Source organism: Taudactylus pleione, unplaced genomic scaffold (genome assembly GCF_031769625.1).
Source record: "Taudactylus pleione unplaced genomic scaffold, aTauple2 ptg000115l, whole genome shotgun sequence".
Taxonomy (NCBI): domain Eukaryota; kingdom Metazoa; phylum Chordata; class Amphibia; order Anura; family Myobatrachidae; genus Taudactylus; species Taudactylus pleione.
The window spans coordinates 2,580,914-3,088,536 of record NW_028284517.1 but is presented as its reverse complement, the minus strand read 5'-3'; the positions used below and the strand labels follow the sequence as shown (position 1 = coordinate 3,088,536).

Below are 507,623 nucleotides of genomic sequence, written 5' to 3'. Positions count from 1 at the left end.
CAGGAGCCTTCCAGTCCCTCTCACATCCAAGGCTTGTTGCTTTCAAGGTACCATGACGATGGCCTGACCCCACTCTCTGATTGGCCTGGTTAAAACATGTCGCCAAATGTCTGACAGTGGGTCTGGCGTCGTCTCCATTTTCTTGAAGACCGAAGCTGTTTGATGATAAGGATGTGTGCTCAAGGAAAATTGTACTGGAGACAAGTTGTTTAATTAATAAAAAATAAAATAATAATAAAACAAATGTCAGAAATCAGAATTCTGTTTTGCTGCCAGTGAGTGTTTGGCTCTCTGCTGCCGGTAATATGCCTCACAAGCTAACATCTGACTTCCTGTGGAAGCAGCAGAGCAAGTTTGTGTCAAAACCGTGGTGTGTACCCCAAATGGATGAGTAAGTTGTGTTTTGTCCACTTTCTGAGGCAAAAGATCTTCTAATTGACATGATGTTAGTCCTGGTGGGATGATACTACGTGAGTTTGCATGGAATGATTTTTTTGTTATTATTGTACTGTAGGTGTAGAGAGGTGTGTATAAAAAAAGTAGGATATAAGGAGATTTTGGGGTGCTTTGAGGGTACTTAAAATAAAAATTACAAATGTATTATTTTTCAATGAAAAAACTTCTGTTATTACATTTGGGGTGAATAAACTAACAAGTTGATTTTGGGGTAATTTGAGGCACATGGGGTTCTGCAGGTTGTTCCAACATTGTATCCTTAAAACAAAGATTTTCCCTACCATGGTCGGTATTCAATTAGTTTAACGTCCACGATAAAGTTTCGCCTGCCCGACTTTCCGTCTACGTCACGTGTTTTGGACACGGAAACTTATTGTGTGCGCCCCCGATATTCACCCTATTCAATTCCAAACCACGCAAAAACGGCAAGCCGCGAAGTCGGAACAGGCGGAAAGTGCTGTCAGAAATGGGAAAATCAGCCCGAACCCCCCAAAAAGATGCACTAACATTGGGGATCAGTGTAGATGTGTCTGAATAGCCCTTATAAATCTATTTGGGGTACTTAAGTTGTGTTAATTGCTTCTTATTAGCGTCTTTGCACAAGTGGTGAAGAATGGCATAAAGCAGTATTTTTGGGGAATATAAATAGTCCTGTATAAATTTGGGGTACATGAAAATGGGTGCTAGTAGGGTTTAAAGTCTCTAAAGTGAAGTTTTAAAAATTGTGAAAAACGCACCTGCTGCATGCACCTGCAATCTTAAAAAGACCTGACCCATTCTTACAGACCCCCAAAAAGTCTATTTCGCTAGTTTTTATGCTTGTCCCCCCACTTTTTACTTCGCTCCCAAAATTAAAGTACTTTTTTGGGGTGTTCTTTTTTCTCTGAATTTTATGACATAGTTGTCCTTTGGGGGCTGCCCCAAGGGTTCTGAGTGGTTTCCCCACCTTTGCACCCCAAAATAAAAAAATTGCACTTCTTTTCTCCTGCTATACAGAGGCGCATCTTTTTCGCCTATTACATTGCATTGACTTTCCATGTACGCGAAAAGCGGCTGGAATTGAATATGGAGATAAGTTTCCGCCACGCAATAAGCCGAGATCGGCGATACTTTTCCGCGGATCTCGGCTTTTTGCGTCTAATTGAATATGGCCCCATGTCTCACCCCCAGGGAGGTGCGGATGGAAAAATTTTGAGTTTACTCTGGTGGGTTCAGTGCGATTTGCTAATTGGATTGCAACATGAATTTGCTATGTGAATTTGCAGAGAAAACATCAACTCGCACCTCACAATTCACACTGTATTGGATTCTTTCCTGTCAGTAAGCAGTGTTTATTGCAGTGTCTGTGTCAGTAAGCAGTGTGTATTGCAGTGTCTGTGTCAGTAAGCAGTGTGAGGCATTGTCCTTGTCAGTAAGAGGTGTGTGGCTGTGTCAGTAAGCAGTGTGTATTGCAGTGTCTGTGTCAGTAAGCAGTGTGAGGCATTGTCCTATTGCAGGCGGCACCTCCCCCAATGCTCACAGCGACGCTTTTTCCTCAGTGATTCAGCGGGCTGTTCCAGCGTTCCTCACCCGGGCCCGCCCACACTGTGCGGTCATCTTTTTTGAGCTACAACGCTGGTCTCACACAGCGGTGCCTGGTTCCCCCCTGCATACCTCTCCTCCAGTAGTAAGGTCAGAGTATGCAGCACTATTTCTACTAGACATTAGGTCTTGTAGTCGATTATAGTGCTATTGTGCAGGTTATTTTTTCTGCATAGTTGGTGACTTATGCTAGCGCTGTGTCTGGTTTCTTCTGTCAGCCTTGTTTTGCTATCCCTTTATCTTTCCTCCCTTCAGTCCTCTCGTTACTGTACTGTCAGGGTGGGAATTGACTCACAATCAGAAGTTCTCACTGTGTGGTGGGTCACATTATTTATCCTGTCTGGGAGCGAAGATTCAATGCTAAATAGTGCTCCTCGCCAACTTGCCTGCTCCAGATGTAAAGTAGGTAGAGGAGAAGGGGATGTATGTCTGGAGGGTTTATGTACAGCTATATTATGCCCTTTCCTGTACCCCTACTGTGCCTGAAATGTCACAGGAGCCTCCATGGGCTTGCCTACACATGCTCTAAATGCCTTAGTGGATCAGTTGTCTGCCCCTCCTGCGTTTCCCCCACTGGCATAATGGTGGCATAATGTCCCCCTCCACAGGCGCTTCCCCCCCGCAAAACCTGTCTGGGTTAACACTTTGTCCACTACGGTTCAGAACCTGACGGATGGGTTGCAGGAATCTCCGTTTAGGCCTGCTAAGAGACCGTTGTTACCCCCCTATCACTCAAGTATAATGATGACATGTAGTCTGATGAGGGTGAACTCATGCATTTATCTGATTCTGAGCCCCCTCCCAAGGGAGTTGAGTCTGAATGGTAATGCTCATCATGGACAATGGCCTTCCCATGGCTATGCCTACGTACGCTTATTTTAAGGAAATGATTTAACCACTAAGGCGCCTGGCTTATGCATACCCCTTTGCAAACAACTATTTCACTAAATGGGAGTCTCCCTCTTAGGTGGATTCTCATGTGACACGCTTGAATTCAGCTGTGTACATTATTGAGGAAGCTTTGGATTCTTACTTCAAGGATTTCTGCGGCGGCGGTGTCAGCTCGCCGCTCCTTGTTCTATGTTCTTGGAGAGCAGATGCGGAATCCAAGAAGGGATTGGAATGCTTACCTTATAATGCTCAGGTTCTGTTTGGCCCTGATTTAGTCAAAATTGTGGATACACTGGCGACAGCTAATTTTGCATGCCTGCCTTGAGCTCCTACTCCATCCTGATCTGGGAGCTCGTCTTCTTGATTCTATCGTCCCCAGGGTAAGCCTAAGGTGCAGTGCTTTCCGAGACCCTCTGGGGCCAAGAAACAGACTTGGAGCGGTAGATGTCCGGCCGCCATACCGGATGACAAACCCTCAGCCTGGCGGGTCAGGCCTCCCCTTGGGGAGCCCCAAGGTGGGGACCGACTTCTACTATTTGCCCAGGGCTGGTGTCAAACCACCGTAGACGGACTGGGTACTTCTCACTTGGGTAAAGGAAGTGGTCTCCCACGGATATGCCCTGTCCTCCCGAGAAGACCTCCCCATCAATTTTTCACCGCAGGCCTTCCTTCAGTTTAAGAAAGGGCCCTGGAAATCCAGTAGGTGGTGCGTTCTATGCTCCTGGCAGGGGTCATAGTGCCTGTCCCGTCACCCCAAAGAGGGATGGGTTATTATTCCCACCTCTTTCTGGTACAGAAAAACGTGCGGTGCATACCATCCTAGCCTCAACCTCAAGTTCCTAAACAGATTACAAAAGGGTACCTCAGTTCAGGATGGAAACTCTGCATTCCATTGTATTAGCTATGGAAGGAGACATTGTGGTGTCTCTGGGCAACCAGGATGCCTACCTGCATGTACCTATTGCAAAATCTCATCAATGTTTCCTCAGATTTGCTGCACTGGATTACCATTACAAGTTTCAGGTCTACCCTTTGGTCTCTCTATGGCACCACGGGTATTTACTAAGGTAAGGGTGGTCATGGCGGCCCTCCTGAAGTTTCAGGGTGTTCGCCTGCTTCCCTATCTGGACGACCTCCTACTGTTAGCAGGATCTCCAGAATTACTTTGCAGCCATCTGCAACTGACAATATCGGTGTTGCAGACCCTCAGCTGGTGGATGGATTGGAAGGAGTCTTCACTTATTCCATCCCAGAGGAAGTTCCATCTTGGTGCACTGTTGGACTCTCAAGAGCAGATAATCTTCTTAACAAAGGCGAAGCTCTCGGCGTTGCAGACAAGGGTACGCATTTGTCTTCAAGGTCGCCGAGTATCCATTACTGGGGTCCATGGTGTCAACATTTGACATGGTGGATTATTCCCAGTTTCACTCCAGACCTCTGCAGAGGTTGACTCTCTCCAGGTGGGATGGATTGTCCCGTCGGATAAAGTCACAAACGATGGTGCTTTCTCCGGTGGGGCATCTGTCTCTAACTTGGTGATTACAGACGTCTCATCTCATCAAGGGATCCCGGACTGGGTCCTTCTCATGACGGGTGCCAGTCTTTGAGGCTGGGGGGCTGTGACGGGTCCACATGTTTTTTTAGGGACGGTGGGTGTCAGCGGAATTGGCCCTTCTGATGAATATCTTGGAACTTTGGGCAGTGTTCAAAGCACTACAACATGCAAGACTTATTCTGCACAGACAACCAGTGCAAATTCAGTCAAATAACGCCACTATAGTGGCTTACTTAAACTGTCAAGGGAGGAACAGGAAGTCAGACGGCCCTTAAAGAGGTATCCTACATTCTGACTTGGACGGACGGCAATCTCCCGGCCATCTCGGCTGTGTTCATCCCAGGAGTCCTCAACTGGGAATGGTCTCCTCCCCGGGAGGTATTTCAGCTCCTAGGGGACAAATGGGGCCTTTCAGATATAGACCACATGGCCTCCAGATACAGCCGCCAGCTGCTTGTGTACGGGTCCAGAAAAAGAGATGCAGAGTTTCTCCTGGTAGACACACCGACGGTTCTGTGGACCTTCCAGTTTGTGTACCAGTTTCCTCCGTTATCCCTTCTTCCTTGTGTGCTTCGAAAGTTCAAGCAAGAAGGGGGTACGATCCTGCTGGTGGCTCCAGCATGGCCCAGCCGTCACTGGTACTCTGCGGAGTCTCTCCATCGACACTTTGTTGCTGTTGCCTCAACGTTCGGACCTGTTGTCTCAGGGTCCTTGCTTTTACTCAGATCTGGGTCATCTGTCTTCGATGGCGTGGCTTTTGAGACATCCCTCCTATGGGCTAAGGGGTTCTCCAACTATGTGGTTAACACCATGCGCAGAACTCGGATACTCGCTTCTGCCAGGATTTACCACAGGGTGTAGTTTACCTAGTTGATGGGTGTCACCCAGGGGGTACAATTCCCAGATATTTTGGATATCCAGGGCTCTTGCTTTCCTACAGGTGAGTTTACAAGTCGCCTTGCATCCTTGAAGGTGCATGTTTCCGCACTGTCAGTGTGGTTTCAGCATAGGATTGCTACCGAATTCTTTTTAAATATACTGTATTTTCGCTTTTTAGTGCCTTGCTATTATGTATACAAATGAATAAAATTTATGTTTTATGTATTGTTTAGTGCACCACTATGGATAATTCCCCCATTTTTTTCTTCCCCTACTTGATGTGATAGACATGCTAGCGGGCAGCAGCTGGCATGTGAGAACCTCTGGTTTGCAGGTGGTGACATGTGAAGGCCATGTGTAGGGCATGGGGCTCGCTGGAAGGGCGAGGGTTACATTGGAGTCTGACCCCAGGCTTCTCCGACCTGAAGAGCTTAGAGCTCCCTAAAGCAATTAGCATGAGCAAAAGGAGTATCTGGATCAATGCCCTCCACTTGTAATAGAAGTGAGACAAGTCTCCAAATCGTGAGGGCCTGCCTAAATACGGGCATCCTAAATATAGGTATATTATCACTCAATATTAGTCGTAATGGTGACAAGCCTGTCTTAGAATAAGCCATGACCTGGGCATGCAAGGAATTATCAGTTTGTTCATTAATCCATTCCCAGATATGCGTTAATTGTGCAGCAAAATAATAAAATTAAAAAAGTGGTAATGCCAAGCCTCCAACATCACGAGGTGTAGTTATTTGCAGGTGGTGACATGTGAAGGCCATGTGTAGGGTATGGGGCTCGCTGGAAGGGCGAGGGTTACATTGGAGTGTTGTGTGTAGGGCACAGGGCACACTGGAAAGCTGTGGGTGTGGTGTGGGGCACTCTGAAGACCATGGGGCACACTGGAGTTCTGTTCATGGAGCAGATAGAAACAAACTTCAGCTTCCCATCAGAAGCACATTTCCCTTCTAGCCCTAATGGAGCAGCAGCAGCAGCACTGAGGAGAGGTCAGGGGGCGCGGCGTATATCAGCATAGCTAACCTGCGTCACCTAGCTCTACAGTGCGGATTCTGTACTACTACAGAGCAAACAAGCGTCTGCTCCAGGCCCAGGGTGCAGCCTTTTAGGGCGCACAAGAGATGCAGCCACGTCATTGCTGCACCTTGCCAATTTAATAAAAAAAAAGATTGGACCGCTGACCTGGCTCCAGTTTTCCCGTGGGACCCTCCCCCCTCTTACTAATTTCCTGCGACACCCCTCTCCCTGCTGAGCCAACCTGTCTGCCACCTTGGAAGTCAGCAAATTTGGTACACAGGCTTATTGCAGAGTATGATGTGAATGTGCATTAATAGAGTACATGGGGCTACACTAAGAGGTAATAACGTCAGAAAGAAAACTAAGTTCATGGACTTGCCCTGATTTATCTTTGCTTATTATTACAAGGAGCTCACTATTGCCCCAGAATGACTCTCTTTGGTGTGAGAGAACTAGTGATCTGGGCAGCAGGTACAGTACATGTGTGCAGAGAAATATGGGGCCCAGTACAGAGGAATTAGGCTGTGTTTCTGGCCACAGCGGGCCCCCAGGCAGTCTGGCCCCCTTAGTGTTGTACCCCCCATAACTCTCTGATGGAGCCCCTGCATGTGCATGATGGAGACCCTGTGTCAGATATCTGACCTGCCATGGTTATGCAAATCAGTGATGTCACAGTGGCCAGTGATGTCATAACACAGGACAGCCAGTGAGGCTCACCCTCAGCAGAGACTTGCATTATAGTTACAGAATCCTAGCAAGGTGTATTGTTTTTATCATAAAGCACATTTTCTCTAATTCTACTACTGGAGAAGCATCTGAGAGGCTGTAACTCTAAATGTGAGGCTTCATGGCCTCGTCTAGGTAAGTGACTGTCTGTGTTGTGTTTTTAAAAATAGGGATTTCCTTGTTACAAATGTAATATTTATGATCAGATTTACAATTATGTGGAACACCAATTATAGCTAATTTATATCACTAAGTACATCAATACTGTCACTAATTACACAAACATTGATAGCATCCAAAATTGATTAACTTATAATTGTGCTTCAAATTCTTTGAAACAGAAGCTGAGATACTTTAATGTTTCACTGTTTGTTTGTTTTTGTGGGGATTGTTATTATTATTATTATTATTATTATTATTATTATTATTAGCTTTTTATTAGTTTTTTTTATTGAACCACCAAAGAAAATTACAGTTACAAAATTTGTTTAAAAAAAAATAGAATATCACATCAATCCATTACATAATAGCATATAATAGAATTGTTTTTATTTTTATTTTCATATGAAACCACTTGAATTCTTTTAATAGTACTAAACAAGCGTTCTCATCCTCTACACCAGGCCTAGACAACCTGTGGCTCCCCAGCTGTTGTGCTATTAGGGAATTCTAAAACTGTAGCAGGGCATGCTGGGACTTGTAGTTTCACAACAGCTGGAGAGCCGCAGGTTGGCTCTACACAAACTTCTTTAATGTAGTTGTCTCTAAGATAAGTCTGGAAACACAACCAGTCCTCATCCTCCTCATTATAAACCGTCCAATCCGCTTATAAAGCTAAATTCAAAATGATCCAAGGAAACAATTGTTATGTTTTGTTATTGTCATGTTGGAATATTAGGAACAATTTTATACTGTATCAAAATTCTGTTCTTAGGGGCCAATGTAATAGTCTTCATTCTAGCACCCTGCACCTGTCACAGCCCGTGCCGTTCCTCTTTTCTGCTTGGGGTGTCGCTCTCTGCTCTGATGCTTCTAGCACACTCAGCTGATGTAACACACTGCCGAGATACAAACCAGAGTGTGCTAGAATGAAGACTAATGTAATCTGAGCTGCAGAAGTATATATGCCTTATTACTGTAAACCCATTACCAATATCACTGTAATAATGTAAATAGATAATAACAGTAACATTACTGTATATATTAGCATAAACATGCTCAAGATGCATTCAGCTGATTGGACTCTGCTGCCACCCGTGATGGGGTGTATTTGTAAAGTGAAGGCGCTCATACTGTACTTTGGTCACATTACACCGCCCCCTTACCATAATGGGCAGTAATCCTAAAATGTGTCTCTGCCAACACGGCTGTAGATACATAAGATATTTGGTGTGCATGCAAAGCTTACAATAGTGCATGGATTGGGGGGAAAAGGCGAGACCATCTCTACATGAGCAGACTGCAGGCGGCATTGGGGTGATGCTGTGCAAAGACTGCAGACGGCATGGGATGACGCTGTGCATTGACTGCAGGCGGCATTGGGGTGACGCTGTGCGCTGACTGCAGACGGCATGGGGTGATGCTGTGCACTGACTGCAGGCGGCATTGGGGTGACGCTGTGCACTGACTGCAGACGGCATCGGGTGATGCTGTGCAAAGACTGCAGGCGGCATTGGGGTGATGCTGTGCACTGACTGCAGATGGCATGGGGTGACGCTGTGCATTGACTGCAGGCGGCATTGGGGTGATGCTGTGCGCTGACTGCAGACGGCATGGGGTGACGCTGTGCATTGACTGCAGGTGGCATTGGGGTGATGCTGTGCACTGACTGCAGACGGCATGGGGTGACACTGTGCACTGACTGCAGGCGGCATTGGGGTGATGCTGTGCTCTGACTGCAGACGTCATTGGGGTGATGCTGTACACTGACTGCAGACAGAATGGGATGACGCTGTGCACTGACTGCAGGCGGCATTGGGGTGATGCTGTGCGCTGACTGCAGATGGCATGGGGTGATGCTGTGCCCTGTCTGCACTGCAGGCAGCATGGGGTGACGCTGTGCGCTGACTGCAGATGGCATGGGGTGACGCTGTGCACTGACTGCTAACGGCATGGTGTGATGCTTGTCACTTAGTGACTCCTCTCAGAGGTAGAGTCATTCGGTTGGCATTGGGTGCAGCTGCAGGGCCGCGGGCAGGGGAGGGACTTGTTTCCCCTTCATATATAACTGACAAAACTCAATACCGCCGCGTTCCAGCTCACTTTAACCCCTGCTTATCTGGTCCCATAAAACTAGCCACACTGTCCACAAAGGTAATTTTATACAGCAGCAGCACCTTGAGATCCACAGAACATATTATATATGACATATACATAAAGGAGGATTATTATTTGCACTTATAATTTACAATTTTGTTTTTGCATCTCTATCTTTAGTAAGAGAAAGCGGAAGACTAATAGAGATTCGGCATCAAGCTCATCGCTAGAAGCCGATCCAGGTAAGACAGGAGCCAGAAGTCTTTATTAACCTTCAGTAATATACCTGTAATTATGACATAGAGTAAAGCTGGGTACACACCTGGTCGAGCATCGCTCTCTCTACCCTCTGTCTCACAACTACATTCCCTCACCTATCTTGCATGTACTTGTTCTGGTTTAATGTGTGATTTGTGTTTTGTATGAAGAACACACCATACATAACGTCTTACCTTGCTTCCACAGCATGCATTTTCTGTGGTCGTGCAGAAAATGACATGCCCAAGTATGGAGAGCTGCTGCATAGCGCCAAGGAGAAGCTGACTGTCCACCACTACTGCCTGGTAAGTATGGAAAGTAATGATGGATGAGCATCAGTTATAGCAGCTGAAAGCAGCCTGTTACACAGTAAGGTGCACATTTATCACAATCTGCAATATTTATGCAAATGTGATAATCATTTTGTCCTATGGGCCTGATTCAGCTTGGAACGCAAGTCTGCGGATGCACACGCACCCTGCCGATGTTTGTGTTTTGCGCATGCGTATGCATCACAGTGTGCGAACCGGCCGCTGCGATCGCGAGGGGCAGTGGTCGAAGGAACGCAGACATGCCAGTGCGTTTGAATGCCATTACAGCGGCGTGCATAATTAAGCCCCTGTGACGGCACACGAAGCCTGAGCTCTAGGTACTGACAGGAAGTTTAGCAATTTCTGAGTCAGGTCATCTCTACCACAACTGTGGGTCTGGGTCCGATGTTACTCTATGTTACCGATGCTTTCACAGACTACCAAAGGCAGGGCTGCCATCAGAAATGGTGGGGCCCGGTACTGACAATTTAAGCAGGGCCCCCCTCACCCCGGGGTATGGGGCAGAAGTGGGTGGAGCTGTGGATGTGGGTGGAGCTACTTTGGGGGGTGAGAGAGAGGGAGGGCTGGTCCTATTGGGGGCACAGATTAATCGTTCGTAAGTGATGTTATATTACTTGCTGTGCTGACATTTTCATTTGCATGTTTTTAATTTAATATATCTAAGCACAAGATGTTTTGTGTGTATATATATATATATATATTTATATATATATATATATATAAAACATACATACACAAACAAAAGCCTCTGGTGCTTAACTATATTAAATTAAAAGCATGCAAATGTAAGTGTCAGCACAGCAAGTAATATAGCAGCACTTACACACATGTATGTGTATGATTATTTATATATATATATACAGTCAGGTCCATAAATATTGGGACATAGACAGAATTTTCAGATTTTGGCCTCTATTCACCACCACAATGGTTATGAAATGAAACAAACAAGATGTGCTTTAACTGCAGACTTTCAGATTTAATTTGAGGGTAATTACATCCAAATCGGGTAAACGGTGTAGGAATTACAACAGTTTCAATATGTGCCTCCCACTTTTTAAGGGGCCAAAGGTAATGGGACTATCAACTCAAAAGCTATTTCATGGACAGGTGTGGGCTATTCCCTCATTATTTCATTATCAATTAAGCAGGTAAAAGGTCTGGAGTTGATTCTAGGTGTGACATTTGCATTTGGAATCAGTTGCTGTCGACTCTCAATATGAGATCCAAAGAGCTGTCACTATCAGTGAAGCAAGCCATCATCAGGCTGAAAAATCAAAACAAACCCATAAGAGAGATAGCAAAAACATTAGGTGTGGCCAAATCAACTGTTTGGAACATTCTTAAAAAGAAAGAACGCACTGGAGAGCTCAGCAACACCAAAAGACCCGGAAGACCACGGAAAACAACTGTGGTGGATGACAAAGGAATTATTTCCCTGGTGAAGAAAAACCCCTTCACAACAGTTGGCCAAATCAAGAACACTCTCTAGGAGGTAGATGTATATGTGTCAAAGTCAACAATCAAGAGAAGACTTCACAAGAGTGAATATAGAGGGTTCACCACAAGATGCAAACCATTGGTGAGCCACAAAAACAGGAAGACCAGATTAGAGTTTGCCAAACAACATCTAAAAAAGCCATTACAGTTCTGGAACAACATCCTATGGACAGATGAGACAAAGATCAACTTGTACCAGAGTGATGGGAAGAGAAGAGAAGGAAAGGAACTGCTCATGATCCAAAACATACCACCTCATCAGTGAAGCATGGTGGTTGGTGGTAGTGTCATGGCGTTGGCATGTATGGCTGCCAAAGGAACTGGTTCCCTTGTATTTATAGATGTTGTGACTGCTGACAAAAGCAGCAGAATGAATTCTGAAGTGTTTTGGGCAATATTATATGCTCATATTCAGTCAAATGCTTCAGAACTCATTGGACGGCGCTTCACAGTGCAGATGGACAATGACCCGAAGCATACTGCAAAAGCAACCAAAGAGTTTTTTAAGGCTAAAAAGTGGAATGTTATGCAATGGCCAAGTCAATCCTCTGACCTGAATCCGATTGAGCATGCATTTCACTTGATGAAGACAAAACTGAAGGGAAAATACCCCAAGAACAAGCAGGAACTGAAGACATTTGCAGTAGAGGCCTGGCAGAGCATCACCAGGGATGAAACCCAGCGTCTGGTGATGTCTATGCGTTCCAGACTTCAGGCTGTAATTGCCGGCAAAGGATTTGCAACAAAGTATTAAAAAGTGAAAGTTAGATTTAGGATTGTTTAGTTTGTCCCATTAGTTTTGGCCCCTTAAAAAGTGGGAGGCACATATAGAAACCGTTGTAATTCCCACACCGTTCATGTGATTTGGATGTAATTACCCTCAAATTAAATCTGAAAGTCTGCAGTTAAATCACATCTTGTTTGTTTCATTTCAAAGCCATTGTGGTGGTGCATAGAGGCCAAAATATTAAAATTCTGTCAATGTCCCAATATTTATGGACCTGACTGTATATATATATAATTATATATATATATATACACTGTACATATACTATATATATATATATATATATATACACACACACTATATATACTGTATATATACTATATATATATATACATATTCACACTGTATATATACTATTTATATATATGTAATACATAAATTAGGCACTCCCACCCTACAACAGAGCCCAAACTTACCTGGACACTCGGCCATCTCCGTGACTCTGGGAGCTCCCACAGCGCAGAGTGATGTGAGGTACCACATGTCACTGGTGGAATGCACCGGCAGCTGCCAGAGAAGAGTCTCGGTGGCATTTAATACATGGAGCCGGTTGCAAGCCAATCACAGCTCATGGAACGGCAGCCAGCCAATCAGCAGCGGCCGCTACCCGGGCCCCCTCTCTCTCTGGGCCTGGGATTGGAGTCCCGGCAGTACCCCCCTGATGGCAGCCCTGACCAAAGGTATTGCGGAAGTGGGCAGCTTACTGAAGTGGTGGGTGTGTGAGTATACTGCTGCGATCGCAATGCATTCATAGCATATTTTCGCAGCAGCCGGGTGCGTGCGATTACAGACTTGCGATCCGTCGTGAATCAGGCCCTATATTCACAAGGTAATAATGTAAATGTTTACTCAAATGTCTCAATCTCCTCTTCCCTGGAGGCCAATGCCGATAAGAGCCCAGTCACGGTAAGCCTTTGAAGCAGAGAGATGGCTTGTGAGTGTTTTGGGCAGGGATGTAAAGAGATGGGCCCAGGGAGAGGGGTGTGTCCTAATTGTGGGAGGCATGGCTATGCCCCCTTAGGTTAAAAATACCCCTTTTTGTGAGCCCCTCAGCCTAGCATAAAGCCACGGGGTTGGGGGGGCGCGATAACTGCGATAGATCCCCCCCACATAAAGGCAACAAATTATTCTACCAATTGAAACCATACATTTTCTGTTAATTAAAATGGTGGAAAAATGCAAAAAAACATATTTTGTTTCATTTTTAACTTTAGGCATTAAATATTATTGGAGCCCTCCCCTAAGGATATATAGTTATCTTCACAGTTTCATTAACATGCTAAGTGCATAAAACATGATAAAACTATATTGGAGCATATGTTAGAGATACAAGTCTTCCTAATTGTTATAGATAATGCAGCAGTGGTGACAGCCATAAGTACATCTCCCCTCTCTCCTATCCAGTTACTATCCAGCGGTGTGCTGCAGAGGGGCAGTGACAGGCAAGGCTTCTATGGCTTCCTGTACCCAGATGTGCGGAAGGCAGCCAGCCGGGCGGCAGAGCAGGTGAGGAGCCGATCGTGCTGATACTTTCTCATGTCATGTGAAGTCACCAGAGAACTGAATGACACATATTGGGCCTAATTGGGAGTTTATTCTATTCCCTGATAATCCACAAAGAATAAAATAAACAGCTTTGTGATGCCGCAGTGAGAACGGCTCCGCCTGGAGCCGCGGTGCAGAATGACTGTGTACTGACGTGACCAGAAAGGTCAAAAGCCACTCAGCCAATCAGAGGTGTTTTCCCAAGGTGGCCGACAGATTCTGGGGAGTCTTATTTATATAAAATGTTTTGGTGTATGGACCTAATTCTAGGTGAATGCATTGCAGGTGTTGGCGCAGTTGGCCACTGTGCTTTTTTTACTGTTCATGTGTCCTGATGGTTTACCGACTGTGGTTGTAGTGAGTATTTGGATGAGACAATGGGTGCTTGTGGAAAGAAACAGAGTGATGCCGCCTGTCAGCGGTAATGCAGATCTTTTTGCTTCCTCGAGCCAGTGTGCTGCTAAATGCACATGTGTGATCCAGCTTGCCAGTTCCTGCATGCACAGAGGACTGGAAGCTCAGACATATGCACTTGCACTTCACTAAAATAAAAAAAGAAAGAAAAAAGATTAACGTGCCATAGGTCTCTCTGTAGGACGGCTGATCAGCCGCAGCAGCTATGATTGGAAGCCTTAGAGGAGCTATTTTCTATCTCTCCCACTAAGGTGGTTAGCAGAGGACCTGGCTATACTTGAGTGTTATATACAGTGACTGTTCTATTATTAGGAAGTAAAGGAGTCTAGAACAAAGGTTATTTATAGTGGGGGACCTATTTACACTCATTGTTCGTGTTTTTCTCAGTATTGTCATTTGTTAATCATGTTTTGCAGCCCTGCACAGTGTGCAAGAGGACGGGCGCCTCCATACGCTGCAGCGGGAAGGGCTGCACTGAGACCGTGCACTTCCCCTGTGGCCAAGAAAAGGAATTTATATTCCAGTACTTCAAGGAGTTTCCGTGAGTAATCCATTTGCTTCTAGGTATATAGGGCCTGATTCAGACCCGCTTGCTAGATGCGTTCGCATGCAGCTGGCGTATGCAAAACCGGCAAGGCAGGCGATCGTACGGCAAGGCATTAGCACACCCACTATGTCTTGGCGTGCGATCGCGCTGTGTATGTATGTTCCGTTACAGTGGGGTTTTTTGTTTGAAGTTCTCACTATTTATTCTGTAATATTTGTTTCCCTGCAGATCATTTTGCCCAAGGCATCGGCCAGTTCAGAAGGCTGCGGCACAGGACGGAGTAAGTGCATGTACCATCTGCCTGGAGGAGCTGACCCCTGCCCCTGCATATGATGTGATTAAGAGCCCCTGCTGCAAAAACACTTGGTTCCACAGGACTTGTCTGCAGGTGAGCTATGGCTTTACTATTTACTCCTCACTATCGGAGTCACCGGGAGGAGGCCAACCAGGAGAGAGCTGAGGAATGACGGCCAATGGAGTGGAGTGTTTGAAGCTGATTCCGGTGTCCGCTCTCTGTATATGAAGGATTATGGCGAATGCGGCCTGACAGTAGGCTGGTCGGCTTGTCCTCGCTCGTCAGCTCTTGTGCAGGACGTTTGCTTTATGACTGTACATATATATATATTTGGTATTTCATCTGAACTTCTTACATTACAGATGCAGGCATTAAACGCAGGGAAGTATTTCTTGAAGTGCCCCATATGCCAGAACATGGCGAGTTTCCAGCAGGAGATGCTGCGAATGGGAATTTACATTCCCCACAGGTATATGTAACAATTGTCTTTATCTAGAACATAGAATCCAGCTCCATCACAGAGGCATTTTAAGACTGGAGGGGGCCCATGTGAGGATTTCTGTGAGCCCCCTCCCCCTGAAAAAAAAATGGCACTGGCGCATGTACAGAACATCACCAACAATCTGGAATTTACCCACAATCCCCTGTGCATATGCAGTAATCTGGCGTTATATCGTACATATGATCCAGCTGCCATGTTTCTGGGGATCACTTCTGGAACATGGTGCTGGCTGCATTTTTTGAAAGCTATCAACGGAATAATGATGTGAACGGCATCAGTGGTGGTGTGCACCCCCCCACACCAATTACAGAGACAAAACTGGTGCCGACATTAACTGTGCATTTGTGTAGCTTAGACAAGGAAACGAAAGCTCGCATCCCGTTATTTTACCTTGTGTTTCGTACTTATGAAATGCTATAAGCAAAATGTGTCCTATTATAATTTACAGAGATTTATCAGTTATTTAGTAAACAAATTGCCAAATCCAGCCATAAGACTATGGGCACTTGACTATGGGTCTATGGCCCTGATTCAGAGCCGGACCCTCTGACAAAGCGCTCGCTCTGAATCAGGGCCATCCTGAATTTTTAGAGCGGCCTCCCGGCCACTCGTATAGCTGTGGGTGACCACCCACAGCTATAGCGAGCGGCCAGGAAGATGGTCGCGATGGTCAAGACCATCATGACCATCGGCCTTGCGACGAGACCCTTGTGGTAGGGTCTCATTGCCGCAAGCCCTGGAGTGCTTTTGGCTCTATCAGAGCCAAGAGCACTCCCACTGACATCACTTGTGATGTTAGTGGGGCTGGCCCCAGATGGTAGGCGTTCCCATGGGAATGCCTCCGTCTGGCCAGTCACGCCCCTGGCACGCCCACCAAAGGGGGTGTGCTGTCACTCACCATCGACAGCACGCCCCTTTTGTAGCGAGACCCATAGCGACGGCTTGCCAGACTGGACTGCTGGACTAGATGAAACAGACAGAAGAAAGCGTTGTAATGTCACATTGATTAATTACATCAGCGATATTACCTCACATTAACCTTTCAGAGATGCATCCTGGGAACTGGAGAACAACGCCTTCGGAGAACTACTGCAGGTCCACCAACAGTGCGATGCGGATCCCTGCTGCTGCGACCATGGAAGAACTCACAGTGAGAGCGACAGGTAAAACTTTTCGCATTTTATTTATTAAAGGCTGCCAGTGTGCTATGGCCCAGCAGCAGCCCCTGGGAAGGTTCCCCTGCTCATTCTGCATGATTAATGCGGCCTAGACTCTTGATAAATAGGACCCTACGTTTATTAGCTAAGGATCTACTGGCTGTATGCGTAATATATGTAACGATGTATTTAATAAGAGGTTGATATCTTTCACATTTACTGTGTGCTTACTAAGAGGCCGACACCAAGAACCTGGCTACTATAATCATTTTCTGTTATTATATATGTTATGGGATGGGTACAGGATGCGCCGGGATACTGAACGTATCCCATATCTTATATATGTTGTGAATCTAATATGTATTCAATAAATTGTAATATTTGAATCTTTATCAGAGAGTTATTGGTTTCACCCCACACTTACCTGCTCCTCCATCTCTTTCTTCTTCCTCTGCCTCATAATTCTGTTCTTCTCTTTATCATGCTTCACTGTGCTGGTTGGGCGGCTCGGAGGCTTCTCTTCCCGGCTGCTCTTCTATTCGGCACCAGAGACACATTATGATAGCCAATGCCCACAATATAAAAGAATGAGGGGAGCAGGGGGGCGTTTTATCCATTGTGCCGGGTGGTGTATGAACAATTGTGCCGGGTGGCGCATCAACCATTGTGTGGGTGACGTATCAGCTGTTACAGTGTCGTAGCCACTGGCACTGTAACAGCATTTCGCATACAGATACACCCGCTGTCACACACAGAATATAGGCATGCCGCATATCATTTTAATCAGCAGAAGTTGCTTGTGCATCCTACTCCCATCACTGTTTGATTAAGATGCATTTGAAGGTAAAAAAATTGGTGAAATGTATACATTCTTATAAGCTGCCAAATTGTTTAATCCTCTCTAGAATACAATAAAACATTTAGTATCTTAGGGGCTATTTCTTCCTGTAGCGAAATGCTCCATTGCTGAGATTTATAGCTCCAGCTGTAGATTTATCCTCTGTGTCTCCTCTTTCAGTGAATGGCGTATAATTCGGTGTCACTGCTGTGGGTCAGCGGGAACCCACCTCGCCTGCTCAGCCCTGACATCTGCTGAGAGCGCATGGACCTGTGCAGAGTGTGCCTCCATTCTGGAGAAGCCGGAGGATGTTGTTGGTAAGTACTTTCCCCTGTCATTTTTCACATATTACTAGGTAGTACAGTATCTAACATCATTACTTATATTTCACTTACGTGGTAGAATGAGACATTAGTGAAAACTATCATTAAGTTACCAATCTTGTGTTATTGCCACTGTAGTGTAATCGATGTGTGGCCCTTTTCATGTTACAGTAGCCTTAGCCAACCTGCGACTTGTAGGACACAGAGTACGTCCATCCACATAAACATATCGCTAACAATGTTGGATCTCTTTCTGATTGCAGAGTCATTGGCAGAGGCATCTGTGGTAATACCATCAGCGAGCAGAGCAAATCCTCCGCCTGCAGTAACACCAGGAGAGACCTGCGCCCGGACGAGGGGGCATCTTTCAGTAACACCAAGAGAGACCTGCGCCCGGGTGAGGGGTTACAAAATAATAACATCCAGGAGGACCAGAAAATCACCATTGTAGGGTGCTAAACCCAGAACCTGGGGGCCCAGGTGGAGACAAGATGCCTCATGATCTGCTCCCTACCTGTCGTACACATCCTGCAGGAACAGAGAACTGTGTGGATACGTGCAGTGTCTCTCACTCTCATCCCCATATTCACATCAGTGGAATTAGAGCAATTAAATATCTTTTGCTTTCCAAACCAAGTAAAGAGAAAATTCTTCTTTTATATAATATTATAGCAGGGGATTACAAATCAGTAATATTGATATTAGGTATGCCTAAGGCTTCAATCCAAAGGCTCCATTCACATGGCTTCAGTGCATAACGGTGTGTTTCGTTCTGATCGAAGTGAATGGTTATACCACGTAACCAACTGAGTGAGTACAAATTAACACACTTTATTTATAAGTAACAAACATACAAAGTATACAGTATACTTTTGTCTATGTTTTCAGATGACACCAGTCATTCATTATCTTCAACATAAGATGTAGTTCATGTTAATCTGGTGAGCCCTCGTTTCACAATGCCCAGGTCTTTCAATTTACATTGCAGACACTCTACTGCAGTCTCAGGTCCATGCACGAGCCAAAGAGCCTTTGTCTAGGTTGTGATTTATATACCATAGTCTGGGTGTTTGGCTTTCCAGATATTAAGCCCATATTAGTTACATACTGGGTATCATGTACTGATTGGTACAACATAGCATGGACCATTCTTATCTCTTGCACATGCTCAGTAAGCCCTAAGATATACTCAGGACAAAGAAATACAGTTATGGCGTGTCCTAGAATGTCTGGAGTTACACTATCTCAAAGCCCCTCTTTGTCTAAAGAATATGGACATCACTTTCAGTAACCCATAATGCTTAGCATCTCTACACATCTTAAAATGGTTATTCTATTGCAATGTGGCTAACTTTCTACAACTAACACCATATAAGGTCTTAAGGGCTTATTATACATTTCTGCTAATGAAAGGTACAAGTATAGGCCCCCCAATATATGTCTTGTCTGACCCCAAAGGTGAATCTGACCAGTCTAGGCAGAGACTAGAACTACATGAATACAAACTCTTTTCAAACCTCAATGGGGCCTAGCACAGTTGTGTATTACAACTTATATACCTATGTAGAAATTAATTATTTAACCCACTGGTTACACTTCAGTGCTGCTATTTATCCTGTACTTTTGTGCCTATCAATTACATATTCAAATGAGTTCTAATTAAAGACTGTTGCTTTTAATCAGACATTATAAATATAAGTGGTTGGCACGGTTCCTGGCATCCTCCCATCAGTTATGGGTTGGTTGATGGATCCCTGCAGTGTTCTGGAAATCAATTCATCAGTGAACGTTATTAAAGGGGGATGGTGTTAATCTGTGCTGCTGCCACCTTTATGTGGACTTTCTCTTATCTGAGAGCGCAATCACTGGTGACAGATGGACCTTAATATCTCTAGCCTGCGATCTTCATATAGCAAGGTGGACAGTATATTTTAGCATAGTCCTCTATGATCCGCCATCTCAGGAAGCATCTGTGAGCCTATAGATTACACTCGGCACAAAATAAGAAACAACATGTTATATAACGCGACCTCTTGATATTCTGACATCTTCAATAAGTTAGACACATATATATTCCTATAATCGTGCATTTTCTATATGCAAGCTTTTATTAATTTTACACTTGTTACTTATTATTTCTAGTTCAGATATATTTATAATATATATAATTATTGCTGATCAATATGTTATCACTTATAAACATTGCAAGGTTAATAGCTCAATTAACTTCACACTAATATCTTTATTCTTAATATAAGGGAAGATTATAGTCCTTCTGTAACAGTGGAAAACTCTGCTATTTTCATTGGAGTATGACAGGGAGAGACATGCGGTGAGGTATTGATAGGTTATCCTCCCCTCTGACAATCAGAAACTGCCTGAAGCATGGGGGGGCTCTGCCGCAGATAATAATACTGCACTGAAAAAAAACAGGGTCACGCCCTTCTCAGTGAGAGATGTGATAGCTCTGATGGACAACTCTGATGATCAGGCGACCTATCCAGAGGGTTCTGACAGCGCACTGCCACTGCCATAATGCTCCTGTGCCATCTATACCCAGCATCTACTTCACCTACCACTTGCTAATGAGAGTTGAGCTGCTATTTTCATTGGAGTATGACAGGGAGAGGTGAGGCAGCAACAAGGTCAGCCTCCCCTCTGACTATCAGAAACTGCCTGGAGCACAGGGCAGGCCGTACCACAGGCAAAAATACTGCACTGAAAAGGTGGGTGGCAGCTCAGTTCTGCAGTAAACCGTTGGTGAGTCAGCGGAATTTGTAGAATCAAATGGAGACAGATCAAGCGCCTGATAGTGTTGCGGAAAAGCTAATTTCACATCAGAATGGGAATAATTCCAAATGATATTGTATTGGTAATAACATGTATATTTCCCTCTTGTACAGTTGTATGTAACAATCTTTTGTATAGTGTTATTCTAGAGTCTGTGTACTCTAATCAGCATGAGGTCTGGTGTGTGGAAAGGTGACAAAACCCCTCTTGACTAGTCCCCTTTGAAGCTGGGCAAGCGAGGATGTAAGAAGGTCTGCCTTCCTAAAACAATCATTAAGAGCCCTGTGTTCTGTTTGGGGACAGTGATCAAAAGAATGGATGGACCAGGGAGACATTCGGTCTCCGGAGGTGTGAACCTCCTCACCTAGTCACTGGGCATGTTTATTGACCCAGGCCTGTTCCCCAAACTTCAAATATAGCTGAGTGTGCAATTAAAGAACCCCTACTCAGGTGGCCAGGAAACCCTGAGCTTCAGCCAGCTAAACAATTCACTCTGAGCTGAAAAGGGTAAAATCATCCCCCTGGAAAAAGCAGGCCTAAATATGTGAGTCAACCCTGACCCATTGGTTCATCCTACATGAGGCTATCGAAGGATACAGATGATCCTGAGTTCATCACTGGGAAGGCCTCGTCCCAGAACCATTTAATCCGCTGTGACACGAATGGTTTGTTTCCCCATTTATTATTTTATTTTCTGGAAAGTGTGAGTAACTGTGTGATTTTTTTTAACATTATTATATTCTTTGTAAACTTTTGTACATAAGCTTTGAAGACATTCTTCAATTAAACATTAATTCTAGTTCTGGATCTTTGTTTTTATGACCCAAGTCCTCCTATGACTCATGTTACCTATTTTTCTAAGTATTGATAAATGTGTGTTCAGGTAAGAGCATAAGCTTACTTTATGCTTTAACATTATATTCTTCTGCTGGTGGCAGTTACCAGGTTTAGTTAACCACACATGCTGAGGGTAACCTGTAAAAGTCACGGGCGGCGATTCTCAGATTGGTGTATCTGGAGGGTCGGCCCGCAGGACCATGACAGATAATGTAATATTATGGTTGAAAATCCTTTGATAATATTGTCGAAGCTGAATAATTGGCTGAGACAAGTTCATTTTAAAATTTAATCGCGGCGACGCCATCTTGCGAATGGCCACAAGACGCCATCTTGAAAATTAGATTGCAAGACGCCATTTGCGAATGGCCGCCTAAGCGCCATTTTAGATAAACTCACATTTTAGTACATGTGGCGATAATACTAATAGCACCATTCATTTGCATCTTTCACCATTTCTCATACACACATTAATACACACAATTGCGCTGTTAACTAGTCGCATATTAGAGAATGCATAGGACTTTGTATGAAACCGCTGTTGTATAAGCTTTATGCGCACGCATCTGCCCCAAGTTAACTAGCATCCTTATATCAAACCCTGAATTCCCACACATTACATATTCACACATAAGGTTCAATACGCTTTAAAGTGTATGATTTAAGTTGGTTCAGTTAGTTTAAATGCTGACAAATAAAGATATTTGATAACTAAGGTATTATACATGCTAAACAAGTCGTGTTTGGAGTTGTACTGATGCGTACTCTTTTTACAGTATTCCGGTGTTATTGGTGGGGAGATCGCATCATGCATTCATGAGTTATGTATCGCAGAGCCTACAAGCAACAAAATGTATATTTTAGGAACAACTGTTAGGATGCTGCAGGGGGTGTGAAGAGGAAGATCTCCAGCTGTTAGAGGCAGGGAGAGTCTATTTGAACTAGCCTGTTAAATGTGCTGTAACAGATGCTTCTCCCCTGGGAACCAATGACACCAGCAACAAACTTCCCTATTGTCCTGTTTATTCTGGCGAGGTATGAATATGTGTGCACGAAAGCTGGTTCTCAGTCTTCGTGCTGAACGCTGTATGACTAGGGGTCTCTTGCTGATGCCTATCTCCGGGTCCGGAAGCGCCTGCGTATGTATACTGTACTTGGGTCTGTATAATTTTCCTTTTGCGCCTAAATTGTGTCTTGATCAATTGCATGTAACTGTCTGAACTTTTACCTGAATAACACCTGTGCTTTGGAACCACAGATTCCACGTCTAAGTCTTTATTTATGGTATGACTGTGTACGCAAATTAGCGTCATCCTTAGAGGTTTATAGGAAGGGTTTTAGAAGGTACAGGCAGAGGTATATAGAGGTTCTGATCCAGTATCGTTAATATGCATACCAAATGTACACTTGTTCAAAAGCGTAACTGCAGGAGTTTAAATTTGCAGGTTTGGTACTCCTCCCGGAAGAGAATACTTCACTTATGAGAAGCCTCATATATCAATAAAAGATATCTCTATAGAATATATGTATGTTTCAGAAGTGAGAACAATACATACAGCATACAAGCTATATCATACAGAATAAAATAGCTTATCTGTGAATGAAGATGTGAGGGCATGGATGCCATCCAATAGGATATCTCTTTTTGAGAAGCAAAAGTTCAGAAGATGAGGCAAACAAGGGGGTAGATCCTAAAAACAAAGATATATTCAGCTTGTCATCCCACTATTTATCACAATCTGAAGTATCAATACTCAGTAAAGGATTGATGTTTGCCCTCACACAGAAACACAATACATTTAAAATGTTTATCGATTTGAACACATTTGCCAGGAAATTAACACTTACAAGGCATTTTGCAAAGAAGGAAACAGCCATAATAACTAATTATAACAACTTCTCTAAATTAGGATACTCAGACACTGGCCTCGTCACTCCGAGAAAACGGGGCTGATGCCCTAACGTGCGAACCATGGCAATCGTGCAGCAGCTTAGGGGGCACTTGATCTGCACATGCATAGTTTGTAACATGGACGTGTAAAGCTCTCGCTTCATAGGAGTTGTATATAAACCCAATGAATTGGGTCCATAGTATCCTATACAAGTTTGACAGAAATATAAAATTTTTCTAGCAGTTTCTTTTGTTTACATAAAAAATAACATTTATAGGATGTTTGTCTCCAGCTGTTCAGTTCTACATCACATTGTTCAGTATGGTAATAAATGTAATTCATTAAAGTAAGATAATCTTGCTCTACTCAGTTCTTCCAAAAAAAAACATACATCCTTGCTCTACTTATTTCTTAAAAAAGAGCACTGTAATATGTTCTGTCCTGGACTTGCTATCGATCTCCCAGATAACAAGGTCAGTGATAGATGTATTAGCATACTTCCTGCTGGACATTTGCACAGTGGTCTGTGTTTACCTACTAAAGCATGGCAGTAATATAAAAATGTATAGAATACATGTGTATTTGTTTTTAAATATAAGGTGCGGCTTTGTGGAATTGCATTATCCAGAAAAAGGAGATTTATGTTCTTACCTGTTAAATCCTTTTCTTTGACTCCATAGGGGGTACAGGGATCACTCTAGCTATATCCTGGAGAAAGGAGAGCCTGGGCACCAAATAGTTAACATTTATTTCCCAGCAACCCTGGCTCCCTTTCCTTTGTACCCCGACCCCAGCCACCGGCAGCCAGTTAAGTTAGCAAGCCATGGCAAGGAGCGAGGAGAAGGAAGACAGGCAGACACCCTGAATCACACACATAGGCAAGGTGAACAGAACCGATACTCAGGCAAGAAGATCCACGTATCACTCCTACTGTGGCCACACTGGAGCCATAAGGATCACTGTGCCTCCGTCCAGCGTTAACCTGCGAAAGACCTGCGGGATCTTTGAGATTGGAGTAAAGATGTATATTAGCAGAAACATCCATGGTACCTATAGAGTGTCCACCAGGAGAGCTGCGGGCTTCCTGGTGTGGGAACTGCATCACTGCAACTGATGATTGTGTTGAGATGCCATCATATCTATGTCTGGTAGGACCCAATGGTGGACTAGTAGAGTCTTGATGTAGAGCCTACTCACCCAAGTGATAATCCTGGAGGTTTAGGGAGTCCGCATCCCAATTCTGGACTCCGGGTAGGAAGGCTGCTGACAGTGCAGAGGGATACTGCTCTGTTCAGCGGAGAATGCAGTTGACCATCATGGCTTTGCAACTGCGAGTGCCACCCTGGTGGTTTATATAGGTGACATCGGTTGACCGGATAACCCAGGAGGAGTGACTGCGTCTGGTAAAACGCACTGTATACTGTGTGGAACTCCAGGACATTGATGGACAGTGCTTTCCTGAGTCGTCCATAGACCCTGGAAGATCTGAAAACACATCATCATCCCCCACCCCCCTGAAGACCTGCGTCGGAGTAGAGTAGGACCCAGTCTGGGATCTGAAAAAGATGTTCCCTGTCCATGTGTGGGACTGGTGGAGCCACCATAGGAGAGAGTGACAACTGTCCCAAGGGAGAATGAGCGTCTGCACCCTGAGGTGCAAAAGGGACTTGTTCCACCATGCTAGAATTTCCAACTGAAGAGGACAGGAGAGGAACTAGACATACGCCACTATGTTGAAGATGGAGACCAAAGAACCCAAGATCTGCATGCAGCTGTGGAGCCACACCTGATGGTTTCTCAGGAAATTGCAAATCCTGGACTGCAGAGCTAAAATGTTATCTGCAGGATGGAAGACCTGTCGAACCCTGGAATTGAGTAAAGAGCCTAAGTGTAGCATCTACTGAGAAGGTGTCAGAATGGATTTCCTCCAATTGACTATCCACCCGAGTGACTGCAGTTCTTCCACTATTTACAAAGTCTCACTGTCCCAAAAATGACAGAGAAATTACACTCCTCAGTTTTGAGTGGCAGCTCCAAAAGTCTCCAGAAAAGGACTATTGTTCCATAGGTCTAAATAGAAAGACTGTTCAGCAATTGTGACACATCAGCGCTATCTAGTGTATAGAGTCCAAAAGACCTCCTGTGTTTTCTTCCAATTTTAAGTTTCTTCCATTTAAGGCTCCAGAATTGTTTTTTTCAGATCCATAAAAGTAAACAAAGAATTAAAGTGCATTAGTTATGAACCAAAAAAATCTCTTTTTTCATACATTAACTGCCACCTCTGTAGGGGTAAATTTAATATTAGTTTGTATTAGAATTTTTTGTGCCCCTCATACACAATATAGATTATACCAATGCAAAAAAAAAACACAGCAAAGTAAATAAAGTGCCAGTGTTATGTCACACCCCCTACAAATATCTGAAAAACCACTATGCATGGTACGGTCAGATCCAGGGGAGTGGAAGTGATCAGTACGATTCCTTCCCCACACACCTTGCAGGCAGAGAGAACCTCCAAAGCCCAGCACACAGCAGCTGGGCTGGGGAGAGAGGCTACTGCCGAAAACAGTTAAGCAGTGTTATGGGGGGAACCAGACCTCCAATAAGCCCAGGCCTGGGTAATTAATAACCCCCTCTCTCTGTGCCCCTGGAAACATTCTCTTCTGACTAAACAGCTGCTGTAATGTCTATACACAGATTGGAGGTCTACACAGTGCTAGATTAAGGTCCACATTGGCCTGGAGCTGAAATTTGTGAAGGGCCTATTGTGTGCTGCTCTAGGAGGTTTGACTAGCACAGCGAGGGTGTGACTACTGAAGTGGGGTGTTGTCTGTGCAGGAGGTCTGGGTAGTGGATAGATCCCCTTCCATAGATGTACCCTGATGTCATCAGTTACTGGGCCTAATTCAGGCCCACTCGCGAGCGCTGAGTGCGGGGAAGCCGTTGCTCCAGGTCTCGCACCAAAGGGGGCATGCTGTCGATGTTGATTGACAGCACGCCCCCTTTGGTGGGCGTGCCGGGGGCGTGGCTGCCAGACGGAGGCGTTCCCATGGGAACGCCTACCGTCTAGGTCCGGCCCCACTGACATCTCTAGTGATGTCAGTGGGAGTGATTTTGGCTCTGATAGAGCCAAAATCATTCCAGGGCTTGCGGTCACCGAGACCCTACCGCAGGGTCTCGTCGCAAGCCCGATGGTCAGCTCTGAATCAGGACCACTGTCCAATGTCATTACATACTACCCATGTGAACATAGAGGAGGAATATAAACCTGTGGCAAGCTAACAATTTTCTCCTTTTGGTGGCCTTTATGGGCATGGGATCGCACTTCCGCCCTCACGTCTCTTCCATGTACATGTGCTGAAGGGGATCTATACACTACCGTAAGGTCTGTGTCATTGCTGTGGCCATGGAGGGCATAGCTACCGCCTACTCACCTAAAAAAACATATATATATAGATATGCTTACACATACACGCCCAAATACATACAGATCCCAGCGGCACTCCTTTGTAGCAAAACTTCAACGGTTCCCTCCAGTGTCCAATGGGTGGGACTACACAAATATATAAAGAAAGCAAGGCGGCACTCAGGATTAATAATGACACAGGGCAAAATATATATACAAAGGAAAGGAAAACAAAGGAAAATGTATTGTATGTATACAATACATTAAAACATTGGTCATTAAGCCACTGAGCGCCTCCTTGCTTGAGATATGTGTGTGTATGTATATATATATATATATATATATATATATATTATATATACACATACATGTTATATATATATATATACACATACACAGTATATATATATATATATACATTATATATATATATATATATATTTATATATATATAATTATATATACATATATCACAGTAACCACATATGTATGAAACTGATTATATTGGTTCACGAGTATTAAATGTTAAAATGCTCTATTATTGCCTTGTGCCTGCACACCATTTACAGAGGCACTCACCAAGACTCAGGCTGAAGCAGGACACACTGATCAGTGACTGCAGCCAGCAGGAGGCACATGACACCCCCGCATCAGCAGCAGCCAGCATTGCAGCACTCACTGATACATCATACTGTGATGCCTTCACGGAGCAGAGCTTGGGCTTGGCTTCTCCATGATTTTTTGGTCCGGACCGGTGGTGATGACGTCATGTGACACAGAGACAGTTGCAGCACAGGATTAAAGGCTTGTGTGTGTGCGGCCACTGTTTTAATCACGGGTTGCAGTGCCGGCTGCCAGGGAGAGGGGATGTTTGATGGCCCGCCAGGGCTGCATGGGAGGGGCCTCAATTGGGCACTGGCCGGCCTGACAGGCTGTAGCAGGGATTTTTTTTCCTGTCTACAGCAGCACAGGATATGCTGTATGACTGTGATGCCGTGGGCCTATTTTAGTGGGAGGGCCTGGAGCTGAAGCTCCACCCGCCCCATTGTTAATCCGGCCCTGGGTCTACATAGTGCAGCAGAATATTTTAGTCGGAAAGGGAAAACAGGAAAATGTGTCTCCCTTTCTACGTCGGAGCTATTTCTGCACATTTGCTCCAATTTATTTGGTTTAAAGTAGGGGTGTGCACTGGCACACAGCACTACACAGCACTACAGCCAGCCAGCCAGCCCCTATGGACAGGACAACAGCCAGGCCCTATATAGACAACAGTAGCCAGCCAGCCCTATGTATATGGACAACAGTAGCCAGCCAGCCAGCGTCAGCAACAGCTCCCAGCTCCCTCCTCTTCACAGTGGCCAGCCAGCCCAGTATTGTAATGTATATATAAGTACTACTAAGTTTATTTTTTATTATCACAACAGTACAGTAGCCATCAGCTCCCAGCTACCTCCCTCTGCCAGCCCCTATGGACAGGACAACAGCCAGCCCCTATATGGACAAAAGTAGCCACCCAGCCCCTATGTATGGACAACAGTAGCCAGCCAGCATCAGCAACAGCTCCCAGCTCCCCCCCCCTCCACACTAGCCAACAGCTCCCAACTCCCTCCCTCTGCACGCACGCTCCACAGCCGGAATGAAACATGGCAACAATCGTAGGACCTGTATAGAATCAAAACCTGCGAGAATCTGACAGCGGGATAATGACGTTTTGCCTCGATTTCAGTTCCGAGCCAGGCGGGAAAACCAGAGCCTGACTCGGTTCCCAGCTCAGATCAGGGGGGGGCTAGAGGTGGTTCGGATTTCACAAATCCGAACCCAGTCATCCCTAGTATACACTAGTAGCAACCCACCCAGGTTTCGTACCGGAGCAATTTTGAATTTACTTTTTTAACCGAGGTCTTATAAGGTTGCCTTGTAAGATGACATTAGTAATTTTTCCTTTCTGACGTCAACACCAGTGGCGTAACTAGGGCAGGGCGAGCGGGGTTCGTGCCCTGGGCGCCGTTGGACCGGCAGCCCGGGGGGCGCTGCCGGCCACGGTACCGGCCCGCCCTAGATAGCCAGTGTAGCGCCGACCGCAATGAGTGCGATCAGCGCTACACATTTGCACAGGACCAGCGCTAGACTTCCAGCGCCGGTCCTGTGCTGCACGCCTGAGCCCGTTCCCTCCCCCTGAGCACTTGCCCAATAGTGCTAGGAGGCGGGCTCAGGCTGTGCATAACACACGCATCGCCGCCAGTGCTGGCGGCGACGCGTGTGTTAAACAGCAGCCAATGAGAGTCAGATAGACTCTCATTGACTGCTGCAGCACCCACTGCAAGAGCCGGACTTCCGTCCGGCTCCTGCAGTGGGTAATGGGACTGACGTCATGACGTCAGTCCCATAATGCTGAGCGCGCCAGGCCGGGCGCGGCATCGCGGACAGGAGCAGGAGCAGCGTGGAATCAGGTAAGTATATTTTTATATATATTTATTTATTTTTAAACCTATCTGCACAACGGGGGATGGGTTGGCTACTACTGGGGGGACCTCTACTGGGGGAGGTGTGGCTACTACTGGGGGTGCCATTGGGAGGACCTCTACTGGGGGGGGCTACTCTACTGGGGACTACTACTTGGGGGGCGGGACTACCACTGGGGGCATTCTAAAAGGGGCCTATTACTAGAGGCACTGCACTCGGGGGACCACAACTGGGGGCAATAATAGGAAGGGCCACTACAGGGACCACTGGATGGGGGGGTCACTACTGGGAGCCTGCATCAGGGGGACCACTACTGGGGGCACTGCATGGGAGGGGGGGACGCTACTGCTGGGGGCACTATATAAGGGGCTTACTCCTAGGGGCACTGCGGGGACCACTACAGGGGGCACTAGATAGGGGTGATCACTACAGGGTGCCTGCATAAGGGGACCACTACTGGGAAAACTGCATGGGGGGAACTACTGCTGGGGGCACTATATAAAAGGGCACTGCATAGGGGGGGACTACTACTGGGGGCACCATATAAAGGGCACTGCATAAGGGGATACCGCTACTGGGCGCACTGCATTGTGGGGACTGCTACTGGGGGCACTGCATAAGGGGGAACACTACGTGGGGCACTGCATTTGGGGGGGCCACTACTGGTGGTACTGAGTAAGGGGAACTAATTGGGGGCTTTATAAGAGGGACCACTACTGGGGATACTGTATAAGGGGCACTACTATGGGCCTACTTGAGAGGGACCACAACTGCATACTGGGGGTACTGTATAAGGGGTACTACTGGGGTTAAGGTGCATATGGATAGGAATGTTCAGTTTGAAAATAAAGGGGTGTGTCATGTTGACACGCCCCATTTTTAAGTGACCACGCCCATTTTTTGCCGCACACACGGGGGGGGGGGTCCTCCCTTTTCAAATTTGCCCTGGGCTCCAAATACCCTAGTTACACCACTGGTCAACACAAAAAGATTTTGTTTTGATGTGATACGCAAAAGAGCCACGTAAAGTTGTCCCTTACAAAAACTGTCTCCACTAAGGTCAGCTCCAGCCACGTTAAGTGTCTGTCCCTGAGCTTTATTATTGCCATACCAAAGCAGACTCTTACTGGGAATTGGACTCGTTTGACATGAAAGAATCGTTTTTTACATAAATTAAACAGGAACGGTAAAAAATAAAAAGGGAGAACTTAATTTTTGTATCAGTAAATATCAATTTTTCTGGAGAAACCGGATAATACGTACCAGTCTCCACATGGTATAAAATAAAGTCCATTGTTGTGCTTTACTGTATCTTTAGTGGTTTAGGCAGTGTAAGCCAAGAAAACGCACGGACGTAAGTATTTTCATTGACTTTCTTCACTAAAATCGTCACTGCCCAGCTCCCTTCTGTCACACATTAATGTTTCCTACACCTAAACCTTCCTCTGCAAATGCTCCATAGAATGGTGAAAATTGCATCAAATTCCATTAAGTGCCTCTCGAGATTAGCCCGAACTAACAGATAGACGCTCACCATAGACTTTATTTTATATATTCTTCTCCTTGTTCTCCTCTGGGGCCTGCTGCCGAGATTGGCCGCGTGACATGCCGGCCACGTGACATGCCAGCGGCGTCTCCGTCTCCGTCGGATTTAACCGGACACAGCGCACAGAACTGCGCTCTATACACACCGGGGCGCTGAAGAGGTAAGACCATCCATGGACTCTGCTGGAAGCGGGGCTGAGGAGAGGTGCAGAGACACCACCATAGTGCAGACTGCTAGCCCAGTCATGTGACGGGCCAACGCCATCTTTCCTTAGCAGAGGGGTCTACCCTGAAATGATCTGTGGTGGCAGGGATGTCTACTGAATATCCTGGAGGAGCTCAATACTGTATTTTCATCTCCCCTGAGTCCTGCTGATGATATCTATGAAACCTGGGTATCCTATATTGACCTGCAAAGAGGGATATAGAGTCTAATCAGATTAACATACCTCAGCACTTGCTGCTGCAAAAGATTTTTTTTTTCTTACAAACATCCCTGAATGTGTTTTCTATAGCTCACCTCAAATATTCGTTGCTCTATCTGTGCATAAGCGCATAATTGTGCGGACTGTATTATCTGCATATAAAGTAAACATGGTGAAACACCAATATCACTAGCTGCGGCTGCAAAATTAGTACAATATGCTAGAGGCTCTGGCACTCAATCTAAAGCTGCTGATCATGGGAGTGAATCCCCTCCTGTTTCGCCCGCTGAGTCGGCGGCCTCAACTTCAGATACTCCCTCGGATATTGCGATGCAGGGGGTTACAGCAGTTACAGCATGTGAAACTAGACTCTCTGATAAAATTGGTAAAGTCCAGTCGGACCTATCGTTGATACATCATTATTTGCAATGTGTCAGAGAACGTGTGGGCGAGCTCGAAACCTGCACGTCCACTCTAGAAGATCAAATAACACCTTTAGGTGTCAGAATTGGATCCTTGGACACGCAGATGCTAGCGGTCCAGAAAAATCTGTCAGACATGGAAGGGCGGCTGAGAAGAAATAATGTGAGGTTCTTGGGTCTGCCAGAAAAGGAAGAGGGCAATAGTCCAGAACAATTTATTGGAAAATGGCTGACCGACACTTTCGGTAATGACTCCTTTTCACCGTGCTTTTCAGTGGAGAGAGACCATCGTATCTCCTTTAGGCCTCTGCCACCGGGGGCCCTGTCTCGCACGCTCATTGCGAAGCTCCTTCACTACAGAGATCGGGATGCTATCCTTCGCTTGGCCCGTACGAATGGCCCTCTGACGTGGAATGGGACTCGGATTTCCGTGTTTCCAGATTTTGCCATAGAGATTCAGAAAGAGAGGGCACAGTTCTCAACTATAAAAAGGCGTCTGAGAGATCTCAACATACCTTATGCCATGATTTATCCGTCTAAATTGAGGGTGGTTGCTGATGGAGAAACAAAATTCTTTGCATCCCCACGAGACGCGGCCCTGTGGTTAGACCGGCGTAGGCCGGCGAGACTCCCGTTAGCCCAAGACTGAATCTTGCATACTTCCTTTCTGTTGGTGTGCTTTTTGAATCGTTACAACTATCTAAAATCCGTATGTATACGAATATTTTGAATGTGATAAATGTCATTTGTATTGCTAAAACATGTAGTATGCAAATTTAATTTTTTATAATTTTTTTGTATGTTAAGGTACAGAGAATATTTTCCAATGGAGAATTTAAATTTTTTTTTAAGTCCCGGGTGCACATTTATAGACCTGGCGACCTCATTTGTGTTATGCCTTAGGGCCATTATATTTTTTGCTCTAGATACATTGTGTAGGTTGAGGGACAGTGTTATAATTACACAGTCCTAGTTGAATATTACAAGGTGTAAGGAATAAGAGGGGGGGAGGGTTTTGTTTAGTTTAGGGATGAGGTATGCCGTAGTTCAGGCTGGTATACAGGGTGGGGGGGTGGTTGAAGGGGGTAAAATGTTGGGAATTTCTTGTGCTATTTTGTTTCTGTATCCCTCATAGTTCGCAACCTTTGTACTATCTGAGGATTGGATGAATGGTCTCTCCATTTATAAATATTATAATATTTCAAGATGGCATCACTAAATGTTAATTTTTTATTTTGGAATGTTAAAGGGTTAAATTACAAGATCAAGCGCTCTCCGGTCATTAGACAAATTAAACAATATACAGTGGATATTATTTGCCTAATGGAGACACACTTAGTTGGAGGACGACTAATGTCATTAAAGAAACCTTGGGTGGGTTGGGCGTACCACTCAATGCATACGTCAATGTCTAGGGGGGTATCGATACTGGTACGGAAGTCAATTCCCTTTGTATTAGATCAGATACAATCCGATGTGGGGGGCAGATATGTTTTTTAAAATGCAGAATACACTCTATGTCATTGTTGCTTCTGGTGATGTATATCCCTCCCCCGTATTCACACGAAATTCTTAAAAAGGCAGCTGAATTTATAGCTATGTTCCCAAGACTACCAATAGTATGTGCCGGTGACTTTAACAATGTAATGAATTTGTCACTAGACAGATTTGTTGGCACACGCCAGGACGGTGGAGACCGAGGGACTGGGTTTGCGAACATGGTGCGTGTGTTGGGCCTACTGGACGCATGGAGACTTAGACACCCGCATGAAAGGCAATACTCTTACTTCTCATCTACTCATAGATCATTTTCCAGAATTGATCTGGCCCTAGTATCACCAAATATTATGCCCCGTATACAAAGGATCCATTATCAAACTAGAGACATCTCTGATCACTCTCCTATTTCACTGACCATTGACTTAGAAGGCCATAGAGGACAATCATTCTGGAAATTAAATCCGTTTTGGTTAACACGAATGGGTGCTGGTCTCAAACTGGAAGCTGCATGGTCAGAATTTTTTTATTTAAATAGTGAACCGTCTTTTTGACCTTGTTTATGGGATACTTTTAAAGCATTCCTTAGGGGTACGTTGATACAGAGGGTGGCTAGTCTTAAATCGTTCTATAAAAAGGAGGAGCTTGAGTTGGAGACAAGGTGTAGAACGCTGGAGCTGACATACCTTTCTGGTAATTCTGAATCTAATAGATAGGATTGGGTAGATGCGCAAAAGGCATGGACAAAATGCCTGGAGGCAAACTTTAAACTTCTATTTTCATCTCACATCCAATATGCCTTAGGGGATAGACCTGGATCATATCTGGCCAATTTGGCTAGAGGCAAGCGATCATCTATAAATGTAGCCCAAATTATTGACCAAGATGGAGTGGTATATAACAAGGTGCCAGATATTGCTAAAGAATTTGCGAAATATTACCGGCAATTGTATAGTTCTCATTTGAAAGATGAGGTACAGAATATTCGTAACTACTTGGCAGATATAGATCTTCCAAGACTTAGTCCAGAAGGCCATGATCTTTTAGATTCCCCCATAACCATAGAGGAGATTGAGTTAGCCATTAACTCCTTTCCCACCAGCAAAGCTCCAGGGGTGGATGGCATCCCTCTTGAGTTGTATAAGAAACACAAAGCCTTTTATTTGCCATGCCTGCTTAAACTTTTTAATCAAATATTTGAATATAACAAACTCCCTTCCTCTATGTCAGAAGCTCTTATAATTGTTTTACCCAAGCCTGGTAAAGATGCCTCACATACAGATTCGTACAGGCCCATATCATTACTACCTACTGATGTAAAGATAATAGCAAAAATTCTACCTACTAGAATTAACCAAGTTATACTACAATTAATTCACCCGGATCAAACGGGCTTCATGCCTGGCAAATCAACTGCCATTAATCTCAGACGCCTGTTCACCCATTTGCAAATGCCCCAAAGTGATGACTCAAAATCTGTTATAATGTCCCTTGACGCCGCTAAGGTGTTTGATTCAGTGGAGTGGGATTACTTATGGGAGACACTAGAGGGATTTGGAATTGGTCCGGGATTTATAAAATGGGTTAAATTATTTGTACTCGGCTCCAGTGGCAAGGGTTGCGGTAAATGGATTTGTCTCCTCCCAGTTTCCACTGTTTCATGGTACTAGGCAAGGCTGTCCCCTGTCTCCTATCTTGTTCGCCCTTGCCATTGAACCCTTGGCGTGCAAAATTAGAGCCTGCCCTCATATATTAGGACTTACCGTGGGAACTAAAGTAGATAAGATTGCGCTATACGCAGACAATATTCTATTGTTCATTTCGAAATATGCGGTTTCCATACCGTATGTTTTGAGTACTATTGATACATTCGGTAGATACTCCGGTCTATGTGTGAATTGGGACAAATCCTTAATGCTCCCGTTTGTAGATCCTGGCCCAACTGATCCACTGCAACGCTCCTCGCTAAATTGGGTAAATTCTTTTAAATACCTTGGAATCTGGATTGCAAAGGATCCTTCACGATATCTGGTCCTTAATATTAATCCCCAGCTGGAGTTTATTAAAACTCGAGTCTCTGCTACCACTCACTATGACAGGCCAGGTAAACATAGTTAAAATGGTCGTACAGCCCAAACTATTGTATGTTCTACACCATTCCCCAATATATTTATTTATTAACAGTTTCTTATATAGCGCAGCATATTCCGTTGCGCTTTACAATTGTAAGCATTAATAGAACAAAACTGGGTAATAACAGACAGATATATAGGTAGGAAGGCCCTGCTTGCAAGCTTACAATCTATATATATTCCACAGCGAATATTTAAACAGATTGATGGCCTGCTTTCCTCTTTAATTTGGTCTGGTGGGAGAGTTCGAATTAAAACTGACACATTGACTAGACGAAGAGAATCAGGTGGTCTGGCATTGCCCTCATTTAAATTATACTACTATGCCACGCAACTGGCACACTTATGGGAGTGGTTTCAAGTAATACAGGCAGATTCAATGCTAAACTTCATTATGGCTGGGAGCGGCATGGGTTTGTCTCCGGTTCAACTACTCCTTAGCGATAGTTTGGTAGTTGTCAAAATTCCCCTGTTTAAACAAGCTGTCATGAATTGGAGATTGACCTCGCGGATTTTAAAGGTGGAAGGATTAGATTCGGATACTTCGTTGGCTCACTCAAGGACATTTACTGAGCTTTCTGAGTTACAAGTTAGGGAAGTGTGGGGAAAATGGGGAGTGACATCTGTTGGGCAGATATATCGAGAGGGATATCTGAAATCTTTTCAGCAAATTCAAGATGAGTTTAAAGTCCCTGGGGAGTATTTTTACAGATTCCTTCAACTTAGGCACACACTTAATGCTCAATTCAGAGGGGCTCCTCTACTTCTCCGTGGCTCACCGCTTAAAATACTGATGACGTCTATAGGTTCTCGCCGCCTGATCTCTATTTTATATAATAAATTATTGGATGAGCATCACTCATCTGATCTAGCTCATATTAGACAAAACTGGGTCAATGATGTTGGTGCAATTACTGACGAGGCGTGGCAAATAGCCTTGGCCAGTCCGCGCACTGCCACAGTATCTGCTCGATTTCAACAGATACAGTTATTTATACTTCATAGAGTGTATATGACACCTGCCAGGTTATACGCAATTGGGGGTAGGGCAAACACGCAATGCCCAAAATGTAACTCAATGGAGGGAAATTTCTGGCACCTTATGTGGCAATGTCCACAGATGTCGCATTATATCAGATACAGGTATACCACAAGATGTCCTCACCCCGGTATCATGCGTTCTGGCTAACACTGAGGATGATTCTATTGGTAAATATCCTAAAATATTTGTAAACAACATGTGCATGCTTGCTAAAGTGTGCATAGCGAGGGAATGGATGGCACCTAGTGGCCCGTATATTATTAACACATGGCTATCACTGGTAAACAAGGTAGTTTCACACGAAAAATATGTATTGATAGCCAGGAAGTCAGAAAAGAAATACCTTAAAGTATGGTCTAGGTGGCTTGAATCGACACATGCCGTCATACCAATTAATAGTCTGTCGTTGATTAGTAACTGTTTAATGAGTCTTGCTGATAATTGTTATATATCTGATAAAATAATTTTTTCTATGTCTAATGTTTTACTGTGATTCCAAAAATTAAAAAACACAGGTATTTGAGGCTTGCTAGATCGAGATAACTGCAATTGATCAGGATTGGTCCTCCTTTTTCCCTCTTTCTATATATTTTATGTTGACGTTTAAATATAACAAAATAAAAGGCCACATCCATGTTATCTTTGAAAAAGAATATATAACTTTATTAACAACTGTCAATTTAATACAATATATTGTATTTACAACAATTCAGCAATGTCAGTTTAATTTTATGTTTGTATTGTTTATAAAAATCAATAAAAATTTACTGAATTAAAAAAAAAAAAAAAAAGAGAACGGCGTGGGCTGCACGAACAGAAACAGCTACAGTAATGTGCAGAGGTAAGGAGCTCAGGGAACTGGCTGCAGTGTTAGAAGGGCTGGAGCATTAAACTCACAAAGCAATGCTGTATACAGCTCAGTATCAAACCTTTGTCAGCTATTGTTCCTGAGCAAAAAGTATTAGCCCACTAAACACTTAGGGCTCTATTTACTACAATCTGCATATTGAATGTAGATCAGGGTTGCCTACCCTCCCGATTCGGGTGGGAGCCTCCCGATAAACGGGTGCAGCTCCCGCCCCCCCGGAAAGGCAGGCAAGCCTGCCACCGATCCCCCATCTCCCCCCCGCCAGTACCTGTTTTCACACCCTTTTCACATTATTTTAGTATCACCTATAGTTATCACAGGGCAATTGGAGTAGAATTCGTCAAATTCTACTCCAACCCCTAAGTATCACTTATTTTTAGTAAGCAGATCGCATTTCCCATAACTGTAATGGGAAATGTGGTCCGACCAAAGTTACTAAAAATACATTTTAAAAATACATTGGGGTAAGTCCTGTGATAATAACGCCACCTGAAGGTGGCGTTATCCAGGGTCTCCCCCGGTTACTGGCCTCCTACTCTGCTCTAACGGGCAGAGCAGAGCCGGGAGTCGGTCCCAGTAATCAGCTGTGTGGTCTAAACAGACTGCAAGCTGATTACTGTAAAAAAAAGAAAAAAAAATTGGTGATCAGGCCTCCGGTGATGTCTCCCCTCCAGTCAGCTGGTCTTCCATAGTGCACTGCGGCCCGGTCATCAGGTGATCGGGTCCCAGTGCAGTATGGGAGTTCACCTGATCGGAGGCATGGAGGACATCACCGGAGGCCCAGATCATGCAGGTAAGTGTAATTAAGGGGGAGAGAGGGGGTCGCGGGGGGTGGGGCTTAGTGCCAGGAGGCGGGGCTTAGCGCCGGGGGATAGCAGCGGCGACCGGTCTGCGCATGCGCGGCCACTTTGTCATGGTATTTTTTGCGAAAATAACGTGACTGGTATGCGGAGGGGATTCGCAGGGACAGAGCTTTATCGCAAGCTCTGTCCCTGCAAGGGATTTGTAGTAAATCCCTGTATTATTGCCTGAATTCGCAATGCGAATTCAGTCGATAATATCACACTACACTCTGCATTCAATATGCGGATTGTAGTAAATAGAGCCCTTTGTCCCCCCCGGGAGCCCCTAACCTAAAGCGCGGCTGTCCGCGCCCGCTGCCAGGTTTACCTTAGGTATGCCGGGCATCGGGCTCCCGGCGTAGGGATGATGTTAGGCGTCGGGATTTCAATGCCTATCATTAGTCCCCTGTCGGGATTGCACAGTCGGGAAAACAGCGGTCGGGATTTCGAACGTCGGCTTCCTGACTACATACCCAATTTAATTTAAATGATCAGAATATATAATACAATCTGCTCTATTGACTAATAATGATTCAAAGAAGCAAAAGTCAGATCCTAGGTACTATACATAAATAAAGCAGTGCCAAAGGAGCTACCCCTTAATGTCAGATAGTGCATTACCGAAGCATTCTATTCTCCCAATGGGACCTCAATGCCCAGCATAATGCTGCCACTGTTTGCTGTTTTTCTCTTCACTTCAGTATTCCCCGACAGGCTGGCCATACCCCACTGGCACGATTCAGTACAGGGAGGGGGCGGCGCTATGACATGCACTTTCTCCGGGCGCCATGTTTCCATGCTGCTCCTCTGCATACAAGTACTCACAAGATATACTGCATTAATACCAAAAGTAGTAATGTGCAGCTATTCATTCACATAGAATGTAAACATATGAGAATTACATCCAGCGTGCAGAGGCCCTGATTCAGAGCCGGACGCTCTGACAGAGTGCTCGCTCTGAATCAGGGCGTTTTTTTTTTTTTGTGCGGCCTCCTGGCCGCTCGCATAGCTGTGGGTGACCACCCACAGCTATAGCGAGCGGACAGGACCATCGGGCTTGCGACGAGACCCTTGTGGTAGGGTCTCGTGGCCGCAAGCCCCAGAGAGATTTCGGCTCTAACAGAGCCGGAATCTCTCCACTCATGGGAACGCCTCCGTTTGGGCAGCCGCCCCCCCAGCCCGCCCACCAAAGGTGGCGAGCTGTCACTCAACATCGACAGCTCGCCCCCTTTGGTGCGAGATCCGGAGCGATGGATTGCCCGTATATATGTGTGTATATACAGTACATGTGTGTGTATATTTATATATATATGTACATATATTTCATTACGCTCAAATACGGGCACTATAAAAACCAGTTCATCCATGATATCACTATCGATATGATTTTTATAGTGCCCGTATTTGAGCGTAATTAAATTGGTGAGAGCAGCAGCTCCATATTATGTGAGATTTATTTATTATTGTTGTTCTGTTAATCCATGTATAGAATTCTTATTAAATATATTTTACAAAAAACCAAGAGTCGGTGCCATCGCACAGAGCTGGGGGGGGGGGGACCAATGCTCTTTCTCACACAGGGCACTGAAATGTCTAGTTACGGCTCTGACCGTCATGGCCAAATAATACATGGCACCTCTTCCCGCCACCTGAAAAGCCACCATACACTAGTGGAGAGCTCTGTGTCAGACCATCAGCTGCTGCCTCCGTCTATCTATAATCTGTCCCTACTCATTGGTGTGACAGGGGGACACCAAATTATAACTTGCCTTCGGGCATCTGGGATGAATTTACACCACTGATTAGGTTAGTATATTCTGGAGATGTGGCACTGGGCATTAGGTCAGTATCCTTGAGAGGTGGCACTGTGTATTAGGTCAGTATATCATGGAGATGTGGCACTGGGCATTAGGTCAGTATGTCATGGAGATGTGGCACTGGACATTAGGTCAGTATATCGTGGAGATGTGGCACTGGACATTAGGTCAGTATAGAGATGTGACACTTGGCATTAGGTCAGTATCCTTGAGAGGTGGCACTGGGCATTAGGTCAGTATCCTTGAGAGGTGGCACTGGACATTAGGTCAGTATCCTTGAGAGGTGGCACTGTGTATTAGGTCAGTATATCATGGAGATGTGGCACTGGACATTAGGTCAATATATCGTGGAGATGTGGCACTGGACATTAGGTCAGTATATCGTGGAGATGTGGCACTGGACATTAGGTCAGTATATCATGGAGATGTGGCACTGGACATTAGGTCAGTATAGAGATGTGGCACTTGGCATTAGGTCAGTATCCTTGAGAGGTGGCACTGTGTATTAGGTCAGTATATCATGGAGATGTGGCACTGGGCATTAGGTCAGTATATTGTTGAGATGCGGCACTGGGCATGAGGTCAGTATATCTTGGAGATGTGGCACTGGACATTAGGTCAGTATATCATGGAGATGTGGCACTTGGCATTAGGTCAGTATATCGTGGAGATGTGGCACTGGACATTAGGTCAGTATATCGTGGAGATGTGGCACTGGACATTAGGTCAGTATAGAGATGTGGCACTTGGCATTAGGTCAGTATCCTTGAGAGGTGGCACTGTGTATTAGGTCAGTATATCATGGAGATGTGGCACTGGACATTAGGTCAATATATCGTGGAGATGTGGCACTGGACATTAGGTCAGTATATCGTGAAGATGTGGCACTGGACATTAGGTCAGTATATCATGGAGATGTGGCACTGGACATTAGGTCAGTATAGAGATGTGGCACTTGGCATTAGGTCAGTATCCTTGAGAGGTGGCACTGTGTATTAGGTCAGTATATCATGGAGATGTGGCACTGGGCATTAGGTCAGTATATTGTTGAGATGCGGCACTGGGCATGCGGTCAGTATATCGTGGAGATGTGGCACTGGACATTAGGTCAGTATATCATGGAGATGTGGCACTGGACATTAGGTCAGTATATCGTGGAGATGTGGCACTGGACATTAGGTCAGTATATCGTTGAGATGCGGCACTGGACATTAGGTCAGTATAGAGATGTGGCACTTGGCATTAGGTCAGTATCCTTGAGAGGTGGCACTGGGCATTAGGTCAGTATCCTTGAGAGGTGGCACTGGACATTAGGTCAGTATCCTTGAGAGGTGGCACTGTGTATTAGGTCAGTATATCATGGAGATGTGGCACTGGACATTAGGTCAATATATCGTGGAGATGTGGCACTGGACATTAGGTCAGTATATCGTGGAGATGTGGCACTGGACATTAGGTCAGTATATCATGGAGATGTGGCACTGGACATTAGGTCAGTATAGAGATGTGGCACTTGGCATTAGGTCAGTATCCTTGAGAGGTGGCACTGTGTATTAGGTCAGTATATCATGGAGATGTGGCACTGGGCACTAGGTCAGTATATTGTTGAGATGCGGCACTGGGCATGAGGTCAGTATATCGTGGAGATGTGGCACTGGACATTAGGTCAGTATATCATGGAGATGTGGCACTTGGCATTAGGTCAGTATATCGTGGAGATGTGGCACTGGACATTAGGTCAGTATATCGTGGAGATGTGGCACTGGACATTAGGTCAGTATAGAGATGTGGCACTTGGCATTAGGTCAGTATCCTTGAGAGGTGGCACTGTGTATTAGGTCAGTATATCATGGAGATGTGGCACTGGACATTAGGTCAATATATCGTGGAGATGTGGCACTGGACATTAGGTCAGTATATCATGGAGATGTGGCACTGGACATTAGGTCAGTATATCGTGGAGATGTGGCACTGGACATTAGGTCAGTATAGAGATGTGGCACTTGGCATTAGGTCAGTATCCTTGAGAGGTGGCACTGTGTATTAGGTCAGTATATCATGGAGATGTGGCACTGGGCATTAGGTCAGTATATTGTTGAGATGCGGCACTGGGCATGAGGTCAGTATATCGTGGAGATGTGGCACTGGACATTAGGTCAGTATATCATGGAGATGTGGCACTTGGCATTAGGTCAGTATATCGTGGAGATGTGGCACTGGACATTAGGTCAGTATATCGTGGAGATGTGGCACTGGACATTAGGTCAGTATAGAGATGTGGCACTTGGCATTAGGTCAGTATCCTTGAGAGGTGGCACTGTGTATTAGGTCAGTATATCATGGAGATGTGGCACTGGACATTAGGTCAATATATCGTGGAGATGTGGCACTGGACATTAGGTCAGTATATCGTGGAGATGTGGCACTGGACATTAGGTCAGTATATCGTGGAGATGTGGCACTGGACATTAGGTCAGTATAGAGATGTGGCACTTGGCATTAGGTCAGTATCCTTGAGAGGTGGCACTGTGTATTAGGTCAGTATATCATGGAGATGTGGCACTGGGCATTAGGTCAGTATATTGTTGAGATGCGGCACTGGGCATGCGGTCAGTATATCGTGGAGATGTGGCACTGGACATTAGGTCAGTATATCATGGAGATGTGGCACTGGACATTAGGGCAGTATATCGTGGAGATGTGGCACTGGACATTAGGTCAGTATATCGTTGAGATGCGGCACTGGACATTAGGTCAGTATAGAGATGTGGCACTTGGCATTAGGTCAGTATCCTTGAGAGGTGGCACTGTGTATTAGGTCAGTATATCATGGAGATTCAGCACTGGACATTAGGTCAACATATCGTGGAGATGTGGCACTGGACATTAGGTCAGTATATCATGGAGATGTGGCACTGGACATTAGGTCAGTATAGAGATGTGGCACTTGGCATTAGGTCAGTATCCTTGAGAGGTGGCACTGTGTATTAGGTCAGTATATCATGGAGATGCAGCACTGGAAATTAGGTCAATATATCGTGGAGATGTGGCACTGGACATTAGGTCAGTATATCATGGAGATGTGGCACTGGGCATGAGGTCAGTATATTGTTGAGATGCGGCACTGGGCATGAGGTCAGTATATCGTGGAGATGTGGCACTGGACATTAGGTCAATATATCGTGGAGATGTGGCACTGGACATTAGGTCAGTATATCGTGGAGATGTGGCACTGGACATTAGGTCAGTATAGAGATGTGGCACTTGGCATTAGGTCAGTATCCTTGAGAGGTGGCACTGGGCATTAGGTCAGTATCCTTGAGAGGTGGCACTGTGTATTAGGTCAGTATATCATGGAGATTCAGCACTGGACATTAGGTCAATATATCATGGAGATGTGGCACTGGACATTAGGTCAGTATATCATGGAGATGTGGCACTGGACATTAGGTCAGTATAGAGATGTGGCACTTGGCATTAGGTCAGTATCCTTGAGAGGTGGCACTGTGTATTAGGTCAGTATATCATGGAGATGCAGCACTGGAAATTAGGTCAATATATCGTGGAGATGTGGCACTGGACATTAGGTCAGTATATCATGGAGATGTGGCACTGGGCATGAGGTCAGTATATTGTTGAGATGCGGCACTGGGCATGAGGTCAGTATATCGTGGAGATGTGGCACTGGACATTAGGTCAATATATCGTGGAGATGTGGCACTGGACATTAGGTCAGTATATCGTGGAGAGGTGGCACTGGGCATTAGGTCAGTATCCTTGAGAGGTGGCACTGTGTATTAGGTCAGTATATCATGGAGATGTGGCACTGGGCATTAGGTCAGTATCCTTGAGATGTGGCACTGTGTATTAGGTCAGTATATCATGGAGATGTGGCACTGGGCATTAGGTCAGTATGTCATGGAGATGTGGCACTGGACATTAGGTCAGTATCAGTATACTGGAGATGTGGCACTGTGTATTGGGTCAGTATACTGGACAGGTGGCACTGTGTATCGGGTCAGTCTCATGTCAATGCGGCACTGTGCATTGGATCAGTATAAACTGGTGGGATGGTACTGTGCATTGGGTCAGTATTCTCGAGAGGTGGCACTGTACATTGGGTCAGTAACTGGGAGAGGTAGCACTAGGCATTGGCTCAGTATATCCTAGAGAGGTGCCACTGTTTATTAGGTCAGTACACTAGAGAGGTGGCACTATGTATTGTGGTCAGTATACTGAAGAGGTGGCACTGTGTATCAGGTCAGTATACTGAAGAGGTGGCACTGTGTATCAGGTCAGTATACTGAAGAGGTGGCATTGGGTCAGATCTGGCTGAGAAAGTAGTCACATGTCAGGCTCGCAGACAGCATTACGTACACTGACTGACTGATAACACAGTTATCTTGTGTCCTCAGCGAGACCGATGACTGACAGCTGCCGTCAGCCAATCACAGCGGCGGTGGGGATTCGCCTGTGTTGCTAGGCAGGAGCGGCACGCCCCCCAGGTTGGCCACGCCCCCTGCTGCAGCGGCGGGTTTGACAGGAGCTGGGTGTAGATCCGGCTGGCGGGCGGCGGAGTGATCACACAGGAACCGGACTGAAACATGGTGCCCACCGGGTGAGCGCCGGTCTGTCCCGCGGCCAGCCATGAAGAAATCCCGGGGGAACCAGGAGAAGCCCGTGTCGGGCACAGGAGAGCACACCCGGGCCGCCCCGTCACTGCGGCGGAAAACGATGGGAGGAGAGGAGAAAGCGGGCAACAGAGAGCAGGTAAACGCCAGTGTGTTCACCCATGAGCCTGATGGGAGTTATAGTGCAGGGTGACCAGCGGAGACTACAGGCTGCTGATATGGTGCCGTCCTATTGCGTTATCAGAATTAAAATAATCATTACTTCCCTCATCGCTCACATTGTTATCCCTGTGCCTGGAGAGTGGGGACATGGGCACAAGAGCTTGCAATCTAGTCTGTAACCACACCTCGAAGTATGCACTCTAATAGTCATTATCACGAGTATTGCTAGCATCATCATTACTGTTATAATAATAATTATTACTACAATACTGATCTGCATTGTTATCTCTGGGGACGTGGGCACAAGAGCTTGCAATCTAGTCTGTAACCCCACCTCGAGGTATGCACTTTAATAGTCATTATCACTAGTATTCCTAGCATCATCATTACTATTATTATTACTACATAACTGATCTCCTGCATTGTTATCCCTGTGCTTTGAGAGAAATAGCCTGGGCATAAGAGGTAGCAATCTAGTCTGTAAAGGCCCCCCCCATACATCAGAAATTGATTGCAGCAATTCTGCAATTTGCAATCGGTTGTGTATAAAAAATCTTTCCCTTTTTCAATAGATTGCAGAATTGCCACAATTGATTGTGGCAATTCTGCAAAGATTTTTATATACAATCGATTGTGGCAATTCTGCAAAGATTTTTATATACAATCGATTGAAAAAGGGAAAGATTTTTATACACAATCTATTGCAGAATTGCTGCAATCAATTTCTGATGTATGGGGGCCTTAACCCACACCCCTCCTTAACATATATATTACAGTAGTCATCCTCACAAATGTTCCTAATATTGCTATCACTCTTACTACCCTCATCACCTGCATTGGTGATCCCCTGGACAGTGTGAGCCTTGGCACAAGAGCTTGCAATTTATCCTATAAACCACCGCTCCCCTTAAAATATGCATATATCTTTTTTTTAAATTGAGTATTTTGAATTTTTTTCCAATTGAATAACAAAACAGTACAACAATAATTGTTACACATCAGAATTGTAAATTAAAATAGGCATTTTAATATTCATCACTAATATTCATATTCTCACCATTACTATTATAATGACTGCACTGCTGTCCTGTATGGTTACACCTTTTCCTTTAGAGTGGGAACCTAGCCACAAGAGCTTTAAAACGTAGTCTGTAAAATATCCACTCCCTAGCAAAATATGCATTCTTGTCATCACTAATAATCCTATTCTCACCGTTACTATTATATACTATTATAATTATTACTACAGTGGTCTCCTGCATTGTTATCCCTGTGTTTGGAGAGAGATGGACTGGGCATTAGAGGTAACAATCTGGTCTGTAATACCCACCTAAAATATACATTAAGGCAGTCATAACCTGAATTGTTATTCCCCTGCGCCTGAAGAGTGATGACCTGGGTACAAGAGCTTGCAATCTACTCTGTAAACACAGCCCATGCTGTAAATCTGCTTTCTAATAGTCCCCCTATTATCACCAGTAATATAATTATTACTACCCTCATCCACATTTGTGTAATATTTCTCTCTCTCTGTTGCTCACTCTCTGAATATGTTATTTTCCGGTTTGTTCCATGGCAGTCACGTATAGAGTATGGGCTCTTATAGAGTATTACTAAAATCATGTGACTGCATCAGTATTGGTGCTGAATGGTTTTGGGGTAGTTACTCCAGGGCATAGAGGTAGTTTCTCCATGGTGTTGGGCTAGTTTGTCAGCATTGATTTAGCACTCACCGGTGTAGGATGCCCCAAGGTGTACAGCAGAACGGGGACAGGCGCTTCTTACATGCCAGAGATTGCAGACCTGGCTGTATTAATCACTTTCTCACACCCAGAACCTGTCATGTTTTTTCTTTTTTAGACGTAATCCTCAGAACAATAATATTAACAAACTGCTGAATGTACACAATTGTATCATAGAAAGGCATAGTCAGATACATGATACTGCGATGCTTTTTTGGAAGTATGTTTTTCGTACACAATAATTATTGATTTAATCTAATGATCCCATAACCCAATCACACAGCATGGATGCACCAGATGTAGTGATGGATGTTATGTTGATGTTGGACATAGTGTAGTGATCTATTTATGTTTTTTGCCACTGTGCGGCGATGGATTAGCGATGGCGGTCGCAGTGAGGCTTTCTTCGCAGAGGTAGACAGCATTTGGGGGAGGTAACGGGGTGTGCTTAGGAAAACTGCTTTCTGGGCATGCTCTAGTGAGGCAAAGCAAATTTGTCCGCAGCTACAGAGGCCTTGACGTCTTAGGAGAGGCGCTCTGTCTGAGTGGACATAGAAGGTTGATGTGCTACCAATGTTTTCGATGTTCTTGCTTTTGCACATAAGCGTGAGATACGAGATTCCCGGAGGTGGGCGGGCGTCTCAGCGCAGAAGACATCAGCTAAGTCATTGGCTTATTTTCGCAAGTCCCTGTGTATGGAATCGCAGTCGCAAAGGCATTTGCGTCCATCTCTGAATTAGTCCCACTGATAATGTATTTTGTCATATGGGAATATTGGGCAGACATGTAGATGGCATCGGTGTATGTTTACACAGTCTAGTGTGGAATATAGTTAAATGGCCGGCGGATGGCAAAATGCAGACGCCGATATCCCGAAGGACATCAGGATACTGGCGTCGGCATACCGAACATCGGAGTGCTGAACGACCGGACACCGGTGAGTACAGCACTTTCTCAGGGAATGGGGGGGGTTAGGGTAGGCACTCCCGTGGGGAGATAAGGGTTAGACACCCCCCGGGGAGGGTTAGGGATAACGCTACAGGGAGGGGGGGTTAATGTTAGGCACCCCCGGGGGAAGTTATTGTTAGGCACTACCCCAGGAGGGTTAGGTTTAGGGTGTGATAAGGGGGGGTTAGGCACCAACACAGGGTGGTGAGGGTTAGGGAGGGGGAGAGGGGTAGGAATAGCGTAGTTACCACCCCTGTCAGGTTCTCCAGCCTTCGGCATATCATACCCATTCCATCTGGTGTATAGAATATATATTTCACGTGGGTGCAGACATGGTAATTGCAGTGTAAAGCAGACTTGGATAAATTTTTGTGAAAGGAGCCAGCAATTTTGTAAATGAAAACTTGCATGCTGTACATATGTTTATCAGAGACTAGCATATAACTGCTCAATATTACACCCAGCCCCGGGCTGCCCCCTTCCTTCTTCCCTTTCGCCATAGTCTAAGGAACTATTAGAATATACGGGTCCCTGACATATGGGGGGATGTACTAATCTGTGGAGAGAAATAAAGTACCAACTAATCAGTTCCTGTAATTTTTCAGACTGTTTGAAAAATGACAGGAGCTGATTGGTTGGTACTTTATCGCTCTACAAGACTTAGTACATCTACCCCTTAGTGTTCTCTAGAGCTGCACCACTGTGATGGCCAATGAGTGCTACGCCGCTGCTATAACCAGAGTTGCTCTTGTTCCTGTGGGATGCCAAGCTGAATGCAGGAGCACCACACTGGCTATAGTAACAGGGCAGCTCTCTATATATAGTAACAGAGCAGTGTCCTATATTGCTGACCGTATGCGGTCAGGGTAGCACTATGGCGCAGTAGTTAATTTTTCTGCAACAAGGCACTGGGGTTATGGCAGCAAATTTTTTTTTGAAGCTGGGTGGCATCATGTGGTAGCCGGAGAGTGGTTACTGTATTAATATGCCAGGCAGTGTGAGAAAAATGCCAGGCGGAGAGCCTATCAAAAAGGCCATGGGGAGAACATTGTATGTGTTTGATGGTCTGATTATAACCACAGACTTATGTGTGGAGTTTGTTCTTTCCATGTTTGCGCGGGTTTCCTCAGGTTGCATCAGTGTTCTTCCACAATTCAAACAAATACTGGGAAGTTAATTGGTCTTGGACTCAAATGAACCCTATTGTGTTTGTGGGTACATTTGGAAGGTATATAGATTGTAAGCTTTACTGGGTCAGGGGCTGATGTGAATGACTAAAGATTCTCTGTAGTATGTGTGCGCTATATAAATAACTGTTGATAAATACATCCAATGCCAGCACTAAAGGTAACTAGAAACCAGACAGAGGATTGAAATTTAGCTGTAGCCACATCAATCAAATCTTTGACCACTTGAACTGAGTTCTCAGTCTGTTGTGATATTACCAGTCAGAACTGATAATGGCGGAGGAGCGTTACTGTGCCCTATATATGCCTTGTCAGAGTAATTACTTTACTACTTCTGTCTGGTTTAAATGTGATTTGTTCCTAAAACCTTGAAATTCTGATGATCATTTACTTAACCTTGATGCTATCGCCTGTTGTCAGCCTTGTAACCTCATAGAGGGGGACTGATGTTCAAGAGAGTGATAGAAAGCAGACTAATATCATTCATTTTGCACAGATCATTCATTATTGTGATTATTTCTAATATGAAAATGTGCTCACTTGTGCTTTTTCTTTCTTTATTTTTATTCACCCGTTTATAATAATGTGGATTTCCCTGTACAAAACAAACCTTCTTGTGTCTGGAGTCTCACTGGACCTGACGCGCCGGTGATGGGCTGTTTGGCCCGACTGCAGCAAAGCTATGCGAGGACACCTCTATATATGTTGCATAAATGAAAGTAAATGATTCATATTTTATTTCTACTTCAGGGTCCATAGGGTATCCACAGGATACCTTGGGGTATAGGTGTGACGTCAGTCGCAGGGCACCAAAGAGTTAAGCTTTCATCCTCCCAGGATGCACTAGGTCCCCCTCCTATACCCCGCCCCCGGGCCAAGGCACCTCAGTTTAGTTTGGTGCCCGGCCGGAGTCGGGTGCACCTGTTGGAGTGGGGGCTAGAAGAGCCCCTGAAGCTTATTCTTCATGCAGCTGTGGCTGCACAACTGGATGAACAGCATGGACAGTCAGTCCTGACGTCCATGCTGTCTTCCCTACACCCCGCCGGTACCAGAACGCCGGTACTGATCCGGGGATGCTGGTGGGCGTCTGGGGTCACAGCTAGCGGTGACCCCAGATGCTCCGGACCATGGCCGGATTCAAGGGGGACAGAGGTAAGCAGCGGGGTCCCGCGGTGGGTCCCCGCTGATCACATGGTCCTAAGTCCCCAGGCAGGGGGCTCCCTGGGGACTGGCTGCAGCGTGGAGCCAGGCGACCAACCTGCGCTTCCACTACCCCCTGGGACAGCGGACCGCAGCAGAGCGGTAGCGCTGCGGCGTCCCAGGGGTTAAATGCATGCCAGGGGAGCGCGCCTTCCCTGTCTCACAGCCGGCGCCTCCCCCGCTGCACACAGCCCTCTCTGCATGCTGCCGACTGGTCCTGTGGCAGCGCTCCTCCCCCAGGCCAGCCTCCTCTCTGCTCCTCGGCGGCCATCTTCTCCAGAACGCATGGTGAACGCTGCTGGAAGCGCTGGACGGAAGCATCGTGGTCTGGGTCCCCCCGCATACCTCTCCTCCGCTGTGGTCAGGTCTGTGTATGCAGCGCTGTGTCCTACCAGGCCCTGTGTCTGTGTAGTTGAGTGATCAGCGCTGTTAGTGCAGGAATTGTTATTTTTCTGCATTGTATGTGACTGTGCTAGCGCTGCTGCCTGTAATCTTTTCTTCTCTAAACTGTCAGCTTTATTACTGTCCCTGTTCTTTCTGCTAAAGCCCTTGCGGTGCGGTGCTGCAGGGTGGTCTCTCGCCTATTTAATACTTAATTGGTGAGAGAGGTCACATACGTGGTGCCATCATGTCTGAAAGTGATTTTCCCCTCCGGCTACAGTGTACCACGTGCAAAGTACCGTTAGCGGAGGGGGAGGGTAGCGTGGAGGGCCTTTGCCGGCAGTGTTTGTCCATGGCGCGGCCTATTACGGTTACAGCACCGGTACAGGAGCCGCCCTGGGCTTGTTTCGCTCAGGCGTTAACAGCTTTAGTGGGCCAGTTAGCTCCGCAGCCCGCGTTTACTCCGATGGGTTTGTCCCAGCAGTCTGTGGTGTCGTCACCCATGCAGGGGTTCCCACGACAATTGGTGGTACCCCACAGTCTCCCTATTTCCCCGCTCCCGGGTTCTCAGGAGCCAGCGTGGGTTAACTCCCTGACGAGTTCTGTACAGCACTTGTCGGATGTGTTGCAAGGGGAGTCTGTGATGCGGTCTCATAAAAGGCCGGTGGCGTCTCTGTCCGCTCCTTATGAGGATGACGAAGGGACGTCTGATGATGGGGAGATTCTAGATCCTTACGATCAGGAACCTCTCCATACTAAGGACGCTGATGCTAAGTCCAAAGTATATATTCCTGGACTTATTCGGGCGGTCCGCACAGCCTTGGTGATTGAGGACGAAGTTCCCCCAGCGGCTAAATCTAAGTATGCCTTTTTCAAAGATGTGAAGGGCGATGCCACAGTCTTTCCTCTTTCGGGTCAGTTGGTGGACCATTTAGAGGAGGCGTGGAAACAACCTGGCAAAAGATACCAGCCGCAGAGACGCCTGGCGGTGGCTTATCCGTTCGCGGATAATTATTTTGCGAAGTGGGAATCCCGTCCACAGGTGGATTCTCACGTGACCCGTCTTGTCCGTAGTGCCACATTGCCGATGCCATCCATGTCCTCCCTTAAGGATGCTACGGACCGCAAGGTAGAAATCTGCCTGAAGTCCGCTTATTCCCTTGCAGGGGGGGCAGCACGGCCGGCTATGGCCATTTGCTGGGTTGCCAGAGTGATGGAGCGCTGGGCGGATTCATTAGAGGCTTCTTTTGAATCCGACTGTCCGGCCGATCAGGCGGAGTTGATTGGCAATCTCCGTGATTCGGCCACCTACATCAACGAGGCGGCTCTAGACATTAGTACTCTGGTGTCTAGAATTTCTTCAGCAGCGGTAGCTGCTCGTCGCACCTTGTGGCTGCGATCCTGGAAGGCGGACGCAGATTCCAAGAAAGGTCTGGAAGCGTTGCCGTTTACCGGAGAAGTTCTCTTCGGTCCGGATCTGGATAAGATTGTGGCCACGCTGGCGGCAGCCAAATCTGCTTGTCTCCCGTCGGCCGCTGCTCCTTCTGGTTCGGGACCATCGTCCTTTCGGTCATCTAGGGCCCAGGGCAGGCCCAAACCACAGTCGTTTCCTCGACAGGCTGGCCCTAAGAAATCGGTCAAGCCCCGGAAGCAGGCATGGAGTACCAGACGTCCGGCCCCCAAGCCAGATGACAAGCCTGCGGCCTGACGGTCCGGGCCTCCCTTTGGGGGATTCCAGGGTGGGAGGCCGCCTGCTACAGTTCGCCCAGTGTTGGTCGACCACTACGACAGACACTTGGGTTCTGGAGGTGGTTTCCCACGGATACGCCCTCTCCTTCCGGCACAGACCCCCGGCTCGCTTCTTCACCACGGGTCTCCCATCAGACCGGAACAAGGCTACGGAGCTGCGGAAGGTATTGCACACTATGCTCCAGGCTGGAGTTATAGTGGCGGTTCCATTCTCCCAGAGGGGCCAGGGTTTCTATTCAAATCTATTTTTGGTACAGAAACCCAATGGGTCATATCGTCCGATTCTCAACCTCAAAGCACTCAACAAGTCTTTGCGGGTCCCGAAGTTTCGGATGGAGACCCTACGGTCCATCATTCTGGCGCTGGAACCTGGGGACTACTTGGTGTCATTGGACATACAGGACGCTTACCTGCATGTCCCTATTCTTTGGCGCCATCAACAGTTCCTCAGGTTTGTAATCAGCAGCGACCACTTCCAGTTTCGGGCGTTACCTTTTGGCCTGGCAACAGCACCACGTGTTTTCACCAAGGTGATGGCGGTCATGGCGGCTTCTCTGCGGCTGCAGGGAGTCCGCATGTTGCCGTATTTGGACGACCTGTTATTGGTGGCAGGATCTCCAGAGCTCCTGTTACGCCACTTGGACCTGACCATTGCACTGCTGCAACGGCACGGCTGGCTAATCAACTGGCAGAAGTCCACTCTAATCCCGTCTCGGAGGATTCTGCATCTTGGAGCCTTATTGGACTCGGGACAGCAAAGGATCTTCGTGACGGAGGACAAGATCTCTGCTTTACAGTCAAGGGTGCGCAGTTGTCTGCACAGCCGCCGGGTGTCCTTACACTCGGCGATGAGGTTACTGGGCTCCATGGTGTCGGTGTTCGACATGGTGGAATACGCCCAGTTTCACTCCAGACCTCTGCAGCACCTGATCCTGTCCAAGTGGAACGGGCTGACTCAGTCTCTGAAGTCCCAGACGATTGTGCTCACCCAGGAGGTTCGCCTGTCCCTTGCGTGGTGGTTACAGACGACCCACCTCCAACAAGGGACGTCCGTTCTGGGTTCCAAATTGGGTCCTGTTGACAACGGACGCCAGTCTTCGGGGCTGGGGAGCAGTTTCGGGTCCACACTTGTTCCAGGGCAGGTGGACGCCGACAGAAGCGGAGCTTCCAATAAATATCTTGGAACTCCGTGCGGTCTTCAATGCTCTCCAGCAGGCACAGCGGTTTCTCCAGGGTCGCCCGGTGCAGGTCCAGTCGGACAATGCTACCACCGTGGCCTACATAAACAGGCAAGGAGGAACTCGCAGTCGGGCGGCTCTCGTAGAGGTCTCTCGGATCCTGGTTTGGGCGGAGCGCAATCTTCCGGCCATATCAGCGGTCTTCATCCCGGGAGTGCTCAATTGGGAGGCGGACTTTCTAAGTCGCCAGGACGTTCATCCGGGGGAATGGTCCCTGCACCCGGACGTTTTTCAACTACTGGTGGACAGGTGGGGTCTTCCAGAAATCGACCTCATGGCGTCCCGGCACAACAACAAGTTGCCGGTGTACGGGTCTCGCACAAGAGACGAAGGGGCGTCTCTGGTGGATGCTCTGTCCGTCCGGTGGACGTTCCGGTTCGCATACCTGTTCCCTCCGGTCTCCCTTCTTCCACGGGTAATCCGGAAATTCAAACAGGAAGGAGGGACGCTCCTGTTGATAGCTCCCGCGTGGCCCAGACGGCACTGGTTCTCAGACCTTCAGGGTCTGTCCGTGGACATTCCTCTGCGGTTGCCGCTACGACCGGACCTTCTGTCTCAGGGTCCTTGCCTTCACCCGGACCTGACTCGGCTGTCTTTGACGGCGTGGCTGTTGAGACGGCCATGCTGAGGCCCCGGGGGTTTTCCAGCTCTGTGGTGCGTACCATGTTGCGAGCTCGGAAACCGTCTTCCGCGAGGATATACCATCGCGTGTGGCATACGTTCTTCCAGTGGTGTCGACCGAGAGGTTATGCACCGCGGGAGTTTCGTCTGTCTCGGATTCTCGCCTTCCTGCAAGCGGGACTAGATCATGGGCTTCGCCTTGCTTCTTTGAAGGTACAGGTTTCGGCCCTATCTGTCTGGTTTCACCGTAGGATTGCTACAATCCCGGATGTGCGCACCTTTATGCAGGGTGTTCTCCGCATTCAGCCGCCCTTTGTTCCACCTGTGGCGCCTTGGGATTTGGCTGTGGTCCTGAGGGCTCTCCAAGGACCGCCGTTTGAACCACTGGGCTCAGTGGATCTTAAATGGCTAACAGCTAAGACTGTTTTCCTTCTGGCCATTGCTTCGGCCAGACGTGTTTCTGAGTTAGGGGCTCTTTCTTGTAGACCCCCTTTCTTGGTTTTTTATGGGAACAGGGCAGTGCTCCGCACTCGGCCCGAGTTTCTTCCCAAAGTTGTTTCCCAGTTTCATATTAACGAGGAAATAGTTGTTCCGGCCTTTAACTCACCGGGTCTTTCCGTGGGTGAGGCCTCTTTGGATGTTGTGCGGGCCTTAAGGACTTATGTTGACCGCACTTCTTCGTTTAGGAAGTCGGACGCTTTGTTTGTCCTCTTTGGCTTCCGTAAAAAGGGTTGGCCTGCTTCAAAGCAAACTTTGGCAGCCTGGATCCGTATGGCTATTTCTGAAGCTTATCTTCATGAAGGCCTACCGGTCCCTCCTTCTCTGAAGGCTCATTCCACTAGGTCTGTGGGTCCTTCGTGGGCAGCTCGACGTGGTGCCTCGGCAGTTCAGATCTGCAAGGCTGCTACGTGGTCTTCTGTCCATACCTTCGTGAGGTATTACAGGTTTGACACCTTCGCCTCTCAGGATGCTTCCTTCGGGCGGCGGATTCTCCTTTCTGCACAGGAGCGTCCCCACCCTTAAAGGATACTGCTTTGGGACATCCCCAAGGTATCCTGTGGATACCCTATGGACCCTGAAGTAGAAAATATGAGATATGGTAAGAACTTACCCTTGTTATCTCTATTTCTACGAAGTCCATAGGGTTCCACAGGACTCCCGCCCTGTCGCACCTGTGCTGCAGATGGGCTTTGCTCTGGTCACCGGTTTTCCGTCTCCCTCTGGTGAGAATGTGATTCTTGTATGTGTCCAGATCTTTGTTCTCTCTCTTCCTTCTCCTCCTCCGGCCTATGGCTTGGTAACTAACTGAGGTGCCTTGGCCCGGGGGCGGGGTATAGGAGGGGGACCTAGTGCATCCTGGGAGGCTGAAAGCTTAACTCTTTGGTGCCCTGCGACTGACGTCACACCTATACCCCAAGGTATCCTGTGGAACCCTATGGACTTCGTAGAAATAGAGATAACAAGGGTAAGTTCTTACCATATCTCATATTTTAGCTGCTTATTCCCATCTTCTGTCCTCTGCTGTTAGAGGGGCGGTTTCTGAGTCGCACGGGTTTTGCAGATTTCAGCATATGTTGCATGTGCCAAAGAAAGTAATTGGCTTTAGTGAATGTCACAGGTTATGTGTCGGCACACCTATGGATTAATCTGTCTGCCGCAGGGCCACACTGTCAGTGAAATGGACGTTCCTGGATAGTAACTGGGCGGTGACCTTGCGATCGCATTGAATCCTTCCTTCTTGTAGGAGTGTCGGCCGACTTCCCTGCTCAATCACAGCGTATTGATAGAATTGTTTTGTCTTTTTCTGCCTGATCTTTCACACCTAGCATTTGACTGGTGTAATTCTTGATACTAATTATGAGAATTGGTATGATATGTCGACATGAGAATGTCAACATGGCCATAATGCCGACGTTCACCATGTAGACCAGGGATGGAGAACCTTTATTTCTGCAGAGGGCCATTTTGATATATATAACATTATTCGCGGGCCCGGTGTAGGCCATGCCCCATATGTGTGATGTCAAACAGGGCGGGGTCACAATCGCCGGTCTTTACAGCAATGCCTGGAGCATATTGAGGATGCTCCGGGGAGCTGTAAGGGCAGCGGTGTGACTGTCTGAAGAGTCCTAAGGACACTCCAGGTGGAACTGCTGCATAGATTCTGGCTGCAGAGTGACATTCTAGGCACCCTGCTAGCCAGATGAGGCTAGCAGAAAAAAAGCTCAGAGGGAAACCAAATTATTCCGAGGGCCTTATACGGCCCCCGGGCCTGAGGTTCCCCATCCCTGATGTAGACACTGACCAAATGCCAACATGTTAGAATGCTGACATATTGTCCCTTGTGGCCCAGTAGTCACTGACCTGCTCCATTGCGGTTTCTGCGATCATGTGACCATCACTTCTGGGTAAGACCTCAGATGCTCCAGCGTTCCGGTGAGTATTCCACCCCTATCCCTACCCTTAACTCCCCCTCGAGAGCAAGGATGGGTAATAAGCTCCCCCTCAGCTGTTGTAGTACTACACATTTCAGCATGTTTTGCTATTTGGCCATGCTAAAACTGATACAGGGCAAGCTGGGACGTGTAGTTCAACAGCGGTTTGATGCCGCTTATTGTCTATCCCTGCTCTGGAGCCTAACCATGAATGTCGACTCATAGACTACAATGAGGGCAGCATTGCTTCATGATGGAAGTAAGGACAGTGAGCGGGATAGGCTTCTATATGCAGTCACAGGGATTTTTACTATGCAAAGGTGGATTCTTGCATTACCTAAATGTAGCAAGTAGACATCCGCAGCCAGACGGAAAGGTGCCCGTGGGTGCAGGATTCCCCTTTCTGTTTATTCTTTATTATTTAGGTCTCATCTCTGAATGTTGTATATGGCAATAAAGCGTCTAGTGTTCCTGCTTTACTCCTATAAATCCAGTCTTGGCAGCCTGAGGCTCCTGTGCTACAGTGGTATTCTGGCAGTGCTGGAACTTTTAGTCCTACAACAGTTGGAAAGCCGCCTACTCTATCTTAGACATAATAAACACATCTTTAGTGACAGGTACACTTTTAAGAATGTAGCGATTTATCAATAGAATCTTCATGTTTGTGGCAACAATATATCAAAATCATGTAAGCGTTTACATGATCTGTGGAACAATCTGTTCTGCATTTCCATGACTCCAGAGATTTATGGAGATGTAGAACTGAATGTGCTTGTACGAGCCCTGATGGAGGAAATCTTGCACGTTTGGTGAGAAATAATATTTGATTTCTCCAGCTTACTTTATTCTAATAATAATAGGTTTGTTACAAAACATCACATCAGATTGTCTGGGAGGAAGCGGCAGTGTGTCATTGTTTTATGTGTTGGTTAATTCATGTAACAGCTTTAGCAGTAATATACAATAACCCGGCTCTTGCACAATGAACGGTTAATCATTACTGAAATGTCACTTTAATTCCGTAACTTTGGGTTTTTACTGTCCAGTTCTTGGTAGCTGAGCATCGGCCAGGATCTGTGATATTTGTAATGGTGGAAACAAATGATTGGTTTTCATTGATTTACCTGCCTGAGAGATTGGTTTGGCCTGATCTTGCCATTCAGGCTGTGAGCCGAGTAACAAGGTCCATTTACAATATACACATATGTGACTTTCTAATGCAACTTACCCACAGGTGTCAACATCTACTGCTAGTGAAATTGTGTAAGTGGGGAACGGAACCTGATGGCTCCAGTGACACCATATTCACTAGTGCTTGAACTTGATCTATTTACTAAAGCATGATGGTTAGTAGCATCTTATCAATTGCTTCACAGCCCACCCCTCCCTGACAGTGATGTTCGCTATCACCGCATGTACTGTATGTCACGTTTGAGTTTGATGCAGCATGCTCGCCATTTGCTTCCCACATTGGGAAACCAACGTTAATTGGACATCTCCAGTCATCCGTCATTAGGATGAACGGCTTTATAATGAGGGGGGCCTGTCCGTTTGGTCAGCAGAGGACTACGGGTCATGCCCAAAATGTATCTAATTTATCTTGCATATTCTACTCTTTCAGGGGTAATTTGAGACTTGACGTAACTACTTTTGGGCATGGAATAAGATTCATGTCAAAGCCCATCAGTGATCTTTAGTATATACGTTAAAGTGAACATTTCCAGAATGTGTTTAAGCAAAACCTCTGCTGAGTTTTATAGCAAAATATATTTATTTCTCATCCATTTTGTGTAATATGTGTTTGAAGTGTACTTCAGTTGGGTACCTTATATGTTAAGCTGGCCATACACCAGACCAACTTTCCTTTAACGATCCAACTAGCTTGTTGGTTGGAATGAAAATTCTGGGTATGTATGAGAGCAAATGACAATCGGCCGTTTGCTCCCAAACACTGGAAAACGGACGAAAGCTGTAGTTTAGACAAGTTGGTTAAATCAAACAGACTTAACCAACTTGCCTGAACGACTTTTTTCGTGTTTTCTGGTGTTTGGGAGCAAATTGCTGATTGTCATTTGCTCCCATACATACCCAGAATTTTCATTCCAGCTAATTAACTAGTTGGAGGAAAGTTGGTCTGATGTAAACTCTGTGATGGAGGGGTCCCAAGTACCTCCTTGTGAAACTTTATATACTGCGTATTGATCCCTTGGAGTGGCCCAAGGTAGATAATGGAAAATGATTGTTTGTGTTAGTAACTTTAATTTTCATGACTTCACATTCCACTCAGAAGTTGGTTTAATGAGCCCCTTTGGTACCTGCATGGTAGTGTGTGTGTGTGTGTGTGTGTGTGTGTGTGCGCGCTCCTTTCCTGTAGTCTTCTTCTTTCATCTAACTGGGAGGAGACAAGATCTCATGAACCTTAGCAATTGCTCAGACTATCGGCCAAACTCTGCATTATACCATCTGTAATCGAACCTTATATTTGTGAGTCAGTGGGCGAGTAATTTAAAAATCAAACCAGTATCTTGCATAGAGCCCCATGGTGCCTTAGTCCGGCACTGGTGAATGGTATACACCTCTCAGGGGCAGGAAAAGGAGGTACCAGGACATGCACACTATACTTCACATGCCTGTAACATCTGCATATGATTTTGGACATGTCACGTGTATGTCTGTCTGTGTATCCACTGTCTTTAAAGGTCTGCACGTTATTTACAGGTTAGTCCGTAATCAAATGATTCAGTCTACACTTCAGCATGTGAATATCTTCAGAATTTTTTGGACATGAGGCTGCTCAATAATTTTATTTGGAACATGTGCAGAATTAGCCCATGATGTTAGAAATGTATGTCATTTAAAAGCATGGAAACATTTATTTATAGTTGTTTATATTGTCTCTTTCTGAACTGTGTATTGTGTGGTAACATATGTTTTATATGACTATGCAGATGGTGAGAGAATAAAGACTCACTGTAGGGGAATGCAGTGCGTGATGCCATATTTGTTCTCTGTGTCAGCGGGGAGCGTTCGGCACCATACGTCATCATTCCCTGTGTCAGAACACAACTTCAGCAAATGATAGATGTCAGATATCGCCTCTAATGATCTGCAGATAGGATGACACAAGTCTAGGCTGCATGCAGAGCTCCCATCCTGCATGTATATGATTAAACATGCCATGTGGAAAAAGGATCATCAGCACTTTGGTAGAAGTGCAGCATTCATAGTGAGAGCTTGTGGGCCTTAATACACAATACACACAATACAGCAAGCAGTTATAATTGAGATAGACTATTGTGAACCTCATGGTGTTCCCTATTGGGTACAATGATCCCCAGTCCCAATTTAGGTATGCCGCGTTAACTGAGCCGCACATACATCTTAGCCGCAATGCACGTTTGGCGATTTGAATTGTAATCAAATGTGTCTACAGTTGTAGTGAGGATTTATTCAGAGGCCATTTTGTGGGAGGTAACAGGGAGTGGGGACATAAGCACGGGGGCGTAACTGCCTACACCTGCCATCCTGTGAACACAAAATATGGCACCAGCGTCTCAATTTCCGCTGCCATTCTGTGCCATCATAGGATTGCTCATATAGTCGATTATGGATCTGCGTCCAACGCTGCATGGTTGTACGCACTTGCTTGGATCTGCGAAACCGCCGGTGGGCGTCTCAAATTAGTTTCCAGGCGGCTGCATACTTTAGCCTATTTTTGCACAGTAGCTGCGATTTGCATTAGCATCCATATATGAATCAGACCCAAGTGGCCAAAAAAAACATAAAAACAAAGTTTTCTCTGATATAAGATACAAGTAGAGTGGAAATTCCGCCACATTATTATAAATCCCGGTGCGGCCTCACAAATATAAAAAAAAAATACACAAGTATCTATAACATTTAGAAATAATAAAAATTATGCATTGGATACATTTAATTTCACATCTATCTCTATGCTATAATGTGCCAAAGCAGATAGAGGAACAATCAAAAGTTCCCATGTTAAAGCTGTGATGTACAGCAATGGGTTGCATAAAATTGGATAAAAAAAAAAATGGATTTATTATATTTAAATCAGCTTTTTGTAAAACTTAAATAGGATTTTTTTTATTGATGTTTTTTTTTTTTTTTAAAGTAAACAATTAAAATTTTTAAACGTTTATCTAAAATGTGTTTTTTTTGTTTTTTTTTTAATCAAGTAAATCTGTTTTTGATTAAAAAAATAAATAAAATAAAAAACAATTTTATGCAGCCCACTACTACAGCTATTTTTGATAAAGGAGGAGGAAGTGGATTAACCCAACGTTGGACAGGTGTCGCACATGTAGCTATATTATGGTCAGTAAAAGATGTAGAAGCCCTAGTTCAGGAGTAAAGGCCCCCATACATCAGAGATTGATTGCAGCAATCGTGCAATTTGCAATCGATTGTGTATAAAAATCTTTCCCTTTTTCAATCTATTGCAGAATTGCCACAATCGATTGAAAAAGGGAAATATTTTTATACAAAATCAATAGCAAATTGAACGATTGCTGCAATCAATCTCTGATGTATGGGGGCCTTAAGAAGAATACAGTTACCAATAAATTTGTTCACAGACAAATTGAGTCGGCTGTGATGATGCAGATATATTGGAGAATCATGCTGTGTGTACGGGTGTCCACTTGCTGTAGAGGTGGTGCAACGCGACCCCTGGACAGACATATCTTTAGATGGCAATGATGGTTGTTCAGTGTGTATGAACAACCATCATCTTCAGATATATCTGCTGATCTATCTTTCAGGTGTGTACCCAGTATCAGTGACTGTATCAGGAGAGTCCATGCAATGTGCACAGTGAATAATCACCTAATTAGTGTTTACTTTCTCCTTTTTGTCCTTTTATAACCCCTGGATTTGTCATTGAACTGATGATAGGAACGCTTTCTATCATGTCCTGGTAAATATTACACAGTTTATCATCTCTGATTACCTCTGTGGAAATTTCCACCTGTCAGACACTGCCCTGGGGATAATAATGTCTATTAGGCGTCTCCCCAATCACAGACTCATCAGGGAGACTATGATTGTGTGACTAAACTAGGCCGTCCGTCCTCACAACAAGCTGTTATACCGTCCCGTGTAATGATCAGGAGGGGCCCTTCCAATGGGACCACCATTGTTTCCTTGTATCTCTGTAATGCCTGAACCTGTATACTCTGTAATTATTCCCTGCGGTGCCAGTTACTGTTGATCTGCAGCAGCGAGTCCCATCTGATAAGATAAGTCATTACAGACAGACAGGCAGCAGAGGAAAGTGGTGGCTGTACCTCACATGATTCCCATTGGTGGCTGTCTGTTACGGGGCCTAGATGCACAGGACAGTGGGGCCTATGTATCAAAGCTTGATGAGAGATAAAATTGTGAGAGAAACAGTATTAACCAAGCAGCTCCTAACTATCATTTTTCAAACACAGCCTATAAAATGTAAGTTAGAAACTGATTGGTTGGTGATTTATATCTCTCAATTTTCTCTCTCAGCATGCTTTGATACATAGGCCCCTGTGTGTGTGTGTGTGTGTGTGTGTGCGCGCGCGCGCGTGTGTGTGTTAGAGATGCAACATTAGCAGTACTGGGGAGGTGTGTTAGCTGTTAGACTTCACCTTTGTGCTCTTCGGTTGCACACCATTGGTCTGATAGTGTTGCGTGCTGTAATATGGTTCTGATTCATAAGTGGACGCTCTTTCTATTCAGTTGCAAATGACCGATGTGTTATTTTCTGCGCATGCGGTAGGGCAAGCAGTGCGCATGTACTTCAGTGGTGTTGCAGCTTTGATCGCATTGGGGTCTTAATTGCTGTGTGATCCGTTTGGGGGCATCAGCCATTTTTTCAGGCATGCCTCAGTCAGCGATTGCTTCTTCCGATGAAGACTCACTGGCCCCGACAGCTTAGTTACGGTGGACATTCTGAGCAGCCTTAGGGTTCTCCGCTCTGCTGCTACCGATGACGCAGCACCGATCTCTCTTGAGTCCACCTTTGGGCTCAGGCCTTGTTATAAATGCTTTAAACCTATTTCTAGCAACAAGTGGGGCTACCAGATTAACTCTTTACTTTGCATGGATGCAGACATTTCCAATATCCAGCGTTATGCGAGAAAATGGTTTACTTGCTTATGCGGTCCTGAAACAACAATGTCTGTGAGGGGAGGTACAGGCTCTGTAAGCAGTTGTGCTAGAGCTGGTTTGTGTGTAGGACAGGAGAGCGCTAAAGATCCCGTCATCACACAGCGCTATATTACAACGTAGTGTGTCTGTGCGCCTGCCTGTATGTGTGTACCAGTGTGGATGTCTATTCCTGTCTCTGTGCAAGCTTCTATTCTTGGGTATTTTGTGTATTTATGTCCATGGGTAATTATCACACCATAGCACAATACCAATTTTAAACCACATAATTAGACTCTTGGGAGAAGGGTGTGTGGTGAGTCTTACTGGGGAGCCAGGGTGCAATGGGGATGTGTTGTGAGTCTTGCTGGGGAGTAGTTGTTAGGGAGTATATAGCTAGTCATGAGGGGGTGCAGGAGCTGGCAGGGGGGGAAGGGGGTATGGGGATAGTCATGCTAGGGACCAGAGGGTGTTATATATTGTTACTCTCTACTTATTCTGGTTTCCTGTCTATAACTCTCGTCTATATTTGAGCAAGGTGCGTTCAAGTCTTGTTTTCGTTGTTTCGCATATAATAGAGATTTTAAATAATTGATGCCTTTTTTTTTGTCCCCCCCCCCCCCCCTGCTGTTTTCTCAAAGTAAATGTGGCCACCGGAAGACGCTGTTCATGGCATCTCCCCGACACTGTAATAAATGTATATGTACAGAAAAAACATCTTTAATTTCTTTATAGATGCTTATAAGTTTAGTTTAGTACATACTTTTCTATAGTATGAATTGGGCATTAGCTGAACTGTATAGACATCAGGAAACGGTTAATATATCATTGAGTGTATCTTGTGTAACGCCGCCGCCTTTTCTTTTGGAAGAAGCGCAGTCTCTGGGGCTTGGAGCCCTGACAGGAACATGCAGAATGTAGGATACAGGCGCTGTGGAAAGAGTCTGCTCTTCCCATTTACTAGATGTTTACTTATTCACAGCAAACCCCGTCCCTGCCCAAATATTGTGGTTGTATCTTAATACACAAAACCGTTATGGCTATCCGTTTCCCTGCCTATGTTACATATTGATTTTATTATTCTTATTAGGTAATTATTTATTTTATCTTTTAGTGTCATCTCCCTTTCCTGCCAAAGTTGCCTTGTTTTTATAATGAGAAGAGGGGACAGATGCAGTAGCGCTCTAGTAATATGGAAATAAAGATGGCCCCTGGCACTGTATATAGATGGGAGGGAAGGGACAGATGCAATAGCGCTCTATAGTATGAATGAGATGAAGGCCCCTGGCACTGTATATAGATGAGGAAGGGACAGATGCAGTAACACTCTATAGTATAAATGAGATGAAGGCCCCTGGCACTGTATATAAATATAGAGGGAAGGGACAGATGCAGTAACACTCTATAGTATGAATGAGATGAAGGCCCCTGGCACTGTATATAGATGGGAAGGAAGGGACAGATGAAGTTGCGCTCTAGTAATATGGAGATAAAGATGGCCCCTGGCACTGTATATAGATGGGAGGGAAGGGACAGATGCAGTAACACTCTATAGCATGAATGAGAAGAAGGCCCCTGGCACTGTATATAGATAAGGAGGGGACAGATGCAGTAGTGCTCTAGAAATATGGAAATAAAGATGGTCCCTGGCACTGTATATAGATGAGAGGAGGGGACAGATGCAATAACACTCTAGTAATATGGAAATAAAGATGGCCCCTGGCACTGTATATAGATGAGAGGAGGGGACAGATGCAATAATACTCTAGTAATATGGAAATAAAGATGGCCCCTGGCACTGTATATAGATGAGAGGAGGGGACAGATGCAATAGCGCTCTAGAAATATGGAAATAAAGATGGTCCCTGGCACTGTATATAGATGAGAGGAGGGGACAGATGCAATAACACACTAGTAATATGGAAATAAAGATGGCCCCTGGCACTGTATATAGATGAGGGGACAGATGCAATAGCGCTCTAGTAATATGGAAATAAAGATGGCCCCTGGCACTGTATATAGATGAGAGGAGGGGACAGATGCAATATCACTCTAGTAATATGGAAATAAAGATGGCCCCTGGCACTGTATATAGATGAGAGGAGGGGACAGATGCAATAACACTCTAGTAATATGGAAATAAAGATGGCCCCTGGCACTGTATATAGATGAGGGGACAGATGCAATAGCGCTCTAGTAATATGGAAATAAAGATGGCCCCTGGCACTGTAGATGGGAGGGAAGGGACAGATGCAGTAACACTCTATAGTATGAATGAGAAGAAGGCCCCTGGCACTGTATATAGATGGGAGGGAAGGGACAGATGCAGTAACACTCTATAGTATGAATGAGAAGAAGGCCCCTGGCACTGTATATAGATAAGGAGGGGACAGATGCAGTAGTGCTCTAGTAATATGGAAATAAAGATGGCCCCTGGCACTGTATATAGATGAGAGGAGGGGACAGATGCAATAACACTCTAGTAATATGGAAATAAAGATGGCCCCTGGCACTGTATATAAATATAGAGGGAAGGGACAGATGCAGTAACACTCTATAGTATGAATGAGATGAAGGCCCCTGGCACTGTATATAGATGGGAGGGAAGGGACAGATACAGTAACACTCTATAGTATGAATGAGATGAAGGCCCCGGGCACTGTATATAGATGAGGAGGGGACAGATGCAGTAACACTCTATAGTATGAATCAGATGAAGGCCCCTGGCACTGTATATAGATGGGAGGGAAGGGACAGATGCAGTAACACTCTATAGTATGAATGAGATGAAGGCCCCTGGCACTGTATATAGATGAGGAGGGGACAGATGCAGTAACACTCTATAGCATGAATGAGAAGAAGGCCCCTGGCACTGTATATAGATGAGGAGGGGACAGATGCAGTAACACTCTATAGTATGAATGAGATGATGGCCCTGGCACTGTATATAGATGGGAGGGAAGGGACAGATGCAGTAACACTTTATAGTATGAATGAGATGAAGGCCCCGGGCACTGTATATAGATGAGGAGGGGACAGATGCAGTAACACTCTATAGTATGAATGAGATGATGGCCCCTGGCACTGTATATAGATGAGGAGGGGACAGATGCAGTAACACTCTATAGTATGAATGAGATGAAGGCCCCTGGCACTGTATATAGATGGGAGGGAAGGGACAGATGCAGTAACACTCTATAGTATGAATGAGATGAAGGCCCCTGGCACTGTATATAGATGAGGAGGGGACAGATGCAGTAACACTCTATAGCATGAATGAGAAGAAGGCCCCTGGCACTGTATATAGATGAGGAGGGGACAGATGCAGTAACACTCTATAGTATGAATGAGATGATGGCCCCTGGCACTGTATATAGATGGGAGGAAAGGGACAGATGCAGTAACACTTTATAGTATGAATGAGATGAAGGCCCCGGGCACTGTATATAGATGAGGAGGGGACAGATGCAGTAACACTCTATAGTATGAATGAGATGATGGCCCCTGGCACTGTATATAGATGAGGAGGGGACAGATGCAGTAACACTCTATAGTATGAATGAGATGAAGGCCCCTGGCACTGTATATAGATGAGGAGGGGACAGATGCAGTAACACTCTATAGTATGAATGAGATGATGGCCCCTGGCACTGTATATAGATGGGAGGGAAGGGACAGATGCAGTAACACTTTATAGTATGAATGAGATGAAGGCCCCGGGCACTGTATATAGATGAGGAGGGGACAGATGCAGTAACACTCTATAGTATGAATGAGATGATGGCCCCTGGCACTGTATATAGATGAGGAGGGGACAGATGCAGTAACACTCTATAGTATGAATGAGATGAAGGCCCCTGGCACTGTATATAGATGGGAGGGAAGGGACAGATGCAGTAACACTCTATAGTATGAATGAGATGAAGGCCCCTGGCACTGTATATAGATGGGAGGGAAGGGACAGATGCAGTAACACTCTATAGTATGAATGAGATGAAGGCCCCTGGCACTGTATATAGATGAGGAGGGGACAGATGCAGTAACACTCTATAGCATGAATGAGAAGAAGGCCCCTGGCACTGTATATAGATGGGAGGGAGGGGACAGATGCAGTAACACTCTATAGTATGAATGAGATGAAGGCCCCTGGCACTGTATATAGATGGGAGGGAAGGGACAGATGCAGTAACACTCTATAGTATGAATGAGATGAAGGCCCCTGGCACTGTATATAGATGAGGAGGGGACAGATGCAGTAACACTCTATAGCATGAATGAGAAGAAGGCCCCTGGCACTGTATATAGATGAGGAGGGGACAGATGCAGTAACACTCTATAGTATGAATGAGATGAAGGCCCCTGGCACTGTATATAGATGGGAGGGAAGGGACAGATGCAGTAACACTCTATAGTATGAATGAGATGAATGCCCCTTGCACTGTATATAGATGAGGAGGGGACAGATGCAGTAACACTCTATAGCATGAATGAGAAGAAGGCCCCTGGCACTGTATATAGATGAGGAGGGGACAGATGCAGTAACACTCTATAGTATGAATGAGATGATGGCCCCTGGCACTGTATATAGATGGGAGGGAAGGGACAGATGCAGTAACACTCTATAGTATGAATGAGATGAAGGCCCCGGGCACTGTATATAGATGAGGAGGGTACAGATGCAGTTACACTCTATAGTATGAATGAGATGATGGCCCCTGGCACTGTATATAGATGAGGAAGGGGACAGATGCAGTTACACTCTATAGTATGAATCAGATGAAGGCCCCGGGCACTGTATATAGATGGGAGGGAAGGGACAGATGCAGTAACACTCTATAGTATGAATGAGAAGAAGTAATACTCTAAGTGTAAGATGAAAGGTTGATGCTGCCATTAGCTTTTAGCTGATAAATAAAAGGTGAGTGTTCGGTTTGCTCACTATGACAAATCCTGGCTGGATAACACGTGTTTTTATACCATGCCCACAGCAGCACTGTAACCCTTTCACTGCTAATGGTAACCGCTTTATTGCTGCTTTCTGTTGAGGTGACCAATGTGCTTCACAATGGAGACCACAGAAAAAGTCATTTCTAAATATACAGGCTTACAATGTGCCAATGTTATCTCTGTATGTGTATTATCTATATAATATCTCTGACTGCAGCTACAATAGTCATCTGGTCAGCACGCATGTAGGAAGAACCTGATTTGCCAGTGTCTGGTCAGTGTGACAAGGGGATGAAGACAGGCCAGTGACGGAGCACTTACTATGAGGGGGGGGGGGAGATTAGGCAGAAGTGCAAAGGTGAGAGGGGCAGGGGAACAGTCTGGTAAAAGAGAGTCCTATCTCTTGACTCACAGTTTGTTAGTCTGTAGGGGAAGAATTGAGCTCTTATTCCAACATAACAATAAATCAAAATTGTATTAACTTCTACTGTTGAACGCAGAGACACGTGGAAAAAAAAATACTTGAATAGAGTAAAGAATAAAACATTCTGCGGCCAATCTGGTGTAATTTGGTTTAGAATTTTGCTTCTTCATGTGCACAATGTCACAGATTCCTGTTAGCAGAACTTGTATTACAAGTCCTGATGCTCTATTCCCCCCCAGCATTGTACACAGATATATGAATGTGGTTTATTTTTCAATACTTAACCCAGAATGCAATTCCTATTTCTTCTGCAGCGTGTCGTCTGTTTTGGGGTCTCTCCTATGTATGAATACTGTGTATGAGCCTATTTAATGCTCTGATCCTGGGCAGTGTGTCCCGGGCAGGAGACGGGCTTGTAGCAGGTATCTGCAGTCAGTCCCATTACCTGACCTGTCAGGGCTGGATGGCTACATTGTAGTCTTCATATCATCTTGCTGTTGGGAATTGGGGAAGTGAACACAACTGTGGCTGATACATTCTATAATAACAACCATATATCAATTTCATATTGATACTGCCCACAAATGACTTATCATGGGGCCCCCCACAGATTTATTCCAGTTGTGCAGGAGATAATGTTGTCTGTGATGTTTGATAAGGATGGAAGTTATCTCACGTTCTCCCGGCAAGCCTAGGTGTATATTTATATCTGTGTGCACTTTGGTCGGATGACGTCTCGGCATGCCTGAGGGTACGGATCACAAGGTGACTCATTGTATGCAGCCAGCTGTAACCTTGGGGTGAAATCGCCGGCGATATTCTTCTGGTTTCACTCTCTTAGCCCAGGAATCGGCGCCTCCAGAATGCGGTAAATGCTCAAAAGGCGAGAAACCTGTAAAAACTTAGCAAAATCCCCACAAGACCGGTGTATTGTACATTTTGTTTGAAGCAATAAAGATATTTTTTTTAAGTAAAGGTGCGTATCCACTAACAGACATAGAAACGACAGCACTATTACGACATTGTAATCGTGCTATCGTTTGTATGTCTGTGATGTGCCTACACTGGACGGTCAGTGCAGGCACATCCATCATCCCCGTACATGCAGAGCCTGACGTGATCGTTGAGTTTACCAGCATGTACAGGCGATGATAGATGTCGGAAACGACCAGCGGGCAGGCGCATCGCTGGTCGTTTTTGACATTTAAATGCCCGACTTGCTGACTATTTGCAGGCGATTGAACGATAACGATGTCATTACCGTTCAATCGTCCTGTTTAATCGCCTAGTGGATACGCGCCTTGAGAGGGAACCGCACTGACCAAATCCCAGGAGCCAAGGCGCAGAAGATGTTACAATTGGCGCCATCTCCGTTTATCTATCCTGGTCTCACTGGGTCCTGGCTAACACTCCGGCACCCAGAAAGCAGACGAGGGATAATGGTCGTGCTGTTACTACAGGGGCAACCAAATGGGTCTTCTGTGACTAATCAGGGGCTTCCATAGCTAAAAAGTAATAAGAAAAGAAACTTGCCGCACATATTTTATTTGTTTGGTCGCTATAACAGTGCACAATATGTTTTTGGTTCCCAGTATTTGGAGAACCCCAGCTTAGCATTAAGGAACATTTCTTGTGTTGTGATGTATGTATATATATATATATAGATAGATAGATAGATATATAGCATATTTTCTTTCTAGAGCGTAATATGGCGTAGAATATATGTATTACGCTGTTCTCAGAGGAAGTCCTGTCAGACTCCATAACAGATATAAAACTTTCCCTCCGATTCAGCAATATCTCAGTGAGGTGACCCGATTAATAAAGCAGCATATAGGGCCTGGTTCTGAGGCATCCTCTGTGTCTTTATGCTGATGCCGCTACAAAGACCACCCCTGGTGTACGTCCGTAGCTCCCAGTGTTTGCATTAGCCCTATGGAAGGTGTAGTTTTTCTGTCACTGAATGGCGGCCTATGTGAGCGGCTTGTGCATCTGCTTTCTGCGACAGTCCCATAAGGCGCAACTTCTCCGTGCATCCTGTTACCTCTAGGTCATCATCCAGGAACACCCCTTACGTATTTCGCTACCGTGCATCTAAATTTGATCTGTGACACTCTATGGGAGCATTTTAATTCTGCGTAATGTGGATAGCACCAGTAAGGAGTTCCCGGGGACTTTCAATTGACTGCGCTGTTAAGTCCGACCAGAGGATTTCGGCTCGCACCCTCCTGAGGTACAAGCAGAAACCTGACTTAAGTGCCAGCTGCGATGCTGTTTTGTGCGGCGCTGACCCCATCGCGGCAGACAATTAATTGGAGAATGCTGGTTACTGCATCTAAACAGGTGCGTTAACCGCCATCTCCCGACTACGTGCAGAGAGCGATGGGGACAATTGATTAGCCCCGGGAACTTCTTCCCAGTGCTATTCACATCGCATTGAATTAAATCTCCCCCCTATGAACAAAATCGATATGAATGCCCGGTGGGACTCGGTTGTATGCGCAGAAGAAAAAACATTGGCTGTTTGCGTGATTATCGGCGTCTAGTGTTTTATTCGGATAAGACACTAGACATAAAATGAGCAGTATTGGGATAAAAGTACAAATATATTTATTGTAGCATGTTCTGTGAATGTCTTGTGGTTATTAAAGTGTTTAACTATCAGGCATGTAGTAATCACATTAGACTGTCTGCAACATGTCCCATTGGTTTTTATAGGAACGGCTTCCTCACACCAGCCGCACAGGTTAATATGTAACCTCAATGAGACCTTTCACACTCTCCCGTCCTTCATCATTGTACTGCCAAACATCAGGTTATTACAGGGGGTGTCTGGGAGACTGCTCATATATAGACATTGCTGTGAAACACAGAATGACACCAGAATGATACGCCAATGTGTCTGTAAGTGAATACAGGCCAATAAGTTAAAGTTCTGTGAACGTGGGTCACACTCTAAACCTGTTTGCCTTTAGGGAAGTGATTTTATATCAAATCTGATGGGCAAATAATGATGTGTCCGCCAGGTGTTACAGGTGTACATAGCTCTGGGATACATGAATAGGAAATGGCCTTTATGGTTGTTATATAAGACCACTTTGGTTATTAGGAAGGTTCTTGTCTACTCAGTGACCCTGTCGTGAAACAGGATCTCTATATACTGTGTATATTTAGGTTAGGCCTGTATTCGTGACATCAGAATTTGGATTATTTTTCGAGGCCTCCCGTTGAGGGATATTTGGTAGGACTGTGAGGAAGAGGAAGGTTCCCCTCACGGTGCAGGACCTATTCTGGATACCCGGAGTATTTGCGACTGAGGGGTGAAGGCCAGACACTCAGCATTATGTAATTGGGTGCAGAGCAAATATAGGTAATGGTGTGTGTTCTGGAATCTCTGCTTACCGTATAATAAAGCGCTTTCACTCCCAGCCGGTCGGACCTGTGCGCCGCTGGCGGCAGGTTATATTAGCAGGTTGGGGATTATTAAGAGATTAAGGGTAGTGCAACATAAAATGACGTTTAATGTAGTAAATGTTAGGAAGGGCTCAGGTGTAATTATACTCCTAGCTGACATTCTTACCTGAGGCTCTGTATATAAATAAATGCACATAATCCGCACGTAGCACACCGTAGCTGTAGGCTCGCGGGAACAGGGTTTGGGTAGCCAGGAAGATACGGAGTAATGCTGGCAGTTCCCATAACTTGTCTGTGTGTACAGCCAGCAGTGTGTAGTGATAGCCCTGGGCCTGGCTCTGTAATCCTTATAGATAAAGTGACAGTATTATAGGAGACCAGATCAGCATGACATTAGGATGTTTCTCATGGCTCATTCTTGCAAGGAGTCAGCGCTATAGAATGTCGTCATATCCTTCAATCATATTTTTACACCTGCATAGTCCTGTGTGGTTTATTTGTTGACATTTTGGTTATAATCTATATATTGCTCAGTGATTTTGATCACAGCGTTGCGCTGAAACCTCCCAGCTGTGTGTATCACTGGGAGCAAATGTCGAGATTGTAACTGAAAAGCTCTCGTGTTATACATAGATTATTTACTTTTGTGGTCAAAATGTTTAGCATGCTAGCTGCAATGTAATATATATGCATACACAAAATATAGTGTTTGTATATCTATAGGCATGTATTCCAACTAGCATGCTACACACAGACCTATACATACCTTTTGTGTGGCTCATTGTATATTATACGCCTCTCTCCCAGCTAAAGCAAGCCTCTTGTTTGTGTTACAGGATATTGTTCCCCCACCTGCCTCCCTGCTGTTCAGAAAACTAAGCAACCCTGATCTGTTCTCCTCTACGGGGAAGGTGAAGCTGCACCGCCAGCTGAGCCAGGACGATTGCAAACTCCGCAGAGGAAGTCTAACCAGCACACTAACGGGTGAGTGATGGCATAGACCTCAGAACAAGAACTGCAAATAGCCTCCAAGTGGTACTTGTTTGCTCTCCTAGATGTTCATATGTTTTTTATTGATTTGATTTAATGTTTGTGGGGTCAAAAATGTGCCTGAGCCAATTGTTTTAAAGATATTTGACCACCAGTATAATAAAACTTTCTGAATGGACATAAACTCTGTGTCCGTTCCCTATTTAAAAAAAAAAATAAATAATAATAAAAAGTAATGTTTTTTTTTTTTTTTTCATTGAACTTTTCAAACATACAAAAAGGAGACCATAAAAACATAAAATATGCTGCTCTACAGAGACCATTCATAGAAGATCAAATAGAGAGTTTAATTACAACTTATACCAGCGTATCATCAATAAATGTTTAAAGGGCATCCATAACCAGGTATAGAACAGCTAGTTATTTGCAGATACAAACATATGTACAGAAAGGCACCTGTAGGACATATATAGGCCTTTGAGGGCCCTTCTTCCAATACATACTGAGTTCTGCCATAATCAAATTTAGGAGGGCATTGTCTACTATTATACTGGAGATATTTCTGCATAACCGTGGCATTAACCAAACCAATCCAACCTTGTATAGTCTGAGCCTGGGGAGCCGCCTGCTTTCTAGCTATACTGCACTTCGCTAACATACAAATGATGGATTAACTTAGGGAGTCTAGGAGACCCAAACCAAAAATGCTAATTCTGGGGAATAGTAGAGGAAGACAAATCCCTATTTTATCAACACAGACAGATCACTACCGGAGTCAAAAAGGAGGAGATGACAGGGCAGGACCAAAGCAGGTGACAAAAGTCTGCATCCAAGGCCTCACATTCCGGACAGTTGGTGTACAAAGAGCATGACGAGTTTACAAGTGAGGAAAAAATATAGAATGGAGAAGGTCAAACAACTATAAAACCGTCATGCAAATAAACTTGAGCAATAGCTGTAACACCACTAGGGATGCACCTTCCAAAGATTTCACTTACGGAAACGGCCCATTAAACCACATAGGGGAGCAAGGATCTACCCCATGTTCACTATACAATTTTTTGAGCACTATGCCAACCAAGCTTGCCTGTATCAAATGATGGGGACCAGCTCTATGCATCAAGAACTGGAGCAAAGTATGATGATACCCAGCCTGTTGAATCAAGGATCAGTGTAAGTCCCCACGTACCAGTGCAGACAGCCATTCCACAAGGTGCATGGGCTGAGCAGCTAAATACGTCTCATATACAGTAAAGCTAAACCACCCTGAGCCCTAGATCGTTACATAGCTTGAAAGCATATACGAGTACTTTTACCTGCCCATATAAAGGATTTAAAACTAATAATGCAGAATATAAATAGGAGTATATTGGAGGACATAAAGCAGTTTTTGTTTGGCCCACAATCTTAAATAGGTTCACCCTGCATGTGACAAGCAGAGGTAGCTTCTTCCAAGCCCTAGATATGAAAGAAATATATATTTGGTGTTGTACATTCAGAACCACATCATTCTCTGCACCATTACACAAATATTTAAAGTGATTTGTCCATCTCAAGGGAAAATGTTAATTTCTACTTCAGGGTCCATAGGGTATCCACAGGATACCTTGGGGTATAGGTGTGACGTCAGTCGCAGGGCACCAAAGAGTTAAGCTTTCAGCCTCCCAGGATGCACTAGGTCCCCCTCCTATACCCCGCCCCCGGGCCAAGGCACCTCAGTTTAGTTTGGTGCCCGGCCGGAGTCGGGTGCACCTGTTGGAGTGGGGGCTAGAAGAGCCCCTGAAGCTTTTTCTTCATGCAGCTGTGGCTGCACATCTGGATGAACAGCATGGACAGTCAGTCCTGACGTCCATGCTGTCTTCCCTACACCCCGCCGGTACCAGAACGCCGGTACTGATCCGGGGATGCTGGTGGGCGTCTGGGGTCACAGCTAGCGGTGACCCCAGATGCTCCGGACCATGGCCGGATTCAAGGGGGACAGAGGTAAGCAGCGGGGTCCCGCGGTGGGTCCCCGCTGATCACATGGTCCTAAGTCCCCAGGCAGGGGGCTCCCTGGGGACTGGCTGCAGCGTGGAGCCAGGCGACCAACCTGCGCTTCCACTACCCCCTGGGACAGCGGACCGCAGCAGAGCGGTAGCGCTGCGGCGTCCCAGGGGTTAAATGCATGCCAGGGGAGCGCGCCTTCCCTGTCTCACAGCCGGCGCCTCCCCCGCTGCACACAGCCCTCTCTGCATGCTGCCGACTGGTCCTGTGGCAGCGCTCCTCCCCCAGGCCAGCCTCCTCTCTGCTCCTCGGCGGCCATCTTCTCCAGAACGCATGGTGAACGCTGCTGGAAGCGCTGGACGGAAGCATCGTGGTCTGGGTCCCCCCGCATACCTCTCCTCCGCTGTGGCTCAGGTCTGTGTATGCAGCGCTGTGTCCTACCAGGCCCTGTGTCTGTGTAGTTGAGTAATCAGCGCTGTTAGTGCAGGAATTGTTATTTCTCTGCATTGTATGTGACTGTGCTAGCGCTGCTGCCTGTAACTTTTCTTCTCTAAACTGTCAGCTTTATTACTGTCCCTGTTCTTCTGCTAAAGCCCTTGCGGTGCGGTGCTGCAGGGTGGTCTCTCGCCTATTTAATACTTAATTGGTGAGAGAGGTCACATACGTGGTGCCATCATGTCTGAAAGTGATTTTCCCCTCCGGCTACAGTGTACCACGTGCAAAGTACCGTTAGCGGAGGGGGAGGGTAGCGCGGAGGGCATTTGCCGGCAGTGTTTGTCCATGGCGCGGCCTATTACGGTTACAGCACCGGTACAGGAGCCGCCCTGGGCTTGTTTCGCTCAGGCGTTAACAGCTTTAGTGGGCCAGTTAGCTCCGCAGCCCGCGTTTACTCCGAGGGGTTTGTCCCAGCAGTCTGTGGTGTCGTCACCCATGCAGGGGTTCCCACGACAATTGGTGGTACCCCACAGTCTCCCTATTTCCCCGCTCCCGGGTTCTCAGGAGCCAGCGTGGGTTAACTCCCTGACGAGTTCTGTACAGCACTTGTCGGATGTGTTGCAAGGGGAGTCTGTGATGCGGCCTCATAAAAGGCCGGTGGCGTCTCTGTCCGCTCCTTATGAGGATGACGAAGGGACGTCTGATGATGAGGAGATTCTTGATCCTTACGATCAGGAACCTCTCCATACTAAGGACGCTGATGCTAAGTCCAAAGTATATATTCCTGGACTTATTCGGGCGGTCCGCACAGCCTTGGTGATTGAGGACGAAGTTCCCCCAGCGGCTAAATCTAAGTATGCCTTTTTCAAAGATGTGAAGGGCGATGCCACAGTCTTTCCTCTTTCGGGTCAGTTGGTGGACCATTTAGAGGAGGCGTGGAAACAACCTGGCAAAAGATACCAGCCGCAGAGACGCCTGGCGGTGGCTTATCCGTTCGCGGATAATTATTTTGCTAAGTGGGAATCCCCTCCACAGGTGGATTCTCACGTGACCCGTCTTGTCCGTAGTGCCACATTGCCGATGCCATCCATGTCCTCCCTTAAGGATGCTACGGACCGCAAGGTAGAAATCTGCCTGAAGTCCGCTTATTCCCTTGCAGGGGGGGCAGCACGGCCGGCTATGGCCATTTGCTGGGTTGCCAGAGCGATGGAGCGCTGGGCGGATTCATTAGAGGCTTCTTTTGAATCCGACTGTCCGGCCGAACAGGCGGAGTTGATTGGCAATCTCCGTGATTCGGCCACCTACATCAACGAGGCGGCTCTAGACATTAGTACTCTGGTGTCTAGAATTTCTTCAGCAGCGGTAGCTGCTCGTCGCACCTTGTGGCTGCGATCCTGGAAGGCGGACGCAGATTCCAAGAAAGGTCTGGAAGCGTTGCCGTTTACCGGAGAAGTTCTCTTCGGTCCGGATCTGGATAAGATTGTGGCCACGCTGGCGGCAGCCAAATCTGCTTGTCTCCCGTCGGCCGCTGCTCCTTCTGGTTCGGGACCATCGTCCTTTCGGTCATCTAGGGCCCAGGGCAGGCCCAAACCACAGTCGTTTCCTCGACAGGCTGGCCCTAAGAAATCGGTCAAGCCCCGGAAGCAGGCATGGAGTACCAGACGTCCGGCCCCCAAGCCAGATGACAAGCCTGCGGCCTGACGGTCCGGGCCTCCCTTTGGGGGATCCCAGGGTGGGAGGCCGCCTGCTACAATTCGCCCAGTGTTGGTCGACCACTACGACAGACACTTGGGTTCTGGAGGTGGTTTCCCACGGATACGCCCTCTCCTTCCGGCACAGACCCCCGGCTCGCTTCTTCACCACGGGTCTCCCATCAGACCGGAACAAGGCTACGGAGCTGCGGAAGGTATTGCACACTATGCTCCAGGCTGGAGTTATAGTGGCGGTTCCATTCTCCCAGAGGGGCCAGGGTTTCTATTCAAATCTATTTTTGGTACAGAAACCCAATGGGTCATATCGTCCGATTCTCAACCTCAAAGCACTCAACAAGTCTTTGCGGGTCCCGAAGTTTCGGATGGAGACCCTACGGTCCATCATTCTGGCGCTGGAACCTGGGGACTACTTGGTGTCATTGGACATACAGGACGCTTACCTGCATGTCCCTATTCTTTGACGCCATCAACAGTTCCTCAGGTTTGCAATCCGCAGCGACCACTTCCAGTTTCGGGCGTTACCTTTTGGCCTGGCAACAGCACCACGTGTTTTCACCAAGGTGATGGCGGTCATGGCGGCTTCTCTGCGGCTGCAGGGAGTCCGCATGTTGCCGTATTTGGACGACCTGTTATTGGTGGCAGGATCTCCAGAGCTCCTGTTACGCCACTTGGACCTGACCATTGCACTGCTGCAACGGCACGGCTGGCTAATCAACTGGCAGAAGTCCACTCTAATCCCGTCTCGGAGGATTCTGCATCTTGGAGCCTTATTGGACTCGGGACAGCAAAGGATCTTCGTGACGGAGGACAAGATCTCTGCTTTACAGTCAAGGGTGCGCAGTTGCCTGCACAGCCGCCGGGTGTCCTTACACTCGGCGATGAGGTTACTGGGCTCCATGGTGTCGGTGTTCGACATGGTGGAATACGCCCAGTTTCACTCCAGACCTCTGCAGCACCTGATCCTGTCCAAGTGGAACGGGCTGACTCAGTCTTTGAAGTCCCAGACGATTGTGCTCACCCAGGAGGTTCGCCTGTCCCTTGCGTGGTGGTTACAGACGACCCACCTCAACAAGGGACGTCCGTTCTGGGTTCCAAATTGGGTCCTGTTGACAACGGACGCCAGTCTTCGGGGCTGGGGAGCAGTTTCGGGTCCACACTTGTTCCAGGGCAGGTGGACGCCGACAGAAGCGGAGCTTCCAATAAATATCTTGGAACTCCGTGCGGTCTTCAATGCTCTCCAGCAGGCACAGCGGTTTCTCCAGGGTCGCCCGGTGCAGGTCCAGTCGGACAACGCTACCACCGTGGCCTACATAAACAGGCAAGGAGGAACTCGCAGTCGGGCGGCTCTCGTAGAGGTCTCTCGGATCCTGGTTTGGGCGGAGCGCAATCTTCCGGCCATATCAGCGGTCTTCATCCCGGGAGTGCTAAATTGGGAGGCGGACTTTCTAAGTCGCCAGGACGTTCATCCGGGGGAATGGTCCCTGCACCCGGACGTTTTTCAACTACTGGTGGACAGGTGGGGTCTTCCAGAAATCGACCTCATGGCGTCCCGGCACAACAACAAGTTGCCGGTGTACGGGTCTCGCACAAGAGACGAAGGGGCGTCTCTGGTGGATGCTCTGTCCGTCCGGTGGACGTTCCGGTTCGCATACCTGTTCCCTCCGGTCTCCCTTCTTCCACGGGTAATCCGGAAATTCAAACAGGAAGGAGGGACGCTCCTGTTGATAGCTCCCGCGTGGCCCAGACGGCACTGGTTCTCAGACCTTCAGGGTCTGTCCGTGGACAGTCCTCTGCGGTTGCCGCTACGACCGGACCTTCTGTCTCAGGGTCCTTGCCTTCACCCGGACCTGACTCGGCTGTCTTTGACGGCGTGGCTGTTGAGACGGCCATGCTGAGGTCCCGGGGGTTTTCCAGCTCTGGGGTGGGTACCATGTTACGAGCTCGGAAACCGTCTTCCGCAAGGATATACCATCGCGTGTGGCATACGTTCTTCCAGTGGTGTCGACCGAGAGGTTATGCACCGCGGGAGTTTCGTCTGTCTCGGATTCTCGCCTTCCTGCAAGCGGGACTAGATCATGGGCTTCGCCTTGCTTCTTTGAAGGTACAGGTTTCGGCCCTATCTGTCTGGTTTCACCGTAGGATTGCTACAATCCCGGATGTGCGCACCTTTATGCAGGGTGTTCTCCGCATTCAGCCGCCCTTTGTTCCACCTGTGGCGCCTTGGGATTTGGCTGTGGTCCTGAGGGCTCTCCAAGGACCGCCGTTTGAACCACTGGGCTCAGTGGATCTTAAATGGCTAACAGCTAAGACTGTTTTCCTTCTGGCCATTGCTTCGGCCAGACGTGTTTCTGAGTTAGGGGCTCTTTCTTGTAGACCCCCTTTCTTGGTTTTTTATGGGAACAGGGCAGTGCTCCGCACTCGGCCCGAGTTTCTTCCCAAAGTTGTTTCCCAGTTTCATGTTAACGAGGAAATAGTTGTTCCGGCCTTTAACTCACCGGGTCTTTCCATGGGTGAGGCCTCTTTGGATGTTGTGCGGGCCTTAAGGACTTATGTTGACCGCACTTCTTCGTTTAGGAAGTCGGACGCTTTGTTTGTCCTCTATGGCTTCCGTAAAAAAGGGTTGGCCTGCTTCAAAGCAAACTTTGGCAGCCTGGATCCGTATGGCTATTTCTGAAGCTTATCTTCATGAAGGCCTACCGGTCCCTCCTTCTCTGAAGGCTCATTCCACTAGGTCTGTGGGTCCTTCGTGGGCAGCTCGACGTGGTGCCTCGGCAGTTCAGATCTGCAAGGCTGCTACGTGGTCTTCTGTCCATACCTTCGTGAGGTATTACAGGTTTGACACCTTCGCCTCTCAGGATGCTTCCTTCGGGCGGCGGATTCTCCTTTCTGCACAGGAGCGTCCCCACCCTTAAAGGATACTGCTTTGGGACATCCCCAAGGTATCCTGTGGATACCCTATGGACCCTGAAGTAGAAAATATGAGATATGGTAAGAACTTACCCTTGTTATCTCTATTTCTACGAAGTCCATAGGGTTCCACAGGACTCCCGCCCTGTCGCACCTGTGCTGCAGATGGGCTTTGCTCTGGTCACCGGTTTTCCGTCTCCCTCTGGTGAGAATGTGATTCTTGTATGTGTCCAGATCTTTGTTCTCTCTCTTCCTTCTCCTCCTCCGGCCTATGGCTTGGTAACTAACTGAGGTGCCTTGGCCCGGGGGCGGGGTATAGGAGGGGGACCTAGTGCATCCTGGGAGGCTGAAAGCTTAACTCTTTGGTGCCCTGCGACTGACGTCACACCTATACCCCAAGGTATCCTGTGGAACCCTATGGACTTCGTAGAAATAGAGATAACAAGGGTAAGTTCTTACCATATCTCATATTATTGCAGTTGGAAGAAACTATAATGTATTGCAAAATTAGATGACATGTCCCTATTGACTTTATTTCCGAATAATTCAAAAGTATTCATCCTCACTAGTAGAGCAGACAGACATCCCAAGCTCTGATAACAACAGTAGCATGTCACTTGCGTACAATGCTATTTTGTGTTCCCGCCCAGGTATCAGAGACTGATAAGCCTTCTATCAAGGGAGACATTCTGATGGCGCAAGCTAGTGGCTCAATAGTGATTGCGAATAATGTAGGGGAAAGAGGGTGACCCTGGCCAGGGGGAAAGAAATAGTAACAAAATGACATGTACCCTTGACAGAGGACCCTTCCAAAGCGAGGGCAGACCTCCCAAAAGTATGGCAACCTTCGGGCGGCATACCTGTAGATGGGAGTACAACCCATCTACAGGTATGCTGTATAAGGTTGATAGCAGTAGATTCACCTGTTATAAAGGCATTCTTATCTGGATGATTTAATTCTATAATGCCCTTATTAAGACGGAGAGCTAGAAGTTTTACATCTACACGGAGGAAGGAAATGGGACAATATGATATGGGAAGGGAAGGGAAGGATCTGTACTGGGCATAGGAAATCTAACTATTAAGGCTATGCCATGGAAGAGGAAAGGAACCCTGCCTCAAGTACCATATTAATGATATCAAGGAATTTTGGAAAAGAAGACCCCAACTGCGCCTTATACAGTACATTTGTCCCCTCTTACCTGAATTACATTGTCCCACACACCGGGAACCCTTGTCCTGCACTAGTGTTCATTCTAGCACCCAGCACCTGTCACAACCTGTGCAGTTCATCTTTCCTGTCTGGGGTGGTGCTCTCTGCTATGGTGCTTCTAGAACACTCTGCTAATGCAACAAACTGTTGAGCTACAGACCAGAGTGTGCTAGAAGCACCAGAGTAGAGAGTGACCCCCCAGGCAGGAAAAATAAACTGTGCAGGGTGCTAGAATGATCACTACTGCACTGTTAGATTCTGTGATACTCTAGTAGGTCGCAATCATTCCATTGTTAGACCGACCTTTCCAGTAGCCATTGTCAGGGTGTCTGATATTGCATTAGGACCATGAATTTGATAACAAGATCAGGAAAAGGAGCTGACATAGAATTCATTTAGCGTCTTCTTTATGTATTGGTTCCACCGTTGTATGGGGGATAAATATAAATGAGAGACCCAACAGGGCAGTGAGGGGACAACTGTCATGCCGGGAAGGATGAGCAAGGGGTGTAGGGGTTACTTTAGAAAGACAATACTTTGATTATGATGGTGGCTTGTGGTCATATATTGAATCTCAGAACGAGAAGGGGTGTCCAAAAGGCCCCAAAGGTTTCCGCCTAATTCTGAAAACTTGAAAACTTCCCTAGTACTGTTCTTACTGGTAACTGTTGTATTGCGATTATTGAGAGTGGACTTGGACAATGTTTATTATTACTCTCTGGCTATATGCTCTGCGGTGCCTTCGGTGTCTTATGTTTGCAACTTATTTATATTACGAACCCTTGTACTTACGGTATTGCGAGATAATGCAGATTGACCTTGAAGTCTCCCTGCTGTTCTGGTGTCTGTGCAGTACAGGGAGTAATGATGTTCTGGTGTTTGTGCAGTACAGGGAGTAATGATGTTCTGGGGTCTGTGCAGTACAGGGAGTAATGATGTTCTGGTGTCTGTGCAGTACAGGGAGTAATGATGTTCTGGTGTCTGTGCAGTACAGGGAGTAATGCTGTTCTGGTGTCTGTGCAGTACAGGGAGTAATGCTGTTCTGGTGTCTGTGCAGTACAGGGAGTAATGCTGTCCTGGTGTCTGTGCAGTACAGGGAGTAATGCTGTTCTGGTGTCTGTGCAGTACAGGGAGTAATGATGTTCTGGTGTCTGTGCAGTACAGGGAGTAATGATGTTCTGGTGTCTGTGCAGTACAGGGAGTAATGATGTTCTGGTGTCTGTGCAGTACAGGGAGTAATGCTGTTCTGGTGTCTGTGCAGTACAGGGAGTAATGCTGTTCTGGTGTCTGTGCAGTACAGGGAGTAATGATGTTCTGGTGTCTGTGCAGTACAGGGAGTAATGATGATCTGGTGTCTGTGCAGTACAGGGAGTAATGATGTCCTGGTGTCTGTGCAGTACAGGGCGTAATGATGTTCTGGTGTCTGTGCAGTACAGGGAGTAATGATGTTCTGGTGTCTGTGCAGTACAGGGAGTAATGATGTTCTGGGGTCTGTGCAGTACAGGGAGTAATGATGTCCTGGGGTCTGTGCAGTACAGGGAGTAATGATGTCCTGGGGTCTGTGCAGTACAGGGAGTAATGATGTCCTGGGGTCTGTGCAGTACAGGGAGTAATGATGTCCTGGGGTCTGTGCAGTACAGGGAGTAATGATGTCCTGGGGTCTGTGCAGTACAGGGAGTAATGCTGTCCTGGGGTCTGTGCAGTACAGGGAGTAATGCTGTTCTGGTGTCTGTGCAGTACAGGGAGTAATGATGTCCTGGTGTCTGTGCAGTACAGGGAGTAATGATGTCCTGGTGTCTGTGCAGTACAGGGAGTAATGATGTCCTGGTGTCTGTGCAGTACAGGGAGTAATGATGTCCTGGTGTCTGTGCAGTACAGAGAGTAATGATGTCCTGGTGTCTGTGCAGTACAGGGAGTAATGATGTTCTGGGGTCTGTGCAGTACAGGGAGTAATGATAAAGTGTTTATGGTGGGAATCCTTTGGTTGCTTGTATTATACAGGTTTCCGCCTGTCTACGTGATTTGTTTTCTTTGAACGTACTTTGGGTTAAGGCTGGGGAAAATCTAACCAATCCCAAATATGTATTTGTCACTGTAACTGTACCATGTCAGGACTTCTGACAGTCACAGTCTTATTATACATATATTCTGAATTTTACAGGGAATGTCTATGACTGTATTGGACAATAGTAATTTGTGTCATTTTTATGTGTAATATTGTTATAAGTAATTACATGATGTCTCTGGTTTGATTGTCCCCTTTATCATGACCTCTGACTGAGACGCCGTTTATTTGTGTAGTGAATTCTAAGGGTCTCCCAGAACAAATACCCCCCTATTGGTTCTCTGTAGCTGCTCTGCAACCTCCAAGCTGGCACCATCTTCGTGTCTGGCGATGAGTACATAGATCTGTTATTTCAAATGACTTCCTATCTCTGCTGTACCAAGATACCCCAAAAACAAGCTGCTCACTATATGTTGCCCAGTGCCCTCCACAGTTCAGCTTCCACAGTTCAATATATAAATAAAAAAGTCTCCTGTGACATTTACTAGTTTTGTTTTTTTTCTTGCCGCATAGTCCCATCAAATAACCAGGGATGGAATCTCGCTACTGAGAAAGTGATATCTAATGTGTGAAAAGATAATGTAGAAAAAATACTCGGGGTAATAATGTGGCAGAAAATTGTAACATAATCCAGACCAGTCATAAACAGTAAAACATCTATTTGATATAGCATTTCTAGCTATCTAAATAACTGACAAAATCTAGATTACTTGTAATAAAACCGGTATATGTTTAAGCAGCCGGCGGACCCAATGCCGACCGCCGGCTTTCAAACTACTTAATCGCGGCGAGGGTTAAATGACAGGCGTCTAAATCTAGACGCCTGTCATTTTACCAACGCCGGGAGACCGGCGCCCGGGCATCCCGATTGAAGGGATGCCGGGCGCGGGCAGTCGCGCGGGAGGGGGGGGGGGTGAGGTTTAGGGCTCCCGGGGGAGACTTAGGGTTAGGCACCCCCCCCAGGAGGCTAGGGGGAGGGAGGGTTAGGGTTAGGCACTTAGAGGGGCGGATTAGGATTAGGCACGGGGGGGGGGGGAGGTTAGGGTTAGGCACCCTAAGGGAGATTAGGGGGTAAAATGAGGTTTGTTTATACTTACCTTAGAACGATCAGGAATTCCTCCTCTGTCGGGCTGCCACTGCCGGAATTTGAACCGCCGTGCATGCGGCCGGTGGTAAATCATACTGAATGTAATAAAACCATCACAGCAGTGGATACTGGTGAATAGATAGTTTATCACTGGATGTAAATAAAAATACACCTCTAAAATCTAATTTTCTCCTCTACTTAATAAACTGGTGGGTTAAGTAAAATAATTAACAAATTACACTGGTAACACAGATCAATAAATAAACAATACGTGACGTTTGGGCTGTTTTTGAGTTTTACACTTTCTTGAATTTTGCCCCAATTTTTCCTTTGGAGAATGAACTCCTCTAAAATGTGCGTTTGACTGTGTATGTGATCATTACAATAGGTCTCATTGAAGATTAACTTTTATTACCACTTTACTGGCTGTTCACCTCCTACTCACTTCATAACATTACTGGCCTCTGATTGACAACTAAGCAAATTCATCATGTAAAGACCCAGACCCAGCTCTTACTAACAGGGAAACTTCCTGGCAGCTCAATCATAACAAACCATATTTATTGTGAATAATAGTATGCTCACCGTGCCGCTAGGGTGGTGCCAGGTGGTGCAGTGCCGTCGCCGGGGGTAACGCCAGGTGGTGCAGTGCCGTCGCCGGGGGTAACGCCAGGTGGTGCAGTGCCGTCGCCGGGGGTAACGCCAGGTGGTGCAGTGCCGTCGCCGGGGGTAACGCCAGGTGGTGCAGTGCCGTCGCCGGGGGTAACGCCAGGTGGTGAGGTGCCGTCGCCAGGTAAAGGTAGGCCCTGGCGTCTGCGTCCTCCTGGTGGCCGCAGGTTCAGTCTCAAGTTGTGCTCCGCCTCCTGTTTGTGACGTGTCGTCACTACGTCTCCCATACATGCCTCGGGAGCGGAGCATACTGCTGCAACAAAAGGACGAGCCTCCTCTGAACAGCTCCGTGCCCATCAGCGGTGGCAGTCAGTGTCAGTCAAGGGAGACTCATCAGGACAATGGAAGAGCCACATGTGGCTCAAGATCCACTGGGTTGGCCATCGCTGTTCTAGAAGGTGCTAGTTAAATACCAAATAGAATCTGATTGGTTGCTATGGGCAACATCTCCACTTCTTAGTAAATCTACCCCTAGGTAGTGAAGTTCCGTCACCGGGGGTAACGCTAGGTGAAGTTACATCATCAGGGCCGTTTCCTGGGTGATGATGCATTTCCCCCTCTTATACACCTTTGCCGTTTGCTACCTGTCTGTGATGATGATTCTGGAACAAATACTCCACAGTCCCATCATTGGGAGTGACCTGGCCACAGAATGTGTAGGGGGTACATCTTTAGTACATGTTCTGTGTATTGTATAATTAGGGAAGGCACACTGGAACATTTATGGGTCTCAGTTATTTTTGACATTAGAAAAGTACAAACTGTACTAAACCTCTTATTCCCAAATAATGAGTATAGCACCTATTCACAGTGTAACGGAGGCAGCAGAAATGTGCTGGTGATATGAAGGCGTTAATATGGGGTGGGTGTTGTCCTATATAAATAGGGAAGTTACGGGACATGTTGTCTTGTAGCAACCATAAAATGTTATCTTATATTGGGGTTTAATTGTAGATAAAAAGCATGAAGCTGGCTGTGTTCTGTGGGAAGAAATGCCAGGATAAACCATTGGCCAGATGGGGATGTGGCAGGCAGAGAGCCGTTTATGTGACATAAGTGTTGTATGTGCTGCTGCGCTGTTCTAATGATTCTGAGAAGTGTTCTTACTGCGGATTTATATTATGTGGGGGGTAGTGTCTTGTGATTTCTGCCCATTGTCTTCCTTATAGTAATGATTGCTATTTGTCCATTCCATTTATCTGGGTAATGGTATTGCATCGGGCATGTTATGTGCCCATGATTTTCCAGGCACTGAAATGCAGTTGCATTAGTGCCAGTGAATGAGTTTCGGAATACTGTATTTCATTGGCTGGGAAGATCACCAGGTGCCCATGTGACAGCAGCCTTTATGTACTTCCACATGTGACAGACAGGCAGCTGGCCAGACCTTACACTCCTGTTATATAAGTGCTCACCTGTATAATAATGAACAGTCCTTATGTGATTTTTTTATTTTTATTTATTTTTTCTTCCCCAAGTTCTCTGTTAGCAGGGGATGCAGTCTATAAGCTGGCGGTCGAAATGCCGATCGCGGCTTCCCGACTCTCAAATCCTGGCAGGGGACTAATGACAGGCGTTGTCATTATCACTACGCCGGGTGCCCGGCACACCGAACAAAGGTAAGCCGGGCGCGGACAGGGTTAGGTTAGGGGCTCCTAGGGGGGGACTTAGGGCTAGGCCCCCCTTCCCCCGGGAGGGTTAGTGTTAGGCTAGGGGAAGGAGGGTTAGTTACCCCCGGGGGGAGGTTAGGGGTTAGGCACCCCCTCGGGAGACTTAGGTTTAGGCTGTGGGGACGGGGAGGGGGGTTAACTTTAGGCCCTAGGGGGGAGGTTAGGGTTAGGCACCCCTAAGGGAGGATTAGGGTTGGGGGGGGGGGGGGGGAGTGTTAGGAAAAAAAATTAACTTGTCGGGATCTCCATCTTCTAGCTTCCAGCGTCTGTATTTGGTCCACCGGGCTCATGTCTGGCGGTATTTAATACCGATTCCGTTAGCAGAAGGTTTGACTTTTGTATGAAGAGGAGTGAATAAAGAATATAACAGTTTATGTTGCTAGTACTTTGTGGACTATACTGCAAATCTATATAGGAGATTTATCAGGATGGGCGTAACGCGTACTAAGCAATTCCACTTTCATGACTCTGGGTGCACATATATAAATAGCAACTATAACATGGTTATATAGAGGAGCTGGGTCTTTCAGCCATTGTAGCATAAGCATGATTGCTGCCCTTTAACGAGCAGTTAATTTACATTGTATGGTCTAGTGTTAGAGAGGAAGTGAGGTCGATAGTGGGGAGTGTTCAGTTATCGGCTAGGTGTGGTCGCAATGCGCACATAATTACGTTACAGCATCCTGCACACCTCTATGGGGTGGAAGGAAGAATCTATGATGGTGGTTATGAAGGTACTGAGTACTGGGCGTAACACAGCCCACAGTCGCTAATTTTAGTTTCTCATAATCCCATATTTCTCTTTTTTAATCTAGATTTACATTTCGATTTTGCCTGCGACTCTGCTTTCTCATTTTCTATGAATCAATAGGTAAAATGTGTTAATCCTGCAAAATTAGAAATGAAAGATCTAAATTGTAGTTTTGGTTCTGCAGTGACTTGAATAATGATGAGTAATTGAATTCTGCATTCTCTTAAAGGGAAACAACTGCTTCCGCTATCTAACAGCGTGCACGGCGGAGTGGCCCAGCTAACATGGCAGCCCCCCGGAGAGTCGTCCAATCTGGTCCGGATGAGGAACCAATCACTTGGCCAGTCCGCCCCTTCTTTAACTGCTGGCCTGGTAAGTGACCTCCTACAGCACCCCAGCTGTTTATGTCTCTCTGTGCTCCACCGTCCTGGCTGACTGGATGGCAGACCCCTCACATTGTAATCTTGTGCCCAGTCGTTGGTGCCTCCAGTTGGTTTTTCGCTCACGCAGCTTAGTGTAGCCTAGTGATTATTTTGCATTTAATGGCTCTCTCTGTTTATCATGTTTTCACACAATGTCAAGTGTACCACAAGCTGTAGTTCTGGGTCTCTTGGCTGTATGTTAATTTTCCCTTATTTCAGCACTACTGGAAGACTGATTAGCGTGAATTTGGCCGAGGCCTGTCTATTGATGCTGACATCTCATGTTCATGGCACATTTGGGGTTTTGCGTTGTTTATACAGATGATTTTTTCTTGTTCTTAGCGGTAAGTGGGATATTTAGCATCTCTCCACTGGTTGAACACTTTCTTGAAGTTTAAGCTTCTCTCGATTATGTTTATAAACGTCCAACGCTGCATTCCAGGACGCAAGTAGCAGCTCATTAAGGGCCCGTAGTCTCTCCGTGCTGGAGCTGACGTTCTGTGCAGATGATGGAGTAACTGTGGTGATTCCTGCCAGCAGCTGGCTGTCCGGGCCAAGATAGGGATTTCATGTGATTCCAGTCTCCAGCTGTGTTTAACGCTTGAGTTTCCCAGAGATTCTGCTTACAATTTGTACAGTGTGAGTCTGGGGGCACGATATGGTCATTTCCCAGATCATCTGTCATTCCCAGGTGGTACTGTACCGAGAAGACAGGAGACGGACTCCTATTTTGCTGCTCTATGCGGATCCAAATCTCACAGGGTCCTGACAGGTGGTTTTTCTATTCTTTGTACTGCGGGACTAGTTGGACTAGTTATCACTGTTATGCAAAGTATCCTGTTTAACCTGGGAAACGAATGTTAGATGTTTATGTTCATAATTTCACGTGTCACATCTTTGCAGCAGTTGCGCCATATAGCTGCTTGAGGCACGCCAGGTCCCGTGAGACTCTGCTAGCGCCAGGCGTCTTTTATGCCAAAACTGCTTCTAAGTTGCAATGCGTATTGTATATCTTTGTGCAACTGAGTCTACGAATCAGCATGCGAAGTGCTAAGTTTGCAGTCTGTTACACACAGATATACACTACACGTGTCGCATGTCGAATTAATCGGCACAATCTCCTGGTGCGTCCTAGTCACATCGTGTCTGGGACGCCAGGCATGTCGCGCTGCGTGGCGTCTTGAGGATACATGTAGGAGGACACATCTGTACGTATTTTTTGTTTAGTGCACCCCTTGTTGTAAAAAGGAAAATATGGTGTTTTATAGAGGAAATCTAGTGTAAGAAAAATAATGAATGACTGGAATCATAATGGATAAGGGTTTGCTGCCATCTAGTGTTTGCTCAGAGTATCATTCCTGCATATTGTAAGCTATACTTTTCTTTCTGCTAGTTTTCAGTTTCTTTGGTAGGATTTTCTGCTTGTTCAGACACCAGTCATGTCCCCCTGGCCTAGTGATTTGATTTATCTGATCCTCAGTGATGTCTATCCCAACGGTAGTAGATTTAGCCACCCTAATCAGTTCCCATAATTGTGTATTATAAATGTAGCTTTATCATCACTGTGTAAATGTGGTTTTATTGCTGTGCTAAATAATGCTTTGGTATTCCCTACAATGTCTACTTGTATAATAGCCCGAATCATATATATATATATATATATATATATATATATATATATATATATATATATATATATATATAATCTGTGCATGCAGAGTATACCATGATACTGGCTATTGTTATACTAATATTTCTCGTCTTACTAAACTAAATTCACTTTTGGCAGAATATACGCAAGGGTTGATCTGAAACCATTCCTTTTGGACTGTTTTTTTTTGCTTTGCTAGTTTTATCTTCGATAATTTACCAAGCAAAAAAAATAATAAAAAAAAATCTTACAAGTCCATTCTCTTTATACTTCTGTTGACCTGATTGGGGGTTGCCATGCAGGCAAAGTTGTTAGTCATCACCCTTAGATTCCAAAGGAACACTGCCCCATGTGGCCGTATTGTCATATAGCATGCTATAATATAGTTTGCCACATTGACTAGTATGGAACTCTCATTTTGCGAGAAGAATAAATGTAGGGTTCACAAACTGTATATTTCTGATTTAATGTCCCTTTAATCCCTTTATAAAAACATCTGCTTGCGCTCTAAGCATGCGTCATTATTGTAGAAGCTCAACCGTAGTGAAACATCGGAAGCACCGTATGTCTGTGGGCTGGTTCCAGTCCTGGGCGGTTGTGCAGCTGATCTGGCTGTGGTTGGTGTTATCTGGCACCATTAGTTACCCGTCTGCCCTCTGAGTTCTCATTGGCGGCAGCAGACTCACTGCCTGATACCGGCGCAGACCGCACCCTTTGTACTATACATTTGTTGGGTTTTCTACTAATCTGATTTTCCTAACAGACAAACAGTTGAGACTTGAGAAATATTATTTGATTGAATCCATTTATCAGTTATCGGTTTGAAGTAATAATACTTATCAACTTAAAAGTTATATTTAAGTTCTTAAGTCATAATGTAAAATGATCCTGAGTTCAGTCAGTGCCGATAGTGTGGATCAGCCTGAATTTTGCCAGTATTTAAAACTTGTGCTTTACCCCACAGACTGTGCTTTATGTAATTGCAGCACTTAGTCACATTGCACCTCTGAGGCCTGTGTATTGGCCTTCGGACAAAGGAGGTTTAATGTTGGCGAGGAACCATCTCCCTCGCAATGACAAGTTGTAGCCATGCCTCATTGCTGGTTCTGAATACTAGCACAGATGGTGTAATAGTCAGCATTACTGCCTCACAGCCCTGAGGTTGAGAGTTTGAATGCGATATATCCATAACTGGTTATAAATAAATAATGTTGTATAAATCGCCTCCTCATCCCCACCAAAGCCATAATAAAATGTAAGAACTGCCCAGGGAGAGTTATTTTTGCCCCTTCTCTGGAATACTAATGGAAAGGACAGGTCATGTTGTAATGACGCATACAGCCAGCAGAGGGCAGGAGTAGACGGCTGTAATTTTTGTTTTCTATCTTGGGCCCGTATTCAATTTGAGGTGAAAAGTCCAGACTTTCTACTTCAGGGTCCATAGGGGGTCCACAGGGTTGACCTTGGGGTATAGGTTGGGAACCAAATCCGGGCACCACACAGTTAAAGCTTTTAGCTCCCAGGATGCACTTGGGTCCACTCTCCCTATAACCCCACCCCCAAGCCAGAGGCACCTCAGTTTAAGTTGGTGCCCGGCCGGAATCGGGTCACCATTTAGTGCAGTGGGGAGCTGATTAGCAGCCCCATAGCTTTATTTTTTCTAAAGAACAGAGTTTTTTATTTTTCCTTTGGATTCTTCAGAGCGGCAGCGTCAGACTGTCCATAGGACGTCTAAGCTGCCGCTCTGTCACCCCGCTGGCGCTGAGACGCCAGTACAGATCTGGGGATCTCAGCGGGACCCCAGAGTCTGTACTAGCCGGACTGCTGCGGGCGCCCAGGACTGCTGCGGGCGCCCAGGACTGCTGCCGGGGAGCAGGTAAGGCGCGGGTCACCGCTTGCGGTGATCCGCGCATTTGAAATGCAGTCCTGTGCCTCCGGTCTCTGGGGACAGACCGGAGGCGCCGGCAGTGGCGGCGGGCCCCCCATACCCCGTGTGTCCACTAGACCACCAGGGACTTAGTGTTCGGTGCAGGGAGCCGGCGTCCCGGGGGTTAATAGCCGGCCAGGGGAGACAGCCTTCCCTGTTACAGCGGCTCCTCCCCTCAGCTCAGCGCGCCTTTCAGTATCTATAGTCTGGCGTCGCTGAGCTGCTTCCTCCGCGGGCCACGCTTCTTCTGAGGTCTCCAGCGGCCATTTTCTCTGTGGTGCAGCAGAGATCTCTGGAAATGGCAGTGAGCCCAGTCCCCCTGCGTACCTTACCATCAGGTCAGTGTACACAGCGCTGTAGCCTTCCCAGACACTGAATCTGGGTAAGTTGCATGCAGTGTAATAGTGCAGTATATGATATGACATGTTTATGTATATATGTGTATATCTGCATTGTATGTGACTTATGCTAGTGCTGACTGTACTTTATTCTCTCACCTGTCAGTGTATATCTATCCCTTTCCTTATCTGCCCTAATACAGCTGTACTTGGGGTGGTTCTGAGACCTCACATTTATATACTTGTTAATATTTGTGTTGTTTGTCACATACTGTTGCGTGCTGCACATTGCCATATTTTGAGTGGAACTGTGTGTTGCATACGCTGAAAATGGGTTCCTGCAGCTAATTTTTAGTATCAGTCAGGACCAGTATAGCGCTGCTTGATCACAAGGCTTGGTCAGATATGTCTGACCAGGAGATAGAGCGTTATACTGCACCCATTTTTACTATCCTGCAAGCCATGTGCTGCAGGTGTTAGTGCGGAGGATTTAACTCTTAAAGGGTTCTGTATGTGGCGTCATCGGGTGCCGGCCCCTTTCAAGACCCCCTTGGGCGGTTTATTTTCTCGGGATCCTCTTAATTGCGGATCGCCGGGCGGGCCCCATTGTTGTACCTCACTTGGGGTTACTTCACCATACTGCCCTTTTTCATCTCAGTGTATCTCGCAGTTTCTTGCACTCTTCCCCTGTGACACAGACTATCGCTCCCTACAGGGGTTTTTCGAGTATATGAATTCCCCCTGGTGCCACAATAGTCTGTCATGCCCCTTGCAGGGATTACCACAACAGCCACCCTGGGTGGATGTCGTTTTTCTATGAAACGCAAATTGGCGTGGTTGACGCCCTGTGGTTACTTCCCACTTGGCTCTGCCGTGAACTGGATACTGTTTTGGGCTCTTTCCCTCTTACACGGGGGGAAGCCTATCTCAAGTATTATTATCCCTGTTTTAGGGCTGGTAGCAGGTCCATTCTGGTTAGAGTGAATGTTGACCTGCACCTGTATCATACACCCTCAGTATTACGTGCCTTCTAGGTCCCTGTTGCTGACTAGCGGGTGGATCGCATGGCGGGACTCTGGCTGTTGCCAGATATGAGGTATTACAACAGTGTTTGGTCTCCTGTCCCAAATTCCCTGAGGGTCATCATGAGCCCCTCCTGGGGTGGATGGGCGTGTTATTCGTCGGATTACAGACGTTACTACGCATCCCATTCCTGCGTGGTCGGATTCTTCTGATCCGTAGGTGGTAACTCTGCCTGAAATCAGTATACTCGCTTTCAGGGGTTGTTACCCATCCTACCATGGCTATAGCATGGTTGGTTAATACTATTGCATACTGAGCTGATGCATTTGTAATGTTTTTTCCCCTCCAACACGTCTGGGGTTCAAATGTATTTGGTCGCTCACGTGATATATGCAGTTGTCATAGGTGGACATGCCTATATTGGATACCAGCTCCTAACTTTCAGAGTTCCGGCTGCGACGGTATCCTCCGTAATACCCTATGGCTGCGCTCTGGGAATGCAGAGGTGCAGATACCATCTATAGGGTATATCTTGTTGGGTCCTGACCTTGACAGTGGCAGTACAAATTTCCCGCCGTCAGCTATGTTCACTATAGGGCCTCAGACTATTAAGTCTTTTTGTCCTCTGGGTCAGCCTAAAGGTCTGTTTCTTCATAGACTGTCGGCCTTTACAAGGGCCGACATATCCAGTTCCGAGCAGGCCTGGACTGCCAGCCGATCCTGCTTCTGAACCTACGGATATATCGTCAGCCTGACGAGACAGGCCTACCACTGGGAGATGGCGATTTTCTCAGTTTGCCCGGTACTAGTGTCTAGTTGCCGTGGCTACGTGGGTAGGAGGGTACGCACTCTCTTTGCTCAGGCGGCCTATTTCCATGTGATGGTACGCAGGCCCTTATTCGGAACAGGGCCTTACAAATCCAGAAAGCTATACAGTTGTTGCGGTAAGCGGAACTAATTGGGCCATCCCCACTTTCTCAGCGAGGGACTGGTTGTTCTGCTTTCTTTCTGGTGCGGTGGCTGAATGGTCCTCTTTGGCCTATTCTCTGTCTCAATTCCCTGAACCAGTTCCTAAAGCTACCTGGGCTCAGGAGGCAATCCCTATGCTCCATCATACTATGTTTGGAACCTGGGGACTTTATGGTATCACTGGATATACAGGACGCGTGCCTACGGGTACTTACAGAGACCTTACCTCAGCATGGACTGAGGTTTGCTGTATCACAGCACTTACGATTTTTCGGGCTCTGCCTGTTGGGACTGCTCTCAGCCCCACAGGGGTTTACCAGCGTTTTGGATTTTCTGACAGTTCTTCTGTTCAGTATATCCCAATGCTCCTGTACCTGACTCCTGCTCTTAGCAGGATCATCGGGGTACTTTACAGCCGGGTCAGGTTGACTGTGGCTTCTTCAGGGTGCAGACGTTTAATCAATGGGGAAAAAGTCCTCCCTGCATCCCTCTCTGGGTATTCTTCACCTAGGAGCCCTGCTGGATTCTCAGAATCTGAGAATTCTTCTGGCGTAAGACGGCATCTCCACTCTTCCATTAGGAGTACATGGATGTCTGCGCAGTCGACATATATCTTTATATCTGGGATGCATGGTCCACTATTCAGTGTCTGCCTTTGGAAGGCTGGAATGGGCTTAGTTCCATTCCAGGCTTTTCCATAATTGGCTTATCTCCAGATGGAACAAGTTTTTTCTGTCTGATCACTGTTCAAACGATGATGCTCTCCCCGGAGGCAAGTCAGTCCCTTTTCGGGTGACTATGGCCATCTCGTCCAGGGTATTCTTTGCTAAGGACAGTGTCTGGTTCACATCCATTTCAGTGCAGTTGGATGTCTGTCGATTCCACTCTGTCAATTAACTTGTTGGAACTTTAGCCTGTCTTGGGCCTTCACTCTGGCATAGCCCTTGTTTCCCGGTAAACCTAAAAAAGTTCAGTCCGACAGGGTCAGAACAGTGGCTTCCTTTTTAGCAATACTGTTCGTTGGGTGGCAGTGTCAGGTATGTCATACATTCGGACATTGTCTGAGGGTCTCCTCCCGACCATCTCGACAGTGTTCATTTCAGGTGCTCTCCATTGGGAAGCGGGAGTCCTCAGCCGTCACGACGTGCATCCAGGGGACCAGTCTCTTCCCCAAGAGAGGTTTCATCTCCTGGTGAGCAGGGGGGGGGGGTCCTCCTGAGGTGACCCTCATGGCCCTCTGACTCTATCACACTATGGTGTTACAGTCCAACTCTGGGGATTCTGAAGCAACCTTCAGTGACTCTTTGTCGGTGAAGTGGTTCTTCCAATTTGCGTACCTGTGTTCCCCGGTCTCCATTCTTCCTCGAGGGAAGTGTTTCAATCGAGACGGAGATGCTTTCCTGCTGGTGGCTCCTGATTGCCCCAGATGTCAGGGGTACTTGGTTTTTCGGAGTCTCTCCATCGATACTCCATTCCTGATGCTTCACTGCCCAGACCTGTTGTCTCAGGGTCCTGGGGTTTGCCTTGGACCTGGGTAGTTTGTCTTTGACTGCGTCCCTAGAGTGGTCTTACGGCTTCCCTGGCTTTGTCATCGTTGGAATGATTAGAGCACATGGATCAGCTTTTGCTGGGACCTACCACAAACTGTGGCAGCCATAATTCTTATGGTATTATACCTGTCGATATGATCCTCTGGTGTCCAGGATTTCCAGATATTCTGGCATTCCTTCCGGCTGGCTTGGGTTTCACCCTCGGCCTGGCCTTCCTGACAGTGCGGATCTCTACACTGTCAGTATGATTAAGATATGGAATTGCTCCGCTCTGGTATCCAGTTCATCCTTTGGAGTGTTTTCTGGATTATGCCTCCATTTGTCCTCCCTAGGGACTCCTTGGGAGTTAGTAGTGGTTCTTCGTTAGCTCCGGGGAAAGTTAATGGAACCGCTGGTTGTGATAGCCATATCTGGTCTATTGCTTTGGCTTTCTCTCTTTCTCTCAGGGAGTTTAGATCACCCAGGTGAGTGTCGGAATTGGGAGCGTTCTCATGTGGCTCCCTCTTCTGGAGGGCATCTTGTCAGGGTGTGAGTTGCTCTCACCCTGTGTTTCTTCTTAGTGATTTTTAGGTTCCATATTATTCTGGAACTTATGGTGAGGCCATTCAGTCCCCAGTCCTCTCGGCTGGTGTGGCCTCATTGACTGTGGTCCGGCCTCTGTGGATTTATGTGATCCGTTCAGGTTCCTGACGGAAATCGGACTCCTTATTGGTGGTCTGAGATTTCTGGTTTTAACAGGAAAGGATGGCCGGCCTATGGCCAAATGTTGGCTGGACGGCCTCGTATGTCGTCTTCAGGGGCCTACCCATGGGTAGGCCTTTCTGTTGTTGATGCTTGTTTTTTCTCGGGCCATGTAACCCTCGTGGGTGGCTCGCTGTGGCGCCTTGGCTGTTTTGCCTTGCTAGATAGCCACGTGGTCTTCTGTCCACACCTTTTTAAGGTTCTAGGCATTGGTTTCCTTTGCCTCTCCGGATGCTTCCTTTTTGGCGGCGGATTCTCCTCTCAGCACAGGAGCGTCCCCTCCCTTGGTTGAACTGCTTTGGGACATCCCCAAGGTCAACCCTGTGGACCCCCTATGGACCCTGAAGTAGAAAACAAGAGATATGGTAAGAACTTACTTTTGTTATCTCTGTTTCTACGAAGTCCATAGGGTCCACAGGGCGCCCGCCCTGACGCACCTGGCTTCAAATGGGCTGTGTGGCTGGTCACCGGTTTTCCGTCTCCCATTTCTGTGAGTATGGTTATCGAGTGTTCCAGTTTTCTCTCTCTTTCTCTCTCCTCCTCCGGCCTTTGGCTACTTACAAACTGAGGTGCCTCTGGCTTGGGGGTGGGGTTATAGGGAGAGTGGACCCAAGTGCATCCTGGGAGCTAAAAGCTTTAACTGCGTGGTGCCCGGATTTGGTTCCCAACCTATACCCCAAGGTCAACCCTGTGGACCCTATGGACTTCGTAGAAACAGAGATAACAAAGGTAAGTTCTTACCATATCTCTTGTTTTTCGCCTTCTGGACTTTTTCGCCTGTTTTCCAGGCTGAAAAGTATCGCGCGCGTGCCCGCTATTCCCCGTATTCAATTCCAAAGTAGGCAACATCGGGAACCTGCACCCCTAAACCCCAATTCTGCACTTTTTTTTCACCTGCTAAAGGTTTACATTGACTTTTTGCACCGGCGAACAGTCAATGTAACTGAATACAGGGATAATTGAAATAGGCAAAAATGACGTCATCGGCGATAATTTATCGCCGATTCCGACATTTTGCTCCAAATTGAATATGGCCAATGGTTGGTATGTCAGGATCCAGCATCTACAGTAAGTGCTTGTTAATGTGTATGCATACACTTCAAACAGACCAATAGGGTACATGTTCCAAACAGACCTAAAGGTGTAATCTGCAAGTCATCCTAATCGTAAGGCCCCACATATTCCGTAGCATCGGACAATCTTCTTACAGATGGGAGATAAATGTGTATATTGAACGTAATAACAGATGCATGCAATGAAGCATGCACGTGAGTGAGCAAACAGGAGCTTCTGCTTGAGACCTAACATAAGGGATATACGGGGCGGATTGTCATGATACGTTGGTTAGAGTGAAAATACATTAACCAGATCTTAGCCGTTTCTGCTGTCCCTGCGAGTTCCCCTTTGTACATAGCAGGGATTAGTTAATTAAAATTGAAAATATCCACCACAATATGAAAACTTAACAGTCATCGCAGTTACACGATTATTAATACATAGGCCATCCGGGATTTGACCTATTGTAACTTGGATTTCGGTTTGACGTCCTTCTCTTGTTGGAAACAATAAACATGGTAATGTTACCAATTGCATTATGATCTCTGTAAATTATAGCACCTACATGTTTATTAAACAGAAGATAACCTAGAGGCACTGGTGCTGTACCTACTATATCACACAGAAAACGTAACAGGGAAATACTCTAAAAGCAGTTTTAATCAATGCTATATTGTTACCCTGATTTACTATAAATACTCAGCTGGTTCCTAGTTAAATGGTAGGCAAGGTGTCTAGGGATAGATGCACTTTAAGTTTGTTTTATCAATTGATCAGAGATACTACTCTAATATTATATTTACCGCGGGGCGGCGCGCTGGTGGTGACCTGCGGGGCGGCGCGCTGGTGGTGACCTGCGGGGCGGGGCGGCGCGCTGGGAGTGACATCTATTGGGCACAGTTCAAGCAGTGCTGGAGCATGACGTACTGCGGATAATGATCCAGAGAGATCACAGGCCACTCCAGCATGAATAATGAAAGAAAATCACTATACACTTCTAATTACATTTGAGTCACATGTTTATTGCTAATTTCAGAGCAGATTAAACCCTGATGAAATGTTGGGCACACAGTGCACTTCCTGCGGTTTAAAATAATCTTCCAGCGACTTGTCAGGAATGAAGTAATTAGCACAACTTCTGATAACTGCCTTTAATCTTTCTGCATTATGGACATGTTATATTGCTGTCCCTTCGGATGGATGGAGATCAGTGATCCCAAGAGCAGGCACTTCGTTGCTGGATATGATTCACACCTACTTCGTCCCCACTGATCCTTCTGCCTCTCTGAGAGACACAGAGACAGGACAAGACTAGTGCTCTCTCATGGGGCTTTAGTAGTAGTCCTGGACAGCAGGGACCCTCATTTGTAGGCCAGTTGCCAGGAACATACATCAGTAATTTGAACTGCGCTGAAGCAATAATCCAATTAATTACTATTAAAATGCTTTAACATAGAGCAAAATTATACAGGTTTTCAGTAGTCTAAGATGGTTTCTATTGACTGGATAACGTGAAAACCTTGTTTCTATGGACTGAAGTAGTAGGCCACTTGTTGCTATGGACTCCATAATGTGAACACCTGGTTGCTATGGACTGGGTAATGTTAACACCTTGTTGTAACGGGTTATACACCTCTTTTATTAATGGCAAATTCTACTAGATACAAATATCCCACACACCTCTAGATGCTTGTATAACAGTATATCTTCATCTGTCCGTTCAGCAGTGTTTTATTACATTCCTGGCGCTGCCATTTCAAATACTGAAGGAAATCAGAAGACATGAACTCCACCTGCGCACCATTTCTTCATTATCACTAGCTTTCATTTCTCAGCATGAATATCTTTACTGTTCAAAACTACCTAACTGACATGAAGGAGATTGGTTAGATCAGGGCTCGACAAATCCCTGGGGCCAGGTCGCCATGGCTACCAGATTTTGCTGCCTGGCTACCAGATTTTGCAGTGAGGGAGGAAGCAGATCCTCATCAGCTCCGGCGGAGATTTGTGCCTATAGTATTGCGGTGCTCATATCATGCACAGGAGTGGATGTGCTGAGTGTCGCCTGCGGTGACTGCTGTGCCTCTGTCCGTCCCAGCCTGCACTGACGACTCCTCTCCATCCTGGCCTGCTCTGATCCCTGCTATCTGTCCCAGTCTACGCTGATCCTCCTGTAACATCCCGTCTGTCTACCGTCTCCTATCTCCGGCTGCATAGAGCTCTCCGGTAGTAGGGTCTATGCGTGGCCAGGGATTGCGGAGCGGCTTCAGAGGGATAATGGTGTGACCATGAGGGGAGGGGGGTTTTGTTGTACTTTCTGGAGCCATTATTTTATGTGAAATGTGGTTTGTTATTACTGGAGGGTGGGGGGGTGGAGCAGGGGACCTATGCAGAGCAGTGAAGGGACCTCCATTTTACTGTATCCATTCAACTGTGACCATTTTGTGGACTAGTATAGTGTGTATAACAGTTGCATAACACACAGAGCTGTGCTCCTCACTCACTCCTGTAATTTTTTGGGGGGACTGTGGTCTGGCTCCTACAATTTCATACTCCTCCTAGATTTTAGAAGAATTTGTCAAGCCCTGGGTTAGATTATGATAAATCTGGTTAATTTAGGTTTGATAGTAGTGGGATAGAAGTCCAGTAGAACCGAAGAGCAAAGTTACAAAGCTAAGTACTAATAATCGCGGACCAGCCGCGATTATCTATCCATCCATATCGCCCTGGGATATTTTAATTTTGAATGAAAATATCCCCGCTATGTACAAAGGGGAACTCGCAGGGACAGCGGTGCGGTAACCGATGTCCCTGCGAGGTATATCTCCGGCAAATTGGAGAAGTCTTTCACAGAACTGAAAGACTTCTCCGGGGGAAGCTGGCGCTGCGCATGCGCACAGTATCCGCTTCTGTAGCTGGCCGGGGCTGCGAGCTAGAGATCGACAGATCTGTCTCCTGCACATGGAGCTTCCTTAGGCTTAAAGCAGTTTACACCATCTGAAGGTGAAAACTACCGGGGCTACACTAAAAAAAAAAAAAAAAAAAGGCTTCACTTTTTCAAGTTTAGTACATAGGGGGTCAGATCATAGTCCCCATTTTTAGTTATCCTAAATTTGTTCGAATAGCCTTGGTATTATGGGGTTGCTGAATTCAAGAAAACAAACTGACTAGTCGGTGATCGCAGTGAGTGACAAAATATGTGGGTCCCAGGGACCCACCACTTTAACATAAATGGGGTCCTACCTGACCATTTCTGGGTCCCATTATAATTTATGCTTTAGAGCTTCCCATATGCCTCTCAGATCTCCCCACATGCCCCTAAAATGCCCATCTGATACCCCCAACAGCATCAGATCTCCCCACATGCTCCTTAAATGCCCATCTGATACCCCAACAGCATCAGATATCCCCACATGCCCCTTAATTGCATGTTTTAATGCCTCCATGATCTTTCAGGTAATATGACTTTGTCTGTTCACAAGACCCATAGTGAATAAGTAGGCTTACCATATCATCCCTTTTAAACTGGGACACTCATGGATTACATAGGTTCTGTGGCTCATTAAAACCCGGTGAAATCCAGGCATGAAGTCAGCCAGCCACAGAACCTGTGTAATTAATTCATGAGTGTCCCGTTTTAAAGTAATAGTATGGTTAGCCTATGAATATAGCTGCATACACACACGATTTTTTGAACGATTATCGTTAAACGATATCGTTTGAAAAAATTGTTAACTTTCTGAGTCAAACGATGAACTATAATCGTTCATGCGCGTTCACATTTGTAGTTTGTAGTTCAGTCAGACTTGTCAACTCAACAATTTTCATTATGGGAATATGCAAAAATCATTTGTAGTTCAAAAAAAATCGCTCTTTACACTTTAAAAATCTGACAGATAATTGACAGAAAATCGTTCATAAAATCGTTGGTAACAAAATTGTTATGTATGTATGCAGCTTTACGCTTTAGGTAATAATAGGCATATTTATCAAAGGATAAATGCCAGGTCTTCACACATTATGCCGCACATTAATGCCCTTTTCATATTATGCCACACAGCAATGCCCGGCCTTTACACATTATGCCGCATATTAATGCCCTTTACACGTTATGCCACACAGCAATGCCCTTTACACATTTTGCCACACAGCCATGCCCGACCTTTACACATTATGCCATGCAGCAATACCCACTTACAAATGATGCCGCACATTAATGCCCTTTAGTCCCCCTATGCATTGCCCCAGTAATAGTCCCCCCCCTATGCATTGCCCCAGTAATAGTCCCCCCCTATGCATTGCCCCAGTAATATTCCCCCCCATGCATTACCCCCAGTAATAGTCCCCCCCATGCCATGCCCCAGTGTTAATCCCCCCTATGCAGTGCTCCCAGTATTAATCCACCCTATGCAGTGCCCCCAGTATTAATCCACCCCTATGCATTGCCCCCAGTAATGGCCCACCTATTTGCCCTTTAGTGACCTGGGCCTAATGCCCAGGTCACTCACACCTATTTGTGGGGCAGATACCTTCAATTGGGCCTAATACCCCTATGTAGCCCGGGCCTTGTGCCCGCCTATACACCCACAGGCCTATTGCCTGAATTTATCCCACGGGCCTAGTGCTCTACAACCCTGGTGGTCTAGGGAGGGGTTAAATACCGGTGGCCCAAGGCCGCCTACCGGTACGGTGGAAGAGGCTGCGGGGGGAGCTTCGTTAGCTCTTTTTCTTTCCACCCCCGCAGTCCTCTCCGGTCCTCAGCTTCAGTCTTCTGCTGCTGGCCCGTCCTGGCCAGCGGCGCCATCTCTTCCTTTCTTCCTCCTTGATCACCCCGTCTTCTGGCTTCTTGTGCGGCCGCCGGAACTGTTGCCGCGACGCAGTTCTCTTCAGGAGGTCTACACTTGCCGCCGCTGTGCTTTAGTTTCCCGCTCAGTGGCAGTCCCTTCACCAGGTACCCATCACGATGGCTTACCCGGCGCTGGGTACAAACACACTGTCCCAGCGCCCCTGTAGCTGTGCCGATGCTGGGATCAGACACTTGATCCCAGCACAGCTTTCCACAGCAGCAGCCAATGAGTCTATCTGACTCTCATTGGCTGCTATAACCGACAGCGTTGTGTCTCTCTCTGCAGGGGGGACACGCTGTGCTGCAGCCAAAAGTGAGTCCCCAGTGCTCAATCCCGGGTAAAATAAACGCTATAGCGCGTATTTGTGAACACTGCTAGTTCTAGAGACAATGGATACCGTCATGTCATAGGAAACTTAGCATACGGGGATCTATCGGTACTTTCTAGGTTTTCACTTCATTCAAGAAAAGGGATGGTCAATAACCGGCACCCCAACCCTGTTCTAGAGTATTCCCCCTCCGTATAGAAGTGTGATCGGCCACCTAACCTTTGGCCAGTTGACAGTTATCTATTGTGTTTCTCGTTAGTGCATCTCAAAAATTGGGGCCGATCTAGCAGAACCGATGTCCTATTTGGACTCCACAGCACAAAGTTGCCCCAAAATCGCTCTGATTGGCAATAAAATGAGTATTGACCATATGCTGCTTTTTTTTTTTTGTCTGTATAACTGTATATCTCTTACAAAAATACCTTATGCTGCATACACACTGTCAGATTTTCTTAAAGATATGAACGATAACAATTGTAAAAATCGTTCATATCGTTGACATGTAGGGCATGCATTGACCAACGATGGGCGTTCCCGCATGTCTGATAACGATATCTGACATCGACTGTGTTTGCAGACAGATTTTGGACGATTTCATTCATTTTAACGCTGTCAGAAATCGTTCAATCGTTGATGAAATTGTTCAAATTGTTGATGAAATCGTTAATTTTCAACGAAATCGATGATCTGACAAATCTGACCGTGTGTGTGCACCGTTAGAAATAATTTTCTCTTGCAGAAATGAAGATTATAGTTTTTCTTATCAGCTCCGTATCAGATGGGTATATACGGGGAAAAAGAAACCGCTCCAGAATGTGACTCCTCTCTCTCTCTGGTGTCTCTTTTTTTGTTCTTTTTTTTTTTTTTTTTCCTGAAGCTCTGTAGTAGTGTGAATATAGGGCCTGATTCAGAGCCGGACGCAATTAGCGCTCACTCGTCCAGAAAATAGGGGTGGCTATTCAAATGAACCGTTCGCTCTTTGCGGTCTGTTCACGCCTCTAGGTCTGAACGAGCGAACAAAACTTGCGGTCGTTTTTTGGAAAAATACGCCCCCTGGCCACTCGCATCCTACGTCATGTCCGCTATTTATTAGATTAATCGAGTACATCGACCAGGGTATGAGCTGCTCGCTATTCTTGCGGTTTGGTTTTTGCTACCACAATTTTGCGAGCAGTTCTGGCTATGAAATAACCCAGTGACGTGGTCAGTGACACTGCTGTTTTAATTATGCACACCCATAAAACGCCCATTTTGACCTTTAGGCACGCCTGCGTTCTGATCTCCACTCCCCGTTTTCAAGCACCTTCCCCTGTTACCACCCACATACGCCTCATCCTGTCACTCAAATTATCGGGCATTCGCTATTTTGCGAATACATGAATTTCGACCGCACTGACTGGTTCGCGCATGCATATAACGATCCATATGCATGCGCAGTTGGGCAAACATCGCTCAGAGCGAACGAGCGGCTCTGAATCAGGCCCATAGTGTATTTGTTTTATTTTTTTTCTGCGCTTATCTTTTCCTGGATGTTGCAGACAGTTCCTGAGACGCACCTTCGGAAGTCCTAGTAGATGCAGGGTGCCTTCCTGGGGTTGCTAGTTGCTACAATGTTCTAACGAGCACAGTACCTGGTTTGCAGGTCTTCTACAAGTTGGCGCAGACATGGGGCACGATTCAATACATTGCGAATTGAATAGCGCCGGGAAGGAGCACGCTGTTTTGTCGGAGAATGCCAGTTCTCGCACCCCTCGGGTCTTAAAAAATGGTGTTTAGGAGCGAGAACCGGCATTTTCCGACTATACTGCACGGCGCGATGCTGTTTCCGCGGCGCTAAGGGCAGAAAACAGCATTGCATCTGTAGTTTTGTCTGATTTCTGCTCGCACCCCAGGAGGGATGCGAGAAGAAATCCTTAGTCGGGCTTAACAGCGTGCTGAATTGAATAGCTCCGGGAGCTCCTTCCCGGCGCTATTCGCTTTGCGTTGAATTGAATCGAGCCCATGGTGTCGCTTCCGGATCAGAGTACATCAGGCTGGCTGAAGACCTTAATTCAGCGTGGAAATCCTAGAACCTAATCATACGATTCCCAGCAACCTTAAGGAGCACTGACTGTAGGTCACTTTCTAAATACTGCTGTGAGGAGCCGGGTGTTATTGACAAAGTTTACAGGTAACTTAACAGTGTGGATGTTCTCCGCAAACCTATTAAAGAAATACCGACGCCTAATTTAATCCTGATGCTGGAATGCCGAAGGATACCAGCCCGAACGAGGTCCGGGGCGACTTAGCTTTGGCTGCGGGGGGGTTTAGCTCCAGGTAGCACAGTGGGGTTAGGTTGTTTGGGGGGGAAGTTAGGGTTAGGCACCCCTAGGGGGAAGGTTAGGCACCACCAGGGGGAGGTTAGGGCTAGGCACCCCCTGGAGGGTTATGTCTGGGGTACTGTAAGGGGGGGGGGGGGAGTTAGGAATAGGGACCCCTGGGGGGGGGGGGCGCGGTTAAGGTTAGGCTCCAGTTAGGGAGGGTTGGAGAGGTAGGGTTAGAGTACTTACCTGTCCTGTCAGGATCTTCTCCCTTCGGGCTGCCAGCATCGGGATATTCAGCCGCCGGAACTTCGTACCTATTCCGGGTGTTCCATGTAGACTGGGAACAGCTGAACAAACGTCACCCTTATCTCAGAAAACTTGATTACATTTATTTTGTTTCCAGGATGAAGAGGCTTCAAGGTGGTGGCCAGTATCTAAAAATGTATTTTGGCCTAGATCACTAATCTGTTGAAAGATGGAAGCCTGGTAAAGCTCATATGGCTGGGAAAATGTAAAGCTTATTTAGAAACTGTATTTTTCCGTAAGAAATGTGCTGACGTCTGGCTTTGGGCTCAAGCCGCTCATGAGTATGGGCCTGCATAAGGATTAATAGACCACATCTACTTAAAAGCATTGATATCATGAACAATGGGATTGAGTTCCATTGTATGGTGTCATTGTGTACAGTTGGGGAAATATGGCTTCTGTTGAAAGTATTTCCTTTTAGAAATACCATCAGAGGGCTTCTGAACGATCAGTTTCTTTATTCAAGTAAGACATTTCCCCAGGAAATCTGTGAAGTCCATTCTCCATGCAACAGAGGAGGGAGACTGTCTTACTGCCATAGATCTTGCAGGATAATTATCTTCGCATTCCTATAGAATCTCAACATTAATTGCTCAATTTTTTTTATTTAGAAGTCTTTCTACCAGTTCACCTGTCTCCCATTCGGCCTTAACCAAGGTGTAATCATATCTGCTTTCAGGAAACCATGAATCACCCTCTGGCCTTATCTTGGATGACCTCCTGGTGACAGGAAGTTTAGAGTACATCGGCCATATCAGGGCAACTCTTGTGATATCATAACTAGAGAAACATGGCTGGAACATCAATATAGCAAAAAAGTAATCATCTGCTTTACTTAAAGCTGCATGGGAGTGTTTTTGCCAGAGGAAAGACTATACGAAACTCAGCATCTGGCATACCAACTTTTGTCCCAGCAATTGTCATCGATACAAGTTTGTCTCCATCTTATAAGTATGTTGTTCTACACCATAAACTTTGTGTGGTGGGGAAGATGACATATGCCAGGAGAATGGGAAAGATGACATATGCCAGGAGAATGGACTTGCAAGAGGTTTTCCAGTTACCGGCCTGGAAATTTGGACTTCTTTGTAAAGCTTTTGGATGATCTCTTAGTTCTACTCCCGTTGCAGAGAGATGAGGGTGGAATGATTCGATCAGTACACGGGAACTTTCAGCTGGGGTTTGTGTTCCCTCCTTTCCCTCTATTTGCTTGTTTCCTATGGAAGATCAGAAAAGAAACAGTGGAAGTCATAATGAACCTTTTGTTTTGTCCTCATTGTCCATTTTTTTTTCCAGTAGTATTAGGAATGCTCCTGTAACTACCTTGCCACCTTCCACCAGTCAGATCTTCTGTACCAGGGTCCAATTCTTCATACATATCCACACATACTATCTTTGATGTCGTGAAGATTTAGTGGTCATTATTTAATTGAAGTGCTTCTTCACGCTAGAAAACAGTTATTCTCTACTTACTATATAGGCTTTGGCAGAGATTCACCATGTAGTGCAAGTCAAAACTGGATGAACCTATTTTGGCTTGCATTCCACGTATCTGCATATTGAGTGGGGAATGACTTGCCCTATGTTCATATGGGATTTTCCTGCTCTTTTATATACAGACAAAGCAAAGTAGTGGTATGAAATAATGCTACTATCCTACCCAAGTTAGGTTTTTCACATCCAACTAACAATAATAAAAGAACAATGTCATGGCATGAGCTTTATAAGAGCGATGGTTGTGTGTTGCCGGACATACTAGGAGCACATGGTAATCTCCAGGACTCCTATCTTCTCACCTTACACATGGCAACTCCAGGACTCATATCTTCTCACCTTTACCAGACGATGCCCTTCTAAATGTGACGTCTTCTGCTATTGCTCAATTTGGAAGGAAAATGGTTCAAGCAGGTGCTTAATAACCGTTTAATTCCACACAGTCTGTGTAATCTAAACTTTTTTTTTTTTTTTTTTCTTTTTTAGCATTGCTTGGGTAACTGCCAATTGTGTGTTTTTTTTTTTTTCCATGGAGTTGATAAAGAAATGAAATAGTAAGTTAAGTAATTATATTTTCCATGGCAGCTGGGTATTCCCACCCATGATGTCTGTTTATAGGTTTACAGCTTGGGAAGATTCTCAAAGATACCAGGTGTAGGAGGAGTCGCGCTGTACACCACCTGGGGGTGTAGGAGAAGTCGCCTCGCTGTACACCACCTGGGGGTGTAGGAGGAGTCGCCTCGCTGTACACCACCTGGGGGTGTAGGAGGAGTGGCCTCGCTGTACACCACCTGGGGGTGTAGGAGGAGTCGCCTCGCTGTACACCACCTTGGGATGTAGGAGGAGTCGCCTCGCTGTACACCACCTGGGGGTGTAGGAGGAGTCACCTCGCTGTACACCACCGGGGGGTGTAGGAGGAGTCGCCTCGCTGTACACCACCTGGGGGTGTAGGAGGAGTCGCCTCGCTGTACACCACCTGGGGGTGTAAGAGGAGTCGCCGCTCGCTGTACACCACCTGGGGGTGTAGGAGGAGTCGCCGCTCGCTGTACACCACCTGGGGGTGTAGGAGGAGTCGCCGCTCGCTGTACACCACCTGGGGGTGTAGGAGGAGTCGCGCTATATACCTAATTCAGATTCGCATGCAAATGCTGATGTTTACACAGATTAGACATTGCGATCTTCTTCGCAGCATGAGACCACTCATCGTGTCAGGAGAGACGGTGTTTGAGACAGGACAGACTTACTCAGAAGCTGCATGGCTGCCAGAGCTATGTCGATGTTCCCAATGGTCCTGCTGTTGCACGTCGTCGGACGAATATGAGAAGGCAGCAGTGAGTGTCCCTGTGCTCGGGTAAGCTTTAGAGACATTCGTATATTTTTGCGATCCATGAGAGATTGCAGCTGCAATGGCATTTGCGTGCAGATCCGACTCAGGCCCTATACTCCTTCGGGGGTCTAGGTGGAATCGCCCTAGAAACTTTCCTGGGGTTGTAGGAGGAGTCACGCTATACATTCTGATCATCCAGGGAAGTGGGAGGAGTCACATTACATTCTGATCTTCTAGAGCTGTAGGAGTAGTCACACTGTATATACCTTATGGGAGGAGGGGTCGCCTTGTATACCTTCCAGGGGTATAGGAGTAGGACTCACATTATACACTTTCACACTGTATACCTTGCCAGGTGGGTGTAAGAGGTGGCCCACAATATACCCTCTGGGGGTGTATAAGGAGTCGCACTGTATACCTCATGGGGGTGAGGGAGTACTCACACTATATACCTTTTGTGGGTGTAGGAGGAGTCGCATTGTAGACCATCCAGCAGTGTAGGAGTCGCCACACTATAAACCCTCCAGGGGGTGTAGGAGTCGCCGCACTGTTGACCATCCAGCGATGTAGGAGGAGTCGCACTGTAGACCTTCCAGGGATGTCGGAGTAGTCACACTTCCTGGGGATGTAGAAGAAGTCGGACTGTAGACCGTCCAGCGGTGTACAGGAGGAGGCACACTACATACCTGCTGGTGTAGGAGGAACCACACTGTATACCTTCTGGGGTTGAAGAAGTCTCTACTCAGTTTACTTATCCATTATGCTGCCATGGATGATTTCAAGAAAATTATTGGTAGCAGTTCTCACATATATCACAAAGTATTATCCTGGCTGCACTGTGATATATTAGATAATGCCACTCTTTAGTTTGGCCATGCAGTAGGGAGCGCAGTACGAAACCCTCAGTCTAAACCCATCTCTTTTATTGTGGGCTGTTCCCTTTTAGTTGATTAGGTGCATAGACTGATTCTTTAGATCTGTACCACACATTTTGCGGTAACTGTTGCCCCCTGGCCGTATATTTGTTGAGGTTCTGTATCCGCAGACCGATACAGGATAAACGTCCGATACAGGATAAACGTATCACGGTCAGCTCTGAGTTTGGTTGTGGGATGGTCCTGGCTGGTTGTTCTCCTGACCAGATTTATTCTACTTTTTGATTCTAGTGAGATATTGACACTGTGTAATAATTTATAAAAAGCTGTGGCTGTTAAGTTACTATAAAAAATATTCTCAACATGTGGGACCCCATAGATGTGTGTTGGGGTTAGATGTATAAAGTGCCCTGTTGTATTTTGCCATATTTTGTACGTTTTGGCTTCTATACAGTCTGCATTCCTAGGCCTGTCATGTGGGTCTTTGCCCACAGTTTAAATGTCAGTACAGCAGGGCTGGAATTCCTGACTACAAGCAGATATATAGAATATGTACTTCTGTGGGGTAATAGAACAGTGTGGGGTGAACTGGACACAGGAGAGCCGCATTTGATGTGTAAAATATAAAGTAGCTTTATAGATTGTTGCGGCATGGTTATGGGGATATGCAGGTTCCTGTTACAGTTGATTAACATAAGAAAGAACTTAATGTTTTATGCCTATTGTTCAGTTTCATCTATGTTGGTTTTTATCTTGTGTGTAGGAATCAGGCAGAGGAATCACATGCAGCAATTGCCAATGATCTGACAGGCACCTGCTGTCTGGGGCAACTGACCCCCAATATGGGGCATGGTCAGATTTATTGCGTGACCATACAGAGTTAATGGCAAAATGGGCATAAATTACACTATTATCGCACCTGCACTTTTCTTCTTAGTATTACCCCACCCATACAGAATTGTACACGGCTCTGCATCGGCAGCACGTGGCTTAGACCAAGTTGTCATCACCAGTGTGTATTTGTGCCTGCCTGGTAGCGGGCGACTGTGCGTGTTTCTGAAGGTCTGCATGAGCCACATGTGAGTGAACACTCCTCCTCTAAACCTTACCTACGTGAGAATGACCCTTCCCTCCCCCGTTCCGTCATTCCCGTCGTAAAGTTTGATATGTGCAAAATGCACGTGGGTCTGTACGCTGTAGATGCATGTGCCACTTTGGTATTTGCGGAGCTATTTAATGAAAAATAGGCTACGCAAATTAGTGTAAGTCCCAACTGGCATCTTCCCCTATGTAAGTGGAAAGTACAATTCAGTCAGACCCGGACGCTAAGAAACGTTCGCTCGTAGCTGGCCGATGTTCGCATTTTGCGTATTCAGTGTGCGTGTGCGAACCAGTGCGGAAGATCGGGAAGCGGTCGCTCGTTGCACATAGACTGCCAAGCAGAGTGAGTGATAGGAGAAGCCGTTTGTGGGTGGTGACACGGGCTGACCAGTAAAAATGGGGGCGTGGAGGTGCGATCGCTGGCGTGTCTGAGCGTCTCAATGCCGTTTCAGAGGCGTGCATAATTTAGAGGCAGCGTCATAGCACAAGTCACCTGGTTGTATTTCACACTGAAGTGGTAGGGTATGGTCAACCTCAAGCGCTGCATTCGCTTCCGAAGTTAGCCCATGTACCGATGGTTGCATAAACTCCCTGGAGATGACGTGCGCAAGTGGGCGTCTTAAGACAGGCCGGTGGGCATCTGCATACAGAAAGTGATCGCACGCCAAGACATAGTGGGCGTGCTTATGCCTTGCCGTGCGATTGCCTGCCGTGCCGTCACTTAGCCAAATTTGCATACGCTGGGTGTGAGCGAACGCATCTAGCGAGCGGGTCTGAATCAGGCCCTCAGAGAGATGAGATACATGAACACACCGGAATGCTGCTTCTCCGCTAAGTGATGGTGCAGGAGTGACATTTGTAACCAGATTGAAAGTAAGGGGGCGCCCTTTGTTAACAATTTAAGGCCCCATAAAGAGATGAGGAAAATATATGCTGACATTGAACGGCTCATCTGTGTCACCAACTTCTCCATTTCTAAATTCTCCTCTAATAGAGCGACTGTTGCTGGGTCATTATCTGAATGTAAAAAGAGCAGAATTAAATGTAAAGCTACCCTCCCGACCTCTGGCAGGGGGAGGGTTAAGCCACTTGTGATGAACCGTTGCTGGAAGGTCCGCTTGAGACGTTTAATGAGAAATGTGACAGATCTTTCCTGCGCTTCTCTTGTTCTCCAATCGTTCGTTTCATCTCTGCATCAAACACAGTTTGAAGTATCTCCAATGCAGAATTCGCTTCCGTTATGTATTTAGCATATTGAAGTGTTAGTGTTTTTACAAGGGCTCTATACATCCACGACATCATGTTGATTGAAATCTAATTGGTTATGATGATTGAAGTGTAGCACATTCTGCGTCCCTTATTATTTTCTCTATTACAGTACATGAGATTAGCACCCAATGACAGGACGCGCCCCATTAGCCAGTGCTAATGGGGCGGATTGGGATGGAAAACCAACCCGGGAAATTTCTGAAGCAGCCCTAAATAGGGGTGGAGTCTGTGGAGATGGTGGCTCTGATGGCATTTATGGGGCATTTAAATTGTCTGATGGTATTTAAGGGGCATATAGAAGTGAGTGATGTCATATAAGCGCATATGAAGGGGTCTTATGGCATATTACTCATCACTAATAAAGCCAGAGTCTGTGTAAGGCCTATGCCTTCACCTGAAATGGTCCCTCAATGTTATTCTGCCCCCCTCACCTTCCATATCATTTTAATTGCTAAGAAATATAAGCTCACATCACTGTTATATTGCCTTCTGCTATAAGTAACTAGCATAATGCTGAGGCAATTTTCGGTGGGTGTTTCTGGGTGGTAACGGGGTTGGCTAGCCAGGCGTGGGCGTGTCGCGTTCAGTACATAACACACATGAGTGACTGGGTGCAAATACATAGGAGGGGCAAATGGAAAGATATACAGAAAACTAGATAGGATAAACAAAAAGGGGAAAATAATAGACACCCCACCCTTCCCATTAAAATCGTGCATTTGCAATGTGTAAATTAATATATATATATATATATATATATATATATATATATATATATATATATATTTATTTATTATGAGCAATCTCGGCTTGCTCTCATACTAATGAACTCTCCTCCACTATATGGTGATTGCAGATCTTGCTGAATGGAAGACGCCTGTTTGTCCTGCGAGATTAAAGGTCCTATAGTACCAACCACGTGTCCTTTACATAGAAATACTTGTGTTCTGCATCTAGTCTATGTTCCCAATGAACCTTCCTAGGTAAATACCAGTTGTCAGCCTATAGCTGTCCATCTGAGATTGTCTGCTGTTAGGGCTGCCTGCATGCTGCGATAACCCCTACTTCTGCGTAGTTAGAGGATGGGCATCCAATGATCTCTAATTTTCAGTTTGTTCAGTCGCTTAACATAACATATGAATGCACCTTTTGTCGTCTGACCACTCTATCAAAAAGAATTAACGATGTTGACATTCTGTTAATGTCAAGGTTTTGCAGGTGTCGACATTAATTATGTTGACATTTTAACCATGTCCACATCCGTGTCTTGAATGTCGAAGTTGTGATCGTAGACTTGCTGAATGCATCCCCTACTTTCCAGTGGCCAGCATGTAATGTACAACACCTCTAACTTCAAGTGCCACAGTACACAGAGTAATGGTCCGATTACTAAAGACGTCCATCTGCTGTTCTCCTGACTGCTGAGGACCATCAGTGTCTCTCGTACATCCACAGAAAGCCAGAAAGGAAAAGTGTCTTCCATTCAGTAAATGGATAATATCGCAGAATAAGTGTGCTTAAGTCACATTTAACGGGCCACTGAGATCAAATACAATTTACCTTCTATAAAAGAGCTTCTTGTAACTGTCACATTTTTTTTGTAAATGTTTTATGTACCTTGATAATTGCTGCACAGCTGAGTATGAGCTATTGTGTGAGCAACCTTGTATGCGGCTACAATAGGAATACAACACAAAATCCAGTCAAGAGAATGGGAATCGCTTACCATGCCGGAGCATCTAAGTTTCCCCACGTTATCGTGCCATATGGTGCAAAAGCATCGGTTGAATGAGGACGCAGCTATACTCCGAGTAGGATACGTCATGCCACGAGAATGCTGGTAGTGTAATGTGTTATTGCCTGCTTTGTGCAGTTAAATAGTGATCATAACACGAGTTCAGTAGCGAGCGTACTGGCCGCAGTTTCCATCTGGCCTGTGTTTGGCCACTAGTGAGAATTCCTTTGTTTACATAAGGCGGGTGAGCATTTGTGATCATTGATTGGCCACCTCTGCTTTATACAGATGTGTCCACATACATCTTACCTTGTTGTGATACAAGTAGCATTCAACATAATGCGGTAGCGTCAAACGTCTTTTCGTGCAACTTGTTACCTTGAAATACGTCTTATTCGCAAAGCGATGCAAATAGGACACATAAGCAGCTTCTGCTGATTAAAATGGTCTGCGGCCTATATTCTGCGTGCGACTGCCGGTGTATCTGCATGCGAAACTCTACATTACAGAGTCAGCGGCTGTGACACTGTATCATGGCATTTCACATGCAGATACAGCCACAGTCGCACGCAGAATATAACATTTTAATCAGCTGAAGTTGCTTGTGCGTCCTATTCGCAAATAAGGTAAAAAGTCGCACGGAAAGATGCTCGGCAATAGAGTGTCATGCCAGAAGGGCTGTAGAACAGACGATGTAATGGTTAGCATTACTGCCACACAGCACTGAGGTTGTGGGATCGATTCCCACTACGGCCCTAACTGTGTGGCGTTTGTATATTCTACCTGTGCTTGCGTGGGTTTGCTCCGGTTTCCTTCCACACTCCAAAAATATACTGGTAGGTTAATTGGCTCCTAACAAAAATTAACCCTAGTGTGTTTGTGTGAGCATGTGGTAGGGAATATAGATTGTAAGCTCCACTGGGGCAGGGAATGATGTGAATGGACCTGTATTCTCTGTAAAGCGCTGCGGAATATGTGTGCGCTATATAAATAACTGGTAATAAATAAATAAGACTCAAAGAAGTAAGATGTATGTGTATTATACGTAGCTTACTCTATGTACCTCTCAGCGCACATCAGCTGACATCCATCTACTGTTATTTCGTGTAATGATTCACAAGTGACACATTTCTTCACATCTAGCCATATTTCATCCGTGCAGTGCTGGTGACCTATTATTCTAGGCTTTTTCTATATAAGCTTTTGAAAAATCCTTTCCTTCATTGGAATCCAGTAAAGTGATATGCTTTGGCTTCCCAGACCAGTTACCCCAGGATTCATTTGAAATATTGCTCAATTATTGATCTTTCTCTGACTCTGGAGGTAATGGCTGGATTTATAGTATCCCCGAGAGGCATTTTGGTTGCCCTGCGTTGGGCCATATCTTGCAGGCTCTCTGTTGATGATGTGAATCCTGTTCTGTAACTGTGTACGTACTTCATTCATTCATCCTTTCTCCCTATTCCATTACAATGTGGAGGGGCAGCACACACTGTACAAGATTACACACCGGAAGACCATCCATCATGGGCTAAACAATGACAAAATTGACGAGCTGTAGTACAAATTGTTCTTCCAGACTGAAAGCCTAAAGAAATTAGTATTCTACATGCAGAGACAAGTCCATTATCTAATTGGCTTTTGTGAGGAGTCTGATTTCTAGGTCATCATAAAACAAACGACCATTTAAAATGAAGAGGAACAGCTGTCGTGGAGATGTTCTGTACTAAGCCTGGTTTTGTTAAGGGTAATTATAACACATTTTGCGTGATGATAGCCTGGGGTATTTACAGGGCTTATCTCAATATCAGCCACTCCATTGCTCAGAAGTAGGTGCTGTGTTCTATTAGCACAAATGTCTTCTCCCGTAACCTCTCTCTCCTCCATCGCACACATTGGAAGTACAGCAGGACCCGCTAACAAGCTGGTCCCAAGAGCCTTTGTGTGATGTCAGTGGAGTGTTGTGGACATCTCACACTTGCTGATTCTGTCACCAGTCCGACCGTCTTAACACAACAGAGCCAATTTAGTTGTCAAAAATTATATATATATATTTTTTTCTCCATCTAAATGACATTTTAGTGCAAGGAGCAGCAACAGATTAAAATGAAATGAAATCACATGGCTCTAGTATGGCCTCTGTTAAGTTATACGTTATATGATGCATCAGTGTAGATTTAGGTCAAGTCACTGCAGCGTTGCGACAGTGTATTGCCCCTGGTATCTATTGTGGGCAAGTAGATTGCCCCTTGTGGCTTCAGCAGCTGTTCTCTTTGCCCCTGATGGTTGGAGCTTCACTTGCAGGAAATCTGCATCCTGCGACATCTCGTCTAATCTCCCATTGTTCAAGGAAATGCGAATATTCATTGATTTCCATTTGACCCCTGCATGAGAGTAGGAGCCTACAAAGCCTGGATAGAAGGCATGTTCCGTGAATTTATTTGATTGGAGGATTTTTTTTTACTTCATTATCCTTTTTATAGTCTGAAATACAAAGCGATAAAACCATGTGATTAGTTGGGTGTGACTGTGGTCTTCCTGCCATGGTGAAGGACCTACGTGATGACAAGCTGTATGGTGATCACCAATGAGCAACAAGACCATCTGTAGTTACAAGGGAGGGGGATTCAATTCAGCGCCATGTGAATAGCGCCGGTAAGGAGTTCCCGGAGCTATTCAATTGACCGTGCTGTTAAGTCCGACTAAAACCACTTAAGTCGGAGAATGTCGGTTACTGTGCCTAAAGCTGGGTGTTTATTCGTGCCAACGGTCATTCTCTGACTGAAGCGCCGTCCGCGAGGCTGTTGGCGCTGTGCTAGGCCTGGAAAACATCATCGCGATCGGCACTTAAGTCTGATTTTTGCTCGCACTTCAAATCTTGTAGTTGGACTTAACAGAGCGGGCAATTGAATAGCTCCGGGAACTCCTTCCCGGGGCTATTCAGCATTGTGCTGAATTGAATCTCCCCCATAGAGCCAAATGTTGTGAATCCACAAGACTTCGTAGAGTGTAGCTTCCATTGTCGCCTCTTCTCGCAAGACGTAGTGGCGACTCAGCCATTTTTCTATTGGTTAATACGTAATCCTCATTCTTCTGGAGAACTTCCAGGTCACCCAGGCATGGGATTCTAGATCAGCTCATGTCCTGCCGATGGTTACTGATCAACCGTACTTCTGGCGTCATTCAATATCGTGTCTCTACAGAAACCTCGCTCCTCTCCTTGTGTTACAGATTGGTTTCTCTGCTTCCACTGTATCATGTTCCACATTTTGTGCTCAAAGGTAATAATACATTGTATATATTTTACACTTTGTTTTTCCCATTGTCCTGCTCAGCTGTTAAGTTACACTGTATTAATAGAGAGAGCCAGAGTCCCTGTTCCGTGTTTGGCAAACGGCCATAATTGTTTAAATCTGATTAATAAAGGTCTAATTTTCCTATTTTTTTCCTTGCAACATTTGTAGTTGCTTAGTTCTTCAGTCTCCTTTTTGCTATATATGTTGTTTTTTGTGTGTGTGTTACTGAGCTATTACTAGTTTGGTCTCTAAGGCTATATCTTCTCTTCCTTTTTATTACATGGTGTTATTGTTGGTGTGTGTTTGTATGTGTGTATCCGCTGACCACCTGTGTCACAATATGGGGGTCTCTTCGCCCATTCCTGATGCCAGTTTTCAGTATTGCCTCTAGGACAGTGATTCCCAACCTCGGTCCTCAAGGCACACTAACAGTCCTGGTTTTAGTGATATCCATGATTGTGCACAGATGGTTAAATCAACATAACTGATGCACTAATTAAGTCACTTGTGCTCAAGTATGGCTATCCCTAAAACCTGGACTGTTAGTGTGCCTTGAGGACTGTGGTTGGGAACCCCTGCTCTAGGGGTTGGGTATATGAATCTTTGCTGCTGCCATTCATACGCCATCATTATTGGTTACTGATTTTTCACAATATTCACCAGTGATTGGTTTAGCAAATTTTTTTTTTCTTTTAAATTAATTTTCATCCCTAATAACTAGAGGCCATTGAAGACCAGATGCTTAGAGCCCCATGAAGAAACGCTCCGCAAAATGTATTGATGCCAAGGATTTTTCGGGAGTGGAATCTGATTTATGTCCCCTTCATCCAGTATCTGAGTTGCCTCTTCTACCACTTAACGGTGATCTCTTATTGCACTTTTTTTTAATATATATTAATGTAACTGAGGTGTTTTTATTGATTTATTAGGCTTGTGTATCAGATTTATGTGGTGATTTCCTACTGCATGTTATTTGTCCATTGTGTCGTGTTTACTTTTATGTTTTCCCTTTTTTTTTGTCCTTGGAGGTAATCATTAAATAGGCCTAATTTACTAATTTGCAGCATCTTTGGGGTTCCCTGTGTGTACTCGATCAGTGCTTTTCTAGTTTGTGACCTGTCCCCTCTGTGATGATAGAATCCTAATAAAGCTATTCCCCTGTTAGATTGATGAGTTGTAATTAAAATGTGCATTACTTTGTTTTTTCTGATCTCATTAATGAAGACGTTGTAAACACTACAGTGTAAGAAGGCGTCTGAAACAATTGTGGGGTCCTCCATACCCTCATATCCCAGTGCACCTGTTCTTGTTGCTGCCTGGTTGCTTTGGATAATGCGGTTTGCTTCTTCCCCGGCATTATCATGTACAGAAGCTGAACACACTGCAGGGGGCCTGTGCCTTTAAATCAACTCTGCTTTTCCAGTGTATGTAAATCAGCTGCTCTGATGTGATTTCAGCATCGCTTGTCTTCACAGCAGATGGGAGCAAGCATCAGGCGAGCTGGTGACGGTTACCCACCGCCTTAGACCTCTATGGGGCTCAGATCTGTTTTCCAATCACCGAATCTGCCTCTGTTTATTCCTTGCTACTGGAATTCTGTTGTTCTCTGTCTGTCCTGTGAATCCAGGAGAAATCTAGTAGCATTTTGTAGCCGTGATGGTTTCATCTGATTTGATACATTTCACTCCAGTCTCTTACTGAATCCAGTACATTGTGCTTTAGAGGGGAAGCTGATAACAGTGTGTGATGAATGAATAGCCCCACCCACCCCTGGCCTCCGCTGTAGGTAACAGGACTGACAGCTGATAAAACCTGCTCTTTGCTCCTCTGTGAGCATTGTACAATGGAGAGCGACACCTGCTTTTTGCTGGGTTACAAAACCTACGTCCCAGCGAGTTTGGAGTTCGGGGGAAAGTTTGAGAAGTTTATTCATCTGCTAGAAGAATGTGAAAGGACAAAATAATACCTAAAACCACATTAGAAGCCTATGTGACGATCCGTCGGTTCAGGCAGGAATTCTGTGCGTGTTCTGGACAGACGTTATCAGTATGGATGATTCCAGTATTTTACGAAGGAGAGGGCTGCAGGTACGTGCTCTGGAAACGATCACACTTTATTAGTGAGGACTCTTTATCCAGACTGCTAAAGGTTCTCGCAGTCAGAAACATAGGGAGAGCTAGGAAGTTAAATAGTCCTCAGATGCTGTAGAGAAGTCTCACTTTCTACCAGGCTGTATATTGACCATCCTATGGGTTCCAGTCTTCTCTATTTCTAGGACCTCCCTGTTGTGTTTTCATCAGTTATCTAATCTAAGCAACCATTACCTTTGGTCCTTTACCTGCCGTGACATTGCCTCATACAGTAATAATGAAAGTGCACTAGTCCCTTATGGCTGTGTATTATCAGTCATATAATCTCTATGCTGTCATTGTATATTCTTAGGTACTGGTTATAATTGGTGTCTGTCATAGATTAAAAAAAAAAAGAAAATAAACAAACATTACTGATATGCTAGAGTATTAATTAAAATAAAAAGTGTTGATGATGGTCCGATATTCACGCAAGCAGCCAAAATGTTTTTCGTCTGAGCAGCGTCCCCATTTGGTACGTACAGGGGCAGTAAAGATTTGGCATCACTGTAGAAGGAATGTAAGGGGCATCCCTGGATGCTGACTGGGGGGTAACGGGGGTGTCAAAAAAAGAAGCACGGGGAGGTTGCGTCTTAAGGAAGAGTCTGGGGCGAGCCGCTGAAAGCGGTTGCATACAAAGACGCTGAATTGCTCACATAGGAAACCATACTGAGATGAATAGATTGTAAACTTGCGAGCAGGGCCCTCTCACCTTTATGTCTGTCTCTTACAACCCAGTCTTGTTCTATTAATGTTGTTTTAAATTGTAAAGTGCAACGGAATATAAGAAACTTAATAAATAAATAAACAAGTTTCGATGGTGCGCTCAATGATGCGTATAGTTGATTGCGCATTGCAAGTGTAAATAAATGAATGAGGATATTATGTAGCACCCTATTCCAAGCGATTCATGTTCAAATAGGGCACATACTTGAACTTGGGTTATAAAGGTTGCTGTCCATAAAAATAAATTGAATACAGAAATTGCATCTCTGTTACAACGGACCATCACCGATGTCTAAAAAATAATAATGAGGGTGACTGGGAACCTGACTAGAACTTACCACTGAAAATAACCATGGGTACTTACTATCGTTCTTCAAGCTAATTCCAGGTTCCACGATGACTGTAACCAGTATAGCAGTAGTTTCTGACTGGCTAACAGGTGGCTGGTTGGAAAGAATATCACATTTACTGCAATGCTTGGTGGTTGCCAGGAAGCCCAGAGAAATCATAATTACGGCAAAGTTATAAGTAATACGGAGTGTGGGGCCCGTGCACTCAGCACTCACTGAATTGTGTATAGTTTTTCACTGGTAAAAATCCACAAGTCCAGCCGACTGCCATTGCCGGAGGTGGGGCAAGGACTCCTCACGCCGACGGACAATCAATATTTCATTGTAGCCACGGCAAGTCAATTTAGCAAGGAAGGAGACCCGGCTCATTGTTCGTTTGGTCGTATAAAGCGATTCTCGCTTGAGAACTTCACCGGGGGGGATACAAATTGGCAATCTAAGGGTCCAATATAAGAGGGTCAGGGTCCAAGAAGGTGTACCCCTTAACGCGTTTCATCAGATACGTGACTATCAACCACTTGGAATAGGTTGCTACGTTATTTCTTATTTCATTTATTTACACTTGAAATGCACAATCAAGTATACAGACTGCCCTTACTCCTAAGCTGCCTGTTCTCCTGACAGATATTCAGTGTGTTACAATTGATGTTTTTATTGCATTGTATTATTACTATTATTAAATTATTTAAATTTTTGATATTGGAACCAATTGATTTATATCCACATCTCAAGGACCAATTGTTCTTTACTTACATTTAATAGCTTCTTAAACCACTCAGAGGTTTACATAATCAGTTGCTGAGATTTGGCGTGTCGCTTACTTATTAGCGCCTTTGGGGTTTATATATAATTCTCCATATTCTTTTATGTGTTTTTGTATTTTTTTTTTTTTTTTTTAACTTAGTAGCACACATTTAGATTTACATATATGCATACATTCTAAAGGCTCACAAACTCTCTAGCACTATAAGTTCTAGAATTCCATTGATCCCTTAGAATCTAGATGGTGATGAGTCCTGCTGAGGGTCATACTCATCATAGCATCCACTCTGGCCAGAATTCCACCCTGAACTTGTGTCCAGCTGCAGAGCCTCCTGTGGGTGACACTTGTGTGCATGCATGCCATGATATCACCACAATGGAAAGTCTTTGGCTTTCAGTTTCCTGCCATATTAGTGAAGGGGAACGTAGCATCTTCTCAACTTGGTGACACGTGCACACCTGCCATGGTATAGGTAAAAGATAGCTGGCACCTAAGGGTACAGGAGATAAGTTAATCTCATATAACCTACTGTACATAGTAGACGTATGGAATTTAATGGTTCTCTGGTGTTGACTGAATACTGAATGAACCCTTATGGTGGGTACACACTACACGATATGCTCCCTGAGCGATATCGTGTAGTGTTGTCCCCGGCAGGCTGTGCTCAATGTCGTTCATGACATTGAGCACAGCCGCTGAACGATATCATTAACGATATCGCTCAGCGCCGGGCTCTCTCCCCCATTCCCTGACATGCAGCTCAGGTTGGCCTGCATGTCAGCCCGATGAACGATGATGACGAACGACCCGCGGTAACGCGCGTCGTCGTCATCGTTCGTCTTTCTGGGGTTAAAAATGGACGATAAAGTGGACGACTGAACGAAAACGATATCGTTATCGTTCAGTCGTCCACTTTATCGCCCAGTGTGTATGCACCATAACTGTAGCGAGAATTTGATCTTTTCGTACAGGAAACACAGAATTAGATTAGAATAACAATAACAAGGATGGTGAAATTTAATGTCTATCTAATGGATTGATAAACTTGTTTAATTTTTATCAATAAAATCCATGATACAAGGGGCTGTTTGGCTATATATCCCAGTGTAAGCACACTTATTATATTGCTTTGGAAAATAAATCTCACAATAGTAGTCCATAAAAAAATTTACAGTAACAAAAAATAAAGAAAAAAATTCATAACATATAGCAGACATAAAAATAAACGAAAGCTTGTTTAAAACCAGAATAAAACCTTAAAGTAAAAAATGTTTAAATCTCACAAAAAGAATCGCAATAAGCATTTCATGGATGACCTCCTGTTTCCTCGGGCAGTGGTAAAGCGACTTCACCTTACCACTGATTTATTTTCAAAGGCAATATAAGAAGTGTGTTTGTTTATATTGAGGATTTATATCCAAACATTTTACCATTCTTGTTGTTATTGTGATTTATATCCCAGGTGTGTTCCGGAACTAATAGATTGAATCCACATTACTATAAGAGTTTATTCAGTATCCAGTGAGCGACAGAGAGCCGCTTCATGGCATACATCTGCCATGGTATTACTGTGGTGGCACACCTTATCATGCCATACTGACCCCAATGTGCACATGATACCACTCTAGCAGAATATCTTACACCCTTCCCTACTATATTGGAGAAGGAATGTTACAGCCATAGAAGAGTTAAGAGATTCTCTCCAATAACCTACCTGTAAATGGGATCTTTTTTTCTAACACCTTATTACAGTATATTATGTTTTAATTTTCTGTGCTGAAATTTAAATGGTCATTGCTACTAAGAAACATTTTCGGACAAAAAAATAAAGACGCTCACTGCAAGCAGTCGCTCGAGACCTGTCGTCTCATGCACCATGGCGTATAAAGGTTAGGTGTATGAGGACATGTACGTGTGTGTTGGTGTATCATTGTTACATGTGTGTGATATGTGGGTGTACGCTGTCCCATGGTTAAATACACTATATGGCCAAAAGTATTTGGCCACACCTATTAATTATTGAATTGAGGTGTTTCAAACTGACCCGTTGCCACCGGTGTATAAACTCAAGCACCTAGCCATGCAGTCTCCATTTGCAAACATTTGTGATACAAAATGGGTCGTTCTGAAGAGCTCAGTGACTTCAAGCGTGGTACTGTGATAGGATGCCACCTTTGCAATAAGACTGTTCATGAAATTTCATCCCTGCTGGATATTCCACAGTCAACTGTAAGTGGAAGTATTTAGGAACCACAGCAACTCAGCCACGAAGTGGAAGACCACGTAAAATCACAGAGCAGGGTCAACGACTGCTAAGGTGCATGGTGCGTAAAAGTCGCCAACGCTCTGCTGATTCCATAGCTGAAGAGTTCCATACTTCCTCTGGCATTAATGTAAGCATAACAACTGTGTGGCGGGAGCTTAATGGAATGGTTTTCCATGGTCGAGCAGTTGCGTGCAAACCTTACATAACCAAGTTCAGTGCCAAGCATCGGATGGAGTGATGTACACTGGGCGACACTGGACTGTTCTTCCAACTTTGTGACAACCGTTTGAGGAAGGCCCTTTTCTATTCCAACATGAATGTTCCCCAGTGCACAAAGCAAGCACTATAAAGACATGGTTTGATGAGTTTGGTGTTGAAGAACTTGACTGGCCCGTACAGAGCCCTGACCTCAACCCCATCGATCACCTTTGGGATGAACTGGAAAGGAGATTACGAGCCAGGCCATTTTGCCCAGCATCAGTGCCTGACGTCATAAATGCTCTACAGAATGAATGGGCACAAATTCCCGCAGAAACCCTCCAAAATCTTGTGGAAATCCTTCCAAGAAGAGTGGAAGCTGTTATAGCTGCAGAAGGGGGACCAACTCCATATTAAAGGATAGCGTTCCCGCTAGGCTGTTTTAGCGGGGCGCGGCGCCCTGTCCTCCTGGAGGGCAAAAAGCGCCCTGCCTTCACAGCCTCCGGGTGCCGTCTTCACCCGCGGGTCGCAGAGTCCCGTGGGTGGAGAAATGTGCGGTGACCCGGTCACCGCCGGAGAATAGATGCCAGGCGCATCCGCCCGGCATCTATTCTCCCTGTGTGCAGCGCTTGGGGGCTGCCCGGCGTATCCGTAAGTGCCGGGCAAGCCCCCAAGAGTGACGAAAAGGGGATGCATCTTATAGACACGCCCCCTTTTCAGGCGCGAAAAGTGCCCTCTCTAGCTCTGGTGCCCTGCCTGCTGTCGGAGATAGAGTGAACACTAAAAGTATATGTATTTGAATACAATGTCATTACAGTCCCTGTTGGTGTAATGGTCAGGCATCTGAATACTCTTGTCCATATAGTGTATGTACAGTTTGTCACTTGTGAATGTACTCCTCCAGTGACTACTTGCATATATGACGTGGATGTAGTTTGTGCCATGGCTCCGTATGTATGTGATGTGTGGATGCTTCCGTCCCATTACTATATATGTATGTGGTGTGGATGTACTCTGTCCCATTACTACATATGTATGTGGTGTGGATGTACTCTGTCCCATTACTACATATGTATGTGGTGTGGATGTACTCTGTCCCATTACTACATATGTATGTGGTGTGGATGTACTCTGTCCCATTACTACATATGTATGTGGTGTGGATGTACTCTTTCCCATTACTACATATGTATGTGGTGTGGATGTACTCTGTCCCATTACTACATATGTATGTGGTGTGGATGTACTCTGTCCCATTACTGCATATGTATGTGGTGTGGATGTACTTTGTGGTAGCAGATTGAATCTGTGGTGATTTCTCTGGAGCTATTATTTCTCTTTCATCCACTAGGGGACACTGGGGTATAGAGACGTGGATAGCTGGAGCTGGCGCTTTAAATAATTTAGAAGTGTGAAACTACTCCCCCTCTATGCCCCATAAGCCCTCAGTTTAGAAAATGTGCCTCTAGGAGCTGGTCACATCATGCTGTGCTCCAGCAATACATTTATTTTATTTTATTTTAAAGCATCTTTTACATTCCTATAGGTACCCTTCGCCACCTATCTAAAAGGTGGGGTCCGGGTACCTGGCGCCCTGATGTTTTAACAAACATCAGGAATGAGTGCACAGGGCTCATTTCCAAAGAGCTCCTGACAGCTCCTTACCGCCACAGCAAGTCTTCACACAGAAGAAGAGAAGACTGTGCTGACCTGCCAGAGAGAGACTACAGGGGACACGCAGTGAGTAAGAAACTGCACATCCCCCGGCTCCTGCTCCTGCTGTGTTAGGGAGGCTGTGTGTAATCACTACACGCAGCTCCCTGCCTCTCCCCTCTCCCACTGTCCAGCGCTAGCACATGTCAGCGCTGTGTTTATTTATACATAGCGCAGTGAATCAGCGCTACAAGCTGCTCCCTGCTGCTTCTCCCCTCTCCCCGCTGTCCAGCGCTGGCACAGGTCGGCGCTGTGTTTAATTACTATAGCGCAGTTGAAACAGCGCTACATGCGGCTCCCTGCTTCTCCCCTCTCCCCACTGATACACGCCGTGTAGCGCGGAGGGGGAGGTAATGGCTCATAACAGCCATAATGGTGGCCCTTTGGGGCATGAAGAAGGGGGCGGAGCCTAAATCTGCTGATGCTCTCTCTATACGCGGCAAGCGGCTGTAGAAAACAGCGTGGCTGCCGATCTTTAACTGTTAAATGCCTGCATCTCTCCCTTATACAGGAAGAGTGCAGCATTCAGAAGGCTGGATTCTCTTGCTCCCCATTCCTAGCTACATAATACACTGGGGTCCTCAGACCAAAGAAGGTTTCCCTACTACTTTGTAGGCGTCTCCTGGGGAAGATAGTTGCTGCTTTCGAGGCACTACTGTTCGGACGGTTCCACTCAAGGTTGTTTCAGCTGGACCTACTAACACACGGATCAGGATCTTATCTGCTTCTACATCGACAGATCCGTCTGAGCCCAGCTACCAGAGTAGCCCTTCTCTGGTGGACACAATCCACCAATCTTTTAGCGGGCCGAAGATTCGGAGTGTTGAACTGGATCATCGTAACAACAGATGCCAGCCTTCAAAGACGAGGAGCAGTAGTCCTTGATCATCACTTTCAGGGTCAATGGTCCCATCTAGAACAAAGGTGGCACATAAAGGTGTGGGAACTCAGAGCGATTTACAATGCTCTGATAGAAGAAATAAGAATTCAATCGCGACGGCCTTCGCGTACATCAACGGCCAAGGAAGGCCTCTGAGTCGCATGGTCATGCGAGAAGTCAACTGGGTACAGATTACCTAAGCCGCCAGGATATCCATCCTGGGGAATGGAAGCTTCATCCAGGTGTGTTCAACGTGCTGATACGTCGATGGGGATGTCCTCAGGTGGTCCTCATGGTGTCATGATTGAATCGTCCGCTCCCGGTTTACGTGTCAAGAACTCGACATCCGCAGGCAGAGGCAGTAGACGCTCTGACAGTTCCGTGGACCTACGACTTCGTTTACCTTTTTCCTCCGATTCCATTTCTTCCTCGACTGCTAAAGAGGATAAAACACGAGTCAGCCTCTGTCATTCTCGTGGCTCCGAACTGGCCAGGGAGAAGTTGGTTCTCGAAACTTCGGTCCCTATTGTCAGACGATCCATGGGCCTTTCCTCTGCGCCCAGATCTTCTATAGCAGGGTCCTTTCGTACACCCCAGCTTAGCGCAACTGCGCTTAATGGGGTGGCTCTTGAAACCGATATCCTGAACGCAGAGGAATCCCAGACAGTTATTCCCACCATGCTATGCGCCAGGAAACCAGTTTCGGCTGCGCATTATCATCGCTTCTGGCGTTCTTATATCTCGTGGTGTTCCAGTCGGGATCTTCCATCTTGGATTTTTCGGTTGTCCCGGTTTTCTGTTTTTATCTTCAGACGGGTTTGGATTCTGGCCTTCGTCTTGCAACTTTAAAGGTGCAGGTTTCTGCCTTTTCCATTTTCTTGCAACGGAACTTGGCCCTCATTCCTGAGGTGCATACGTTTCTTCAAGGGGTCTTGCGCTTGCAGCCTCCTTTTGTACCTCCGGTAGTTCTCTGGGACTTGAACTTAGTGCTTCTGTTTCTTCAGTCGTCCATATTTGAACCTTTGGAAGAGGTGGATATTAAGTACTTGTCTTGAAAGACTGTCCTCCTCCTGGCTCTAGCTTCGGCTCATAGAGTTTGGGAATTGAGTGCTCTGTCCTATAGGCCACCTTACCTGGTGTTTCATGCAGATAGGGCGGAACTCCGGACGGTGGCCGTCTTCCTTCCCAGGGTAGTGTCGGCTTTTCATATTAATCAGCCTATTGTGGTACCGTCTTTGGTGGAGGACTCTGGATGTTCTACCTTGGATGTGGTCAGAGCTCTCCACATCTATGTTGTCAGGACTGCTTCCCTCCGTAAGTTTGAGTCGCTTTTTGTCCTCTCTGATGAGGTTCGGAGGGGTTTGCCAGTGTCTAAGCAGACTTTGGCACGTTGGATCCGGCAGACTATTCATCAGGCTTATGTTAGTGCCGGCCGCCGGCCTCCTTCGTCCATTTCAGTTCATTCCACACGTTCTGTGGGTGCGTCATGGTCGGCCGGTAGGGGAGCCTCCACGTCACAATTGTGTCGTTCGGCAAGTTGGTCTTCAGTTCACATGTTTGTAAATTTCTACAGATTTGACACGTTTGCGGATTCAGCATCGTGTTGGCCGTCTTGTTCTGCAGGTGCCGCTGAGCGCTCCCGCCCGTGGGGAAAACGTTGGAACGTCCCCAGCGTAAGCACCTCCAGTGTCCCCTAGTGGATGAAAGAGAAAATGGGATTTTGGTACCTACCGGTAAATCCTTTTCTCTGATTCCACAGGAGACACTGGACGCCCACCTCAGCGCGCTCTGCCTGCCTGTTCGGTTGTTCCGTATGTTGTATGTTTTGGTTATTGTGTGTTCTCTCCCTTTTTACTCTGCTTGTTCTCCATCTCCTCTCGGTCTTCATTTTCTAAACTGAGGGCTGATGGGGCATAGAGGGGGAGGAGCTTCACACTTCTAAATTTTTTAGTGCCAGCTCCAGCTATCCACGTCTCTATACCCCAGCGTAAGCACCTCCAGTGTCCCCTGTGGAATCAGAGAAAAGGATTTACCGGTAGGTACCAAAATCCCATTTTATAATTTTTTTCTTACTATGGGGTCTATGCACTAAGTCTTGGAGAGAGATTAAGTTGACAGAGAGAAGTACCAACCAATCAGCTCCTGTCACTTTACAGACTGTTTAAAAAATCACAGGAGCTGATTGGTTGGTACTTTATCTCCTTCCAGTTTATCGCTCTCTTCAAGGCTTAGTACACAGACCCCTTTGTGCCCAAAGCTCCTCTGTATCTCCTTACCCCCAAATCGGTTCATGTATAATGGAGTAGCAATACCACCTCACCTCGTTCTACCTTATACCTTTCAGCAAAGTTATTTATGGGGTTTTAATCACTTGTAATAGAGGTAGCATGTGTGCTTTATTACTCGGAAAAATCAATAAATCTTTGTTGGGGTTTGTTAGTTTATGACATGGATATTGACTACTGTATCCTTAAATACAGTGTATTTTATCGTTCAGTCCCAGGTGGGCAGCTAATGATTGCTGTGGCTAAAAGACGTATATAGAGCACAGACGATCTGACTGAGGGGGGTGCGTTGCTTTAGGACATTATATCAGACAAGTGCTGCATACAAATTGGGTAACCAGCATTGTCCCGCAGGAGTCTACAGCTGAGATCATAGTGTGAGTTAGTTAAAACCATAAAAAAAGCGATAGTACAGGGAGGGCTCATTCTCCATTTTTGGACTTTAGACTGTTGGATGTTCCTGTGGCCTCCCCAACCACTTCCATACATCTTCTCTAGTTCCTGCCCCCAGAGTATACTGGGACCATGAACATGGGGTGTTACTGATGTGCAAAGATGCGCCAAAGCTCAGCCCTCTAAAATGGAGACTATTCTGTTGGGAGACTCTGAAGGGTTGTGTACGGGATGCCGGCGTTTGGGATCCCGGCAGTCAAAATCCTGACGCCGGCATACCGACAGGGTTAGGATACGGACACCTGTCGGTAGGTACCCTAACCCTCTCTGTACCCTAACCCTTCCTCTACGGTGCCTGACCCTAACCTCCCCCACTAGTGCCTAAACCCTAACCTCCCCCTCCCCGCACCCTAAATTTAACCACTCCCCCCACTAGTGCCTAACCCTCTCCCCAACCCTGCTCCTTACCTTTGAGAAGCCGGCAGTCGGAATGCTGGTACCGGGATTCCGGTGCCAGTATTCTAAGCGCCGGGATATTGAACATATCCTGCTGCAACCATGAACATAGGTTTGTAATTAAGAGCTGCTTGTGTACTAGGCCAGAGGTTCCCAAACTCTGTTATTACAATCCAAGTACTCTGTTATTACAATCCAAGTACTCTGTTATTACAGTCCAAGTATTAAGGATACCCATGATTGAGTCCAGATGGTGAAATCAAATTGACTAAGGTACTAATTAAGGCACCTGTGCTCAAGCACAGATATCCTAAAAACCTGGACTGTATTGGCGTAGTTTGGGAACCTCTGTACTAGGCTATTACTCCCAAGATTGTTTTGTGACTATGTATTGTTCTTTCACAGGCCTCCATGTCATTCATGGACAATAATGAAATGGGACATTATACTCGTGACTGTGGCTGCAGTTCCGTTAGCGCTGTTTTGTTATGTTATTATGGGCGTTTCTTGTGTCTCTGTTTCTCTCATAGCTGCTGTTTGGTAAAAACGCTTGTGCACCTCTGCTTTTGAGGGGTCACGGCTGTAAGCTGGGCATCTTCTAGTGGATTGCCCAGCCCACAGCCGGCATAACTGTGACCTCATTGCTGCAGATAACAGCGCCCTCATGCAAATCTCTGTGTAAAGCTTCACAGAATGTTTTGATTTTCTGGAACCGATAGGGACTGAAATGTTTGTGTACTTTGTTTCTCTGCTGGAATCTGTATTTTTGTCATATAGCTAAATTTACTTCAAGTAATTAAAGGTGGTTTCCGCTCCTCATTAGTACATGTACGTTGCTATGGATCTGGAACATTTTTTTTCTTTTAGTTTACAGAGATTTTTCCTTTTTTTATTTTTGACCCTCTCAGAGGAAATAACAGGTAATAATTTGTGGTTCTATCACTGATGGTTGCTTTCCATGCTAAAAATGCCTCTTGGTCCACTTATCAAATGCCAACCACACACGTAAGTGGGCAAGTTGAACTATGACCTGATTGCTGTCCTGGTGCCAGTTAGGACAGTAACAGGACGAACCAATGGAGGCTAATGTGGCATCTGCCCTCATTTACCCACCTCTATTTTCGTGATCCAAATGCAATTATCTGGATTATTGGGTATGGGGATTATTTTGTGTCTACACCAGAGGTTCCATATTTTAAGGCTATCCATGCTTGAGCACAGGTGACTTAATTAGTACCTCAGTCAATTTGATTTAACCATCTGCATTCAAGCATGGATATCCTTAAAGCTTGGACTGTAATGGCGGCGTTTGGGAACCTCTGGTCTATACAATGTGATTATGGATCCAGTTTCCTAGATTGTTCTGGATGCAATATAGTGGCCTCTGGATGCAGTGGACATCTGTCTGGTCTCAGAAACCTGGGCCCATTTGGTGTTCCTACACCAGTGTCTTTGTGGTGCCCAATGGGATACTGTTTTTTATACCATGTGTTAGATCTAAAAGCTCTAAACATGTTTCTCCCAGGGGATCAGTCTAACAAGCAGGTACGTGAGGATAGTGACATTTCTAATGTTCTCGAAGTTCATCTTCATTCGTTTCACCTTTTGGGCGGCTATTTTTCACATTCCAGAAGGGGGTGGTGGGCATATCGGTAATTTCTTCATTTATTTTGCTGCTGGTCTGCACCAAAGTAATGGCTGGCATTCCAAAACCTTTGTCATGGGGGCCCATTCCATTGGTGGGCCCTGTTTGGACCAAATTTTATTCTGCTGTTTTTTCTTCGGAACCTCAGTATGACTCTAGAGGTCCTGCAGTTACCATTGAACACTGTAGTTTGATTTCTCAGTATTTTGCATACCCTGCTGGCACCAGCCACAGCCAGGCCCGTCTCTGAGCTTGCAGCTCTGTCTCATCTGCCCCATTATTTTGTGGTTTAGAAAGATAAGCCAATTCTTACAGTCCCATTCCTCCATTTTTTGGTGGGGATTTTCAAAATCTATGAAGCTATAAGAATATGAAGCTATGTCATTGTTGTATATTTGGACATAGAAGAGGAAAGGAATGACTACATGTGACAAAGCGAGACAAAATAATAAAAACAATGTACCATGGCAAGGCTGGGCAGATCCCAGGAGCCCATGTAACCAATGTAATACTAAAACTAGTAACTCCAAGGTTCTGTATTGCCTTCCTGTTGTCATCAGTGAATGCTTACCTGCCCCAGCTCCTTATAAAATCCTGCTGGCTGTCCGTCCCTGTGCTATAAGGACACATGGGAAAAGGTAATTAGAGGGGAAGCTTTCTGGGATGCATTAGAGATAGTCGCGGTTATAATACCTAACTCTTTATATTCTGTAACTTTGGTAGGTTTTGCAAAACATGCTGCAAACAATAAGTCTGCTGCCAGGGATGATCATTAATTATCTTTGTTATCCCTGAGACAGCTACTTCTTTACCCCTATAATGTTATCATATTTACAGTGGCAGGCGTTCTGTGACTAAAGCTTGCAAAATGTGAGGGCGTTGTGTGAAAAATCTGTCATAGCAAAAAAACAAGAGATATGAATAGATGGAAACTTCAACGCAACACCATGAAATGTATTCTGCCCTCCTTACAGCGCGCATCTGCTTGTCAGCTCCTGATCTGCGGGCTAGCTGACGCCAATAAGTATCTATAACCCTAGAAGGGGGTGGTATGTGAAGTTGACCTTCAGAAAGTCGACATGTTCTGGATGCCGTCGGTGAGAATGTTCGTTCAACAAACAGTTGATGTTCATAATGTGGTCATTTAACATGTCGACTCCAGAATGTCGACAGTGTTTTTTTTTTGTTGTTGCATATTTTAGCCTAAACCCACACTTCCCTACTCTCCATGGAACCTGCGGGAGGCACCCGATTCTTTGGGTAGCCCCCCAAACCCCTAGAAAATTAGGCTCTTCTCCCACATCCAGCACACTTCCTACTGAAGTGGGCGGAATAGGGAGAATCTTACGTGAATCTGCGGTTCGAGAGTCGGAGGGGCTTAATAACGTAATTTTGTATAAATTGCCATTTTGCTCCGCCCCTATTCAAATAGCGTCATTACACTGTGAGGGGGCGGGGTCTAATGATATAGTTTGGCCCCGCCCCCATCACTGCCCACCTCATGGAGTCTTCTCCCAAGGAGCACCATCTAAATTGTCAGTATACCTAAACCTCACCCTAAAAATAGCTCAAAATGTACAGTCAAGCATGTTGCAGAAGATATTGAATCTAATTGTACATACAAACACCACACAGGTATGGGCCCTGACCAGTATAGAACCTGTGATCTCAGCAGTGTGAGACTGCAATGCTAGCCACTGTAAATTTACAGCTGAAGATCTATGAAAGAGGGTGAAATATTGTGGAGAAGCCTCCTAACCATTGGTGTTCATTATATGCATTTTACTGGTACTTGTAATACTAGTAATAGACTGAAAGGGGTAAAACAACAGAAATGATGGGTTTTAGTACCACCTTACACACTTGTGCTATTACTAGCAATGCCGAAGTGTTCTGTTTGCATTCTGTCCTCAGACATTTTTAACAGGTAAACCCCTTGTGAAAATCTACAGTGAGGATTCTCAATGCTGGTGAAACGCGTGGCAAATGGTTTTTCTTGCTTTTTTTTTTTTTTAAATGGTTTATTTATGATTTAAAGCACAACAGACAATAACACAAACATCCAGATGAGAATGAGAATGCATTGTAGAATCCGATATACATCCGGAGTTTATAACATTAGGCGATCGCATACAGTATAGTAATACATTACAGATAGCCAGTTTAGAGTTAGCTGCTGAAAAAAAAAAAAAAGTAGGGGAAGAAGAAAGAAAAGGAAGAGAAGAAACGGAGGTGGAGGGCGGCTGCTGGTATAGCGCCCCATTTAAAAGAAAAAAGTGCAACATCAGTGGACTCTGGCCTTACAGAGTATTTATTTATGTAATAGTTCTGTTAGAGCATGGAAAACATACATACCTGTTATGCTTTTGACACTAGCTTTTCATATTGGATAAACCTGCAAGTTGCATTTTGGTATCTTCATCCACTATGCTTCAATTCTTGGACACATAATAACTAGCCAGCTGCAGATGCTTCTCTAAAATGTTTCAATTGTTTAAAATCCGTTAGCAGCTTCTTCTACTAAGTCTGCTGAGAATGTGGATCTGAGTGCTCACTCAGTACATCAAACCAGAGAGCAGCTGCCAGCAAGAAGAGACGGGAATCTTACCAGGAGGTGGTAGAATGTGTGCTAAGAAAGTTAATTTCTGACTCCTACTGGTAATATTATGCGTGTATTTTTTTTAGATGTTAAAACTTTTCCTTGTTATTAATGTTTGATACAGAAAGTTCATTTTTTAGATTCTCTCCTTCAGCCTATACCATAGACCAGTGTGTCCCAAACTTAGTGTTTGGGGGCCCCTCGCAGTACGTGTTTTGCAGATCTCCTCAGTATCGCAAGTGAAACAGCATTGCTTGTTAATCTTTTAAAATGTGTTGGGCAGTGATGAACACACATGTGCATCAACTGAGAGATCTGGAAAACATTCACTGTTAGATGTCTGTAACTGGAGACCGTGGCCACGTGGTTAATATGGTGGCTGCAGCATTGAAGGGGTTAGCCCTTGGGCCTCGGCACCATTTTTAAATGAACCAATCAGCACCAATTTTTAATGCATTGCCGGCACTAGGTGCTATCTATGTAGTATATCTGTTTGCTGCTGCCCGGACCCTCTTTGGCTGCTGTGGCACAGTATTGATTAAAGTACCGGCACTGAGTGAAGTCCTAGAGGCACTGGGACATATGTCACAAAGCCCTGGATCACCTCCAGCAGCTGCAGCTAGCCAGTGTGCATAGTGCCGATACACGTGGGATGTAGTCCTGGTCTGGGAGACCGGGAAAGCCAGCTCACAGCGCAGAGCCACCCAGGGGCTCCACAGCCCAGACCAAGTGCAACGGCTGCAGTTAATGCTCAGTGCGCTTCACTGGGGGAATGTAAATGGAATGCGCCGCCAGCCCCAGAAGCTTCGGAGGCTGCGGTGGTGCAGTTAAAGCCGGTAGCTCTGCGGACCAGGATAGCCAGCTTTCTGGCACACCTCCCGGGACTGAGAGGAGACAGCAGCTAAGTGCAGCAGTTGGGACTGAGTCCAGCAGCTGCATCGATTCGGGCTTTTAACCCTGCCCCAGTACCACCCAGGCTGCAGGAGGGGGAGCCCAGTGCTCAGTGCTGGGCACTGTGGCTGTTTCAATGTGCTGAGGAATGGGAAAGTCCCAGTACCACCAGCACCAAAAGGAATAATGTCCCATTGCTGGGCGCTGGGACTAGTGTTCTAAATACACAATTACATATATAGTTAAAAAGGTTACAATGTATTGTGATATATGCCATCCCAGACTTCTCCATTGCTTCAATGTGTGTCCCAGATTCCTATCATATGTGTTTTAAAACCCCCAGGAAAAGTCTGTTATGCCAAACAGTCCAGAAGGTGTCGGCTTTTGGTAAAAACCGGATAATGGGTCCTAGGGGTGTGGATGTGAGAAGAGAAGGGAAGGCTTCATCCACAGACCATTCCAGGTGTTAGGCCTTTCAGTCTGAGAGCAGGCTGATTAGTAGTTGTACCTGGAAGTGGCTCAGATAAGCTGTGTTAGGTTTTGGTTGAGTGTCTCACATACCCTGGGGAGAAACAGACACTGAGGTTTGTTCAGAGACACTGTGATATTTGAAAGTGCTGTGTTTGTGGTAAGGCAGTAGGCCCTGCGACTTGTAGAGAGGGAATAACCTGTCTAGTTAGTGCCCAGAAGGGCTAGGATTTATTTTTATGTTTTGTTTATTTTGTTGTGTATATTGCACAATAAAACCGACCAGCTTGCACAAAAACCCTGGACTGGTGTGCTGTTTCCTGGCTGCTGTGTGTAAGGAGGTGTCCACCTACCCCGACTATTATCACAGTATGTACTATTTGCACTCACTTTTTTTCCCTGGAGGTCCAAGGGATAAGGAGCCCTCCATGGGCTGCTGGTTTGCCTACGGAAATTAAATGTCCTCCCATGCAGCAGAGTGGCATGCAGAGATGCGAGGAGAGCTGGCCCTGCACAGCCAGCTATTTGTTTCCCTGGAGCTCAAAGAGCTTACACTTGGTAACACGGATCAGGCCAACATATCGTCAAAAATCACCTAATGTATACGCATGTCGGGCCATGCACGCTCCCGTTTAGTCATCAGTCGCATAGTCAGGTCGTCCCTACATGCTGCTCAATCTGACAATGCGACTGACGACCCCATGCAGCGGGATGTGGCACGTCGGCCCCACACCGTCGTCCGTCGCATCGCTGGGTACACGCATCGTTTAGTGTGTACCCAGCTTTAGATCATGCATTTGGGAAAACTCCCCTTTAGGCATCCTGTATATGCCCCCACATCTCATAACCCTCCCCCTGCTGCCTTATGCCCTCATTAAACGCTCTGCCCACTACCGATCAGTTCTTGTCCGAGAAAGCGATCACTTTGGTGCTCTGTTTATGTGACAGGGCGGCAAATTAAGTTCATCCTGTCACAGCTTTGGTAGCAGAATGAGCGCTCGTTCTGTACTGCCAGGCACAGGGGGCAGTGGGGTGTTTTTAAAAATGTCACAAAAAAGTGACAGTGGGAGCAGACACTCTCTGTTATGTCACTGCCTGGTAACGGCCCTGCATTCTGTCACATTGTCACACGGACTTGTGTATTGTTTATGTCGGTGTAATTGTCACTGGGGATCTTGTTCTTGTCCTTTGTATCCAGCAAATGATGGGATAATTAGCTGACATTCAGCAGCGAGCAGACAATGACTATACTAATGATTTTTCTGTGTGTATAAAACAATGGGGCAGTAGGAGAGAGGTGCGGTTACCGGGGTCACTGCCTAGATATTAAATCGTTAATAATGCAGCATGCAATTTATTTAACCTATTCACTGCCAGAGGGTCACAAGTATGCAATAGTGTGTTCTGCCCACTCTTGTGGCAAATGTTACAACTTGCACATTTATAACTTTTGTGGTGAGTTATGACTATTAAACTATTAATCTGTGGTAACATGTTATCTACATTGTGATTATTACACATGTAATATATTAACCTGCGGGCTCCAAGGTATACAAACTGTTATTATACCTGTGGGCAATAGGCTATATACTCTGTGATTATTACACATTTAATATATTAACCTGTGTGCACCAGGGTATACAAACTGTTATTATTACACTTGTAATATATTAACCTGGTTGCCCCATGCTATACATACTGTGAATATTTCACATGTAATATATTAACCTGTGGGCACCATGCTATATACACTGTGATAATTCCACATGTAATATTTTTGTCTCTGTGCTGAGTGACATTATGATTATTACACATGTATTATTACACCTGTGGGCACCAGGCCATATACACTGTGATTATATTACACATGTAATAAATGTACCTGTGGGCACCACGCTATACACACTGTTGTTAATACTTATGAAGTAAATTAACCTCTGGGCACTAGGCTTTTTTTACACAGTAATTATTATACACATAATATACTAACGTGGTCGCCAGGCAATATAAACTGGAATTATTACTCATTTTATATACTAAACTGTGGGCAGTAGTCCATATACACTGTAATTACTATACACATCAGTGTTCTCCGCCGAATTTTTTTCCAGCCGGGTGGTATCAAGAAGGGGTGGGGGGGCCTTCACAATAATAAAATGTTTTAAACCCTGACCTTATAATGATTTAAACTTGAAATAACATTTTATATATTCATTCTCCTCTTATTAGAGGCCCAGTTGTTTCATTATGAAAAGATGCAAAGTCTGTTGGATCTGGTCCTTTTTATACAGCTCCCAGATACTGCAGGCTCCCAAAGTGCCCGGGTGGTGAAAAAACAGCCTGGGGAGAACACTGCCCTCCCTTACCATTACAGCCCAACAGGTCTCAGGCTGCTCCCCACTGGCTCTCAGTCAAAAGTGCCAATTATGCATTGCCCCCTGTAGTTTTCCCCTTTATACATTGCCCCCTGTAGTTATCCCCTTTATACATTGCCCCCTGTAGTTATCCCCTTTATGCAGTGCCCCCAGGCTGGCCCCATAATGCAGTGCCCCCAGACTGGCCCCATAATGCAGTGCCCCCAGACTGGCCCCAGCCCAGAACTTACTTGAACTTGCTCGGCCCGCCCACTCCCGCTGCCTCGCTCTGACTGGATCTAGCAGGCGCGCAGGGTAGGTTCCTCACGTCGCGGGTGACGTCATGACGTCACCCGCGCAGTGCATCACTGGGAACGCTGGCTTCTGAAGCGATCGGAGGCTTCTTTAGCCTCCAGTCGCTTCAGAGGCCAGCGTTCCACGTTCCACACCAGGAGGCGGAGGCTGACCGGGAATGAGGTTGGGTGTCGGGCGGTGGGCTGTTTTTGCCGGGCGATGCGCCCACAGAAAACAGCCTGGGGAGAACACTGCACATAATGTACTAACCTGTGGTCGGCAGACAATACACAGTCATTTTTAAGCATATTATCTACTGACCTTTGGGCACCAGTCTATACACACTGCAATTACTACACACACACTATACTAGAGAAAGGAATAATATATAAATTATTCCTTTCTCATGTTTAGAGGGCAGTTTGAGTAGACTGTCCATTTAGAGAGCTGCAGTATCAGCATATATTGATAACTAGATCAGCGCCAGGTTAAATTATTTATTTGTTTTTTCTACACACTATACTAACCTGTGGTTACCAAGCAATATACAATGTAATTATTACACATATTATATACTAACATGTGGGCACCAGTCTATATACACTGTAATTACTATACACATATACTTACCTGTGGCAACCAGGCAATATACACTGTGATTATTACACATATATAATTACAGTGTATATAGCCTGGTTTCCTTAGGTTAGTATATATTAATATATAACATGGTGGTCACCAGGCTATTTACACTGTAATTATTATTATTCTCTTAATATATTGGAATGCCGATTTTACTACTGTGACAAAAGCACTTGGGAAGTTGTCGATGGGAGGTATATACAGTGCCTTGCAAAAGTATTCACACCCATTTGCATTTTTCATGTTTTGTTGCCACACAACCTGGAATTAAAATGGATTGTTTGAAGGTGTGCATTTCATGCACAGAACATGCCTACAACTGTGATGTTGTGTTTTTGGTTTTTTTTGTATATCGTGAATCAAACAATATTTAGGACAACATAACAGAAAACTTCATAACTATTCACCCCCCTAAAGTCAGTACTTTGTCGAGCCACCTTTTGCGGCAATTAAGCTGCAAGTCGCTTGGATAAGTCTCTGAGCTTGCCACATCTTGCCCCTGGGATTTTTGCCCATTCCTCAAGGCAAAACTGCTCCAGCTCCTTCATTTTGGATGGTTTCTGCTTGTGAACATCAATCTTCAAGTCTGACCACAGATTCTCAATTGGATTGAGATCTGGGCTTTGCTAGGCCATTCCAACACATTTAAATGTTTCCCCTTAAACCACTCGAGTGTTGCTTTAGCAGTATGCTTCGGGTCATTGTCCTACTGGAAGGTGAACCTCCGTCCCAGTCTCAAATCACAGGCAGACTGAAACAGGTTTTGCTCAAGAATATCCCTGTATTTAGCACCATCCATCTTTCCCTCGACTCGAATCAGTTTCCCAGTCCCTGTTGCTGAAAAACATCCCCACAGCATGATGCTGCCACCATCATGTTTCACTGTGGGGATGGTGTTCTTGGGGTGACGGTATGTGTTGGGTTTGCGCCAGACATAGCGTTTTCCTTGGTGGACAACAAGTAAAATTTTAGTCTCATCTGACCAGAGCACGTTTCTCCATACATTTGGGGAGTCGCCGACATGCCTTTTGGCAAACTCAAATCTTGTCTTTTTATCACCAAGTAATGGCTTTTTTCTGGCCTCTCTTCCATAAAGTCCAGCTCCATGGAGTGTACGGCTTATTGTGGTCACATGCACAGATACACCAGTCTCTACTGTGGAACTCAGGGTTACCTTTGGTCTCTGTGCTGCCTCTCTGATTAATGCCTTCCTTGCCCGGTCTGTGAGTTTTGGTGAGCGGCCTTCTCTTGGCAGGTTTGTTGTGGCACCATGTTCTTTCCATTTGATGATGATGGATTTGATGGTGCTTCGGGGGATCATCAAAGATTTGGATATTTTTTATAACCCAACCCAGAATTGTACTTGCCTGACTTGTTTGGAGAGCTCCTTGGTCTTTGTGGTGTTGCAGCTTCTGGGTCTTTTCAGAAAAGGTGTGTTTATACTGACAGATCATGTGACACTAAGATTTCACACAGGTGGACTTCATTTCACTAATTATGTGACTTCTGAAGGTAAATGGTTGCAACTGAACTTTTGAGGGGCTTCATAACAAAGGGGGTGATTACATATGCACTTGCCAATTTTCCGAATTTTATTTATAAAGATTCCTTTTTTATATATATTTTTCTCATTTCACTTCACCAAATTAGACTATTTTGTGCAGATCCATCACATAAAATTCAGATTAAAAAAATAAATAAATTACAGGTTGTAATGTAACAAAATGTGACGTCGGTGCCACATCCAGCATCCGTGTCCATGGCAACAAGGCATTGGGGTGGGGGGAGTGCCGGGCAGGGGATGCGGCACTGGGGCAGGGGGAAGGTCCAGGGCGGTAGCAGCGCATTGTGGCGGTGGGGAGTGCCGGGCAAGGGACACGGCACTGGGACAGGGGGAAGAGCCAGGCGGTAGCTGTTTCTTGCCGGGCGTTGCACCCGCAACAAACAGCCTGGGGAGAACACTGCACCAACCCAAATTCATCTGTCCTATATCTATACAAATTTAATAAGAACGTTGTACCTGTCTGTTTATTCCAAGTTGGTGCAAAAACGACTGAACCCAATTTTCATGAAAATTGCATCATGTTGTAGCGGAAACTCCTAGAAATAACCTGCACTTTGTTTCATCTCAATCCGTCAAGTTAAAGCTTAGCAATAACAAAATCTAAATGTATTGACATCCTCAATGAAAGAGATAGGTGTGGCCCCATGCGCGTGGCCAGTAAGCGGTGGGGGGGGAGTGGAGCTTTGGGCCAGTGATCACTTGAATGAGAGAGGCTAAATACAGTAGCACAGGGCCCACGTGACATTGGTGTGAGTGGTAGGTGAAGGCACTGCTGGCACCAGTCTGTATAGCTGGTCATGCGGGCGCTCCCGCCACAGGGCCCTTATGCAAAACAATACAACTAGAACACCTCAAATAAAACAAAATGTTAGCCGAAGCTATTTCATCGTGGGCGGCGACGCGGGCAACAGCTAATATTAAATAATTGTATTCTCATTTTTCTAAACTTCCGCTGATTGCCGCGTACAGTGTAAATCTGTTCTATTGCGACGCACTATATAGAACCTCCCTCGATCACTCTTCTCTATTACAAGACCAATGTCATTTCAAATATTCTCTTTTGTTGTCAAAATGTTGTAATTTACCATGCTGAACGGATGTGCCCCGCGTAGTGCTCTCATCCGGTCTGAGACAGACCCTACTGGTGGCAGGCCTGAGATATACCGGCTCTACTCAGCTCCAGGTTACATGTTTCACTTACATTAAGAATACTGTCAGTGTAGCCCTAGATGGAATAAAGTCTGTGTTCCCTCCTATAAGAACATTGTTTATATACTGTAAATACCTGTCTCTACACACTGCTCAGTCTGCCCATACAAAGCCTTCATCCAGGGGGTCTTGTGGCTTCTGGAACACTATTATCTTTGAGAGTAGACTGTCAACCAGGTTGCAGACCAGTCGGAGGGGTGAGCACTGTGAATGAATGATGCAGATGTAATAGGGATTTATAGTAATTCCAGGTGAATCTGGTTATACTCAGCATTTGGGTAATCACCGAGGATCTCTTCCTGTTGCTTAGTCCCAGTAATCCAGCACCTTTATTTGTGTATTGATTCTAGAACAAATGTCCCATTCATGTGTTCTGTAGCTGATTAGCGTTGGGAGTCCGGGGGCATGAATCAGCATTACACACTCATCAGCTGATCCCTGTAAAGCCGCAGAGCGTGGTGCTTGGTACCAGAACCACATGGAAAGCTGTGACTCTCGGCTCCATCCCACACGAGTACATTTTCAGCATGACGTGTAAATAGCTTCTCCAACTGTTCACACTGATATTCCCCAACACTCACAAGCAGGATCTCTAATAATAGCCACCAGTTTATTTTAGTCTCGACTTCTGCAAGATCCGTATTGTCGCCTGGTCTTAACATTCAGAAGCTGTGAAAACTTTTCATGGCTTTATTTTGTTTTCTACAGTAGACTGCGACAGCATAAATGGGAATGGAGGGATTTTCTGCTGTATGTATAACAGGCTACAGGGACCCACAGTCTTGTTGGGTCATTCATGCATTAATCATACTTCCCAGAGACACAGTACTCATCTCTCCAGATCACCTTTCCATTTTGCACCAATAGTTGATTGGGGAGGGGGCACTTCCGCAAACTGTTTACCCTACAGATGTGTCAATGAAATAACAGGGAAAAGGGGAAGGGGATATTGTTGCACAGACCAATAGAAATAAGATCTATAATGTAATTGTGACCACTATTCCTATAAATACGTGTCTGATCCTAAGAAAAAGAATGCACTGAGGTTAGTGGTGGTGCTCACTAGAGTTGGGGTAAGTAGTAAGAACGAACAAAGAAAGAAAAACTCTATAATGTGAGCACTCTTGAAAATATGAACTAATTAAAACATAACACTTAACCTACAGATGTGTCCTCATAAGCCAATCCACGGACTTTGTGACTAATGTACGCCATGCATCCTGCCAGGCGCTCTTTCACAAAATGTGTCTTATATGCAACACTAATGCGACAAAATTCCAATGCAGGTGTGCGCAGCATACTGGTTCAGGAATTGCATGCGCCTGCTGTTTGCAACTCAGAAGCTAACCTGGGTAAAAGGCAAGAGACGAAGGAACGATATGGATGAGCAGGGCCATGCATAACACCACACATCGTGCTTGATTTGCGACCAAATAGCAATTAATTTGCAATAAAAATTACTAATCCTAAACTGCCTAGGATATTAGAAGTGACTTTGTATGCAGCTATGATGCAAATAAGATGCTAAATTCAGGATAAGGTACTAGGGTCTTGGGATCGCTTCCCGTGACGTTTCATGATATGGCGCACAAAGGATAGATGTATGAGGACATACCTGAAAGTAGGTCACTGCTGCCCGTCGTTCAGTTATACTCTAATCACCACGGTCAGTGGCTTGCCAAATTTGAAGTAATTTTAATGATTTTTAGTCTCTGGACCTCAGATGTATAAAGAGCTTTGGTGTCTGCCTGTAGACTATGCACCCTGCACATCAACCTGGAGTGTCTGGGGAGAACCGTCCCTCCACACTGATGAGCTTGTTGCCATCTGAGACAGAGTTTGGCATAGAACATTCCACATACGTAATATAGATAATGTGTCCATCCTCTGGCTGGACTGGTTTCCCGTCTCCTTAATACTGATAATCACTCATCTGGATCACCTGACTTGCAAATACTGAGCAGTCCCCTCCCCCCTCCTGTACTGCTGGGTGGCATGCACGTGTAAGGGTTAAAAGTCTTTATTTGTTCAGTGTCCAGGTCTTTAAATGCAGATTTTTATTGCCAGTTTGTATTGGCATCTTCTTTGCAATATCCAATCTGCTTTTTCATGTTTTACTTCCCAATAGAAGCGATAAGGACCTGTCACTAAACCAACATGATCCTCCTCTTTTGATATCAAACTTTTATAGATGTTAAAGAGTAACTTTCCGCCCATTGTGGCCTTCCCGCGCCCTTCATGTCTTGTGTTCTGTAAACAATCCTTGGGTGATCTGTCTGCAGATGAAGGCTCCTTTTTAATAATTGGCTATTTTTCCTTTCTGTTTGCCACTTCAGTCATTGCACCATCTGCTATAACGAGACAGAGAATGAATAAGTACTGTGCCCTAAGGCTTGTAATTTTACAGATGGCTCCATATTTCTGCCAGCAGTCTGGACCTGTTTTCTGTAGCCCCAAGTGCTGAATGATCCACCCTGCGGGCTCTGCAGGCGTGAAAGCTGCAATCTAGGAGTACAATGTGAAATAAAGTTCATTTTTTTACTGTGGAGACAGGAAGAGAGTGGGAATAAAATGTATCCAGTGGAGGGAGTGCTGTCTGAGAGATCACTCTGCCCTGTTGTTGTAGCCCAATCGCCTCCACGCGGCGGAAGTAGCCATTGTATGGGTGAGAATGCAGCCTGTACATCCACTAGCTTCCTTGAGTTTTCACTAGGGCACAATGGATGGCGTAGTGTTAGCATTACTGCCTCACAGCTCTGAGGTCACGAGTTTCATTCCTAACCAACGTACGTTGTGTGGAGTTTGTATGTTCTCACACTGTTTTGAGTGGGTTTCCCCTGGGTGCTCCAGTTTTTTCGCACACTCCAAAAACTTACTGGTAGGTTAAGTGGCTGCTGAAGAAAAAAACTTAACCCCAGTGTGTATGTACGCCCATGTGATAGGGATTATAGCAAGCGAATCAATTCAGCGGGAATTGAATAGTGCTGGGAGGGAGCTTCCGGAGTTATTCCATTCAGCATGCTAATGATTTCTTCTCGCACCCTCATGAAAAATACAACTAAAGTGCTGGGCACTTTAATCAGAGGATGCCAGTTCTCGCAACTAAATACATACAGATGTGTCCTCATACATCTAGCCTCCTTGCGCGTTAAACAGCCCTTCTAATCTCGCGATGCTGTGGCGTGACTCTAGTTGAGCGTCTTTTTCTTTGACTTTTTACCTTCAAATGGGTCTTATTCACACAGTGATTAAAAAATTATTAAAATGATATGCAGCATGCCTATGTCCTGTGTGTGTCTGCGGGTGTATCTGCATGTGAAATGCTACGTTAGACTGTTACAGCCACTGACACTGTAACATAGCGTTTTGCACACAGAACATAGGCATGCTGCATATCATTTTAATCAGCAGAAGCTGCTTGTGATAACTATTCGCATCACTGTGTGAATGAGACCCATTTAAAGGTAAAAGGTTGCACGAAAGACTATGAAATCTACCGAGGCACACAGAGCTCCCGCGTTGTGTGGCGCGACTTGTTGCGCATGGAGGATAGATGTATGTGGACACATCTATAGGTTGAGATGCAAAAACTGTTGTTGACTCCGAAGGGAAGCTGGAGAACATCGCAGCGAATTGCATAGCTCCGGGAGCTCCCTCCTGGCGCTATTCAACTCCCTGTGAATTGAATCGTCCCCTTAGATTTCAAACTCCACTGGAGCAGGGGCTGATGTGAATGACTATTCTCTGTAAAGTGCTGCGTAACAAGTGTGCGCTATATAAGTAACTGCTAATAAGCAGGATGTTCCTCAATATAGGCCAGAGTCTACGCTATGGGGCTTATCCACTTAGCTGAGCGCTCTGTCAGCGGAAGCCACCGATTAAATGACTGGCCACTGTGCGGGTTACTTTCAAGTGCGCTCCTGCGGGTCGTGCGATTCCTTTGGTAAAGCCTGTTCACGGCACCCGTGGCAATGTCATGCGGGTGCCGCAAATTGTATTAATAGTGGAAAAAAGTATAGTAAAATAGTGGGGGGTTTTTATCCCCAAATTAAAGCCTCTAGATTATCTTGGGGTACAGAAAGTTTCAGTAATGAGGTTTACAAGCAAGATTAAAAAATATTGGGGAAAAACAATTGTAACTCCCATCTGCAAGTTAAAAAAAATTTTTTTTTTGCCCCATTGATACAGCACCCTATAATACATGTCCCACATAATTCCACCTTTATTTCAGCTTTTTACACAAATAATATGATTTGTCATTATTGGCCAAATTATGCTAATTAAATGTCTCCGACTGCATGATTATTCATTATAGGGGTGCGTCAGAAGTCCTGACATTTTAACCTTTTAAAACAGAGGTTCCCAAACTCCACCATTACAGTCCAGGTTTTAAGGTGATCCTTTCTTTAGTCCCAAAACGGAGGTGTGTCGCTGCCATTGGGGGGAGTGAAGAGGCCAGGATCTCACACAGATCTCCTGGCCCCTTTTGAGCATCTGCAATGGCCGGTTTGCAGGACGCCATGGGTCACTTAGCCGGCCATTTGGATCGCAGATGATCCGATGCTGGGTCCTTGGACGCAGCTCGGATCAGTAATGCTGGCAGGAGGCCTGATATCTCCTGCAGCATTACCATATTAGGGCTATCATGGTAACATGGTAGCAACTGCAATAGCAAATGTATCAACAGCTGAATCACCCCCTAAGGGGTATATTCAATTTGAGGAGAAAAGTCAGAGGACGGACTTTTCGCCATCATCGCCGTTTTTCCAGGGAATAAAGTATCGGGTGCGTGCCAGCTTATCCCGTATTCAATTAGGAATCGGCCAAAATGGGACCTGGCGGAAAGGTAAGTATCGAAAAGTCCTGTCAGTTTTTGGGGAAATCAGCCTGTCACCCCCCAAAAGATGGTCTGACATGGGGGGATCACTATGGGCACCCCCGATTTGGCCTGCTAAAGGTAATTGGGGTTTTTAAACAGCTGCGGCAGGTGCATAAATGCAGCTTTGAAGAATAGCATTTAGCGTTATTTTTTTTTTTTTTAAATAACTATGCCTATCAAATTTGGGGTACATGAAAATGGGTGCAAGCATATTTTTAAGTCCCTAAAATGATTTTTAAAAATTCTTCAAAAATCCACCTACTGCACCCACCTGCATTCTAGAAAACACCTGCCGCATACTTGGGAACCCCCCCTAAATCAGTTTCTCTAGTTTTTATGTTTATCCCCCCCCCCCCCCCCAATTACATTTTTTTCGCCCCCAAAGTGAAACCACTTTTTATTTTGGGTGTTCTATGCTTATTTTTACATTTTCTTTTTTTTTTTTCTTTACACAGATTACTTAAAGGGGACATTCCAAAAGTGCAGGGTACTTATTTTTAATTCTACACCAAAAAACCCCAATTCTGCACTTTTTTTCATCACCTGTGCAGTGGTGAAAACTTATCCCCGTTTTTTTACAAAGACTTTTCACACCTGCGAAAAGTCTTTGAAATTGAATATGGGGTAAGTGAAACTGGTGTCATCTGAGATAAATTATCACCGATAACGGACTTTTTGCTCCAAACTGAATATGGCCCTAAGTCTCCTGTGCTGAAGCAGGGATATCCTTAAAACGTGAACTGCAATGACGGAGTCTGGGAACCTCTGCTTTAAAAAATATATATTTTTCCCCCCTATTTTTCACTTACTCAGGGGCTGCAAACTAAAATGAACTCCCAATGAGACCTGCATTAACTCAGATTTCCAATTGAATAGAAAAAAGTTGCGGCTGTGGTGTTTAAACCCATGGCAACCAGCGTTACTGGTACCCATGGATAACCGAACTGCTGTCTGAGCAAAACTATTTTATACTCTTTCCTGTAAAATGAAAGTTGTACTGAAGGGATAGGAATTGGGTTTTACCTCATACCACTCCCCCCACAATCTCCTCCGCTTGTAATCCAATAGTGATTCATCATTTTGGGTGATATTATCACAGCTGCTGTAATTCTATCACAGACTCTCCCACCACTATCATCCATCTTATATCACAAGTGAGGGGGTCTTGTGTGCAGGCTGCCTGCAGATACAGGCTTACAGCGCTAGTCCCCACCCACAAGAACCAACACGCCAGATAATGGTCCAATTGATCTGATTGGATTATTGTGTTGGTTCTGTCAAGTAGATATCACTGCTGACATAGGCCCTGATTCAGAGCTGGACGCTCTGACAGAGTGCTCGCTCTGAATCAGGGCCGGGCTATTTATTTGTTTTTTTAGAACGGCCTCCTGGCCACTCGCATAGCTGTGGGTGACCACCCACAGCTATAGCGAGCGGCCAGGAAGATTGTCGCGATGGTTAAGACCATCGCGACCATCAGGCTTGCGACGAGACCCTTGTGGTAAGGTCTCGTTGCCGTAAGCCCCAGAGAGATTTCTGCTCTAACAGAGCCGAAATCTCTCCCACTGACATCACTCGTGATGTCAGTGGGGCCGCCCCCAAACGGAGGCGTTCACATGGGAACGCCTCTGTTTGGGCAGCCACTCCCCTGGCCAGCCCACCAAAGGGGGCGTGCTGTCACTCAACATTGACAGCACACCCTCATTGGTACGAGACCCGGAGCAACGGATTGCCAGTCGCTATCCGGGTCTCACCAGCTCCGTCCTGCGCATGCGCTCTGGGCCACCATCGACCCGGTTGCGAGCGGGTCTGAATCAGGCCCATAGTGTGGGGGCCTGCATCATATTATTAGACCGCTGGATGAATCTTTCATTATCGTCATTGCATTGCGTCACCCTGCAGCTGTAATTCAGGAGTATAAGTGGATCCTCTTTGCTGTCCTGGTCATTAGACTGTATGGAATTACTGGCACTAACCGCCCGTATCTCCCGATCTCTGTACCTTGTCCTTTCACTGAGATTTCATTTCCTGTCAGTAAATTAGCTTTACTGATGGTCTATGAGACTGAACAGAGCTGGTGGTGGCAATCATATTAGATTTATGTATGTCAGGAAGACAGATTGCCGCAGTACTGCCATTAGCCAAGCGTTGTATCCTTCATATTATGCTTAATTTAAGCGTCTGTTCTGGAGCATTACTGAATGCAGCGTAACAACAGTACATGCACATGAATAATCATCTTGTAGTGGATGGAGTCTGTCTTCATGTGTCCACCTTTATGACTTTATAATGGATGTTCTGTCAATTTATAAAGCCCAAAAAAATGACCTATTTACCCTTTCACCCTCTTCTTGTTTAGAGGTACAGTGGTGTTAGAGCACAATGTTCCACTGTTTGTAATAAGGGCTTGGTTTACTTATGAGATTATATCTATTTAGCAGCCTTTATATTATATTGATGATAGAAGTCACCAAGCAGTTCTGCAACCACATCAGACTGTAAGCCGAGTGTCCCAGAAATCTGCGGTGGCTTCTAATATCTGTAATAATCAACAGTATTGTGAGTGTTCTTCCTTACAATACACATGACGTACTGAAGTGGTGAGAGCTAAACTCGTTCTCTATACCTATAGGAGCTGATTCTGAGATTGGAGCAAAGCAAGTACAGTAACTTGGCACCTGGACAAGCCATGGTGCACTGCAAAGGGTGCAGATACATTTATTTATTTTGGGCCATTCCTCAGAAAGTTAAACCAAACTGAAAAAATAAATTTGCAAAATCACTGCTTCTTCAATGTAAAGTTGGTGTAAAAAACATTGGCGTTCCCTATACTGCTGAAGTGTGGCAACACTGGTATTTCTGTAAATGTTAATCTTGAAGCTAGCTACTATTGGAAACACATGCAAGTGGATGGCAGTATTTCAAGAGGAAGTTTAAAAGTTCGTTATGACTCATTAATAATATAAATTTTTGTACACCTACTTTAGTACATTTATTACTAAAAAACCCAAGTTTTTCCATATATATATATATATATCTATATCTATATCACAGGGGCTCTGCACTCACCATAATAACTAACAATAATAAAAATAAACAGTGGGGTTTTGGTTCATGAATTGATCAATGCATTTAAGCTTGCAGCTCCCGTCACGGTACCCCACTTTACTGCAAGTCCCTACTCTATTGCTCAGAATTATAACATGGACATAGCTTATCCTGAGTTTAACACTAATGTGATGGCTATCAAGGTTTAAAGCTCACAGCAACTTTGCTTTTAAACGTGAGACAGTTACCAAGAACACCTGTTGCAAAGCACCTAGGAAAACAGCTGATACAAATTAGATAGCTAAGAGGGGTGCATGAGAAAATGTGATCACAAAAATGATTAATTATAAAAATTAATTATATGATTCATATCAATTCTGAGCAATAGAGTAGGGACTTGCAGTAAAGTGGGGGCTGCAAGCTTAAATGCATTGATCAATTCATGAACCAAAACCCCACTGTTTATGATTATTATTATTATTATTATTATTATTGTTATTATGGTGAGTGCAGAGCCTCTGTGATTTCTATTTAAAAATGTGGTCACATACCATGTTGCACCCCAAATCTAGGACTGGTGAGTGCCGTGGATTAGTGCTTTTTCTATGTGTGTGTGTGTGTGTGTGTGTGTGTGTATATATATATATATATATATATATATATATATGACTTGCGTTCATGCCACATTGGACAATGAAACTGCCCATGTCCCTTTCCGTCACACTGGATGTCGCACTCAGTCACCAAAAAATTATTATTCTTTTTTTTACAAAGAACAAATGCACAAATATTTAGATAAATATATTAATAAACCATTGGGTCTGATAACCCTGCACAGGAAAAATCAGAGCCCAGCCCGCACTCATTTCACAAACTTTAATGTTCTGTTACCTCGGGAGGATTTTGTATTATGTCTGAGTCCTGTTCCGTTACAAGTACATTGTATTTTTTTTCTGCAGCAATTACTAACTTTTTTTTTTTACTTTTATTTTACCAGAATCAACTTTAAGCTTTACAGAATTAATGATAAAATAAAGAAAGTTCTAGATTCATTATTCAACCGTATTCACTTCATTTTAACTTTATCCAAATGTCCCGTTACGTCACATGGAATGGCCCTTCTGCTTTTGCACTTCTGCTGTCCCACCTACATGGTTTTACCAGGGTGCAAAATTCCTGGCTATTTTCTTATTATTCTGCTCCCAACTGAGAATCAGCCCCATATTATTTCCAGGGATTTATACTTCTAGTAGCATTGGGTGCCGATGGTCCTCATCTAGCGTCTATATACCATACAGCCCACCTGAGATGCTCCTACAGGAGTAGTGTACCATCGTTTTCTTATAATGTAGTGTCTTACACGTGTCGCAGCGAAACACCACTCACACTGTACTAGAGACTTCGGCTGCAACTTCAGCCACACAGGAATGAATTTAGCCGCGCGTACCGAGTTGCAGATGGAGCGCAATGGAACTTGGCGTGAGGAAAAGCCGCGGCCGCTGCATTGTGGCACTTTGTATACAAATTCAGACTCCGTCACACACAGATGAACATCACATTGAGCAGTGTAATCCAGGAAAGTTGTTTTATTGCTTCCAGTTGTTTTATTTGTGAATTAGAGGCACATGGAGAGCGAGGAAAGGCGCTCGGCGCAGCCGAATTGCATAGGACCTGGATCGCTAAAAGGGTCTATTTGCCACGGCTTGAGCCCCAGTGTAAGAGGATACCTCTGTATCAGTAGTAGGAGATTGGACAGGATAGTAGACCTAGGCTAGTGATGTCCAGATTTGTCAATGACAGGCCCCATGTTTCCAGTGGTCCGATAGGAGTGATGGAAGTCCTGTTGCAGGGCCCACAATCCAGAATGGTTTCCTGATGTGTCTTTAGAGAAGCTGCAGCATTAACGCCCTGGTGTCATGTGATATAAAGGGATTAGTGGAGGGATCAGAGAGACACTTCTGATCCATCATCCGTGTGGGACTGTTCATTAGCAGCAGTGATACCACCGTAACCCGTTCACTTCCAGTCCTGTGCAATGTTGTTTCACGTACACTTCAATTTATGGGATTATAGTGTGGGCCCTGACTGTATGTGCTGTTTAAAGTCCGCGTTCAAGTTAATCTGGGGATTTAATAAGCGTTTGTTGCCTGAGTGCGCTGAGGTGTCCCGAGCCGGTCACTGCGATGGATTCTTGTAGGTAAGATGGACCTTGTACCAGGTTACATTCATACTGAGGAGTTAGCAGACCGTCCCTTTGTTTCCTCTAAGCCTTCAATCCTTAAACTGTAAAAACTCCCTGGCCTCTATCTTATTTCCAAAGCTGTGTATGTGTGTAACCGGCTATATATACCAGGAGCTTGTTATCTATTTATAATGACGCTGGTACAGTCGTGTGAAGCTTATACTATCAGGAAGAGTATTTTACAACAGTACACTTATGTGTACGTAATGTACAACAAACCAGTATTCACTCGGCCGGTACCATTGTGGATAAAGATACTGGTTGAGAGGAGGCTGCTTTCTTCTGTAATGGATGTTCTATTGATTTACAGGGTTAAGTATCCCCGGAGATTCAGTGTACAAATGAAGATGTGTCCATGTATGAACTGATGGTCCGTGTTCTGTGCTGGTCACCAGGTGTCCTAGTGATGATAGGTTTGGGGATTGCTGGAGTGGGAAGATGTGCTGGAGACTTCTGTTTCTCAGTCCTGGCTGTGGAAATTGGATTATGCACCCCGGAACCTGGGTTCATGCACCCAGATTGGTTATAATATTACTGCTGTACCAAGTGCTGGGAACATATTTCATGACATTGACAGGATGTGTCTGTATGATGTGGCTGTTACTGTGTAACGGTAATGTGGTGGTGCTATGTGTCGCTGGTAATGCGATTGCTGTGGCGGGACGCTTGTTAGGTGGTTGCTGTATGGGGCGCTTGTTAGATGGTTGCTGTGGCGGGAAGCTTGTTAGGTGGTTGCTGTGGCGAGACGCCTGTTAGGTGGTTTCTGTGGCGGGAGATCTGTCAGGTGGTTGCTGTGGCGGGACGCTTGTTAGGTGGTAGCTGTGGCGGGACGCTTGTTAGGTGGTAGCTGTGGTGGGACGCTTGTTAGGTGGTTACTGTGGCGGGACGCTTGTTAGGTGGTTGCTGTGGCGGGACGCTCGTTAGGCGGTTGCTGTGGCGGGAGGCCTGTCAGGTGCTTGCTGTGGCGGGAGGCCTGTCTGGTGCTTGCTGTTGCGGGACGCTTGTTAGGTGGTAGCTGTGGCGGGACGCTTGTTAATTGGTTGCTGTGGCAGGACACTTGTTAATTGGTTGCTGTGGCAGGACGCTTGTTAGGTGGTTGCTGTGGCGGGACACTTGTTAGGTGGTTGCTGTGGCGGGACGCTTGTTAGGTGGTTGCTGTGGCGGGACGCTTGTTAGGTGGTAGCTGTGGCGGGACGCTTGTTAGGTGGTAGCTGTGGCGGGACGCTTGTTAGGTGGTAGCTGTGGCGGGACGCTTGTTAGGTGGTTGCTGTGGCGGGACACTTGTTAATTGGTTGCTGTGGCGAGATGCTTGTTAGGTGGTTGCTGTGGCTTTGGCTATGGGACTTTGGAAAAGTTCTTGTTTTACTTATCACAATATGACACTGACAGTGTGGTTATGTTTGTTGCAGTGTTTTTCAGTCTTGCATTGCTACCTGGTGATTGGGTTGTTGAGGCTGTTACAGTGTGAATTATGTGGCAGTTGTGTGGCACAATTGTGGTGCAACAGGAGAAATGGGGTTGTTTTGTATCCATAATAATTTTGTGGCTGTTGTGGTCTGATGCTAGTAAAGTGGTTGTTGTGGTCTAATGCTTTGTAATATAACTTGAGTAGTTGTGTGACGCTGTTCATATAGTAGAGCCGTGAAGCTGACAACTTGGCTGTGGTTGTTGCGGTGTGATACTGGTAGTGTTGTTGTGGCTGATGTGTTGTCACTGTGCTTTTTTGGATGTTTATATTCTGTTTATTATAGTGTTACATTGATAATATGGCTACTTTTGTGTTGTGGTGCGAGCTACATATTTGTGGCTATTGTACATAATACATAATAAAGAACTGCAGTTGATTTGTTCTATTAGTATGTTAAAATGCTTTGTTTTCTTTGTTACTCTGCCAAATAGCCTGATGAAATGTTAAGGTGTTTCTGTATGTTGTAGTGATGGCGCCATCTAGTGTTCTGTCAAAGAAATTACCTTATTGTTCTGCGTAATCTCACATCTCTATTACAGGTTGTGGGGATGCTTAATAGCTATAGGTCTAGTTTCTTGTGTTTATTCTCCCTGATATGTGGCGTGCAAATACTGATTGTATTTTTGTCTCTCTCTTCTAGAAAGAACTAAGTCTCCCCAGAAGAGGAAGCTTGTAAGTAATTTTTGATGTTCTGCTCATGCTATTTCCATGTGTAGCGACTATGTGAAATCAGAGCTGCATTTATTAAGTGTCCTACGATATAATCCTCAAAACACAGGATTTCACCAATTGCCTATAAATCTGGTATCTGTATCTAGCCTATGTATGTAGTGCTTTCAGCCCATCCTACTATAAAATGGGAAACTCTTTTATGCTTCAGTACATGGCATTTATTTATTATTGTGTCCAGTGATCTTATTTATATATATATTTTTTTTCTTGCCCCTTTCCTGACATATTGGGTGTCAGAGTTGGGCTTTTTTATGTAGATAGAGGCATATCTTAGCCTTGCTGAGTATTACACTTGGGTAGATAGTACAAGGACAGGAAAGCGTACATTTGGGCGCACAATGATGCTAGACTACTCCTAATTATCATTGTGCGATGAAAGACTCACGGGCCTATTTATCATTACATATTTGAAGATGGCATTAGCCGCTGTAACCTATAGGCTACAATTCACTAAATTTACTGGGAGAACCCTCCCCGGCAATGGCCGCCGCACATGTGTGGTCCGTAGACTGCACAGGAGAGCTGATAGAGGAGTTCAGAGACCGCTATTTAATACGTTCTGGCGGTCTAATCGCATACTGCAATGCCATCATGGGCGCTAATATTGTGCCCAGATCGCATCGAGTACGTGATTATTGATAAATGGGCCCCTGAGACTCATATCCAGCTGACATAAATACCCTATTGCCTAAGATTCCAAAATGATGATGTGCAATAAATGTTCTTTATTCAGATTGTGAGATTTAAGACACCTGCAGGTCACACGAGGTTTGCAGAAGTAAATTAGCCAGGATTAATTGGAACAAATGGTTTGTTTCTTACTGGTAATACTGAGCAGGAGAATTCAACTCATGTCTGATTAGAATATAAGCCTGTAATAAGATTACCGGGACCGTTCTGTCCATATCGGAGCAGAGGTCATTGCTGGGAAATCTCTGAGTGGAGAGTGAAGGGCGCGGTGAGGGAGATGGCCGTAGTGTTCAGTAATAATACTCTGGAATTTGGCATGCTTTGGAGCTAAATGACCCCCTCGTAGTTTCACTGTAATAAGATTGAAGCCCCCAAATGTTTCTAGGCATTGTGTCAAGCCGTGTTTTCATAGACAGAGTTCATGAACATGTAGCTTGTATACAACACTGTGACTGTGTAACCTGCCGTATGTCACATATAATGGGGGGGCAATTCTAGTGTTTTGGACACCCGTGCTGTGACCGAGAGCTACTCAATTGTTTTAGGCGCCCAGCTCCGATGTTGCACTTATCGCGGATTTCGGAGGCGCGAGCAGAAATCCGCTGAAGTAGGGCTTTGGTGCAGTGCACTTGGCATGGCAGAAGCCGTTTTAAGCGGCTAATCCTCTGCGTTTGGGTGCAAGAATGCGGCCATTGCGACCAGTGCGGGGCTGGTTTCACAAACAATTGAATAGCTCCTGTCACTTTAGACAAAAATTAAGATGAAATTCAACATTTTAAAAATATGACAATAGTATATGGTGTAGGTAATGCTTAGAAGCAGAAAAAAATGTGCACTCTTAGTAGTTAAATTTTGTAATATGCGTGACTCATGTTACAACAGACTGGACATAGAGGGGACCTGTGTATATATATTTAAACCTGCTCTCCTAATTATTTTTACAATATGATTTTTATACTGTGGACTTACAAGACCCTAATTTAATGTTACCCAAACTGTACTTAAAATCAATTTTTACATGTGACTCACGTTACATACAAATTTGACTCGCGTTACATTTCTGTCTCCAGTCAAAGGGCTCTGATGTAAATGACTCAAACCTATAGAATCCACGTGAATGAATTAATGTAGGCCTGTTTATCTTCCTGAATAACTGTGAAGATGTATAAAATAATTCATCTGGTGATGGTGGCCATTTCCAGTTGCTGCCAGCTTGCTTCATTGTGCTCACTAAGTATTCACCATCTCTGATGTCCTTGATCTCACCTGCGTAACTCTCTTCGTTATATTCAACATAGAACCAGTCACCAACGTTCACTACATCATCTGAAGTCACTGTGACAGTCACTCAATATACTGCGATCTATTATCCGCATAAATATACTAAAATGTTACAGTTATGTGAAATTTAATTTTCATGTATTGTGTCCAATATTTCATGGAATGACCCAGTCACAGTTGTGCAAAGTATCTTTAATTATGTACAATGTTGTTAATGGTCAGTTAGCTGTTACATCGGAACGGTCTCTAATAACTGCAGCACTAATGAATTAGTGAAATATTGTATTAAAAGAATTAAAATGTTTGCCAATGTTTTAATGTATTTTAACACATTATAACAAACTGGTGGCACTGCTGCGCTGGAATGGTTAGTGTCCGGCACGTCGGCGCCGAAGGGGATGAGAACTCGGTGCTGTGCACAGTTGTATGAATGTATAAGCATATTTTTAAATGTATTGAATGCACATTTTAGGTGATAGTATTTCTTGAAAGAGTCTGTGTGACCCTTGGGGATGTAGTTGAAATCCCAGTATCTTGGCAAGGAAAGCCTATAGTATCACAAAGACACAGCTAATTATAAGCATTTTATTAACCATTTGGTCTGGAGCTGTCTTGCCTTTGCCATAGGCCAGGCCTAGCCAACCTGTGGCTCTCCAGCTGTTGTGAAACTACAAGTCCCAGCATGCCTTGCCAGAGTTTTAGCATCCCTAATAGCAAATCTGTGGCAAGGCATGCTGGGACTTGTAGTTTCACAACAGCTGGAGAGCCACAGGCTGGCCAGGCCTGCCTTAGGCTATCCCTGTATTTAGGAGTTTCCAGATGCCTTATATAAGGAAGGGAACAGTTATGTATTAATTCAAATCGCTGTTTTAATTCCAGATATTTCAGTGATGAACTCTGTTGACTGTTTGCTGTCAACGGAGTTTAAATCCAGTTTTGGAAGGCACTGATGCAAGATCACAAATGTGCATTGGTGTGACAACATCCAAATTGAATCACATGCAACATTTGTAAACTAATCTTATTTGGTTTAAAGAGAAGTGAAACAGATTGACCCCCTTACAACATGTGTAGGTCCAAATTGTCTTGAACCCCGTTGTTGCTGAGGGTATTCTCACCACTGTGCTGAGGCCATTTTTCGACGTTTTTCAGAAGTTTTAGAAAATACCATTAGTCCTTTTGCTCATTCTAGCACGTACATTTTTTTTTTTTTTTTAACAAAATGGCCAACAAAAATACTGTTTGAAATATCCATCTTGTAAACACCTCTAAAAATACTTTGTGGTTTTTGTTTAGCCAATAATCCACCTTTCCAAAATAGTAAAAAACGGGATTCTATTTTGAAAATAAATAAATAAATAAATACGCACTTGAAATTAAACGCTTCCTTTGCATAGGAAGAATATGGTGGCCCAACAAGGCCAACCATTTTATATGGAAGACAACCGACTTCATTAAATGAGGGATCATTGTTATTTTTATTTGACACACGGTAGGGGAGATTTGTGTATAACATCTCTCCCCCCACCAAACCCCCCCCCCACCCCATACATTTGTGAAAAGTTTTATTTTTTGTGTACTGTTAGTTATTGTCTGGTGAGCAACTGACACAAACTACTAAGGGGCCAAATCATTTGAAAGAAGAATCTTCTTTTCAAGACAGGGTTCCCCCCTGTGTGTACAGGCCAGTATGGGGGACATAGGGCACAATATGCCTTTCCCCCATCTATGGAAAACACTTTTTTTTCTTCCGTAGTGCTGGACAATATTTTCTGGTGATCACCAAACAATAGCTGCTAAAGGAGACACAAAGTTAGGTAAATTGTTTATTTGTTTAATTATTATTAAAGATTGGACTCCTCTCTTTCATATTTGGGTGACCCCACATTTACAGTTGTAATTATGGGCGACATAGTTCCCCCACACCCATATATACAGAAAATGTCCGTAGCATAGGGTAATATTGTCTGATCAAAGCCCGTAAATGCAAGTGTGCCAAATAATTTGGAAGAGTTGTTAAGGATAAAACAGCATACAAGATGCTTCAGAAGCACAGATACACACTACAGTGTTCAAGATGGAAATCTTACATCAGCTCTTTTTATACAGAAAAAGCACATAAAGCCTATTCAGATCAGTTAACAAATCGGGAAACTGTCTCCCAAACTTAAATATAACTTTGAGTTCATCATTCGATATATTTACCACTTATCGCACAGAATATTTAGTCATCAGGAAACAAACTCAATTATTTTGAATTAAAAACAATCTGATTTAACATTTACCTGTCTCCTTCCTTATGGAAGATGTCTCTAGGAAACTCCAATAGGCAGGAACACCAGAAGACAAAGGCACCACTGTAAATTGTTTATCAGGGCAAATTGTTAATCAAAGACTTATTTATTATTAGTTATTTATTTTTCGCATACATATTACACAGCGCTTTACAGAGAATATTTGGCCATTCACATCAGTCCCTGCCCCAGTGGAGCTTACAATCTATTTTCCCTACTACACTTACACACTAGAGTTAATTTTGTTAGGAGCCAATTAACCTATCAGTATATTTTTGGAGTGTGGGAGGAAACCCACGCAAACACGGCGAATATACAAATTCCACATAGTGGGAATCAAACCCATGACCTCAGTGCTGTGAGGCAGTAATGCTAACCAGTACACCGTCTGTGCTGCCTAAAATGTTGTTGTCTGTGTGATACAAACACTATAAACTTCACTTAACAGATACATTTGCCACTCAATACACTTTTCAAGGGTTACAGACTTTAAAAAAAAAATTAGAGGGGCCAGTCAAAAAGAATAGTGTATGTATATATGTGTGTGTGTGTGTATATATATATATATATATATATAATAAGTAAATATACACACAGTGCCAGTCAAAAGTTTGGAGTTTGGACACACCTTCTCATTCAATGGTTTTTGTTTATATAAATTATTTTCAACATAGTAGATTAATACTGAAAACATCAAAACTATGAAAGAACACACATGGAATTATATTGTAAACAAGAAACTGTTAAACAAATCAAGATATGTTTTATATTTTAGATTCCTCAGAGTAGCCCCCTTTTGCTTTGATGACAGCTTTGCACACTCTTGGCATTCTCTCAATCAGCTTCATGAGGTGTCTCCTGGAATGGTTTTCCAACAGTCTTTATGGAGTTCCCAGAGGTGCTGAGCACTTGTTGGCTGCTTTTCCTTCACTCTGCGGTCCAACTCATCACAAAGCAGCTCAATTGGGTTTAGGTCGGGTGATTGTGGAGGCCAGGTCATCTGACGCAGCACTGCATCACTTTCCTTCTTGGTCACATAGCCCTTACATAGCCTGGAGGTGTGTTTGGATTCATTGTCTTGTTGAAAAACAAATGATGGTCCCAGTAAGCGCAAACCAGATGGGATGGCATGGCGCTGCAGAATGCTGTGGTAGCCATGCTGGTTAAGTGTGCCTTAAATTTTGAATAAATCACCAACAGTGTCGCCAGCAAAGCACCATCACACCTCCTCCTCCATGATTCACAGTGGGACCACACATGCAGAAACCATCAGCTCACCTTCTCATAGGGGTATTCAATATGAAACGTTAACCTCGCCAGCGAGGTTTTCGCCGCACATCGGTGGTTTTGCCTGCAAAAAAGTATCGCGCGCACTCCCGCTTATCCCTGTATTCAATTTGAAATCGTCGAAAACGGGACCCGGCGATACTTGGATAGGCGAAAATAAACTTGAACTTTCAGGAATTAATTGTAGGAGCCCCCTAAAGGTGTCCAGACCTCGGGGATCACTATGGGTACCCCCGTTTTTGCCTGCAGAAGAAAGTCGGGTTTTTAAATAGCCGTGCAGGTGTTTTTTTTCCCGACATTGAAGAAGTGATGCAGAAGAGCACTTAGGTTTTTTTTCGTTTTTTTAAGTGGTCTCATCAAATTTGGGGTACATGAAAATGGGTACTTGCATATTTTTAAGTCCCAAATGTTAATTTTTAAAAATTCTGCAAAAATGCACCTGCCGCTACTTTGCGCATTGAAAAAAACACCCGCCCCTTGGGGACCCCACCAGAAATAATTTTGTTACTTTGTTTTTTTTTTTTTACCTCATTTTTTTTTTTTTTTACCTCATTTTTTTTTTTTTTTAAACCAAAATTTTTTTTTTACATTTTTTAAGGGTGTCCCGTTTTTTTTTTTTTTTAGGACATTTTTTTTTGAACATTTCCTTTTAAGGGGATATTCCCAAAACTACAGGCTATTTTTTATAAGCCTACACCCCCAAACCCCTATTCTGCATTTTTTTTCACTTGCTATAGTGCTTAGAAAAATTATCCCTGTTTTTTAAAAAATGACCCTTGACCCCATTTAAGGAAAAAAACGAGAATTTCGGGAAATATGCCTGGGACCCCCTTAAAGATGTTCAGACATGGGGGATCACTATGGGTAACCCCGTTTTTGCCTGCAAAAGAAAGTCGGATTTTTAAATAGCTTTGCAAGGTGTTTTTTCCTGCCGCGGCTATTAGAAACCCAGACTTCCTTCAGGAGTTAAAAATGGGGGTACCCATAGTGATCCCCCATGTCTAGACATCTTTAGGGGGGTCCCTAGAATATTAACCGAAAATTCCCGTTTTAGTTAACCTGTAAAAAAAAATTTGTAAAAATTTAGAAAAAAAATGCCGTAGGGTCCCCCCCCAAATGCCAAACCAGCCCCAGGCTTGCCAGCCAGTGGTGGTTTCTAAAAATACGGGGAACAAAATGTGTAGGGTTTAACCGTATTTTAGAAACCAACACCAGGCTGCAGGGACTAGTGCTGGTTTTAAATATAGGGGGCAAAAACGACGTGGGGTACCCCCTATATTTAAGACTAGCACCAGACCCAACCAACCGGGATGTAATGCCACAGCCCGGAGACCCAATCACTGGGGCTCCAGGTCCAAAGCATTACACCCCAAGTCGGTCAGCGCAAGCCGGTGATCTCGGGGACCCCCCAAAAAAGGGTCCCCCCTCTCCCGAGCACCACAGGCTTACGCTGAAACCTGGGGCTCTTCCCCATACCCCTTCATTGGTGGGTATGGGGGTAATAGGGGGGCCAAATCGTTTTTGCCCCCTTTATTTAAAACCAGCACTAGTCCCTGCAGCCTGGTGTTGGTTTCTAAAATACGGTAGAACCCTACACATTTTGTTACCCGTATTTTTAGAAACCACCACTGGCTGGCAAGCCTGGGGCTGGTTTGGCTTTTGGGGGGGGGACCTTATGTAATTTTTTTTTTCTAAATTTTTACAAATTTTTTTTACAGGTTAACAAAAACGAGAATTTTCGGAAAATATTCTAGGGATCCCCCTAATGATGTCTAGACATGGGGGATCACTATGGGTACCCCCATTTTTAACTCCTGAAGGAAGTCGGGGTTTCTAATAGCCGCTGCATGTGTATAAATGCGACTTTGAAGAAAGTGGTGCAGAAGAGCATTTAGATTTTTTTGGGGGGGAAAAATAACTATGACCAGCAAATTTGGGGTACTTGAAAATGGGGGTCAGCATATTTTAAAGTTGCTAAAGAGACTTGAAAAAATCGTGAAAAACCCACTTGCGCAAGGAGCTGCAATGATAAAAACACCTGGGGCATACTTGGGGACCCCCCGAGAGTCAAGTTCGCAATTTTTTTACTTTGTTCCCCAACATTTTTTTTTTTGGCCCCCAAATTCAAAGTGCTTTTTTTGGGGTGTCCCGAATATTTATTTATTTTATTTGACACCGATCGTTTCAAAGGGTCATTCTGAAGGGTGCAGGCTGTTTTTTTTTTAAGCCTGCACCCCTAAACTCCAATTCTGCACTTTTTTTCGCCACCTATTCAGTGGTGAAAAGTTATCCCCGCTTTTTTTCAAAGACTTTTCGAACCTGTGAAAAGTCTTTGAAATTGAATACGGTGTAAAAGCAAAACCTGCGTTAATGACGTCATAGGTGCGAAAACATCGCAAAAACTGAGTTTTCGCTCCCATATTGAATTCCCCTATCTGTGTCTCAGATAGGGGACACGTCGGTTGGAACCAAAAGTCTCAAATTTGGACTCATCGGACCAAAGTACAGATTTCCACTGGTCTAATGTCCATTCCTTGTGTTTCTTGGCCCAAACAATTCTCTTCATCCTCAGTAGTGGCTTCTTCGCAACACTACGACCATGAGGGTCTGATTCATGCAGTCTCCTCTGAACAGATGATGTTGAGATTTGTCTGCTACTTGAACTCTGTGAAGACTTTATGTGGTCTCTAATCTGAGGTGCTGTTAAGTAGCGGTTTCTGATGCTGGTAACGCTAATGAACTTATCCTCTGCAGCAGAGGTAACTCTTGGTCTTCCTTTCCTGGGGCGGTCCTCATGAAAGCCAGTTTCATCATAGCGTTTGATGGTTTTTGCAACTTGAGGATACTTTGAAAGTTCTTGAAATTTTCTGTATCGACTGACCTTCATGTCTTAAAGTAATAATGGACTGTTGTTTCTCTTTTTTGAATTGAGTGGTTGGTGCCATAAATGGATTACAACAGTAGTCAAATAGTGGTGTCTTTTGACTGGTACTGTGTGCATGTATATGTGTGTGTCTATATACATATATATATATATGTATGTGTGTATATATATATATACAGGTTGAGTCTCCCATATCCAAAATGCTTGGGACCAGGGGTATTTTGGATATCGGAATATTCTGTATTTTGGAATAATTGCAAATTCTAATGAAATGTCTTGGAAATGGGACCCAAATATACACACAGAATGCATTTATGTGTTATATACACCTTATACACACAGCCTGAAGGTTATTTTATACAATCTTTTTAATAATTTGTGCCTTAGACAAAGTTTATGTACATTAAACCATCAAAAATCAAAGGTTTCATTATCTCAGTCATGCTGAAAATATTCCGTATTTGCATATGGGAGACTCAACCTGTGTGTGTGTGTATATATATATATATATTCACGAACTGATCGCGCTAAGCGAAAAAAATTGTGGGTCCCAGGGACCCCTCCCTTTAAAGAAAATTGGGGTCCTACTCCACAGTTTCTGGGAATATGGGCAGATAGTAGTTGGGGTAGAGCTGGGAGTATAGGCAGGGAGAAGTTGGGTAGAGGGCAGTAAGGGCATGTAGTGCCACGGGTAGGGAGGGGTAGGTGCAGACAGCAATTATGACTGTGCTGGGGGGCAACGAGGGGGCTGGGGGCAGGCTGTGGTAGGGGTAGGGAGGGAGCAATGATAGAAAGCAGCTGGCGCTGTGCTGCGGGGCAAGGAGGTTAGGGGCATGTAGTACTGGGGGAATGGAGTGGGCAAAGGTAGATAGCAGTTAGGGCAGTACTGGGGGCAAGGAGGGGGCTAGGGCCAGGCATTGCTGGGGGTAGGGAGGGAGCAAGGGGAGAAAGCAGTCAGAAAGTAAAGGGGAATTAGGGGCCTATTTACTAAGCAGTGTTAGGAGACAGAGTGAAAAGTGATAAGGTGCCAGCCAATCAGCTCCCAACTGCCATCTCACAGGCTGTGTTTGAAAAATGACAGTTAGGAGACAGAGTGAAAAGTGATAAGAAAGTGATAATTGCAAGCCAATCAGCTCCCAACACTGCTTAGTAAATAGACCCCTCAGTGAGAGAGAGGAGTACTGTGTGACTGAAGCAGAAAGAGGAGTGCTGAGCAGACGGGGGTACTGAGCTTCCTACCATAGGTCTGTTCAACAATCTTCTCAGCATGGGGAATGGCGTGTTGCCGCTGCTGTTGTGGGTCATGGGGTGTGTTATCCGGATTACTTCTGGTCTCCATGCTGTGCTCAGCTCCCGGCTCTCATCTGCTCCGTGTTCAGCCTGGTTGCGTGGCTAGAGGCGCTGCCTTGCTGTTTCTGCTCCTGTGCAGTGGGCGGGGCTTAGCGGTCCACAGATGTTGCTGCTGCTCCCGGGGAGTGGGCGGGGCCGGGCTGGTGGGCCGGCCGATGTCCGTGGTTAGAGATTGGGTGAGGGCGGGAGGGGAGGGAACTAGTTGAAGAGACGCCGCCAAAAGCAGTTGGCTGCTGGGGCTCTGCACATAGCTGGTCCTGCAGGACCCACTTAATTTTTAAAATCGGGTCCCCAAGTGCCTGTAGCGCTTAAAAACACGCTATAGCGTGTATTTTGCGATCCCTGCAAACAAGTGAATGTCAAGGGTTCGCAAAATACGCGCTACAGCAAACTGGGGGAGCCAGATTTAAAAACTGATCAGGTCCTGTAGAGCACCCGCTGGCTCTGTTTATGCTGCTGTAGCCAATCGCTGCGCTGCGGCGTCTTCCCCCAGCCAATCGCTGCGCTGCGGCGTCTTCCCCCAGCCAATCGCTGCGCTGCGGCGTCTTCCCCCAGCCAATCGCTGCGCTGCGGCGTCTTCCCCCAGCCAATCGCTGCGCTGCGGCGTCTTCCCCCAGCCAATCGCTGCGCTGCGGCGTCTTCCCCCAGCCAATCGCTGCGCTGCGGCGTCTTCCTCCAGCCAATCGCTGCGCTGCGGCGTCTTCCCCCAGCCAATCGCTGCGCTGCGGCGTCTTCCCCCAGCCAATTGCTGCACTGCGGCGTCTTCCCCCAGCCAATAGCCCTCGCCGCACGACCCCTGACTGAGTCTGTATGCACTGCATCCATCGGGCAGCAGAATTGTCGGTGGTGCAACAGTGACCCGACCGGGGGCTCCCAGCAAAAGCAAGGAGGTAAACAGTACCCCATGTGCTGTCTATCTTTACCTCCTCCCTACCCTCAGTTCTGCCCAGCTGCTATCCTAACCCTCTCCCTAACCCCAGTACTGCCTCCAGTATTGCCTGCCCCTAACACCCTCCTTGAGCCCCAGTACTGCCCTAGTTTTCTACCCTTACCACTCCCTACACCCAGTATTGCTTGCCCCTAACCACTTCCTTACCCCCAGCACTGCCCTAGCTGCTAACAACTTTTTCCCCTATATGTCTCCCGTACTGCTCCTGCTATCTACAATTGCCCCCTCTACCTCCAGTGCTGCCCCAGCTGCTATCCTGACCCAGCTCTGCCCCTAACCCCCTCCTTGCCCCCCCCCGCACCCCCAGTACTGCCCTAGCTGCTATCTACCCTGGCCCCCTCCCTACACCTAGCACTGCCTGTCCCTAACCTCCTCCTTGCCCGCAGTACTGCCCCAGCTGCTATCTACCCTCGCCCCCTCCTTTCCCCAAGTACTGCTTACCGCTAACCCCCACTGTACCCCCCAAGTACTGCGCCAGCTGCTATTTACCATTGCCCCTCACACAACCTGCCCCTAGTACCCTCCATGCCCCCCCAACACTGTTGCATCAACTGTCTGCACTTACCCCTCCCTACCCCCAACCCTGCCTGCCCTTACTCCCCTATAGCTGCAGCTGTACCCCAACTTTTCCTTGCCTTTACCCTCTACTCTACCCCAACCCCTTCTACCCCAACTGCTCTATACCCCCCAGCACAGTGCCAACTGGTGCCTGCCCTCAACTCCCATAATATGTAACGGGACCCAGAAAAAGTGGTGTGGGACCCCAATTTTTTAAAGTGAGGGATCCCTGGTACCCACAATTTTTTCCACTCGCCGCGATCACTGCATGTGTAGGAATAATAATGTAGCCCAACTAGGCATACCATTTTGAAAAGTAGATAACCTATGGTGGCACCTAAAACAAAACAAATGGCACCTAATGCTTTTTGTAGCTAAGGGTGTTTGGTGATCACCAGGATTTGAAAGAGTGGATTTGCCTCTTTAGAAAGGGGGCTCCTCTGAGTTTGTTGGTGCTGCATGGGTGAGAACATTTTTCGTGCATTTTCTCCTGTTTTCTGGCTTTTTAAATTTTTCATTAAAAAGTTATATGTGCAAGAAGATTCCCTTTGTGAAATAAAACTTGTTGCAAATGCTTAAAATGATAGTTTTCAAGTAGAAATGATGAACAAACTTTACATCCTCTCCTCAACAACGCGTTTCACAGAGCACCTTCTCCTTCCTGAGGTAATTAGGAACTGTGTCTTCTGGTCTACTTGGCCCTTGCCAGTCCTTGTGCTTTACTCAGAGAGACTTGTGTATAACATATACATCATGCGGTATATAATACATTTTTAAATGGGATACTTGTTTAAGAAAGTATTGTATCATCTGTCTGATCTCTCCCATTGGCGGCGTGCCCATGCCTATTGCTGGGAGCTCCTTGTGTGAACAGCAGGAAAATGGCATATATAGCAGATTTCTAGTGTGAAATTAAATTTCCTCTGTCTCTCTTCCCTATGGAGTGTAATGAACATTTACCCCCTAGTGCAGATAAAATGCGATGGATAAAACTGTATGCGCCGCATCTGTGCACAATTCCAGCGAAACGCCACGGCAGCGGTTTGAATAAGATCTGACACACACACACACACACACACACACACACACACACACAACCGTCCTGCATTATAGCTGCTGTTTTTATCTGTGGTGTCTCAGCTGATGAGTCAATCACACAAACGTTTAAGGGACAGTATTAATGTAATTGAATTGTGAAGTCCGCAAAGTGTAAGTGGAGTTACAAAGTCCGTTGAGGTTTATTCGCAAATCCAAAATAAAGAGTACTGCCAATACACACTGCGCATACACATTGATAGCAACACAAGGCTTCAATCCTGAACGCACTTACTTAGGTCATTTGTGGTACAATTTAAAGGCTAACATTTAAATGGGTCAATTCAGTTAGGAGTGAGCTTGAGAGAGCCTGTTTATATCATGAAGCACGCATGCATTGCGTGACTGAGAAAGGTGAAAGTCTTAAATACCAAATCGCTGTAACTCCCTGTGAGGTTGCGCAACTTTTCTACAAAAAGCGACCCGTGAGAAGCGCATGAAAAAGTGGGGACACCATCCTGGACCACATAAAAGTGACAACTGAGATACTGTAGCAGGACCATATAGATGGCTGTTAGTGGCCATAAGGGAAGTACTGCAGGTTCTTAAAAGGTTGGTTCAGGCGCTTTCTTTGATCTATTCTTAATTAGAGCATTGTTTGGATAGTCTTCTCGATTGAGTCAAAGATGTATGAAAAAAAGGTCAAAGAGACAACAATAAAGTGTCTTAACGTAGAAAAAATATATATTGTTTCGCCTAAAAAACGGATGTGCACTGACCTCTTCCAAGTGCGTAATAGACGGGTACAATTTTCACCGTGGTCCAACGGTGGTCGCCAAATGCAACGTAGATCTCGCCAATGTTGGTGAATCATGCCAAAATGTCCCACATTTAGCGGGGGATACACATCTAACAAGCCTCCATAATGCAGATCGATGTACCCAATGTAAGGTCCTTGAATGGGATGTAGTGAAAGCCTTGGCCATTTATTTCTGATAACCCGATGTCCGTCGGTATTACCTGCAAAATAAGTGGATCCCAAAAGTACTTACTGGATCCAAGATTAAATGCTCTTGGATAAAACTCTTGAAAAAAAAATATTTTACCAAATAAAATGTGTTTTATTTTTCTATTAAGGTGTGAAATTCCACCGTATAAAATAAATACGCAAAGAGTAAACTGATATTTTACATGGATATAAAATATAAACTTCAATAAAGTACAATAAAACTTGCAATAAAAAAAAAGAAAAAAGTGAATGAGTGGTGAGTACCAGTAATTAGATTCCTTAGCGATGCGTTTCACAGAGCCAACGTCTGCATCCTCAGAGCAGCCTGAGGAAGCAGACAAGGGGCCAAGTTGATAAGCTCCTGCAGTTCCTGGCTGCACATCTGGATCTATTACTAGATCTTATAGGGTACTTGGCACCAGTCTCACACATTTTTATCTTCGGTTCTTAAAGGTGTCAGTTGGATGTGTTTTGCACTTATTAATGATGGAAAAATGATAGTGAGCAAGTGTTTCTCAGCAAATTAAAGTCTTCAGCATTTTGGATACCGAAAAATGTCTGTATAGTGGTTTTATACAAGTTTGTGAAAAGTTGGAATAAACACTCTTTACATCTCATCTGCAAGTTCAAAAACCCCTCTATTATCAATACAACACCTCCATATACCTGACCCATACCATTTACACCGCCACATACCTGTCCCACTTCATTTACACCTCCACATACCTGTCCCACATCATTTAGACCTCCACATACCTGTCCCACATCATTTAGACCTCCACATACCTGTCCTGCATTATTTACACCGCCACATACCTGTCCTGCATTATTTACACCGCCACATACCTGTCCCGCATCATTTACACCTCCACATACCTGTCCCACATAATTTACACCTCCACATACCTGTCCTACATCATTTACACCTCCACATACCTGTCCTACATCATTTACACCTCCACATACCTGTCCCACAACATTTACACCTCCACATACATGTCCCATATAATTTACATCTCAACATACATTATTGACCTTGTTAGAGAAATTCATAGGTGTCAGGATATCTGTACCTTACAATAAAGATTTTCCCTACCTTTTTACCTGCTCAGGGGGGAACACAAAACAAAATGGGAATTTCCTCAGAAAAAGCATATACACACATACCTGTCCTACATCATTTACACCTCCACATACCTGTCCCACATCATTTACACCTCCTACATACCTGTCCTACATCATTTACACCTCCACATACCTGTCCCACATCATTTACACCTCCACATACCTGTCCCACATCACTTACACCTCCTACATACCTGTCCCACATCATTTACACCTCCACATACCTGTCCCACATCATTTACACCTCCTACATACCTGTCCTACATCATTTACACCTCCTACATACCTGTCCCACATTATTTACACCTCCTACATACCTGTCCCATATAATTTACTCCTCCACATTCCTGTCCCATATAATTTACACCTCCACGTACCTGTCCCATATAATTTACTCCTCCACATTCCTGTCCCATATAATTTACACCTCCACGTACCTGTCCCACATCATTTACACCTCCTACATACCTGTCCTACATCATTTACACCTCCACATACCTGTCCCACATCATTTACACCTCCACATACCTGTCCCACATCATTTACACCTCCTACATACCTGTCCCACATCATTTACACCTCCACATACCTGTCCCACATCATTTACACCTCCACATACCTGTCCCACATCATTTACACCTCCTACATACCTGTCCTACATCATTTACACCTCCTACATACCTGTCCCACATCATTTACACCTCCTACATACCTGTCCCACATCATTTACACCTCCACATACCTGTCCTACATTATTTACACCTCCACATACCTGTCCCACAACATTTACACCTCCACATACATGTCCCATATAATTTACATCTCAACATACATTATTGACCTTGTTAGAGAAATTCATAGGTGTCAGGATATCTGTACCTTACAATAAAGATTTTCCCTACCTTTTTACCTGCTCAGGGGGGAACACAAAACAAAATGGGAATTTCCTCAGAAAAAGCAATACACACATACCTGTCCTACATCATTTACACCTCCACATACCTGTCCCCATCATTTACACCTCCACATACCTGTCCTACATCATTTACACCTCCACATACCTGTCCTACATTATTTACACCTCCACATACCTGTCCCCATCATTTACACCTCCACATACCTGCCCCACATCATTTACACCTCCACATACCTGTCCCACATCATTTACACCTCCACATACCTGTCCCACATCATTTACACCTCCTACATACCTGTCCTACATCATTTACACCTCCACATACCTGTCCCACATCATTTACACCTCCACATACCTGTCCCACATCACTTACACCTCCTACATACCTGTCCCACATCATTTACACCTCCACATACCTGTCCCACATCATTTACACCTCCTACATACCTGTCCTACATCATTTACACCTCCTACATACCTGTCCCACATTATTTACACCTCCTACATACCTGTCCCATATAATTTACTCCTCCACATTCCTGTCCCATATAATTTACACCTCCACGTACCTGTCCCATATAATTTACTCCTCCACATTCCTGTCCCATATAATTTACACCTCCACGTACCTGTCCCACATCATTTACACCTCCTACATACCTGTCCTACATCATTTACACCTCCACATACCTGTCCCACATCATTTACACCTCCACATACCTGTCCCACATCATTTACACCTCCTACATACCTGTCCCACATCATTTACACCTCCACATACCTGTCCCACATCATTTACACCTCCACATACCTGTCCCACATCATTTACACCTCCTACATACCTGTCCTACATCATTTACACCTCCTACATACCTGTCCCACATCATTTACACCTCCTACATACCTGTCCCACATCATTTACACCTCCACATACCTGTCCTACATTATTTACACCTCCACATACCTGTCCCACATCATTTACACCTCCTACATACCTGTCCCACATCATTTACACCTCCACATACCTGTCCCACATCATTTACACCTCCACATACCTGTCCCACATCATTTACACCTCCTACATACCTGTCCTACATCATTTACACCTCCTACATACCTGTCCCACATCATTTACACCTCCTACATACCTGTCCCACATCATTTACACCTCCACATACCTGTCCTACATTATTTACACCTCCACATACCTGTCCCACAACATTTACACCTCCACATACCTGTCCCATATAATTTACATCTCAACATACATTATTGACCTTGTTAGAGAAATTCATAGGTGTCAGGATATCTGTACCTTACAATAAAGATTTTCCCTACCTTTTTACCTGCTCAGGGGGGAACACAAAACAAAATGGGAATTTCCTCAGAAAAAGCAATACACACATACCTGTCCTACATCATTTACACCTCCACATACCTGTCCCCATCATTTACACCTCCACATACCTGTCCTACATCATTTACACCTCCACATACCTGTCCTACATTATTTACACCTCCACATACCTGTCCCCATCATTTACACCTCCACATACCTGCCCCACATCATTTACACCTCCACATACCTGTCCCACATCATTTACACCTCCACATACCTGTCCCACATCATTTACACCTCCTACATACCTGTCCCACATCATTTACACCTCCACATACCTGTCCCACATCATTTACACCTCCTACATACCTGTCCCACATCATTTACACCTCCACATACCTGTCCCACATCACTTACACCTCCTACATACCTGTCCCACATCATTTACACCTCCACATACCTGTCCCACATCATTTACACCTCCTACATACCTGTCCCACATTATTTACACCTCCTACATACCTGTCCCATATAATTTACTCCTCCACATTCCTGTCCCATATAATTTACACCTCCACGTACCTGTCCCATATAATTTACTCCTCCACATTCCTGTCCCATATAATTTACACCTCCACGTACCTGTCCCACATCATTTACACCTCCTACATACCTGTCCTACATCATTTACACCTCCACATACCTGTCCCACATCATTTACACCTCCACATACCTGTCCCACATCATTTACACCTCCTACATACCTGTCCCACATCATTTACACCTCCACATACCTGTCCCACATCATTTACACCTCCACATACCTGTCCCACATCATTTACACCTCCTACATACCTGTCCTACATCATTTACACCTCCTACATACCTGTCCCACATCATTTACACCTCCTACATACCTGTCCCACATCATTTACACCTCCACATACCTGTCCTACATTATTTACACCTCCACATACCTGTCCCACATCATTTACACCTCCTACATACCTGTCCCACATCATTTACACCTCCACATACCTGTCCCACATCATTTACACCTCCACATACCTGTCCCACATCATTTACACCTCCTACATACCTGTCCTACATCATTTACACCTCCTACATACCTGTCCCACATCATTTACACCTCCTACATACCTGTCCCACATCATTTACACCTCCACATACCTGTCCTACATTATTTACACCTCCACATACCTGTCCCACAACATTTACACCTCCACATACCTGTCCCATATAATTTACATCTCAACATACATTATTGACCTTGTTAGAGAAATTCATAGGTGTCAGGATATCTGTACCTTACAATAAAGATTTTCCCTACCTTTTTACCTGCTCAGGGGGGAACACAAAACAAAATGGGAATTTCCTCAGAAAAAGCAATACACACATACCTGTCCTACATCATTTACACCTCCACATACCTGTCCCCATCATTTACACCTCCACATACCTGTCCTACATCATTTACACCTCCACATACCTGTCCTACATTATTTACACCTCCACATACCTGTCCCCATCATTTACACCTCCACATACCTGCCCCACATCATTTACACCTCCACATACCTGTCCCACATCATTTACACCTCCACATACCTGTCCCACATCATTTACACCTCCTACATACCTGTCCTACATCATTTACACCTCCACATACCTGTCCCACATCATTTACACCTCCACATACCTGTCCCACATCACTTACACCTCCTACATACCTGTCCCACATCATTTACACCTCCACATACCTGTCCCACATCATTTACACCTCCTACATACCTGTCCTACATCATTTACACCTCCTACATACCTGTCCCACATTATTTACACCTCCTACATACCTGTCCCATATAATTTACTCCTCCACATTCCTGTCCCATATAATTTACACCTCCACGTACCTGTCCCATATAATTTACTCCTCCACATTCCTGTCCCATATAATTTACACCTCCACGTACCTGTCCCACATCATTTACACCTCCTACATACCTGTCCTACATCATTTACACCTCCACATACCTGTCCCACATCATTTACACCTCCACATACCTGTCCCACATCATTTACACCTCCTACATACCTGTCCCACATCATTTACACCTCCACATACCTGTCCCACATCATTTACACCTCCACATACCTGTCCCACATCATTTACACCTCCTACATACCTGTCCTACATCATTTACACCTCCTACATACCTGTCCCACATCATTTACACCTCCTACATACCTGTCCCACATCATTTACACCTCCACATACCTGTCCTACATTATTTACACCTCCACATACCTGTCCCACATCATTTACACCTCCTACATACCTGTCCCACATCATTTACACCTCCACATACCTGTCCCACATCATTTACACCTCCACATACCTGTCCCACATCATTTACACCTCCTACATACCTGTCCTACATCATTTACACCTCCTACATACCTGTCCCACATCATTTACACCTCCTACATACCTGTCCCACATCATTTACACCTCCACATACCTGTCCTACATTATTTACACCTCCACATACCTGTCCCACAACATTTACACCTCCACATACCTGTCCCATATAATTTACATCTCAACATACATTATTGACCTTGTTAGAGAAATTCATAGGTGTCAGGATATCTGTACCTTACAATAAAGATTTTCCCTACCTTTTTACCTGCTCAGGGGGGAACACAAAACAAAATGGGAATTTCCTCAGAAAAAGCATATACACACATACCTGTCCTACATTATTTACACCTCCACATACCTGTCCCACATCATTTACACCTCCTACATACCTGTCCCACATCATTTACACCTCCACATACCTGTCCCACATCATTTACACCTCCACATACCTGTCCCACATCATTTACACCTCCTACATACCTGTCCTACATCATTTACACCTCCTACATACCTGTCCCACATCATTTACACCTCCTACATACCTGTCCCACATCATTTACACCTCCACATACCTGTCCTACATTATTTACACCTCCACATACCTGTCCCACAACATTTACACCTCCACATACCTGTCCCATATAATTTACATCTCAACATACATTATTGACCTTGTTAGAGAAATTCATAGGTGTCAGGATATCTGTACCTTACAATAAAGATTTTCCCTACCTTTTTACCTGCTCAGGGGGGAACACAAAACAAAATGGGAATTTCCTCAGAAAAAGCAATACAAGTTCGGAATTGAATTGCAAAAGTAATTTGCAGTGCGTGTTCACTGTGAGAACCGCTCGCAGGACCCATCTCACACCTGAGGGGGGGATCGGTGTATACTTAACATATGTCAGGAACTTCCCCCTTGTCTGAGTGGCTGGAACTTGATGAAGCCTATGACCCCCACCCGAAAAGCTGGATGTCCATGGTCTCCTAGTGTCGGGTACAGTTGTAAAGGGCGAAGGACCAAAACCAATTTCAGTGTAGGGACATACAAACATGGCTAAATTCTTAAATGGGTCTACAGACATTATGTACAATATTACATTTATATGATCGGCTGATATGTTGTATTTACACATTACAATGAGATCATTGTATGCCGATTTAAAATAAGTTTAAACCTCAATGTACAGTTTTGCTAAGTAATAGAAATGCTAAATTATGCATATAAGAAAAATAATAAAGCTCTTCTTTTTTTAAAAACGTACAGAAACTATTATTGTACTTCAGTTTTAATGTTTCACTTTAACAGCCGAGTTGATGTCTGACTCCATCCCCACAGGAGGATCTGACAGATACTAAAAATATCGTCACCTGTCTCCCAGATTCCAGCCTACAGCTCACTCTTCCCGAATATTGTGTCTCAGGGAGAGAACAGCCTGTTAGATGTGTACGTAGTGGTTTTATATAACTTATGTTATTTGCAGACTTGCAGCTCACTGATTGGTGCTGTGTATATTCATCAGAAAGATGGTCACCCTTCTCTGTGTTTACTGATATGCGTTGAACTAATAACGGATTATATGTTTCTTTAAGTTTAGAGTTTCAAAAAAGAGCTCTGCAAATTATTCTGAAAACTTTTAATCTGGACTCAATATCTGATGTATAATGCCAATTGTGGCTTTATTATCTCTGAGAAAAGTACACAAATATCAATTTGACCCACTCCCCCTATTAATGACATACATTTAAAACCGTATAGTAGCCACTTATTCTTAAAAATGGGCTATATAATTAAAATATTTTGACAAATGATTGCGTATGTTTGCTCCAAGATGTCGCAAAACTACTGAACGGATTATCATGAAAACTGCATCATTGTCTAGCGGAAACTCCCTAGAAATAACCTGTATTTTGTTTTGTCTCAATTCGTCAAGTTAAAGCTCAACAATAACAAAAACATTTATTAATATCCTCAATGCAAGAGATAGGTGTGGCGCCATGCGCACGGACGGTAAGGGGAGAGGTGCTTTGTGCTCCTATCACTTGAATAGGATAGGCTACATAGCAGTCTGTGCACAGGGCACACAGTGATATAGGTGTGAGAGGTGGGTGAATAGGATAGGTTACATAGCAGTCTGTGCACAGGGTACACAGTGACATAGGTGTGAATGGTGGGTGAATAGGAGAGGTTACATAGCAGTCTGTGCACAGGGCACACAGTGACATAGGTGTGAGTGGTGGGTGAATAGGATAGGCTACATAGCAGTCTGTGCACAGGGCACACAGTGACATTGGTGTGAGTGGTGGGTGAATAGGATAGGCTACATAGCAGTCTGTGCACAGGGTACACAGAGACATTGGTGTGAGTGGTGGGTGAATAGAATAGGCTACATAGCAGTCTGTGCACAGGGCACACAGTGACATTGGTATGAGTGGTGGGTGAATAGGATAGGCTACATAGCAGTCTGTGCACAGGGCACACAGTGCTATAGGTGTGAGTGGTGGCTGAAGAGGAGAGGCAACTTAGCAGTCTGTGCACACAGTGACATTGGTGTGAGTGGTGGGTGAATAGGATAGGTTACATAGCAGTCTGTGCACAGGGCACACAGTGACATTGGTGTGAGAGGTGGGTGAATAGGAGAGGCAACTTAGCAGTCTGTGCACACAGTGACATTGGTGTGAGTGGTGGGTGAATAGGATAGGTTACATAGCAGTCTGTGCACAGGGCACACAGTGACATTGGTGTGAGAGGTGGGTGAATAGGATAGGCTACATAGTCTGTGCACAGGGCACACTGTGACATTGGTGTGAGTGGTGGGTGAATAGGAGAGGTTACATAGCAGTCTGTGCACAGGGCACACAGTGACATTGGTGTGAGTGGTGGGTGAATAGGAGAGGCTACATATACAGTCTGTGCACAGGGCACACAGTGACATTGGTGTGAGTGGTGGGTGAATAGGAGAGGCTACATATACAGTCTGTGCACAGGGCACACAGTGACATTGGTGTGAGTGGTGGGTGAATAGGAGGCTACATATACAGTCTGTGCACAGGGCACACAGTGACATTGGTGTGAGTGGTGGCTGAATAGGAGAGGCTACATAGCAGTCTGTGCACACAGTGACATTGGTGTGAGTGGTGGGTGAATAGGAGAGGCTACATAACAGTCTGTGCACAGGGCACACAGTGACATTGGTGTGAGAGGTGGGTGAATAGGATAGGCTACATAGTCTGTGCACAGGGCACACTGTGACATTGGTGTGAGTGGTGGGTGAATAGGAGAGGCTACATAGCAGTCTGTGCACAGGGCACACAGTGACAGTGGTGTGAGTGGTGGGTGAATAGGAGAGGTTACATAGCAGTCTGTGCACAGGGCACACAGTGACATTGGTGTGAGAGGTGGGTGAATAGGATAGGCTACATAGCAGTCTGTGCACAGGGCACACAGTGACAGTGGTGTGAGTGGTGGGTGAATAGGAGAGGCTACATAGCAGTCTCTGCACAGAGCACACAATGACATTGGTGTGAGTGGTGGGTGAATAGGATAGGCTACATAGCAGTCTGTGCACAGGGCACACAGTGACATTGGTGTGAGAGGTGGGTGAATAGGATAGGCTACATAGCAGTCTGTGCACAGGGCACACAGTGACAGTGGTGTGAGTGGTGGGTGAATAGGAGAGGCTACATAGCAGTCTCTGCACAGAGCACACAATGACATTGGTGTGAGTGGTGGGTGAATAGGATAGGCTACATAGCAGTCTGTGCACAGGGCACACAATGACATTGGTGTGAGTGGTGGGTGAATAGGATAGGCTATATAGCAGTCTGTGCACAGGGCACATAGTGACAGTGGTGTGAGTGGTGGGTAAATAGGATAGGCTATATAGCAGTCTGTGCACAGTGACATTGGTGTGAGTGGTGGGTAAATAGGATAGGCTATATAGCAGTCTGTGCACAGTGACATTGGTGTGAGTGGTGGGTAAATAGGATAGGCTATATAGCAGTCTGTGCACAGTGACATTGGTGTAAGTGGTGGGTGAATAGGAGAGGCTATATAGCAGTCTGTGCACAGGGCACACAGTGACATTGGTGGGTGAATAGAAGAGGTTACATAGCAGTCTGTGCACAGGGCACACAGTGACATTGGTGTGAGTGGTGGGTGAAGGCGCTGCTGCCACCAGTCTGTATAGCGCTGCTGGTCACATGGGCCACTCCCGCAACAGGGCTCCTATGCAAAGCAATACAACTAGAACACCTCAAATTTTAAATAAAATCTTGGCAGAAGCTATTTCATCATGGGCAAAGCCACGGGCAACCGCTAGTATTAATTAAATTAAAAATAACATTTTGCCATTTCCTTGAAAAAAATATTTTCATTATTTTGCTTTTAATCTGCGATTTTACATTTAAGTAATAATGTGCAGTACCTTACTTCTGTCAGCAGATGTCAGAGTTGTAATGGTCTATTGAAAGCATTTGATTACGTCATATGCCTCTGGACATAAAGAAATGGGAAACTGTATAGTTTAAAAGCATATTTTAATTACTGTGGCTAGCTCTAGGGCTTGTATGTTTTTCACAGCCATGATACAAGCTCGTTCATGTTATTTTGGGGAGGAATTGGTGGATTATCTCATTGACTGTTATTATGGAGAGATCACCCAGGCCTGTCATTATCATTGACCGCTCCAGGCCTCCTAATCCACCCCCTGAATGTCGGGTGCAGCAAATACACAGACAGCAGGAGTTATAGAAGTTCCTGGTGCTCTATCATGGCGCGTTGACCATCTTGTAACACTACTGCTGGGATCTCGGCCATTTTCTGGCCACTACCATGGCACAAAGTGTGCTGAGCTGGGGGACTTTAACCAGTCGGTCATTTCAGCATCTCTGAAAAAGTTCTCGTCACAAGAATTTGTCTTCTATATTCTCCTGAAAGAAGTTACTTGAGGAATGGAAGGAACCGAGGCTGTGGACACAAGGAACGGCAGAAGATCTACAAACACCAGGAGGCGTAGGAAGCAAGTCGTAGAAAGATATTTAGACTGAAGAACGCAGGAGTTGTGGAATCATCGGGAAACCACGAGGAGCTGCCCAATCTGATCACACTGGCTTGTGGTGCAGGAGACTTGTCATCTGGTCTAGGGAGGTTCAGGGCAACAGATCGTAACACGCCTGTCTTCCGCCTGAGTTGCCTTTTGAACTTTTAACATGATTCACAAACTGCACCTCAAACCTAATCCGCTCAGATTTAGCCTTCCCTAAATGGAATGTCAGTGTTGTGTGAGAGGAACAGCTGCACCCTGCTCCCCGAGCTTCCCAGTTACAATGTCCTGCTCTCTGCATTGTGCCAGCTTATTGCCTCCCCTCCTCCAACCCATCAGCTTCCTTCTTGCTCCTTGATTTGCTGAAATGTTGTCTGTTGCCACTCTGATATACGAGGCCGGGGGAAGATGTTCAGTTTGGTGTTGGTGATTTGCTGTCACCCATATCAGGCATACATTGCTATTTATAAGACTGCTGAGTGTCTCAGGTGGTCAGCGCTGGTGGCAGCGAGTGCGAAGCCTCCCGGACACCCACACACACATTTGAGACCGAGTAAATAAGACTTGTGAGTAAGATGAGCCGAGTGCTGTACCCGGGCGATCCCTGCGCCTACAACCTCTCTGCGGTAACCTGGGAGTGATGCGTGCACGGAGCACTTTACATTGGATTCTAACTAGAGGCACACGTCTGTGGACAGCGCTTCTATAACGCCGCCATGATGAAACGCAGGCGAGAGAGACTTGGAGCACCTAACCTCCGACTCCAGTAAGCATTGCCACATTGTCTGATCCGTTACATAAATGAATCTTGGGATAGGAAAGTACGGTTATTGTATCCACTCACGGGCTCTATAGTGTTTATATTCCATTTGTTTGAATCTTGTATTTGCGATTGGTGATTGTGTTTACAGCTAAAGTCCATTATTCTTTGGACTAAGCCTGTAACATGAGTGCTCCAATTCTGTTAGTTTCCTAGTATAGATAATTGCCGGTATCATCTGTGCATTGCACAGTGATTCCGGAATATATATTGTGTAAATACCTAAAATCCTGGTAAAAATCGATGGTCTACTTTACATCCATTATTTCATTCACGGGGGGGGGGGGGGGGGGGTAAAAAATGTAATATCCATAACTTGCAGGGAAACGGTCACTTCATATTATAATGTGTAAGTGATACATTTTGTACGCAGGCAGCCATATCGCATGTTTGGTGAAACCGATATGACGCTCTGTTCAGAGGAACCGACTCAGAGTAACATAAACCTTTAGTCTCCCAGCCAGCAGATGTATGTTATGTTAAAATGATTTAAATACTTTTACAGGCAAATGAAGGGTGGGAAATTAAGGTTGAACGCAGTCTGCTTTGCCTGACCTGCGAAACCCCTTATGGAGACCCCCATGCCAGTTGTGCCCCCCACTTATACAGGTATCTTCAAATTTGGGACATGGAAACTGTTTTGGATTACACTGAAATGTGTCCCAAGTAAAATTCTTTAGTGGGGGAGTTGGTGCCTGGTAGAGTCCTACACTATAGCTTGTATATGGTAGCGGGTAGTATGGAACCAGGATCTCGTTTATCAGTCATGTTTGAAATTTTTTATTCCTGTTGTTTAGTCCTCTAATAATGACTTTTGTATGGTGCCCTGTCAGAATCTTCTGCCCACTGCACTCCCATGGGCGTGGAAACGATGTCCAACTCCGCACGCTCTCCCCATCATCCGCGCCAAACCTACAGCACCTGAAAATCCCCTACAGTGCAGACTGCGCACTCGACGCATCTCCTCTATCCTTTCTTTCCAACCCGCAGCCACACAGCAACCCAGGTAGCCCGTGTTACAGCGGCCCGTTACAGTGGAGGTAAGGTGCCTGTCTGGATACAGTAACACACTATGGGCCTGTTTCAGAGTTGTACTCAATGCCGATGTTTAGTGTAGTATGTAGTAGCTTGCAGCGGGAATTCACTCATTGACAGTCACGGGAGGTAACGGGAAGTGACTGAAAAGAATGCAGGTGTGCCGCAACCCTTGGGGGGGGGGGGGTCACACCATACGTAAAAAATATGGCTCCGACGTCTCAGTTCCCACGTCCAATCTGCGGGACCATAGGCTTTTTCGCGACTGCTGTCATAAATCTGAGACTGATACTGCGTTTGGTATGCAAATGCTGCATCCTTGTACGCGAGCACTTGGATTTGTAACGCCGCAGGTCGGCGTCTCAATACATCTCCCGGCGGCTGCAACATTTGCATTATTTTCACATCGCAGCTGCGTGCACCGATGCAGCATTAGCGTACAGCAATGAATTAGGCCCTATGTACAGTTAATTCTCTGTCTCATGAAGGGGTCTGGTGTGTGCGGTTCTGTCATGAGGCTAATTCATATAGTGTTCATTCTAGCACCCTGCACCTGTCACAACCCGTGCAGTTCCGCTTTCCGGCCTGCGGTGTCGCTCTTTGTTCTGTTGCTTCTAGCACACTCTATTCTGTATCTCGCCAGTTTGTTTCATTAGCCGAGTGTGCTAGAGGCACCAGAGCAGAGAGCAACACCCCAGGCAGGAAAGAGGAACTGCACGGGTTGTGACAGGTGCAGGGTGCTAGAATGAACATGATACTGTAGTATATTTCTGATGTACAGACCGTGAATAAAACTAACATTTTGAAGGAACTGGTCAAATGAAGTGTGCAAAGTATATTACAAGCGGGTAGAGGTTCTTATGGTTGTCCAATAGACCCTAGTTGCTGTTTGTTTGGCAGTTGTGACTTGGATGATGAATCACTAATAATAGTCCATAAGGCGGGATTATATGAATATCCTAAGGGAAGAGCTTGGAGCGGAGTCAGTGACTTTGTTGTCCACCACAAAATCACCCACTAATGGAACGTGCCTCGTGGGACTTGGTCAGCGACTAGAGTCTGAGCAGACTATAGGAAACGCAGGTCTCCTCAGAACGTCTGTTTATATTAATTATTGTGGTTTGTAGCTACAGAAGTCATTTCAGTCCATCTCCCCAGCCTGGGTGTCCCGGAATCTTCTGCCCATGCCATGGGGAATTTGGTCTGGGGTCTTCCGTCTCCTTATTATACATGAATATACTGTCTTACTGCTACACAAGTCATTGTAGCACCAGTAGTTATGTATGGTGCTAATTGTGATATAAGTGACACAAGAGTCGTCCCTGGTGTAAGATTTATACGTTGTCCAGGGAACCTTTATCTGCTGCACATGTCGTCCTCTGTGTATAGGGGTCTGCACGAAGCGCTGTGCTCCGGTATTGGGGATTGTTAGGTTATGTTTCTGTTTATGTTGTGTTTATGTGGTTGTCACGGCTGCCACATTCACTTACAGATGATTTACTGTCACACTAATGTCTGGTGAGTGTTCCGGATAGCACTTTGTGAGTTGCATGTTACAGTTAATGAGCCCCTTCCCGGATCCTAGACTGGAGTTCTCTCCTGTAACCTCTTATATCCAGTAATAATAATAATAATATTGTAAAGAAACCACCTGCTGGATTTGAACCTTTCGTTATTCCATCCAGTGGGAACTTCTCCCAACATGACATCCTTGGAATGTATTTCTGGAAGTTATGGGATTACTCTGGAACAAAGGGGCAATCTTCAGCTGTTGCTCCCCGTCCACAGCCAGTGATACTCCCAGCTCTGAGCGCTGTTCCGCATGGAGAAACATGCATAGATAAAATAACCCATCTTGCTCTTTGTCTGTTCCTTCGCGGCAAATAGACCACTGTGCAGGCATCACTTTGCTCACAGGGGCATTGCAGTGAGATATTAGCATTTTTGCAGCGAAATATATTTTCTTGCACTCTGGAAATATCCCATCATGTTTACCATTTTCACGCGTTGGCCACTAGGGGCACTGTTCCATTGCAGTTTATGGGTTGATCTAAAATGTTACATTGAGGGAAAAGGCAGGTCCCACTCCTATTTGTTAGTAAATATATAGATATATAAAAGATGAGAAACAATTGTCTTTTAACCCCTCTACTTCTCTAAAAACCTGCTGTAGAATGACTTGTAAGGATAGCTGCAGTAAAGAGAGCAGTGTCCCTGGGTGTGTGATTGCTATACAGTACAAAGTGCTGCCACTGAATGCAGTCTGCAGCTGACGTGGAGTCATCATGCCCTTCAGTCTGGGGGAGGGGTGAATCCAGTGATGTCATTGTACCCCTAGCTGTAGTGAGGCTGGAGGTCTGGGGTATCATCCAGTTCTCTGCATTTCATGCAATAATAGGGGCAACCAAATAACAGCCAGGATGCCGTCTTGGGGTAAATTAATGGGGTTATATTTATAAATGACGAATGGCCTGCTATGGAAAGCTGAATTTTTTTTTATTTTTGCAATGTGTTTGCAGTCTTCCCATATTATTTGCTAAAGGCAAGATCTTTATTTATTGTTCCAGAAGGATGTCCCATGTGTCTAAATAGATCTAAGTTTACTTGTGTAGGCCACAAAATAGGATCTATCAACAAATTCTAATACCTGATCCAGTTTCTGAACTCCCAGCAGCTTCTGGTCACTGATCCATTTATTGACCTGTCGGCTGAAGTTTCCTGAATCAGTCACTTACTAATGGATTTCCCTAAGAAGCGAAAAAGCCACAGACGAAATTTAGGTCAGGATCAGATTGGCTGCCAGTGTAAAATTAATTTCCCTTCATATGAGTTTCATACTTATATTCATTAATCTGTATTATTGCTAAATTACCATTCGCCTCAAATAGGATATTTAAATAGACTCTATTGTATTAAAATTAGATGTTATCGTTAATTTGTCCTCTGTGCGACCTGCGCTTTCCGGCGCTGTATCTTCTCTAGAATATGAACATCACCTTTGTGTAGAACCTGGAATAAGAATGCTGGGCTCGGAGCCCTAGAACCTGGAATAAGAATGTCTGCTGGGCTCGAAGTCCTAGAACCTGGAATAAGAATGACTGCTGAACCAGGGACCTAGAGCCTGGAATAAGAATGTCTGCTGGACCTGAGACCTAGAACCTAGAATAACAATGTCTGCTGGAACGGAGCCCTAGAACCTGGAATAAGAATGTCTGCTGGGCTCAGGGTCATAGAACCTGGAATAAGAATGTCTGCTGGACCGGAGACCTAGAATAAGAATGTCTGCTGGACCGGAGACCTAGAACCTAGAATAAGAATGACTGCATTGCCCTCAGCATAGGAAATAAAGAAAAACTATTTAAAAAAAAAAAAGAAAATGTATTGTTAGGTCTGGGTGTGTTATTGGCTTTATCATGATAGATTTTTTTTTTTTACTGAAATCTTTTATATTAAAATATAATATATGAAAGCTATGTTATCCAAAATCTACATCTTCATTCTGTATTATGCCATTTATCACTTCCAGTTTTGATATCCTTTATATTTTATCTTTCATTAAAGGGGAATCTGTTTGTGCATTTAGCTGACAATCCCAGTAATTGCAGGCCATTATGTGCCAGTGGAATATTCCTTATTTTTATAGTTTGTTGAAATTTAGGAAGAATGAGCAGGATTTCCCAACCAGGCATAACTGGATCCGATGATCACTTAAGCTGGCTACGATTTGAGTACCCAGTGATGCGATGAACGACCGCACGGGCGACGGCCCGATATGTCAGGCACACATTACACCATCTGCATCCCGCTGCATGTAGGGGTGACCTGACGATGCAAATGACGACCAAATGGGAGCGCACATGGGCCAACATAATGCGTACACAGCTGATTCTGATATGTCAGCCCGATCCAATCGTCTGATGTGTACCCACCTTAAGATCAGCTCCTATTGAGCCCATTCTCTGTAGAATTAGGTGGGAGAACATGGAATGGCTGGGATAACTGTCTGAAACAGTTTATTCTTGGTAGTGAAGTTGGCTTAATGGCGGCACAAATAGGGAGACGCTGTATGTTCTCAGTAATGGGGGGGGAATCTGTGCAATCTATACTGCAGAAATCACTGTATAAGGAGTAATGCAGTAACTCAGGAGAGATGTAGGTGGCTTATTTCAGGTAATATGCGGTACATTATAATGCCCATCATTGAACTCAGCGGACTTTGCTAACATAGCAATCAACCCTTCAATCATATTGTTTAATTTAAATCACTAAATATGTTAAAGTTTTTGTGTTAAATATATATTTCATTCATAAAATCCTCCATTGTTTCATTGCTAGTATATGCAGAATTCAGGTTCTGTGTGAAATGGGGCTAACTTGCTGCCTTAGCATTTGGATACAGTATTATCCGATTGGTTTAAATTAAAACTAGAACAACCAACATATGTAATGGCAATGCTGTCCTATGTGACGGCTGTCTCAGGGTTCCTGCAAGGCTTTAATTACAGTGTCACAATGTAAAATAGCAGTTCTACGAAATCAGCACCCTGCGGCGGGGCGGTGACACCCCTACTTGATGCCCTGATACGGTAACCCTTTCACTGCTGGTGGCTTCAGCTCTGTCAGCCTGTAATTCTCTTTCACCCCTCTTGGGGCATCCAGAGGATGTAATACATGAAATCGATCCAGGCAGCGGAGGAGGGACGAGCAGTCCTGCCTCCTTGTCTATTATTAATGGAACAGTCTGTAAGATCCTCGGGGAATTCACTTTGGCTACATCACAGGGGACGCTCCCTTGTTCTCCACAGCTTGGCATGTGCTGATTGTGCCAGTCATGAGGGTTGACCTGTATCATGTCTGACGCTTTCTGGACAGTTCTATCCAATTTCTCTCTCCCGGAGTCCAATATGCTGAGACGATCCAAGAGGTAAAGTGTTACCGGTTATTTTTCTTGAAATCTGCTTGCTTTATTTGTAATTATCCATGCCGTCGTTTAGATGGCTAGCTAAACTCAGACCAACTCCATCTTGCTGGAGGTGAGTAGGTACAGTCAGAACGGTAGCTTGTACAGTGACTCAGGTGCTGGATATAACCTGGAGATAGAGCTCCTGTGATTACCTGGCTGGGTGTGTTCCTCTGTCAGACTCTGTTGTGCTGGACGCTTTCCCAGAACAGACAGGCAGGTGGTGACTATGCCCAGAGGTGAGGACATTATCTGTCCCTTCCCAGGTGGAGACTGGTTGTAATGATACTGTGGAACTTTATTTCTGTATTGCCCTTGTCCTTATGCACAGTCTGTACGTCATGTTCCCCGGGGTAGTGGAGAGTCACAGATCACCCGGGTAACATTGGTCCCAGCATCTATATACCCAGAGGGCCACTTTACCTCCTGCACTGGCATCTATATCTGCTTACCACAGTCGTCATATGAATACTGGTAATGCAGCAGGGTTACTTAGAACATGTGGGTTTACGGATTCCGATGTGTTTCCTGGGGATTCTGTCTCTGGGAGTACCCAGCCTGTAAATGAGCTTACAGCTAGCATTGAGTGTGGTATGTGTCGAACAGAATGTCGATATGGATGTTACAGCGACAGTCAGAACTTTGACAGGGACGCGTTGTTGACATGTAACGTCGACATGCATATGTGTCGACACAGGCATGATGTCGACATTGAGTATGTTAACAGTCAAAATGTTCACACGGCATTTTACTATTTTAGCCTAACCCTAAATTTAGCACTAAAATGCTATGTCTACATTCTGGCCGCATAGTGACCATCTCATAAACTAGAGGTGCACGACCTGTGAATCGGGTCCCAGAATTGTCCGATGATCTGCAGTGTATTCTCTGTTGGCATCCCAGAGCAAAGCAACACTGATACTTGGATCCCAGTTTAAATCCCATTGCTCGCCATTGGTGTAACCCCACTCCTCAACATGCTCTTTAACATGACAGTTATACCAAGAACCTACCTAGGGGTTGCAGGTCTTTTATCTAAAGCTGTACTAAACCGCTCCACAAATAGGACTTGTTACATGTCCTGGGAAAACGGTAAATAGTCCCAGTACAAATATTGAGGGTGTTATTAATGCGCTCTTTGTTTTATTCACTTTTCCCAATGCAATGATAGTGTGTGGGAAATCGGGTGTGCTGCATTACATATGCTTATCACCGTGGTAGTAGCTGCACAGCTTCATTTTATTTTATCCAGAGTTTATTATTTATTTATTACCAGTTATTTATATAGCGCACACATATTACACAGCGCTTTACAGAGAATATTTGGTCATTCACATCAGTCCCTGCCCCGTTGGAGCTTACACTCTATATTCCCTATCGCCTGCTCTCACACACACATACACACTAGGGTTAATTTTGTTGGGAGCCAATTAACCTACCGGTATATTTTTGGAGACTCCTGGAAGCAGTGGGCAGAAGAGCTGGAAAATGCAAATAATGTGGCATTAAGGGGTTAATTCAATTACAGAGGAGGTACCTCCTAGCAGCGCCCCGATGCTCGGCTGCGCACGTATCAGCCACAAGTTCCTCGTCTGTGATTGAGTTAACCCCATTTTGCCACATTAATTGCGAGCTTTACTGCGCACCTCTACGGGGTACGAGGAAAAACTTGGATGGACACGGCATGCAGTTTGGGAACGGCACATTGCGTGCAGCGGCTGTATTTGTATCACCCCCAAAGTTTCCTATACCTGAAACCATTCGCAAATCATCTTGTCCAGCTATAATGTGATTTACGTTCTATGAAACACAACAAATATATTTTTCTTGATCTGACTGCTGTGATCTGATATTACTACGAAAATAATATTGACTTATTGACTTATTTACATTTATTTTTATAAACATTCATGTCGCGTAGTTCGACAGTCTTGCCAAATAAAGTTAATTCTACAGCGTATTGGAGGCAGCAGAACTCTGGAACAGTATACGAGGGATTCCCCTGACTGCCAGTGACTGCTATAACCACACTCTACCTGTGTGTGTGGCCTGGTTACCTTTGTGTATGTTCTCTGTGCTGCTGGCAGATTTCTCTCCCTCTCTATCTAGGACCTAAAGGAATGTATCCCTTGCGTTTCCCTAATGATAAAAGGAAGCCGGGGGTTATAGGGTGAGCAGAAACCGCTTAGAACTTTGCTGTAATTATTTGAGGAGCGGCTCAGAGCTTTACTACGATTCACAGTGACATTTTCCTGCGTCTGCCCCCCTGTATTAATAATTGAAGAGGTCTCGGCTTGTGGAAGGGGCGGCTGGTGGAGCAGCTGCGATCAGCCCAGTGAAAGAGCTTTAATTACATTCCAGCTGACCGCATCGCACTGAAGTGGAGATTATCGGCTAATGTGCGAGGAACCAGCTCCTTGGGTCACCAGAGAGCAAGCGCGGGGTTAAAAAAAGGGGTCAGGGATAAGAAGCAAGGTTAAACCATTAACACTCAAACCTGTAATATTACAATTACTCTTAATCATACCAAATTCTAAGTGGGATAGAACCAATGTGAAACCGGCGGTAGAGCTGGAAATAGATTTTGGCACAAGGCCCCTGATGTTGACTTACCGTACTCAGCCACAAACAGTATGGTGCCCTAAAATGACCTCCCCTTATAATAACCTTATAATGTGTCAATAAAATATCTGCCCTAGACTGATTTTACTACCTGGGCAGGCAAACGTCAAATATCTTGGTAGGCCCAGAGTGTAATCTCCTTATACTTGTCACTGAGGGGGTCTATGTGCTAAGCCTTGGAGAGAGATAAAGTACCAACCAATCAGCTCTTAGCTGTCATTTTGCAAACACAACATGTAAACTGGCAGGAGCTGATTGGTTGGTACTTTATCTGCATCCACTTTACCTCTCTCCATGGCTTAGTACATAGACCCCATGGACGTGAATGTAAGACAGATACCTGCAGCTACGTGTCAGGGCTCACATGTGTCACGTGTATTACCAGGTACATTGCTGTACTCCTGTTTGTTTTATTTTTTTACTTGAAAGCCCCGTTTAATGGAAGTCGGTGGTAGCGTGTGGAAGAGGTTCCTTTCTGAGAAATAATCGCTAGGAAGCAGATGCTCGTTGGCGCTCGTCTCTTTCAGGAACTAATTACGGCTCTTGCCTGTTTTGTGTTACGCCTTTCAAATTCACATCCATCTCCAAATTACTGTAATTAAAGCCGCAACTTTCATATGTGGATGACCGCGCCGCGCAGCTGCGGCTTTTGTGAGCGTGCAATTTGCCCGACTGGAGAGATTGTCAGCCGAAATGTCTTTTAAATGTTTGTGTCTTCCTCAGTGAGTCTCGTTTTAATGAAAATAACTTTCTTTCATGAAATTATTGGAATGGGAAACGTCATTAAAGAACAGAACGCCGGTGGTCTGCTCATACTCACATAATAAGCTTTGTAATATGTCTGTCTCGTATGTACATTAGTTTTATATAGTGTTTTTTTTAATAGACTCCCACAAATAGTTTTCGTACTTGGGATGGATTAGCGGGATAATAACCTGTAATAACCTATTTTGTGGCTGAATAGTAAAGCTGCATACACACTTAATGATTTTAGTAACCAACCATTTTCGTTCAGATTTTCCCTTGAAAAAGTGAACAAAAATCGTTTAGAAAAATTGTTGGTTACTAGATTAATGAACGATTTTGTGACCGATTTTCATGAACGATTTTTTAATCAAACATACAGTGAATGGACATCGTTCATTCTGTACAACATGAACGATTTTCTGAACGAAAATCGTTCTGTTGGACACTGAGAATGGACGGCAAACTACAAACGTGAACGCACTTGAACGTTCATCGTTCACCCAGAAAAAAATAAAGATTTTTCAAACGATTTAACGATAATGACGTAGTTATAGTTAAATCGTTCAAAAAATCGTTACGTGTGTACGCACCTTCAGGTTCTGTTTATTACAAATCTCCGCTCGAATTGTAATAAAAATTGACATATTTAAGTCTGTGCGCCCGGATTTTTCCAACGCAAGACCTGAAATGTGTCTCAACTCCTTCTGTACATCTTGCTGAGCATTGACCCGAAGTTACCTTCCCCCGGCTCAGCTTCTCGTTCTGGTCTCCGAGACACTGTGTACTCTAGTGCCGACACACAGTGCCATCCCCTAAGCTACAGGTTGTCTTTATATACCACTCTTAGTACCCCCCTCCCCATTATTTGCATAAGGTGTTGCTGGCGATAGAAGGAGATTACATTACACCATGAATCAGTTTACAGGGAATTTGTCTTTTATCCAGGAGATGTAACTCTACCTGATCTAAGCAACATTTTGTTGCCTTAACTACAGTCTTCATACACCAGCTAGCCTCAATCCGCCATACGGCACGAGACCCCCGGCGCGACTGAGCCGCTCTGAGAGGTGTTACGTCCATTTTTTAAAATTTTGCATGACTACGTAGACGTAGCACAACACCACTGACAGTGTACTAAGGACGCTGGGCTGCAACTGTGATCGCACAGGAGTTGGTTTTAAACATGTGAAAACACAACGGAACTTGGTGTGAGAAATGGCCGCGGCCGCTGAATCATAGCGCTTGTTACACAGAATTAGCCTTATTCGCACACAGATGTACAAGTGTCGCACATCGCATTGATCAGTGCAATCTAGAAATGTAGTTTTGTCACTCCCAGCTGTTTTATTTGTGTGAATAAGGGTCATCCTAGACCCTGGGGGCCATGCATAGAGGGATTGTTAGGCACGACTGAAGCCACAGTGTATCCGTACACCTCTGTATCTCCTGAACTATATGTGAGAATTTGGCCACCTACTGATACATTTCAGCATTTTACTATCATTTCCCATAGACTCGGCAATACCCGATCTCTCTCCAAGAATTGCTAGGCACAATTATTTCTCTGATCACTGGGGATGGAATTCTCACATGGAATATCGGGATAACTGTGGAATGTAAGGGATAATATTTCACCCACTTTTGGGTGTTAAGCAAAATAAAAGTTACATGAATCTCTTATCACTTATATTCATTTGGATGCGTCTGGAGACTGAATTATGGCAGAGCTTTATGAGCTAGATTGAATGCGCATGATAAGACTTCACCAGGTTACCTTATTACAATCTACCTGTGTCACTTATTAATGGAAATGGGGCATAAACAACAGTGACACCTGCTGGGTGTCGGTAACATTTACCGACACTGATCATATGACCGCAAATGTGCATTCTGGTTACTGTCATATAAAGACTTATAATTAGTGTAATTGCACTATCTTCCCCCCCCCCACCCCAAAGAACAATAATAATATTAAGCGTTAGCGTTACCTGGTACTCTGCTGGATGTTCCATAGTGCTGGGATAATATTACGCTCCATGTTTCTATTGCCAGTAAGTCTAAGTAGCCATTTGGCTGGAAGGCCTCTTCTCATGTTGCAGACCTCCAGATTGGCCGCACAAAGGGGAATACAAACGATGGAACAGAAATGGGCTTGAGTGCTATCTAAGTGATTTTAGTTTTATCCCCAGCAGGCGCAATCCAATCTTTAGAAGCTGACTACTAATGTTTAATGCATGAATTAAACATTCATGTGCTGGACTCTCTAATTTGTATATTGCAAATATGATGGACTGTCTAAAGCATTATATATGCGATGGGTTGAAATTTGTTGCACTCTCTAATGCATGTATTACATAGATGCTGGACTGTATAATACATGGATTACATAGATGCTGGACTGTATAATACATGGATTACATAGATGCTGGACTGTATAATGCATGGATTACATAGATGCTGGACTGTATAATGCATGGATTACATAGATGCTGGACTGTATAATACATGGATTACATAGATGCTGGACTGTATAATACATGGATTACATAGATGCTGGACTGTATAATGCATGGATTACATAGATGCTGGACTGTATAATGCATGGATTACATAGATGCTGGACTGTATAATACATGGATTACATAGATGCTGGACTGTATAATACATGGATTACATAGATGCTGGACTGTATAATGCATGGATTACATAGATGCTGGACTGTATAATGCATGGATTACATAGATGCTGGACTGTATAATGCATGGATTACACAGATGCTGGACTGTATAATGCATGGATTACACAGATGCTGGACTGTATAATACATGGATTACATAGATGCTGGACTGTATAATACATGGATTACATAGATGCTGGACTGTATAATGCATGGATTACATAGATGCTGGACTGTATAATGCATGGATTACATAGATGCTGGACTGTATAATGCATGGATTACATAGATGCTGGACTGTATAATACATGGATTACATAGATGCTGGACTGTATAATGCATGGATTACATAGATGCTGGACTGTATAATGCATGGATTACATAGATGCTGGACTGTATAATGCATGGATTACATAGATGCTGGACTGTATAATGCATGGATTACATAGATGCTGGACTGTATAATGCATGGATTACATAGATGCTGGACTGTATAATGCATGGATTACATAGATGCTGGACTGTATAATGCATGGATTACATAGATGCTGGACTGTATAATGCATGGATTACATAGATGCTGGACTGTATAATGCATGGATTACATAGATGCTGGACTGTATAATACACAGATAATAAATAAATATATATATATATATATATATATATATACACCCACACTACCGTTCAAAAGCTTGGGGTCACTTAGTACTTTTCTTTCAAAAATAAGGAAATTTCTGTTTTTTTTTTTCAATGAAGACTTCATTAAATTAATCGCCATCTGCCAAGCATGGTGGAGGTAATGTGATGGTCTGGGGCTGCTTTGGTGCTGGTAAAGTGGGAGATTTGTACAAGGTAAAAGGGATTTTGAATAAGGAAGACTATCACTCCATTTTGCAACGCCATGCCATACCCTGTGGACAGCGCTTGATTGGAGCCAATTTCCTCCAACAGGACAATGACCCAAAGCACACCTCCAAATTATGCAAGAACTATTTAGGGAAGAAGCAGGCATCTGGTATTCTGGGCCTGATTCAGAGCCGGACGCTCTGACCAGAGCGCTCGCTCTGAATCAGGAGCGGCCTCCTGGCCGCTCGCATAGCTGTGGGTGACCACCCACAGCTTATGCGAGCGGCCAAAAAGATGGTCGCGATGGTCAAGACCATCGCGACCATCGGGCTTGCAACGAGATCCTTGTGGTAGGGTCTTGTCTGCCGCAAGCCTGGAGTGCTTTTGGCTCTATGAGAGCCAAAAGCACTCCCACTGACATCACTTGTGATGTCAGTGGGGCCGGCCCCAGACGGTAGGTGTTCCCATGGGAACGCCTCCTTCTGGGCAGCCACGCCCCCGGCACGCCCACCAAAGGGGGCGTGCTGTCAATCACCATCGACAGCACGCCCCCTTTGGAGCGAGACCCCGAGCGACGGCTTCCCCGTCGCTCGCCGGGTCTCGCGCATGCGCACGACGGAGCAGCCTCCGTCGTGCGCATGCGCATTTGGGTAACATCGACCCGCTTGCGAGCATACAGCGCTCGCGAGCGGGTCTGAATGCGACCCTCTGTCTCTAATGGAATGGCCAGCGCAGTCACCAGATCTCAACCCCATTGAGCTGTTGTGGGAGCAGCTTGACCGTATGGTACGCAAGAAATGCCCATCAAGCCAATCCAACTTGTGGCAGGTGCTTCAGGAAGCATGGGGTGACATTTCTTCAGATTACTTCAACAAATTAACAGCTAGAATGCCAAAGGTCTGCAATGCTGTAATTGCTGCAAAAGGAGCATTCTTTGACAAAAGCAAAGTTTGAAGGACAAAATTATTTCAAATAAAAATCATCATTTCTAACCTTGCCAATGTCTTGACTATGGCCCTCATTCAGAGCCGTACGCTCTGAGCAGAGCGCACGCTCTGAATGAGGGCCGGCCTCCATGAAAATGGAGCGTCCTTCTGGACGCTCGTATAGCTGTGGGTCACCACCCACAGGCTATACGAGTGTGCATTTTGATGGCCGCGATGGTCGAGACCATCGCGACCATCGAAATTGCGAGCCGGAGCCTGCGGTTGAGGTTTTCAACCGCAAGCTTCGGAGTGATTTTGGCTCTATCAGAGCCAAAATCACTCCCACTGACATCACTAGTGATGTCAGTGGGCCGGCTTTTGACGGGAGGCGTTCCTGTGGGAACGCCCCCGTCAGGGAGGCACGCCCCCGGCACGCCTACCAAAGGGGGCGTGCTGTCAATCAACATTGACAGCACGCCCCCTTTGATCGGACACAATGAGCGAAGGACTTTCCTTCGCTCGTCGCGTCTGGCGCATGCGCACGACGGAGCTCCCTCCGTCGTGCGCATGCTCAGTCCAGAACATCGACCCACTTGCGAGCGGACAGACGCTCGCGAGTGGGTCTGAATCAGGCCCCATATGTTCTATTCATTTTGCAACTCATTTGATAAATAAAAGTCAGTTTTCATGTAAAACACGAAATTGTCTGGGTGACCCCAAACTTTTGAACGGTAGTGTATGTATAGTATGTATATAATGTGCTTGACCACCTAATATATGGGTTACACGTCCCTGAGGTTGGACCGTATGATGTGTGTGAGGACAGTAACATAGAACATTCCCTGCGCCTGAGAGTCTGATTCTGTGTCGCACGCAAATGAGAACGCGGCAGCATACATTGGCCGTCGCCAGTCTTGTGGGTATATATGTATAATGTGCAAGAACTGAGACGGCCACTTTTAGTGCCCGACCACGCTAAGATACTGATCGGCGTGTTCTTATACGCCACCATAGGTCGCACCATGGAAACCTGGATTAGTGCCTCCGTCTGACCACGCCCTCCTATGTCTGCGGCTGTGCTTCTGTGACTGTAGGCACTTGCAGTGACACTCCCATAACACACCCACTGTGCTACTAGCCGCCTCACAGGAACGCCCATGACATTCCTTCTCACTTCTACCATCTGTCCCGATGGCACAGCAGCTTTGTGCGTACACTCAGGGTAACGCATGCGCTGTAGGGGTTTTCAGACATTTTTGCGCATGTGCAGTTGAAAAAAAAACAAAAAACTCAACAACGTGAGCATCGGCGGTGCCTGCGGCTCCGAATCAGGCGCTTAGTGTTCCAGGGCTAACGCGCACATTCTAACTATAGTCTATAAAGATAAACATGTGGGGTAATCCTAGAACAAAGGCCCTCATTCAGAGCCGTACGCTCTGAGCAGAGCGCACGCTCTGCATGAGGGCCGGGCTCCATTTTCATGGAGCGTCCTCCTGGACGCTCGTATAGCTGTGGGTCACCACCCACAGGCTATACGAGCGTGCATTTTGATGGCCGCGATGGTCGTGACCATCGCGACCATCGAAATTGCGAGCCGGAGCCTGCGGTTGAGGTTTTCAACCGCAAGCTCCGGAGTGATTTTGGCTCTATCAGAGCCAAAATCACTCCCACTGACATCACTAGTGATGTCAGTGGGCCGGCTTCTGACGGGAGGCGTTCCCGTGGGAACGCCCCCGTCAGGGAGGCACGCCCCCGGCACGCCCACCAAAGGGGGCGTGCTGTCAATCAACATTGACAGCACGCCCCCTTTGATCGGACACAACGAGCGAAGGAAAGTCCTTCGCTCGTCGTGTCTGGCGCATGCGCACGACGGAGCTCCCTCCGTCGTGTGCATGCTCAGTGCAGACCATCGACCCACTTGCGAGCGGACAGCCGCTCGCGAGTGGGTCTGAATCAGGCCCAAAGACCTTACACTAGAAAGCACAAAAGCATAACACATTGGGGGTATCTGGCACAAACCGAGGAACGTTCAAATCCAGCCCCAGCAGATGGGGGCGGTAGGATGTATTTTCTTTTTCTTTCTTTTTGTTTTTTATAATGTGTTAAAGTAACATACTTAGCACCTAATTGCCTCTAATATTGCTGTATTTTATACATGCTATTTCAGTGTTCTCCCCAGGCTGTTTTTTGGGAGCCTGCAAGTGGTGACAGGGTCTGGGAGCTGTATAAAAAGGACCAGATCCTACACACTTTGCAGCTGTTTCATAATCAGACGACTGGGCCTCTAATAAGAAGAGGAGAATTAATATATAAATTGTTATTTCAAGTTTAAATCATTATATGGTCAGGGTTTAAAACATTTTATTATTGCGAAGGCCCTTATCCAGCTACTTCTTGATGCCACCAGGCTGGAAAAATTTTCTGGGGAGAACACTAAGAAATCTATATAATATAACTTCTTTTATATGGTAAAACACTTGGCTGTAAAATAAGATATTGTAAATATATTACATGATACTACAAGCATTACAAGTGCTGTTTTCTATAGATTGGGGAATGGTTATTGATCTGTCCCTCCAATCGTTACATATGCTGAGAGTTGTATAGTACTCTCCATCTGGATATAGTCTGGATGCCGATTGTGGGAATGCAGATGTTCACAATACCAACAGCGGCATCCCGTCAGTCACAATCCCAAAAGATCCTGTGGGTTAGGCCTGGGATTTGGGAGGGGGCGGTTAGAATTAGGCTGAGGGAGGGGTGGGATAAGGTTAGGATTGGGGTAAGACTACTTAACAGAATCCGTCTGGATTTTTACTGTTAGGTTGGCGCTGTCTGTATTCTGACCATTGGCATTGTGACCGTCAGGATGGCGCTGTCTGTATTCTGACCATTGGCATTGTAACCGTCAGGATGGCGCTGTCTGTATTCTGACCATTGGCATTGTAACCGTCAGGATGGCGCTGTCTGTATTCTGACCATTGGCATTGTGACCGTCAGGATGGCGCTGTCTGTATTCTGACCATTGGCATTGTAACCGTCAGGATGGCGATGTCTGTATTCTGACCATTGGCATTGTAACAGTCAGGATGGCGCTGTCTGTATTCTGACCATTGGCATGACTGTCAGGATGGCGCTATCTGTATTCTGACCATTGGCATTGTAACCGTCAGGATGGCACTGTCTGTATTCTGACCATTGGCATGACTGTCAGGATGGCGCTATCTGTATTCTGACCATTGGCACTGTGACTGTCAGGATGGCGCTGTCTGTATTCTGACCATTGGCATTGTGACTGTCAGGATGCTGTAACCATCCCCTCTCCATCAGCATCTATTCTAAACCTGTTATCCATAGTGACCCTTGTAGAAGCTAAGTATCTGCCTCTTGCAGGTTTTAGTAGCTACGGGCAAGTTGCTTACCTGATCTTGACAGACTGCTTTACTCAGAGTTCGCAGACTCAAAAGAACCCCAAGTCATGGACCCCCGCCTCTACTACTTGGTCTCATAACAGTACTGTTGGCTTTACCATGAGACCCCAAAACTAATTCCCTATATGTGGTACTGATGCTGTACAGTTTATAAGAGTGCTCCGAACTGTCCTCTCAGGGCCCCTGTTATGACCCTATATTTCCCTGTTGATGGTTTTAAGTACTAATGATCTTTTAACATTCTAATTTTCTGTAAAACGCAATTAACAATCCTCTACTGTCTTGTTTTCTCCACAGCTGTCGTACAAGTAATCGCAAGAGCTTGATTGTAGTCTCCAGTACCTCCCCGACTCTCCCCCGGCCTCACTCCCCCCTCCATGGACATACAGGTAAGGTGGGACTGGCTGGCGGGTAATTTCTCTCCAGCACAGTAATACAAAGCTCACATGCCCAATGAATGATGTGCCCCAAACATTGTGTATATATAGCTGACAAATGTGCATTTTATGTCAGTTTTCCACTGCTCTCCCAAGTCAGGTCTGCTGTTTGCCTTCTGTATGTGTAAATGGAGAGGACAGCAGGTGTTTGCAAGGGGTATAGCTGTCAGTAGCCAATGAGAAGAGACCGACTCCCAGCTGCTACCAATAGGCGGAGAGGCTTGTTGGTGGCAGCCAGTGGGAAGAAGTGGTTTTGTTGGCGAGGTATTTATTCTCAGCACGTATATAATCTTCCCGTAGCCATGATCACTATTCCCAGACATATGTCCTGGAGGGAGACTAGAACAATTCCCATGTCTAGCGCCATTGGTACTTACCTCACCCCAGGACTTGCTCCTCCTACATCTGTATGTGGAGATGAAAACCGCAGTTGGGATAAAAGCACATTGTTGTCCTTGTCAGGGGATTTATATACATCTAGCAAATATGAGTCTTGTGGCTCCTTAAACTTGAATAGATTTATTTATACTACCTGCATGGTGCTGTCCTATGAGCGGTCCTGTGTAATTTGCATAATGGGGCCGGCAGATCAAAGGGTTCAGGTGAAAGGATTTCATCAGTGTCCATAGATTCCTGCACAAGTTCATCTGTGACTTTGCTGAATGTTAATGGTTTGTGTAACAGAGGAGAATGCACAGGATACAGGAAGGCTTCTGCCATCTCTGCGATGTCTCCTCAGTGCAGAACATATAGAGAAATAGAAGTTTAGTAAAGAGGATGTGTCACATCATCCACACTGTTATAGAATAGAGAAGACTCTTCCTATATGGAGAACACAGAGGGTTTGTTCCGTTTGGGCGCCCCACTTAATCTTTGAGTGACTGTAATCTGGAACCCCACCTGCAGACCACCACCCGTCACATGCAGTTCTGGGATTAATTCTGTGCTGGCTCAGTGCAGATAACACTATGTATTATATATAGAAAGGTGTCCTACTATGAATATCGTAGCTTTACACATTGTGATGAGGTTCCTGCGCGTCCTGCACCGGTTGTACAGCAATTCCATGCCTCCTGCTGACTACACTTTGTTCTGTTGGACTATTGTGGCCCCTTATACCTGTGAGCAGGGAGCCCCCAGAAATCTCTGTATCCAGCAAGATAATGCCAGAGGCAGACTCATATTGTGCTCCTATGGTGCAGCTTATTTCCCCATAAATACTCCATATAATAACCACTCATTTATGACATTACGGAACGCAGCTAATTCTTACTGTCCTACTTTTCATAAGTCTTAATATGAAAATCTTCTTAATACATAAAGCATCCATCGCATCATCTACAGACAATCCCAGTCATGTTTAATGAGTTCCTGACATATCTGTGACAGGGAGAGCTCTGGACTCTTAGAAGTCGGAGGTATTATCCTGGCTCCTTAATTCCAGACAATTACCCCGGACAGTGGGATGTGAGATAAAACTAATCACAAGATGCAATCATGAGTTCAGTATCACTAAAGCATATTGTGTGTGTGTGTGTATGTATGTATGTATGTATATGTGTGTATGTATATATGTATGTATGTATATACACACACAGTCAGGTGCATAAATATTGGGACATTGACAGAATTTTCATATTTTGGCCTCTATTCACCACCACAATGGCTTTGAAATGAAACAAACAAGATGTGCTTTAACTGCAGACTTTCAGATTTAATTTGAGGGTAATTACATCCAAATCAGGTGAACGGTGTAGGAATTACAACGGTTTCTATATGTGCCTCCCACTTTTTAAGGTGCCAAAAGTAATGGGACTATCAACTCAAAAGCTATTCCATGGACAGGTGTGGGCTATTCCCTCGTTATTTCATTATCAATTAAGCAGGTAAAAGGTCTGGAGTTGATTCTAGGTGTGACATTTGCATTTGGAATCAGTTGCTGTCGACTCTCAATATGAGATCCAAAGAGCTGTCACTATAAGTGAAGCAAGCCATCATTAGGCTGAAAAATCAAAACAAACCCATCAGAGAGAGAGCAAAAACATTAGGTGTGGCCAAATCAACCGTTTGGAACATTCTTAAAAAGAAAGAACGCACCGGAGAGCTCAGCAACACCAAAAGACCCGGAAGACCACAGAAAACAACTGTGGTGGATGACAGAAGAATTATTTCCCTGGTGAAGAAAAACCCCTTCACAACAGTTGGCCTAATCAAGGACACTCTCCAGGAGGTAGGTGTATATGTGTCAAAGTCAACAGTCAAGAGAAGACTTCACAAGAGTGAATATAGAAGGTTCACCACAAGATGCAAACCATTGGTGAGCCTCAAAAACAGGAAGACCAGATTAGAGTTTGCCAAACAACATCTAAAAAAGCCATTACAGTTCTGGAACAACATCCTATGGACAGATGAGACAAAGATCAACTTGTACCAGAGTGATGGGAAGAGAAGAGTATGGAGAAAGAAAGGAACTGCTCATGATCCAAAACATACATGGTGGTGGTGGTAGTGTCATGGCGTGGGCATTAATGACTGCCAATGGAACTGGTTCCCTTGTATTTATTGATGATGTGACTGCTGACAAAAAGCAGCAGAATGAATTCAGAAGTGTTTCGGGCAATATTATATGCTCATATTCAGTCAAATGCTTCAGAACTCATTGGACAGCGCTTCACAGTGCAGATGGACAATGACCCGAAGCATACTGCAAAAGCAACCAAAGAGTTTTTTAAGGCTAAAAAGTGGAATGTTATGCAATGGCCAAGTCAATCCCCTGACCTGAATCCGATTGAAATGCATGCTCACTTGATGAAGACAAAACTGAAGGGAAAATGCCCCAAGAACAAGCAGGAACTGAAGACATTTGCAGTAGAGGCCTGGCAGAGCATCACCAGGGATGAAAACCAGTGTCTGGTGATGTCTATGCGTTCCAGACTTCAGGCTGTAATTGCCTGCAAATGATTTTCAACAAAGTATTAAAAAGTGAAAGTGTATATATGTGTATATATATATATATATATATATATATATATATATATAGCAACGTGGCTGGTGGCACTCACGGCGACTCCTTAATAAAGTGAAACAACTCTCAGTTGTAGATCAAAATATATATATATATATATATATGTGTGTGTGTGTACAGTGTTCTCCCCAGGCTGTTTTCTGCGGGAGCATCGCCCGGCAGAAACAGCCTACCGCCCGGCACTTTCCCCCTCCGACCCCTGCTGTAGAATGCTGGCCTCTGAAGTGACCGGAGGCTAAAGAAGCCTCCGATCGCTTCAGAAGCCAGTGTTCCCAGTGTTGCAGTGCGCGGGTGACATCATGCAACGTGAGGAGCCTGCTGGATCCAGTCAGAGCGAGGCAGCGGGAGCGCGAGCGGCGAGCAAGTTATGGTAATTTCTAGGCTGGATACCGGGAACACTCTGGGGGCACTGCCTGAGGGGCACTATTTTAGCCTGGGGGCACTGCATAAGGGGCCAGCCTGGGGGCACTGCATAAGGGGCCAGTCTGGGGGCACTATTTAAGCCTGGGGGCACTACATAAGGGACCAGTCTGGGGGCACTACTTCAGCTTGGGGGCACTGCATAAGAGACCAGTCTGGGGGCACTACATAGGGGCACTACTTCAGCCTGGGGGCACTGCATAAGAGCAAAGCAAAACTACAGGGGGCAATGCATAAAGGGGAAAACTACAGGGGGCACTGTATAAAGGGCACAAATACAGGGGGCACTACATATGGGGATAACTACAGGGTGCACTGCATAATGGGCACTTTTGACTGAGAGCCAGTGGGGGAGCAGCCTGAGACCTGCCGGGCTGGAATGGTAAGGGAGATACCCCTTTTCCCGGTCATAATTGAGAAGGCCCCCACTCAGCTACTTTTTGATGCCACTCGGCTGGAAAAAATTTCTGGGTAGAACATAGATAGATATAGATATATATAGATCTATCTATCTTAATACATATGTATGTACATACATACAGCGGGTAAAATAGTATTGAGCAAATCAACATTTTTCTCAGTAAATATATGTGTAAAGGGGCTATTGTAATGACATTTTCACCAAATGTCAGCAACAACCCGTGCAATCCACACATGCAGAGAAATCAAACCACAGATGTCCATAAAGTAAGTTATGTGTAATAATGTGAAATGACACAGGGAACAAGTATTGAACACGCTTACTGAAATTCATTTAATACTTTGTACAAAAGCCTTTGTTGGTAATGACAGCTTCAAGGTGCCTCGTGTATGGAGAAAGTAGTCGCATGCATTGCTCAGGTGTGATTTTGTCCCATTCTTCCACACAGTCTTCACATCTTGAAGGTTCCGTGGGCCTCTTCCATGAACTCTGATCTTTAGTTTCTTTCCATAGATTTTCAATTGGATTCAAGTCAGGTGATTGGCTGGGTCATTCTAGCAGCTTTATTTTCTTTCTCTGAGATCAATTGAGAGTGTCCTTGGCTGTGTGTTTGGGATCATTGTCTTGATGAAATGTCCACCCTCGTTTCATCTTCAGCATCCTGGTAGATGGCAGCAGATTTTTATCAAGAATGTCTCTGTACATTTTTCCTTTTATCCTTCCGTCAATAACATGAAGTATGTCAGTACCGTATGCTGAAAAACAGCCCCACACCATGATGTTCCCACCTCCAAACTTCACTGTTGGTATGGTGTTTTTGGGGTGATGTGCAGTGCCATTTCTCCTCCAAACATGGTGTGTAGTATCAGTGGCATCACAAGGAGGGTGCGGGCCGCACCCGGGTGTCACCCGCTGAGAGGTGACACCAAGGTGCAGACTCCCCGTCAGTGACAGGAGCCAGGTGCTGCATTGTATAATAAGTGCAGCACTCGGCTCCTGACAACTGTGAGAGCCGGCCGGCACTGCACACGGGTCAGTCCGCACCTCCGATGCCCTCCAGTAACAATGGGACCACTGGGGTTCGGCTGCGAGGCCACGTCCCCCTTTCGGTGGCACATATCGTCCCTCTCCGCACCGGGTGACATCCAAAGAGTTAAATTTTGGTCTCATCTTATCAGACCATATTTTCCCAGTATTTCGCAGGCTTGTCCATATGTTGTACAGCAAACTTTAAACGAGCTTCAATATGCTTTTTCTTCGGCAATGGAGTCTTGCGTGGTGAGTTTGCATACAGGCCATGGCAGTTGTCTATTACTTATTGTTTTCTTTGAAACAATTGTACCTGCTAATTCCAGGTCTTTCTGAAGCTCTCCACAAGTGGTCCTTTGCTCTTGGACAACTCTTCTAATAATTCTTTTCACTCCTCTGTCAGAAATCTTGCAAAGAGCACCTTGTCGTGGCTGGTTTAAGGTGAAATTATGCTCTTTCCACTTCTGGATTATGGCCCCAACAGTGCTCACTGGAACATTCAGAAGTTTAGAAATCCTTCTGTAACCAATGCCATCAGTATGTTTTGCAACAATAAGGTTGCAAAGTTCTTGAAAGAGCTCTTTGCTTTTACCCATCATGAGATGTTTCTTGTGTGACACCTTGGTAATGAGACACCTTTTTATAGGCCATCAGTAATATGAACCAGTTTATATTAATTTGCACTGACAAGAGGCAGGATTGCTTTCTAATTACTGATTTCAGCTGGTGTCTTGGCTTTCCATGCCTTTTTGCACCTTCCTTTCTTCATGTGTTCAATACTTTTTCCTTGTGTCATTTCACATTATTACACATAACTTAATTTATGGACATCTATGGTTTGATTTCTTTGTATGTGTATATAGTGGGGCTCATTCATAATTAGGAGCCAATCTGGAGACACCATGTGGAAAGTTTATATTTGCAAGCAGGGAAACCACTGGCTAACAAGACCGCACATGTACAGGCTGAGGGCCTGATTCAGACCCGCGAGCGCTGAGCGCTCGCAAACTGGTCGATGGTGCCCTAGTGCGCATGCGCACGACGGAGGGAGCTCCGTCGTGCGCATGCGCGAGACCTGAATAGCGACGGCCAGGCCGTCGCTATGGGTCTCGCACCAAAGGGGGCGTGCTGTCGATGGTGATTGACAGCATGCCCCCTTTGGTGGCCGTGCTGGGGGCGTTGCTGCCCAGACGGAGGCGTTCCCATGGGAACGCCTACCGCCTGGGGCCGTCCCCACTGACATCACTAGTGATGTTAGTGGGAGTGATTTGGGCTCTGATAGAGCCAAAAGCACTCCTGGGCTTGCGGCAGCGAGACCCTACCGCAGGGTCTCGTCGCAAGCCCGATGGTCACGATGGTCTTGACCATCGCGACCATCTTTTTGGCCGCTCGCATAAGCAGTGGGTGGTCACCCACAGCTATGCGAGCGGCCAGGAGGCCACTCCAATTTTAGGTAGGAGGGCCCTGATTCAGAGCGAGCGCTCTTGTCAGAGCGTCCAGCTCTGAATCAGGCCCTCAGTGCGCAGTGCTAAATCTGAATGCTGAATGAGTGGTAGTTAACAATTATTTATTGACCCAATTCAAATTTTTTTATTTTTTTGCCTAATAGTGGGATTATTAAACATTCTTTTTGTTATATACAATTTTTGTATTAAATATATCATCATATTAATTTTAACGACTAATCAATGATCTGAAAATTATGCTAAAATTCCACTCTCGCAGAATAATCCCCCCACCATAAATGCTTTCACAGTAAATGACCCCACCACAACCACTCTTGGAAAATAATTTCCCCCCACTATAAATGTCCTGACAGTACACTCTAGTAGAATAATAACCCCCACCATAAATGCTGTGACAGTAAATGACCCCACCATAACCTACCCCCTACCATAAAAATGTGTGCAGCCAAAGTGACACTGTATAACAGAAGTGGATTATGAAAGTGAATAAATCACTTGAGCTGTTGAATGATAGATCTCGAATCTCATCCACAGGGATTACTCCCCAGGTAAATGGATGAAAGGGTTTCAGATTGTAAATTAGTTACTTTTTTTCCCTCCATATTCCTTTTCCTTTAAACGTGAGATTATGTGCTATGGATTAGCAGAGAGCTGTAAGTACGCCTCCGGGAGATGGAACACTATTCATCATGACACTTATGTCAGTTCTTTGCTACCAGACTGTCATATACTAGTAAAGTTAATGTATTCTGCTCAAGAGATGAAAATATTTAGATCACTGGGTCACTGTGTCAGCTGAGATTAGTCATCTATTGAATCCATTACATGTGAGTGGTTTATTCAGGGGCTCAATCACATGCCGTACCATATGTGTGTGTATGTATATGTGTATATGTGTGTGTATGTATGTGTAAATAGTGTAAATATATTTGTATATATAGGTAGGTGTGTAAGATGAGCCTGTACCGGTGTCTGTAAATGTAGTGTGAATCAGCCAGTGAATGAATGGTTAAGGGAATTCTCTTGTTTAAGAGGATGGTGTGTATGTAGAAGACAATGCAAAACAAATAATAATAAACCATTTTGAGACCTGTACCATCATCATTACAATCTTTACTTTTAATATACATTTAGGGGTTTAAAGCAATAATTAGAATTTTACAGCCAAAAAACAGGAGAGGTGCAGCGATGACCAGTGATCTGTACGCACACAGCCAGCAAGTTACGACGCAAGGCCAGAGAATGAACAATGTGACCTTTACCCTAACATGAGACACTTGTTATGATTGGCCGAGTTTAAAGCTTGTTTTACTGTGGTAAACTATTCATTCAGTGGGTAATGCTCATTCACAGTCTGATTCACCCTAAAATAATCTGCACAGGCAGAAGAAAAACAATCGGTAGAGGATCGAAAATATATCTGAATTCAAGTGAATGTGTAACAACAACATATTTAGGGGCCTATGTATCAAGTTGTTTGTTACATAAAAATATGCAGAAACTACAGTTTCTGCATACTTTTATGTATTGTTCCTATGTACTAATGGCACGATGCAGGAGTAATCTCCAGCAGTGTGCTAATTAGCGCTGTAGATCGCAGTACCCATTATCATCAATGGGGGCTATGATCTGACCCCTATGTATCAAACTTCAAAAAGTGGAGCTTTTCAGTTTAGCTATGGTAGTTTACACCATATTCAGATAAACTGCTGTAAGCCTATGGGGGCTCCAGGGGCAGGAGAGAGATCTATTGATCTCTCTGTCTCCGGCCGGCTCTTTAAGCTGACACTCTGCTTATGCGCAATGTCATCTTGCCAACGGAGAAGTCCTTCACAAACATCTCCACATCATGGAGTCTGTCTGGGATTACATGATGAGACAGAAGGATTTGAGCAAGCCTACTTCCACAGAAGATCTGGGGTTAGTAACTGATGGATTGGGTATGAGTTATCGGTGGTCGGGATGACGCTGGTCAGAATACCGTCAGGGGCATCCCGACAGTGAAAATTTCGACAGCGGTAGGTAAGTATAGTGCTACTAACCCTAACCCCTACCCTAACCCTCCCCGGTGCCTAAACCTAACTTCCGGATTGTCCAGCATGCCCGTCCGATGCGATATTTCCCGTTAAACTGTCGGCCGCATCGGGCAGTGTATGCCCAGCCGCGGCCGACAGACAGACATTTCCTGTGTACCTTCCTACGGAAGGAACAGGGAAATGTCTCCTCCCCCGGGGGCGGAGCGCGGATGTCTGCCGAATCTCACTGTGTATGCCGGCGACATCTGCGGCTGGCAGCCGGCCTGATAAAATGTCTGTCGGTCTGACAGGCATTTTACCTGGCCGTGTATGCCCAGCATTACACTTCTATTTTTGAAAGCATTCTTACTTTGCAGCATTTTTTCCCCATTTGCCTCAAACTTTTGCACAGTACTGTGTGTGTGTGTATATGTATATATGTGTATATATATATATATATATATATGTGTATATATATATGTGTATATATATATATATATATATATATATATATGCAGGCTCGGAGGTTCGAATTCTCCCGCCAAAAATGCGGGTCTCAGAAAGAGGCAAAACGTCATCTTTCATGGACAAACTTCATCTTCCATGGACTTTTGTCCAGGAATGATGATGATTGTCCATGAAAGATGTCGTTTTGCCTCTTTCTGAGACCCGATTTTTGGTGGGAAAATTCTAACCTATCCGAGCCTGCGCATCTCTAATATAAATATATATTATTTATTTATATATATATATATATATAATTGCACACTGCGTACAATCAGCATGTGAAGTGCTACAATGCAGCAACCACAGCTTTCTTTTCCATGCAATGGGAACTGGCGGCTCGCTCACGTCAGGCATATCGCACTGCATGGCGTATTGGGGCTAGATGAGCAGGGGGCACATCTGTACCTAACAGGCGACTTTGTTTCAGACCCTTGCATGCTCATTCTCCACTGTTTAGCCACACTTTACTCCTCTACCCATGTGATAGGGACTGAGCTCAGTTTTTCTTTGCTGTTGGCAGGAACACAAAGTACCAAAGTCTATGGAGGCTTCTTGATCCACTTGCAGCTATCCGCTGCTGTCTTGAATTTAGTCCAGCCGGAGCCCTAACCCTGCTGGTTATATCCAACAGTAAAGATCCGTCTGCACTGTAACTGCACCATCTAAACCCTCCTGCTCTCGTGGTGGCCGCCTCGCTAGCCCTCCTCCAGCCTTTATATCTTCGTGGTCTCCACATGTCATTTGGCTCCAGCCTGTCTCCCTAGACCACATGCGAAACCCAGCAGTGCGCCCGCAGGATGGCGACATTTTAGAATGCACACAGTATATTACATTCACACTAACATTGTCATGATTGCAGTAATGTACACACATTATTACACAAGCTAGACGGAAGGGGTTGTGCAGCGGGCTAAATCTTGTGAGTGTTTGACAGCCTTGATCTCTCAAAAAGGGGTGTGGATGGAGAACATTGTGCCCTTGCTCTATACAGATGCGTGTCCTCATACACCAATTCGTTCTGCGCCTTATGGCTGTGCACTTTGCTCAATTATGCATATTAGTCCACATATAGGGCCTGATTCTGAGTTGGGACCAAGTAAAAAAGAGCCGGTAACTAGTTTGTACCTTGGTATAACCATGTTGAGCTGCAGTTGGGTCAGATTTAAAATGTGCAGAGAGATTTTTCTGCTGCATGCAAAAGCCGCCAGTATTTAGCCTGCATGCCAAACCCTGCAACAGGACTTCCATCAATCCTATCAGACCACTGGTAACATGGCGCCTGTCATTGAAAATTCTGGACATCAGTAGCCTAGGTTTCCTCTCCTGTCCAATTTCCTACATATAGATGTGCAGAGGCGTCACTTACCTGGGTGACACCCGGTGCGGCTGGTCGGAGTACTTCTGCGCACGCATGTGAAAGGGGGTGTGGCTTTGCGGAAGGGACGTGGCTTTGCTCCACGAAGCCGTGCCCCTCGTGTGCCGATCTTGTTGGCGTTCCCGCCGTTCTCGGCACACAGTGGGCTTACGCAGCGCTCCAGCAGCTGCTGGGGCAGCCCAAAGTCTCTCCCCTGCCTCCCTCCAGTTTCTGGCTTCTCGGTGACACCATCCGACGGGGTGACACCAAAATAGCAGAGCAGCTCTGCTATTTTGGTGACGCCCCCTCGGATGGTGTCACCCAGTGCGGTCCGCACCCCCCTTGTGATGCCAGTGCAGATGTGTCCTCTTACACTGTTGCTGAAGTCGTGGCAAATAGCCCCTCTCGGCGTACCAGGTCCTGTGCGGCTCGGATGCGCCGAGCGTCTTTCTAGCCAGGTTCTGATTGTCTTTCGTGCCAGGTCCTGTGCGACTCGGATACGCCGATTCGTCTTATTCTAATAAATAGCGAAAATAGGAATGACAGGATTACTTTGTTAGATTACATTGATGAATCTGATATGTGACATTTGTACATCTGTCTGCAGGAGAGTCTGAATCCGTATGTGAAGTGCTATGGTGCAGCGACCGCAGCTTTTTCTCACGCCAAGTTCTTCTGTTGCAAATTTGTACACGTTTAAAACTAATTCAGCATCTCCAGTACGCTGTGATTGGTGTTTTGCTGCGATGTGAATAAGACTCAATTTAAAGAAAGACAAAACGATTGTGGGAGCGCTAGTTGGTTGATAACTACAGTACACATAAAAATGTAAAAGATAATTTAAAACACATTTATTGTCTCTATAACATGAAATACCTAAATAGGTTGAAAAAATATATATATAAACAGATGTACATCTAGTATAAATCAGCAGATATCAAATAAATACACAGCAAAGATTAATAAAAATTGATAAAAACGACAAAATATAAAAAAATGTAAATGTATGGGATACTGTATTATAAGTCCCTGAGTATGAAGGTATCAAACAAAGTTAATCTTCATAGCTTGTAAGGTAACGAAAGAGACTTATAGTAGAACTGTACATAGATCATCCAACAATTGGAGACAGTAGCGACTTGATTTGGATCATAAATGTCTCACAGGTCTCATATGATGTGTAAAAAAGGAGCTTGCACAACCAATTAGTGAGAGGTTGTGCTGGCTTACTCACTGATTGAAGAAAAATATCCTTCGGTATCTGGTGATGGGGATTAATAAGCTGTGTATCAGTTGTGATATCCCGGCCGGGACTGAACTCACTTGCCCTCACGTTTCCTCAGAGGTAACGGCCAGTATACCAGAGCCGAGAAATGTGTTAGGTGCTCCCTATTACTATCTGATGAACAAGACGTACTTTGTTTCACAATTCCACGGCAGTCAGGCAAGTGAGACCGTCTCCGGAGGAGTTCTCCACACGCACGATCCAGCACAGCCACATGCTGATTCTACACTACGGCTGCATATTTACCTGAACCTAGGTAACCTCCAGTGCACTCTGCCACTCAGTGGGACACTGCTTACTCCCAGAGCGGCACTCTCTTCCCAGCCGCTCCACCCACAAACTACGGCATCACCACGAGCTGCACTGCCCGTCTATCCACTATGGTGGTTCAGTCCCGGCCGGGATATCACAACTGCTCCCCATCACCAGATACTTTACAAGCTATGAAGATTAACTTTGTTTGATACCTTCATACTCAGGGACTTATAATACAGTATCCCATACATTTACATTTTTTTATATTTTGTCGTTTTTATCAATTTTTATTAATCTTTGCTGTGTATTTATTTGATTATTTTTGCTGATTTATACTAGATGTACATCTATTTATATATATATATATATATATATATATATTTATTTTTTTTTCAACCTATTTAGGTATTTCAAGTTATAGAGACAATAAATGTATTTTAAATTATCTTTTTAATTTTTATGTGTACTGTAGTTATCAACCAACTAGCGCTCCCACAATCGTTTTGTCTTTCTTCCTCAAATTCTCTTGGGGTCTGCCTAGCCCAATAGTGCTGAGCTGCATCTTGATTGTACTACTTAGTACTTCTGGAGCGCCTGAATTTTTTTGTGCATCAATTTAAAGAAAGATATGGTACGCTATTCCTCTTTAAGCATCTCAGTCGCGCCGTATGATGTATAGACCAGGGGCGTATTTATAATGGGTGCAAGGTGTGCAGTGCCCACACACCCTCCACCCAATAAAATATACTCGCCTGTCCATCGGCCCGGCTGCAGCACTGCAGAAATCACTGGGAAAATGGCCACTGCGGCCATTTCCCCGGTGATTTGCGCATGTGCAGTAGAGATGTCCCGGGAACACACTGCAGGCGTGGGGGGGTTAAAAGCTAACCCTAACCTCCAGAGGGGGTTAGGGTTAGGTGGGGGGAGGTTAGGCTTTTTGTCGCAAATGATTTACTATAAAGTCACAGATAAAGCATAATGATGCATGACACGGGTCACTTGTTTTTGTCTTTTGTCTTTTTACCCTAGATCGTGTACTTTTTACTCCGTTTTGCTACTTTTTAAATTTCGCTATGTATTGCTCAGTTTTGTGTCTTAAGCTGGGTGCACAGTATATGATCTAGCGTCCAATATATTGTTCAGACGCAGATCGGAACGATATATCTTACATACCGTATAGTTTGTTTGCCGGATATGTTATTGGCTGTCGTTCATTGCATCATCCCTCCTGCTGTGCTGCACATCCGATGGGACAATTCCACCATGACGCTGCGTTGTTACATGAAGCATGTGCCGTCGTATGCTGGATCGTGTAGTGTGTACGGCGACATGATGTATCTCACATTGCACTGCACCAACATTTAGGTGTGTGCCCAGCTTTAGTTCGATAATAGGTACTTAGAATCGGTGTTTGGGCAAGGCTATTTTGGCAAAGTCCACAGCGCAGGACACTGGCTATTTGGTACTATTTGGGGTTAGGTGTATGTTTACACATCTGTACCCTCCTCTTATTTTTAATGACCTAAATGTTCTGATTCAGATAATGAAGACTCTAGTGTCAGTCATTTGTCTCTTCTCACACAAGTGTATAACAACGTATACATGTCCTGCAGAGGCCCAATATATAATTCCCTGCACTCGCATAATAAAAAGAAGTTGAAATGTCTTCCGTAACTTCTTGTTATTGCTTTTCTCACCCTCATAGTTTCCAAAAAGATTTAGAATTTTGTTTATGTATTGTAATAGTTGTCATTACTACGTTTTGTTGCATTTTCTTTATTTGCTTTTTACATTTATTTTTTTTTTACTAAACTATATATGAATATGCTCATCCTTTAAAATACCTTTTAACAATATGACTGGTTGTTTAATGTAACGTAATAAGAAAAGTGCGGTAAGTTAGGGACGTGTTGCTGTGTATATTAAGCATGTTTTATGCTGTGTTTCATTTAAAATGTCTCCATATAACTTGATTGCATATGTAAGACCCGCTGAAATATACGATGGACATAGCCTGTATATAACTGTACAATACTAATCCTACGAAAAGAAAGTATAGTTCCCGCACCAGAATTACTCATGCAGTTTATTTATCCACTGTTAACACGGGGGAACTCTGCTTAATAAACAATACAGGACGCACGAGTATCACCGACGTTTCGATGCTTTAATACATCGTTATCAATGTCACAAACAATTTAAAAACAGGGATGTAGTTAATTTGTCGCCACACGGGATGCCGGCGGTCTAAATACCGGCGCTGGAATCCCGACCCGTGGTCAGAACACCGGTGCCAGATTCCCGACGTCAGTAATGATGCCGACGCCAGAATTCCGTGTTAGCCGGGTTAGCTTTAAACCCCCGGGGTTTGGGGTGGGGGGTTTAAAGCTAATCCTAACCGCCGGAGGAGGTTAGGGTTAGGCTGCGTGGGGGGAGGTTAGGGTTATGCTGTGGACAGGGCGGGGTAGGTTTAGGCACCACGGGGATGGTTAGGTTTAGGCACTAACGGGGGGAGGGTTAGGGAGTGAAAGGGGAGGGTTAGGATACTTACGCAGTCCTTGTCAGGATTCTAAGCATGGAGATGCTGTCGTCTGTGTTTTGACGGCCGGCATCCCGACTGCCTGCCTCTCATACCCAACCCCTTCAAGAAATACTAGTCCTAAAATAACCTCTGTGTTTATATGAGCATAGGGAAGGGATCTTTACTGTAAAAGTGGTTAAGTTGTGGATTCCTTAGCAGGAGGTTATGGCAAAGTCACTAACGGGTTCCAATACATTTTAAATTCTTATATATTATATTATATATAATTATAGCTGTAATTAGTAGGGGACCAATCACAATGAAGAGTACCTCTCACACCACACCACCACCACTTGCTCTTTAAAAATGAAGTGAATTTAATAATCCAGAACCGACACCTGGTAAGCAGATGCAGGAAGAGGGCACATTAGGTGGTATTGCATTCTTTAGTGCATTATCAATAGAGCCAGTTGGCCCCCAGTTTACAGCAATGATACAGGTCGCTGCTCTCCTGTAAGAAGGGAGGGGAGTATCCATCCTGGCTGATATTCTGGAGTTTATTACATTTTTTCCTTTATCACTTAATCAAATGCGCAAGATGAAATGCAAATTTCTATTCAGACAGTGCAATTAATGTTCCACCCAGCACACGAGATTAGCCCAAACAGTGATTTCCATGAGATGTGAATGACAATACGTCTGCGAGCTTATGGCTGACAGTAAACTGCTGAATGTAAGCTGCACCTGCTGGGGCCACAAACACAGCTGCACGGAGCCCCCACTTACATCTCGCGCTATTGAGAGACGGCTCCCAGCAGAGTCCTGTAATCCTGTAAATTATTATCCTGCGCACACATATTACCATATACAGTCAGTCTGCCTTGTCTGCAACACAATGACCGGACATTAACCCTCTTCTGTTCTCGCTCTTCAGGTAACAGCCCACTGGACAGTCCCCGAAACTTCTCCCCGAATGCTGCTGCCCACTTCTCCTTTGTCCCTGCGCGGAGGTAAGTCCCACACCTGTGCCTGCTCTGTACCTGTGTATTACAAGGTATGAGCCCACCAATTTCACTAGGATCTTTGTCGGGCAATGATAGATTGTGACCACACAAGGAGATTCTGGTAATTTCTGGTGATATTGTGGCGTGCTGTCAGCATTACATTGCTGGTCTTAGGACATATTGCTGAGCTGTAAATGTATCAGGACTACTTTTAGATTAAATGAAACACAAGTAAAGGTTTAGCCACATAGCTACATGCTGTCTATAGTTATGTATATTTAGCATGAACAGCAACAACAGGATAGGACAAAGTACAGGATAGTGTCTAAATGGTTTTACCGCTAATGTTGCAATTCATCTAAACAATTTGCAACACATGTTGTAAAAATAAGAACATTTTCCATGTCGGATATCACGTAGACAATTGTGTGCGAATACATGGTAGACTGTTGGAAAAGGAAACCTTTAATGGTGTGGTAGTACCTTTTGAAATGTTGGAAGACTGTTGACGTATTGGAAGGATAGACAGTAAATGTGTAGTATATTAATAAGCATTAAGGAGTATTGCCCGTCAACTCTGTAAATATGCATTTAATCAAGTTACAACTGAACCATTGTTTGCATAGATACAACACGAAAAGGGATGTGTGCTTCAAATAATGAAGATTTGTTTCTAAGCTTCAGATTCAGCCACTTACACATTATTGTAGTAATGAACTAGTTCTTGCAATGTTACGTGCAAGTTGCAGCTGCATTATTTGTTTCCTACCACTAGGTGGCAGTAATTGCTTTTGTGGCTTTCTTTTTTTAAATAGAGCAGTTACTGGGATTTATGCTGTGAAAGTGTTTTAAGTAGGCTGTGCGTTTACCTGCTTGCACACAGAGAGATGCCCCACAGCCGCGTCACAATAATATAATACATGTGATTATTTGCAATAATAGCTTCAATGTAGAGGCATCAAACAATGCTAATTTTAGCTTTGACCCTTTATCTCATTATATTAGTATCTCTCTCCCATGGGACAGTTCTTTTGGCAAATCTTCACAGGCTAGAACGGGCACTATTATGATAAATCCTTGTTAAACTGATATAATGTGTTAGTATTGGGTATGTTTGGTACCCATCTGATGGGGTTCACTTTGATGTGGTATAGATTGTAAGCTTGCGAGCAGGGCCTTCCTACCTATATATCTGTCTGTTATTACCCAGTTTTGTTCTATTAATGTTTACAATTGTAAAGCGCAACGGAATATGCTGCGCTATATAAGAAACTGTTAATAAATAAATAAAATAAATAAATGTGGTATGTCTGGATTTGCAGGTAAATTGTTTCAGATAACACTTCAATGACAGCCTTCAGCAACCTGCAGGAACACGCATATCACGGGTACACACTAGATGATGTACCCAATATGTCGCTCTAATCCGCGGGATTGGACGCAATATTGTCTAGTCTTGTGTGTACCCTGCAATAGTCTATCTCCCCGCTATCCCGTCTGTCCATTGCAGCAAGGGGTCGTTTTGGTTACTTATATAGAGAACACATTATAGGGAATCCTGACATGAGCAACATAAAAAACTTTGAGGCTTTTAACCTGTTGAAGTTGTCATTTTAGGGGAGAAGTTGTCCCTAGCAACCAATCCGCTTTTTCCCATCATTTTATAGCATCCTTACTTTAGAAGATGTGATTCTTCTGCCCAGCAGACACATTGGAAACTCTCTGGTACTAGTGCAGATTTGTTATCTGATAACAAAGTACAAGTATCCCGCATGCAAAACTTCCAATCTATATTGTAGTGCTACAAAAGCTGGTACCTTTCAGGTTTCATATATTGGGATATAGTCCGACCCCAAGTACTCAACATTTTTACATAAAATAGGTCTTAAAAAATCTGAAGTTCCTACAATAGGAGTTTTTGGAAGGACAGAGGTGAACGACGTGATGTGCCTGATTGCATACATCCTAAAACTTGAAAAGTGGGCACCGGGACTCCTCGCGCGTGCCTAAGGGGGGCATGGCCTCGTATCCCGCAAGGCCACGTCCCCTGGCATGTGACATATTAGGGCTCTGGCCGCATGTCATGCCCACATTTCTCATCATACTGGGGACTCCCGGCAGTAAATGGACGCGGCATCTATTCTCCGCTGAGCAGTGGTGACAGGGTGTCACACCCAACCCGCGGGTGAAACAGCAGTGACAGTGCCCGAAAAGCCGGACTATCCCACTGAAATTTGGATAGATGGGAATTATGTGATTGCCGGGGGCAGGAGTGGGGGAAAGTTAGGAAGAGAGAATTACACAGAGAGGTAAAGTATTAAATAATAAAGGAGAGACTGGATAGACATACAGGGGTATTCAATATGGGTGCGATAACATCGTTTTTGCGTTAATATCGCACTTATGACGTCATTATCGCAGGTTTGACTTTTACACCGTATTCAATTTCAAAGACTTATCGCAGGTTTGAAAAGTCTTTGATAAAAAACGGGGATAACTTTCCACCATTGAATAGGTGTCGAAAAAAAGTGCAGAATTGGGGTTTAGGGGTGCAGGCTTAAAAAAAATAGCCTGCACCCCTGGGAATGACATTTAAAAAAGAACTGTGTCAAAAAAGTAAAAAAAAAAAAAATAGGGACGCCCCCAAAAAAATAATTAAAAAATTGGGGTGGAAAAAATAGTTAAACAATAGGTAAACAGGTTCAGGGCTATTCTGCAAGTATGCGGCAGGTGTTTTCTAGAATAGAATTATAGCGGCAGGTGCACAAATGCAGAATTTTTAAAAACTTACTTTAGGGACTTCATAATATGCTAGTACCCATTTTCTTCTACCCCAAATTTGATGGGACCACTTAAAGAAAAAACGAAAAAAATAACCTAAGTGCTCTTCTGCATCACTACTTCAATGTCGGGAAAAAAACACCTGCTGCAGCTTTTTAAATCCCCGACTTTCAATTAAAGGCTAAAACGGGGGTACCCATAGTGTTCCCCCATGTTTTTAGAACTTTAGGGGGGTCTTACAATTTTTTTAAGGAAAAATGTTTATCTTTACGCAAATCCAACTTCAGAGTTTCCCGTTTTCGTTAATTTTATATTGAATACGGGGATAAGCGGGAGCGCGCCCGATACTTTAACGCAGGTAAAAACTCCGATATGAAACGTTAACTTCGACAGTGAAGTTAACGTTTCATATTGAATACCCCTCATAGATGGTTACAGCTATGAGATGAATAGGGTGTAACCAGCACAAGGCATTGGGATCAGAACAGTAAATGGATTATATCAAAGCATACAATCAGTCATATTCCTCTATAATTACAGGGTACAGTCGGTCATATTTTTGCCTTCAGTGCGTCTGTGAAGCAGACATTTATATTTATGTACCCAGTAAGTGATAAATGACACTTTGTCCAGATATTCTATTCAAATATGATATTACACAGTGGTTTTATATATAATTAATGGAGCCGAATGGTCTATATGATGAAGTGAGCCATTAAGCAATGTGTTTTGTTTTGTTTTTGTAAGAGTTTTCTTAACAGCCCATTGTGCACAGCAGTTGGAGAAGAGACAGATTGATGTATTTAGAATAAATTGTGATGAGCAGCTCCTGCTGCAGACTATCCCTGCTGCAGGCTATCCCTGCGCGCTTCCCTCAGTGTCGCATGGTGACTGTCTTGCTGTATGTTCTGTAAACTGGAGCTTTCTGCACATGGCGGCTGCCTGGTTCCGTTCAGTAAGCCAACAACATGGCAGGTTACAAAATGTGCCAAATTCTATTAGTTTGCCCCAAAATGTAGAAGTTTTGTATGTAATAGCCAAATAAAGTGCCAGATTTAATATGCCAACCATATCTGTGGGCCGGTATGGTAATGCTGAGTTATATCTGTGGCCCGGTATGGTAATGCTGAGTTATATCTGTGGCCCAGTACGGTAATGCTGAGGTATATCTGTGGCCAGGTATGGTAATGCTGAGTTATAGCTGTGGCCCAGTATGGTAAATCTGAGTTATAGCTGTGGCCCAGTATGGTAATGCTGAGTTATATCTGTGGCCCGGTATGGTAATGCTGAGTTATAGCTGTGGCCAGGTATGGTAATGCTGAGTTATAGCTGTGGCCCGGTATGGTAATGCTGAGTTATAGCTGTGGCCCGGTATGGTAATGCTGAGTTATAGCTGTGGCCCAGTATGGTAATGCTGAGTTATATCTGTGCCCCGGTATGGTAATGCTGAGTTATAGCTGTGGCCAGGTATGGTAATGCTGAGTTATAGCTGTGGCCAGGTATGGTAAATCTGAGTTATAGCTGTGGCCAGGTATGGTAATGCTGAGTTATAGCTGTGGCCCGGTATGGTAATGCTGAGTTATATCTGTGGCCCGGTATGGTAATGCTGAGTTATAGCTGTGGCCAGGTATGGTAATGCTGAGTTATAGCTGTGGCCCGGTATGGTAATGCTGAGTTATATCTGTGGCCCGGTATGGTAATGCTGAGTTATAGCTGTGGCCAGGTATGGTAATGCTGAGTTATAGCTGTGGCCAGGTATGGTAATGCTGAGTTATATCTGGATAAATATAAATGGAAAGGCTAATACTTTGCGTTTGTTCAGTGATGCTGCATAATCCCCACCCCGCTCTTGTGGAGTGTTGAGAACCTATGTAATAGAAAATGTGGTCTGTACATTGCGCTCATGTTTTCTCCTCTGTCTACCGAGAGGAGCCCTAGTAATGGGGCAAGCACTGTGTCACCTGCTGAGCATGATGGGTAATATTATGTATCCATGAATGGCTCTGTAACTTATGTGTAACCTCTCTTCTATCCAGCCACGGGCACAGAGCGGACAGGTAACTTCCTCTGTGGACGCATGTCTGTGTTTCTCTGTACAGGCCAGCACCCCAGCTTTCTACAGTTTAGCCATCACTTTCCCATTTCACCCCAACAATGCTGTCCTGTGATAATGAATTGTCTAGTGCAGTGGTTCTCAGGACCGCACACAGGTCATGGTTCCAGGTCACCCAGCAGGAGCACAGGTGTAGTCATTACTCACTGACACATTTTAAACGATCTATAGGTGGAGCTAGTTAATTCGCTTGTGATTCTATAAGGAGCTCTGGAAAACATGAACTGTTTGGGGTCCTGAGGACCGAGTTTGAGAACCTGTGGTCTATTGCATGCGTCATGACTAGAGCCAGGGCGATTGCGTTCTATGTCCATCCGCTTATTATGTCTCTGCTGGATCGTGTCATAGTGTGTTGCTGTTATCAGTGGTATCATTGTTGCTTTACCTGCTCATGTTCATGTTTTTATTGCTCCTCAGGATAACCCGATGATGTTTATTCATCCTTTTTTGTGGGGAATTATTTTATCTTCCATTCATAGCAGGGAACTTTATATCCAGTGGGTACAAGGCTCCATCATCATTTCCAGCACTTCCCTGTCATATCCAGACTGCTCTCTAGTAACTGTGCCCCACGTAACCCCCACTTTTCTTTGTTTCAGGACTGATGGACGTCGCTGGTCCTTGGCATCGTTACCCTCTTCTGGATATGGAACCAACACTCCGAGTTCTACTGTCTCAGTAAGTGTGCTGTAATGGAAGTGTTTGTGCTGGTCCCCCGGTTTTCACTGTGCACCCTCACTCTCTATATCACTATTCCTGGTGCCCAGTTGAAGTCCCTTGCGTTACCTCTCGTGGTCCTGGTATGGCTCCTGGACAGGTGCTCTATGTTCACATTGCAGATACCGGTCATTTGTCACCTAGAATCAGGACTAGCTATTCCCTATGTGACAACTGCAGTCTCGTACTGAATATAGTATGCAGCCTGCTAGAGCTCTTCCGTTCATTGAAGGATTATACAGATCATATGAGTGCACAAAAACCCAAGAAATTGGGGAACTTCGTATCTGGAACAAACCATGTTGCACTGTAAGGGGTGTAAATACTTTTATGTATTTGCATACACAGTAAATACTGGCTGCTCCTGCATGTAGCCCACAAATGCTGGACAGCTTTAGTTTTACACTGCAATTCAGTTTTGAATTTGGAAGCGTCTATCCCAAATCTAAATCTCTGCACTTTTTATATATCCCCCCCCGCAGTGCAGCATGGATATACCAAGGTGCAAACTTACTCTATTATTTATTTTTTTACCAGATACATATGTGTGTGTGTGTGTGTGTGTGTGTGTGTGTGGAGCTTACAATCTAAATTCCCTACTACATGCACACACATACACACTAGGGTTCATTTTGTCTGTACCCAATTAACCTACCAGTATACTTTTGGAGTGTGGGAAGAAACCGGAGTACCCGGAGGAAACCCACGCAAGCACAGAGAGAATATACAAACTCCACACAGTTAGGGCCATAGTGGGAATAGAACCCACGACCTCAGTGCTGTGAGGCAGTAATGATAACCATTACATCGTCTGTGGTGCAAAAGTACTTGATCTTTTTTGCTTTGCTCCCCCCAGAAGCAGAATCCTTATGTATCCAGTATTCTTACGGTGCCAGAGCAGAATAACTGGTGGAATCCACCTGATCCCTTTCCTCAGAGTGAAACAGTTCGGTTGGCGTTCTGACCGCAATGATAGTCTGCCCATGGCACTCTCATTTCTGACCACATTAAATCTCTGTCACAAAATGATCTGTGCACTGTACGGCTGCTGCCTACCCTGACATCTAACAACACGATGACTTCATAGACATAGGTGTCCTGACATCTTTACAAATCATACAGCCGGTCAGAGGCAGAATGATTAAACCCTCATGTGAGATCAGTGGGAGATGTGAAAGCAGTGCACAGTCTGCAGTCCATGTGTATACAGTTGCTGCAGTACACAGCATGCTCCAGTGTGGTGATCTGACGGAGCCTCTCGCTCTCCCTCCCTACCCCTGTACTGATGACAGGCGGAGGCATCCTGCTTCCTGTACTGCTGTCTATAGATTAGACAGGTTCATGGTTCACCAACTCTAGAGGGTCACACACACATCTGTGGCCTTAGGATGTCTGTGCTTTTCAGCCACGTCAATATCATCAGATATTTATTTCCTTTACCCAGAGATGTGATGCACATTGTGGTTCAATGCAGTCAACTTGCAGAGCTGAACATCTAGAATGAATCCAGAATGCAGGGACCACTATGAACAAATATAGCGACTCACACCCGCATTCACACACCTATGCTTATACCGGTCTCTTTCTCTAGTCTTATAGTGTGTGTATATTTTATTATTATATTGTGTATATATTACAATTATATTGTGTGTATGCTTTATTCTTATAGTGTGTGTATATATTACAATTGTGTGTATGCTTTATTCTTATAGTGTGTGTATATTTTACTATTATATTCTGATATGCTTTATTCTTATAGTGTGTGTATATTTTACTATTATATTGTGTGTATGCTTTATTCTTATAGTGTGTGTATATTTTACTATTATATTGTGTGTATGCTTTATTCTTATAGTGTGTGTATATTCTACTATTATATTGTGTGTATGCTTTATTCTTAGTGTGTGTGTATATTTTACTATTATAGTGTGTGTGTGTGTGTATATTTTACTATTATATTGTGTGTATGCTTTATTCTTATAGTGTGTGTATATTTTACTATTATAGTGTGTGTATGCTTTATTCTTATAGTGTGTGTATATTTTACTATTATATTGTGTGTATACTTTATTCTTATAGTGTGTGTATATATTACTACAGGTTGAGTCTCCCATATCCAAAATGCTTGGGACCAGGGGTATTTTGGATATCGGAATATTCCGTATTTTGGAATAATTGCATATTATAATGAAATGTCTTGGAAATGGGACCCAGATATACACACAGAATGCATTTATGTGTTATATACACCTTATACACACAGCCTGCAGGTCATTTTAGACAATATTTTTTATAATTTTGTGCATCAAAAAAAGTTTGTGTACATACATGAAATTCATTTATGTTTCATATACACCTTATGCACACAGCCTGAAGGTTATTTTATACAATCTTTTTAATAATTTGTGCCTTAGACAAAGTTTCTGTACATTAAACCATCAAAAATCAAAGGTTTCATTATCTCAGTCATGCTGAAAATATTCCGTATTTCGGAATATTTGGATATGGGAGACTCAACTTGTATTACATTGTATGTATGCTTTATTCTTATAGTGTGTGTATATTTTACTATTACATTGTGTGTATGCTTTATTCTTATAGTGTGTGTATATATTACTATTATAGTGTGTGTATGCTTTATTCTTATAGTGTGTGTATATTTTACTATTACATTGTGTGTATGCTTTATTCTTATAGTGTGTGTATATATTACTATTATATTGTGTGTATGCTTTATTCTTATAGTGTGTGTATATTTTACTATTATAGTGTGTGTGCGTATATTTTACTATTATATTGTGTGTATGCTTTATTCTTATAGTGTGTGTATATATTACTATTATATTGTGTGTATGCTTTATTCTTATAGTGTGTGTATATTTTACTATTATATTGTGTGTATGCTTTATTCTTAGTGTGTGTATATTTTACTATTATAGTGTGTGTGTGTGTGTGTGTGTGTGTGTGTGTATATTTTACTATTATATTGTGTGTATGCTTTATTCTTATAGTGTGTGTATATTTTACTATTGTAGTGTGTGTGTATATTTTACTATTATATTGTGTGTATACTTTATTCTTATAGTGTGTGTATATATTACTATTATATTGTGTGTATGCTTTATTCTTATAGTGTGTGTATATTTTACTATTACATTGTGTGTATGCTTTATTCTTATAGTGTGTGTATATTTTACTATTATAGTGTGTGTGTATATTTTACTATTATTTTGTGTGTATGCTTTATTCTTAGTGTGTGTATATTTTACTATTATAGTGTGTGTGTGTATATTTTACTATTATATTGTGTGTATACTTTATTCTTATAGTGTGTGTATATTTTACTATTATATTGTGTGTATGCTTTATTCTTATATTGTGTGTATATTTTACTATTAGAATGTGTGTGTATATTTTACTATTATATTGTGTGTATGCTTTATTCTTATATTGTGTGTATATTTTACTATTAGAATGTGTGTGTATATTTTACTATTATATTGTGTGTATGCTTTATTCTTATAGTGTGTGTATATTTTACTATTATAGTGTGTGTATATTTTACTATTATATTGTGTATACTTTATTCTTATAGTGTGTGTACATTTTACTATTATATTGTGTGTGTATATTTTACTATTATATTGTGTGTATGCTTTATTCTTATAGTGTGTGTATATTTTACTATTATAGTGTGTGTGTATATATTTTACTATTGTGTGCATGCTTTATTCTTATAGTGTGTGTATATGTTACTATTATAGTGTGTGTGTATATTTTACTATTATATTGTGTGTATACTTTATTCTTATAGAGTGTATATTTTACTATTATAGTGTGTATATTTTACTATTATATTGTGTTTGCTTTATACTTATAGTGTTTATACAGTGCCTTGCAATTTTTAATTTTTCATGTTTTGTTGCCTCACAACCTGGAATTAAAATGGATTGTTTGAAGGTGTGCATCATTTCATTCACAGAACATGCCTACAACTGTGAAGTTGTGTTTTTTTTATATTGTGAATCAGACAACATTTAGGACAACATAACAGAAAACTTCAGCGTGCATAACTATTCACCCCCCTAAAGTCAGTACTTTGTCGAGCCATCTTTTGTGGCAATTACAGCTGCTAGTCGCTTTGGATAAGTCTCTATGAGCTTGCCACATCTTGCCCCTGGGATTTTTGCCCATTCCTCAAGGCAAACCTGTTCCAGCTCCTTCATGTTGGATGGTTTCCGCTTGTGAACAGCAATCTTCATGTCTGACCACATATTCTCAATTGGATTGAGATCTGGGTTTTGACTAGGCCATTCCAACACATTTAAATGTTTCCCGTTAAACCACTCGAGTGTTGCTTTAGCAGTATGCTTCGGGTCATTGTCCTGCTGGAAGGTGAACCTCCGTCCCAGTCTCAAATCACAGGCAGACTGAAACAGGTTTTGCTCAAGAATATCCCTGTATTTAGCACCATCCATCTTTCCCTCGACTCGAATCGGTTTCCCAGTCGCTGCTGCTGAAAAACATCCCCAAAGCATGATGCTGCCACCACCATGTTTCACTGTGGGGATGGTGTTCTTGGGGTGATGAGATGTGTTGGGTTTGCGCCAGACATAGCGTTTTCCTTGGTGGCCGAAAAGTTAAATTTTAGTCTCATCTGACCAGAGCACCTTCCTCCATACATTTGGGGAGTCGCCCACATGACTTTCGGCAAACTCAAATTGTGTCTTCTTATATTTATCACTAAGTAATGGCTGTTTTCTGGCCACTCTTCCATAAAGCCCAGCTGTATGGAGTGTTCGGCTTATTGTAGTCACATGCACAGATACACCAGTCTCTGCTGTGGAACTCTGCAGCTCTTTCAGGGTTACCTTTTGGTCTCTGTGCTGCCTCTCTAATTAATGCCCTCCTTGCCCGGTCTGTGAGTTTTGGTGGGCGGTTCTCTCTTGGCAGGTTTGTTGTGGTACCATGTTCTTTCCATTTGATGATGATGGATTTGATGGTGCTCCGGGGGATCAAGATTTGGATATTTTTTTTCTAACCCAACCCAGAGTTGTACTTCTCAACAACTTTGTACCTGACTTGTTTGGAGAGCTCCTTGGTTTTCATGGTGTGATGCCTCTTGCTTAGTGGTGTTGCAGCCTCTGGTGCCTTTCAGAAAAGGTGTGTTTATACTGACAGATCATGTGACACAGATTTCACACAGGTGGACTTCATTTCACTAATTATGTGACTTCTGAAGGTAATTGGTTGCACCCGAACTTTTGAGGGGCTTCATAGCAAAGGGGGTGATTACATATGCACATGGCAATTTTCCGTATTTTATTTATAAAGATTATTTTTTATATATATTTTTCTAATTTCACTGCACCAAATTAGACTATTTTGTGCAGATCCATCACATAAAATTCAGATAAAAAAAAATAAATAAATTACAGGTTGTAATGTAACAAAAAAAGTAAAAAACCAAGGGGGTGAATACTTTTGCAAGGCACTGTGTGTATATGTATATATATATAATATTACTATTGTGTGTATGCTTTATTCTTATAGTGTGTGTATATATTACTATTATGTTGTGTGTATGCTTTATTCTTATAGTGTGTGTGTGTATTTTACTATTATATTGTGTGTATGCTTTATTCTTATAGCGTGTGTGTATTTTACTATTATATTGTGTGTATGCTTTATTCTTATAGCGTGTGTGTATTTTACTATTATATTGTGTGTATGCTTTATTCTTAGTGTGTGTGTATTTTACTATTATATTGTGTGTATGATTTATTCCTATAGTGTATGTATATTTTACTATTATTTCTACTTCAGGGTCCATAGGGGGTCCACAGGGTTGACCTTGGGGTATAGGTTGGGAACCAAATCCGGGCACCACGCAGTTAAAGCTTTTAGCTCCCAGGATGCACTGGGTCCACTCTCCCTATAACCCCACCCCCAAGCCAGAGGCACCTCAGTTTAAGTTGGTGCCCGGCCGGAGTCGGGTCACCGTTAGCGCAGGGGGAGCTGATTAGCAGCCCCTAAGCTTATTTTATTTTTTTAGGGACAAAGTTTTTTCATGGACTTTGGACTCTTCAGAGCGGCAGCGTCGGACTGTCCATAGGACGTCTAAGCTGCCGCTCCGTCACCCCGCTGGCGCTGAGACGCCAGTACAGATCTGGGGATCTCAGCGGGACCCCAGAGTCTGTACTAGCCGGACTCTGCGGGCGCCCAGGACTGCTGCCGGATCCACGGGGAGCAGGTAAGGTCGCGGATCACCGCTTGCGGTGATCCGCGCATTTCAAATGCAGTCCTGTGCCTCCGGTCTCAGGGGACAGACCGGAGGCGCCGGCAGTGGCGGCGGGCCCCCCATACCCCGTGTGTCCACTAGACCACCAGGGACTTAACGATCGGTGCAGGGAGCCGGCGTCCCGGGGGTTAATAGCCGGCCAGGGGAGGCAGCCTTCCCTGTTACAGCGGCTCCTCCCCTCAGCTCAGCGCGCCTTTCAGTATCCATAGTCTGGCGTCGCTGAGCTGCTTCCTCCGCGGGCCACGCTTTCTCTGAGGTCTCCAGCGGCCATTTTATCTCTGTGGTGCAGCAGAAATCTCTCAGGATGGCAGTGAGTCCAGTCCCCCTGCGTACCTCACCATCAGGTCAGTGTACACAGCGCTGTAGCCTTCCCAGACACTGAATCTGGGCAGTTGAATGCAGTGTAATAGTGCAGTATATTATATGACATGTTTATGTATATATGTATATATCTGCATTGTATGTGACTTATGCTAGTGCTGACTGTACTTTATTCTCTCACCTGTCAGTGTATATCTATCCCTTTTCTTTATCTGCCCTAATACAGCTGTACTTAGGGTGGTTCTGAGACCTCACATTTATATACTTGTTAATATTTGTGTGGTTTGTCACATACTGTTGCGTGCTGCACGTTGCCATATTTTAGATGGAACTGTGTGTTGCATACGCTGAAAATGGGTCCCTGCAGCTATTTTTGGCATCAGTCAGGACCAGTATAGTGCTGCTTAATATTTCCGCCAAGATGGGTCAGATATGTCTGACCAGGAGATAGAGCGTTATACTGCACCCATTTTTACTATCCTGCAAGTCATGTGCTGCAGGTGTTAGTGCGGAGGATTTGACTCATAAAGGGTTCTGTATGTGGCGTCATCTGGTGCCGGCCTCTTTCACGACCCCCTTGGGCGGTTTGTTTTCTCGGGATCCTCTCAATTGCGGATCGCCGGGCGGGCCCCATTGTTGTACCTCACTTGGGGTTACTTCACCATACTGCCCTTTTCATCTCAGGGTATCTCGCAGCTTCTTGCACTCTTCCCCTGTGACACAGACTACCGCTCCCTGCAGGGGTTTTTTGCAGTATATGAATTCCCCCTGGTGCCACAATAGTCTGTCATTCCCCTTGCAGGGATTACCACAACAGCCACCCTGGGTGGATGTCGTTTTCTACGAAACGCTAATTGGCGTGGTTGACGCCCTGTGGTTACTTCCCAGTTGGCTCTGCCGTGAACTGGGTACTGTTCGGGGCTCTTTCCCTCTTACACGGGGGGAAGCCTATTTCAGGTATTATTATCCCTGCTTTAGGGCTGGTAGCAGGTCCATTCTGGTTAGAGTGAATGTTGACCTGCACCTGTATCATACACCCTCAGTATTGCGTGCCTTCGGGTTACCTGTTGCTGACTAGCGGGTGGATCGCATAGCGGGACTCTGGCTGTTGCCAGATAGGAGGTGTTACAACAGTGTTTGGCCTCCTGTCCCAAATTCCCTGAGGGTCATCACGAGCCCCTCCTGGGGGGGATGGGCGTGTTACTCGTCTGATTACAGACGTTACTACGCCTCCCATTCCTGCGTGGTCGGATTCTTCGGATCCGTAGGTGGTAACTCTGCCTGAAATCAGTATACTTGCTTTCGGGAGTTGTTACCCATCCTACCATGGCTATAGCATGGTTGGTTAATACTATTGCATATTGGGTTGATGCATTTGTAACGTTTTTTCCCCTCCAACACGTCGGGGGTTCAAATGTATTTGGTCGCTCATGTAATATATGCAGTTGTCATAGGTGGACATGCCTATATTGGATACCAGTCTCCTAACTTTCAGAGTTCCGGCTGCGACTGTATCCTCCGTAATACCCTATGGCTGCGCTCTGAGAATGCAGAGGTGCAGATACCATCTTTAGGGTTGATATTGTTTGGTCCTGACCTTGACAAGATTGTAGTAACATTGGCAGTATTACTAACGACAAGTTTACCGCTTTCAGCTATGCACACTACAAGGCCTCAGACTAAGTCTGTTAAGTCTTTTTTGTCCTCTCGGTCAGCCTAAAGGTCTGTTTCTTCGTAGACTGTCGGCATCTACAAGGGCCGACATATCCAGTACCGAGCAGGCCTGGACTGCCAGCCGATCCTGCTTCTGAACCTACGGATATCTCTTCAGTCTGACGGGACAGGCCTACAACTGGGAGATACCGATTTTCTCAGTTCGCCCGGTATTAGTGTCAAGTTGCCGCGGCTACGTGGGTAGGAGGGTACGCCCTCTTTACAAGGGCCTTACAGATCCAGAAAGCTATGCAGTTGTTGCGGTAAGCGGAGCTAATTGGGCCATCCCCACTATCTCAGTGAGGGACTGGTTGTTCTGTTTTCTTTCTGGTGCGGTGGCTGAATGGTCCTAAAGCTACCTGGGCTCAGGAGGAAATCCCTATGCTCCATCATACGATGTTTGGAACCTGGGGACTTTAGGGTATCACTGGATATACAGGACGCGTGCCTACGGGTACTTACAGAGACCTTTCCTCAGCATGGGCTGAGGTTTGCTGTATCACAGCAACACTTACAATTTTTCGGGCTCTGCCTGTTGGGACTGTCCTCAGCCCCACAGGGGTTTACCAGCGTTTTGGATTTTCTGACAGTTCTTCTGTTCAGTATATCCCAATGCTCCTGTACCTGGACGGCCTCCTGCTCTTAGCGGGATCACCGGGGTACTTTACGGCCAGGTCAGGATGACTGTGGCTTCTTCAGGGTGCAGACGTTTAATCAACGGGGAAAAAGTCCTCCCTGCATCCCTCTCTGGGTATTCTTCATCTAGGATCCCTGCTGGATTCTCCGAATCTGAGAATTCTTCTGGCGTAAGACGGAATCTCCTCTCTTCCATTAGGAGTACATGGTTGTCTGCGCAGTCGACAGATGTCTTTACACTCTGGGATGCATGGTGGAATGGGCTCAGTTCCATTCCAGGCCTTTCCATAATTGGCTCATCTCCAGATGGAATGAGTTTTTTCTGTCGGATAACTGTTCAAACGATGATGCTCTCTCCGGAGGCAAGTCGGTCCCTGTCCGGGTGGCTATGGCCATCTCGTCCAGGGTTTTCTTTGCTAGGGACAGTGTCTGGACCGAATCCTTTTCAGTGCAGTTGGACGTCTGTCGATTCCACCCTGTCAATTAACTTACTCTGGCATAACTCTTGTTTCCCGGTGAACCTGAAAAGGTTCAGTCCGACAGGGTCAGGACAGTGGCTTCCTTTTTAGCAACACTGTTCGTTGGGTGGCAATGACAGGTATGTCACATATTCGGACATAGTCCGAGGGTCTCCTCCCGACCATCTCGGCAGCGTTCATTTCAGGAGCTCTCCATTGGGAAGCGGGAGTCCTCAGCCGTCACGACGTGCATCCCGGGGACTAGTCTCTTCCCCAAGAGAGGTTTCATCTCCTGGTGAGCAGGGGGGGCCCCCCTGAGGTGACCCTCATGGCCTTCTGACTTTATCACACTAGGGTGTTACAGTTCAGCTCTGGGGATTCTGAAGCAAACTTCAGCAACTCTTTGTCGGTGAAGTGGTCCTTCCACTTTGTGTACCTGTGTTCTCCGGTCTCCCTTCTTCCTCGAGGTCTTTGGAAGTGTTTTCAATCGAGACGGAGATGCTTTCCTGCTGGTGGCTCCTGATTGCCCCAGATGTCAGGGGTACTTGGATCTTCGGAGTCTCTACATCGATACTCCATCCCTGATGCTTCACTGCCCGGACCTGTTGTCTCAGGGTCCTTGGTTTTGCCTTGGACCTGGGTCGTTTGTCTTTGACTGTGTCCTTACAGTGGTCTTACGGCTTCCCTGGCTTTGTCATCGTTGGAATGATTAGAGCACATGGATCAGCTTTTGCTGGGACCTACCACAAACTGTGGCAGCCATAAATCTTATGGTATTGTACCTGTCGATACAATCCTCCGGTGTCCAGGATTTCCAGATATTCTGGCATTCCTTCCGGCTGGCTTGGGTTTCACACTTGGCCTGGTCTTCCTGACAGTGCGGATCTCTACACTGTCAGTATGGTTAAGATATGGAATTGCTTCACTCTGGTATCCAGTTCATCCTTTGGAGTGTTTTCTTGATTATGCCTCCATTTGTCCTCCCTAGGGACTCCTTGGGAGTAAGTAGTGGTTCTTCGTTACCTCCGGGGACAGTCAATGGAACCGCTGGTTGTGATAGCCATTACATGGTCTATTGCTTAGGCTCTCTCTTTCTCTCAGGGTGTTTATATCAACCAGGAGAGTGTCTGAATTGGGAGCGTTCTCATGTGGCTCCCTCTTCTGGAGGGCATCATGTCAGGGTGGGAGTTGCTCTCGCCCTGTGTTTCTTCTTAGTGGTTTTCAGGTTCCATATTATTCTGGAACTTATGGTACGGCCATTCTGTCCCCAGTCCTCTCGGCTGGTGTGGCCTCATTGACTGTGGTCTGGCCTCTTTGGATTTATGTGATCCGTTCAGGTTCCTTACGGAAATCGGACTCCTTATTGGTGGTCTGAGATTTCTGGTTTTCACAGGAAAGGATGGCCGGCCTATAACCAAATGTTGACTTGGATGGCCTCGTAGGTCTTCCTCAGGGGCCTACCCATGGGTAGGCCTTCCTGTTGTTGATGCTTGTTTTTTCTCGGGCCATGTGACCCTCGTGTGCGGCTCGCTGTGGCGCCTCGGCTGTTTTGCCTTACTAGGTGGCCACGTGGTCTTCTGTCCACACCTTTTTAAGGTTCTAGGCATTGGTTTCCTTTGCCTCTCAGGATGCTTCCTTTTTGGCGACGGATTCTCCTCTCAGCACAGGAGCGTCCCCACCCTTGGTTGAACTGCTTTGGGACATCCCCAAGGTCAACCCTGTGGACCCCCTATGGACCCTGAAGTAGAAAACAAGAGATATGGTAAGAACTTACCTTTGTTATCTCTGTTTCTACGAAGTCCATAGGGTCCACAGGGCGCCCGCCCTGACGCACCTGGCTTCATATGGGCTGTGTGGCTGGTCACCGGTTTTCCGTCTCCCATTTCGGTGAGTATGGTTATTGAGTGTTCCAGTTTTCTCTCTCTTTTTCTCTCCTCCTCCGGCCTTTGGCTACTTACAAACTGAGGTGCCTCTGGCTTGGGGGTGGGGTTATAGGGAGAGTGGACCCAGTGCATCCTGGGAGCTAAAAGCTTTAACTGCGTGGTGCCCGGATTTGGTTCCCAACCTATACCCCAAGGTCAACCCTGTGGACCCTATGGACTTCGTAGAAACAGAGATAACAAAGGTAAGTTCTTACCATATCTCTTGTTATTGTGTGTCTGCCTTATTTTTATAGTGTGTGTATAGGAAGGATATTCCCAACCTGTAGATCGGTAAAAATGGAAGCCCTTCAGCAAAGTGATGGTTGATTTATTGTCCTGTTTTTGTGTTTATTTGTCAGTCAGCATAACGTTTTGGCTGGTTGCGTTTCTTCCTCTTTCTGTCGTTTGGTTTTGTTTGGTTTTTCCATCCTGCGTCCTTGACCAGCCCCATACGCATGCACTTTAGTGTCCTTTTCTGTGTTTTCCGTACTCAGTCATCATGCTCATCCCAGGAGAAGCTGCACCAGCTGCCGTATCAGCCGACGGCGGATGAGCTGCATTTCCTGACCAAGCACTTCAGTACCGAGAGCATCACCGATGAGGAAGGACGGCACTCGCCAGCCATGCGCCCACGATCACGGAGCCTCAGGTGAACACGTCTGTCTCAAACCCTCCCCCCCCCCCGTTCCCCTTTTCCAGGTCAACCTGTCTGCCCTTTCTGAAAATTGTCCTTTGTGTGTCCATCTATAATGTGGAAAAACTATAATGTGATTTAATGGGCTCCTCTGATGTATGTAAGGTGCTCAATATATTGATTAGGAGAATGTATTGCTTAGCGGAAGGAATTGACACTTGCTGGACATGGCCCATCAGCGATGCTTCAGAATTCCTATTTCCTTTCAGCCTGTGGATTTCACAATGATATATTCACACTGTTTTATTATGATCAGCAAACACGATCAGTTGCTATTCCGTGTATACTCTGTAATGCGTCCGCGATTACTCCTGCGGTGATGGCCACAAGGTAAATACAGGTTATCCCTGGCACAGTGCAATCAGTACCAAGAGAGACATCCGTTCTGTTTTCTACATCATCAGTTTCACCGATGAGAAGGACGTTTCCAGTGATTTCATATGTAAGTCAGGAGGAGTAACAGTTACTGAAGTCATACACTGTAACACGTGCACTCCAGCTAATTACTAGACACCTGTAGTCTTCAGTATAATCAAATACAATAGCGCAAGCCCAAAGCAATCCAAAATGTAGGTGCCAGGAACGTAATGCAAAAGAGAGAACGATGTCAGAATGATGTCTAGAGATAAACATGAAAGGAAACCGGAATGAAAGGATGGTGATAGCACAACTGATATTAAGTATCGTGCGAAGTGAATGGGTGAACAGTATAAACTGGGGATCACACTTGATATGACCAATCACAAGGTAGATGTATAAAAGACATATGTTTATTGTGTATTATATAACAAGTTCATATCAAAATGACAAAAGGTAAATACTTTCAGTAAAAATCATAAATTAATATGTGGTACAATTGGATGAACCTTGGTATTTAAAACAATGCAGATGATAAAAAATGTAAATAAATATATAAATCAAGATTTGGAAAATGAGACCGGTTAATAGATCCCTAATAAGGGAATATCTATAAAAATTCTCAGCACGTCACTGTGTCATTTTCAGAATGACCTAACCTACAGGTTGGTGTAGTTGGCAGTCCGTGTCTACTAATATGTTAAATCTGCTTTATCGGATGATTTTTTCCCCATATGAATTGTCAGCTGGGCAGCTTGGTGCAATATTCCGAGGGGGATTCTGTAATCCTGCGGGTAGGTAAGGTTAGCAGTCCATGTCCCACGGATTCTCATGAATAGTATGAACAGGTGGTTATCTCCCAACGATGATGTCAGCTCAGCAGCTGAATAGCTTGATGCAATATTCAGAGGGAGATTCCTATGATTCCCGTGTCGTGTTTACCGGAATCCGGCTCAATAGCCAAGAAACGAAAGGTACATAGTATGTCCATGGAAAGCGTGTAGAGTCTCAGTCCAATTCAACAGGTGAGGTCCATCTAACGCGTTTCTCTGTGTTAACAGCTTCGTCAGAGGCTTGATAAGCCTCGGACATACTATTGAACGTTTGTTCATACTATTCATGAGAATCCGTGGGACATGGACTGCCAACTACACCAACCTGCAGGTTAGGTCATTCTGAAAATGACACAGTGACGTGCTGAGAATTTTTATAGATATTCCCTTATTAGGGATCTATTAACCGGTCTCATTTTCCAAATCTTGATTTATATATTGATTTTAAATATTTTATCATCTGCATTTATTTAAATACCAAGGTTCATCCAATTATACAATGTATTAATTTATGATTTTTACTGAAAGTAATTTACCTTTGTCATTTTGATATGAACTTTTTATAGAATACACAATAAACATATGTCTTTTATACATGTGATAGGTCATATCAAGTGTGATCCCCAGTTTATACTGTTCACCCATTCACTTTGAACAATACTTAATATCAGTTGTGCTATCACCATCACCAGCCCCGCTGACATGTGCTGTATTTTTTCACATATATTTTCTTCTGTAAGCTGGGGGTTAAGCGCTTTGCTACAGCAGCCACTCACAGAATCTTCAAGTTAGAGAAGGCTGCTGTCTGTGGTCCTAGTGTAACATGTCTAAATGTAAATGTGTGGTGTCAGGAGTTAATATGCTGAAATTGAACATTTGCATGTACATTTCTACATCAGGGTCCATAGGGTATCCACAGGATGGGGTATTCACAGGACGACGTCAGGCATCGGACACCACAGAGTTACATTTTCATCCTCCCAGGATGCACTGGGATCCCTCTCCTATACCCCGCCCCCGAGCCAAGGCATCTCAGTTTCGTTGGTGTCCGGCCAGGAGTCGGATCGCTTGCAAGCAGAGTAGGGCTATAAAATGGCCCCTGAAGCTTTCTACAAGCAGCTGTGACTGCACAAATGAGCTGTACAGCATGGACAGTCAGTACTGACGTCCATGCTGTCGCTCCTCCACCCCGCCGGACCAGAACGCCGGTACTGATTCTAGGTTGCTGGTAGGTAGCTGGGGTCACAGCTAGCGGTGACCCCGGATTACCTGGACTGTGGCCGGCTTCAAGGGAGCAGGTAAGCGGCGGGGTCCCGTAGAGGGTACCCGCCAGTATCACAGTCCTGTAGGTCTCCAGGCAGGGGGCTCCCTGGGGACAGACTGCGCGTGGAGCCAGGTATTAACCTGCGCTTCCACTAGACCACCAGGGACAGCGGGCCGCAGCATGTGCGGTACAGCGCGGCGTCCCAGGGGTTAATAGCATGCCAGGGTCAGCGCGCCTTCCCTGTCTTAACAGCCGGTGCCTCCCCCGCTGCACAGTGCCTCTCCACAGCGGTCTGGCGGGCTGTGTCAGCGCTCCTCCCCCGGGCCCGCCTCCTCTCTGCTCCTCGGCGGCCATTTTCTAATGAAGTGTGTGCAAACGCTGCTGGACGCTGATTGCAGGTGGCATCACGGTCCAGGTCCCCCCGCATACCTCTCCTCCAGAGTAAGGTTAGAGTATGCTGCACTGTGTCCTACCAGGCTGTGTGTCTACGTAGATGATCTCAGTGCTGATAGTGCATGGAGTTATTTCTGCATTGTATGTGACTTAATGCTAGCGCTGTCTGCCTGTACTTTCACTTCTGACTGTCAGCCATTTTACTATCCCTGGTTCTTCTTCTGCAAAAGCCCTTGCGGTGCGGTGTTGCAGTGTATTCATTGCCTCAGAGTAGAAATATTGTCTGTGAGGGGAGTCACATACAGCTCTGTTACACTCATCATGTCTGAGAGTGAACGTGAATTTCCTCTCCAGCTAAAGTGTACCGCATGTACTGTACCAATAGCGGAGGGTGAGGGGCACACTGAAGGTTTATGTCGGGCATATTATAATTTCATGCCCGATTTCTGTAACTGCGCCTGTGCAGGAACCGCCTTGGGCTTGTTTTGCTAAGGCACTTACAACCCTTGTGGGCCAACTGGCGACGCCCCCTGCGTTCCCCAAATGGGGTTATCGCAGCAGTCGGTAGGGTCATCACCCATGCAGGGGTTCCCTAGACAGCTGATGGTACCCCAGTGTCTCCCACTTTCGCCCCCCCAGGTCTCCCAGGAACCTTCGTGGGTACTCATTGTCCAATACGGTACAGCACCTGACGGACGTTTTACAGGGGGAGTCATCATTGCGGCCTGCTAAGAGGCCTTTAATGTCTCAGACAGCTCATTATGATGAGGATGACATAACGTCTGATGACGGGGAGAATTTTTACCTCTCAGACCAGGAGTGCCCTCGTACTAAGGAGGTGGAGTCCAAGTCTAAAATCTATATACCTGGCCTTATACGGGCAGTCCGTGCGGCCTTGGTTATTACAGATGATGATCCCCCCGTGGCCAAATCTAAATATGCCGCCTTTAAGGATATTAAGGGTGATGCCACTGTATTCCCTCTATCTGGTCAGTTAGTGGATCATTTAGAGGAGGCGTGGAAAAGTCCAGGTAGGCGGTACAAGCCTCAAAAACGTTTGGCTTTTGCGTTCCCCTTTGCGGATAATTATTTTTCCAAATGGGAAACCCCTCCACAGGTGGATTCTCATGTCACACGCCTGGTGAGGAGTGCTACATTGCCCATGCCCTCCATGTCCTCCTTAAAGGATGATACAGATCGCAAGGTGGAAATATGCCTGAAATCCATTTATTCCCTTGCGGGGGGCATCCAGATCGGCAATGGCCGTGTGCTGGGTTGCCAGAGCCATGAAGCGTTGGGCTGATAGCTTCGAGATGTCTCTAGACGCTGACTCGTCACCTGAGCAGGTGAAGTTAGTGGGTAACCACAGAGACTCAGCTACGTACATTAATGAGGCAGCCTTAGATATAGGGCTCCGCACTTCCAGAATCTCCTCAGCAGCAGTGGCTGCGCGCCGCACCCTGTGGTTGCGTTCTTGGAAAGCAGACGCAGATTCCAAAAAGGGATTGGAATGCTTGCCCTTTAATGGACAGGTCCTGTTTGGCCCTGATCTGGACAAAATTGTGGCCACTCTGGCAGCAGGTAAGTCTGCGTGTCCCATCAGGGTCTGGGACTTCGTTCTTTCGGCCCTATAGGGCCCTGGGTAAGTTCAAAGTGCAGTCCTTTCCTAGACAGACAGGGGCCTAGAAATCTGCCAAGCCAAAGAAGCAGGCTTGGAGTAAAAGACGTCCAACTCCCAAGTTGGACGATAAGCCCTCAGCCTGACGGGACGGGCGTCCCCTTGGGGGACCCCAAAGTGGGAGGCCGGCTTCTTCAGTTTACCCAGTGCTGGTGTCTCACAACCGTAGACACTTGGGTAAGAGAAGTGGTCTCTCAGGGGTACGCCCTCCTTCCGGCGGAGGCCTCCCAGCCAGTATTTTTTCACCATGGGCCTTCAGTCAGATCAAGACAAGGCCCGGGAATTCCGGAAGGTGATCCACTCTATGCTCCAGGCTGGAGTTATAGTGCCGGTCCCGTTGTCCCAGAGAGCTTCGGGGTATTACTCCAATCTTTTTCTGGTACAGAAACCCAATGGGTCTTACAGGCCCATCCTCAACCTCAAATCACTCAACAAATTCTTGAGGATTCCTCGGTTCAGGATGGAGACCCTGCATTCCATCATTTTGGCGACGGAGCCGGGGGATTTTATGGTGTCTCAGCACACCAGCGTTTCCTCAGGTTTGCAGTAGGAGACCAACACTTCCAATTTCAGGCACTGCCCTTTGGTTTGGCCACAGCGCCTCGAGTGTTTACCAAAGTCATGGCAGCCCACCTGTGGATGCAGGGGGTCCGCTCGTTGCCCTATCTGGACGACCTTCTGCTGTTGGCACGGTCTCCAGAGATCCGTCAGCGCCATCTGCAATTGACAGTCTCTGTGCTGCAGGCTCACGGCTGGCTGATAAACTGGAAGAAGTCATCCCTGGTGCCATCACAGGCGATGGTCCATCTCGGAGCCCTGTTGGACTCCCAACATCAGAGGATCTTTGTGACGGAGGAAAGGATCTCTGCATTACAGGCAAAAGTACGCAGTTGCCTGCAGAGTCGCTGGGTGTCTATTCACTCGGCGATGAGGTTACTGGGTTCCATGGTGTCGATGTTCGACATGATGGCGTTTGCCCAGTTTCACTCCAGACCTTTGCAGAAGTTGATCCTCTCCAGATGTAATGGGTTGCCCCACTGGATAAAGACACAGATAATGGTGCTGTCACCGGAGGTACGTCTGTCGTTAGCCTGGTGGCTGCAGACTACTCACCTGAACAGGGGGCGCCCCTTTTGGATTGCTGACTGGGTCCTTCTGACGACGGACGCCAGTCTTCGAGGTTGGGGAGCAGTGTCGGGCCCACACTTCTTCCATGGAATTGTGGACACCAGCAGAATCTGCGCTTCCAATCAACATCTTGGAACTAAGGGCAGTTTTCAAAGCTCTCCAGCAAGCAAGACATGTCCTCCACAGAAAGCCTGTGCAGGTGCAGTCGGACAATGCCACCACGGTGGCTTACATAAACCGCCAAGGAGGAACCCGCAGTCAGGCAACCCTGACAGAGGTGTCCCGCATTCTAGCGTGGATGGAAGGCAATCTCCCTGCCATCTCGGCAGTGTTCATACCAGGAGTCCTCAACTGGGAAGCAGACTTTCTCAGCCGTCAAGACGTGCATCCAGGAGAGTGGTCTCTTCACCAGGAGGTGTTTCAGCTACTGGTGAACAAGTGGGGCCTTCCAGAGATAGACCTCATGGCCTCCCGGCACAACAATAAGCTTCCTGTGTACGGGTCAAGAACAAGAGACACATAGGCACTAGGGATGTGCAGGCTCGGATAGGTTCGAGCTTGCACGTTGAGTTCGAATTTTTCCCTCCAAAAAAACGGAACTCAGAAAGAGGCAAAAAGTCATCTCACATGGACGAACATCATCATTCCTGGAAAGTCCAGGAATGATGATGTTCGTCCATGTAAGATGACGTTTTGCCTCTTTCTGAGTTCCGTTTTTTTGGAGGGAAAAATCCGAACTCAACGTGCAAACTCAAACCTATCCGAGCCTGCACATCCCTAATAGGCACTTCTGGTAGACGCTCTGTCGGTCCAGTGGACCTTCCCGTTTGCGCACCTCTTCCCTCCGTTCTCCCTTCTTCCTCGAGTGAGTCACAAATTCAAGCAAGAAGGCATCACGCTCCTGCTGATAGCTCCAGCGTGGCCCAGTACGCACTGGTACTCAGATCTCAGGAGCCTATCCATAGACGCTCCGATGTGGTTGCTTCTGCGTCCTGACCTGTTGTCTCAAGGTCCTTGCCATCACCCGGACCTGGGCCATCTGTCTTTGATGGCGTGGCTGTTGAAACTGCTCTCTTGAGGTCCAGGGGTTTTCCCAGCTCTGTTGTTAACACCATGCTCAGAGCTCGGACGCCGGCTTCTGCAAGAATTTGCCACCGAGTGTGGCATACTTTCTTTGAATGGTGTCGACCTAGAAGCTATGATCCTCAGGTTTTTAGGATATCCGGGTTTTTGGCTTTCCTACAAGCGGGCTTAGATCATGGTCTTCGCCTTGCTTCACTGAAGGTGCAGGTTTCCGCCCTCTGTGTGGTTTCAGCGTAGGATTGCACACTTCCACACTTTTATGCAAGGTGTACTTTGCATACAGCCTCCCTTTGTTCCACCTGTGGTCCTTAGGGCTCTCCAATGACCGCCATTTGAACCATTGGGCTCTGGATTTAAAATGGCTCACAGCTAAGACTGTTTCTTCTGGCCATTGCCTCGGCCAGAAGACTGTCAGATTTGGGGGCTCTTTCATGTCGCTCCCCATTCCTAATTTTTCATAGGGACAGGGCAGTGCTGAGCACTTGCCCTGGGTTTCTACCTAAGGTGGTATCTAGTTTCCACATCAATGAGGAAATTGTAGTACCGGCCTTTAATTCCCCAGACCTATCTGCTGGTGAGGCCTCCTTGGATGTGGTACGGGTTCTTAGGATTTATGTTTACCGTACCAGTTCATTTAGGAAATCGGACTCTCTGTTTGTCCTCTATGGTTTCCATAAGAAGGGTTGGCCTGCCACTAAGCAAACCTTGGCAGAATGGATTCGCATGGCGATTTCTGAGGCTTACATTCATGTGGGCCTGTCTGTACCATCCTCTCTTAAAGCTCAGTCTACTTGGTCTGTGGGTTCTTCATGGGCAGCTCACCGTGGTGCCTCTGCAGTTCAGCTGTGCAAGGCAGCTACGTGGTCTTCTGTCCATACCTTTGTGAGGTATTATGCATTTGATGCCTTCGCCTCTCAGGATGCTTCCTTCGGTCGGCGGATTCTCCTTCCAGCACAGGAGCGTCCCCACCCTTAAAGGATACTGCTTTGGGACATCCCCAAGGTATCCTGTGGATACCCTATGGACCCTGATGTAGAAAATAAGAGATATGGTAAGAACTTACCCTTGTTATCTCTATTTCTACGAAGTCCAGAGGATCCCACAGGACTCCTGCCCTGTCGCACCTGTACTGCAGATGGGCTTTGATCTGGTCACCGTTTTTTCCGTCTCCTTCTGGTGAGAAAGTGATTCTTGTGTGTTCCAGACGTTCTTCTCTCTCTTTGTTCTCCTCCTCCGGCCTATGGCTTGCTACGAAACTGAGATGCCTTGGCTTGGGGGCGGGGTATAGGAGAGGGACCCCAGTGCATCCTGGGAGGATGAAAATTTAACTCTGAGGTGCCCGATGCCTGACGACATCACCTACCCCAAGGCATCCTGTGGAACCCTATGGACATTCGTAGAAATAGAGATAACAAAGGTAAGTTCTTACCATATCTCTTATTTTACATACACATACACCCCACTCACCCCTGTCAGTCAGTTCCTTCTTGTGAACATGATTTTCTATGCCTCACTGGTCACTAATTGTAGGTTAGATACATTCTAATGTGGTGTATCAACAGTTCCTTTTCCTACACCGTTTTATATGAACTGTGAGGGATGGGGGGATACAGGATCTGCATTAGCCCCGTCCTATGTTTCATGTTACTGGGAAGTGGCAGTAACTTTATGTGCAGCTGGGGGTACAGCAGGTGTGATGGTTTTCTATGGGGACTGTTCGTTAGATATGCAATTATAGATAAATGAGGGGGTGCAAATGGGGCTGTGTGCCTTGTGGGGGGTACTGGTAGCGCTTTGTGTCTCCTGTGGATTCGGCAGCTATTGAGCCTCCTGTGGATGCGGAGAGCGCTTTGTGCTTCCTGTGGGTGCGGCCAGCGCTTTGTGCCTCCAGTGAGTGCAGGCAGTGCTGTATGCCCCTTTGTGGGATGTGGGCGTTGCTGAGTGACCCATAGTGGGTTGCGGGCGGTACTCTGTGCCCCATAGTGGATTGCGGGCAGTACTGTGTGCCCCCTAGTGGGATTGCGGGTGGTGCTTTGTGCCCCAAATGTGGAAGTACGGATTGCGCTCTCTGTGCCCTCTGGGTGGGAGTACGGATTGCGCGCTCTGTGCCGTCTGGGTGGGAGTACGGATTGCGCTCTCTATGCCCTCTGGATGGGAGTACGGATGGAGCTTTGTGCTTTCTGAGGATATGTGTGGCGCTATGTGCCCCCAGGGGTGTGTGGATGGTGCTATATGCCTTCTAAAGGTATGTGCGGCACTGTGTGCCCCCTGGGGGGGTGCGTATGATGCTGTGTGCCCCCTGGTTTCTGGGTCCTCCTGGCCTGGGGGTGTGAGAATAGTGTTGTGCTCCCTGTGGGTGGGGTTAGCTGCATATTATAATCTGACTAAGCAGTTACAGAATTGTCCTTGCAGATTACAGAATGACTCACTACTTTGCCTTGGTGGGATTACCATCCCTGCCCTTCCAGCGGTTCCCTAATAAACGCAGCCGTCCAGATCCTTGTTTATGCGTAGCCGATTATCCATGTAATTATTCCTGCCCAGGCTACAGTACGTTTTGTTTTTTTTCTACATATACCGCATTACCGCCCGCCCCGCGCCATAGTCAATCACACATTTAATTTGAAGTGTTATTTTCACATGGGCTTGTTCATGCAAATCTACCCTCCCCGAGGATTCCTCACATAACCTTTTGCTGGTTTCCGAGACACATTTCCTTCCCAGCCAATTTCCAATGAGGCTGATTTACATTCTCCCTCGGAAGGTAACAGATGAATTCATAGCCGCCAGAATCTTTTTCTCATGTGGAGTAGGCTCCTGCCATTCACTTCTTATCGCAATTCCCCAATATTGTTCTTTTCTGTTGTGCGTCTTGTGCTGGAGCCCTCACCGCTCAGAGAGAGAGATAACCATCTCCACTCACCTTTCAGAGCAGAGCGTTACCTTCTTCAAAGAAACTTATGGGAGCAACAGCGACATAATATATCTTGGATCATAGTATACATTGTGCGCCGGAACTAAACTTTATTGCATGATGATAAAAATATTTTGGTTAATCTTCCACTACTTAGATAAATTGAGTATTTATTCCTTATTACTGTCAGGCATTTAGTGACCGAATATATAGTTTTTGTTTTCACTAAAGTCTTTAAGATCTGACCGGCCCCCTCCCGCATGTTTTATTCTCTGACCTCCCTGGCTCATTCATCCATCCCAACATTTAATATTAATGCCCCTTTGCTTGTGTAATCCTTGGCTTGGGTGACACAGAGGTACCCTTTTGCCATTACCTGCCATTGTGTGTCCAGAAAACATTGAGCTCTGCGGAGAAATCACTTTACACCTTCCTTGTACATGGAATTACATGCATATTTATGTTACATTGAGAAGCTGGACCCTTATCCCTCCGCTCAGACATCTGCACGTCCCTCCTTTGTCCTGTACATGGTAACGTACAGCTCCCAGTAAAGTCCACACAGCAGCAATCACCAGGACACACTCCACTGAGTCCCAGGCAATTTAAGTATGTAATTATTGTTTCTGGATGACATCATTGTCCCTTGGTGGGGGCGCAGGGACCGGTGAGCCGTGGGTGACTCATTCATGGGATTACATCGCTACCTCTGAATGCTTAGTATGCAGCACCTGTCATAGCGTCCAGCCAATGTGTATTACCTTATTACAATCCCAATGCCATCTTTCTCTGCAATATAATATATTGCTCAGTGCTGGGGGGTGACATCATTCTGGCATCGCTCCACAAACTTAACATGTACCTAAATTATAACACTGTTTATTTTGTGGGCTCTGGTTTTCTGGCTCTTTTTTTTTGCTGGCTGATTGGAGAGTGACAGGAAGATTTATTACCAGGTGATAACCAGCTGTAACCCAGCCGACAGCCTGCTGGGAATTCATGCTGAAATTATCTCTATATATGATCATAACGGACCAAAACGCGCTTCCTAAAGTATTTTTTTTATTTATGTAGCAGAACTGAAATGATGAAATGATTGGTTGAATTCTGTAACAGAACTGTCCTGCATCTGGCGTTGGTTCTGCTGATATTACACTCTCTTATTTTCCCTATTCCTAGTTTGTCATAAAATGAATACGATGTGACTCTCTGATTTCTCCCCTCCAGTCCCGGACGTTCCCCCATCTCATACGATGGGGAGATAATAATGATGAATCATGTGTACAAAGAGAGATTCCCTAAGGTAAGCCGGAGTGTCAGCTCTGTAGCCTACACTACAGCATGTTATTACTGTACAGTGCTCTTCTCTGTGACACAGGATAGAGTTTGTAATGAACATATTGAGGGAGGAGAAGTTAAGTGCTTGTTGAACTGCACATTGCATTACTATGGCTAGTGTGCTGACACCCTCTGGAGGTGCGAGCTTAATGCCCCCTATTTCAGGTTTGATTGTCGTCGTGGGACTACTGTATGTAATTAGATTAGTGACAGCATTTTAGCCGTGGTACTATGATGTGCAAGGCAATTCACACTGAATTGAATCTCCCCCATTGACTCATTGAACCCTAAATTTTCTAAAATGGGATGTCTGAGATACAGTATGGTGAAGAGGTTATATGAGGTCTGTGTCATGTCAGGTAATATATTCTGCATCCAAGTGAAGGGCCTGTGTATCAAGTTTTTTTCCATAAAATTATGTAGAAACTGCAGTTTCTGCGTAATTGTATGAATTGTTCCTATGTACTAATTGCACAATATAGGTGACTTCACAGAAAACTCAGGCAAAGTGCTAAATAGCACTTCAGATATCAGTCCCTATTATTATCAATGGGGACTACAATCTCTACCCTATGTACCAAACGCAACCGCTGTCCCTGTGAGTTCCCTTTTGTACATAACGGGGATATTTTCATGAAAAATGTAAATATCACCTGGGATAAGTTTCGTGGTTATTAGTACATAGGCCCCGATATCATGTTTGTGACGTTTTAGTGACTGGTCAGATCCATTAGTGTCCATGTGTAGTGGTAATGTGGTGTGATATTTTGCGTGAAGAGGTAATGTAATGTCTGATATTTGCGTGAAGTGGTCATGTGAGGGGCTCATGTGATGTGTGATATTCAGGCGTGCAAGGATCGTGTGAAGTGTGATCTTTGAGTGAAGGGGTTATTTGATGCCTGATATTCAGGTGCGGGGGACATGGGGATGCCTGATATTCAGGTGCGGGGGACATGGGGATGTCTGATATTCAGGTGCAGGGGAACATGGGATGTCTGCTGTTCAGCTGCAGGGGTCATGGGATGTCTGATATTCAGCTGCAGGGGTCATGGGATGTCTGATATTCAGGTGCAGGGGACATGGGATGTCTGATATTCAGGTGCAGGGAACATGGGATGTCTGATATTCCGGTGCAGGGGAACATGGGATGTCTGATATTCAGGTGCAGGGGAACATGGGATGTCTGATATTCAGGTGCAGGGGAACATGGGATGTCTGATATTCAGGTGCAGGGGAACATGGGATGTCTGATATTCAGGTGCAGGGGAACATGGGATGTCTGATATTCCGGTGCAGGGGAACATGGGATGTCTGATATTCCGGTGCAGGGGAACATGGGATGTCTGATATTCCGGTGCAGGGGAACATGGGATGTCTGATATTCCGGTGCAGGGGAACATGGGATGTCTGATATTCCGGTGCAGGGGAACATGGGATGTCTGATATTCCGGTGCAGGGGAACATGGGATGTCTGATATTCCGGTGCAGGGGAACATGGGATGTCTGATATTCAGGTGCAGGGGAACATGGGATGTCTGATATTCAGGTGCAGGGGAACATGGGATGTCTGATATTCCGGTGCAGGGGAACATGGGATGTCTGATATTCAGGTGTAGGGGTCATGGGATGTCTGATATTCAGGTGAGAAGGTAATGGCTGTGATATATTCAGGGGTAATATTTTGTCTATGATCTCCGATAATGGGTCAGGTACTTATTGTCCAGCTGAATGGGTTGTTCAGGTGTCTGGCTTATTAGATGTGAGAATGGATTCCTGCGTTCTTTACAGTCCGGTTAAGGTAATTTGTAGACTGACAGCAAATTGCATGACTATGATGATGTATAGTTAAATACACTCTAGGTAAGTCCTTGCTCGCAGTGTTCACTGCTTTGTGTGTTGACTCTTGGTACCTCTCGTTTCCTAAAGGCCACTGCCCAAATGGAAGAGAGACTGGCGGATTTCATAACCAGCAATGCTCCAGAGAGTGTCCTTCCGCTGGCAGATGGTGCCCTAAGCTTCATTCATCACCAGGTGATCGAGCTGGCTCGTGACTGCCTGGGCAAGTCCCGCGATGGACTCATTACCTCCCGCTACTTCTATGAGCTGCAGGAGAACCTGGAGAAACTCCTGCAAGATGTGAGTGTCGGGATATGTATTGTCTGCTAGAGAGACAGTGATCCTTACCCCTGGGTAAATGTGGTTATCATGCCTTCAGTCATGGCAGGATGGGTCACACAACAGGGCCGGTCTTCCACATGTTTGCTAATTTTCCAATTCTCCTGTTAGTGATCTTTATTGGAAGGTGGAAGTCAGACTGCTCTCTCATTTCTCACCTTTTCATTACACTTGAATAACCATGAGTCCACTCTGATCACTAATACATCCAGTAACGTTAGGACTTATCTGTCTCCATGCAATCCAGCTATAACAGACAGGGAGTGCAGAGAACATTGATTGACAGAATCGGGGGGTGGGCCTGTGACCATGAGCAGAGCTCTCATTGGGTTACTTCCAATCAATGTTTTTTTTTTCTGCTGGTTATATATTTTTTTGCACATAGAAAATATCCACCGTTGTCTATTAATTGGCTGTTGATCTTGTAATAGATCTTAAATTAGCTCTACTGTCCAACTCCAGCCTCTGCATTACATGACCTTATCACTTTCTAAACAATAAATGGATAAAAAGCCTACTATGTTGCCTACTTGATCTCGCCCTCCGGGAGCCCTCCTACAAGCCTAGACAGAAGTGGCTACCCTGTATGATTGGTGCAGCAGCATTGTTCTCTGTGTGGTTAGGCCGCTGTTCCTCTCCACAGACAGAGGCGTCTCGTCTCCATCCAGTTTCCCTGTGTAATGAGTTGCCCAGCTGGGCACAGCAGCTTGATAAATTGCTCACATACCACCTTGTCACAGTCTCTGACAGGCAGTGCCCTGGGCGGGTGATCATCTTTGTGTATCAGGAAATGTTGCTGTCATGCGATAGATATCCCATATCTAATAAGTCACTCTGCAGCAAACCAATACTAAATTGGTACAATAGAAAAATAGTTTTTGTTTCTTTACATTTCAGTTCAGTATAGATACAAAATACTATAGTATGTTATGTAGCATGATGCTGCCTATCGGCTGTGCAGGTCCATTAATTACAAATAAAGACCTTTTTCTATTAAATATAGTACATGTCTAGTTTATCAGGTGTGTGCCACCGGACATTGATCATTCATGCATGAGTCTGCAGGATCGATGGGCAAAATCGGTATGCGGTCAGGAAGCCGGAGGTCGAAATGCCAATCGCCGGCTTCCCGACTGTGAAATCCCGGCATGTGATTACTGATAGGCGTCGAATTCCCGACGCCTATCATCTCCACACCGAAATCCCGACACCCGGCATACCAAAAAAAGGTAAGCCGGACGTCGGGAGTGGACAGCCGCGGGGACTTAGGGTTAGGCACCCCCCTGGAAGGGTTGGGGTTAGGCCAGGGGAAGGGGTGGTTAGGGTTAGGCACCCCTGGGGGGAGGTTAGGGTTAGGCATCTTTGTGGGGAGGTTAGGGTTAGGCACCCCTCTCTGGGAGGGTTGGGGGTTAAGCTAGGGGAAGGTTGGTTAAAGTTAGGCATTCCTCCGGGAGGGTTAGTTTCAGGGTGTGGGGAATGGGGGGGTTAGGTTTAGGCACCCCTGGGGGGAGGTTATGGTTAGGCACTAGGGGGGGAGGTTAGGGTTAGGCATCCCTTCGGGAGGGTTAATTTCAGGGTGCGGGGAAGGGGGGGTTAGGTTTAGGCACCCCTGGGTGGAGGTTATTGTTAGGCACTGGGGGGGGAGGTTATGGTTAGGCACCCCTAAGGGAGGGTTAGGGGGAGGGAAAGGGTTAGGGATAGCTAAAATACTTACCCTGTCGGGATCTTCATTCGTCTACCTTCCGGCGTCGGTATTACATCTGCCGGGCTTTGGTCTAGCGGTATGTCATACCGATTCCAACAAAATCGTGTAATCTACACCCCTCATTAGATTTTGTCATCCTCTTGTCATAAGTCTTTATATGATTCTTTACAGGAGGTGTTGAATGTTGATTTTTTTTTGCTTTGGGTTTGTCGGTGTGAGTCGCTGTGGCCTAGCGCTTGTGCTGGCATAAGACGCTGTGGTTTGTTACCGCCGTGGTGCATTATTGCCCAGTACTGGTGTCGTGTATTGCGGCCCGGTGCTGGCGAGGGCCAGGGCTGCTATGGTACTCCGTAGCCTTATGCGTTGTGGACCGCCGCTGTTGTGGCGTGCCGTGGTGCTCTGTCGGTGTGATGTGCCTGTTGCCCGCTGCCGTTGTGTTGCCGTTATGACCAGGTACTGGTGCGGCATGCCGATGACCAGTGAGACTACAGAAGTGTTAGTACCTGACAATAAGACAGCATGTTATGTGGCGGTGGCTTTTCAGTCTTGTTGAAATGAAAATCTTGTGATCAATGATCTAAATCCTCCTCAGGTATTCTCTTGGGTTGTCATGATCTTATCTGTTGTAGTTAGAGGACATCTGGTTTGTGAGATAATGGAAAATAAAAAGCTTCATTTTTCCAATCTAGATAGCAGCACTGCAATGACCTCACTGAGATTAAACCCCATTGATAACGCCTCAAACACTTCACGCTTTGTAGCAGGTGAGAGTGTGACCATGAGAACACAGTAAAGGTGCGTGTACACTGGGCGATAAAGTGGACGACTGAACGATAACGATATCGTTATCGTTCAGTCGTCCACTTTATCGTCCATTTTTAACCCCAAAAAGATGAATGATAATGACGACGCGCGTTCCCACGGGTCGTTTGTCATTATCGTTCATCGGGCTGACATGCAGGCCAACCTGACGATCTCGTCAGGTTGCTGCATGTCAGGGAATGGGGTAGAGAGCCCAGCGCTGAACGATATCGTTAATGATATCGTTCAGCGGCTGTGCTCAATGTCATGAACGACATTGAGCACAGCCTGCCGGGGACAACACTACACGATATCGCTCAGGGAGCATATCGTGTAGTGTTTACCCACCATTAGGGCTCGTCCATAGGGATAACTAATATTAACATAGAAGGGGCGAGTACAGCAGGGGTAACATACAACTGGCCAGGGCTGAAATGATTCCGGAAGCCACAATATGCGGAATGGAAGCAGCTGCAATGAAATCAGTGAGGAGTCAGAACAGCATTCTCTGTACATTACGGGCTCATGTCTTTATATGTTTCTGTAGGGATTGTGGAATGAAGTATTGGCCATAATATAACAGGGGAGGGGGGCTCCTTAGGAGCCTTTCATGAGAACTGATGCAGAATGAACTCATGTTGGCACACACAGCCACCAATCAAACTCGTCCTATTATTGGCTGATCAGCCTTAGAGCCTCCTGGTTGCCGTGGGTTACATCATCTTTCTCCTGTGTGTCATTATGGACAAACACTTGTGCAGGATATCATGGCCGATATTGAGTTAATTGGAAAAATATTGTGTCTACATTTCACGTGAGATCACAGAGAAACATACTGAAGAGACGTCGCCTTACATCTTGCGTTCCCAGTCGTGGATATAACATGTCGCCCGATTTTTTAGGATCAATATACCTTTATACCATTTTTAGGTTTGCAACGAGTATACCAGAGATAAACGTCATTTTATACCTGTATCTGTTTCAGCTAAATGAGTAACATGAATAAACTGTTAATTCCACAGGCTTGGAGCTGAGGCAGCAATGTAACATCAGCAGATAAACAGAGGTTACCCCATCTGCAAATGGTTTCTTCCCAGGGCAGATCTGTGTTTAGCCCCTCTAATGATCCTTTGCCAGCCACATTTGTTCCAGTCATCGGCTGCTGTCAGTAAGAAGATCTCCCCAGTAATTCCCTAATTCCTCCATAACACGTCCTCAGTTATACAGCCCCATCTACTATTACTTTTACGATTCCCCCCTTCCATAGCTGGTTTAAACAAGATGTACTAAAAGGATTATGACACGTTCTTTAATATTCCACGTTACTTTCCTTCATAACTTAAATTTTTTACCAGTACCGTAGTTTTAATATAATTTTGAAGTTTCACTGACTTAAAGTGACTGACAGAGTGAAGGTGTCCTTGACATATTTAAATCATGTCCCCCTTTCTGTCCTTTCCTGAGCCCTACACATTAACCCTGTATATTGTGCTGTGCCTGCTTACACCAGTATCATAATGTTCTGGTGTATTTCAGATCTGCTAGGAACCATAACAGACTCTTACCGGCGCTTAGATCACCCTTTGCGGTGTTCTGTATAGACTGCTGTGCTCTGTAATCTTACAGGAGGCCTCTGTGGCGCCTTCACCGGGGATTCCATAGTAGAGGGGTAGTGACACTGATTTCTAAGTTATTAAAAAGAAAAAAGTCGCCAGAAATGAAAATAAATATACGCGCACACACATACCCACACACACACGTGCCAAAAGTCATGGGATAGATATCTAGCATAATGTAGGACACCTAGCCTCGCAAAGTGCAGCAGCTCGACGTGGCATAGTTTCCACAAGTGAGCGGAAGACCTTGGTAGAGACGGTGACCCATGCCGTCTGGATAGCTTCCCACAGCTCCCTGATATTTGTAGGTGCAGGATCATGTGTGTGAATGGAACTCTCCACCACGTCACATAAATGCTCAATTGGGCTCATGTCGGACGAATGTGGTGGCCTCCACGGTGCCTTGTTGGAAACTAGGGTCCATGGCCTCATCAGGTCTTTGCCACACCCAAACCTTACCCTCAGCCCAAAACAACTGGAACCCGTGACTAATCCGACCACACTACTTGTTGTCAGCCCTTCCGGGTCCAATTAGTGACAACACAAGCCCAGGCGAGATGCTGTGTCTGGTGTCGTAGTGTTAACAGGGGCACTCCGGTGGGTCTTCTGCTCCCATATCCCATGGAAGCTAAAGAACATTGCACTGACCTGCTGGATATACGCCTAGTACCTCCTGCATTGAAGGTGGATGTGATTTGAGCCAGTATCGCTTGTCTATTGCTACTGACAATTCTGTCCAGATGCCGCTGGTCACAATAATTAAGCACCCGCGGACAGCCACTGCGCTGTCCATGGTGGGAGGTAATACCTTCCATGAGGTACACACGTGACACCGTAGATTGAGGAATGTCTACTGTCCGCACTACTTAGGAAATGTCCCATCCGTTGAGCACCCACTATCATGCCCCATTTGAACTCTGATAATTCACGTTGCTTTGCCATGGGCAGCTTAGCCACTGCTCATACTGACTCACGAGATTTCAGATTACAACTGATGCAAGTCTGGGCATTTCCAAGATGTCACTGTACAGTGACTCCACCTTCCATTACCTTAACATACTGCTTTCCCATGACACTTGACACTTCAGCGTGTATATGATAGATATTTTTATTTTAATTATACTGTGTGTGTGTGTGTCATTAAGGGAACAATTGAATTACCCGTATATACTCGAGTATAAGTTGAGTTTTTCAGCACATTTTTTGTGCTGAAAAAGCCCCCCCTCGGCTTATACTCGAGTGATGCTCCAGACCAGCGGGCCGCGGTGCAGACTGTCTCTGTGATACAGCTGCACCGCTTGTGTAGCGCTGACCGGACAGAGTTCGGTCAGCACTACACAGTGCCAAGCACACAGCCGCCGGCAACGGCAGCTGTGTGTTTGTTGTATTCAGCAGCTGATGAGAGTCTGTCAGACTCTCATCGGCTGCTGCTGCTCCCACTGCGGGAGCCATCTTCCGGCTCCCGCAGTGGGTAATGGGAGAGACGTCATGATGTCATAACCACCCATAATGCAAAGCGGCCGGAGGAGTCGGTAGCAGCGTCGGGACCAGGAGCGGGGTTTCAGGTAAGTGTTTTTGTTTTGTTTTTTTATTACGTCTCTCTCTACTGGGGGAGGGGCTACTACTGGGGGCAGTACCAGGGGGGGATATTACTGCTGGGGGGGCACTACCAGGGAGAGATATTACTACTGCGGGCACTACCAAGGGGGGATTTCTACTAGGGGCACTACCAGGGGGGATATTACTACTGGGGGCACTACCAGGGTGGATAACTACTGGGGGCAGTACCAGTGGGGGGGATTACTACCAGTAGCTGCTGCATTTCCCACCCTAGGCTTATACTCAAGTCAATAAGTTTTCCCAGTTTTGTGTGGTAAAATTAGGCTGGTTGACTTATACTCAAGTATATACGGTAACATTTACAATGCTAAGGAGTCACGAAGGCAGTGCTCCTTGCACCGTATAGCGTTGCACAGGCAAATTAGTGATATTCACGTAATAAGCGTTAATGCATACAGTTGGATGACACAGTGACTCCCGACACATCGTGGATAATTACAATTCCCCTTATTATGAAACTTGCTAATATTAGATCCCCATAAATGTTCCACATTCTAGTATAAATTTAGCATTAGATTTATTGGAGTAACGTAGGTCGAGAACAAGCGCATGTTGCCTGTATCTAACAAAAGAACACAGTCTGGAATTCAACAACAAATTCTGCAACAAAATTATTTCCACTGCAAGCGATTTTTAGAGAACCTGTGCTCGTTACGTGGGGCTGAGAACGTTTGTGACTGAGATAAAATTCAGTGTTCCATTGTGTCTGAGATACCTACCGTCAAGTGTCTGTATCCTGACGCGACGCCCGTGTCCGGAATTTGACCACCGCGATCCCGAGGGCCGGCATCCCATACCCAACCCTACTCTGTTATGATGTAGCCTGATACCTAAAGTCCCCTGCTCTAAGGATCATGGACTGGTCACCCTACCAGACATAAGGATTTTACCTGGACCACCATTAGTCTGCAATTCGGAAGTTAGGGTGATGTCTCCTGATATCTGTTTTTGGGGAACTAATGCATTCAATTGTAATCAGCCGCATGCTGGGTCCCGAACGGAGATTTACCTGCAAGGACCCAGGTGAAAAACGTAGACTTTGACGGGTTGGAGCAGCAGTATGTGCATATATATATATATATATATATATATATCTCCTCTTCCATTCTATCTCCAGAATAAACTGGTACCTTGACTGAGATGAAAGACTCCAGTAAAGGTTCCTACTGTATCACCTGGGGGCGATGATGCACATTGATCTCTGTCCTCTGGGAAGTATGCACAACAGTTAACCCTGAAATTACCTCCTGAGATATCACCTCTTATGACCCCAGAATTTAGCATCCTAATAATCCATAGGTAGAAATGGGAATGTAGAATAAGCCTTTCACCTGAATTATTGTATCTGATTTAAAGGGATTGCATCAGATACATAGAACATGTCGTGTATGTGAATCCTCATTGAGGGCAGGAGTCCCATCTCTCACCGTCTGGCTGTATTGGCTCTATTACTGTGTTGTGACGGCTTTTCCCTGTTACTGGCTGATCCCTGTAGGAGGATGGTGATTTTAATTTCATACCCCAGTGGTTGCTGTTAGTGACTGATAGGGCTTTCAGATAGAGGAGCTGCTCTGTGCAGGAATGGAGAACGCTCCCGCCCCAGCATGCCGTCACCAGGAATGGCTAATTAGGTGACATGTATGAAGCCTCCACGCATGGCAGCAGTTTGGTATATAACTCTGAATTTGCAGCAATCTTAATCTGGTAAAGATCGTAAACAAGTGATCATCGGAGGATCCCCAGCAGGACTGCGTCGCTGGGAGCAGCTGGGAGCGATGTTCCTGAGGATGTTGGACCCACAGCGCTGCGCACAGATTATGGCTGAGTGGCTCTTACAAGTTGCGTTTTGATTCCAATTACCTGATATGTGTCTTGTGTACTTTTTTTTTTGTTATGTCTTGCTGATCCTAGAGTGTAATAATCCCTGGCATGGTAGTTACATGTAGACTTGTGTTACTTTCTTACTACTCTTAATGCAGAGCTGTTACCTGTACTGCAGGAGTGTGCAATAGTTTAGATACTCCCTGTACAGTACTAAGGTTTCCAGTTATGTATTGGAGGAGGACAGCTTCATGGTTAGTGACTAGTGATAGACGATTATAAGACTGTGGTGTCTGCAGCAAAAACCTCTGACTCTCAAGGGGTTAAAGCTCGTGTAACTTATAATTAAAAGAAACTGAAAGCAAAACTAATGGACTTTTAATTAGTTCATTAAGACAGAGCTTGTAGCTGGTAACATGCTTACTTCCTTTATGTGTATATTGTGTGTGTTAGACAGTACTTACCCACATTCATATTTTTGTTCCTTAAATTGTCAATTTTCAGCACAATACGGGATAGTACGGGATACATTAGTTCTGCTGTTGTGTAATTAGTCGCCTAACGGCGCATCGGTGCGATAGGCCAGACACTCGTGCTCAGTCCCAGGTGGACAACGGGCAGGTAATTATGCAGAGAAGACAAATAGCCGCTTTATAAAGCGGCTTCCACCAGCTCAGTAATCATCTGTGCATTAAGTACTGGCTGCTGGAACCCCGCAGGAGCTCGCTGACTGTGCAGGATTAATAAGCGTTGTTAAATTGACCTTTTTTTTTTTTCCTTTCCATTCCCGTCCCCATGCTGATAAAATATTGTGCCTGGAGGGGTCTCCGGGTGAGAAGAGGTTATCCTGTCACTCTGTCTGCCTGAGCGGTGTTCTCTTAATATCATCATTTATAGGCTACTAGGAAAGTCTTAGAAAGCCTCGGAGGGTTTAATGTTCTTGCATTGTATGGAAATCTTTCCCTTTTCCAGGATAAAGGTTGTGACATTTGAGGGAATCTAGCTGCATTGTCAGTGATTGGTATTGGGTAATTGTGCAGGGTTATCAGCTCCCATTGATTTTGCTGACAAACAATGAAGCTCCGTATTGTACGGAGAGTCCAGGAGACACTTGTTTTCATGTGTGATGAGTTTTCACACGTGCGATCAATATGCATTTATGTACCTTGGAGGAATCATTTGCCTGGCTTGTGCAGGCGCCTCTATTAGGTCCATGCCGTCACATTGTAATTCATTAGCTGTTCATGTTTAATTGAGATGTTGCTGGGTTTATAAAAGAGCTCATCTGTGTCACCTTGGCCCTTCACGAAGTGCACAACATCCAATTAAACCTAGCTCCGTGATCTGCTACTAGAACACGCTGTAACATCAACGGCATTGTATCAGGGAAACCGTATATATCATACGGCAGAAGAGGATGCAGATTGGCTCATTGTCCTCTCATTCTGGTATTTAATGCACTGTTTAATATGTTGTATATGATGGAAACATGGAACAGCTCAGTACTTACAGCCATTGTTTCTATAATAGATGTCCGGTTTATCTATGGTTTCATATACTGTGTTCTTATCAGTGATTCATTTCCAAACATTTTTGTTAAGATTTTCTCTGACACTGGAAATAAATCTGTACAGTGTAAAATATGATGAAACGTTAATGAGTTGACGTTAGAACTATAGGTACAATCCAAAGAAGCATCTAATTATACGCTGTAGTCCCACTCCCTCCCTGCTGGTGGTAGTGAGTTAGGGAGTGGTGTATATATTTATATGCTACAGACCACTCCCATGCTGCTGATGGTGGTGCTGGTGGAATGAGTTAGGGAGTGGTGTATAGAATTATATGCTACAGACCACTCCCATGCTGATGATGGTGGTGTTGGAGGAATGAGTTAGGGAGTGGTGTATATAATTATATGCTACAGACCACTCCCATGCTGCTGATGGTGGTATTGGAGGAATGAGTTAGGGAGTGGTGTATATAATTATATGCTACAGACCACTCCCATGCTGCTGATGGTGGTGTTGGCGGAATGAATTAGGGAGTGGTGTATATAATTATATGCTACAGACCACTCCCATGCTGCTGATGGTGGTGTTGGAGGAATGAATTAGGGAGTGGTGTATATATTTATATGCTACAGACCACTCCCATGCTGCTGATGGTGGTGTTGGTGGAATGAATTAGGGAGTGGTGTATATAATTATATGCTATAGACCACTCCCATGCTGCTGATGGTGGTGTTGGTGGAATGAGTTAGGGAGTGGTGTATATAATTATATGCTATAGACCACTCCCATGCTGCTGATGGTGGTATTGGTGGAATGAGTTAGTGAAGAGTGTATATAAGTATTCGCTGCAGACCACTCCTGCCCTGTTGGTGTTGGTGGAATGAGTTAGGGAACTGTGTATATAATTATAGGCTGCACCCCACTCCCTTCCTGTTGATGTCAGTGTTGGCAGAATGATTTGAGTGTTGCATATATCATTATATGCTACAGACCACTCCCTCCCTACTGATGGTGTTGGTGGAATGAGTTAGATAATGGTGTATATTATTATATGCTACAGACCACTCCTTCCCTACTGATGGCAGGGGAAGCCGGGAGCCCGACACCCGGCTTACCGATCAAAGGTAAGCCGGGCTCGGACAGCCGCGGGGGGAGGAAGGGTTAGGTTTAGGGTCCCTGGTGGGAGACTTAGGGTAAGGCACCCCCCCGGGAGGTGCTGATGGCAGTGCTGGCAGAATGAGTGAATGAGACCTGCATATAATTATACGCTGCTGCCCCGCTCCCTTCCTGCTAATGGCTGTGTCGGTAGAATGAATGAATGAGGCCTGCATATAACTACGCTGCTGCGACGCTCCCTTCCTGCTAATGGCGGTGTCGGCAGAATGAATAAATGAATGAATGAGGCCTGCATATAACTATACGCTGCTGCCCTGCTCCCTTCCTGCTAATGGCTGTGTCGGCAGAATGAATAAATGAATGAATGAGTCCTGCATAGAACTATACGCTGCTACCCCACTCCCTTCCTGCTAATGGCGGTGTCGGCAGAATGAGTGAATGAAACCTGCATATAATTATACGTTGCTGCCCCGCTCCCTTCCTGCTAATGGCGGTGTTGGCAGAAAGAATGAATGAGGCCTGCATATAATTATGCGCTACTGCTCCGCTCCCTTCCTGCTAATGGTGGTGTTGGCAGAATGATTGACCAAGGCCTGCATATAATTATACGCTGCTGGCCCGCTCCCTTACTGCTAATGGCTGTGTCGGCAGAATGAATAAATGAATGAATGAGGCTTGCATATAACTATACACTGCTGCCCCGCTCCCTTCCTGCTAATGGCTGTGTCGGCAGAATGAATGAATGAGGCCTGCATATAACTATGTGCTGCTGCCCCGCTCCCTTCCTGCTACTGGCGGTGTCGGCAGAATGAATGAATGAGGCCTGCATATAACTATACGCTGCTGCCCCGCTCCCTTCCTGCTAATGGCGGTGTCGGTAGAATGAATGAATGAGGCCTGCATATAACTATGTGCTGCTGCCCCGCTCCCTTCCTGCTACTGGCGGTGTCGGCAGAATGAATGAATGAAGCCTGCATATAATTATACGCTGCTGCCCTGCTCCCTTCCTGCTAATGGCTGTGTCGGTAGAATGAATGAGGCCTGCATATAACTATGTGCTGCTGCCCCGCTCCCTTCCTGCTACTGGCGGTGTCGGCAGAATGAATGAATGAGGCCTGCATATAATTATACGCTGCTGCCCTGCTCCCTTCCTGCTAATGGCTGTGTCGGTAGAATGAATGAGACCTGCATATAACTATATGTTGCTGCCCCGCTCCCTTCCTGCTAATGGCGGTGTTGGCAGAAAGAATGAATGAGGCCTGCATATAATTATGCGCTACTGCTCCGCTCCCTTCCTGCTAATGGCTGTGTCGGCAGAATGAATGAATGAGGTCTGCATATAATTATACGCTACTGCCCCGCTCCCTTCCTGCTAATGGCGGTGTTGGCAGAATGATTGACCAAGGCCTGCATATAATTATACGCTGCAGGCCCGCTCCCTTACTGCTAATGGCTGTGTCGGCAGAATGAATAAATGAATGAATGAGGCTTGCATATAACTATACACTGCTGCCCCGCTCCCTTCCTGCTAATGGCTGTGTCGGCAGAATGAATGAATGAGGCCTGCATATAACTATGTGCTGCTGCCCCGCTCCCTTCCTGCTACTGGCGGTGTCGGCAGAATGAATGAATGAGGCCTGCATATAACTATACGCTGCTGCCCCGCTCCCTTCCTGCTAATGGCGGTGTCGGTAGAATGAATGAATGAGGCCTGCATATAACTATGTGCTGCTGCCCCGCTCCCTTCCTGCTACTGGCGGTGTTGGCAGAATGAATGAATGAGGCCTGCATATAATTATACGCTGCTGCCCCGCTCCCTTCCTGCTAATGGCTGTGTCGGTAGAATGAATGAGACCTGCAAATAACTATATGTTGCTGCCCCGCTCCCTTCCTGCTAATGGTGGTGTCAGCTGAATGAATGAGGCCTGCATATAATTATACGTTGCTGCCCCGCTCCCTTCCTGCTAAGGGCGGTGTTGGCAGAATGAATAAATGAATGAATGAGGCATGCATATAACTATACGCTGCTACCCCGCTCCCTTCCTGCTAATGGCTGTGTCGGCAGAATGAATAAATGAATGAATGAGGCCTGCATATAACTATACGCTGCTGCCCCCGCTCCCTTCCTGCTACTGGCAGTGTCGGCAGAATGAATGAATGAGGCCTGCATATAACTACGTTGCTGCCCCGCTCCCTTCCTGCTAATGGCGGTGTCGGCAGAATGAGTGAATGAGACCTGCATATAATTATACGTTGCTGCTCCGCTCCCTTCCTGCTAATGGCGGTGTCGGCAGAATGAATGAATGAGGTCTGCATATAATTATACGCTACTGCCCCGCTCCCTTCCTGCTAATGGCTGTGTTGTCAGAAAGAATTCTGTAAATTTCTAGAACTGATGATAAATAGTTACTATTTCCTTTATAAATAATTACTTCTATAAAGGGGGTGCTGCTTCCCCATGAGTAATGGTACTGTGGGGTTCAACCACCATTATTTGCCCTCTGTGTCCGCAGTTGAATAATGTACAAAGGTGTCTAAGGCCATGTCAGCGGGCAATGGGCCTCTGCTAGATGATGTCTCTCGCAGGTATTGCTTGGGGATTATGGGGCTGTGCTGTAATCTCTAAGGCTGAATCCTGGGAGTCTCAGTGATAAACCTCCTCCACCCCAATTGTCTAACCATGAAAATGCACTAAGGGGAGACCGAATCTTATTGCAGCTCTTTTTCTTTGGCCACCACATGTGTACAGGTGAGCGTTATATCTGTTTGCCCTGAAGCTATCTCCTTAGAGTGCTAGAACTTTTCTTGTGGAACCTCCACCACTTCAAGATCGATGAGTGGTCCTCTCTGTGTCTGGCAATATCATTGATTGTAAAATGTCCAGATCAGTAACTCTGTTCTGTATTCCACAGGCCCATGAGCGCTCGGAGAGTTCCGAGGTGGCTTTTGTTACACAACTGGTGAAGAAGCTGATGATCGTCATTGCTCGGCCAGCAAGACTTTTGGAGTGTTTGGTAAGGACAAATGGAGAACCAGTTGTAATGTGACTCATGGTTAATATCCACCCATAAATACATTAATGTTACACAGAGTTTAATGATGGCAGCCATGCTCTCATGAAGATGCTACCACCCCATACATTGCTGTCAGTAGCAGCGTGGACCTAGACTGTGGCTCTTGGCCTCATGATCCCTGCATATAATGGTGGCACCGAATGCTGAGGGGCTGGTGTAGACTGACTACTACGCCTGTTTGCATAGTGTATCTTGCATGATATATCTCTGTGCATGCCCAGAAAACAGACACCACATATGCTGCTGCCCCCGCTGCCTTACTGCTGATGACTGTGTCGGCAGAATGAAGGACCGAGGTCTGCATATAATTATGCGCTGCTCCTTTTCAGATCCTGGCATTGATGCCCACCTATGCCTGGAGATGGAGAATGGAAGGGGTATTCTAACGTAGGCCAAGTACAGTGAGGGTGTGATAATGTAATTATGAACCAGTGCAGCCTGGGACACATCTGAGAGAGCCTATTAACGGTGAAAGCGCGTTCATTATGGTGGTAGTAAGCACCGGCGAACGACTTGGGATTTGCTGATTGCGAAGCCATCACTGATGCTGATGGGTGCTTTATTTGTTGCACGGGCATATATTATTCCTTTGCCCTTGTGACTTAACAGTTTTAGTGTTGCGTACATGACTTAACGTTTTTTTGATGCTCAATAGTGAGTTATTGTTTTGCAAGCAAAAAAAATTCTTACAAACTTCAGTGAATGCTTGTGACGTAGGCCTGGCATAAACCGGGCACACCTGCTGCAGGGCCGTGCCCATCGGCCACCTCTTCATCAGTCATGCGGAGTGACTGCGATCCTGTGATGTCACATTGCGCCAGGGGGTGTGGTGTAAGAGAGAGACAGTAATTAGATAGACTCCAGATTTTAGACAGTCAATAGTTAGACAGGGGAAAAAGTTAGACACAAACAAAAGTCAAACACATTAAAGTTAGACATGTAAAAAGTTTGACAGGTACAAAAGGTCGACAGGGTTAAAAAAGTTCGACATGAAAATGGTCGACACAAAAATGGTCAACAATTTAATTTTTTTTGTTTTTTGACCCTAATCTTCACCCTAACCCTACCTCCTGGTGCCTAACCCTAACCGTGGGGGTAAGTGCCTAACCCTAAACCTAACCCTAAAAAAAAAAGTTGACCATTTTTGTGTCGATTTTTTTTTCATGTCGATCATTTGTACCTGTCAAACTTTTTACATGTGTAACTTGAGTGTGTCTGACTTTTGTCTGTGTCGAACTTTTATCCTTGTCTAACTATTGACTATCTAACGTCTGGTGTCTATCTAGACATTGTCTAACGAATTACTGTCTGTCTATAGTCCAGAAGCTGCGCCAGGCAGGGGAGCAGGTTTCCTTCACCAGCCTGCACTAGACATGTTTGTTCAGATATCGCACAGAGAAAGAGCGCATAGAGAGCCCTAAATTTAGTTTCCCTTAAAAATACTTAAAACTTAGTTGTCTTAGGGGCTGATTCTGAGTCGCAAACAAAAGCGCCCGCGGCAACGTCTATTGGCGATCACCTGTCTGCGGGTTTATGCAAATGCGGCTACAAACGCTTTCCCCTGTGTGCATCCAATGGCCGAATGTGCAAGGACCGAGGCGCCCACTTTTAGCGTCTGTGCACGCTGTAATACCCTTTGGCGCGTCCTTATAGGCTACCATCGGTTGCACTATCAACACTTGTATCAGTCCTATGACAGGTTCAGTTTCCCTGTCTGACCATGGCCTCCTATGTCTACGGCTGTCCGTATGAGAACGCAGCCTCTTGCATTGACACGCCCACAACACTTCTATAACACGCCCACTGTACGGACCATTTTTGCACGCACTACTAGCAACCGCCCAGGAGCGCCCATCACTATTCCGCCACCTTTCTGATACCGTCTAGATTGATCACAACAGCACCTTTGTGCGTACACCCTGTGTAACACACGCGCCATCGGTGTGATCAGAAGTTCTCACGCATGCGCATTTGGAAATAATCGCCCAATTATGTGAGCATCGCCATCGCCTGTGTCTCTCAGGCCCTTATTGTGTTATAAAATGCCAGCGATCTTTGATGTCTGTGTAGCAGATCTATAGCAGACATTGTGTACTTCCACTGCAGAAAACAGGCAGATTATAGTATTAAACACAAATCTGGAGGAAGCACTATACTAATGTGAGTTGTTTGGCATTATTGGCCTTGTAACCGGTGCTGTGTAAGTGATTGGTGTGTGTATGTGCCAGAGAAGTTATTGCCTTGTGTCCTTGCCAATGTATTTTGTTACCTAGTACGTGTCTATTTGCCCTTCAGCAGACAATGCGGACATTATTATTAATACATCATTGTGACTGCTGTCATTTCCTAGAGGACACGGCCTCTGGCCTGTCTGTCACAGAGAGAGCCGCTGTGCTGTACTATCCAGACTCCCGTGTGACCTTGGTAGGAGAGAGATCGTTATTGGAGCCATTTCTTGATTTGTTTTAACAGGCAGTCTTTGTGTTTCCCTCAGTGTTTCCATGTGTCTGCATCCCCATTCCCTGTCCCCCAACCATTTCTACCTGAATTATTGAAGGACTCTTACAGATGACTATTGGCTATAAGACTGCATTTTCCCTAGGTGACTCTAAAGGGTAAATTTACTAAAGTGAGAGTTTTTAGAAGTGAGTTTTAAAAGTGATGTTTCCCATAGCAACCAATCAGATTCTAGCTATTATCTTCTAGAAGGTGCTAGTTCAAAGTTAAGTAGAATCTGATTGGTTGCTATGGGCATCATCACTTTTAAAACTCACTTCTAAAAACTCTCACTTTAGTAAATTTACCCCTAAGAGTGAGAATTTTTAGAAGAAAAGATGTTGCCTATAGCAACCAATCAGATTCTAGCTATTATCTTCTGGAAGTAGAATCTGATTGGCGATGCCGCCGGTCTCAATACCAACAGGGCAATCCCGACAAGGGATTTAAGATAGAAGTTGAAATACCAACGCCTATCTTAATCCCGATGCCGAAGGACGCCAGCCTGATGAGGCAAGGCTGGGGGCGCCCTCAGCGTTAGCCGTGGGGGAAAGGGTTAGGTTTCCGGAGCGTGGTGGGGTTAGGTTTTGGAGGGGGGGGTTAGGGTTAGGCACCCCTTGGGGGGAGGTTAGGGTTGGGCACTAAGGGGGGAGGTTAGGTTTAGGCACTAACGGGGAGGGTTAGGGTTAGACTACAAGAAGGGAGAGTTTAGGGGGGAGGATAACTATACTTACCCGACCATACCAACCATCGGGATGCCGCTGTCTGTTTTCTGACAGGAGGCATCCCGACAGCCTTACATACCTATTCCATATCCAAGTGCCCAGTTGCACAGATGCGAACGGTCTGATCATTGCCGGGGACCAGACTGTGCAGGGATGTCTCTCTCTCGCCTTTTCTTTGTTCCGATCTTTGTGGTATTCTCCTACTCTGAGGCTTTGGAATATACATAATTATGCAGCTGTTTTTTTGTTTTTTTTTTAATTCCCTGCCACTCATTCAGTAATTGTTACTCAATTTTATGCAATCTTTTTTTCACCCTCTTTTTTTCCCCCATTATGCCTCTTTCTCCCTGTTGCCCTCTCGTTCTCCCTCTTGCCCTCTCGTTCTCCCTCTTGCCCTCTCGTTCTCCCTCTTGCCCTCTCGTTCTCCCTCTTGCCCTCTCGTTCTCCCTCTTGCCCTCTCGTTCGCCCTCTTGCCCTCTCGTTCGCCCTCTTGCCCTCTCGTTCGCCCTCTTGCCCTCTCGTTCGCCCTCTTGCCCTCTCGTTCTCCCTCTTGCCCTCTCGTTCTCCCTCTTGCCCTCTCGTTCTCCCTCTTGCCCTCTCGTTCTCCCTCTTGCCCTCTCGTTCTCCCTCTTGCCCTCTCGTTCTCCCTCTTGCCCTTTTTATTGTTCTCTCCATCTTTAGTCTCCCTTTTTCCCACTCGCTCGCCCACTTGCCCCCTCTTTTTGTGCTCGCCCACTTGCCCCCTCTTTTTGTGCTCGCCCACTTGCCCCCTCTTTTTGTGCTCGCCCACTTGCCCCCTCTTTTTGTGCTCGCCCACTTGCCCCCTCTTTTTGTGCTCGCCCACTTGCCCCCTCTATTTGTGCTCGCCCACTTGCCCCCTCTATTTGTGCTCGCCCACTTGCCCCCTCTATTTGTGCTCGCCCACTTGCCCCCTCTATTTGTGCTCCCCTCTTGCCCCCTCTATTTGTTTTCTCCCTCTTGCCCCCTCTATTTGTGCTCTTCCTCTTGCCCCCTCTATTTGTGCACTCCCTCTTGCCCCCTCTATTTGTGCTCTCCCTCTTGCCCCCTCTTTTTGTGCTCTCCCTCTTGCCCCCTCTATTTGTGCTCTCCCTCTTGCCCCCTCTATTTGTGCTCTCCCTCTTGCCCCCTCTATTTGTGCTCTCCCTCTTGCCCCCTCTATTTGTGCTCTCCCTCTTGCCCCCTCTATTTGTGCTCACCCTCTTGCCACGCCCCCTCTATTTGTGCTCACCCTCTTGCCACGCCCCCTCTATTTGTGCTCACCCTCTTGCCACGCCCCCTCTATTTGTGCTCACCCTCTTGCCACGCCCCCTCTATTTGTGCTCTCCCTCTTGCCACGCCCCCTCTATTTGTGCTCTCCCTCTTGCCACGCCCCCTCTATTTGTGCTCTCCCTCTTGCCACGCCCCCTCTATTTGTGCTCTCCCTCTTGCCACGCCCCCTCTATTTGTGCTCTCCCTCTTGCCACGCCCCCTCTATTTGTGCTCTCCCTCTTGCCACGCCCCCTCTATTTGTGCTCTCCCTCTTGCCACGCCCCCTCTATTTGTGCTCTCCCTCTTGCCCCCTCTTTTTGTTCTCTCCATGGTTATTCTCCCTCTTCCCCCCCTATTTTGTCGCTTTCTGTCTGTCCCTCGTCCTTTCTCTCTCTAGTGTCTTTTTTTTTTTTTTTTGCACCCTTTCTCTTGCCCTCTTTCTTTTTCCCACTATTTTTTTTTTCTTTCACTTGCCCTCTTCTTCTTGTCTTTACTCACTCTGTCTCTCTATCGCCCTCGCGCGTGCCTTCTTTCCCTCTCTCACGCTCTCTCTCTCGCATTCTTTATCTTCCACCCTATTTTATTTTTGTCTATCACCCTTTTTTTTCTCATTTGCACTCATCCTCTTTTCCTCAGTACCTCTCACACACTCTAATTTTCTCTGGCCCTCTTATTTTTCTACTTTTTTCTCTTGACCTCTGTCTTTGTCTCCCTCCTTGTCTCTTGCTCTCTCATTCTTTTTCTTTGTCGCCCCCGCCCTTGCTCTCTTTGTCGCCCCCGCCCTTGCTCTCTTTGTCGCCCCCGCCCTTGCTCTCTTTGTCGCCCCCGCCCTTGCTCTCTTTGTCGCCCCCGCCCTTGCTCTCTTTGTCGCGCCCGCCCCTTGCTCTCTTTGTCGCGCCCGCCCCTTGCTCTCGGTGTCGCCCGCCCCTTGCTCTCGGTGTCGCCCGCCCCTTGCTCTCGGTGTCGCCCGCCCCTGCTCTTTACCCATTAAACCCTGGCTTGCATATACATAGTTACCACTATGTACCCAAGCATCTCACCAGATCATTGTTGCTTTCTCTTTGTTGTCCTGTATGTCCTTTGGAACTGCACATTATCCTTCCACGTGGTACAGAAGCTCTCCAGGGTCAGTGGGCGAGAAGCGTGAGCCTCACACCTGTCATTGTCAGCTGAGTAATGAATTGCACAGCGTATAGTGACAGCTCAGTGATACTGTAACACAGGAGATGTACAGAGTACAGAACATACAATGCTGGCGTCTGCACTAATATTGATGCAATGTTTCGGGCTTCTCCAATTTTATGTCCTAGTAACATTGATTTTTTTTCCAGTCTCATGTGGGTGTATGGAATCATTTCTTAGATGAAAGTTCTGTATTTCGGAAAGAGAACTTTACATTAAAACTATATATAGCAGAGTTATACATTCAGAGGGGAGCGATCTAACCAATTTTATTGACCTCCAGCTAACCGTACAAAGAGTACGTGTTACATACAGGTGGTGGAATCAGACGATATTCAGTCAGTCAGTTCATTAGTGATAAGACTGAGGCACGAGGCACTTAGTGAGTTTGAGTGGCGTTCTCCATCATGTTTTCGCTGTAGCATCGGTAATCGTTCTGCCACTTAGAAAAGCTGAGGATTCGCCAGATACGAGAACACCCCTGCATTTTTTTTCTCCCATTACGGTTTGTTGCAAAATGTCCATGGCTGCAAAATATGATTGACAGCTCTGCCTGATGAGTTATTGCTCTGTAACAAATTACCTACGATGGGGAGAATTGTCTCCGGAGAGAGACGGAATGTAGAATGAACGGTACAGTGCCGAATGACAGCGACAGACACACTGACCCACACAGACAGACAGACATGCCGACACATATTTATCCTGCACAGTATAATCTCACAAGGTCCAGCCTGTGGTGTCGGTGACACTGTGCACCACACATAACCTCTCTGATATAATATGCATATATCTTTTTTTATTCATAGTAATGTAATGATACATCTGAATTAGCCAACTTCCCCTCACTACTTTACAATTTGATGAGATCAGCAGCCGCGGAGTAATTGCCACCTGACCAGCAAGTCCCCGGCTCTCTGCGTGTCCCTGCCTCGCTATTTACCTCTAATAAATGTCACACAGCGGCTCTGGTATTCTCCGAGTCCCGGTCATTAAATCTGCTGTGCTTGCATTTGCATATTAGTGTTGTCAGATGTGCAATCCTTCTTAATGACTTTTTCATCTGCTTTACATAATTGGTCGGCCAGCCGCAGACTGCCTATCTGGAGACTAGATATATAGTGCCAGAAACACAGGAATACGTTACAAAGTGCTTCAGCGGAGACTCTGTCACTGTGATGAGTCTGTGTCATTTATTTTATATACAGCAAGCGGCCCTGGGGCTGAATCTCTTCCCATATGTGTAAGTTTAGCATGAACATGTGGAGTAATATTTCCAGCAGTGATTTCTCTGTGGCCCCCTTGTGGTGATTTCCTGTCCTTACAGCCTAGACTCCGTCATCTCACTGTATTACTAGTAAGAGGCAGAGGTTGAGATATGGGTGATACTTGTAGGGGATCTAAAATTAAATTTTAGGTCGAACGTACTAATGACAGACATTACAACACTTAATATTGATCAGCATGTGTGTGTGTCTCGTTTTGGTCGCTATGTGGTCTCAAACATAGAATGTGGATCCGTTTATTCCGTTCTTGGCTGCATCTATGATAATACGTCATTTTTAATCAACGGAAAGTGTCTGTGAAGCAGTGAGATCAGGTCTAATTTAATACTGACTGTCAAAACTACATACAGAGGAAGGTTCTATTATGTCACAACTTGAAGGGTAAAGAATTTGATTGTAAGCTTTTCAGCGCAAAACGACTTCTTTCCTATTGAGTCTTAGATCTGGCTTGCTGTTTGTTTTACATACTGTAAGGTGCTATGTACATTGTGTGTCACCGTCTATAAACTTTTACACACACAGTACTGTGCAAAAGTTTTAGGCAAGTGTGCAAAAATGCTGCAAAGTAAGAATGCTTCCAAAAATATCAGTTAACAAAATGCAAAGTGAATGAACAGAAGAGAAATCTAAATCAAAGCAATATTTGGTGTGACCACCCTTTGCCTTCAAAACAGCATCAATTCTTCTAGGTACACTTGCACACAGTTTTTGCAGGAACTCGGAAAGGAGGTTGTTCCAAACATCTTGGAGAACTAACCACAGGTCTTCTGTGGATGTAGGCTTGCTCAAATCCTTCTGTCTCTTCATGTAATCCCTGACAGACTCTATGATGTTGAGATCAGGGCTCTGTGGGGGCCATATCATCACTTCCAGGACTCCTTGTTCTTTACGCTGAAGATAGTTCTTAATCACATTGGTTGTATGTTTGTGGTGGTTCTCCTGCAGAATAAATTTGGAGCCAATCAGAAGCCTCAGCATTATTTCTCAGCATTGAGGACACTATTAATCCTGACCAAATCCCCAACTCAGTTTACTAAAATGCAGCCCCAACCTTGCAAGGAACCTCCACCATGCTTCACTGTTGCCTACAGACACTCATTATTGTACCGCTCTCCAGCCCTCGGCGGACAATCTGCCTTCTGTTACAGCCAAATATTTCAAATTTTGACTCATCAGTCCAGAGCACGTGCTGCCATTTTTCTGCACCCCAGTTCCTATGTTTTTGTGCATAATTGAGTCGTTTGGCCTTGTTTCCACGTCGCAGTTATGGCTTTTTGGGCACAATTCTTCAATGAAGACCACTGCTGGCCAGACTTCTCCAAACAGTAGATGGGTGTACCTGGGTCCCACTGGTTTCTGCCAGTTCTGAGCTGATGGCACTGCTGGACAAGTAAGCATGATGTGTCTCTCATCAGATGCACTAAGTTTCCTTGGCTGACCACTGCATCTACGGTCCTCAACATTGTCCGTTTTTTTGTGCTTCTTCAAAAGAGCTTGAACAGAACATCTTGAAACCCCAGTCTGCTTTGTAAACTTTGCCTGGGAGAGACCTTGCTGATGCAATATAACTACTGTACCTTGTGTCTTGTTGCTGTGCTCAGTCTTGCCATGGTGTGTGACCTGTGACATGTAACTGTCTTCCACAACCTCACCTTTGTAGCAGAGTTTGGCTGCTCCTCACCCAGTTTTAAGCCTCCTACACAGCTGATTCTATTTCAGTTAATGATTGTGTTTCAACCTACATATGAAAATTATGATCATTATCACCTGTTTGGTATGATTGGTTAATCATACACCTGACTATAATCCTACAAAATCCATGACTATGTGCAAGTGTACCTAGTACAATTGATGCTGTTTTGAAGGCAAAGGGCGGTCACACCAAATATTGATTAGATTTAGATTTCTCTTCTGTTCATTCACTTTGCATTTTCTTAATTGACAAAAATAAACTATTAACACTTCTATTTTTTAAGGCATTCTTACTTTGCAGCATTTTTTCCACCCCTGCCTAAAACCTTTGCACAGTATTGTACATAGTGCTCAGTCTACATCCGGCGCCAGGCCCCCAAGTGCTGCTATCAGTGTGAATGGATGCTGGGCGCGTGCGACCGGCATTTATTCACTGACGGCCGCTACACCGCAGTTTTCCCCACCCGCGGGACGGTGCGAACTGCGGGGGGGGGGGGGCGGTACCTGCAGGCTGTTTCAACGGGGTGCCGCACCAGTGGGCAGGGTGCTTTTTGACCTTTACAAATAGAGCAGGGCGCGGCGCCCAGCTAAAAACAGCCTAGCGGGAACGCTAGTACATGTAATGCACATCCTAACTAACTTTGTACCTTGCACTTATTTTCGCTCAGGGATGTCGTATGTATGAGGCGGAGATATCTGGTTATATGTTAGAAATATATGAACTGCAATGCGCTGTGTCTTTGTGTCCTTAGGAATTTGACCCAGAGGAATTCTACCACCTCTTGGAAGCCGCGGAGGGCCATGCCAAGGAAGGAGAGGGCATTAAATCGGACATTCCCCGATACATCATCAGCCAACTGGGGCTCAACCGGGATCCCCTGGAGGGTGAGTGTTGCAGTTATTGCTCGCGGCTGGTGTAAGAGCTGTGTAATTGTGTTTAGTGTCTTAGAAAACACCGCTGACATAAACTTGTTACAGGTCAGTAGGTGTCATTACATACTGTGAACCTGAAATCATTAGACTTTGTAATGAAGATGTTGTCTATCCCCCATTCATTGATATGTAGATGTATCTGTTCAGTATAAATGTATTTTATAGTAAATATGTTTATGCTGTGATCATGATAGAGGCTGTGAGGTGTGACGCAGTTGTTCTGGTGTCTTTATAGAAATGGCCCATCTGAACAGCTATGATAGCAGCAACACAGATACTCCGGAGACTGACGACTCAGTGGAGGTAAATCCAGCGATTGGCTTCTTACTGTTCCCCCTGTATCCAAAGCAGAATACAAACCTGTGATGGAGACAGAAGCACACACAGATGTGTATTGATGAATAAAGACTCCGTTGAGGTCTCCATTCCCTATACCAAGGGTAGGCAATGTGTGGAACTACACATCCCAGCATGCCCTAACAGCAAATATGTGGCGGGGGCATGCTGGGATGTGTAGTTCCACAGCAGCTGGAGTGACGCATGTTGCCTGCCTTATACTGTGCTACAGAACGCTCGGTCTTCTCTTGTTAGTAGACATTTAAATTGACAATAAGCACGCAGGACCTCTCCTGTCAGAGACATTGCCTCCATAGATCCTTGTCACATATACAACAGTATATAGGTTTCTGTACTGTAACAGGTGCGAAGTGAAATATGTTTCTGTATTTCTAGGGTCGCAGTGCTGCTTTAATTCATCCAAAGAAAACCCCTTCAGAAGAAGAGTTTGAGAACATCAAACTGATCAGCAATGGTGCTTACGGGTACATAGAGAAATATAAATACATTTATATTGCAACTTTGTGATGCTGGTTGTGAGATGTTTCCTGGTAAAGTCCTTATGGGAAGTGTTATCTGTTACTGGTTAAATTATGATGATTTGTTGCTGTGGTGGTTACAGGGAGAATAGTGACTTATTCACGGATATAACGTCTGTTTCCTCTTAAATATTTTTTATTATAAGATAATTATTTAAAGGTTCTCCAGCCAGATGTAGGTAGGATATGACCAACACAGACTGAAAGCCTGAGAATTCCCACCCACAATGAATAGTAAGGGGCCCATTTATCAATGTATATTTGCAGCTTAATCCCTGAAAACACCGCTTTTGGGGGTTAACCGCAAACATCCCTCCATTCCTGCAAGCAGCTGTAGCCCCCAGAGGTTTCTATGGGGGATGTGATGCTGCCAAATTTGCCAACTCCTGGAACGTGATGCCAGTGATTCACTATAAGTTGATACACTCACTTAGTGGCTGCTGGTTACTGCATACCAGAGGGACCTAATGCTTACTGCTTAGGACAAGACTCAGCCACTGCTAGGTTATCAAATATCACAGTGATATAATGCTGTGTGTAGGGTGATGTTCTCATTCAGCGACTGTTGGTTATCGTATATCACAGTGATATATAATGCTCTCTGTAGGGTAACGCTCTTGCTTAGTGCCTGTTGGTTACCGTATATCACAGTGATATATAATGCTCTCTGTAGGGTAACGCTCTTGCTTAGTGCCTGTTGGTTACCGTATATCACAGTGATATATAATGCTCTCTGTAGGGCGACGCTCTCACTTAACAGCTGCTGGTTACTCTATCACAGTGATGTAATACTCTCTGTAGGGTGACGTTCTCACATAGTGGCTGCTGGTTACCATATATCAGTGGGGTATAATGCTCTTTGTAAGGTGACGCCACCACTTAATGGCTGCTAGTTACCGTATATTACAGTCCTATGCTCTCTGTAGGGTAATGCTCCTGCTTAGTGGCTGCTGGTCACTGCATATCAGAGGGTCATAATGCATACTATAGAACAACGCTCTCACTTAGTGACTGCCAGTTATCATAGATCAGAGGGGTATAATGCACTCTGTAGGGGACGCTCTCGCTTGGTAACTGTATATCACTCTGATATAATGCTCTGTAGGGTGCTTCTCTTGCTTAGCGGCTGTTGGTTACCGTCTATCAGAGCAATATAATGCTTTCTGACATAGTTGTTTTGGGGTTGCTGGTTACCATATATCAGAGGGGTATAATGCTCTCTGTAAGGTGCTACTCTCACTTAGTGGCTGCTGGTTACCACATATCAGTGGGTGTATAATGCTCTCTGTAGGGTGACGCTCTCACTTAGTGGCTGCTGGTTACCATATATCAGAGCAATATAATGCTTTCTGGAGAGTGACATAGTTGTTTTGGGGTTGCTGGTTACCATATATCAGAGGGGTATAATGCTCTCTGTAAGGTGCTGCTCTCACTTAGTGGCTGCTGGTTACCATATATCAGAGGGGTATAATGCTCTCTGTAGGGTGCTGCTCTCACTTAGTGGCTGCTGGTTACCACATATCAGAGGGGTATAATGCTCTCTGTAGGGTGACGCTCTCACTTAGTGGCTGCTGGTTACCACATATCAGAGGGATATAATGCTCTCTGTAAGGTGCTGCTCTCACTTAGTGGCTGCTGGTTACCATATATCAGAGGGGTATAATGCTCTCTGTAGGGTGACGCTCTCACTTAGTGGCTGCTGGTTACCATATATCAGAGGGGTATAATGCTCTCTGTAGGGTGACGCTCTCACTTAGTGGCTGCTGGTTACCACATATCAGAGGGATATAATGCTCTCTGTAAGGTGCTGCTCTCACTTAGTGGCTACTGGTTACCATATATCAGAGGGGTATAATGCTCTCTGTAGGGTGCTGCTCTCACTTAGTGGCTGCTGGTTACCACATATCAGTGGGCGTATAATGCTCTCTGTAGGGTGACGCTCTCACTTAGTGGCTGCTGGTTACCACATATCAGAGGGATATAATGCTTTCTGGAGAGTGACATAGTTGTTTTGGGGTTGCTGGTTACCATATATCAGAGGGGTATAATGCTCTCTGTAAGGTGCTGCTCTCACTTAGTGGCTGCTGGTTACCATATATCAGAGGGGTATAATGCTCTCTGTAGGGTGCTGCTCTCACTTAGTGGCTACTGGTTACCATATATCAGAGGGGTATAATGCTCTCTGTAGGGTGCTGCTCTCACTTAGTGGCTGCTGGTTACCACATATCAGTGGGTGTATAATGCTCTCTGTAGGGTGACGCTCTCACTTAGTGGCTGCTGGTTACCATATATCAGAGCAATATAATGCTTTCTGGAGAGTGACATAGTTGTTTTGGGGTTGCTGGTTACCATATATCAGAGGGGTATAATGCTCTCTGTAAGGTGCTGCTCTCACTTAGTGGCTGCTGGTTACCATATATCAGAGGGGTATAATGCTCTCTGTAGGGTGCTGCTCTCACTTAGTGGCTGCTGGTTACCATATATCAGAGGGGTATAATGCTCTCTGTAGGGTGATGCTCTCACTTAGTAGCTGCTGGTTACCACATATCAGAGGGGTATAATGCTCTCTGTAGGGTGACTCTCTCACTTAGTGGCTGCTGGTTACCATATATCAGAGGGGTATAATGCTCTCTGTAGGGTGACGCTCTCACTTAGTGGCTGCTGGTTACCATATATCAGAGGGGTATAATGCGCTCTGTAGGGTGACACACTCACTTAGTGGCTGGTGGTTACCATATATCAGAGGGGTATAATCTATCTTACACACCGATATCGTTCTGTAAGCTCTGAATCTCTAATAAACAGAATCGAGGAATTATTCTAGGCATGTTTTCTGAAACCAATATTGGCGCAGTATATTATATGGTTTCCTTGCTTAATTATGAAAACTTTGCAAAGATTAATAAGTATTTAAATTTGGTTCTTATTGTATCACTACTATTTAATTATTGTATTTTGTAATATTTGCTAGATTTCACATAACAGATTGTATTCTATTACACTTGATAGATTCCGTTGCCTTATTACTGCCTTATGATCCGTATATTAAGCATAAAAATCAAAATGGGGGTTCCCACTGGAGAGCATTTAGTGTAGAGTGTTCTCTGTCTGTCCTAGTTCACAGCCCTCCTGGCCTAGGTGCAGTGAGCGAGCCCTAGCACAATCAGAATAGAGTGCGCTTGTTCCCGGGTGACCGCAATGAGGAGAAGGCAATGTACAAACCAGTGGCCTCCTCTTGAGTTACCTGTGTTAAAGCATCATCTATAAATACTTTTCACACAGCGTTCTCTAGGTGGTTATAAACTGCTTGGATGGTGACAGTATCTCTGTAAAGCCCTAGTACGCCGACCTACTGATGGGCCATTAACGTCTTATGTGTCCTCTCTAGGGCGGTGTATTTGGTCCGACACAAGGGAACCCGGCAGAGATTTGCTATGAAGAAGATAAATAAGCAGAATTTAATCCTGAGGAACCAGATCCAGCAGGCGTTCGTAGAGCGGGACATCCTCACCTTTGCTGAGAACCCCTTCGTGGTCAGCATGTTCTGCTCATTTGAGACCAAACGCCACCTGTGTATGGTCATGGAGTATGTGGAAGGTGCGTCCCACTGTCCTATCAACTGCGTGGCACCAGTTCAGTATGAGCTTAGAACACACATCGCTGTATGACAGGAGAGATGGTGGAGGCACATTGTCCACATATTAACACTGGGATATTTCTTCTGCCACAGGCGGCGACTGCGCCACGCTTCTGAAGAATATCGGGGCGCTTCCTGTGGATATGGCCAGGATGTATTTTGCAGAAACTGTTCTGGCGTTAGAATATCTCCATAATTATGGGATTGTCCACCGGGATCTGAAGCCAGATAAGTATGTACAAATACGTATTTCCTTCCAGCAGGTCAGGATTACAGGATATTCCTCATAGATGCCATATCTTTAAATCCTGCCCTGCTTGGGATGAGGGCTGGGGTAAAACCGTCCTCTAACAGGGTGTAATTACTGGAGTTCTCTGGTTATATTATGTTTATAATTTGCAGTTTGCATTTTGCAGCTTATTTACTGTTAATGTTAACTCTGTCCCTCTCAGTCTCCTTATTACCTCTATGGGGCACATCAAACTGACTGATTTTGGCCTCTCTAAGATCGGACTGATGAGCCTGACCACAAATCTGTACGAGGGTCACATTGAGAAGGACACAAGAGAGTTCCTGGATAAACAAGTGAGTCCGATGTCATGTTACAGCTTCCTGTATGTGTAGTTATGTTATGAGGTACTGACACCATTGTTGGAGTGTCTCCTCTAAAAACCATTGTACCTCTTCCCCCAGGTGTGTGGTACCCCAGAGTACATTGCTCCTGAGGTGATCCTGAGACAGGGTTATGGGAAGCCCGTGGACTGGTGGGCGATGGGCGTCATTCTTTATGAATTTTTAGTTGGCTGTGTCCCGTTCTTCGGAGACACCCCTGAGGAGCTGTTTGGCCAGGTGATTAGTGGTAAGTAGTACAATTCTCTATGCAATGCTCAGTGTTGTCCTGCATTGTATCACTTTATGACAGAAATCTGGTGTACAGCCATGGCCAAAAGTTTTGGTTTTCACAAAGTTGCGGCTTCAGTGTTTTTAGACCTTTGAGTCAGATGTTACTATGGTATTGCTGTCAATCAACTTCTGGTCCACATACTGACTGATGGCCGCCCATTCTTGCCTATTCAATGCTTGGAGTTTGTCAGAATTTGTGGGTTTTTGTTTGTCCACCCGTCTCTTGAGGATTGACCACAAGTTCTCAATGGGATTAAGGTCTGGGGAGTTTCCTGGCCATGGACCCAAAATTTCCATGTTTTGTTCCCCGAGCCACTTGGAGCACCTTGCCATAAGGCAAAAGTGATTCCTAAGTGGCTCAGGGAACAAAACATTGAAATTTTGGGTCCATGGCCAGGAAACTCCCCAGACCTTAATCCCAATGAGAACTTGTGCACAAACAAAAACCCACAAATTCTGACAAACTCTAAGCATTGATTAGGCAAGAATGGGCGGCCATCAGTCAGTATGTGGCCAGAAGTTGAGTGACAGCATGCCAGGGCGAATTGCAGAGGTCAACACTGCATATATTTACTCTTTGCATAAACTTAATGTAATTGTCAATAAAAGCCTTTGACGCTGATTAAATGCTTGTAATTTTACTTCAGTATACCATAGTAACATCTGATATAAAGGTCTAAAAATATTAAAGCCGCAAACTTTATGAAAACCAGTACTTGTGTCATTCTCAAAACTTTTGGCCATGGCTGTATATATATATATATATAGGAGGGGTACTCATTTTAATCTTGTCATTTTCTCAGTTACATAATTCCTTGAATTGCATGTATGTGTGTTATGAACAGTTCCCATATGTTGACAGTTGGTTCATTTTGTAGCTGAGGATAAGTTGTTTTCCTCTGTTATCAGCTGTTTTTGGCTTAGTAGTCTCCTACAACCCTCCAGTGGACTGAAGAGACTGGAAATAGCATTTGGGGAAAAGGTCTTTCTGCTGATCCAATTTTTATTTCTAATCTCTTTTAGTTGATACAGTTTCTAAAGGATGAATGGTAACTATTTTCAATGCAATAGGTTAAGCTGGGAATTCTGAATAGATTTAGCCATTTACTGTCAAACTGTTGCGGGACTTCTGCAAAGCTGAAAATATTTTCATGATCGGCACAGAGGGTGGCAAAGAATGATCGGTCCTCTGTCTGGCCCCCGCCGTTAGCCTTCATACAGGGCGATCTCGCGGAATGGGATGAGATGATCACCCTGTGGAGAGAAGTGATTGAGGTCTGTGACTCCCACAGAGAGGTGGATGGCCTGTTGGATACAGTCAGTACATGACAAGACGCCTCTCAGCCTATGGAAAACAGAGGGGATGTATGTACAGAATGCATCGGAAACAGAATGACCAGGATCCGTTTTATTATGAAAACATTGCATTCTCCCTCAATCACATGAGAACGGGGGACACAGAAGAGATATGGTCACCGCAGAGATTAATTATAGTACTGTCCACCCACCTACTTTCCTAATGAGTATTAAATGGTTTCATTCCATAGTAAATGCATGTTCTCTGCTTGTGTAAAACCCAGCACAGTGTAAGCAGACATAGAGTTACACCAGTAGCCACGTGTGACATCGAGCACCCTGGCTACAGAAGCCCAGCTGTACTTTTTCCTCTTATCTTTTAAATTGACATTTGACAACTGGTGAACGTGTTTGCATCCTGTTCAGTGATGTAGTCTGTGTTGTTTTTCGTTGGCTGTTAGAGACTAAGTAACCCCTCCATACCGTGTATGTAAAGGGATCCTATTCTATTTTTATGTTATGAAGTTACTGCACTTTTGTTTTTTATAGATATATAATATTCAAAAAATATATTTTATATGCAGTACAGTACTCAATTCATATGAATGTAAAATCCTATTTTTACATACCATAGGATTTCCCCTACTTACTGGGTTCCCAACGTTGCTTATCAGACACTCTTACAGGAATATTGACACTACAGCGGGCATAGGGCAGACCTGCTAATATTACTCCCATTTATAAGTACAAGGTATCTCCTGTAGTTTGTCACATGTTTGGCTCTCCTGGCAGTACCATCTCTGCTGTACTGTATGTACTGCTTCCAGCCAGGTATGTGGGTGTAGCGGACACTGAATGTGAATGATCCGCTTGTATTGCTCATCTTTGAGTTTGGTTTTTCTGATTTGTGCCAGATGAGATTGCGTGGCCGGAGGGGGAGGATGCTCTGCCGGCCGATGCTCAAGATCTCATCTCCAGACTCCTCCGCCAAAGCCCCCTGGAGCGTATGGGAACAGGTGGGTCCTCCTGCAGTTGTCTATCTGCCGTAGTCCTTCTGCAGTTCTCCCTCTGTAGCCCTGAACGCTGGCTCTGCACACTGACCACTCCTCTCTTGCAGGCGGTGCCTTTGAGGTTAAGCAGCACAGATTCTTTAAGAACGTGGACTGGAACGGGCTGCTCCGGCAGAAGGCGGAGTTTATCCCCCAGCTGGAATCTGAAGATGACACCAGTTATTTTGACAGTAAGGAAATGATTGCAGACTATTCATCATTGCAGACTGTTAGTCATTCTTTTCATTTGTATATCATACACTGACATGTTAGTGATGACGTGAGTGGTTGTAGTGTCCTCATACACTGGCATGTTAGTGATGACGTGAGTGGTTGTAGTGTCCTCATACACTGGCATGTTAGTGGTGACGTGAGTGGTTGTAGTGTCCTCATACAATGGCATGTTAGTGATGACGTGAGTGGTTATGTCCTCATACACTGGCATGTTAGTGATGACGTGAGTGGTTGTAGTGTCCTCATACACTGGCATGTTAGTGATGATGTGAGTGGTTATGTCCTCATACACTGGCATGTTAGTGATGACGTGAGTGGTTGTAGTGTCCTCATACACTGGCATGTTAGTGATGACGTGAGTGGTTGTAGTGTCCTCATACACTGGCATGTTAGTGATGACGTGAGTGGTTGTAGTGTCCTCATACACTGGCATGTTAGTGATGACATGAGTGGTTATGTCCTCATACACTGACATGTTAGTGATGACGTGAGTGGTTGTAGTGTCCTCATACACTGACATGTTAGTGATGACGTGAGTGGTTGTAGTGTCCTCATACACTGGCATGTTAGTGATGACATGAGTGGTTGTAGTGTCCTCATACACTAACATGTTAGTAATGACGTGAGTGGTTGTAGTGTCCTCATACACTGGCATGTTAGTGATGACGTGAGTGGTTGTAGTGTCCTCATACACTGGCATGTTAGTGATGACGTGAGTGGTTATGTCCTCATACACTGGCATGTTAGTGATGACGTGAGTGGTTGTAGTGTCCTCATACACTGGCATGTTAGTGATGACGTGAGTGGTTGTAGTGTCCTCATACACTGACATGTTAGTGATGACGTGAGTGGTTGTAGTGTCCTCATACACTGGCATGTTAGTGATGACGTGAGTGGTTGTAGTGTCCTCATACACTGGCATGTTAGTGATGACGTGAGTGGTTGTAGTGTCCTCATACACTGGCATGTTAGTGATGACATGAGTGGTTGTTATGTCCTCATACACTGACATGTTAGTGATGACGTGAGTGGTTGTAGTGTCCTCATACACTGGCATGTTAGTGATGACGTGAGTGGTTGTAGTGTTCTCATACACTGGCATGTTAGTGGTGAATTGACTGGTTGTAGTATCTTCATACACTGGCATGTTAGTGATGACGTGAGTGGTTATGTCCTCATACACTGGCATGTTAGTGATGACGAGAGTGGTTGTAGTGTCTTCATACACTGGCATGTTAGTGATGACGTGAGTGGTTATGTCCTCATACACTGGCATGTTAGTGATGACGAGAGTGGTTATAGTGTCTTCATACACTGGCATGTTAGTGATGACGTGAGTGGTTATGTCCTCATACACTGACATGTTGGCAATGGATGTTGTAAGTGATTTTTGCATCCTCATATACTGACATGTTTGTGATTGATGTGTGTGTGTGATTTGAGGCGTTCTCATACACAGACAGATATGTGTGATTTCCATGTCTTCATACACTGACATGTTTGCTATGATGTGTGTGATATCTACTTCCTATCACACTAAAATGTTGGTGGTTATGTGCGTGTGATTGCTGCAATATCATATTAAACACTGACACGGGGATGATGTTTATGATTGTTGCATTATTATACACTGACACGGGGATGATGTATATGATTGCTGTATTATTCTACACTGACACGGGGATGATGTGTGTGATTGCTGCATTATTATACACTGACACGTTGGGATGATGTATATGATTGCTGCATTATTATACACTGACACGTTTTGGATGATGTATATGATTGCTGCATTATTATACACGGACACGTTGGTGATGATGTATATGATTACTGCATTATTATACACTGACTTGTTGGGGATGATGTGTGTGATTGCTGCATTATCATATTATACACTGACACGTTGGGATGATGTGTGTGATTGCTGCATTATTATACACTGACACGTTGGGGATGATGTGTGTGATTGCTTCATTATTATACACTGACACGTTGGTGATGTATATGATTGCTGCATTATCATATTATACACTGACACGGGGATGATGTATATGATTGCTGTATTATTCTACACTGACACGGGGATGATGTGTGTGATTGCTGCATTATTATACACTGACACGTTGGGGATGATGTGTGTGATTGCTGCATTATTATACACTGACACGTTGGGGATGATGTGTGTGATTGCTGCATTATTATACACTGACACGTTGGTGATGATGTGTGTGATTGCTGCATTATTATACACTGACACGTTGGGGATGATGTATATGATTGCTGCATTATTATACACCGACACGTTGGTGGTGATGTGTGTGATTGCTGCATTATTATAAACTGACACGTTGGGGATGTGTATGATTGCTGCATTATTATACACTGACACGTTGGGGATGATGTGTGTGATTGCTGCATTATTATACACTGACACGTTGGGGATGATGTATATAATTGCTGCATTATTATACACTGACACGTTGGTGATGATGTATATGATTGCTGCATTATTATACACTGACACGTTGGTGATGATGTATGTGATTGGTGCATTATTATACACTGACACGTTGGTGGTGATGTGTGTGATTGCTGCCTTATTATACCCTGACACGTTGGGATGATGTATATGATTGCTGCCTTATTATACACTGACATGTTGGGATGATGTATATGATTGCTGCATTATTATACACTGACACGTTTGGGATGATGTATATGATTGCTGCATTATTATACACGGACACGTTGGTGATGATGTATATGATTGCTGCATTATCATATTATACACTGACACGGGGATGATGTATATGATTGCTGTATTATTCTACACTGACACGGGGATGATGTGTGTGATTGCTGCATTATTATACACTGACACGTTGGGGATGATGTGTGTGATTGCTGCATTATTGTACACTGACACGTTGGGGATGATGTGTGTGATTGCTGCATTATTATACACTGACACATTGGTGATGATGTATATGATTGCTGCCTTATTATACACTGACACGTTGGGGATGATGTGTGTGATTGCTGCATTATTATACACTGACACATTGGTGATGATGTATATGATTGCTGCATTATTATACACTGACACGTTGGGGATGATGTGTGTGATTGCTGCATTATTATACACTGACACGTTGAGGATGATGTATATGATTGCTGCATTATCATATTATACACTGACACGTTGGGATGATGTGTGTGATTGCTGCATTATTATACACTGACACGTTGGTGATCATGTGTGTGATTGCTGCATTATTATACACTGACACGTTGGGGATGATGTGTGTGATTGCTGCATTATTATACACTGACACGTTGGGGATGATGTATATGATTGCTGCATTATTATACACTGACACGTTGGGATGATGTGTGTGATTGCTGCATTATTATACACTGACACGTTGGGGATGATGTGTGTGATTGCTGCATTATTATACACTGACACGTTTGGGATGATGTGTGTGATTGCTGCATTATTATACACTGACACGTTGGGGATGATGTGTGTGATTGCTGCATTAGTATACACTGACACGTTGGGGATGATGTATATGATTGCTGCATTATTATACACTGACACGTTGGGGATGATGTGTGTGATTGCTGCATTATTGTACACTGACACGTTGAGGATGATGTATATGATTGCTGCATTATTATACACTGACACGTTGGTGGTGATGTGTGTGATTGCTGCATTATTATACACTGACACGTTGGGGATGTGTATGATTGCTGCATTATTATACACTGACACGTTGGGGATGATGTGTGTGATTGCTGCATTATTATACACTGACACGTTGGTGATGTGTATGATTGCTGCATTATTATACACTGACACGTTGGTGATGTATGTGATTGCTGCATTATTATACACTGACACGTTGGTGATGTATGTGACTGCTGCATTATTATACTCTTGACACATTGGTGATGATGTGTGCGATTGTTGCGTTCTTATACGCTGACATCTTGGCGATGACCAGTGTGATTGCTGCGTTGTCACAAACTCACAAGCAGACGGTGATGTGTGTGTGATTTCTTGCTCCCTCACACGCTGTGTTTGTGATAATGTGGATGATTGCTGTGTCCACTGACATGTGAGTAGGGACACATTTGCTCGTTACAAGTCTCTTACAATGCGACGTATATGGTTGGTCACGCAGCTCGCTCGGAAAGGTACCAGCACATGGAGTCTGAGGAGGAGGATGATACGAATGATGAAGATCGTGTGGAGATTAGGCAATTCTCTTCCTGTTCCCCCAGGTTCAACAAGGTAAAAATATCTCACGGCATGCTTCATTTAACTGCTGGGAGCCTAAATTAATTTGCCCCATCAGGGGGTCAATACCGTCCGTCAGGGAGGAGTCTTATACATTAGCAGTGAGTGCAGCCGTATCAAGCATAATGAATAGACAGCAGGAATAACAGTTTAATCACCTTATTTCCTATATGTAAAGGTTCATTATTGAATGTCATTTGCTGAGACATCTCCAACAATAGAAAATAACAGAAGCTCAGCTTTCCAGTGTATCTCCAGTCAAAGATCCAATGTTTCCCCCGCTTGTGCCCAATGGTTTTCCCCCGCTTGTGCCCAATGGTTTTCCCCCGCTTGTGCCCAATGGTTTTCCCCCGCTTGTGCCCAATGGTTTTCCCCCGCTTGTGCCCAATGGATTTTCCCCGCTTGTCCCCAATGGATTTTCCCCGCTTGTGCCCAATGGATTTTCCCCGCTTGTGCCCAATGGTTTTCCCCCACTTGTGCAGCCGTTCTCAGGAGGTCATTCAGACCCGGTCGTTAGCGGTGATGCGCTCGGACCGGGTCAATGGCCCCCCACAGAGCATGCGCACGACGGCGCCGTCGTGCGCATGCGTGAGACCCGCTACGACCGACAGCGTCGGTCGTAGCGGGTCTCGATCCAAAGGGGGCGAGCTGTCGATGTTGATTGACAGCTCGCCCCGTTTGGAAGGCGGGCCGGGGGGGTGGCAGCCCAAACGGGGGCATTCCCATGGGAACGCCTACCATTTGGGGGAGGCCCCACTGACATCCACTGTCAGTGGAGAGCTTCCGGCTCAGACAGAGCCGAAAGCTCTCCGGGGCTTACGACAAGGGAGACCCTACCCTAGGGTCTCGTCGTAAGCCCCGATGGTCGCGATAGTCTTGACCATCGCGACCATCACCTTAGGCGGTCGTAAGGCTGTGGGTGTTAACCCACAGCCTTACCACCGCAAAGGAGGATGTCTTGAAAATTCAAGAGGTCCTCCCCTCATTCAGACCGACCGCACGCTCTGTGCGACCGGCTCTGAATGAGTTCCTCAGCCTTCAAGATTTCCCAACAGGTCATGTTTTGAGGATTTCTAGCTGTGGAAGCAGGTGGGGAGATTAAAGAAAGCCCCAAAACATGACCTGTTGGTACTGGAGGACTAGAGTTGAGAACCACTGCTCTATAGGGAACACTTCATGTATTCTGTCTCTCTGAGAAGTGATAATCCCTGACTCTATACAGCTGCATAATGCGTAAAGTTTTGTTCCTACCCCTTTATCTGACTTCTGGAGGAGTAGACTGTTATAGCCACCGGAATGAGGCACTGTCAATGGAACCTTCATTCAACATATTATATTAGCAATGCTGTACAGTTTATCATTCATATATGTCCTATTATGCTTAGCTGGCAGTGCTCCTGCAGCCTGGGTTGTATTATACACATAACAAATCACTGGGTCATCGCACTGGACCTTTAAAATGATAGACTCTTTCCCAGGTCATTATTTAAACTGAGCTGTTGGCTAATTATTATTTCAGAATGTTTCAGTTGTATGAGGGTGCACTGCACTCCTGCACATTCACCAGTATCACTACAGCAGGGGTCAGGGAACTTTTTTACCTTTTACCCCAAAATATATTTAGATACGCCGACGTTACCCCCTTGATTTGAAAGGAAAGAAATCATATAGTAGTGCCTCCATATAATGCCCCTGTAGTAGTGCCCCCATAGTTATGCCCCTTTAGTAGTGCCCCCATAGTTATGTCCCTGTATTAGTGCCCCCATATAATGCCCCTGTAGTGCCACATGTAAAAAAAAAAAAAAAATAATAATAATTTACCTTAATCCCCGCTCCTGCATCCGCCGCCGTCCTGTCCGCCCGGCTGCTCCTCGGAACTATGGGAGAGACGCCATGATGTCTCTCCCATAGTACGCATGGAGAGAGCCGGAAGCTGGAGTTCAGAAGAGATCTCCGGCTAACGCGGCGCTGCAGGGAAGGAGCCGGGCGCCCGCTGGTAATAACATCTCAGCAGGCGTCCGGCTTAGAGCCTCCCTGCGGCACAGCCGGGCATGCATATGAATCATTCTATATTAGAATGATTCATATGCATGCCCGGCTGTCCGTCCATTACCCCCAGGAATTTCATTTTTACCCCATGTGGGGTAATTTACCCCTGTTCCCCGACCACTGCCCTAGAGCTACCAATTAATCCCACCTTTCTTCACCCTAGTGCAGACTGGTTAACCAATGAATAGAAATGTTGCCCCATATGGCACTGTCTCTCTCACACCAGGGGCAGACATTTTTGAGCTGAACCAACAGTTTGGAGACTGCAGCAAGCCCTTCCACAGTGTTGGCATGTCCTAGCAGCAAAACGGTGGCACGGCTTGTTGGGATGTGTAATTCCACAGCAGCTGGAGGGCCGCATGTATAATACCCTTGCTGTAGACCAGTGTTGGCTAACCTTGACACTCCAGCTGTTGTGGAACTATATATCCCAGCATGCCCTGCCACAGTTTTAGCATGCCCTAATAGCAAAACTGTAGCAGTGCATGCTGGGTTATGTAGTTCCATAACAGCTGGAGTGTCAAGGTTAGCCAACACTGCTGTAGACCGTCAGTTTTATAGGAACCGACAACACTTACAATAAATGTTTTGGTCTGTGAAGTTGGAAGATGCAGGATGTAATCCCCTTTACCCTTTACCTCCAGGTATACAGCAGTATGGAGCGTCTGTCCATCCAGGAGGAGAGAGTGCCACCACCGACAAAGCGTAGTCTCAGCGAGGAGAAGGACGACAAGTTAGACTGCTTGGGGGGGCTGAAGAACAGAGACCGGAGCTGGGTGATTGGATCCCCTGAAATGTAAGGGTTTTCCGTATTATTGTAACATGTTTACAGATGAAGGAAACATGCGGCTACTGTTTAGATCAAAGGAAAATTAATTCAAGAATATATACAATAAAATAGAACTGTATTATTTATTTAGTAACAGTTTCTGTTCTAGCGCAGCATATTCCATTGAGCTTGACAATTGGAAACAACATTAATAGAACAAAACTGGGTGTTTTGTAATTATAAAATGATGTAAAAAATAATTTTTTCGTATTTTGCATATTTTATTGAAAATGCTTATATACCTCTTAGTAAGTATCGCGCGCAAGACTTTTAGAAATCTTTCAGTATAATTGTTGCTGTCCAGACCCATGGGTCAAGCAGCCTACATTTAATTAATTTGCTTCCTGCGTTTTTTTAATTTGCTATAACATCATTGAAAAATTAGTTACGTTTTTTACTTTTTTATAGCAAAATAATTCTAAAATGTATAGCTAAATATATTAGTTGTTTTACATAATGCAACAATTATTTTCCTAGAAAGCAAAGTATTACTGCACGCAGATATTGTGTGAGGCCCCTCTCGCCCTCCTCACGGGGATGTAGTCTGTGATCCGCGGTTCGGATAATTACCCTATCTCCAACATGTGCATTTCTGTGTTTAGTCTCCGGAAGCGCCTTTCTGCCTCCGAGTCTTCTCACACCGAGAGCGATTCCAGCCCACCCCTCACAGTGCGGAGACGCTGCTCTGGTCTGGTGGACATGCCGCGCTTTGCCATTACATCCGAAGAGGCGCGGCACAAAAATGCATCAACTCCAACCTCGTTCCCCGCAGAAGGGCCTGGGCTTCCCCTTCTGCAGCAGCCTGTGGAGCGAGAGCTGAAACTGGATGAAGAATCGGTGCCAACGACACCATCGTCAACCATCAGCAACATCAGCAGCTCCACAACACTGACGGGTAATTACCACTGTGTTATCAGTCCGTTTCTGCTTTTATACCAAAAATCCATATAAGTCGAGAGACACTTTTTCATTATTGAAAGTTTAATTCCACTTAATTGAATATAATTGTTTTTGGGCGCCCAGAGCTCCCGTCTAAACTCTAAAGTGACATGAGCTACTCCAATGCTTGTGCAACTAGCCCCGTTCTCGCGTCCAAAATGCACAGTATTAACCGCACAAAGCAGCTTCTCCCGTGTAAAGTTGCCAGTTAACATACCAAAAAAGTTCAATTTGGACATATTTCATCTAGTATTTCAGGAGGGTGCAAGCAGCAATCTGCAATAAGTGATGGGCGCCCAAAACAATTGAATAGCTCCCGTCACTTTAGACAGGAACTATGGTAGCACAAATCAATTGATCCCCCCCATATGACAGAACATTGACCATCAACAGAGCAATGGTGTGGAGTGAGCGGTGCAGCGGCTGTCTGGCATCAGACCCAAGGCCTGATAGTCATGCTCCGAATCTATTTTTTAAGATTCGACTTAATTCAGAGTCATTTTAAAAGAAACAGACAGCCATACCTCTGCATATAAAAAGGAGGGGGGAATGATGTGTACATTTTATCATTAAATCCAGGGGTAAATGTAAACCACCCTCTATAGGACGAGTACATTTACAACCTCCTCTGACTGTTCCCTGTAATTCACAGGTGGTAGCGCAGCCGATTCCTGCGATTTAAGCAGCAATCATACCTCTGACTTCACCACCCCAAATGCAATCAGCGACTTGGCCGTGAGGAGAGCCCGGCACCGACTGCTCTCAGGGGACTCCGGAGAAAAGCGCCCTTCCAGGCCCATCAATAAAGTCATCAAGTCGGCCTCCGCCACTGCCCTGTCTCTAATGATCCCCTCCGGTACGGAAGCCAATGTTTATTCCCCAACTGTATATTGTAATTTCCCACATTTATTATCCATCCATCCTGGCCTTGGTAGGGCGCCGTTTGCCGTGTTTGTCGTTTTGTAGAGGAGCAATGAAACGTTTCATGTGAGCAACTATGTTCTTTGCTCATGGCCCATAGCCAGACGTTCTTTGGAACAAATGATTGTTACTATAGTTTTGGTTTAAATACAAATAATATTTCCTTTTCCTTACAGATCATCACGTGTGTTCTCCTCTAGCGAGTCCAATGTCTCCTCATTCTCTGTCCTCCAACCCATCCTCGCGAGACTCCTCCCCGAGCAGAGACTTCTCTCCCGCTGTCTCCCACCTTAAGCCGCCAATCCTCATACACCGTGCAGGGAAAAAATACGGCTTCACCCTGCGAGCCATTCGCGTGTACATGGGGGAGAGTGACATCTACACTGTCCATCATATGGTCTGGGTGGGTATATCTCTTCTCATAACTCTTTCTCTTTTTTAAAGGGACTCCCATCCCATCTAGGTGTAGCTAACATTGGTTTTTAAAACCACGATTCAAGAAGCTTTATTTTTAAGGGGGATAACATTTTGTATGAAACCTTGCATTTACCATTCTGTATAAGGATTATAACGTACGGTGGCCTCTGTAGTTTGTGCAGATTTTCTCCCTCAATCTCTGCCACTGTGCTTCTATGTATAGTTGGCAGTGTTATCAATACTGCGGTCTGTAGATTGGCTTGGTACGTTAGATCGACATTGATCATGTCGACGTGCCTAGATTATCGACAGTGACCATGTCGTCATTCATCATGTCAACACGAATGACATGTCGACATTACATCCCTGGTAGCCCAGTGGTCACTAACCTGGCCCCCGACGGCTGGTTACGTGTGCAGCAGTTCCAGCACAGACGTTTGGCGATCGGCAGTTTTGGTAAGTATTGTCTCTCTTATCCCTTAAGCATCCCCCTAGGGCCTAACTCTAACACCCCTTCACACCCTAACGTTTTAGGCAGCAAATAGCCCGAAACCCGTCTGTGAATGTTGACTCATAATGTTAACATGGCGACATTTCAGAAGGAGACATTCTGAGAATGCTGACATATGTGCCTGTCGACATGGTTTTGTGTACATTATGACTGTTGACATGGTCCATCTCGACCATGTGACTAGATCCCTGTAAATTGTGGGACCACACAGACTGATCCTGGGACTTAGAGTAAAAAGGTGATTGTGTAACTCCGTCACAGACCTTAGGTGTAGCAGATCCTTTAAAGCAATCCTAGAATAAACACAAACACACACAGACATACACACACACACACAGACATACACACACACACACAGACATACACACACACACACACAGACATACACACACACACACAGACATACACACACACACACAGACATACACACACACACAGACATATACACACACACACAGACATACACACACACACACACAGACATACACACACACACACACAGACATACACACACACACACAGACATACACACACACACACAGACATACACACACACAGACATACACAGACATACACACACACACAGACATACACACACATACACACACACAAGTCTAAAGTGCTTTGCTTATGAATTTTGCCCCTTTTAAGTTGGCTGCTCATCAGTGGTCTTTTCTACAGTTCTCCTGACATATATTGTATATCATTTAAAGCATGTTGAAGAGGACGGTCCTGCCCATGAGGCCGGGCTGCGGGAAGGTGACCTCATCACTCACGTTAATGGAGAACCTGTCCATGGTCTGGTCCATACAGAAGTTGTTCAACTGATTCTAAAGGTATTAAGATTCATTCATCACTTACTAGAATGGCCCACAATGCCAGGGGGTTTGTGGAATTGGATCCATATAACAAGATATTAGTGTGGTCTAATTTATATTAAGCTCACAAGTGTCTTACGCAGGTGAGTAAACCCCGTCTCCCAAAGTTCCTGCCTGTCTTCCACATGTCACACTCACATTTCTATTGTTTAATGGTGTAGTGAGCTGAGAGGCCAATCGACCATCTGTCTCTTTGATCTAGAGAACCTGCCTAATCTGAATTCTTCCTTTTTAGATTTAGGGATAAATTTAAAAAAAAAGTAATGTGAATGTTTTTTTATGTAACAGTACCATAATCTATTTCTAGATGTGCTTACAAGATTAGAGCGATATGCAGCCAATCAGAGCAATAGAGTGGTTCAAAGATTAGAGCAATGTCTAGTCAGTTGGAACACTAGAATGCTCACAAGACTATAGCAATGTACCATCAGTTGGAATACTAGAATGTTCACAAGATTAGAGCAATGTACAGTCAGTAGGAACACTAGAATGCTCACAAGACTATAGCAATGTACCATCAGTTGGAATACTAGGATGTTCACAGGATTAGAGCAATGTACAGTCAGTAGGAACACTAGAATGCTCACAAGATTAGAGCAATGTACAGTCAGTAGGAACACTAGAATGCTCCCAAGACTAGAGCAATGTACAGTTAGTTGGAATACTAGAATGCTCACAAGATTAGAGCAATGTACAGCTAGTTGGAACACTAGAATTCTCACAAGACTAGAGCAATGTACAGCCAGTTTTAACACTAGAATGCTCACAAGACAAGAGCAATGTACAGTCAGTTGGAATACAAGAATGCTCACAAGATTAGAGCAATGTACAACCAGTTGGAATACTAGAATGCTCAAGACTAGAGCAATGTGCAGTCAGTTAGAGCACTAGAATGCTCACAAGACCAGAACAATATGCAGTCAGTTAGAGCACTAGAATATTAACAAGACCACAACAATGTGCAGACAATCGGAGTGTTAGAACTTTCAAAAGACTAAAGCAACAGTCTGACCTGTAGAGGTTCACAAAACTAAAGCAACATGCAGCCAGTTTTACATTTGAATATTCACTTGAGCCAAGTGCAGCCAATCAGAGAAGTTAGAATGTTGACAAGACTAAAAGCAGTTGGATCATTTAGAATGTGCATAAGACTAGAGCCAATAGGAAAGGTTGAGTGACCACAGTACTAGAATCAACCTGTTATCAATCAGAACATTCACAAAAGTTTAAATGTAATAAAAACAGCAACATTTATATTTATTTAAATAAGTTTCCATGGCCGTCACAGCCAATCATGTGTTTTAAAAGCTCTTTCCAAAGTGTTTGTTAGAGCATGACTTCGCTAGCAATAGTGCCAACAGCTGTGTCACATGTGACCACAGGGCCCTACTCCTAATGTAACACTAGTCTTGGGGCTTGTGTACAGTGCCGGTATTCTGTCTTTTCTGCCTACTTGTTTTTGATGGATGAGTTAAATGGAGGCGGACACAGAGACACTGGGGCACTGCACGCTGCTTTTTATCCAAAATGGATGACATTCTGTGCTCCCCCATCCGTGTGTTCACAACCTTCGTCTATTTGCTGCACTAGTAAATCTGGCTATGTTTTACAGAGCGGGAGTAAAGTCTCTATTTCCACTACTCCTTTTGAGAACACTTCAATCAAAGTGGGGCCAGCGCGGAAGGCCAGTCACAAGTCTAAGATGGCTCGTCGCAACAAGAAGACCAAGAGCAAGGACGGACAGGAGAGGTGAGCGCTGGCTTTGTAATGGGAGCCTGTGTCTTACAGTACCTCTATGGGGGGAATTCAATTAGGTGAGAGTTTGCAAAAGGCGAAAAACTCGCACACTTCGCCTGCATGCGCGCACCCAAGATTTGCACAATTCAATTAGAACTGTGAATTCGCACTACAATAAGAGCGGGTGAATTTTGTCCAAAAAAGTGTACAGGAAAAAAGCATGTAAGAGTGGGGAGACCTTCCTGGGTCCCAAAAAAGTGAAAATTTTGTTGGCAGAATCATGTAGAAGATGGTTAGTGGCTATAAGGAAAGTACTGTATGCTTTTAAAAGGTGTCGTTTAAAGAAAAAAAAAGTTACATGTAAAAAGCTGTAGAATTTAATTTTATTACAAAGAAATTAAACGGAAAATGCAAGAAAAAGTAAAAAAAAAAAAAAAATGCTTTTGGGGCAATTTGAGGCAACTTTACAAAATGTAAACAAATTATAGAAAGTAATTATTTTTCTTTCAAATAAGTACTTTCATTAAATTTGGGGTGCACTATTTACCTAAAACAGCTTATTTTGGGGTAATTTGAGGCCATTTTTTATTTTTCTTTAAAAATAACTTTCAGTGTGTACACCCAATATAGTTTGTCCTGCACTATAGAAAGTTCAAGGGAAATCTTTCACCAATATCGTTCATGCAGCACATCATCTAGTGCAGTCATTTTCAAGCTTTTCAGCTCGAGGTACACTACACAAGGAATACAACACACTACATTGGCCTCCACAGGAATAAAACACACTACATTGGCCTCCATAGGAATACAACACACTACATTGGCTTCCACAGGAATAAGACACACTACATTGGCTTCCACAGGAATAAGACACACTACATTGGTCTCCACAGGAATACAACACACTACATTGGCCTCCACAGGAATACAACACACTACATTGGCCTCCACAGGAATACAACACACTACAGTACAAGTGCGCTGAGCTGACTGCCGCGGAACACTTGACAACCGCTTGCGGCACACAAGTGTGCCGTGGCACAGTGGTTGAAAAACGCTTGTCTAGTGTGTATGCACCTTTAAACTATGTCCTTGATAAAGTCAAATTTTTTATTATTATTTTTATCATATATCTATTTTTAATATATTCATGCCTATTTTGCATTTTAATTAAAATCTTCTTAAATGTGACTTTTTATTTATGAATTTCTTCAGTAAGAAAAAGTCGTCTTTGTTTCGGAAGATCACCAAACAAGCGACACTTCTCCACACCAGCCGCAGCCTGACCTCTCTAAACCGCTCCCTGTCTTCTGGAGAGAGCGTGCCGGGATCTCCTACGCACGTCTTGTCCCCTCGCTCTCCAACCCAGAGCAGCCGGTCTACGCCGGACTCTGCACACTCAGGTATGATCACAGGTTCTGCTATGTCTCCTGTGCAAGTTATAAATATATATATATATATATATATATATATAACATTTTAATTAAAAAGTCAGTATGTCCATGTTTTTGTTTTTTACTTTACAGAACCGTTCCCCTATTAGTGTCTTTTAAAACAGAGAATTGAGAATTTTGTCTTTGCAGTGAATGATTAAATGAGATATTTTGCATTAACTATTTCTCCTGTCGTCCTTTAGTTAACTTTAAACATGATAAATTCATGGTCACTTGCACACGTCCCATATATATCATGTTATGAATGGGACGTTTAATCTGCTTTTATCTTCCCCATATTCATTTCTGTCTGGCTGAAGTCTTGTGTGGCCCATCTAACATTTTTGTTTTTGTTCTTTTCTTCATCAGTGGGTGGAAACTCATCTCAGAGCAGTTCTCCGAGCTCCAGTGTTCCCAACTCGCCAGCTAGCTCTGGACATATTCGGCCTAGTTCTCTACATGGGCTGGCTCCGAAGCTTCAACGGCAGTACCGGTCTCCTAGAAGAAAATCTGCTGGGAATATACCACTTTCTCCTTTGGCGCACACCCCATCACCCACATCCCAGTCCACCTCTCCACAGCGGTCTCCCTCACCATTACCTGGACATAGTCTTGGTAACTGCAACCTTCTGCACTCCTTTCCTGTTAAGCTGCATTCATCCCCGCCCCTTGTCCGACAGATTTCACGGCCAAAGAGTGCAGAGCCTCCCAGATCTCCGCTGCTGAAAAGGGTCCAATCTGCCGAGAAGTTGTCTGGCTCGTTGTCATCTGAGAAGAAGCTGGCTTCCTCTCGTAAACACAGCCTGGACATCTCCCACTCAGACTTCAAGAAAGAGTTGATGCAGAGAGACTTAAGCTTACAGTGTCTACCTGAGTCTATGAATGAGAGCACCGGAGGAAAGGTTGGACTCGCAGAAAAGGGGACTTTGCAGAAACCGTCTTCACGAAAGCTCGGGGCTATTCGGCAAGACAGGGTGGAAAGAAGAGAGTCTCTGCAGAAACAGGAAGCTATACGAGAAGTGGATTCCTCAGAAGACGAAACGGACGATGGGTCAGAAGATAGCCAGGACGGAAGGAGATTGGATAGGTCATCATTTAACACTGACCAAGATTCAGGTTCTGGTTTCAGCGATGAGAAGGACTCCTTCCAAGCTCATCGAAAGAGCAGAACTGATGATGACTCTTTACTGCCCCATATCTTCAGGAGTAAAAGTGAACCAAAAGGACCGTATGTCCTGGCTCCTGACTCCACTTCCCACAAGTTATCCACCTGTAAATCTAAAACACTCCCAGAAACGTACCTGGAACCAGCTGCTCAATCAAAAACTCTAGACCACAAAGCAAATGTAACCTATCAAAAAAAGGATGCACCCCCTAAACCACTCCAAGAAGGTAGCCGAGAGGATGTCCTGCAAGGCTTAGAAGTGCAACCTGGTGTTGCCCTTCTTATAGACTCCCATGTGAAGCAGCCCAGCAGTGGCACTTATGTCCCTCTCGCAGAAAGTTTAGAGGTGCCTAAATATACTCAATCTGATGTTCCTGAGAGATCCCCCACACAGTCAGCACTTTCTCTTTCAGCCATTTCAGAACCTGATACGATACGCTGCTCCGCTGCTGTTGTACAGTACATGTCTATTGCCAGCGACCATGGGCCGCTAATACCTGAAACACAATGCACTTTACTAAACAAAGATAACCTGCATCCTGGCAAACCAGGAACGGTGTCCTGCTCCACGGTGCTTAGTGACAAAGCTGCTGAGACCTCTCACGTCACCAAGGTGGCCAAAAGTGTCTTGGGACCAGTGAAGCTTCTCGTGCCCGGTACAAGGGAATCCAGTGAGCCGTCGGGAACCAGGGAAAAATGTGCGAAGCAGAAGAGATCCAACATTTCACGGTCGGAGTCCGTGCAAGAGAACATGAGATCAGTTTGCGCCGAGGGGGTTTTCAGGACATGCTCATCCCTCAGTGAGTGCACTGTGCTCGCCATTTCCCAGCAGAGAGACTCCACCCCTTTCACCAAGAACTCTGAGCTCTCACTAGTGTTCGGCGCGTTAGATCCTAGACATGTTGCGCCAACACGTACCGATGCCTCGGTAAGCTCCCATTCGCCCATTGGGAAAGAGGGAAAAGAGACGCAAGTGAGAAGCACAGAGGCTGGGAATAGCCCCCTGGACAGTCCCCCACTTACACACGTACTGAGAAAAACATAGCAGGTCCCAGTTATATGGGCCTGGACTGTCTCAACCCACTTGGATGAAAACTATCTCTGTAGATTACCGTTGGGGTTTGCTTTTCTGGTTTCATGATGGAATTTTGCTTCAACGTTTCTCTGCCAGTGTGGGGAGGGGGATTGTTTGTTTTGGACCTGCGGAGTGATACCTCTCTCTGACACTGAGGGGCCTCCTAGCCGCGGTGTCCTAGTGATACAGGGTGTCCTCCTTAATATGGGGAGTATTCATCACAGTCGCACATTAAACATTCATACAGAGAGCAACCCGTGTCAGAAAAAAAAATATATTTCCAATGCGCTTTTACGAGCAATATCTTATTTCAGGATACCTGCAACACATTTCTGGAATATTTCAAAATCCATTTTTGTTTTGCTTTTTTTTTTTTTTTTTTTTCCCACCACCTTTCAAATTCAACATATCCCCTTTGCGTTCTCTTGCGAGTTAATTATGGTCCCATCCCCAGGAACTCACACCCTTCGTCATTTCTCTGAATATTATATGTGAATTTAGCACAATAAACAAAATGTATTTGCGGATACATTCACTGCCGGCCTCTCCTGAGGCCAGGGATGATAATACAATGTAACCAGCATTAAGGAGATGAAAGTCCTTAAATCACTTCTCGCAAATACACTGAGAATAGCCGAGGACCCAGTGAAAACATTAGAATTTTTGAAAAGTGCTCCCTCTGCTGGTTCGCACTTGTAATAACCCATTTGTTTTGTGTTTGTTTTTTTAAGATTTTATTTTAAAATGAAAGGTACTTTGCCATGTTTACACTTTTATAGACTTTACCGGTGAACAGTGTCGCACAAGTATAAATCGCTTAGTTGATTTGTAGTAAAGAAGAGGATTGTGGTGACTGAAAGCAGAATTTATTTAGCTAGTATGAGGCACTATTAGTAAAGTGTTAATCTGGGTTTACAGATGAAAATTACCCTGCATCATACGTGTGGGTAGAATAGAGTCACGGGCTGTCTGGTTTGTGTTCCTGATACCGGAGAGAATGGCGCTGTGTAGTTATCGCAATATAGAGCACTGTTCCAGCGTTGTTGCAGGGGGGCGTCTACATATAGCCCAGACTTCTCCTCCGATCCACCCTGCGGCCCGGGCTGTGTCCCCGCTACCTAATGCCAGGCTCTATTGCGGTAATACATTTCTCCATATAGTGTAACAGGCCATTTGCTAGAGGCGGCTTCCATTATCCCTCTATCGGCGTGTTATATACACGCTGCATCACGCTCTGTCATACATCAGTATTTATTACTTGCCATTGGCTGAGAATCAAGACCTGTATGGAATTTGCATCCCACACATCTGAGAAAATCTGGGTGCAGAGATGGTAAGTTCCGCTCTAGCTGTGGCCTGTGCAGCGCCCTCTATCTCTGGGGGGTGAACGCTGACCTGAACCAGCCTCTGACAGTAGCAACAAAAACCTGTTTACTGCAATAGTGTGTACGTTTACCGTGCGCTGTGAGCTGCGCAGCGCTCAGGGGTTCCTGTGGTGTCTCTCGTGAAGGTTTTTGTGTTTTTTTTTTTTTGTTTTGTTTTTTTACATATATACATATATATATAAATATATTTTTTTTTTCAAATGAGCTAGTTGGATGTAGCCCTAAGAGTGCAGATAAACTTGTGGCGTTGAATGGTAGATTTGGGAAGGGGAGGGGGGGGGGGAGCTCTTCTTTTTTTTAATTTTCAAGAAAAAAAAATGAAAAGTGGTTTCCATTTCATGAGAGTTAAACTGAAGTAACTTGTGTGAGATTTTGGGTCGGAGATCCTGTAGATGTTGCTGGGAAATCTGGTTGTGTGACTGCGGAGCGGTGCGGAGCCTCCACTCACAGTATCCAATAAACTGATTTTTGCTTCTCTCAGTCTGATCTCTTCTTTCACCAGTTGTTTGTGAGAATATTCTGCACTAATGTAGATTGTAGCGTGAACGGTCATCATTACACTGACACACATCGACCAGCCCACACATGGTTGTGAGACCGCCTGGGGGGGGGAACGACTGACTGACTGACTGACTGGCTGGTCTGCTGCAGGTCTCCTTATAAATGTGGGTGCACTTTGTAAACTTCATGGGTGGGTACATATCAAACGATATGTCGTCCCTTCCTGCCAATGGCGACGGATCGTGCGCATCGTCTGATGCGTATGCACTACCGCAGGCTCCCACCCGCTGACATCAGGGTAGTCACCGTCTGCTGTGCTACACAGCAGCTGTGACGGCCCAATGGATGACAGCATACATCTGAATGCGGCTTCAAGCGATATCGCACGTGGCCATTCAGTGTGTATGGCCGACCGACATCTTGACCCGTGGGTAGTTTCCGCGGCCAAGGATGCGCATCGTTCTGATGTGTACCCAGCCTAACCGTTTCCTTTGGCTCGTATACATGGGCATAGAGCACCCATCTGCCATTGGATTGGGTTTAGGTTACAAGTTGGGATTGTACTCTGATCAGTCATATTAAATCTGCTGCAAGTCACATGCTTGCTAGTATCATGTATGCGCAGTCCTATATGGGAAGCCTGAGATCTCTAACCCGTGTCACAGGGTGTAGATTCGATCCTGCGCTGTCTGACCCTGTCAGTGGAGACTCTATATACATGGCAACAGATTCACTCAGTGCTTTTTTTTTTCTATTAAAAAAAAAAAATTGCCGTTACTCATCTAAAGTTACAAGTAGATAGCAGCTTCATAGCAACTTCCGCATTCTGGATACAAGTGCAGATAATGATTTTATTAATTTAGGACAGGGCTCGACAAAACCTGGGGGCAACCAGATTTGCAGCAACCCCCTGCCCCCGCTGCTAGTGTAGTGCACACTACACAGTTTACAAACACACAGCCGCCAGCGGCGGCTGTGTGTTTGTTATAGAAGCCAATGAGAGTCAGACAGACTCTCAGTGGCTGCTGCATCCACGGAGTGAGCCGGCTGGAGCTTACTCATGAGCTCCGCCTTCCGGGCCCCCCCCCCCCCCCCGCAGCAGGTGATGGGAGAGACGTCATGATGTCTCTCCCATAGTGCAGGAGAAGAGCGGGCCGGAACTCTGAGTCGACAGCGGCGGTCGCGTCAGCAGCGGGGATTCAGGTAAGTTGTGTTTTGGGGTTTTTTTTGTGTGTGTGTAAGGGACACTGCATAGGGGGGGTGACCGCTACAGGGGGGAGCACTACTGGGGGCACTGTACAGGGGGGGGGGTGCTACTGGGGGCAGTGCATATTGGGGACTACTACTGGGGCCACTGCATAGGGGGTACTACTACTGGGTGGACTACTACCACGGGCAATGCATAGGGGGACCACTTCTGGGGGCACTATATAAGGGGCACTACATAGGGGGATTACTACTGAGGGCACTGCATAGGGGAGACCACCACTGGGGGCATTAAATAAGGGGACCACTACTGAGGGCACTGCATAGGGGAGACCACTACTGGGGGCACTATATAAGGGGCACCACTTAGAGGGACCACTACTGGGGGCACTGTATATGGGGACCACTACTGGGGGCACTGTATAGGTGGGGTGGCCGCTACTGGGGGCACTGTATAAGGGGGGGGTGCTACTAGGGGCATGCATAGTGGGGGCTACTACTGGGGGCACTGCATAGGGGGGGTTACCTGGGGTACCCAGTTAGTGGTGTGGCCATGGGGGTTAGTTGCCTGGGGCGTAGGTACTCAGTAATGCTGCCCCGGGGGAAAGGGGGGGGTCTGGCTCCTACACTTTCATCCTGGCTCCTAGATGTTAGAAACATTTGTCAAGCCCTGATTTAGAAAATGATTTTGCTGATTTCTTTCAGTTTCTGGAACTGGTTATAAGAATTAAAAATGAGACCATAAAAAAGTGCTGAGTAACCACCACATAAAAGCACTGGATTCACTTACATCATAAACCGTTATTTTCATAAGCAGATCGCTTCATTTTCGCTATCTGCCTAATATGGGAATCTCATGTTTAACCTGCTATTTGTGTTGCTCATCACAGTCTGGTGGTGGCTGGATTGGATCGATGTTTAAAAAATAGGTGACTATAGTGTTTGATATTTAAAGTGACCCGATCTGAAAAAGGAATCATGAAATACCATTTCCCAAACCATGGTGCTTCCTGGTATCAATACACGTGACCGAAAGTGATGGACGCAGGTCTGTGTTCAGTGAGCATAGGTCAAACATTTCTGCTATATAGATATATATACAGATGTGTCCACATACATCTATCCTCCGTGCGCTACAAGTCGCGCCACACAACGCGGGAGCTCCGTGTGACTTGGTAGTGCCTACCGTCTTTATGCGACTTTTTACCTTCAAATGCATCTTATTCGCACAGCGATGCGTATAGATAGCACAAGTAGCTTCTGCTGATTAAAATGATATGCAGCAGCATGCCTATGTTCTGTGTGTGACTGCGGGTGTATCTGCATGCGAAACTCTACGTTACAGTGCTACAGCCACTGACAGTGTAACGTAGCGTTTCGCATGCAGATACACTCGCACTCGATCACAGAACATAGGCATGCCACATATCATTTTAATCAGCAGAAGCTGCGTTGTGCAATCTATACGCATCGCTGTGCGAATAAGACGCATTTGAAGGTAAAAAGTTGCACAAAAGACACTCGGCGCTACCACTTCACGCCACAGCATGGTGCGACTAGAAAGGCTATTTAACGAGGCTAGATGTATGCGGACCCATCTGTGTGTATGTATATATAGAGAGAGCGATACAACATTTTATTTGTAAAAATATCTGTGTACATAATGTATAATCAGACACCTATTTAGTTTATGAATTGTGTAATGTTGATGTTCATATTGTATGATACATTGATCTGATTTTCATAGTTCTCTGGTTACACAGAATTTCTGCAGGAATCCAGCCTGTGTGCCGCTGTGTAAGATTGATAACGGAGAAGCAATGGGGGGCAGAGTATGTATCACTGGCAGTTAGGTTACAATGGATCGGGGGAATCGCCATTCGGAGGATTTATTGCCAGCTGTCATTGCGGCATCCTGTAGGCAGCTCTGACACCAGACATTTATCTCTCAATGCCCCAATTTGTGGTGTGACTGGAGCGTAACATTGTGCCTTCCAGGCAGAAGGAGAGCATGGGATATTAGCCCATATTACGGCTGGATACCCCGTCCCATTACATTGTCTTTATACTGTATTCAGTAACTGCTCCAGTAGTTGCAGCCCCCCAATGTGCATACCAAGCATCCTAATATCCACCTTTTCTGGATATGCCAATAGTATGTATTAAATAATTTGCAGCTCTGATGCTGCTACATTAATATTAATTGTTCCCTGCACCTTTTTTCAGCTATAATACAGGCAATTTACAGCACACGAGCCCCAGGGTAGGCATTCTGGGATTCTGAGTTGGGAGCAAAGTAACTCAGCACCTGGAACAAAGCATGAATGCATTACAAGGGGTGCAAATACATTTATTGTTTTTGCATGCAAGGTAAATACTGGCTGCTTTTGCATGTAGCCCATGCGTGTTGGGCCGCTTTATGTTTATCCTGCAGTGTAGATTTGAGCTAGGACACGCCCCTCCCTTATTTAAATATCTCTGCACATTTTAATTCTGCCCCAGCCGCAGTGCAGCATGGTTTTACCCACGTTACTTGCTCTCTTGTGCTTCACTCCCAACTCAACAACAGCCCCATAATGAGCTGTGACGGTTTCTCCGAAGAACAATCTCTCTAATTCCACTGCTGAGAAGGAAATAAATGATTGGACTACGGTGCAATAACAAATAATTCTCCGTTATTTTATGGACAAACTGCATCTAAAACTTACAAACTCATCTTCTGTGTTGGAAGAGTTTAAAATATGTGTTTTACCTGATTAAAAGGAGAATGTAGGCAAACACGGGTACATGATATTGCTCTACTTCCATAGATAACAAATGTCAATTTATTATGCACATTCTTCGAACAGTGTTTTCCAACCTCGGTCCTCAAGGCACACTAACAGTCCAGGTTATAGTGATATCCATGCTTGAGCACAGATGAATACTAATTAAGACACCTGTGCTGAAGTATGGTTATCCTTAAAACCTGGACTGTTAGGGTGGGTACAAACGTGAACGACTTGTAAATGGACCAATTTTACATTCAATTTCTCTTGAGGCCAGAACATACGATATTGAGCGTACACACTGTCCAGTATCGCATACGACCGAACGATATCTTGTATTGTTTGATCGTATAAGATTTATCACTGCCCCCGTACACACTACAATGATCACTGGCAACATATGACGTCAAAATTGGCCAAATCAGACCGACACATGGGCCGGTTGGCCGTACGTGATTGGCACCTAATCGCATGCGATATCCGGTTGGCTGTGCAGCACGTCCGACCGGAAGACGTCACGACCCGTGGGAGCGCGCAGTAGTGCGCACATGCTAGCCGACATGCACGATTTGTCGTGCCGATATCGGCCAAGTGTGTAGCCAGCCTTAGTGTGCCTTGAGTATCGTGGTTGGGAACCCCTGTTCTTCTATAACTAACTTGTATTATTGCTATGTACAAGCAATAACATCTTTATTCAGGGTTGGGTACAGGATCCCGGCGGTCAGATTCCTGATACCGGCGTTCCGACAGGGTTAGGATACCAACACCTGTCGATCAGTATCCTAACCCTCCCTAGTGCCTATACATAACCCCCCCGCACCCTAAACTTACTGTCTGGATGCTGGTACCAGGATTCTGACAGGTGTCTTTACTCCGATTGCATTCCCTTTATTCAGAAATTTGGAGAAAACTTACTTCAGATTACAGGAGGAGTGACTGAGTGTGAGGGAAAATGCGGCTCTTTCACCTTCCGGAATGGGATCTCGAGGTTGCCAGGTGCTTCTCTAGGTGCTCACAGTGTGATGGAGGGAGTGACTTCATAGCTCCTGTAATCTTTCGTTTGGCAGTGATCTCAATATCAACCATGATGGGACTATCTCTGGCCTAGGAATAAGTCGCAGCTAATAGGGCAGGTCATTTTTCCTCAGGTTCTGCAAGACTTGGGGCCCAGACTGAGATGACCCTCCAACCCCTGGTGGCTGCATATTGCTCAATCTTTAGTATTATCCCTTAATAGCTGTACTGTTGTCCCTTACTAGTGGTTTTGTCTTCCTTTGTGTGGCCATTGTACACTAATAGTTTATGAAGACCAGGCAGGAACATCAGTCTCCTTCCCAGACGGGAAGTTTCCTTTAAGTTACCGGAATATAATATTGAATCAGAATGTGTTCTACCTATTCTAGTATTAATACAAACAATAAGATGGTACTGGAGCAAATCAATCTCCCCCCCCCCCCCCATTGTGGGGTGCTAGAGAGTGACACCTGAATAAAAAAAGCAACAAATATCTAAGGCGACAAAGTAGATTTTTTTTTTTTATATTACAAATTTATACCCTTTTATGATCCGTACATAGAATACTGGGGAATACTGGTACCAACGCACAAATTGCACCAGGACTATTCTGAATCCATTTATTTCATAAATCATTTTACAGCTCTCGTGCATCTCACGTTTATAATTTGGCGTCTTTCTTTGATACGGACAGATTTCTATAGGGTCTGTCTCTGGGGTGACATTATTATTATGGAAGTTGTGGGAATGTGGATCCTCAGTTACATCAATGATTTATCTGTAAATGGCTCTTTAATAACTTCTTGTACTTCATCTCTTTCCCTCCAGCTGTGTCATCTAATGGGCAGGGGATGTTAACAAAACTTTATATGAAGGTGGAAAGTCGCTTCAAATGTGGTTAGATTGTCTCCTGTAAACTATATAATAGCACATTATTAGCACTTTCCACATAACATGCTAAATACAGCATTTCTGCGTCTCTGTCCAGATCACTAATAGGGTTTATTCAACCTCCGTTATATTAATTTGCTGGACTGGCACGTCACTAAATAAGCTGATTTACATAGACATAGATTTGCATAAAGGACTTCTAGTTAGCGCATGTTTCATCCTCAGTACATTATTAGTGTTTCAGTCACTGGCAATATAATTTGGACAAATATTGGTTTTATATTTATTTTAGTGGTAGTAATTTAACGGGACACCTCAGTCTTTTTTTCCCTGCGCGATATATATATATATATATATATATATATAAATAATATGTGTATGTGTGTGTATATATATATATATATATATATATATAAATAATATGTGTATGTGTGTGTATATATATATATATATATATATATATATATATATATAAATAATATGTGTATGTGTATATATATATATATATATATATAATATATACAAACTCTGGACCATGGAGCAATGGAAGGTGGTGGTTTGGTCTGATGAATCATGATTTCTTTTACATCATGCGTACAGTGAGTGCATCATTTACCTGAGGAAGAGATGGCACCAGAATGCACTATGGGTAAAAGGCCAGACGGCGAAGGACGTGTAATGCTCTGAGAAATGTTCTGCTGGGAAACCTTGGGTCCTGGCATTGGCATATCTATAATGGGTGCAGGGTGTGCAGAGCTCTCTGGTCTCTGGGTACTGGAAAGCCCACACCACACACCCTGCTCCCGTTATACTTCTCCGGAGTTCCCCTGCCGACAGAAATCACCAGAAAAATGGTATTGCAGCCATTTTCCTGGTGATTTGTACATGCGCAGTAGAGAAGTCTCCGGGATAATAGGGGCGGGGGTAGGTCTGCCATGTTCCCGTAGACCTGCACATGCGCAGTAGAGAAGTCTCCGGAATAATATGGGTGGGGGGGGTAGGTCTGCCATGTTCCCGGAGACCTGCACATGCGCAGTAGAGAAGTCTCCGGAATAATAGGGGTGGGGGGGTAGGTCTGCCATATTCCCGGAGACATGCACATGTGGAGTAGAGAAGTCTCCGGGATAATAGGGGTGGGGGGGTAGGTCTGCCATGTTCCCGCAGACCTGCACATGTGTAGTAGAGAAGTCTCCGGGACAATAGGGGTGGTGGGGGGGTTAGGTCGGCCATGTTCCCGTACTTACCTTTCGACGATCGGGATTTTCACTGCTGCTGGGATGCCGCTGTCAGGATTGCGGCCGGCGGTAAATCATACTGAATCTCTCCTAACACTGCTTCGTAAATAGACCTCTAGTGTCCTATCCGTTACAGGCTCTGTAATCTAATTAAACGCTTTTTGAAAACGTCTGCGGTATGAACCCTTCTTACATTCACAAGTCTGTATCAATGAAACTTAGTTTATACCGGTATACTATGTTCAGGAGTGTATATATTTTCAGCAACATCTGTTGTATTATAGAAGGGGTAATGTAAGCTGTACTGTAGTAATGTGAGATTATATAGGAATGAATGTAGCCCTTATTGTAAATTATAAGGATGATCTAATTGGCCCTGGAGTTACGTGACCACGTATGTAAACTGTAGGCCGAGCGATTTTATACAGGTCAAGAATCCTCTAAGTGACTTTAAATATGTGTAATAGATTACAGCAAGGGTGCGTTATTCATTATAATACACACGTTTTCCTAAAGTGATGTCATTAGCATTCATCATTTACACAGATATTATTACAGGAGTTTATACACATATTCGCATTACGTGTGCATTATAAGGATAATAGGCTTTGTGACTTTACAAGTAAATTCCAATATTATCTACATATTATAGGATACATTATATTGCTGCAGTTGTATATTTTAAATAGATGATCGCTAATGGTTTATAATGTTATTTTTGTCACAGGGTAAATACACTATAATATTTGCTGTTCCTTAATTAACTTTAGATCACAGTACAGGTTGAGTCTCCCATATCCAAAATGCTTGGGACCAGAGGTGTTTTTTTTAGATATCTGAATATTCCGTATTTTGGAATATTTGCATACCATAATGAAATATCTTGGGAACAGGAACCAAGTCTAAACAGAGGATGCATTTATGTTTTATATACACCTTATTCACACAGCCTGCAGGTCATTTTATACAATATTTTCAATCATTTTGTGGCTCAGACAAACTTTGAACCATCAGAAAGCAAAGGTTTAACTATCTCAGTCATGCTAAAATAATTCTGTATTTCTGAATATTTGGATATGGGAGACTCAACCTGTAATTGGCTTCAGTTTGTGCTGACTGTGCCTATGAAAAGAAAAACATTGCCTCAATCTAACTTCATATATTTTTATTTGTACTATTTAAGACCATGTGAAACTATTAATAAGAGCAACATGAAGCATGTATGTGGAGTTTTCAGTTAATGCTTAAAGTGCTGCTCCAGTGTACATGGTCTATAAAATGACCACCATTATTTTCTATTTATTATATATATCTTATTTCCTTTCTTTTATATGCTCATTTAGAATTACTATTTGTAGATTTATTTATTGTTGTGGTTTTAGGTTTCAATTAGATCCTGGGACTGTTCAATGAAAATACTTATGGTCTCCCAGTCACACATTACTGTATCGTTATGTAATCCTTTATCTATATATATATATATATATATATATATATATATATATATATATATATGGATAAAGGAAACCAGCGCTTAAAAACCATTAAATACAATATTAATTGAATGTAGAGAAGCTGATGTATAAAATAGCAAATATCACATTTATTTCAATACATGAATCAATAAATAAATATCAAGTAAAAATAATTGTAGACTCTCATAGGAGCAAAGGCATGGGTCTCTTAATTCATTCAGCTGCTAGGGGGATCCTTATTGGAATGTGGTGGGATTATTAGTATGTTCTGGTAGGACTTCAATGAAAAGTTGTTATGGATTCGAGCACAGCAAATACTTACCAAGTAGAAGTCACTTCGGATGGCGGTCCAATTAGCAGATTACTGCAACGTCAAGTAGAAGAACATTAGGTCCACTTGTAGCTGTATCCTTAGTCTAATAAATTAAATCCAAATTGCGTGGATGTTGTATTCAAGGTCCACCGGATCCACCAATATAGGAGACCCCCCAAAGTCAATGCAGCATCAGGAGACTGGTGTATTTGAAATAAATGTAATTTTTTGCTATTTTATACATCCGCTTCTCTACATTCAATTAATATTGTATTTAATGGTTTTTAAGCGCTGGTTTCCTTTTTATATATAATAGTTTATACACGTAGAGGCTGACTACCTCTGACTAGCTGCTATTGGCAGCGCACTTAGTACCTTTTTTATTTATCCCTATTACAATGATGTTGTAGAGAGTGGTCAAATAATGTTTTATTTTTATCTTATTTTTTTTTTTATTTTTTTTACACTTCATACATTTTTTACATTCAGAAACAATCTATAGTTTATAATCAATTAAGAATAAATAGCTGCTTTTGTATAGTTAGCCAAATTGGGTAAATTGTAGGTTTGTATATAATCTATGGAAGTTTGAGTGTTGTATATTTATGCAAAATATTTTTACCCAGGAATTGATTATTTAAAAAAAAAATTATTTTGATTGGCCGGAGCAATGTATCTTCCGGCTCGTATCATAGTTAGATTTCTAATATAAATAAACACATTTTTACATAAACAATTTGGAACATATGGAAAATCCAGTTCAGAAATAAATGTTTAAACCCTTTTGAAAACAACTTTTGTTATGATCATTTTGAAGACCAAAAGCCACATTTAGAAAGTTTATATTAGTGGTCAGGTCTTCTCATGATTCATTCAGGAAACTTCCAGAAACATGAACATTAGGTTAATCAGACCGTGAAACATACTTACATCGAATGCCGCAACATTTGTCATTAAAGATTCTGCAAGTCGGAAATCTTTGCGCTACTTTTGTGAATTCGTCTGTCATTTTTTTTTACGCCTCAGCTCCCCCTTTTTGTGACTTTGCCCAATAGTATTTAATTTTATTGACTACAATTATATTGGAATTGGGTCATATGTTTACATCTTTCACTAGTATACCAGCACTTTATACTCCTATTTACTGTACTATCTGATCCCTTTATAGGAGTAGCGCTTGGAGCTTAGACTTAATTCTGCTGCAGACACTTGATGACCGGAGGGCCTGCATCAGATTCTGTACTGCGGCTGATAAGCAAGGTTCCCTCAGGTAAGCAATATGTGGTGATATCCTGATGAGGACAACGTGGACTGTATATTTATTGGACATGTACATTATGATGTGATTGGGCATTTCCACTCAAGCGAAATGCATGCCATTGTACACGAGTTCCAAATGGCCACTAATGTGGCGGTATTGACAAGAACACTTGGTAGGGAGGCCCAATGCGCTTGCAGTTCTATGGAAACAACAAATGTTTTTATCAGGACGACAATGGCACCTGTAATGTTTCCATGGCAACTCTGGGCTGGTATACAGAAAATTCGGTAATCCGGATGGACTGGCCAGCTCAGAGTCCAGATCTTAACCCCATTGAGACCCTCTGGGACGAATTGGAGCGACGGGCGCGTTCCAGGCTGACTCAACCTTCTCCAGTGTCACAGTTGGTCACTACTTAAGGCGGAATGGCAAAATATACTGCCTACTGCTGTCCAGGAACTTATGGTGTCTGCAGTAATCACTGCACGTGGTGGACCTACAAAGTACTGACGTCAATCAAATCTATTTGCTGTCAGTGTCAAATCACTTTTGTCTACATAGTGTACACATACTAATCTAATAATCACAGGGAACTCCACTGCTGAGCGTGTTTCAGGAAAGTTACTTCCAGTGATCACTTTTTTCTCTTTATTTTGCAAATGGATTATCATGAAAAACTGAATATATTGTTAAGCGTGAAAACGTATCTAGCATCTATTGTAACCTCTACGACCAGTAGGGCCAGATTTTACATATCTACCCGGCGTGATTAACGTTCTGTACATTTTAAGGTAAAGTTATTTATTACTAGATAATGGGTTAGTGTGCCCTAACAGCAAAACTGTGGCAGGGAATGCTGGGATATGTAGTTCCAAAGCATCTGGGGTGCCCAAGGTTTGCCTACCCCTGGTCTATACAGCATATTAGTAAATCAACCGGAGGATCCTGACCTCGTGCTTAGATATTTCAATTTTATTCAGTTTTCCATAACCCCTGCAATTATTTATTTTGTGTAATCTGCAGTTATAACAATATCTTTTTAAAAAACGGATGTAATAATAATTTATCTAAAGTCACTGATCAGCTCTAATATCCAGTATCCGAGCCAGCCCCCTGGTTATAAAATTACACCCCAAATGAAACTGAACTGTATGAAAACAACAGAGCTGATTCCAGTTTATATTTTCATGTAACATAACCATAAATGATGATAAACTGAACATGCGACCACGGCGGTTTAGCGGAAGGAAGTGTTAAACGGGATCCAGGGTATAATAGCGCCAGGCTGGGCCTCCGACAAGGCCGTCTGGTGACTGATGGGAGAGAAATATGTTGAAACGCTGCTTTAATTTGTATTTTGTGCCAGGGAGTAATTAATTGTTCGTGCTCATTGCACAGCGCCTCCGGCATGTCTCTGAAGTGTTAATCATATTTATCAGAGTAAAATGCCTCCAGGCGAAGCGGAGACACGCTCCTGCTCCCCCACCATTATCAATAACCCCATGTTTGTCGTCTCTTGTATCTGGCCCCAGGCTCAGTATTCATTAATTATACCCAAGCATGGCCTGTAACGCATTTTATGGTGATTAAAGGAAAATGTTTCCTGTTTCTTGTATACACGGCCTGATTCAGGGTTGTACGCTAATGCTGCTGCCGCAGCTTTCTACGCAGCTGCTGTGCGATAATATGCAAATGTCACAGATGCAGAGGAATGTATTGAGACGCCCATCTGGGTCTTTTGCAAATCCAAGCATCTGCGTACAAAGGCCGCGGACCCGTCGATAAACTGCCTCCTGAGTAACCCTGTGGTCATCCAGAATGGCTGCTTGTACTGAAATGCCGTAGCCATGTTTACTGCATAGAGGTCGCAAACACCCCCAAAAACAGATGCGAAACGCCTGCGTTCTTTGATGATGCTCCCTGTTACCTCCCTCAAACGCTGGTCCTTGGATTCTGTTACTCGTTGTTATTAGTGGTCCGGAGATCCTGTTACCCGTTGTTGTTAGTGGTCCGAGGGTCCGGTTACGATGTTACCTGTTGTTGTTAGTGGTCAGAGGATCCTGTTACCCGTTACTAGTGATCCGGTTGCCTAGCAGCTCATGCGGTAATGTTGGTTATTTCGGCTTACTGTATTTGTCTTTCAAGGTGTTTCTGGCCTTCTGCAGAAGTCTCTTGTTCTCTGTTTGGGGATAAACTTCCAGACCCTTTTTGAAGTGCTTCCACCAACGAAATACTGCAGCACGGCTAATTGTTTCTCCATCGTATGCTTGCCGTAACATTTCATGAGCTTCATTTCCGCTTCTTCCAAGTTTAACACAAAATTCAATCACACATCTCTGACGTAATCTCACAGACACGTCTTTCTCATCCGCCATGACGAAACGTACGAAGATCTTCACTCGTTGTGACCAAACAGAAGACTACGGCAGTCCCAACCGCAGATTCAGACACATCGATGTGTTAGCTTCACAATAACCCGCATAGCATTGCTACGCCTACCTATGGGCAGTGGCTTCCCTCACTGCGGTGTCAACCGGGGCGAAGCGCTGAAAAAGGGGGCGTGGCCTCGCGGGACCTCATGGGCCGAACCCCCGTGGTCCCGTTCTTCTTACCGGTGGGGCAAGTCTCGTGTGTGCAGGAGGGGAGGTGCGGACTGCCTTGTGGTTGCAGTGCCAACTCCCTCGCAAGGTCAGGAGTCGAGTGCTGCGCTTAATACTACAGTGCAACACCCGACTCCTGTCACTGAGGGAGAGTCTGCGGCCCGCACCCCCTTGTGACGCCAGTGCCTATGGGACAGAAAAACAGGCAGTCTCATTACTGTTCAATCAGCCCTCGTAGATAGGATTAGAAATAACAGAACGAATGTAAATAGTCCTTTGAAAGACACCTAACAACAAGGAAGTGAATGCCAGATGATCACACTTAAGGTTAAAGTATTTAGAGATGTATTATCAAAGATAAATCAGCAATAATTATGATGTGGGGAGAAAGTAGGATGGGTGAGGAAGAAAGACAAGGAATGAGAGGGGTACCAGCCAGCACACACCATCGGTGCGATTTAATCAGTAATATATGGAAATGAGGCTATATGGGGGTCAAAGGGGGTTCAGCCTCAAAGTGGTCTGTCCAAGGCCTCCAAACTCTTATGAAATTGGCTGAGGTATCATGCAAAATCAAAGATATTCTCTCCATGCGATATGTGGTCCATATAGCATTGATAGTGGCTGAGATAGACAGGGGTGTGGTGGATTTCTAGTGGGAGGCAATGTGGTATTTTGCTGAGTTTAAGATATGTTTAATTTCTGCGTTGGTTGAGAGAGATAAATAAGATGTGATAATAGAGAATATAACGGATTATTAGGCATTTGTATCCCCGTAATAGTTCTCTTTAGGTTATGAACAGCTGACCAATAGGGCTGTATATACAGGACCACCAAATGTGCAGCATGGATCCCTTTCGACCACAGTTGTGCCAGCGAAAGTCTGTAGAAGTTGGATAAATTAAATTAAGTCGTGTCTAGGTCCCAGCAAAAGTAAAGCTTATAAGCGTTTTCCTTCACACGTACTGAGGAGTTTTTAGCCACCTCTAAGCGGATTTTGGACCATTCCTTGGGGGACAAAGTCTCGCCCACCTCTCGCTTCCATGCTAGTTCATGCGCCTCTTTTTGAGGTTGTTGGAAGGAAAGTAACAACTGATAGGATGGAAGAAATAAGCCCTTTAGAAGTTTTTGAATGGCAGCGTAGGGAACTCTATAAGAGAGCTGGGTGCAGGGTTAGGAAATTTGGACAATGGTTGAAAAAAGTGTTGAATTTCAGAAATTGGCAGAAGCCCCTATGCGGAAGAGAATAGTGTGTTTGTAGGCCAGCGAAGTCAGGGAAAATACCTAGCGGTGCAATGTCTATAGGGAAGAGGACATTGTGACGGGTCCAAAAATGAAAAGAACGGTGATCATGGAGGGAATTTAGGATTGTCCCATAAAGGAACTAGATATGGGTGGCCAGGGCGATGGTTATACAGTCTATTGCATAGAGCCCAGTTAGCGAGTGTAAAATGAACAGTAGGCAGTATAGAGACTGTGGGTGGGCGATTGCGGGGGGAGTACCAGAGGAAGCTTTATAGTGAGTATACTGACAGTGTGTCAGCCTCTGTTGTCCACACTCTATAGGCTGGGGGAGAATGCCAACAAATTCATAGGGCAAGATGTACAGCACAAAAATATTTGATATTCGGTACTCCTGATCCTCCTGAAGTATTCGCAGGAAACATTATCTTGCTGTTCGCTTTAGGTGGCAGAAGCCAGTCTGGTATTTGGGATATTCCTGAGTAAACAGGTCAGTGATTTATGAAAGGATAAGGATATAAAATAACCTGTACTGTACCAGCTGGAGTTCTGTTTTTCATGTGAATCATTTCTTGCCCATTGATCTGTTACTCTGAGCACAGTATGTGAGCTTTTGCTGTGGGTACAGAGGGGAACCTGACGGACGCAATCCCAACCGCCGGCTTCCCGACTGTCTAATCCCGGCAAGGTACAAATGACAGGCGTCGAAATCCTGACACCTGTAATTTTATCTACGCCAGGAGCCCGACATCTGGCATCCCGATCGACGTTAAGCCGGGCATCGGCCGCGGACAGCGGCGGGGGGGGGGGGGGGGGGTTGGTTAGGTTTAGGGCTCCCTGGGGGGTACTTAGGGTTAGGCACCTCCCAGGAGGGTTAGGCTAGGGAAAGGGGGGGGTTAGGGTTAGGTACCCCACCAGGAGACTTAGGTTTAGGCAGCGGGGAAGGGGAGGTTAGGTTTAGGCGCTGGGGGGTCGGTTAGGGTTAGGCACCCCTAAGGGAGGGTTAGGGGGGGGGAAGATTAGGGTTACTTATGCGCGTCTGGCGGTAATACATTCCGATCCCGGTACAGAGTACTCACCTCATTTTGTTCCACACGCACATATTACATAGCCAATGGAACCCTTTAAAGAGAATCGACCAATCTCCAGTTGGTGCCACAAGTCAGCCGAACAATAGAGATGTTATGTGAGATTGTCAGACACTAGTTGGGTTACATAGGATTAGTACACACAGCCTGCAGAGCTCACAATGTCGGCTTTTACTACTACTGTCGGCTCACACGGTATATGTAACCTCTTATGGACCAGCACCTGATTCGTTAGGGACCGATAGTAAAGATCAACCTTACCAAAGAAGAGAAAAACCTTTATGGGAAGGTCATAAATATCCTTAATATATTCCGATTTCCTGTTGGTATGTTGTACATGCAATAGGCTGTGGATATAGGATCAGTCACCAATTTCCTGTGGTAGGCCTGGAAATTTTGTTACTTCTCAATGTCTCTGTATAATGAATAGGGGTGTGCATCGGCCACTTTTCGTGTTTTGGATCTGGATCTTTCTTTGTGTTTTGGATCTGGATTGGATTTGCCAAAACCACCTTTCGGTGTTTTGTGTTTTGGATCTGTATTTTTTTTTTTTTTAAAAGCATAAAAACAGCTAAAATCACAGAATGTGTTGATTTTTCTGCTCCTATGCTATTATTAACCTCAAAAACCTTAATTTCCACTCATTTCCAGTCTATTCTGAACACCTCACAATAGTGTTTTTATGTCCAAAAGGTTGCACCGAGGTAGATGGATGACTATGCTAAGCGACACGAGGGGGCGGCACAAACACGTGGCTCATCTAGGAGTGACACTGCAGTGGCAGACAGGATGGCAGTTTGAAAAACTAGGCCCCAAACAGTACATAATGCAAAGAAAAACAAAGAGGTGCAAGATGGAATTGTCCTTGGGCCCTACCACCCACCCTTATGTTGTATAAACTAGACATGCACACTTTAACAAACCAATCATTTCAGCACAGGGTCTGCCACACGACTGTGGGTGAAATGATTGGTTCGTTTGGGCCCCCACAAAACAAGCTGGCAATTAATCTGTCCCTGCACAAACTGGCTCTACGGAGGCAAGATGTCTTCCTCACCCTTTTCAGTGTTGTGTACATCCTCATCCTCACAGAGTATTAATTCGTCCCCGCTGGAATCCACCACCACAGGTCCCTCTGTACATTCTGGAGGCTGGTCTCCCTGGAAGAGTTGATAATTCATTTTTATGAACATCATCTTCTCCACATTTTGTGGAGGCAACCTCCTACGCCTTTCGCTGACAAGGTTCCCGGCTGCACTAAACACTCTTTCGGAGTACACACTGGAGGGTAGGCAACTCAGGTAAAATAGAGCCAGTTTGTACAGGGGCCTCCAAATTGCCTCTTCTTCCTGCCAGTACAGGTACGGACTGTCTGACATGCCTACTTGGATGCTGTCACCGATGTAATCCTTTAACAGACAGACGCACGCTTGTCGCTGCTGCTTTGAGGATGCAGGTGTGGCTACAGCCCACACAATTCACAAAGACAGAAAAAAAAAAGAAGAATTTTTTATTTTTTGTGGAGCGCACTTTGAGGGTTACACCACCCTTTAACAGACAGACGCACGCTTGTCGCTGCTCCTTTGTTGATGCACGTGCAGCCACAGTGCACACAATTCACAAACACAGAAAATATTTTTTTATTTGGTTTGGAGTGCACTTTGGGGGTTACAGCACCCTTTAACGGTCAAGCCAGCCGGCCCTTTACTTATGACACAGGCGCACGCTTGGCACTACTTTGTTGATGCACGTGCGGCTACTGCGCACACAATTCACAAACACAGAAAAAAAAATTATTTTTTTGCACTTGGGGGGAGCACCCCTGATGGACAGAGCACCCCCTGTACAACACTACAGCACCCCTTTAGGACTGGGACACTGCACAGGACTTTGGAGTGGACACAGCCCCTATGGACAACTGACTGCACAACACAGTCCAGCCAGCCCCTATGGACTTTGGAGGAGTGGACACAGCCCCTATGGACAACAGCAGCACAACACAGCCAGCCCCTATGGACTTTGGAGGAGTGGACACAGACCCTATGGACACCAGCAGCACAGCACAGGGCAGCATTACACTACACAGCCCAGCCAGCCCTAACTCCCGCCCTCCTTCTTCACTGTCCACAGCTGAGTGAGAAAATGGCGCTGACGCGGGTACCTTATATAGAATCCAAATCCCGCCAGACCCGGAAGGCGGGATGATGACGTTTTGCCTCGATTTCAGATCCGAGTCAGGCGGGAAAAGTCGAGCCTGACTCGGTTCGGGGGGGTTCGGATTTTAGGAATCCGAACCCGCTCACCCCTAATAATGAATTCAATTATCACTGTTCTTATTCCCTGGGCTGGACCATTGTATGCAGCTTACATGACAGATTGGCTGAATTCTCTGCACTGTTCTGCTCGAAATTCCCAGAAGTTTGGGCAGCCAGCTCGGAGGATGCTGCCACTATACCCTCTGCCCCTGGTTGGACTCTGTCCTCTATTTTTCCCACCACTAACTAAGGCAGATGACTGAGCTGGTCTACTTAAGTGTCTGTGTTGACTGCTGCGCCCGTCCAGCCATATGGTTGTTCAGGTCTCTGGCATAGGGATGGCTATTGACCATCGATGTTTGCAAAACATTGATGGTTAACAGATGTCAGATTTACCATTGATGGTGGAGAACCAATGGTTCTTCGCAATTAATGGCAGAGTGTGACCCCCACCAATTATTTTTTTTTCTTAATATCAGGACGCGGAGCCTAGCTCTGCCCTACAACTTACTTGTGAAGCCCCCACCCCTCGGCTATGATTGGCCGGCAGCCCAGTATGTCATAGAGCAGGGATGACCATCGTTCTTTGAAACCATCAATGGTTGCCCTTTTAATGGTTTTATACCATCGATGATAATCACCAATGGTGACAGTCAATGGTTACCCACTGATGTCCATCCCTATTGGCAGAACTCAGTGGAGCACGGGGGTCATAGCATCAGCCTCCAACTGCTCCAGCCAGGTCACTATTGGCCAATAATGTCCTATTCTCACAGTTTTTTAATAACTTAATTTTAGGCTTCCCATACCATCCCTTTAATTTGGGACACGTGAATATTCAACATATAAAATGAACACTGTAGCTAGTTTTCAAGAGATGTTATGGTCTTTATAGTACACCATGGTGCATGTAGAGTAGACGATAACACAGGTGATGTGCCGATAGTCACCTTCTCGTCCAGTCTGCAATCCTGGAATTTCTTTTTAAATGTTTGGCAACTTTGTCTGGATTCAGCCCTGATAAGGGTCATGCATGCAGCTTGACATAGTTGTCTGTCATTGTGTAGGGTGTTACAAAATCATGGGTAATAGTGACAGTGTGATCACCAGTGCTCCCTCCACCGTGGTACAATTACCATAGACTTTGCCAAAGGCCTACTTCTAAGATTCACTTTATAATGACGTCACTAATCTCAAACATGACATTGACAGACATTGATGTTCCTTTACAAAACACACGGGGTAATTTGCCAATGTAATCCTGAAGAAGGCCATAAGAAATTAAAACTCTGCTGCTGGTGTAAATGATTCTGTCTGACAATTAATAGACACGTACAGAAGTTCGTTAGCACTTCTGGCTGTTTTAAGTTCTATTTAAGACATGTACTAATTTACACTTATGTAAGTTGTGTAAGATCTGGAGCCATTCATGACTTATGCTGGGTACACACTGGATGGCCAATATATTGTGGGCGCGTCGGCAGGTGTATACCAGCGATATGTCTGTGAGCGACGCCGTTCACACATATCGCGACGGCTGTGCAGCACAGCCGATGGCTGATATATCTCCAGATTCTTGTAAAAAAAAAAAAAAGAAGTCTATTGTTGGCCTCACAAATGTCCCTTTATGTAAATGGCCCTAATCACAAATGTCCCTTTATGTAAATGGCCCTAATCACTAATGCCAGCCCCAGTACTTGTCCTGACACCATGTCTCATGTGGTCTCATGTGCACCATGTCTCATGTGCACCATGTCTCATGTGGTCTCCTCAATCCCTGAGCATGTGTCTCAATCTGCAACACAATGTTGCAGCTCTAAGTGTGTGGAAATTCTCCACAGGGGCGTATCTACCCTTTGGCCAGGATGGCACTTGCCAGGAGCAGCGGCCAAAGGGTGGGGGGCGCCGCCCGGTGGTGTCACCCGCAGCTACGGAGTAGATACACCCCTGTAGCTGCCCGCCTGCTCCAGCCGGGTGGAGACTTGTCTGGGGTGCTAGGCCGGGCCCACGATGCTGCAGCTGCCTCCAAGGGGGACAGAGCGGAGACGGAGGTGTTAGCGTGGGAGCCTGGGTGGGTATGCCGCAGGTGCCGGGAAGGGAGTGTTGGGAGGAGGGCAGTGGCTGCCCCGGGACTCTGATAGCCTGAGCCCCGTTGTGTGCCAGGGGCTGGAGCTCTTCCATTGCGGGGCCGCGTCCTCCTCTTCCTCTGTGGAGGAGCTGAGCGCAGAGCCGCAGCCCTGTGTGGCGATGACAGTCCAGGTGCGCCTCCTGCACCATGTCCCGGCCCCGGGCGCCCTGTATGTGCAGCTACACGGGGAGAGCAGTCGCAGACTGGAGCCGCATGAGAGGCCGCTGCTCGTGCAGAATGACTACCTCTTTCAGCTGGGATTCAGGGACCTGTGCCGGGTGCTGGAGGGGGCCATGGAACTGGAGATCGGCTGTCTCATCCACTTCTATACAGGTAAGGACCTGCAGTGTTACCCTGTTTTGTGCTGGCACTGTATATATCCATATAGCCTAGGGGGCACAGGAGCTGGCACCATGTGAGTAGAGTACCTGGCAGATGGCACTGAGGGCTGCTGCCACCGCCAGGACAGTACCTGCTCAGCCAGCGACGAAGTACACTATACTGGATCATGATGTAAGGTGGCTGCTTTCTATACATACATAGGGTTAGGGTTATTTCATTCACTTGTTAGAACACATTAGCAAATCTTGGAGTAAGAATTACTTTGAACTATAGCACTTGGATACGGACATTGCCAGCTGTGGGGTATCTAACCATAGGGCTAGTTACAATGTCACTGTAGACCACCCCTGGGCAGAGTCCTCGCTAAACTTAAGTCTCCAGGAGAGTTTCTGCCTGCCGAGTACCCCTCGGCCCCAATGCTGATCGGACCTTTATTACTGATCGGATCCAAAGTGATGTGCTGCTGCTGCTGTAGAGAGATAGAGAGACCCTATATCACCAGTGCGGCTGCTTATCTATCATATGTGGTGGAAAAGGGGGCAACTGTCTAATTTTTTTTTATTTTTCCAAAAATATCAGGGAGGTGCCAGTCCCTTACTTTGCCAGGGGCACTTGGACCCCTGGATACACCCCTGATTCTCCATACTGTGCAATAGCAGCGCCACCAACAGGCCAAGTGCTGTTACTGTGCTAATATTTCCTGTCTATGGAAATGTACAAAATGCAACAATGTGTTCAGGACTTATGCAGGCAGGGTACACACCTGGCCGACGCAGCGCCCGGCCGATCGTCCCAATTTGGTATGCATACACACTAACCAATCGGCTGCTCGATATGTCTGGCCAGACATCACAATTGAACGAGCATTTAAATTTGCCTATCCAGTTGTGTTGTCATTGTCGCTGGTTCCTGCGACCAGCATGACGGCGCCGTTCACTGATGTATCATTGGTACACACCAGCAGATGCACTGAATGATATATCGTTCGCCGGCTGTATGAACGATATATCATGCAGTATTTACCCAGCATTAGACTTAGTAAAAAAAAAAAAAAAATTTGTCAAATTCTGACATGGCAAATGTTAACATATCTTGTAATAAACTATTAGCCTTATTAAATAATCCATATGTATTAAAGGCTTACTATACGTGACAAGTGCCTCAATGATGAACAAACTTACCATTTCGTTAGTGGTCCACTCCAGGAAAACGTCAATGCAGTTACCTTAATGACTACAAATAGGTGGCGAGCATATGTGGCCCTTAGGTCCCCCTGACAAGACAGCGACAGTAACTCAAATAACCATGTGCTACAGTGTTATATGCATAAGAACATCTCGGAATGCAGAGTTGAACCTTGAATTTGATGGACTACAGCCTGCACTGGCTTCCACTACTGTCAGCTGAGAACAGAAAACAGGCTACAAGTGGGCACAGGCTCAGCTAAACTGGATAGTTTGTGATTGGAAAAAACTTTGCCTGGTCTGACAAATCTCAATTTCTGCTGTGACAGCCAGATGTAGGGTCAGGATTTGGCATAAACAACGGGAATCCGTGTATCCTTCCTGCCTTGTGTGAAGGGTTCAGGCTGGTGGTGGGGGGTGTAAAGGTTTGGGAGATTCTTTTCTTGACGCACATTAGGCCCCAAATACCAACTGAGCATAGTTTTACATGCTATAGTTTACCTGAGTATTGTTGCTGACCATGTGCATCTCTTTATAGCATGTACTATGCTTCCCAACAGCTGGGAGTAAGGATGAGAGGGACAACCTAGAAAGGGGCATTGCCTCACATGCAGGGGAAGGTGGCCTCATGTGACACCCCTGTTTACAGCTCTCTGGGGGCATGCCAGCGCTCCCCAAATTGCTGTGCTGACCCCAGGCTCATCTCACTCAGTTCAGGTGCTGGGTGCTGTGCTATGCAGAGCAGAGATGAGTGCTCCACTAACCATCTCTCCTTACCGTTACCTGCTGCCAGCAGTTGCAACGGCGGGACAGTGCCCGAAAAGTGGGACTCTCCATGGGCCAGAGCTTCTAGGGAGTGTGTCCAGCATTTTATTGAATCCATTGCACAAAGAAGTCATGTTGCTCTGGAGGCAAAGGAAGGTCGGTGTACCTAATAACACAGCCTCTGAGTGTGTCAGAAAGGAAATGATCTCTGATATAAACTAATACAGATGTTTAACCAGCACGTAAAATTAAACCGTAGAACTCTGTGATCACAAAGCAGTGGATGTTATTAACCAACAAAGCAATGTCTATAGGGATCCATTGTCTCTCCTGGATCTTTTTGTCTTCTATATTAAGATGTAATAAACTCCTATTCTGTTCTAGTATAGGTGTCAAACAGTTATCCTGATTGCCACATGGTGGCACTGTTGTTTAATGCTGCAGACTTGCCATATTGTTTCTATCCAGTCTGGTTAACCCTGCTCCATCCATTAACTTGCAGCAAATTCTTTTCCAACCTGAGCTGGCTGCTGTATCCGCAGGAAACCGTTCTCTACTCCTGAGCACAAGATGAATCCCAGATCACTTCCAGAGATTTTAATGTGCAAAACTTAGGTAACTGGGGACACCATTAATATACTGCACATTACCAGTCCTGCTACGCAGTCTGCAGACAGTGAAGGGTTAATGCTGCCACTGACTATCTGTATATTTATTCAAATAAATTTGTCAGCAAAACCACCCGAATGATATATGTAAATTTCAAATACCTCCTGGATGTACCTAGTGGGGGACCTCAGCAGATACCGAAGATATTTGCTATGATCCCCAGGTGTCTAGTTACTAAGCAGTGTTAGGAGACAGAGAAAAGTGCTAAGTCTGTGATAAGGTGCCAGCCAATCAGCTCCCAACTGTCATTTTTCATACACAGCCTGTGAGATGACAGTTGGGAGCTGATTGGCTGGCACCTTATCACAGACTTATCACTTTTCTCTGTCTCCTAACACTGCTTAGTAAATAGACCCCCCCAGTTTTCGATCGCACAAGAGCCCCGGAATGGTATCCTCATCTTTAGATGGCATTAGCCATTGTACTGCTAACAGAATGTACCGGGGGAGGTTTCTATAGGAACCCCTCCCAGCAAAGGCCGCACACCGGCTTAGCCTGGTGACCGTGTAGCTGACCAGCGGGGACCAAAGCAGAAAGTAAAGGGATTGCGTTAGTGTTCACTTTACTTTTGCACATCCCTGAGTGTGTTTTTAATAGATTCCAGCTATACATATACATTGCCGCGATAAGCAATTATAATTAACCGGTTTAAAACCTGATAATAAATAAATATGCCCCACCTGTGGGCCACAGCTTATCCATTTGTTTCTGTCTGTTGAACGATTCTGTTATTTCAACAGGTACAATAATTACTTGGCTTCGAGGCTTACTATCTGATGCATAGTCTGCGGAGCCAGCAGTGGTTCTGTGAGGATATAGGCTCATCAGAGATAATACACTTCTCTGATCTTGGCTTTATCACACCCCCATCCCATCCATTACACTAGGAACCTAGAAGTAAATGTGATGCCTATTACTTATTAATCTTTTCTGACCCCCAGCGCCTTTCTCACTGTATTAATGAGACCCCAAGCTTCCCTTTTATTAGTGGGACACCCCCTTCCCTGTATTAGTGATGCACCTGGCTCATTTTTTAGCATTTTATATAGGGTGTACTATTGCACATGTAATGTTTCCTGTGGGTGCTCTGGTTTTCTTTCTAAAAATATATCTGTAGGTTAAATTGATTTGGGTGTAATGGAACTTAGGGCCTAATTCAGACTCGCTCGCGAGCTCTGAGCGCTCGCAAGCGGGTCGATGTTGGCCCAGTGCACATGCGCACGACGGACCCGGCTCCATCGTGCGCATGTGCGAGACCCGGATAGCGACGGGCAAGCCGTCGCTATGGATCTCGCTACAAAGGGGGCGTGCTGTCGATGGTGAGTGACAGCACGCCCCCTTTGGTGGGCGTGCCAGGGGCGTGGCTGGCCAGACGGAGGCGTTCCCATGGGAATGCCTACCGTCTGTGGCCGGCCCCACTGACATCACAAGTGATGTCAGTTGGAGTGCTCTCGGCTCTGATAGAGCCAAAAGCACTCCAGGGCTTGCGGCAACGAGACCCTACCACAAGGGTCTCGTCACAAGCCCGATGGTCTTGGCCATCGCGACCATCTTCCTGGCCGCTCGCTATAGCTGTGGGTGGTCAAATTCAGAAGGACAGCCCTGATTCAGAGCGAGCGCTCTGTCAGAGCGTCCGGCTCTGAATCAGGGCCTTAGTGTGCGTGGTAGAGATTTTAGATTGTAAGCTCAACTGGGCAGGGATCCTGTAATGTTCTGCATACTATAAATCTATTTCTTTAGAATAATATAATTCTTTAGAATATATGGCTTTCAAAGAACAATTTAGAGGTGGTTTCAGGGGTCAGCACAGTTTATCCTCTCTTGTAGAATATGCCCCATTGTGGTTTTGGCTGTGCACCATGACACTATACTGTATACACTAAACAACGTCCACCTGATTCCCGGAAAAACTGCATGGACTGAAAGTTCCCGTTTGCTCTAATCTTCCGCACATCAGGCCAGCATTTCAGATGTCAAACAATCGTCTGAATTTTGTAAATATTTTTATGTAACTTAATAAATTAATAATGAGAAGTCAGATTACAGCTGTCTATGTACTTCCAATTTGTTCACTTTTCACATTCAGTCCTCTAATTAAACTGTTTGAGCAACAAAGCTATCTAAATATCCATCTGAAATCCAAACACGAGAACCCAGTGTGCGCCAGGGAAGATAGTGTCCTCGCGGAAGCGCCATAAAGCCGCAACCTTGCACAGTCTGTTCAGGTGACATAATTATTTGTCAGACATTGCTACCCTCTTTATTGTGTTGAAATTGTATTAAGTGGTTACATTAATTGACCTAAGTATTTTTCATACACGTTACCCATGATGCTCTTAGTGCTGTGGATTCCATACCCTGGCACTCATGGGGTTAACGGACGATGGCCGGATATTCACCTGTCATCGCTTCCTGTCACCCCTGACCCATTCTCCATTTGCTTGGTTTATCGTTAAACAGATTATTACAACACTAAACACTGCGTTATGTTTTGACAGTAACCTCCCGCTTGGGGAATTCGAATCACTTTTTCCCACGCCGCCAGGAGGGGATTTTACTTTGAACGACTGTTTTGAACATCAGCCCCAGAGATTTGGGAGTGGGTTTTTAATTGAGGCACCTCTGGAGGAAGTGAACCCCCGGACTATGATTCTCTTATGTCTTAGTTCCCTATTCTGAAAGGGGAAATAATTACAAGACTCTTCTCTGCAGTGTAGTCTAATTGAGGCTTATTGCGGAAATTTTTCATGATAATATTACCATTGGGGGGGGGTGCTGTTCGAGATTCCAGCAAGCACCGTAATATCCGTCTCTCCCTGATACAAGTATACAGACGACAGAGTCACTGCAAGCTGAATAAAGTCCCCTATACATGTTTTGGGGGGGGGGGGGGGGGATCCATGCGCTGGTTTCCAGGATTGTTGTCATTTTCTGACTGCCCTCACGTCAGACTCCTGTGTTCTCACCTGGTATACAAGAACCTCATACTAGTCAATATAATTTCATTAACATGTATGTACAGTATGTCCCTTGTTTAAGCTTATTTTGTGTTTTGTACTGTAAAGGCAAATGTAAAGCACTTTGAGTCTTTTAGGAGAAAAGCGCTATATATAAATAAAATTATTATTATTATGTATTAGTAAATAATAAAACAACTAATAAGATGTGGTATTTTATTTAAAAAAAAAACAACAGCATTTTAAATGCATAGAAGTGGATTGCTATAAATCTACATGGATTAAAGTTTCTTTGATTACAATTACACACTTTAATAGACTCATAGGGTAAATTTACTAAAGTGAGTTTTTAGAAGTGGAGATGTTGCCCATAGCAACCAATCAGCTTCTAGCTATTATCTTCTAGCAGGTGCTAGTTAAATGTTAAATAGAATCTGATTGGTTGCCACGGGCAACATCTCCACTTCTAAAAACTCTCACGTTAGTAAATTTATCCCTTAGTATAGTTCAATACGCCTTAGCGGGTACTTGGTAGTCCTCACACAGGGGTAATTTTTTTTTTTTTTTTAAAAGCCCGAACCTAGCACCAGCAGCAGAGTGCTCCTGGAATGTATAAACTATACTGGACCTATGGGAATATATTCTGGTCTCGGAAAACAGCTTTAAATCCGCAGCCCATTCTGCTCTTCTCAGTCACCTCTAACCAGACAGATACCAGCTTCAGAAATAGACGGATCCCATGTTTCGGAATGGGAGACATTTGTGGTCAGTGCAAGAGTCATTATGTGAGTCTCAGACATCTGCCGCTGTGGTGAGACCGTTGTCTAAGATTTCAGAGCTTTAAGCTTGTAACATAAGAGCCGTCTGGGAGGGAAAGTCCCGACACTCCCAGAGATCTCAGGCCTGTCTGGTGTTGCTGTGGGCAGTAATGAGATCTTATATGAATTAGAGGATCCCCAGGCCTTCCTGTGCTTCTACTTTCACCAGTGGGAAGAGCCATGCGTCATCACAGGCCAGTGTCTAAAGGGGCTCTTACATATGTGACTGTCGCAATTCCCCTATCCCCTGCCTGACGCCTGGGTCTGGGCATTGGGGAAATCCAACATATTGGGTTTGTCAAATTGGGGAATTTCAACATGCAGAATTTCCTAGATCCACCTACGGATCGCCGATCATCGATATCGGCGGTTTTGATTGGCATATCGGATTGGTGCAGGGGATAGGAGAATTGTGGCGCTGATGTATGTGCCCCTTAAGTCAGAGTTCCCCAAAGCCCCCAGGTTTTAAATATATCCATGCTTGGGTCCAGATGGTTACATCAAATTGACCAAAGTACCAATTACAGTAAGTCACCTGTGCTCAAGCCTGGATATCCTTAAATCCTGGACTGTAATGACGGAGTTTGGGAAATTCTGGACGAAGGGGACAATTCCGTTCTTGGCCATATGGTGAATGCACACGTTGATGAGAATTACAGTAGAGCTACATTGCAGTGTTTGTGGCCACAAGTAACCTGGGTAATGCTCCGAGCAACAGCAACAAGCAGTCATTGCTTTTATTTGCATTACCCCCTGATTTACCAGTTGTCTCTTTTTACCAGAACAGCAAAGCTCATTTGTTTTCCATTAGTGGTCCTTAGAATATCCCGCAGCATTATTTAATAAAACAATGTTTATTGTATGGATCTTGTTCCGATAAAATTAAGGTTTCCCCATCCATGAGAGATTAAAGGGGAACTCCATCTTCAGGGATTCTACCTGCAAGACAGATTTGATTCCTTTTCCTGTGAATGCAGTAACATACACTATATGGACAAAAGTATTTGGCCACCCCTGTTAATTATTGAATTGAGGTGTTTCAATCGGACCCGTTGCCACAGGTGTATAAATCAAGCACCTAGCCATGCAGTCTCCATTTGCAAACATTTGTCATAGAAAATGGGTCTTCCTGGAGAGCTCAAAGTCTTAAAGCGTGGTACTGTGATACCACCTCTGCAATAAGACTGTTCGTGAAATTCCATCCCTGCTGGATATTCCCTGGTCAGCTGTAAGTGATATTATTAGAAAAGTGGAAGCGTTTAGGAACAGAAGCAACTCTGGTATGAAATGGAAGACCATGTAAAGTCACAGAGCGGGATCAACGACTGCTAAGGTGCATGGTGCGGAAAAGTCGCCAACGCTCTGCTGATTCCATAGCTGAAGAGTTCCAAACTTCCACTGGCATTAATGTAAGCACAACAACTGTATGGCGGGATCTTATTGGAATGGGTTTCCATGGCCGAGCAGCTGCATGCAAGCCTCACATCACCAAGTCCAATGACAAGCGTCGGATGGAGTCCACATCAACACTGGACTGTGGATCAGTGGAAGCGTGTTCTGTGGAGTGATGAATCACGCTTCTCTGGGTCAGATGGGTGAGTCTGGGTTTGGCAGATGCCGGGAGAACGTTACCTACCTGACTGCATTGTGCCAACTGTGAAGTTTGGTGGAGGAGGGATAATGGTATGGGGCTGTTTTTCAGGGTTTGGGCTAGGCCGCTTATCTCCAGCGAAGGGCAATATTACTGCTTCAGCATACAAAGACACTTTGGACAATGATGGGCTTCCAACTTTGTGGCAACAGTTTGGAAAAGGCCCTTTTCTATTCCAACATGACTCTGCCACAGTGCACAAAGCAAGGACTATAAAGACATGGCTTGATGAGTTTGGTGTGGAAGAATGTGAGTGGCCTGCTCAGAGCCCTGACCTCAACCCCATCGAGCACCTTTGGGAAGAACTGGAACGGAGATTGCGAGCCAGACCTTCTCGTCCAAAATCAGTGCCTGCACTCAAATGTTCTACAGAATGAATGGGCACAATTTCCCACAGAAACCCTCCAAAATCTTGTGGAAAGCCTTCCAAGAAGAGTGGAAGCTGTTATAGCTGCAAAAGGAGGGCCAACTCCATATTAAAGTATATGTATTTGAATACAATGTCATGTTGGTGTAATGGTCAGGCGTCCGAATACTTTTGTACATATAGTGGTATCAGTTTTGTAGTTACAATTACATTTACAGTACACTCTGCCTGATTTAGCTAGTCAGCGTTTGGGGGTGGTAACGGGGGGACGGTTAGATATTCAGGCATGTCTGACCGTTTACACACACTTTTCTGGGCGTCCATAAATTATCCCCTGCATTCCTAATCACAGCAGGAGAGCCCTCAGCGTGTCTGGACACCCGCTGTGCCTGCTACAGCTTAGAATCACTCAGAAGGCTGATGGCCGTCTGATCTGCATTTCCGGTTTTGTGCATGAACGGCGGATGAGAAATGCTTTCATTGGGTGTCTCTGTACACCAAACAGCGAATGGCTCATTAAGATATTTTCACAATTTCAATTCATGATAAATCGCTGCTGCAATGCCATTAGCGTGTTGTCGGGGTTTTTTTTTTCTTTTGAAGGCGGTGTGCCTCTTTATATTGTTTGTTCCTCTAGGCAATGTCTTGAAATATTTTCAATATCCGTGCACAGTGTGTTGCCCTCTCCTAAGGGTCTTCTGCTGAAGTAGCTCCTCTGACTCCTCTCATACATGTTAATTTGGGGGGGGGGGATAGTTGTTTTGCGTCAGCATTTGTAGGCTGGGGCTCATTTTCATGTCTGCATTTCTGCTCCGAACCTATGTGGAAAGAGATAAGCGTTTAAATGGGCTGGTTCAGAGTTCCGCGCCAGTCCATTATGCAGATGATGATAATTAGCAGGAGAACAGGAAGACACTGGTAGTAGGGACAGGGGAAGGTTATAGTGAATCTGGGGCACTGCTATGGTGATTTCCACTAACTTTGCTACTGTTACATGCACTATTGTCCCTATGTTTAACTGTCTGCACTGAAGGTCCCAGGCTTAGCGGAGACCGTAACAGCAGTGGGCTCCAGTAGACACAGGGTGGGTGTGTAGCTTCTAGTGATAATGGTGCCCAATAGTGGTCGTCTTGTGTTAAATACAAACTTTACTCCACCAGGGAGGCATGGGAAACCATACCCATTTGCAAGCATTGGGTGGTGACACGAGATTCCTGCACAGTGCTGTCTGGGGATTTGAGTTCCCAGCAGAAAAGTGTTTGTGGTGAGCAAATGAGAGCTGAGAGAGACATATCCACATGTCTTAATAGAGGCCAAGCACCATGTCTTGGTGGCTCACACCTCGGGACAGCCCATGGTCAGTAGAGCATTTGAGGTCCGATTCACCCACCATTACTTTTATAACTTAATAAGCCTGACACACACTATATATTTGTGGTCATGCAGAGGCGGAGTGCCTCCATATCACACTGGAGTACATTTATAGACAAGAGAATGTCTACGGGTCATGTCTAATAATCAAGCAGATTATTACATTACGTATCATCCCAATGGGAAAAAATGAGAAGGATTCGCAAAAGAAATAAACTAGCAGGTCAATGGTCACTGCCACCACCTGATCTAAGTTCCATTTTGAAAATCTCACACCCTGCTGACACACTGAGGACTCTCTATTAGATGGTTTGGCCTCTCCTGCAATGCTGGCCCAGACTCCCCACTAGGTGACATTCATATGCAGGTCGTCTAATTGCAAAGTGAGATTGGCGAGATTCTAGCCCACGTTAGGTTGCTTTCCTCTAAACAAGACAAGATGGCGCTAGAATCTAGGCTTCAAGAGTTAATGCAGGCCCAGGTGACGTGTTCAAGTAGACATTACACAATTGGGGTTGAGAATTACCACTTGGAGGAGGATAAAGACACTTCTGATGAACTCCATATGAATATCAGGATGTAAGGCCTCGCCAAAGGATTACCCTATACATGGATTCATTGACTCCCTTAAATTATTTCGGGAAATTTTAGAGCTGGACCCCAATGGCAAAATCAAGTTCCAGACAATCCGAGCCCAAAGACTGCAAAGACCTGCAGGGGATTGTCCCAGACCTAGACAACTCTCAATAGGATGCCCATCGCAGTGGCATTTGCCCGAAACAACTGAAGCAGTGATTTATCGGAACACGCCACATGTGCCAGTCCTCTAGGTGCCAATTAGCGACTTCACGAGCCCAAGTGCGTTGCTGAGTCCGGTATCGTAATGTGAACAGGGGCACTCTGATGGGTCTTCTGCTCCCATATCCCATGGAAGCTAAAGAAGGCTACACTGGCCTGCTGGATATGCGTCTGGCACCTTCACCATTACAATGCTTTAAATAACTTTACAACAGTGTCGGCAATCTCCCGTCAATATAACGCTGTCCTTCACATTGAGATCGGCCCAATAAGTGCCTCCCTGTGATACAACTATGCTGCAATACTACTATTGCTGATGCTGTAACACTGCTGAAACACCACAGTGCTGCTGTGACTACTTGATAAAGTGCCAGAGTGGCTATTTGCAAGTGTGTCAAGGCTCTACTTGAAACTACCTCGCTACAGCGCTGCACAGAGAATATTTATCATTCATACCATCCCTGCCCCATTGGAGCTAACACTAAACCACCGTGCTACCATATTGGTCCCTTTCATTTCCAGGATGTTACCCGCGTGGCTCTTGCTGCCACCTCTTCCTTCTGGCCAAAACTCAAAGAACTCACTCCTGGCTTTTTCGGTGCCTTTTATGTAAATGAAAATATTTTGAATTGGAGGGTAGCAGGCGAGGCTGCTGTTTCATTTACCTTGTACAGAAGTGCACAGTGCCCTTCTGTTCTCCGTAAGGATGTTTAAACAGTTTAAATTAGAACTCGGAAAGATGATAAAAAAAAAACCTCCACCGACATTTCCTTGCTGTAAAGAGCAACCAGCGAGCACTTTAAGACATACTGCGTGACATGAATATTAAAACTCTACTTATCCTCCTGATATTTTCCAAAGGTTCTATGCGAACATTGGTTTTGAACTCGTGCCATTGTTGTGTTAGAGCTCAGCCTAGGCTGCACTTTACTTTTATTTAAATTAAATAAATCTCTAATCCCGAGAGGTTTACCGTTAGAAGACCTGCTAGGTGTTGCTCTTGGATCCTCCTGTGCAAGCTGCGCTGATTACTACTTGCACTGAGCAATTATTCGGCCATTTATCACCCATTTTGCTGGAGTGAAAATGTTACTTTTATTTTAGAGATGAGCGGTTCGATTCTACTTTGATTCTTTTTAACAAATTAGCGCAAGTTCGGATTTATCTTGCTGGCTATCCAAAATGTGTCAAAGCCGGATAGACAATACAAAAGTTTTATTTAGATGTATAAAAACTAAACGCCAACTTTTATCCTGGAAACCTGTTCATGGCAAGAGAGTTGCTTGACATTTGCAAGGTCAAATCCTGATGGAACAATATCTTGAATTACATTCCTTGCAATATTGATTATAACCTTTCTGATTGGCTCTGACTTGGAGGCAGAGGCACCAAGAGGGGAGGGGGGGGGGGCGGCGGGTACTAATTGCCCAGGCTTGTTGGAGGGGCCCGGGTCCAATACTGCCTCTCATTCCTCTTACCTTGCAGCAGCCCAGCACACGCTGAAGTGGGAGACCAGGGAGACTACTGCCTCCATCTGTGGGGGGGGGGAGTGATCATGCTGATCGTGCCTCCCCCCTGGATTTGTGCTGGGCTGAGGGGCTTACAGCGCCCCCCTCCCCAGCACAAATAGTGTTTTGTAATTTCCTAAGGGGACATGGCCACGCCTCCCGTGATTAGGCCACACACCCTGATTGTAATGGGGCCAGGGACGGCTTTCTGCGGCCCTACCTGAAAGAGTGGGCCCACATACACATAGATTTGGGGTCAGATTATAACACCACTAAGGGGAGGCTCTGTATTATAATGTAAACGGCAATCTTGGCTTTGATCTTCTATTAATATTGAGGAGAGGACTCTGCTAAACTGCCCACCCCCTAATAGAAAAGTCTATGCGTTCTCTCAGAACTTGCCTACCCACAATAACCTATCCCACCCCCAGCTGATACTAGCCCTCTCCTTCTATAATGTAAGCTCTCTCGAGCAGGGTCCTCTACCCTCTGTCTCATGTCTGGAGCTGATTCTGAGCCGGACCCTGCATAGTCAGTGTGCACATCTTTTGCCCGTATTCTGTGCTGGGGATGTGGTTTCGATTTCAACCATGGTCTCATGTTTGAGCGAGTGTCCCTCTGGGTGCTCCAGTTTCCTTCCACAGTCCAAAGAGTGCTGTTGACCTGAGACTGCTAAATATGCTGGATCTAGTGTTTGTGTGCATTTGTGCCTGAAGTAGGCAGTTAGAGTGTAAGCTCCTCTGTGACAGTGACATTTTGTAAACAAATGAATAGTTGCTGATCACAAAACACTGAGTAATATGTTGCCGCCACTGTATAAATAAATAGATGAAGGATAATTGTACGATTGTGATAGAATTAGTGTTTGGCCCTACAGTACAGTATGTGTGGTCTTCAGTCCTTGTGTTATATTGCAGCACTTTTCTGTATTAGAATAAAGCACCCCCCCCCCCCCATGTAAGTATTACGTAGACAAGCTCATGTGTTTGACATGTTATTTTCTTCCTTCACCTGCTTCATAATGCTGTGGGATATGACTGTGTTTCATACACATCTGGGGTCAGGTAGGATGTGGAAGCCTAAACCTGTCGGCCTGTTCTCCCTGGGGAAGGGGGGGTTTGCTGGTGGTATAATTAGGTTATGACCGTTTGAAGCGAATGATGAGGATTCCTGTTCGCTGTAACCACAGCTTTTCCTTTCCTTTTGCGGTTTCTTTTCTTTTTAAGCTCTATATTCTAAGGGGGTAACAACATTTTAAGTCGTAGCCCTTGTAAGTGATCTCTCAGGTCACTCTGGGTCACTGGACGCTTATTCCCCCAGTGGGGCTGTTCAGATGCCAGATTCCACATTATACACATCACACAGACACACACACATTATACACAGACACACACACACACACACACACACACACACACACACACACATACACACTAAGCCTGCAAACTGTCTCAGCTCAACAGATGTGTAAATCCCCCCAAGCAACTAATGGCAGAACTGTGAAACGTCTAATTTCTGCAGCTGGCGACTTCACCTGACCTGTGACTGTGGTGTATGGACACAAGCCGGGCGTCACCATTTCTGCCTAATGTTCATGAAAATCTTCCCTAATTTACCATATTGGATTTGCAAACCAAACTATTTGGCTGCTGGTAATTCCATCTATTGCGGCTGCTTACTCTGGCTTTTTCTCATTGTTCTTTTGGATCCAAATACTGTATACTATAAATGTTAGCTCTCCAATGGGAATTTCCTTCCCCATGTGTCCGCTCAGTAACATAATATCTACATCTGCCCAAATCCTATATACATTTTATTTTGCTGGTTTGACTCTGGAGTCAACCCCTCCCCTCCCCTCCCCAAACTTCAAACCTTGCTTCTTTGCATATATTAAAGTAGCTTCTTGGCTATTTGTTACAGGATGGATGCAGAACATTTAGCTCTGGCCTCTATTGGCCGCACTTAACAGATGTTTTACTTTAAGCGGACACCCCTTTGTTTTACACTGACACTGAGAATATTTTTTTTCCAATTCCTTTTGCCTTTCTACTAAATTGTAGTAAATATGGGTCCAAGCTGATTCATTACCTTTCCTGTGTGTAGTATGCTGGATAACCAAGGCGGTGTAATTGTTAGCATTACTGCCTCACACCACTGAGGTTGTGGGTTCAGTTCCCACTAAGGCACTAACTGTGTGGATGATGGGGGGGTTAGGGTTAGGCACCCCCTCAGGGGGTTAGGGACCCCCCTGGAAGGTTAGGTTTAGGGTGCGTGGAGGGGGGGTTAATTTTAGGCACCCAGTGATCAGCACATTGACTTGCCATTTGATGTCACCCTATGTTTCCTTTGGGAACACATGGAAATGACCTGATCATTCACCTGCTGCTAAGGTGGTGACTGTACTCCTAACACATGCTGGACCCATAAACAGATTGGAGGACCCATGACAACCATGTGCAGATTGGAGGACCCCTCATGCCTTGAGAGGGGAGGACTCTTGACACCCGTGTGCAAATTGGAGAACCCCTCACAGGGAGCGAGGGTAGGGCCCCTGACACCCATGTGCAGTTAGATGAACCCTCACCCAAGGAGATGGAAGGACCCATAACACCAGTGAGCAAATTGGAGGACCCCTCACATCAGGAGACTGGAGGACCCCTGACACCCCTGTGCAGATTGGAGGACCCCTCACTCCAGGAAAGGGGAGGACCCCTGGCACTCATGTATAGGTAGGATGTGTTTTGCTTGCACTTACCCCATCCATATACTTGGTTTGATGGTACTAGACATCATCATTAGTGTATTGGGCATGTGAGGCTGCAGTCTTCACTCGATTACGCATGCACAGACCTGAGCCATCAATGGTTTTCCCCTGATAGGTAAAAACCATCTACTATCTATAGACAACCCTTAGCCAGACTCCAGTGCTGTTGGGGGCTCCGCCTGGCACCCAGTGATCAGCACATCGACTTGCGATTTGATGTCACCCTATGTTTGATGTGGGAACACATGAAAATGACCTGATCATTCACCTGCTGCTAAGGCAGTGACTGCACTCCTAACACATGCTTGCGAGCAGCTTCACAGACGGGGAGAAGTGCTGGTACGTCGCACCCTCGTATATGAAATCCTGGCAGACCTCCATATTTGTGCTTGTTATTTTTTAGCTGAGCAGAGAATTTGTGCTGTTCCCTCGTTTGGCCTTTTGTGCTTTTCTTGGATTTGGACGTTTTATTAGGTTTAGCAACTGCATCCAAGAAATCTTTCCCCCCCATATATTGTGTGTGCTGTCTATTTTATTTAATCTTTTCTTTATTCATAGAGGCGTATGGAAAATGGTCTCTGAGTCTGATGGGCTTGTATTTTACGTCTCCATGAAATCCCCCCCAAAGTCTGTACTTTCGCAATACATGTCTGAACGATCGAACAATATATTGCCTGAGTTTCACACTTGTAAACTGTACTGCCACCTGGTGCGACTGATCGTGATATCGAGGTGGAATTGAAATGAGACAGCTGGGTTGTATCCATGTACAATGGAGACCCAGACTTCTGCACCAATTGGTTGCCGTGGCTCAGTCATTTCAGTAGTGGAATAAAAGCAGAATAAGGGGTCTATTTACTAAGCAGTGTTAGGAGACAGAGTGAAAAGTGATAAGAAAGTGATAAGGTGCCAGCCAATCAGCTCCCAACTGTCATTTTTCAAACTCAGCCTGTGAGATGACAGTTCAGAGCTGATTGGCTATCACTTTCTTATCACTTTTCGCTCTGTCTCCTAACACTGCTTAGTAAATAGACCCCTTAATCTTCTGTTAAGCAGCGCTGAGTTCAGGCTTCTCGCTGGCATGCAAGCCGGGCTTAGATTGGATCAGGGGCACCTACAGCATGAAAACACCAGGAAATAGTTGGTCAGGAACACATTTTCTTTGAAACATGTTTTAGTTGTCATTCAGATGATTTGGACGCGTTCCTGTAATACATTCCATGCAGCTAGTCTGCTCCTTCACCTCCAGTCCTAGGAGGACACAGTACACCTATAAGATTGTATACCTGGGTCTTCCAAACAGCCAGTTCAGCACATGCCATGCAGATGTGGGAGAAAACCTCACACCCATGTGCATATTGGAGGATCCTTCACATGGGTAGAGGGGAGGACCCTTTCACCCGTGTGCAGATTGGAGACCTGTATGCAGATTGGAGGATCCCTAATACCTGTGTGCAGAGAGTAGATGACCACTGACACTCTGTGCAGATTGGAGGACCCCTCACACCGGGAGAGGGGAGGATCACTGACACTGTGCAGTTTGGAGGACCCCTCACACTGGGAGAGGGGAGGACCACTGACACTGTGCAGATTGGAGGACCCCTCACACAGGGAGAGGGAAGAACTCCTGACACCCATTTACATTTAGGATGTATTTTGCTTGCGCTTTCCTCATCCATAAACTCTATTTGATGGTACCTCTCCCGGCTAGTTATGCGATGTGTAGCCCATGGGCTTCAGATGGCGGTAGCCAGTCTCTGAATGCATCACATTCTGGTAGTTGAAAAATTTGCATCCCCCATATAAACCTATTGGTGGTTCCGGCTGCCGGCGGGACTGGAGGGATCACAGCAGGTATTGGAGATATCTGCTGCGGTCCCTCTGTCATACGTTCGGGGGATACTAAATATTTGCAGTTAACACCTGTTTTCGGGGATTAATCTGCAAATATTTATTGATAAATAGGCCCCTTAGTGAGAATGTGCACTGATATAAGGCAATAAAGCTTGTTTGCAGTCAGCAGTCCATTTTAACTGTTCCAATGCCCAATGGCAGTATGCCTGATACTACACCAGCTGACCTTTGGCATTTTACATTGTGAGTTTAGGCTTGTATGTAGCTCTGTCTGTGTCTCTTTCTCACTGACTCGCTCGCTGACTGTCTCTCTTCACCGACCCTCGCTGACTGTCTCTCTTCACTGACTCGCTCGCTGACTGTGGGCCTGATTCACTACGGAAAGCAACTGTGAATGCAATAGCGATTACGCACGCAGTTCAACTGCGATAGCATGCTAATTCTATGCCCCCGCAGCACTACGTAAGGACGCCCACTTTACTTAGCACATCCGTAATGTTTAGTAAGCCTGTGAAACCATCGGTACACCGAGCACCATCGCAGCCTCACGCACACTTGCACAAGCTCTGACCTTACTCAGAAATTGCTAACTTCAACGCATGCAATGAGGCCTCAGGCTGCGTAGGCCATTGCAGTGGATAATTTATGCACGCCCCTGCAACGGCGTTGAAAAGCACTGGCACGCCTGCATTTCGCTGACCACACCCTCGTTACCACCCACAAACTGCACTTCCTGTCCAGACTCTGCAATGGGTCTGCGTGGTCACTGCAATCACAATCCCGATCACAATGACTAGTACACGCATTGTGATGCATGTGCAGTATGCAACAATCAGCTGATTGCGTGCGTATTAGAAACTGCGTTCCTTTCTGAATGAGGCCCTGTCTCTTCACTGACTCTCGCTGACTGTGTCTCTTCACTGACTCTCTCTCGCTGACTGTCTCTCTTCACTGACTCTCTCTCGCTGACTGTGGGCTTGATGCAGCAAGGCACGCAGTTGCTAACACAAACTCAATCGGTTGATTAATTGGCACCGTGCATGCATATGCATCGCAGAGCGTGAGCCAGAAGCTGCGGTTATAACTGCGTATGTATAGGCTACACAGACTTATGACAGAATGATTGACAGGAAGTGCCGTTTGTGAGTAGTGACAGGGGGGTGGCCGTGCGTCTCAGGGCCGTTGCATGGGTGTGCATAAGTTAGCCACTGCGATACCAGACGCCTCCTGAGGCCTCATAGCGTGCGCAGAAGTTATCAATTCCTGAATGAGGTCTGGGCTTCCTTATCTGTGGGTATGGGTCCGATGTTACCGATTGTTTCTCTATGTTGCCCTAGTATACGGATGTGAGTAAGGGGAAGTGGGCGTCCTTATGTCAGGATACGATCGCAATGCGAATGCAAACATTTACATATCACCGCTGATATTAGCAACTGTGGTGGGTGCGTATAAGCAGAATTGCGTTCTGTAGTGAATCAGGCCCTGTGTGTCTCACACTACCTCTCTGACTGTCTCTCACACTACCTCACTGACTGTCTCTCTCTTTCTCTTTTGCTGCCTTTTTGTATAACTTGCTTCCCTCCTGTGTGTCTCTGCCTCTCGCTCCCTCTGCCTGTCTCTCTCTCGCTGCCTTTATGTATCACTTGCTTCTCTCGTGTGTCTCTGCCACTCTCTCCCTCTGCCTGTCTCTCTCTCTCTCGCTGCCTTTATGTATCACTTGCTTCTCTCCTCTCTCTCTCTCTGCCTGTCCCTCTCTCTCTCTGCCTTTGTGTATCACTTGCTTCTCTCCTGTGTGTCTCTGCCTCTCGCTCCCTCTGCCTGTCTCTCTCTCCTCTCTCTCTCTCGCTGCCTTTGTGTCACTTGCTTCTCGCCTGTGTGTCTCTGCCTCTCGCTTCCTCTGCCTGTCTCTCTCTCTCTCTCTCTCTCTCTCACTGCCTTTATGTATCACTTGCTTCTCTCCTGTGTGTCTCTGCCTCTCGCTCCCTCTGCCTGTCTCTCTCTCTCTCGCTGCCTTTATGTATCACTTGCTTCTCTCCTGTGTCTCTGCTGTCTCTCTCTCGCTGCCTTTGTGTCACTTGCTTCTCTCCTGTGTGTCTCTGCCTGTCTCTCTCGCTGCCTCTGTCACTTGCTTCTCTCCTGTGTGTCTCTGCCTCTCGCGCTCTCTGCCTGTCTCTTGCTCCCTCTGCCTGTCTCTCTCTCGCTGCCTTTGTGTCACTTGCTTCTCTCCAGTGTCTCTGCCTCTCTCTCCCTCTGCCTCTCTCTCTCTGCCTTTATGTATTACTTGCTTCTCTCCTCTGTCTCTGCCTCTCGCTCCCTCTGCCTGTCTCTTTCTCTCTCTCTGCCTGTCTCTTTCTCTCTCTCTGCCTTTGTGTCACTTGCTTCTCTCCTGTGTGTCTCTGCCTCTCTCCCTCTCTCTCGCTGCCTCTGCCTGTCTCTCTCTCTCTCGCTGCCTTTGTGTCACTTGCTTCTCTCCTGTGTGTCTCTGCCTCTCTCTCCCTCTGCCTGTCTCTCTCTCTCTGCCTTTGTGTCACTTGCTTCTCTCCTGTGTGTCTCTGCCTCTCTCCCTCTGCCTGTCTCTCTCGCTGCCTCTGCCTGTCTCTCTCTCTCTCGCTGCCTTTGTGTCACTTGCTTCTCTCCTGTGTGTCTCTGTCTCTCTCTCCCTCTGCCTGTCTCTCTCTCTCTCTGCCTTTGTGTCACTTGCTTCTCTCCTGTGTGTCTCTGCCTCTCTCCCTCTGCCTGTCTCTCTCGCTGCCTCTGCCTGTCTCTCTCTCTCTTTGGCGCAAGCAGTTCCAGATGTTCAAACTTTCCTGGTTGTTCCTGACTTCCCTTCTTAATAACTACATCTCTTATACTGCTAGCGCCCCTTCCCCCAATCCCTCCTCCTAGTATCGGCTCCAAAGCAAACAGCCAAATTCCCCCCACCACCACCTTCCCCGGTGCATTTTTCTGCTTGGATCATCTATATGTCCCTTTGAAATGCCTATCTGTTTACCTATGTGTGCTGGTCCCAGTTTCACCCTTCTCATTTCCTACATGGGGGGGTTAGCAGAGGACTGTGGTCAGAATTAGGCCGGTTTTGGATATGGTTCTCTGTAATAGGGCCCATGCAGCCATCACAGCGTCTCTTTCATTCTCTGCATCTCCCGTATGTATACAGGTGCAGGCCGGCTTACTAAGCAGCTTAAACCTCCGATTCCGGCCTGAAAGGAGACATTGTACCAGGGAGATGCTTTGGTTTTGTGTAACCTTGGCTGGATGAGGAATGACCACCAACCAAACAGAACCTCGCTGCCCCCCAACACCTGTAACAGCTACAATGTATCACCGGCAAAGACTCTGTGATAGTCTGAGCACAAATATCCTTTATGGAAGAGATTACGGCTCCCGCATCTAATCCACTATGCTGCTTCTTACAAATACGCTTCATTAATGAGCCTTTCACTGTGAGAACACTGTATTCTTGTCTGTCCGGCCTGGGCCTGCACTCCATAGATGAATGGGTGTCACACTTACAGCTATCCTGCCTCATTCAGAATTTGATTTACCGATACATTAAACAATGTACTATATATTATCCGTGTATTGAATATAGTATACGCTGGTGCTGTGTAATATTACAGAATGCTGTACAGTTTAGTTTTTTTTCTCTTTTGGTCTAATAATAACTTGGGGGTGTTATGATCCTCTACCCACATAACAGGCACATTAAGGGGGTGTATGTACTAAGCCTTTAAAAGAGATATAGTAGCAACCAATCTTGTTCTGTCATTTTTCAAACACAGCCTGTAAAGTGACAGTTAGGAACTGAATGGTTGGTACTTTATCTCTCTCCAAGCTTTGATACATCTCCCCCTACCCCTCACTGTCCCATTATTTTCTGCAGACGGCTCAGACCCCAGCCTTGTATAGTCTAGACCTAACCCGGAGATCACCGATAACTGAGCAACTTCCTGCTCCTTGTCCGCGGCTCAAGCCCTTGTAGGTAAATCTGTATCCAACTCTGGATAGATTATCCGACAGGGTGCAGACTGGTCTGACAGTCTCCATGTCCTCTCCTGGCAGCAGTCCCATCTGCTGTAAGCCGGCTGGTATAGTTATGGTGCAGTCAGCAGTGAAGTAACCTCTATATTATTCTGCCATTGTCTCTGTGCGTATAGACAAAGAAAACCTGTAAAGATGCAAATCGGAAACATTCCTGAGAGCGTTGAGGCTGTAACAGAGCTTCTCAGATCTTGAAGTGAGTGTTGTGGGCAGAGCTCAGGGAAATTTTGGAAATGCTGCAGGGCCTGGAACAGCAGAGGGTGAGCGTCGCTCAGTTATGTCCACGTTTTACAAGCGGCCCCAGGGCACAAGCCGCAGCCATCTGGGCCTCGCAAAATACATTAAATGGCCACAAAACCACCTGAGCTGGAGAAACGCAGGAAGGGAAATCTGCCTTTCCCTCAGCTCCCTGCAGTAACGGAATCCCAAAGCACAGCCCGGGGGGTCGGGGCCTAAACTGAATCGGTATGTTATACTGCCGGATATAAGCCCGGCGGATGAAATACCGACAGGCCGGCAGATGGCGATCCCAACAGGGTAAGTATTAAAACTAACCCTCCTTTAGTGGTACCTAACCCGAACCTTCCCCCAAGGGTGCCTAAATGTAACCCCCCCTCCCCGCACTCTAAACCTAACCTCCCCCCAGGGGTGCCTGACGCTAACCCCCCCTTCCTCTAGCCTAACCCTTCAGGGGGGTGCTTAACCCTAAGTCCCCCCGGGAGTCCCTAACCCTCAACCCCCTTGCGGCTTACAGCTCCCGACGCCTAGCTACGGAATGCCGGGTGTCGGGATTTCCACATGGGACTAATGATAGGCATCATTATCTAGATGCCTATCATTAGTCCCATGTCGGGTTTTCACTGTCGGGAAGCCGGCGGTTGGCATTTCGACACGCCGGCTTCCTGACTACATCCCGCCTAAACTATGGCCACCATCATGAGTATGAGGCTTACTGTGTAGAATCCAGATACCCTTATAGGTACCACTGGTACCCCAGAATCATATAGGGGGCACATGGGTCTATGTACTAAGCCCTTGAGGGCAATAAAGTGGATGGATTTAAAGTACCAACCAATCATCTCCTAACTGTCATGTTACAGGCTGCGTTTGAAAAGTGACAGTTAAGAGCTGATTGGTTGGTACTTTATCTCCGTCCACTATCTCTCTCCAAGGCTTAGTACATAGACACTTTCCTATAACTGTATAGATTACTGGAGAGAAAAATTTAATATTACTAAAGAAAATACCGATTGCAAAAAGATAGCCATCTGAAACTTCAACTGCATTAGTAAAGAGATCCTGCTCTGCCTGGTCCGCATAAGGCACCTTTCTCCTGACCGTATCTCACACATGTTGCTGGCATAAGGCACCTTTCTCCTGACAGTATCTTTCACCTGTCGCTGGCATAAGGCACCTTTCTCCTGACAGTATCTCACACCTGTCGCTAGCTTAAGGCAGACGGACTTTCCTGATTTAGCTTCTGCAATTCCGATAAGGATAACTGCATGTGGTGGATATTTTCTCCAACAGCGGTTAATATATTTGATTACACTTAAGAGACTTGACTGGGAGATTGCAGTTGATCCCAGCCTGAGTAACCATATTTCACTGCTGAAGCTGTATTGTGTGTATCTATGGGGCCTATTTCTGATTAAATATTTGCTGCATATTCCCCGAAAACACCCGCAAATTAATAGATAACTAATAATAAATAAATAGATGTATTTAGGATATCGCAATATCGATGAGAGCTGTCCTTTGCGATGCTGCCGGGCAGAGGGACTTCTGGGTTTAACACCCAGAAGTCCTTCTGCTCATGCGCAGGAGGACACGGGCAGCGGGGACTTATGGGAGGGATCCGTTCGGATTCTGCTGCTTAATACATACGGGGAATGCGGTAAACCCCCCGAAAACTGCTTTTTCGGGGGTTTTATCGCATTTTGCCGATGATACATCTTCCCCTTAGGGTTAGGCACCCCTAACCGGGGAGGTTAAGTTTAGGGGGAAGGGCGGTTAGGGTTAGGCCCCCCTAAGGGAGGGTTAGGGATAGTTAAAATACTTACCCTGTCGGAGTCTTCAGACTTCCGGCGTCGGTATTACATCCGCCGGGCTTATGTCTGGCGGTATGTCATACCGATTCCATATTAAGGAGGAACCTCCATTTTCGACAGCAGCTGCAAACCCCATAGATTTCTATGGGGGATGCAATGCAGATTTACCTAGCTTCGGAATGCGAAGCTTACGCCATCCGAAGATGGCGTTGTGCTGCTGTAGCCTATGGGCTACATTTCGCAGAAATTGCCAGGAGAGTAGCCCTCCTCGGCAATGGCAGCCACGCATGCATGGTCAGTAGACCGCACATGTGCAGGAGTCCTTCACTGCGAGCACATAGCAGAAATTGTCTCCTTTTAGAGCCCCTGTCCCTGCGGGTGCTATTTATTACATCCCGGCGCTATCATTGCATACTGCAATGCTATCATGGGAGCTAATATCGCGCCCAGATCGCATTGTGTATGCGATTATTGATAAATGGCCCCCATAGGTTATACAAAACTCAGTGTCTGCCTGTTGTTGTCTATGCAGACCGGGAATGGCAGAGCCCAATTGCAGCAGCTTTACTCAGGGCCAGGCAGTATGACTTGAACTGGACTTGGACACTACTCATAACACATACTCGAGCAAACTCCCAGGTGTATATTTACTAAAGTGAGGGTTTTTAGAAGTGCTAGTTATCTAGCACCTTCTAGAATATAATAGCTAGAATCTGATTGGTTGCTATGGGCAACATCTCCACTTCTAAAAATCTGCACTTTAGTAAATATACCCCCCAGTAGCTTTGTTGGGGTTGGCTGCTACATTACGCCCAGCCAGCCTCACACTGCGCATTACTTGATGGCCTTCCCCTCTTGGTTACACTCCCTGAAATTGGGCAGGGCCAGTTGCAATGCCCCGATTTTTACAGTGAGCTAATTCTCCTCGCTGGGGCAGTGTGACAGCCTAAGGAATATTATTTCAAGATTTTACAGCAATAACACATTTTGTACTTTCTAGAGCTTGGATCCAGCTTAGTAAAGAGGTCTGACATTGTCCGGCGTACAGGTACAGTACATTATTACTGTTCATTTTATCCCATTGAAAAAGTTAGGCTTTTATAATGTGTCCATTTAACACGAATTCATGTCGCCGAACTTTGCTGATTGTTACCGGCGCTATCTGAATCCGTGCGATAAGGACAGATTGCTACCAGTTCCTGAGATAAGCTGTAAGAAAAACATCTGTTCCGCTAAATGACTTTTCTCCTTTACACGGTAGTAAATTTCAGCTTAAAGCCGGTACACACTAGACATCGTCTAGTGCGTACCTGCCTCATTAGCGACTGGACCCGGTGGGGTGCTGGCATCGGCAAGTGAGTACATGCATGCCGATGCCGGGAGAGACCGCAGGGGCCATGCTGGCAATAACGCTGACGATGCGCAGGAGCGCCCACTGTCAGTGACAAAGCGGGTACCGGGGGCCATTGCCCACAATATATCCAACCCACTTGGGGCTGTAACTATGTACCCAGAGTGTCCTGTCATGCTCACCCAATACATGGCACCTCTCCCCGACACCTGAGAAGCCACCATACACTAGTGGAGAGCTCTGTGTCAGACCATCAGCTGCCGTCTCCGTCTAGCTATAGCCTGTCCCTACTCTTAGTGTCACAGCTTCTTGCAGTATATCAGTGTGACATGTCCTGCACCCCCTCACTCACAACTCTCTGTCTCACTCCTCCCTGGCGGCAGCCCTAGCCGCTCGGACCTGCATAGCAGTCGCGGGACATCCCCTCCCCAACAACTTCCCATCCCACTCCTCTCTGGGGACAGCCCTAGCTGTGGACTCGTGTAGCAGTCCCGGTGCCCACCACACCCACAACTCTCCGTCCCACTCCTCCCTGGCGGAGGCTCTAACCGCGGAGCCATGCAACAGAGTCCTGAGAGGCTGGCCCGAGGATAAGCACGGCAGCAGATCCTCCTCCAGGAGCTGGATGTCAACAAGGATGCATCGAGCGGAGCTGCAGGTAAGAAGACATGGGAGCCTGGGGCACCAGCGACTGAGTCTGGGGGGCAGATCTTTGGTGGAGCAACTTCCTGGCATGTGATGCAGTCGGCAGTAGACTGGACATTTTGCGATTTGTAGTCCCACCACAGTGGTAGTCTTATAGTATCTTGGCTCAGTCCTCAGAGCCACCACATCAGGTGGTTTTCCCCTCCATCAGGGATATCAGGAGGGCTCCCCACCCCACATCAGGTGGCTTTCGCCAGGAGGACTCTGTGACTAATGCATACAGATGTGTCCCCATACATCTATCCTCCATACGCTACAATTCTCGTTACACCAAACGTGTGAGTGCATAGTGACTCGGCAGAGCTGTACATCTTTTTGTGCAAATTTTTCCTTCAAAAGCGTCCTATTCGCACAGCAATGCAAATAAGACGCCCAAGCTTCTGCTGGCTAACATGATATGCTGCATGCCTATATTGTGCGGGTGTATCTGCATGTGAATTGGCAACGTTACAGTGTCAGCAGCTGTGACCCGGAGGCGGGGGGGGGGGGTTTGGTGCGCACCAAATTACAACTTGCATCTGGTATGAACGTGCGCCACGGTCTGTGTGCAAATGAGTCTGTAAATGAAGCAGAAGTTTGCGTGGGAGAAAGCCGTGGCCGCCACATCACAGAACTTTGTAATACAGATTCAGACTCGCAAATACAAAAATACAATTTAAATCAGCAGAAGCTGCTTGTGCTCTCTATGGGCCTGATTCAGAGCTGAACGCTCTGACCAGAGCGCTCGCTCTGAATCAGGGCCCTCCTACCTTTTTTTGGAGCGTCCTCATGGACGCTCGCATAGCTGTGGGTTACCACCCACAGCTATAGCGAGCGTCCATGATGATGGTCGCGATGGTCTTGACCATCGTGCTTGCGATGGAGTCCCTGCAGTAGGGTCTCGCTGCCGCAAGCCCTGGAGTGATTTTGGCTCTATCAGAGCCAAAATCACTCCCACTGACATCACTAGTGATGTCAGTGGGGCCGGCTTGAGATGGTAGGCGTTCCCATGGGAACGCCTCCGTCTGGCAGGCACGCCCCCGGCACGCCCACCAAAGGGGGCGTGCTGTCAATCAACATCGACAGCATGCCCCCTTTGGTGCGAGACCCGGAGCAATGGAGAGCCCGTCGCTCGCTGGGTCTCGCGCATGCGCAGTGGGGGAACATCGTCCCGCTTGCGAGCGTACTGCCGCTCACGAGCGGGTCTGAATGACCCCCTATGCTCATCACTGTGTGAATAAGACACATTTGAAGGTAAAAAGTCGCACGAAAGACGCTCGGTGCTAGAGGCACAGGGAGCTCCTGCGTTGTGTGACTTGTAGTGCATGGAGAATAGATGTAAGTTATTAGACTGTGAGCCCTCCTGCAACTTTTAATAAATAGGTGGTTTTTCGTAGGGAAATTTAGGTGAATAGTGATGGATTGTTTAAAACTTTCACATTTTTTTTTTTTTTTTGTATCCACTGTTCATTCATGTTCAGAGCACAGTAAATATAAATTAAATGGTAATTACAGATGTGTCCATCAGTACAGAGGGCGGTTTGTGCAGTATGTGGCGCATAATGTGTCTAAATCACCATAGAAACTTCTCAGTCCTCAGCTTCAGAACAATCTTTGTAGTTTCAACATCCAGGATCCTGTGATAGAAATCTCGTCCTAATTGTGTGGTCATTATGCAAATGATTCTAACGGGGGAGTCTGAAGAACTGAAATAATGCACCTCTGGCCGATGGAGCTTTTGTTTTTCATTGCAAACCTTATTATATGCCAGATTAATAAACCACCTATGTTGGCGCATACCAGTAAAGACCAGCAAGTTCCCAGTTTTAGGAAAGGTACAGTAGCTCTCCAGTGGAGTGCGGTCTATGTGAGCTCACCCACACGTATGGCGTAACAAAGCAGAAATAGCAGCATGAGTCAGCTCTTGTCCCTGGACATTCCCCAAGAGACCGCTCTTCTCAGCCTGCCTATCATGTGCAAGCGTCTTAACCCCTTCGCTGCTGCACGAAGCGTTGGGTGCCTTCTCTGGCACAGCAGGAGTTAATAGCCGCCTCTGCTTTTTGCTGCAGAACTCCATAAAATGCCGCCCACATAACACTAAGCTTTTGCAGCGGTGCCATGTAGTCGGGTAACTTGGCAACTCCAGATCTGTATCACGCCATTATGTCCTCATTCTCAGGGAATCAGAATTATAGAGGACGCCCCCATGGGTAGGAAAGTATAGCATTAGCAGGTAATATGGTAATGGCAGGTAGGATTGTTTTCTTTTCTTATTATCCCCCAACAGAGCAGCACAATTATTGATCTAGTTGGAGCAGGCTAAAGCTGGGTACACACTAGGTCGACGAGTCGGCCGACCTGACGATTGGTAAGTGTATACACACTTTACAGTTCATCTGCCCGATTTCGCCGGGCTTGACAGCTGAAATGAGCAGACATGTAAATAGCCCGTCCAGTTGAGCTGTCAATCACCGCCAGGTCCCAGCAGCATGTGTGCAGGCGATCAGTGGGTCGCCCGTATACACCAGCAGATGACCGATATATCTTTCAGACATATCGGTCATCGGTTGTGCTGCACATCAGATCGGATACATATCAGCTGTACACACCCGGAGACACACTATGGATATAGCGCCCGTTCCAATGATCTGGCGATATATCCATCAGTGTGTACCCAGCTTAACTTAGAATTCAGAAATCCATTTCTGGCTAGATATTCTCAATGTACTATACACTAGACGATATGTCGTCCGATCCACATATCAGGCACATCAGCCAGTGTGTACCCGCCAGTGGCGTAAGTTCATCCCAGACGCCCGGAGGCAAGTTATAATTTGGTGCCCCCCCCTGTCACAGCCACTGACACTGTACTGTAGCATTTCGCAAGCAGATACACCCGCAGTTGCACACAGAATATAGGGATCCCGCATATCATTTTATTCAGCAGAAGCTGCTTCCATGCCGCCTTACCCGCAGCTCCGTCCGGTGTATCCTTGTTGACTTCCAGCTCCTGGAAGATCTGCAGCAGCACTTATGCTCGGGCCACAGGACTCTGCTGCATGGCTCGCCGTAAGAGCTGCCGCCAGGGAGGAGTGGGAAGGGGAGTTGTGGGTGAGGGGGGGGCACCAGGACTGTTGCAAGGGTCCACGGCTAGGGCTGTCACTAGGGAGGAGTGGGTCGGGACTGCTGCATGGTCTGAGGCTAGGGTTTCCGCCAGGGAGGAGGGAAACAGAGTTGTGGGTGAGGGGGGCAACGGACGTGTCACACTGACATAAGGAGCTGCTGAAGAGCAGCGACACCAATGAGTAGGGACAGGCTATGAATAGACGGAGCTCTCCACTAGTGTATGGTGGCTTCCCAGGTTACGGGAAGAGGTGCCGTGTATTTGGTGGCCATGGCGGTACACTCTGGGTACATAGTTACAGCACTAATTGGGGTGAATATATTGTGAGCAATGGAGGAGGTGCCCCTTCAGTGCTGGAGACAGGTGCCTCCATTGTCTCCCACAGTTCTGCCCTTGCACACAGATATACAAGTGTTGCATATCAAATGAATCTGTGCATTCTCCTGGGGTTGGGTACGGGATGCCAGCGCTTGAGATCCCAGTGGTCAGAATCCTGATACCGGCATCCCAACAGGTTTAGGATACAGACACTTGTTAGTAAGTAACCCTACTCCTAAACCTAACCCTCCCTGCCCCCTGCTGCCTAAACCTAACCTCCCCCCTGCTTCCTAAACCTAACCGCCCCCCCTAGTACCTAATCCCTAACCCCACTACTTACCGTCAGGATGCTAACACCAGGATTCTGATTGGTGTCAGGATTCCGGCACCCGCATTGTGAGCACCAGCCTCCCGACAGCCGGGATATAAACTACATCCCATCTCCTGATGCCTCCTACTCGCATCACATTGCATCTAAGACACATTTCCAGGTGAAAAAGACTCAAAAAGAGACACTTGGCACAAGCAGAGTGGCACTGGGCATGGCAGCTCACTCCAGCCAGGTGTCTCGTGCTGCATGGCGCATTGAGGCCTGGTGTATGAGGACACATCTGTATCTCAAATTGTTTGTTCTATGTGTTAATTTCGGAGTGTTTTGGAACATTAAACTACATAAGTTCCAGCCAAAACCTGCGTGACTTCAAATCATAGCGCGCAATTCTGCGAACATGCCCATAACCTGTCCTGGGAACACTCAGCCCATGTGCTGTCCAGTTACACCCATTCAGCCAAAATGGAGATGTAACTGAGGGCCTGATTCACTACGGATCGCTATTCTGCTTATACGCAGGCAACTGCGTTGCTAATATCAGCGGTGATATTTTAATGTTTGCATACACATTGCGATCGCAGCCTGACATAAGGACGCCCACTTCCCCTTACTCACATCCGTATACTTGACCAACATAGTGAAACAATCGGTAACATCGGACAGTTAGAGAAGCCCAGACCATACTCAGGAATTGCTTACTTATCCGCACGCTATGACGCCTCAGGCGGCATCTGGTATCGCAGTGGATAATTTATGCATGCCCCTGCAACGGCGTTGAAAAGCACTGGCACTCATGCCTTCGCCTGACCACCCCCCGTCACCACCCACGAACGTCACTTCCTGTCAATCACTCTGCCATAGGTCTGTGTAGTCACTGCGTTCTCCATTCCTAATGCAGCGCCTAGCACGCACACTGCGAAATAACTGATTGCGTGCGTATAAGCAACTGCGTTCCTTGCTGAATCAGGCCCTGAGGTCTGTACAACTCTGATCACACATAGTTTATTGCACATCTAGGGGCCCATTTATCAATGATCGCTTTTGCAATGTGATCAGGGCATGCCAGTAACGCCCCGGATCGCGTTTCAAAAAGCAATGCTATCGGCCGGATGTATCATCCGGGACATGCAGGGACACAGGCTCTGAAAGGTTATTGCAAATGTCGATGATGCGACCTATGTTGGTTAGTTTTACAATCTCATCGCAAATTCACAGACCACGCAGCCTGAAAAGGGGCATCTCATCGCTCGTACACTCCACACCGCGGTGCGCAAAGGGAAGGCTGAGATTAGCATTTGCATATTCCCGCAACCGCTATTGCCAGATCGGCTGCGCCCATGGCTCCGTTACCAACCATCTCTGAATTAGACTCTGAGACGAAATAAATAAAAAGTTTACAGGATTATTTTTTACCTATAAATCCAAAATGTATTTTGTTTCTATGATATTTCACCATTGGTCTTAGACTGGGAATATTTTGTGTTTTGTTTACATCCTCTGAAATCGATATTTTCTCACCACAACATTGAGCTGTGGTTTTTATTCTACATTCAATTGTGGTGACTTTTCGCAATGTACCTGGCGGAAAAGTTTTGCCTATGAATAGCTGTCAGAAAAAAGTGCAGAATTGCGGTTTTGAGGTGCAAAGGTGGAGAAACAACCCTGCACCCTTAGGACAGGTCCCCAAAAGTAAACTGCATCAAAAATATCCTAAAAAAAATAAAAACACCCCAAAATTTGTCTGCGAAAAAGTTCAAAGTTGGAGTACAAACTTAAAAACTAGCTAAATAGATTTTGGGGGGTCTTCAAGTATGGGGAAGGTTTTTTTTTGGATTGCAGGTGATTGCTGAAGGTGCATTTTTCAAGTTTTTTAAAACTTAAATTCTGCGATTTTTAACCATGCTTGCACCCATTTTTATATATTCCAAATTTCTGGGACTACTGATTTCCCCAAATCTGACAGCACATTTCGGCTGTTGTGTTTCGCCGGGTGCCGTTTTCGCCCATGTGTAATTGAATACAGGGATAGGCGGGGTCACGCGCGATATTTTTTCGCATGAAAAACCTGCGATGTCTACGAAAAGTCCAGGACTTTTCACATCTAATTGAATATGCCCCTATATGTCAGTTCATTGTCCTATATTTTTTTGTCTCTGTGAAAAGTAATAGTTTCCATTGGCTGTTTCATACATTACAGAATAAAAAAATATTTATTTGAGGATGCTCATCTTGATCAACTCAACATCCTCTGCAATGTCAGCTTAAAGAGCTCATCTAAAGCTTTTTCTTAATTACAAATAATAACACAACATTAATATTCCCAATTTCTCAGACCTTGTGAAGATTTCCCCAGTAGCAATGTCCAATCCACTGTAAAGAAGTGGAGAAAACATGGCACAAGTGTGAGTTTTTGTAGAGCAAGCTGTGGTCTTCAGAACGAAACAAGAAGGTGCAAGAAGGAAGTCGCCTCGCGTTATATTGGAACTCCGATAGCAACAAGAAAACATTGTTTAATAAAACTTAGACGAGGTCCCCCATAGTTTGACAGAAAGCATGTTGGAAATCCTCATGCAATATGCAGGACGCTTCTATGTTCGAGTCCAAGGGTGAACGTTTCAGTTTAGATCCAGACATTTTTGGTACAAAGCAAACACTGGTCATCGCTCTGAGCACACAATCCCTACCGTGTAGCCCGGTGACGAGAGCTCTACTATGGAGCTATCTCTTTGTTTCATGCACTGGAAAACTAGTCAACATAGAGGAGACAATGGATGGACCAAGACGTAGAACAATATATGAAAGCCCTCTGCAGTCTGCAGTACACCTAAGACTTGGGAGACCCTTTATATTCCAGCAGGCCCATGACCAATGCTGCAAGGACTGAAATACATCTGTGGATTGATTTGGAAGTTGCCGCTTCACCATCAGTCCCCATCCAGCCATATGGAATTAGAGCAGATTATACAGAGAAGAACGGGAAACTGGGCCTGATTCAGACTCGCTCGCAAGCACTGAGCTCTCGCAAGCGGGTCGATGGTGCCCTAGTGTGCATGCGCACGACGGAGGGAGCTCCGTCGTGAGCATGCGCGAGACCCGAACAACGACGGGGTAGCCGTCGTTATGGGTCTCGCACCAAAGGGGGTGTGCTATCGATAGTGAGTGACAGCACGCCCCCTTTGGTGGGCGTGCCGGGGGCGTGGCTGCCTGACGGAGGCATTCCCATGGGAACGCCTACCGTCTGGGTCCGGCCCCACTGACATCACTAGTGATGTCAGTGGGAGTGATTTTGGCTGTGATAGAGCCAAAATCACTCCATGGCTTGCGGTCACCGAGACCCTACCGCAGGGTCTCGTCGCAAGCCCGATGGTCGCTCGCATAAGCTGTGGGTGGTAACCCATAGCTATGCGAGCATCCAAGAGGCCGCTTTGAAGAAAAAAAAAACACGCCCTGATTCAGAGCGGGCGCTCGTTTAGAGCGTCTGGCTCTGAATCAGGCCCACTGTTCAGTTGTGTATAGTAGATACAGACCCAAACCGATGCTAAGCTACAATTGTGTTAAGGAGCTTCTGCTAGGCATGAGCACAAAGTAGGAGGACACTTATCTAATCATTTGTCTGTGTTTTTTATTTGTGTAATCAGTTAAGATAAAGCTTTATAGGTAGATTGTTGTGAGCAGTATAGTTTGATGGAGAGAGATGATAATGAATAATGTTTAAACAACGTGTATGAACTACTGTGTTATAGTTTTGTTATGTTCCTTGGTGAGAGGTGTCCTTGGAGATTCTTTGACTAGTGATGTCAGAAGGAGACAAATATAAGAATATCTTTCACAGCTGTTTTTAAAAGTGTTTGCCCCACTGCATACCTACCTGACTTTTCAAAGTCTCCAATCAGTGCCTGATGTGACCTGAACTACGCACTTGAAGCACTGGTCCACCAGTAACGCACCCCACCCCTAAAGTCTTCTTGCATGCAATGTCCTACACAGCAGTAACAGGCAGGTACGGAGACCCGGTCATCCCCGCTCTGCTGTGATAAATGGGCCATACCTTCAAGCCTTTCCCATGTCAGGACAAAGGTACTGATAGTTGGGTTGGAAGGACAGACTACTCAAACTGTCACTGTAAATAGGCGCAATTAGGGGTTATGTCACTTATGTACTGTACTTGCAATAACTCTATTTCATCCGTTGACCTCCTATTCCTACAATCTCATATTGGTAATAAATCCACCACTTTGAAATAACCTTTCTTGTCTGTATAGTGCACCGTTAATTGAAAAGTGTCCTTTTAATGCATATTTAATGTGCAGCTATTTAATCTCGATAGATCAGAACTGCAGTAAATTGGCTTCTAAGTGCTCTGAGGAGCCTCTGTGTGTCTTATCAGGTTCCCCTGCAGGAGAGGACGAGCTCCATGTGCCTTCCTGTATCAGACTGTGGTTTGGATGAAGACTCTGCTTCCGTAATGACCCTTCCAGCTGAGAAGGTAATGTCCCACACAAAGAGCAGAGCCGAAACGCATAGATGGAAGGTAGACAATCGGTTACTCTCTGAATGTGGCCATACTATAAGTTACAGGTGCTGGTCAGGCTTGCTGGGACCTGTAATTCCACCACTGCTGTAAAGCCGAAGGCTGCATAAGCCGACTGTATTGTATGAGGAACGTGAGGAGCATCCTGAGCTGTCATGAATGCTCCTTAGTTGAAGCATTCTACCTAACCAAGATGGCCACCATTTGGTCTTCTGTGTATGCCCTGCGCCATTTTGAAACCTGCATTATACTGCATATTGGCCTGTATATACTGCGTATGCTTGCTCTGCTGCCATCATACATAACCGGCTGGTACTCTGTATATTTCACTTAAGCTCTGCTCCATCCAGATTGACAAGCATTTAACGCTAATGCTGGCCATACACCTACACAATGAGTGCCGATGCGACTCATTGTGCCGTTTTCCCTTCAATTGCCCAGCAGCACCCGGCTGTCCCGGCCACACGATTGAAACACAATGTACATACGATCTCACAATACGATGCATCGTGCGTCCGTCTTGTGAGCGGCTTCTGTATAAAAAATGTTAAAAAAAAGACTGATGCACGCACGGGGAGATCCGTGATGCATGCATCTGTCTTATAATAAAATAAGCACAGATGCAGAGATGGTTCAGTGAGAAGCATCTGTGCATCTGGGGGAAAAAAATAAAGTTTTTTTTTTTTAAATAATGGCATGCACCCCCCAAATCCCCCCCCTCCCCCACAGAGCAACCAGCCCTGGGCTTTTAGGGACCCAGTGCTGGTTGGCCAACATACGGGGGACAAATGACGTAGGGGTCCCCCATATGTAAGCACAACCAGCACCTGGCTAGTAAGAACCAGCCCTAGTTTCCAAAATACGGGGGACAAATGACGTAGGGGTCCCCCGTATTCTGCGCAACCAGCACTGGGCTCTGATCCAGTCCTGGTTCTGGAATTACAGGGGAAAAAAATTAGTAGGGTTCCCCTGTATTTTCCAGAACCAGCACTAGACTTTTTCTAGCGGGGGGCTGATGCCACAACCAGGGGAGCCCTGTCACCGGGCCCCCCAGCCGCAGCATCAGCCATGACCGCTAGTCAGCCCAGGCCAGGGATACGTGGGGAGCTGGGGACCCCCACAATAAAGGGGTACTCCCTTCCAGAGAACCCCAGGCCTATACACTATCAACCCGCAACCCATGGTGGCGTTTTGATAGTGTATAGGTGCTGTGTAAATAGATGTGTAAACATTGTCTTTACAAGTAGAACTGCAGGTCCCAGCAAGCCTCCCCCGTATGCTGGTACTTTGAGAATCACAAGTACCAGCATGCGGGGCATTAAGGGCCCGCTGGTACGTGTAGTAAACCTGTAAAAAAATGTTTAAAGAAACACAAGACACACAAACCGTACACAGTTTGTTTATTAAACATACATGCACACATACTCACCTATGTATCCCTGTAGCATCGGTCCACTTGTCCAGTAGGTTATCCAAACTGTACCTGTGAAATTTAAAGGGGTACTCCCTTCCAGGGCACCCCAGGCCTGGGGCCATCCCCGCCAGCCCTGGTGGTGGTGGGTGGCGGGTTGATAGTGTATAGGTGTTGTGTAAATAGATGTGTATTTTACAAGTAGAACTGCAGGGAGTGTGGGAGGAAACCGCAGCAACTGAATGCAACGCACACAAACGGGAGGGAGCAGCCAGTCGGCATAGCATGGGGGTGTGGCTGGGAAAAGGGCATGGCCGTGAAAATGGGGGCACGGCCGGACATATTACCTGGCATTTGTGGGTGGAGCGGGAGGTGTGGCCAGGCAACGAGTCACTTTGGCCCCATCCCTGCTATACAAAGTTGAGATTACGAAGATTATGAAGCAGGGGGGCAGTGTCATGATGACGCAATTCAGCGTGATTTACGTTATCGGTCGCCCCCACTGTGGGGGGTTTCTATTGTAACCGCAAGCCGCCAGGAGGCTTGCCTGCCTTTCCGGGGGGCCAGGACAGGCATCCAATTTTCGGGAAGCTCCCAGCCCAATCGGGAGGGTAGGCAAGTATGGATCATGTAGATAGTCATCATTTTGACACTAATGAAATGTCAACATGTTTAGAATGTCGTCAAAACGCCCCTGGTGGTTGCAGTGGTGAGTTACCCGCTCCATCGGCTACAGCAGTGTCCTCAGGATCCAGCGGCAATGTCCTGATGACTTCCGATGGCTGCTGCAGTGCTTCAAGTGTTGTATTAGCTAGTCTAGGGGTTGTTACGCTAATACAAATAATGCAGGTGATGATGTGCACCCTTGGTGTGTTCCTTGCCCAGAGTCAGTGGCATCACTTACCTTTATTGCACCCGGTGCGTTGCTCAGTCTGGGGCCATATTCTCGCGCGCTGGGGAAAGGGTGTGGCTTCGTCCTGCAAAGCCATGCCCACTTATGTTTTGCAAACTTGTGGATGTGTCACGCCCCCGTCCTCTGCAGTCAATGGGCAGGGGAGCGGCTAGGGGTTGCTGTGCTGCTCCGCTGAGCAAGCCCGGCTCAGCGCAGCTGCAGCTGATGGACAGGAAACAGCCTCTCCCCTGCCTCACGAGTGCGGCTGCTCGGTGACACCATCCGAGGGGGTGACACCAAAATAGCAGAGCAGCTCAGGGAGGGTTAGGGTTAAGCACCCTCCGAGAGGCTTGGGGTTCGGGAAGGGAGTGTTAGGGTTAGGTACCACTGGGGGGAGAGTGGAGGGATATAGTACTTGGGAAAGATTTCTGGACTGCACAACCTGACTATATATATAATAGGAGGTGCTACCTGGTGAGACTAATTGCAGGCACAGAAACAGACAAATCTCAGGTGCACAACTCCAAATTATTAATAATATATATATAAATGCAATAAAATTTTGCAATCAATATAGGTTTTTAGCATAATCATGGCCAAGGTTATGTGCCTACCCACCATATCCAGGTAACCTCTTTCGGGTAGGTCCCTAACATACTAGGGTTTCTGGGATATAGTACTTACCAGCCTCCGTCGGGATCTTCAATAGTCAGACTTCCGGGGTCGGGATTCATACCAATCTTGATTCTCATGCCTTTTTATAAGCAGCTGCGTAGAGGTTTTGTGGCTCCCAGAGGGTAATCTGTCAGCGTCTGGTGATTTTAGTAGTGGAAAAATGTTATAGCCAGTGTAATACCGAGTAGCTCAGCACATTCTGCACTTAATGACGGTAATTGGGTTGACACTACACATAGCTGTGCATAGCCGCTATCCTCCTCGCAGGAGACTGATTTTGTGTATAAATCTGAGTACTGCTCAGGTGTTTGCAGCTGCGTGTTTATTACCAGTACATCGTCTATGTTACATTATAATACAGAGACGGCTGTGGAAGATGATGCTACTGTCTCTCGTTAACATGCTTATGCTCTTCCCACCTAACGGTGTTCAAAATATGCTGAGACGTGCAGTAGTGTCTGGCGTGTTGCCTTAGTAAGGCTCTGGGTGTGCAGGAGGGTGACATACTGTATAAACCTCCACCTTCTTTTGAAATTCTTATACCACCTAATCAGCCGCTCTGCGGGAATCGCGTGGCCCCCGGGCACAAGCTTTACAACTGCCCAAACCATATGATACTAGAGGTGCCCATGTGCAAAGTCACTTAGAGCATCTTCAATGACCTATGAGGAGCTTTCCATAGTCTTTCCACAACATGTTTTCTCAAGGAATATTTAAGGATTAAGGGGGAGATGTACTAAAGCCTTGGAGAGAGATAAAGTACAACCAATGAGCTGTCATTTTTCATATACAGCCTTTAACATACATTCATATACAGCCTTCAAACATAGCCTGTAAGATGACAGTTCAGAGCTGATTGGTTGGTACTTTATCTTTCATCGCTTTCTCTCTCTCCAAGGCTTGGTACATTGTCCCCTTAATATCACTCCACTTTATTTCTCTCCACTCTTTGATACATCTCCCCCTAAGTTCTCCATCTATTAAGTACAGAAAAGCTCTGACTCCGGCAGGAACAAGAGGAACCTCTCTCTCTTTCAAAGCATAGGGATGATATTATTTAACAAGGATTGGGGCAGTACATGTATCGCCACAATCAGCCTATTGGTATAACCATCTCAGGATGGTGGCAGCAGAGGATATTCATTGGGTGAAAAAAAACTCTAGAAAAGTAAAGTATTTTTTGCCTATTGGAATTTGGGGAAAATACTATATTCTTTTTACTATGGAACTGGAAGCCCAAGTCAGTTGCACATTAGTAATCGGTATGAGATGCCAAATACTTAACCCTCCCGGAGGGTGCCTAACCTCCCCCTGTGGTCCTTAACCCCTCTTCCCGTAGCATAACCCTCCACAGGGGGTTCCTAATCCTAACCTCCCCCCCCATCCCCGGATAACTGCTCATACTTACCGCCCTCCGGATGTTCGGCGTTCCGGCAGTCGGGATGCCGACGCGAATATCCTGATGCCCTTCGAGGAATAGGTGTCGGCATTATGCCCGGCGGCGGGATTACGGAGTTGGTCTTTTGACTGCCGGCATATAAACTGCATCCCGCAGATCCAGCAAGACTCCTTTTAGGCATTGCCAACGAGTATTGCCAGGTAGCCAGGTATCACTCAGATGCTACAGCCATATATATATATTTTTTTTCCATCAATAAATTTTTATTGAGAATAAAATAGAAAATATGGGGTACAGAAATAGGAGAAAGGGGCATAGGGGGTAAAAGAAAACACAATAACAATGAAAATTATAAGGTATGAACAGGACATCCATAAATAACTAACAATTATTACAATACAAAATACAGCAAATAGATAGACTAAACATCTGAATCTCCCGAGGGAGGTTCATTTAGATTGCAAGGGGAAGACTGGTCCAGAGGGCTAATTCTCGCAGAGGGGGGCACCTCTACCATCAGTGACATAGATATGCCATGGGTACCACTTTACAATAGGTGAAGACTGAACCTTAGGGTAACTAGCATCCCCAGTCTCCATTTCAAAATGAAATTGAGTTTTTGTAACAACTTTGGCAAATAGGGGGGACACGGGGGTGGGGGGGGCGTTTTACGACTTCCAATGTTGGGCTATTGTAGCCCTAGCAGATATTAAAATATGACCAAGAACATAACGAGCAGGTTTGGGAATAGTGAGAGGGTAGCAATGTAAAAGGGCTAGAGAGGGATCTAGAGGTAATGTGAGACCTAAAACTTCCTGTATAAGGGAAAATACTTCTGTCCAAAAAGGGCGTAAAGAGGGGCAGTCTCAAAAAATATGAAAAATCGTACCTTCAGAGTGGCATAAATGCCAGCAAAATTTAGAAACTGTAGGCCATATCCCATGTAGTTTAGTAGGTGTCAAATATAGTCTGTTTAGGAGTTTAATATGCATTTCAGCATGATTAGTGCATTTAGATAGGGAAAAAGAGGCTAAATGGATAGATTCCCATTGTTTAAGGGTAAAGGAACATTGAAGATCAGCCTCCCATCGAAGCTAAACAGAAGATTTGGTCGTCTGGTCAGCAGGAGACAACAGTAAGTACCAAAAGGAGATGGCCCCATGGGAAGATGATCTAGATAGTCTATTTAGAATTTGGTCTGGTGGTGACTGGAGCATGGAGGGACTGGTATTAAATTGAGCTATCCAGTGATGGAGTTGAAGATAATAAAACCAAGCTGACGGGCCCAATACAAATTTGGCACATAAATCAGAAAACGTTAAAATAGAGGATGGGGAAAGAAAATCTGCTAGGGACTGAATACCTAAATGCATCCAGTAAAACATGTGGAGATTGGGAAACAAATTATCTAATGCTTGGAGGGATATGGTCCTAGTAGGGAGAGTGAAATTAAAATTAGTTGGGAGCCTAACATCCCATATCTTTAGGGTATCAAGGGTGGACTTGGGAAGTAATGGAGATTGTGGGAGTAGTTGTTTAGGTAACCATAGAAGGTCCAATAAAGGGAATTCTTGAAAAAGGGCATGTTCTAGATCCACCCAGGGCTTAGTGTGGGGGGGGGGGGGAGAAACCAATCACACAGCTGAGAAAGGAGGGCAGCTTCATGGTACCTAGGTAGGTCAGGCAGATTGAGGCCTCCTTGTTGTCTAGAGTGTATCATACGGTTGTAAGCTATTCTAGGAGCTTTGTGTTTCCATACATAAGATGTCATCAGTTTCCGCATTTGTTGTAACATTTTACGGGGTATTGCGTATGGTATAGCACGGAACAGGTACATCAGTTTGGGCAGTAACATCATCTTGAATGCCGCTAGACGGCCTAACCAGGAGACCTCATGATTCATCCAAGCAGTGGTTAAAGTTGTCAACTGTATCAGCAGAGGGCCGTAATTAACAATGTGAACATTACTAATAGAGGAAGGGATAGAAATGCCTAGGTAGGATAGGGAGGAGTCCTTCCAAGAAAAAGGAAAACGTCCTTTCAGGGATTGAAGGATTGTAGGGGGAATGTTGATAGGTAGAGCTTCCGTTTTAGTTGTATTCTACTACATCCATATTTTAACGGTAAACTGCGCAATAACAGATTTTCTATTCTTGCCATACATATCACTGTCATCATTACATAATTACCCTTTTACTGCTGAGGGTATACTCACCCCTGTGATGAGGCCAAATTTTGATGTTAACGTTTTCCGCATTCCACCATCAATATTGCGGGTTGTTTTTATGCAATACCCACACAAATTACACCTTTTTTATTTTTTTAGACATTGGAGCCTAATTCTCAAATAATAATCACGTGATATCCCCTGAAAACACCCGTAAATTTTAATGTACCATGACAGGACCATAGCAAATTAGCAATATCCATACTTACCTACTTTTGTAATGTCCTCTCCGGGGGAAGCCCGGGGAGGAGATGCAGGTGGGCAGCAATAGGGACGTAGTCGTACTATTCATGTCATTAGGCTCCGCCCATTATGACAAAATGCAGCAAATCGCGCACATTTGTCTATGGGACGGGGCCAAATAACACATTTTAAAATTGCGCCTAAAGCCCCGTCCCCTCGCGAAAGACCGTGGATTCCCAGTAAGTTTCTTTCCATTCTGCCTACTTCACTAGGAAGTGGGCAGGATGCGGGAGAGTGCCTTCTCTTCCGGGGGTACGGATGGGCTACCCAATAAAATGGGAGCCTTCTGCAGATTTCAGGAGAGTAGGTAAGTATGGCAATATCACCTGTCATGGCAAATCAGTAATAATACATTCAGATGAATAAATATTCCTTATTGCCGCAAATCTAAAAAGTGAAAAAAAAAAATTTCATCCAAAGTGAGTTGTTTTTTTATTGAAATTTGAAAAAAATACATAAACCAAAATCAAACACTTATTTTCTTTTTTTTTTATATGAACATCACAAAGAGACACTTTGTGGTTCTTGTTTTGACATTAATCCACCTTTCCAAAAAAAAGAAAAAAAATCAGGATTCTATATGTGGGTTTTACACAAAAAAAATCTGTACTTGAAAATTATGTATTTTCATTTTATTTTTTTTCAATATTTTACAGTATCCATTAAAACTCTTAATAATATATAGAGAAATAATATAGTAATCCAATAAGGCCTAACAACATGTTTTTTTAAAATAGATGACCGTCCACATTAAAGGATGGGACCCCTTTTTTATCTGACACAATTGGGGAATATCTTTCAGGTACTCAGTTATTGTCTGGTAATCACTAGACAATAACTACTACAGGGGCACATTGTATGAAAGAGACTCCCCTCTTTCAAAAGCTGGGTGATCCCATGTGTATGGGGGTGATTGGCATAGTGGCCTATCTATTTCCCCCATCTATGGAAAACCATTTTATCTTCTGTAGCGCTGGGTGATATTCTCTAGTGATCACCAGACAATCAGCTCCCAACTGTCTTTTTTTCAAACACAGCCTGTAACATGACAGTTAGGAGCTGAGTGGCTGGTAGTTTATCACTCTGCACTTTATCACTTCCCAGAGCTTCATACCAGGGGCGTATTTCCCTATTGGCCAGGATGGCACTCGCCAGGGGCGCCAGCCGGTTGGGGGGCGCTGGCACCACCAGGCAGTGCCACCCGCGGCCAGCAGTGACGGAACCCCCCCCTGACGGAAACATATTGTTTTCTTAGAGACGGAGACAACTGTCTCCGTCTCTCCTCCGGCCACAAGCCACCCACCATAACTAAAGCTGCCCGGCCAATGTCTGTTTAGCTGTCAGCGCTTCCCCGTCATACCACCTGACGCGGAAGCACTGACAGCCAGTGGCGGATCCAGGGGGGGTCGCCCCACCTAGCGTCCTTGCCTGTCTGCTCTGGCTTTGGGACTCGGGAGACTGATAACTCCCCAAGACACTCACAACTGCAGCAGTGCTGCTCTTGTGTCCTGGCACAATACACAGCACGGCACTCCTAATGCCAGAGGAGCAGCGGCATTACAGCGGCTCCTCCTTCCCCCTTGTATCAGTACCCCGGGTGCCGCTAATAGCGCACCCACGAGTACGGAACCCCCACTGAGAAACGAAATGTTTTTTATTTTGTTTTTTAACCCACGTCGCAGCCACGCCCCCCATTCCAGCATTATGCCGAGATTCGCGGGTCTATGGAGAGGGGCGGAGCCTAATATGCAAACTATTTAGCCACGCCCCCATCAACAACCTGCTGCAGGCAGCATGTCAGGATGCTAATGTAAGTGAAAATGTGTATGTGCATGTGTGTTTGTTCCTATCTAATATATATGTGTGTGTATATATGTGTATTCCTATCTAATATATGTATGTGTATATATGTGTATTCCTATCTAATATATGTGTGTGCATGTATGTTTGTTCCTATCTAATATATGTGTATGCTATATATTTATGTGTGTGTATGTGCATGTGTGTTTGTTCATATCTAATATGTGTGTGCTATATAATATTAATATGTGTGTATGTGCATGTGTGTTTGTTCCTATGTAATATATGTGTGTGCTATATAATATTTATGTGTGTGTGTGCTTGTTCCTATGTAATGTATGTATGCTATATAATATTTGTGTGTGTGTGCATGTGTGTTTGTTCCTATGTAATATGTGTGCTATATAATATTTATATGTGTGTGTATGTGCATGTGTGTTTGTTCCTATGTAATGTGTGTGCTATATGATATTTATATGTGTGTGTATATGTGTTTTGTTCCTATGTAATATGTGTGTGCTATATAATATTCATATATATGTGTGTTTATGTGCATGCGTGTTTGTTCCTATGTAATATATGCGTGCGCTATATATATATATATATATATATATATATATATATATATAATGTGCATTTGTGTGTCTCCTATGTAATGTGTGTGTGTAATATATACACCCGACCTGGGGTGGTGCCAGGGTAGAAGAGAGGGGGAGTCAGGGTTATTATCATTAAACCGCCCCCCCTAAATGGAAAGTCTAGGTCCGCCACTGCTGACAGCTGAACCGGCAGGGTCCGAGCAGCGTGCCTGTGCTGCAGTAACAGAGGGAGCATGTCCTCGTGGGAGAAGGCGGATTGCGGCCACCCAGCAGCCCGGCACCTAGGAGGAAGTCCAAGCAGCAGAGCCCACACACGTGTATGTAAGTATGCTCTGTGTGTGTGTGTTTGTTTGTAAGTATGCTTTGTGAATGTTATGTGTGTTGTACCAGTGGCGTAACTTCATCCCAGGTGCCCCTAGGCAAGATAAATGTTGGTGTCCCCACAAATTAAAATGTACCACCCCCCCAGCACCTATGCCAGCCCCAGCTGCCGCCCCCCTATGCAGTTCCCCCAGTAGTGGTCCCCCTGTGCAGTGCCCTCTGTAGAGGTCCCCCTATGCAGTGCCGCCTATGTAGTGCCCTCCAGTAATGGTCCCCCTTTGCAGTGCCCCAGTACTAAGGGCCCCTGTAGTGCTCCCAGTAGTAAGCCCCCTGTAGTAATCCCCAGTAGTAAACTCCCTGTAGTGCCCCCAGTAGTAAGCCCCCATAATGTCCCCTGTAGAAAGCCCCCTGCAGTAAGCCCCCAGTAATGCCCCCTGGACAAAGCCCCCCGTAATGCCCCGTGTAGTACGCCCCCGTAATGCCCCATGTAGTACGCCCCCGTAATGCCCCATGTAGCAAGCCCCCAGTAATGCCCCCTGTAGTGAGCCCCCCCCTCCCCCCTGCGCGCGCACATACATACAAAAAATACTTACCTGAAACCTCGCTCCAGTCCTGCTGCCTTCCGTTTCCGGCGCCCGCTCCTCGGAACTATGGGAGTGACGTCATTCCCATAGTGCATTGCGGGACCCGTAGCGGAGCTCACACTGAGCTCCGTTCCTCCGGCTACCGCAGGGGGGAACGAAGGAGCCGGGCGCCCGCTGGTAATACACTCAGCGGGTGCCCGGCAAATAGGGGGTTCGACTGCACCCCCCGTATTGACGCCGCTGGAGGTGGAGCGCCGATCAGCGGCGCTCCATCTCCATGGCAGTGACCGGAACGGCCCGGGGGACAATGGAGCCAGGTGCCCCCTTAAGGGCTGGAGCCCGGCGGCAAATGACTCCATTGTCTCTGGGAGTTCCGCCACTGTGTTGTACTGAATGTTGTGTGTGTGTGTGTGTGTGTGTGTGTGTATGTATGTGTATATATATATATATATATATATATATATATATATATATATTATATTTTACACACACAGTATGGATGGCACTCCCACTTACTGCCCAAGATGAGGGTGCCCTCTGTAGATGGCCAGAAACTAGCCACCAGACACACTGTACATAACCAGTGGCACTCCAACCATAAGAATCACAAGAGGCAGGGTATTCACATCAACGTTGATGTGAATACCCTGCCTCTTGTGATTCTTATGGTTGGAGTGCCACTGGTTATGTACAATATATATATATATATATATATATATATACACACATATGCTTTTCCTCCTTATTAATACTTGCCTCTGCCACTATAAGGCGCTTGTCCTTGTCCCCCTCATATGTGTGTATATATATATATATATATATATATATATATATCCCGCGTTGCTAACTGCCTATGGGGTGGGGGGGCGCGCCAGGCCCCTATTTTGCCAGGGGCGCTCCGACCTCTAGATACACCCCTGCTTCATACATCTGCCCCCCTAACTGCTAAGAGGGACACACAATTTGAAAGCGGGGACTCCCCTCTTTCATATGTGGGTGCACATTTACAGGTGTAATTATAAGTTACAAAGTGCCCTCCAACCTATATACAGATACATACTGTTTTCTGTAGTGCAGGGTATTATTGTCTGGTGATTACCAGACAGTAGCTACTAGTGGGCCACATAATTTAAAAGAGCGTATATATATATATATTTTATTATTTTTTTAGAAGAATAGAAGTGTCTCCATACACTATCAAGTTAATACTGGTCGGTCCGGGTCCCAATAGATGGTTGTGGCTTAGAATTAGTAGATTTGAAGTATTCATTTAATATATTATTAAAATCTCCCAAACAAATGATTGTTCTGTGATTGTAATTACACTACTTACCCCGCTACGTATGCTCAGTTAAGGTAATTACACTACTTACCCCGCTACGTATGCTCAGTTAAGGTAATTACACTACTTACCCCGCTACGTATGCTCAGTTAAGGTAATTACACTACTTACCCCGCTTACGTATGCTCAGTTAAGGTAATTACACTACTTAAACCGCTACGTATGCTCAGTTAAGGTAATTACACTACTTACCCCGCTACGTATGCTCAGTTAAGGTAATTACACTACTTACCCCGCTTACGTATGCTCAGTTAAGGTAATTACACTACTTAAACCGCTACGTATGCTCAGTAAAAGTACTTTCTTAGAGGTAATAATACCCCGCTGCCGCCCCCCACCTTTTCATCTCTGGGCCTATTAGCGGCTATACTCCTTACAGTGATGGCACTTTTGCCATGCAACTCACATGGTACCAGCTGAACTATTCTACGTTTCTATAAGTAAATAGAGGGACAACACAGGTCAGCTCAAGGAATCCATTCTTCCCTTTGATGGGATTTTGTGTCTATCCACGTCAACAGATCTGCCAGCTCATTTGCGACGTATGTTTTATCAGTATACCCTTAAAATGTAATCCCAATACCACGACCTTTCTTCAACAAATATGCATATGCCTCTCTCTGTACTGCTGCAGGGGAGTCTTGTAATTGTACTATTGGCAAACGGCAGAAGTCCCTTTCTCCTTGCAAGGACAACATTTTTTCCTTTATCCACAAAGTTTAGGAATTTGGCAGCTCTATAGCAAGGAGGGTCCCCACGTGATGGGCTTTATCCCAGTGTCCGGAGGGTTTGTTCCACTGCAAAAGTAGGAATTCAAAATAACCCATTCACTCAGCTCAGACCCAATCCTCATAAGAAATGATCAGCATCCCCCTCTCTGCCCTTCTAGGAAGCCAATAGATCGAAGGCTCTTGTTTTCCTGATTTTCAGGTACACTTAGGATATTTATTTGAGACATCACTTGAAGCTTTGGAGGGAAGTGTCCTCAGCTGTGATCATTTCTCCTCCAGCCCTGTGATGTGGGCCCTGAATTGTTCCAGGTCTGGGATCAATAGGTGAATTACTGTCAGTGTAGACTGAGACTACTTAGAGAGCATAAGAAACTGGAAAGATTAGTACTGATAGCCAGGTGATCCATCAGCATCCAGCTCTTCGTTTCAATCATGGGGAAGATGACGGCTTTCTCTCAATTGTCATCCAGCCTGCCTCGTGCACTTTTGAAATATATAGCTTGTTTATGGCTGGGCTTGGGTTGGGTGACCTTGCTTCTCTGTCCTATACCTGTATCATCCAGTAATACTATATGTTTCTGAAGGGATTTTGGGGGAGGTGCACTAAGCAGCATTGGAGATTGGTTGGTACTTTATCTCCACTTTATCAATCGGCTCCTAACTGTCATTTTACAGGCTGTGTTTAAAAATTGTCAGTAGCTGATTGGTTGGTACTTTCTCCATCTTACCACCCTCTAAGGATTAGTACATCTCCCCCTTTGTGCCAGGTTGCAGTGCTGATTCATTCACGTTCTGTGCCCCATAACAGCGTCCTTATATATGTGTGGGGTGTGATTCATCCTGATGCTCAGGCTGGCTCACATTTTGCTTGGTGCACGGTTTATTTTGGAGGCAGTCATTTATCAACTTACACATTCCTGGACACCATGCAACTCCTGACAGGAAGGAAAAATGAACAGAGGGGAAAGTGGTTTAACGTTCATGGGTACAGCATACTTACTGTTGTGTAAAATATAAGCACAATTGATGGTATGGCTCTTGCTGGTTAGTATTGTTGGGTAGTACATTCTATAAATTACAGGTATCACCCTTTCTATTGTTTTTTATTAACTGGGATTTGTTATAAGCCCTCCAGAAATGTAAAATGAACCCACAGTTCAGTGGTGCGCCATCTAGTAATGGGAATATCATCGTTGTATCCGGTATAGTCCTTGCATTGCTGATTTCCTCTCTCACACTGCAGTGTCTCTCAGCATAAGGTGGTAGAAAGTTAATTTTGTTTTAGTTGATTCATTAATGAATTGCAGACTCTTCTGGTTTCAGGGTGCAGTGAAGCGCAGCTCGGCCTGTCGTGCTGGAAGCTGCTTCTCTATACAGTGGAGGCTTTCCACAAATTGTCACAGATGGGACCACATTCACTTGTACGAATAGGAAAATGGGCATTAACAGGACCAAACCGCAATATACAATATTTTTTAATACACCAGCGGGCTGAAGTACCAACACCATTAATAACAATGGCCCGATTCAGAGATGTATGTAAACCCGATGGTTTGCGTAGAACTCGGGATGGTACAGGATCTGTACTGCGCATGTGCCGAGCAGTGTCTGCGAGCTCGCAGAGCTGGGACGCCGCAGCCTGTCAATCATTTGGGGGAAGAGCAGTGCCTAACCCTAAGCCCCCCCCCGGGAGCCCTAAACCTAACCCCCCCCCCCCGCGCGGCTGTCCGCTGCGGCGGCCGGCATCCGCTCGATCGGGATGCCGAGCGCCGGTCTCCCGACATCGGTCAAATGACAGGCGTCTAGATTTAGACGCCTATCATTCGTCCCTAGTCGGTATTACAGTGTCTGAAAGCCGGCGGTCGGCATTTAGACCGTCGGCTTCTGGACTACATCCCGAGCCAGGAGCAGCTAATCAGGGACACCTCATTATTTTGTTAACGGGAAGATCCTTTGGCACTTTGACCTTTAAGCTTTCAGACTGTATTTTGCATGTGAGGAATTTTGACCCACTACTCCAAGTAACACCACTTCAGCTTGAGGACAATTCCGTAAGCCCAGGTTTTCTACAATACCACCACTTTTTATTCCTTTTGAGGTTTGGACTTTTACTTGGTCGTTCCAAAACATTGATTCATTATTACTTTTCAGCCTTATAGTTGCATATCTGTAGATATACTAAGGATCATTGTTCTGTTACATGGTTACAAGCTGCAGTTGTCACTTGTCAGACAGATGGCCTCACATTGCACTCTAGATTACTCTAATATAAAGAGGAGTTCATGGTGGACTTCCATGTTTGCAAGCTGTGAAGGCCTGTGACTGCAAAACTACCTCGGATAATCATCCCTACATAGCCCCTGCTTGGCATTTGTGGTGGTACACTGCGCTTGGTTGTCACAAAACCTTGCAGCATGCACCAAGACCAGTGACACTCCACACTGGTGTACTCTGTCTAGTGGACATTGTTGTAGAAGTCTTGTGCTTTATTCTGATCCAGTTCTGTAATTTAATGTATTGTTAGAGAAGGGCCTTCTTCCTGTCTACCCTTCCAAGAAAGTCCTAGTTCTTCAGTCTCAAATTCCAATACAAGAGCCATGAGCTTCAACATTTAGGAGCCTATTTATCATTAACTATTTGTGGGAAATTCCCCCAAAACTGCAAATATCAAGTATCCCCCAACCTGCACTATGCAGGGATCACAGCAGATATATTTCATATCTGCCGCGGTCCCTCCATTTTTGTCCGCAAATTCAGCCCCCATAGGTTTCTAAGGGGGTTGCAGTGTTGCCTGGATTTTCCAAGCTGCAGATGGCGTTCTCCTATAGTAGTCGCGCATGTGCATTGGCTGCCTGGGACCCAAAGCATTATGCTATTATACTGTTCCCAGTTCCTTGCCAGGACGGACTCTTATCGGAGCCAGTTTCCTGGCAAGAAACTCCTTGTAAATTTGTGTGAAAATATTTTCACATTGTGAATTAACTTGAAAAATATTTATCACATCTGCATTAAAAATCCAGATTGTAATAAATATTCCCTTTAGAGCGTGATGAAGAATTGAATGTAATTAGCACCACAAAAGAAACCATGCTGCATAATATTTTGAGCTGTAGGAACCTTAAGATACCTATGCGGCTGCAGAGTACGCAAATTGCGCACATTTGAGTGCGTTTGGGTTAAATGACAATGTGGTGATGCTTGTTGTGCTTCTCAGAATGCATTCCTGTGCTGACCAGTGTAAGGGCTGGCAGAATGCATCCATATGTTGACCAGTGTAAGGGCTGGCAGAATGCATCCATATGTTGACCAGTGTAAGGCTGGCAGAATGCATCCCTGTGCTGACCAGTGTAAGGGCTGGCTGAATGCATCCCTGTGCTGACCAGTGTAAGGGCTGGCAGAATGCATCCCTGTGCTGACCGGTGTAAGGGCTGGCAGAATGCATCCCTGAGCTGACCGGTGTAAGGGCTGGCAGAATGCATCCCTGTGCTGACCGGTGTAAGGGTTGGCAGAATGCATCCCTGTGCTGACCGGTGTAAGGGCTGGCAGAATGCATCCCTGTGCTGACCAGTGTAAGGGCTGGCAGAATGCATCCATATGTTGACCAGTGTAAGGGCTGGCAGAATGCATCCATATGTTGACCAGTGTAAGGGCTGGCAGAATGCATCCATATGTTGACCAGTGTAAGGCTGGCAGAATGCATCCCTGTGCTGACCAGTGTAAGGCTGGCAGAATGCATCCCTGTGCTGACCAATGTAAGGGCTGGCAGAATGCATCCCTGTGCTGACCGGTGTAAGGGCTGGCAGAATGCATCCCTGTGCTGACCGGTGTAAGGGCTGGCAGAATGCATCCCTGTGCTGACCGGTGTAAGGGCTGGCAGAATGCATCCCTGTGCTGACCGGTGTAAGGGCTGGCAGAATGCATCCCTGTGCTGACCGGTGTAAGGGCTGGCAGAATGCATCCCTGTGCTGACCGGTGTAAGGGCTGGCAGAATGCATCCCTGTGCTGACCGGTGTAAGGGCTGGCAGAATGCATCCCTGTGCTGACCGGTGTAAGGGCTGGCAGAATGCATCCCTGTGCTGACCGGTGTAAGGGCTGGCAGAATGCATCCCTGTGCTGACCGGTGTAAGGGCTGGCAGAATGCATCCCTGTGCTGACCGGTGTAAGAGCTGGCAGAATGCATCCCTGTGCTGACCGGTGTAAGGGCTGGCAGAATGCATCCCTGTGCTGACCGGTGTAAGGCTGGCAGAATGCATCCCTGTGCTGACCGGTGTAGGGCTGGCTGGCACTATTGCACACGGACCTGCTGCTGGATGTCAATTTTAAATGTATTATGCATTCTCAATATTATCAGTCAGTTATTTGGGTAATATTACTGGGATGCCGATTCCTGGGAAGATTATTAACCATATTAAAAGTCCTCCATTTGTATATAACCTCCTCCTGGATAATACTGGACTTCCATTTGTTGAAATATCTCATACATGTTCAGCGCAATGGGCAGCAGTTGCTCATCTCCTTGGCAGGGTGGTAGCACAATCCTGATCACCCCAGACAGAACTCTATTGTGTATATAGAGGTGTTAGTGGAAGCAATAAGGGTGCACTTTCTTTTTCACAGATGGCTTTCAATGTTATCTTTATTTATTTGTTTCTTCAGAAAGAGTGACAAATTAAAATCTTCTAAGATTAAATGTATGGCATTTTAGGACTTGGTCCGTAGTAGATGATGATTAATTATGTCCTAATGTACAGTACAAAAGCACAGACTTGAGAGGGGGTAGTGGTACTTTTGCGCATGAATGCATGTGCGAATCCCCTCCCCCCGCTCCATAACATGCTTAAGGACTTGCACAAATCTGAGAAAAGAGTAGTGTTGACTATTTTTAGGGAGAGTATTCTCCTTATCTCTTATTAGGAAAAGGCTTGGAGCATTAAAGACTGTTTATCATCTCCAGCTGAAGGGCTCTTATTGTGAAATAATAATGTCTGCATGACGGGGAGCGAGCTTGGCACATTCAGCAGAGAAACTGAAGAGCTATTTGTCTTTGTTTAGCTTTGCACGGCATTGTAAGCCCGTCCATCCAGGTGTTGTCTCACAGCCGGCTGTTGGCTGCTCTCCAAGGTGTCCTGTTCCTTGTTGGATTGAATAGCAGCTGGAACAAAAGACAAGAGGAGAAGACTGGAGACAGGAAACCCTGACACAGCAGAACTGCCTCCTGCAAGCGGGACGAGAGCAACTTTCTGATGGCTCATGGTTAGCCGTGACCGAGAGAAGCTGCAAACTCCAAACGGCCTAGTCAGATGTTCTGCATTAGTTCTTCTGCTACAGCGCTCATCAACATTTATGTATCCTATATACAATTATTCACACACACACACACTCTGTCTGCATCACTGCCCAGGGTCAGAGATTTCACTTTCCTAAAGGACAAGTTGATTCAATAGGAAAATGTCTGGATCGTCACCTACCCCTGGAAAATCTAACAGAATAGGGAAGGCTGATCACTAAGATGTACATATATTTAGCATTTATATAATTTATAAGATGAAACAGCCGCGGATTTGCTCCAATTAATTTAATTTCTTATTCCAATATATCGCTACAATAAGAAAAAAAAATTTCTGGACATTCTCTTGCTGGCACACAGGCTCTGAAAACAGCGCACACAGTCACGTTCCTTCCAGGTTCGGATCTGGCGAAGTTAAGCTGGGTACATACCTGGCAGATCTATCGGCCGACAGAGCGAGCAATCTGGTAAACTATACACACTTACCGATCGACAGCTCCATCTGTCTGCAGTGACATCACAACTGGGTGGGCACCCAACTGTGATGTCATTCACCAGCGTTCCCTGCAGCAAGTGTCCAGGCGGGTCACCTGTACACACAAGATGCACCGATATATCTGGCATCTACTGTGCTGCGGGGCCAGTGAGATATGTCTGTGATTGACGTCATTCAGACATATCGTCTGTACACACCTGCCGATCCGCAAACGACACATCATCCATTGGATAGAACAGACGATATATAATCCGCTGTGTCCCCAGCTTTACAGCGCATGTGCCACCAGCAGTGACCGGAGAGAGATCTTTCCATGTCCAAAAATACATGCGTAAATAGCCCATGGTCTACAATGAGCTAACTCCATCTAAAGATTAGCTAACGGGCCAAGCTTTTTCGAGCTTGATAAATGGGGCATTTTCATAGTCCCTGCAGAATCCTCTGGGGACTGGTCTTGCATTTGTAAAGCGGGTGACCATAGCAAATATTAAAGTCGGGCCATCTGGCACTGCTGGCAAATGCCAGAAGGGCTGATGGGCCGGTCCGGTGTTAAACCCTGGCCAAGCATTTGCGCCTAACTCAGCATCCGCCCCAGGGAGAGAGATATAAGTACATAAGGGGTAAATTTACCAAGCAGTAAATTGGTTAAATTGCGGAATTTTCAGCTTGGTTGGCGTCGGTCACAAACCACTGCATTTATTAAAGGCAAAGCCACAGGAAAAACCGCGCCAAGGCACCACTGTCAAACGAGCTGCGCCTCAGAGCACCATCACATCTCTGTTGTAATTCTTTATTTTGAGTGCTTACATAAATGAAACCGGAGTACAGAACTAGAAGCACATAAGCAGGATCCAGCAGCTGGTTTACAGCAGAAATTAATCCAGGAAGTGAATCAAAAATGGGTGACGGGAATAACTGTTACAAGGAAGGGGGAGGACTAGGGCAAAAAGAAAACATGTCACTCTGATACAGTAACATGCAAGTGCAATAAGGGGTTTGCCATAGGTCATGAGGATTGGGAGGGGGGTTCCAGCGCCCCTTTAGTCTGTATGTAGTTTAAACATCCAATAACGTTTCTCGATATTTCATACATGTGAATGAATAAAATATGTAGTGTGTGAAATGGTTGAAAAGTACAGGAATATGTATGCACTCAACCGCTTGAAGGGAGTAGTAGGCGTTAGAGAAAATCCTCACCGTGGTCCTATGTCTAGCAGGCAGTTGGTGGGCTTTAGGACATCATATTTCCAAGTGAAGAGAAATAACAAGCCTGCATGGTGCAGATCAGTGTACCCCATATAAGGTGCTTATAGATTGTATGCAGTATACTCACCTTAGGTGGGATGAGATTGAAGCATTAGACATTTATTTAAAGACCCGATGTCGGTTTCTTATGGTTTAAGAATCCAGGAATGGCATAAAAAATGAAAAAGAAAAAAAAAAAGATTATATGTATTTTTGGAATAAGATATTTGTCAAAAAATACACCAGATAAATAAAATACAGTAAACAATCAGTATACAATCAATATAAAAAAACAAGCAACACAAATTAATAAATGGATTTAAAATAAGTTGGAGATGAGACATAAAGATAAATAAGTGGATAGTACCAGTGGGTAGATAAAGCAACGCGTTTCACAGAGCCAACTTCTGCTTCCTCAGAGGGAACCATGTCATGAGAAAGAAAGTAGATAAACATAGGGGTTGAGTATAGCATAGTGAAGAGCAATAGCAGAAGATGCAGGCGTACCATCACATCGAACATGGGTCATTTGGAGTCACACATCGGGACTGCCAAAACAACTCCCTTCTCCCTGAGAACAGGCTCCTGGCTGGCTGCAGTGGTTTCCAGCTCTGTTCCTGCATATGACTCATCTGACCCTTCAGATAGTCCCCCGTTATTCCGAAGGCTTGGATAGTGGGTAGCATAACACTCCAGGAAATCCTGTCAAACGTCTTCTCAGCGTCAAGTGAGACCATAATAACTGGGGGCCTCCTGCAGTCTATGATGTGCATCAGATCTATGCTCCTATGCATGTTGTCCAGTGCTTGATGAATCAAGGAGGGAAGGACCTGAATCAGCCGATTGGCCTGGATTTTAGCGTAAATGTTAACATCCAGATTGAGGAGAGAGATAAGCCTATAACTGGCAAAATTGTGGGGGTCCTTTCCCACCTTGTACGTCACTATGATACTAGCTTCCAGCATTTCACTGTGGAAGGAACAATCTTGTAAAATCCCATTGAAGTGCAAGTGCGGAGCCAGGTGACCCGGGAACTTTTTGTAGTATGCGGCTGTAAAGCCATCCGAGCCTAGTCATTTGCCGGCCTTTTGCATTTTAATAGAGGCCTCCTATTTCCTTAACGGTGATCTCCCTGCTAAACTAGTCCACTGCATCATGGGACAATTGGGGGAGTCGTGCTGTGGGAAGATGGTCATGAATTACAGCATCTGTAGGCAGAATAGAGGAGGCACTAGGTAAGATGTAAAGACTTTTGTAATCATTTTTGAAATTCAGTGCGAATAGCCGCAGGATCACGGAGAAGATGGCTTTTGGAATTTGTAAGCATGGTAATATTTTTGTGAGTTCTGCTGATCTGAGGCTGGAGGCCAAAATTCTATCCGCCTTATCCCCTTTCTCATGGAAAGTTTGCTTCAACCACTTCAGGAGTTTTGCAGTTTGTTAGGAGAAATGGAGAGAAATAGACTGTCAAATTGTGGTAAATTCTGCTAGGGGTGAGGGACCTGGCAAAAATGTGTGCTGAGATTAAAGCACCTGGAGTTAATTAGAGAGGGCCATCAGTTTCCAAAATGTATAAAAACTGGTCAAAAAAAAATACCTATGACTCCTTGCAAATCTAAGTTTGGAAATATATTGTAAGGGATCCTAACAGGGTATATGGTGAGGAATGGACAGGGTGGAGGATGAGCCACAGCACCAGAGCAAAGGTCCCTACAGGACCCACATTGTACATGTGTTTAGAGCATGATTACCCCTGGACTCGCAGATCAGGAGGTCATGAAAATGTTTAGGTTCAACCAAATAAACTTCTTTGTGAGCAGATGAAACAGGACTTAGAGCAGTGGTTCTCAAACTCGGTCCTCAGGACCCCACACAGTTCACGTTTTGCAGGTCACCCAACAGGTGCACAGGTGTAGTCATTACTTACTGACACGTTTTAAAAGATCCACAGGTGGAGCTTATTATTTTACTGATTCTGCAAGGAGACCTGGAAAATATGCACTGTTTGGGGTCCTGAGGACCCAGTTTGAGAACCGGTGACTTAGAGCATAGCTGGAGCTGTAAGAGTTGAAGGGGGTGTGGCTGCCACAGAGCCCAAGCTGTTTCCAGGGCCTCTTTTCTTAACAGTGGGCTGCTGCAGGCACTTCTGCTGACCTGGCCATCTCCATTTCTCTTCAATGATGCTGGGAGGAGGCGTGGCTGTGCTGAGCCTGCTGGGACATCCCTGAACCACGGCCACACCTCCTCCCAGCAACAGTGAGGAGGAGCTGCGTAACGTCATGGGAGGCACAGGTTGTACATTATCTATTGAGCCAACATATAGATTTTGTCCCATTTATCTAAAAACTTTCCATTAAGTTCTGTTTATGGAACAAATGTTGGAATAATAATAATATAGATTGTCATTGGGACAATACATGCCTCCCCACCCCCACCCCCTTTATCCCCTTCCTCGTTAACTGGACATTCTCCTACTGCTTAGACCCAAATGCCCACGGTGTGGGCTGCATATTGTCAGGCTGGGGTCCCAAGGTGGGTGCTTCATTCACATCTAATGCTGGGCATACACTATAGAATTATCTGTCCCATCGGGCTGGTTGGAATGAAAATCTGGTAATGTATGGGAGCAAATGACAGTCGAACATTTGTTCACAAACACTGGAAAACAGACAAAAATGGACGTTCAGCCAAATTGGTTAAATCAGTGGTTCTCAAACTCGGACCTCAGGACCCCACACAGTTCATGTTTTCCAGATTACCTAGCTGGGCACAGGTGTAGTCATTACTCACTGACACATTTAAAAGATTCACAGGCGGAGCTAATTATATCACTAGTGATTCTGTGAGGATACCTGCAAAACATGCAGTGTTTGGGATCCTGAGGGCCGAGTTTGAGAACCAGTGGGTTAAATAAAACAAAAGTAACCAACTTCAGCAATTGTTTTTGTCTGTTTTCCAGTATTTAAAACCATATAATCAATTGTCATTTGCTTCCATACATCACCAAGTTTTCATTCCAACCAGCCCGATTGGACAGGTATCTGACAGATAATTATATAGTGTATGCCCAGCATAAGATAAGAAATGGGTTCCATACAAAAGGTCAATAATGAAAAGGTCAACGATCCTTTGGTTGACCCCAGGTCGACATGACATAAGTTAGACAGTACAGAAGGTCGACAGAGAAGGTCAGAATGGAAGTGGTCAACACATAAATGGTCAACACTTTTTTAGTTAGGGTTATGCACTTACCAGGTACTATCTGACTTTTTTGTCATGTCGACCTTTTTCCATGTCGACTTCCTGGTGTTGATCAAATGATTGTCGACCTTTTATATTACACCCAGAAGAAACAGCCTATAAGTAAATGTGATGTATCTCTCTAAAGTCCGTATTTACTACAATCCGCATTTAATATGCGGATTTAGTGTGATGTTTTCGACTAAATTTGCATTGCGAATTTAGGAAATATGACTTGGATGTACTAACATCCGCATGCAGGGACACAGCTTGCCATAAAGCTCTGTCCCTGCGAATCCCCTCCTGTGTCTGCAACATGCACCACCAGCTCACCAGTGACCCCCCGCTTAATGTCACACAATGTTCCTCTGTATCTTTTATTAAGCACTAGCCGTGAGGTGCTCAGTGGTATGGTGAAGGTTTTCCACCACGAGCTGCTCCCACACCTCTACCTCTTTATAATTGAATTTGGGCTAATGATTCTTCGTGGGGACACGGCTGGGGCCAGGAGCCTCGTTCTCAGGTGGAGATATTGTTTTATTTTTGTTTGTATTTATTTTTGGGGGGGGAAATTGTGTAACAATGCAATTGGTGTTGGGCCCATGGAGGCTTATATGCACAATTTGGGGAAAGAGGGAGGCGTTTGTTCCATACAGCGATTCAAACTTTTCTTATTGCTCATGTGGATTAATGCTTTCTACTATATTGTATTGTAATATTTGCTTAGCAGCCATATTAGCGAAAGGTTGCTGATCCGTGCGCAGTAGTGAGTGGAGGATGACAAGGACAGAGCTAATCTCAGACAGCCAATCAGCGTTGTTATCTTCTATATAAAATTCTTTGGTTTGTTTGTCTGGTTATGTTTTCGGAAACCCCTGCACCAATTGGGATGAAACCAACGCGAGGTGGTCCAGTTGGATCCTGGAAAGGTTTTAGGGAGGTTGAGGTCCCGGTGAGACCTCCCGTTGGTGTATGCTGGGCAGAACATTGACCCAGGGAGCCTGTTCTGGGCCTTCTATTGGATGGATTTGGACGAAAACGTCACAGAGGGGTGGCAGTTGGTCTGGGATGCCTAATGGAGTGGTTGGGGTCCCGGTCGGACCTCACGGCGGAGTGCGCCGGGAAGAACTTTGACCCAGGGAGCCAGTTCTTGGCCTTCCATTGGATGGATCAGGACGACATCATATAATAAAGCTTAATAACTTGAATATTTAACCCGGGCATCACCGGGTACTTTAACTAGTTGTTCATGAGCTTCATTCAGCAAGCTGCAATCACAGGGACAGTGAGCTTCACAACACGAGAGGACCTCCTACTCTTAACAGAGGTGATGGAGAAGGAGCTTGGTATGGCAGTGACAACCTCCAGAAATTCAATGCATAATGAGCCACTAAGTAGCGGAATTTCGGATGCAATAGTTTGCATAAGTAACAATACTGCAGATCCCATGAAAGTAGATGTTATTGGTTTGTTTTTGTTTTTACAGCAGAGGTCATACCACACACAGGTCCTACATATTAGTATTGATAACACATATCTGTTTAAAATGTGCAATGCTCCACAAAACTCTAAGGAAGGACCCTGGTTCTGAGGACTATGGCTTAGAGTATGTCCATCCCTGCAAGTGAGCATCAGGTATAATATGTAATGTGCTTTACAACTTGCATTAATGTTCTGCAATTTCTATATCTCTGAGATTTGGCGCCTTGGACGGCTTTTAGCTGAACAACTTGTGTTGGTCTTTGTTTTACAGTATGAGTCTACAATAACTCTTATTTGTTTCACGGAGACCCTACATGCACAGGCCCAAGAGGAGGAGGGACCAATGGCATCAGAGGGGGCAGGTCCATCAGAGGAGGCAGGTCCATCAGAGGGGGCAGGTCCATCAGAGGAGGCAGGTCCATCAGAGGGGGCAGGTCCATCAGAGGAGGCAGGTCCATCAGAGGGGGCAGGTCCATCAGCGGAAGAGGTAGCCCCATAGGAGGGGTCACTGGAGGAGACGCTGGCTACTTGTCTGTATCCGTTATTCAGGCTTTTTAATTCAGTTCCAGATAATAGCAGATACTGAAAATCCATGTTGGCCAATACATGTCATGTGTGGGGGTGTTTGCATTGATTGCCCAGTTACTCATATGCTTTGACAATGTTGCCACATAACCCCCCCAAACAGTAGTTAGTTATAGAAAGAAGTCAACATGGCAATGCTGGCACTGGCATCCCGACATGGTTTAATGCTACTTACAGAATTATCTGTGTGGGTACTATAACTTGCCATTTACCAGCATTTTTGAAGGTGTAAGACTTGCACATAGAAAATTCTGTAAGTATCATTTCACCCAGAGACAAAAGGTCGACATGGGAACGGTCGACACAAAAAAGGGGTCTAGGCACTAGGAGGGATGGTTATCGTTAGGCACCAATGGGAGGGTTAGGGTGAAGATTAGAGTTTAAGGGGATAAAAAAGTGCCATTTTTTGCGTCAACCATTCCCATGTCGACCATTTTGAACTTGTCGATCTTTTCTACCTGTCAACCTTTTGTCCTTTTCGACCTATTGACTGTCGACCTATATAGTGTCGTCATTTCTAGCGTCAAACTATTATAGCCAACCCGCATGGAACGGAGCGTACAGACCACCAGCTGGCAACTGTATTTTGGCTGTGGTATCAGCACTGTGGGTCACTCGCGCAGTAAACGGCGGGTCTCTCCTAGCTAAGTGGAACACAAGATGGTGGTGCACATGGGCAGAAGTACAGAAGGCGGCCATCGTGGTTAGGGATTGAAGCCTCCCTAAAGGAAGCAATATGGTGCAGTAGCACTCTCCTAATTCAACTATTGTTTCATCTACAGTTTTGGAGGCTGACAGCTTGTACCCAATGGTGCACCAACAGCAGGGTTACCATGCAGGCTCTGCCCCGAATGCCATAACCTCCAAATGAGACCAGACCACATGTGCCAGCCTACGGAGGGCAGCCTATAATATTCTATTTCTTTTCAAATGTATTGTTAAATATAATTTATTCACATGTAGCTGTTTCTTTTAAATCAATTATGCTAAGTACAAGTGAAGCGAATATATTTATTATATCTTTTTTCTTTTTTTTTTTTTACTGTACTGTATATAGTAAGTGGTATGAAGGAGTTAATGTTGCAGGGTATACATACACCTATGATGGTCATAGAATAAATGTAATCGGTGTCTACTATTTTGTTTTTAATATTAATACCTGTATGTTAAGTTTATTATTGTCGTAAAATCTACTACTGTAGTGTTCTTAGCAAATAATGTGTCCATAGTGGTTAATGAGGGATAATGTAATATATGTTGGTGTTAAAATGTAGTTTTCCCGCAGTAAACAGGTGCGAAGTGTTTAAAAGGGTAATCATATAATAATGTGTGAGCAATCTATGAATCCTTCCACAGTGTTAATGTAAAAAGGTTTTCTATTCTTTAATTGGCATGAAACAGTGCTGTTTAGTGAGCAATCAGACTAATTATTACACATATGTGTATTTGTGTGTAGGCGTGGCTGAGGTGGTACCAGTTAGAGAAGTGGTGTATCTGCCTCCAATGCCGCTCTCTCTGGCTGTGCGCTGCATATATGCGTATTTACACCGTATTTGCAGTTAATGTAAATGCAGATCGGGCTGTTTATCTGCCCTGCACAATGTTATGTGCGTTCTGTGTACTAGAGACAGCAGGGACACACAGGAACCTCCTGTGTAGATTTTTTTATTGTACAAGATCTTGGCAGCTATTTTGCGTGGAGGCTGCTGCTCCATTCTCTCTTGCTAACTCCTTCTCTAGCTACCGCTCAGAAGTAGGTCCTGGGGGGATGTTGTCTTGCGCTCCTTGCTTGCAGATTGCTTTTACCTACTTGGGGCTGCAGAGGCCAATTGCGGCCGGAGGGGTTCGATACAGGATCCCAGCGGTCAGAATCCCAACAGTGACCATGCCGGAATCCCGATGGGCAACATCCCGACCCATGTTGGCGAGTAATCTAACCCTTCCCTGACCCTCATCGTTCCCTCCCGCAACCTAACCCTAGTACTTACCGTCGGGATTCCAGAGCAGGTATTCTGATGACCGGCAGGATTCCGGAGACGGTATTCTTACTGTCGGGGATCCTGAACGCTGAGATGCTGACATCATCTCAGCTGGAGTGGCATGCAGATGACCATTACTACACCTGGGGCTGTTGGAGTCATTCAAACTTACCTGACCTAGTTTGGTGATTCGGCTTCACTACAGTCCTCCTGCTCTGGTGAGTCTACCAGGATACCTGGTAATGTTATATACCCCTGCTGCCACCACCTTTCCTACCTGACACGGGCCAGGTGGCTTAATGCGCATCTCATTCTACCCATGCCTTGATCTGTTTATCTGTATCACCTCCTTGTAAGTTGCTGCTAAGAAGCTCTCGGAATGGGTCATTTCAGTGGAGTTGCCTTCCTTTCAGCGCTCCCAGAAGACCTGATCATCATTTTCTGGCTACATGTTCCTAACTGTTCCTGCAAGACTGTTGAGCAGTCCACCTTCTGCATAGTGGAGGTCCTGGTGGTGCTTTTGAAAGTGCTCTCTCTGCGATTCCAGGCCAGAGCCTGGGGATCAGACTGGTGACTCATTCTGCATTGCCTGGATTACAACCCCGTTCTCTACAATGTAGACCATTACAGACTATCTAGCTGTGGACTTTCGTGTTATGGTTTAGCATACACTGCATTGCTGTATGTTCCAGTTCTAGCTTGTCGATAACACATACTTAAGAATGTAAATTAACAAGTTTGTCACTTTGACTATATGGCCTTGTTTGTTTCTAATGCTAACGTTTAGGTGGTTACCTTATGGGCCACTTTTTCCACAATTTATTTTTGCTGCACTGTTTTCCATAGTTGTAGAATGTCCTTTACTTTTTATAGTAAAGTTGAGGATATAAATGGACATTTTTGATATTTATAGGCGCATGGGTTACCGTAGTCTCACTTTATGCCCCTGATTCTAGATAGGTGCCATTTTTATGCCATACTGTTAGGAGACTTTAACCTTGTTTTGGATTTTAAAATTAGATCATTCTGGTCTTCCAGCTTCGCTGTGGACACTGTTGGATCTTCTCAGATGTTTAGATTTATGTAATGCGTGAAGTATTCAGGCCCCTAGTCAACGCGATTCATAATATTTAATCACAATTTGATTAATTTTTTCAGTTAAGTGAAATTTCCAGTATACCTCCAGCCTTCAAAGTCTCCTGATTACGCGGTCAGACCACACCCCTCTTTTGTGAGTTTTAAATCTCCGCCAATCTACTATCCATCCTAGATCATGATACCAGTCCCCTCACCTTTTATCCTCCCGAGGATGTCTACTTTGCAAGATGGACTTGATAGTTACCTTTAAACCAATGCCCCGGTTGGCACCTCTATGCATACCATTTGGTGTGCCCTTAAGGTGGTCATTAGAGGCGTGGCCATTCAAACTGGTGCTAGACTTACACGTGAGAAGGCACAACTATCGGCAGATTTAGAAACTTAGCTTACCTTAGCTGAGTCCCCCCATCAGCGTCACCCCACTGATCCCTTAGGAAAAGCGGTAAATGACCTATGGGGTCAAATTCAAATATCCTAATGTCCTGTATGAAGGCTGCGCTTACTAAGCTCCTCTAGAGATTTTATTTGGCTGGTAAATTGTTAGCCCGCAAGTTGAGGGCGAGGCAGGCTCAGCATAGGATTTAACATATGATTTACTTCCATGGCTTAAAAATTGTGAATTCGACCAATTTGCATTGTACTGTTCTAAGATTTACAAATCTTCAGTTGGATCAGTCTGTTTCAATCTACACTAGACATGGTTAAAGTTTTCCTAACTGACCCCTAGTTGCCTTCCCTTAAGGATGCTGACTTAGATTCTACTATTTCTACCTAGACATTAGAAATTAAGCCATTAAATAGCTCCCGGCAAATAAGACTCCTGCCTCGATGGGTTTATTAAATCCTTTTATTAGCTGTCACTTTCCCCGTCACCCCTATCCTTACCACCTTGTATAACTCTGTGTCACAGAAATGTTAGAGGCAGAGGTGGTGACTATACCAAAACCGGGCAAGGACCCAGCGGAATGCAAAAAGCCTCGACCAGGAGCGCTATTGAATGGTGACATATTAAGTTATAGGCTTCAGACAATACCTGCATAGTGCTTAATATTACTGAAAGAGTTAATGGTTCTCACAAGGGGATGGCTATGGGTTGCCGACGGTCAAAATCCCGAGGCCGGCATCCCGACAGGGTTAAGATAGAGACATGTCGATAGGTAGCCTAACCATCTCTACCCGGTTCCTGAACTCAAGGTAACGGTACTATAGGTGTGCTGTTAACACCTGGGTTGGGAATCGGAGGCTGTCGTCAGGGCTACCATCAGAACTTGTGGGGCTAATCGCTCCATGTGTAAGGTGTCTGACTGCTATGTGAGAGGTCCCAGATAGGACAGTATTTTGAAAAGGGTGTGTTAAATAAAAGAGCATATGACTGAAGGGGAGATGGAGGTGTGTAGTGTGACTCCTCCTCCTCCTACACCCCCAGGAAGGTGTGTAGTGTTCCAACTCCATAGATCACTGTGGTGGGTCCTTTTGGACCTCAATATGATGCTCGGGGCCTTGCAACTTCTACTCTATACTCTTGGTGGACTTTCAGAACTGGCAGCTATTTCCTACAAGTCTCCCTTGCATGTGTTCTAGGGCCATACTAAACCACCTTTCCAGTTGGAGGTAGCCTGTAAATTTCACTTACACTGATAGATTATGGTTCAGTCTCTGCACCAGTATAGGTAATTGTATGAAGAGGGTGCTCTTCAGTTATTGCACACGATCAAGGTAATTAGTGTTTATGTCCAGGGGAATTAGGTGGTGTGTGTATGGGACAGATGACCTCCTGTACCCCTATGATTTCACGAGAAGAGATCGTCCAGCCTCTAAACAGATGAATGCCATTCGTACTTTGGGGCAGTGGGTGCCTGATGGGCAAGACCACTGCCGCAAAGCTATATAGATCAGTCACCCAGTTTTCAGTGCACACCAGATTTTACACCTTTGCGTCCAAAGATGTCAATTTATGGGGGGTTAAGGCAGGACCAAACTTGTGGCATCTTAAAGTCTGAGTTTTAAGGATATCCATGCTGAACACAGATGGTTAAATTAAATGTATGAGGTACTAATTCATACACTTGTGTTGAAGCATGGATCACCTTAAGGCCTGGACTGTTATGGTACCTTGAGGACTGAGTTTAGAGAACCACTGGCTAAAGGTGTTGTGCACTGGAACAGAGCATTCCCATCCTGAAGGATGTTCTCAGCGTCTCCCAATGAATGCATCAAATTGTTTTTTTTACCCACATATGTTGTATCCTTTTCTCTGAGTCCATGGAACACGCTGATGACCTTCCCTTACATACCTTGTTCAGCTTTCCTTATTATTGTACTGTTTTGCATTGAACCTGTTCTCATTAGGACTCTCCTCCTCTCCCTCATGTTTTCCTCAGTTCTGTCCCTTCAGGTTTTGTTAGCACAAAGTATTTATTTGTAGACATAACTAAATGTGTACTAAAATGTATATGGAGGGATTGCCATACTGGCATGTACCTTTGCAGAGCCTGTAACCCTCTTTTCTCCCTTAGTACTATGTATACATTTTCATTCTAGGCAACTACCCAGTTTCTGTGATGGTGCCAGCAAGCCTGACTGTAGCTCTCACCATTTAGTACAGTTCCATTCTTTGTGTTCTCTTCTCCAACATACCTTTATCCCCTGACAATCTTGGACGTATGAATCCTCACAACAGAATAGCTTGGTGTGAAATAAAAAACTGCAGAGCCACATAAATCAAGAAAATATTCTGTTTAATTCTGCAAGACAGGTAAGTTTCATGAAACCATGTAAATGGTGTACACAGATCTGCCCCCATGTGACAGTGGGGTAAAACACAGCCGATACAGGAGTATTGAACAATTAAGATACAAGTTCACTTGTAACAACAGCGCACCATGGTACCAAACCGAAAGCAAATACTGAGGAACAATACGAGTCACCAGACTGCCCAGTGTGGAGTTATCCCCGGAAAGGGTCAGTCACATATAGGAAGAGGATTATTAGTAAATTCAGCCAGATAATAGATTGTGACATCAGGTTAGCTCTTAGTATGGGGGGGTGTGCCAGGATTAGGAAGATTATAAAGATTCCCGATCCATAACCTGGCTGGTTCTATGTAATGTATACAAGACGGCAACACAGGTGATCTATGAAAAGCTGGGCCCACACTTTATTGCAGCGAGCTCATCACCCCTATTAGCAGAGGAAGCCCCCACCCCCATCTGGTGACAAGTATCTATATAAGGAGAATCCTGATTAACATCTATAGCGCATGACCTGTTGGAGAAACACAAAACGTATACTTGTTTCTTGTGAAACTCATTTACCCAGAACACCACAGAGAGACGGAACATTTTACATTAACAGTCAGAGTAACATAGTACCAAAGTTACATGCCGAAATTCAGTAGGAACAGGAAGAAAAGTCACTTGAGAACCAGACTGGAGTGAGGCGGCGGCAGCAGCACCCTGAACCAATCAGAAATGTGTACCAAGGCGCTGAGCAATTTGTTCCTTTTAATCCTAGCTTAATGCTGTGCACAAGATACACCGAGAGCCACCTTGCACCTGATTCAGGTGTTACAGACCAGCCAGGAAACAGATGTGCAAACTTTAACTGCATCATAATAGCTTATTGGGTTCTAGTTAATGGAAACCTGTTTGCATATTCCTCCTAAGCTTTAATAATAAACTGAAAAGCTTTCTGTCCCGCAGAGTACATAATAATAATAATAAAAAAAAAAAAATCCTACTCATGTCAAAACATAGCATTATTTTTATACATAAAATGAGTGCATTTGAAATGTAATGGATTTTTCTCCTCGTTAATCGGAGCCTTGTCCTTAAAAAAAAAAAAAAAAAAAACTAAAATATATAGAATGCAAAAATATACATACAGGTGGTTTTGGCTGGGTTGAAAACTAATTGATCAGCACATGGTCACGTCCGATTACATCTGGAAATTTAAAGTTTGTCTTGATCACAAAAAAAAAAGCCCTTTAAGTTCCTTTATGCTGCTAGAAGAAATTGTTAGGGGGAAAAAAAAAAAAAAAAAAGTCACCAAAATATAAAATTCTGCAAAAATTGAGAATAACTGTATACGCCAAGTGCGGCAAACATCTGTTCACCAGCGTCTGAAACATGCCACGTCTTCATTGCAAGTGGTATTAATGTGTAAAATAAAGGACTAATGTACCCCCCCTCCTGTTAATCATGGATAGTAGTAGTCACCCCCATAGATTACAGTAGGGAGAATTATATCAGAGAGACGATAACATATCAATCAGAAACCTGCTTACTTACAGCAGCCCGATGTACAGTTACTGTCACTACAGGAAAGGGTCTGCACAGCTCAGAGCAATTCCCAGCGTGTAAAATCAGGGCCTCTCTGTACTACACACCGCAGTCTTGGGGGGGTATATATACTAAAGTGTGGGTTTATAGAAGTGGAGGAGTTGCCCATAGCAACCAGATTCTAGCTATTATCTTCTAGGAGGAGCTAGATAAATGTTAAGTAGAATTTGATTGGTTGCTATGAACAACATCTCCACTTCTCTAAACCAACACTAATAAAAAAAACAAATAGAAAAACCCTTTGCAGCTGCGCTCAGATCATTGTTAGATGCCGCAGTACAATGAAATACTTTAGGCCGCAACTGGGGCACAGGCTCCTGCATACCACAATGCAGTACTGCAGCAAAGCTAGAATGTGGGGACACCAGTGAGAAAGGTGCAGCCCTGAAGATACTCCATTGCATGCCGCTGGGTGTAGCTGTGCCAACAGGGCCCAGCGTTACAGAAAAACACCCCTCTCTCATTCAGTGCTTGCCCTAAGATCTGGAAACCTTTCTCCCTACAAGCGATTGTTTTTTTTTTTCCTCCACTATGTGAATTCATTTGAGCTGACCGAGGAATGGAATGAAGATAGGACAATATCACAGATAAGACCAGCCACGGACACTGGCACAGGAGCAAATAATCCGGAGAGAACATAAGAGACTCAAGCAAAGTAAGAGGATGTGATCAGATTCACACTATATCTGTTCTGGGGGAACCCCAATGCCAGTGTTACTGCATGTGTCTATCCGCAAGCAGAGCTCCCCCCTCCTTTAAAACCAGTAGCCCAGATTCATATTATTCAACTACAGCCTCTACATTAGATGGGGAAGGTTTTAACCAACACACACGTAAAGGAAGAGCACCTGGACACCACATACAGCCTGGGGCCAGCTGCCTCACATGTGCATTAGGAAGCCGGGGAGTAAGTCACCACCCCTAGAAAGCTGTAAGTACATAGGCTCTCATGTCTGCTTACATCTGAAGTAACCGATGCAACTAGAGACCCTACACAAAAAGGAAATGCATTTCAAAAACAGCTACTTCACCTGTGGAATAAAAAGCTTAATCCCTAGATGTAGGATTCCCCTGATACGATTCTGCCACTAAATGCAGAAATACAGCAAAACGTAGAAAAAGTCATTTAGGTCTCATGTCCCAAAATCCTATAAAAAAAACAAAACAAAAAAAAACAGATTTTCACACAGATTGTTCAAGTACCAAGAGTTAAATTCATTTAGTTTAGTCTTCAAAAGGAGACAGAGCGTTTTGCCCAACGGTGTTGCAGGGTCTGGTGAATGGCTGCAAACAGTAACGCGTTCCCTTACCGCTTGCACCACAGATACCAGGAGACGACAGCGCCCTGCACAGTACCCGCTGAGTGACAGAGCACCCTGCTAGATTCATTCTTCAAAACAGGACAAAAGGCAGGTGGGCAATTAAGTGGGTGGGGCCAAAACAAGCCGTCACCAGAGCATCAGTGGTAACAGCACAGAGCGTTTCAGTGCCCCCAATTCCTGTGTGTTCATGTATAGGCAAGTTTCAAGTGGGAGGGATTAGTACAGCGTAGCCAATCCGAGCCTGCTTCAGCAATTAATGTGGGTGCCTGTTTGTGTGCAATCTTACAGAACACAGGCTACACATGGATACTGTGGAAGACTATTAGAAAACACCAAAAGGAGCATTCAAAAAAGGAGACTCTACATCAGTGTGGCTGGTAGCTGACAATGGTACCTGCCGAGGGAGAAATGCTTTGAGAAGTGAGGGGGACAGGTAAAACAAAAACCACCAATATATAATACTGACTTGCAATCACACCATCGAAAGAAAGACGAAGGGATGATTTAGACTAGACGCCCTACCAAGAGGATACACGAAAATCCAGCAAGCCAACCAAAAACATAAAATCGCACATTTATATTGCACAGTTATTCCCCGTTATCATACAATGGACTTTATTCATAAGACAGAGGAGCGAGACTGAGACAGTGACCATCCGGGCCCACGTTACACCAGGAAAATCACTTAATAAATGTTGTGCATCAGGAGATGGTCAGCTGAGGGCCTCGCCCTCTGCGCCAGTCACAATAACTTACTGCTCATATACTTTGTTCTCTGAAAATAAATGGCGTTTTCATAGGAGCAAGTCTATGATTAACTTGGGGAGATTTACCCCACTCCTCATTGCAAGTTTTCCCTCACCCATTCCGCAATTGGGCTGCACAGTTCCAGCTGGCATTATAACTGCTGTAGTGCATTCACGCTTGGTTTGTTGCCTTATCTGCCGCATGCCCATTTTGTACCAAGTGCCAAACGAGTGCAAGAAAAAAAAAACCTGGAAAGCCGATGTGCAATGGGCAGCAAGGGTATAAAATGGGCAGAGATCCTGGGAAGATGAGAACACTGGGATAGAGGAACAATGCTTCTAGATGGCTTCAGACGCTATCACCGCACTCTACAGAGATTTATCTGGGGGCTCAGACCTGGATTCTCTTTAAAGTTATAGAATCCTAATCTGTATTATAGAACAAAACATCACAAGTTATTATGTAGCTGCCACGAAGTATAAAACACGCCCCCATTAGCGCCACAGACAGGGAAGACGCACTGATTTGTAGAACGGTCTCTCCCTGGGCGTCCCACATGCAGGATCTCACAGCTACAACTTCTGGGGGATCCCCAAGACATTTACTAGCAGAAATGCTTTTAATATAAATAGTATATATTACAATCACAGCTATTTGCTGTGGTCATCACACTTTATGGTTCAAAAGTGAACTAAAAGGGGAGACCTCGTATTTAATGGAAAGCATCAGCTAACCTACTAACATTGGCAGGTGTTCTAAAACATGATCTTCCCATGCAATAAGGCATTCACTCAGGTTTGCCTCAGCCCATTCAGTTTGGATAGCTCAGATTTGATCGCTGACCTGGTTTATTCTGTTAGATACTAATCCCAAAGAAGTACAGTCACAGAGGTAACTGCAATCGCTGGGCCCAGAGTTTTGTACTACATCTTGCTAGAAGCCATCTAGAAGCACTGGCCTGTCAGTCATCTGAACACATCACCAATAACACACGCACACACAATGGCGCACCAGCTCATTAGCAGTTTACATTCCAAAGCAAGGTGTCCATTTTAATGAACTTTGGAAAAGAAAAAAAAAAAAAAAGGAACAATCTAACCCTTTGGGTGCAATAATACAGTATTCTGTAGACAACTGTCATCCAGAGGGTGAAAGCCTTAAAAACAAAAAAAAATGTAAACACAATATTAAACAGATTAGTGTTTTCAAACCACCTTTTTTTCTTCACTTTTTTCAAGTTTTGGCGTACAGATATGTGCAGGTGCCAACATCGTTCCCAGGTAAGTGCTCGATCCAGCAACGAACAAAGTTTTGGTGGTTGAATTTGGTTAAAAAGATCGACGTCTCCTCACGTGAAGAGTTAATGCTGTGGAAGCCAAAACTTTTGTTGGCTGTTGGAAAAATAAAGCAAAGTATTGGTCTTTATTTATTTTCTTCCTTTACAGGAAATAAAAGTGAATCTCGAAAATCCTTTGGTTTTCTTTCCTAAGTCTCCTGTTTCCTTTCGATACAGAGCAAGCACTGGAATATCACGGATGGGGAGAGGTCTCTGCCCGCCTATTTCGCCATGACGGAGACGAGAGCAGCAGCGCCAGAGTCAGCGAGCGCACCCCCCCCCCCCCCTCCTCCGTTTCTCACCGCTGAACCGCAGGAAGCACCGGGACCTCTTCCGCCTCCTGTACAGCCACGCGCCTCTTCATTTCACATTCACAAATTCACTTCTTGTGCAAAACAAGCAGTCTAAGTAAAAAGAATGCCCTCTTAGTTCTAGTAAAAACTGTAGAAAAGATCCAGAGTAGCCGCCGTTTTATCTGCAGAGAGAGGACGTGTGTGCGTAGACGGGGTAGGCCAGCCTGACGTTCAGAGAATCATTGTGTTGGATGAGGGATGTATGCTGGTAATGGAGCACCAACTCCTTAAGTGTGCTGTAGAGATTATATGGCTCTGCAAACCCGTAGCCTCGTGACGTACTGTATATAACGCAGTGTTTAACATCGCCGTCGGCCCTGAGAGGAGAGAGAGAGAGAGAGGATTATTACAGTGCAGACACTAGTGCTGTGATACAACAGAGTTACATGGTTCCTTTCAGTTATGGGCAGTCAGTCACATAGTAAATAGCTATATATCTAGGGTCTCCCAAGAACGGCTTCTATAGGCGATGGAAGCACTAATTCCACGAGCTTAACCCAGGGAATAAACTTTGGTCCTAAAATATATAATTTTACTGCAATTTTTAGATGACACTGTACTCAAACCAAATCCCACTGTAGGTATTTCAAGGCCAATAAAACCGATTCAAAAAAAAAAAAAGCGATTGAAAATAAAAGTGCGGTGGTATTTGGGAAGGCTGTCACACAAGACCATTACGAGTTTACAGCACTTAGTCCCCATTTACAAACAAAACGAAATACCAGCGGGAATTTTCGTTTAGTATCACTGATACAAATGAAAATTCCACTGGTATTTAGTAATACCCCTCCGGCGAGGTCCCCTGCTGGGCTGCTGGCAGTCTAACGCTGCCAGCGACGGGTCTCCTGTGTTATGCGCATGCGCGACGGTCCGTCTAGGCACGTGCATGACACGGGGACCTGGCAGTGCCTGGAATGCTTTGCTGAAGTCGGAAAGGCACCGCCGGGTCTCCATTGCCGGTAATGGGGCCTGCATCGCTCTCGCCATCTAAAATCTGGCAAGAGCGATGCTGTAAAACAGCGGTAATCTAAGATTACAGTGGTTTACTAAATACAGAACCCTGGCATAACCCCTTTAGTGAGCGCTAAAGGGGTTATTTTTCGTTTATAAATGGGGCCCTTAGTGCATCTGCATAGTCATCCCGAGGAGCCTGGAGCAAGCAGACACTGCTCAGAGAATCAGAAGACGTTACTCTGCCCGGGTAAATAAAGTGTCAGCTCCTGGTGTCATAGGGCAAAACGCAGTATCCTCTGTATAAAGGAGACAAGTGATGCAGGTACATGGACACCGGCCGGATGCTGCAGCCTGGTGGTGCACTTTATACTATAGGAGGAATGTATATGAGAACACTTACACCACAGAACATGCATAACAGCCCTTCTTGCTGCTCTCACGAATTAAAAAAGCTCCATCAGGCTTCCCTCGGAGTAACTCTTCTGCTTGTATCCGATTGATGTCCCCCACAAACCAGGTCTTCTCATCGTAGTGGGGCAGACAGTCTTCCTCCTCACTCACAAAGCAATGTCTGTTACATGGGAGGGAGGGAAGAGACGACACAGTGAAGGTTGCATTTAGCATGGTGCATGCAGCATTTAGCGGAAGCCATTGTACAATGAGGAAAACACTCACTCATCAAACTGCTCGTTCCTGATTCCAAGCCATTCATTAATGCGCTTCTGCCTCACTCCTTTGTGATTGAGCCATCTGTCAGGGAAAAGGGTCTTTTATTACAAGTTATAGACGTATCACATGAGTTACAATAAAGGGGGTGTGGTGGTGGGGAGGGGGCACTTATGGAAACTGCAATCAGCTTCTGTCATTTCTCTTGTGCAGTTGGTAAAATGAAAGCAGACATCCGATTGGCTGTTCTCAGCAGCACTGCTGGTTCTACACAATAACCTGTAGAACCAGTGATAGATCTATCTATTTTACACCCCTAGGGCAGTGTTTCCAAATCTCGGTCCACAAGGCACACCAACAGTCCAGGTTTTAGTGATATCCATGCTTGAGCACAGATGGTTACATCAATATAAGACCTGTGCTCAAGTATGGCTATCCTTGAAACCTGGACTGTTCGTGTGCCTTGAATATCCCTGCCCTTGGGTCTAGCACACCTAATACTGGCCACACACTAGCACGATTTTCAATGCGTCGTACAATGAATTGTGTGGAAATCGTGCAGTATTTAGGTAGGATATGATCCGGTGCGCGCTCCCGCTGCTCTTAAAATGTATCGTATGATCAGATGTGCAGCCCATATTATCTATAGCTATCGTATGCTGATCGTGCCGTGTATTTGAGCATACGATGGATCGTGCGTCCGACCGGCGTCATTTCAGTGACATTTAGAAGAAGTGTGTGATCTCTCAGTGACCTTCCCTCCTAAACTACAAATCGATCGTATCGTGAGATCGTATGTACATCGTGTGTCAATCGTGCGGCTGGGACTGCCCGGGAATTTCAGGGGAAATCGTAAGATGAATATCAGCTTATACTGGTTGTACTAGTGTATGGCCAGCATAAGTGTCAATATTGTAATATTACCCTTCACCACCAGTTGCAATTGACCCCCTGTGGCATTACCCCCCCCCCCCTTCGTAGCAACTGATCCACCAGGTACAATACCACCCAGTGTCCATAAGTAACCCCCTCCCAGTGATAGCAAATTCCCGCAGTCAATAGAATCCCCCCTCCCCAGTTCCAATGCTTGCCCAGGATTTAAAATGTAACTGTTTGGCACATTCACTCCAGAAAGCCATTCGCACGGCATTCCGGGGAGCAAGTTCGGCTTTGTTGTTGGCGGTCACAGACCGCTGTATCATTGTCCAGAGGGGGGCTCAGATGACCAGACCCGGGGTCACATTTGCTGTTGCAACAGATTTTACAAGAACAAGTAAAATACAATAGAGACGCATCCATAGTGTCTGTTTTACTTCCACATAGAGCAAATTTACTAAGCGGTAGAAGACTGCGCACATCATTCACACACACAGGGGTCACTCCCAATAAGGAGCAGATACACTAAGCTGTGGGAGAGGACACTGCGCACACCCACACACACACAGGGGTCACTGCCAAAAAGAGTAGATACACTAAGCTGTGGGAGATGACACTGCGCACACCACACACACACAGGGGTCACTCCCAATAAGAGCAGATGTACTAAGCGGTGGGAGAGGACACTGCGCACACCACACACACACACACACACACACACAGGGGTCACTCCCAATAAGAGCAATGTACTAAGCGGTGGGAGAGGACACTGTACACACACACACACACACACACGTCACTCCCAATAAGAATAGGATGTACTAAGCGGTGGGAGAGGAGACTGCGCACATCACACACACGGGTCACTCCCAATAAGAGCAGATTTACTAAGCGGTGGGAGAGGACACTGCGCACATCACACACACACACACACACACACACACAGGGGTCACTCCCAATAAGAGCAGATACACTAAGCTGTGGGAGAGGACACTGCGCACACCACACACACACACACAGGGGTCACTCCCAAAAAGAGCAGATGTACTAAGCGGTGGGAGAGGACACTGCGCACACCACACACACAAAAAGGGGTCACTCCCAATAAGAATAGATGTACTAAGCGGTGGGAGAGGACACTGCACACATCACACACACAGGTCACTCCCAATAATAATAGATGTACTAAGCGGCGGGAGAGGACACTGCGCACATCACACAGACACACACAGGGGTCATTCCCAATAAGAGCAGATGTACTAAGCGGTGGGAGAGGACACTGCGCACACCCACACACACACACACACACACAGGGGTCACTGCCAAAAAGAGTAGATACACTAAGCTGTGGGAGAGGACACTGCGCACACCACACACACACACAGGGGTCACTCCCAATAAGAGCAGATGTACTAAGCGGTGGGAGAGGACACTGCGCACACCACACACAGGGGTCACTCCCAATAAGAATAGATGTACTAAGCGGTGGGAGAGGACACTGCACACACAACACACACACCGGTCACTCCCAATAAGAATAGATGTACTAAGCGGTGGGAGAGGACACTGCACACACACCACACACACACACCACACACAGGGGTCACTCCCAATAAGAGCAGATTTACTAAGCGGTGGGAGAGGACACTGCGCACCACACACACACACACAGGGTCACTCCCAATAAGAGCAGATATACTAAGCGGTGGGAGAGGACACTGCGCACACCACACACACACAGGGGTCACTCCCAATAATAATAGATGTACTAAGCGGTGGGAGAGGACACTGCGCACATCGCACATCACACACACACACACAGGGGTCACTCCCAATAAGAGCAGATACACTAAGCAGCGGTGGGAGAGGAGACTGCGCACACCACACAGGGGTCACTCCCAATAAGAGCAGATGTACTAAGCGGTGGGAGAGGACACTGCGCCCATCACACACAGGGGTCACTCCCAATAAGAGCAGATGTACTAAGCGGTGGGAGAGGACACTGCGCCCATCACACACAGGGGTCACTCCCAATAAGAGCAGATGTACTAAGCGGTGGGAGAGGACACTGCGCACATCACACCCACACACCACACACACACACACACACAGGGGTCACTCCCAATAAGAGCAGATGTACTAAGCGGTGGGAGAGGACACTGCGCCCATCACACACAGGGGTCACTCCCAATAAGAGCAGATGTACTAAGCGGTGGGAGAGAACACTGCGCACATCACACACACACACACACACAGGGGTCACTCCCAATAATAATAGATGTACTAAGCGGTGGGAGAGGACACTGCGCACACCACACACACACAGGGGTCACTCCCAATAAGAGCAGATACACTAAGCGGTGGGAGAGGACACTGCGCACATCACACACAGGGGTCACTCCCAAAAAGAATAGATGTACTAAGCAGCGGTGGGAGAGGACACTGCGCACATCACACACACCACACACACACACACACACAGGGGACACTCCCAATAAGAATAGATGTACTAAGCAGTGGTGGGAGAGGACCTTGCGCACATCACACACACAGGGGTCACTCCCAATAAGAATAGATGTACTAAGCAGCGGTGGGAGAGGACACTGCGCACATCACACACACACACACAGGGGTCACTCCCAATAAGAGCAGATGTACTACGCGGTGAGAGAGGAGACTGCGCACACCACACACAGGGGTCACTCCCAATAAGAGCAGATGTACTAAGCGGTGGGAGAGGACACTGCGCACATCACACACACACACACACACCACACACAGGGGTCACTCCCAATAAGAGCAGATGTACTACGCGGTGGGAGAGGACACTGCACACACACCACACACAGGGATCACTCCCAATAAGAGCAGATACACTAAGCTGTGGGAGAGGACACTGCGCACCACACACACACAGGGTCACTCCCAATAAGAGCAGATATACTAAGCGGTGGGAGAGGACACTGCGCACACCACACACACACAGGGGTCACTCCCAATAATAATAGATGTACTAAGCGGTGGGAGAGGACACTGCGCACACCACACACACACAGGGGTCACTCCCAATAATAATAGATGTACTAAGCGGTGGGAGAGGACACTGCGCACATCGCACATCACACACACACACACACACACACACACAGGGGTCACTCCCAATAAGAGCAGATACACTAAGCAGCGGTGGGAGAAGACACTGCGCACATCACACACACCACACACAGGGGTCACTCCCAATAAGAATAGATGTACTAAGCAGCGGTGGGAGAGGAGACTGCGCACACCACACAGGGGTCACTCCCAATAAGAGCAGATGTACTAAGCGGTGGGAGAGGACACTGCGCCCATCACACACAGGGGTCACTCCCAATAAGAGCAGATGTACTAAGCGGTGGGAGAGGACACTGCGCCCATCACACACAGGGGTCACTCCCAATAAGAGCAGATGTACTAAGCGGTGGGAGAGGACACTGCGCACATCACACCCACACACCACACACACACACACACAGGGGTCACTCCCAATAATAATAGATGTACTAAGCGGTGGGAGAGGACACTGCGCACATCACACACAGGGGTCACTCCCAATAAGAGCAGATGTACTAAGCGGTGGGAGAGAACACTGCGCACATCACACCCACACACCACACACACACACACACAGGGGTCACTCCCAATAATAATAGATGTACTAAGCGGTGGGAGAGGACACTGCGCACATCACACACAGGGGTCACTCCCAATAAGAGCAGATGTACTAAGCGGTGGGAGAGAACACTGCGCACATCACACACACACACACACACACACACACACACACACACACAGGGGTCACTCCCAATAATAATAGATGTACTAAGCGGTGGGAGAGGACACTGCGCACACCACACACACACAGGGGTCACTCCCAATAAGAGCAGATACACTAAGCGGTGGGAGAGGACACTGCGCACATCACACACAGGGGTCACTCCCAAAAAGAATAGATGTACTAAGCAGCGGTGGGAGAGGACACTGCGCACATCACACACACACACACCACACACCACACACACACACAGGGGTCACTCCCAATAAGAATAGATGTACTAAGCAGTGGTGGGAGAGGACCTTGCGCACATCACACACACAGGGGTTACTCCCAATAAGAATAGATGTACTAAGCAGCGGTGGGAGAGGACACTGCGCACATCACACACACACACACAGGGGTCACTCCCAATAAGAGCAGATGTACTACGCGGTGAGAGAGGAGACTGCGCACACCACACACAGGGGTCACTCCCAATAAGAGCAGATGTACTAAGCGGTGGGAGAGGACACTGCGCACATCACACACACACACACACACACACACACACACCACACACAGGGGTCACTCCCAATAAGAGCAGATGTACTAAGCGGTGGGAGAGGACACTGCGCACATCACACACAGGGGTCACTCCCAATAAGAGCAGATGTACTAAGCGGTGGGAGAGAACACCGCGCACATCACACACAGGGGTCACTCCCAATAATAATAGATGTACTAAGCGGTGGGAGAGGACACTGCGCACACCACACACACACAGGGGTCACTCCCAATAATAATAGATGTACTAAGCGGTGGGAGAGGACACTGCGCACATCACACACACACACACACACGGGTCACTCCCAATAAGAGCAGATGTACTAAGCGGTGGGAGAGGACACTGCGCCCATCACACACACGCGTCACTCCCAATAAGATCAGATGTACTAAGCTGTGGGAGAGGACACTGCGCCCATCACACACAGGGGTCACTCCCAATAAGATCAGATGTACTAAGCGGTGGGAGAGGACACTGCGCACACCACACACAGGTCACTTACACCAGGTGCTGATCTCTGATTTTCCGCAGCTGTATAAGATCGGGTTTGATACTATTCATCCTTTTGTCTATTTCCCGGTTATCCAACGCCTGTTTTCTCAAGTCTTGTTCCAGCCGTAATTTGCTGTCATAGATCTCCCCCAAACGAGATTTCAATTTTTCATAGTTCATTATTATTCTGGGAGAACAGAGACAGATCAGAGTAAGACGTTAGTTATGGTAAGTGTAACAATGCAGCGTTTCCATAGCACAACAAGCCACCTGTATTACCTCTCAATCTCTTTATCATTGCCCTCTCTGCGGAAGCAGTCCATGAATTCCTTACTATATCTCTCCTGGGAATGGCACTGCTCCTCAAATATCTTAATGGTTTCATTAAAGGCTTCAATCGCCGTCCTCTTCATCTGGATCTCCTGCAACATTTACCCGGCTCATCACACAATGTATAGGACATGACACACAGTATGTTGTATTACGGACTATTCACAGATTATTATTTGCCATAGGCTCAGCCTGTCAGGTGACAGACCGCTCTACGTATGTTATAGGTCAGTGTTCTGTCCTCCAGGTTGGACTCTCTGATAAGAGCTTCTACCATCTGAAAGGCCTTCACATAGAGTTTTCTATCCCCTCTGACCTAGGTCTTAGCCCCATTATTACAGAGAGATTATAATACTCCTCAAACACAACAGCTTAGGGTGTAGCTTATTGCTAAATGCTGGCATAAAAGGGGGTGTGACTGTAACTGGGTAGAACATATGACAACAGGTGGAGAGATGGTAGCAATCCCTGAAATTACCAGAGGAATACAAGAGTTTGCCCAGCATATAGGCCAGGCACAGCAGGTGGGTCACTATCCCCTTCCTAGCGCTACAGCTAGCATATAGCCAGGCACAGCAGCAGGGTCACTATCCCCTTCCTAGCGCTACATCCAGCATATAGGCCAGGCACAGCAGCAGGGTCACTATCCCCTTCCTAGCGCTACATCCAGCATATAGGCTAGACACAGCAACAGGGTCACTATCCCCTTCCTAGCGCTACATCCAGCATATAGGCCAGGCACAGCAGCAGGGTCACTATCCCCTTCCTAGCGCTACATCCAGCATATAGGCTAGGCACAGCAACAGGGTCACTTATCCCCTTCCCAGGGCTACAGCCAGCATATAGGCCAGGCACAGCAGCAGGGTCACTATCCCCTTTCTAGGGCTACAGCCAGCATATAGGCCAGGCACAGCAGCAGGGTCACTATCACCTTCCTAGGGCTACGTCCAGCATATAGGCCAGGCACAGCAGCGGGGTCACTATCCCCTTCCTAGCGCTACATCCAGCATATAGGCCAGGCACAGCAGCAGGGTCACTATCACCTTCCTAAGGCTACAGCCAGCATTTAGGCCAGGCACAGCAGCAGGGTCACTATCCCTTTTCTAGGGCTACAGCCAGCATATAGGCCAGGCACAGCAGCAGGGTCACTATCACCTTCCTAGGGCTACGTCCAGCATATAGGCCAGGCACAGCAGGTGGGTCACTATCCCCTTCCTAGGGCTACAGCCAGCATATAGGCCAGACACAGCAGGTGGGTCACTATCCCCTTCCTAGGGCTACAGCCAGCATATAGGCCAGGCACAGCAGGTGGGTCACTATCCCCTTCCTAGGGCTACAGCCAGCATTTAGGCCAGGCACAGCAGCAGGGTCACTATCCCTTTTCTAGGGCTACAGCCAGCATATAGGCCAGGCACAGCAGCAGGGTCACTATCACCTTCCTAGGGCTACAGCCAGCATATAGGCCAGGCACAGCAGGTGGGTCACTATCACCTTCCTAGGGCTACGTCCAGCATATAGGCCAGGCACAGCAGGTGGGTCACTATCCCCTTCCTAGGGCTACAGCCAGCATATAGGCCAGACACAGCAGGTGGGTCACTATCCCCTTCCTAGGGCTACAGCCAGCATATAGGCCAGGCACAGCTGGTGGGTCACTATCCCCTTCCTAGGGCTACAGCCAGCATATAGGCCAGGCACAGCAGGTGGGTCACTATCCCCTTCCTAGGGCTACAGCCAGCATATAGGCCAAGCACAGCAGCAGGGTCACTATCCCCTTTCTAGGGCTACAGCCAGCATATAGGCCAGGCACAGCAGCAGGGTCACTATCACCTTCCTAGGGCTACGTCCAGCATATAGGCCAGGCACAGCAGGTGGGTCACTATCCCCTTCCTAGGGCTACAGCCAGCATATAGGCCAAGCACAGCAGGTGGGTCACTATTGCCCTTCCTAGGGCTACAGCCAGCATATAGGCCAGGCACAGCAGGTGGGTCACTATTGCCCTTCCTAGGGCTACAGCCAGCATATAGGCCAGGCACAGCAGCAGTGTCACCATTCCCTTCCTATGACTACATCCAGCATATATGTCAGGCCCAGTAGAATGGTCACTATCCCCTTCCTAAGGCTATAGCCAGCAAATAGGCTAGACACAGGAGGGTCACAATCACTTTCCTAGGGATAGAGCCGGCATATAGGCCAGGCACAGCAGAAGGGTTACTACCCCTTTTCTAGGGCTACATCCAGAATATAGGCCAGGCACAGCAGGAGGATCTCAATCGCCTTCCTAGGGCTACATCCAGCAAATAGGCCAGGCACAGCAGGAGGGTCACTAACCTGAGAGGTCTTGGTGTATTCCTCATATAGTCTGTCATATTCTTTGCTCTTGTCCTGAAACTGTCCGTGATACTCCTGGAGTTTCCTTCCTACTGCTTCTACATTGTCTTCTTTCACCAGCTGATCCTGTGCAGAACAGAGAATCATAATCAGTACGAGGAGCTCCCACCTAACTCCAAGCAACCCTGGATGTCCAGCGTGTTATCCTCACCTGCTGGTACCTTGACACTGGATACAATAGCTTCACGTCCAGCTTGGGGTTATACTGGGCCAGAGATTCATGTCTATAATGGTTAATCAGCTCCACAACTGATGTGAAAGTCAGTGGGTCAGAAAATCCATATTTGCCGTCTTGATGGTAAATCTTGATCAATTTGTTGTTTCCACCCTTCCTAGAATAAACCAAAGGCAGAGATTGAGAGGGCGATGCTGCAGAGATCTAGCCTGAACAGTGGTCAGAGTCTGATCTAAGTTGTTGGCCCAGGATGTTCAGACGTGTGTCTCACTACCATCACAGTTAAGAGAATCAAAATGGATTGTACTTTTAGCGGTGACAATAGCGCTAGGTCTAAGCAATAACATTTAATGGTTTGACCATTATCACTAGCATAAGCAATTAGACAAGAGAAAGCTTTATTTAGATACAGGGCTTTATTCAGCACTCTACGAGTGTGGCCTTAGAGACAATCGCTGATTGTTCATCAGTCCCCTCATCCTGAAACCTCTATAACCTATGTAATAAGGTAGTAAGTGACTGCTCTCACAGCACTAACTCATACAGCCTCAAGGCAGCATTCACAGCGTCATAAGGAAGTGCCACCCAAATGTGCCCCGTCTCACTTACCGGAGAGTCAAAGTATAATCTCCTTGCATCTTAGTTGAGGCATCACGCACCAGGAACGTTCCATCCGGCATATCACGCAGCTTATCATTCACTTCTTCCCTGGAGACAGAAATAAGGGTAATTGTACACATACCCTCTGAACGCACTGATCACAGCCACAACCTGTCACAAGCAAGAGTGGAAAATGGATTTTCTGGCCTCTTACCTTGAGATGTCTCCCCAATACCACTCTGCGTCCTGGAGGGGCGAGCCTGTGACGTCTTTGCTGCCATTATTAGACACTGGACTCATGGATTTTGGTGGTTTTGGAGGAAGTGCTGAAAAAACATTCAGGATGGAAATTCGGATTAGACAAATAGTGTGATACACACAGACTTCTTATACAGACTTTACACTGGAGACATGAACTCAACAGGGGATTTACGGTGATTCAGTAACCGAGCTTGCAAATAATTAGTTACATCTATACAGCAATATTATAATCCAGCTACTGATGGTGTTCCTCCAAATCACCCTAACTGCACTAATACGTCACCAAGCCGCTCCCTCACACCTCCGCTCAGGTAGCCGGGGTGCACACCTGAAAGACCGTTAGTCTTCATTCTAGCAACTTGCACCTGTCACAACCCGTGCAGTTCCTCTTTCCTGCCTGGGGCATCTCTCTGCTCTGGTGCTTCTAGCACACTCGTCTCTATATCAGAAGTTTGTTGCATCAGCTGAATGTGCTAGATGCACCAGCGCAGAGTGTGACACCCCAGGTAGGCGAGAGGAACTGCACGGGTTGTGACAGGTGCTAGAATGAACACCAAAGACCAGACGACTGGGACACCACCATAAACACATATAGAAGAGGTCTGAAAGTCTCATTACATCATTTTACAGAGCCTCACACATACAATTCAGTCTAATGCACAAAACCCTGATCATACTGCTCATCACAAACTTAGTGAAGTCTACAAAACAGCCCATCCACTAGGCAGGAAGACTGTCATATGAAGATGCTTTTTATACACCAGGTCAGGACACATGAATTTAACCATTACATTGATTTGATAAATCCATATTCATGTGATAAATAATTACATTTTACTTTATGATGCATTAAAAAAAAAAGAAAAAAAAGCCATGAGAAGACCTTATGAGAAAGTAAGTACACCCAATGATTAATTAGCCACTATAACCGACATGGGCAATAATACGGCCCTCCAGCAACTTTAGCAGAAATCACATCAGGACTTTTTTCTCTTTGCGATTCAGTTTCGGGTCATGTTTGAGGGATTAGGCCCACTCCAATGCATCAGTACTGAAGAGCATTCACTTATTCCTTCGGCTCTCTTAAGGTCACAGCTTCTTAATTGGGTCAAGGTCTGAACTTTGACCTTAGAACCTTGAATCTTTTCTTTCAGTTGTAGAATTGCGGGTTTGCAATTTCGGGCCAAGCCATGATCTCACATCGGGACAGATGACATCACATTTCCTTAGGTAAGAATAAAATTTGATGTTCATAAGATGCTTATTGATTGCAAGGTGGCCATGTCCTGTGGTTGCAAATCAAAATCGCCACCACCGTGATTAATGGTTGCTATAAGGTCATTGCAGCAATTAAATGCAGTCCTTGTGGTCCGGTCTGCACACAGAATATTATTCCAGAAGTGCATATGTCATCTAGACTACTTATTTCCCGGCTGCTCTTCTGTCCAGCGTTTAATATGTATTGTGCAGTCACATGCCTAAAGATCCATGGATTTCAAATTTGGGTTACTTGCCATTCCTGTGATCTGATTTTTGGGTGAATTTGTTGGAGCACCCACAACAGAAAAGAGGGGTTAAGCCCATTTGTACATATTCTCACAGGAGAACGATGGACTATAGAGGGTTATAAGGACACTTCCAAACAGTTTGAAGACAGACACAAACGCAGAAGTCTCTTCTCTTTGGCAAACCTGAACGCACCTCATTCCATTATATGGAACAAATATGGGGGCACTTACTTTTTCATACATAGCTACTTCCTCTCTGTCAAAAATGGTCAAAAAGTTTTTTTTGTTTTTTTTTAAGAACAAAATTTATGAAATTAGATTTATAACATCTTAAGCTGCATACACACGGTACGATCTGTTCAATGAACGATATTGAACGATTTTCCTTCAACGTTCTGTGGGGCAGGACAAACGATATTGGGGGTAGACACTGAAAGATATCTACGATAAGAGATATTTCAGTGAAGTCATCCTGCCACATCTCTGAACAGGCAATTTCTTAACGATATCGTCCAGGTTGGCCTGCATGTACGGACGACCATAGATATCGTTATCATCCATGCGGGAACGCCATCGTTGGTCGTTCCCTGCATAAAAATTAACTATTTATTGTTGAACGATATCATTATCGTTCATAGATATCATACCGCGTGTACGCACCTTTAGGATGGTTAATTAATTTTTTCCACACAAGTCAATCTACTAAAATGCCACCACACAGATACTCCTGGGTCCTGGCCAGTCCTGCAAAATAGTCACAGGTATGTGCAGATCCAGTATAAATCAGTTCGTACCACGCAAAGGCATTAAGCAGCTAAGTGACTACACAACAAGCTAAAGCCCAGACAAGTGAACCAAACAACCCAAAGAATATTTTAAATTTCCAAAATTAACGAGCAAATAGCAATTTTTAAGACAAAGTAACCCCTACTTTATGCATCAAATGAAAGGAACTAGCCGTAATACTTACAAATAGGCAGGCAAATAATCCTGAGGGATGCGGACGCGCTCACCTACACATAGCCAGGCAGCAGATTGCACTGAAGTGGTTATTCTATAGCTTGCTCGCTAGTAACCTTAATCCTCCCCCCCTCCTCTTCCTCCGCAGTGCTCGCCATCCAACCCGATTTCTCTACTAAATCCCAAATCAGATGCTGCTGGCAAAAAGTAATCTCTGAATGGAGACAGGGTCCTGGCCAATCAGAGGCCAGCAAAGGAATCGTATGTTCCTGACGTTAAGGCTGCAGAGAGTGGATGTGCAGGGGAGCAGCAGGTAGTTTGAGCCGTGCACAGTTCCCTGACAGCAGTTACAGAAGTTTGACGTGTGGGTTATAGGATGTCTGACGATCTGGCCCAGGAGACGGTGGAAACCGGGACATATCACAGATAGATACTAAAAACTCATGCGCCCGAAAAACTTAATAGACTTATTACAGACTTGTTACTTTGAGGACACTTAATGAACACAAGACAAATGAAATGCACAATATAAAAAAAAGTAGGGAGTCCATGTCCACCATTATACAGGCCTAGTAGCAGGACCTGGTTTCCAGGAACATTCCCGGACTCTGCTGTCCTGATCACACAACAATAAGAGAAATAAGCAGCGGACGTGGAGCCACAATAATTATGTATAGGAGACAGCAGCTGGTGCCCCTTCTGGGAAGAATGCAGGAAAGGGGCAGTGAGAGCCTAGTCTCCGTCACTGGGCAGGAAACTCAGCACCAGACACTCCTTGGGGAAGAATTTCAAGTCTGCTTCAAATGGGGTTCAAATTTTAACAAAACCAATTTAAAATCAGTCGTTATCCAGTCTCTTGTGCAGAGACTGGATAACGGCGCTGTAACTTGCGCCCGTGTCAGACTGGTAACAATGAATGCCAGGAAGCTGCACATTACACAGAGGACAATGAGAGCAAAGCGACAAATTGCAACACCCCTTCCTCCAAAAGAAAAAAAGAAAATAAATAAATTTAAAAAAAAGCTTATGAACCCTAAAATACAAACTATTTCAGCGCCAGATGTTTTAGTGTGTCAGGCACAGACAGGGTTAATTCAGCGTCTCAATGATGTAGCCATGAAGACTATGAACAAAGCAGCACTAACTGTCAAGATACTGGTCTTTGGTAGGACACTAAGCCATAAGACTGAGGTCATGAAGCATGCCCAGGAGCAGGGTACTGAGGTGGGGGTGTGGGTGAGGGGGAAGTATGAGGTGGAAACGGCAATTTTTTTTTTTTTAGATTAACATCACACATTTTTTGCACAAAGAGTAGAGTGTCTGTAATGTCACCATCTCCAGCCCCGCCAAGGCCCATGCACTTTCATCCCAGTCACCCTACAGAGAGCCTGTCATTCATATTACCAGCACAGCAATGCAATTTACATCAATACTGAGGTAGGGTCTCCTTGGGATGGGGAATTATCCTACAGCTCCGTCTCAGATGACAAAGTTATACTGTACTATATACAGTATGCAGCAAAACAGGGACCAGAGGACAAAGAACTGACTTATTCAGGATTCAGCAATGTGTGTGCAACAAAGGCCTGAGGCTGATCAATGAACGCCTAATACAGCGGGCACCACAGTGTGCCCAAACCAATGGGAAGCGCACAATAGGACAGAGAGAGACGGTCCCCACTGGCAGAGTTGGCTCCATTACGTAATGCATTGAGTGACCTTTCGGCGACTGCCAGGTAAAAGTAACCAGCTAGATCTGGCAGCGGACATCAAATATCTTGGGGTACAATGGCACACCACGCACACACAAACTAGGGGGGATGATGCCCGATGGGGAGGTTACCAAAAGAAACGCAATTCAATCCAAAGTATTTAGGGGACAAGGACTGACACGATGATAGACATTTAACCAGGTGTCCAAAGATGCCAACTGAATGATGAGGAAGAATAATAAGGGGTGCCCGGTAGACGCACCTGATATTCCAGGAATGTTGGAGGAGACAAAAATAAAAAAAAATGTACATTCTTTTGCCATACAAAAAAAAAAAGGGGGGGGACACAAAAAGCAAAAAGTCCATTGCAATAAAAAGAAAGAAATCTGACATCTGAGGTTGTTATACAAGTGATGCACCCTGCTCAGGGGGTGCATGGGATGAGGGGCAGTAAGCAGGAGGTGCAGAAGAGAATGTAGGGGTGCAGGCTAATTAATGGCAGATACACCCTAATGAGTGCAGAAATTAGGGTGTACACTTCATAGCAATTGGGTTGAGGGGAGGAAGGGGGTACCTCACACATGCAGGTTAGAGGATATGGGGGGGGGGGCAGGAAAAGTGGGCGTGCACCCCCATTCTGAGGAGCCAGGAACCCCCATAGTCAGAAGTGCAGGGAATGATGGGCATGAATGGGGGGGTGGGAGATGCACCTTAAGCAGATTGCAGGAAATGCTGGGGACAGGGAGAGAGGGGGTGCACAGGGGCACCAGGGAAAGCCCCCCGAGCACATAGCAGGGGCTGACACCCTATCTCTGCAGCGTACCTGGCGGAGGATCCATCTCGATGTAGAATATGAGCTCGGCGGAGTAGGGCAGGATGAGGGGCTCCGGGCTCCAGTCTCTCTGCTCCGTGTTGTACATCCTGACTCCCCGCTCCCATCTCCTCCTCTCTCCTCCGATCACATTTCATTATAACCGGCAACCTGCCGGACTGTGCCACTACGCCGGGGCCGAGGGGGAGGGGGGCGGGGACGCAGGAAGAACAACTCTACCCAAAACCCACCGCACCACACCTGACGCACACACGGGAGACGGAAGGCAGGGGAAGAGAAGTGCCCCTATGAGAGACCCCACTATTGCCCCCAGTGGCGGGTAACACACGGGGTGTTCCCGGGGTGTCACCCCTCCAACAGCCAGGGAGAGAACCGCGGATGGTACAGTCCCAACCTTGGCCGTAAGCCAGAGCCGTTACAGGCAGCCGGGGCGGAGCTAGCGCTGGGGAACGTCAATGTCATATAGGGATTGGCCGGAGGGATGGCGCTAAGGGGGGAAGGAAGAGGGCCTGCCGATTGGCTGGAAAAGGTCCATGGGCGGCGCTTTATAGCTGCTCGCTGTCTTTGTCTACTAGGACAACGCGAGAGCTTCGTAGAAGAGAATAATTATTTGCCCCTCCCTCTCTAGCCAACAACCAGTGAGGGAGCAGAGAAGCCGGTCGCCTCTGATTGGCTGATGCAGTTACTAAGAGGGACAAAGGGAAAGAAAAAGGTTTCTGAAGTGACATTAAAGGGACAGAAACCGGCCGTGATCAGGGGGCGAGGTCTCCCCGACACCCCAACAAGGTGTACGGCCGTGATCAGGGGGCGAGGTCTCCCCGACACCCCAACACTGTGTAACCGGCCGCTCCCGCACGTTATACGCAGCCTGTATACATTATATACCAAGTCACCCCCACACACTCTAGTCTACACAATACCCAGTCACTCCCCCATTCTGCCCATTATATACCCAGCCACTCTCCCATTCTGCCCTTTATACACCCAGTCACTCCCATTATGCACATTATATACCAAGTCACCCCCACACACTCTACACAATACCCAGCCACTCTCCCATTCTGCCCTTTATATACCCAGTCACTCCTATTCTGTACATTATATACCCAGTCACTCCCCCATTCTGTACATTATATACCCAGTCACTCCCCCATTCTATAAATTATATACCCAGTCACTCCCCCATTCTGCACATTATATACCCAGTCACTCTCCCATTCTGTACATTATATACCCAGCCACTCTCCCATTCTGCCCTTTATATACCCAGTCACTCTCCTATTCTGTACATTATATACCCAGCCACTCTCCCATTCTGCCCTTTATATACCCAGTCACTCTCCTATTCTGTACATTATATACCCAGTCACTCCCCCATTCTGCCCTTTATATACCCAGTCACTCTCCTATTCTGTACATTATATACCCAGTCACTCCCCCATTCTATACATTATATACCCAGTCACTCCCCCATTCTGCACATTATATACCCAGTCACTCTCCCATTCTGTACATTATACACCCAGTCACTCCCCCATTCTGTACATTATATACCCAGTCACTCCCCCATTCTGTACATTATATATTATATACCCAGCCCCCCATTCTGCACATTATATACCCAGTCACTCTTCCATTCTGTACATTATATACCCAGTCACTCCCCCATTCTGTACATTATATACCCAGTCACTCCCCCATTCTGTACATTATACACAAGTCCTCCACCCATTCTGCCCCTTATATAACCAGCCCCCCCCCCCCCACACACACACACACAATTCTGCACATTATATATAACCGGTCCTCCCTCATTCTGAACATTATATATCCAGTCACTCCCCCATTCTGCACCTGATATACCCAGTCACTCTCCCATTCTGCACATTATATACCCAGTCACTCTCCCATTCTGCACATTATATACCCAGTCACTCTCCCATTCTGCACATTATGGCCCTCATTCAGAGCCGTACGCTCTGAGCAGAGCGCACGCTCTGAATGAGGGCCGGGCTCCATTTTCATGGAGCGTCCTCCTGGACGCTCGTATAGCTGTGGGTCACCACCCACAGGCTATACGAGCGTGCATTGTGATGGTCGAGACCATCGCGACCATCGAATTTGCGAGCCGGAGCCTGCGGTTGAGGTTTTCAACCGCAAGCTCCGGAGTGATTTTGGCTCTATCAGAGCCAAAATCACTCCCACTGACATCACTAGTGATGTCAGTGGGCCGGCTTCTGACGGGAGGCGTTCCCGTGGGAACGCCCCCGTCAGGGAGGCACGCCCACCAAAGGGGGCGTGCTGTCAATCAACATTGACAGCACGCCCCCTTTGATCGGACACAACGAGCGAAGGACTTTCCTTCGCTCGTCGCGTCTGGCGCATGCGCACGACGGAGCTCCCTCCGTCGTGCGCATGCTCAGTCCATAACATCGACCCACTTGCGAGCGGACAGCCGCTCGCGAGTGGGTCTGAATCAGGCCCTATATTCCCAGTCACTCTCCCATTCTGCACATTATATACCCAGCCCCCCATTCTGCACATTATATACCCAGTCACTCTCCATTCTGCTCATTATATATCCAGTCACTCTCCCATTCTGTACATTATATACCAGTCACTCTCCCATCCTGCACATTACATACCCAGTCACTCTCCCATTCTGTACATTATATACCCAGTCACTCTCCCATTCTGCACATTATATACCCAGTCACTCTCCCATTCTGCACATTATATACCCAGTCACTCTCCCATTCTGCACATTATATACCCAGTCACTCTACCATTGTGCCCATTATATACCTAGTTCTCCCCCATTCTGCCCATTATATACCCAGCCAGTCTCCCATTCTGCCCTTTATATACCCAGTCACTCTCCTATTCTGTACATTATATACCAGTCCTCCACCCATTCTGCCCCTTATATACCCTGCCCCCCACACAATTTTGCACATTATATATACCAAGCCCCCCATTCTGCACATTATATACCCAGTCACTCCCCCATTCTGTACATTATATACCTAGTCACTCTCCCATTCTGTACATTATATACCCAGTCACTCTCCCATGCTGCACATTATATACCCAGTCCCTCTCCCATGCTGCACATTATATACCCAGTCCCTCTCCCATTCTGCACATTATATACCCAGTCACTCCCCCATTCTATACATTATATACCCAGTCACTCTCCCATTCTGCACATTATATACCCAGTCACTCTCCATTCTACACATTATATACCCAGTCACTCTCCCATTCTGCCCATTATATACCCAGTCACTCTCCCATTCTGTACATTATATACCCAGTCACTCTCCCATTCTGCACATTATATACCCAGTCACTCTCCCATTCTGCACATTATATACCCAGTCACTCTCCATTCTACACATTATATACCCAGTCACTCTCCCATGCTGCACATTATATACCCAGTCCCTTTCCCATTCTGCACATTATATACCCAGTCACTCTCCCATTCTGCACATTATATACCCAGTCCTCCCCCATTCTGTACATTATATACCCAGTCACTCCCCCATTCTATACATTATATACCCAGTCACTCTCCCATGCTGCACATTATATACCCAGTCACTCTCCCATTCTGCCCATTATATACCCAGTCACTCTCCCATTCTGCACATTATATACCCAGTCCCTCTCCCATTCTGCACATTATATACCCAGTCCCTCTCCCATGCTGCACATTATATACCCAGTCACTCTCCCATGCTGTACATTATATACCAGTCACTCTCCCATCCTGCACATTACATACCCAGTCACTCTCCCATTCTGTACATTATATACCCAGTCACTCTCCCATTCTGCACATTATATACCCAGTCACTCTCCCATTCTGCACATTATATACCCAGTCACTCTCCCATTCTGCACATTATATACCCAGTCACTCTCCCATTCTGCACATTATATACCCAGTCACTCTACCATTCTGCACATTATATACCTAGTTCCCCATTCTGCCCATTATATACCCAGCCAGTCTCCCATTCTGCCCTTTATATACCCAGTCACTCTCCTATTCTGTACATTATATACCAGTCCTCCACCCATTCTGCCCCTTATATACCCTGCCCCCCACACAATTTTGCACATTATATATACCAAGCCCCCCATTCTGCACATTATATACCCAGTCACTCCCCCATTCTGTACATTATATACCTAGTCACTCTCCCATTCTGCCCATTATATACCCAGTCACTCTCCCATTCTGTACATTATATACCCAGTCACTCTCCCATTCTGTACATTATATACCCAGTCACTCCCCCATTCTATACATTATATACCCAGTCACTCTCCCATTCTGCACATTATATACCCAGTCCCTTTCCCATTCTGCACATTATATACCCAGTCACTATCCCATTCTGCTCATTATATACCCAGTCACTCTCCCATTCTGCACATTATATACCCAGTCACTCTCCCATTCTGCCCCTTATATACCCAGCCACCCCCCACACACACAATTCGGCACATTATATATACCCGGTCCTCCCTCATTCTGCACATTATATACCCAGTCACTCTCCCATTCTGCACATTAAATATCCAGCCCCCCATTCTGCACAATATATACCCAGTCACTCTCCCATTCTGCACATTATGGGCCTGATTCAGAGCCAGACGCAATTAGCGCTCGCTCGTCCTGAAAATAGGGGTGTCTATTCAAATGAACCGTTCGCTCTTTGCGGTCTGTTCACGCCTCTAGGTCTGAACGAGCGTACAAAACTTGCGGTCATTTTTTGGGAAACTACGCCCCCTGGCCGCTCGCATCCTACGTCATGTCCGCTATTTATTAGATTAATCGAGTACATCAAACAGGGTATGAGCTGCTCGCTATTCTTGTGGTTGGTTTTTGCTACCACAATTTTGCGAGCAGTTCTGGCTTAAAAAAAACCCAGTGACGTGGTCAATGACGCTGCTGTTTTAAATATGCACACCCATAAAACGCCCGTTTTGACCTTTAAGCACGCCTGCGATCGGATGTCCACTCCCCGTTTTCAAGCACCTTCCCTGTTACCACCCACATATGCCTCATTCTGTCACTCAAATTAGCAGGCATTCGCTATTTTGCGAGCACATGAATTTCGGCTGCACTGACTGGTTCGCGCATGCGTATTACGATCCGTACGCATGCGCAGTTGGGCAAACATCGCTTGGAGCGAACGAGCTGCCGCTTACGAGTGGCTCTGAATCAGGCCCTATATACCCAGTCACTCTCCCATTCTGCACATTATATACCCAGTCACTCTCCCATTCTGCACATTATATACCCAGTCACTCCCCCATTCTGCGAATTATATACCCAGTCACTCTCCCATTCTGTACATTATATACCCAGTCACTCTCCCATTCTGCCCATTATATACCCAATCACTCTCCAATTCTGCCCATTATATACCCAGTCACTCTGCCATTTTCAACATTATATACCCAGCCCCCCATTCTGCCCATTATATACCCAGACACTCTCCCATTCTGCAAAATTTTATACCCAGTCACTCTCCCATTCTGCCCATTACATACCCAGTCACTCTCCCATTCTGCACATTATATACCCAGTCACTCCCCCATTCTGCACATTATATACCCAGTCACTCTCCCATTCTGCACATTATATACCCAGTCACTCTCCCATTCTGTACATTATATACCCAGTCACTCTCCCATTCTGCACATTATATACCCAGTCACTCTCCCATTCTGCACATTATATACCCAGTCACTCTCCCATTCTGCACATTATATACCCAGTCACTCTCCCATTCTGTATATTATATACCCAGTCCTCCCCCATTCTGTACATTATATACCCAGTCACTCTCCCATTCTGCACATTATATACCCAGTCACTCCCCCATTCTGCACATTATATACCCAGTCACTCTCCCATCCTGCACATTATATACCCAGTCACTCTCCCATTCTGCACATTATATACCCAGTCACTCTCCCATTCTGTATATTATATACCCAGTCCTCCCCCATTCTACACATTATATACCCAGTCACTCTCCCTTTCTGTACATTATATACACAGTCCTCTCCCATTCTACACATTATATATCCAGTTACCCCCCATTCTGCACATTATATACCCAGTCACTCTCCCATTCTGTATATTATATACCCAGTCCTCCCCCATTCTGTACATTATATACCCAGTCACTCTCCCATTCTGCACATTATATACCCAGTCACTCTCCCATCCTGCACATTATATACCCAGTCACTCTCCCATTCTGCACATTATATACCCAGTCACTCTCCCATTCTGTATATTATATACCCAGTCCTCCCCCATTCTACACATTATATACCCAGTCACTCTCCCTTTCTGTACATTATATACCCAGTCCTCTCCCATTCTACACATTATATATCCAGTTACCCCCCATTCTGCACATTATACACCAAGTCTGCCCCCATTCTGCACATTATACAGTATACCTAGTCCTCCCTCCTGCACATTATATACCCAGTCACTCCCCCATTCTGCACATTATATACCCAGTCACTCTCCCATTCTGCACATTATATACCCAGTCACTCTCCCATTCTGCACATTATATACCCAGTCACTCTCCCATTCTGTACATTATATACCCAGTCACTCTCCCATTCTGCACATTATATACCCAGTCACTCTCCCATTCTGCACATTATATACCCAGTCACTCTCCCATTCTGCACATTATATACCCAGTCACTCTCCCATTCTGTATATTATATACCCAGTCCTCCCCCATTCTGTACATTATATACCCAGTCACTCTCCCATTCTGCACATTATATACCCAGTCACTCCCCCATTCTGCACATTATATACCCAGTCACTCCCCCATTCTGCACATTATATACCCAGTCACTCTCCCATCCTGCACATTATATACCCAGTCACTCTCCCATTCTGCACATTATATACCCAGTCACTCTCCCATTCTGTATATTATATACCCAGTCCTCCCCCATTCTACACATTATATACCCAGTCACTCTCCCTTTCTGTACATTATATACCCAGTCCTCTCCCATTCTACACATTATATATCCAGTTACCCCCCATTCTGCACATTATATACCCAGTCACTCTCCCATTCTGTATATTATATACCCAGTCCTCCCCCATTCTGTACATTATATACCCAGTCACTCTCCCATTCTGCACATTATATACCCAGTCACTCTCCCATCCTGCACATTATATACCCAGTCACTCTCCCATTCTGCACATTATATACCCAGTCACTCTCCCATTCTGCACATTATATACCCAGTCACTCTCCCATTCTGTATATTATATACCCAGTCCTCCCCCATTCTACACATTATATACCCAGTCACTCTCCCTTTCTGTACATTATATACCCAGTCCTCTCCCATTCTACACATTATATATCCAGTTACCCCCCATTCTGCACATTATACACCAAGTCTGCCCCCATTCTGCACATTATACAGTATACCTAGTCCTCCCTCCTGCACATTATATACACAGTCCTCCCCCCATTCTGCACATTATATACCCACTCTGCCATTCTGTACATTATATTCCCAGTCACTCACCCCCACATTACCTCAGTGATTGCCAATGTAATGATCAGTGTTATCTTCTGACTATCTAAATCTTTTTATTATTAACTTGATTCCCCAAACAAACATGCATATTAGCATACCTCCCAGCATGATCCATTCCAGAAGGGACAACATACTCGGTTTCTGAACTATCCTCTTATCTTATGATTGCAGTCACCTGCATTGAACTATGTAATTGATAAGAAAGTGACAGCAATCATATATTACAAGGGGAATCAAGGAGCAGAGCATTTTGTCACTCCTAGAATGGGGCATGTTGGGAGGTATGAATTTGTACATCAAACAATTTTTTTCATAGAGACCCTCAACTTTAGGGTTAACAACGTGCAAATAATATCACTAAGGAGATTAATGCATTTAGTCTTGGGCAGTGGTTCTCAGACTCTGCCCTCCAGGTACCCCAACAGTCCAGGTATTAAAGATATCCATGTTTATGCAGAGATAATACAATAAAACCGCCGAAGGTGTTAAATAAGTCATCTGTGCTTAATTGTGGATATCCTTAAAACCAGGACTGTTAGGGTGCCTTGAGGACTGAGTTTGAGAACCATTGGTCTTGGAGAATTGAAACATATATTTATCAGAAAGCCAGTAATTGAGTGGGTAATACAAGCCTGTGCTCAGTTAATTCCACACTGCCCTGAGTATCAGCTGTAGGGTAGAATGTATGAATGCCCTCTATAAAGAAATCACCCCAATTATTGCAGTTGAATTCAGATGCACTCACCCCTCAGGTATGGAGGCTGAACTGGGACAAAAAGCTGGGTTTAAACCACACCCAGATAAGTGTTTAATATGCTGGATGCACAGCAGCTAAAACAACAGTAAGGGGGGCATCCACTACATGATCTTAGCAGGCGATTGAACGATAACGACGTCGTTATCGTTCAATCGTCTAAAAAACATTTATAAATCGTGCAGTGTTTGGTCGTTAACGATCAACGATGCGCGCTCCTGCTGGTCGTTTGATCGTCTCATCAGTCGACTGAACATGCAGGTCAATTTCACTTGATCTATTAAAGATGGTTTGCAAATCGTTCAGACTGAAAGATAACATTTCAAGGGAAAATCGTTTAGAGATTGGACTGGGAGTAGATCGTCTAGTGGATGTGCCCCTGTAGACAAAATTTCCAAAAAATTGCACCCATACATCAGCAATTGATTGCAGCAATCGATTGTGTATAAAAATCTTTCCTTTTTTCAATCGATTGCAGATTGCAGAATTGCCACAATCGATTGAAAAAGGGAAAGATTTTTATACACAATCGATTGCAAATTGCATGATTGCTGCAATCAATTGCTGATGTATGGGGGCCTTAAGGGCCGTATTCAATTAGTGTCGGAAAGCCGGTTATTGCGAAAAACTTTCGCCGGTGACGTCATTTCACCAGCTGAAACTTATCCCCGTATTCAATTGTTGCGACTTTTTCGCTGGTGCGAAAATGCAATGCGATGTACCCGGCGGAAAAGATTCGCCTATAAATAGCTGTCGGAAAAAAGTGCAGAATTGTGGTTTTGGGGTGCAAAGGTGGGGAATCCACCCTGCACCCTTAGGACAGGTCCCCAAAGATGAACTGCTTCAAAAAATTATTTAAAAACATTAAAGAACACCCCAAAAAATTACTTTGAAAAAAGGGAGTGAAAAAAGTACAAAGTTGGGATACAAACATAAAAACTAGCAAAATAGACTTTGGGGGGTTCTGGAAGTAGGGGGAGGTGTTTTTTTGATTGCAGGTGATTGCTGAAGGGGTGTTTTAAATGCTTTTTAAGACCTCACTTTTGCAATTTTTAACCATGCTTGCACCCATTTTCATGTACCCCAAATTTGCTAGGACTAGTTATTTCCACCAAAAAAAACTATTAAATGCTATTCATCACCACTTGTGCAAAGACGCTAATTAGCAGCTAATGAGAGCATTTAAGTACCCCAAACAGCTTCAGCAGGGCTATTCGGGGGCATCTACCATGATCCCCAATGTTAGTGCATCTTTTGGGGGGTGTCAGGCTGATTCCCCCAAAACTGACAGCACTTTTCGCCTGTTTGCGTTTTCCCGGGTCCCGTTTTCGCGTCATTGGAATTGAATATAGCGAAATGCGGGGACGCGCCTGATACTTTTTTGCATGGAAAACCAGCGATGTCGGCGTAACGTCCGGCGTGCAAAAAGTACAGGACTTTTCGCATCTAATTGAATATACCCCTAAATAGAGAACAATAAGACAGCTCTCTGCTAATCCTGTACACTCCAGAGTAGCAGCTGCATGGTAATATCATTGTCCTATATGGGCACAGAACAAAAACACAGATGTTGTCAGCACTTCACGTTATTATGCCAAATCTGGATGTATACAGCAAAATGAAAATTTGAGGGAATTGTTCATATTTTGACCAAAACATTTATGTCCGCAACCAGACATAAAGAATCCCGATATTTGCAGGTCCCATCACTCACATTTATGCTTCAGACAGCACTAATGCAGGTACAGTCATGTGCACTCGCCTCTCAGGTATGGAGGCTGAAGTGTGGCAAGAAGGTGGGACTTAAACCACACCCAGGTGACTACTACTAATAGGCTGTATGGACAGAAGTGTTTGGTCTATGGAGTCTGATGTTCTGCAATGTGTCGATGTGCAGAAGAAAACTCTTACACATTGGTGGGCAGTGGCTACATTGCAGGCACTGGGCACATTGGTGGGCAGTGGCTACATTGCAGGCACAGGGCACATTGGTGGGCAGTGGCTACATTGCAGACACAGGGCACATTGGTGGGCAGTGGCTACGTTGCAGGCACAGGGCACATTGGTGGGCAGTGGCTACATTGCAGGCACTGGGCACATTGGTGGGCAGTGGCTACGTTGCAGGCACAGGGCACATTGGTGGGCAGTGGCTACATTGCAGGCACAGGGCACATTGGTGGGCAGTGGTTACGTTGCAGGCACAGGGCACATTGGTGGGCAGTGGCTACATTGCAGGCACAGGGCACATTGGTGGGCAGTGGCTACATTGCAGGCACCGGGCACATTGGTGGGCAGTGGCTACATTACAGGCACAGGGCACATAGGTGGGCAGTGGCTACATTGCAGGCACAGCACATTGGTGGGCAGTGGCTACATTGCAGGCACAGGGCACATTGGTGGGCAGTGTGTGTCACATTGGTGGGCAGTGTGTGTCACATTGGTGGGCAGTGTGTGTCACTTTGGTGGGCAGTGTGTGTCACATTGGTGGGCAGTGTGTGTCACTTTGGTGGGCAGTAAAGCCTACTTACCATTTTTTACCTGAATCCTGCTTCAGAGGGCGTCTGTGCTGCTCTGCTACACTCCCAAGATGGCGATGGGGAGTTTCCCTGGGAGTGGCATTATATCTATATCGCGATATATCGTTGAACGATATCGTTATCGTACCGATATATCTGTCCTTGTGTACGCACCTTTACCCAGCAAAGTGAAACCAAATCATTTCTCTACCACACATATTTATTTATTGGCTCGTAGGACAGCAGCTGAACAATTCACCAGGAACCAGGAATATGCACAGGGGCATTTTATGAGATTAGCGAGCCCATGTGCAAACACCCTTTCCCCGAGGTCAGGTACTAAGGTACTGATTACAGGGTGGGAATTGGACAGCAACCATGCATCCACACGGAAGTGTTCTGTGTGGTGGTAGTGCTGCGGGGTGTAGCTAGAGTCCCAGGCTATTGTCATGCGCACGGGGAAGCCTGTCTAAGGGCCTGATTCAGACCCACTCACGAGCGCATAGTGCTCGCAAGCGGGTCGATGGACGGGCAGTGCGCACGCGTGATTTCTCACTCGCTCCAGAGCTCGCTACAAGACATGGCGGCTGTCGCTGTTGATCGACAGCTCGTCCATTTTGTAGGCGGGTCGGGGGGTGGCTGCCCAAACGAAGGCGTTCCCGAAGGAACTGCCATTTGTGGGCTTCCCTACTGACATCACTAGTGATGTCAGTAGTGAACTTCCTGCTCTATTAGAGCAGAAAGTTCACTGGGGCTTGCGGTGGACGTGACCCTACCACAAGGGTCTTGTCGCAAGCCCGATGGTCGTGATAATCACGACCATCGCCAGGCTGCCCACACAAGCTGTGGGTGGTCACCCACAGCTATGCGAGCGGCATGGAGGCAGATTTTTTTTAATAAAATAGCGAGCGCCTCTGAATCAGGATCTAAGACCGAATGCTAGCGCCTAACATGGGGCTGGTGCACGTGCCGATACTAATTATGACGGTTGCGGCTGCGAGCGGAGAAGCAGTGGGCGGAGCGGCTCTTCTTGCTTATAGGCGCACAGATCCTTACATTAGCGCTATGGAAACTCACATTAGCATAATGTAGTAAATCCGGCTTTTACAGCATCACGCAAATACCGCCACTTTGCATCCGACACAGAATGAGCCCCTAAGGGACATATAGTATCTAATTAGCCGCGGTGTTTACCCCGCAGAATATTGTCGGCATGGAACTATTCAATCAGGTCCTGTATCCCCTGCACGGTAAGCCCTGAGAGTGCACTTTTCCTTATAGCCTTAGGAGCTGCGAGGAACAGTCTGTGTTAAAATGCACGTGGAATCTATTGGCTTTCACACCTTGCATGAGGGTTGACCGCACAGGGAAAATGGTGAATAATTGGGCATGAAATCCGGAGTTTAACCTCGCACCTAATTGGATATGCCCCTAAGCACGTGTTCTGGCACAGTATGTATTCTTTGTCACCAGGTGACAGCAAGAATGTAACACAAGTAAATATAAGCACATTGTGGGCCTGGTTCAGGTCTGGATGCTAGTGAGGTTCTAAACGGGATCGGTATGGAATACTGCCGGACGCTTACCTTCGATCGGTATGCCAGGCGTCGGGCTCCAGGCCTAGGTAAAATGACAGGTGTCGGGATTTAGACGCCTGTCATTAGACCCCTGCCTGGATTAGACAGTCGGGAAGCCGGCGGTCGGCATTTCGACCGTCTGCTTCCTGACTGCATCCCTTCTAAACGCAGTTTTCCAATTGTCAGAAAACTGCGCATCTGCACAACGGGTCCTGTGATCTCGCTCTCAAATTGCTCAAACCACAGTATGACTGTCATGCTGCGACGCTTGGGGGAGGCAGAGCGGGAGCATGCCTGCCCAGCGTTCCCGGAAATGGGGGGGTGTCGCTCTTGTTTTTCGGGAATGTCGAGGGCAGTATTTGCGTTGGTGGATGCATATTTCCTGGCCTTGCTGCTGCCAGTGTGAGAAAGATGTGGTCGCGATGGTGATCCGAGGCCGCGTCTACAAGCGCTGCACTCTGATCGCTATTGCTGTCTGCTTCCTATAGACGCCTCCTGCAGTATTTTACTATACGTTGGACGGTATTGCAGAGCCGCTTTCTCGCTAGTGGGCAATACCGTCCGGACCTGAATCAGGCTCTGTGTGTCTGGCAATTACTTATATACAAGGTGAATAAGTATGTGTGAGAAACACAGGATGGTGTGTCAGGCACAGTGTAGATGAGTTGGTCACACCTGTGCCCCGGCTGTCCTTCTTGTCCCCCCGGTCGCTCCTGTCACATACACATTGCACATATAGGGGCATATTCAATTGTGTGCGAGAATAGCAAAAAAACCGCATCTGTGAGGTTTTTGCTATTATGTGCGGGCTTTTGCTATTCTATTAGGTGCGTGTTTTTTTAAAACACACGCACCGGGAGGTTTTTTTCACGCACCTCCTGAGCAAGCGTGATTTTTCCTAAAATCGATGGTTTTAGGTAAAATCACCGGGACTTGCTCTGACACCCCCGCGGAACCCCTCCTGAGGACTAATTAATTAGTCCTTAATTACTCACCTTCCTCAGCGCTGTCTTCTGCATCTTCTTCTGCATCCAGCGTCGGGAGCCGGCTCTTCTGCAGCAGGGTGAGTATGTCAGTGTGTGGTGTATGTAAGTGTGTGTGTGGTGTGTGAGTGTGTGTGTGGCCCCCCCAGAATGGGCGCTGGGAGAACTACATCTCCCAGCAGCCCTTGCTCCTCCCATCAGCCCCCGGGACTCCAGTAAGAAGAGAGAGGGGAAGCCACTGGGAGCCGCAGAGACCCCCTGCCAGGTAGGTGTTTTGTTTTTTGTTTTTTTTTCATTTTACGCAGCGTGGGGTTTTCAGAGCTGAAAACCCGCGACCACTATTTTTTTAATTGAATACAGCGAGTAGCTGGAGCGCGCATACCCGTGGTATTCCGGAATTGGGTGCGAGGTGCGCAAGGTTTTTAACTCGCTAAACCTCGCGCCCAATTGTGTATGCCCAATAGGGGCTGATTCTGGGTGCGTGTGCATCTTTAGCCGGTTGCACATCTGCAACTGCCGGTTGCAGTCTCCGACACGGGCCCCCTCCTCTCTGTCCGGTGGTCGGCAGCGCACTGAACTGTGCACGGCCAGCGCCGGAGTTATAGACTCTGGGCACTAGAGGGCGCCCAGAGTCTATAGAGTATGCGCAGGTCAGTGGGAAAATGGGGAAAATGGCCATGGCGGGCATTTTTCCCTGTACTGCAAATGATGGAAAAATGGGACTCCAGAGAGGTAAGTAATACTATGGGTGCAGGGTGTGCGTTGTGGGGCCCCCCTGGACCCAGAGGCCCGTGTTCCCTGCACACCCTGCACCCATTATAGATAAGCCCCTGACTTAGGCCCTCATTCAGAGCCGTACGCTCTGAGCAGAGCGCCCGCTCTGAATGAGGGCCGTCCTCCATAACTATGGAGCGTCCCCCTGGACGCTTGTATAGCTGTGGGTCACCACCCACAGCCTATACGAGCGTGCAGTTTGTTGGCCGCGATGGTCGTGACCATCGCGACCATCGAAACTGCGAGCCAAAGCCTGCGGTTGAGGTTTTCAACCGCAAGGCCCGGAGTGATTTTGGCTCTATCAGAGCCAAAATCACTCCCACTGACATCACTAGTGATGTCAGTGGGCCGGCTTCTGACGGGAGGCGTTCCCTTGGGAACGCCCCCGTCAGGGAGGCACGCCCACCAAAGGGGGCGTGCTGTCAATCAACATCGACAGCAGGCCCCCTTTGATCAGACACAACGAGCGAAGGACTTTCCTTCGCTCGTCGCGTCTGGCGCATGCGCATGACGGAGCTCCCTCCGTCGTGCGCATGCTCAGTGCAGACCATCGACCCACTTGCGAGCCGCTTGCGAGTGGGTCTGAATCAGGGCCTTAAAGCTAATATCGCAACAAGCCCTTCCCTGGTGTACCCCGACGTGAACACTTATGCTAGGACTGAGAGTGAGATGCCCACTTTCAGCATCATTAGACGCTGCACTTGTGCTCGGTGCATCCTTATAAGCCAATATCGGTCGCGCCATCGGAACTTGCACCAGCCCCATGCTAGGTGCAGACTCTGAGTATGGCCTCCAATGCGAGCGATTAAGCATCTGTGTATGTAAACACTTCAGCGATACGCCCGGTGCACTCCCAGAATAGCCTCCTCCCAGTCACCGTCTAATACATTTTCAATAAATGTCTCCGTGCGTGTGTCTGAAATCGCAATTGCAGCTCTGTACAAAAATAAATTTGCACAACTATGTCCGACATCGACATAGCGTCAGGCCCAGTATCCGAATCATCCGGCAGCCTGACAGTGCACATACACAGGGGAGCCCCAGACTGCGGCAGCTAACACTCATCACGCAACCCAGCAGCATCACCCCCAAGAGGAACACGCCCACAACGGGTCACAATGCTACTGCTGCGGATACAGCGGGTGCCTGCAGTCTATAATATATGAGCATTCAGATTGGCAAAAACTGACTGAGGGGCCTATTCATCAACACAAACTTAACACATCTGTAGGCAGTGCTGCGCATGCGCTGGTTTTACAGATGTAACAGCGCATGCGCAGCACTGTTTCCAGATGCGATAAGGTAGTGTAGACAGGGAAAAGTATCTATTTCCCGAAAAGCTGTCATCGCAAAAATGACAGCTTTTCGGAATAGATACTTATGGAGAGGTGGAATGATGAATTCCACCTATAATTAGCTAGAACTCCATGAGAGTTCAGAGAATTTTTAGGTTTAATGAATAGGCCCCTGACAACTCACCAACTAAAAGGACGACAGAATGTGGAAAACATGATCCGCTATCTGATACTTGTCGAGAGAGGTGGAGCCAAAGGCCTCGCCGACCCGCTTGTTGTCTATTTTCCTATCAGAAGTTAATGGGGCACATTCACGAAGACCGGCAGATGTCTGTACTAAAAATATATAATATAAAAAGTCCAGGATCTGGTTGACACATCTTCCTTTATTGCATATTTGCCAACTCTCCCTCATTGTCAGGGAGACTCCCTGAAATAGCAGCAATATCCCTGACTCCCTGAAGAGTCTAGCTATCTCCCTGATTGCACCTTGCCCCCATTATGTAGTTGTTATATTAAGAGGAAAAACAAAACAAAAAACAGATACATTCAAATGGGATCATTAGTATCATTTCCCTGCATTGGGTATAAGGCACAATGATCCCTATGGCAGGCTTGCCCACCCTCCCGATTTCGTCGGGAGCCTCCCGAATATCGGGGGCCGCTCCTGACCCCCGGAAAGGCAGGCAAGCCTCCCGGCTGCCGCCTGACTCCCCCAACTACAGCTAGAAATCCCCCGCAGGGCCCGATGACGCGATTCGCGCTAAATCGCGTCATCGTGGCTCCGGCCCATGCTTCACAATGCCTATATTTTCGGCATTGTGAAGGGGCAGGGCCACGATGACGTGATAGTGCGGACATGCCCCTGGCCCCGCCCCCATGAGTAGTCAGCGCCTGGCCACGCCCCCCGCTGCGTGCAGGCATTCAGCTCCCTCCCGGAAGGAGCTGAATGTCGACAACTATGCCCTATGGCTACATGCATTTACTGAAAAGTATCAGTGTGTTTTCATCAACAAATAGATCTTACTAACTGCTTTGGGGCTCATTTACATGTGGATGTAAGTCAGTTATATGACACGCCTCCCAGATGTAGCAGTACACGCCCACTTTACCGCCACGCTCATAGGTGCTGCTTTCACAATCTCCCTGAAATGCTTTTTCAAAAGTAGGCAAGTATTGTTTTATTGTGCCGCTGTTTATTAATGTTCACTTTATAATAATAACTGGAGATTATTTATGGCTGCATCTCGGAAACCTGTCACCAGTGTCCTCTAACTACTGGTCAACCAGGTGACACAATTTCATGATAGCAGCAACAGATAAGGTTTTGTAGATCAGAGGCTGGAAGCTGGGGATGTTGGGTGTTGTTAGTACATGGAAACTGCAAGCATTGATGATAATCTACATATTTTCACAGCCTTAACCCGACCTCCATCATCACCCTGGTGACAGGTGCTGGCTGTTTTACAATACCTGCTTTATAATTACAGGTTGCTCTGGTATTTGCCCCTAGGGGAGTTTAGTATTTGACTTGTTAGAAATGAAAGTCTTATGAAAGTCTTAGAAAGAAAGCCAGATGCAGAATCTGTAAGTAAAATAATGGACTTTACATCAATCAATCTAGTGCACTTATAACAAGTGGCTGAGCACCCGGAAACGCCTCGTGATGTCAGTGGGGCCACCCCCAAATAGAAGACGTTTTGTCGGGAACGCCTGCCCGCCTCCAAAAACGGTGCGAGCTGTCGATCAGCTCGCAACGATCAGCTGTCGACAGCCGCCCCCTTTTGGTGCGAGACCTGGAGCAACAGAGCGCCCGTCGCTAGCGGGGTCTTGCGCATGCGCACGTCGGAGCCAGCTCCGGCATGCGCAGTGGCCAAACATCGACCCACTCGCGAGCGGGTCTAAATCAGGCCCACAGTCACTACACATACACACAGTCACTACACATATACAAAGTCACTACACATACAGACAGTCACTACACATAGAGACAGTCACTACACATACACAGTCACTACACATATACAGTCACTACATATACAGTCACTACACATATACAGTCACTACACATACACAGTCACTACACATACACACAGTCACTACACATATACAGTCACTACACATACAGTCACTATACATATACACAGTCACTACATATACAGTCACTACACATACACACAGTCACTACACATATGCAGTCACTACACATACACAGTCACTACACATATACAGTCACTACACATATACAGTCACTACACATACACACAGTCACTACACATATACAGTCACTACACATATACAGTCACTACACATACACAGTCACTACACATACACACAGTCACTACACATATACAGTCACTACACATATACACAATCACTACACATACAGTCACTACACATAGAGACAGTCACTACACATACACAGTCACTACACATATACAGTCACTACATATACAGTCACTACACATATACAGTCACTACACATACACAGTCACTACACATACACACAGTCACTACACATATACAGTCACTACATATACACAGTCACTACACATATACAGTCACTACACATATACACAGTCACTACATATACAGTCACTACACATACACACAGTCACTACACATATACAGTCACTACACATATACAGTCACTACATATACAGTCACTACACATACACAGTCACTACACATATACAGTCACTACACATACAGTCACTACACATACAGTCACTATACATATACACAGTCACTACATATACAGTCACTACACATACACACAGTCACTACATATACAGTAACTATACATATACACAGTCACTACACATATACAGTCACTACATATACCCACAGTCACTACACATACACAGTCACTACACACACAGTCACTACACATACACAGTCACTACACATACACACAGTCACTACACATACACAGTCACTACACATACAGTCACTACACATATGCAGTCACTACACATACAGACAGTCACTACACATACACAGTCACTACACATACACACAGTCACTACACATACACAGTCACTACACATACACACAGTCACTACACATATACACAGTCACTACACATATACACAGTCACTACACATACACACAGTCACTACACATATACAGTCACTACACATACAGTCACTATACATATACACAGTCACTACATATACAGTCACTACACATACACACAGTCACTACACATATGCAGTCACTACACATACACAGTCACTACACATATACAGTCACTACACATATACAGTCACTACACATACACACAGTCACTACACATATACAGTCACTACACATATACAGTCACTACACATACACAGTCACTACACATACACACAGTCACTACACATATACAGTCACTACACATATACACAATCACTACACATACAGTCACTACACATAGAGACAGTCACTACACATACACAGTCACTACACATATACAGTCACTACATATACAGTCACTACACATATACAGTCACTACACATACACAGTCACTACACATACACACAGTCACTACACATATACAGTTACTACATATACACAGTCACTACACATATACAGTCACTACACATATACACAGTCACTACATATACAGTCACTACACATACACACAGTCACTACACATATACAGTCACTACACATATACAGTCACTACATATACAGTCACTACACATACACAGTCACTACACATATACAGTCACTACACATACAGTCACTACACATACAGTCACTATACATATACACAGTCACTACATATACAGTCACTACACATACACACAGTCACTACATATACAGTAACTATACATATACACAGTCACTACACATATACAGTCACTACATATACCCACAGTCACTACACATACACAGTCACTACACACACAGTCACTACACATACACAGTCACTACACATACACACAGTCACTACACATACACAGTCACTACACATACAGTCACTACACATATGCAGTCACTACACATACAGACAGTCACTACACATACACAGTCACTACACATACACACAGTCACTACACATACACAGTCACTACACATACACACAGTCACTACACATATACACAGTCACTACACATATACACAGTCACTACACATACACACAGTCACTACACATACACAGTCACTACACATACACACAGTCACTACACATATACACAGTCACTACACATACACAGTCACTACACATACACAGTCACTACACATACACACAGTCACTACACATACACACAGTCACTAGACATATACACAGTCACTACACATACACAGTCACTACACATACACACAGTCACTACACATACACACAGTCACTACACATACAGTCACTAGACATATACACAGTCACTACACATATACAGTCACTACGCATACACAGTCACTAGACATATACACAGTCACTACACATATACAGTCACTACATATACACACAGTCACTACACATACACAGTCACTACACATACACACAGTCACTACACATACACAGTCACTACACATACACAGTGTCACTACACATACACCGTCACTACACATACACCGTAACTACACATACACACAGTCACTACACATACAGACAGTCACTACACATACACAGTCACTACACATATACAGTCACTACACATACACACAGTCACTACACATATACAGTCACTACATATACACACAGTCACTACACATACGCACAGTCACTACATATACACAGTGTCACTACACATACACCGTCACTACACATACACCGTAACTACACATACACACAGTCACTACACATACAGACAGTCACTACACATACACAGTCACTACACATATACAGTCACTACACATACACACAGTCACTACACATATACAGTCACTACACATACACACAGTCACTACACATACGCACAGTCACTACACCAGAGTTGCCTACCCTCACGATTTTAGCGGGAGTCTCCCGATTTATAACCCACACTCCCGCTCCCCCGCAAATACTACTGTTGCTCCCGGTTTTTCACTACCCCCGTTAAAAATCTGGACTGCGCATGCGCAAGTCCGGAGATACCGGGGGCGGGGCCTGCGCTGAAGACTTCATGACGCATGATGTGATGGTACCTAAGGGCTGGCCACCACGGCGCGGGGGTTATGGGTAGCAGTGGCAGCCTGTCAGTTTGCGATTAGCGTCTGGGTGACTGGCGGGCGGCATCAGCAGGTGACGCTGCATCAGATCAGCGGGGAGCGCGGCCTCAGATCAGCACGGGACCCGGCATTCCCAGCAGAGGTGGCAGTAATGATAGTTGGAAATTATAATAAAAACTAGTAGTGGGAACTGTGCCATGGGTACATCCATGGTGGCTGGATGCTGAGTGTCACAGGCATTAACTGCACTGTGAAAGGGCACTCAGTGACAGCCATCCATTCCATGGCTGTCAGTAAGTGCCCTCTCTGGGGGCAGGCAATGTCTGTGACACTCAGCACTTTCTTCCCTTTCTTCTGTCAGCATTTATTTATTTATGTTGGTCTGTGAAAATGTAGTATTCTCTTTACAGTTTACTCTGCCCTACAGTAGCCTCACAAGTACACAATGTGGCATAAATCATGTGTATATATCTGTATTAGGTGGGAGCACAAGGTCCAATATGATTTTCAAATAAATTTGACCTCACCTTGCCCACAAACTTCCATATTGCTGGTACTCCCAGCACTGGGTAATTGTGTCTGTTACAGAGATGGATGCAATGGCTATATTTACACTATATTAGAGCAATTTGACATTGCTCTTTTGTATTGCGAGTCTGCATGCACAGGGAACTGATTTACAACGTTAGAGTGACAGGTAGTAAACGTTTGGGGGAGGTAACGGAGTGGTCAATAAAATGCAGTGACAATAGACACACCCACAAGTGGAGCTAGACAAGCCCTTTGGGCAGGGTTATGACACCCCCCCACACGGCACATGCTGCTACCACCTACAATCTCCATGAAACAAGTTTTCAAAAGTAGGCAAGTGTGCACTACACATATACACAGTCACTACACATACACAGTCACTACACATATACACAGTCACTACACAGTCACTACACATATACACAGTTACTACACATACACAGTCACTACACATATGCAGTCACTACACATACACAGCCACTACACATATACAGTCACTACATATACACACAGTCACTACACATACACAGTCACTACACATATGCAGTCACTACACATACACAGCCACTACACATATACAGTCACTACATATACACACAGTCACTACACATACACAGTCACTACACATACGCAGTCACTACACATATGCAGTCACTACACATACACAGTCACTACACATATACAGTCACTACACCTACACACAGTCACTACACATGTACAGTCACTACACATACACAGCCACTACACATACACAGTCACTACACATACAGTCACTACACATACACACAGTCACTACACATACACAGTCACTACACATACAGTCACTACACATATACAGTCACTACACATACACACAGTCACTACACATATACAGTCACTACACATACACACAGTCACTACACATACACAGTGACTACACATATACAGTGACTACACATACACAGTCACTACACATACACAGTCACTACACATACAGTCACTACACATACACAGTCACTACACATACACACAGTCACTACACATACACAGTCACTACACATACACACAGTCACTACACATATACACAGTCACTACACATACACAGTCACTACACATACACACAGTCACTACACATACACAGTCACTACACATACACACAGTCACTACACATATACACAGTCACTACACATACACAGTCACTACACATACACACAGTCACTACACATACACACAGTCTCTAGACATATACACAGTCACTACACATACACAGTCAATACACATACACACAGTCACTACACATACAGTCACTAGACATATACACAGTCACTACACATATACAGTCACTACGCATACACAGTCACTAGACATATACACAGTCACTACACATATACAGTCACTACATATACACACAGTCACTACACATACACAGTCACTACACATACACACAGTCATTACACATACACAGTCACTACACATACACACAGTCATTACACATACACAGTCACTACACATACACAGTGTCACTACACATACACCGTCACTACACATACACCGTAACTACACATACACACAGTCACTACACATACAGACAGTCACTACACATACACAGTCACTACACATATACAGTCACTACACATACACACAGTCACTACACATATACAGTCACTACATATACACACAGTCACTACACATACGCACAGTCACTACATATACACAGTGTCACTACACATACACCGTCACTACACATACACCGTAACTACACATACACACAGTCACTACACATACAGACAGTCACTACACATACACAGTCACTACACATATACAGTCACTACACATACACACAGTCACTACACATATACAGTCACTACACATACACACAGTCACTACACATACGCACAGTCACTACACCAGAGTTGCCTACCCTCACGATTTTAGCGGGAGTCTCCCGATTTATAACCCACACTCCTGCTCCCCCGCAAATACTACTGTTGCTCCCGGTTTTTCACTACCCCCGTTAAAAATCTGGACTGCGCATGCGCAAGTCCGGAGATACCGGGGGCGGGGCCTGCGCTGAAGACTTCATGACGCATGATGTGATGGTACCTAAGGGCTGGCCACCACGGCGCGGGGGTTATGGGTAGCAGTGGCAGCCTGTCAGTTTGCGATTAGCGTCTGGGTGACTGGCGGGCGGCATCAGCAGGTGACGCTGCATCAGATCAGCGGGGGAGCGCGGCCTCAGATCAGCACGGGACCCGGCATTCCCAGCAGAGGTGGCAGTAATGATAGTTGGAAATTATAATAAAAACTAGTAGTGGGAACTGTGCCATGGGTACATCCATGGTGGCTGGATGCTGAGTGTCACAGGCATTAACTGCACTGTGAAAGGGCACTCAGTGACAGCCATCCATTCCATGGCTGTCAGTAAGTGCCCTCTCTGGGGGCAGGCAATGTCTGTGACACTCAGCACTTTCTTCCCTTTCTTCTGTCAGCATTTATTTATTTATGTTGGTCTGTGAAAATGTAGTATTCTCTTTACAGTTTACTCTGCCCTACAGTAGCCTCACAAGTACACAATGTGGCATAAATCATGTGTATATATCTGTATTAGGTGGGAGCACAAGGTCCAATATGATTTTCAAATAAATTTGACCTCACCTTGCCCACAAACTTCCATATTGCTGGTACTCCCAGCACTGGGTAATTGTGTCTGTTACAGAGATGGATGCAATGGCTATATTTACACTATATTAGAGCAATTTGACATTGCTCTTTTGTATTGCGAGTCTGCATGCACAGGGAACTGATTTACAACGTTAGAGTGACAGGTAGTAAACGTTTGGGGGAGGTAACGGAGTGGTCAATAAAATGCAGTGACAATAGACACACCCACAAGTGGAGCTAGACAAGCCCTTTGGGCAGGGTTATGACACCCCCCCACACGGCACATGCTGCTACCACCTACAATCTCCATGAAACAAGTTTTCAAAAGTAGGCAAGTGTGCACTACACATATACACAGTCACTACACATACACAGTCACTACACATACACAGTCACTACACATATACACAGTCACTACACAGTCACTACACATATACACAGTTACTACACATACACAGTCACTACACATATGCAGTCACTACACATACACAGCCACTACACATATACAGTCACTACATATACACACAGTCACTACACATACACAGTCACTACACATACGCAGTCACTACACATATGCAGTCACTACACATACACAGTCACTACACATATACAGTCACTACACCTACACACAGTCACTACACATGTACAGTCACTACACATACACAGCCACTACACATACACAGTCACTACACATACAGTCACTACACATACACACAGTCACTACCCATACACAGTCACTACACATACAGTCACTACACATACACACAGTCACTACACATACACAGTCACTACACATACACAGTCACTACACATACAGTCACTACACATACACACAGCCACTACACATACACAGTCACTACACATACACAGTCACTACACATACAGTCACTACACATACACACAGCCACTACACATACACAGTCACTACACATACAGTCACTACACATACACACAGTCACTACACATACACAGTCACTACACATACAGTCACTACACATATACAGTCACTACACATACACACAGTCACTACACATATACAGTCACTACACATACACACAGTCACTACACATACACAGTGACTACACATATACAGTGACTACACATACACAGTCACTACACATACACAGTCACTACACATACACAGTCACTACACATACACACAGTCACTACACATACACAGTCACTACACATACACACAGTCACTACACATATACACAGTCACTACACATACACAGTCACTACACATACACACAGTCACTACACATACACAGTCACTACACATACACACAGTCACTACACATATACACAGTCACTACACATACACAGTCACTACACATACACAGTCACTACACATACACACAGTCACTACACATACACAGTCACTACACATACACAGTCACTACACATACAGTCACTACACATATACAGTCACTACACATACACACAGTCACTACACATATACAGTCACTACACATACACACAGTCACTACACATACACAGTCACTACACATACACACAGTCACTACACATATACAGTGACTACACATATACAGTGACTACACATACACAGTCACTACACATACACAGTCACTACACATACAGTCACTACACATATACACAGTCACTACACAAACACAGTCACTACACATATACACAGTCACTACACATACACACAGTCACTACACATACACAGTCACTACACATATACAGTAACTACACATACACACAGTCATTAGACATACACAGTCACTACACATACACAGCCACTACACATACACAGTCACTACACATATACAGTCACTACACATACACAGTCACTACACATACACAGTCACTACACATACACACTGTCACTTCACATACACAGTCACTACACATATACATTCACTACACATACACACAGTCACTACACATACACAGTCATGTGTATGTGTAGCCGCACCTGCATCCTCAAAGCAGCAGCGACAAGCGTGCGTCTGTCTGTTTAAAGGGTGGTGTAACCCTCAAAGTGTGCTCCACAAAAAATAAAAAATTCTTCTTTTTTTTCTCTTTGTGAATTGTGTGGGCTGTAGCCGCACCTGCATCCTCAAAGCAGCAGCGACAAGCGTGCGTCTGTCTGTTTAAAGGGTGGTGTAACCCTCAAAGTGCGCTCCACAAAAAATAAAAAATTCTTCTTTTTTTTCTGTCTTTGTGAATTGTGTGGGCTGTAGTCGCACCTGCATCCTGAAAGCAGCAGCAACAAGCGTGCGTCTGTCTGTTAAAGGGTGGTGTAACCCTCAAAGTGCGCTCCACAAAAAAAATAATTCTTTTTTTTTCTGTCTTTGTGAATTGTGTTGGCTGTAGCCGCACCTGCATCCTCAAAGCAGCAGCGACAAGCTGTGCGTCTGTCTGTTAAAGGATTACATCGGTGACAGCATCCAAGTAGGCATGTCAGACAGTCCGTACCTGTACTGGCAGGAAAAAGAGGTATTTTGGAGGCCCCTGTACAAACTGGCTCTATTTTACCTGAGTTGCCCCCCCTCCAGTGTGTACTCCGAAAGAGTGTTTAGTGCAGCCAGGAACCTTGTCAGCTAAAGGCGTAGGAGGTTGCTTCCACAAAATGTGGAGAAGATGATGTTCATAAAAATGAATTATCAACTCTTCCAGGGAGACCAGCCTCCAGAATGTACAGAGGGACCTGTGGTGGTGGATTCCAGCGGGGACAAATTAATACTCTGTGAGGATGAGGATGTACACAACACTAAAGAGGGTGAGGAATCGGTGGATGAGGAGGATGAGGACGACATCTTGCCTCCGTAGAGCCAGTTTGTGCAGGGACAGATTAATTGCCAGCTTGTTTTGTGGGGGCCCAAACGAACCAATCATTTCAGCTACAGTCGTGTGGCAGACCCTGGCGCTGAAATGATTGGTTTGGTAAAGTGTGCATGTCCTGTTTATACAACATAACGGTGGGTGGGAGGGTCCAAGGACAATTCCATCTTGCACCTCTTTTTTTTCTTTGCATTATGTACTGTTTGGGGCCTAGTTTTTCAAATTGCCATCCTGTCTGCCACTGCAGTGTCACTCCTAGATGGGCCACGTGTTTGTGCTGCCCACTCGTGTTGCTTTGCATAGTCATCCAGCTACCTCGGTGCAACCTTTTGGACATAAACTGCTGCCTCTCCCCGGGCTTCTCCCGGAGAAGACAGATCAGAAGTCGGTAAGTATACTACATATATACAGTCACAAGACACACACACATATATATATATATATATATATATATACAGTGCTAAAAAAATTACAGGGAACACTTAAACAACACAATGTAACTCCAAGTCATTCACACTTCTGTGAAATCAAACTGTCCACTTAGGAAGCAACATTGATTGACAATCAATTTCACATGCTGTTGTGCAAATGGAATAGACAACAGGTGGAAATTATAGGCAATTAGCAAAACACCCCCAATAAAGGAGTGGTTCTGCAGGTGGTGATCACAGACCACTTCTCAGTTCCTATGCTTTTTGGCTGATGTTTTGGTCACTTTTGAATGCTGGCGGTGCTTTCACTCTAGTGGTAGCTTGAGACGGAGTCTACAACCCACACAAGTGGCTCAGGAAGTGCAACTCATCCAGGATGGCACATCAATGGGAGCTGTGGCAAGAAGGTTTGCTGTGTCTGTCAGCGTAGTGTCCAGAGCATGGAGGCGCTACCAAGAGACAGGCCAGTACATCAGGAGACGTGGAGGAGGCCGTAGGAGGGCAACAACCCAGCAGCAGGACCGCTACCTCCGCCTTTGTGCAAGGAGGAACAGGAGGAGCACTGCCAGAGCCCTGCAAAATGACCTTGAGCAGGCCACAAATGTGCATGTGTCTGCTCAAACAGTTAGAAACAGACTCCATGAGGGTGGTATGAGACAACATCAGTTTAAAATTTAATCGCGGTGACGCCATCTTGCGACTGGCCGCAAGACGCCATCTTGGAAATGAAATCGCAAGACGCCATTTTGCGAATGGCCGCCCAAGTGCCATTTTAGATAAACTCACAATTAAGTACATATGGCGAGATTACTATTAGCACCATACGATTGCTTCTTTCATCATTTCTCATATACACAGTAATACGCACAATTGCGCTGTTAACTAGTCGCATATTAGCGAATGCATAAGATCCTATATGAAAACGCTGTTTAGTAGCTAAATGCGCACGCATCTGTCCCCAGTTAACTAGCGCCTTTAGATCAAACCCCGTATACTCACACATTACATATTCCCATACAAGGTTCCATAAGCTGTAAGGTATAAGATTTAGGTTTGTTCACTTAGTATAAATGCTGTGAAATAAAGATTATTTGGTAACTAAGGTTTTATACATGCTAAGTAAGCCGTGTTTGGTTTCGTACTGATGCGTAGTCTTTCAACAGAATTCCAGTATTATCGGTGTGGAGATCGCATCATGCATTCTCGACTTATGGACCGCAGAGACTACAAGCAACAAAATGTATATGATATGAATAACTGCTAGGATGTTGCATGCGGGGGGAATCCAGAGACCCTCAGTTGTTGGAGGCTGGGTTGTATCTATTTGAATCAGCCTGTTAAATGCTCTGTAACAGATGTATCCCCCTTGGGAACCAATGGCATCAGCAACAAACTTCTCTATTGTGTTGTCTATTTCTGGGGGGTAGAAATATGTGTGCTCCAACACTGGGTTTTAGTCTTCGTGCTGAATGCTGATAGACGAGGGGTTTCTTGCTGAGGCCTAACATCTGGTCCGGAAGCACTGCGTATGTATACTGTACTTGGGTCTGTATAATTCCTTTGCGCCGAATTGTGTCTGGATCAATAGCGTGTAACTGACTGTACTTTACTTGAATACTTGTGCTTTGGAACCACAGATTCCAGGTCTTAAGTCTTTATTTACTGTATGACTGCGTACTCAAAATAGCGTAATCCTTATAGAGGTTCTAATATAGATTCCTCAGTCCACAGGTGGGGGTTGTGCTTACAGCCCAACACCGTGCAGGACGTTTGGCATTTGCGGGGGAACTCCAAGATTGGCAAATTCGCCACTGGCGCCCTGTGCTCTTCACAGATGAAAGCAGGTTCACACTGAGCACATGTGACAGAGTCTGGAGACGTCAAGGAGAATGTTCTGCTGCCTGCAACATCCTCCAGCATGACCGGTTTGGCAGTGGGTCAGAAATGGTGTGGGGTGGCATTTCTTTGGGGGGCCGCACAGCCCTCCATGTGCTCGCTAGAGGTAGCCTGACTGCCATTAGGTACCGAGATGAGATCCTCAGACCCCTTGTGAGACCATATGCTGGTGCGGTTGGCCCTGGGTTCCTCCTAATGCAAGACAATGCTAGACCTCATGTGGCTCGAGTGTGTGAGCAGTTCCAGCAAGACGAAGGCATTGATGCTATGGACTGGCCCACCCGTTCCCCAGACCTGAATCCAATTGAGCACATCTGGGACGTCATGTCTCGCTCCATCCACCAACGCCACGTTGCACCACAGACTGTCCAGGAGTTGGCAGATGCTTTAGTCCAGGTCTGGGAGGAGATCCCTCAGGAGTCCATCCGCCACCTCATCAGGAGCATGCCCAGGCATTGTAGGGAGGTCATACAGGCAGGTGGAGGCCACACACACTACTGAGCCTCAGTTTGACTTGTTTTAAGGACATTACATCAAAGTTGGAGCAGCCTGTAGTGTGTTTTTCCACTTTAATTTTGAGTGTGGCTCCAAAACCAGACCTCCATGGGTTAATAAATTTGATTTCCAATGATAATTTTTGTGTGATTTTGTTGTCAGCACATTCAACTATGTAAAGAACAAAGTATGTAATAAGAATATTTCATTCATTCAGATCTAGGATGTGTTATTTTAGTCTTCCCTTTATTTTTTTGAGCAGTGTATATATATATACATATATATATATATAATATATATATATATATATTATTACCAGTTATTTATATGGCGCACACATATTCCGCAGCGCTTTACAGAGAATAGTTGGCCATTCACATCAGTCCCTGCCTCAGTGGTGCTTAATATATTGTGATAGGATCATTGGTAAAGTGGTCTGTGGCAGGTACATTTGTCCCAGATTCCTGTCTTATGTGTTTTAAACCCCCAGGAGAAAGTCTGCAGTATAGCAGGCTTGAGTTTCGGCTTTTTGAAAAGCTGGTTTGGGACCTGGGGGTTGTGGGTGAGAGGAGAGGGAGGGCTCCACCCACGGCCACTCCAGGTTTTGGTTCTCGCAGCCTGGTAACAGGCTTGTTAGGGTTTCCACCTGAGAGTGGCCAATATAAGCCTAGTTTGGATAAGGCTGAGTGTCTCACCTGGGAGAGCAGGCAGGGAGTTTGCTCAGAGACTCTTGGAAACCTAACTGTGAGTGTTGTGCTGTGCTTTTGTTGCTGGCGAGGGCATTAGGCCCTGCCAGGTTCTGGTAGTGAGGGAACTACCTGTGAAGTTAGTGCCCCGACAGGGCTAGGATTTATATTTATGTTTTCTTTATATTTCTGACATTGTACAATAAAGACTGGCGCCGACCAGCTTGTACTTGCATCCAGACTGGTGTGCTGCTTCCCTGCTGCTGTGTGTGTGTGTAAGGAAGGAGTCCTCTACCCAGGAGAGGGACCCCCTAACCTAACTGTGTCACAATATGGTGGAGAATGCGGGCAACCACACACACTGAAGTTGCAGCGAGAGGAAAACTTTGCATTTAAAAATTAAAGGGACAGACACCCAATTTGTAAGTGTGGAAATAACGCTGTGTCCTTGGAGTCCCATAGAGGAGGCGTCAGCCAATGCTCAGAGAGGCAAGGTTCAGCTTCCAACCTACACCCCAGGACAAAATGGAGGACATTATTAAGGCCTTGCTCCAAGCTACAGCAGCTCAGCAGGAGACAAACAAACTTCAGCAGGAATCTACCAGAGCTCAGCAGGAATCCACCAGGGTGCAACTGTTGGCCTTGGAGACAGCCCAGAGGCAACAACAGGTTGCCATCGAGGAAACCTGCCAGGCCATAAAAGAGGTGGTACAGCACCTGCTCGCCCGGCCCAGAGATGTTGCTACTGGTCCCCCCACCCCCACTCACTCCGTACGAGCCAGTCACTTCCTCCAAAAGATGACTTCGGGTGATGATGTGGAGGCCTATCTCACCGCGTTTGAAAGAACGGCCGAAAGGGAGAGTTGGCCCAAGGAGCAGTGGGCAAGTCTGGTGGCACCTTTTTTGTCTGGGGAGCCACAAAAGGCCTATTTCGAGTTATGCCTGGCTGATGCCAAGGACTATAAAAAACTAAAACAGGAGATCCTAACTCGCTTGGGAGTCACCACCTTTGTTCGTGCCCAACGGGTCCACCGCTGGGAGTTCCATAGGGACAAACCTCCACGTTCACAGATGCATGACCTCGTCCATCTGTCCTCAAAATCGCTACAGCCTGAGACGCTGACGGGACCACAGATCGTGGAAAGGGTCGTGATGGACCGGTACCTGCGATCATTACCTGTGACTCTGCGCAAGTGGGTGAGCCATGCAGACCCTAAGTCCACGGACCAGTTGGTCGAGCTGGTGGAGAGATACGTGGCGGCTGAGGAGCTGATGAGTATGCCCCACCGAGTCCCGATGGCGCACCGGCGAACTCCCACAGACACTGGTAAGACTGTTCCAGGGGAGAAGGGTGCTGGGCGGTGGAATGTACCTAAGACTGAGGGTGTAGAACCTGGAGACAGGCCTGCCAGGCCAGGAAGGTTCTTGCCCCGTAAACGACTAGACATTAATATGACTCAGTGTTTCCGATGTGGTGGCTTCGGCCATATTGCCGCTAATTGTTCACTTACAACTGAACCTATGCAATGTGATACTGCTCATGTCTACCGCAGGGGGTCTTTCTTTGCACAGACAGCCTGTACGGCTGACCGGCAGGCTGAGACTGATAAGCACATGTGTGTACTCACTGTAGATGGCAACCGAGTAGAGGCACTGTTAGACTCTGGTAGCTTGGTGACACTTATAAAAGCTGAGCTGGTGAACCCCTTGAGGCATACAGGGAAAACTGTTGGTGTGACCTGCATACATGGGGATACTCGATATTATGTTACGGCCGAGGTGAACATCGAGACACCATGTGGCTCTGCTATAGTTTCTGTGGGTTTGGTGCATGGTCTGGTGTACGATGCAATATTGGGGAGAGACTTTGCTCACTTCTGGAAGTTGTGGGAAAGCCGTTTTGTTCCAGAGGTGAACAACCCCGATCCATTTGAGAAGGTTGTCGATGTAGTGGAGGAGGGAGTTTCTTCTGAATCAGAGTTATTCCCTTTTTCTACTATGGTTGGCGAACTAGAGAATGCGGAACGTGACGGTGGCCCGCCAACTGATGTGCCTCCCATTGAGGTGGGAAGTGTTGTTGGGCCAGGTGATCATCTGCCTGATTTAGAGGTCAGAAGAGAGGTCTTTGCTGTGGAGCAGTTGAATGACCCTACTTTGGTAAAAGCCAGGGAGAATGTAAAAGTAGTTGATGGTAAACCCGTAGACCCTGATAGTCCTTTGTCCTATCCCCACATGGCAATGTGTCAGGATTTGTTATATCAGGTGACTAAGAAGGGGGAAGATATTTTGGAACAACTAATAGTTCCCAAAGCCTACAGAAGAACAGTGTTGGATCTGGCCCATGGTCATATAACGGCAGGCCATCTAGGGGTAGAGAAAACCACTGAGCGAATAATGCAGAGGTTTTTCTGGCCCGGGCTTCATAAAGAGGTTGTCTGACTTTTGCGCATCCTGCCCTGAGTGTCAGTATCATGCTCCCAGGCCACATTTTAAGGGTCCACTAGTTCAATTGCCTATCATAGAGGTGCCGTTTGAAAGAATAGCGATGGATTTGGTGGGACCCTTAATGAAGTCTGCCAGGGGACAACAGTATATTCTGGTCATAATGGATTACGCTACCAGGTACCCGGAAGCGATCCCGTTGCGCAATACGTCAACTAAGACCATTGCCAGAGAGCTAGTTCATGTCTTTAGCAGGCTGGGTATACCCAAGGAGATACTAACTGAACAGGGTACACCGTTTATGTCAAAAGTCATGAAAGAGTTATGCCGCCTGTTCAAAATTGAACAGTTAAGAACTTCGGTTTATCGCCCCCAAACCGATGGGCTGGTCGAGAGGTTTAACAAGACGTTAAAACACATGCTTAGGAAAGTGGTCGACAAGGATGGTAGGGATTGGGATTACTTATTGCCGTATTTATTGTTGGCCATAAGAGAGGTTCCCCAGTCCTCCACCGGGTTTTCACCCTTCGACTTGTTGTATGGGAGACACCCAAGGGGGTTACTAGACATTGCCAAAGAGACATGGGAGGGGCAGTCTAGTCTTTACAAAACGGTGATTGAGTATGTTTCTCAAATGCAGGAGAGAATTGCTGCGGTAGTGCCGATAGTGAGAGAGCACCTGGAACAGGCTCAACAGGCACAGCAGAGGGTATACAACCGCAATGCCCGGTTACGCAGCTTTGCTCCTGGGGACAGAGTGTTAGTGTTGGTTCCCACTGTGGAAAATAAACTTTTGGCTAAATGGCAAGGGCCCTTTGAAATCTTAGAAAGAGTGGGACAGGTCAATTACAAAGTTTACCAGCCGAGGAAAAAAAAGCCGGAACAGATATACCATATAAATCTATTAAAGCCCTGGAAAGATAGAACGGTACTGTCGGCCGTCCGAGCCCCTCCAGTAAATCCAGGGCCCTTAGTTCCCGAAGTGACAGTGGCAAAAACCCTGTCGGCAATTCAACAACAAGAGGTCAAGGAGTTTCTGATCAGAAATAGGGTGCTGTTCTCTGACGTACCTGGGAAAACCTCGGTCATTAAACATGACATAATCACTGACCCAGGGGTTAAAGTTAATCTAAAGCCCTATAGGTTACCAGAAGCACAAAGAGAATCGGTGTCGAAAGAAATTAAAATTATGCTAGAGTTAGGGGTTATTGAAGAATCACATAGTGAATGGTCAAGTCCCATTGTGTTGATTCCAAAGCCCGACGGGAGTGTGCGTTTCTGCAATGACTTCCGAAAGTTGAACAGTGTTTCAAAATTCGATGCCTACCCGATGCCAAGAGTGGATGAACTGATTGAGAGACTAGGGACGGCAAGGTATTTAACCACTCTTGACCTAACCAAAGGGTATTGGCAAGTACCGTTAACCGAGAGCGCCAAACAAAAGACAGCTTTTTCAGCGCCAGAGGGCTTGTTTCAGTACAAGATGTTGCCCTTCGGGCTACATGGGGCACCTGCTACCTTCCAAAGAATGATGGACAAGATTCTAAGGCCCCATAGACGGTATGCGGCTGCTTATCTGGATGACGTGGTCATTCATAGTCCTGATTGGCAGTCTCACTTACCCAGGGTACAAGCATTGTTGGACTCCATCTATAAGGCAGGTTTGACAGCCGACCCAAAAAAGTGTTGTCTAGGCATGGAGGAAGTAAAATATCTGGGATACACCATTGGCAGAGGCCTGATAAAGCCTCAGCTCAATAAAGTTGATGCCATACAAAACTGGCCACGGCCTCTGAATAAGAAGCAGGTGAGAGCCTTCTTGGGAATTACGGGGTACTACAGGAGGTTTATACCCAACTTTGCCACCATGGCAGTCCCACTGACTGACCTGACCAAAGGCAAACAAAAAGTCATGGTAGAATGGAGTCCTGAGGCAGAGAAAGCTTTTCAGGAGTTGAAAGTAGCGTTGTGTTCCCAACCAGTCCTGATGACTCCTAATTTTGAAAGGGAATTCATAGTACAAACCGATGCATCAGAAGTAGGTATAGGAGCGGTCCTGTCCCAGAACAAGGAGGGTGAGGAACACCCTATTTTCTATCTAAGTAGAAAGTTGAATGTACATGAGAGAAACTATGCCACAGTGGAGAAGGAGGCGTTGGCCATAAAGTGGGCGTTAGAGGCTCTCAGGTACTACTTGGTCGGAAGAAAGTTCAAATTGATCACTGACCATGCCCCTTTGAAGTGGATGTCTGAAAATAAGGACAGTAATGCGAGAATTACGAGATGGTTCTTGGCGTTACAAACTTTAAAATTTTCAGTGGAACACAGGCCAGGAAGCCAGCTGGCCAATGCTGACGCGTTGTCACGCGTTCATTGTTTGGGGGCTTCAGTTGTTCCGCCCCACAGGTCGAAACAAAGGGGGGGATATGTGATAGGATCATTGGTAAAGTGGTCTGTGGCAGGTACATTTGTCCTAGATTCCTGTCTTATGTGTTTTAAACCCCCAGGAGAAAGTCTGCAGTATAGCAGGCTTGAGTTTCGGCTTTTTGAAAAGCCGGTTTGGGACCTGGGGCTTGTGGGTGAGAGGAGAGGGAGGGCTCCACCCACGGCCACTCCAGGTTTTGGTTCTCGCAGCCTGGTAACAGGCTTGTTAGGGTTTCCACCTGAGAGTGGCCAATATAAGCCTAGTTTGGATAAGGCTGAGTGTCTCACCTGGGAGAGCAGGCAGGGAGTTTTCTCAGAGACTCTTGGAAACCTAACTGTGAGTGTTGTGCTGTGCTTTTGTTGCTGGCGAGGGCATTAGGCCCTGCCAGGTTCTGGTAGTGAGGGAACTACCTGTGAAGTTAGTGCCCCAACAGGGCTAGGATTTATATTTATGTTTTCTTTATATTTCTGACATTGTACAATAAAGACTGGCGCCGACCAGCTTGTACTTGCATCCAGACTGGTGTGCTGCTTCCCTTCTGCTGTGTGTGTGTGTAAGGAAGGAGTCCTCTACCCAGGAGAGGGACCCCCTAACCTAACTGTGTCACAATATATATATATATATCTATATATATATATATATATATATATATATGAAAATATGGTTCTGGAGACAACTTGGCACAAATTAAGACTACTGCAGCACTGAAATGTTCTATAGGGGACATCCTTATATCCATAAGGAAACACTCAGCTACATAAATATGTATAGAAACACTCAAAGGCGCTGTGTCATAAACATTGCTAAACAAAACAAACAGGTATACTCTCCTTATGGCATGAGCCCTCAGTTGTAATGGGTGTTCTCTCAGTGGCAGTAGATCTCCAGTAGATATTTAAAACATATCTGGGCCTATTCATCAACACTAAAATAACGGTTTTAAGGACATTTTCCTTAATTACCGTTATTTTAGTATTCATGAACACACAACACAGGAGATATCGCTGATATATCCTGGTTAAGTCCACCTGTGTTCATTTCCACACTCCCCATACATTAGTACATTAGTATGGGGATATGGAAATTAGGCTATTCATCAAATTCCGAAAATTATGTATTTTCGGAATTTGATGGAGTTACTATACGCCGCTCACAGGTGGCATACAGCGGGTTACACTTACCTGCTTTCAGCTGGGCAGGTCCTTCAGTCGCTCTGGCTGCTGCGCTGTGTGGTCTCCTGTCCGCAATGCTGCTGCCGGGTAGCGTCTCTCCTCTGTTCCCCGGTGACTCTTGTAAGTGCTTCTACAATTAACTGCACTTACAAGTGCCACCGGGAGACGCTACCTGGCAGCAGCAGCATTGCGGCGGGGGAGAACATAGTGAAGTTTTAAATAAAAATAAAAAACCCTTCAGCCCACGCCCCCTGCCTCGTCGTACTGCCCGCTAAAGACCGGGGCGGAAGGTCTGGGTCCGCGGCGACAACCTTTGACAGGCCGCGAGGTAAGGGGGGATAGGAGGGAGTAGAGGGGGGGTTTGGACCGACACAGAATTACCGCAGCTGTAGTCAGTGCTGCGCATGCGGCGCTTTTTGTGAACATAACGGCACATGCGCAGCGCTGATTACAGCTGCGGTAAGTTAGAGCAGGCAGGGAAAAGTATCTATTTTACCGAAAAGCTGTCATCGCAAAAATGACAGCTTCTCGGAATACCTGTAGATACTTATAGAGAGGAGGAATGAGGAATTCCTCCGGTAATTAGGTAGAACTACATGCGAGTTCTAAACCTCAGTACCTCCATCGATTTTTTTAGTTATGATGAATAGGCCCCATATGGACAGAAAAATACGGAAAACATAGTGCAATAAAACACAAATTTATTGTTTTCACATACACTCCAAAAAACTCAAATGATGGGTACATCCACATTTAAGAATAAAATATTCAAGTATAAAATAATCTATTCAGGTAAATGCAAAATGGAGGTTTACCATAAGTCCAGAATCAATGAGTATGTAAAAAATAGCGTTGGAGGGTTCCGGACACCTCATCGTGCGACCACTCCCTGCTGGATCAACGCATTGACACTTATGTCAACGCGTTTCGAGACTAGGTCTATTCCTCAGGACAGTATGATAGCTACTTAGCCGGTCCTCCCTTTTATCTCCTAGACTCTCAATTACCTATGGGTCGCATGATCAGGGGGAGGGGACTAACCAGAATTTGGTATAATTGAATATACAATCTTCTGCATAACATTCATGTAATGCATGACTTAGTAATAGGGTAAATATATAAAGGAAAACTCCAAAATATATGTAAATTGACTGAAAAAGCTTATTAGAGCAACTGTGCCATACCGGAAGTGACGTCCGACACACACACACATATATATATATATATATATATACATATATATATATATAAACACACAGTCACTATGCATATACAGTCACCAGACACACACACATACATACCCGGACACCCAGGGGGAGAGTGCAACAGACACCCCTTGGCCGGATCGGACACCGGAGGCACCACAGGGGGGAGATGAGGCAGAGCTGGGGAATAGAGAGGGAGGGGGGGGGAGACATGCAGCAGTGAGGAAATCCTTGCGGATACCGCAGCTGCAGGGGAAAAGGATCACTTTTCCGAAAGCTGACTCCGCAAAAAGGGCAGCTTTTCGGAAGTGATTCTTTTGTTAGGGAGGCATGATATACGAGGCATGATGTATGAGGCATGACGTATGAGGCATGATGTATGCTTCCAAAACATCTTTTAAACTCGCAGCGAGTTTAAAACATAATTATCACTTGTGATGATTATGTCATGATGAATAGACCACATAGGGGCCTATATCACTAGTGATAATTATGTCATGAAGAATAGACCACTCAGGAGCCTATATCACTAGTGATAATTATGTCATGATGAATAGACCCCATAGGAGCCTACATCACTAGTGATAATTATGTCATGATGAATAGACTTCATAGGGGTCTATATCACTAGTGATAATTATGTCATGATGAATAGACCCCACAGGAGCCTATATCACTAGTGATAATTATGTCACGATGAATAGTGCCCATAGGGGAATATATCACTAGTGATAATTATGTCATGATGAATAGACCCTACAGGAGCCTATATCACTAGTGATCATTATGTCATGATGAACAGACCCCATAGGAGCCTATATCACTAGTGATAATTATGTCATGATGAATAGACTCCATAGGGGACTATATCACTAGTGATAATTATGTCATGATGAATAGACTCCATAGGGGCCTATATCACTAGTGATAATTATGTCATGATGAATAGACCCCACAGGAGCCTATATCACTAGCGATAATAATGTCATGATGAATAGACTCCATAGGGGCCTATATCACTAGTGATAATTATGTCATGATGAATAGACCCCATAGGGGCCTATATCACTAGTGATAATTATGTCATGAAGAATAGACCAGTCAGGAGCCTATATCACTAGTGATAATTATGTCATGATTAATAGACCCCATAGGAACCTACATCACTAGTGATAATTATGTCATGATGAATAGACTTCATAGGGGTCTATATCACTAGTGATAATTATGTCATGATGAATAGACCCCACAGGAGCCTATATCACTAGTGATAATTATGTCATGATGAATAGACCCCACAGGAGCCTATATCACTAGTGATAATTATGTCATGATGAATAGACTCCATAGGGGCCTATATCACTAGTGATAATTATGTCATGATGAATAGACCCCACAGGAGCCTATATCACTATATCACTAGTGATAATTATGTCATGATGAATAGACCCCATAGGAGCCTATATCACTAGTGATAATTATGTCATGATGAATAGACCCCATAGGGGCCTATATCACTAGTGATAATTATGTCACGATGAATAGTGCCCATAGGGGAATATATCACTAGTGATAATTATTTCATGATGAATAGACCCTACAGGAGCCTATATCACTAGTGATCATTATGTCATGATGAACAGACCCCATAGGAGCCTATATCACTAGTGATAATTATGTCATGATGAATAGACTCCATAGGGGCCTATATCACTAGTGATAATTATGTCATGATGAATAGACTCCATAGGGGCCTATATCACTAGTGATAATTATGTAATGATGAATAGATCCCACAGGAGCCTATATCACTAGCGATAATAATGTCATGATGAATAGACTCCATAGGGGCCTATATCACTAGTGATAATTATGTCATGATGAATAGACTCCATAGGGGCCTATATCACTAGTGATAATTATGTCATGATGAATAGACCCCACAGGAGCCTATATCACTATATCACTAGTGATAATTATGTCATGATGAATAGACCCCATAGGAGCCTATATCACTAGTGATAATTATGTCATGATGAATAGACCCCATAGGGGCCTATATCACTAGTGATAATTATGTCACGATGAATAGTGCCCATAGGGGAATATATCACTAGTGATAATTATTTCATGATGAATAGACCCTACAGGAGCCTATATCACTAGTGATCATTATGTCATGATGAACAGACCCCATAGGAGCCTATATCACTAGTGATAATTATGTCATGATGAATAGACTCCATAGGGGCCTATATCACTAGTGATCATTATGTCATGATGAATAGACTCCATAGGGGCCTATATCACTAGTGATAATTATGTAATGATGAATAGATCCCACAGGAGCCTATATCACTAGCGATAATAATGTCATGATGAATAGACTCCATAGGGGCCTATATCACTAGTGATAATGATGTCATGATGAATAGACCCCATAGGGGCCTATATCACTAGTGATAATTATGTCATGATGAATAGACTCCATAGGGGCCTATATCACTAGTGATAATTATGTCATGATGAATAGACCCCACAGGAGCCTATATCACTAGTGATAATTATGTCATGATGAATAGACTCCATAGGGGTCTATATCACTAGTGATAATTATGTCATGATGAATAGACTCCATAGGGGCCTATATCACTAGTGATAATTATGTCATGATGAATAGACCCCACAGGAGCCTATATCACTAGTGATAATTATGTCATGATGAATAGACCCCATAGGGGTCACACCCGGTGTTCCCTCTCCCTGCACTCAACTACTTGCAGCCAGTCCAGAGTGTACCACCCCCCACCCCTGCGGGTGTCCGATCAAATGCCCGCTCCACTGCAAGTGTCCGATCCCCCCTCCCCCCCACAAGTGTCCGGTCACCCCGACCCAGGCGGGCGTCCGATCACCCCCACTACTACATCCCCTTCCCTTCTCGCGACTCACCTGTCTTCTTTCGGTGAGCTGGGCCACATGTCTGCAGTGCCCCGGAATAGATCCCTGTGCCGTGACTGCCATGTAAACAGCTGCCTGTGAAGATTATCGGGGGCTGAATGCCCCCGATAATCTCGTTAATTTTCGCATGCTTTTGTGAAAAATAAGTGATGACGATGGCATATTCATCATCGAAGGCCGTATGGCCTCCGATTATTTAGTATTGATCTCGCTGTGAGGGATACTTAAGTATCCAACTCGCAGCGGGGGAAACGTGACACCGAAGCAATTCATCATTGCTCTGGTGCGGGGACAGCTGCTCCGAAAAGCAGCTGTCCCCTCGGTTAGTATTGCAGCTACAGAAGTAGCTGCGTTACTTACCTCCTCCCCATCGGCCCGGCTACGCATGCGTGACCCGAGGACTAGTGTCGCTGCATAGTTACCGGGCCATTTATCGATGGTGAATATGCCCCACAGTCACTATGCATATACAGTCACTAGACACACACATACACACAATGCTACTGATGTTTCTAAAGCAGAACTGTACAGTCATTGTAATAAATGTGTCCTGAAGATCAAATCTCGGCCCCTCTTCCTGTCCATGTGCCCAGTGTATTCCAAGCCTTTCTCCTGCTTTCTGCATTGTTCTCAGCCATTTCCTACACATCCTGGACTGAAATGTGCTGAGTCAGCCCTGCAGTTCGTGACAGAGCAGGGCTGAAACTAGGATTTGTGTCACCCGGGGCAAGACAGTAATTTGGCGCCCCCCTGGTAATTCCCCCATAGTAATGCCCCCTGCAGCAGTGCCCCTATAATAATGTCCCCTTCAGCAGTGCACTTATAGTAATGCCCCCTGAGGTAATGCCCATGTAGTAGTGCCCATATAGTAATGCCCCCATAGTAATGCCCCTGTAGTAGTGCCCATATGGTAATGCCCCTGTAGTAGTGCCCATATAGTAATGCCCCCATACTAATTCCCCTGTAGTAGTACCCATAAAGTAATGCCCCTGTAGTAGTGCCCATATGGTAATGCCCCCATAGTAGTGCCCATATGGTAATGTCCTTGTAGTGCCCATATGATAATGCCCCCATAGTAATGCCCCTGTAGTAGTTCCCATATAGTAATGCCCCTGTAGTAGTGCCCATATGGTAATGCCCCATAGTAATGCCCGTGTAGTAGTGCCCATATGGTAATGCCCCCATAGTAGTGCAACTGTAGTAATGCCCACATAGTAATGCCCCTGTAGTAGTGCCCCCATAGTAATGCCCCTGTAGTGCCGCTTACACAAAGAAACAAAACAAAGCAACACTTACCTTAAACCCCGCTCCTACGTCCGCCGCCGTCCTGTCCGTCCGGCTGCTCCTCGGAACTAGGGGAGAGATGTCATGACGTCTCTCCCATAGTGCACGTGGGATGGGGGGAACTAGAAGCTGGAGTTCAGGAGAGAACTTCAGCCTCCAGCTACCGCAGTGCTGCAGGGAAGGAGCTGGGCGCCGGGCTGGAGGACACTGACAGCGGGTGCAGCGGCACACCCGGTGCATGTGCACCTCCAGCTCCCCCCTAGTTGCGGGTGGAGATTCCTGCTATGTATTACATTATGTCCTATGAGTCACCTAAACATCTCTCCCAGGATCTGGGCCTGGAATCTGGTGAAATGAGTCTATTGCAGCCTATAATCCTGATCCAGGACTAGTCCCTGCCTCCCACAGGGGTAATGTGGGTGGTATTGCTGGGTGCATCTCAGTAGATGATAAGTGACATCACTGATCACTCTACTTTTATAATTGATACCAGTGTTTATTTCTATGCCCCATACAATAATATTGTTCTGTGAAGCGTAACCTTCCCTTCACAACAAAACATACAGAAGTCTGCATGTTCCGCCAGTGGAGTAACTAGGGTATTTGGAACACAAACACACACACACACACACGTAAGTCCTCCTAAGCAGAGCCCCCAGTAGTGCCACTTATATAGTGCCCCAGTCCCCCTATGCAGTGTCCCCAGTAGTGCCCCTTATATAGTGCCCCCAGTAGTAGTCCCCCCTATGCAGTGCCCCCAGTGGTGCCCCTTATAAAAAATGCCCCCCCCAGCAGTGTCCCCCTTGTGCCCCTTGAGTTAGCTCCAGCGGCGGGCTCCAACAGTGGGCACAACAGTCAATGAGAGTCTGTCTGACTCTCATTGGCTGCCAAAACAAATACACTGCCGCCGGGTAGTACGGTGTTTGTTACTGCGTCTACACTGACCAGTGTCCTGATACGCCACTGTGTTCCGCCACGGCTTTTCGCTATCGCCACCATATCGCAGAGGATGTTTATTACAAAAAAATACTTTATTTAAATAAAGCATATCACCAGTTATTTGTGCATCAGATAATTTCCTCAATGTGATCATATTACTCAATGTGATATATTTATGGATGGTGGCACAGCAAGAAATGAACTACAAGCCCCAGCAACTCCACATGACATTGATTGAGGCACATCTCAGTTACGACTGAGCGCCATCTAGTGAGCATAGAAATAACTGCTACGGTGCCGCCTGGCTCGGGGTAACAGGGCTATATGCAAATAATCATGGTAAATAGACACTGCTCATTAGCTTTACATCAGGCCCGGCCAGCAGGAGATATGGGTATCTGAGATGACACATGTATAAAGTGCCATTATTCTCACTGTATTAGCTGTTTTCAGCAGTTCTCTCTCTCTCATGCACATTCAGCTTGTAGCTCGCTCAGGGTCGGCCAAAAGTCAGGCTTTATGGAAGGATAACCGCTAAAAGTCTGTCTACCGAAGTCCTGACAAGCTTTTGAAGGGGCGAGCTCCCCCTGATATTAATTGCTCAGTCCTTGCAGATATTCTGTTTGTGTTCTTAATAGTGATTAATTGTAAAGTGCACTTACTAATGACTATTACAGGCAGAGAGCTGTATTTCATTATGGCCTGAAAATATGCAGCAATCCGGATCCTGTATAATCACCAGAGACAAAGAAAATACAGATCATACATGGTCCCTGCAGGGGGGGGATACTGGGACGAGAATCCCTGGTGACAATGCACTAACTAATAAAACACACTTAAAATGCCTAGTGTTAATAATAATAATAATAATCACTTTGGGTTTTACATGAAGGATCTATTTTCAGAGGCACAGGCATATGCTGCTCCTATAATAAGAGATAGCATTCTGTATATTTATGTATGAGTATATGTGTAATTGAATATGTGAGTAAACTAATATTTATCTAAGTGGGAGACGCTCCGCAGTTAGTTGGGCCTCAGGCTGCTGCAATATCTCTGCCCGATGACTGACTCAGCACATCTGGAGTAGTTTAACTTTGGCCAACACGACTCCAGGCTGTTTCGTCAAGTGCCCGATGCAGGCAATTAGTGAAATTAGTTTTGTTTAATAAAATCCAGAATTAATTATTTTCAGAGTCTCTGGACCATAGACAGCCGGACAGGAGTGGACGGTTTATTGGAAATAAAAATCTAAGCTGGGGCCGTGTACCAGAAGGAACCTCCAGGTGCACAGGGGATAAGGCGCGCCGGCAAGGAGACCGTAAAGCAATCCACTCAGTTAATCCACGGGGGAAGGATTAAAGAAAGAGATGCAGCATCAAGTTCTGATCTCTAACAAGGATTCTTGATTCCGGGCCAGTAAACAATGAGACAATTACAGTAGGGAGCTTTAATTGGAATATGAGGAAGGGGAGGGGGGAATCATCTCTTACTGTCGGCTTCTCTCTCGTGCTCATTATTATATCAGGGTCGCAGTTGGCAGACAAAGGGCCCTATTTACGTAAATACAAACACTATTCAGGCGCTTAAAATGTATATTGTATTGGAGCTGCAAAGCCTGATTCAGAGCCGCTCGCTCTGTGTATTCGCAAGCGGCCCGATGTTCTGCGTACGCGCATGCTTCGTTCTGCGCATGCACGAGCTACGCACACTGCGATCGCAGGCCTCTTGCTCGCCCAGCAAAGGCAGCCCAGGGTAATGAGTGACAGGAGAGGCCGTTTGTGGGTGGTAACAGAGGCAGGACACTAATAACGGGGGGTTGGAGATGCGAACGCAGGCGTACCTGAGTGTTTCAACGCCGTTTTAGAGGCGTGCATAATTAACAGGCAGCGTCATAGTACACGTCACTTGCCTTTTTTTTTTACTGATTTCCTCGCAATGCTTGCGGTAGGGTAAAGCAACCGCAAGCACTGCGTTAGCATCCGATGGTGCTCGATGTACCAATATTTTAACACACTTCCTGGAGATGACGTGTTGCTGAGCTTGACTACATTTTTTTGCCTAGGCTGAAATGATTTATAGACACGCCTGTATGTATAAACAAATCAATCGATTTATTCCAAATTACAATTGGATATCAATTTATAATGATCAGAATGCATTCATATCTAATAAAAAGTAATCACCATTTTTTTTTAATTACACAATAATTACCCTATAAAAATATACAAAAAATATAAAAAAATAAGAGATATGGTAAGAACTTACCCTTGTTATCTCTCTTTCTTCGAAATCCATAGGGTCCACAGGGTTGACCTTGGAGTTATAGGTTGGGAACCAAATCCGGGCACCACGCAGTTAAAGCTTTCAGCTCCCAGGATGCACTGGGTCCACTCTCCCTATAACCCCCCACCCCCAAGCCAGAGGCACCTCAGTTTGTATGTAGCCAAAGGCTGGAGGAGGAAAGAAAGAGAGAGAAGACTGGAACACTCAAGAACCATACTCACAGAGAAGGAGATGGGAAACCGGTGACCAGTAACACAGCCAATATGAAGCCAGGTGCGTCAGGGTGGGTGCCCTGTGGATCCTGCGGATGCCCTGTGGACCCTATGGACTTCTAAGAAAGAGAGATAACAAGGGTAAGTTCTTACCTTATCTCTCATTTTCTTCAGGGTCCATAAGGCGTCCACAGGGTTGACCTTGTGGATGTCCCAAAGCAGTCCTTATAAGGGTGGGGATGCTCCTGTGCTGAGAGGAGAATCCATCGCCCAAAGGAAGCAGCCTGAGAGGCAAAGGAATCCAATGCATAGAACCTTAGAAAGGTCTGGACAGAAGACCACGTGGCCACCTTGCAAGGCAGAACAGCCAAGGCGCCACAGCGAGCCGCCCACGAGGGGCCCACAGCCCAAGCATCAACAGAAAGGCCTTCCTATGTTTAGGCCCCTGAGATAGTGATACAAAGCCATCTAGCCAATGCCTGTTTATTGGCCGGCCATCCGTTCCCGTGAAATCCATAGACCACAAATAAGGAGTCTGATTTCCTGAAGGAACCTGAACGGACCACATAAATCCTGAGAGGCCAGACCACAGTCAACGAGGCCACCCCAGCGGAGAGGACTGGAGACTGAAATGTCGGTACAATAAGTTCCTGAATAATATGGAACTTAAAAACCACTTTAGGAAGAAACACAGGGCAAGTGCAACTCACAACTCTATCTTGGTGAAATATCCAGAAGAGGGAGCCACATGAGAATGCTCCCGATTCTGACACTCACCTGGCAGATGCAAACGCCATAAGAAAGAGAGTCTAAGCCATAAACCACGTAAGGGCTATCAAAACTAGTGGTTCAAATGGAGGCCCCAGGAGGGCACAAAGAATCACTGCCAAATCCCAAGGAGCTCCTAGGAGAGATAAAGGGAGGTAGAATCCAGAAAACGCCCTGAAGGAGGGTCTGGATACCATAGAGTGGCGCAATTCCACATCCGAACCATACTGACAGTGCAGAGACCCGCACTTTCAGGGAGGTCAGGCGGAGTGCTAGACCCAAGCCAGTTGGAAGGAATACCAGAACTTCTGAAAATCCTAAACACCTGAGGATCGTAGCTACAGGTACGATACCATAAGAATTATGTATGCCACATTCTGTGGTAGATTCCAGCAAAAGCTGGCCTATGCGCTCTAAACATCCCGATGACGACAGAGCCAGAGAAACCTTAGGACCACAGTAGGGACGCAGTCAAAGACAAACGATCCAGGTCCAGAGAGAAAGGCAAGGACCCTGAGACAACAGGTCCGGATATTGAGGCAGCATGAATGGAGTGTCGATGGAGAGTCTCCGAAAATCTAAGCATCAGTGACGCCTGGGTCAATCTGGAGCCACCAGCAGGACAGTACCTCCATCTCCATTGAACTTTCGAAGAACTTAAGGAAGCAGGGAGACCGGAGGAAACAGGTACACAAATTGGGAGGTCCACTTTACTGACAACACGTCACTGAAGGTTGCTTCAGTACCTCTAGTTCTAAACAGGTACACAAATTGGGAGGTCCACTTTACTGACAACACGTCACTGAAGGTTGCTTCAGTACCTCTAGTTCTGGACCCTAACACCAGCAGTGTGTGATAGAGTCAGGATGCCATGAGGAGCACCTCTGGGGGACCCCCTCTAACACTAGGAGTTGAAACCTCTCTTGGAGAAGAGACCAGTCCAGACCAGATGCACGTCGTGATGCCTGAGAAAGTCCGCTTCCCAATGGAGAACTCCCGGAATGAATACTGTAGAGATGGCTAGGAGGAGACCCTTGGTCTATGTCAGAATGTGTGACATTCCTGTCATTGCTGCACAACTACGAGAGTCTCCTAGATGTAAGTCACTGTTGTGACTTTGCCAGACTGAACCTTTACAGGTTTACCCTGAAGTATGTGTTAGGCCAGAGCAAGGGCCGAAGACAGCTTGAAGTTCCAATAAGTTGATTAGCAGAGCGGAATCGACAGACGTCCAACCGCCCCGAAAGGTGTGCGGACCGGTCACTGTATCCCAGAGACTAGCGTCTGTTGTAAGGATTACCCAAGATGAGATGGCCATAGCCACCCAGATAGAGACAGACACACCTCCGGAGAGAGCATCATCGTCTGAACAGTGATCCGATGGAGAAACCCGTTCCATCTGGAAAGGACCAGTTTTTGCAAAGGCCTGGAATGGAGCATATTCCACCCTTCCGAAGGTAGACACCCTGGATTCCAGAACCTGCATTACAGATGTGTAATGACACTTGTCGACTGTGGAGACATCCGCGCACTCGTAGTTGAAGAGTGGAGTTCTTGTCTGACATCAGAAGGATTCTCCGATTCTAAGAATCCAGCAGGGCTCCCAGATGAATCATACCCTGTGAGGGATTCAGGGAGGAATTTTCCCCAGTTGATTAACCATTCGTGCTTGTGAAGGAAAGCAATGGTTAACTGGAAATGGCTTTAAAGTACCTTGGTGATCCTGAAAAGAGCAGGAGGCTGTCCAGATACAGGAGCAGTCAGATACCCTGAACAGGTGGGCTGTCATAAAAGCCATAAATCTGGTAAACCCCAGTGGGGCTGTGGACAGTCCAAAGTGCAGAGCCCGAAAATCGGAAGTGTTGCTGTGGCACAGCAAACCTGAGCTAACGCTGATGAGAGGGCACTATAGGTACCTGTAGGTACGCGTCCTGAATAACCAGCAATACCATAAAGTCCCCATGTTCCATAGCTCGGATGATGGAGCGTAGGGGTTCCCTCCTGAACATAGGCACCTTTAAGAATTGGTTCAGGGATTTGAGATAGATGATAGGCCAATGAGGACCATTCGGCCTCTGCACCAGAAAGAAAGTAAAATAACCAGTCCCTCGCTGAGATAGTGGGGCTGGCATACGTACCCCTGCTTACCGCTGTATAGCTTTCTGGATTTGTAAGGCCTTGTTCGGGTCTGAAGAAGGGCATGTGTAGCAAAACGTGGGGAGGCCGTCTGAGCAATGAGAGGGCATACCCATGAGAGATTTCAACTCTTACCCAAGCATCCGTGGTGACTTGACTCCAGCCACGAGCGAACTGAAAAAGTCGATATCTCACTCTGGGATCCCCCAGATGAAGACCTGTCCCGTCAGGCTGAAGGTTTATCCTTAGGTTTAGAAGCAGGGTGTCTGGATCTCCAGGTCTGCTCGGTACCGGGTATGACGGCCCTCGTGGAGGCCGACAGCCTAGGCTGTACCTGAGGACAAAAAGACTTAACAGATTTAGTCCGATGCCTTGTAGTGGGAGTAGCTGAAGGCGGAAATTTGCCGTTGTTGATACTGCCAACGTTGCTACAATCTTGTCAAGGTCAGGACCAAACAAGATCTCCCCAATACAGGGAATCCATTATAAGGCCTATCTTGGAGTCCACCTCTGCCTTCCATGAGCGCAGCCATAGGGTATGGCAGTGGATACAGTAACAGCCGAAACCCTGAAGGTTATTAGACTGGCATCCAATGTTGTTACTCCAACATATGAAACTGCATTTTGAATGTGATCAACAAAAGGCATCTGATCCCCAAAAATTTTGGAGGGAAAAAGTTCTACAAATGCATCAGCCCAGCACTCAATAGCATTAGCCACCTATGTGATACCCATGGTTGGATGGGCAACAGCCCCTGAAAGCGAGTATATTGATTTCAGGGAAAGTTACCACCTATGGATCCGTATAATCCGTACGGGCAGGGATGGGAGGGGTAGTAGCACTCTTAATGAGACAAGTAACATGAAAATGCACCCTAGGAGGTGATTCCTATTACTTGCAATAATCCTCAGGGAATGGGAAACATGAGGCCAAACGCTTTTGAGATACCTCTCATCTAGCGATAGCCAGACCCCCGGCTATCAAGCAGCGCTATACTGGTCCTGACTGATGCTAAGATTAGCTGCAGGGACCCACTATCAGCGTATGCAACACACAGTTTCATCTAAAATATGGCAACACGCAACACACAACAGTACGTGACAAACCTCACAAATATTGACAAGTATATATGGACCTCATTCAGGGTTGGTCGCGAGCGCCAATGCGCTCGTAACCGACTCAATGCACTGTGCGTGCGCAAACCCCGGAGCAACAGAGAAACTCTGACGCTCCGGAGCTCGCTACCAAAGGGGCAGCTGTCGATGTTGATCGACAGCTGCCCCCATTTGGTAGGCGGGCCGGGGGGGTGGTTTCCCCCCCACCTACAGTTTTATGGGCAGCCACACGGACATCATCAGTGATGTCAGTGGGGAGCTTCCTGCTCCATCAGAGCAGAAAGCTCCCTGGGGCTTACGAGTGCCCAGACCCAACCTTAGGGTCTGGTCGTAAGCCCCGATGGTCACGATGGTGATCACCATCGTGACCATCAACCTGGTCGGTCGTTAAGCTGTGGGTGGTAACAAGGAGGCGGCCGTTCAGGATGCAAGCGGCCGCCCTGATTCAGTGCGACCGCTTGCAACTAACGACCGCCTCTGAATGAGGTCCTATATGTGAAGTCTCAGAACCACCCTAGGCACACCTGTATTAGGGCAGATTGTAAAGAAAAGGGATAGATATACACTCTGGTGAGAGAAAAAGCAGACAGTCAGCGCTAGCATAAGTCACATACAATGCAGAAATATATATATATATATATATATATTTATAAACATTACATATAATATACTGCAAATAGCACTACATTCAACTGCCCATTCAGTGTCTGGGAAGGCTATAGCACTGTGTACACTGACCTAAATGGTGAGGTACGCAGGTGGACTGGAGCAACTGTCATCCTAGGAGATCTGCTGCACCAGAGGGAACATGGCCGCCCAGAGACCTCAGAGGAAGCGTGGCTCACGGAGGAAGAAGCTCAGGGATGCCAGACCTTGCGCTGGAAAGGTGCGCTGAGCCACTGAACCCTGGCTGGCTATTAACCCCCGGGACGCCGGCTCCCACTACCGACTGTGAAGTCCCTGGTGGTCTAGTAGAGACGCGGGGTATGGGGGGAGCCCACCGCCACGGTGACCCAACTCCGGCCGGGCACCTTCTCAAACTGAGGTGCCTCTGGCTTGGGGGCGGGGTTATAGGGAGAGTGGACCCAGTGGGAGCTGAAAGCTTTAACTGCGTGGTGCCCGGATTTGGTTCCCAACCTATAACCTCAAGGTCAACCCTGTGGACCCCTGTGGACCCTGAAGAAAAAGGTAACGGACTGTGTGGTAAGAGATTATTTTCCCTTTTCACCTCTATTAGAACCTTTATACATCAGGAGTGGACCACTCTTTGATAAAGCTCCATATAGGAGTGAAACGCGTTAGGGTTAAGACAACACAGGTGGTCTTATGCTGTTTTTGCTGGACAAGTTCTGTGAAGCACCACCGGCTGCCCGCTGCCATCACCCACTGTATCCGCTAAGGATACAGGTGTCGAAATTAAGTGTCCGGGCCATTCATCAAGAAGGTAAAGCAGGAGATATCACAGATAGCCCGCTGTCCCCATACACTAGCATGGGGACATAATTCATCAAGCTCCAAAAATAAATTAGTTTCGGAGCTTGATTGTGGGAGCACTCGCCATCTGAAGATGATGAGTGCTCCCGTTACCTGCTCCTTCCCTATGGGAAGGAAGTCCCGGGTCATGAAAAGGGATCCTTTCGGATCCCTCAGCCTCTATCCGGCCCCATCCACCGGAAGACGGGGATCTCATTGCTCCAAAATCAGTGAAAAGATTTACTGCTCCGAAAGGAGCAGTGAAGCCGCTCGCAGAAACAGCTGATTTTCGGATCAGTTGTCACCGCGCCGGAGCAATAATGAATTGCTCCGGCGTTCGTGGTAAGTTAGTTTGTTAATTATGGAGGTCCAGTCAGACCCCGATAATTAACATAATGAGTAGACCCCCCAAGACATTCCATCAAAAGAGGCTTCCAATTGTATTGGCATATTATATGTTCGATTTGTGACCCATAGAGCTTTTAGGGGCCTATTCATCATAACTAAAAATTCTCTGGAGGTAATTAGGTTTAGAACTCGCATGGAGTTCTACCTAATTATCAGAGGAATTCATCATTCCTCCTCCCCATAACTATCTATTCCGAAAAGCTGTAATTTTTGACATGACAGCTTTTCGGGAAATAGATACTTTTCCCTGTCTACTCTACCTTACCGCAGCTGTAATCAGTGCTGCGCATGTGCCGTTACATCCGTAAAAGCAGCCTACATCTGCGGTAATTGTGCCCCCCAACCCCCACCTCCTCACCCCTGCCCCCCACTTACCTGCCCGCTGCAGCCGCCTCCGTCTGCTGTGCTGACACTGTGTTCTCCTGGCAGAACACAGTAAAGTTTAGAAAAAAAAAGTTTTGTTTTTTTTTCTAAACTTTACTGTGCTCTTCCGGGAGAACACAGTGTCAGCACAGCAGACGGAGCCTGAGACGCGACCAGAGTGATGGAGTGAGCCAGCGGAGGACCTGCCCAGCTGACAGCAGGTAAGTGTAACCCACTGTACGCCACCTGAGAGTGGTGTATAGTAACACCATCAAATTCCGAAAATACATAATTTTCAGAATTTGATGAATAGCATAATTTCCATATCCCCATACTAATGTACTAATGTATGGGGAGTGTGGAAATTAACACAGGCGGACTTAACCAGGAGATATCAGTGATATCTCCTGTGTTAAGTGTCTTCATGAATACTAAAATAACGGTAATTAAGGATAAATGTCCTTAAAAACGTTATTTTAGTGTTGATGAATAGGCCCCTAGAAGAGATATCCGGACTCTTGATGTATAAATGTTCTAATAGAGGTAAAAAGGGAAAATAATCTCTTACCACACAATCCGTTACGGTTTTTTTAATGTGGTTTTTGTAGATTTTTATAGAGTAATTACGGTATAATTAAATGTGTTTTTATGATTACTTTTTATTAGATATGAATGCATTCTGATCATTATAAATTGATATCCAATTGTAGTTTTGAATAAATCCATTGATTTGTTTACACATGCAGGCGTGTCTATACTTCATTTCAGCCTAGGCAAAAAATGTAGTCAATAATTTTTTTTTAATAAGAGCAGCAACTTCTATATAACAAAGGGGCCTATTTAGTATGATTATCATTTTTTTTTTTCAAAAAGTATACTTTATTTTTATTTCCGCCTATTACAGGGATAAGTAATAAATTCTGGGCACTATTTGCCTAATAAGTCTAGCCAAGACAGCGTCGCAGATAACCGTCCCAGCAAAGACTTTATCTCTCTGTGATCTTTTTTGATGCTTGCTTAGCACAAATGTGAAAGACAAGTCTTGGCCATCTCCACTCTCTGTACTGTGCATGGGGGCTCACCTTGCATAGTAACCGGGGGCTGCCTGGCGCTTACCAAGCATCTCTTAGCCGCTTCCTAAGCTAAATACAGCATAATTACATCCACCACAGATAATGCTGAGTTTAGTGGCCAAGCAGTAAAACATTTTGGTGCTTGTTAAATGGCCTTTTTGATAAATGATCCCAATTGTTAACGGAGTCTTTCTCCAGTGAAAACGGCTGTTTTTAGCTAATAGTGCGTATTAAATAGACCCCAAGGTCCGGTGACACAGCTTTCATGTGACAGTTTAGGTCAGTATATTCTGCACACAGAGGAAATCTGACTTCTAATCCCTAGTGACTGGTGCATTGTTACTTTCCTAATGGCTGGAATACTTGTCACTGTGTAGCCCACCCATAATCAGATGAGTATGTTCTTATAGCCATATGGTAATACACTGGGGGATGTGCTCCTCAGCTAACTACATGGTGTGGCTTTTGGGTTTCTTTCTTCACCTCTGAAGTATTATTTATTTACTAACGTTTATTTATATAGTGCCAGCATATTTCACATTGCTTTTGCAGTTGGGAATAAATATAGAAATAATTGAAAAGGGTATAAACAGGCAAAGGGGCCTATCGATCAATAATCGCGTTTGCAATGTGATCTGGGAGCATTATTAGCGGCCGTGATCTCATTGCATGATGCAATATTAGCGCCAGGATGTCTGAAAGTGTTTAGAGATTGGAGCTCAGTTAGCAAAAGACACAGTGATGTAGTTAGGAGAATCAAACGACACTGAAGCTTAGTGTAGTGAGGGGAGAGGTACTGTACAGTGAGTAGGGGGTGAAACAGGCTCCCAGCACTCAGACCCATCTCCATGTGTGCCACCCCAGCCATTGTCCTCACTGCACGTCACTATCGCTAAGGTACCTTGGAGCGTGTTAAGTCTGTGACTTATACTTCAATAAGGGTTTCTTAATAACTTGGACACAGTGAGTGAGCATGCTTCTTTACTGTACAACAGCAGGAAAACCAAACAAAACAACTAGAGATTCATACGCCAACTAATACAAACAAATAATAAGATCCAAAATACATACACAGCAATGGGAACTATATACACCATACTCCTCAGATAAATGCTGACATAGAAAGTGGTTAGCATTACACAATGTATATGTTACCCCAGAAGGCTACAAATCAAGCCTTTGGGGTGCCTTACAAACTCTGTGTGGGTAACGATGTTTAGGTTCCAGAGTGACAGGCTGCTCCACCAAAATCACACTAGAAGGTTCAGGATCAGTTGTTGTCACTAAGGGAACCTCATGCTCAGGCGACTCCATAACAGGCTTGGGAACAGTCTCTGTAGCAGACCCAGAGGGGTATACATTCTCTACAGTGTCAGGAACAGTCTCTGTAACAGACCGAAATCACTTGCTTGGCTATGTCCAGGTGTCGACGTACAGTCCGTTTGCCTCCTGGCCTCGATTATTTGATCAATGTGGAATCACCACAATTCTCCTCCCACTTCAATCAAGTACATCAGAGGGCCGGATTTGGAACAAACTATTCCCAGTTGCCATTTGTCTCTTCTGTAATCACAGACAAGCACCTGCTGGCCAATGTCGAAGGTCCGAGTAGGTTTCTGATAAACAGTTTTAAACTGTTTGTCGTGTACCTTTCGTCTTACATCTGGTTTTATCAAGTCCCACTGAGATTGCAAGTTTCATTGCATAACGAGCACAGCAGGTGGCTGACCGGTAGTGGAGTGCTCAGTGCTACGATATATGATCAGGAAGTTGTCAATCTAGTGTTGCAAAGGCAGATGTTCATTGTACATGGACTTGATAGCTTTTTTGAATGTTTGTACAAATCTCTCAGCCAAACCGTTAGTAGCTGGATGGTGTGGAGCTGATGTAAAATGTTTAATGCCATTGTCTCGCATGAACTTTCTGAATCTGTGGACACAAATTGTGGCCCATTGTCACTGCATACTTGCTCCAGTAGACCATTTCTGGCAAAGATGGTTCGCAGAACAGCAATTGTTTTCTCAGATGTAGTGGATTTCATCTTTATTACCTCTGGCCATTTTGAATGAGCGTCCACTGAAATAAGAAACATACAATCCATGAATGGACCAGCAAAGTCAATATGTACCCACTGCCATGGAGATGATGGCCATTCCCAGGGGTGTAAGGGGGCTAAGGGTGGGGAATTTTGAACTCTTTGGCATCCTTCACATCCTTTTGTCAATGTTTCAATTTGACCATCAATTCCTGGCCACCACACGTAGCTTCTAGCAAGACTTTTCATTTTCACCGTGCCCAATGACCTTCATGTAAATTTTCCAAAACTTTATTTCGCAGTTTAGGTGGCATTACTACTCTTTAGATAGCACTGGGTCTTTCCTTGTTTCCCGATTGATCATGTCATTGTAATAGGTAGCTGTTCTATTAACATATTGTGATACACTTCCAGTGGGTCTCTACCATTGTCCTCCTCACTTTGGGGCAGGGGGGAACGCGATAGACCATCAGCATTGCCATGCAGTTTGTTCCTTTAAACTCAATGTCATATGTGTGCACCCAGAAATAATGATCAATGTTGAAGAGGAGCAGCAGTCATGGCTGGGACTCCCTTTTGGGGATTAAAAATCGATACCAATGGTTGATGATCAGTTATTAATGTAAACCTTTGTCCATTCAAATATTGATGACATTTCTTTACTCCCCATACTAGACTTAAGGCATCTCGATCAATTTGAGCATAATTCTTCTCTGCCACTGTCAAGGATCGTGAAGAAAATGCTATTGGTTTCTCGCTTCCATCTCTCAGTTTATGTGACTACACTGCTCCAATGCCATATGGTGAGGCATCTGTCAAAGCTGGATAATTGGCTGAGACAAGATCAGTTTAAAATTGAAGCGTGCGCGACGCCATCTTGCGAATGGCAGCTAGACTCCATTTTAGAAACAAGAATCTGCAAGACGCCATTTTGCGACCAGCATCACTTTAAGTTAAAACTCACGAGCTAAGTACAGATGGCAATATTTTTGATAATCTACCAAGGGCAACTAGAAGAACAGCCTCATGAGAAAAAATAAATAGAATAGACAATGCACCAGAAACTGTGAGTGTTTTACATACAAATTGGGAATCCCTGTATGTAGACAAGTATAGTTGTGGCAATTGTAATATAACCCAGGCATTGATCTACACAATTGAATGTGTCTGAATCCTAAACAGGTTTTAGCCCCACACCCAGACAGAATGGCCCCAGCTTCACAGCTGGAGGTAACACATTTGCATTGCAGTCTGAAACTGTGAGTGAGGAATGATATGTGTGTGTGTATGTATGTACATGTATATATATATATTTAAATATGTTAAGTCCATCATAGATGGAATCTCATGTATAAACACTGCACATTACGCACAATTGAGCTGCTAACATGACGCCCAGTAGCGAATGCACAATATCCTGCATGCGAATGCTGTTTATTAGCATCATGCGATTGCATCTTTCACCATTTCACATACACACATTAATACGCACAATTGCGCTGTTAACTAATTTCATATTAGCGAATGCTTAAGATCCTGTATGAAAACGCTGGTTGTTAGCTTCATGCGCACACATCTGCCCCAAGTTAACTAGAGTCTTTACATCACACCCCGCATACTCACACATTACATATCCACATAAAAGGTTTAATGAGTAAAGTAGAAGATTTAAGTTGGTTCAGTTAGTTTAAATTTTGTGAAATAAAGATATTTGATAACTAAGGTTTTATACATGCTAAGAGAGCCGTGTTTGGTTTCGTACTGATGCGTACTCTTTCAACAGAACTCCGGTACTATCGTGTGGAGATCGCATCATGCATTCTCAACTTATGGACCGCAGAGACTACAAGCAACAAAATGTATATTTTATGAACAACTGTTAGGATGACCGTTAGGGGGCGGGAGGGCAGAGACCCCCAGTTGTTGGAGGCTAGGTTGAGTCTATTTGAACCAGCCTGTTAAACGCTCTGTAACAGATGGTTCCCCCATGGGAACCAATGGCATAAGCAAGAAACTTCTCTATTGTCCTGTCTATTCTGGGGGGGTATAAACATGTGTGCTCAAACACTGGGTCTTTAGTCTTCTTGCTGAATGCTGATTGATGGAGGTTTTCTTTCTGAATGCCGGGATCTGGTCCAGAGCGCATGCGTAAGTATACTGTACTTGGGGTCTGTATAATTCCTTTGCGTCTAATTGTGTATGGATCAATAGCGTGTAACTGACTGTACTTTTTACTTGAATAATACTTTGTGCTTCGGAACCACACGTTCCAAGTATATAGAGGTTCTGATCCTATATCGTCAGATGGGGGCTCATCGAGTGAAGTCACTTACCTACTCACACGGCACATACGGCTATCGATATCTCAGCAAATGGTGGAGTGGCCACATGCAGGGTTTTCCTGCAACCACTTTGTGCTGAAAAATCGCTATCCGTTTTCGTGTGAGCTAAGGAAGCTGACTAGAATCCAGGGACAAGAAAGGAAAAAGTTTGTTTTCCTTTGTTGATAGAACCTAACGTTTAAAAGGGGTGCCGCAGTATTGAGTACGCAGCTGAGTCGCAGTTTTGCGTACAGTAAAATACGCACTTTTGCGTACGCAGCTAAAAAGTCATTATACGGTTGTGTGGTAGTCGCATTATTTTGTATGTGGCTGGTCGCACAATAGCGTATACGTACTTCCGGTTGTGCTGCCATGGTGTTTAAACTAAGCCATTGAGGTTTACATTTTTCAATTGTTCGCAAAAAGTGTGTAACAGTGAGTATGTGTTGGACAGTTAAGGGTATCGTATGATCCTTAAGGGCTAGGTGCAAGGGTTAGTCTAGCCGCTCGGTAAGCAGCTTACCATTCAGTACACAGAGCAGGTGTATGGTTTGCTATTTTTGTTAGGGACCGGCTCTCAGTGTGACTGCAGTGTTCAATAATAAGGTTGGGTTATTTGAGCATTGTAGTTGAGCCGCACTAGGTTTGATTGTGAGCTGAGAGATAATAGGTGAACGGGGGCATCTAGAAATTTCTTCCGTAGGTGAGCGGGGGCATCTAGAAATTCTTCCGTAGGTGAGCGGGGGCATCTAGAAATTCTTCCGTAGGTGAGCGGGGGTATCTAGAAATTTCTTCCGTAGGTAAGTGAGAGTATCTAGATTGTCTTTCACCAGTTTAAATCTTTATTGAAAAGCGTAGGATTTTGTCTCAGAATGGGAGCCGCGCAAACAGTAGAGATGTTAGACAATGATGTGCTGCTAATGAAAGCTCCGATTGGATCAGCCCGTCGTATTATGCATACTAAGTACGGTACTTATGCAATAAGGTATTGTGATGTATGGTTTAAAATGTCGATGAAGAGTGTTAGACCGTTTCCCAGAATTGGTAGTTTTGATAAGGATGTATTAGATAATGTCAGTTTGATGCGCTCCCGAGAGAAAAAGATCAAATATTGTGAATGTTTAAAATTGTGGCAGCATGAAGGGGATGCGTGGCTTAAAAATGTGCAAGCGACGCAAACTAGCGTCGCGAGCGCATTGCCAGAAAATACATCCGCGACGCTAAATTGCAATACGGGCAAGCCGCAAAATGGCGCGCACTTGCGGCAAGGTAGCGTTGTGGAGAGTATTGCCAGACGTTCACGCTCACCTCCCCCACCTTATGTGGATGGAGGTGCAAGTACAGTTACCAAAAATACCAATAAAAATGTAACAAGCAATTTGTACCCTCTCTTAAGCAACCATAAAGAAAATGTTTATGATGTGGATGATGAGCCTATTGTAATGTCTGCCATTTCCCATGCTGTGCAAATGATCGATGCTGCATCACCACAATCACGGGTGCTGCCGCCATCTCCATCGGTAACAGCAAGGGAAGTGTTAACACCCTCTGCACCTGTAGAGGAAGTTGTTCATACCATACGTAGCAGCAGCAGATTAAACCCCCAGCCAGGTAACCAAGTCAAAGGTAGCAGCGCTGCCGGTCTGCATCCCATTCGGACGATAACTGTTCCGAATGGAGATGCAGACGCGAACGGTGTAGTGCCCATGAGGGAAGTAGTAATGCATTGTCCCTGGACAAGAGCAGAACTAAATTCCATCATAAATGATTTTCCCGATCCAAAAAAGGAACTAGCCAAATGTCAAAGATTTCTGAGAAATTTGGGTAGTTCTCATCTGCCAACTAATAAAGATTGGCGGGTGGTGTTAAGGGACTGTCTGCCACGCAATACAGACGTGACAAAATTTATCACGGATTGTGTATTGGATGGCGACGTTCCCTTAACAGACCAAGTAAACCAAGGTAACATTTCCCGCATTGTAACTCAATTGGGTATATATGTTCCAGTAGTAGTTAACTGGAACAATATTTTCACAATCAAGCAAAAGGAGAGTGAAACTGCAGAAGACTATTGCGACCGGGCTCTGCAGGCTATCACCCAGTACACTGGGATAGAAGATATTAAAGATAGCACTCACCACAGGGGAATGATAGTCACGGTACTCATGGATGGTCTGAAAGCGAAATTAAAGTCTCGGGTTCAGACCTCACAGCCTGGCTGGAGGGGACTCACAATAGACAACCTCATAGAGTCTGCCATAGAACATGATAAAAATATCACAAAGAAGAGAGAGACCCAGAGCGAAAAACTAATGGCTGTCAGTATCCAAGCTCTGGAAAGAATGACAATAATTTCACAGCCAACCGACACACCTGCACCCACACACACACCTGCACCTGAACAATCACACGTCCTCACCAATCCCACACCACAACAAACACATCCTTACCCCACATATCATACACAACCACAGGCCTCATACTACCCACAAACTTCATACCTCCCACAACACCCTTATCCTTCACATCCTTACCCATACCCCCCATCTTTTCCTCTTGCTCAACTCCCACAACAATCCTTTCATCCACCCCGTTCAAAATTATGTTTTAACTGTCACCAAGTGGGACACATAAGTAAGTACTGCAAAGTGAAGAACACCACCCAGGGACACGAGTTTCCCATGGGTTCATAGGTAACCCCAGTATCTTCTCCCAGGCCTTATATGACTGTTTACAATCTTTTCAACCTATCAATGGATCTGTTCTAATGTAAAATGTGGACGATTTATTGTTGTATTTGATGTCATGTTTAAATGATATTAAAATGTTGTGCTTTTTCTCCTACTCATAGGACACAAGGTTGCTAAGGATAAATGGCAGCCATGCCAGGCTGAGGTCGACTACTCGGAATACTATCCAACCTAGTGGCCCAGACATTATTTAGAGCAGTAGCTATTAATAACAAGATTTAATTGCAGGAACCTGTATGCAGATACTATATCCCTAGAATTATTAAAAATGATAGGGGGACTTATTTTACAGGTGACGTTTCCAAGAACATGTGTAAGGTGATGGGTAACAACACTAAGATTATCCCAGACTGTCTTTTCCTTTATTTGCCCCCCTTTGAGATACTGTTCAAACAGGCAGCCTCATGTGAAAATATGATAATGAGGTTACTGTGCAGGGTCTCACGAAGATGAATGAGAATAACCGAAATTGAAAGTATTATTAACTAACATGTCTAATGCAAACTGTCATAATGTCAAACCTGGAGAATTTGTTATGATCCAAATTTTTTTTTAGCTCAGGTTGTTTGACTGATCAGTGAAAAGGTCCGTATCTGACGATACCACATCCTCAAAGGGTGGTCGAGGAAGGTACGTGGGTCCATCCCACTCACAATAGGGAGGTTAACCAACCAGTGGAGATACAAGGCGGAGACAAGGCCGATAACGTGGACCTGTCGATTGCGAGCTTGTGCCGGAAGGATTAAAAAGGTGACGGTGAGATATCTGAGCTAAAGAAATGTGTAGATCAGTGCTTCCAGCAATGGAGTGGTCTGCTGTGGTCATCCTAGTTCTTTTTCTTTCCAGAGTTTTTGTCGTGATGATGTGTTTGGGGATACTCAGTGTCTGTGATGGAGGACCGATTGAGGAAATGGGAGCTGATAGATAATATCACCGAGATGTACGATGACACATTCAGGTATACAGGGAGAGAATATAAAGCGTACAAGAAAGAACTGGTGCAACACAGGCTAGTGTTGAATTATTTAACTGCTGTTACTGGAGGGTATTGAGTAACGTTAGCCACCCAATTTGGAGTAAAATGTTGCACCTATGTCACCAATGATACCAGCGACCCTAAGGAGGTGATAGACCGGAGGAAGGATGAAATTCTGCAGCTAAAATGGGAGTTTTGTAAGAACCATAATGCTTCAGTGGCTGAAGTAGGGGAAAAGATAGAAGGATGGGTGTCATGGCTGAAGCCAGTGAAATGGTTCTCAGGTCTAGGGGAATGGGTCCAGGATGTGATCGCCAGCATAGGCAAATTCTTGATCCTTATACTAATTGTCATCATAGTAATTGGCATATGTGTCTGGTGTGTTCCTATTGTGTTGAAGTGTGGAAAATGTAAAAATAGAGTAAAACGAAAGAATGAAATTATGATGGTGGCCAGTATGAATAACGAGGTAAATACAGAACTGCATTACAACCCTGAGCTAGGAGACACCATCATTTAATGTATTATATTTAGACATGCATAGAATGTATTATTGAAATGTTATTTTTAAAACACCTCAGATAATGTAAAGTCTAAATTCCCCTTCAAGACTGCTTTTATAAGACTGGTGCATCCCCACACCTTTCACATGATCTTCCAAGATCCGCGGTGTGCGTATAATAGTAGTTTTATGTCCCCACTCAGAGACACATTATTGATGGATTAAGAACCACCTTGTGCCATCCCATAATAACACTAAATAATATGTAAATGTAAGCCTAAATTAAATTCTAATAGCAGATTGTGATAGCATGTTGTTCACTATCAAAGGGTGGACTGTCAAAGCTGGATAATTGGCTGAGACAAGATCAGTTTAAAATTGAAGCGTGCGTGACGCCATCTTGCGAATGGCAGCTAGACTCCATTTTAGAAACAAGAATCTGCAAGACGCCATTTTGCGACCAGCGTCACTTTAAGTTACAACTCACGAGCTAAGTACAGATGGCAATGTTTTTGATAATCTACCAAGGGCAACTAGAAGAACAGCCTCATGAGAAAAAGTAAATAGAATAGACAATGCACCAGAAACTGTGAGTGTTTTACATACAAATTGGGAATCCCTGTATGTAGACAAGTATAGTTGTGGCAATTGTAATATAACCCAGGCATTGATCTACACAAGTGAATGTGTCTGAATCCTAAACAGGTTTTAGTCCTACACCCAGACAGAATGGCCCCAGCTTCACAGCTGGAGGTAACACATTTGCATTGCAGTCTGAAACTGTGAGTGAGGAATGATATGTGTGTGTGTATGTATGTACATGTATATATATATATATATATATATATATATAAATATGTTAAGTCCATCATAGATGGAATCTCATGCATAACCACTGCACATTACGCACAATTGAGCTGCTAACATGACGCCCAGTAGCGAATGCACAATATTCTGCATACGAATGCTGTTTATTAGCATCATGCGATTGCATCTTTCACCATTTCACATACACACATTAATACGCACAATTGCGCTGTTAACTAATTTCATATTAGCAAATGCTTAAGATCCTGTATGAAAACGCTGGTTGTTAGCTTCATGCGCACGCATCTGCCCCAAGTTAACTAGAGTCTTTACATCACACCCCACATACTCACACATTACATATCCACATAAAAGGTTTAATGAGTAAAGTAGAAGATTTAAGTTGGCTCAGTTAGTTTAAATGTTGTGAAATAAAGATATTTGATAACTAAGGTTTTATACATGCTAAGAGAGCCGTGTTTGGTTTCGTACTGATGCATACTCTTTCAACAGAATTCCGGTACTATCGGTGTGGAGATCGCATCATGCATTCTCAACTTATGGACCGCAGAGACTACAAACAACAAAATGTATATTTTATGTTAGGATAACTGTTAGGATGACTGTTAGGGGGCGGGAGGGCAGAGACCCCCAGTTGTTGGAGGCTGAGGTTGAGTCTATTTGAACCAGCCTGTTAAACGCTCTGTAACAGATGGTTCCCCCATGGGAACCAATGGCATAAGCAAGAAACTTCTCTATTGTCCTGTCTATTCTGGGGGGTATAAACATGTGTGCTCAAACACTGGGTCTTTAGTCTTCTTGCTGAATGCTGATTGATGGAGGTTTTCTTTCTGAATGCCAGGATCTGGTCCAGAGCGCATGCGTAAGTATACTGTGCTTGGGGTCTGTATACTTCCTTTGCGTCTAATTGTGTATGGATCAATAGCGTGTAATTGACTGTACTTTTTACTTGAATAATACTTTGTGCTTCGGAACCACACGTTCCAAGTCTGGAGTGCTTTATTTACTGTATGACAGCGTACGCAAATTGGCGTCATCCTTAGAGGTTTATAGATAGGATTTTAGAAGCTACAGGCAGGGGTATATAGAGGTTCTGATCCTATATCGTCACATCACATGCCGGTCTGATGAGCACATTTGGAACCAAATGAGTAAGGACTTTATCAGATGTAATTTTTTTTTTCTTTCTGAAAATACTTTCTCACAGTCTTTTGTCCATTTCCAACGTGCATTTTTCTGTAGTAGGGCATTTAGTAGGTGCTGTGGAGATGTCTGGTAAGAACTTGTGATAATAATTCACTAGGCCCAAGTAAGATCTCAGTTGTGACACAGACTGGGGCCGTGGTGCTTGCAATACTGCCTCAATTTTATCATTTGACTTGTGCAGGCCCTCTCTATCAGTTACATGTCCACAACAGGAAATGCTTTCTTGGAAAAATGCACATTTGTCTTTATTTACTCTGAGTCCGTATTCTTGTAGTCGGGTTAATACTCTTTCCAAATTACTTAAATGGTCCACGTCATCTTTGCCTGTTACAATGATGTCATCCAGGTAACATTGTGTACCTGGTATTCCTTGTAGGACTTGGTCCATTGCTCTCTGCCATAGTGCTGGGGCGGAAGATAGTCCAAACACAAGACGATTATATTACAATAAGCCTTTGTGTGGATTGATGGTTAGATATTTCTTGGATGCGTCCTCTATTTCCATCTGTAAGTACGCTTGAGCTAGATCAATTTTGGAGAAGCGGTCGCCCCCTGAGAGCTGCAAAGATGTCCTCTATTTTAGGCAATGGATACTATACAGTACGTAGTACTGGATTTATTGTCATTTTGAAATCTCCACAAATTCAGATACCTCCCGCTTTGTCCTTCTTTATTACCGGAACTATAAGCGTAGCCCATTCACTCCATTCTACAGAGGAGAGTATACCAGAGTCTTCCAGTTTCCGTAATTCCTCCTCAACCCCTGGTCGGATACCATATGGTACTGTACAAGCTTTATGAAACTTTGGAACGGCATGTGGATCCAACTCTATACTAGCCTTAATGCCCTTTAGCGTGCCTATTCCTTGTTGGAAAATGGGTTGTGCAAAAGCTAACAATTTTGAAAGTCCTTTAGTAGCTGCGTCACTTTTGGATACATTAGGGGCTTAATTCAGAGGCGGCCGTACGGTCTACGACCGCACGGCCGCCTCGATGTTTGGCCAGTGCGCATGCGCATGAGGGAGCCGGCTCCCTCGTGCGCATGCATGAGACCCGCTACGGCCGACAGCGCCGGTCATAGCGGGTCTCTTTCCAAAGGGGGCGAGCTGTCGACGTTGATTGACAGCTCGCCCCGTTTGGAAGGCGGGCCGGGGGGTGGCAGCCCAAACTGAGGCGTTCCCATGGGAACGCCTACCGTTTGGGGGAGGCCCCACTGACATCGCTAGTGATGTCAGTGGAGAGCTTCCGGCTCTGACAGAGCCAGAAGCTCTCCGGGGCTTACGACAAGTGAGACCCTACCCTAGGGTATCGTCGTAAGCCCCGATGGTCGCGATGGTCTCTGACCATCGCGACCATCACCCGAGCAGTCGTTAGAGCTGTGGGTGTAACCCACAGCCTAACGACCGAAACAGAGGCGGGCGGTCAGGATGCAAGCGGCCGCCCAGTTTCTGAGCGACCGGTTGCATCCTCCGACCGCCTCTGAATGAGGCCCTAGATGTGGTAGGCTGTAACATGTGAATGGACTGCCAATCAAGTTGAATTTTCCTTATCCATTCGCGGCCCAATAGTACTGGTTCACCCTGTGGAAGTACGTATAAATACAGCTTATGGGTATAGCCTTTGTATTTCACAGATACTTATTTTTTCCCAGTGGGGACACAGGTTAGCCCGTATATGTGCACAGTGCTACTGATGTTTTCTTTAAAGGAATCTCAGCAAATAGGCGTTTGTAATCACTTGCATTTATCACTAACAGAGCAGAGCCTGTGTCTAATTCCATTTTGAAGTTAATACCTGCTACTTCCAAGGTGACCTAAATCACTTGGCGCTCTTTTGCTGGTATAGAGTGCACCTCTAGCCTGCCTAAACCTTTGTCTGTCCCAGTACTATCAGTAGAGCCTGACTCATTGTCAGCTACCTTATGCACCTGGGGTGTTGTATATTTTCTCCCATGGGCTTTGGATACTTGCGAGTGGATGGGTGTTCTTCCCGACTTTCACACCCTTTCAATATGGCCTCTTTTCTTACATGTTCTACACACTTGAACTGATTCAGAGGCACATGCTCTTTGTGTGCGCTCGCTCTGAATCTGGGTGTCCCTATGTTTTTTTATTCCGGCCTCCAGGCCGCTTGCACAGCTGTGGGTGACCACCCACAGCTTGTGCGAACGGCCTGGCGATGGTCGCGATTATCGTGAACATGGGCATTGCGAGGAGACCCTTGTGGTAGGGTCTCAGCACTCGCAATGCCAAGTGGACTTCCAGCCCTATTAGAGCCGGAAGTCCACTACTGACATCACAAGTGATATCAGTAGGGCCGCCCACAAACGGCAGGCGTTCCTTCGGGAACGCCTCCGTTTGTTCAGTCACCCCCCCCTGCCCGCCTACAAAACGGGGCGAGCTGTCGATCAATATCGACAGCCGCCTCGTTTTGCTGCAAGCAGGGTCTCACTCGCTCCAGGGGTTGCGCACACGCATTGCGCACGCCGCGTGTGCGCACTTGGCCACCATCAACCTGCTTCGAGCGGATCTGAATCAGGACCTTTGTCTTTAAACCAGCACTGACTGGCATCATGTGAGGACTTGCCACAGGACTGTCTCTGATTCCAATGAATTGGATTAGCAGTACATTCTAGTCCCTTTTGTTGTAATTCTGATGCATCCCTGGTTGCAGTCTCCATTGAAGTAGCTATGGATAGTGTGCCTGATTCAGAGCCGGACGCTCTGACCAGAGTGCTCGCTCTGAATCAGGGCCCTCCTACCTAAAATTGGAGCGGCCTCCTGGCTGCTCGCATAGCTGTGGGTGACCACCCACAGCTTATGCGAGCGGCCAAAAAGATGGTCTATCGGTCTACCTGCCGCAAGCCCAGGAGTGTTTTTGGCTTTATCAGAGCCAAAAGCACTCCCACTGACATCACTAGTGATGACACTAGTGATGTCAGTGGGGCCGGACCCAGATGGTAGGCGTTCCCATGGGAACACCTCCGTCTGGGCAGCAACGCCCCCGGCACGCCCACCAAAGGGGGCGTGCTGTCAGTCACCATCGACAGCACGCCCCCTTTGGTGCGAGACCCCTAGCGACGGCTTGGCCGTCGCTATGCGGGTCTCGCGCATGCGCACAACGGAGCTCCCTTCGTCGTGCGCATGCGCACTAGGGCACCATCGACCCGCTTGCGAGCGCTCTGCGCTCGCGAGCGGGGATGAATCGGGCCCAGTGCTCACTCTAAGGTCAGTTCAGGCTCAGCCAGCAATTTCTTTTGTACACTAGCACTTGTCATCCCACAAACTAAACGGTCTGTTAGGGCATCTAGTAACCCTGCTCCAAACTCACAGTTTTCAGATAACTTTCTCAGTTCAGCAATGTACTCAGATATACTTTCACTTGTAGTTTGATCCCTTCTGTGAAACCTGAATCTTTCAGAAATCACTAATGGTTTAGGATTTAAATGCTTTTTTTAAATGTCCACTATGTCAGTGAATGACTTGCTAGCTGGCTCTTCAGGCATACTTGCCGACAATCAGCTCCAGCCTTCCGGGAGGGAGCTGATTGTCGGCTAATAGCGGGGGGCGGGGCCGGCCATTGGGGCGGAGCGGCCATTTTGTGTCACACTGGGGGCGGAGCCGGGGCCGCACGATCGCGTCATCGTGACTCCGCCCCCTCTTCACAATGCCGTGATTTAGGCATTGTAAACCAGGGGCCGGGGCCACGATGACGCGATTCTGTGCAAAACGCGTCACCGGGCCCCCCGCTGCGGGTATTTCTATTTTTTTCAGGGGGGAGGTGGGGAGGATGTGAGACTTCCAGGAGGCTTGTCTGCCTTTCCGGGGGGCCGGGAGCGGCACCCGAAAATCGGGAGGGTTGGCAAGCCTGTCTTCAGGTGTTATTAAACTCCTTAGCAAACTGTATGTTTCGGCACCCATTACACTGAGTAAGACTGCTACTTTCTTGTCTTCCTGCACAGAATAAGCATGACAGTACAATTCCACTCTCTCAATATATGTAGCCCAGTCCTCTATAGTACTATCAAAAGCAGCTATTGTGCCAATAAATCCTGACATTTTGCCTTTATGTCCTTTTTCCTCCCTTCCTTAGAGAAAGAATGATATAACTCACGTGCCCCTTTATTCAGGCTAGGTGATGCTGGCAGTCTGCATGTGCTACTCCTCCTGCACCTCCAATTGTGCTGTGTCAGTCCACTGGTGCTCCACTGATCACTGGTGCAATGCTAAAGAAGATTTTAATCCTCGTCGCCAGTGTTGTCTGTGACTTACAGTATACTTCAATAAGGGTTTCTTAATAACTTGGACACAGTGAGTGAGCGAGCATGCTTCTTTACTGTACAACAGCAGGAAAACCAAAGAAAAAGACTAGAGATTCATACGCCAACTAATACAAACAAATAATAAGATCCGTTGTTACCTTCCACCAGAATACATACATAGCAATGAGAACTATATACACCACAGAGCGCCCATGACGCATACACAGTCAGACGATAATTACTGAATGACTTAAATATTGGCATGGTGTACATAACTGAATCACGGCCTATATCCTGAAGAACTATGTATGTTACACTCATAAACAAGATAAATTCTGCTTAGCATCTAAAGCTGGGTATCCACTACCCGATTAATATGAACGATAACAATATCATTATCGTTCAATCGTTCAGTAATCGTTCACAAATCGGCCATGAAAATGTTGAAAAGGAAAAGCGATGTGCGCTCCTGCTGGTCGTTTTTTTGACATCTATCATCACCTGAATATGCTGGTTAATCTGCCAACAACGACAGATTGCCCATGTTCAGGGATGAGGGAGGGTGCCTACACTGAACAACTGATCGTACAGTGTAGGCGCAGCACAGACTGTGAAACGGCTGCACGATTACAATGTCGTAATCATGCAGTCTTTTCACACAGTCTGCTGGTGGATGTGCCCCATAAGAATTTCAGTAGACAATGAAAGCGATTGATACTAAATATTTACACAAGATTAACAAATGATGCCAGAGAACTAGAAAATGGCAATAAACATTTTTTTTATTGAAAATAATAATTAGTGTATCTCAAATAATTCACTTGGTCTCTGCATGTTAATTAATTTGAATATTAAGGGGTATATTTACTATAGTGTGGGTTTTTAGAAATAGAGATGTTGCCGATAGCAACCAATCAGATTCTACGTAAAACATTTACCTAGCGCCTTCTAGAATCTAGAAGATAATAGCTAGAATTTGATTGGTTGCTATGGGCAATATCTCCACTCCTAAAAACCCCGCACTTTAGTAAATACAGTATACCCCAAAGGGTCTGATTCAGAGATGGACGGTAATACGATTGCAGCTGCGTTTTTGTACTCAGCGCTGCTGTGAAAATATGCTAATGGTTGTAAAGATCACACGACCGTAAGGACACCCACTGCTGCCTTCTCATCTACGTATATTGCTTACCTGCGTAAATATCTGTAACATCGAAGCACATCGAGCAGCCATCTTGCCCTTGTGGCAGGTCTGACCAGCCGCCAGCACTGCAGCTCTGCTCGCACGCAGAGACCTCTCCTGCTGCGTATGCAACTGCAATGGCTAATTTATGCACACCCATGAAACAGCATTCAAACGATCAGACGCACCTGTGTTTTTCAGACCCCCCACTCGTTATCACTCCAAAACGCTGACTACCTGTCACACACTTTGCGAGTGGATCCTCTGTGCGAACATAATCAAAGCAATCACGGCACATGTGCATTGCATCTTATACACAATGGCAAACAATCACTCGATCTGTGTAAATATCACCGTTGCGGCCATCTTGGAATCAGGGCATAAGTTAATAGATGTGTCCCCTTAAACCAGTGGTTCCCAAACTGTGCGCCATGGCACCCTGGGGTACCTCGGGATGCTTGTAGGGGTGCCTCAGGTTGGTGGTCGAGCCCCAAATCATATTATTTATGGTCAATGTGATGTAAATATGTAGACGAACAGAAGCTCAAACCTGTCCAACACCACATAACTGAGCGTAAGGATGACATAAAAGCACAATTTACTTCACTTTACTTCTTTACTACATTTTTTTTCAGAATTTCTCAATAACAAACGTTTGGCTTAGGGGTGCCGTGAAAACAATGCTGTTACTCTAGGGCACCCTGATTCAAAAAAGTTTGGGAACCTCTGCCTTAAGCTGCCCATCCACTAGCAGACTTGTCTTTGAAAGATGAAAGATCAAAAGATCTTCACAAATCGTTCATCAATTTATTGTTCATGTGCATGAACATTTTGTGAACGATTGCACAAAACGACCATAGACCAACAATTTTCAAACCAGTTGTTAATAAAAGTGGGCTGAAATTTTTATTTAAATCTATATATGTTTATATGGTAGGTCGTTGGTCATTGGTCTTTGGGCCTGATTCAGAGCCGCTCGTAAGCGGCCGCTCGTTCGTTCCGAGCGATGTTTGCCTAACTGCGCATGCGTACGGATCGTAATACGCATGCACGAACCAGTCAGTGCGGCCGAAAATCGTTTGTTCGCTAAATAGCGAATGCCTGCTATTTTGAGTGACAGGATGAGGCGTTTGTGGGTGGTAACAGGGGAAGGTGCTTGAAAACGGGGTCTGCAGCGTTAGTTAGCCTAATATATCTCTGATATCGCCTGTGTTACACTATTCTTAAATAGCCCTGATACTGCCTCAGCTTTCCAGGAAGAAAAGGGTTGTTAAATAGGCCCCTATATAATGATGAATATATGTAATTATAGATAGTACCAGTGCGGCTGTAATCCTTCTGTAGACCACTTATTTTATTACTTATTTGAAAACCCACCAGCTAAAGCTGCAGCACAGGAAGCTAGCTAGAGCATGACTGTATAATGCAGTATTAAATATTGGTAAATATGAGATACACAAGTCATCCAGGAGTTCTGTGACCCTATAAAGGCACAATGACACAAGCCAAGTGCTTTCACGCATGGCACAGAACTCTGCAGCCACTTCTACTATACTTATCTCTCAGCAATAGTCTTCAGAGTACAAGTTATACAGAAAAAAAGAAATAAAAAGTATTGGTTTTATAAATGGGTGTAGTTCATCCTTGCCGACATTCTGGTTACCCCCTCTGGGAGTAATTGCAGGGAGGGTGGATGGGGCGGTGGCCGCCGGGAGGCTTGCTTGCTTTCCCGGGAGGTAGGGAGCGCCATCCGATGTTGAGGAGAGTAGGCAAGTATGGCGTAACTACCATAGGTGCAAGGGGTGCAGCTGCTATGGGGTCCAAAGCTGAGGGGGCCCATTTTCGATGTTAAAGTTACATGTTTTATATAACTTTTTTACCATTGGGTGGTACATAGGGGCCAGTGGCGTATTTATAATGGGTGCAGGGTGTGTGGTGCACACTGGCCCCTGGGTCCAGGGGGGGCCCACACGACACACCCTGCCCCCATATTATACTTACCACTCTGGAGTCCCCACGTCAGCGCCGGTGTCAGCTCTGTAAAAAACGCCTGGAAAATGGCGGCGCTGCATTTTCCCGGTATTTTGCGCATGCGCAATATGGAAAACACAGGGAAAATGGCCGCTGTGCCCAATTTCCTGGTGACCTGTGCATGCGCTGTAGGTTCTGTGCACACTCTAGTGCCCAGAGTCTATCAGTGCGGCACTGCGTTCAGTGCCGGCCGCTGGACTGAGAGGAAGGGGCCCAGGACAGAGACTGCACACGGGCCCCCTCCTCTCTTGAAACGCCCCTGATAGGGGCCCTTAAAAACGTTTGCTATGGGGACTTAGTAACTTCTGATACAACTTATAGAGTGGTGATTATTATAAGCTGTAAGATATGGCTGCAGTGACTGAGCCACACTAGTGAGGAATACAGAAGAGAGCTGTATTCTATTGTTTGAACATCATGTATGGACAAGGGTGAAATGGATGCTGTACAGTATGTCCTAGAATGGATAGAGAAAGGTGTCTCTTTCAATCTGTGACATGATGAGACCTCACAGATGCCTATATTTACTTATCAATGCATTATAAATTCATGCCGCTGCCCTGGACTTTCTCTCTGCACCTGCTACTAAGCTACAAGCAGCACAATCCAAAGCATTGAGACAAATCACAATATATCAAATATTAATGCTGACAGTAGGAGAACGTTCCCTTACTTTGATGGAAAATACAGTCCATATTATCCTGCATTCCAGCCTTATCTTTACATGTTACCTGCATCTTCCCTTCTCTTCCTGGAGCCTCGGCTGTATGACACTGCAAAGGGGGAGCGGGCGGACCACAGCTCACCTGCTCCCAGGCGCCATGCAAACCTAAACATTTAGCTGTTTCTATATTACAGATATGGATGTGCCGTGGGTATACTTTTATTAGTCCTTTGCAGAAGCAGCCCGGAGAACTGTTGCTGCAGGCCGGTTCGGATGGGGGGTAATGAGACCCCACCCCTTTCTTTTAAAAGTCCGCGATTCGCGTGTCCACGAGGAGGGGGCGGGGCTAAATGATGCAAATTGCGCCATTTAGTCCTGCCCCCTCTTCGCGGACCTGCAAATTCCCCATTAAATCTCCCCATCTTGCCCGCTTCACTAGGAAGTGGGCAGGATGCGGGAGACCTGCCTACACTTCTGGGGGTGCAGGGGGGCTACCCGAAATATCGGGAGCCTCTCGCGACTTCCGGGAGCAACATTTTTTTTTCAATTTGCTATGGGAGCCATGAACCCTATTTATGCCTCTGCAGTGGCAAGGCACCATCTCAGAGTAGCTCCGCTTAACGTGTGTGTGCGAGTAGGGGGCAGGGAGAGCGGGGTAGATGAGCTTCGCCTCTTCTCTTGGACCAGTTTAATCTCTGCTTAGACAGATCGTGACTACTGATGTCCATAAAGCATGTATGAGTGGGATCCGCCATGTACATGCACCTTTGGGAATTTGTAAGTGCAAAAAAGGCGTATTGCAGAGGCTCACAAACTCAGGGCCTGATTCAGAGCCGCTCGCTGTTTGCCAGCGCTCGCTCTGAATCAGGGCGGGGATTTCTTTATTTCTTTTTCTCCTTCCTGCTCACTAAGCTGTGGGTGCCCACCCACAGCTTGTGCTAGCGGCTTGGAGATGGTCACGATTGTCGCGACCATTGGGTTTGCGAGGAGACCCTGTGGTGGGGTCTCAGCTCTCGCAAGCCCGAGTGGACTCCCTGCTCTAATAGAGCATGAAGTCCACTACTGACATCATGAATAATGTCAGTAGGGCCGCCCACAAACGCCAGGCGTTCCTAAGGGAACGCCTGCGTTTGTGCACCAACCCTCCACCCACCTACAAAATGGGGCGAGCTGTCAATCAACATCGACAGCTGCCCCGTCTTGTAGCGAGACCCGTAGCAACGGAGCTGCCATCGCTGGACGGGTCTCGCGCATGCTGGAGGCGGCGCATGCGTAGAGGGGGACCATCGACCCGCTTGCGAACGCTGTGTGCTTACGAGCGGGTATGAATCAGCCCCTCGGTCCTCAAGGCACCTTAACAATCCAGGTTTGAAGGATATCCATGCTTGAGCACAGGTGAATTAATTATGTCAGTCAATTTCATTTAAATACCTGTGCTCAATCATAGATATATCTAAAACCTGAACAGTTGGACCTGTGTATGGCAACCTTTGGTGTATTGTATACTGCCCGGTCACATATACAAAGCTTCACCTAAGAGTTTCACAGTATGACAATATGGTTGTACAGAGCATCAGGCACAATAATGTTGTCTGCTTCACCCGTCAATAATATTCTCCTTATGTCTCCATGAAGACAGCACAGAGCACACACCTACCTCCCCTCTTTCTCCTTTATTCCATCTGGTCACCTGCATCAGGAGGCCGTGCCCCCTCCCAAATGTTTTTCTTTAAAAAGTGCTAATACAAAGTAATATGCGGAAGCGGCACAATATGCTGGGAAGGGGGCGGATTTGTACCCCTTAGCCACGGGGCAGATCCAGGTGGGGGCAATCAGTGCCCCTGGTAACACTTTCAGAGAGAGAGAGGAGCCAGCCAGCAGCATGTGCTGGGCCGGGGAGGGAAACTGCTGCCACCGAGCACCAGCAGTCTCCTCTCTCTCCTAAACTGGGTAAGTCGTACCCACCCCCCCCTCGCCATCCCTGACCACCACGTCACTACAGTGGCATAGCCAGCTTTTAACATGAGGGTAAGCGAACATGAAAGTAATAGACTCCACAGGTGTTTCAAAATGTAAATATTAACATTTAAATAAAAACAGTTGTAGTTGCATCATTTGCTCTAAGTTTTATCATTTCTAATTCTTTTTTACTTTTCACTGGATTCCGGAATTGTGTAAGGTAAAGTGGGCGTCCTTATGTTGTGCTGCGACGACATAGCGATCGCAATGGATTAGCATACTATCACAGTCAGACTGCGTGCGTAATCGCTATTGCAATCGCAGTTGCGATCCGTAATGAATAAGCCCCTCAGCCACTCAATATACACTGAGTGGTCAAATTATTATGACTGTGTTGGGCCACCTTTTCCCTCAATAAGGCTTAAATTTGTCTAGGCATGGATTCTACTAACAGTCTGTATGTTTCGTGCGGAATATTAGCCCACCAGCGATAGACTGCACCTACATAGCTAGCCTGAAGAATGGTGACGATACAAGGAGCTATGCTTTCGTGCTGTTGTCTCCTTATCCTCAGCCGACCATCTACATGGTGTCATTGAAATTGTGATACGTCAGACCACATGACTCGTTTCCACTCATTTACTGTCCAATTCCTGTGTTCCTGACCAAACTGGGGGCGTTTCAACCGGTGTGCAGCAGATAGCAATGGCGTATAGACAGGCCTTCTGCTCCTGTAACCCATACGATGTAATGTGCAGCGCACTGTTCGTTAAGAGGCCGTCTGAATTGTTCCCATATTCAGATTAGCAATAATTTGATGCCCTGTTGCCCGTCTCAGGGACAGAAATATTCTGCCCACTGTCCGTTCTGCTCGAGCATCCAGTAGCCAATTACAACCACGGCCTTGTGCTCATACCCTGTTTTTTGTCTGTTGATCCACTCTGAGTGAACATTACCCACTTCCGTTCTCAAAGAATTCGCCAGAGCAGCTGTATTGCTAATGCTCACACCACTGATGCCATAGGCAAACGCAGGGGAGGTTTCCATCTGCCTGGAAACCCCCCTCCCCAGCCCACACCATGACTACAATAGAAATAGTAATATAATAGAATTTTACAAGTGCTGCATATTGAGATCTCACAATCACAAATGAATAATAATTAGCACTACCTGTGGATCTTTTAACATGTATCAGCTAGTAATAAATAAACTGTGCACAAACTAGGAGATCTGGAAAACATGCACTATTAGGGATGTGCTGCTATAAAGCCCAATATGTACATATATGTCCAGGGCAATGCTAGGTTCTTCTGCTGCTACCCCAGACTCCCGGACTTGCTCCAATGGTCTGGAATGGTGCCCACATCTAAAATAAATACATCCAGCTCAGGCAGGATGGCCCTACTGCATGCTTGCCGACATTTAGCTCCCTCCTTCCGGGAGGGAGCTGTCGGGCTTACAGGGCTGGGGGCGTGACGCGGCCAAAGGGGGCGGGGCCCGGCACATGACGTGGCATTGGGGGCGGAGCATGGGGGTGTGACAGTACAATCGCGTCATCGTGGCTCCGCCCCCTCTTCACAATGCCGTGATTAATGGCATTGTGCAGCCGGGGGCGGAGCCACGATGAAGCGATTCAGCGCAAATCGCGTCACCGGCCCCCCTGCTGCCTCGGTTTGTACTTAAAAGCGCGGGGGGGTGCGGACACATCGCCGGGGGCCGGGAGGATTGCCTGCCTTCCCGGGAGGTCGGGAGCGGCACCCGATTTTCGGGAGGCTCCCGACCAAATCGGGAGGATAGGCAAGTATGCCCTACTGCCACATTTAATGGCTTTCTGTGATCACTGGTCCTGTATATGCTGGAATTATGATACACAATACACTTTGTATGACGCATATTAAAGCTGGTTAAGTGCTAATTCTGCCCTACTTATGGACTGGCCACACTCACTCTAATATTAAGCATTTGGAAACCCCCCTCTAGAAATCCTTTGTTTGCCACTGGATGCCACGTTCAAAGTCCGTCAGATTGCGTTGCTCACCCATTATTTCATTAGTGATGCACTTAATTAGTCACTGCATACCTTTGCTTGTCTGAGAGAGAGAGACGGGGTGGGGGAGAGAGGGAAAGATACACACAGCGGTGGCTCCTACCCTGTTGACATGGGGAGGCTGCCTACACTGCGGAGGAGAGTCCCAGAGCCTACGCAAAGACACTGGTAGGACCGGGGGCAGCACATGCGCACAAATACCAGCTTCTAGGGACTGCATCATCTTCAGCCCCTAGAAGCCGGATGGGGCTGAGCCTGACAGCAAGGCAGAGGAGTGGATTCCTATTCCAAGTGCTCTCTCTATTAATTGCAGCCCAGACTGGCCTTTCCAGGGGGAGAAAACACCTGTCTGTCCTGAGTGTGTTTAGCAGGTAGCGCTGCTAAATAAAATAATAAAACCTTCTGTGTTTGTGTCCTGTCGCTTTTGAAATATTGTTTTTACAGGTAATCTAGAGGAACCAGTAGGCCCTTAATGCACCGCATGCTGGTACTTGTGGTTCTCTAACTGCCAACATGCGGGGGAGGCTTGCTGGGACCTCTAGTTATCCTGTAAAAGACTATGGACCTCATTCAGAGTCGGTCGAAGCGGCCGCACGGTCGTATGGGAAAAGGGGCTGGATATTCAAATGATTCCCTCGCAAGTTGCGTCCCTAAGTTCGGATCAGTAGTTGGCCGACCAAGGGGAGGAAGCGGTCGGAAGACAAAAAAATACGCCCCCTTCTCGTACGCATTGCACGTCATCTCCGGGCATATAAGGATTAATCGAGACCATCGGGAACCAACTATCGGAACTGGTCGTAGAGCTTAAGGTTGACCATACCCTCTCTTAAGCTCTACGATCATGTCAGTGTAAAAACCTCCCATGTCACATGTGCCATGACGCTACTTTGTTAATTATGGACTCCCATAATCCGTATGCACTCCCATAAAACGCCGTTCGCATAATGAGGCACGCCTGCGTCCGGATATCCACTCCCCCGTTTTCAAGCACCTTCCCCTGTTACCACCCACAAATGCCTCCATCTGTCACTCAAACTACCGACCTGGCTGTGTTCAAGGAGAGAGAAATTTCTGATCGTAGCGGCTAGTTTGCGCACGCGCATTGCGAAATTTATGCATGCGCAGTATAGCGAACATCGGTGGCATACGACCGGCTATCACATACCTCCCAACATTTGTTGGGAGGGAGTCGGGACTTGCATGCGCCAGAGGCGTCTATTCTAGCTCTGCATACACGCTGCTCTGCATAGCAGAGCAGCGTGTATGCTTCCCCCCCACTGTCTAAATGCGGGACAGTTGGGAGGTATGCTATCAGCCCAGGCCTGGGTGTGCCCTAGAGATTTATTAGGGGCTCCCCACCTCCCCAGGGACTCCCGGCCTGGGCTGACTAGTGTGGGGTTATAATGCTTTGGCCGTGAAGCGGGTCCCACGACTGTGGCATTACACCCCCGCTAGAAAGAGTCCGGTGCTGGCTGTGGATTAAAACAGGTGGCCCCTATTTATTTTGTCCCCAGTATTTCTACAACCAGGACTGGCTCACTGAGCCTGGTGCTTGTTGATGAAAATACGGGGCAACCCTACGTCTTTTGTCCCTCGTATTTTCAAAACCAGGACTGGATCAGATAAGCCCGGTGCTGGTTGTGCATGTAGGGGGTGACCCGACATCATTTTTTTTTTTTTTTTTTTACTCTTTTAAAAACTCACACTCTATTACATTGGCCAAGTTGTATCTTCACAATGGCAAAACATCTGAATGTGAGTTTTGCCATTGCGAGTTGTGGTGTTTGCATGTTGTCGCACCATATTACATAGGGAGAGTTCTAAAAATGTGCGAGTATAACTTTATGCTCACAGAGTTCCAAAACTCTGACCCTATTACATTTAGCCCCCAATGTCTGAGTTGGGAGCAGCTTTTAACCCCCCTCCCACCACCATCCCTTCCCAGTAAAATCCTCAGTTTTATTATATTTTGTGTTTGTTTTTATACTTCATAAATCGAAGCTGCTTGTTGGAACTGAGTAAGCTTGTTAAATACAAATGCATAATCAAATACTACAGGAATCCATTTCTTGTAATATTATGATTGGACAAATCTGCAAAACAAGTTTGATTCATGATAAAAAGTGCTAAATATAAATCCAAGGTTTTGTTAAATTGAAATTGATGGGGCTTTGGTTAATGATGTCTAGAGCAGCAGAGTGAACCAGCATTTTAAATCTGATTAACTTATATCAGAGGTTTCCTATTGCAGCACATTATTTTATTTTTATTTATTTATTTACATGTAATTCAAATAAGTTAGTTTGCTCACTGAATTATACAGTATGTACACAAATGGAACAATCTAAATATGATTTTCTTTTTAGGCATTGTCCGACAAATAGATTTCTTAATTGTGATCTTAAAACTCCAGCAATCACATTTATGAATGAGCTCTTAAGCTGGGTGCACACTTGTTGATATATCGTTCTTTCGACGGACATTATATCGCTGGTGCATCGGCGGGTGTGTATACCCGATATGTCGCCATTTACAGATAGGTCGGCCTTGCAGCACAGCTGATGCCGATATGTCATCCAGTTGTATCGGTACATCTGGCTGTGTGTGTGAGGGCGATCCACAACCCGCACATACACTGGCAGGAGGACACGCCAACAATGGCATCACAACTAGGGGGTACAAATTTAAAAGCCCACCAAATTGTGACGCCTGGCTAGACATAAGGAGCGGCTGACTGGTAAGTGTGTATAGCTTACCAAATCAGCAGCTCGGACGCGCGACAGACCGGTTTACCTTTGGTTCGCTCAAGTGTACACCCAGCATTAGGTTTGATCGCAAAGATAAAGCTCATTTGTATGCCTCACCAACCATGGTAACTGCATGATCTCACTGTACCTTTAGACAGACAGTGCAGAAACTTTCAAGCACTAAAAGTTAAGGGGGCCCATCAGTGGCGTAACTATAACTTTTGCTCCCCCCAAGCCAAAAAAGTTTCAGGTGCCCCCCCCGCCAAGATCAAACACACCCGAAGACGACGTTTAAGGTGTGTGGTTACATGATACAGTAACGTGCCTTACACATTATGACACACTAAGTAATGCCACTTATAACACAGGTTGCCACACCGGAACACCCCTTACAACACATTATGCCACACCGGAATGCCCCTTACAACACATTATGCCACACAGCAATGCCCCTTACACATGCCACACAATAATGCCATTTATAACACATAATGACATACAGTAAAACCCTTATAACAAATTTATGCCATGCTGTAATGCCCCTATTTCAAATTATGCCACATTGTAATGCCACATACAACACATTATGCCACACAGTAATGCCCCTAATAGCACATTGTGCACACAGTAATGCCAAATACACATTATGCCAAAAAGTAATGCCCATTACATCCCACCCTGACAGATCTACTTCGCCAACCCTCCTCTCTGCTCCTGCCAGTCTGTCACCCCAGCTCAAGACAGGTTGCACAGTTTTTATGTCCGTGTAGAACCAGATTATTGGGAACATAGTTTATAACCTGTAAACTGTGTATATCAAGTTAGTGCCCCTTATACAGTGCCCCCTGTAGTTGTGCCCCAAAATGCAATGCCCCCTATACTAGTGCCCCTTATGCAATGCCCCCTGTAATAGTGCCCCTTATGCAATGCCCCCTGTAGTAGTGCCCATTATGCAGGGCCCCCTTTAGTTGTGCCCATTAAAGTAGTGTCCCCTGTAGTTGTGCCCCATATGCAATGCCCCCTATACTAGTGCCTCTTATGCAATGCCCCCTGTAGTAGTGCCCATTATGCAGGGCCCCCCTGTAATTGTGCCCTTTAGAGTAGTGCCCCCTGTAGTTGTACCCATATGCAGTGCCCCTTGTAGTTCCGCCCCTTCAAGTAGTGCCCCTTGTAGTTGTGCCCATATGCAGTGCCCCTTGTAGCTGTGCCCCTTCAAGTAGTGCCCCCTGTAGTTGTGCCCCTTCCAGTAGTTGCCCCCTGTAGTTGTGCCCAGTAGTTGCCCTCAGTAGTGAGCCCCCTGTAGTTGCCCCCAGTAGTGAGCGCAATGAGAATTCAGTCGATAATATCACACTACAATCTGCATTCAATATGCGGATTGTAGTAAATAGAGCCCTTAGTCAGTGTAAATGCACTAAGGGCTTTCGGAGGGACTTATAGAGGGATGCGATTAACATCCTGACAACTGGGATGCCGTCTGACGAAACCCCAGCATCGGAATCCCAAACGCCAAGACAACACCAGTGCTGAAATCCCGACATGACATAATCGTAAGGACATCGGGGAAAGGTAAGTATCAGCCGCAGGGTGGGGGGAGGAGTTAGGTTTAGGCAGCCCGGGGGGATTTAGAATTAGGCTGTGGGAGGGGGGAAGTTAGGATTAGGCTCCAGGCAGGGGGGGTTAGGTTCAGACACCAGGGGTTGTGGGGGTGGGTTAGGGTATAAGCACTAAGGGGGGAGGGTTAGGCACTAAGGGGGCAGGGTAAGGTTTAGGCAGTTACCGGGACCGTTAGGGTGTGGGGTAGGGAGGGTTAATTTAATGGTGCAGGAAAGCAGGGTTAGGGGGTAAATAGGACAGGGGAACATTACTTACCGTTCCCCTGCCGGGATTTGAACCATTGGGATGCCGCTGTCAGTGTACTGACAGCTGGCATCATGTCCACCGTTATTTCATACTGATTCCCTTATAGAGATACAGTTGGCAGTCATCTCCGGCTTTGTGCCAGCCATGGTGCTCAGTGCCAGAACAGTGCAGGGTATATTCTATACTGTCTAAATGATGTGTGCCTGGCTCGGTGTGCCGAAAAGTGTAGGAGCTGTTCTGGATATATGCTGGCAGGGGGCTCGGTGTGCAGAAAAGTGTAGGAGCTGTTCTATCCTGTCTAATGGATGTGTGCCTGGCAGGGGGCTCGGTGTGCAGAAAAGTGTAGGAGCTGTTCTATCATGTCTAATGGATGTGTGCCTGGCAGGGGGCTCAGTGTGCAAAACAATGTAAGGTCTGTTCTATACTGCCTAATGGATGTGTGCCAGACAGAGAACTCAGTGACAGATCAGAGTAAAGTCTATTCTGTAGTGTAAGATGGCAGTGTGCTAGGCAGGGGGCAGAATAGTACTGGGGCTGTTCTATACTGTCTTGTGGCCTCAAAGCCGCCATCAGGGGGGGACTGCTGGGCATGGAGTACCTGGCCCGGACAGAGAGGGGGACCTGCACCTGGCTCCTACCCAGAGGGCGGCCTGGGGGCCAAGGTGACATCTGCCTCCCGGGCCAGAACAATTTTGTTAATGAAAGGGCCTCCGGCCGGCAGAGACTAAGGGCTCCACTCCCTGGCTGCTTGGGCACTGTTGCGCTAGGTGAGGTGCCTGCTGTGATGGATTCATGAGTGGTGCGTCCGGCTGTCTCTGCCGTTCTGCGTACCACCTCCTAAGTCGGCGAGCACCGATGCTGAGATGGGGAGTGAGATGTTAGCACGCTGTGATGTCATAACGTCTCATACATCGGCTAGAAGAAGAACAGCCTGCACGAGGAGCAAACACGCTCCTCCCTGGCCAGCTTGAGCCGATCCCCAGCAGTGATCTCAGGGCCTAATTCACTACGGTTCGCAATTCTGCTTATACGCATGCACCGCAGTTGCTAATGTCAGCGGTGCTATTTAAATGTTTGCATTTACATTGCGAACGCAGCCCGACATAAGGAAGCCCACTTCCCCTTACTCACATCTGTATACTAGGGCAACATAGCGAAACAATCGGTAAAATTGAGTAACATCGGATCCATAAGCACGCTTGTACAAGCCCTGATCTTACTCAGAAATTGCTAACATCCACGCACGCTGGCTGCTTATGGTCATGCAGTGGATAATTTATGCACGCGCCTGCAACAGCGTTGCAATGCACTGGCTCGCCTGCGTTCGCCCGAAAAGTCACTGTCCATAAACAGCACTTCCTGTCAAATTCAATCACTCTGCTCTGGGTCTGCGTGGCCTCTGCAATCGCAATTCTGATTGCAATTGCTAGTTCGCGCACGGCGATGTATATGCATGTGCAGAACGCAACAACCGACCGATTGCGAGCGTCTATGCAACTGCGATCCCAGATGAATCAGGCCCTCAGACAAGATGAGAAGTAGAGGAAAAAATGAAAGAACAGGTAAGTAAAAAAAGAAAGGGGCACAAGATCATTAAACACAAACTGTATGGGGGAAAGGGTGGTGGTGGTCTTGTGGGAAAATAAATCATAAACTACATATATATTGTAAGGAGTGTGGGGGAAAGCACAAATGCAATAAATACATAAGTGATGGGGTGGGACTTGGAACACAAAATCCTAAAATATATAAGGGAGGGAGTGGGGATGGGTGTGTAAAAAAAACAGAGAGAGAGAAGGTGGGACTGGCTGGGGAGACAGAAAGGAATGGGTATGATATACCGCCGGCGGTTCGATTCCCGTCAGCGGCAGCCCGACAGGAGCAGAGTGCGAAGCAGCGGAAGCCCGACAGCGCTGGAAATCCCAATCGTGGCTAGGTAAGTATCTGCTAACCAAACCTAACCCCCCCTAACCCTAACCCTCCTTAGGGGTGCCTAACCCTAACTTCCCCCCCAAGTGCCTAACCCTAATCCCCCCTCTAAGTGCCTAACCCTAACCACCCCCTACCCCGGGGCGGTGCCTAACCCTAAGTCCCCCCCCGGGGGTGCCTAACCCTAACCCTCCCTCCCCCTAGCCTAACCCTACCCCTCCCGGGGGGGTGCCTAACCCTAAGTCCCCCCCGGGAGCCCTAAACCTAACCCTCCCCCGCCCGCGGCTGTCCGCTCGCGGCGCCCGGCATCACTACAATTGTGATGCCGGGCGCCGGTCTCCCGGCGTCGGGGAAATGCGGGCGTCTACATCTAGACGCCCAGCATTTCACCCATGCCGGGATAAGACAGTCGGGAAGCCGGCTTCCCGATTGCTACCCGACAGAACGGGGTCTGGAGAGACAGAAGGGGTGCTGACTGGAGAGACAGAAAGGGGGCTGGAGAGACACTGCAGGGCTGGAGTTGCAGGAACACGGGGGGGGGGGGTAGGTTGCTATTTTGTCAGTCCCGGGCCCCACAATTTCTGATGGCAGCCCTGTGTGGCTGTGTGCAAGCAGGGGACAGTGTAGAGTCTGTTGTACACTGTTCAATAGCTGAGAGCCAGGCAGGGGCTCTGTGACTGAATAGTGTATGGTCCGTTCTATACTATCTAATGGCTATATTTCATGCAGGGTTCTCACTAGGGTAGCAGCACGGGAGACAACTTGCAGCTTGGAGCAACAGGTGATTACCAAAGACAAGGCGCAAATCATAGGTGATAAAGGATTGACAAAGAGAACATCGTGATATATGATATTCTTTGCACTATATAAATATATTCCCCTATGTTTGCTGGGAATCTTGCTGTTAGCAGACCAGGCGACAGGGGGGGACTAAGGGGACACCCGTACCGGGCCCCGAGGTTCTGACGGGAACCATAACCACCGCCGCCCAGCCCCAGCTCCCTTGTAGCCTGGCTCGGGCAGCGCTTGGCTCTTCCAGGTGGCTCAGCTGTGGCCCGGTCCGGGCAGCCTGACCTTTACATCTGACCGCAACGCGGCTGGCGTGATGTCATTAGTCACATCGCTGCACGTCTTCCCTGCCCGGGTGGAAGTGGATGGATCCCCGGCCAGTCATCAGGTGGTAAGTAGTTTAGGCTGCTGTTAGAGCTGGGGATGGAAGAAGGTGCACGGGGCAGAGGAAGGTGATTGGCTGGGGGCGGAAGGTGACGGTGCCTGGTGACGGTGAACGAGGCTGGGGCAGAGGAAGGTGATGGGGCCTGGAAGCAGAGGAGGGTGAAGTGGCAGAGGAAGATGAAGGAGGCTGTGGGAAGAGGAAGGTGATGGGGGTTGGGGGCAGAAGGTGACGGGCTGTAAGCAGGGGAAGGTGATAGTGCCTGGGGACGGAGGAAGGTGAAGTGGGCAGAGAAAGATGAAGGGGGCTATGGGCAGAGGAAGTTGATGTGGGCTGGGGCAAAATGTGACGGGCTGGATGCAGACGAAGGTGATGGTGCCTGGGAAAGGAGGAAGGTGAAGGGGCAGAGGAAGAATAAGGGTGCTGGGGGCAGAGGAAGGTGATGGGGGCTGGGGACAGAAGGTGATAGGGGCTGGGGACTGAGGATGGGGTCTGGGGACGGAGATAGGTGATGGTGGGCTTCTGGGCTGAGGATGGTGATGAGAGGCTGAATTTGAGGAAGGTGATGAGTGGCTGAGGACTGAGGATGGCTGGCTGCAGACACCATCCCTCCTACCCCTGAGGCATCCACAGCACTGACATCAAGAAGACCTTGCAAGAACTACAGCCTGTATCATCAGTGACAGAGAGACAGTGTGGTAAGTCATAGTGTATTTTTACTTGATGTAAAGTCTGGCGTATCTTTTAGTTAACATATCATGCTTCACATATCACACATGAAGGGGACGGATGTGCGGGATCGGGGGTGGTGGTGAGAAGGTGGGGCCCCCAGAGGCATCACTGTACCGGGCCCCGAGATTTCTATTGCCGGCCCTAGCTCTTAATATACTAATTGACTTTTTCTAACCTCTGCATGCATCATTCCATCACTCCCAGGTTACCACCCACAAAACATTTAAAGACCCATAAACCTGTAAGAGAGGTCAGGACCAATCATTTTTCAGCAATATTCTCGAAGCCCCAAAATACCGTCAATGATTAGTCCGGAATTAGGTATGAACTGAGCAGACATTCGCATTATATTGATATATAACATATATGTATGACTGATGAAAACTTCAATAACACTTGGCTGAAGTTATGCTCACCCAAGCATGTACAGTGGGGACAGTGAGAAAGCTGCAGTCGCCGATGGGAGATTACTGGGAGTCATGAGGAGCAGCAGCGACATTGAGAGTATTTCTGGGTATGCTGGGTCCAATAGTGCACCAAGCTGATATAGCTAATTCAGCCCAAATGAGAATTAAGATGATTGGGGGAGCTATATTGTAGTGGGTTTGGGAGGAAGCGTAATTACCTTTAAGACCAGAGAATGTTAGCTCTTGTGGAGAACCTGGGAATGACTGTAGAGTAGAGTACTTACTGCAGTAGACCATGTGATGGTGTAATGCCGATTTACTGACATCTATGATATATTCTGCACCTTACACCTGTGTCGTGTAACAGCTAAACTCTTACATATGCAGTTGCCCTTCCTACATCCACAGGCATTGGAGACGATATGTTGATGTATGTCAGGGAGCACCCACACCATCAGAGCGGCTTGGCTGACCTCCACTGGCACCTCCCACTGTTGGGGTGGGGTGTTGGTGGAGAGGGGGTCAGTCGTGTCCCTAGCATATTATATTAGGTGCTCCAGAATTCTCATGCCTTCATGTGGTTTGCAAGGTGACATTTGTATGGCCACATAATGTAAATGACTAGAACATTTAATAAATGGAAAAGAGCCAGAAAGGACTTGCATGGCCGTACAGTAAGAAGCAGCTGGGATTAACATGTGAATAGATGTCCGCTCTCAGCTGTGCTGCTTGTATGATTCATGCTGGCTCCATGCCTGAAGCCTGAGTATGGTATGAAACTAAGTAGGGAAATGGCAGAAGCTGCCGGTACACCCCCCCCCCCCCCATCTCTCTCTGCCCCCTCCTCCAACCCCTGGAGGCACCAGCTAAAGAACAAAGTATTTTACATTTTCTCATTAATTGGGATTTGGTAAATTGCTTCTTTTAGAAATTCTGGCAAGAAATCAGAGGCTCTTAGCTGGTTTTCAAAGAATGGAAAGAGATTGTGAAAGAGATGAAGGCGGCTCTGGGGTTGGGGGGTGAAATGAAACTGACATTTCTGCGAGAACTGTCACCGCTCCAGAGTACATTAAGGGCGCAGAGCTCTTATTCCTAAAAGTGACCTCAAACCTGGAACATGTCCCTGCTGCTCGCCACTGCGGAACATGGAGGCACTTTTATAAATAAAGAGGTTATTAAAATAGGGACCATGACAGCATGCACTCTGGGTACTGATGTAGGATGGAAGTTCTTCTAAAAAGGGATGTCTCATTTAAATATACCTCCCACCATTATATCACCCAGAGGGCTCTATTTACTACAATCCGCATATTGAATGCGGATTGTAGTGTGATATTACCGAGTGAATTCGCATTGCGAATTCAGGCAATATCACAGGAATTTACTATAAATCCCTTGCAGGAACAGAGCTTGCGATAAAGCTCTGTCCCTGCGGATCCCATCCGCACTCTAGTCACGGTATTTTCGGAAAAAATACAGCGACTAAGAGCCCGCGCATGCGCCGTCCCACCGTCGCTGCTACCCCCACCGACGCTAAGCCCCACCCCCCGCGATCGCAGACCCCCGCGACCCCCCCTCCCCCCCGTGACCCCCTCCTCCCTTCATTACACTTACCTGCATCCTCCTGGTCTCCGGTGATCTTCTCCGGGCTTCCCCATCAGGTGATCTCCCATACTGCACTGGGGCCCGATCACCTGATGACCGGGCAGCAGTGCACTGTGGGAGACCAGCTGACCGGAGAGGAGCCATCACCGGAGGCCCGTTCACCGGTTCCTGGATTCAGGTAAGTAAAAAAAAAATGTTTCAATTTTTTTTTTCTTTTTTTTACAGCAATCAGCTTGTGGTCTGTTTAGACCACATAGCTGGTTACTGGTACCAGCTCCCGCCTCTGCTCTCCCCGTTAGAGCAAAGTGGGAGCCCGGTAACCGGGGGAGACCCTGGATAGCGGCGTTATTATCACAGGGCTTCCCCCGGTATTTTTTTACAGTTTATTTTTAGTAACTCTGGTCAGATCACATTTCTCATTACAATTATGGGAAATGCGATCTGCTTTACTAAAAATAAGTGATAATTAGGGCTTGGAGTAGAATTTTACTAATTCTACTCCAATTGCCCTGTAATAACTATAGGTGATACTAAAATAATATGAAAAGGGTGTGAAAACACCCTTTTTCACTTTATTTTAGTAAAAATAATGTTAATAAATAGAGCCCATAATCTTAAATGGGTAGTCCACTAATACACCATCATGCAGCTTTGACTAACAACCTTGTTTTACGTTTCTTTCTGAGCCTATCAGTCATGTATTCACATCCTCCGGTCAGTTAATTGTCCTGGGCTCTAGTGACATCTGACTGGCATTTTAAGACCTTTCTGAAGAGCACAGAAGTAATCTACAAATGTATTTAACAATGTATTTAGGAAATCAGGTCTTCTACCCTACCCCCCGACAGTTTTCCCACCGCATGTAATTCTGCTCTACGATCTCACACGGACTAATTTCATTATAAACTGCTGCGGCCAGAACCGGCGACAAGCGGCAGCTTTAGTGCATCTCTGTAGTTGTGATGTTGTGATGTCTACGCTCATGCTTCTGCAGAGCCTGAATCTCTCCATGGTTGGATTGTTTTTAATAAGGTATATGGATATATGATCCACACCGCACACCCTGCACCCATATTATCTAAACCGTACCTCTCCAAGGTCTCAGCGCTGCTCAAAACACCGGAAAATGACTGCCGCGTTTTGCGTATGCGCAGTGAGGAAATCGCCGGGAAAATGGTGGCCGTGCCATTTCCCCGACGACCTGCGCATGTGCAGTAGACTCTAGGCACACTCTAGTGCTCAGAGTCTACTGATGCTGCGGTGGCCAGCCAGCCGCCAGGGAGAGAGGAGGGGGCCCCGGACGGGGAATGCACACGGGCCCCCTCCTCTCTTAAGACGCCCCTGCTTGGAGAGTGATAAAGTACCAACCAATCAGCTCCTAACTGTCAGTTTGCAGGCTGTGGGCCTCATTTATCAACAAGTGATAATCTTGTCATCACTCATTACTAATCTTATATGGTGCTCCAACCAATCAGCTCCTGTCATTTTTCAAACCCATGATAGGAGCTGATTGGTTGGAGCCCTATTTAAGATTAGTAACGAGTGATGATAAGAATATCATTCATTGATAAAAAAGGCCCTGTGTTAGAGAAAATGACAGTTAGGAGCTGATTGGTTGGTACTTTATTACTCTCCAAGGCTTAGTGCTTCTCCCCCAGTGTCTCTGTATTTTTAGCCTGCTATGGGGACTGCGGTGCCTGCCCAATTCAGTTAGAAGTGGAGAGGCCAGGTAACACATCTTACATATACTCGCAATGGGGGAACCGCAAAGCTGTAGAGACTTTGCTGGATCTCTTCCGAGTCAAATACCAGGTTCTGAAAACTGCAAGATCCTTCCACATTTCCACTTGGGTTCAAACCCATAATCAGGTCATTGATTCAGAGAACAAAGGCCATTGGCTAATTAGAGGCGCTGCCAAGCTTGAGCCTGGCACTAGACAGAGAACAGAGAGATGTGATGACCAGCGCCCTCATTTTGTCAGTAGCATGCACAGTGCGGCCAGTGTAGTGTATTGCCTAGATATCCGCCCATATCCTGATTTTATATGAGACACGTGTCAGGTGCATCCTGGTACTTGGCGTGTGCATGTGCTTTCACTCATAGTATTACTGGGTAACGAGTCCCTGTGAGAGCAAATCAGCAGCCACTAGCTTGTCTCATCCATGGATCTGCAGTAGAGCTGGATGACTATTCATATCCTTTGCCTGTATTAGTTTGTGTTCTGTTATTAGCATCAGAATTGTCTTAGTATAGAGGATTACTGGCACTCATGACTTGCGGCTTGTGGTTACCAAATTTATTTACACTGGCAATTTGTAAGTATCCAGTGATTGTTACTTATTAGGGTCTGAGTACATTTCCCTTTGTAGTATGTTTTTCATAAGTTTTGTTTGCGTTGGTTAGTGTGGTTCTATTATTGGCATGTTAATGACAACATTATGGAAAACACTGCCGAAAGGAGGGGGGGTGGGACTGTTTCTCCAGTGAAAGCTTCCTCATGATACCTATGTAACACGGATCACCGGTGTAATCCTCTAATTGCTATACCCATCTCATGATGGATGGAAATAATCATAGAAAAAAATGCTTTATTTCTATAAAAGGTTATAGGCATGGTTGCTCTTGGCCGCAGATGAATGAGCAAGGGATATACACTCATTAATTGTAACACATGTGTTTTTTTTCTGTAAATGTAATATTTTCTATCACGTGATGAGCAATTTAAAAGTGAATTTATTAATTCAAAGGCACTTTATGAGAGTCATTCTATCTTCTCAATCATATGACGCGTTTCGCGGGTCATAGCTGGCTTCATCATGTTGCACTTTCATAGATGGATTCAGGTAACCCTGTGCAGTCTTTTTGAAGTAGCTCAGGAGTGCTGAGAGACCTACTGCTGTCTTTACACACGCAAATCACTTTGACCACTTTGCCTTTAAGTGGATACAGGATAAATTACCAGTATACATCTCATCAAGAGTAGCACAGATCCTATTGTTCAACGCAATTACTTATTGAAATAAATAATTTTGTTTGTGTATATATATATATATATATATATATATATATATTGGAGATGAGTGGTTCAGTTTTACTCGGTTATGTTCGGATCTATAAAACAGCATCACATTGGCTATCCCGCTCTCACCTGCAATTTCCCAGTACGTATGCTGAGTGTCTCCCCTCCTTATGTCCTTCCTAATACACTAGGGAACTGTGGGGGAACATTTACCACAGAGGTATCAGCCAAGCAGCCCCCTTAGATCACACTAAGAGAACCACGATCTGGTGTATATTGGCCACCTAGCCTGGCAAGCCTAGCATAGCTAGAATGGAGGGCAGGACCATGTACCGGGCAGCCATACTGGTGCTTTGCCATTTTAGACATCTGTGCACTAGCAGGAGTAGGTGGTCTGGAAACCACTTCTCTCATTGCACATGCCTCACATTGGCCAGGGGCACAGACTCATGGAACACAGCGCTTTCTCTTTCTGGGCAGGATGCACTATCATCAGTTATGCAGTCAACCCCCAAAAATGCCATTTTCGGTGGTTTGACCGCATTTGTCATATGCACCAAACTTTGGAAAGCAAAGCTTTCCACAGCTTGGACCCAGTGGGCAACGCCATCTATACATGCCATTGCCCAATAGAACCCTTTGGGTTTCATTTCATACAGTGCTGTGAGAGGGATCCAATGGGATCCTCCCTGCACCCCCGGCGACGCATGCATCGTTCTGCGCATGCACAGAGGGACTTCTGGGTCATAAAATCAGACGTCCCTCTATGACAAAGGGCAGCTCTTATCAGGAGAGAGCGCAAATCTTCATGCATACCGGCGTTATTAATGCTGACATGCATGCAATGAGTGGTGAGATACATCGCATGCAAAATGCGATGTTTGCTGCATCCCACCCTCTGTCTGATGAAGGACGATGTCAATGTGTTTTTGTTTTGTTTTTTTGTATAAAATGGAAAAATTATTCAAGTTATTTATTGCACCTTGCATGGGAAATAACCCGGCCGTGGAAGAAAATCCATTTATTGAATTATCTCCTTCCACAAATACTATAAAATGAGCAAATAAAAATGGGGATTCCCGATTATAAGGTCCACAGGAGATCCTTGTGAGATCGGTCTCAGCATCCAGGTGTCACTGTTGTTTTTGCTGTCTATACAAAATGTTTACATGTAATCATCATGATGCAGAGTTACTCCAGGCAGCTATATCAGCACATCATCACCTGCTACCCATCACCAGTATGAAGGTTACTGTAACAGGCCCTAAAATGCTGCAATGAACTTACATGCTAGTGACATTACCCACCAGTATCTAGTCCACTGGCAATATCATGTTTTGTGTATATATATATATATATATATATATATATATATATAATATATATATATATATATTATTTTATTTTTTTTATTTTGAATATATTTTATTGCTGATATAATACAAGCACATAAACATATAATGTTCTGTATAAATCCATAATTCAATATTAGTCCAAGAGGTTTTACATAAACTCTCTATCATCAGATCACCCCACACACTTACTCACACACATACTCCATCTTAAACTAAAATAAACACACTGACACCAAAATATGCTGGGAAAGGGTCAAGTTTTTATTATAAACATTAATCTATTTGACTGAACTATTTATTAGACTAATCATAACTCTCAGATTATTACTAATAATAAATGGTGGCGGGGATGCGAACGGCATGGCACAAGCAAACTTAAATATAAACATGTATAGAAAATAACAAACTTGGGCCTAAACAGCCCGTCAGAAAAATACAATTGTCGGGACCAACTGCCCCCTACCACTTCAACTCGCAAGGTCATAGGCCTACTACCTGACCCTGCGGGCTGCAACCTAGGAAGCCACCCATGCAGCCGAGAGGGACAGAACGCACCTGGACCAGTGGCGTCCCAAGTCTCCTTCACACCTTCCCAGTCACATGGGTAACTCCCCAGGGCTTAAAAACTGCTGAAACCATCCTCATAAAAACAAGGTCGTTCGTAACCAGGACACCCCACAACAAAGTTAACACAAACCTCCAAAAACCCTAGGGTGGACGGGTGGGCAAACTCCGGAAAAGAAAGAGGGCTTCTCTATCCCAAACTACCCATAAAACCCTAACAGAAACTCCCACAAGAAAACTGCTAACACCCTATTGGATACTCACCCCCAAGCAAAGACCCCTCCCCTAAACTCTTAACCCCTAATGCTCCTGAGTGTGCGAGGTGACAGATTGGAGGTTTATGTCACTACTGACATATTAAATGCCCTCCGTGTTCTTTCCATGTGCTCCTGAGGGGTTTAAGAGTCCAGAGTATAATCTGATCCCAAGAGCTGACATATATTGCACTGGCATTCTGCTTTTCTCCATATGTCAGTGTGATATCTCTGCTGTGGATCTCTGTGAGGAGCATTAAACATGTCTGCTGGGTAAAAGAACAAGAAAAGAAAAACATTAAACATGTCTAGAACACAATTATCACCCCCAAGGTTATATAAGAGCCTGAGCCTGTCTCATAGTGAGACTGGAGCTTTCACTGCTCAGTTACTTCTCATTTATTTCTTACCATAATTATCAGAATGAGGAGACATAAGGCAGCTGTTAGAGATGTTTCACTTTGTGGGCGGGATGCACTATGATTAAAAATGCAGATAAGCCTCCGAAAATGCAGTTTTCTGAGGTTTGACTGCAATTACTGTATGCACCTAGTGCTTTGTAGAGAAGGCATTGCCTAATAGAAGCCTATCTTATTGGATTTTTACCCAAGAGGAATCCAGTAGGTTCCCTCCCAGGGTCCCCTGTGGCTCAGGCATGCACTGGCTGACGGCTGCACACATGCGCAGATGTACTCCCATAGATGTATTCCCAGGGGACTTCTGGGTCATAAATCCGGAAGTTCCCACACCGCAAAAGACAGCTCTTATCGGCATAGCTGTCCTACACTACAATGTACATGCATACGATGTTACTAAACGCCGTTATGCAAGCAATCATTGGCGAGATGCGTGGCATCCTGAATTCGATGCTTGATGCATTCCGCCCGTGTGTTTGAAGCTTTGATTTATACTGACTGAGAGGCACCTACATATACATAAATGTGATCTGCTTCCCTAATCCATCAGATTGCTTTATGTAACATAAAGTAAGTAATGATCCTTCTCAGTGGTCATCTGTAGCCAGATTGACTGTCACTGCTACATGACCAAGGGAAACACAGAGAGCGAAACACACATAGAGAAACGTGGAGAGAGAAAGATGGAGAAAGAAACAAGGAGAGAGAACCATGGGGGGGAATTCAGTGCGATGTTGAATAGCCATGGGAGGGAGCTCCCAAAGCTTTACAATACACCGCGCTGTTTTGGCGGGCAAAGGAAATCCGTCAAAAGTGTCAGGCGCGCAGCTGTTTTTACCTGTCAGTTAGGCAGAGAATGCCGGTTCTCGCGCCTTAACACCCTTGTTAAGTCGCGAGAACTGGCATTCTCCGACATAACAGCGCACAGATTTGAATAGCTCCGGGAGAGAGAAACATGGAGAGAGAGCACAGAGAGAGAAACACGGAGAGAGAACACGGAGAGAGAAACACGGAGAGAGAAACACAGAGAGAGAAACACGGAGAGAGAAACACAGAGAGAGAAACACGGAGAGAGAAACAAGGAGAGAGAAACATGGAGAGAGAACACGGAGAGAGAAACAAGGAGAGAGAAACATGGAGAGAGAACATGGAGAGAGAAACACGGAGAGAGAAACAAGGAGAGAGAAACATGGAGAGAGAACACGGAGAGAGAAACAAGGAGAGAGAAACATGGAGAGAGAACATGGAGAGAGAAACACGGAGAGAGAACACGGAGAGAGAAACACGGAGAGAGAACACGGAGAGAGAACACAGAGAGAGAAACACGGAGAGAGAAACACGGAGAGAGAAACACGTAGAAAGAAACACGGAGAGAGAAACACGGAGAGGGAAACAAGGAGAAACATGGAGAGAGAAACAAGGAGAGAGAAACATGGAGAGAGAACATGGAGAGAGAAACACGGAGAGAGAACACGGAGAGAGAAACACGGAGAGAGAACACGGAGAGAGAACACAGAGAGAGAAACACGGAGAGAGAAACACGGAGAGAGAAACACGTAGAAAGAAACACGGAGAGAGAAACACGGAGAGAGAAACACAGAGAGGGAAACAAGGAGAAACATGGAGAGAGAAACAGAGAAAGAAACACGGAGAGAGAACACGGAGAGAAAAACACGGAGAAAGAAACACGGAGAGAGAAAAACGGAGAGAGAAACAAGGAGAAACATGGAGAAAGAAACACAGAGAGAGAAACATGGAGAAACATGGAGAGAGAAACATGGAGAGGGAAACAAGGAGAAACATGTAGAGAGAAACAGAGAGAGAAACACGGAGAGAGAAACACGGAGAGAGAAAAATACGGAGAGAGAAACACGGAGAAAGAAACACGGAGAGAGAAACGTGGAGAGAGAAACACGGAGAGAGAAACACGGAGAGAAAACACGGAGAGAGAAACACACGGAGAGAGAAACACGGAGAGAGAAACACACGGAGAGAGAAACATGGAGAGAGAAACACAAAGGGGTCTATTCATTATGTGAATTATCAGGGTCTGAATGGGCCCTGATAATTAACATTCTAACTCAACACGAGCGCTGGGGCATTGCTCCGGTGCGGAGACAGCTGATCTGAAAATCAGCTGTCTCACCAAGTTTTTTCGCTGCTCCTTTCGGATACGCATGCGCAGAAGAGCCCTGACATCTGGCAATGGAGCTGGACAGGGAGGGAGTGACCCGAAAAGATCCCACTTCGCAACCCGAGACTCCTTCCCATAGGGAATGAGAGGGTTGCGAACCACAAGCAGGACCAAACACCATCTGAAGATGGAGAATGCTCCAGCAGTCAAGCTCCGAAAATATTGTATTTTCGGAGCTTTTCTTTCCCCATACTATTGTATGGGGACAGCGGCCCATTCCGCAAGTGAAAGGTAAGCTCCTGCTTTACCTTCTTCATGAATGGCCTGATAACTTAATTTCTACAATTGAAGGTGAAAATGTTCATTTTCTCCTGCTTTTATATAAATTAAATGATGATGAATAGACCCCAGAGAGAGAAACGCGGAGATATAAAAACAGAGAGAAATGCAGAGATATAAACACAGAGGGAGAAACGCGGAGAGGTAAACACAGAGAGAGAAATGCGGAAAGATAAACACAGAGAAAAAATGCAGAGCTATAAACACAGAGAAAGAAATGCATAGAGGTAAACGCAGAGATATAAACACAGAGAAAGAAACGTGGAGAGGTAAACGCAGAGAGAGAAACGCATAGAGGTAAACAGAGAGACAAGCAAAGAGGTAAACACAGAGAGAGAAACACGGAGAGGTAAACACAGAGAAATGCGGAGAGGTAAACACAGAGAAAGAAACGCGGAGAGGTAAACACAGAGAGAGAAACGCGGAGAGGTAAACACAGAGAGAGAAACGCGGAGAGGTAAACACAGAGAGAGAAACACGGAGAGGTAAACACGAGATACAGAGAGAAAAACAGAGTTCTCATGTCTGTCACCAGATCTCCAATAGAATTACTGTGATTCACATGTAATTCAGGCAACCAAGTACCTTGGAAATGCCAGAGTTCAGGTTACTGACCAGGGAGAGAGAAAACTCCCAATAGATGAAGTGATGAAATTAATAATATATGACACTAGTTATTATGTTAGACGGATCCTACGTTACAGTAAGCAGGTATATGAGAATGGAACATGATTTGTTGTTGAAGTCAGTGGTGTATCTGTAATAGGTACAGGGGATGCAGTGCACATGGGCCCAAGGGTCACAGGGGACCCCGTGCTGCACACCCTGCACCCATGAGAGATCCACCAGAGACAGTGTCAGAGTCTGTGTGGTGCTCCCCTAAAAGACCCTTTGCTCTAAAGCTGCCCACACACATAGCAATATTTTACCCGATTTGGACAATTTTGACAAATCGTGTAAAATATGACAAAATTGTGAGTGTCCACTCACAATCACGATGCGCGTCCCCGCTAATCGTACATCGCATCTTCAAAGCTGCTGTGCTGTAGGGCAGATTTGCCAATCAGGGACATGATTAGGTGCCTATCATGAGTAGTTTTTTACTCACGATGTATCGGGCGATTCTCGTACAATGCGGAATTTGACAGACAGGGCCCTGTACACTCCCATCCACCATCTTGTGCAGCATCGTGAATAGAAGGAGAAGGAAGCACGATTCGGAGCCTGAACACTGAAGTTTGAATTGCAGCACTTTGGTGAGTAGGTACTGTATTAATGCAACCCCACTGCCCACCAATGTGTGCCACCCATCTACCCACCAATGTGTGCCACCCGCCTATAAATGCATGACCCAGCCACCGCCCGCCGGAATGAGGCAGGAGGCGGGCGGTGGCTGGGTCATGCATTAACCTCCCACTGTCCACCAATGTGTGCCGCCCACCTTTAAATGCATGACCTAGCCACCGCCCACTGGAATGAGGTGGGCGGTGGCTAGGTCATGCATTAACTCCCAACTGCCCACCAATATGGGCCACCCACCAATGTCACGGGCCACCTAATAAATAGCTTCTAAAACATAAAACACTCAATATATATTAAAATGCCATAAACAAAAAAAGAAAACATTACAACAACATCAATACATATATTAAATTTGATTTTGTTCTTGTGATACATTTGTTTATGATGTTTGAATATACAACAAAAAACAAATGTATGTCAACAACATAAACAAATACATTGCAACAACAAAAAAAACTACAATACTATTAAAAACACACTACATTCCTGTAAAAAAACATATTACAATACAATAAAAACACATTAAAATCCTGTAAAAAACATATTCCAATACTATTAAAAACACATTACATTCCTTTTAAAAAACATAAAAAAATACAAATAAAAACATAAAAATCCTGAAAAAAATTTTTTTTATAAAATCTTGAAAACTGTACAAATAAACAACATAAAAAATTTACAATTTACAATTATAGTTTAAAAAATGTCCATATTATTCTGTGGATAGTGAACGCGTTTGTGACTGGATTCCTTGAGATCCTACAGTCAAAGGAATGTCTATGGCGGATATCCAGTAGACAATACCACAACAAGTCTCAGAAATTGGCAGGTTTTGGATGTTGTTGGACTACACCAAAAAGTTAATTGCGGATGCTGACCTTAAAACAGTACGTCACAAAATCCAGAACCTGCGTACCGTCTATGTAAAGGAGAAGAAAAAAATGGACGATTCAAAAATCTCTGGAGCAGGCACCGACGACGTGTATCAGTCAACACTGTGGCACTATCACCTGATAAGCTTCATCAGCGAACAGGAACCACAACGCCAGTCTGTCGTCCTGATGGTCGAGCGAGAGGGAGAAGAAGCGGCAGAAGTGAGGGGACCGTCTGAGGAAATTTTGGCAAGTAGAGACATCATTCATAAATCAAAACCTTTTATTGTTTTCGTAGCTCAATCCCCATTGTCCACTATAGTCATTTATCTCACAGACAGTCCTCCTGCCATGGCACCGCACCTGGTCCATTTTCCACAATGCGCCGGTCCCGGGATAGACGATAGTTGTAGATCCTCTTCTCTCTGGTCAGGCCCCTCTGTGCAAATGGCTTCATCACATGTTCATGTAACGCAAAAGCCTTGTCTGTGACGAAAATGTAATTTAGGCCGTGCTTTGTCTCGTCCAGTGACGCCAAGTTGAAGGTTTTGTTGGTGAGTCTCTGGTAGAAAGCCGTCTGTTTGAAGGACCCACCATCTGAAGCACGGCCATTCTTGCCGACATCCACAAACAAAAATTCCTAGTTGGCATTCACCACTGACATGAGAACGATGCTGAAGAAGCCTTTGTAGTTGTAGTAATATGATCTGGTGTTGGCAGGTGGGTTGATGCGTATGTGTTTTCCATCGATGGCTCCTCCACAGTTAGGGAAATTCCAACGTTGTTCAAGCTCTTCAGCGATGCTCTTCCACTCATTCATGGTGTTAGGAAACTGGAAAAATAGTAAAAAAATGGGTAAAAACATGATTATAATATTGTTTTTCTTTTTTCTATATATACCCAAGAGCCTGATATGTCCTCCACGCCGGACAAAAGTCCAGGAATGATGATGTTCGTCCATGCAAGATGACGTTTTGCCTCTTTCTGAGTTCCGTTTTTTTGGAGGGAAAAATCCGAACTCAACGTGCAAACTCGAACCTATCCGAGCCTGCATATCCCTAGTTCAAATATTGTAGTTTTTGAGTTAGTTGTCGTTGACTGTTATGTTTTGTAGACCCAGTTGTTGCTGATGTTATAAATTGGGCTGTAAATACCATAGGCTCACCTATTGTTGATTTTGTAAGTTCATTTGTTGATGATGTTGTTGACTCAGGTGTCACAGACATGGTAGAGTCAGGTATTGCTAATGTAATTTTATGTAAATGGGGTTGTTGATGTCAACTCTATTGAAGTTGTTGACTCAGATGTTGACAATGTAGATTCAGTTGTTGTAGAAGTTATTGGTCCAGTTGTGGATTTTTTAGACTCTGCTGTTGTTGATGTTAACTTAGTTATTTATGTTGTTCACTAAGCAGTTGTTGACTCAGTCATTATTGCTGTTATATGCTCAGTTAATGATGTAGCAGAATCACTGGTTGATGTTTGCTCAGTTATTGATATTATAGGATCAAATATTGATGTTATTTATTCAGCTGTTGCTGACTGTTTTATATATTATAAACTCTGTTGTTATTGTTCATGCTATAAATTGGACTGTTGATGTCATAGGCTCACTTATTGCTGATTTTGTAAGCTCAGTTTAGACTCTGCTGGTGTTAACTCAGTTATTGATGTTGTAGACTCAGCAGTTGTTTCAGTCATTATTGTTGTTTTTTGCTCAGATGTTGTTGAGTCAGTTGCTGCTGTTGTTTATTCAGGTGTTAGATATTTTTAGACTCAGATATTATTATTGTCATACGGTCACTTTTTTATGTTGTTGGTTCAGTGTTTCTCACTGCTGTTGCCTCAGTTGTGTGTACAAGCTGAAAAAACCCTTAAATAATTATCATAGGCTTCTGTATTCATGTCCCATTATAGCATAAAGATTAGTTGGTGTTATAGTCTTAAGGTGCGTACACACGGTACGATTGAAATGGACGATATGAACGAAAACTTTATCGATCATATCGTTATCGTTCATATTGTGCAGTTTTCGCCCACCAACGACCTGCGATGTGTGAGCACGTATGGTCAATCTCGATATTGACCATCGCCCATGCATGCAGGCCATCCTGGTCGATATATATATAGGGACCCGCGTTGTTATAGTCGTTGGTGGGTACATGGTGTGCTGGATGATCACTGATATCTTCCAGCACACCTAGGAGATCAAATAACGATATCGTTATCGATCGTCCCATCTGTACGCACCATTAGTTGTTGGTGTCACACTTAATTTTTCATGTTGTCTAGTTGCTGTTTGTGGATATTATTTGTTCTGAACCAATTGTGTAGCAAAATGGGGACTAAGCAGGAGTATAATCTGTACCTTGGCCACAAATATAAATAACCCCCTGCATATTCTGGCACCAAGAAACGTGATTATATGATCTCCTGCCTTGTACTTGTATTACGTGATATTGAGCATCCCTAAGTAACACATGCAGTCTCCTCCCAGTCTCCACCTTCCACGTGTGTCCCTTGACAAGTCACATCAGTTCCATTTATGAATGGTGTTACACAGTAGTTATGGCAGATATCTCCAGGATTGCTAGAACTCCGCCATTCCCGTGACCTCTCGGGGAACTGAGATGTTTTCTAATTCATCATATTTCTAAATAAGTTGTTTTTGGAGCTTGAAGTCTATAGCTAAGGACAAAGTCATATGGTGACAGTAGCCAATTTTGTGGGGATGGAACCAGATAGGGAGATCTTTTCAGATCCTTCCCTGTGTGTGAGCAGGTCGTCTTCTAATTCCTCCTACACTAAATTTGTTTATTTTTTCTTACCAAGAACCCTGTCCCAAACACTGCCTCATTATAGCTCTATTGCCCACCATGTTCCATCTGTATAAAGTAAATAGACTGAAGGTATGTTTATTATATTGTGGCAGTATCACCAGAGATGGTGCTGGTGAGCAGCAGATTCTGTGTGTGGCAGGAGAGATCCGCCCACACAGAGTACAAAAGCATTGTGGGAAGATGTGTAATGGCTGCCATATGCCCAGATGAGGCTGCTGGTGGACACAGTCAGACAGTCCAGGTGGGGCTGCCGTGTGAGTGAAGCAGACCAGGTGGTCAGGATCATACCTGCATGGAGGCAGGCAGATCCGTATACCTCTGACACTGTCCTTGTGAGAGGCGGCAGCAAACAAGCTGAGAAAGCTATACCAGGCCAGGAGGCCAGTGTCCAGTCCTGCATGTGGCAGGAAGGACCACAAATCTCAGAGGCTGTGAGAGACTTTCATGCATATTAGCTGCATCTATAGAGAGGGTTCAAGAAGTGGGCTAGTGCCCTAAGAAAGGGCTAGGTTGTTTATTATTTTATCTCTGTTTCTTGATTTCCATGCTGAAGTAAAAGCACCATTTTCATTTGTTTTACTGGAATGCCATGTGTGGACTCTAATTCTGCATATAATCACTGCACCACTAACACCAATCTACCAAGCTAATGACCCCAAGTTATCACAATGTGTATTTATAATATATGAATACAACTATATAATGTATGTTCCAAACATGGGTAAATTCTTAGTATATGTAAAGAATAAAGTGAGATGAGAGCAGCCACAGTACCCATAATAAACTACAGTAGATATGGGGCTGTGTGACATGTCTTTATACTGGACTGAGAAAAAAGACAAATAGGGGTAAATTTACTAAGAATCGTATCTGATCGAGATTTGCCGATTAGAAACTCAATTTGCATCGCTGAAACCTGGGTGATTTTGGGCTTCTGAAACAATCAAATTTACATACCAAGAAGCACGTTTAGCTGAGATTGTGTTTCCCCCCCCCCCAAACAATAGCATAACCAGCCCCGAGCTCCTCAGCCAGTCCTGATTCTAAAATATGGGGGAAAACATGTAGGGTTCTATCGTATTTTAGGAACCAGCATTGGGCTGCTAAGCCAGTCCTGGTTTTAAAAATAAGGGGAAACATTGTGTTGGTTTTAAAAATAAGGGGAAACATTGTGTTTCCCCTATGTTTAAAACCAGCACTGGGCTCAAATCCAGCTGGGGTGTAATGCCACAGCCAGGGGACCCTTTCACCGGGTTTTCCCTGGCCAAAGCATTATCACCCCAGGCCAGTCAACCCAAACCGGGGATCTCAGGAGAGACGGGGACCCCCCACTAAAGGGGTCCCCCCTCTCCTGAGCACCCCAGGCTTAAGCTGAAGCCCGGGTCTCTTCCCTGCACTCCTGGTCAGTGGGTGCAGGGGTAATAGTGGTGAAATTAGAATGTAAACTATAGATTTTTACAGTGGAACTACAGAAGCCAGCGTGCCTTCCCTTTGGCACTTATGAAACTACAAGTGCTAGCAGGCGGCCGGCACCTATACCCCCGCTGTAAAATAAATACTTAAAAAAAGACAGAACACACACCGTAGAATATACAATTTTATTTCACACCTACCACACTCATACATACTTACCTGCTGCCAGATGTTCTGTCCCCTTCTCCATGTAGAAATCCAATGGATTACCTGTAAAAAAATCCTATACTCACCTCCGTCCTGGCGCTGGCATCCAGGGGTCTTGGCAAAATAACAAAACAAGACCCTGGACCATTTTGGACATTCAGCAATGCATGTGTGACCTTATACATTGCTACTAGGTTAATGACAGGAGACCCCTCGTGGCATCTGTCATTAGCCAGAGCCGTCAGCCAAGCAGCGACCTCTGACCGTAGAGTTACAGAAACTGTAGAGTTATAAGTTAAAGAAAACTTGAACAATATAACCTTTGTCAAACTGTCTATAAAAACATTCTTCACCATTGTGCACCCCTAATTCTTTCTTTTGGATTCATTTGTGTAACCTAGTGAGAGAAAGGTCAATGATGGGGGAGAAGCAGCTACTAAAAGAGAGGACTTATAATAGTGGAAGTATAAATGCACATGACAACCAGTGATCACATGCGATCACTTTACTTCATTTTACATCCTCGCGTGTTCTGCACATACACGGACTACCAGGTGTGCATGCACAGTAAAGACTGTGAAGCTCTTTGGGACTTCCTGCAGCCCACCGGAGAAGGATTGCAAGATCCCTCTCTGGCAGAGCAGCCTCATAGCAGGTAATGGGCTAATGTCATCTGAAGGCAAGATCCACAAAACTCCACTTTGTGGATCTTGTTAAATGCCGTAGAAAACTATGGGGACGGCTGCTGCAGGAGCTTGCGGACAGTAAATAGGCGGTATCGCCGATATCTCCTGCTTTCCTCTGTGACACGTTAAGGTATACTTAATTCTGCCCTTAAATGCTGTTTAACAAAGGTTAAAATTCTGCCCTTAAATGCAGGTTATGGCAGGTGTGGCTAATGCCATGTGGGAGGGGGCTGCCAGGTTGGTGCAGCAGGGAGGGTGGGGGAAGCTGAAGTGGGCGGAGCGGGGGCGTTTCCGCATGGCCTAAACCTAACCCTCCCCCCCCCAGTGCCTAAACCTAACCCTCTCCTCCTAATGCCTAAACCTAAACCCAGTATTTCCTGACGGGATGCCAACACCGGGATTCTGACTGGTGTCAAGATTCCGGCGACGGCATTTTGAGTGCCAGCATTCTGACCGCTGGGATTATGACTACATCCCCTTTTGGGGGATGCCGACATATACAGTATATTGCTTCATCCTGAGTGATCATTCCAGAGGGATATGATTAGTGGCAGAACTAATGGTGGCGCAGCCGGTGCCCTGCACCGGGGCCGCTGTGGTGCAGGGGCCCATAGCCGCCTGCATCCAACAGTGCCGCTGCACCCGCCGCCAGTGTCCACCGGGCCCCACAGTATTTAAGTGTAGTGCGGACCGCAGTGAGAGTGGTCCGCACTACACAGTAACAAGCACACTGCCGGCAACGGCAGCTGTGTGTTTGTTATAGCAGCCAATGAGAGTCAGACAGACTCTCATTGGCTGCTGCATCCATGGAGGGAGCCGGGCTGGAGATCACTCATGAGCTCTGCCTTCTGGCTCCCCCCCGCAGTGGGTGATGGGAGAGACATCATGACGTCTCTCCCATCGTGCAGAGCGGGAGGACAGAGGAGCTGGTGGCGGCGGGCACAGGAACAGGGATTCAGGTAAGTGTGTTTTTAATTTTTTTGTATGTGTGTTTGTCTTATATATGTAGGGGGGCCACTACAGGGGGCACTGTATAAGGGGTACTACTTGGGGCACTACATAGGGGGACCACTACTGGGGGCACTGTATATGGGGCACTACTGGGGGAACTGTATAAGGGTCAATACTGGGAGCACTGCATTGGGGGGACCATTACTGGGAGCATTGCATAGGGGGGACCATTCCTAGGAGCACTGTATAAGGGGCACTGCATAGGGGGGACTACTACTACTGGGGGCAATGCATATGGGGGACTACTACTGGGGGGCACTGCATAGGGGGGACCACTTCTGGGGGCACTGTATAAGGGGCACTACTAGGAGCACTGCATAGGGGGGACAACTACTGGTGGCACCATAGAGGGACCACTACGGGGAGCACTGCATATGGAGCACTACTTTTGGGGACTGTATAAGGGGCACCACTACTGAGGGCACTGTATAAGGGGCACCACTACTGGGGGCACTGTATAAGGGGCACTACTGGGAGCACTGCAAAGAGGGGACCACTACTGGGGGCACTGTATATGGGGCACTACTGGGGGCACTGTATAAGGGGCACTACTGAGAGCACTGTATAAGGGACACTACTGGGGGCACTACATTGGGGGACCACTTCAGGGGGCACTGCATAGGGGGCGGAAAGCATATTCTTGCACCTGGGCCCACCACTCTCTATTTCCGCCACTGGACATGATCAAAGAAACACAAGCCTGATGCAAGTTTTGATCTGGTAAAGATATTTCCATAGAGATTTGTCCCAGTGTTGGTGTGTTCCCACTGTGGTTTTATGCTATGGTTTCCTACTTCTATCAAGTCCACCTTTAAGTTTGAGAGGCATTTTGAGAAAGACTGAAGGGTGTGAAAATATTTATACCAGGTGAGACGTTGTTTCACATATCCTCTGCGGATATTTCCATAGTCACTTTTTGGTGTGGTCGCTGTTTTCCACCTCTGCTCCCCTCAGGGTGATGTTTTATATATATCACAGTTTTACACTATGTTTGTGCATTTTTGTTTTTTTATTTCATGCTTATGGATATCTATGGACTAAAGAATTCTGGAATAACCGAAGATTACAATATATTCTCTCTCTGCTTTGGGACTATATGTAAGCACCAGTGATTGTATATTCTGTTTTTGATTTATTTATGTCTTAGCGCTTTGGAGTATCTCTTTGTTATACAATTGGCAGCTGCACAGACAGTTCCTTAGGAACCTTGATCCTATTTGTTCTAAAGTTGTATATGTAATAATGCCCTGAAGGTATTTCTTACCTGCGCTGTCGGCACTTTATGGGGTAAATTGAATTAGCTGAGTAAGTCTGCGCATATGTGGCACTTACAGTAGCCCCGACTCGCAGATATTTGTTTTGTACAAAATAAATCAATAATAGAAAAAATATTAAATAATTATTAGGTTAATCTTGACATTAGCCACCTAATGTAAAATGATCTATTCTGACAGTATAGTCTTAGGAAACTGAAGGTGTTAACATAACCAATACGACCTGGGGATAGAGGAGTTACCCAAATAAATTACATCTATATACTGTACATGGTAAACCTATCACTTCTCATATTAATTACCTCTATATGCATGCTATACCTGTCACTTCTCATATTATATACCTCTATATACATTCTATACCTGTCACCTCTCATATTATATACCTCTATATACATTCTATACCTGTCACCTCTAAGCTTATATACATCTCTATATATTCTATACCTGTCACCTCTAAGCTTATATACATCTACTGTATATACATTCTATACCTGTCACCTCTCATTTATTATATATCTCTATATACATTCTATACCTGTCACCTCTCATATCATATACCTCTATATACATTCTATGCCTGTCACTTCTCATTTATTATATACCTCTATATACATTCTATACCTGTCACCTCTCATATCATATACCTCTATATACATTCTATACCTGTCACCTATCATTTATTATATATCTCTATATACATTCTATACCTGTCACCTCTCATATCATATACCTCTATATACATTCTATGCCTGTCACTTCTCATTTATTATATACCTCTATATACATTCTATACCTGTCACCTCTCATATCATATACCTCTATATACATTCTATACCTGTCACCTATCATTTATTATATATCTCTATATACATTCTATACCTGTCACCTCATATTATATACATCTATATACATTCTATACCTGTCACCTCTAAGCTTATATACATCTCTATATATTCTATACCTGTCACCTCTAAGCTTATATACATCTACTGTATATACATTCTATACCTGTCACCTCTCATTTATTATATATCTCTATATACATTCTATACCTGTCACCTCTCATATCATATACCTCTATATACATTCTATACCTGTCACTTCTCATTTATTATATACCTCTATATACATTCTATACCTGTCACCTCTCATATCATATACCTCTATATACATTCTATGCCTGTCACTTCTCATTTATTATATACATCTATATACATTCTATACCTGTCACCTCTAAGCTTATATACATCTATATACATTCTATACCTGTCACCTCTCATATTATATACATTATATACCTGTCACCTCTTAGCTTATATACATATATATATATACACACATTCTATAACTGTCACCTCTAAGCTTATATACATCTACTGTATATACATTCTATACCTGTCACCTCATATTATATACCTCTATATACATTCTATACCTGTCACCTCTCATATTATATATCTCTATATACATTCTATACCTGTCAGCTCTCATATTATATACATTCTATACCTGTCACCTCTAAGCTTATATACATCTCTATATATTCTATACCTGTCACCTCTAAGCTTATATACATCTACTGTATATACATTCTATACCTGCCAACTCTCATTTATTATATATCTCTATATACATTCTATACCTGTCACCTCTCATATCATATACCTCTATATACATTCTATGCCTGTCACTTCTCATTTATTATATACCTCTATATACATTCTATACCTGTCACCTCTCATATCATATACCTCTATATACATTCTATACCTGTCACCTCTCATTTATTATATATCTCTATATACATTCTATACCTGTCACCTCTCATATCATATACCTCTATATACATTCTATGCCTGTCACTTCTCATTTATTATATACCTCTATATACATTCTATACCTGTCACCTCTCATATCATATACCTCTATATACATTCTATGGCTGTCACTTCTAAGCTTATATACATCTATATACATTCTATACCTGTCACCTCTCATATTATATACATTATATACCTGTCACCTCTTAGCTTATATACATATATATATACACATTCTATAACTGTCACCTCTAAGCTTATATACATCTACTGTATATACATTCTATACCTGTCACCTCATATTATATACCTCTATCTATATACATTCTATACCTGTCACCTCTCATATTATATACCTCTATATACATTCTATACCTGTCACCTCTCATATTATATACATTCTATACCTGTCACCTCTAAGCTTATATACATCTATATATATTCTATACCTGTCACCTCTAAGCTTATATACATCTACTGTATATACATTCTATACCTGTCAACTCTCATTTATTATATATCTCTATATACATTCTATACCTGTCACCTCTCATATCATATACCTCTATATACATTCTATGCCTGTCACTTCTCATTTATTATATACCTCTATATACATTCTATACCTGTCACCTCTCATATCATATACCTCTATATACATTCTATACCTGTCACCTATCATTTATTATATACCTCTATATAAATTCTATACCTGTCACCTCTCATATCATATACCTCTATATACATTCTATACCTGTCACCTATCATTTATTATATATCTCTATATACATTCTATACCTGTCACCTCATATTATATACATCTATATACATTCTATACCTGTCACCTCTAAGCTTATATACATCTCTATATATTCTATACCTGTCACCTCTAAGCTTATATACATCTACTGTATATACATTCTATACCTGTCACCTCTCATTTATTATATATCTCTATATACATTCTATACCTGTCACCTCTCATATCATATACCTCTATATACATTCTATGCCTGTCACTTCTCATTTATTATATACCTCTATATACATTCTATACCTGTCACCTCTCATATCATATACCTCTATATACATTCTATACCTGTCACCTATCATTTATTATATATCTCTATATACATTCTATACCTGTCACCTCATATTATATACATCTATATACATTCTATACCTGTCACCTCTAAGCTTATATACATCTCTATATATTCTATACCTGTCACCTCTAAGCTTATATACATCTACTGTATATACATTCTATACCTGTCACCTCCCATTTATTATATATCTCTATATACATTCTATACCTGTCACCTCTCATATCATATACCTCTATATACATTCTATGCCTGTCACTTCTCATTTATTATATACCTCTATATACATTCTATACCTGTCACCTCTCATATCATATACCTCTATATACATTCTATGCCTGTCACTTCTAAGCTTATATACATCTATATACATTCTATACCTGTCACCTCTCATATTATATACATTATATACCTGTCACCTCTTAGCTTATATACATATATATATATATATATATACATACACACATTCTATAACTGTCACCTCTAAGCTTATATACATCTACTGTATATACATTCTATACCTGTCACCTCATATTATATACCTCTATATACATTCTATACCTGTCACCTCTCATATTATATACCTCTATATACATTCTATACCTGTCACCTCTCATATTATATACATTATATACCTGTCACCTCTCATATTATATGCATTCTATACCTGTCACATCTTAGCTTATATACATGTATAGATACACATTCTAAATCTGTCACCTCTAAGCTTATATACATCTATATATATTCTATAACTGTCACCTCTAAGCTTATATACATCTACTGTATATACATTCTATACCTGTCACCTCTCATTTACTATATACCTCTATATACTGTACATTCTGTACCTGTCACCTCATATTATATACATATCTATATATTCTATATCTGTCACCTCTAAGCTTATATACATCTATATACATTCTATACCTGTCACCTCTCATTTACTATATACCTCTATATACTGTACATTATATACCTGTCACCTCATATTATATACATCTATATACATTTTATACCTGTCCCCTCTAAGCTTATATACATCTATATACCTTCTATACCTGTCACCTCTAAGCTTATATACATCTCTATATATTCTATACCTGTCACCTCTAAGCTTATATACATCTACTGTATATACATTCTATACCTGTCACCTCTCATTTATTATATATCTCTATATACATTCTATACCTGTCACCTCTCATATCATATACCTCTATATACATTCTATGCCTGTCACTTCTCATTTATTATATACCTCTATATACATTCTATACCTGTCACCTCTCATATCATATACCTCTATATACATTCTATACCTGTCACCTATCATTTATTATATATCTCTATATACATTCTATACCTGTCACCTCATATTATATACATCTATATACATTCTATACCTGTCACCTCTAAGCTTATATACATCTCTATATATTCTATACCTGTCACCTCTAAGCTTATATACATCTACTGTATATACATTTTATACCTGTCACCTCCCATTTATTATATATCTCTATATACATTCTATACCTGTCACCTCTCATATCATATACCTCTATATACATTCTATGCCTGTCACTTCTCATTTATTATATACCTCTATATACATTCTATACCTGTCACCTCTCATATCATATACCTCTATATACATTCTATGCCTGTCACTTCTAAGCTTATATACATCTATATACATTCTATACCTGTCACCTCTCATATTATATACATTATATACCTGTCACCTCTTAGCTTATATACATATATATATATATATATATATATATACATACACACATTCTATAACTGTCACCTCTAAGCTTATATACATCTACTGTATATACATTCTATACCTGTCACCTCATATTATATACCTCTATATACATTCTATACCTGTCACCTCTCATATTATATACCTCTATATACATTCTATACCTGTCACCTCTCATATTATATACATTATATACCTGTCACCTCTCATATTATATGCATTCTATACCTGTCACATCTTAGCTTATATACATGTATAGATACACATTCTAAATCTGTCACCTCTAAGCTTATATACATCTATATATATTCTATAACTGTCACCTCTAAGCTTATATACATCTACTGTATATACATTCTATACCTGTCACCTCTCATTTACTATATACCTCTATATACTGTACATTCTGTACCTGTCACCTCATATTATATACATATCTATATATTCTATATCTGTCACCTCTAAGCTTATATACATCTATATACATTCTATACCTGTCACCTCTCATTTACTATATACCTCTATATACTGTACATTATATACCTGTCACCTCATATTATATACATCTATATACATTTTATACCTGTCCCCTCTAAGCTTATATACATCTATATACCTTCTATACCTGTCACCTCTAAGCTTATATACATCTCTATATATTCTATACCTGTCACCTCTAAGCTTATATACATCTACTGTATATACATTCTATACCTGTCACCTCTCATTTATTATATACATTCAATAACATCTATATCATACCTGCCGACTTTCTGACTGCTCCTTCCGGGAGGGAGCAGCCAGATTGGCAGGACGGGGGGGGGGGGGGGGGGGTTGGGGGGCCGGGACAAGGGGGAGTTGCCGGGTGGGTGACATCACTTGTGGGCGTGGCGGGTGCGGCGTCAGTTTGGCCCCGCCCCCGCTACACGATGCTGATAAAATAGGCATTGTGAAGCAGGGGGCGGGGCCAAAATGAGGCGAATCGCGTCACCGCCCCCCCCCCACGCTGCGGGGGTTGCAGGGGTTCTTGCGCGGAGAAGAGGAGGGGTGGGCGGCAGCCGGGAGAATTGCCTGCCTTCCCGGGAGGTCGGGAGCGACACCCGATTTTCGGGATGCTCCCGACCAAATTGGGAGGGTAGGCAAGTATGATCTATATACATTCTATACCTGTCACTTCTAAGCTTATATACATCTATATACCTTCTATACTTGTCACCTCTCAGTTTATATACATCTATATACATTCTTTACCTGTCACCTCTCATATTATATACCTCTATATACATTCTATACCTGTCACCTATCATTTATTATATACCTCTATATACATTCTATACCTGCCACCTCTCATATCACATACCTCTATATACATTCTATACCTGTCACTTCTAAGCTTATATACATCTATATACCTTCTATACCTGTCACCTCTCAGTTTATATACATCTATATACATTCTTTACCTGTCACCTCTCACATTATATACCTCTATATACATTCTATACCTGTCACCTCTCAGCTTATATACATCTATATACATTATATGCCTGTCACCTCACAGCTTATAAACAACTATATACCTTCTATACCTGACACCTCTCAGCTTATAAACATCTATATACATTCTATACCTGTCACCTCTCAGCTTATAAACATCTATATACACTCTTAACCTGTCACCTCTCATATTATATACATTCTATACCTGTCACCTCTCATCTCATATACAACTATATACATTCTATGTCTGTTATCTCTTTCTGCTCATATACGTCTATACACATTCTATATTTGTTACCTGTATGTGCTAATAATATACTGTAAATACATTTCATACTGACCTCTAGGGAAATATACATCTCTCTATACAGTCTACACTTAACGTATACTAGTCCATCACTTATGCGCAGAGAAAGGCGATGTACTGTATCTTTGACATGCATATAAGTTTACTGAAGGCTCTGATCAGCTCTCCCATATAGAATGTGACATCCCACCAGGAGTATCTGATAAAGCTCCGAGCCATAGGTAAAGGGGATATATTTTCTTGCCTTATCTTTTTCTAATGGATGGTACAGCTACTTCTCAGACATTAAATACAAACACCCTCTGGTTTCTCAGTCCCTTCCAGCGCTATTTAACCTTCATTATATTCCTCAGCAGCCCCAACCCTCGGTATAAGTTCCCCAGAAGAGGAGCACGGAACTGCTGGGGGTGTGAGAACCTAAGATCAGCTGTACAGCAATGTGGCGGCTGGGAGAGCGAGCTATTCTGGTCCTATGGCAGCAGATGATGTCATCCATAGCTGCAATGCGACCTCCCCTCCCGGCCCTCTGCTAACGTCCCCTAATGAGCCATTTCCAAGCCTTGGAATTGATGCTGTAGCAGAGCAAGCTGCATGCTGTGTAAATGCATCTTTTTAAGCCATTGTGTTTAGATTCTTTGCATGGAAAAGGCTTTGTCAGGAGTGTTTCTGCAGCTCCCAATCTGCACTCAGTCATCATTCTGATGCTTCTCTGCCCCTTCCCACCACGAAGTGCAGCAAATTAACACTGTGCGACGAAGATCTGGTTATATCAGGAAGCGTAAAAGTCATCTCTTCCATGAACAAGCCAAGGTTCCCTGTTATTCTCCGCCAATTTTCATCAACTTTCATGGAGATATGACAGTTGCATGTGATATGTCTGTGTGTCTAGGGTTATACTATTGTCTGACATGTGTGATGCATCAACATTCGCCTCTATACTGCCTAGAGCTGGGTACACACTAAACGACGCTATTCAATGCATCCAGCTCTGTATGACTAATATATACTATATACATGATGGTTTCTACATCTATAACAAATGTGAGACACTAAGCAAAGCATTAAAAACAAACACTTCTCACTCCGAGACACATTTATCAGGGTTTTATGGAACCTGCTCCCAGTAAGTTTTTTTAAAATGTAGCCCATAGGCTCCAGCTTCATAGGCTCCAGCTCCATAGGCTCCAGCTCCATAGGCTCCAGCTCTATAGGCTCCAGCTCCATAGGCACCAGCTCTATAGGCTCCAGATCCATAGGCACCAGCTCCATAGGCTCCAGCTCCATAGGCTCCAGTGGCTAACGACCTCTTCAGATGGCGTCAGTTGCAGGGGCCATACTCTGGAATGTGAAGCTTGGTAATCTGACAGCTTCATAGCCCCCCATAGAAACCTATGTGGGCTGCAGCTGCTGTCTGAAATGGAGGGGCCGCGGCCGATATGGAGATATCTGCTGCAGTTGCTCAGTGGTACATTGGGTGATACTTTATATTTGCGGATATCTCCCGAAAACAGGTAATTTTGGGGGGAAATTCTGCAAATATTGAATAATACATAGGCCCCTCTGTATCATACTTACCTACTCTCCGGAACCTGCCGAAGGCTCCTGATTTTTTGGGTGACCCCCGCACCCCCGGAAGAGTAGGCACTTCTTCCGGATCCCACCCACTTCCTAGTGATGTGAGCAGAATGGGGAGAATTTTCCCACCGATTGCCGGGCCACAAGTAGGGGGCGGAGCTTAATGATGTGATCCTATGATAAGCTTGTAATTTAGCCCGCCCCCTATTTAAATCGGCGCCATTTGTGGCAATTTACAAAGAAGAAGCGGGTCTTAATGAAGAAAAAACTCAAGTCAAATATGCTCTGTATCCTTAGCTGTATCTGTTGCAGCTCTGATGTAACGTCAGATAAATGTGAGAAATTACCCTGCACATTTACAAATGAAAACATTAAGGCCCCTATTTACTACAATCTGCATTTCAAATGCAAATTGTAGTGTCATAATTTCACCTAATTCGAACTGCGAATGTATCACCATTCCCAGACAGGGACAGAGGGCCTGATTCAGACCCGCTCGCGAGTGCTCGCAAGCGGGTCGATGTTAGCCCAGTGCGCATGCGCGAGACCCGGATAGCGACGGCCAAGCCATGGGTCTCGCTACAAAGGGGACGTGCTGTCGATGGGGAGTGACAGCACGCCCCCTTTGGTGGGCGTGCCGGGGGCGTTGCTGCCCAGACGGAGGCGTTCCCATGGGTGATGTCAGTGGGAGTGCTTTCGGCTCTGATAGAGCCAAAAGTACTCCAGGGCTTGCGGCAGACGAGACCCTACCACAAGGGTCTCGTCGCAAGCCCGATGGACGACCATCTTTTTGGCCGCTCGCTATAGATGTTGGTGGTCACCCACAGCTATGCGAGCGACCAGGAGGGCGCTCTAAAATTCAGAGGGACGGCCGTGATTCAGAGCGAGCGCTCTGAAAGAGCATCCGGCTCTGAATCAGGGCCAGAGCTTGCTAGAAAACGCTGTCCCTGCAAATCCTCACTGCACAAAGGGCCTGATCAAGCAAGCAACGCAATTGCTAATATGCACGCAATCGTCCGATTGTTGCGTACTGCGCATGCATTGAAGTGCTTGAACCAGACCGATCGCAGAGTGATTGACAGGAAGTGCCGTTTGTGGGTGGCGAAGGAGGGGGGGGGGGTCAGAGAAACGCAGGCATGCCAGTGCATTTGAACGCTGTTACAGGGGCGGGCATAAATTATCCACTGCGATGCTTTACGCAGCCTGAGGTCTCATAGAGTGCGCTGAAGTTAGCAATTCCTGATTAAGGTCAGAGCTTGTGCAAGTGTGCGTGGTGAGGTTGCGATGTACTCGATTGTACCGATGGTTTTGCAGTCTTGCTAAACATTACAGATGTGTGAACGGTAAATTGGGCGTCCTTGTGTAGTGCTGCGACGGCATAGCGATCACAATGGATTAGCATGCTATCGCAGTTGATCTGCGTGCGTAATCGCTAGTGCAATCGCAGCTGCAATCCATAGTGAATCAGGCCTATTATTCACTGTATTTTTTGCAAAAAATACACTGACAGTGCTTCCGCGCATGTGCTGACGCCAGCTAACACTACCCCCAGCCATCACTTCCTCCTCGCGACCCCTTTTCATATTATTTTAGTAAAAAAAAGGAGAGTTAAGGTAAAATATACCCTTGTTAACTCTCTTTCTTTGACGTCCATATGGTCCACAGTGAGACTATGGGGTGTAGGTGTTACTTGGAGGACCGGACACCAACATCAAAGCTGTTTTCTATCCCAGGATGCTCCAGTCCTTCCCCCTATACCCCGTCCACAGCCTGAAGGCAACTCAGTTTGGTTACCAAGCCCAAGGCAGGAGCAGGATAGGAGAGAAGGAAGACTGGTACACTGAAGAATCACACTCTCACACAGAGAAGGAGACAAGTGACCAAAAGAAGAAACCCATAGAAGCCAGGTGTGTCAGGACAGGTGCCCTGTGGACCCTATGGATGTTGAAGAAAGATTTAACAAAAAGTTTTACCATAACTCTCCTTTTCTTCTTCAGGGTCCAAAGGGCTCCACAGGGAGACAATGGGGATGTCCCAAAGCATTTGTGCTTCCAGTGTATGGGCAGGGACGCTCCTGAGCTGGGAGGAGAACCTGACACCCAAAGGAGGATTCCTGAGAGGCAAATATATCAAAGGCATAGAACCTAAGAAAGGTGTGGACAGAAGACCATGTGGCCGCCTTGCATAGTTGTTCGGCAGATGCCCCCTGGCTGGCTGCCCACGAGGGTCCCACAGAGCAAGTAGAATGAGCAGATACTGTAGCCAGCACAGGAAGGCTAGTCTGCATGTAAGCCT

At 45.5% G+C, this 507,623-nt stretch overlaps 2 protein-coding genes across 7 annotated transcripts; one reads left to right on the top strand and one right to left on the bottom strand.

The window, feature by feature from the left end:
• Nucleotides 1–44,375: 44,375 nt before the first annotated feature.
• MAST2 (microtubule associated serine/threonine kinase 2) lies at nt 44,376–289,105 on the top strand. Of its 6 annotated transcripts, XM_088471623.1 has the most exons (31): nt 44,376–44,616; nt 71,903–72,050; nt 86,778–86,920; nt 151,209–151,240; nt 177,162–177,368; nt 193,873–193,964; nt 209,245–209,320; nt 214,132–214,152; nt 214,808–214,886; nt 226,771–226,925; nt 237,848–237,923; nt 239,885–240,094; nt 253,236–253,337; nt 262,800–262,932; nt 263,216–263,283; nt 263,713–263,801; nt 267,244–267,452; nt 267,586–267,724; nt 267,945–268,077; nt 268,186–268,351; nt 270,606–270,707; nt 270,809–270,931; nt 275,171–275,280; nt 277,980–278,131; nt 278,767–279,059; nt 279,756–279,959; nt 280,201–280,427; nt 281,666–281,788; nt 283,443–283,579; nt 284,783–284,970; nt 285,370–289,105. In XM_088471623.1, exons 1-31 carry the CDS (start codon nt 44,494–44,496, stop codon nt 287,208–287,210), a joined length of 5,901 nt encoding a protein of 1,966 aa, XP_088327749.1. In that variant the 5' UTR covers nt 44,376–44,493; the 3' UTR covers nt 287,211–289,105. The 6 variants fall into 6 exon arrangements, with proteins under 6 accessions (XP_088327749.1, XP_088327744.1, XP_088327745.1 ...); XM_088471618.1 differs by lacking the exon at nt 177,162–177,368; XM_088471619.1 differs by lacking the exons at nt 177,162–177,368; nt 214,132–214,152.
• Nucleotides 289,106–372,438: 83,333 nt separating this feature from the next.
• On the bottom strand, nt 372,439–394,352 carry PIK3R3 (phosphoinositide-3-kinase regulatory subunit 3). The gene is made up of 10 exons (XM_088471617.1): nt 393,922–394,352; nt 388,872–388,983; nt 388,667–388,765; nt 388,034–388,214; nt 387,823–387,948; nt 385,444–385,586; nt 385,175–385,351; nt 379,445–379,519; nt 379,170–379,340; nt 372,439–378,132 (listed from the first exon to the last, which is right to left on the bottom strand). Exons 1-10 carry the CDS (start codon nt 394,016–394,018, stop codon nt 377,934–377,936), a joined length of 1,380 nt encoding a protein of 459 aa, XP_088327743.1. The 5' UTR covers nt 394,019–394,352; the 3' UTR covers nt 372,439–377,933.
• Nucleotides 394,353–507,623: the final 113,271 nt, after the last annotated feature.

Excerpts from the sequence above, each read along its gene's own strand:
- MAST2 (XM_088471623.1), top strand. The coding sequence starts at position 44,494 with ATGAAGAAATCCCGGGGGAACCAGGAGAAGCCCGTGTCGGGCACAGGA. Across the intron at positions 193,965-209,244 it reads CCCCCTCCATGGACATACAG|GTAACAGCCCACTGGACAGT; the intron begins GTAAGGTGGGAC and ends CTCGCTCTTCAG. Across the intron at positions 262,933-263,215 it reads CAACCGGGATCCCCTGGAGG|AAATGGCCCATCTGAACAGC; the intron begins GTGAGTGTTGCA and ends GTGTCTTTATAG.
- PIK3R3 (XM_088471617.1), bottom strand. The coding sequence starts at position 394,018 with ATGTACAACACGGAGCAGAGAGACTGGAGCCCGGAGCCCCTCATCCTG. Across the intron at positions 388,766-388,871 it reads TATTGGGGAGACATCTCAAG|GGAAGAAGTGAATGATAAGC; the intron begins GTAAGAGGCCAG and ends TTCTGTCTCCAG. Across the intron at positions 379,520-385,174 it reads ATCAGAGATCAGCACCTGGT|ATGGCTCAATCACAAAGGAG; the intron begins GTAAGTGACCTG and ends TTTCCCTGACAG.